Source organism: Balaenoptera musculus, chromosome X, assembly GCF_009873245.2.
Source record: "Balaenoptera musculus isolate JJ_BM4_2016_0621 chromosome X, mBalMus1.pri.v3, whole genome shotgun sequence".
Lineage (NCBI taxonomy): Eukaryota > Metazoa > Chordata > Mammalia > Artiodactyla > Balaenopteridae > Balaenoptera > Balaenoptera musculus.
This window is the reverse complement of record NC_045806.1, coordinates 13785204-14272790: the sequence shown is the minus strand read 5'-3', so window position 1 is coordinate 14272790 and position 487587 is coordinate 13785204. Positions and strand designations below refer to the sequence as shown.

The 487587-nt window shown below is 44.8% G+C and overlaps 3 protein-coding genes, 2 long non-coding RNA genes and 1 pseudogene across 8 annotated transcripts; 4 read left to right on the top strand and 2 right to left on the bottom strand.

Annotated features, from left to right (window-relative positions):
• Positions 1 to 1190: 1190 nt before the first annotated feature.
• On the bottom strand, positions 1191 to 16126 carry SCML1 (Scm polycomb group protein like 1). Of its 3 annotated transcripts, none has more exons than XM_036839379.1 (7): positions 15911 to 16101; positions 11459 to 11607; positions 10388 to 10468; positions 6577 to 6681; positions 5627 to 6176; positions 4195 to 4346; positions 1202 to 2894 (listed from the first exon to the last, which is right to left on the bottom strand). In XM_036839379.1, the coding sequence occupies exons 2-7, from the start codon at positions 11486 to 11488 to the stop codon at positions 2769 to 2771; spliced, it is 1044 nt and encodes a 347-aa protein (XP_036695274.1). In that variant the 5' UTR covers positions 11489 to 11607; positions 15911 to 16101; the 3' UTR covers positions 1202 to 2768. The 3 variants fall into 3 exon arrangements, with proteins under 3 accessions (XP_036695276.1, XP_036695274.1, XP_036695275.1); XM_036839380.1 differs by lacking the exon at positions 10388 to 10468 and adding an exon at positions 9823 to 9900 and having other exon boundaries at positions 15911 to 16100; XM_036839381.1 differs by lacking the exon at positions 10388 to 10468 and having other exon boundaries at positions 1191 to 2894; positions 15911 to 16126.
• Positions 16127 to 16181: 55 nt separating this feature from the next.
• Positions 16182 to 93897, top strand: LOC118888421. Of its 2 annotated transcripts, none has more exons than XR_005018288.1 (5): positions 16182 to 16556; positions 16800 to 16888; positions 19683 to 19736; positions 91045 to 91100; positions 93770 to 93897. It is a non-coding gene; the product is annotated as an uncharacterized LOC118888421 (long non-coding RNA). The 2 variants fall into 2 exon arrangements; XR_005018289.1 differs by lacking the exon at positions 93770 to 93897 and adding an exon at positions 92202 to 92407.
• Positions 18066 to 362855, bottom strand: NHS (NHS actin remodeling regulator). The gene is made up of 9 exons (XM_036839377.1): positions 361780 to 362855; positions 77355 to 77507; positions 62777 to 62910; positions 33694 to 33756; positions 31498 to 31690; positions 28442 to 28573; positions 24457 to 27438; positions 24031 to 24157; positions 18066 to 21471 (listed from the first exon to the last, which is right to left on the bottom strand). The coding sequence occupies exons 1-9, from the start codon at positions 362306 to 362308 to the stop codon at positions 20862 to 20864; spliced, it is 4923 nt and encodes a 1640-aa protein (XP_036695272.1). The 5' UTR covers positions 362309 to 362855; the 3' UTR covers positions 18066 to 20861.
• Positions 98168 to 111218, top strand: LOC118888422. The gene is made up of 3 exons (XR_005018290.1): positions 98168 to 98276; positions 98760 to 98814; positions 109249 to 111218. It is a non-coding gene; the product is annotated as an uncharacterized LOC118888422 (long non-coding RNA).
• LOC118888899 (tripartite motif-containing protein 44-like) lies at positions 129605 to 361315 on the top strand. Its single transcript, XM_036840429.1, has 6 exons — positions 129605 to 130839; positions 138180 to 138328; positions 138570 to 138635; positions 138761 to 138830; positions 360887 to 360979; positions 361194 to 361315. Exons 1-6 carry the CDS (start codon positions 129816 to 129818, stop codon positions 361313 to 361315), a joined length of 1524 nt encoding a protein of 507 aa, XP_036696324.1. The 5' UTR covers positions 129605 to 129815.
• Positions 362856 to 400814: 37959 nt separating the features above from the next.
• Positions 400815 to 401811, top strand: LOC118888948 (annotated as a pseudogene).
• The last annotated feature ends 85776 nt before the right edge of the window (positions 401812 to 487587 follow it).

Sequence of the window (487587 nt, the reverse complement as noted above, 5' to 3'; positions counted from 1 at the left end):
AAGAGAATTCATTGACTACCTGTGTAATTTCAAACAGGATAAAATATTGGAACATTAATTGCTGGGCAGATCTAAATTTACCTACCTTTGCTTTCTTAGGAGAGGAAGACTAGAGCATAAGTTTTCCAATCAGGAAATGCTGGTATGACAAACAGTTCACAATTACTTGCTTCTTGGTTTTTGCTGTTGATTAAGGTTTTCAAGGGTTGAGATTATCACTGGTCATAATTCTAGTTATTGTAACCAAGTTTCTTTATGGATTACATTGTAGTCAGATGTTTAACCGTGCCTTTTTAAGTCTTCTGTCATTTATAGGAAGTTATAATTGTACTCTGATGCTTTTGCAAAAGAGTTTCATCTTCAAGGTGATCCATAGGAAGGCCCTTTTGACAAGTACAGGTCTCTGATAAATTTTAGATCATACTGCTGAACTGGGTAAGATATTAAAAAATCCTAATGGAAAACTTGAGGCTTCATAAAAAGTTAATGGATCGGTTACTGAGTGAACTGGTGAATATGGTTATAATTTTTATGGTTTTTGTCTGGAATATTACTGGTTTTGATCTGTGTTTTCCAGATATAGGGAAGTCCTTCCCCTCAAGTTAGTTTTGGGTAGAATGGAAAAATTTTTCTCTTCTCTCTGCCTGGTCTCTCCAGACACTGGAGACTCTTGGGTTCTGAGCAGCCTTATCAGGTGAATGGGAAAGACTGTCTCCTGGCATGTGCAGGAATCACGATGTTTTAGGGATTCTCTAGAAGAGAGAAATCCACTGAGGTGCAGGCTAATAGCAGGCCTTTGGCATGGCTTTCCTGGCTTTGAGAGGCCTTTTGGGAATTCGGTCTGAGACTACTTCTGAAGAATTCCACCACAGCCAGTTTGGAGGACCCTATGTGGTCAATTGACCAGACTTATTCTGTAAACAAATTTAGTCTTGATTTGGCTGTGTTTCATGGAGATGAGGGTAATTTTAGAGAGGAAAATTTGTTTCAGTGGATGTTAAATTCTAGCTCGGCTAATTGTCTGCATTAATGCAAGTTATTGTGTTAGCCATACTTTTTGCCTTGATATTCAGGATGGAGAGGGAATTCTCTAGTGAAGTTGTCACAGAGTATAACTACTCATGACATGTATCACTGCTTGCTCTAAGTCTTCAAGCAAGTAAAATCAAATCTGAGGCTTTGACATTAATGGTTGCGGTTATTAAACTTTATTGTATTTTAAAATCTAAAAACTGTAAAACATAGTATTTATACAAACACCTGAGGACTGTTCAAGTGGCACAGCATCTTCACACAAACAATTTGAAAGAAGGACAAGTTTAAATTAGAATCTTGTCTTGTAACACAAAAGAAATAACATGGACGAAAAAGGCCTTTGAATCATATACGCCCAGTAAATAGTTGCATTTGCTTATAAAGTACACTTGGTTTTCTAAAAAGAAAACATACAGTCTTACCCCTGGTGAACATCTTACTGGCATTTATAACAAATGGCTAATACAATTAGCACCATTTCTCATAGCTTATAACATTACACTAAATATTACACAATATAACGATGTAATAAATAAAACAACAATGAACACGTTCCATGTGAAAGTTCTGATTTTTAAAATCAAGTTTAAAATGACAAATCAGAACTGATGTACCTTCCAAAGTTTAGTAGGATAAATGGCTCAGAAAGGAAATTAACTAGAAACATCGCACAAGACAGAACTTCCCTGTAGGGAAACCCTCAAGTGTGAGCTGAGAGGTACCAGTGATGTCAAACGATGTGCATATGTTTTACAGAATAAAAAAACTCACTATATGTAGAGTGGATCTTTCCCTCTGTGGAAGTGTAAAGTGCCATTTTAAATTAAAAAAGAAAAGATTTACTTGTGTGTATACTTCAGATACAGAATAAAACATATATATGAAACAGTACCCATATGAGGAATAAACAGATAATAAAACACATCTTTAAAAAACTTGGACATAGGCATCTTCGTGGAGAGATGTGAACAATGAATGCCTAGTTAAATGTTGAAGCTTAGACAAAATAAGGAAGTTTTAAAATAAAACATATTAATTGAAAAGAATATAGTCAGACTCCATCCAACCCCCCCTTGTAGTGTAATATCTCTTGCATAAAATGACTATCTACCTTATAATTTTAAAAAACTGGTAAGAACACTTCAAGAAATCTTAAAAGGCTGCTTTTTTTTTTTCTTTAAACAGGAACAGGTAAAACATACAGCGAAATAATAACAGAAAGGAAAGTGATTTATGTGGCTCTTCCCTTTCAGGAAATTGATAGAACACGAACAGAACATTGCAGTAACAGACATAAAGTAGTTAGGAAAGAGATGATATCTACAGTTGCATCTTTAAATTCTAAAGAAAACTCCTCATGGATTTCCTTAAAGAACCCGTCAATCCTTCCCTGACTACTTTCCCCTTTGGGATTTGGCTGTTTTGGTTTTACATATAAACATTAACCAAAATCAAAGGTGTTTCTCTGTTTCCTGCATGAAGTGTATCTGTAAACTATGCAATGAAAATAATGAAAAGATACAAAGAACAAACCACCAGTTTGACTTTGCTAGTGCTAACATGTTAAATGGCTTCTAAAGAAGTAGACTGGACTGTCCCAGGGTTCTGCCATTTTGGATACACCGTATTTTAGAGGAACCTTCTACACAACAAAAACTTCTAAGGGCAGAGAAAAGATGGCATTGGTCTCCCTAGAATTAAGTCCAATCTAATCTACACACTTTTTTAATTGTCTAAGTATCTGTCTTCTTAAGCCTTTCAATGTAGTGGCACAGCTTCACGGCTGTCCCCAGCTTAAGCCCCATGTACTTCATCATCATGTCACTCTTGAGCAGCAGCAGAGCTTTCCCGTCAATTTCCTACAGAGAGAAGGAAATTAAAATAATTAATAAAGCTTTCATATTTTATCAGAATGGTTATTCCTTTCTATGTAAGAACATGTAACACCAATTAGAGGGCAGCTCATTCCAGATGTATATTCTCTGAATATGCAACTGCTTGATGGAAGCTATTAAAAATCTAATTTGTACAGTGAAGCATCACTTAATCATCTGTAAATTTGCTTCAAATTTTAAGAAAAAAATTTAACCTAATATCTTAAAAATGTCCTAAGCATCAAACGACCTAATTTTAAATATCGTGTGTTGAACAAACTACTGCATAGCTGTGACAAAAAGTAAAAACTATGAATGGTAAAAATGGATTTCAGATGGTCATTAACTTTCTTAGAAGGGCTGGGAACATGAGTATGTCAGCTATACGTGTGCTATACAGTGCTGTCTTAACACTGAAAGCTAATCAGTTGTCGGAAGCTAATTAGATGCTAAAAACGAATTACTGATTTTCTTACCATATTGAAAAGGGTGCATCAGATATGTGGGCACTAATTTTATTCATTAGGAAACACTATAAAAAACATTACTTGATAGTCACAAGGTATCCTCCAAATGTAAAAAAGAATTAATTGACCAAGTGATGCTGCTGAAGCATATTATTTGGTTTTCACAAGTTCTGGTTTAAAAATAAAACTGTACTGACTCATGTATCACTGGCTGAAGGGACCTGAAATCCCTCACAGTACTGCCTTTGTCAGGTACCGTCTATACACTTTCTACTAAGTAAAACTAGAAATTAAAGAAATTAGAACTTAAAATTTAGCCCATGATGTTACTTTGTAAATGGCATAAGGGTATCAGCATCCCAAATCATCAATAACCATATAAGGTCAACAGAATTGAGCCAAATGGAATCAGTCGCTGGATTCATCGGGCATCATAACAAGGAAGACACCCTGTCACAGCTGTGGTCACCCCTCCTACTCACGGTCCTGGGGCCGAGCAGGGAGCAGGTGGGGAGGAGGATCCTTGTAACTGTTGTTACAAAGGAGAAGACAACTGAGAGCGGCCATGCCGAATCATCTTCTCTTGAGAACTTGAAGACTTGTAGTATTTTAGGCACTCGGGTTCCCATTTAAAGCACAGATCCAGCCTCCACCCTTTAAGGCTCTAACTTTGGGCAAAGTAAACTTTCTCGCATATGGAAAAATCAGTTGATAGGGTTCCCCCACCATCCACACTAATCAGTATCCAACTGAAGGGCCTGCACAGAGGTCATTCAAAGTCATGACAGCAGGAAAACCGGATCAAAAGATAACATTACATGTTGCCTGAAGAGGTTGGTGAGGGTGCCTGATGTCTGAGGATCTATGTGTTTCAGAAACAGGATCACTTCATCCACAGACCAGGTTGAAGGGTCATCAAGTAAGCTCTGTCTGAGGACACTCGGGTCACTTCCAACTGGTGAACTTGGAGCTTCAATGAGGGGAAAAAAGACAAATCATACTTGACCTGATCATTATCCTGAAAGAAGAGATGTTAGGTAGGGAGTAATTGTCTCATTCCTGGAACCTTCTGTGAAGTACCCCGGCATGGACCCAGGACTCCAAGGTAAAATCCAGGGAAAGCCTAGTAAAGATGACCTGAGGATGGCTACTCAAGAATGTCCCACCTGACCTCCCCCAAACAACAAAAGCAGCTTCGGAAGACACCTTAAAGCTTCAAAGATCATAAAACAGACTGAGCAATCTGAGGCCTCTTGGGCCACGGCAAAATACAGCAAAAGATCTGTTACTTGGGTTAAATTAGGTTAATCTAAGATAACCTATTGCTCTCTTACTTTGAGAGAAATTCTTTGAAATACTTCATCTCTGTCCTCTTGGTCTCTCCAGATGAGGTTTATTTTACTAGCTAATTGCAATGGAAATCCCCAGAATTTAGTTTTATAATTGCTTAAATTTATTCACTTTAATCAATGAATTTCAATAACCCCCATTATCTTTGAGAACCAAATCAGTTCTTTACTGAATCTCTTCCATGGCTTTAAAATTCACGTCTCTCAAGGCTTAAATGCGTATCTGAATTTTGAAAACAACAAGACTTCTGCTCAGCTAGGTCAGAAGTAACTTTAACATTACACTGAATACCTCTTTCAAGTTTCACTGCATGGTAATAGATATTCTGGTTGAAGGTTTATGTTTAAAAAAGAAATACGTGAGGCGTGAAACAATTTAGGTGCTCATACCTCAAAACGTTTTAGGTGTGCTGTTCACTACGTTGTACTGAAATTTCTTTGTGTCCAGACAGGTATTCATTTACTCAGCCAGAGTGCTCGACTCCCTAAAGTTAGCATGTGGTAACGGACGCGGCTTTTGTAATTCGCCGGACCGTCAACACAAATTTGACCTTTGTTCCTGTGAATTAGCCTAAAGTGTACCTTTTCTCTCCTGTCATCTGGGCTCTGGCCATTTTAGGAGCATTTTAATTATTTACACAGGGAAAGGGTAAAGAAAAACAGAAGATAAAAAAACTCACAATGGGATCATTATGAGTATTAGTGGAGAAGAGGCGTGTCAGTTGACTGGCACAGTGCAGGCACGTCATAGACACTCAAGAAGTCTTAGTCATCCTTCTGAGTGCTGCCCCAAACTAGCCCTCAAGATGGGAAACAAACAGCTTCCACAAGCTTGCATCAAGGGTGCTGAGGAATATAGGGTGAATAATGCTACTTGTAACATGTGTCAGTTCACACTCACCGAAGCCGGTCGGGAGGTAGACAGGTGAGCCAGCATGGCAGAGTCTATTGTTTTCCAGTAAAGCTGGGTAGACAATCGTGTCACGGTTATGTGCTGGACTGCGTTCACCCTGGGTCAGCATGGTTGCAGGTTCGGCTGCAGTGGCCTGGGTGGCTAAGTAAAGACCGCAGGTGCTGTGGGCCGCTGGACTGTGGCAGCAAGGCATGGAGGAGGAGCCCTGCATGGGGTCCTCGGGCAGGTAGTAGTGCTGGTAGGAATGCGCGGAGAAGACGGAGGGGAGCTGGCTCTGGCTGAGGCCTGGCTCCTGCTCCTGCTCCTGCTCCTGCTCCTGCTCCTGCTCCTGCTCCTGCTCCGCACACTCCTTGGACTGGACAGGTGTTCCCATAGGGTTGCTCTGGGAATCATTTTCTGGTCTTCGTACTGGCGAAGTGGGGCTGTAACTTACAGGGTAAGAGAATGGAGAGCAAGGCTCCCTCTTCCTCATTTTCTGGTATTTGATCCTTTTAGAAAGCAGGTAATTATAATTTTTATATGGATATCCAAGTGGCTTCTGAAATGACACAAACCCAGCATAAACCAACTGTGATTGAGTGAAATAAAAAGGAAATAAATAGTAAATACATTCATAATTACTTTCCATGGAAGATTGCTTTATATTATTAAAGATAAATGCTCTATTTTGATTACATGATTTCTATTCCTCTTCAACCCTATATTTTAATTGCAGTTTATATATTATGGTTACAAACATAAAAATACCCACTGTCATACATTGCTCAAACCTAGACTTCAGCATTTTTCCAGCAGAGGTTTAGTCTCCCATCTGCTGCTAAAGCAAGGATACATCAGCCTTGCTCATCTCACAGTTATTAGTTCTCTCTCACTTCTGACTGGCATCTTTAGAAACCAGAGGTTTATTATAGTTGTGAAAATATTTTTATAACACTTACACGATTTTGCCACAATGACTTCACACAAAAACGGTGGATTTTTGTAACCTTTCCATGAATAACATCAAACTTCTTATCCAGGTTTTGAATAGCATCACAGATGACCTATTATAATACAGACTATTAGTAGTTTCTACTTCAAAAGGAAAGGAACATAAAAAATACCATTAAGCCAAACTCAAAGTTTGAAAGTTTTCAAGCCGTCAGAAATCTCGTTTCCCACTTGATGCCTGGCTGTTGGTGACCCAGAGCCGAGCTGGCTGAGATAAGGCGCCCCAACCTCCCACTCAACTACTCCATGTCACACAGGCATTTTAAGAAGCTTGAATACTGGGAAGTAAATGTACCACAATTCCTATAAGCCATCACATTTATGATGGAGTCATTTTACAGCAAGGAGGGTGCTATTTTAGGAAAGAGATTTTTCAAATCTGCTAAAAGACCAAAGAGCCTCTTTCCATATAATGATGGTATAAACTAATAGGCAGTGAGGGGTCCACTCTGGAAAGAACAGTGAGCCAAATACAACAGATGTGACCTTCGGCTTCAGAGTATTTTAAAGTCATGCAATTAACAATTAACCTTACAAAACCTTTGAGTACGCGGCCCCTGTATGCCAATCAAGTATGTGACTGATAAAACCGGAGAATTCTTGAAATTCACAGAAATTTCATTCGGGCAAAAATACACTTAAAAGGCCAGAACCATTACCTCATTCATTCAAATAAACATTTATTGAAGGCCTACCACCTGTGAGAACTACTTTGCTAGATGCTGGGAATGTGGACATTAAAAAGAAAAAAGAGAGAAAAAGAAAAAAGAAAAAAAACCCAGCTCCTACCCTAAGGAACTCCCATTTTAGCTGGAGAGAGACAAGTAAAGAGACAAGGTCAACAGAGAAAGTGACCAGCAGCCTGGAGCAGTAGATTTCAGTGTGCTCCGTGGGCCAGCAGCACCGACACCATCTACTAGCTTGTTGGAAATGAAAACTCTCCCACCTCAGACCTACTGAACTGGGAACTCTGAGATCGAGGGCAGTGATCTGTGTTTTCACAAGCCCTCTAGGTGATTCTGATGCACGATGAAGCGTGAGACCCACTGGCTCTCAGCCCTGAATAACTAGCACAGGCTCTAGGGGAACACAGTTGGGTTCAAGTTACTTAACTTCTCTGTTGTTCAATGTCCTTATAAATAGAATCAGGATGAAAACCTCTCTCAGTTCTGTTGAGGACAAAACAACGTGCTACAGTATTAATACCGACATAATAATAATAGTACATGATGACTGGTCTGATAGTGCTCAGTCATCTATTAGTATTATTATTGCCACGATACAGATAAGAACAAGAGGCTAGGCGTGCACAGAAGAGCAAGACCTAATCCAGGCTGGAAGTCGTGGCAGGATTTTCGAAGAAGGAGGTATCTGCGTTGAGAATGAAAAGATGAGAAGGTGTTCACTAGGTAGAGATGTACAGAGGAGCATACGGGGCAGAAGGAACAGTATATTCTAAAATACCCAACAGATTAGGAGTATGGGATTAACTGATATAAACTACTATACATAAAACAGATAAACAAGGATTTACTGTAGAGCACAGGGAATTATACCCCAAATCTTATAATAACCTATAATGGAATATAATCAGCAAAAACCCCGAATTACTATGCTCTACACCTGGAACTAACACAATATTATAAATCAGCTATACTTCAATACAAAAAAATTAAAACAAATTAAAAACACCCAAACAGGAAACAGGAAGTCAAATGTTTAGAAAGTGAACATAAATGACGATCAAAGAGCTGGGTTATGATGGGAAGGAGAGAGAGGATGACAGCTATAGAGGGATGGGAGGCAAAAAGGAGTGGTTTTTTTAAACCTGTGGGAGAATGACTATGCTGAGGGTGATGGAGACAGAGGCTGAAGACACAAGAGACAGGGCGATGAAGGGAGGTGTCTGAGCGCAGGGAAAGAGGGTCAGATGCAGAAACCAGCAGAGGTGTTAGCCTTACAGAGGAAACACTTTTCCCACTCCAGTGGTCAGGAAGGAGGTCGTGAGAGACGGATCCAGGCAAGTGTGAGGGCTGTGGGGAGAGGAATCAGGACTTGGAGGGGATTTCTGCTCCACACCCTCCATTTTCTCCACGAAATAAGAGAACAGGATTGGGGTTGCCTGAGGATCACCAGTCCCCAGTGGAGGTCCTCCCCTCTGCTTCCCAGCCTGGACAGGGCTGGGGTTTTACTAAAGGGGGTGCTGGGCGAGGATTAAAAAAGGACAGGTGGAAGTGCTGCACCGTGTGGTCTAGACTGGTAAGGGAAGGCGCTGAAGAAAGGAGGGAGCTAGCACACTAGGAGAAATGGAGAGCATCCCTTAGCTGTGACTTTGGAACCTGGGCATGTCTTAGCGGAGATACTCTATCCCACCACATCTCGCACAATCGCTCAGAAGGTCCTGGCAGAGCAGTGTCAACCCAGTTCATCGTGGATGCTGACGTAAAGCAAGCAGGGGAGAGCACTGCTCAAAAATCAGAACTCCCTACGTCGTCCCTGCATTCCCACTCTCTGTACATCCTTCCCCGGAAGACAAGACACGTTCCCTTTAACTATTCCACTGCTGTTCTCTATAATGATGAAGACTTCCATAAACATTTTTTACTTTTCAAAGTATGTTCATTGTATTCAAGAAACTTTTTTATATGTTAAGAAACATGTATTTGTTTATAAATGTTCACTGCTTCTAGGGTATGCCACTCACAGAATCCTTGATAATTACATACTTCTATCAATCTCCACCAACATGTCAATTTTTACAAAATCCCCTCAAAACTATGGAAGATAAACTCTTTAAAAATGGTGGGCTGCCATTTTGTTTCAATTGAGTTATCTTGACATGCATTTAGGCACATACTAAGTTTTATTCAAATCAGCCAACTTCCTTTAAAGATTTTGTAGGGGAAATTAATTTAGTATTGAGCAATTTAGATGAAGGAGACATAACTATTATACATTTGATCAGTTAAGGGCTTTTACAAAAGGCTATGAAACCTCCATATTGCTATTTCAAAATTTTCACCTGAAGATGCTATTCTAACTAGAAATTGTTAAAAAAATCATCACAATGAGAGCGATAATCATAAGCAATTTGATACAGCAAAATTTCAATTGTACACCCCTTTATATGATATAAAGAGAATTTAAGCTTAATATTTTAGAAAACTACATTTGAGAGACAGAACTTTTTGTACCTGGCAGTAAGTAAGGACATCCAGAACTGTTTTTTGTTGCTCTTCGTTGTAGGATGTGTTAGATTTAACACTTGCCTGCTGATATTTTAAAAGTTGAGTAGTTAATACTTTACTTCTATGAAAGTCAAACTGAACAGTAAGTGGGAAAAAAAACACTATTTATTTAACTTGTTTTTATTTTTCACCAGCTTTTCAAAGAGTTTCAGAAGTATTAATCTAAAGCAGACACAAAATTAAAAAACCCCTTGTTAATATGAGAATGAAAATGATCGCTGCTAATTAAGAAAGGGATTAAGGAAAGAATTTATTATATCAGAAGGACGGAGGTTTAGAGTTTTGCACTGAAAAAATGAGTAAAAACTGCTCTGAATTTTCTACTCTACAAGGAAAAGAGGGAAGTGAAATGGTTAATTGCTCATTGTCTAATGAAAGGAAGCAGACAAATTGAGGAGAGACTAATGTTTTCTTGAGTGTGAGTTTAGAGGAACAATAGTTTATGAAGAATTTTTTCTTTGAAATGGTTAAGTGTTAATATATTTGGCAAATGGCAATCTACATTACTTACATCATTGACATATGCAGTATTTGGTTCATATGCATAAAGAACAATGTTATCATCATCATAAGCAGGGATTCGTGTCCTTATCTAAGGAAAATTTATTAATAAATTAAAAGGAAAGATGATAGAACTTAAAAGAAAAACTGAGAACTTCAGTTTCACTTTCAAGAAGCTCCAAAAACCAATTTGTGATATCAGGGGACCTTGGTAAATACTATGACTATAGGAAAAGATGTCCTTGCAAAACTGTTTTCTCATTAACTTAACCACACTTAAGACATCGTTTTCCTCTTGTGTACCTCGGGGTAGAAAGACCATTCTTCTAGTAATTTAGCACCAGAACTGCTGTAAAAGCAAGTATTTCTAACTACAAAGAATCCTGTTCATGGCTTTTGAGTTTTAAATAGACCAACAGTACCACTCTGTGGACAAAATAGGAAACCCTTAAGCACCTATCTTTTTTTTTTTTCCCCCTGCACTTGGAGGCTTGTGGGATCTTAGTTCCTCCACCAGGGATAGAATCTTGGAGTCCGAAGCACTGAACCACCAGGGAATTCCCCACACCTATGTTTCTTGATAAATTAATCTCTAAATCACCTAAAACATTTTGAGGGGAAATAAGACAGGGCATAACTAAGTAAAGAGACAGTAAACAGCCATTACATTTCATTTAATAACTCTTTATTCTAAGAATGGATTATGAACTAGAGGAATAATCTTAAACATATGTAGAAGTATGTATGTCTGTTTCAAAAGAGAAAATAATGTGGAATTGGGCTATATATTGATACTTATAAAAATCTACCATGTTACCTTTGTATAGGGCCTTATGCTTTGCAAAGTGCTTTCACATAATTATGTGAAAAGAGTCAGAAAAAAAAATGACTCTTGGTAGGTAGTTAAAATTTAAAAACTTGCACACAAATGTTCATAGCAGCTTTATACGTCACTGTCCAAAACTCATGAACTGTGTATTTACAATCTCTGCATTTCACTGTACAAAATTCAATTCAATTTAGAAAAAAAATAGAACACAATGAAAAGAACAAAGACAGATTTTCAATTTGAAATACAAACCACATCGACTTCACTGGAGCAGCTGGACATCTTTTTTGTGCAACCAGAGCAACTCTGCTTTCTCTGAGCTGGGCCTAATTATTTTTAAACTTGCTGGAGGGTTATTTGCGAAACTGTTTGGTCACCTAGGACTGGTAAATCTTCAACTCCTGAAAAGCAACGCATAAAAAAGTTACTTCACCCACTTACTGCCTTAATAAACTTAATGTGGATATACCAACTCAAGTTGAACTGGAGTCCTGGCTGAAGTTGAGAGAGCGACAAAATGAGAATTCTTCCATCAGTGATTTAGAATGAACCTTTAAAAACTGAAGGGCTTTATTGCCCACGCGTAGGAATAAGACTCCAGATCGAACACAGCTCCAAGTGGTGAAGCGGCTGCTCCACAGCCTAAAGGCTGCAGAGTAAGCGCTGGAGACAAATGAACAACAGAGCGTGAGTCCCAACTGCTTTAGTCAAGGAGCTCAGAGGCTTTTTACTCAGGGAGGCTGCGGGCCTCCAAATGTGAGTCAGGAGTCTCTTCTGGCTTGGGCCGCCCACCACGGTGCGGCCTGGAAAGACCACCAAAGACATCGCCTCCTCCCCTGCTCGGTGAAAACTGGGTGAGATTACGTCTAAGGTCATTTCAGCGCTAAGATTAGGATTGCTTATGAATACTTAAACTGGTGTTTTCATACAAAGGAAGACTACACAGCTATGAGAATAAACCAACTATTGCTACACACAACGAGGAGGACGCATCTCAGGAATCTCAAAACCAGAACCTTGAGTAAAAGCCAGACCCAGAAAAGAATACAGTGTATGAGCTCAAAAAGAGGCAAAAGTAAAAGACGTCTTTCTAAATTAATACCTTTAGATATACCATAGCCACTTCAACAACTTCTTCGTTTCCTATCTTGCAAACAGGCCATGATTTGTTTAACTAGTCCCAAGTCATGGATATTCAAAAGTCACTCCTCAAGTCTTGCTCTTACAAAGAACACTGCAGAGCAGGCTCCCACCTCTGCTTGAACTCACACAGAAAGAGAATAGTGAGTTAAAGTTTCCCAACTCTAGGGACCATTTCTTATACTCTGACTGTATTTCTAACAACTTTGTTTTAGCGATTTAAATATATAATTTTTCTTTAAATTTGAACTATACCACAAAGTATAGATAATAGCATCTAACAGATTTTACTGCTTACTCTGTGCCAGGCAATGTTCTAAGCATGTGATGTATGTTAATTCATTTAGTATTCCTGACAACCCTACAGGGCAGGCTCTATTATCATCCCCATTTTCCTTAAAAGAAAACTGAGGCAAAGAGACTTTAAGTAACTTACCCAGGTCTCACAGTAAGTAGTGCAGTACGACTCCAGAGTCTATGCGCTTTACTTCTTCATTATTAAAATCACCTGGAATCCCTTTTCGACCAAGAACAAAATCAAATCCAAAACTCCTACCATGGCCTACAAGGTCTTTACAGTCAGGTGCCTCCACACTGCTCAGAGGTCACCTCTTATCGCTTGTCCCTTTGCTCTAAGCCTAAGATACTTACTAGCTGGCCTTTTACAAACAAAGTTTGCCAACCATTGTTAGAGACTCTTGACAGACAGTTCCCTAATGGCTTAATTACTATGCTGCTAAAACTCGGCTGTAGACACAGAGGCAGCATACATGGAGTCTCCCAGCAGATGCCCGCCTGGTACCTCTCTCTCTCTCTCTGGGACACTGACAAATCAACGCGACCCTGCACTCTTTGAACCTCTGCGCCTGCCATGTCCTCTGCCCTCAATACCCTGCACCCCACAAGACCGCTCTACGTAGGAGAAGCAACTCAAAACTTCAAGGCTTCATTCAACTTCCATCTCCACAAAGCAAAGGTGCTATGTCACCCCATCTGGAAGTGACACTGCTCTCCCAGAAGTACCAGAACACTCACACTTTAACGCTTTTAAAACAATTGTCACATGTTGGCTAGTTACAGGAGAGGCAACATCAAATAGCACTAAGACCTTAGGGTTTGGGTCCCAGCTCCTCCACTTACTAGCTGTGTAACTCTGGACAACTTACTTCTCTGTGCTTTTTAAAAAAATCTGTAAAATGGGGATAATAGTACAAACCTTATAGAGTTATGAGGATTATGTGAATTAATATATGTCAAGTGCTTAGAACAATGACTGGCATAGCAAAGGCACGCACTCTTTATTTATTTATTTATTTTTGGCTGTGTTGGGTCTTCGTTTCTGTGCGAGGGCTTCCTCTAGTTGCAGCAAGCGGGGGCCACTCTTCATCGCGGTGCGCAGGCCTCTCACTGTTGCGGCCTCTCTTGTTGCGGAGCACAGGCTCCAGACGCGCAGGCTCAGCAGTTGTGGCTCACGGGCCTAGTTGCTCCGCGGCATGTGGGCTCTTCCCAGACCAGGGCTCGAACCCGTGTCCCCTGCATCGGCAGGCAGATTCTCAACCACTGTGCCACCAGGGAAGCCTCAAGGCACGCACTCTTGGCTACTATTATTTTATTATTTGGGTAGTCACGACATCCTCCCAATGAATCTATTTGTCATAGAGCACATGGACTGTAAATTCTCAGGATCATAACATGTAATTATCACTCACATTGCACCCTTCACTGCAGATATAGCAACCATTTCCCTTAAATGAATTTTAAGTAGCAAGGCACTGTGCAAAGAACTGGGCTTTAAGAAATACCTGAATCTGAATCTAAATCGCAAAATTTGCTATTTTGCTTTAGGCAGGGATTTAACCCCTCTGTGTCTCTATTTCTTAACCTGTAAAGTTGGAATAATAGCTACTTCACAGGGCTGTGTTAAGACCAAATGACAGTTAAGCACTCAAGCATCATGTCTGGTTCCCAGCAGGCAAAGCATAAGTTTTAGTTCCCCTTCACTTCTTCCCGCAAGGTAAGTAAAGCTTCTGCAACATTTTCTTAGAGCCCAACTATGACTAGATTATGCGAAATTAATATAATTCGTTGAATTCAAAATCCTGCAAAAGAAGTTTACTTAAGGTGAAGCTCATTTACATTTTACCACAGGAAGTCTAGACTCTTGAAAACGTAAGAACGGGAAACCATCTGGTTTTTAAAAAGACACATTTTAGGGGCTTCCCTGGTGGCGCAGTGGTTGAGAGTCTGCCTGCCAATGCAGGGGACACGGGTTCGAGCCCTGGTCTGGGAAGATCCCACATGCCGCGGAGCAACTGGGCCCGTGAGCCACAACTACTGAGCCTGCACGTCTGGAGCCTGTGCTCCGCAACAAGAGAGGCCGCGATAGTGAGAGGCCCGCGCACCGCGATGAAGAGTGGCCCCCGCTCGCCGCAACTAGAGAAAGCCCTCGCACAGAAACGAAGACCCAACACAGTCAAAAATAAAAATAAATAAATAAATTTTTAAAAAAAGACACATTTTAGACATTAAAGGCATTTCAGACATTTTTCAAAAGTCACTTGAGGATTCTGCTCCCAGGGTGTAAGGCATTCCCTTGCCATCAACTTATCACGACGACGAGGGATGAAAACGGCGTTTCACCCAAAAACCACTGCAAGGAATACTCGGCAAAACAGGGCAGATTGCAATAGCCAGACCCCTCCACATTTTTTTTTTTAAAACAAGACCGTGTCAGTACACTGATCACTTTCTAAAAATCCTGTCAGGACTCTCAAAAGCAGCCCTTCTGCTGGCCGTATCAAACTTCAGCGGCTACAAAGTCGGCCAGACTGGGGATAATGCCGCCCAAACTGTATCCCCATCACCCATCAGGGAATCGAGCCCATGCCCTGCTTTATAAAACACCGTGCAGAAAAGTTGCTCGTTAAATCACGATTTGTAAACATTAAGCCAGTTTAAAACTCCAGAGCAGTCCGACTTCAGGGAGAGCCAGGTAAAGGGGGGGGAAGCGATCCCCAAGAGACGAAGATATCAAACTACCGTGCTCAATCCACATCTTTACTTTGTTTAGCCTCGCGTACGTATTTACAACAGTGAGGCTGCAGTGTCTTTGATCTATCGCGGTTACCATCAAAGCCTCAGAATCAACGTTTGCATCTCAAAAAAATGTTACAACGAACTAACTCGCTAGTTAATAGATTTTCCAAACTCAAAATTCTAACAAGTCTGAGAGCCTTGGTCGTTCGTCGCCCCCTCACCCACCAAGGAAGAGAAAGGATGAAAAAGGACCAGCTCTTAAAAAGTCGGCACAAAGTACTCAATAAGCGGCCACGTCTCAAGCGCCTACGCGCTGGCATCCCGGGAGGGGCGGTGGGAACCACCCCGAATCATCCCAAACCACCCCCACTGCAGCGCGGCTGAAATTCCAGAGCAGACTCGGTCTTTCCGAAAAGGCAAATCCTTTCTCTTCCCGCAGGCAAACGCTTTCTCTTCCCTCAGGCAAACCCTCCTCCCCCGCCACCCCGCTCCGGAGCCCCACAGCCGTGAAGTAAAATCGCTCCTTACCTGCTTCAGGCGCACACCTAAGACGAGAAAGTTCAAAGGGAAGAAAAAGTGCCACTTGAGAGGCCTTTGCTGGCACCAGAGCCCGCCAAATCGGCCTCCGGAGGGCCCGGGAGCCAGGTAGCAATGGCGCCTCTCCCCGCGCGGTGACGGTTTTAACGGTTATCACCGCTCGACGCCTGAAACGGTCCTCGCGCCGGAAATAGGGCCCGACCACGTGACGTGCCGGCCGGAACCCCACGGAAGCTGAGGCGCAACACTCGTGCCAGTGAGCACCCGCGTATTTAGGTTCCCACGTGCGCAGCCGGCCGCTGACCAATCAGCGGCCGCTACAAGACAACGCCTGGGCCGTCAGCCGACCAATCCAGCGGACCTCAGAGCCGTCGCAGGGGGGCGGGCATTGCTAGAGCGACTGCCAAGGGGAGAGGCTCTGGTTCCCTCTGCGCGGCCGCAGTTCCGGCCTCCGAGCCCCTGTAGCTCGGCGTTCGTTCGCGGGGGCTGGTGGGATCGGAACCCCGTGCTAGACCGAAAACACGAGCCTCTAAGGCTGAGAGGGGTTTAGTGCGGCTGCGCAGGAGCGCCGGCGCGCGCGATTCTTCCTGTGGTGGAGCGGGTTTAAGGAGGCGGCTCGCGGGGGTGAGGCGTTTAGGTGCGTGGCCTCTCCACTCTCGTTGGTTAGTTCCTGGAAGCTTTTTTTTTTTTTAAATGTAATTCCCCCTTTTCCCTCCTCCCTCTCCGTCCCTCTGTGACGCACCACAGACGTCGACATTGACTCAATCCTAGGTGTGCTCGTCAGTGCTGGAATTCGAAGGGGGAGGGAGCGGGGCTTTAGGAATTGTGGTTTGGTACATACCGGGAAAAGTTATTTTAAAAAGTTGTTATCTCTCCACAGGGTGAGGTAACACAGACCTTGGAGCCAGATTTGCTGGGTTTGTACCCCAGCCCCAACAGTTAAGCGCTCTATGGCTTTGGGCAACTCAGGTAAATGGCTCTGTGCTTCAGTTTCCCCATCCGTAAAATGGGCACAACGTGGGGGGGGGTGCTTCATGAGTTAGAGTAGGCAAAGCACTTAGAACAGTATCTGGCACATAAATTTGCGTAATAAAGGGTACATGACATTACTTAGTGGCACATCGAGGTTGCGCATCTCAGGAAGGAGGCACAGTCTGAGTAATTATCAGAAGCAAAGCAGGTAACTTTAAAGTAAAGCCATAAATATTTTCCTGCCCTGGAGAGGTACAGGAAAGTATACTGGACATTGGAAATGTATTCTTTTTTCTCTCAAACACAAAGCAAGATTGGAGCCGGTTACAGAGACAGTATTCATTATTATCATTATTTTTTTTGCTCATACTTTTGCCATAGCAGTTCCCCTCCCATATGTCCAGTCTCCTATAAAACACTTGCCGTTTGTGAAACCCCAGGAGTGCAATTACATAGCAATGAAGAGAGCAGCCAGTTGTTTAATTGCAGTCACGTTTATTTGCAGTTTCTATACACACTTTCTAGGTAATCAAACTTTTCTGGTACATTTTTTTTTTGAGAGGGGTTCACAATGAAACTGTCACCGTTTTTACTAAAAATAAATACAAGACTTAAAGTGTTGCACAGCTCTAAAATATACAAAGGCTTGAATTGAATGTAAACGTTGAAAACATCTTACAAAAGAAACCGTTTTTGCAACGATTTAAAAAGTTCATATTTACAAATATTACAAAAATACAAAATGGAGGCAAGTCCATAAACCATTGTCTTTCGGCCAGCATGAACTGGTTCTAGTACCAAAAGAGCTACACTGTAACCTTCCTCATAGTTGTAAATCTTTGTCATGATCTAGTTCTCTCAGTCTGCCACCACTGCAGCACATGTACTCGCTGAACTCTGGCAAAGAGCAAACAGTGTGTTTTGTTTGCTGCAACCAGTCTATGTCCTCTACTTAGCCAAAAAAAATCAAAAACTCAGGAAAAAAAAAATTTCCCCCACACAACATAGACATGTTGTATAAACACAAAAGAAGAAAAAATTAGCATCAGTGCAAACAACAGAAGAAAAGTTTGGGTTGATGTTCCTCACAATACCTAATGTGTGTACCCTGCTTTAAGACGGCCGTGATGTTGAAGACAGCCCTCTAAATCTTGGTCTTACGTGCTATGTTGTAAAGCCATGGAAAATTACTAAGGAATTTCTTGCTTTTTTTTTTTTTAAACTCAGTTTGTTACTCAATACTCTTTTGCACAGTGAATTTTAAATCCATCTCTATCTGGGTTTTTTTTTTTAATCTATGAAATATAAAATAGAGAAACTCTGCTATAGATTTTTAGAGTAAACAAAATAAGTAAAACTATATTCTAAGGGTTAGTTCTGTGATTATTACATATAGACGGTATCTTATTGCCTCACAATTCAAGTCAGTACGTATTTTAAAATATATATAGTACCATTACTTAAATTAATGTCAATAATAAGGTGACATATTTGTTAAAGCCAATTTGTGTGTTTTCTGTTCAAGATTTAGAATCACTTTTAAAGCCTACATACCTTTCTTTATGCTTAAAAAACCCCTAACTACACAAAAGCCATACTGCAAACGAGCTGCTTTTATGAAAATTACAAAAGATCACCTATTGTGACTGGAAATGACTTTTTTTTATTGCATTTGTCTAGAAACCTTACTTTTAAAAGTTTGCCAAGTGTACTTTTCAAAGTATGAGAAAAAGTTATTCATGTTCCCATGTGGTGTCAAACCATGCTGGTTTTCTTAACTAATGGGTTCCAATGAGAAATGATGGTCCATTTTTTTCAAACCCCCAAACATTTTTCTTTTAGTAAAAAGTATAACACTTCGTGAATGTTCAAATATATGCTTTACCAGGTAGCTTATCTATCCCTGCACAAGCACACGCGTGCACACACACACACACACACACACATTCTCCCTCCTCTACCCCGCCACCCCCAGCACCCATTTTACATACAAGGATGACAAGAAATTAAGAAACACAATTTGATAGTGAAAACAAATAGGAGAATAAACCAGACATTTTTTTTTTCTTTCCAAAGAAACAAACAAAAACCCAACAGCAATCAGATTCTGTAATTCTCACTCTGTAACATCTTAAAAAGTGTTTCTATTGAAAGATAGCATCTTCTTAGGCCAGGCTTTCTCCTTCATATTGCATGAATTAAACCAAAACCACAAACCCCCTTTCACACATCCTACTTTCCCAAATACCACTTGCATAAGCTTAAAGCCAGCTGCTTATCAATTTCTTGGTAACTCTGGTATGTTCTATCACTCTAATCACATTCTATTCTTTTATAGGCCGTATTCCTTCTTAGTTCTCTACTTTCTACCTTCTCCCATTCAAAACATTCCAAGTACATAGCTGCTTATATTTCCAACATGTCATTTCAAACATTAGTATCAGTTCATTTCAAAATCACAGGTGTAAAACCCATTTGCAGATTTCAACTTGTAACTACATTTTTTTTTCAGTTTTAAGACAAGAAAATTCAAGTAATTTCAAGTAATTCAGCTTGTTTCCCTGCCTTCATTTTATCAGAGCACTTGCCCTGACATTTCCTTTCCCACCCACCACCCTCCCCTTTTGCCATCAAGCAGATAGAGTAAAATCAGACAAAAACTCAGTTATATGTAGCATTGTGAACCAGAGCTGCTCCCCGTTCCCAGTTTAACAGTGAATATAAATAATGCATATACACATACCTATTTCCCAACTACGTTGTTCACAGTGTCATTTCTGTTAATTTTTAGGTAGCATGAATCTCATCAGCACAGAGAGAAAGCTTCACTGAAAACTCATTGCAGGTACTTACTGATAAATCCACAGCTCTGTGGCATGCTTATGTTTTATTTTCGTTCGTTAAAGAACCTGGAGCTAATTGCTAAACTGTTTAAGGAGTTTAAAGATTATAGTCCTCAGATTAGGACTGTTTATGTCCCCAGTAGTGTAATATAAACCATAACCTAAAATTAACTACTCTTTTCCCTACTCATTCTCCTTAAAGCAATCCACTGAAAAATTGAAGTTTAAAGGACACTGTCAAGTGCTGTTGTTCAGGGCTTTATGTTGAGAATGATGATTTCTCTCACTGATTTTTTTTTTAAAAATCAAAAGCATGCTTTTCATTCTGTCCAAATTGCCACATGGCACATCACAGCCACGTGTTACCAGTAGTTTGTTTGGTGCTGCAGTTTGTCACAAAAATGGTTAAGTCTGAATTCATTATTTTAAATTAATCACATTTCACTACATGACCTTGAGATTTCCTTTATTTCGCCAGTTTAAAATTCATATTTTGAGGTTTATCACTCAGAAATCATATTGGTGGACATTTAAATATGGTATTTGATACGAAAATGGTATTCACAGAATACAGTTATTACACTTTATTTGTTGTGTTCTATAAGCAGTTGGTGTGTGGTAGATAATTGGCCACATGTCCACTCGTCATCCATAAATCTATTTACACATTTTTATCAAAAATATGGTATTTACATGTGTGTAGTTCTTCTAAATTTTGCTTTAGTTCATTTTAATGTAAAAATATACCAAACCTCCAGAGTATTTCATCTTCTTAAGAATTATGACAGTGAGGGCTTTGTTTTCTGAATAGGCAGCTCTGGGAAAACTTTTTCTAGGTTTCATGAAAAGCAGACATTTTCAAATTCTCTATTATCAAAAGGAATGAGATTGGGTAAATCAAACTACCCTAAAGAAAAATATGAAAGACAGTGCAGCTACTTAAAAATATGGAAAATAATCAAGAAAGACCAAACCACCTTCCGTTTCCCCAGCAAATATTTAGGAACTCGTTGGTAAGCGTGATGGTACCCCACCATGTGCTGACTTCTCCCCAGTCTTCCATTCTGTTCCTCCATCCTCATATGACTAAGGTTTTGGCCTTTGACAGCCAGCCTGGCATGGGCCACCTATGTTGAGCTCTGGGAGGATCGGTCATCATGTGGGCTCCCATCAGAATTTTCTGTCTCGCCTTCGGAGATGGCCTGCATGGGCGCATTATACAGCCTGCAACGGACACTGTAGCGGCTGCTGCTGGCCGCAGGGGGAGCCCGGGAACGTCCAACCCTTGCCGATGCCGGGGTGGCAAAGTTCTTTGAGGAGAACCCTTCTGCATTAACCCGTGGGGAGCATGGAGAGAGGGGGGACAGCGCTTCAGTTCCCGGTGCCCCCTGATGGGCCTCATGGGTGCTTTGGGGGGACTCGGCTGTGAGTTCCCCAGGAGGTTTGGGCAGGATGGGACTCTTCAGGATCTCAGTAGCAGACATACGGTAACTGGAATCCGAGCGACTGCCTTTCTTGAGGAGTAATAGCTTAAACTCTTCATTCGATGTGTTGGACTTTTTGGCATTTCGGTAGATGAGGCCAGGAGACCTCTGGCTGTTTGGGGTGGTCACATTGCTGTTGGTTGAGGTGACAGAACCAGCACTGTTGCTGCTACTGCTGCCCAGGGAAGCTCTAGATTTACTTCGAACAGACATGTCCCCAGAATCTTTTCTTCCAAGTACTTTCCTCTTGGACCTTTTAAGAAAAGGAACAATCTCAGTCCACATACACTTTAATGAAACTAAAAGTGTTACGTCACACTCAGGCATCTCCTTAAAGAGCGGTTGTGTACCCTGTCTGATGGGATACTAAGCATTAGGGCTGTAGGGGTGAGGATTAAGATACATTGCTTGCCCTCGTGGCACTCACAGCCTGAGGGAAATTCTCCAGTAACCAGTGGACATGAATCAGGTTTTGGAAATGACCATTTCACATAATGACTAATGTGGAGGCTAGAGGTTCTAGGGGAGGACTTACTGGGAAGTTTCACAAGAGTACAAGAAAATACTGCTCTCTGACTCTTGGTTAGAGTGTAGGTGGTGAAGCACTGTCACTTTTATTCAACCTGTCTCTGCAATACAGATGAAATCCTCTGATGCCTGGGATTGGCTTCCAGTGAATACCAGGAGAGCAAAGTGGAAGGTGTGGATGGGACAGGACTGGCCATAGGCTGATGGTTAATAGGCTTGGGTGATGGATATGTCTGTGCGTGTGTTTGGCTGGGGGTGGGGGCAGGCAGTGGTGCGTTATACTATTCTGTCTACTCTTAAAATTCCTCCATATAAAGAAATTTCTTACATGACGTCTTGAATAAGTCAGTCCATTTTGGCTGCAGATACCATTTGCCATAGCTGCCCAGGAATATCTGTCTACAGTGTATTAATCAGTAAGCCAACTTTCTGGAGGAGCTGGAAACCTAGACCACCTCTGGAGCTCTTAAAGCTCTGTGCACTATAAACTCTCAAGAAAAGAAAATTTTTATTGTCACTGTGCTGCACATAAATAAATAAGCAAACAAATTCTGCATCAGTGTAAATCTAAGATTACCAAACTCTGTAAGTCTACCAAACCTAGGCACCCATCCATCATTATTATATTATTTCTTTTGATAAATAAACGGGCATAAATTTCGTGAACTTAGTCACTGAGTCAGCATGACTCAGTTCATTGCTACGTACTGGCAGCATGCTTTCTCACCCATCTAAAAACCTGTAGGTTAGAGAAAATGTCAGCTTTGCAATTGGACACCAGCCTGATTTTGGTTCACTGAAAGCTTTGTGGTTGCTATCTTGTGTATGCCAGTGTCTGGCACTCTAATAGGGTAGGGATTTCAAACTAATGTCTGCTTTTAGCATCTACCATATTCTAGACACAAACATGATATCTTATCATCAAAACTGAACATGTGAGCTCTAGGTATCCCCATTTACAGCAAGGGAAATAGGTACACAGGTTGTAACTGACTCAAGACTGGACAGGAAGTGGCAGCATTGGGATTCAATTCCAGGTCTTTCTGACTCGACTCCTTACATTCTGTCCACTCTTCACGACACTAGCATTTGGTTCTTTAACTTCACAGCATTTAATAACTTGTCCTAAGGTTGGGGATAAAAGGGGGTGAGGAGAATATAATCAGGGACAAAGAAAAATAATGATTCTTCACTCTCCGAGTGGAGAAGTGAGCCTGCTAAGGTCTACACAGAACGTGTTTGTGATTGGCTCCTTTAAAAAAACAGTTGTCGAAGGGCAGTGCTCCTTCTTTATGAGAGAACCACATCAACAGAAAACACAAGTTCCCCTAAAAAGTAGGATCCTGGGAAAAACAGTGGTAAGCTGCTTGTGAAGAGCTTGCTTCAAAGAGTATAACTTCATGAGGTAGACAAGACAGTCCCCAAGCTTTGTCCCTTGGGAGTCGCATCTAGGTCACCAAGGCCTAGTGAAGTAGGCAGTGGCAGCTGCGAAAGGAGTAGCCACGTTATGACTGGATAGCTGAGTCTGATACGGGTTCAGTTTCCAAGGGCTAGTTCCTGTTTCGTTCTTCAGTCACAGTTTGTAAGGAGTATTCTTGCAAATAGGGGCCTTGATCACAGGGGTCCAGGGGGCAGATGAGAGAATATGAATGGTCAGCATGGATGCAACACTGTCCTGGAAAAGCAGCCTAGAGGACATCCCCTATTCATGGGATATGGAGCATTAAAGTTAGAGAAGGCCAGTGTTATTAAAGAAATGTAAGTTTTAGGAAGAGAGGGAAGAAAGGGAGCAGTGATTAGTTGTCGTGAGCTATGAAATGGGCAGGTTTATATACTGTTTTGTCTCAAACTTGGGGCTGTGTTTAGTGAGTCACCTTATATTTATCTCTGCTAGTGTAGGATTATAGCTTTGAGCATGTGTTTTTAGGTTAAGGAATTATTTAAATGTCAGAGATTACACTAGAGTTTGAGCTTTCGCCCTTGAGTTACTTGACCACAAATTGTTTTCAAATTAAAAACTTGTTTCAGAATGTCTTTCCTAGGGAAAAAAACAGCTACCCTCAGCAGTTCTTAGGAAAGTCTCTCAACTGAGGTCTACCTAACTGTATATAAGGCCACATATTTCCCAACTTGAATATAAGTCTATCAATTTGATTTGGAAAAATAATTTTTCTTTGCTTGCTTATGTTTTTTGCTGAATGTATTACAAGTACCCAAGGCTCTTCCATATTTGCGTTTGATGAGAAGCACGTAAGAAGCAGAACCTTTGGTATTGTTGCCTCACCTGTGAATGACTGCAAATAAGTCCTCCGTTGTTCGAGTTTTATTTGGAGACACAAACACACTTTCTGCTTCAGCCTGAGAGTCTTCACTTAGTGGTGAAATCACAGAGTCATCACTCGGTGACGATTCTTAAATTAAGAACAAAAGCATCTTTAGGAAGAAGTCACCCAGCACGCTGCTGGGCTTCACTGACTCAGGGAACAACTAAGCAACAGTTACCTGACCGCCATTTTTAAAATGAAGGAGCTATCTGTCACACTTAGTCCCTCCATGATAAAAGCTTTTATCTTAATTGTTTTAATAAGCGAAAAGAAGGAGGGAAACCAATACCCAGGGCTGTACTGTATTATGGGGAAGGTAAGAAAGAAAAGCTTCAGGAAGTGCCACGAGACACCTTCCCATTGTGACAGAGGTGTCAACAACTGACCTTTCAGTGAAACCTCATCCACACTTCCTTGGGTCTCCTCTGCTCCGCTGTTATCAGAGGCACTTTTGGCTGAAATACCTGAAGCAGTATTTTCCTGCTCAGAACATTTTTCAGGGCATGGATTTACGGTTGATATCTCTGCTTCATAGCTGATATTCCCAGGCACTTTGTCATGGTGGCGGCTCATCCCAAGTTGATGCTTAAGTTGATTGTTTATGTCTGTGACTCTAGTTGGTGAGTTTGACTGAGATGTGAGCACGTCCACAGACTCAGGGTGTGCAGCTTCCTCCTGGTCTGCAGAAGATGCCTTCTGGACCTGCGCTAGGGCTCCATCTGGACCAGCTCCACATTGTAGTATTTTACCATCCAAATCATTTGGGCGAGCTGCAGAGACCCTCTGAAATCCTTCTGGGGAAAAGTCACAACTTTTACTTGGTGTGTTTTCTGGAATAGGCTCACTCTCCATATGTATTTGGTCTTTTGTGACACTTGAATCTAGAAGATTGGTACCAGCTGAGGTTACTGTTTCTGGATCACAATGATTCTTCACATCAAAAGAATGGTTTTTTTCTAATTGTAGTTTATCTGGTTCCATCTCAACTGCAGAGGGGTCTAAAAAGGACAATATGGTGTCTTCAGTGGAGTACTGACGTGATAGTGATTTCTTAGTCATATGTGGCCTAATCTTACCTGGAGACAGGGCAGCCATGGTGAGAGTGCTTTCCTCTAAGTAGGGGAGATTTGTATTGTTGCCTTCTTTTTGCTTAACTTCTTCAGACCTACTGATGGACCTAAGGTTAACAGATTTCAGGACTGTTGGTGTAATTGCAAGAGACGGTGGAGGATTTGACCTCAGTGTTTCTCCTACTGCGTTTTGCTTATTATGACTGAAAACATGCAATGGGTGACGGTGGTGGAATGGTTTATTTAAGACATTATGAAGAGCACTTAGGTCAAGATGGGTAGGAGGTATAATTGGAAGTTCAAGGTCTTTACCCAGTGATAGAACTCCATCTTTTAAAGAGGGTTGCTGTAGTGAGGATTTCCTTTCTGGGACTTTTGGTTTTCTTTTGCTACCTCCAGGAGACAACGGGCCAGAAAAGAAAGCTGTAGGGAAAGAGGACGTTGGCGTTTCAGACTGGCTTGAGTAGCCGCTTGATGGAGATGCCAAGCCAGCCAGCTTTTCTGGTGAAGCCAGTTTAAACTCATTGTCAACAGAAGGAAGGGAGGGGGTGGTGGCTCTAGATTCTGACTGGGATGTTTGGGATTCAGAGCTCTCTGGAGATTTGATGCATTCGATAACTGTGGTACCCGTAGCAGTGCTTGAATTAGATAAAGATCTGTAAGGATCATTTGTTTTCAAGTCATTTAGAAGCCAGAGGTCTGCATAGTGAGTTGATTCAGCACCTTCATCTTTGACTGGTGGAACATCTGGAGTGTCTAACTGAGGTTCCTTAATGCCATGTTCACTCTGGTTCATCCAAGAAGGTTCCTGCTTGGTGGGCAGATTGGCATTTTCCATTCGAGAAGGCGTGTTGGAGAAATCAAGAGGCAGCTTCATTTCCCTGGAACTGTGAGGCAGGAGCTGGCCACTGCTTATCTTTTGTTCTTTCTTCTCAGAAATGTCTGCATTTCCATCAGACTTCCTCAATGATGAGCTACGTTTAGGTGGAGTCGGCTTTGCCTTTGGTTTCCTGAAAGAGATGCTTGGTCTCCCCTGTCTCCTGTGGTCTAAGTAGTCCTGCCAGGCACAGTCTGGAAGAGTAGGAGGAACCCCGACACCCTGGCCATTCTCTGGGCCCAGGGCTGCATAGTGACAGACATAACTCTTACTACCTTTGAGACCACAGTCAAAGTGCATGGAGGTGTAGTATCCCTCTGTGTCCACCGAAAAGTGAGAGCTAGTGTCTGCTTTGTCCGATGGAGACTTTTCCAGAAAGCTGTCATAAGTGGCCATGCTTGTGAAGCTTGGGCAGCCCAGGCTGTCTGCCTTGGGATGCTCAGGACTAAAATCCTGGCGGCAGGAGGCATCGTGATGGTGGTGTAGGTAATTCCACTCGCTGTCACTCGTGTTGCTATTGTTGGGGTCATCCAACAGATCTGCCACAGTGGAGGTAAAGGAGTTTGCTCGGTGGCCCCTCACTTTATCCAGGTGGTCGTTGTACTGCTCTGTCACGAAGACACTGGCGTCCTCATTAGCATGAGGGGCTGTGTTTAGTGACAACTCCGAGTCACAGTGTGAAGAGCCAGTGAGGGGAGGAGAAGCTGCAGGAGGGATCGTCTCTGAGGTCTGTGAGGGGCATGTGGAGCTGCTCCCACTCCAGTTGCCACTGGACGACTGGTGGTCATCTTTCTGGTCCATGTGGCTGCTGAGGAGGACGCCAGCCGTGGAGATGCAGTGGATGGGGCTCCCAAAGGTGTCCGAGTTGGAGGAGATGTCACAGCTGCCAGAGTCGGCAGCCATCCGGGACAGACGTGACCTCCCTCTCTCACTTAACTTGTGCTGGGGGCTGTGAAGATGTTGAGAACAGGCCAGGCTCAAAGCAGGCTGGTGCTCCTGCGCACTCGGGCTGCTGGGGGCCTCGCTGCAATCGTTAAGGGTTCTTTCTTGGTCTCCCACGAAAGGCTCCCCCTCTTCATATGCTGAGGGTTTAGCACCAACTTTGGGCTCAGCATCCCCACCTCTATTGCCCTCCCTGGGAAGGCTCCGAGATCTCGTGCGGCTGCTCACTGCAGGAGTAAACATGGTGTCGCCTTTGTCTGCCAATGCAGAAATGTTGCCAGCAGAATGAGAAAGGGAAGCTGCAATGCTTTGACCCCTCTGAGCTCTGATTCTCCTTCTGGATGGAGCAGCGATCAGAATATCCTCAGTTTGGCACTCCGAGTCCCTGGTTCCAGACCTCCTATTGACAGCGTTGGAAGGATCTGGATTTGTGTGCACAATCACATTCCTTTCCCTGGCCACGGGCGATTCATCAGAATCTAGGGCACATGGAAAGCACAGTGAGATACTTCATACATCAGCAGATGAACAGACATTCTGAGAGATGCCCACAATTCTGGGTGCCGGCATGTTGGAGCTTTTTCTTACAGAAAAAAAAAATCAGCATATAAAATTAGGAGCAAGTTAAAATGCTTTGGGCGGTCTCTCTCTGTCCCTTTCCCTCTCTGACTCTCTGTCTCTCTGTCTCTCTCTCTTTGTATATATACACAAATACACACACACTATATGTATGTATGTATGTATACTAAGAGAAGATAAGCTCTTAGATCTTTCGTGAATTCTCTCTCTCTTCACGATCAAATTACTTTGCCCCAATAAGTGTCTACTATTTTTTTTTTAACCAAAATACATCTTATTTTCTTGGCCACTATACACTTTTATTTCTCAGTATAAACATAATGAAATAAAAATCATAGAATTCATTATATGAAGTAAAAATCTTAATTACAAGAAATGCTATGATAATAATAATTTTAAAAACCATAGGAAGAGATATCTTAAACACATTGAACAGAAAAAATAGAAAAAATGTCACCAAGGGTATCATATTATGAATAGTCAATATTTAATTGAGTGTGCTTAAAGTTTACCTTTTAAAATAATTAATGCCATAAAAGTATATCTCTCTCCAGATAAATGTATATTTCTCTAAAAGAATCTTTCATTGAATCTTGTTAATTTTTACTTAATTTCCGCCTTAATAATACTTTTAAAAAATAGCAAAATATTATATTTCAGCCATAAAATCTGAATGTATATGGCTAAATCCATAAGGTCAAGCCTTCACAGTCAAGAATGGAGATTTAAAAAGTAATACCACCTGGCTTACTGAACACAAAACAAGTACACATCATTTCAAAACCTCTACGAGTTACAACGTTGACTATTTTTTAAGGAAGCTGGTTAAAGGCTGGCTTCCATTTCGTCTCCTTATAATCGGCACCCGACAGAATGTTAACCATTAATAGTTTTATACCACACCTATTTCTTGTTGGACTCTTCTGGGGATACCCGAGATGGTTTTCCTCCTTCTCAGTTTTCGTCTCCGCTGTAGTACGGATTGTGAATGAACAAGAGAGCAGCGTATACTAGCCTCTCTGTCAAAACCAACTCCTGCAACCCACAAATAGGTCTCATTAGCCTTTAGAAATGGCAAACAAATTTTCATTTGCTTGGAACACAGTGATATTTATTGATTGGAACTAAAGGAAGAGTTTGGATTAAGCCTGTGAACAAATATAAGGGAGCCCTTATTCAGCTCTTATTTAAATTATGCTGCAGTACATTAAGCTTTACTTCTAAATGCAGCTCTCCACAACAGCTTGCACTGCCAAAAGTAACAAGCAAAGAAGGAAAATCAAAAGAAAGAGGAGAGAAAAATAACATCAAAGAATCACTCTCACACAGAAACGGCTCCTTAAGGACTTACAACCTTTAGTTACTGCTATTTGCTGGTCTCTTTCTGGGCTCTCTGAAGCTGATATCTTTGCATAGTAGATACATAGCCAAGATGTTAACCTGAATTAGTTCAGCTAACATATCCTGACCCATTTCTGCATTAAAAGTGTCACTGTGAGGGTTTTTTTCCACTCTGCACTCTGCCCAAGCCCTACACACACACTCTCTCCCTCTCCCTCTCCCTCTCTCTCTCTCCCTCTCTCTCTCTCTCTCTCTCTCTCTCTCTCTCTCTCTCTCTCTCTCTCTCTCTCTCTCTGGAAACAACAGCCTAGAGATGTGTTTTTTGTTTTTTTTCCCACACACACACACTGTATTTTATTTTTACAAGAGATAAATAGACTGACACCAAGCATTGTACATGGATGACCACAACAAAAGCAACAATGATTGCAATTACCAAACATGAAACACACTCATACTATGTCATAATATTGACATTCAGTCCAGTAATCCTCCACTGTAACAGCTCCTTTACTTTGGAGATGTGTTTTTAAAATCATCATGTAACTGTCTACTTTCCTCTGCTGACTAAATTGGACACATTTTGGTTTAGCAGCAGTGTCTTATCAATATAAAATAAAAATAAAAGGCAGTCTTCAGTTCTTCACTTGAGTGGACCTGCCTTCTGTACCAATTGTAAGTAAAGCTGGAATTCCCAGTCTTTACAGGTGTCTGTTTTCTTTTGTAAATACACGGGGGAAACCATGATGCTTGTTAGTTTCTCTTTCCATAATTACATTATTGACACACTACATGCAGTCCTATCAAAACTAGAATGATGAAGGAGGAGGTGAGGAACTTGAACTCCTGCCTGGCACAGGCATGTACCAGGAATTTTTCAGAGTGAGCACTGCTTCAGAAAGCCATAAGCCAAAAGTGCTTTGGAATCTGGTTGCTTCATCATGTATCCTGATTGTTAAACATGGGGCAGGATGGCATGTTAAACTTTGGTTCAGCTATGCAGTAAAGCAGTTTGAGTTCTGCTTAGCTTTACAGTGACAACAGTTTGTAGAACTCATGTTGAAAAATCTGTGTGAGATATCATATGATGAATAATTTCAATACTATCAGAATTCATACTAATGAAATTTTCCTTTTTTAGTTCTAACCAAAGATTAAAATCCTTCCTTTTGATCATAATAATTATGTTACAGGCACAGGTATTTTGTGTCATATGGACATAATTAACAACTTTCTCATTAAAGCTCTTGAAATCAACATATAATCTAGGCTTTAGTCTGAGAGTTCCTGAAATAAAGCAGAAGGAGAGATCTTCCCTTTTCCTGAATCACAAGACCCATAATCGAAAGACTAAATTTGAAAACAAGATTTTACTTACAGTGCCATGAAGAAAGCAGGTGCTGCTAATAATCAGATGTTCCCAGAACTGAAAGTTAGTTTAAGAGGATGCCAAAATGATTCATTTTGACAGCTGAACTCCCCTAAGCCATCTCATTTAGATTACGGAGATCAGATAAAGTGCACATCTTTAGAATACTTTATCCTACAAGTTGAATAGGTCATCAGGAAAATTAAGTCCCAGCTCACAACCAGCCGATCAACTAGAACTCCTTTTGTCAGGAAGAAAATAATATCTACCCTGATACCTGGTCACCATTTGCTCCCCACTTTATATGAGACACATTGGAGTGACGTTAATAATAGCAATGTCCAAAATGCATCTCGAGCAACATACAATCTTTAGTTACAAGGTACCAGGATGGAAATCAGTCATAAAATGGCCATTCTGAGATTTTCAATATAAGAATAAGTTAGAATTTAACTATTAGAGATGCTTAAAGAAAGCCCAATGGGTAGATCATTTAATTTCTATCTTTGAAAGTTAGAATATTTTGTAGCATTATTTTACTTACAACTAAGGTTACCGCATTCTAAGATCACCAATTCTGGATTTTACAATTGCTGCCAGTAAACTTTTCAAGAAAAGTCCACTCAGGCTTGCCTTCGACCTAGATTAATATCCAAACTCTCAGTACACAGGAGGAGGAAAGCAGAGGGTGAATGGAAGCCAGGCTTGCTGCGTTTAGAGTAGAATTCAGCCTTCACCTATGAATCCATGTATTTTTTAGGTCAAAAATTCCCCAAATCAATGCAGAAGTCTAAACGATCTTTTAAACAAGCCTACCTCCATCCAAGGAAGCATGAAAACAGATTTTATAGTTGGTCTACAGGATCATTACTTGCGGTTTTAGAAACCTGGGGCTTGCTGTTTTCTCTCTTGCAGTGCCACGCATCATTATCATATGATTAATCACTGCCGCTTTCTCCATTATTTCAGTCAGCTATGGCCAGAGAGCTATTTGGTGACTTTTTTTTTTTCCAAAAAGAAACTGTCCATCATTTACATAACAAGCAGCCCAGCGGAACATATGCAAATTGATGTTCAAAACCTGATAAAAGCATATTGAACATCTTCTGGGTCGTATTCTGATGAAAAAGGTATCATTTGTTTACAAAACGTATTCTTAACTGGTACACCAAGCAGCACAGATTTTGACCATATTTAATACATGGAATATTCTGACCCGACTGCCCCTAAGAAAAGAACAGAACAATACCAGTGACATTGATGGGAATAATGCAAGAAGAAATCACTTGGGCATCTTGTTTCATCTTCTCCTCCGGCGTCGGGAGAGGTAGTGCTTTGCTCCAGTTGGTCTGCTTGTCCAGTGTTGAAGGGATATTGTGTACTGGGTTTTTCGGCCTCTGCCCTAGCATGACATCTGTATCTTCGTCCTCCGGGGGATGGGACTGCAAACGAAGTACATTCAGATTCAGACTCAGCCATCAGGGTTTATACATAAGCACATATATATTTCTGAGTTAAGAAAAATGAGGTCACAAATAAGCTTTCAGGTTAAAGGAAGAATTCCTAGACGTAGTTAGTAAGTACAACTAATTGAAAGTTACGATTTCAATAGTCAAGCAACACAAAAGAAAAAAAATAGGCTAAACATGCTTTTCGGGTCAAAGGGAATTAAGAGGAGAGACAAGGTAGCCAGAAATCCCCAAACGTCAAACTGAAGAAAGATGTGAGTCTCTAATCCGTTGAGAGGTAGATTCACTTTCTGGATAGCTGTCTCACCATAAATTCCTACTCAAACTCTTGAAAGCTCTAGGTGACTAGGATCAAAGGGAGAAGATGATTTAGATGCCTATGAGAAGGTTTGGAAAACTGGCCAGAAAGCCTGGAGTCAGGAGACATTCCAGAACACATCACCAGAAGGACAAGCCGACCTAATCTGAGAGGCCAGATTCAAATACACGGAGTTAATTTTACTGCAGGATGATGGCATTTGTGAACGACATTTTAAAATGCAGTTTTGTCAACACTATGCACATGGAAAAGCAAAAGTGAAGAATCTCCTCCCACCGATGATAGTGGAAAATACAAATACTGTTACTGGGGGGAAAGATTCAAGTGGGTTTCATTTTCAAATTCCGAAGAGTAAAATAGTCCTAGTTTATTTCCTTTCAGCTTCGCAGTGCGAAGCTTTTCTTCTAGCTGTGTATTTAAAGACCTTGACTTCCATGTGATGTTTGCAAATTCTCCATCCAAACCTTTGATCGATTTTAATATTGTCTAACTTTTATTTCAGGGTTGGGCTCCTAGCCCAGATTATTAAAAAGGCTCCATCCCAAGTTTGATTTCAGGGTTGGGTTTCTAAACCAGATTATTAAAAGACTTAGTTTTTGCTGCTGAACCTAATTTTATTTCTTCCCACAATTTGTTGGAAGGTGGCTGTTTGTGTAAAATAAGCATTTTTCCCTCTTATTCCAGTTAGGTTTTAAAAATATTGTCCTCAAATCAGGATCATTAAAAAAAAATTCTCATTCTCACATTTGGAAGCATCGTGCCCTGTTGACTCAGGATTTCACGTATTGTCAAAGTCCCCTTAAAGAGAAGATTCCAGAGCCACTTGTTTTAAACTAACCCCCAGCATTTGCTTACCTTGTCAGAGGTATCTGCAAAGCCCCCCAACACACCCAACAGGATATGTTTACCCCCCTTGAGAAAAAGGTGTTCGCCATGAACATTTTTAGTAAAACATTGCAACCTTCTTTCTTTCTTCAGCTTTTGTGCAGATTCCCAGCAAAGCAAACAGCTCAAATAAAGTTGGAGCACAAAAGACTTTGTTTCCTAGGTAACTTCCAAAAAGGAAACAAAACGGTTTGGTGTGTGCGGAGAGACAGAGAGGGGGAGAGAGCAGGAGCTGGAGAGAACCCCCTGCCCCCCCCCCACCACACACCACAGTCCACATTTTGTAGGCGATTCCTTCCTTGAATAACAATGGACTGGGAAACAAAGAAAGAATAGTGACCTGACTGCAGGCTCTGGCCGGCAGCCAAAAGCACTTTTTATTTAATGGTGACAGGGACAATTGGCTGACGGAGAATCCTTTTGTCCTGTTCTCTTTTGCTTTGAGAAGCTGAACCTTTACAGTTCTAACAAATATAGGGCAAGTTGAAATTTCTTTTCTCCAAACTACAGAGTCCAGGGATGGTGTTAGGTGACGCCTTGAACAGAGCCTTGCAGCTTGGAGGAGCGGAGGATGTAAAAGCCAATGATATTACTGTCTACTTTATCTTTTATTTAATTCAAGTTAGGAAAATACCACTCTTTAAATTGATTTAAAAGAATACCTGTTAGTTAGTTAGAAACAACACAGTTTGCCATAAAGAAAGAGAGAAGAAAGTGAAAGTGTATAGAGAGAATGGGATAGGCTGTGACGGATCGTTCTCAGAACCAGTACCTTTCTACTCCATGGGGTCATGTGGCAACATTCAGTGGGGGAGGGCGAACGGGTGCTGTTAAACTATGAACATGAAATGCAAAAAAAGAAAAAATTAAAAACATGCACACAACACACAGTATCTGGTTAAGTCAAATCTATGATATTAATGAATGAATATACTGGGGTCACTCCCTTCCTTCCTTCTGAATGCGTCTTGGTTTTATGAGAAGTAGCATAAATAGTGGTTAAGAGCACAGATTCTGGAGCTAGACTGAGTTCGAATCCTGCTTCTACCACTTATTTGCTGTGTGACCAGGGGCTCTAAGGTCAGTTTTCTTATCCTTAAGATAGGAAAATAGTAGTATCTACCTTCCAGGGCCATTTTGAGGATCAAATGAGTAAATATACATAATAGGCTTAGAAGAATCCGGGCACTTAAGAAGCTCTATGGGTTAGTGTCAGCTACTGTTCCTATTATTATTATCCTTACCATGTAGCTGTAAAATATCTGTGAAATTGTCTTTGTAAATTGTAACTTTATATCTTTTAGATCCCAATCCCATTTGCTAATTTGGGAAAGACTGAATTATCTTCTTAGAGTGAGTTTATTTTCCTGTGAACTCTTTGGAAGAAAATTTGTTGTGTATTATTTCCTCCTCTGGACTGCTCAAAATTTGCCCCTTCCTCATATTCATAGTCTATATTTGAAGACAGGGCCGGTTTCATGGGCATGTGACCTGTGTAGTCACATAGGGCCCCACGCTCAGAAGGGCTCCATGCTTGGTTAGATGCTGTCCCTGTCTTGAAATTCTTAGTTGTTGAGTAATGGGTCCTGCATTTTCATTTTGCACTGGGCCCCACAAATCATGTAGCCAATCCTGTTAGGAGACTAATCTAGTAACCAGAATCCCCTTTGCAGGATCTACTTGAGAAGGACAGTGAAACTCTTTTAAACTCTAAACCATGTCAGCTTTGGATTCAGTTAGCCCTCTAGTACAGCACTTTCCATATAGCATTGCTTTACTGTAACATGAATTATCCCTGGATGTGTCTTTTCATCTATTAGATTATGAATTCCTAGAGGTCAGGGGCCATATTTAATTTTCCTTTCAGTCTTCCATGATGTCAGCAAAATGCCTCCTCATTGCAAGAACTCAACAAATTATTTGTGCACTTGAATGATACCAGCTCTGTGTGTCTTAACAGTGATGGGAAACCCAAATAAAGTAAGGGTCATGCTCAAGATCTCAGGAGGAAGCAGACACCACAGACTCCAAGGGTACTTACCATCTTAGTGCAAATAGGTGAAAACAAACAGAGGAAACCACAAGCAATGCTCGGTTCCATCAGAGGCTTAGCATTGGTGTATGCAGTTCTAGTTCTTCTTAAGCCTATGGCAGACGTGTTTCAGAGGGGAGGAACACTCAAGGTCTAATTCTGTTCTAAGTTTCTAAATTTTAACTGACAGGGTTGCTCATTAACTTTTAAGCAAAGCAAATGCCATCCCCTCAGGCCCAGTTAACTTTGATCTAGATCTTATTTAAGAAGATAATTTCATAGGGTCTGTGGCTCCCACGTTGAAAGCGATCATTTTGACAGATGTGGTATATGTGGCCAGAGACTAACTTGGCTCTGTCATAAGAATCAGTCATAGGTAGTGATGTGCAGGTCTCGAGTAAGACGCTGTAGTGTGCAAAATAGAGGGAGAACTCATGGAAGTAGGAAAAGGAATCTGAATGCAAAGCCTACATGGAAATCAAACCTGTTTCCAAGAAACAAAAGGTGTCTCGTGAAAGGATTTCAAAAAATTACACAGGAGGAAACTGCAAGGCAGAAAATGTATTAGTGATATTAATATAGTAATTTTGGTAGTTTGTCTTAAATCTCCTTAGTCAGCTTTCCTGTTGAGTATTTTTTCCAGGAGTGAGGGATGAGGAGTGGTTTTTATTTCTCATCTGTTTGAGAAACGCCCCCATCCCATTAAACAAGCATGAGGTAACACCTGGAAATGACTAAGGATGGCAAGTCCAGAGAGAGAGCTCAGACCATTCAGTTTTGGTCACCATCATTAAATCAAGGTCTGCGTGGGTTACACTCCACAGAAGATTCCTTCTCAGCTAATCAGCCTCTCCACTCTTTTTTAAAATTTAATTTAATTTTTAAAATGGAAGTATTTACAATATTGTGTTAGTTTTCAGGTGTACAATCCACTCTTTTGATAGTAGCTCCAACCTCCAGCTTGTGAGGGCTGAAACTAGGTACTCTTGAGCTCGTGTGTGGAAGGATTGTGTTCTTTGGTTCCACCACCTAGACACAAGCACTCAAGCCCCTGCAGATGGTCTGTCTATGTAGAGTGTTTAAGTTTATATACTATTCACATGGGCTGTGGTTTTATTCTTGCCATGAATTAGTAACTGCCTTAGCGCAGTGTTTTTTTAATATACATTTGTTTTTATTTATTTGTGTATTTATTTATTTATTTTTGGCTGCATTGGGTTTTCGTTGCTGCGCGCAGGCTTTCTCTAGTTGCGGCAAGCGGGGGCTACTCTTCGTTGCAGTGCGCGGGCTTCTCATTGCGGTGGCTTCTCTTGTTGCGGAGCACGGGCTCTAGGTGTGTGGGCTCCAGTAGTTGTGGCGCATGGGCTTAGTTGCTCCGCGGCATGTGGGATCTTCCCGGACCAGGGCTCGAACCTGTGTCCCCTGCATTGGCAGGCGGATTCTTAACCACTGCGCCACAAGGGAAGTCCCTAGCGAAGTGTTTTAAAGCATCCTCTTTCCTGGGTATTTGGTCAAAGGAAATAAAATCATTCTGATTATTTCTGATTAGGTTCTTATATGGCAAATACAATAGTCAGTTCATACAGTTTTTTCTTAAATTATCTAAGAAATAAAACTGCAAGAGAACTGCTACCTTGGGGTATCTCTGCATGGCCCAGCATGCTATTCCTTAACGTAGATGGATAAGGTTAGGAAAAGCTACATGCTGATCAAACTTGTGTGAACTAACTTATTCTTTACAGGCTCTATTTAAATTAATCCTATTGCTTATTCAGACTAAGACTTGTAAGGGCAGGAACCATTTCTTGTTCATAACTGTATTCCTACTGCCTCAGTAATACTCAGTAAATATTTGTTGTACTGCTAACACCCCCGTGTGCCTGGCCTAAGCAAACAAAAATCTTCTATAAAGAAACTGTCAAATTATTTCTACATATAATTTTTCAGTATAACATCCAGCACAAAGTCAAAGATAACAAGGCAAGGAGGAGACAAATCAGCATGAACAAGAAGCATCCAAAACAACAGATGATAGAAGCAGACCCATGGGGAAATCTGCTTTTGGAATTATTACTCCATGCACGAGTAGCAGTGAACAACATTGGCTTCCCCAGAATAAGTGTGTGGCAAGATTGTTAGACCACTCATTCATTCATTCAAAAGCATTTCTTTGATGAGGGTCAAAATCAGCCCCAGTATAAACAAATTGTCAGATGAAAACTAGTATCTCCTTCATGAGTTATATGCATGTTCACTGTACGGTTCTTTTGACTTTTCTGTACTTTTCATGAAATTTTTCATAACAAAACATTGAAGAAAAGTGCAAAAAGAAATATCTCCTTCCTTTTCCAGGCTTCCACTCTGGCTCTCCCACTGATTTTGAGAGGCCTCAGACTCCATACTGCACCATTTTAGAATCAGCCACCACCAGTCATCTTGTCCCTGACAAAAGATGCTTCTTTGATGCTTTCACTGCATCTCTGTCCCTGCTGGCCCCATTAGTTATAGCCTCAAACCGTTACCCTAGCTTCCTGTGGAACTGCTTCAACAAAAGCTGGAGTTATAACCAGTGTTCAGAACAAGAAATAACAGACATTATACTCAAAAGCTGTCAAAGAAATTTCTTTGGTGAATAATGAAGGAATATTTTCCAAACCCCGGTTTCTCCTTGTGGTGCGTGTGTGAGAGAAAAGTTCATTTCTCCACTTTTGTGGCTATGAACAAGTATTTCTCCAAAGATCTCAAGACTTTCTCCAATCTTTCTCTTACTGCCAAAAGAAAAAAAATAATCCGTCCACAGTTTACTTTCTTTTCGGTTTTATTTCATATGCTGATGGGGGCTTGTTTTGCTTCAAAACTTTCCAAAAGACATCTGTTAAAATGTTGTGGGAATTCCAGCAGGAAGTGTTTTGAAAAATTGGTTTTGGTTTGTTATCTAACCGATACCACATGGCATTTATACCAGTAGGCTTTCAGAGCTGATTTATTACTATCATGCTGTCTTAAACATGAGAAATGTTTACTAGAGATTGGATGCTGCGGCACATTTGAATACAGGAATAAAACCTTAGAGCGAAGATGTCCACTGCAAGCCACGCTGGGTTCCTAGTAGGTGATCCGAGGTCTTATTCTCATTCTACCCTGGGGCTTGTTGTCCTTAGACCGAGTCTTTGCATTTCTGCACATATTATGGCCTGTCTGTGAGACAGAGGGGAACTTGGCTGCCTCAGATTTTTCTTCACTGGAGTGTGTGTATGTGTTGTACATAAATATGAAGTGCTTTGATCTTTCTGGAAGGCTTAAAAGAGTCCGGCAATACCTTCTTCACATATCGCTCTTACTGCTACAATTACATAGCACTGTTATTCCCTTGAGAATGTCCCAAAGTCTCCTACTGGCTCACACTGGGCTCCTATCTTCCAAACCTGTTCAATAACATCATGTTAAACTCCTACTGTGCATCTCCCTTTCCTTTCTTCTCAACTCCAACCTTTACCAAAGTGTACAACCATGGGGAAAACAAAACAATGAGGTAAGTCAAAGTTTAGGGCCCATCCTAGTCTCTCCCTGTCCCTTTCCTCGTGCCTCCTTTGTCACCACTCTTTCCCAGGCAAAGCAAGGCCTTCACACTTCCGCAGAGGGCCTGAATGCAGCACCCCATGTGCCCAAACCCTTCACACCACTCTCCCAGCCAGCTGCGAGGCTGGAAAGAAGCCTGCAGATGAGCTCACATCAACATGCTGAGAACTCCTGGTGATAAACCCAAAGGAATAAATCTCGCAAGCAGAATTCTGGACAGTGGTTGTAGGCTAAGAGGAAGATATTTGGGAATAGGTGCCTACTGAGTTCTTCTTTTAACCACTGTATACACTAATATCTATTTAAAGTGCTAAAATACACAAATATTCAGGACTGGGAAAAATGGCCTTATCATTGTCATGTCTGCTTTTCCAAGTCATACCTTTATTTCTTTTATTTATTTATTTATTAAAACATCTTTATTGGAGTATAATTGCTTTACAGTGTTGTGTTGGTTTCTGCTGTATAACACAGTGAATCAGCTATACGTATACATATATCCCCATATCCCCTCCCTCTTGCATCTCCCCCCGTCCCACCCTCCGTATCCCACCCCTCTGGGTGGTCACAAAGCACCGAGCTGATCTCCCTGTGCTATGCGGCTGCTTCCCACTAGCTATCTATTTTACATTTGGTAGTGTATATATGTGCGTGCCACTCTCTCACTTCGTCCCAGCTTACCCTTCCCCTCCCCGTGTCCTCAAGTCCATTCTCTACGTCTGCATCTTTATTCCTGTCCTGTCCCTAGGTTCATGAGAACCATTTTTTTTGTTAGATTCTACATATATATGTTAGCATATGGTATTTGTTTTTCTCTTTCTGACTTACTTCACTCTGTATGACAGACTCTAGGTCCATCCACCTCACTACAGATAACTCAGTTTTGTTTCTTTCTATGGCTGAGTAATATTCCATTGTATATATGTGCCACATCTTCTTTATGCATTCATCTGTTGATGGACACTTAGGTTGTTTCCATGTCTTGGCTATTGTGAATAGTGCTGCTATAAACATTGGGGTGCAAGTATCTTTTTGAATTAGAGTTTTCTTCAGATATATGCCCAGGAGTAGGATTGTTGGATCATATGGTACCTCTGTTTTTAGTTTTTTTTTTTGTTTTTTTTTTAAGAGCCCAGATGGCCAGGCTCAGATGGTAAAGGCCTTTATTTAGTTAGTTATTTTTAAATTTATTTATTTATTTATTTTTCGCTGTGTTGGGTCTTCGTTTTCTATGCGAGGGCTTCCTCTAGTTGCGGCGAGCGGGGGCCACTCTTCATTGCGGTGCGCGGGCCTCTCACTGTCGTGGCCTCTCTTGTTGCGGAGCACAGGCTCCAGACGCGCAGGCTCAGTAATTGTGGCTCACGGGCCTAGCTGCTCCGCGGCATGTGGGATCTTCCCAGACCAGGGCTCGAACCCGTGTCCCCTGCATTGGCAGGCAGACTCTCAACCACTGCGCCACCAGGGAAGCCCTGTTTTTAGTTTTTTAAGGAACCTCCATAGTGTTCTCCATAGTGGCTGCATCAATCTACATTCCCACCAACAGTGTAGGAGGGTTCCCTTTTCTCCACACCCTCTCCAGCATTTATTGTTTGTATCAATAGAACATATGTCTACCTTTAAATTCCCTCTTAGGTATATGGAAGTAAGAAATATGAGTATGTCCACAAAAAGCCTTTCACAAAAATATTTACAGCAAGTTTATTCATAAAAGCCTCCCCCCTCCAAAAAAATCCCTAACTAGAAATATCCACCAACAGCAGAAAGGATAAACAAGTTGTGGACTACTGTATTCATACCATGGAATACTACACAGTAATAAACAAGAACATGCCATTGATATATATAACACTGACCTCAAAAAAATCACGTGGAACGAAAGAAGCCACACACAAAAGAGTACCGTGCTCATTCACTTTTGAATCCCATTCTATTGATAGATTGATAGACATTTTGTGTATGAGAGATCTGCCCCTACTGAGCAGAGCTTGAACAGCGGTGGCAATGGCAGTGGTGCAGTTTTCACCCTAAGAGAGGCTTTCTGAAAGACTGTGGAACTGCAGAGAATCTCCCTCCTTTTGATCTCAGCTGGAATTGAACAAAAATTCTTAGGGTGGTGGAATGCAAAATGATTTTATGTGTTTCAAAGTTCAGCAACCCTTTGTTTAATGGCATTCTATTAATGAAGTAATTTAAATGTGCAGAGCACAACAAAATTGCATTTTGAAGCCTGTGTGGAAAGTAGTCTCCATGCGAATGGAAAAGAGGACTACAGGGAGGCTGGGAGGAAGCACACTTCCCACCGCTGCTCAGTTGTTTATGCAGGGGACTGCTCTGGACTGTCAAGAACACAAAACAAGGTTCGCTGGACCACAGTCACTGTGATGTTGCTGCCAGTGAGTATCTTATTCATCCCCTGTGGCCAGCTTTGCCAATTAGTGGGGTCATTGCCAAGGTCCACTCAGCGTCAATCCTCAAAGGTCACTAGCACCAAATAAAAGACATGAGTGGGGGAAAAGCAGGCCAGGCTTTGAAGTGCAGGGAAGAAGGAGGCTTTGAAGTGCAGGGAAGAAGGAGGCTTTGAACTGCTGCAAACAGCACAGATACCCTCCCCTAGATCATAGGAGCTGGCAGTGTGAGTCCCAGAACAGCCCAGAGGCGTGGGGAGGTTCCTCCCTCACCCTCTGTGCCTTGCCGTCAGCTGGGGGCTCCGAGGTGTGCGGTAACCAAAGAGCTGTTGAACATCCGGTCTCACGCCAAGGGACACTTTCCCCTTGTAACTCAGGCCAGATGTGGCAAAAGCTCCATAGAGTCATACTTGACCTTACCACAGGAGATTTAAAAAAAAAAAAAAAAAAAAAAAAAGGCAAAACCTTCTCGCACACAAGCCATGCATGCTCCTTCTTTACCTTTCCCCTGTTTTTTTCTTTTTTTTAATTGACTCTTTTTTGAGTACAGCTCTATGAATATTATCACATGCATAGACTCCTGTAACCCTACCCCAGTCAGGATTCAGAACATTTCCATTATCCCAGCAAAGTCCCTCGTGCTATCCCTTTCTGGTCACAGTCTCCCCCTACTCCCACCCCTGGCAACCCCTAGTCTGTCCTCCATCACTATGGTTTTGTCTTTTTGAAAGTGTCATATAAATGGAATCATACCTTTTGAGACTGGCTTCTTTCACTCAGCATAATGCCTTTGAGATCCATCCTTTTTTGTGTGTATCAGTAATTCGTTCCTTTTTATTGCGAGTAGTATTCCATTGTCTGCTTATACTTTGAACAATGAAATGTCTCAGGCATGCAAGAGAATGTCAACCTGAGAATGTTCTGTAATGATGTGTACAAACAAGTAATTTTATTGGCTGTTCCACAGTCAGGCTAATGTTTTAAAAAGAAAGAAAGAATTCCAAAACTAAAGTCTGCAATAGGGGATTTTCTTTATTTCTCACAATATTTAATATGAACCAGACTCATTGGCTAATTCTTTCCTTAGCTATTGTGCTGGCTATTAAGCTGTGGTCTGTCAGCTCCACATCTATTCTTCCATACTCTGCACTGTTATTGCTGGGACTCTGCAAACATTTCCGCACCAGCTGCTCCCTCTTAGGTTCTGCCCTCGGAGTGTCAGCTGCTTTCTGCAGCCACTATCTCTGTGTCACCTCAGTTTCCCATTTGCCATGTCAGTCTTATAATACCTTCATTGTATTGAATTCTTTCTTTTAAAATAACTGGTGTGGTTTCTGTTTTCCTGACTGGACCTTGACTGATGAAGTGCCAGGCTTTTGCCCCTGGCTTGCTTGTGTCTGAGGCATCTGACGTGCTTGCTACTTCCAGTTCCTCAGTCGAAGGAGGAAAACATGAACAAGTGTGATGTTCCGTGGGGTGTCAAGATGATAATGATCTCTGCAGTTTATGGCAGAGAGCAGGAGAGCTGACATAGTGCCAAAAGCAAATTGCTTCTGATGACCCTTGAAAATGGGTATAGAGGGAAAAAGTATTTGCTAGGGTCAATAGCTGTGTTCCACATGCTAGGTGCTGTGCTGATTTACTCTAAGAAAAATACCATATTGGAATAGCAGCTACAGAGTCACAAACTACTTATAGCCAGTTTCCCAGATCTGTCTACCTGCTGCAAAGACCAGACAGGTGAGTTAAATGGAGGGTGTGATAGGCATCCCCACTCCTGCAATCCTATATTTGAAACTCAAGTCAGGCCTTTCTCTCCCTAGTATACCATGAAGGAACCTCTAGAAATGGAGGAAGTTAATCCTGTACACACACAGCCTCGTATCTTCATAAAGCATTGCTCTTTCTGATCATGTTACTTCTTTGTTCAGAACCCTTCAATAATTTCCTCTGCGTATGGAATAAATTCAAACATTTTAGTCTGACATTCAAGATCCTTCAAGATCTGGTCTATGGAAGCACTGCAGCCAAACCGAAGTATCTGAATTTATTTCTGTATATACACTCCATTTTCTTCTGCCTCTGTGTGCTGCTTGCTGTCATGGTTTCCTCGGCCTGTAATCTTTTTCAGAATTCGACCCCATCCTTCAGGGTCTTCTCAAATGCTACCTTTTCCATGAAGTTTAATCCTAACATTGACCCCATTCTAACACCCCACACCAGTTAGGTCTTAACACCTGATATTCAATACCATATAATTTCCTCTAGTAGTCATGTACTCTGGATGGCAGAGATTATGTCTCATTCATTTTTGTATCCTTCTAGTACTTATTAATAGTAGGTGTTCGGTTAATTTTTTTTTTCAAAATGAAGGAATAAATAAGAAGCTATAATAGGGGAAAGGGCATTCCAAGTGGCAATATTGTTTTGAGAGTGCAGGATATTTTTCTAGAGAAGCACATGGAGTTTGGTTTGGCTGAGGTCTAGGGTGTGTACAAAGGACTTGTGGGAAATCCATCTGGAAAGGTAAGTTAGGACCAGATTGTACAGAGGCTGGAGAGTAGTTGGGCTAAGGATTTGAAATTATTTCTTTAGGCAGAATGGAGAGATAGAAGGTTTAGTATTAGGGAAGAATTTGTATGTCAAAGGTTCTCATACCAAAGTTAGAATTTTTCTTAACTGGTTTAAGGGAGCAACCTAGATGAGATAAAGGGAAATACCTAAGCTGAAGGAAGAGAGACTTAATTTGGATGGACAGTACCATTTTGAGAAAGGTCATAAAACAACAGAATACTTCTGAGAGAGCTTGCAAAACTATGAAGATATTTTGTAAAAGCAAAACGAGACTTGTCTGGGACACTGTGGTATGTATAATTCTTTTATAGCAAAGGAAAGGCTTGGTAGCATTTCTTAGTCCTAACTCTTATAAACCACTAGAATATTGAAAATCTCTAACGTGGACCCATGGAGAAAGGGAAGGAGGGGAGAGACTGGATAAGAGAAGACGGAGCTGGGGATGGGAGAGAGGGTGAGGCAGTGAGAAGGTCTTTATCCTAGGGCAGCTAAATACTACTGAAATACCCTCTCCTGCCGGCACTAGTCTTTAATCTCTCCTGGCTCAGAACTCCATTCTCAGCCTTCCGATTCTTCTGTAAGCTAGTTTAGTTTTTCTCAGAAGCTGCCTTCTGGTAAGGCCTATTTTTTTCTTCTCGATAGAAAGTGGAAGAGTAAACATCGTCATTGTTTATAGCTCTGGACTATGACCAAAGGGGTCTGGGTCTGAATTTGAGCGATGACCTCCATTTACTTCTGAATAAGGCTGTTGGAATGTCCCCTGTCCTGCAAATGCATCCCCTTAATAAGAAGAAAAGTATGATTTGACAGATTTTTATTTTAATATCCCTGGATGCCACAGTGTGATAAGTTAGAAAACTACTGTCAGGCTATGAAATGACAAAGAATCTCTGATATTCTTTCCTGGTTCATTTTATCAAGTCTGACAAAGAATATTACTGTGAACACGATTGGAATAAGTTAACTGTCACTCCTGATGATAAGGATTTAGGCCTCAGTGTTTCTCTGGAACCTGATCAACTTTTGCCATCAGGCTCCATCTCATGTCAAGCATCTTTATCGAATACCACAGAGACCATTAGACATTCTACCCTGGATCACTGATGAAGCTTGGAGAAGGACACTTGGTGAGACTGCTGGAGTCTCTTCCCATATTCGAGGAAGGGTGACTTCCATGCCTGTCTATCTGGACAGCAGAATCTAAGCAGGGACTTAGACCTCAAGAGTCCCCATAGACCTGAGTGCAGGCCAAACACAGCAATAGATGGTTCAGCTCAAGTGCTGACTCTGATCAGTAGGGGCGGTGGGGACTATGTGGGAAAGAGTGCTATAATCTCTTGGGAATGCCTGCCTTAGGCTTACGCAGGGGAAGAGCATGTGAATATTCCAAGTATTCGCAGATCTGGGCCTGGACCAAGGGCCCTGACTGATGAGAACAGATAAGCTGGACATTCCATTCAGCAGGGGATCAGGGTGAACTGCTATGATAAACTGACTCCACACTCTGAAATGGGAATCTATGCCATGATGGTACGTTAAGGGCCAAAGTGTCATATACCATGGCAACTTCTAATCATTTGAGATTAGATTTTCTGTGGTCTTCTAAATTTTGGTATTTAAAGTAAAGAAATTCTGAACTAAGCATTTCCTGGTTGAACCCACCTTTTCCTGAAGCCATATATGTATCATAGGCATTGGAGTGTAAGTCCCAATTGTGAAATATCCATGGCTAAGAGTTTTACATGTATTTTTAACTTTATATTTTGAACTAATTTTATACTTAACAGAGAAGTTGTAAAAAATAGTAGAGTTTCCACATACTCCTTATCTAGGTTTTCCTAATGTTAACATCTTACATAACCACAGTACATTTATTGAAACCAGGAAATTAACATTGATAAATACTGTTAACTAATCTGTTAACCTTATTTGGATTTTGTCGGTTTTCCCACTAATGTCCTTTCTCTGGTCCAGGATCCAGTCCAGGGTCTCACATTGCATTTAGTTGTCAAATCTCCTTAGTCTCCTTCAGTTTGTGATAGTCCCTCAATCTTTGCCTTACATGACCTTGATACTTTTGAAGAGTACTAGCCAATTATTTTCTAGAATGTCCTTCAAGTTGGAGTTGTCTGATGTTGTCTTATGATTAGATTGAGGTTACTCATTTTTAGCAAGAATCCCACAGAAGTGTTATCTCAGTGCATCGTGTCAGGGGGCTCATGTATAGGCATGCCCTTTTACTGCGGATGTTAACTTTGATCACTTGGTTAAGATTGTGTCTGCCAGGCTTTTGCAGCTAAAGTTACTATTTTCTGTTTGTAATCAACAAGTATCTTGTGGGGCGAAACTTTGAAACTATGCAAATATCCTGTTTCTCAACATAATTTCACCCAACTATTTTAGCATCCAGTGATGATTACTGTCTGTAAAAATTTTTGCTGTCATATTTGGCTAACAGTGATTTTTAAAAAGTTCCATCAGTATTTCTACATCTATTAGTTAGAATTCTTCTGTAAGGAAGAGGTACCCCACCCCCACGTATTTATTTACTTATCCCAATTACTTACAGACAGTATAGACTCATAGATAGTTCTTTTATACTGTGTGTTATCATCTATTACTATCATTATTGTATTGTCCCAGATTTGGCCATTGGGAGCACCTTCAAGTTGGCTCCTGTGCCTTTTTGACATGCCACTATTATTATTTATTTTAGTACTTTCTTGCTTTCTGGCCTCTCAAGATATTCCAGGCTTATCTTCTATTTTCCCTGGCCAGCCCTGGAAAGGAGTCCTGGTTTCTTTTATCAGAGAGTGGTATTTAGAAACAAGATCTGGGCACTAGATGTGCTCAGTGTTACCAGAGTGTCATTGCTTCTAAGGCACTCTCAGGTGACAGAGCTAGGAAATATGTTTGTATACTCCTACATGCACATGTGCACATATTTATTTTGTGCCTACCCACCTGCATATCCATGTATGTGTGTATGTGTGTGTGTGAGAATATATGTATGAATTTATACTGGTACTTTAGATTCTAATCCAGCACCACAGGAGTCATCCTTGACGTCCTTCTTTCCTTATTTGTAACTCCTTTCTCCAATGGTGACAAACTGTCATTATCCATAACATATTTATTTATTTGTTCAATCCTAGTATACACAAAAAGTAGTTTCAGAATTTCTAACTTATTCTCTTGTAAAGAACAAATTTACCAACTAAAGTACAATATTTGTGTACAATTCCTTTTGTCTTTCATCTACATGGTTGCTTTAGCCGCGGCTGCTCCCCGGGAAGCTCCCTCATGGGGATGGGATCTCAGACTTCCACGTTACTGTGGAGGGAAGAGCTTGAGGAGGTCAAGATGGATACTGGCTTTTCCCAGTACACAGGGCGTTACAGAATGGCACATCCAGTCTATTTCTCCTCAGTACCCATTCACCAGTTCCCCATGTATAAATATCATCCCCCCAGTTATGCTGCTGAATGCCACACATCCATCCAGACTGAGAAAGTGAGAGAGGGACTCAAGCCAAGAAGCAGCCAAACAAGCTCTTTCACGGATGCCGACTGTAGCCATGCTACTTTCCCTCCCGCTGGGCCTCAGCATGCTCCTTCAGCCTTTCCCAATTGTCCTTTGCTTCCTGTTTCTCTGTCACCCAGCCCACCATTCACTAGATCTTTCAGTCTGCGTGCTCTTTGTTACACCTCAAAATCCCCTCTCTTCTACCAGGCACCCTCTTAAATATATGTCTAACTTGACAAGATGGTTCTGGTGGTCTGGCAGTTTTTATTTACCTTTGCTCACAAATGAGCCTCTGGGATGTTCTCTCCCCAGGAGCATCTCTCTTCAGAAGAATGTGACCATCTGTTGGTCCCTTGTACTCTGCTCTGTCATCAAAGGGCTGCTGGATGGAAATGTTCTTCTTAAAATGTGTCAAGCCGTCTCTTCTAGGTGGCTTGCCCAGGTCACTCGACCTCTGGCCTCTGATTCTGCACACATAGGGTGGCTACTCTGTGGCTACTCTTGTTAGTACAGGGCTGGTTCTTCAGTAAATAGCCATATGCCTGCTGGTCTGGTCAGCTCTGGGGCACTGTCGCCACCCGAAGAGCCGCCCTGACAATCTGCCTGGGGACTTTCTCATGGCTCTTTGAACAAGGAGGCTGGGCACCCTAAAAGCTTCCTGTGTTACCACCTCTGTAGCATGGCTTATACCTCAGTGTTGCATGCCCTGGGATGTTTTTCACTTCACGTTTCCAAGTAGAAAGATTAGAGTTACGGAGATGCCTAACTCACCCTGTCCAAGAGATTTCAAGATGGTCCTTAGTATCCTGAAGGTTTTTGCACTTGGCAAATGATTATGTCAGAAGCCATAGTCAGCTCCCAGTAGAGGTCCAAAGCATTGACTGTATTGTCACATTAGCTGCCTGGTTACATTGGCTTCCAACCTCCACTGCTAATCGCTTAGAAACACGGGGTCTGGCAATGGTGGCACAACCTGAGGTAGAATTGTAGACCTTTCAGCGAGCCAGGAGCCAGGGCAGCTTCTTTGCCAAAGTCAGCTTAGTTTAGACCTCACTGAATTAGGCTGTTGCCATCCTAACACCTAAGTCCATTCATGCATGTATCTGCCTGTGGTGGATATTCTCTGACTCCCTGCGTGCTTGCTTGCTTTCTTGCTTTTAGGAAGAAGCAATTCTTTAGGAAGGGAATGGGCAAAGAACACCACTGCAAAGGGAAGGGAAAAGAATGGGGGACAGAGGGGTGGCCAGGCGAGATGGCTCAAGTATAAATGAATGAGGAATTCTGTATGACGTACCATTCTGACTTTATGATCAAGTGATGTAACACAGGAATTGTGTAAAAGGGAAGATTGTCTGATAATTTTCTATTCAGTACCTCAGAGGCTCTTTGACTTGAATATTTAAAGTTCCCAAGTTTATGCCTTTGCCCTCTTTTGGCAGTATAGCACACTGTTTTAATCCATGGCTGTGTCTTATTGCTCTATTTAAAATTATATTCATCAATTCATCAATAAATATTTGTGGTTAAAACAAAACAACAAAATAAAAATACTTCTTTCCAAAGTTACTTAGGTTAGCTATTTTCTTCCCCATCTCCTTCAGTGTGGTTAGGATATTCACTTGTAATATAGTTAGGTTTATTTGTTACTGCGTGCTTTACACGTTGGATTCTCCTTACATTCTGGCTGATGTTAATTATTTATTTACGGGGGGTTATGTGAACCATTACCCTAGGTTCTAAGGGTTAGAGCTCCCCAAAAATACACTCAGAGAAGTGTCACGCTGCCTTGACCCTGCTACCTCCTTCCCATCCCCCATTCTTTCTACCCCATTCCCACCTGTGCCCTGTTGGTAAACCAGTCTCATTTGTTTCTGGTTTATCTCTCCTATACAGTCAGTTCTGCTGTAACTCTTGTTTTGAAAAAGTGAATTTGTTCCAACGTGATTGACATCTTAGAGCACAAGTTGAGCTTAATGTGAATTCTGCGTCTGTTAAGGCACAGTTTCACGTATGAGAAACTCTAGGTGAATGCAGAAACTGCACCCAGCTGACCTGAGCTGTGTAAAAAACACACAAAATACACGCACCTCAAACACCTCTGTGCCCCCTCGATTCACCCCGTGTCTTAGCAGCCATGCCTGTCCCCACATCTGCTTTTACAGCCTGCCTTCTGATTTCAGGTATCCCTGCATCCACCCCGTCTCCTGACGCCCACTCCACAAGCAAACTTCAGGGCCTTTTTTAGGGAAAGTGACACATGTATTATGTATTTCTTAAGCATTTCACATGTGTAAAATTGTGCTACTGTTTATTTATTAGGTTCCTATCTTTGTGTGTGTGTGTGTGTGTGTGTGTGTGTGTCACAGAAGCTTTTTCAGTGTTGTGCTCTGTTTTCTCTATAAACCCTTTGGTTTTTATTGTGCAGTTCTGCATAATGTAGAGATTTATAAGGATGGCTATGTTGTGCCAGAGCAGAATTGACTATTTCTTTTACACAAATTAGTGAATACCTGCATATTTTCATATATACCCTTCTTTGTAACATGAAGGGTAGCATACTGTAGACACTCTTTTGGGCTTTACCTTTGTCACTTAAGAGTATGTCCTGGAAATCACTCCTTATTAGCTCATAAAAATCTTCCTCGTTTTTTTAACAGCTGCATAGTACTACATTATGTGGATGTCCTATAGTTTATTCCATCACTGCATGTACATAACCACAGGAAAAGGGTTAATATCACTAATGGATAAATACTTCCATCTGTGTATAGGCACCTTGGTTGTTTCCAATATCTCGTAAACAATACTGCAATGAATAACCTTTTTGTATTATTGGAGGTGAAGTTTTGGTGGGATTGCTAGGGCAAAAAGTAAGTGCATATGTAGTTTGTTAGATACTGCCAAATTCCCTTCCAGATAGGTTGTCCAAAAAGTTTGCATTTCCACCAGCATTGTATGTGAGTACCTGTTTTTCCCTCAGTTTCACCAATAGAATGTTGTCATATTGTTTAATTTTTCCTAATCTAATAGGTGATAAATGGTATCTGTATTGTTTGCATTTCTCTAATTATGAGTGAGTTTGAACAATTTTCCCTAAGTTTAAGAAACATTTTAATGTTTTTTCTGGATTGTCTGTTCAAGGCTCCCCCCCCCCCATTTTTCTACCAGGTTTTTTTTTTTTTTTTTAAATTTATTTATTTATTTATTTATTTTTGGCTGTGTTGGGTCTTCGTTTCTGTGCGAGGGCATTCTCTAGTTGTGGCAACCGGGGGTCACTCTTCATCGCGGGGCGCGGGCCTCTCACTATCGCGGCCTCTCTTGTTGCAGAGCACAGGCTCCAGACGCGCAGGCTCAGTAGTTGTGGCTCACGGGCCTAGTCGCTCCGCGGCATGTGGGATCTTCCCAGACCAGGGGCCGAACCTGTGTCCCCTGCATTAGCAGGCAGATTCTCAACCACTGCGCCACCAGGGAAGCCCTCTACCAGGTTTTTGCTCCTTTCTTTGTCCCTGAATTCTAAGAGGTATTTATCTATTAGGGATATTAGTCCTTTTTTTTCTGTGGTATATGTTGCACATATTTTCTCTCAGTTTTTAGTTGTCATTTGACTTTGTTAATGGTGTTTGAGCATGCAAAAACATTTAATGTTCAAATTTATCAATATTCTCTTTTATTGCCTCTATTTTGAGTCAGAGTTAGAGAGCCTTTTCCTAGACTGAGGTCAAAGAATAATTCACCCCTATTTTCTTCTAGTACTTGTATGGTTGCATTTTTTTATGTTTAGGTCTCTGGTCCCATTGGAGTTTAACCTTGTGTATGGTGTGAAGTATGGCTCTAATTAAATGGTTCTCAACCAGGGGCGATTTTGTCCCCCCAGGGGACGTGTAGCAGTGTCTGGAGACTTTTTGGGTTGTCAAAACTAGGGGGAAGAATGCTTCTGACATCTAGTGGGTAGAGGCCAAGGATGCTGCTAAACATCCTACAATGCACAGGACAGCCTCCCACAGCAAAGAATGATCCGACTCAAAATGTCAATAGTGTCGCGGTTGAGAAACTCTGATAAAATGTTTTTCTTCAACAAGTGGCTACCCAGTTGTTCCAGCATCATTAAAAAACAACAACAACAGAAAAACAACCCTCCATCTTTCTGACTCAGTGTTTAGAGATACCACCGTTATCAGATGTTTTCATATATACTTGGGTCCATTTCTGGACTTTGTATTCTATCCTGCTGGTATATTTGTGCCAGTACCACACGGTTGTAATTATAAAGGCTTTAAAGATATTTTAATATCTGTTAGGGCTAGTCCCCCCTTATAGGTTTCCTTTTTCAGTGTTTCCCTGGCTATTTTTTTTTAATTTAATAGACTATTTTTTTAATTGAATGAGTCTTAAAATACTATAGAGCTTTACAGTTTTCAAAAGTTTCATACACATGATTTCATATAATCCCATAATAACCTTTTTTTCCACCCACCTCTATATTACCCCTCCCTCCTCCCCTTTCCCCATGGTAACCACTAGTTTGATCTCTCTATCTCTGAGTCTGCTTCTTTTTTTGTTTTATTCACTAGTTTGTTGTATTAATATTTTTTACATTCCACATATAAGTGATATCATACAGTATTTGTCCTTCTCTGTCTGCCTTATTTCACTTAGCCTTCCAAGTCCATCCACATTGCTGCAAATAGCAAAATTTCATTTTTTATGGCTGAGTAGTATTCCATTATACATATATATGTGCACCACATCTTCTTTATCCATTCTTCTGTTGATGACACTTAGGTTGCTTCCATATCTTGGCAATTGTAAATAATGCTGCTATGAACACTGGGGTGTGTGTATCTTTTTGAATTAGTGTTTATGGATTTTTTGGATATATACCCAGGAGTGGAATTGCTGGGTCATATGGTAGTTCTACTTTTAGTTTTTAGAGAAATCTCCATACTGTTTTTCCACAGAGGCTGCACCAATTTACATTCCCACCAACAGTGTATGAGGGTTCCCTTTTCTCCACACCCTCTCCTGCATTTATTATTTGTAGACTTTTTCATGATAGCATTCTTATCGGTGTGAGGTGATACCTCATTGTAGTTTTGACTTCCATTTCTCTAATAATTAGTGATGTTGAGCATCTATTCATGTGCCTGTTGGCCATCTGCATTTCCTCTTGGAAAAATGTCTATTCAGGTTTTCCGCCCATTTGGTAATCAGGTTGTTTGGTTTTTTGATGTTGAGTTGTATGAGCTATTTATATTTGTTAGATATTAACCCCTTATTGGTCATATCATTTGCAAATATCTTTTCCCATTCAGTAGGTTATCTTTTCATTTTGTTGATGGTTTCCTTTGCTGTGCAAAAGCTTTTAAGTTTAATCAGGTCCCATTTGTTTATTTTTGCTTTTGTTTCCTTTGCTTTAGGAGATGGATCAAAAAATATATTGCTGTGATTTATGTCAAAGACTGTTCTGCCTGTGTTTTCCTCTAGGAGTTTTATAGTTTCTGGTCTTACATTTAGATCTTGAATCCATTTTGAGTTTATTTTTGTATATGGTGTTAGAGAATGTTCTAATTTCATTCTTTTACATGTAGCTGTCCGGGTTTCTCAGCACCACTTACTGAAGAGACTGTCTTTTCTCCATTGTATATTTTTGCCTCCTTTGTCATAGATTAACTGATCATAAGTGTGTGGGTTTATTTCTGGGCTCTCTATTCTGTTTCTTTGATCTATGTGTCTGTTTTTGTGCCAGTACCATATTGTTTTGATGACTGCAGCCTTGTAGTATAGTCTGAAGTCTGGGAGCATGATTCCTCCAGCTCTATTCTTCTTTCTCAAGATTGTTTTGACTATCCAGGGTCTTTTGTGTTTCCATACAAATTTTAAAATTATTTGTTCTAGTTTTTTGAAAAATGCCACTGGTATTTTGATAGGGATTGCAATGAATCTGTAGATTGCCTTCAGTAGTATGGTCCTTTTAACAATATCAGTTCTTCCAATGTAAACATGTTATATCTTTCCATCTGTTTGTGTTGTCTTCAATTTCTTTCATCAGTGTCTTACAGTTTTCCAAGTACAGGTCTTTTACCTCCTTAGGTAGGCTTACTCCTAGTTATTTTATTCTTTTTGATGCAGTGGTAAGTGGGATTGTTTCCTTTATTTCTCTTTTTGATAGTTCGTTATTAGTGTATAGAAATGCAACAGATTTCTGTACTTTAATTTTGTACCGAATTCATTGATGAGCTCTAGTACTTCTCTGGTGGCATCTTCAGGATTTTCTATGTATAGTATCATGTCATCTGCAAACAGTGACAGTTTTACTTCTTCCTTTCCAATTTGAATTCCTTTTATTCCTTCTTCTTGTCTGATTGCTGTGGCTAGTATTTCCAAAACTATGTTGAATAAAAGTGGCAAGAGTGAACATCCTTGTCTTGTTCCTTATCTTAGAGGAGATGCTTTCAGCTTTTCACCATTGAGTATGATGTTAGCTGTGGGTTTGTCATGTATGGCCTTTATTATGTTGAGTTATATTCCCTCTATGCCCACTTTCTGGAGAGGTTTTTTTTTTATCATAAATGGATGTTGAACTTTATCAGAAGATTTTTCTGCATCTATTGGGATGATCATATGGTTTTTATTCTTCAGTTTGTTAATGTAGTGTGTTACAGTGATTGATTTGCAGATATGGAAAAATCCTTGCATCCCTGGGATAAATCCCACTTGATCATGGTGTATGATCCTTTTAATGTAGTGTTGGATTTGGTTTGGTAACATTTTATCGAGGATTTTTGCATCTATGTTCATCAGTGATATTGGCCTGTAATTTTCTTTTTTCGTGATATCTTTGTCTGGTTTTGGTATCAGGGTGATGCTGGCCTCATAGAATGAGTTGGGAAGTGTTCCTTCCTTTGCAGTTTTTCGGAATAGTTTGAGAAGCATGGGTCTTAACTCTTCTCTAAATGTTTGGTAGAGTTCACGTGGGAAGCCATCTGGTCCTGGACTTTTGTTTTTTGGGAGTTTTTAAATTACTGATTCAATTTCATTACTGGTAATTGGTCTGTTCGTTCATATTTTCTATTCCTTCCTGGTTCAGTCTTGGGATAGTGTACCTTTCTAAGAGTTTGTCCATTTCTTCTAGGTTGTCCATTTTATTGGCATATAGTTGTTCATAGTAGTCTCTTATGATCCTTTGCATTTCTATGGTGTTGATTGTAACTTCTCCTTTTTCATTTTGATTTTATTGATATGGGCCCTCTCCCATTTTTTCTTGATGAGTCTGGCTAAAGGTTTGTCAATTTTGTTTGTCTTTTCAGAGAGCCAGCATTTACTTTCATTGATCTTTTCTATTATTTTTAGTCTCTATTTCATTTATTTCTGCTCTGATGTTTATGATTTCTTTCCTTCTACTAACTTTGGGTTTTGTTTGTTCTTCTTTCTCTAGTTGCTTTAAGTGTAAGGTTAGCTTGTTTATTTGAGATTTTACTTGTTTCCTGAGGTAAGATTGTATTGCTATAAAATTCCCTCTTAGAACTGCTTTTGCTGTGTCCCTTAGGTTTTGGATCGTTGTGTTTTCATTGTCATTTGTCTCTACGTATTTATTTCCTCTTTGATTTCTTCAGTTAGCCATTGGTTGTTTAGTAGCATATTGTTTAGCCTCCATGTGTTTGTGTTTTTTGCAGTTTTTTTCTTGTAGTTGATACCTAGTCTCATAGCATTTTGGTCATAAAAGATGCTTGATATGATTTCAATTTTCTTAAATTTACTAAGGCTTGTTTTGTGGCCTAGCATGTGATCTATCCTGGAGCATGTTCTGTGTGCACTTGAAAAGAGTGTATTCTGCTGCTTTTGGATGGAATGCTCTATATATCAATTAAGTTTGTCTGGTCTAACATGTCACTTAAGGCCAGTTTCCTTATTGATTTTCTGTCTGGCTGATCTGTCCATTGATGTGAGTGGGGTGTTAGTGTCCTCTACTGTCACTGTGTTACTGTCGATTTCTCCTTTTATGTCTGTAAATATTTGCTTCATATATTTAGGTGCTCCTATGTTGGGTGCATATATATTTACAATTGTTAGATCTTCTTGGATTGATCCCTTGATCATTACGTAGTGTCCTTTTCTGTAACGGCCTTTATTTTAAAGTCTGTTTTGTCTGATATACTTATTGCTACGCTGACTTTCTTGTGATTTCCACTTGCATGGAATACCTTTTTACATTCTCTAACTTTTAGTCTCTGTGTGTCTCTAGATCTGAAGTGAGTCTCTTGTTGCAGCATATATACGGGTCTTGTTTTTGTATCCATTCAGCCACTCTGTGTCTTTTGGTTGGATAATTTAGTTCATTTATATTTAAGGTAATTATTGATATATATGTTCTTATTGCCATTTTGTTGCTTTGGATTTGTTTTTATAGGTCTTCTTTTCCCCTTTCTTCTTCTTTTGATCTCTTCTCTTGTGATTTGGTGACTGTCTTTAGCATTATGTTTGGATTCCTTTTTCTTTTTTTGTGTGTATATCTATTACAGATTTTTGGTTTGCAGATACCATGAGGTTTTTGTATAGCAGTCTGTATATGTGCGTGTGTGTATGATTGTTTTAAGTTGCTTATCTCTTAATTTCAAATAAATTTTAAAAATCCTGCATTTGTATTCTCCTCCCCTCATGATTACTGGTTTTTTTTTTTCTTTTGGCCACAAGGCTTGTGGAATCTTAGCTCCCCAACCAGGGATCGAACCCGTGCCCCCTGCGTTGGAAGTGTGGAGTCCTAACCACTGGACCACCAGGGAATTCCCACGATTACTATTTTTGATATCATATTTTATATGTAATTATTCTGTGTATCCCTTAACTGCTTATTGTGGATGTAGATGATTTTATTACTTTTGTCTTTTAACCTCCCTTCTAGCTTTGTGTGTGGATGATTTCCTACCTTTACTGTATGTTTGCCATTACTGGTGAGCTTTTTCATTTTGTAATTTTCTTGTTTCTAATTGCGGCCTTTTCTTTTTTCGCCTAGAGAAGTTCCTTTAACATTTGTTGTAAAGCTGGTTTGGTGGTGCTGAACTCTTTTAGCTTGTCTGTAAAGCATTTGATCTCCATCAAATCTGAAGGAGAGCCTTGCTGGGTAGAGTATTCTTGGTTGTAGGTTTTTCTGTTTCATCACTTTGAATATATTGTGCCATTCCCTCCTGGCCTGCAGAGTTTCTGCTGAAAAATCAGCTGATAGCCTTTTGGGAGTTCCCTTGTATGTTACTTGTTGCTTTTCCCTTGCTGCTTTTAATATTCTCTCTTTATCTTTAATTTTTGTCGTTTTAATTACAATGTGTCTTGGTGTGTTCCTCTTTGGGTTCTACTGTGTGGGACTCTGTGCTTCCTAGACTGAGGTGACTGTTTCCTTTCCCAGGTTAGGGAATTTTTCAGCTATTAGGTTTTCAAATATGTTCTCAGGCTCTTTTCCTCTCTCTTCTCCTGGAATTTAATGTGAATTTTAGTATGCTTGATGTTGTCCCAGAGGTCTCTAAAACCGTCCTCATTTCTTTTCATTCTTTTTTCTTTTTTCTTTTTTCTGTTCAGTGGCAGTGATTTCCACTACTCTGTCTTCCAGCTCACTGATCTGTTCCTCAATATCATTTAGTCTACTATTGATTCCTTCTAGTGTATTTTTCATTTCAATTATTCTTCATCTCTGTTTTGTTGTTCTTTATATTTTCTGACTCTTTGTTGAAAACTTCTAACTTGTTCTGTGCATCCATTCTTATCCCAAGTTCTTTAATCATCTTTACAATCATTACTTTGAATTCTTTCTCAGGTAGAATGCCTATCTCCACTTCACTTAGTTCTTCTGGGGTTTTTTCTTGTTCCTTCATCTGGAACATGTTCCTCTGACACCTCATTTTGTTTAAGTTGCTGTTGGTATTTTTAGTATGTAGTAGGTTAGTTATGTTTCTCAACCTTGGAGAAGTGGCCTTCTGTAGGACAAGTCCTATGCATCCCTGCAGCACACTCCCCTCTCGTCACCCAAGCTATATGCTCTAGGGATTCCCCCTAAGAGGGCTGCGTGGGTCCTTCTCTTGTGGTGGGCTAACTGTCTGGGTGGTCTGGTAGGCTTGGTTGGCCTCTAGTGTGATTGGTTGCCAGGCCCTGCCTTGTGTGGATGCTGCTGGTTGGTGGGCCTGGTCATGAGGCGGCTGACTGCAGAACCCCAGGGGGCCCTGGGGCTACTGCTGGCTCACTGGTGGGTGGAATCAGGGTCCAGAAGACTCAGGGGCTATTGCCCCCCGACAGTGGTGGGTGAAGCCAGGTCCTGGGGTTAGTGCTGGACTACTGGCAGGCAGAGCCTAGTCCTGGAGTCTGGCTGCAGGGTCCAGGGATCCCAGAGTGCTGTCAGATCACTGATGGGTAGGGGGGGCCAGTTCCTGACACAGTTGGGTATGAGGTTTGGGGTGTCCCAAAACTTGTGTTGGCCTGCTAGTGGGCAGGGCCGGGGCCCAGCTTGTCCCAGGGTTGTGTCTGGCCTGCTTTTGGCTGGCTGGGTCTGCAGGCTGTGGGACTGTGGTTTTCTGGCATCTGGTATCTGCCCCCTGGTGGGTGAGGCTGGTCTAGAGGCTAGTGCAGGCTTCCTGGAGGGGAAGGCCAGTGCCTGCCCGCTGGCGGGCGGAGCTGGGTCTTGGCCCCCTGGTGGGCAGGGCCATGTCTAGAGGTGGCTGTGAGCTCAGGAAGTCTTTAGGCAGCCTATCTGCTGATGGGTGGGGCTGTGTCCCCACCCAGTTAGTTGTTTGGCTTGAGCTGTCCCAGCACTGGTACCTACAGGCAGTTGGGTGGGGCCAGGTCTTGGTGCTAATGAGCTAGTGGCACCCACCAGCACTGGCTTCCACGGGGTAGAACAAGCTCCCAAATATGGCTGCTGCCAGTGTCTATGTCCCCAGGGTGAGCCACAGCTGCCCCCCACCTCTTTGGGAGACTCTTCAAGACCAGCAGGTAGTTCTGGCCCTGGCTCCTATGAAGTTACTGCTTTTGCCCTGGGTCCTGGTGCACATGAGGTTTTGTGTGCGCCCTTTAAAAGTGGTGTCGGGACTTCCCTGGTGGCACAGTGGATACGACTCTGTGCTGCCAATGCAGGTGGCCTGGGTTCGATCCCTGGTCAGGGAACTAGATCCCACATGCATGCTGCAACTAAGAGTTCTCATGCCACAACTACGGAGCCCGTGTGCCGCAACTAAGGAGCCCGCTTGCTGCAACTAAGACCCGGTGCAATCAAATAAATGAAGTGAAGTCTCTATTTTCTGCAGCCCTTTGGGACTCCTGAAATTAAACCCCATTGGCCTTCAAAGCCAAGTGCTTTGGCGGCTCATCTTCCCAGAGCATTGCAGGACCCCTGGGCTGGGGAGGCTGATATGGGGCTCAGAACTCTCCTGTGGGAGAACCCCTGCAATATAATTATTCTCTAGTTTGTGGGTCACTCATCTGGGGGTATGGGACTTGATTATATCAGAAGTCTGCTCCTCCTACCCATCTTGTTGTGGTTCCTTCTTTATGTCTTAGTTGTTAAAGATCTTTTCGGATACCTTCTGGTCTTTTTCATAGATGGTTGTTCTGCAGATAGTTGTGGTTTTGGTGTGCTTGTGAGAGGAGGTGAGCTCAGGGTCTTTCCACTCTGCCATCTTGGCCCAAATTCCCTTTGGCTATTCTTGTGTGTTTATTTCTCCATAAGAACTTTAGTATCAATGGGTCAAACTCCATTTTAAAAAAAGCTTATTGGTAATTTTTATTGGGATTGTGTTAAACTTATAAATTAATTTAGAACTGACTTGTTTATAGTGCTGAATCATTCTATCCAAGAACAAGGGGTGTCCTTCCACTTGAGAAAGTCTAATTTTGTGTCTTTTAGGAATGCTTTCAAATTTCCTAATATAGGTTTTGCACATTTGTGATAAATTAATTCCTGAGTATTTAATCTTCTTTGTTATTGCTGTAAATGGAGTTTTCTATAACACTAGGTCTTCTAATTGTCTATCCTTTGTGTAAGTGAAGGATATTGATTTTTGTGTTTGTATCCTGCTACTTATTGAATTCTTTAATTTAAACAATAAGTTTTATCATTGATTCTCTAGAATTTTCCTGGTATAGTATCACATCACTTGCAACTAGATACAGGTTTACTTCTTCTTTACCAATTCTTACGCCTGTAATTGATTTATTTTGTCCAACTGCATTGATTAATCCCTCTAATATAATGCTAATTAGTAGGAGATAGTGAGTATCCTTGCCTTGTTTCTGATTTTAATGGAAATGCCTCTAATGTTTCCCCATTAAGTAAGATACTGGCTTTAGGACTAAGGCATATACATTTTATCCTGTTAATGAAGTACCATTGAATTCCTATTTTCTCAAGTCTTTTTATAAAGAATAGGTCTTGAATTTTATTTAAGGCCTTTCCAGCATCTATGGAAGTAATCATATGGATTTTCCCCCCTTAGATCTATTAATATAGTATATGATACTAATAGATTTCCTAATATTGAACCAACCTTCCATTCCTGGAATAAATCCCATTTAGTCATGGTATATTAATTTCTCAGTATGATATTGTATTCTGTTTGCTCACATTTAATTTAGCATTTTTGCTTCAATAATCATGAGTTGATATTGGTCTGTCCTCCCTCCCTTCCTGCCTGCCTGCCTGCCTGCCTTCCTCCCTCCCTTCCTTCCTTCCTTCCTTCCTTCCTTCCTTCCTTCCTTCCTTCCTTCCTTCCTTCCTTCCTTCCTTCCTTCCTTCCTTCCTTCCTTCCTTCCTTCCTTCCTTCCTTCCCTCCCTCCCTCCCTCCCTCCCTCCCTCCTGTCTTTATCAGGTTTAGGTATCAAACCTTCAGAAAAGGTTCGTAAAAGAAATGGGGAAGTTCTTCATTTTCAATGTGCTGAAACAACTTATAGAGTGTTGAGATTATCTGGACTTTGAAAGTTTAGTAGAATTCCTCTGTGAAACCATCTGGGCCTGAAATCACCTCCTTTGCCACCCTTGATGAGGGAGGACTTCCATATGGGCCTTCATTAGGAGACACCCCTTGAATTTTCAGCTTACAGAGCTGGGATTTAAACCTAGTTAGAGACCCATGGTCTTATCACTATATCACTGATACCTCAGGGACTTGGATTGCCTAATCATAATAATGATGATGATGATGATGATGTCTAATACATATTAAGTGCTTTTTATGTGTCAGGTACTGTTTACGTGTATTAACACATTCAATCCTTGTTTTAAACTTATAAGGTACTATCTCTCATTATCCCCAAGACACTGAAATGATTAACTTGTCCAGGGTCACATAGCTCGTAAATGGTAGAGCTTGGTCTTCAATTCCAGGCAGTTCGGCTTCACAGACCATGTCTTTAATGACCAAAGTACAGTATAACAGTTTATAGAATTGTGGACGAGTGTATATCAGAATCTCATTATGAATGCTTTTTTAAAGGGAAAAAAATGGTTTAACTGAAGTCTCGTAAAGGAAAGGAGAGTTGCTGTTTACAAAAACGTCTGTCTAGCAATTTGGCTACAAATTTCCTATCCCTATACCTACAGCCTTTTCTCTTGCAGCAGTATACAGCCTTTGTAAGCTTAATGTATAGAACTGTGTTCTAGTCTGAGTCAGCTCCAGGTCTGAGGGATTGAACTTGAATGGAAATCTTCCAATGACCTTGGTGACCGAAACTCAATCAAACAAATGAAACAGTTAAAATTTCCCCAAATTACTTCGAAATACTAAATATTATTGAGATGGGTAAGTTTTCTGGTTTACATAAGTATGACCTCTTATTAATGTTCGTTGGGAAAATGAAGCACCCTCATTGCTATTCATTATTTTAAGCTTTTTCCTATAGTCTTATTTTGGTATTTAGACATTATTAAAAATTATGCAGATTAAGACAAAGGGTAATATTTTTATGTCATTTCTGTAAATGCTTAACATTCTTCTCTCCCACCGCCCCCTGCCAAGAAAGCCAACTTAATGAGCCACTAAACATATTATAATGAATGGGAAAAATATTTTTAGCATTTTTATGCAGAAAATGCCTCATTAAAAGCAAATGCTTCAGCAAGCAGATTTGAGCTTAATAGGACCTTTTGTCGAGCAGGGGCTTTTATGACAAATCACTAGCATGTTGTAACTGCTCTATATAAAGACCTAGAAAGCCATAAGAGACTCTTACCTTCCTTTCTTATCCCTGGGCTGCATTGCAGCAGTATGGTGAGTTTGACATGGCACTTAGGACACTTGATGAGCCTGAGGGACATGAAGCCTACTGTCCAGCCACGAGTAGGAAAAATGTCTGTATACTGTTCAATATCACTCACTGTTTTATCTGGATATATCATGAGAGTCATTTAGATGAAATCTGTTCTCAGCTTGGTGTCTGGCATCATGTGACCCAAATATTTTGCATCTAATTTGCATATTGTAAAGGCCATAAGGGTACAGGGTTTATAATCATACATACAACCTTAGTTTCAAATAAAAACCTCAACTTCTACCTACACTATTGTAACTTCTTTAGACTTAGGGCCTCAAACTGGCATGACAAGGGAGCAGGGGTCTACCCATTCAGGCAGGCTGTGTGGGCTGATTTGGTCACAGAAACCATAGTCTCTCACCTCAGTGATGCCCTACTCAGAGGCACAAAGTGCTCACCTGTCCCCACTGAGCCCTCAGAAGGCACACCTGGGGTAATGGTGTTTCCAAGTATTCTGAGCTGGTCTCAGCTTCATCATCTCTGATCCATACTTGGGGGCTTGAGCTGAGTTACAGCCACACCCACCCAGGCAAGGCTGACATCACCAGTGGTGATGACATCACTCTGGTAACTGGTTACTCAGAAGAGCACCCTCCCTTATAGAATGGGGGAAGCATGAAATTATGAGATGATTCATCTTCAAATGGTAATTTTTCACATCATGTAAGTTCTTTCTCAGTTCACCCTACCTAGTCAGCCATGCTATCACCTGACTAGTAATAATAGTAGTGGTTGCAGCAGTTAACATTTACTGAGGTCTTACTCTATGTCAGGCATTGTGCTAAGTTCTTTCCATGCCTTATCTCATTTAACCCTCAAACCCTATAAGCTAGTTACTACTAATATCCCCATATTACAGATGAGGGAACTGAGGGCAAGGAACGTAAGTAACCTGCCCTAAATCTTTCAGCTTGTATGCAGAAGAATTAGGATTTGAAGCAATTTTTCCCCTGATTTTATTTTATTTATTTTATCTTTTATTGAAGGATGGTTGATTTACAATATTATGTTAGTTTCGGGTATACAGCACAGTGATTCAGTTTGATATATATTTTTTTCTTCAGATTCTTTTCCATTATAGGTTATTACAAAATATTGAAAAGAGTTCCCTGTGCTATGCAATAAATCCTTGTTGTTTATCTTTTTTATATATAGTGGTGTGTATCTGCTAATCCAATATTCCTAATTTCCCTGATTTTAGAGTCCTTAACTATTGTTGCTTTACTGCATTGTGCAGCCGATTAAACTAAAAAAAAATCTGTATCCCCACTCTATTCCCCCAAAAAGAGGCATTCCTTTCAAGAATGAAAGGGGAAAAATTCAGTTTTCAAATGCCCATGATTAGCTCTTTCAGGCAGCCCAGTCTCCTTCAGTAGGAGGAGGGAAACTGACGCCCAAGACCCACTCATACTTCCCGCTGAGCAGGTACAGGGCTGCTGCCTGGCCATCTAGCTCACCGTTAAGAAGTGCCGGTCCTTAAGTTCGCGTCTTCTCTGGCTGTGAGCTGGGGGATAGGCGGGCAGTGGAGGAGCTACTACGGAAAGGGCTGCAGCAGCTCTCTGCTCCCGGCGATCGCTCCGGCTCCGGTGTTCTGGGGGCAGAAAAAGCAATAATACAGAAACATACTTGGCATTTTCAATTTCTCTTTCCCCCTTGGGAGGATGAGCAAAAGGCTGGAGAAAAGTGAGTTTTTGCTAATCCAGCTCATTTGTATACCAAATAAGCTTTTCAGAATGGTTCTGAACTAAACTTTCACTTCATATGAAGTTGGACACCCACATTTCAGTGGGTTCATCTCATAATCATTGTACAAGATGGTTCACTCTAAGTTTGGAAAAAGTAGTATATTTCTCAACATGCCTCGTTTCAAAACAACATGAGCGCAAAAAAAAAAAAATCTAGAACAATGGTGCAAGATCTGCTGACATCAGTCCTGGAGTGGACCGTAGGCACAGACACACCAGAGCCTCCCAGAGAGTGGGAGCGACAGATGCTCACAGCCATCCAGTGGGTGATGGAGCCAGCTCACATTGGCTCAGGGGCCCGGATTGCTATGTGTTCAGGAATTTTGCGAGCCAGTTTTTAAACTGTTGGTAGCTTGAAATAGGCTACGGTGGGAGTATTTATATCACAGAAACTGGAGAGTCCTACACATCGGGGCCTTATTCATTTATTTCTTTATTACATTTTTTAAAAACAGAGCCTGTGGCCTGCACACCGTTGCACCCATCTAAGCTCTGTCACCCACAACACTCAGATGGCTTTCAAATCCTGGGTTCCTAAGAAAGTAAAGAAATCCCAATGGTGACAGTTGTCTGATTTAGGAATAAAGGTACTACTGGGAAAAACCAAGAAATTTCCATGTGTGCGATGAAGTGGTCCTGACTCATTGACAAGAATCACTGAGACATCAAGAGCACAGCTTAGCTTTCTGGGTGTCTCAGTGAGCCCCAAAGCACATCCTACCCAACATACTGGCCACACCAAAGGCTGCCCTGCCTGCCAAAACCCAGCCCACACTCATGCCTAGGGCCTGAAATCTCGTGACTCCCACCCAATATGACCAAGGTAGAAATTTGTGCAGCAGATGTCTTAATCTGTCTTCTGTTGTTTAAAATTGCCATTACTCAGCACATCTACGATAATAATTATGATGCCCAATATTTATTGAGCAATTGCCATGCATCAAAGATGCTTTGCAAAAGCTTTTAGGTGCATTATCTTGACAACTGCACGAAGTAGGCACTGATAGTGTCCCTCTTGTGCAGATGCCTAAACCAGTCAGGGAGGCTAAGTCATTGCCGAGCTGTCAGTGGTACACACTTGGCCCCAGGGCTCTGCTCTTGGCCACTTCTTGACCTGTAAGCTCTAGAAGGTCCAAACACACCTCGCTCATCAGAGCAAGACTGCTGGGATTTGATAGTATTTGATTATAATTATATTTTATCACATTCTAATTCTTTGGACATTGATAATATAGAATATTTGGCTACTCATAAGACACTAATTCTTTTACCCGTGTTAGGAAACAGCTAACTACACTGGCCCTCTCAGGTGGCGTCAGATGCCCTTTCTCTGAAGGTCCTGTAGTGCCAGTGGCCATTTCATCTCTGTCATTGTATTGATAAAAATCAGGATCTCTCTAGATATCTGCCTCTTTTATAGAAGGCTGCCCCTGGACAACAGAGATTATATTCAGCTTTCTGTCGCAGTGCCCTGCTGTGCCTGTGATATAGTGGGTTCTCAATAAATGTTTGTGGAGTGACTGAAAGGAAGAACAAATTAATGCTTTCATTAAGGTCTGCTTTTGTAACAGCAGAGTGCACTCTAAAGCCCTACCTTTCCCATGGGCTGTGTAGTTAGTTAGTGCCCTCGCTGTGCCCTTGCTGTTAGGTCCTTCTCTGGTCCTGTTGCCTATTTACACTGGCCGCCCTAATGCTGGCCCCTTTCCTCTTTGCTGTAGTCCGTGTGCTGTACTCTAAACCAGTACCTGAGCACTCTTGAGCCTTCTGATTTCTGTCCATGTCTGATCGGCCTGTCTGTGGGCCTCCCTGCCTCAACTGCCGACATTGTCTGTGTCAGGAAAATGTGGCAGTATTTCTCATCTACCTTTGCTTGGGATTCTTTAGACAAATGTTGACTCCCATTCACAATCAGAGAAAAGTCCTCATCCCCACACAGGTGGTCTTTGCTAAACTGCCACCATAGCCATTGTTCATCAGGAAGACTTTAAAAAAAAATAACTATATAGTTGATTTACAATATTGTGGGACTTCCCTGGTGGGGCGGTGGTTAAGAATTTGCCTGCCAATGAAGGGGACATGGGTTCGAGCCCTGGTCCGGGAAGATTCCACATGCCACAGAGCAGCCAAGCCCACGAGCCACGACTACTGAATCCCACGTGCCTAGAGCCCATGCTCCACAACAAGAGAAGCCACCGCAATGAGAAGCCCACACACCGCAACAAAGCGTAGCCCCCGCTCGCCGCAACTAGAGACAAGCCCGCACGCAGCAATGAAGACCCAATGCAGCCAAAAATAAATAAATTAATTAATTAATTAAGGAAAAAAAAACCAATGGAATACAATATTGTGTTAGTTTCAGGCATACAGCTTCAGATTCTTTTCCAATATAGGTTATTACAAGATACTGAATATAGTTCCCTGTGCTATACAGTGAATCCTTGTTGTTTATCTATTTTATATATAGTGCTGTGTATCTGTTAATCCCATACTCCTAACTTATCCCTCCACCTCCCCTTTCCCTTTTGGTAACCATAAGTTTGTTTTCTATGTCTATGAGTCTGTTTCTGTTTGGTCAGTAAATGAATTTGTATTTTTTTTTTTAGATTCCACATATAAGTGATATCATATAATATTTGTCTTTCTCTGTCTGACTTACTTGGTATGATAATCTCTAGGTCCATCCATGTTGCTGCAAATGGCAATATTTCATTCTTTTTTATTGCTGAGTAATATTCCATTGTATATACACCACATCTTCTTTATCCATTCATCTACTGATGGACTCTCAGGTTGCTTCTATGTCTTGGCTATTGTAAATAGTGCTGCAATGAACATAGCAGTGCATGTATCTTTTTGAATTATAGTTTTGTCTAGGTATATGCCCAGGAGTGGGTTTGCTGGATCATATGGTAACTCTATTTTTAGTTTTTTAAGGAACCTCCATACTGTTCTCCATAGTGGCTGCACCAATTTACATTGCCACCAACAGTGTAGGAGGGTTCCCTCTTCTCCACACCATCTCCAGCATTTATTATTTTTAGACTTTTTGATGATGGCCATTCTGACTGGTGTGAGGTGATAACTCCTTGTAGTTTTAATTTGCATTTTCCCAATAATTAGCGATGTTGAGCATTTTTTCATGTGCCTGTTGGCCAACTGTATGTCTTCTTTGGAGAAATGTCTGTTTAGGTCTTCTGCCCAGTTTTTGATTGGGTTGTTTGTTTGTTTGTTTTTTGATATTGAGTTGTATGAGGTGTCTGTATATTTTGGAAATTAAGCCCTTGTCGTTCTCATCGTTTGCAAATATTTTTTCCCAGTCTGTAGGTTGTCTTTTCATTTTGTTTATGGTTTGCTTTGCTGTGAAAAAGCCTATAAGTTTGACTAGGTTCCATTTATTTATTTTTGCGTTTACTTCTTTTACCTTGGGAGACTGATCTAAGAAAACATTACTATGATTTATGTCCGAGAATGTTTTGCCTATGTTCTCTTCTAGGAGTTTTATGGTGTCATATCTTATGTTTAAGTCTTTAAGCCATTTTAGGTTTATTGTTGTGTACGGTGTGAGGTTGTGTTCTAACTTCATTGATTTACATGAGGCTGTCAAGCTTTCCCAACACCACTTGCTGAAGGGACTGTCTTTTCTCCATTGTATATTCTTGCGTCCTTTGTTGAAGATTAATTGACTGTAGGTGTGTGGGTTTATTTCTGGGCTCTCTATTCTGTTCTTTTGATCTATATGTCTGTTTTTGTGCCAGTACCATGCTGTTTGGATTACTGTAGCTCTGCAGTATTGTCTGAAATCTGGGAAGGGTTATGCCTCCAGCTTTATTCTTTTTCCTCAGAGTTGCCTTGGCAATTCTTGGTCTTTTGTAGTTCCATATAAATTTTAGGATTATGTGTTCTAGCTCTGTGAAAAATATCATGGGTAATTTGATAGAGATCATATGAAATCTGTAGATTGCTTTGGGTAGTATGGCTGTTTTAACAATATTAATTCTTCCAATCCAAGAGCATGGCATAGCTTTCCATTTCTTTGTATCATTTTCAGTTTCCTTTATCAGTGTTTTATAGTTCTCAGCGTATAGGTCTTTCATCTCCTTGGTTAGGTTTTATTTATTTATTTATTTATTGCACAATTTTATTTATTTATTTATTTTAAATTAATTTTATCCTTTTGGCTGCTTTGGGTCTTCATTGCTGCGTGTGGGCTTTCTCTAGTTGCGGCGAGCGGGGGCTACTCTTTGTTGAGGTGCACGGGCTTCTCACTGCGGTGGCTTCTCTTGTTGCAGAGCACAGGCTCTAGGTGTGCAGGCTTCAGTAGTTGTGGCACGCGGGCTCTAGAGCACAGCCTCAGTAGTTGTGGCACATGGGCTTAGTTGCTCCACGGCATGTGGGATCTTCCCGGGCCAGGGCTCAAACCCATGTCCCCTGCATTGGCAGGCGGATTCTTAACCACTGTGCCACCAGGGAAGCCCTTTGCACAACTCTAAACGGGATTGTTTTTTTACTTTCTGATATTTCATTGTCAGTATAAAGAAATGCAACAGATTTCTGTATATTGATCTTGTATCCTGCTACCTTGCTGAATTCATTTATTTGTTCTAACAGTTTTTGTGTGGAGTCTTTAGGGTCTTCTATATAGAGTATCATGTCATCTGCGTACAATAACAATTTTATCTCTTCCCTTCCAATTTGGATACCTTTTATTTTTTTCTCTTGTCTGACTACTGTGGCTAGGACTTCCAATACTATGTTGAATAGAAGCGGTGAGAGTGGGCATCCTTGTCTTGTTCCAGAATTTAGTGGGAAGGATTTCACCTTTTCACCGTTGAGTATTATATTGGCTGTGGGTTTGTTGTAAATGGATTTTATTATGTTGAGATATGTTCCCTCTGTACCTACTTCGGTGAGAATTTTTATCATGAATTGATGTTGAATTTTATCAAATGCTTTTTCGGCTTCTATTGAGATGATCATGTTGTTTTTGTCTTTTGTTGATATGGTGTATCACGTTGATTGATTTGTGTATGTTGAACCATCCTTGTGACCTTGGAACGAATCCAACTTGATCATGGTGTATGATCCTTCTTATGTGTTGTTGGATTCAGTTTGCTAATATTTTGTTGAGGATTTTTCCATCTATATTCATCAAAGATACTGACCTGTAATTTTGTTTTTTTGTAGTATCGTTGTCTGGTTTTGGTATCAGGGTGATAGTGGCTTCATAAAATGATTTTGGGAGTGTTCCCTCCTCTTCAGTCATTTGGAATAGTTTGAGAAAGATAGGTATGAGTTCTTCTTTTTGTTTGGTAGAATTCCCCAGTGAAGCCATCTGGTCCTAGACTTTTGTTTGCAGGGAGGTTTTTTGTTGTTGTTGTTGTTGTTTTATACAGATTCTATTTTACTTCTAGTGATCTGTCTGTTCAAATTATCTGTTTCTTTTTGATTCAGTTTTGGCAGGCTGTATGTTTCTAGAAACTTGTCAGTTTCTTCTAGGTTGTCCATTTTGTTGGCATATAACTGTTCATAGTTTTTTTCTTAGGATTTTTTGCGCTTCTGCGGTATTGGTTGTTGTTTCTCTTTCATTTCTTATTTTGTTTATTTGGGTCCTCTCTCTTTTGTTCTTGGTGAGCCTGGCTAGAGGTTCATCGATTTTGTTTACCCTTTCAAAAAACAGCTCTTGGTTTTATTGACTTTTTTATTATTTTTAATTCTATTTTATTTATTTCCTCTCTGATCTTTATTTCCTTCCTTCTGCTGGCTTTAGGATTTGTATGTTCTTTTCTAATTCTTTTAGGTGGAAGGTTAGGTTGTTTGAGATTTTTCTTATTTTTGGGGGAAGGCCTGTATTGCTGTAAGCTTCTCTCTCAGGACTGCATCCCATAGATTTTGGATGGTTGTGTTTTTATTTTCCTTTGTCTTGAGGTATTTTTTTAATTTCCTCTTTGATTTCATTGTTGACTCATTTTTTTTTTAGTAGCATGTTGTTTAGTCTCTATGTAATCATTTTTTTCTCATTTTTCTTTCTGTGGTTGATTTCTAGTTTCATGCCATTGTGGTCAGAGAAGATGCTTGAGATAATTTCTTTTCTCTTAAATTTGTTGAGGCTTGTTTTGTGTCTTAGTATGTGGTCTATCCTAGAGAATGTTCCATGTGTACTTGAAAAGAGTGTGTATTTTGGTTTTCTTGGATGTAGTGTCCTGTAGATATCAATTAAGTCTGTTTTAATGTGTCAGAGTCTCTGTTGCCTTATTGATTTTCTGTTTGGAAGATCTGTCCATTGATGTCAGTGGGGTGTTAAAATCTCCTGCTACTATTGTATTCCCATCAGTTTCTCCTTTTATGTCTGTTAGTATTTGTTGCACGTATTTAGGTGCTCCTATATTGCATACATTTACGTTAATGAGTGTAATATCATCCTCTTCTTATAATGATCCTTTTATCATTAATACAGGGTCCTTCTTTGTCTTTATTCATGGCCTTTGTTTTAAAGTCTCTTTTGTCTGATATGAGTATTGCTACCCTCGCTTGTCATTTCCATTTGCATGAAATATCTTTTTCCATCCCCTCACTTTCAATCTATGCATGTCTTTCACCCTAAAGTGGGTCTCTTACAGGCAGCAGATTGTAGGTTCTTGTTTTATTATCCAGTATGCCAGTCTGTGTCTTTTTATCAGAGCGTTTAGTCTATTGACATTTAAAGTAATTATTGATAAGTATGTATTTACTGCCATTTTAAACCTTGTTTTCCAGTTGACTTTTATTTCTTCTTTGTTCCTTTCTTCTTTTTGTTTTTCCTTTTGTAGTTTATGGTTTTCTTTTGTATTATGCTTGAGTTCCTTTCTTTTTGGCTTTTGTGAGACCACTGTATGTTTTTAATTTGTGGTTACCCTGGTTTTCAAGTATGTTAAACCATAACTGTATCTTCTTGCTTTAGACTGATAGTCATGTAAGCTCAAACACATTCTAAAAAAACTACATATTCTTACTCCCCTCCCCCACATTATGTGATTCTGATGTCCTCTTTTACATCTTCATGTTTATCCTTTTGTTGTTCCTTATAGTTATAATTGCTTTCACAAATTTTTTGATTGTTTTTAAATTTATGTACTGGCTTATTTAAGTGATCTTCAATCCTTTTATATATTTGCCTTTCCTGTTGCGATTTTCCCTTTCCTATAGATTCTTGCTTCTTTTCTGTTTAGAGAAGACCTTTCAGTATTTCTGTTAGGATAGGTTTAGTATTTCTATATTCTTTTTTTTTTTTAACTTTTTATTTTATACTGGAGTATAGCTGATTAACAATGTTGTGACGGTTTCAGGTATACAGCACAGTGATTTAGTTATACATATGCATGTATCTATTCTTTATCAGATTCTTTTCCCATTTAGGTTGTTACATAATATTGAGCAGAGTTCCCTGTTTTACACAGTAGGTCCTTGTTGGTTATCCATTTTAAGTATAGCAGTGTGTACATGTCCATCCCAAACTCCCTAACTATCCACCCCTGCCCTGGAACCATAAGTTTGTTCTCTAAGTCTGTGAGTCTGTTTTGATTTTGTAAATAAGTACATTTGTATCATTTTTTAATGATTCTGCATATAAGCAATATCATATGCTATCTCACTTTCTCTGTCTGACTTCCTTCACTCAGCATGACAATCTCTGGGTCCATCCATGTTGCTGCAAATGGCATTATTTCATTCTTTTTAATGGCTGAGTAATATTCCATTGTATATATACACCACATCTTCTTTATCCATTCCTTTGTTGATGGACATTTAGGTTGCTTGCGTGTCTTGGCTATTGTCAGTGCTGCGATGAACATTGGGGTGCATGTATCCTTTCGGACCATGTTTTTCTCCGGATATATGCCCAGGAGTGGGATTGCAGGATCATACGGTAGCTCTATTTTTAGTTTTGTAAGGAACCTCCATACTCTTCTCCATAGTGGCTGTACCAGTTTACATTCCCATCAGCAGTGTAGGAGATTTCCCTTTTCTCCACACCCTCTCCAGCATTTATTGTTTGTGGATTTTTTGATGATAGCCATTCTGACTGGTGTGAGGTGATATCTCAATGCAGTTTTTTTTATTATTATTTATTAATTTTTATAAATTTATTTTATTTATTTTTGGCTGTGTTGGGTCTTCGTTGCTGCTCACGGGCTTTCTCTGGTTGCGGCGAGTGGGGGCTACTCTTCGTTGCGGTGCGTGGGCTTCTCATTGCGGTGGCTTCTCTTGAGAGCACAGCCTCTAGGCACGTGGGTTTCAGTAGTTGCAGCACGCAGGCTCAGTAGTTGTGCACGCGGGCTCTAGAGCGCAGGCTCATTAGTTGTGGTGCACGGGCTTAGTTGCTCCGTGGCATGTGGGATCTTCCCGGACCAGGGATCGAACCCGTGTCCCCTGCACTGGCAGGTGGATTCTCAACCACTGTGCCACCAGGGAAGCCCTCAATGTAGTTTTGGTTTGCATTTCTCTAATAATTAGTGATGTTGAATATCTTCTCATGAGTATTGCTGTATTGCTGTATTCTTTTAGTTTTTGCTCGTCTGAGAAATTCTTTCTCCCTCCTTCTATTCTAAATGATAATCTTGCTGGGCAGGGTATCCTAGGTTGCAGGTTTTTTCCTTTCAGAACTTTGAATATATCTTGTCACTCCCTTCTGGCCTGCAAAGTTTCTGTGGAGAAATCAGCTGATAGCCTTATGATATTCCCTTGTAAATGACTCTGTTTTTCTCTTGCTGCCTTTAGAATCCTCTCTTTATCGTTCACTTTTGCCATTTTAATTACGTGTCTTGGTGTGGATCAGTTTGGGTTCATCTTGTTTGGGACGGCCTGTGATTCCTGTACCTGGATATCTGTTTCCTTCTTTAGGTTTGGGAAGTTTTCAGCCAGAATTTCTTCAGGTACATTTTGGATCCCTTTTTCTCTTTCTTCTTCTTCTGGATTCCGTATTATGTGTAGGTTGGCACACTTTATATTATCCCATGGATCTCGTATGTTGCTTTCACTTTGTTTTCACTTGTCTTTCTGTCTGCTGTTCTGATTGGGTGGTTTGTGTTATTTTATCTTCCAGATGACTTATTCATTCTGCTATTTAGACTTATTTAGTCTGCTGTTTATTGACTTTAGCTCGGTTTTTATCTTGGCAATTGAGTTGTCTAATTTTGATTGGCTCCTGTTTACAGTTTCTATTGAATAGTTCCTTGTTACAGTGATCTACATTTCTATCAGTAGTGTTTCTTAGGTTCTTTAGCATTTTTATTACCTCCTTTTTGAACTCAGGGCCTGGTAGACTGGCGAGGTTTGTTTCATCGTTCTCTCAGGGGATTTCTCTTATTCTTCTAAATTGGGAGTAGTTCCTCTGCTTTTTCGTTTTACTTATATTTCTCTAACTCCACGAATTTAGGAGAAACAGTTGTCTACTGTGGTCTTGAAAGGCTGTTTTTATGTGGGAGTGTGCTGGTGTAGACTGTGTGAGTCCAGTATTTTTGGTGCGAGGGCTCGGTTTGGTATGGATGCCTGCCACATCTTTCCTCGGCATGTGCTGGCCGTTATCCACCCTCGATGGGGGGTGTGTTTGGTGTTGTGCTGGCCAGAGCCTGCACTGTATGTTGGGTGGGGCCTCGTCTTTGCTTTGTGGTTGTCACAGCCCTGTCAAGGGGCAGGGTCTACTCCCCAGCTGTTGGAGTTAGAGGCCCTGAGATCTGGTTCTCAGCTGCCGTGTGAGGTAGGCGGGACCGGAGCACCCCCTCTGGGAGCCGTCGTGTGTTCCTCCTCAGGGGCTCTCTGCCAGGACCTGTGACTCTGTGAGGCCTCCTGCCACCCGGTGTGCACACCCACAAAATCCCCTGCTGCTGGTGCCGCCCTGAGACCCGTCTCGGCTGTGGGAGCGCTGATAATTGGCTCCAGTGTCAGCCTCGCCTTTGAAGTGTGCAGGTTCACAAAGCATGAGCTCCCAAAGCCTGCCGGAGCTGCGCCCCATGGTGGGAGTGCTGATAGTTGGCTCTGATGTTAGCCCTGGTATGTGCGTGCTCCCAAAGTCTGGCGTGGCTGGAGCCGCACCCCGCAGTGAGCACACTGACAATGAGGTGTCTGTGGTGGACCCGTACCCAGCCCTTCATGCGTCGATAATGGGGTCCTTTGGCAGACCTGTGCCCCGTCCTGTGTGCACCCCCAATTGCAGCCCAGACCACACTCCAGGCTCTTCAGGATGTCTCTGCGCAGCCAAAGCAAGTCGTCTTCCCGTGTCTGTCCACTGAAGCCTGAGTTTCAGCACCCACGAGCTGTGCACGCATCTCAGGCTGGGAAGTGTGGCAGCACGGCAGCTGTCAGCCGGTCCCTCTGTATCTTGCTTGGCAGCAAGTCAGCCCGGGCACACTCCTCTCTTGCAAATTCCAGGCCCCTGCAGCTCCCCTGTCCTGGCGGACCTTCCAGCCAGAGAAGGAGGTTCCCAGGGTGAGGGAACCCTTCCTCTTTCACAGCTCCCTCCCAGGGGTGCAGGTCCCATCCTGATTCCTTTTTTTTTTTTTCTCTCCTTTCGTCCTACCCGGTTATGTGGGGATCTTTCTTGCAGCTTTGGTTGTATGAGATCTTTTGACAGCTTTCAGCTGGTATTCTGTGAGAACCGTTCCAGATGTAGCTGTATTTTTTTATGTATTTGTAGTGGGGAAGTGAGCTCCATGTCCTACTCTGCCACCTTGGTCTCCCTTCCAAGAAGTCTTCTTGAGATAAATGTCTTCCATGTTAAAGTGCCCACCTCCAGCAACCCCCTCATTTTTCTCTGCAAGGAAACAGTGGGCTTTTCTAAATGGGCAGTGTAAGGAAAAGCTTTTATATTCTTAAATGCATAATGAAGAGTAAAATATAGGTGTCACTAGTTAGGAAAAGGTAGAAGGAAGGGAGGAGTCTGGAGGGAGATATCAACTCAATTTCCCATTCAATTTCTCCCCTCCTACCCTTTCATTTGCCCCAGGCCGGGAGTAGGCAGGTAGATTAATGCGTCCCTAATACTTCTTTCTGGTGGTGGTGTGAGAACATTCGTCAGCTAGAGCCTGAAACTGCAGTAGACTCTTGGTGCTTATTCCCTTAGACCAATGAAATTTAGACCCCAGCCCTGAAACTTGAAAGGAAAAAGGAAATATATAAATCTCTCCTTATAGCCTCAGTAATCTCTCTCTCCCTGTCTCACAAACATAAACACTGGCATCACTTCCAGCCATTATTGGCTCTGAGCATAAAGAACTGCTAAGAATAAAGGAAAAAAAGAGGAATCAGAGTCTAAATAACTTGAAACCCATTAAGATGCTGCTTCCTCTGAGGAGCCTTCCCTGAAGCTCCATGGCATCATTCATTAGTGCCTTTCCTCTGAGCCCCCATATCACTGTGTTGAAATTACCTGGTTACTTGCCTGTCTCCCTCACTAGACCAGGAATTCCTTGTGGGCAAGGACCACATACTGTTGCTCTCTGAATCCTAGGTGTAGCACAGTGCCTGGCCCTCAAGAGACTTTGTTGAGGGGTTTGCTATTGAGCAGATCTTGAAGACAGCCAATTTCTCGGTTCTGATCTCAGTCCGCCAGCTCCCTGCTTATAGCCCCATTTCCAAAAGGAGCACGCTGCCGCTGCCACCACAGCCTAGCTTGTCTGTGCTTCATCATCCACTCCCTCCTGGTGGAAGCCAGGACACTCCAGCTGTCCAAATAGAGAACCTACAGGGAAGCTCATTTGTGAGCAAGGCCTTGTCTGATAGGTCAGGATTAGTCATGGCCACCAGATGGCAGAAGTGGTATTCTGATGAATGCACTACTAAGCTACTGTTTCTTGGACAAGGGTAAAAAAAAAAAAAAAAAAAAAAGTCACTTTCTAATTTTAATTCTACACTGCATGTTTTTAATTCTGTGATGCCTATAATTCCTGTTTATGGCTCTCTGAGTGCTATTAAAACTATTACACCCAAGATTTGCTATTGAGACGAGACAACCACAAAGCAAGCCTGTCTGTGGAGGGCAAGATGCAGCTCCTCCGTCTTCCTTACAAACCCCAGGAGGCCCCATATCCATCTCTCAGCCCCCAGGAGGAAGTTCTGCGAAAATTGATATTGGCGCTTGCTGTTCCTTAGTTCTGCCGTTAAGTCCAAACCTGACAACACAGTGAAATGTGATAGCTTACGAGCAGCTTAATGTTATCTGGTTGAATCTGGAAAAATCTAATCAGAGATGACTTATGAATAATAATAAAGGGATAAAAATAATTATGTCTAAAGGGCTAACATTACTCAAGCTCTGTAATGATGGGCTCAGAGAAAGTATTTAGTGAGAATGATGATTAGATTCCTCTGTCGTCATTCTCTGCCCTCAGTACTCAACCAGTTTTCTGCAGAATTTGATTCAGTTGCACAAACATTCATTGAGGACCTACTATTATGTCAGGGTCATGCTGAATGCTTTGAATAAAAAAAATTTATGGGAATTCCCTGGCGGTCCAGTGGTTAGGACTCTGTGCTCTCACTGCCGAGGGCCGGGGTTCAATCCCTGGTCAGGGAACTAAGATCCCACAAGCCGCGTGGTGCGGCCAAAAAGAAAATTTACAAGATATCATCCTTGTCCTTGAGTTGCTCATGGGTTAATGGTAGAAGACAGGCCCGTAAGTAAGTGGTTAGTTATGATGCAAGCTTATAAGTGGCACAATGGGATGATGCACAGGCGATTATGGCAAGGGCGCCTAATCCAGGCTGCAGAGGAACGGTAAGAGTGTTAACGAAGCTTTCGGGAAGGTGGCTGGCACTAAAAATTTGGTGAAGAACTTTTCAGCCAACTATAAAATTGAAGTGAATAGTAAGAATGCCAGCGATAGGCTGAGAGGATACTGACTGTCACCTTTCATTATAAGGGTCACAGTATCTGCTACTAATAACCAAGAGGAATTTTTAGAAACAATTGCATTAAGGATATTAGTAGGTTAGCTCTTTCATTAAAGGGAAGAAAGACAAGGGATGGGCAAAAGGGAGGAGTCATACACATGAGGAAGAAAACAGCTGAAAACAACATTTGTCATTTTATTTCTCCATCTTGATAGTGACATAAAAATATTTTATTTGAATTTGAATTTTAATACTCTCGCAAAATACCATTCCTTAAAGGAGCATAGGGAATTTGGAACAAAGACAGTGAATGTATGTACAGACCCCATGTGTCTCCATAGCAAAACTCTAAAGGCCAAAAAAGCTGGCATGCCAACTTCTGACACCAACGGAGGGGGCTCTAAAAAGGATGATGCCAGTTTTTAATCTCCTTTGTCCTAATTAGAGTGGCTTTAAGGCACTGAAAAGTAACCAGTGGAAGAAGAGGCTGCATCTTCTACCTTGAATGCTGTGTGCCTACCTCCGGCTTTCTCAGGACTGTGAGAGAACTAGAACTAGAAATATTTATTTCCCTAGGACACAGTGTATGGCGCGGAGGAAAACAGAGCTCTGGCTGGGGGGGGTCTGGAGGCCTGGGTCGGGGTCCTGGCACTGTACCTAACCTGCTGCCTGTGACCCTCAGCAAGTGTCCTGACCTCTCTAGGGCTCCGTGTGCTCTGCTGTAGAATGGACCAGATCACTGGTTCTCAACAGCAGCAGAAGAACCCCCCCTGGGGAAGGTTCTGGTTGTTTGTTAGATGATTGGGCTGGAACCAAGGATGACAGCCATCCTACAATGCATAGTACAGTCCTGAACACTGAAACAGCGCCCCAGGTCCCACAGGTATCCCGCCAGAATTTCTTGTAAGGGAAAAGCCTAGAACCTACTTCTGAGTCAAAGCTAATTCTCTTTTAATTAAAATCCAGAGGGTTTTTTTTTTTGCTCACCTATAATATGTGCTGAATGCACCAGTTTCTATGGTTGTGTCCTCCTGCCCCCTGACTCTTTCATTTCTCTGTGCTTTGTGTTCAGAATGACTTCTATCTTTACTTAATCCAAACCTACTTTTGATAGGCACAAACATCTGACTTCTTCATTATGTCTTCTAGTGCAGCCGTGCCTGGGCATTTGCATATTGCAAATATTATTATTATAAATAATTTTCCTCTTAAGTTCTCTTTATTATCATATTCAGGCTATTTTTAGTTACATCAATAGGCAGGTTATATTACCCATGGATTTCATTTCAGGGTAGAAAAGGGAGCATTTCAAAGTACTTGCTATAACAAGGGGAGGTGTTGGGACTGATGGGACAGAAAACAACCCCTTGATGGGACGAGCTCCAGGTTCTCTCCCCGAAATGCCCCCAAGCCCGAGATCAGTCACCTCTGCGCAGGGCTTGCAGGCTCTGCCGGGCGTGGCGGTGCAGCTCCTCCACGCAGGGCGGCCGGGTGGCCGGGAGGAAGATGTTTCTCTGCTGGTGCCACGGTGCACGGTAGTACACGCTCAGCTTGCTCTCGATGTCCAGGTTGGAGACGGCTGCAAGACAAAAGAGGAAAACAGGGCATTATCCATCCGAAGCTTTCAGTTGTGCACTTGGCAGACCCTGGGGCGGGACAGGGGTGGAGTCTGGGTGGAGTGGAGTAGAAATCCAGACTGCTGCATTCACAAGAGGAACTTGCTTAAGGCTGGAGAAAGGTTTGAAGTTTACGATACAGATAGGACAACCTTTGCCCCCAAGCCAAGGGATGGGAGACCTCGGGACACCAACCATCTGTCCGAGACCAGCCAGTTTCCTCTCTACACCCTCACTTCTCACTCTCTGACACAGTTGTTCGTGAACCTGGACAAGCCCCTGGCCAGCCGTGCTTCAGGGTGGGGTGAGGTCCTGCCTTCCAAGAAGGCAGAGAAGAGCCTCAGGAGTGAGTGGCAAAGCTTGCCCCAGCTCCAGTCTTCTGGCCGCAGGCCCTCAGAACTATAGTTCTGCTCACCTGCTCCCGATGCCCACTTGAACTTTGCCTCTCCCTTGCCCTGCTTTCTGTCTCCTGTGACCCCCGGCCCCCGACCCTCACTGTTGAACATTATCCTGCCCTCTACTTGCCATCTCCACTGTCTGCCATCTTTCAAAGCATTGCTTAGCTTCCCTAGTTTTGCCCAGGGAAGAGCACAGGCATTAAAGAACCCATTAAGGGGTGATTGGTGTTAAGGGAGGGAAACCACAGACAGTGCTGGTGAGGAGAGGGACACGGTCCTTGCGACTCCTCCAAGAGATCAAGGAAGAAGGCCTCCTTCCCCCAAACACAGCATTTCACCCAGTATGTCTTCTTCATGCACACACTGAGCCTAAGATGGAGGTCACCCGTGAGTCAAAGATAAATTCTTATGGAAGGCACTGTTCCTAAGCAGGAAGAGTCTGATTAGGAAGTTACTGCACAGAGGAACTCCTGAGCACCTGGGCAGCCTGCCAGCCTCAGGAAAGGCGAGAACTGCCCCAGTCTGCTTTACCCTCCAGACCTACCATCTGGACCAGACCTACCCTGCATCTCCCAGTCTCGTCCTCTCCTTCTGCTTTTCCTTTTTTTCCCAGGGTGTGATTTGGGGGCATTCTGTCCCACTGTTTATTCCTGTGCCCCAAACAAACTTTTGGTTCCCGTCCGATCCTTTTCTTTCTGAAATCTGGTCTACCATTTCACTTCGTCTGAGAAGCCTTACATAAAACATGACGCTCTACAGATAAAGCAGGAAGGCAAATGTAAAAGAAGGGAAGATAGATACTTTTGTAGAAGGGGGGGCGGGAATAGAAGAAAGAAAATTGGGAAAAACGCAGCCTTTTGATAATTAATCCCCCCCCTCCCCCGGCACTGCATTTACAGCAGTTGGTTTTGGTTTTGGTTTTGTTTTCTTAAGCAGTCTTTAGCAGTGTTGGTTTTTTTTCCCCCCTAGAATAATACATCATAACCACAAGGACCACCAGTAGAAACAAGGACATATTTCCAAAGATGCTAAAGAAACATCACGTGGACAGGGTCAAAGGGACAGTGCTATCTATGCCTCTAAAACAGTGCCATCAAATAGAACTCTGTGATGATGAAATGCTGTATTAGCTGTACAGTCCAATGTGGTAACCACTAGCCACACTGGCTACTAAGTACCTTTAATTTTTAATTTTATTTAATTTAAATTTAAATAGCCACAGGTAGCTATTGTATTGTACACAACCATAACCAGAGTGTACTATCTATCTGTTAATATTCTCTCACCCTCAGCTACAGAGCAGATTACTCCCTTTGACCTAGATTTATTCTCACTTGGTGTTTTATCTCCAAGAAGACTTCAAGCCCAAGGGTTAGAGATCCCAGGATTATCTTCCTGGGTAGGGGAAGAGTATTTTTAGGGGAAAGTTCTATGGGGCCAAGAATAAAGGCAGCAACTTTTCTTTCTTGCGTTACTCTATAACCTCAGCCCTTTCGTTGGAAACCGTAAGTGCTTGGCGAACCAGTCAGGGGTCATTGAGTCCTGAGGCCTCTTCAGGCCTCAGATGAGGTGTGGGAGGCCTTGGAGTAGAAAGGGTGGGCCACATCTAGATCAGAGCTCTCCTTCTCTCATGTGTAAAGCAGGGGGAAGTGCTGAAGACAGAGCCTTTATTTAGCCCCCCCTCAGAGGAATGCTGTGGTTCAGTGACCGGGACTGATTGAAAAGCCAGCCTCTCCCTGGATGCAGAGGTCAGCTCCCACCCAACAGGGCAGAGGTCATTACCAGACTCAACGGAGATGGCTGTGAATTCATCTACTAGTGACAGCTGGGAGAAGGGACAGAGCAGAAAGCTTGCCTGGTGGAAAGAAGAGGCAGAAGGTTCAGTGGGTATTTCCCTGAAGTAGAGGGACTTCTGAGCACCTCCTCTCCCAGGCTCATCCTTTCAGCAGGAAGGCAGAAGCCAGGATTTGGGGCTGGACCCAGGTGACCTGGGGGTAGACCAGAGAGTCTTATGGCCCCTCATTCCCTCAGCACCACAGACCAGACGCTCAGGGTCTTATATTTTGATAGCCCCTCAGAAACGAGGTTGAGTGGCCGTGGCCCCTCCATCTTTGTGTGGGGAACAGCTTTTGCTTTCAGTTTTGTCCTTTGGTTACAGAGCATCACCTAGTACTGTGTGTCCACCAGAGGCAGGCAGGCAGACAGGCACTAATGGAGCTCTTCTAGGGAAAACTATCCCATTTTCCTTCTTTAAAAAATCGATTCCTTTTCCTCAATAACAGTTCAACAAAAGTTGAATCCACTCATTCATAAGCTCGCTGTGCCACTGCCATTGCAAGGTTGTGCCACATCTTCAGGTTCACCCTGCCCCTTTTTCTTCCCTATTTAACAATTTCACCCTGGCTGAGCCATGCAAGATAGTAGGTTTGGTGCTCTTACTTAATGTTTGGTTTCATAAAAATAATACAAAGAGAAGCAAGAAGGTTTCTCCTCAGCTTATTTGGGTATACCCAGGGAACTGTCCGGTAGGCAGAATTCTTGGGGTAGCCCCCAAGATTCCTGCCTTCTCGTGTACATAACCTGTGTAGTCTCCTCCCCTTGAGTGTAGGTGGAATCTGTGAATTATGGGATTTTAAGATCCCTCTTCAGTTGACTTTGAGTTGATCAAAAGGGAGATAATCAGTGTGGTGTATCTGGCCTAATCAGGTGAGCCCTTAAAAAAAAAAGACAAGCAGAAGCAGCAATACTCTCCTGTTGGCCTTGAAAAAGCAAACTGCCACGTTGTAGAGAAGGCCAGGTGGCAAGCAGTGGGGCCTCTAGGAGCTGAGGGCCTCAGTCCCACAAACCTCAAGGAACTGAATTCTGCCAACAACCCAGAGGCCCCTGAGCCTCAGATGAGAACTCAGCCCCAACCAAAACTTTGATGGCAAGCCAAGGGGACGCTGAGCAAAAGACCCAGTTAACCCGTGCCCAGATTCCCGAGCCACAGAAATTTCAAGATCATAAATGGGCACTGTTTTAAGCTGCTAAGTTTGTGGCAATTTGTTGTATGATATTAGAAAAGGAATACACCCTCCCACTATTTTATCTGCTTCCCTAGAGCCAGTTGCTTGCCTTGCCTGGTATTTGTCCTCTCCTTCCTTTGTTACTCCTCCCAGGGAAGGGGCAGATAATGGCACAGGTGACAATGGGAAATAGGGCTATATGTCTTGTTTTTATCCCCTACACAGGAAAAAGGTTATGTGCACGTATCTTTTCCTGTCCAAGACTGTAGGCTCTTGCAGGGAGCTCCAGCCATATGCTAAGCACTACGCCAGGTGCGTTATATTCATGGTATCTTCACACCACCCAGAGATTAAAGTAGTGCTCCCGGGCTTCCCTGGTGGCGCAGTGGTTGAGAATCTGCCTGCCAATGCAGGGGACACGGGTTCGAGCCCTGGTCTGGGAAGATCCCACATGCCGCGGAGCAACTAGGCCCGTGAGCCACAATTACTGAGCCTGCGCGTCTGGAGTCTGTGCTCCGCAACAAGAGAGGCCGCGACAGTGAGAGGCCCGCGCACCGCAATGAAGAGTGGCCCCCGCTTGCCACAACTAGAGAAAGCCCTAGCACAGAAACGAAGACCCAACACAGCCATAAATAAATAAATAAATAAATTTAAAGTAGTGCTCCCATTTTACCAATAAGGAAACAGAAGCAGAAGCCCAGGGAAAGTGAGTAAATTTGCAAAGTCACACACCTGGCATGTAGAAGATCTGGGATTAGAAACCGTCTCTGGCTTCCAAGCTGCTGTTTTTTCCCAAACCAATATTGAGATAAATTTGCCTAAACTAAGGCTGATTGGGGGATGTGAAGCGGCTGTCTGCCACATGAAAAGTATCTAGTGCTTCTCAAAAAAATAAATAAATAAAGGATTCATAACTGCTACTCTGTCATCCATAGCATTAGGTGTAACCAAGAACTGAGTGAATCTTTCACAAAGTGCCCAGGAGATGTGTCGTATTCCAGAAATACAAACAGCACTACAAACAGATACCATAAAACCAAACTGCTGAAAGAAAATGCCATTGTAGGAAACGTCCACAGGGCAGTGAAAAGTCTTTCTAGACTGAACTTAGCTGATCCCCCTGTCAAACTCTGAAGATAATGGGATTGTCTAGACCTTGACTCGTAGTGATGTATTGACAGCATGGATATGGTCACTGGGTTCATCTGAAATGAGCTGACTTGAGGAAGATTGGTGTCTGCCCCTCTCTTGGAAAGGCCAGGGTCATTTCTTTTTTTTTCTTTTTTTTAAGTATGTACGTATGTATTTATTTATTTAGGCTGTGCCGGGTCTTAGTTGCGGCATGCGGGATCTTTTAGTTGCGGCGTGCATGCGAGATCTAGTTCCCTGACCAGGGATCGAACCCAGGCCCCCTGCATTGGGAGCGCAGATTCTTAGCCACTGGACCACCAGGGAAGTCCCCAGGTTCACTTCTAAGGACAGGTAGAGGCTCGGCTTTAGGAATTGTTGGGAAGGGGTAAAAATCAAGGGCGAATACAATCTTGCGCCATGCCTCTCCAGACCCCAGTCTAGGGTTGGTACTTGTTCAGTACTGCCTTTCCTGGCCTCATGAGCTTATCACTCCCTTAAAGCTTTACTGCCTTTAAGAGGAGTGCAAAATGCTTATTCTTGGCCTCTCTTCCTAGAAGGCCCCTCTACCCCGAGGCCCCACACCTGCCGCTGGCTCTCTCCACAAGCTACTCCTTCTTCCTTTTCCCAGGCGCTCAAGAATTTAAAAGGGGAAGGCGACAGCTGAAATCAAAGTCTGAATGTTACATGTCGTGAAAATTTCAGAAAAATGTGCAAAGTGACTCTGACATGGAATTTCTACCCCTTCAGGGGAGGGGAAGAGATTTCTTTAAATGTTCTTAGAGTGTCTACAGGACTAACTACCCACATGTACCTTGCTAACCTTCCTTCCTGCCCTTCCACCCATCACACCCACCCCCATCACACCGCTTTCTTGCTGGGAACACAAACCATCCATCCCAATGCCCTCTGACAGAAAGCAGCAAGGAACATGTTTAGCACATCACTATATTAATGAGCATCTGAAATTGCATCACAGATATGTCGGCGGTTTGCTCTCTGGGTCCCTGCTAGGCTGCAGCCGATCCTCAGCAGTCACCAGCTTGGTAAGCAAAATGGAAATCTACTCAGGGTCTCTGGTGCTACTGCCTGACTTCCCAGATCCGTTAGGGAGCAAGGGAGGGGATTTCACCACTCGAAACTATTCATTCTCTCCCTCCCTCCCTCCCTCCCTCCCTCCCTTCCTTCCCCCCTCCCTTCCTTCCCCCCTCCCTTCCTTCCCCTCACCAACTCTGCTTGGCAGTGTGGAGGAGGGAGCACCAAGGCTCCTGCTACCTGTTGAACAACCCAGCGCCAGAGCCAGGTGCCCACAGTCTGTCCCTGCTGGGCTTCCTTTTCCGCAGAACCACAATAATTCAGACTTGTTCCCCACTGTGGACAAAGCATCCAACATGGACCCCTCAGCATCAGAAAAATCTAGGCTTCCTGACAAGTTCTAGCACCCACAGAATAGGAGAATGTGGCTGTGTATTTATTTATGCACGAAAAGGAGCCAGAACGATTTTTCCCATATAAATATTTCTCTAACTAACTTCTAAAACGAAATGATGCTTCACACTAGGAGTACTGTTTAATTATTGCTGCTGTTGTTTCAATGTTCGACATCCTGTGGAAAGATCACCAGAAGCCTGGGTTCTACTTGCAGTTCTGTGCCCGTGGGCAAGTCACTGAACGTTCCCAGGATTCAAGTTCCCCATCTTTACAAATCAGGGTTTGGCCTTCCTGCTGTCTGACGGAGTCCTGTCTGCTCTGTTTATGCCTCTGCTTTCTACCAGTCACCAAAATTAAATGAGGTTGCATCATCCCCCCAAGAAAGACTCTGTATTCAAGCTATGGCAGGATGCACTGGGGGAAAGACCCTGGGCTCTGGGATGGAACGATGGGGATTCAGCACAGCAGCAGTGGATCCAGAACAAGTGACTGAAATCTTTGGGCCTCTGTAAGTGGGGATCCTAGAGCCTTCACAGAATGGTTCTTAGGATCCAGGGAAATGATAAAGTCCTTGACAGGTCCCTACTTACTAAATATTAGTTCCCGTTCCTGCGGTGGGAACAGAAGAAGATGAAGAAGCCAGGATTGGGGTCCGAGTTCAAAAGACGAAAGTCTGGAGCTCTCCAACTTCCTGTTTTCTTTATTTTCCTGTCTTCATTTTTGTAAACAAAAATGAGGCTACTAGAGATCACTCTTGGTGGGGGGTGGGGGGGTGTCTTACAATCTGGAAACTGAAAAGAAAGCTGCCTACAACCAGGGAGCCTGTGACCTCTCTGACAGGTTGGATGTCCCTGGTCTCTGATACTGGTTGACTTGGGCAGCATTCAGTGTAATGACTTAGAGATCCTAATTCTCTGAGTCACTGTCAGAGCTGCAGCACTATATGTTCTCCTTGGAAACGGTTTATAATTTTCTTGTTTATCTGTGGGTCATTCTGCTCTCATGTTCTACACCATGCACTTCCTCCAGAATGTAAGCACGTAGCCATCTGTCACAGCTCAGCTATTGTCAGAAAATTCCTTTAGGCATCTAGCAGAGTCATTGGATTCTACTACTGAAGAGACCTCGGAAATTATGGCGTTCTGTGTCTTTTCAAACCACAGGGCGTGACCCTTTAGTGGATTGTGAAATCCATTCAGCAGATCAAGACTAGCATTTTTTAAACAATGAAATAGAAGAGAGTAGAACAGAAAATACCACAATGCACCTCATGTAGTATTGTTTCGTGACGCTCTTGGTTCTGTCACACATGTGTGCATTTGTATGTGTGTATGCCGGGGTGTGATGTAAACATGTATTTCTTGCTCTGGGCAGCAGTCAACACACTGAAAGCTACTGTTTAGGCCACCCCTCTCAGGTACTGAGGAGGAAATCAAGGTTCAAAGATATGACCCAAGATCACAGAGTTGATTTTTGGCAGAGGCAAAAACAAAGCTTAGGTCTCCTGACCCCGGGTCCATGCACTTCCCTTGGCAACGTTCAGCCTGGCCGCTGCGCCCTTCATCTCTCTCAGTGCTTATTTGCTATCTATCACATCTATCAGGTTGTCCTTCCGAAAACAAAACCTGAAACTCACAACACACGCTTTTCACCTGTCATCTAAGAAAGCAGCCATTTTAATTCTGGGATGCCAGAAACGCTTCGGCCCAGGGAGCAAAGACCAAGTTTCCCGGGGGTGCTGACGTGCCCAGCCAGCAGACCGCACATTGAGTAGCACTAGTTATAGATGCTGAGGCAGCAAGGTAGGTATTAGATTGAACAATACTAAATTAGTGATATTCAACTGTTTTGCTCTACAAAAACCAGCTCAATAGCGCAGTCTGATAATTAGATCAACCCCAAGGTTAGCTTTACCAGAGGGGCCATGATGTTCTCAGACAGTGGTAAAGCGCCTGCTTTCCAGCAAACCTGGGCTGAAAATGACCAGTCCATCACCAAGTCATGACACCTTTGTGCCAGTTTTCAAGACTTGCGTGCCTGAGCTTCAATCAGAGTGGGAGCCTGGCTCCACGCTTGCCTCGTCAGCCCCACACCCCTTAAAGAGACACTGGCAGTTTTACATGTTTGCCAACAAGTTAACGTATAGAAAAGATAATACCGATCAGAAATAAGGAATTTGATCTTTCAGGAGAGCCAGATGGATAGCTAAGGAATACTTCAAAGATTCAGAAAAGGGTGAATTGTCACAAAGCTATTTTCATTATTTGCAGAGAACCAGGTGAGGCTGGTTACAGGGAAGACATGAGTATCAGCTTTTGGTATTCTTGGTTCCTTGAAAGCAGGAAAATGGAGAGGAAGGAAGGCACTCTACCCACAAAGATGAACACAGTGTTTTAAAGTCCCTTCATTCCTGCTCAAACTACAGATGTGATGTTATGAACACAGGTACCTTTGACATTCCAGGGAAGAAAGTGGAGCTGGAGTGGGAGAGGCAGATCAGAAAAAGCATGTGAAAATCACCTTTCTATTCAGGAGACACTGCATACAGCCACTGGATGTAAGAGGAAAGGGTTCTTTCTGTTTCCATTATGGTGCACAGAGACTCTCTGGTCCTCTTGGACAGATGCCCTTGGCTTGGTTAAACCATGAAGCAGTAAGGTAATTAGCACATGACACCCAGTTACACATGCTAATAAATCTCTTCTCCTAGGTAGAGGTTAGTCTCTTAAAATTTACTTAGAGATCATCAGCAATGATGGAAAATTTAAAAATACTTACAAAAGGTCCCACATACCACCTCCACTGCACCGCACTTAGAATTACTTACTTGCTAATTAGTATCTTCATAGGTAGAGAAGTGATGCCCTTTATTGGGCCAACAAAGAAGGAATAAATACATGAGCCTGCAAGCCAAAAGGAATTCTTTTCCAAGGACCTTTCCACTCCCAAAGCCAAGACGTTTATAATGAGTTGTGTGCTCTCTATAAAAGACACACATAGTTAACACATGATATATTGAATCTGGAGTCAGAAAAGATGTGTTGTCTTTTGACTCAGCCTGAGTCTAGCCCAGTCTGCAGCAATACTGAAGGAGGCCCACTCTTCACGGACAATGGCTCTTTCTCTATCTGCCCGGGGAAGACAGGCTCAGAGAATGGTTCCCCAGGACAGGCATTGAGGCGAAGGTTCAGGAGGTGATACTAAGAAGCTACCAGTAGGGGGAGGAAGGAAGTGAGAAAGGGAAGGGAAGGAAGCCAATAAAGGGTGTACGTATGAGCATGTTATCATGGTGGGTAACTGGGGCTGGATCACCTTCGGGGAGCTAGTGCAGAACACACCCCTTAGAGGCGAGGGAGTTGGGATATTTCTCTACCACTTCCTATCAATCACTGGTTGAAGGCTGCCTAGGTGCCAAAACAGTATTTCCCTGGTACTTCTAGAAAAGCAGGCTCCTTAGTCAGAGAAAGAATGCAGGTCGTGGGAGCTGTAAGTCAGGCTGCTGTGCACTAAACTAATAAGGGTAAGGGAATATGGACAGAGCACTAATAGTCTTGGGGGTTTTAGGAATGTGACCCTTAGAGAACAAGCATTTGCATTTCAGATTTGGGATGTCTTGATTGCTCACCTGGCTAATTTTTAAAGTTCTCCAATGCCACAGTAGCTTAAAATGGATTTGTTGTCAAAATCCCCCAAGAGTGGCAGTGAAAAACCCCTGGTCAGACAACTCTGGATCCTGGTTGGAACATTAGCTGGGAGGGCCATGGCCTGGAGGCCTGGCTGAGGGGAGGCTGCCTTCTGGAGAGGCATGGACTAGGTGCCCTGGCTATGCCCAGGGTCCTGCCTCCTGTGTGGCATTGAGTAGGTCACTGGACCTCCTACAGTCTCTTTCCTCCTCTGGAGTTTTAGGCATGATATGGTAGCCCAGGTTCCTCTTGCATATTTGCTGCCCCAGACCTGGAATCAGCCCTTTTCTCCAAGAAGTCCTGGCTCTTCTCGGAGGGAACAGGCTTTAGAGACCACATTCCGCATGCCAGGGGTATTCATTGTTGCTGGGTTGTCATTGACTCTAAGCTTCTTCAATAGACAAGACTAGAAAATATGTAAATTTTAGAAGGTGAAGATAAATCATGAGTTGAAACTGCTATTTCCAGTTCAAATCTAAGATTACGGGTTTCAATTTAACTTTCTTGATTTTATAATTGATCTCTTTTCTCTTATGCTGAAAATCTTGATTCTTAACGACAGTGGCATAATTTCTTACTTGAGTAGTCTCAAAATGACTACAATAAGACAACTGAATTCAGTTTTAGATACCTTTTTGTTTTGCTTTTTGTCTTTAGGATATTTTCTACTAGAGATGGACAGTAAGAAATACTTTGTTTAAAAGTCACATGAAATGATTGAAGGTGTTGAATACAATAATTGTTAAGGTTCTGTATATTCCTTTGGGTGCATGAAATGAGAAAAACAAGAGAGGCTCCTGACTGCCCCATTCAGGTGGATCTAGTTCGTAAATAACTAAAATCCGTCTAAAGCTTCTGCATTTTTAACTTACAGCTTATTGGAGAAAAACATACAAGCCTTCTTGCCCTTCACGCTCATCTGCCCCATGTGTTGCCATGTTTAGAAAACTAGGAGTTCCTTCCCTTCCCTCCTTGTCTCTGGGGTGTTCTGCCACTGGCCCTCGGAGGAGCTGGACTGGCTTTGTTGAGTAACAGCACAGAGAAGTCCACGTGGTGATGAGGAGAGCCTTTAATCTCCAGAAGACTTGAAAACTCAAGCCTGGAGGTCTTGACATTTAGCCCAGAGATCAAACACATATGTTGGTACCTGCAGGGAAAAGGGAAATGAACTAGCCATTTTTGAATCCAGAGCCTCTGATGGAAACTCCATAAGCAATGGCAGAATCTGCTGAAGGCCGTGGGCCCGTCAGGAGCTGAGTAGCCTGTCTAGGGAATCTCTCTAAGGATGTGGGTGAGTGGACCACACACAGGGATCAGACTACTTCACCTATGAATGTCTGTAAATGAGCCCAAATACCAAGACACTAGGCTGTACCATATGAAATGGATATTTTTGTAGGTCAAAATAGTTAGAAATATTGTTGATTTCATATGGTTCAACTGTATAGCTCTTAAATAAGCAAGTGAGAATCCAAGAACTCAACAATCTTTCAAAATAGATAAATGACAGCCTACTTCTCCCTCCCAGGTTTAAGGCATTTGTCATGTTTCTCTTCTCAGGTTGATTTGCTAAGGAGGCAGGTAGAGTGAGAGGAAAAGAGAGAAAAAAGTTATAGCAGGCAACTGGTTCTAGGGGGTCGCATTAGAGGACAAGGGACTTGGGCCCCAGTGCTGGCTGGCACAGTTCAGAGGCTCACCAGTAGATCTTGACCCCAGTCCCGCCGAGCGTACCGGAGTCCCTGTCTAATCACACTTGGGTCTGGGAAATGGAATGTGTAACCTCTTATTAAGTTCAAGGTACATACTGTGCAGATGTACTTTAAAGAGAAGGAGATGCCATCAGTGCCCTGAGGAATTTCTAACCTGGTAGCCACATTAGACAGATTAGATGATGAGCCCAATGGGATCAAGTGTGCCCCCTGAGAAAGGTACAGAGTGCCATACAGGTCTAAGAGAAACGCTCTCTGGTTCGGGAAGGGGTACAGGGAAGAGGTAGTCTTGAAGTGGAGGCAGAGTTGATGGATAGAATTAGCAGGGAGGTTGGAAAACGCTGGAAGAGAACCGTATGAAATTTCCATTTTGAGGTAAGAAACGTCTGAATATTGGCAATTTCCTATGAGGCAACCCAATATGAAGGTTGGAAAGAGTGTCAGTGCAGGTCCCGGGAGGAGTTTACTGCCGCTGGACCAGGGATTGTGTGAAGCAAAGGGGGCAGGTTAGGGGCTGCCAAGAAGGAAGACAACACTACTTAGTGAGCATGATGTGCATGGACTAGACCCTGAGTTAGGCTCTGGATAATATCATTTGGTTCCCACAGTAAACCCAGGAAACATATTTGATTATCTCTAATTTGCTGAATAGGCATAGCGAGGTTAAGAAATTGCCCAAGGCCCCAAAGATTATAAATGGTAGAGCCAGGACCTCAAAGTGAGTACATCTGAGTCCAAAGCCCCACACCACTTTCTACCTTGCTACCCCGCTTTCTAACCCACACCACTGCCCGACACAGGAGCAGATATCTGTGTGGGAAGGCCACGGTCATCCTGGAAAGGAAGACTGAAGTCATTCAGTGGAGACCCCTGCTGGCCGGGTTGAGGAACCTGCTATATAACGGGGAGTGTCTTAGGTACCCCAAAGCAGAGCTCAAGACAAGCTGTTTAAGGATAGAGATGGGCTTCCTTGTTTATTTTTTGCATCTTCCAGCTAAGCAACGGTCTAGAATATGGACCTGTATGTTATAGGAGCTCAAGTATTTTGGTTGAATGGATGCGATTCAAGTCCATAAATGGTTCAAGCTATACATCTTTGTGACCCTTTCTCTCTCCTTTAATCTACCTTCTTTCTTTTCCTGATCTCTTTCCTCCCAGATAAATTCTACTCCATGTCCAGCTCAAGTTGTACCTTCTCCATGAATCCATTCAAGATTCATGGACCCCAGGGCCCAATAGGTTCATTCATTTATTGAGCAATGAGTGATGAAGGACTTCCCATGTGCCAGGCACTGTGCCGGGCACTGCCAGTGACTGATAAACATGACAGACACAGTCCTTGCCCTCATGGAGGTCACATCCAGGAAGGAGGAAGGCTAGGAAGTAAAAATTGACTGATAAGGAAGGATGTAATCAGGTAATAATAGGCACTCTGATGAAATAAAGCAGGGGGGTGAGAGAGAGCAAGGCTACTGGGAGGCATGGCATGGAGTAAATGACAGTAGATGACCAGGAAGGCCTGAGATTCTCAACTAGGCATCAGAGATACCAAAGTAAGGGAGAGAGAGAGGGTACCTGTCCATATGGCGCTGACCTCTAGAGGAATGACCTCTTCCTCTAGTTGAGTGTGGCAGTCTGGCCTAGCTAGTTACCAAAGTCATTTCCTCTTTTTCGGCACACAGCTGGACTACATTTCCCAGCCTCCCTTACAGTTGGGTGTAGCCATGTGTTGAGGTCTAGCAGTAGCATGTGAGCAGAAGTGATCTGCACCACTTCCAGCATAGCTCATAAAAATCTCCCACATGTTTTCCTTCATGTTCTTGAGACCTTAGAAGCCATATACTGAAGATGGTAGTTTCACAAGATAAAAAAGAGCCTGGATCCTTGAGCTCCGGCTAGGAGAGGAGCTACCCACCAGTGAAGAAAAACCCATTTTGGACATTATGCAAGCGAAGAATAAACCTGAATTTTATTAAGCCAGTGAAATATTGGGGGTTATTTGTTTTGACAGCTCACATTACACTAATTCACTGAAGTCACTGTGTCATTGCCATGGCTATTCATTTGACCCATTCTCAGCCTAGGACATGGTCTTATCGTATTACTGTTTACCTTTGTACTCTTAGTTCACTTTTTCTTTCTGTAGGTCGCACCCCCTCAACTCAGATGGCAACAGTGCAGTCAGAGGCCTGCCCTTCTGAGGTGAGTGCTTTGATATCTTATCTGCTCATTAAAGTGGGATTCCACTTTCACTGCTGTATCATGTCAGTGGATGCTTTTATGGCCCTTTGAGTCATTTGTACTTTTAGGTAGGGGAATGATCGACGTTTTCTCTTTTAGTGGGCTTAGAAGACATGTTTTCTAGACTACCACAAATACAATCCTTCCCCAAATTATGATCATTTCTGAATTGGTGGGGCCTGGGTCAGTATGACAGTGCTGCTTATACAGTTGTAGCTGCTTATTTCCCTGTCAGACTGTTTACTTTTTCAGGACAAAGAGTATTTCTTGTCTGTATCTCAGCACGAGGCACAGTCAGGCACATAGTAGGTGCTCAGTAAATGCTTGCTGAAGGAACGAATAGGGAATAGGGTTATTTAATGTTGTTAAACACACTGATGTGCTATGGAAATAATCTGCACAAGGTTTTGTTCTTCAAGGAGCATCTTTAAAGCCACCCCGTCAATTTACAGTCAGCATTAACAAAAGCTTTTCCGTGAAGACCAAATGCATAGAAGTCAGGCTGAATTCCCAGTTGCTCCGGGGCGTCCACAGAAATGAGGATTGTGCAGGAGGGCACACTAAGTAGGAATCTGCTTTCCTGCTGCTTTGCTAAGTGCTGGCTTTTCCCCACCTTTGTTCTTTCTTCCCAAACTCTACCTCCAAATTATCTCTGGGAGTCGTCTACAGGCAGAGTCATTCTTTATCCTGACACACGCCTCCCTAAGTCACCTACCCAGTGAAAGCTGCAAGCACCCACTTAGCCAAAATACTGGGCTCGATTTCTCTCCAAAGCCAATACCCAGGCAGTGCACGCGCAGCTGGGTATTGGCCTTGGAGAGAAAGGCAATGCCTTCTCAGTGCCCTCGGAGCAAGTCGCCCAGCCCCACACAGGCTCTCGCCTTCACACTGCCCTCCTGCTCCAGATAGCAACTTTCTTTGAGTGTCACAAAGCAGAGCTTCACTGGTCAGAGACACCAAGGCCAGACTGATATGGCAAAAGAGCAAGATCAGGAAAAGAACAGGCCATACTATAACCTTGAAGAGTAAAGAAATTATTTTATTGTTGTTTTTCTTTTACAGCCTCAGACCCATGCAGCAGTAGGAATTGAGGTTAAAACACAGATGCCACTAACCTGCAAACCAAATGGCATGAGTCAATGACACCAGCTCCGAGACCTGTTTTGAGCCCAAGCAATGGTCCAAGTCGCACATAGGTCACCTTGCTTGATCTAACAACAGATCAACCTCAGAAAGAGGCATTTTTGACAGAATTTCACCCACTGAAAAAACAGCTGGCTAGTCCGTTTCTTTTCCCAGTAATAAATGAGAAGCATTTATTATTTCATTACACTTACCCAACCCATAGACCACCTTCTAAACTGGCTGTTTCCCGAAAGTTGCCAGTGAATTCAATCAAAGGTATAGATTCAGTCCTGTGTAGACATGGGACAGACCCCTTTTAGTGGGCTGTCATGGGGCCTCCTTCTGTCATTTCTGCAGGGAATTAATTAGATATTAGGGCAAGGATGTTTACATGAAGAGGTGAAGATAGTGGAGAGAAGGCAAGTAGTACTTAAACAAAACGTGGCGATCTCATTTTAGTTAAGAATGAGGTTCAGCCAGTGTTCTCTCTTTTTAAAAAAACCTTTCTTTTAAAGGCTGTCAAAGCAATAGCTTCGGTGAGCACAACATTTATTTACCTTTTATCCACGCATAAAGGTTTGTTCTTTCCAGAACAATAGCCACCTGGGACAAGTGACATGCAGAGATGTCCAGATTCCCATCTCTCTCACCACTGTGTCAGCTTACCAGTGTGCCCTCCCAGGTCTTCTTTAGATATTGGCTACTGGCTAAAAGCCCATTCCAGAAATACCAGTGTCCTGTGTGGTAGGGTTTTCTGCAAACCCACAGAAAGCAGGATCTACTGGGACTTTCCAGGCAAACTGCCTTTTCAGGGGTAGCAGACTCCAGAAGTTCCCTCCTCCTGGGGTGCATTCAAGCCAGTGGCCCGGAGCAGACCGTTCAGGGTCTGAACTGTAGGACTGTCAGGGTCTTTCTAGTAACAAGTATGGACTTGAGCTTTTGTATTTATTTGGATAGACCCCAAAAGGCTCATCTCAACAATTAAGAAAATCCTAGTTGAATATTTACTTGTTAGCTAGGACTCACAGACCGTTAGGCCCTCCCTTCGCCTCCTGCTTCCCTGGACTGCACGTCTCCATCACTCTCTTACTCCACTTCCTTTCTCTGTCCCCTTCACACTCCTTTCCTTTTTGTCCTGGGCGAGGGCCTGGGTCTCTAACAGACCAAGACTAACCTGCCCTTTTTGGATATGTTACATTTTTCAGCCTGTAAAGAAAGTCCTGGTGGTGGTGTTTTTTTGTTTTTTTTTTTGTTTGTTTGTTTTTTTCCCATTTGGTGTACAGGGCCAAAGTAATAGCTATTATGGCCATGACAAGAATGAAATCACTGAGTACTGAGAAAAATCAAACCAAGAAAGGAATGACTTGTCATTCTCTGATCTTCACTCTTTCTTTATCCATTAACACACACACACAACAACGATGCTCACGCAACAGGTATTAGTCAGGCACCTGCATGGCCCGCCATTGAGTAATGTTCACCTCTGTTCCTACAACTTATTTCAGGCCTGCTTCTCCCACTTTCACGTGCGGAGGATAATCGTGATGTCGACAACAACTTGCCGTCTTTCTCTGAATATTCATTCAACAAATAATTACTGTGCAGCCACTGAGTGCTGTCCCTGCCTGAGGCACTGAGGTATGAAGTCCCTGTCCTCCTGGAGACAGAGGGGACAAATAAACACATCGATACGATATCAGGTGGTATATGTTCTGTGAGGAAGCAAAGAAGTGGGGTAAAGGACTGAAGAGTGGTGTAGCAGACGAGCTCGGTGCCTTGCCAGCATCCCCGCGGCATTCACCTGGGCACGCGGAGGCCGCTTCCCGTGAGCCCCTGAGGCCCTCTGCCTGGGGGCAGTTATTTTTCTGGCCATGGGACAATACTTGGCCCACAAGCAGGGTAAGCAAGAAGTATTAGAGAACGTCTTTCTCACTTTCCTCATCTCATAGTTACGATATCTCCTTTAATCCTTTCTTTCACTACTTCCTCCAATTGGTTCACTTCTCATTTCTCTGATGGCTCTTTTTCTGAGAGTTCTGCCACTTAAATAAAATGCGTCTACCACTGATTGGGGCAGGGAAGCTGGACTGTCCACAGCCCTGCTTAGGGAGGCAGCCTCCAGGGGAAAAGCAGCAGGCTCCCTGCAGTGGCGCCCCCCTCCCCCAAACTTTTTTAAAAGATGGGAGACAGATCATTTTCTCTTGCTCCATCGCCATCATCATTGTCAAGGACACCTTCTCCTGAGAACCCATTATGTGCCAAACTTCGGGCCATTTGTTTAACCTTCATCATCTCTGACCCTCACACCAACTCTGAAAACCAAACAGTAACTACAGCCCAGCCCAGGGAGGCAACCTTCCCTCCTACGGCAGATGAGGCGCTCCCCTCATGCCTCTGGCTACACAGGACACACCGCAGCAGCGATTCCCGTGGCCACAGTGCCCTCACCATGCATTCTGGGCCCTGCCAAGGCAGTTACTTTGATCCTGAATAGGAGACTCCAGATCACAGGGGATGTGGAGTTCTTTTTAGGCAGCTGGCATGAGCTTAGCACAGAGGCCTCCCGGAGCAGGACTGCTTTGCTGCCTCCTGGGAGGTTCATCATCAAAACTTCCTGCCCTGACCCACACTGTGACTCTCTCCATTTGTGCTCCTGGCTGGAGCTACCAGGTAACCGACATCGGAGTCTATTAGTGCTTCATTTGGCTCAGAGTTCCTTCTGGAGGAGTTGGCATCTAAAAACTGGTTAGCAATAAGTGAGCCCTGAGGTGATAACTATTAAGGCCTGAAAGGTAGGCAGAACTGGTCTGTGGTCTGTGTGGGTGGTCCCCAGGAAGTCCCTTAGCGTCTCTAGGATTTAGGTTTCTGTCAGGCTGGAAGCGATCACAGATAGTTTTTAGGGCTCCGTTTTACCCCTTTCTTGTCCTTAGTGCTTACCAAATGTCTATGTGTACATCTACATTTTCAGCTTCCTATGTAGTCAGACTGAGGCCAAATGACAGAGTGTCAGCTACTAGCCAGTGGGACACAGGCAGAATTAATGTACACCACTTCAAGGCTTGGTCCTTATAAAACCTCCCAGGAGCCTTGCTTCTCTCTTTTCCTCCACTGCTTGGGAACTACACATTCCAGGCTTACATCAGACTTTGTGTGAGGAAGAAATAGAACTATTATTGTATTAAAGCACTGAGCTTTGTTGGTTTATCTGTTAGCATAGCATAGTGTAGCCTATCCTGACTAATACATTTTCTTTTATTCTGCCTATTCATTCATTCATCCATTCATTCATTCACTCACTCGTACTTTCAGATGTCATTCATTCACTTGATATTAATTAAGTGCCTACTACATGGCTAGACAGTAGTACTTTAGCATGAATAAACCTTGGGTTCTTCCCCTGGAGAAGAGGTGGATATCTAGGTGAGGAGATGGAGATGGAGATGGGAGCAGAGACAATAATAATACAGTGTGGTAAGTGTGTACAGGGTGCATAACATTGTGTTATGTGCAGAGAAATAGATATTCAGAGGCCTTTACCTTTAGAAAACTTCAACTATACTCTTTCTAGTTTCATTCTTTATCCTTTTTTCTAGACAGTGCTCACCCCTGCATACTGTGCCAGTTCTAAAAAAAAAAAAATACAAACTGCATTTACCACCACTCTCTCCTTCCTACCAGCCCATCATTCCAAATCCATCTTCCTGAAGTGCCATTTCTATAGGTCATGCCCCCGTCTGAAAATCATTCAGGGGTCTTTCTTTCATTGCCCACATAAGGTCCAAACTCCTTAATTTGGCATTGATCCAGTTCTGAGCTATCTTTCTAACATTATTTTCCTCTTCTCCTTCAACCAGATTGGCATAATCCATGTCCAACAACCCACACCATTGGTGATCCCACTCCCATGTCTTTTCTCACACCACTGTTTGTTTCCTCAGAACTCCCCTCCTTGTCTGCCTAAGTCCCTTCTTCTCTTCAGAGTCCCACCTCAAGTGATATCTTTGGTCTTTCTGTCTACCCCAGTCTATAGTATTAATATATTCAGCAACTTAGATGAAATGGACAATTCCTTGGAAAAAAACTAGCAAGGGACAGAGAAAAGAGAAATAGTCCTGTATGTCCTAAAGAAATTGAATTCTTAATCAAAACCTCTCCCACAAAGGAAATTCCAGGCCCAGATGGCTTCACCAGTGAATTCCATAAAACATTTTAGGAAGAAATAATCCGATTTACAAAAATTCTTTCAGAAGATAGAGCAGAACGTTTCCCAGTACATTGTATGAAGCTCGTATAACCTTGATACCAAAACCTGATGAAAGACACTTCCAAAAAAATCTATAGCTAACATCATATTTAATGGTTAAACATTGGCTGCCTTCTCTAAGATTGGGAAGAAATCAAAACATCTACTTTCACCAGTATAATAAGACACAAAGATACGAAGGGAAGTAGCAAATACTGTCATCATCAGCAAAATGATTGTGTAGGTTTAAAACCCTATGAAATCTACAAAAACTGCTAGAACTAAAAGAGTAAAATTAGAAAAGTCACTGGATATACGGTCAATATATTAAAAAATCAATTGTATTTCTCTCTCTATATATATACTAGTAATTAAAACTTGGAGAATTAAATAAAAAGGAATACCATTTACAATATTATCAAATATATAAGTCTAACAAAAGATTGCGTGTCCTCTACCCTAAAAACTGCAAAACATTCCTAAGAGAAATTGTAGAAGGCCTATGTGATCAAAAGCTATACTATATTCAGGGATTAGAAGACACAACATTGTTAAAGATGTCTATTCTCCCCAGATTCATCTATCGATTCAAATCAATGGCCAATCAAAATCCCAGCATTTTTTAAAGAAATTGACAGGCTGATTCTGAGATGCATGTGAAAATGCATAGGTTCTAGAATAGCTAAAATAATCTTGAAAGAGAAGAACAAATTGGGAGGATTTATGCTACCCGATTTCAAGACTTAGTATAAATCTACAGAGGTCAAGACAGGGTGGTTTTGGCAAGAGAGCAGACACATAGATCAATGGGGCAGAACAAAGGGTCCGGAAATAGACCCACACACATACAGTTGATTGATTTTTTGAAAAAGGCGTTAAATCAATTCAATGGGGGAAAAGAAAGGTTTTTCTTTTTTTGTTTGTTTGTTTTACAAATGGTTCTGGAACAACTGAATATACACATGGGAAAAAAATTAATTTTGACCCCTACTTCACTCCATACACAAGAAGTAATTACATAAAGATCACAGACCTAAACACAAAAGCTAGAACTATAAAATCTCTGGAACAGAATGCATGACAAAATCTTCATGAACTTAAGGGAAGCAGATTTCTCTGACAGGGTTCAAAGGGACTAGCCACACAAGAGAATACTGATGAACTGGACTTTGTCAAAATTTTAAAAATGTCTGCTCAGCAAAAGAATACCATTTAGAAATAAACTGGCAAGGCAGAGGCTGGGAATAAATATTTGCAATCCATATATTTGACAAAGAACTGTCATTCAGAGTATATAAAGAGCTACTACAAATCAATAATAAAAAAACAAAGAGCCCAATTAAAAATGAGGAAAAGGCATAATGACATTTCAGAAGAGAAGACAGATATATGAATGTCTAGTAAGCTCATGAAAAGATATTCAACATTATTTGTCAGCAGAGAAATTCAAATTAAAACCACAATGAGATACCATTTCATATCCACTGTAATGACTACTGACGTACCAAGTGTTAGCGGGGATACAGAGCAACTCTGTAGAGCTCTGATACACTGCTGGTGGGAGTGTAAAATGGTACAACCATTTTGGAGGAATCTCTGCCAGTTTCTTGTAAAACTAAACATACACTTAACCTATGACTAAGCATTTTCTCTCCTAGGTATTTACCCAAGAGAAATGAAAATGTAAATCTACAAAAAGACTTGTACAAAAGTATTCTTAGCAGCTTTATTCATGATGGCCCCAAACTGGATACAGCTCAACTAAATAGGTAAACTGTGGTGTATTCTTACAATGGATTATTGCTCAGCAGTAAAAAGGAATGAACTACTGATACATAAAACAATATGAGTAAATTTCAAAAAGTATTATGCTGAATGAAAGAGGCCAGATATTTTTTTAAAATCATACTGTATGATTCAATTTATATGTAGTGCTTGAACGGGCAAATCTAATCTATGTGACAGAAATCATAATAATGGTTGACAAAGTGGGTGGAAGATTGGAAAGGGGTACTAAAATTTGGGGGGTGATGGAAATGTACTATATATTATTTTGGGAGGTGGTTGCACAAACGTTTATGTCAGAGCTCACTGAACTCAGCACTTAAAATGTGTACACAACTTAATTGTATGTTAAACTATATCTCAATTTTAAAATTACCCCTTCCGCCACCCCAAAAAACCATGTTGGGTGCTACTGTAATGTACTGTTATTATTTTCATATGCAGTTATCCATCTTAAACTTTCTTAGATCCCTCGGCAGGACCCGCACGATACTTGGGACTCCATATTTGTCGAATCAATGAGTGAGTAATAATCAGACAGTGTAAAAGAGAAACAAAAGGTAAAGGAAAACTAGAATATGACACCATACATAATTCCACTGTTTCCATTTTTCCGGGAGTCAACACCATTGCAAACGCAGGTCCCTATCTCCCGACGCATAACAATAACCCAACGTCTAAGACATCTTGCTTCTATTTACAATAAAAGAGGCAAGCAAATAAGAGAAAGCTTTTGTCTCCTACCTCCTTTTGAGGTAACACCACATAATTATTACTCTGTTTCTTAACTCTAGTGCGACAGACCAAAAGACATCTGATGAATCACCTTTTCATTCATAAAGCCCTGCTTATATCTTTCATCGCTTTTATCCTCCTAGAATAATAGCAGAGAAACAGTACTTGACGGGCCTACATTATCAGACGCTATTGGAAAGGTCTAGATAAGAGTGCTGAACCACCTATTAGTATTCTGCATGCAAACCCTTCTCCATAACCCAGAGTCATCCGTATCCTGGCAACCCTCAGAATTTCATTCTCATTGAATTGCTAGATCTTTATCAAAATATAATTATAGCCTTAATTTGAAAGATAAATTTTGATTGCCAGTGCCATGCCCAAAGGAAGAAATAATCAGGTGGGAGAGCGCTTAGGCACAATTGTTAACCATATAATCAATGTCATGAATCACCCATCCCCTAAAAAACATAACTTTGGGGGAAGTTGTGAGGGGTAGAGCAAGGAGGGGAAGAAATCATTGAGGCACCAGACATACATTACATTATGTTTGCTCATTTTCTCATATTGTTGCTTAAGTACTTGTCATCTCCTCCCAACTGGAAGAGTTTGGGGAAGGCCCATGCTGTGTGTCCTGCTTCTGTGTGTGCTCACAGTGGCCCAGTCCGTAGCAGGAAGTAACCTGGTCTCCAAGCCTCCTATCTTGGGTCAGGTTTCCTGGAAGCAGACTTTGAGATAGACATTGGTGTGTGGGAAGCTTAGTAGCAAATGCTCTTCAGGTCAAGACCTATGGAGGGAATTAAGCAGGACTGGGGCAGAGAGAGAAGTTGGGCTGTGATACAGTCACAACAAAGGATCAGCCAGCCCCATGGGGGAGCTCTGGAGCTGGGATAGCTCTGCGGAATTGTCCTGAATTGAGGCAGCGTGACCAGTCATTGGATGTGCGCTGACCTGGGAAGGGCTGTGACCTTGGGCAAGGTGGCTCTCTTCAAGGACAATTCCCAAAGAGGGACTTGGCTGTGAGGCGTCAGCCACCAGTGCCCAGCTCTGACGAATGAGTGCTTGGGGAACAAGTGCTTGAGTCCTGATGAGGAAGGGGGATATAGGTGGTGCATCAAAGTAGCCACTGCACCCCCATTGGCTGTAGTGACTCAAGGGCCTGGGGAAGATGATCCGAAATGGAACCCTGACAGATTGAACCCACTAGCCCATTTGTACAGGAGAGCAGCTCTCCATCCTGTTAATGCATGCTAAGTCACCTCAGAATGTGTGACTTGCTGGGAAAGAGGAGGTGGAGATCAGAAATAGTCTTGTCCCCTGATCCAATTGGCATGCTCCTGACTTGAGGGTGGGTACTGATACTTTTTAAAAAAATCAATACCTCTGAGACACAGTCTGCGAGGGGCAAGAGAACAGAAGTCACACGCTTCAGTTCCCTTTCCTTTTGGGCAGTCACATCTGCAGCCTCACTGCTTTCATGGTCATAAGTGGTTCATTAGTTTGGGGATGGAGAAAGAAGCAGGCATATATAACTGTCTTTCTCCATTGGAGTAAAAGTAATAGATGTATTTAACCTACATTTTAATGTACAATCAACTTCTCCTGAGACCTTTGGGAATGCTCAAATCTGTAAATACAGAAGCTTCAGAGTTCACCACTGTGGTAGGTAGTCTGTTTCCACCCCTCCTGGTATTCACGCCCTGGAGTCTGGGCTGGTCCTGTGACTTGTGTCATCCTGTTGGTAAAACAAGTCACAGGCCCAGCCTTGAGACGGCCTGGAAGCTTCTGCCTTTGCGCTCTTGGGGACCCTAAGCCACTAGGTAAGAAGTCCAGCTACCCTGCTGGCAAGGCCACTTGGACAGGCCCTGAGACTACTACACAGAAAGAGACAGAAGCACAGCCAACCCAGCATCCCAGCGGAGCCTAGCCCCCAGGTGACGACATACCAACTGACTGGCCACCGGCTAAGACTATCAGAAGAACTGCCCAGTGAGCGTGTCCAACACTGCAGAATCTTGGACCAACCGATTGGCTGTTGTTTCTTAAGCCATTAAGTTTTGGGGTGGATTCTTACACAATAGATAGACAAAACAACCCCAACTAGCAATTACCTCAAGAGTCAAATGGCTATGCTGGCCTCGCCCCACCCCTATCAAGTCAACTGCCTTTTAAGGTTGGACTGAAAAGTCCTTCCTCATTTGATGGCAGCTTTTCACAAGGAAACAAACATTTTTATTACTTCATAATAGTTACCGCCTACCCAGTGATGAATAGACCAAAAAATTTTTAAGGAAAAAAAAAAATCCTCACTAGGCTGTCGGAGCCGGAGGTCAGGGATTGGGCTCTCTCACTAGCTATGTAGCTTAATCCTGTGTATCATTTTCATATGCTGGGGGCTCAAATTCATGCCTCAGTAAATTTACAAATGGCTCCCTGTCATGGACCTCCAAGGTCATTCACTAAGAGAAGAAACTCAGAATATTAAATCCTGAGATTCAGGGTCTGTGTTGATTGGACACGCTAGAGAGGGCTGGACACGGAGCCCACCAGGTCAGAGATGGAGTGTAGCAAGATGATCCAGGGCTGGATTCTGGAGCCAGATCACCTGGGATCAAATCCCAAATCTGTCACTTGTTAGCTGTAAAACCCTGGGCAAGTTACTTAACTTCTCTGTGCCTCAGCACCCTTATCTGTAAAGTTGGGATAATAATAGTCCCTCACTCGCAAGGTTATTGTGAGGATTAAATGAGTTAATAATATATGTACAGGGCATAGACCAGTGCCTGGCTCTTCTGAGCCTAACTCTAAGTGGTTCTACAGTAAAAAACAAACAACAACAACAACAACAAAAAACTCACATGGACCTTAAGTAATACAAATACCCGTTTTTAGTGACTATACAAGATGAAGGCTATCTAGGGACTATATCAGCTTTCTGAAACTATATCCTATATAACTGTTTTCATAAGAGGGCAGAGTGAACAGAGCATGGCAGAAGGAGCACTGAGCCAAGAGATGGAGACCTACATTCTAATTGCAGCCCTGCCATAAACTAGCTGTGTCACGTTGGGCAAGTGATCTATAACATGGGGGGTAATACAATGACCTTGCCTAAAGAGGCTAGACCAGATGGTCCCTCTAGGAACCTTTTATGTCTCAATACCTTTCCAAATCCTGAGACAGGAAAGGGCAAGTGGAATTACCACCGTTTTAAAGATGGAGATATGTATTTGGCCACGTGACTTGCCCAGAGCCAAATCCAATCCCAAAGTAGAGCAAAAAAAAGGGGCATCTTCCATGCCAGAGAGCTTATTGCTGCGGCACAGACTACATTTCCCAGCTTCCCTTGCAGTTTGATGTGGCCATGTGATTGAGTTCTGGCCAGTGGAATGTGGGTGGTGATGAGGTGTGCTACTTCCAGTCCTCCATGCTGTGCTCTCTTTCCCCTTCTGCTGGCTAGATGCAAAGGAACCCAGGAGGGACTCCAAGGCCCTAGGGGATAGCAGAGCTGCAAGAGGGCATGAGACCAGGTTCCTTGTCATCACAAGCCAAAAGTTGATTAGGCTTTATATGATTAAAAAAAAAACTGCATTGTGTTAACATCCTGAGATCTGGGACTTACTTGTTACAGTATTCCCTAATCCATACACTCAGTGTTGAGTCTCTAGTTAATTGCTGATTCAGGTTCTGAACTTCAAGAGGAAGCAGCCTTTTTCTGTTTAAGTGCAAGAGATCACTGACATCTTATTTGTACAGGAAGAGCCAAGACAATGAAGTCTTTAGGAAATCTGAATCCCAACTCATGGCCCTCCCATGGGCTCTTCTCAGGGTGCCAAAGAGTTAGCTACTGTTCCACTGGGCCTTTTGGCTACACTGAATCAGCAGTAATCTTGCATCTTGTGTAGGGAACACAGAGATGAGGGACATTTTAAAGATAAACCAGCAAATATTCTCAAGCCTCTAATAGAAGACTAATCAGGAATGATTAGACGATTTATCAGAGGTGCTCTGTTTTCCCGGTCTCTTCCCTCTCCCAAAGCAAACTCTATCTTAATATTGTCCCGATGATTATATTTCTGACCTACCTACAGAAAATAAAGGTAAAATTTTAAGATCAAAATTCACTTTGAAAAGGAGGAGAGAATCACCCAGTAGGTTCCATCTTGAATAGGGAACTGATGGTGATAATTTACACCTTCCCTCCTAAATTCCCATACTCTTTAGTTTATTTCTTTCACGGTTAAAAAGTTAGGCATTTACATTTTTTCAGCCGTTACCAGTGCATTTTTGCAAAAAAAAAAAAAAATTCTCATCATTCAACCAGATCAAGAACAGATGGGTCCTTTTTTCTTCAAGCTGGACTTTGCCATCTTTGCTGCCAAAGAAAAGGCGAACATGGGGGAAATTAAGGCTTTTGAAAATAAATAACGGGAAAGCCCTGGCAGGCTCAAGGGATCCAGAACCCACAGGAGGAGATCTGAGCTTCCCACCATCCGCTAGGATCACAGAAGTCCTCAGTCCCTTCCTGTCTCCCTTCCATGTGGTACCTTCCCCATCAGCTGGGGGCGGTCCCCTTCAGACAGACTGGGTACCTCTCAATTACCAAGAAGAGATTCCTCACTCAATTGTCCAGGGATTTCCATCTGGAAAAGAAAGAGCGGCACCTCAGCTACTATCTGCACCCAGGAAGCTGGCATGATTTAAGCACCACCTGGACCCTTTGGTCCCTCTGTATTCTAGGCCAAACTCCTTTGGGGGGAGTGGCCTGCTGGCCCCTAGGCACAGAGGAGGAAGCCCCACATATGGCTAGGCAGAACTCAGAGGGAATGTAAAGCTGCAGATACCCATGGCTGGGGGCTGGGGAAGGGTCTCTGTCTGGACTCCCATCCCCCAATCTTGCAGCCCAGTTGCTTAGGACCTCACATAGGGATGGATGATGGGCTGCTGCTCTCTCACACAGACCAGCTTCCTAGCGTCCCCACCCTGTCCTGAGACTGGTGGCTGAACTGCTCTGAAGGATGTGTGGACCTGGTCACAGGCTGTCTGGGGGCCCAGTGTGGCTCACCCTCACGCAGCTGGGAAGGGAGACCCCATCCTTGTAATAGTGGGGTCAAGCTAAGCTGCATCTCCAGCCACAGGGTATTTTTAGATGCTGTTATCTTTGTCTTGCTCACAAGCAGCTGTGAAAAACAAACTGGTGACCAGGAGGCACGAAACTATAAAATAAAAACCTCATAAAGCAAGAGCTCCCAAACTCAAGAGCAGAGCACACTATGGCTAAAACACTGCGCACCATCATGGCGGGCCTGCTTAATCTTCCCCTGAGGGGGCACCAGGTGCGGCTTTGCTCTTTTACTGTCCACCCATTCCGGGCCTGGCAGGCCCTGGGCAGGTCCAGCTTTGGCCCACCGGCCGGCAGGGCTAGTCAGCCAGCAGACCTACTCAAGCCCACAGACGGTGACCCAGGTGGACAGGTGTGCCAAGGGAGCAGGCTTGATGGGGTTAACACTGCCACAAAAGGAAAAGCTCCAGCTCTCTCGCCTCTCTTTTCCAGCTCATCCTTACTAGTCCATTTGCCTTACAGCATCACAGCCAGCTCCATGACAGTGAAACCCCTGCACAGGCAGAATGTCATCCAACACCAACTGGCAGGGCAGGAAAACAGGATGGGGCACCAAGAGGTATCCCCAACTTCTCCCTAGCCCTCAGAGCTCTTGGAAGGCCGAGCCTTAGGGTGCCCTCCCACTTAACAGTGCTTTCGAGTCCCTGTCGCCACCAGACCAGGCAACCCCTGCAGCCCCCTCCACCCAGCTAGTAAAGGCCCAGGCAGCCGTGTGGAGGAGTGCTGCCCCTCCCCAAAAGCCGGGCTGGGGGGTGGGGAGGAGGCGGCAAACTTCAAAACTGCAGCTGCAATATGCTTTAAAAAAAAAAAAAAAAAGACCCCTGAAAGCCAGAGAGGCTCCCCTCCTCCCCTGGAGCTATGTGCGGTCCACCTTGACCGCCCGCTCATCCTCCCTCTGCTCTGCCAAGGGAACCCGGCTCTCAGACCTCGGCTGGGGTTATTTCCTCTGAGGCTAGCGCGCGGCGGGGCTGTGTCTTTTGCTTCCTCCGTTCCCTAAGTTCACCCACCACCCAGAGGTGTGAAAATTTAGTTAAAAATGATGTCACCTACCCCTACCCCCTGCCCACCACGCTGGTCCCGTCTTAAACACACCCGCGTGGCCTGGGCTGTGAGTCGCAGAGCATCCCGGGGGGTTGCGGTGGGGCGCCGCGCCGAGGCTAGCCTCCCCGGGTGCCCGCTCAGGCTCGGGCTCGGCCCTGGGAAGCCCGCCGGCGCATCGTTCCCCCGCTGCAGAAATCCTACCGCCCGTGCGCCCTGGGCGCGCCGCCGGGCCCCGCGCCGGCTCCCCGGGAATGCGGCCGTCAGGTGAGGTAGGCATGCGTGCCGGCTCCGCAGCGAAGCAGCAGCTGGCTGGGGCGCTGGGCTCGCGATCTGCCTCTTCTCCCTCTCCCCGCAAAGGAGAGGCCTCTCGGGGGCTTTTCAGCGCCTCGTTGCGTTAGGACCGCATTCCCCCTTCGTTTTCCTTTTTATCTTAGTTTCTGCTTCAGATGCAAAAAGGGAGATCGCAGGAGTCCATGCCCAGCTCCAGCCAAACTCGGTCCACAGGCTGAGAGAGAATTATGAATGGATGCTGCCTTCTGATGAGGAAGTCGACTGGGGAGGTCTCTGCGCACGGCGCACTCCATCAAAGCCGGGGCATTGGCCCCTCCACTGCTTCAATGCTGCAGGCAGAGACACCTAATTGACCACTGGGAAATCAGGTGCCGGAAGACCTGGGCGGGACGTAGCCCCCGGGCCACGCTGGGATCGAGCGCCTTGCCTGTGTAGACAGCTTCGATTTACAGCCCAGTGAATGGAGGGGACTGCGGCAGCCAAACCTCCCGGGCAGCAGGCACGGCTGCACCAACGCTCTGCAGACAGCCGCCCAGCTCTGTGAGCATCTCCTGGCTCCACTGGGCTAAAGGGAACCTGCTAAAAATAATCCGTCCCCTGCTGCCAGCCGCAGTGAGCTGCAGGACTCAGACCCCAGCCCCAAACTCGGTGGCGCGCGGGAGCCGGCCACAACGCGGGCCCTGTGCACTGAGACAAGCGGGGGGCTGCGGAGGATCCCGGATCCGGATTTCTGGTACCTGTGCGTTTCCTTCTCCGGTAGCGCGACCGCTTGTGCTGCGCGTTACCCATGCCCAGAGTGGCGGCGGGCTCGGCACATCACCATCAGGCTGGACCGACCGCGGCTGCTCAGCACCGCACCCCCGTGGCTCCCTTCTCACCTCCCGGCTCCCTGGTCTCTGGCCAACAGCAGAGGAATCAGAGACGCCGATCGTGCCAACTCCTCCAGCCGGGGCAAGAGGGAGGACAGAGGCCGGCGTGGAGCATGTGCCCACGCGCGTAACAGGATTAGAGCGGCCCGAATATTGTAACATTGCGTCCCCTCCCCCTAGTCATCTCCGAAACCTCGCAGCCTAGACACAAGTCACCCTGCCCAGGCTTAAAAACACTGCAAAGACAGTGCCTTCCCAGCGACGTGCTAATCTCCAGGGAAGGGTAATTAAACCAACTCAGGATGAACCAGGGTTAAAAGCCACGGCAGTGTGTGCCCATGCCTTAGGCTGGCAGGTTCTATATATAACAACCACATGCAGAAGACAGAAAGCCATTTAGGGCCACGTAAAACACAATACTTATGGGATATATCCTAATATATAACGAGGGAAAAACCAGTGAATGAAATTATCCAAAATGTGCCTTGTGGGAGGCAGTTTTTGGTAATTTGTCTTGATGCCTTGGAAACCCATTTAGGGAAAACTTGACTATTTTTTGACCAGGCTACCTATTTTCAAATAGGGAGATTTATGCCCTGGGCAGATTTGCATGCCAGAGCAGTGCTGCGTCCACGAGGCCCCTGACTCTTCCATAATTCACAAATTGTGGTGAAACACTCGACTTGCCAAGGTCACAAGAAATCACAGGGTTTGCGCAAGCACTGGTAGAGAGTATTTCCTAATTGGCATTACTATGAATTATGACTGTGGTCACATAAGTACCACGTGCAACCCAAGTTAGTCTGGGTTGGCTGCTCTCCTCTGACCCCACTCACACCAACCTCCTTGGAGGGCTGCCAGCCTCCAGCAGAGACTGGAGAATGTGGCTGGAGTCCCCCCTGGAAGATAGAGCGTGCCTAGGTCAGGAGGGATGAAGTGGGAGGAGGTGGCACTGTCAGTCCCCCAGTGAGGCTGAGAAGAGTCATGAACCCCAAAGTTTAAGGGGTGGGTAGGCAAAGGAAAAGAGCCCACCAGAGACAGACAGGAGTCAGAGACACAGCAGACCAGGAGGGTGGGAGCGCCCCCTCTTAGAAACCGAGGGACCAAAGGGTTTCATGAAGGCGGCATGATCAAGAATGCCAGACGTCACTGAGGTGTCAGTGGGGGCAGTACCCACCGCTCCTTAGTCTCCAGGAGGCCTAGTGAAGTGGCCACGGGGGGTGTGGGGTGGGCGGGGAGGCCAGTCAGAGCTGCTGAAAAGAACAGGGAAGTCTTTCCCTTAGACTTGCTCATCAAAGGACCAGCAGCACCCGGGAGCCTGTTAAGGTGCGTAGAGAGCTCCGGGACAGACTCCACTAGAGCATGGGGAGCCCCGCCACGTGTGGACTCAAACCGCTCAGGCCCTGAAATGAGAGTTTATGTTCGGACAAGCAAAATGGCCACCCTCTACAGCGATCCCTGGCAAGATCATGGGGAGCTGGCGGCCAAATTACTAATCACACATCCCAAGGAGATGAACCGTGTTGCTCCGGGTTTTCAGGGCTGCTCTATCAAGGGAGAGCCTTGGCAGTGAGGCCTGCAGAACTCTATTAAGTGATGAAAATGGCCATCCATGTCTTCCCCTTCGCACTGATCTTTACAATAATGACGTTGTTGTTAACAGTGGTGATGAAAATAATGATATAACTAGATTACTTACATCTGGATAAGGTTTTAGCAAGTCCTGTGGTATAGAGAAAAAAAAAAAAAGAGAAAAAAAACCCCAAAACAACCCTGGACTTTGGTCCCGGAAAGACCTGTGTTTGAATCCTAGCTCCTCCACTCTTAGCAGTATGGCCTTTGGAAAATCATTTGACTTCCCTGAACCTTGGTTTCCTCACTTGTAAAATGCAAACAGGAATGCCTAATTTATAGGGTTGTTAGGAAGAGGAAATAAAATAATAGAGACAAAGCACCATGATGGTGCCTGGCACATAATAAAAGCCCAGTGAAGGTAGTTCCTTCCTTGAGCCCTTCCTGCACATGCTCATATTGTAGTTTTTCTGAGTTCCCTACCCCCTTTATAAGGTGGTTAGGGTCCCTGAGGCTTCCTATGGCTTGAGGGTCCAAAAGGAAGTACTTATTGAACATCGCTTAGATGCCAGCTACTGTGCTGGGTTCTGGCGGGGACAGAGCAGACTCTGGGCCCTGCTGGAGCTGGCATTCTAAGGGCGGAGTTTACATCCCAGCCCATGTGGGTGTCCTGCTTGTTTTTTCTGTAAGCCAAGGGTACCAGGTCTCAGGAGGAAAAGAACTGCAAATGTGTCCTCCCTTTAGGACAGTGATGATCTAGAGCAGGGATCAGCAAACTCCTTCTGTAAAGGGCCAGATAATAAATATTTCAGGCTCTGAAAGCCATGCGGTCTCTGCTGCCATGACTCCATTCTGCTGTTATAGCTCAAAAGGCATAAATGAATGGATGTGATTGTGTTCCAATAAAATTTTATGCACAGAACAGACGGGGGGGTGGGAGTTGGCCTGAGGGCCCTAGTTTGCCAGCCTCTGATCCTTCAGTGTGACTCAGGACAGGACTATTCCCTTTAACTGGTATTACCAGGAAGTGTATAAGTCTCCATAGGTGATTTTCCATACAATTCAAGTTTATCCTACCAAGAGCAGTTTACTGAAGCTCCTTGTTGTGTCAGAGCATATTTTATACTTTCCCCGGAAGAGACTGGCTAGTTAGTTGTTCAGCAAACTGTCTCTGTCTTTCTCCTCCAGCCAGCCTCCCTCGCAGTCAAGTGCAGCCATGCAACTGTGTGCTAGCCAGTGGGATGTGGGAAAGGGCTGTGTGCCTCCAGGTCTGGCCCAGAAAAGCTCCTGCCCGTCCCTACACACACTCCCTTCTCTCCCCCGCAGGAGGAACACAGAGGCTCTACAGGGTGGAGAAACCCCAAGATGGAAGGCGCCTGGGTACCAAATGACTGCATGCCGACCTGCATTAGACTGCAGTGTGAGAAAGAAGCCACTGAAATGTTGGGGGTTGATTACCAGAATTAGCCTACCTTGAGCAATTCACTTTCCTATCTCTTTAATCAGATGATACAAAACACAATTTAATGCTTTGCTGATTACTTAGGGTCTTTATTAAGAAGGCTTATTATTGGTCTCTATGGCAACACATTTCAAAGACTCCTTTTTGGACTTCCAAGCTCTTTCCCTGATGTTTAGTCCCCACTATCATTCCTCTCTCACCCTTCTTCTAGGTCCTTCCCCATAGTTTGAATCTACGGTGGGCTGAGGAAAACAGACACCATGGCTGGGTAACATCTGCCCATTGCAGAAGAGTTACTAGTGGTCTGAGCAAGAACCTAAGTGAGAAAGTGCGTGGGCTTGCTGACAACTATTTGCAGCCTTGGGAAGCTCCTTCCACTTACTTTCAGGCTTAGTGCTGTGTTCCAGAGAGCTGAAGTTAATGCATCTCTGAAAAGAGTGGGGCATTTTGGCATTGTCTAGCCTACAAATTTTCAAAGCTTTAATTCTCCTACTAGTCATCTTGGGGGGAATCTACAATGAAGGTTCTAATTCTGTCCCTTGACATTCATGGGCTATTCAACTTTCAAAATACTGTCACTTCCTGATTTTCTACACATAGAGGATACCCATCATATGCCCCAAATCTGTTTTAAACTCGCCTTTCCTGCTTAATTATTTTGTTGACACCTATCTTATAGGAGCTGGAAGAATCGACTGGAAAAGGCTAAAAAATTTTATTCCTGTTCCAGAGGTGGTATAATTATCTTTATATCTTGGGACAATTTACCAGGAAACCCAGCTGTGCTTTAGACCTGGTCTTTGGATTATTCTGATAGGTGGGGATGCTGTCCCTTCCCAGCATGAGGTGGGCAGCAGGAGACACACTGGTGGGGCAGATCGAGGGGAGAGATTTGGGGAGAGGCCTACAGACTCCACATACCCTGACAGTCTGATTTCACTATTTTATTGAAAGAACCAAGATGACCGTATGTAAGTGATCCTTTTGGTCTGCTGCTTCATCTATAGAACAAGGAGGGTGGAGATGATCTGGGAGGTTTTCGCTAGGTCTCGCGCTGGAAGCCTATTGTTCTATGAAACCTGGAACCAGCACCACCTTCTGAAATGATTCCTCATCATCAGTTCTTATTTCTTCTTGCCATTTCTGCTGATCATCCAGAACTGGCCACCCTACACGTAAATTTCAGCATCTGCAAGGGCAGTAATATGTTCTGGGATCTGCCCAGCCTGGGTAACTTTTTTGCCCCAGGCTGACCTTTTTGGTGACCTTGGGGATCCCAATTCCAGCTCCACTCTCCACGGTACACACCCTCTCCATATGTTTCCCTAAGGTGGCTTCCCCGCTTTACTCTCTTTGGCTCCAATGACAGAAACCCAGTTTGGCCGCCAAAGTTTATTTCCCTGGAGCAAGTTGGATGTCCCTGCACAGCTATGGCTGTGGCGGAGCGTTACTCCTCATCTCTCCTATTAGCAGCAGCACGTCGCTACCGCTGCCCCCATCCACTGCTCACAGGAGACCCTGCGACTTCCACAAGAAATCACTGCTATAAAGTGGCTCACTCGTTCATAAGGAACTATGTGTTTATTCATATATACTTTATGTCATAACAAATGTAAATTAATTTCAGGGCCCAACTACCCAAGCTAGTATCTATATGGCTGCCTGTATAAGATTTCTCTCTCAAAATTCTCAAAACCATCTGGCATCAACTACTGTATTGTGACCTGTTAAAATAAGTAACAGCTGTGATAATCCCTCTCGATTTATGGCAAGCTATAAAGCTTTGCATATACTGGCAATGCATATAAAATAATAAATAAAACCATTATCATTCTGTGCTGTCTTGATGGGAATTATGATGATTTAGCCAAAATGGAGCCCCATGGAATGCATCAGAGAAGCACAGGTTTTGCCCAATCTGGCCTGCTTTAAGCCCCCAAAGACCAACCTCACTATTTAGAGCTCCTAGATGTTTGCAAACTTTATCCAATGTAGATGCATCCTTTCTGAGAGAACATCATTCCCATCATCATTTCAAAGCCTTCTTTTCTGATGGTGAGTTTCCAGAATTCCTCAGCATATCCAGACCATAAAGAAAACCAACCTATGCACAATGCAAAAATGCGAAATAATTTGTAGCACCGAAACCAAGAATCGTCTTGGAATTGTTACCTGTAAGCTTATGTCTACAAATACTGCCAAGATCCCAGGTTGAAAAATACTATATCACGGTCATCTCTCTAAAATATACAGTATGTGGAAAAAGAAAAACTGGTAGCTGGCAGAGAAAGCAACTGGGCAGCTTTGATTCTAAGTAGAAGTTACTACGTCCACTGCACATGAATTTCAAAAAATTAAGGGGATGGGGAAGGAAACTAGCATGAAATGGCTCTTTACTATGTACTGGGTGTTATACCATAATCTCATTTAATCCTCACAACAGCCCTATGCCTTAGGTATTACTATTCCTGTTTTATGGTTGAGGAAACTGATGCTTAGAGAGGTTAAGTAACTTGTCCAAGGCCATCCGGCTAAAAGTTGGGGAGATGGAGTTTGAACTTGGATCTGTCTGATTCCAAGGCTCATGCTCTTTCCACCTCACCACACTGCCTTTTGGATAGCTGTTCACAATCTTTTAACACTATGACCCACGTGGTAGATAGTATTTACACGGATCATTCATTGTCATGGCCACGGGCAATTCCTACCCCTTCTGTCCCACTTACAAAGTCTATTTGAATGCAGGTGAGAGTTACCTTATTAGTGGAAGAACTCTAAATCCATTTTTTTTAACATCCTTATTGAAGTGTAACTGGCTTTACAATGTTGTGTTAGTTTCTGCTGTACAGCAAAGTGAATCAGCTGTATGTATACATACATCCCCATATCCCCTCCCTCTTGTGTCTCCTTCCCACCCTCCCTATCCCACCCATCTGGGTGGTCACAAAGCACCGAGCTGATCTCCTTGTGCTATGCGGCTGCTTCCCACTGGCTATCTATTTTACATTTGGTAGTGTATATATGTCAGTGCTCCTCTCTCACTTCTTCCCAGCTTACCCTTCCCCCACCCCGTGTCCTCAGGTCCATTCTCTATGTCTGCATCCTTTATTCCTGTCCTGCCCCTAGGTTCTGGGCATATACCCTGAGAAAACCATAATTCAAACAGAGTCATGTACTACAGTGTTCACTGCAGCACTGTTTACAATAGGCAGGACATGGAAGCAACCTAAGTGTCCATCGACAGATGAATGGATAAAGAAGATGGGGCACATATATACAATGGAATATTACTCAGCCATAAAAAGAAACGAAATTGAGTTATTTGTAGTGAGGTGGATGGACCTAGAGTCTGTCATACAGAGTGAAGTAAGTCAGAAAGAGAAAAACAAATACCTTATGCTGACACATATATATGGAATCCAAATCCATTTTAATTTATATATTTTAAAAATTGCAAATAAGGGTGCTTGGTTATTGTATAGATTTCAAAAAAGAGCTTCAGTACTTTTCAGCTCTTCCCATCAAAAGGTGGAATCTATTTCTCCACCCTGAATCTGAGCAGGCCTTGTGACTTAATTTGGCCAACAGAATGTAGTGGAAGTGACATTGAACCTGTTCTGAGCCTAGGCCTCAAGTATGCGTTCCAACTTCTACTTCTGCTGATCTTGGTGCCTACCCAGGCTTACTGCCACTCTGTGAAGAAGGCTGGGCTAGGCTATTCTGTTGGCTGATGAGACACATGGGGCCCACTTTCCCCCTCATTCTGACCCATAGCCTGCTAACCACCAGACATGTGAATGAGGCCACCCTAGGGCATCTAGTGCCAACTGAGTGACTACGGACACATAAGCAAGCCCTGCAGGGCTCAACCAGAAGGACCACCCATTAAGTTTTAAGCCACTAAATACTGGGGTGTTTTGTTACACAGAAAAGACCAACTGAGGAAGTTCATTAAATTTTTAACCACTTGTCAAAACAGATACTAAGGGTTGAGAATTGTTAATTTAAGTGCAGACATCAATAAACTAAAACCTTCTTTAAAAAAACTAATTTCTTTTTGATGGGTCCAAATATTGCCATAGCTCAAAGTCTTCACTTCATCTCATTTATTTATCACGGCACTCTCACCCCGTGAAAGTGCCAATTCAGAGACACTTCCTATGAATAGCCTTCAGTCCCAGAAACCCACCTTCCCTCCTCAGTCCTGGGCTTGTCAGGCTGATGTTGGGTCACGTGGTTTGGGGAAAAGACTCGCCAAGGGGAGTGGCCCAGAGCCGCCCTCAAGAGTCGATCAGTGGATAGAAGAAAGTGAAGGAGAGAGGATGTGTTCAACCCCAGAACCCCCTCAGGGAAAAAGAGGAGTAACGCCCTGGAACAAGAAGAACTACAGTATATTAGGGTGTGGTGTCAGTTTTGTAATATTCAACAACTACGGTCATGGCTGTCTTCTTAAGAAGATAGGGTATCCAAAGACACAGGTGGGCAGGGGGAAAGAGATGCATACCCTTCTCCTTCCCACACACCTGGGAAACTTACAGATGGAGACCCTCAAAAGGAAGAAAAGAATAATTACAAGCTAAATTAGGGCCACACTCGACAATCTAAGAAAGGAAGAAATAACGGTTACAACTCAATACCTCAAACAGTAGTTCTCAACCTTGGCTGTACATTGCAATTTCAACATAGTGAAATCAATTCCTGCACTCTTAATTGCTACGTTAATTACTAACTTTATTTAATAGGAAAAATGTTCAGCATTTGGAGATCCTAGCAGTTTCATCAAAAGCCATTTCTTTTGAAGAAAGTGCTGGAAAGTAACATATGAGTTGATTATTCAGCTATCTTCGCATGTGGATGCTTGGGCTTTTTTCTTTTCTAATTTTCTTAGTAAACCTGGGAACCTTTGAACTTTGAATAATTTCTCTTTTCTTTCTCTCGGTGTCCTCTAGTTATACAAACACAAAAAATAATTACAGAGGCAGTATTTACATCTATACACCTATGGTTTTTTCATTTGGTATTTACAGTGCTGAGTGAATGAATTAATTTAGTTTATTTTACTTCTTGGGAAAAAGTGTATGTGATGAAAGGGGGTCCCTGTTAGTTGACTCTGGCAAGGTTTTATAAGGAGCATGTAAAGGAAAAGGAGAAAGAAAGAAACCTTCTTTGTAGCTCTGTGAACATATGTTGGTCTGTACCCTCAATGATTTTTCTACATTTGTGGTTCAACACGTACTAATTATGTTCCAGAAAAGGCGATGTTTTACTGAGAAACTTTATGAATTAAAAAAAAAAAAACCCTCTCTATACCAGTGTTTGCAGCTTCTCCCAGTTCAGGCTCTGACCCCGCTTCCCAACAGCTTTGCCCAGTTTAAGAACATGGATTCAGGCTCTGGGCTGGGACCTCCATGAGTTGCCTTCCAGGTGGAATCAGAACTGAAACATCCAGATCAGAGGAAACGGAAAAATAGTTATTACGTGCCCAACTGGGAGGGAAGGTTTCTTCATTTAAGGATGGGGTCAAGTTGAACAACAGAAAGAGAAATGACCGGGTGCGCTCCCTATGATGTACCAGAAGCTACACTAGAGAAGCCAGCTGGAGTGTGACACAGAGGACAGTTGAGGCATAGTTTGGCCTGTTCTTGCAGGGTGTTGCATTTCTACGAAGAGTAACTGATTTCTAAAGAAGGAAGGGTACCAGTGGGAAGTTTCTGAAGAATAATTTCATAATAAATGGATCATGTGTTGAAAGTTGCTTTGCACAGAGGAGCTCCTTTACTCAAATATTTATTAAGAAACTTAAGATTTTTTTAATTGAGTTTTTTTTTAAAGGAGAGATAACAGATGCTTCAGGTGTTCATTTGTCTGAACCTGAGAGAAACAAGAGTTTTAGGATCATACAGATGCAAATGTCAGTAGAATGTGTAAGAATGAATGTTTCTGGCTTCCTGGGATGTACATTACACACCCAAGGTAGCCCAATGATGATGCTGGTAGAACCCGAGAGACCCGAAGGAAGGACCAATCTGAGGTCATCCCCGACCACTCCAGTGATTCTGGATGTCACTTTGTGACTCTGGCTTTAGGCCTCCTTCCCCTTCCCTCAGGCTGTGGGCAGTAAGCCCTATAAACAGAAGCTTGAATACAGTCAGTCTCCAGCCTCAGAGTGTTCCAGAGTTCATCTCTATGTTTTTCTTTTTAATTCAAGACAAATTTTCCCATGGAAAAGAAGTGACAAATAGCATTTAGAGTTCCAAGTTTGCCCATCAAGCCTTCTTTCTTCCACAGTATTGCTGGGGAAATATGCATTTGCCATGAACAAGAGTGGAAAACAATACCGGTATCATGGTAGTGAATAAATGTTAACATAACTCCAGAAGATGGTTTTAAAAATTAATCTTAAATGCCAGTGCCCAATGAAATGCAAGAATAACTAGACAGAATAGCGGGGCTGATGGAGACCTTGGGGTCTACAACTGGAGTGTCTTATCTCTTTGAGGATTAATAACACTGGTTCTTTATTATGCCCAAGATCACTAGAAAGATTCACTCATTCAAGAAAAATTTTTTGAGTATCTAAAATCTTATAAATATTATAGCAGAGATGAAAGACCTAGTCCCTGCTCTGAAGAAGCTCATAGAACAGCCGACTAGAAAGACACTGTGCTATACACGGTTTTCAGAGGGACTTACACATACTCCCGAGATACAGTGTGTTGTGCCTGAGGGTTCAGGAAGCCACAGGATAAATGTGGGGAATCTTCCTGGACCACTAGTTCTACTCAATAATTGTTTGGGGGGGGAGATTGTTTTATATTAAACAATGTAGAGAATAGTGCAGATTTTATAGATGCATACAATAAGAAATCTTAAAGATCTCTGGAAGGCTGCTTTGGGCCATACCTGAGTCTACCCGTCTCCATCTCCACCTTAGGGGTACTAGTTCATCCTCTGCCTGCCCTTGGAAGCACCACTAAAATATAGGCATGTATAGCATACGGGCTATGGAAGGGGAGATGTCAAAATCCCCCTGGGCAATTTCAGGAAGGGCTTCCCAAGGAAGGTGATGCTTAAGCCGAGGCTTCCAAACGGACTAGTATGAAACTGGTCACAAAAACATTCTAGGGAGGGAACAGTGTATACCGGCCTGGGGGTGTGTGAGACAGCGTGATGTGATGAGAAAATGCAAACAATTTTGCATGTGCTATGGCTTACGCTACAGTCTCTGCTTAGGTCATCCAAAGTGAAGGAAACTTAGTTTTTATTTGAAGGAGCAAAAACCGATCAGCAGAGATGGCCCCGACCAAAATATGAGACTGTGAGCTGAGGTGTCAGACAAGGGACAGAACCAGTAGTGTCCCGTGTTTTCAGAAAACAAGAGTTTTCCCGGCTGGCGTAGGGAACTTCAGAGACACATGCATTTTCATCTCAAAGTACTAGAAAGGATGATGAGTCCAGGAGTTCTCTGTTCTAACCAACAAGGAGTGCTGTCAGCACAGAGCAGCTGGGTAGCTATCTAGAGCAAGTGGCCTTGGGAACTCTGGGAAAGCAGATGATGGTATGAAGATGGCCAAGTGTAGAAGGGAGACATTTAAAATCAGATTTTTGCAACTCCAGGAAGAGCTGTAATCATACCTGCTACTTGGTACTTTGCTCAAAAACTTTGAATGAGATAAAGTATAATCCCTGCAAACACCTTCACCAGGACGCTGAAGTTAGGACATCAGAGGACAGACGATCCCCTTTCTCACCACTGAGAAACAACATGTGAACTGCCGACACTTGCAAGCAGCGGCGTGGGAAATCCTGCATTGTAACTCCTTGACCTGCCACCACCTCTAGCACTTGTTAATCCATCACCTTTTATGATTCCAGAAGACATTTACAACCCTCTCCTAGGAAATGAATATTTGGACAATATGTCACTGATAAACAATGCTGGGTAATAAATATATCAGTTACAGGCAGTCAAGTTAACTAGCTTAGGAACTGAAAGAGAAAGTCAAAGGCCTTACCTACTCCACTCTTGTTTTCTGAAGACACGGGACACTACTGGTTCTGTCCCTTGTCTGACACCTCAGCTCACAGTCTCATATTTTGGTCGGGGCCATCTCTGCTGATCGGTTTTTGCTCCTTCAAATAAAAACTAAGTTTCCTTCACTTTGGATGACCTAAGCAGAGACTGTAGCGTAAGCCATAGCACATCTTTTAACTCTTAACCTGTATGATAACCTAAAAATATCACTCCCACATTTAGTTCGGAGTCATTATTTTCAAATCGTTACAGGCAGTATAACCTGGTGGTAAAAAGCCTGGGCTTTGGAACCAGACAGACTTGCGTCCAAGTCCTGGCTCTGTATCGTCTGAGCTGTAATCTTGGGCAAGTTATGTAAATACCCTAAGCCTCATTTTCCTCATCTAGGGAACGAGCATAATTGTGCCTGCCTCAGAGGGTTGTGATGAGGAGCGACTGTGACAGAGCAATTTGCATGGCCCTGCTGAGCACACAGTAAGGGGCCATTAAATGACTTTTAATATTAACATCCTGGTTTTCCCCAACCTCTGGGCCCCAAATCTCCTCAGCCCCCAATGTCAATGGACAGACCCCTCTCAAAAACAGTATATTAATCATTTATGATGCAAAGTACTTAGCCTTCTATTGTAACTGCTAAACTTTAGAAGAAATAAGTTTCATTGCTTCTTTCCAGAAATACCTTTCCTTTGTGACCCAAATGAAACCACAGGAGGATAAACAGATTAGAAGAAAAAAATATCGAGTGAATATTTTTTGAAGTTGCTGAAATGAGTTGTTGAAAACAAAGACCCAAGAGAAATGCTAGCATAAGCCATTGGTTTTATATTTATACCTCCGTGCAAATATCCACCCACTACTGAAATTATAAACCAGTGTATAAGGTGTTATATTGAGAAATGGAGTAGCGTTAAAAACATCTGTTGATACTTGGCTGAATCTGCTTTCATTTTGCCGGAGGTGAACTAATATTGACCAAAGTCTGCCAAGATATTAAAGATGAGAGTCAAGTCTCAGAAAAAGGGGTAAAATTAGAGGGAAAAGGACCTCTAATAGCCTCCCTTCCCTAGGAAGGACCCTGCAAGTTTTACTCACAACACCATCTCCTGATGATGATGATGATGACGACAGAAAACAGTTATTCAGTCCTTATCATGTGCCAAGCACTGTGCTCTGTGCTTTATTTTCATTACATCATTCAGTCTTCACAACAAGCCTATGAGATTTTGCCAAAGGAACCTCAGCTTAGAGAGCTATGACCCTGGAATGCTTCTCCTGGCCAACAAATTCCTACCAATCCATCAACATAAATCTCACCTCCTTCAGGGAGCCTCCTTCCCTTTCCCTCTTCACCTCCTCCATCCCTCATTCACTTTCTCTTCAGTCATTCTGAAGCTTGGTTGGTTTGTTTGTTTGTTTTTTAATAGACATGCTTGGACTCGTAGTCATACACCAGTTTGGTTTGACTGCTCTTTCACTGAGTGCTGGTTGGGTCTTTGGATGTGGCTACAATACCTTAAAGGTAGGGTGAGTCCTCAGTTTTGCCCCCAATATAGAGCCGGATGTAGGGAGATCCTGTACCTACAGAGTCTGATCCAGGCCTAGATATCTATTAAACTGCAATGAGTTGGATTTTCGCCTTTTACCAAGTTTCAAATTTCATAGTTATTTTCTGCTTGATACTCTGGACCAAGGGTAGAGAAATGTCACCGTTGTACAGAGAGTTCCAGCCACAAGAATGCCGTGGAACAGGAAAGGAAGTCATTTTTTTTATCATTGAACTCAAAAGCTTCCCTTCTTATATGAATCAAGGGTGTATCTTATCTGCCAGTGATTTCTTTTGAGTCCATCAGTGGCTGGGCTGGCCACCCTCCTCTAAAAGGAGACAAAGAGAAGCGGATGTGATTTGGCGGCAAAGCACATTTTTCCCCAGCAGAAAATGGAGTGACTTTTAGCTTATCTGCTGTCACCTTGTTAATGTGATCATTGTTCTTCAAAATAAAATCTCCTCTTCTTGCCCATGATGTCTTTAGTGTAAAAAAAAAAAAAGCAGCAGCAGCAGCAGTGGCAGCAGCAGAAGCAAGTAAATGCCATGAGGAGAGAGGCAGAAGGGAAAAATAAAAAGGCTAATCAAGAAAAGCTACAAGTCAACTTCTTTTCAAGGAAAAGCATTCAGTACACAATTAATCTTAATTCTCCCAGCTGGCCATTTTGCTTGCTTTCCAAGGTAGCTGTGGAAAGTACCAGAAACCCGTGGCCCCCATCATCACCTCTGGCTTTCGGAGCAGGAGCTATAGGCCTGCATTAGTTGGGATGAGTAATTTATTAACCATTTAAGCCAAGGGCCCTGTGGCTGTTGATGTGTGCCCCTAGCCTGTTCTCGAGCACATCCTTATTTCAAAATTAATCATCCAGCTCTATCTTGCTGGTGAAGGTTTCCAGGGATAAAAACTTAGATTGAAGAGGGATCCTAGTTGTTAAAGGCCAAATGCCATCCATGGCAAGCATAACACAAAGACGAGGTGGTGAGAGAAGAGTGATTTACTCTATCTTTACGAATAAATCAAAACGTCTTCCTCGCTCTGTTGTAGAGTGGGGGCCAGAAGTGAGCAAAGATAACATTCCTGGGAGGCCTCAGTTCCTCAAAGCTGAGGAAACATGTGCATCTTTCCCCTTATTGGTGTTTGACATTTGGCCTCTGGATGCTGAAGAACCAGTCCTGTGTTTCAGATGTGAGAGGATATGGCTGAGATGAATTCCCTTCCACATCTCCTTTCTGCCATTTTGGGAGCCAGTGGTTGTCACCACACTCAGGGTCAGTGAGTTATAGCCACATGCAAGGCCAGCATCCCTCAGGAGAGTAGACTTTCTCAGTATCCCTGCTGACCCAAAAAGAGGCACCCAGGAGGGAGAGAGCCAGGCTACCCGGCAGAGTATTCAGAAGCACAGGTCAGTTTCAGAAAAGACCCAAAGATTCTGCCTTAATCACAGACAAGTAACTTCCACGTAAGTTTACATACAGACAGGTTGTGCAACGTAGAGTGTGGACAGCAGATTACACTTGCTTCTGGCTTTCTGCAGCCTTAGCCCTCCCTAATCTTACCATCTCCTCTGCCTCTCCACCACCCCACCCCCGACTTAGAGAAGGCAAGAATCAATCCCAAGCAAATAAGCTTTGATTTTCTGCAAAATACTGACTCTATAAAAGATGTTTCACTTGGTTTTAGAAACTAGGTACTCCTTTTTTAGTTTTGAAGATCATCAGAGTGAGCTCATTCTATCGTGTTCTCAAAAACAAGACAAAACACACAAGCAAACAAGCAAACAAAAAACCCCACAAACAAAAATCCACCCAAAACTTGATACACCTTAACCGATTTACCCTAACGTAGTCAGTTCAAAGGTCCCCTGGCTCCATCGGCTACACTTGGCCTGCCATGCCACACCCGACGAGGGAGAGTTGGTCCCTTCTTCCTGTGGCTGGGCCCTGAGGTACTGTGACCAGCCTTTCTGGTGCTCATGGGTCAGTATCCTCCTGACTTGGAAGTCCTCAAGGGCAGAACAGTGTCTTAGTCATGTCTGAGGCCCACAGCCAAGCCTGGTGCCCTGCACAGAGATGCTTCCCCAAAAAGTTTACCTCCCCCGATGCTCGCCTCCTTCAAGGCCCTGGCCATGCCAAGCAGTCAAGGCCCTTACAGAGTGGGAAGTGACCTAGTTGGGTAGCCGGGAAAGAAGCCAGGTCTGGGACAGAGCAGCTTAAATATTCTACTGAGGAACATTCCACAAGAGACAGAGACTAAGAAATTTTGGAGGAATTTCTCAATGGTGAATTTTTGTGTTATGCCGAGTTTTTTCCTGGCTTGCCTCAGCATGCTCAATCCAGTGTAACGCTTGGCTGCATGCCCTTCCCTAGGCACACTGTTGGTATTTTCATGTCCCATCTGCTAGTGCCTCTGGAGGACATTAGGATAAGTGGGTTGATCCAGAAAAGATGCCCACTGTCCTGGCCCTCTGCCTAAGACATGCAAATGGAGAGCAGCTTCCCAGTCATGAAGCTTTTGCCTGTGCCAAAGGCATATTATTTTAAATATGATTATTATCCATAGCTACTATGGATGGAGCAGTTACTAGGTGAGCTATGCTAAGTCCTTTGCCTGCATTCTTTCATTTCTTCCTCATTTAAGGAATATACAAGGCAGATTTTTACCATCTCTATTTTAGAAATAAGGAAGTTGCAACTGTAACTTGACCAAAGTCACACAACTGATAAATGGCAGAGTAAGGATTCAAATCCAGATCTGGCAGATACTAAAGCATCCCCACACCATGCTGCCTCTCATAAAACCTAACTATCTAGAAGATGAAACCCTTAACAATGAGCCCACATAGTAAAACCAATGGAAATTACCAAAGCTGTACTCTGAGGTCAATTTATAGCTATCAATTCTCATATTTATTTCTTAAATTAAGGATTCAACTTAAGAAATAGAAAAAAAAAGTTTAAAATCTCAAGTAAGTGGATATAAAACCAGATAAATGAATTAAAAATGGAAAACACCAATAAAATGGACAAAACAGACTTTGTCATAAGATGGTGGCAGTCTACACCTCACTCCCTCTGAATGTGGAGTTCCCAGGAACGAACCAATGGACCTGAGCTGACATTCATACTAATGTGAAAGCTTCGCTTCTGGTAAATATGAATGCCCAGAGATCGGGGCATAAATAATGGCATTAGCTGTTGGGCCCTCTGGCCCCTGACTAGGGGTTGGCGTAGGGGTCTGGGCCCTAAGAGCTTGCCTGATCAGCTTAAGTGGTTCTCACACCTGCCCAAGCCACCATGACACCCAACAGGAGCCTGAAGCTTGAGTCCCACTCTCCTCTCCTCCTGAAGACCGCACTATCCCATTGAAGTCTACCCAGATATAGCTTATCAGCTACAGGATCTACCATGGTCAGCACATGGCTGTGCCTGCCTCTGGGTTGGGGAGATTCAGCAGGGGCTGAGGAGGAAAGAAAGCAGAGAGTTTTATTTTTCCCTGAATTATTCCTGTGCTTATAAGGCAATCGTATGAAACAATTGTTCCATGGCTTTAAATCTAGTAAATAAAACTCCCTTTGAGATTCCGGTTTGAAAGATGGTGAAGATCAGAGTAACTCTACTGTTTATGTAATAAACACACAACCAAAACTATTACATTTTTATAATGAAACCTGGTGTAATAAAATTTGTGTTGAAGCAAAAAGCAGTCATTTTCCCCTCAGCTTTTATTGTGCTGAATGCAATATCTGCCAAGTCCTATTTGGAGGCATCTTTGATTAAGGGCCTGGTCTCCCCACTTGTGAGCTGTCCACAGCTGGTGGGGGTGCCATGACCTTGCTGAAACTAATGCCAGAAGATGGCCAAGTTCACAAAGTGCCAGCAGCTCTGAGAAGCTTGAGCCCTCTGCCATGTGGCCCTGCAACCTTCTCCATCCCTCCGTGGCCTGCCAGCAACCCCCATGCCTTGGATCTTCAAGTCTCCAAGGAAAACTGGGTCAAGCTGTCCTAAAGGTCTTTTCCCCATCTTTCTCCTTGAGCACAGACTGGAAACGTCTGGCAGGCACCTGGAGGGCCCTTATTCCTTTGACACCCCCTCCCATTACTTAGTCCTTCCAGCCTGATGAACACTACCTGGCCGTCCACTCTCCCCTGAGTCCACTGATCCTCATGAAAATGTGCGAATTGAGGTCCTGAACTGTCTCACTCGGTTCCCTGAGGGAAAGTGGGGGCTAGAGTGGGAGCGAACGTCTTACTTCTTACCTAAGGCAGTGGTTCTCAACCCTGGCTGCACGCTGGACTCCATCTGGGGAGCTTTTAAAGAGACGCACTGATGCCGGGGTCCATCCCCAGAGATTCTGACTGAATTGGCCTGAGGTGTGGCCTGCACATCAAATAATGGCTGTTTATCGTAAGCATATGTGATATTTGAGATGCGGATTGAACAACTTCTCCCCCCCCCACCCCGAATTCGGAAACCGCGATGCCCTGAAGCGGCTGACACAGGTTCAGTGGTGCCCACCAGAAGCTGCCTGGTCCACAGGCCTGTTTCCTCCCCCTCACCACACCTGGAAAAGCAACTCAGAGGGAGTGTTGTCAGATGGCAGGGCGGAACAACACTGTCACTGAGCAGGGCTGCACACGACCATGTTGGTAGTGGTTAGGCCAACGCGTGGTCCTTAGAGCGTGGCCACGCACTGCCTCAGTCTCCGCAGAGACAGTGGAGGCAAACGTGCACTCAGGTGGCTTAGCCGGGCCAAGGAGAGCGCCAGCTTCAGCCATCACGCCGCCCCTGCCCTGCTGAGTGCTCTCCATGACGGGGATGGTGGTGGCATCTCTAGAAGAAATATAAGAAAGGCACTGTCCCTGCCATGCAGGAGCCTGAGTTAAAATGGAAGGACTAACCGCAGTGCAGGACGAATAGTGCAAACAGTTCAACACTTTTCAAACAGGTTCAATTGTGTGCCTGACCTTATGTAGTGATGGACTATCAGGAAGGGGGTTTACGATCAAAGAAGTCAAGATGGCCCCGAACAGGTTAAGGCCATTGAAGGTGGAATAGAAACTAGACATTGGGGAACTTGGGTCTGGGGACTCCCAGTTCTCGGCTGCTTGGGGGCCACAGGGAGAGACAGAAATCTCTGTGTGTGATCTCAGGATGAAGGCAGGATACTGAGGAGTTCCAACAAGACAGCGGGGGCGGGGTGATGGAGGAGAAGCGAGGGACCAGCAGGCTAGGCCCAGCGCCAGCCGGTGCAGGACGCGGGGCCGAGCCTAGCCTCCCCCAGCCGCCCAGGCCAGAGCCTGAGAATCCTGCCCTGACCGCACCTTGGGATACCCTCTGGGCCCTCTTGGAAAACAGGCCACCGTCAGAGCAGAAGAGGAGGAGGAAGAAAGGCTTGTCCTCTCTGTCTTAAGTGGTCCAGCACCTCAGAAGGAACACAAAGTTGCCAAGTTGGCCAGCCAGAAAGAACAACCCAAAGTCCCCAGAGCTTAGGAGCCGCAGAGCACAAATGTGAAGGTCATCCCTGAGGGTCAGGCATGGCCTCCCTTGCTCACGTCTGTTCCTGTGAAAGGGCTCGCTTTCTCCTCATTCCCCCCAGAATAGGACGCTGCTGCAGCGCCAGCCCCTCTCCCAGCAGGCCGGCCTCCTCCCCCCACAACGCCGGCTCCCCTTCCCCTTTGTCTTGCCAGGAAATGCTGCAAACCCCAAATACCTGCATTCTTGGGCATGCAGCAGGCGAGAGGCATGCTTGGATTCCCGCTCTGCTTCTTAAGGATGGGCCTTTTCTTTCATCCAAAGCCCTCTTGGAGTCCCAGGGAGCTGAAAGCTGATCTGCTTAAGTCGGCAGGCAGAGCAGGGGGGTGGGAGGGCGAGAGAGGGCAACCTTCGGCAAGGAGGGTGGCAGATTTTCACACAACATCTGCGCTGCCTCCGGGACTCCCCCCTGGAGGGGGAGATGGTCTCACCCAAGTGCTGGGCCAGCTGCTGATCCCTCCGGGGTTCACTTGAATGGCAAATCAGGACTCCAGGGCAGCCTCCGACACACCCTGTCTCCAGAGGAGGGGCTTAGCTGCACTCTCCTTCCTCAGCCCCGGAGGAGTTCCCAAAGCAGTGGTACTTTTTTACAGCCTCCCTGCTCCAAGTGCAATATAGGCCAGGGAGTCGGCAGCACCGGCCTCACTTGGGAGCTTGCTAGAAATGCAGACTCTCAGGCCCTGCCAGTTGGAGAAGCTCTGCCACGTGCCACGTGGCTATGGCAACTGTTAGCACGCCGCCAGAGACAGGAAGCTGGCCAAACACTAACACTCAGGGAGCCACAGCAGCCCAGCCCCTGGTGCCAACTATCCAGCCGCGAGAAGGGATACACTCCATCCCATCACCCCATGGCTGCCCCACGCCGCTCCCCCTCCCCCCATTCTCCTCACCAGGCTGGGGCTGGTTCACTTGGCTGTGAAAAAATGCTAGGTTGGTGCGAGGCTGAGCCACTCAACAGGTCTGCAAATATTTGTGCACACGCTGAAAGGATGAGGGGCAGCAGGATACAACTGAAGTTTGCTCTTTGCAGGTTGCAAATCAATATCGGATCCCCTCCCGGCCCCAGCGCACACACCACCTGTATCAACATGTTAGACTCTTGTGAGGCCAATAACAACAGTAATAGTACATGGCAAGTATCTGCGAACCCTTTCACAAACATCAGCCATCCTGGAGCCTGTTCAGATCGTCCTCTTGGCAAGAAAGGGAGAAGTCAGAGACTTCGACCGCTTTGCTCTCACAGCCTTTATGTCATCCCAGCACATGCTTCACCTCCCACCTGAACCCAGCAACTGAATCCATGCACAAAAGCTGGAGGGAGGAGAGAAGGAAAGGAGAGAAACGAAGGGGAAGTCCGAGAAGAGCGTTTGTTCTGCAGTCCAGAGAGAACGCTGACACAACTAACAGCGTCAGCTCCCTTCTCGTGCTCCATAACCACGTGCAGCGAGAGCCAGAAGGGGCGACTTTGCGTCCGAAGAGGAACTGCTGGGTGCGAGGCTTGGGATGCGTTAGGACAGCCCAGATCAACAGAAAGTCTGCCTGGAACCCGGAGCCAGACCGATTCCTCAGCCTTCCAAACACCTGTGAGCAGCATCAGTGGCTGGCCTGGCCCTCGCCTCCTCGAATCCTGAGGGCTGGAGAGAAGGGAGAGGGAAAGCCAGCCGGGGAGGGAGACGCAGCAGAGAGAAAGCAGAGAGGGTGGCCCTGGGCTTTCCTGGGGTTCGTGCGGGCCCTTAAAAGCACTCACGGTGGGCTTCTGAGTCGAAAACCAAGCTAACAAAGTCTTTAAAAACCTTTGGATTCCCAGTCTTGCCTCAAACAACAACCACTCATAAAAAGACTCATGGATGGAAGGAAATGAGGCCGTTGTTTTATTTTCTATGGGAAGTCATAAGAGTTTTTAAAATGTTAGTCTCCTTCTCAGCCCTGTTTTTTCCCTTCCAGTGACCCCAAGCTGAAAAGGAAAAATATTTGCACTTGGTGTTTAAAAACCACAGTGAATTAGCTTTTGTTGTTCATGGCAAAGCCACTATTTAGCGGCCCAGAATCAAACCAGATGTCAGGGAAGAAAGAAGGCCCCGTATCCTGTGAACTTGCCTTTCACCTTTGCAGAAGGGCCAAGGGGAAGGCTGGGCTGAGAAGACAAAATGGAGGAAGTTCAGTGGTCAGCAAACCTGGCACGTGGTCCTGATGGAATTGCTGCTTAGCTCTTTGTGGGCGTCTGCCTGTGGGACTAGAATGCAACAGCTCTGGGACCCCGGATGCACAGTGCCTCTGGACTTCCGGAAGTTTCTTCTGTGGACAGTAGGCCAACAGCACTATTCCCACAGGTGGCAGAGACCAAGGTGAGCAATAGAGAAGTATGCAGGAGAGAATTAGGAGACAGAAAAAACACAAGAAGAGGTCAGCAGGACTTGCTGGGACACCCAATCTATCAGAGAAGGTGAAAAAAAAAAAAAACCCTAAAAGGAAAAGAATATATGCTCTTTCTGTGGCCTTCCAGGAGAGTATGAGGAGGAGATTAGCGTTCGGGTTTTTCAGTCTTGTTTCTCTTTAGCACACCACCCACCACAACTCACAGCTTAAATCAGGCAAAAAAAAAAAGTTCCTATGGGGCCTAGTCTGTTTCTCAGTTTCCTAAATCTAGCAGCATAAGAAAACAGGAAGTTCTCTCCACACCAGGACCCTTTTTAACCACTCAACAAACATTTACTAAGCCCCCCATCTTTGGTCAGTAAGATATTTGGGTGATACCAGAGGCCTTGGCTACTATTCCTGCCCATGAGAAGTTTACAGCCTATTGGGCAAGACAGACATGTTCAGAACAACAACCATAATAATGGCGATAGGTACCATTTTTCAAAATATAATGATGTGCCACTGACTGCGCTTTCCATATAGTATCTTATTTAACCCTTACAATAACCCTGTGCAGTGAGTTTTATTATTCCCCTTTTACAGATGAGGAAACCAAGGCTCAGAAAGCTTAAAGAACTTGATCAAGATCACACACCTATTAAGCTAGCAGGAGTCTTTGTTTTTTTCACTGATGAAGCCCAAGTGCCTAGAACAGTGCCTAGCACACAGTAGGTGTTCAATAAATATTTACTGAATGAAGAAAGCAGCTTGGGGTGCAAGGAGGGGCTTTCTGGGGCCTTGGAGATGAGCTGTGAAGCACGGCTGGGATGTTTGCAAAGAAGAGGGTAAAAGGCACACTGGGAAGAAAACAGGAAATGAATAAATGAACCTCTAAGGAAACACAACTGTTTTACAAAATAGCAAAAATAGCAAAAATAGCAGGAGGGAGTAGCAAAAGAGCAGGAGGGAATAGTAGTTAAGAGAGGGACCCTTGGACTTCCCTGTGGCGCAGTGGTTAAGAATCCGCCTGCCAGTGCAGGGGACATGGGTTCGATCGCTGGTCCGGGAAGATCCCACATGCTGCGGAGCAACTAAGCCCGTGCACCACAACTACTGAAGCCGGCGCACCTGGAGCCTGTGCTCTGCAACAAGAGAAGCCACCGCAATGAGGAGCACGTGCACCGCTACAAAGAGTACAAAGAGTAGCCCCTGCTCTCAGCAACTAGAGAAAGCCCCCACGCAGCAACGAAGACCCAACGCAGCCAAAAAAAATAAAAATAAAAAAATAAAAAAAGAAGAGAGGGACCCTTGAGTCAGAGAGATTGGGGTCCTACCGTGGCTCTGCCGCCTATGAGTTATGTGAACATGGTTAAGTCACACAGTCTCTCAGTGCCTCATTTTCCGTATCTGCAAAACGGTGATAAGAATATTACCTACTATGGCAGAAACGGTTCATTTCCTACTAAATCTTCCATATTTGCCTTCCCTTTCAAATTCATAAGACCTCAATTTTTTTTAACATCTTTATTGGAGTATAATTGCTTTACAATGGTGTGTTAGTTTCTGCTTTATAACAAAATGAATCAGCTATATATGTACATATATCCCCATTATCTCCTCTCTCTTGCGTCTCCCTCCCACCCTCCCTATCCCACCCCTCTAGGTGGTCACAAAGCACTGAGCTGATCTCCCTGTGCTATGTGGCTGCTGACCTCAATTTTTTAAACTGGGTCCATTGCCAGACAACCAAAAGGCTCCATGTCCAGGCCTCCCTTGTAACTAGGGGCTGCTATGTGGCCAATGAGATCAAAGCAATTGTGCTGTGGGATTTCTAAAAAATCTCTTTAGAACACAAGAGCCATGCTCCTTCTTTCATTCTTCTGTTTGGGCCAATGATGTGATGGCTGGAGCTCCAGTAGCCATCTTGGACCGAGAAGATGAGGGCCACAAAGATGTGGAACCAAGAGCTGGAAGGAGCCTTGGTCTCCATACCAGCCCTGGACTTCTTTTACATAAGAGAGGAATAAAGTTCCATCTTTTTGAAGCCTTTGTTAATCCCCAATGGATATATTTACCTCAAAGAGTTGCTGGGAGGATTAAAAAGATAATACAGACCAAGTAATTAGTGCTGGGCCTTATACATAGTAAACACTCAAACAAATCTTAGCGATAGCAAGTTTTGCTGCTATTCTTATCACTATTATCATCATCATTGTTGCAAAATTCAGAATGTTCCCTTATTCTGCATCAGGCTGAACCATCTTCATTCAGTTATTTAATTAATGAGTTTTTGAAAAAATTCCTCAGTATTGTGTCTTTCATGAGAACCTGTTCATGAGTCTTTCTATCTCAGGGTCCCTGATAACAGAACAAAGTATTTCTCCCTGAATTTCATCACCAAATCATCCACACAACCAATAAAAGAAAATCTAGGCCTGTTAATGAAACAGGGAGGGGAGGGGTTAGGACGTTAATACTTCTGAGCATGGTGACTGGAAAGCCTTAATTAAATTCTAAGTTTGGTCAAATGCCCCTTTTTGGAAAGCTCCATGGCAACTCAATGCCTCAAAAGAGACTCCCTGTTCCCAACCAGACAGACCTTTACGTTTCAGGACACACACGAAAAAAGTGTAAAGATACGATTTGCTTAAAAAGTTCTGAGAGTCAAGCATAGTAGGCTGGACTTTAAGAGACTTGCCAAGAACTGTGGATCCTTTTACTTAAATCTCCCCTTCTGAGGAAGCGCAGCGGCCGCCAGGCTGCCGAGCCGGCGGGGAGGCCCTGTGCTCCTCGGCTGGGCGCGTGCTGCTGGAAACAGGCGGCAGCGGCGCCGAGGCTGCGGGACACGGCGCGGCCGGTCTGCGGGACGGGCCCCGGGTGGAGAGGAGGACGCGAGGAGGCCGCGCCGAGGCCAGGCGGCGAGCTCTGAAGCTCGGAGACCCGGGCCGCGGCACAGCTCCCACATGGCCTCCGGAGGGGGCGCGGCCTTCGAGGAGCTGCCGCACGACGGCACGGGTGATGAGTGCGAGCCCGACGAGGCTCCGGGAGCCGAGGAAGTGTGCCGGGAATGCGGCTTCTGCTACTGCTGCCGCCGCCACGCGGAGGCGCACGGGCACAAGTTCCCCCGGCACCACCTGGCCGAGTACGTCCACGGAGCCGCCCAGGCCTGGACCCCGGGAGCCCGGGGGGATGGGGCGGGAGAGGAAGAAGTCGAGGCCCAGGTAGAGAACGAGAAGGCCCTAGAAAGCGAGGCGGGGGAAGAGAGCGAGTCTGAGGAAGACTGTGAGTCCGAAGAAGAGAGTCAGACGGAGGAGGAGAGCGAGGACGAGAGTGATGAAGAGAGTGAGGAAGACAGTGAGGAAGAAATGGAGGATGAGCAAGAGAGTGAAGCAGAGGAAGACAACCAGGAGGAAGGAGAATCGGAGGCCGAGGGAGAAACTGAGGCAGAAAGCGAATTTGACCCAGAAATAGAAATGGAAGCGGAGAGAGTGGCCAAGAGGAAGTGTCCGGACCATGGGCTCGATCTGAGTACCTATTGCCAGGAAGATAAGCAGCTCATCTGCGTCCTGTGCCCAGTCATTGGGGCACACCAGGGCCACCAGCTCTCCACCCTAGACGAAGCCTTCGAAGAACTAAGAAGCAAAGATTCAGGCGGACTGAAGGCGGCTATGATGGAGTTGGTGGAAAGGTTAAAGTTCAAGAGCTCAGACCCTAAAGTAACCCGGGACCAGATGAAGGTGTTTATACAGCAGGAATTTAAGAAAGTTCAAAAAGTGATTGCTGATGAGGAGCAGAAGGCCCTTCATTTAGTGGACATCCAGGAAGCAATGGCCACGGCTCATGTGACTGAGATCCTGGCAGACATCCAGTCCCATATGGATAGATTGATGACTCAGGTGGCCCAAGCCAAGGAACAACTTGATACCTCTAATGAATCAGCTGAGCCAAAGGCAGAGGGCGACGAGGAAGGACCCAGTGGTCATGGAGGTGCTCAGCATTCTACGTGTCAGAAATTTCCCTGATATGACCAGGCTCTGATGCCAAGTGGATTATACACCAGGATCACAGTATTCTGACTTACAGACCAAGCGAGGAAGGCAATAAGACTAGGATGTCAGGCCTTTGATAGTACTTCTCTGTCCCTCAGTTTTCTCATCAGTCATCTAGGGGCCATAGCACCCACTCTGTCTATATTAAGGATCAAATGCGATAACCTACATGAATGATAGTAAGATATGCAAATAAGAAATGTAAATGATGCTCTATACCCTTCAAAAGTATAAGCATTAAACAAGCAAAACAGAAAAAAAAAAAATCTCCCCTTCTTAGTGCCTTTCACAGATTGTGTGGTTTGTTCCCGAACTCAATCAATAAATGTTTCCTAAAAGATCTAAGGAAGGAAAGAAATGCCATGAGTTAGAATGCATGGTTCCCATTGGTCAAAGGACTGGCTGCACTCAAATTACCAAGGATCCACTTAGGAAAACTACAGTATCTCAGGCGCCACCCTAGACGCACTGAATCAGAATCTCTGGGTGTAGGGCCTAGGAATCTGTATTTTTACAGCTACCCTGGGGATTCTGATGTGTAGTCAGGTTTGGAACTGTTCTGAAATACCCCCCCTCCCCCCAACTCTCTCTTAGGTTGGGTTACTTAGAAGCGAAGTCTACGATGGGGATTCTTATTCAAATGAAGTATGGAGGGGGTACTCTCAGTGGAGGGGGCACAGGGAAGCAGGATGCAGCTGGAGGGTGGGCACGGGACTCGGCAAGGATGTGGCCTCAGCTGGAGATCTGGTTCAGCCTGATCCCGCAGGGAGCTCTGGAACACAGGTTACACCATTTGGCAGACAGCAATTCTCTGGGGAAGGCAGCTGTAGCCTTCAACGGCCAACACTCCCAGCAGCTGGAGGAGGAGGGCGCCGGCTGATAAAGGAGATACAGGCAGGGCACCAACAGCATCCACTCCCAACTCCAACCTGCTAGACTGCAGTGGAGTTGGCCTCAGTACTTTTGTGGCTTTGCTCTTCATGGAAGCCCTCACGTCTACACTCCCCTTGCTGACTTGGCCTGAGTTTACCTTTTACACAAGGGTCTTGGAGAAAAGTTTAACCTGTAGGGAGGTTTTCAGAATCCGATATGGTCCTTTCAAGGATCAGAGCGTCTGAGTGGGCATACCAATTACCAGTGCATCTGCTGGGGTTATCATTTGCTTGCTAAGTTGCGCCAGGAGCTGGCCCAAAGTCAATGTCCCAGAGTCCTTCTCATGAGTTCCAGCCATATTCACTCATATGCTCCCGAACAAGCCACTCAGGGACTCCAGCCACCTGGTGGTCCATCCCCTCTCTCTCCTCCCCTGACAAATCAAGATGCAGGCTACGGAGCTTCCTTTGGCTTGTTCTCAATGACTCCTAAATAGGTCAAATCACTTTGGAGACTGGCCAAAAGCTAATTTTGTATTCACCACTGACCTGTTTCTTTCCTCTGGCACTTCAGGAAAAAGTTGGGTGAACGCCTTTTCTCCTTGTTTAACTCCCCATCCCCTGGAGCGAAATTTGCTGCCCAGGCCACCGTGATTTATTCAGAGCTACTGCTACCTGGTCAGTGGATTGCTACCCAAGCTTGCTCGCTGCCCATCTGCTAGGTTCTTGTACATATGTGCACATGTGTGGAAAGTTAAAGGCCCAGTAGGCCCCAGTTGGAGCTGCCCGGCCCCAAAGCTGTTCCAGTCCCCACCAGGCTTAATGCCAGGGTCTGTGGAAGGAGTCCTTACCACGTGGTCAAGAAATGGGGAGCATCAATGATAAAGCACACCTCAGTTCCCCATCTCTCAGGTGCTTTTCATCAGGAGATCAGCCAAGTGCAGTGTACGTAGCGCCCCATCCCCCTAAAGAGCCCCACCGCGACTCCGTCTCTGCTCTCATCAAGGAAGCGCCACCATTTTGGTTTCTTATATTGGAGCAGATTTCCAGGAAAGGAAGCAGAGAAGGGAGTGAAGAGTGAGGAGTGCTTAAAAAAAAAAAAAAAAAGAGAGAGAATAATATGTTTTCCTTTTGTGGTTCATTCAAATCCAAGTGGAAGCTCAACACTTCCAACCAAAGTCTGGAGCTAGGAAAATGAAAAACCGAGGCCTGGCTCGACTGTCTCTCCAGAAGCTGCTCTGTGGCAATGCCTTTATTTAATTGTAAGATGTCAATCTCCCTCTTGGTCTCATCCCAGATTTCATCATTTGTTTTGTTTTGAGACATTTAGTTGTTTTTCCTTTCCTTCATAAACTGAGAACTCTGTGCAGCTGAATCTGCGTGGCAATCTGGCCCTACCAGAAGAACGGAAGTCGTGATTCCTAATAGGGCTCTCCTCGCTCTGCCCACTAAATCGGAAGCCACCCTGTCAAGTTTCCTCATGGTAATAATATAATGATGATAAAATGAATATTCTATTCATTCAGCAGATATTTATTGAGCACCTACTAGGTGTCAAGCATTATTTTAAATGCTTTGTAGGTGCTATTGCAGTTAATTCTCACAACTATTCTATGAGCACAGACTCACCATCTCCCATCACTCACATCCCAAACCCAAGTTAATAATGAGGCAAGAGCAGGGTTGAGATCCCAGCTACCAACAGGAAATACCTGTCACTTGCTTTGCTGAGTGTTTCAGGAGGAACATTTATGTGCAGATGGAGCTGTGTGTGTGTGTGTGTACGTCCACGGGTGTGTGCATGCATGGGTGGCGACATACACACTCCTATGTAAAGCTCTCCCTTGAGCCTGGATAAGGGTTTCCCATTCATAATAAAGTTGAAAACAAGACCCTAACCTCTTCACCTTGCATGGCTCCCCACTGCTGTTTCCACAAAGCCACTAACATACCCCTCTGGCAAGGCTGGGAACCCTTACCCTGGGCCTGAGCTGCCCCTCAGTACCAGAACCTTCTACTTGGCAGGGTCTCCACTGGACAAGAACAATTATCAAGTACCTGGATCTCCACAAGGAGTCCAGGATAAATTCATACAAATGCAAATGTTTTGGGAGAAGAGGCCAGAGTCTGTTGAGTCACAAGTAGGGCCCCCAAGTTTCCATTTTGGGTCTCTCTACCTTTCACGCTGGCACTCCCTCCTCCTCTCTCCGACCCCCTCGCCTTACAGAATCAAAACTAACCATTCCTTACTTTGATCCTTCCCAGCTCCAGAGTGAAAACACCTCATAATGGTTTAAGCGTTAGTCTTTCCTACTGAATTTGCATTTTAATAGCAATTACAGGCCTAATGCTGAAAGGATAAACCTGAAAAGTCAGCAGGTGGAAGAGAATTTGGGCACGGAAGCGGAGGAGAAACCATTGGGCTGTCTATAGTTCTAGAACTGGCTAACGCTTCACTTAAGATTTCTTGAGGATCTGAGCAAAAGCAAAACTACCCAGGAAGGGGGAAGAACACTAAAATGGTCTTAAAAGCAAGATCATTCAGGGCCAGAGAGAGCATTAGACAATCTCCAAGCTCCCTAATAGTTCTAACATTCTGATTTAACTTTTTTCTTTTCATCTTTTTATGACTCTGGCTCCTTAGTGTAAGTGCTGAAGAAAAGACTTGGCTTCCCCAAATCCAAATGTATTCAAGATGGCGGCACAATTGTTGTCTTAGGTAATTCTTGGCCCTAACAGTTGAGTGTATGAATTGAAAGGCATTTTGTGGACCTGAAGACAGGAAAGTTAGGGCACCCAGTTCCATAAGGAGCCAGTGTCCTTTAGTGTGAAATCACTTCAACCAGAATGGTGCTAGCCTTCACTGAGCTCCTGATGGATGTCAATTAAGTTGATTTAGTTTGGCTACCTCAGGTAAGTAAATTCCAGAAGCTTTCCAGTTCCTTTTAGATTTATTAGAAATGACATCATGCACTCAGATTCAGGATTCTTGAGTGAGTCCAACACTAGGAGAATGGATATGATGGAATGATAAAACTGGCTAAAAGCTTAAGCAGTCAACGTGGGGAAGGAAGAACATGTGAAAGAGAGAAAAGTCATTTTTCTCATTTGCTCACCCAATGACAAGAATCCAACACCTGACCAGCCACAAAACTTGCAGTAACGGGACCAAATAGTTAGACTTGGAATTCTAGTCTTTTTCATTTGGGGAGTACAAGTAAGAGATTCCCCCAGTGTGTCAAAGCGGGTAGCTTTTCATTCTCCTGAATTTGAAATGGTTTGGAGAACAAAGTCTTGACTTTCTTTGGCTCTCTCCTTTGAGCCTTGTTAAATTACTTTTGCTGCCTTTGAGTTATAAGATGCTAACCTCAGTGCTGCATCTTTACCCTGAGTCCGTCTGGCCTGGAATTTCATTCCACTGCTTTCTTTTACCTTTTGGAAAGCACACCAATGCATGAAGACAGGAAGACCAAGGGCAAGCAAACCTGCCCTAACTTTCTGACACTGATGTGGAGTTCATCACTGAGAACTTAGCAAACTCTCCAAGGCTTGGTCCCAACAAGCACATGAGCCTAAGGCCTTCATGGTGGCATGCCATTTAAGCTTCTGCCATGTCCAATCAGAGAGAGATCCATCCCAGGGCTGGCCGTGGCCAGCAGTATATGTCACAGCTGCATCGGTAACAATGTGAGATTATTCTACGCACGTGAAAACATCAAATAAGAAGGTCCTGGAAGCCAAGCCAAAAGGGAATCTGCCACTGCTAGCTGTGGCTGCAGGGCGCTTCTCCCAATCCCAGTTGTCTGTCAAACATCCTAACCAGCCTACGAAGAAACCCACTGTGGTGCCAGCTTTCTAGAAAAATAATGAGAATGATTAACCTTTCCTAACCAGGCTTCTAAGCACTGAAGGACCACAGGATGGGATGGATAAGGAAATCAGAGGAAAAGTTGAGATCTGCTCTGCCCAATATGACAGACACTAGCTATATCTGGCTATTGAGCACTTGAAATGTGGCTAGTGTGAATGAAGAACTGAATTTTTTTTAAATTTATTTTATTATTTTTATTTTACTTATTTATTTTGGCTGCGTTGGGTCTTTGTTGCCACACGTGGGCTTTTCTCTGGTTGCAGTGAGCACGGGCTACTCTTTGTTGCGGTGCGCGGGCTTCTCATTGTGGTGGCTTCTCTTGTTGCGGAGCACGGGGTCTAGGCGCCCAGGCTTCAGTAGTTGTGGCATGCGGGCTCAGTAGTTGTGGCTCACAGGCTTAGTTGCTCTGCGGCATGTGGGATCTTCCCGGACCAGGGCTCGAACCCATGTCCCCTGCATTGGCAGGCAGATTCTTAATCACTGAACCACCAGGGAATCCCCTGAATTTTTTCTTTCATTTAATTTTAACTTGAATACTCACACTCCAATTGTTGGAAGAACTTGAATATGAACCTACTTTTTCAATTTTTGTGGAACTTCATGAAATCTAAATACAGATCAAGTATTTTGGATGCAAATTTAGCATCTAAATTGAGATGTGCTATACATGAAAATACACACTGGATTCTGAAGACTTAATACGAAAAAAGGGTGTAAAAATATGTCATCAATGTTTTGTATCAATTTTATGATCTGATTTTCATATGATGTTTTGTTGATTTTGTATGCTGAAATGATACTATTTTATAATTATTGGGTCAAATAAGATACATCATTAAAATTAGTTTCACTTGTTTCTTTTGCACTTTTTTAGGTGGCTACTAACATTTTTAAATTATGTAAATGCCGAATTGTATTTCTAATGGTCACTGCTGACTTTGAATGAACAAAATCAAAACATTCCAAATCACTGCTTGTAAAAGTATGGATTATAAGAAGAAAATATGAGTTTTTAATCAGCTAAAGTGAATTAACTCATGGTGGTTTGGAGTAAGTTAGCAAAACCCCTCAGTGAATGGGCCAACTCGGGGGCGCCGGTTCACTAGAGGTTTCCATGCTAAAGCCAGGCTGGCTGGGGTGTTCTAGAACAGTAGTCCTCCAGTCTTGGTCAGGGGACCCCTGGGGGTCTCTGAAACCCTTTCAGGGAATCTGTAAAGTCAAAACTATGATCATAATGATACGAAGACATTCCTTGCCTTTTCTGCTCTCATGCTCTCCTGGGTGACATATGATACCATACCAGCTGGAATGCAGAAGCAGATATGAGAATCCGGCAGTCTTCTACTAAGCCAGGCTTCTATGCAAGATATTTGCAAAAAAAAGGTAAAAGAATGTCACTCTTCTCTCTTACATTCGTCTTGGAAAATATAATTTTTTTTCTTCAAAATATTTTATTTATAAACATGTAATATATATAATGTAGAACATGTACTTATTATTGTTAATTTTGAAATAAACTACCAAGTAAATCTTCTTTACTTCTCAGTTTTAATTCCTAATAAATAAATAAAGATTGATATTAACTCATAAGAGCTAAAGCTCTTTGGGGTCCTCAATAATTTTTTTAAAAATTTATTTATTTATTTATTTATTTATTCATGGCTGTGTTGGGTCTTCGTTTCTGTGCGAGGGCTTTCTCTAGTTGCGGCGAGCGGGGGCCACTCTTCATCGCGGTGCACGGGCCTCTCACTGTCGCGGCCTCTCTTGTTGAGGAGCACAGGCTCCAGACGCGCAGGCTCAGTAGTTGTGGCTCACGGGCCTAGTTGCTCCGCGGCATGTGGGATCTTCCCAGACCAGGGCTCGAACCCGTGTCCCCTGCATCGGCAGGCAGATTCTCAACCACTGTGCCACCAGGGAAGCCCCTCAATAATTTTTAAGAGTGTAGAGGCGGGACTTCACTGGCGGTCCAGTGGCTAAGACTCCACGCTCCCAATGCCGGGGGCCCGGGTTCGATCCCTGGTCAGGGAACTAGATCCCGCATGTTGCAACTAAAGATCCCACATGCTGCAACTAAGACCTGGCGTGGCCAAATAAATAAATAAAAATAAATTTAAAAAATATATATATAATTTGCAAATATTAAAAAAAAAAAAGTGTAGAGGCATCCTGAGATCCAAAACTTGGAGAACTGCTATTCTAGAAGGACTTGGTAGCACGTACTGCTGACGGCCCATCCCATAGCTCGTCGCCCGCCTTGGAGTCCTCCTGCAGTTGCTGTGAACACTTTCCCACTCAAACACCTGGGTGCGTGCCCAGGAGGACGAGGAGAGCGTGAACACTGCTGAGGGGCCACTTCCGCCTCATGGGGACTCCCTTCTTCCTTCCTGGAGAGCCAACAACACTTGGCGGGGGCCGTACAAGAGAGGTTCCCCTCTGCCCCGGCGCCGGGACTCACGTGGAGCGCTCCCAGTCACCTGGCCTCTGGCCCCAAGTCTGCCACCCGCTAGACCTCTCAGACCTTCCCTGAATCCGCAGCCAGCAGGACCACGACACCCATCGTATCCTACATCTGCCCGGATCCTTGTGGCTGGGCCACCACGGCCGCTCAGTGGCATCTCTGCTTCTGCCCTGTTCACACCCTGTACCCCAAAAGCCTGGAGACGATGCCCGGGCGGGGACAGATGGTGCCTCAAGCCTGTGCACGGTCACACCGTGAAGTGACATGACAGCTGCCCGAGTTCCACAACAAGATTCCATTCGGCAGTCCTGACTCTGGTCTGGGCTGGAGGAGGGAACGTTGCTTCGGGATGACCACAGACACAGTTGGGAGACTGTCTTCATCACAGACAGACCCATTTTCTCTCTTCAGCTGCTGAGCAATGTTTGCCCAGACGCCAGGGCTCATGAGCATTCGTGGGCCTTTAGGGAGCCCTCGACTGCGGATGCATCACTGTGCGCTGGAATCTGCGTGCCGGCGGCTTCAAAGCCAAGGTATGTTTTCTCCTCGTATTCCCGGGACTTTGAAACCTCTCCTGCCCTCAGTAAATGAAATTTGGGAAGCGGATGGAAGGGTGGAATGAGGCCCATGGACTGGGGCCTCCTCACGCCTTCACCAGAGCCTGCGGAATTCAGATGTGCTCAGTCAGACGGCCAAGGTTGGAAACCGAAACAAAGCGGGAGGCTTGGGTGTGTTTTTAATTGAAGCTGAACTGCTGCAGCCCACCCAGCCTCCGCGGGGCCTCACACAAAAGAACAAAAGCTATTCTCTCTCAGGTATTGATGGTTATTATCCCAGCTCCGACCGCCAGTTCTGGAAGAGGCGACTCGCTTCACCCGGAGGGCCGAGACAACTTAGAATCCGAAAACGTTACAGCTCAGAGTATTGTTCAATCCAATCCCCTCATTTTAGGGATGAGGAAAAGGAGCCTGGATCACACAGCTAGAGGACGGCAGCGCTCGGACCTAAACCCTGGCCGCAGCCAGACTCCAGCGGCGCCTGACTCACCCGTGGGGTTCAGGGCGTGAGCCATCCTTCGGGGCTCGCTCCTTAGAGCTGCCGCAGAGGGATGAAGCAAGCAGCAAGGCCACGTGACGGGAAGGGGGCGGTCCCTGCGGAGAAAAGCCACTGGCCAGAAGCAGCGTGGAGACCAGAAGAAGCCAAGATGGGGGCCGACCAGAATCTCATACCAAGCGAAGTAAGTCAGAGAAAGACAAATACCGTATGATATCACTTGTATGTGGAATCTAAAATATGACACAAATGAACTTACTTACAAAACAGAAATATACTCACAGACATAGAAGACAAACTTATGGTTACCAAAGGGGAAGCGGGGGGGAGGGATAAATTAGGAATTTGGGATTAACAGATACACACCAATATATATGACATATAAACAACAGGACCTACTGTATAGCACAGGGAACTATATTCAATATCCTGTAATAACTTATAATGGAAAAGAATCTGGAAAAGAATATATATATATAGATATATATCTATATATATTATATCTATATATATAGATATATATATCTATATATAGATATTATATCTATATATAAGATATATATATCTATATATATATATTATATCTATATATAAGACATATAGATATACATCTGAATCACTTTGCTGTACACCTGAAGCACTGTAAGTCAACTATACTTCAATTAAAAAAAAAAGATGGGGGCAGACTAGCTTGGAGAGGCAGAAATGACTCTTCAGCATCTTGAAAAGGAGATGGGCGAGGAAGGCAAAAAAAAAAAAAGTCAGATGTCACCTAAAATCAAGTGGCTAGGGTTCAGAATCTGACCTCGAACTTCCTTTCCTTGTGTCCCTCCTCTTCGTTAACTTAACATCTGATTGCTTACTCAGAACGCGCTCCCCTTCTCTTGGCCTAGCCACACGTTCAGTTGTCTCCTGAATATTCCCTGCCGGCAAGGCTACGGGTACCTCAGATTCGCCATGTTCAGGACCCCTCAGTCTCCCGTGCACAGCCTTTCCTCCCCAGGGTTTCCTGTCTCAGAGGAGAGCTCCCCCGTGTCTACATCCACTGCCCAAGCCAGACACCTGCGAACGCCTCAGTCCCCACATCCTATCTATTTCCGGGCGCCATGAATTCCATCTCCCAGGGAGCTCTGAAACTGGCTTCTGCCTTTCACAACTTCTGACCCTCCCGCTACTCAGGCCTCCACCGGGGGCTTGGGGTGCGGCAGTTCTTCCATAGAACGGCCGATGTGATGTTCTTCCTGAAACACACAGCTCATCTCTCTCCTCCGCTTACAGTCTTTCTCATGGCCCCCACTGCCTCACAGGCTCAAATCCAGACTCTGGAAACAGCAAACAAGGCTCTCCGTAAATGGCCCTCTGCCTCTTTCTCTTGCCATCATTCCCTTTCCACTCCCACCCCCCTCCTTCCACACCAAACACACTCTCTGCTCCTACCACTCAAGTCGTTTTCCTAGTCCTTGACAAGCTAGTCTCTACCCTCAGGGCCAGATAACAACCTTAGCATGTCCCTTTGCCTAGAATGTTCTCTTCCCTATATGGCTGGCTCTTTCCTGTCATGCAGGCTTCAGCTTACATGTCATGGGAATACCTGTTCCCCAGAGGCCTTTCTGACCACTGATGGAATCTTCCTAAACTGGGCATTTTCAATAATGTTGACCTCTTTGGATTTTTTTCACAGAACATTATCTCCACCTGACATTTTCTTGTGTGTTTATTGTTGGTCTGTCCCCCACTTGACTGGAACCTCCTGGAACACTGGGCCATTCTTTTGTCTTGTGCGCCACTGTGTCCCGGCACCTGGAAGCAGGCTCTGCCCTGGAAGAAGCTCAATAAATGCTTGGCAAACGAATGCATGAAAGTGTAAAACATCAAGATCTGTCCTGGGCTTTAAACAAGGTGACTTGGCTCTAACTGCTACTTGTATGTTTGTTCGCAAATGTATTCACTAAGCGACTTGGGCCATCAATTAACCGAGCTCCAGCTCTCAAAAACTCATGGTGGCTGAGAAAAATGAAACCTGAAAATAGATCCTGCTCTTGTTTCTAATACAGTAGCGATTTGTGTTTCGACTGTGGATTAAGCTGAAGTCAGTTTACCTCCTTAAGTTTCCTGTTTTTAACAAGGAAAAAGTCTATCCAGCCTGTCTCACTTAAGTGGCTTGAGGACCAGCTCAGGACGATCCTAAGGCTATCGCTCGTCCCTGACAAGGAGAATCACATCGTCATTCATTGCCTTCATCACTCAGTCAACAGCACGTATGTGCCAGGCATTGGACAGAATGCGGGGGGGACAACAGTGAGGCAAGTTGAAACAGCCTCTGCCATTTCATGTGGTCTACAGGGGGAAGAGAGGCAAGCTCAAGAGCGAGACATTACCAGCCAGTGAGGTAAGAGTCTGATGAAGGCACATGGGCGGTGGCAAGACCACAGAGTGGGAAGCATGGGAGGCAAGCAACCCAGACATGGCTGGGGGTTAGGAAAGTCTTTTCAGAGAAAAAAAAAATTGAAGCTAAAACCTGAAGTCCTTCGTAATTCATATGGATTTCTGCACCCTCCCCACCCTCCTCTGGGGAAGCTGCTTACTGAAATGATCAGTTTCCACTACATGAAACTGTCCATGGTTGCATCTGCCCCAAATAAAAGGTTGACTCAAACCGGAAAATCACAGTAACCATGTGGCTTAATTGGACATGGTGATCAAAGAGCCACATGGCTCATTGGTTACGCATTTTCACAACCTACTGTTCCACACCAGCAACATGCTCTGCCTGTTCCATGCCCCCTTGAAAGCTGTGGAACGTGTATAAAGAGAGTATTGATTCTCTGCTACAACTATGAGAATATTAGTTAGGGTAGGCTAACTTGTGTCACAAACCCCCGAATCTCACTGGCTTTATACAACAAAATTCAATTTCTTGCTTATGTCACACTCGAGACAGTTCAGCTGAGATGTTCTGCTCCATGCAGTCATTCAGGGAACCAGACTCCAGTACTGTGGTCCCACCATCCCCCAGGGGCCTGGGGTCCTCCACCAGATTCTCTGTACCTAGGTAACGGGCAAAGGAAGAGAGAGTGTGTGGAGGATGGAAAGGAAAGATTTTAAGGCCAGGGCTGAAAGAGGATTCGATTACTTCTGCTCACATCCCACTGGTCATAACTCAGTCACAGGGGTCCATCTAACTACAAGGAATGCTGGGAAATGTAGTCTATCTGTGTGTCTAGGAAGAAAGGAAAATGGGGTTGGGTGAACACCTAGCATTGTCTCTGCCACAGGGACACTTAACAGTGAGAAAAAGTACAGAATGGGTCAATGCAGTGAAAATAGAGCGGTGGTATTGTGTAAACCAAACCATTAACCACTGACCACAAAGAATTAAACCATGAGTGACTGCTTTTTCCAGTTGGTGAGTTAATCCTGCTTACTCAAAGCATTTTCTCTTCCAGTTGACAACTGGAAACAAACAGTTATTAATTGATGAAAATAATTTTTTCCATCTAATGCACAGGATGTAACCCTAAAAATATTCACATATATAAAATTAGTAGAAGAAACGAATGCTTGGCCATATTCTCAAGAGCATACCTGACTCTGTATCTAATCACTTTCTCAAGGGATATTTATTAAATATGTCAAGCCAAATTTAAGCCTGCACATTACATGTCTATATTCCAAAGTGAACACATAGAAGGCCATAATTTTTCTCGGCCTGTTGAAAAAACCCAGCACAAATAAACACACTTAAACATACACGGTTCTCTGAAGATATCTATTTGTACTTACAGAAATAAAAGTTTGCAGAGGACCTTGCAATCTTCTGATGAAAGTTGCTCTCTAAGCACAAAGCATTATTTGATGTTGGAACAAAATCATGGAGCAAGGTGAAAGACTGGAGATGCTGGGAAGAAGCCAAGAATTAATGATGCAGATTTGGCTGTAACTGTGCCCAAGAAGTTTTCATATTGGCGGCACCGTGCTAACTTCTAAAGTAATAATGATTAAATATACTGAGGACTTACATATCATCAACTCCTAAACAAAGCCAACACACCATCACAGATCACAAATCCAGACCACCCTCAGGATGGTTACTTGGATATGTAATGAAATAATTGACAAAAGCGATTCCGAGGGCTGTGACTCAAATGTGTCAGCAGATCTGAATGGCTCAAGTTCATGGAGCTTGGTAGCACAGAGGCCTGCACACATTTTTCACATTAAGGAACAGATGGAAGCTGTAATTCCCGCCATAGCTCAAGGATGCCTTGCACCCAACAGCAGCAGATAATAAGCTCATTTGGGGAGAAATTTGCCATTTTCATGCAAGAGCTCAACGAACTGCCGCTGAAGTACTCATCCGACTGTGGACAGCACACTTCCCGGAGGGAAAGAGACGCCGCACCTGTTTCAAAACCCTTAAGGGTCTAGAGTCACTTTAAGTTTCCCCTTAGGCCTCAAATCTCACATCAGAGCCAGCCATGGGGCCATGCCTCACACTCACAGAATTCTGGGGACATCAATTCCTAACCCCGGTTTCCTAGTATAAATAATGCCGAATGCTTTCACGGCTTTACATGAGACACAGCGGCTAGATACTGGGTGAGGTGACACACCTCATTTTCCTTTGTTCCAGAACATTTTTGCTCTCAACTTTTCACGCTTTAAATTGGTCTCTGGGGTACCATTCAATGGGAAACTTGAAGGAAGAGGAAAAGATATATTCGACTATTTTGGACTTGGAAAATATGCTGTTTGGCTGAGAAAGACGTTTTCCACATATTTGATCACTCCAAAGCAGTTCAGCACTGAAACTTCAAATATGTTCTAATCTGATAAAAACCGAGAGTATCGAAAAACATGTCATCCCAGTGCTGCGATGATAAAACATGCAATCGACACGTGCTGTCAGACGCTGGTGTAGACCTCGACTGCACAAGGAAGCACAGATCAGTGTGGTTGTGTGGGCCAGCTGCTGTGTAGACACAGACCCCAATCCTCAATCCAGCCTGGCCAACAAGCCTGGGAATTACACGGGTCATTTCATCCCCGGATTTTCAAGTGCTTCATCAGCAGAATCCTATTACCTTTCAGGGCAGCCCCAGGAAGCCAGCAGGCAGCAGGCCCCAGTTTCATGAAGAACTTGGGGGCAAGGCTGGCTAATTGGAGTTCTTTAATAGCTCTCTCCCTCACATTTTTCTTTTTTTTAAATTAAGTTGTAGGAGAAGAGGAATGAGCTAAATGATACTCAGCAATCTTTGTACCCGAGGGCTGCGAGTCTCAAAATGGTAGCCATTAGCCACATTTGGCTATTGAGCATTTGAAATGAGACAAGTGCAACTGAGGAATGGAATTTTAAATTTCTATTTAATTTTAATTAGTTTAATTAGTTTAAATTTAAAAGCTGCTGTTAAGTTCACTTACTGGAAAAATTTTAAACACATTTCAAAGAACGTGGATATGCGAGTCTACTTTTTCAACTGTAAATTTTATGAAATCTAAACACAGATCAAGTATATTCTGATGAACATTTAGCATGTGCATGAAGATGTGTCGTAAGTATATAATGCACATGGCGTTTGAAGATTCAGGACCAAAAAATGTGAAACATCTCATTAATAATTTTTAAATAATTGTTGCATTCTGAAACAGTAATAGATTTGATGTATTGGGCTAACTAAAATATATTATTAAAATTAATATCACTCCTTTTTGCTTTTCAAGTTTGAGTAGTAGAAAATTTTAAATTACATCTATGGGGACTTCCCTGGTGGCGCAGTGGATAAGACTCCGCGCTCCCAATGCAGGGGACACGCGTTCGACCCCTGGTCAGGTAACTAGATCCCACATGCATGCCGCAACTCAGGAGCCCACGCACCGCAACTAAGGAGCTGGCGAGCCGCAACTAAGACCCGGCACAACCAAATAAATAAATAAATAAATAAATATTGTTAAAACATCACATCTATGGTTCACATCGTATTTCTATGGGACGGTGCTACTCAAGAGTAGCAGTGGCTGCTAACCCCTCTTTACCTCCCATGCTGGGCTATCATTCACTCACTCAGTTCATTTATCAAGCTCTCCTTAGGGCCTGGCCACTTGCTAGATGCTATAGCAGGGCCCAGAGACAAATGAGACATCAGCCCCAGGCTTGCAGTCTAGTTGTTTCCATGCATGTAATTAACTAACCAGGTTGTTTTCTAGTTAATTATTTCAGGTTGAAATAAATGCTGAAATTGAGCTCACGTCAAAGGGCTCCAGAAGTACAGGATGAAGACTGATGAGTGGAGATCAGGGTGGGCTTTCCATGCGGTAGCGTGTAAGATGCACCTTGATAGACAGGGGAGATTTTATCAGTGGGGAAGGGGGAGGAGGCATCGCACATGATGGAAACAGCCCGAGTCCAGGAAAGGACGTGGGTTAGTGCACGGTGTGTTCAGGGAATGGTGAGGGGGTAAAGGAGGGAAGTCCTAAAGGATGAGGTTGGAAATGTCCAAAGAGGCCAGATGATCAAGAACCAGGTACACCAAACGAATCATTTGGGACCAGGGTGGTTTTCGAAGACAGGAATGACAGGCTCACGGAGATCAGAGCATTATTCCAAGCGATAAATGTCTGGAGGCTGCCCTGGGACAGGGGAAGGAAAAACGGCAAAGAGGGGGCATATTGCAAAAGGCACTGTGGAGGAAGTCCGGGCTATCGTGGCAGTAAGGGAAGAGAAGATGGAGTTAATGGTGGTGTCGTGAAGCAAGATCAAGGAGCGTGGGAGGAAGAAAACATCTGACACGATGTGTAAAAAAGCAGCACTGCAAACTCTTTGGAAGAAAGTCTGGGTTAACACAGGACACTGATAACAGATCCACAGACCCACGTATGCCTAGTGCTGGCCTTGGCTGTTACCAAAAACTTTTATCACACAACGAAGATGGGAAATTGCCAAGGGGGGAAAATCTTCTTTTTGGAATTTCCTGAGTTAATTTTTAAACAGGAGGTAGCATGAGTGTAGATTGTTGACACTTAATACGTGAAACATTGGAAATAAAACAAACACATGTTGAGCGTGGGTGCAAGAGTCCTAACAATACACCTATAATCAGTTGAAAGTCAAAGCTCTGCCCTTGGAAAATGTAACCCACTGTGATGAAAGGACTATGTAATTTTTGCGGGGTCAAAATTATCAGAGGGATTGCTTGTACAAGTGGAACAGACACCAATTGCCCTGGCTGCCCACTCCCACAGCAACAGGAGCTCAGGTTTCAAACGCGAGCTTTTGGCCGAGCCCTCGGGCAGAGGTTCTGTGCTTTCAGATTGGTTTTGGCTTCAAGCGAAGGCAAGTCCCTCCTGCTCTCTGAGCCAATTCCAGCGTTTACGACTGAGCCTTGTGGTCCCTTGTCTGCTGACCATGTGGGGAGCTTCAAAGTCTTTTCGATGTGATTATTTGTTCTGTCAACAGCTCCATGCCTCTGAAAAGTGAGGGCCACTGCTTCTAGTGATCACTCATCCCCTCTCTCTCCCCGTATCACTTCTCAACAAGGCAGACCTTCTTCTGGAGAACGCTCAGCATTTTAACAGCACCTCGCCACCCCGATCAATACTAACTGATACCAGGCGTCTCTTTTAATCTCACAAGAACAAACCAAACACCGTGTTCCTGTTCCCACCCCCCAAAGAAAGTGCATACGGAGCGAAAGAGAAGGTTTACTAGCAGACAAACCACAAAACCATTCATTAATTCCATTTCACGGGAGCTCTGGGAGCTGAAGCTTCTTTGTATTTTATCCATTATTTCTAGTTGTCTTCAATAGACTCATTGGTCAGAATGATCCAGTCGACCATTAGCCAAAGTGAAAGTCCCAAGAGCTTAACTTGGTTCTTTGCATTTATCCCACTGTCACAGTCAACCTCAAATACTTCTTTCAAAGGACATCTTGAGAGGAACTGAACAAAGCCAATGTCCTGTGGAGGGGAAGGGTCTTCTATTAGGGGAAATTATGAAACAGAAGTTGGGGGTGCTTGAAACACGGACTTGGGTTGAAGTCAGACATCAGGGATCGTTTTGCTCTCACTGCTGTGCCTTTAGATGTGCCTTCAGAAACTCAGTTTTTCAAGCTCTAAAAAGGGGGCTGGAAAATGCTGCTTTCATCACAGGCAAAGGCAGAAAGAAAGAGCACTTGTTCAACACATATAACAATCAGAACAAGTAGAAGGTCTAAAGGAAATGAAGCCAGGTCCCCAAATGAACCGAATCTGGGGGAGTTATTACTTTTAGTAAAAATGGCCATTCAGATCTTGATTCTGGAATCTGGAAGCACTGCAACACTACCGTAAAGACGGAGAGTGAGACTCCGCCCTCACCAGCCCCTTAGCACCGGCACTTTTTTTGTTCAATGTCATTACCGTGCCATTCCTATGAGATGTGTGCAAGAGTGACGACAACACTCGTTACTTCTGAAAAATAATCACTCAATACATCTATACAGCATACCTATTACCCACATGCAGCTGAGGAGATGCATCTAGTCGGGGAGATGAGACACGCACATGGGGGAAAGAATGACTTGCAAGGCTGCGTCTGAGGGTAACCAAGGGAGTGGTACAGGCGGTTAGAGCTGTCATTTAAGGGGAGATCACTTCCAGCTGTGGAAGCCCGGGCTGGCCTGGAGAAATGAGTAGAATTTGGTTGGTAGCGACAAGAGGAAGGCACATAAAACATGGGAAACAATGGCCCAGAAATGGGAAGATCCAAGGCATTTCCAGGGTGCAGTGGAGAATGGCACAGCAGTCTGGGCATAAATACGGATCTACTTTTCCATCTGTAAAATGGGGATAATAATTACCTTCCTCGTTGGATTGCTGTGAGAATTAAATATGATAAGATGTAAAAAGTGCTTTGCATGAGGTCTGGTACAGGAAAAACACTCAACAAATCTGGGGGCAGAAGGGCAGTGGCAACCAAAAGGAACAGAGAAGGCTGGGAGAGATGTTTCCAAGGGAGACCCGTCAGGACCTCGCTGGACATGGGGAAGAAAAGGACAGGGAACACCAAAGGTGGCTCTGAATTTTCGGGTGTGGGAAGTGGGAACGTGGAAGGATGACTGGCAGAACCTGGGGGAGGGGGCAGGAGAGGGTGTGTTTCAAAGACCTGGTGCTCAAAGTGCCAGAAGGCGACGTTCGTCTATTTCAACAACATGAATAACCATGTTTGCACGATAATAACAAGCACCCAAAGCTTCATGGGGAAATACACAAAGTAAATTTGGTGTCTGAGTCCATCTGATTTGAATTCCTGCTATTTGCTCCATTTAGGTGATGCTGGGTACTCTGGAAAAACTGTGCTGTTTGAAATTTTTCATAATAAAATGCTGGGGGCAGGGAAACAGTCCTAGAAGAAACTGTTGTTGAATCTCATTGACCGACCACTCATCTATGTCCTCCTGAAACTTAAATTCTACTTTACTTCCAATGCACAGGATCCAAACAGCAATGGAGACTGACATCATTTGCTTCCCTGACAGTTCTCTAACTGGCCGTGTCTATGCTCCCTGAGAACATACAAATCTGGCAAGGTCCCCTGCTTGATGGCTGGACAGTGTGGATTTGAAGATCCCTGCCTTTCACCCCCAAGGGGACACACTCTTTCACACATTCACGTAGAAACCAAGAGAAGCGCTCTCTGCTGCTAAAACAATATTTCAAAACTTAGCCACCCGATAAAGACTCTCCTCTCTTCTTCTAAGTACCTGGGTATGGATAATTTGGCTCTTGTTTGCTGAAAATATTGCAAGTTTGAGAATTTTGCCCTACTGTCTTCCCTAAATTCCCAATGAATGGGAATTTAAATGGAACTAACATTGCTGGGTCAACTTTATGATGAAAAACCCAAGCAAGGATCTATTAGGTAAAAAGAAAAACCTAAAAAAATGTTTCTTTCCCTTTGATAGTTCTTCCCCTCAACTTTTGTTTTAAACCAGGGAATCAAATGTTACGTTTGAGAGCCTTCGGCTGTCCAAGAGCCCAGTTTGCCCTTGATCTACGTCCCTGTGTGCCTCTCTGCAGGCACAGACCTGGGCCTGAGTGCAGGAGAGGTGCCTCTAGAACAAGGAGAAGAGAGGCTGGGGGAGGAATCCAGTGAATTGTGCAGGTTTCCCCTCCCCTCCACTGCGTTCACTGGCTTCCCTCACATAAATGGAAGTCTGGAATTAGTTCTTAAATCTGACAATGTGCCTAATGACAGGATACGGTTGGAGATCAAATAACCAACCAAAACAAGGGGTCTGTTTCACCTCAGCCACTCAGCATTTCGCTTTTATCTCCCCTATTTGTTTCCTGATAACTTTCAAAGGAGTTGGCTGATTCTGATCAAATGTGGGGCATGGCTAAAGGGTTTCAAGATACATCTTAAGCTCAATTTGTGGTTCCGCCAGCTATCCTGAAACAAAACAGTAGCCAGTAAAAGTTTCTAAATGGGCATATCTGCTGTAATCTTTAGCAGACTTCACTGAAGTTCATACATGAGGAGCGGTTACAGATCTATGTGATTACACGGAGTGAAGTTTGCAGATCGCAGACGCACGAAGGGATCTAAATTCACTGCATACAATGCCTTCTCACAGCCTTTCCAGAAACGAGCGTTATCTCTGCTTAGACTAGGGGGAATGAAAGCCTTAATGAAGAGGGACAAAGTTACATCACTTTGGCCATATCCTGTGAATGATTCATGAGAGAAACAGTTCAATAGATAGAGAATCCAGCCCAGTAGAAACAAGCAAAGCTCCAGTAGCTAAATCTCTGCAGTGGAAACAGCATCTTCAAGAAGCAATGCAGCCACTGCATTGATAAATCTGGATGTTAGCGAAGAAATTGTTCGGCCTGACATATTGGAACGAAGTCTTTATCGTGGTGGCACCAAACGACAGCTTAGAGGGGTGTCAGTCCCTCCAAATCGCCATCAACTCCCACCAAAACCTCCCTGAAATGAACAAATAATAATTCAGCCTCTCTAAACCATTTAAGTATTGTTTGGAATGAGAACAAAGTGCGTAGCTACGCGTTTTCATTAACCATGTCTGTTTTCTTCATTTTGTGTTGATCAGTACTGGGCGGCTGGTGACATCACTCATGTAGGAAGTAAAGAACTGTGTTCTGGTAATATTTCTATAATGATTTATTTTATGTTTGTCTTTTTCCTTGCCCTATTTTTATAAACCTGTAATACACGATTCAGTTAAAAGCAACGTGCTTCCTATGCAATAGCGCTTCCAGAGAAGCCCCCTTCCAGCCAGGCAGTCATCTTTAAGTCCTCTTAGATAGAAACTCTGCAGTCACCATGGGACCTTGGTTATTTGATTGGATGAATGAGGAAAGTCAGTCAAGTATAACAGATCATTAACAACTCAGAAAGAACTGAAATAGAGAAGACTTCATACCCAATTGTAGGGCTGGAATACCATGCTGATGGGTTTCCAACCACCTTCCGGAGCAAGCACCTCCAAAGTCTCCTCTCCAGGGCTGAAAATCCCATTTTCACCCAAGGCTGATGCATCTTAGTTAAGAATGTCCACTTCCACCAGGTCCACTGAGCTGGAATCCTCAGAACCATCTTCATCTCCTCCCTGCCTTCCGAATCCAATAACCAACCACTCTGGATCCTATCTGGTAATGGCTCTCCACTCTATCCATCTCTTTCTTTCTGTTGCCTCAGCTGCTGCCAGAGGCCAATGGTCCCCTTAACTGTCATGGTAACTGTTGCCTCCTCACTGGTTTCCCTGACACTGGTCCATTTCTCCCCTCTGATCACTCTCTCCCATGCCTGTAAATGTCATCTTCCTTCAAATCAAACCCTGCCATCACTTACGTGCTAAAATAAACTTTATTGGCTCCCTGTTGCTTACAGAATTAAGTCTATTTCTGGCATGACATTCCAAGCACGTCAGAACATGACACCAACATAGATCTCCCACTTCATCTCCTATCGGACTCCCCACCCCGATCACCACCGTCCAAACTCTATGCTCCAAACACATGGCACTTGTAAGTCCTCTCTCCTGTTTCACACCTCGGGGCTTTCACTTACTGCACCTGCTGCCTGGAATGCCCTGTGTCCTGATGAACCGCTACTCATCTTTCAAGACCCAGATCAAATATCACTTTCTTCTTCACACTTCCCTGATACCCCCCATGTCAAAGTAAAGACCTCCTCCTCCCTGGCATCCCACAGCTTTTTATAAACACTTCCATTTTAGCATCGGCTCAGGTTTTTCCATAAGGTAATTATTTGTTTGCCTATCTGTCTCCCTCACTGTCTGACTCAATTTGATGTTAAATAAGTCAATGAAGGGGTGGCTCAGTGCCTTCTCACTGAACTAATTTCATTTCCTGGAGGCTGGGCACAGCCATGATATTCAGGGGTGATATTAAAAATATTTAATAACTGTGCAGCATGGGCACTGACCAATCAAATGGGTTCCTGGCTGGGCTGGTGCATCCCAACTGAAGATCAACCTTGGCACAGCCCAGTGATCAGGGTTTCAGTGAAGGGTGTTCCACGTCTGATTCAGTCTTGAAAAACTGCTCAGGTTTCAAGCTGATTAGGTCAGCTAGGGCCTGACGCTTTGAGTACTGCTGGTTAAATCCTTCAGGATCCAACAAATTGCCCTGAGCGTAGACACAAGGTTAAAAAAAGTTACTCTCACTATATCCAGTCTCCTGGGATAAACCATAATGGAAAAGAATATTAAAAAAAGGATGTCTATACATGTAAAACTGAGTCACTTTGCTGTATAGCAGAGACTGGTACAACACTGTAAATCAACTATACCTCAATAAAGAAAAGAAAGATTAAAAAATAGTCACTCTCCTCATTTTTAGAAAGACTGGAGCCAAAAAGGTGGACAGCATCTGATTGCTTTGTAGTGACAAAGGCTTCAGCACACACACACATATTCCTCCTCCCCCCAAAAGCTTTTTCATTGTCTGTGCAGTCACAGTATAGCCACACAAAGCGGGCTTTCATTTATGTCTCCCTCTCTGGGAAGCCAGGCTGGAGAGTAAAAGATATCTTAATGTTCTCTTTCAAGGCTGCTGTGATTTAGAAACAAAGATTGGTAGGATGCTACAATATCGGCCTTTCTTTCACTCTCCTCCTGCCCTTTCTCTTACCTTCCACTTGCCTTTTTTTTTAAAAAAAAACAATTTTGAAGCAGCTCCTGTTTTACTTAGCTACCTGGAAATGTGTTCAAAGTAAGTAGCAGTGGGAAGAAATTCAACTCTGAAGAGAAAGACTGAATTGGGGGTTTTGTGGCCCATGTTCATGGATTTAAGTTTTAATCCAACAGTGCACATTTGAAAGCTGCAGCTCTGGTCGCTGATTCAAACTTTTCCTGGTGAAATTTAGGAACTTAGAATCATCTGGACCAGGTTGGAAAGAGGGGGCTTGATGCCATGTTCAGGTAGGCAAGTTCTAGGGCTGTGCAGTCCACTACAGAAGCCACTAGTCACACGTGGCTATTTCAATTTCAATTTTAATTAATTAAAAATAAATCGATTTAAAATTCAGTTCTTTAGTCACACTAGCCACATTTCAAGTGCTTGAGAGCCACTTATAGCTAGGGGCTACTCTATTGAACAGCATAGATGAAGAACACTTCCATCACCCAGAAAGTTCTACTGGGCAGTGTTACCAGTGATGTGACTTTGTTTGGCTTGGGGTGGGGGGATGGGGGTGGGAAGAGTCTTGCTGGGAAACAGAAAACTCCTTATCAGGGGGAGAAACAAAAACTCCTGGAACATTTCTCCTTCCTCCTCTTTCCCTGCTTTTCTACTTATTTTCCTACCCGATTCTCCTCTTCCTCATCTTTGTGGATGGGAGAATCTGATCAGAATGTACACCAGAATGGAATCTCCTCAAGGGCAGGGAGCTGGAGCCCTCTGGTTCACTGCTGTAGCCTTTGCAGCCACTTCAGTGCTTAAGGGCAGGTGCTGAGTAAGTGTTGGTTGGATGAGTGATCCCAGTGGGGTGGGATGTCGCTAATTTCCTCTATGAGGCGGGAAACTAAAACATCTTCCGCTTGGTCAGGGGGAAGCTGCTGTTTGGACCCACCAAGTATACCAGGGACCATCAGGGACACTCTCCAACCTCTCCAGCCTCCATCCTCAACTCCCCAAGGCTGGACAAAATCCTGCCTTCATTGTGAGACTCGGAGGGGCAGCTTGCCGTAGGAGTTGAAAACTCGACTCCGTGGGTGCAAACACTGGCTCTGCCACTTATGAGCTGCGTGGCCCTGGGGGAAGCCATCTAACCTGCTCTGTGCCTCAGTTGCCTGGTCTTTAAAATGAGGATGATAAATAATAGCTCCTACCTCATAGGGATGTTGTTTACATGTTAATCCATGTCAAGCACTTGGAGCAGTTCTGGGCTCATAATAAGTGCTCAAGACATGTTAGCTATTGAACTGCTCCTGCCAAGCCCATCCTGCTAAATAAGGAGCCTCAGTCTGAATCGCTGCCAATGAACTCACAAGAGCAGCAGAGCTGACTGTACTGAGTGAAATGAAACGCTGAAAATCTGCTCCAGCCACCCGAAGCATGTATGTTAGGAGGCTTCTGGGAGTGCTGAGGTATTTGAGAGATTTAAAAGCAGAAGGAACCACTCCATCAATGGGAAACATAAAACTTTTAGAAAAACTGAGGGTGGAAATCTTTTTCCGTCCCTCCAACTGGTCACTTTTGTGCCAGGAAGATAAATCCACTGGGTTGTTTTGAATGGAAATGGGCTCTGAATATCTTCCAGTGATAGAGGAAGGACTCCCCGCGAACTGAGATTTGAAGGGCCAGACCAGCCTGGGTTCTGAAACCTGGCAGACAACAGGTCATGGCAGCCCCACAGGCCACACCATGGGTGGGAGTCAACTCAGAAGGAAACTGACGAGGACCCGCCACTGGCCAGCAGAGCAGCGTCCGGCACCGACCCCTCGTCTGTGGAGGTCCTTACAGGTGCTCACGTGCTGTCCAGGGGCTGGTCTCTGGCCCCGCAAGCAGCAGCTCAGGTGCAAACAGACAAGATGCACGTCAGAGAGGGCAGGGTCCACCTTGGCTTACAAGCCCCCTGCCCCCACGGGAGCGAATATCTAATATAGTGAGCAACTAGAGTTTCCAGGCGCTCAAGAAGGGACATGCCAGTACCCAGCGCGGCGCACTTGGGGAAGCCCCAAGCTACGGCTTCCTGCCAGGTATTCAGATTCTTTTACAATCCTGCTTCACTAGAAGCAATTTAACGATTGGGTCATTTTTACTATAAGCAATATTGCCTGGTAACACAGCTGACATTCCACCTTTACCAGGTTTCCAGGGCAACAGGGCTAGGAAGTTAACATAGGGACCGATTTCCACAGGGAAGGGGAAAGGGTTCTGTTAACCCTTTATGCACAGTGATAAACTTCCACAGAAGGAGGCCTGCCGGTCCCTGCTAACCGGCGGGGACAGGATGGAACGCAGAAAAGCTGGACCCCACCCCGGCCTGGGGGCAAAGGGTCGCCACTGGAACCCCTAAGAGGGATGGGGCTTCCTTGGCAACGAATGATGAGGATTGGACTTAGGGCTGATCCCATGAGGGAAAGACCACAGGTGAGAGGTCTTTAAGGCTGCCACACTACTGGCCCCCACGAGGAGGAAGGACCATGACTCGCACCCCAGGGAAAACACGAGGAACCCCAAAGAAAGGAAAGCAAATCTACCTTAACCAAGCTACTCACTGACCTGCAGTTAAGGGTCATGGGACGGACTCTTTACCTAGTTTCCTGGCTCAGCGTTTGCCTGGAGGGTGCACTTCCCTAACGTCTGCTACAGCACCCTCATCGTTTTTGTTCCAGGCTGCAGCACGCATTTACATTTCCTAGTAAGCAGGCTATTTCCTCTCTCACTTGAGAAAGCATATCAAAATAGGATGAAAGTGATGTCAGCTGTACCCTTAAATCCACCCTAATTTATATTTAAAAGTAAATCGTTCCAAATGTCTGCCATGAATAACAAAGTACTTGAGGCTTACAACTTGAGCTTACGAGTGACACACGGATGTGTCAGGACCTACGTCTGAGGACCAATGTCCCATTATAGCAGCATGGGGCAGGGGGACTATCCCCGTGCTGCCCTCAAAGCCCACCTCAAACTGAGACCAGACACGCTTTCATCTTTCCCAAGTCAAAGTGGGAAGCATCAGGCACCTCTTGCCCCAACCTGCATTGCTCTGGAGTATTTTATTGGGGTCAGGCTACAGTTCTAGGACACCCAGGGTGAGCCAGTTCTGCTATTTCTTCACCTGATTTGGTCATTTATCTAGTGTATGGGATCCCAAATCCTCAGGATGCATTTTATAGTCTCATATGACCCCTTGGGTCAAAGGATAATCAGGATCAGCTGGTGCTTGGCTTAACTCAAGCTTGGAGAAAGCGTTCATTCATTCATTCACCCAACAATCAAGTATCCAAGGCTTATGCCAGATGCTGGTAAGAGTGACCTCAAGGGGTCCTCATGGAGTTTCTGGCCTCAAAGAGTTCAAGACCTTGCTAACTCAGATACCTGATCACCCTCTTTCCCCAACTCCTTCCCCTCTTCCTCCCACTGAGAAGTCCCAGCAATTCTTTATTGCTGGAGGCTTTCTAAAAACAGCTTCTCCTGAAATGTGTCTCATGCAACCCAAGACTCAAATGTGTTAACAGACCCCTATGGTCAAATGAATTTCAGAAATGCTTCATGCTTGGGGCCTTTTTAGAGAGTCACAATGTACTTCAGGAAATGAAAGGCTCTCATAGGTTCTGCAATAAAGCAACTTTTTTTCTTTTTTAACTCATCCAGTTTTCTCAAACCTTCTTGACCACAGAAATGTGTGTGTGTGTGACCTAATATCCTGAGGAACCCACGTAGTTTGGGAAACACTTCACTAAAACAATGCACCCTTCACTTGTCTCCCAGTCTGGAGATGTATGTATGTATTTATTTATTTTTATTATTTTTGGCTGTGTTGGGTCTTCGTTGCTGCATGTGGGCTTTCTCTAGTTGCAGTGAGCAGGGTCTACTCTTTGTTGCGGTGCGCGGGCTTCTCGTTGCGGTGGCTTCTCTTGTTGCGGAGCACGGGCTCTAGGTGCGCGGGCTTCAGTAGTTGTGGCGCACGGGCTTAGTTGCTCCACGGCATGTGGGATCTTCCCAGACCAGGACTTGAACCCGTGTTCCCTGCATTGGCAGGCAGATTCTTAACCACTGCGCCACCAGGGAAGCCCTGGAGATGTATTTATTAACATATACTTATACATACATAAAATGCCTTACATTATTGTTAACTTGACCAATGTCTTTTAACTCTTATTAAAAATACTATTAACATAGTTTATTATCAGGACACAAATACTGTCTAAGTGAGATTGTTAAGGGCCCAGAGTAGGATGCTGTGGGGTAGAGATACTAAGTCATCAAAGAGGCAAATTCATGGCCCTCAAGGAATTTACCGTCTTCTCTGAGAGGTCACTGAAACCAAGCCAATTTGTTTTCCTCTGGGGCCATGGGTCCCAGGGGCTTGGGCAAAGAAAGTTCTAGTAGCTTATTAAAATATGTGCCCCTCTCTTACTGCCACTTGAGCTTTGGGTGCCAATCAGAGTTAGGACTAAAGAGGCTGAATGACTTGGCCATGGAAGCAGTAACATTAGGATGGTGTTGAGCCATGGTGTGAAGTCACAGAAACATCTTTTAGCACTGATAACTATGTTTTATTATGTTCTTTGTTTGAACCATTAATAATGGGAATGGGAATGACTGAATGAATGTCTAAGTACATAGTAGGTTTGGCAGGCAGTCGTGAGAAGCTGCGGACTCTGGAGAGAGAAAAAAAGAATGCAAATTCCTTTTGTTCTATTTTTCTGAGCTCTGAAATATCTTGGAGAGAAGTCTGACATTGTTACAAGTATCAATTCAGTGTCCCCAAACGAAGCCAGCATGTTTTGTCTGAGGCTGTTCTGGCACTTGGCTGACGTAGTTCTTGAATCCTGCTTTTCAGAAAGAAGGAAAGTGGTTTATCTTGATCTACACCCCCAAGCCTGAAATCACTGTTGCTCAATGCCTGAGGAAAAGAAGTGCAAGCGCGTGTGCGAATGTATGTAAGAGTGGAAATTAAACGTTTAATAAGTTTATCACGTTAACAGCAGCTGGGTTGTTGCCAAGTAGCCTTATGCTCTAAGGGGCTCCCACACAGAGAAGAAACCCCACTTAGAGAAGTGTAAAGAATTTTCTTCTTTGAACTTTCTTCTTTCCTTAAACACTGTTCTGAGAGAGAGAAGGGGAAAGCTGACCTGCTTAGCAAGCAGAGGCGAGCTTTCAGCATCCACGCTAGGCCACCCCATACTGCTTGCCATCACGGCCACAGGTCCCTCCCCGAGGTACATCGTCTCCAGTCGCAGCAAACACGCTCCCTTTCTCTAGTGCTGTCTCCGGCACCTTCCTCCCTCCCTCCCTTCCAGTGTACTGGGCCATCTCCAGTGGAGCAATCTTCTCTTTTCTTAGCCAGAAGCCTGTCTGACCCAGTTTGTGATGAGGTCCAGGAGGCCTCTTTAGTTACTACCAAAGACCAGAGGCCCGTGTGGCAAGAAGCTGTGACTCGCCATCCGTTTTCTGTCTCACCAATTCTAAGTATTCAGGATGCTTTCCCGGGAAGACTCGAAAAGGATTTCTCAGATTCTCTCTAGTGCACCAAGGAACAGCTCAAGAATCACATAGGTCTGATTCTCTGGTTGTGTTTGTGTGTGTATGTTGCATGTGTGTGTGTGTGTGTGTGAGAGAGAGAGAGAGAGAGATGTTCTTTAGGAAGCCTAGCTTGCATTGTTTACAAGGAGGAATTGTGCTTGCTGTCCTACCCAATAGCTCTAAGCTCCTCAGGAGGACTTTGCTACTGGCCCTCTTTCCTTCCTGGCATGCAGGGCCAACTGCCAGTGGCACATTACAGTCCAGTTTATAAGAGAACTGCTGGAAAGTGACTCTCAGTTTAAATAACAGCAGTTAAAACTTGATTTGGGGTTTTTTTTTATAAGTTTATTTATTTTATTTATTTTCATTTTTGGCTGTGTTGGGTCTTCGTTGCTGCATGCGGGCTTTTCTCTAGTTGTGTCGAGCGGGGGCTACTCTTCGTTGCGGTGCACGGGCTTCTCATTGCATTGGCTTCTCTTGTTGCGGAGCACGGGCTCTAGGTGCGTGGGCTTCAGTAGTTGTGGCACACGGGCTCAGTAGTTGTGGCACGAGGGCTCAGTAGTTGTGGCTCGCAGGCTTAGTTGCTCCGCGGCATGTGGGATCTTCCCGGACCAGGGCTCGAACCTGTGTCCCCTGCATTGGCAGGCAGATTCTTAACCACTGTGCCACCAGGGAAGCCCTGGGTTGTTGTTTTTTTTTTTTTTTAATGCGCTTTGTGACTTGAGACAGTGACTTAACGTCTGAGTTGAAATCTCCTTTTATGTAAAAGAGGCTGATCCCTCTTCTCACGGTGCTAAAAAGACCTGTCAGCTTGTTGCTCTTTTCCCAGAATACGAGGGTGAGGTCAGTGGAAGTACCAGTTAACAGCAAACCCTTCGAAAACAAGTACCTGTGTTCATCCCAGGTGGAAACGTTTCTATAAGTTATCGTTTGGGGACTGTGCTCCTTCGGCCACTTCAAAGTCTAGGTGAGATTGCTGGTACCCAGGCCAACCTGAAGGAGTTTTTCAAGCAAGATTTTCTAACACAGCACAGAAACATCTTTTAAAGCTCCAGACATAATGTTCTCCTTCCTCACCCAATAATTATGTAATTTTGAGGATAACGGCTCTTTTCCACCATCAAATCCATTTATCTTGATTTAAGATGTGTAAGCTGCCCACAGCAAGCAATTCTGCCATGCCCAGATCTTTTACTATTTTCCTTCAGGGTTTATTCTTTACTTCGATAGGGAACTAATGCTCGTTTTCTGGCCTGAAACGGGCAAGACAGTGCTTTATGTGCCCCCACCCCTGCCGCCATGAAAGACAAATGCTCTGCAAAGTCATCTCTCTACTTGACAACCTTCCTGCTTCCCCATGATTTTTCAAAACATTGGAAAGAGACAGGGTGCCCATTTCTCCACCACGCCAAGCTATTCATTCATCAGATCGGCTGAGCCTACAAGTTGGGGTTTTCCAAGCAGCTTAAAAAATGAATTCCATCCCCTTCCTCTCCTCCACAACCTGCCACCACCCCGTGCGATGCCACCACCTCCCATGGTCTCACCACTTCTTAATGAGTGACAACGCCAGCACCCATGATGGTTTCCCAGGTGCGTCCACCAGAATTTATCACTGACCTACTTTCTCTCTAGTTTCTTTACACTTCCCTGTACCCTGAAACCAGTCTGACAAATTGCTTCTTTTAGAGTCCCTGTAAATTTGTTCCTGGAGGTTTGGTCTTGGCATTTATTATTATATGACTGGCACCTTTGTCTTGGGGTCCACCACGCCGCATGATGTACCAGAGTGAAAAAGCTTATAGGCGCCCACTCATCTTCTCCTTCGTTCTCTTTCCTTCTTTTATCCCCTCTCTCCTCCTATCCCCATTCACTTAATTCGGTCTAAATGCCACCTCTCCAGGAATAGAGCCTGACAATACCAGACAGCTGAGGTCTACTGGAAAATACTAAAAATAATTGCCTTTTGTTATTAAAGTCAGGATCAGGGCTGCTGTTCCCTCCCAGGAATTTGTAAAGTTTCCTGCAGGGATTCAGAGGTCTGTACCCCAGTGCTATTTTTAGAACACGAAGGGCTGTTTCAATAAACATGCCATGAAATTGACGACATCATGTTAAATTAATGTGTATTGTCTCTTGTCCCATTTAGCTCTGACTGTTGCTTTTCTGGAATTTGCCATTGGAATATTTTACACACTGATCTCTTCCTGCTGTCCTCCACACCCTCTTTGACATGAAAGTTCCTTTTGAGATTCCAAGAGGGCCAAGAGCCCTAACTCTCTGCCTAAGCTTCCTTACCCACTGGGGACCAGCTGCACCATTTATGTTTTCCGGTGCAATCTTTTTTAGTCAAGGTCTTGGGAAACCTAACTCAAGAGTCATCCTCCTTAGGACGCTGGTATTAATAGGCTGCCTTTTTGCCCATAAGCCTTTATTTTATGAAAATAAATACAATGTGAACCAAATGAGTGTCTTAGTACTAGACGCCCAGCCTGGAAAATATGCCCCCTAGATTTAAAACAATATCAGCACTATTAACTGGGCTTGATTTTCTATGTCTAGAACACAGGCTATAAGGATTTAGCGTGCATTAGAACCACCTGAAGTTTCTTGTTCAAAAGGTACATTCTTGACCTCCAACCCCAGAGGTTTTGATTCTTAGTGTGGGATGGAGCCCAAGAACTGGCAGTTTAACAGGAGCCCCGTGTGCTTCTACGGTCCATGTTCGGAGAATCCCCAGTCAAGAACAATGATCGTATGTGGCACATATATACAATGGAATATTACTCAGCCATAAAAAGGAATGAAATTGGGTCATTTGTAGTGAGGTGGATGGACCTAGAGTCTGTCATACAGAGTGAAGTTAAGTCAGAAAGAGAAAAACAAATATCGTATATTAACGCATATATGTGGAACCTAGAAAAATGGTACAGATGAACCAGTTTGCAGGGCAGAAATTGAGACACAGATGTAGAGAACAAACGTATGGACACCAAGCGGGGAAAGCGGCGGTGGGGCGGGGGTGGTGGTGGTGGTGGTGGTGGGATGAATTGAGAGATTGGGATTGGCATATATACACTAATATGTATAAAATGGATAACTAATAAGAACCTGCTGTAAAAATAAATAAACAAAATTAAAAAAAAAAAAAAAAGAACAATGATCGTAAAGGTTTACACCAGGTAACAACATCCCACATCATCTGGTGGGTTTGACTTTATCAAGCAAAGGATTCACTAGCGTTATCAACCCACCTCTGGTCCATTTGAATAATCTGACAGTGAAACTGTTACCTAACAGTCCTCAATTTGACACTGGGAGAAGATATTAACACTGTTAATCCATTTCTCAGGTGTGTTTGCTGTTTAACAAGCATTACATGAAGGATAAGGTATCAATACTGGTTCAATCATTTTAACAAATGTACCATATTAACATAAAGTGTTAATAGTAGGGGAAACTTGGGTGCAGGGTATATGGGAGTTCTCTGTACCGTTTCTCAATTTTCCGTAAGTCTAAATTTCTTCTATAAATAGGCTATTTTTTTTTGAAAAGTCTGATACATGCCACCTGCCAGAATGGCTAAAAATAAAAAGACAGATAATTCCAAGTGTTGGCAAGAGTGTAGGGCAACTGGAGCTCTCTCACACTGTTGATGAGATTACAAGATGGTACACCCAGTCTGGAAAACTGCTTGGCAGTATCTACTAAAGCTGAATATTTGTATTCCCTATGATCTTGCACTTCTAGGTATATACCCAACAGAAATATGTCTGTGAGTTCACCAAAAGATGTGTACATAGCAGCACTATTCATAACACCCCAAACTGGATCTTAGCAAAATGTCCATCAATAATAAAATGGACAAATCAATTGTGATATGCTCAAAAGCTGAAATACTACATAGCAATGAAAACAAATACATTTCAACCATATCCAATAACAAAGTTGCTGCAGAGGGAAAGAAATCAGACAAAGAAGAAATCATACCACATGATTCTATTTGTATAAAATTTTAAAAACAGTTCAAACTAATCCATGTTGATAAAAGTCAGAATGTGGGTTATCCTTAGGGTCAAGGTAGAGGTGAGGGGGCTCCCCTGGGCCTGGCAGTGTTCTGTTTGTGGGGGGATGTTGGGTACTTGGGTGTGTTCAGTTTGTGAAAATTCATTCAGCTGTATAGTTAGGATTTGTGCATTTTTCTGTATGTGTGTGATACCGTTTTACAAAAGCAACCCACATTTTCTTTGGGGAAAGAACATATAAAGAGTTGGCCTAGTTGAGTTACAAATACAGACTCTGAAACTACATGGCCTTGGTTCAAGTTCTAGGCTTACTACCTATAAGTTGCATGATGCTGGGTAAGCCATTAAGCCTTTCTTACCTCTATGTCCTCACCTGTAAAGTAGAGATAATAATAGTACCTATGTTATGGGGTTGTTGTGAGGATCGAATGAGTTAATATTTGTACAATACTTAGAATAGTGTAAGGCCCAGAGTAAGTACCATATAAGTGTTTGTTAAATAAATAAAACAGTTTTCTTGGGAGGGGGTGCACTTTAAAAACAAGTCTTTTGGGCTTCCCTGGTGGCGCAGTGGTTGAGCGTCAGCTTGCCAATGCAGGGCACGTGGGTTCGAGCCCTGCTCTGGGAAGATCCCACAGGCCGCAAAGCAGCTAGATCCGTGAGCCACAACTACTGAGCTCTGCGTGTCTGGAGCCTGTGCTACGCAACAACAGAGGCTGCGATAGAGGCCCGCACAGCGCGATGAAGAGCGGCCCCCGCTTGCTGCAACTAGAGAAAGCCCTTGCATAGAAATGAAGACCCAACACAGCTAAAAATAAATAAATAATAAAAAAATAAAGGAATTCCTTTAAAAAAAAAAAAAAAAAACAAGTCTTTTAATGATCACCACTCTAAAGGAGATTGAAGAAGAGTTAAGAAAATAAGAGGGGTTGAACTTCTTTCCTGGGCAGAGTTCTTGACTATGAGGGAAAATATTATCTTGGTGCTTAGCCAATTAATTCTGTTCTTTACTGGGAGTCTGGACTTCCAACAGGCTCCTGGGAACCAGTCCAGAGACTTGACAACGAGCCACATTTGGGACTGCCAGAAACTGCCACAAGAGAGTCCGCCCCAGAGGGCCTGTGGGAATTGCTGGGGAGGGAGAACACGATGCAGTGAAGAGCCACACCAGGCCCCACGCCAGGCTGGAGGCCCCCTGACGCCACCTGAGCCATTGCCTCTCCTCCAGCTCCCTGCCAGAACCTTCCCTTCCATCACAGGTCTCCCCACCCAAAAAGCTGACGGGGACAGGGCTGCATTCACAGACAGGAAAAGAAAAGAAAAGAAAGAAAGAGAAGACAGAGAGAGAGAATAGAGCAGGGGGGTCCTAGCCTTCCAGAAATGAGCCTGTGCAAGTCCCAGCCGCTCTCTCCATTGAGTCTGTTCTTCCCAAAACATCCCTAGTGAAGGAGGGGCCTGGGGAGCCTCCAGTTCTACAGGTCACCCCCCGAGTCCAGCACAATTAGGCGCCCGCCACGGGGCTCGCCCCGCTCTTCTCACCTGGTTACTTTCTGACTCAGCTGGGTCCTCAATCAAAGCACATTTCCCTCTCATCTCATCCTTTGCTTCAGGAAGTTGAACTCACCCTCTAAAGCCTGTGCCTGAACAAAATAACCCAAATGAGAACAATTTTTATCTCCTATTATGAGTGTAGGTGAGTCTACTCTAGCTTGGCAGCTCTCCTGGAACAGCCCGCTAACTGTTAACTACTTTCTTGCCTGCCCTCTTTCTTGGCTCTTTCTCCAGCTTTCTTCCAAACGCTTGCTGGAGGAGAGAATCCCCCCAACTCCCACCCTTTTCCTTTTCTTTTTTTAGATGAATGGTCTCAAGTTCTTCAAACCATGTGCGGCAGACTGGCTGCTTTTACACAAAACCGTTTCCCTTTACGTCTCGGGCACACAGATTTCCCAGCCTCCTCTGCATGGCTGTGGGGGTCATGTGACAGCTCCGGCCAGAACATGGGCGCGCCCATAAAACTTCCCACGCTACCCACCATGCTCTCTTTTTTTAAAAAAATAAATTTATTTATTTATTATATTTATTTTTGGCTGTGTTGGGTCTTCGTTGCTGCGTGTGGGTTTTCTCTAGTTGTGGGGAGCAGAGGCTACTCTTCGTTGCAGTGCATGGGCTCCTCATTGCGGTGGCTTCTCTTGTTGCGGAGCACGGGCTCTAGGCACGCGGACTTCAGTAGTTGTGGCGCACGGGCTCAGTAGTTGTGGCATGAGGGCTCAGTAGTTGTGGCTCGCAGGCTTAGTTGCTCCGCGGCATGTGGGATCTTCCCGGACCAGGGCTCAAACCCGTGTCCCCTGCATTGGCAGGCGGATTCTTAACCACTGCGCCACCAGGAAAGTCCCCATGCTCTTTTTTGCCTCATCTGCTGGCTGGATGCAGGAGATCTGGAGGTAGAGAGGACTGGAAGGTCCCAGGGGAGAGTGAAGCCATAAAATGGAAGGAGTTTGGGTCTCTGAATGCCTGCAGGAAGGCAGCCCCCTTTCCCTTGGAATGTGACATGAGCAAGAAATAAGCCTTAATTTGTATGAAGCCCTGAGACTTGGAGTAGTTGGCAAAGCAGTTTGCCTACCTTGACTAATGTACCAAGTTCCAGACTCTCAAACTTCTTTCTACCAGGGTGGACACTCCAGTCCTGTCTCTCAGTGGTTCCCTGTGCAGGTGTCTTTGACTCTCTGTGTAGGCTGTACCTGGAGTATTAGCATCAGAGTCCCAAGTCCTGACCTTCCACCTGCAACCTTGGTTCATGTTTCAACTTTTAAATATGGTTTTCTGCCTGTTGATTAAAATGTACTTGTTGGAAGTGAACTGAAAGTCTCAGAAACGGTGACCATTATTCCCTTAACTGAGTCTTCAGGCCATATGCTCTGTGTGTCCACGTGGGCATGTTCAGGATATTTGAATTAGTCCTGCTGGCTGCAGTGTAGACAAACAATAAAGAGATTGGAAGCTGCCAACTCCCTCCAAGCTGGACAAGTTCTCCCAAGCCACCCTTCCCATTCTAAAGCAGAATAATTACAAGCACATTACAAAGAACAAGCCGCTCAGCATCTTGGCTTTTCCGGTGCTCTGACTTGCATCCATAATGACAAGAAACAGGCAGCTTTGTAGTAAACAGAGGCTGACACAGACCTACAGACTGAGAAACTGAGTTGACTTATTATATTTGACTTTGTGAGTTTGGGGGCTGCCAGATTTCAATGAATAGTCGTGAGTATAACAAATCTTCAGTGTTTTGTTTGTTTGTTTGTTTGTTTTTGTTTTGCAGTGGGGGAGTAGGTGAGTAAATTATCTGTAATTTAAGCCCACCTCAGGGCTCTGACATCCTTCTGTCAGTTCTCACTTGGAGGGAAATTGGAGCTCTTAGAGCTACACAAAAATCACTTTTCCATTATTAAAGAACCAACACAAGTAACTGTTTGACTCAACATTCACTCCTTGGAATAGGTGATGGGTAAATATTTACCCACTAGCATAGCTGTTGACTAATTGCCCATTAAGAAAGTTAAATGTTAATCACTTATTTCTGAATCGAATAATTTCACAACAATCCTATGACTAATTCTTAAGGTCTAAAGGCAAGAAAAAAAGTCTACATCCGTTGGTTTCTTTCAATCTTGAGCATAAAGGAAAGGCACACTCTTAGGAACTGGACACACAACTAATATTCACTCCCTTAGCGCTCCAAGCCAGCTTGATTGCTTTTTCATTGTTCTTCACCCAAAGAAACCTTGGGCCCTGGTTAAGTATTAAGAGCAATAGAGAGGGAAGGGTTGGATAGGAGTTTAGCCGGAATATGGGGAACATGTGAACTAAAAGGAGAAATAAAACTTGGGAATAGAAGGTATCACCTAGAAGTGATGATGTTGGCTGTCCTCCATCAAAGGGGACCGTGCATGACAAATGCCATTAGAGTAAAAACCCTAGGATAGACTTAACCAAGAACATCAAGTTTCAGCTGAGTCTGGGGGTGAGGACGATCCCAGCAGCAGACGGCCAACAAAGAGTGAGTGGGGAAAGTCTCTAGACTGGCAGGCTCCTGGGAAGGATCCTTGCTTGGTACCCCCTCTCCTCCAGGGTCAAAGAATGAACTTCCAGGTGGACTGTCTCAACAAGTCAGTCTCCATGTGGACGAGAAGGGCAATGGCCAAGATACCTGCAGAAAGTCCACATATACTCCAGGCCAGCGGGAACACAGATGGCGCTTGGTGGGTGTAGTGGATACTGTTGATGCCCCAACCAGATCCCCTTAACTGGGCTGAAATCCCCTTCCCCAGCTGCTATGAGTGTTGGCTGATAACGGCAGCTCATGGCTGATCCCTTCTCTGGAGAATTGTCCGTACTCAATGAGTCACCCCCAGCCCAGGAGGTTATGCCCCCTTCCCCAGGGGCAGCCCATAGCTAATGACTGACCAATCCGGTGAAAAGAAGGCCAGCACTTGCTTCAAGGTGGGATCAACGCCGCGGTGGTCTCTAGCTAAGACCACAGACGTGCTCAGATCTTTTCCCTTTGCCCTATCCTGCTTCCCTTCCTCCCCGTCTCTTGAGAGCACGCCCTTGATGAAGCACATGCACAAAAATCAATGTCTTAGTTTCTGCTCCTGTGCTGCTCCTGTTTCCGAATCTGGTTCAAGGACAGTAGGACAGTCAAGACGTCTGGTCCCCTTTCACTGTCTCCAGGCTGACTGAGAATCTGTTTGCAGAGGCTGCCCCTGTGGGCAGGTGCAATAGCTGCAACCCAGAGGTACCCCAGGCAGAACTGAGACAGAGGAATCCACTTCACTCCTTCCAACCAGCGACTGAATTCCATTTGGAGGAGAAGCCTGAGAGCATAAGACTGGCTGATACCTCTCTGCTCCTTCCATTGATCCATGACCTCCTCTCATCTGCCGCCCACCCTCCAATGTATAGCCAAGTGAAGACTCTCTTTCTTCCATTGGACTTTCTTCTGATTAGTGACCCCCTGCCTCTTAGCAACGTATTTGGGTTAGTGACTTTCTTCCTCACTTCGATATCAATGGTTTTTGCTATAATTATGCCTGCACTTCATGACGTACAGGAAGAGCATGGGCTTACATGGTACGTGAACTTGGGCAAGTTCTTCAATCTTTCTGAGCTGGATTTCTTCATCTGTAAAATGATATTAATAAGGCCAACCTCATAGAGTGCTGTGAGGATTAAATGATACAAAAACTCAGGGTTCACTGATACCCTACCTGGTACACAAAAGGCACCCAGTGGTAGACTATCTGGTATATCATAGGTTCTTCTTAGTGAGAATATTTTTTAATTAACTTATTTACCCATTTATTTAATTTTTGGCTGCACTGGGTCTTCGCCGCTTTCTCTAGTTGCTGAGAGTGGGGGCTACTCTTCGTTGCGGTGCGCGGGCTTCTCATTGCAGTGGCTTCTCTGGTTGTGGAGCATGGGCTCTAGGCGTGCGGGCTTCAGTAGTTGTGGCACATGGGCTTCGGTAGTTGTGGCTCGCAGGCTCTAGAGCACACGCTCAGTAGTTGTGGCTCGTGGGCTCTAGAGTGCAGGCTCAGTAGTTGTGGTGCATGGGTTTAGTTGCTCCGCCGCATGTGGGATCTTCCTGGACTAGGGCTCGAGCCCGTGTCCCCTGCATTGGCAGGCGGATTCTTAACCACTGTGCCACCAGGGAAGCCCAGTGAGAATTTTTTTTAAAGACAAGATATAAAAAAGAAACTGAAAAATTAAACCCTACTCTTGGAACACAGAGAGAAACAGGCATTTTTCCTCAGGTCAGTTTTAGGGCTCAGTTCCACACTGAGAAATCATTTATTTTAGAAGTCCTTCCTGTGTGTAGGATTCTTGCACTCCCATCCAATGAAACAACTAGGTATCCCTTGGGATTTGATGGGAAATTCTCCCCCGTTAAATTCTTGTTGCAGCCTGGAAGAGGCTCCCAAATCATCAAGTTCCAAGAAATTGGAACTGCTGGGCTGGTCCTCTCTGAGTGACCTGAGAGCTCCTGTTTTCCTGAACACCGAAGGAATAACTGCTCGCAGACATGCTCCCTCCCAGTGGGCCCACTGGAATCCACTGGGACTCTTAATCCACTTAGAATATTAATAATAAAAGCAGGGACCACTTTGAGGGAATGCCTACCAAGGCCAGGTAGAGTTCTAGGTGATTGACATATGTTAATTTCTCATGGTCCCAACAACTCTGTGAGGTGGGTGTTTATTCTCATTTTATAGCCAAGGAAACCAAAGGTCAGTGACTTGCCCGGGGTTTTGGAGTAAGACACATGATTTGAACTCATGTCCTCCTTCACAGTCTGTGCTTACGATAACCTTTGTGCTATGGTGTTTTAATAACTATAGTCTTGTATTAAGTATGTTGTTTTTTTCTGCCACTTACTTGTTAAATGACCTTGGCCAAGTTTCTTCTATTACTTTTTTTTTGGGGGGGGGGGGTGGCAGTTTCAGTTCTTACGGAGAATTTCTAATTTATCCCCAAAGAAGATAGAACTGAACTGTGAAACTCCATGTACTCATCACACATATACAACAACCATCTAGGGTCCATCTGCCCCATTCACACGCCCTTCCGCTTCACCCTCCTATCCTGGCAATGCCAAAAATCAAACCCTGTAGGTCTGGCTCCAAAACCCCTTGCCATGCTGGTCCCTGCTTTCTTCCTAGCACTGAGCACTGTTACAGCACTTCCCAGAGCTCACTTTATCTGATCGTTTCTTATGTATCATTCTCTCTTATTTTTAAAAAAACTTGTCACAATGAATATATTTGATAAAATATTCAAATTGACTGTAGAGAACATTTCAAGGCTTAACCTCAGACTTCCAACCGCCTGGCAAAGTTCTAAGGTGCCATCACTAAGCTACCATGGCGATTGTTGAGACGGCTTTTGCTCTAGCAAAAATAAATATATAACCAAATAGTTGGCTTGCCAGTTGGGCAGTACAAATTGTTCCTTTTCCTTCCCTTAATTACCTCTCAATGGAACACCCCAGGGGTAAGTTCCCACAAATCTTCAGGCTGCTCTAAAAGCCAGGGCCAATACAAAAGTTAAATATAGAACAATACCCTATAAACAAAGTCCTGAGTCTAAGGACCCAAATGATTCTGACATTATTCTTAATCATGGGTTACAAAGAAAGTAAAATGAATTGCGTCAATGGTCCCAACACCTCTAGAGAATATTATACTGGAACACAAAAGACACAGAAGATCACTTTCAAGGAATTTATAATACGGTTGAGTGTACGGAATATGCCCAAATAAAAAGATAGAGATACACAGAAATACAGTGACGCTTACATACATAGACTTATGACTGCACAGTGCTATGCACACGCATGTACACACACACACACAGGCTGACCACCCCATCTCAGATGCACATAGTCACAGTGTGATGCAAACACAGAGAAACACAAGATGACCCAGGGACAATGAGAGTCTGAAGCCTTAGTTTGGGTTTCAAGTTGGAGACCTTGGTTAAAGGCAGCCTCAGGGAAATGGGGGAGTCTGCTGGACAAAATTCTTAAGATTGGAATGTGTTCCATTCCTGGATCAGCCAGTAATGAGTGGTTTCTTTAAGCCGCTCGACTCAGTCTCTTTGGTTCTAAGGCTCCTTCCAGCTCTAACATTCTATGATGCTATCAAGACCCACTTGAAAAATAACCCACAAGGGCAGTTTCCCACAGTATGGACTTCTGGGACAAGCAACGTAATCAAGACTCACACATGAGTTGGTGTACCTTGCGCAAGTTAAGAAATAGTTATAACAAAACCAAGCAGTGTCAAGTGACTTTGACATGGCCAGGAAGTCAGAGGAGGTGCCCACTTCATCGGGCAGATACGGAGGGTTCCTCCTTCATAGGAAATGCTATGGGAGTCATGGAGGCAGATGTTTTCCTACCCATTATGAGGGCTTGAAAGTTAAGCTGCAAGTATGCAGCAGTTTCTGAACATTCTGGTTTGGCTAGTAGATCTTGGGTTTAGTTCTGGGAGTACAAAAATTGTTGTGTTGACACCTCTTGGCCACCAGAGAGCTCCATGCATCCAGCCAGAGGCACCTATTTGATCAGCAAGCACACGTTTTTAAAAAAGCAGGCTGCTCTTCAGTGCCTGCAGCCTGGAGCACGGGTTCTACTGCAATTTCTTATACCAGCAAAATTCACTCATCTGCCCCATCACCAGGAACTCTGACCTTATCCCTCTGCCTTTGAGAATGTGGGACTTGGTGTATTCAGGAGGCATGGTAATTTTCTTTTTCTGCTCATAAAAATAATATATGCCAATCATGGAAAAGTAGGAAAATACAACCTAGTATAAAGAAGAAAATGGCAATAATCCATCATTCCATCATCCAGAAAAAATCACTGATAAGATTTGGACATATTTCCTTCCAGTCTTCTTTTCATTTTAGGAGGTCTGGGTGTTCTTGCATAGTTAGGGTCAGTGTATTCTGCTTTTGAGGGTAACTTTTCTAACCTGATATTTTCTCTTAAGTTTATAAGTGTTTTTCCTTGTCATTACATGTGCAGTGCAAGACAATTTGGAGAATTCAGAGCAGCATAGAAGAAAATAAAAACACCTTGTTTTTCTGGTGCCCAGAGATAATCATTTTCACAGTTTGGTGTTTTACCTTCTAGTCACTTTTCTAAGCATGATATTTATTTACTTTTACAAAACTGAGACCATATTGTATATACTGTTCTAAAGACTGCCCTTTTTACATAAGTATTATATCATGGCCATTTCCCCCATATCATCAAGTATCTTCTAAAAACATGATTGTTAATACCTGGGTAATATTAAAATATATGAATGGAGCTTAATTCATTTAACAACTATCTAACGTTGGCCATTTGTGTTGACGCCCATGCTTTTAATTCCAAATAACACCAGGATGAACAACTTTATGAAATTATACCCTATGTTCACATCATTGATTATCCACCAGGCATAAATTCTTAAGATTTTGAATTACTGGGTCAAAGGGTTTGAACACTTTAAAGAGACAGATTCTAATGGCCGCACTGTCCCCCAGAAGTGTCATTATCAGTTCATATTCTCATTAGCAGTCCCAGAGAGTCCCTGTCCCACCATACCCTCACCCACTCTGGGATCACCAACTTAAAAAACCTTTGCCCATTTGATATACACACACACTAATGCACACAAAGTTATTTCTCACTGAACATTTAAAACTTTGTATATTGGCCATTTTTATTTCCTTGTGAATTATTGAGATCTTAATAAGTATCCAGCACTGTGCTACATGTTTAATAACAACTAAGTCTTCCAAAGAACCAAGCAAGAAAAATACCATAATCTCTATTTTACAGGTGAGGAAACTGAGGTGTGGCGATCTGAAGCATCTTCTCAAGGTCACACAGTGAGTAAATGACAAAGTTTGGTGTTCAATTCAGGTCTCTGATTCCCAATCTCATGCTCTGCCTACGAAACCATATTGTTTCCCTGAGAAATGTTTGAAATGTATTTTTATAGAGGAGGTAAGATTAAAGAACGACTCTGCTGTCCATGTAAGAAATGGTGTGAGACTGCCTGGTAACGTCTCCCTAAACCTGGGAAGTTAGAGAAGGAATGAACAGAGCACTTTGGAGACCTTTTTACAACTACAGAATCCAACCGCCTCATTTTTATAAATGAGGACTCTGAGACCCTGAGTTCAATGACCTGCTAGAGGTTTGACCAAAAGATGGGGGGAAGAGGGCAAGAAAATACAAACAGCACAAGAATCTGACAAGCTCTTTCACGCCTCTATGTCTCTGCCGTCGGGTTTCCTGATTGGATTTCTCTCCCCATCCACCTGGGGACTCAGCTCAAATGTCAGGTCCTCTACAAAACCTTCCATCATTTTTCCAGGTAGAATTAACTGTCTCCATACTCTACACATCTGTACTTACTGTATTATGAGCACTTATGGTATTATGTGGCAGAGATGTCTCATTGCCCAACAAACTTTTTTTTTTTTTTTAAAGAAATTCACGTTCTTTTATTTATTTATTTATTTATTTATGACTGTGTTGGGTCTTCGTTTCTCTGCGAGGGCTTTCTCTAGTTGTGGCAAGTGGGGACCACTCTTCATCGCGGTGCGCGGGCCTCTCACCATCGCGGCCTCTCTTGCTGCGGAGCACAGGCTCCAGACGCGCAGGCTCAGTAGTTGTGGCTCACGGGCCCAGTCGCTCCGTGGCATGCGGGATCCTCCCAGACCAGGGCTCGAACCCGTGTCCCCTGCATTGGCAGGCAGATTCTCAACCACTGCGCCACCAGGGAAGCCCTGCCCAACAAACTTTTAAAATCCCTTCCATAGGGATGGATCACAGGGACTGAGTTGATGATGGAAAGTGGCTGCCCAGCCAAAGGGGATTTCTAGGCACCCTCCCCCTTTGCAGGTAGGTGTGGCCAGGTGATCTGTTATGGTGAACAGCATGTGAGCGAACAAGATCTTCTACTGCCTCTGTCTTTTTTTTTTTTTTAATTTATTTATTTTTGGCTGCGTTGGATCTTCGTTGCTGCACACGGGCTTTCTCTAGTTGCGGCGAGCGGGGGCTACTCTTTGTTGCGGTGCGCGGGCTTCTCATTGCCCTGGCTTCTCTTGTTGCGGAGCACGGGCTCTAGGTGCGTGGGCTTCAGTAGTTGTGGCGTGCGGGCTCAATAGGTGTGGCTCACGGGGTCTAGAGAACAGGCTCAGTAGTTGTGGTGATGGGCTTAGTTGCTCTGTGGCATGTGGGATCCTCCCGGACCAGGGCTCGAACCCGTGTCCCCTGCATTGGCAAGTGGATTCTTAACCACTGCGCCACAAGGGAAGTCCCATACCACCCCTGTCTTGCTTACTGCTTATGAGCTCTGTCATTTGAGAATATGATACTTGGAGCAAGACAATCACATTGCAACTATGAGACAACAAGCCTAAGACAAAAAGCCCACATGATGAGGATGGCAAAGCAAAAGAATGGGAAGAGCCTGGTGGGAACGACACTGTCAAATTACTGAAGCAATCCTAGAACCATCTACCTTCAGACGTTATATTTTCGAAGATAATTAATTATCTTTATCATTTAAGCCGCCATTAGTTGGGTATTCTGTCAAAGCATCCTACTACTGTCTTTGATTACTCACCACTGTCTTTCACTAGATTATTGACTTTTAAGGGCATCCTTTGTGTCTAATTCATCGTTCTATCCCTGTTCCTCAGGCCTATCACAGAGTCCTCCAGGGCCTCAGCAAACACCCCCTGAATTGAATCCACCAATTATGTTCAACTTTGATAAAAGATAGTGCTATGCCCAATAATACTTGATTTCCACTGGCCAATTCCTATAAGAACCTATTAACTTAAAACCAGACTCGCCCAACTGAGGCTCCATGAAGCCCTCTGCCATTCCTACAGTCCAGGGCAGAATTTGCCAGGCAAGGGTTCATTTAGTGCTTGTTAATTAGTCAAGTGCTGAGTGCACCACATGGCTCATTTTTGCATTATTCGCACAACTGCACAATTAGCATTTTAAAAGGTTTTCTAGGAGGCTGGCCCAAGTAAGTTTATCTTGAAAAATGTCACAAAAAGAAAAGAATAATTAACAAATCAGTTCCCAAGCAGATTTAGTGGACCACTGGCTTCAGCCCAAAGGGCATTGCATGGAAGACTCACTTTTAGTACGTGGCCAAGGAAGTGATTTTTGGTGGACTCAGACCTTGAGGGTCCTGTCCCCTACCCCCAAAGCAGACCTGCTGAGCAGGGGAACGGACTCATTGTGCTAGGTGGTTATTATGTGGTTTTTATACTGCTCAGTTCAACAATTAACTCAGGCACCTGTTCGATTGACTCCAATTCCAACTGGACAGTTACCAGTTGGGTAGTGTGTTTTTGGAAGACGCTAAAGAACAGTATGAGAGGCATCTCATTTTTATCATTAAGTGAAAAAAATTTGCATTCTTTAATGTAGATTTGCAGTTGCTGCATAAATTAATGACTCAGTAAGTTAATATATGTCAATGTATTTGTATCTTCCCCTAGGAACACCAACTTACTAAATCAGCACTGTCTTGGGTATTAGGAAATCCAATGTTTTAGGTCTTAGCCCTCTCCCCACAATTCTCTAATAAACCAGTCACTCAAGAAGTTCAGAGAAAAATCTTATTATCATTCCCTGTCCTGTCAACCTCAGAGGTTCAGAAAAGAAACATCGTAAGTCTACGCAAAGCCTAAAGCGTAGCGAAGGATTGATTTCAGGGCCACACCACCATCTTGCCCATAGAGCAGTGTGCCTATGCTTCTCACTGGTGTTGCAGGCTTTTGTTTATGGCATCTCAGCCTGGCTTCCCAAGCCCTGGTAGACAGGCAGGGTTGATTAGAGGGCAAGTCATGGATTCTGGTCCTATCAGAGGTCAAGCAACATCAGGGGGCACTCTCAGACCTCAAGTAAATCGCTGTGTTTGTTCACAGAAGATGGCCAGGGGATGTGTGGCTCAAACAGGGAACCTGATCTCTTTACTGAAAAAGCAACTGACAAGGTATCCTGTCACTCTGTCAACTCCATGTGGGTTCCCAGCCATATTTTCTCTCGGCATCTATCGTCTTATTCTGAAATATTCTTGTGGTGACTCTCATTTTATCCTTTGCCTTAGTAAGTGTTCAGGCAGCTTTTGTACCTGTGCTTTCGGTTCTCTTTGTTTCTAAGGCCCTTGAGGGCAGTGGCTCATCTTCTGCTTCTCTTGTAGCCCTTCTAAGTCCGGGCACCCAGAGTTCTCCACACTGAGAAGAAAGCCTCCAGGAGAGAATGGACAGATATGCCCGCACTCACCCAATAAGGTGACAGCGTGACCCACTGTCACATCTCTCATTCCCCCAAAATAGCACTTCTAGCCTCATTTTCTTAAATAGATGAGACACCTGGGCCCGGAGAGGTTAAGTAACTCGGTCCAGGCTGCACATGGTGGAACAAGGCCAACGAGACAGGTTCTGACTCCTTCACTGAACTTTTAAAATTAAGTGATCTGATAACAAATGCCCTTGGTTTGGAGAGAGACACAAGCAAGCAAGCAAACAACTCTCTCCAGTCTGGTCTTGCCTTTTGTCAGGTGTACAAACAACCACACAGATATAGTCTTACTGTGTCTTTCACGGTGAAATTGGCAAAAGAAACAAAAATAGCTCTTTGTTCCCACTTCATTAAAAAAAAAAGAAAACAAAACTAAAACCGCAAATAATTTTCCATCAGCTCATTGAGCATGAGATCTTGGCTCCCTCTTCTTTCCATCTTAGTCGGTCTGAGCTATTCTTTTGGCTATCAGTCCCCCAGCATATTCCTAGGAAGTGGAGCCTCCTCTGGGTGATGGCACCCATATTAAGGCCTCACAGGGGCTGACAAGGGAAGGAAGAGGGTGATCTGTCAGGTCCCTCCTCGGAGCCAAAGGCCCATTCCAAGTTGTCCCCTCTCCTACTCAAGAAAGCTTGGCGTTTCTTAGAAGCCATGAAGAAAATGGAACCACAGTGAATCCCTCTAGAGACAGCCAAATGGAGGGCGGGACTTCTTCACTTACACGGGCCCTATCCTGAGTGAAAATGCTGTTGGCGTAATACTGCTCATTGAGGCTTGGCCATACCCTGAAAGGTCTGAATCCAGGAAAGATGCAAAGTCAACACTGATGTACAGAAAAAATGCATACTACCGACAACAACAGCTGATATTGGTTTAGTCAGAATATACGTCAGACAGTGTACTAAATCCTCCCAACCACCCTATGAGATGAGTACTAATATCATCCCCCTTTTATGGATGGAGAAACTGAGGCACAGAAAAGTCAGGCATCCTGCCCAAGGACACACAGCTGGAGCAATAAACCATGGTTAATGCTGGGGAATGGTTTGAAGAGAGTCCACTTTCCACTTTTGAAAACTTGTATACCTTACTGTTTTATCTTATTATATTTTTTTGCCACAAGCAAATAACTATATTACTTCTTTAATTAAAAAGAGGTAACCAAACTGTAAAGTGAGCCTAATTAAGACTAACTGGAAAAATGGTAAGTCCTTATATTAGTGATGAGCGTAAGATATGAAATATTACTTTCAAAAGTATAGTTTTTCATCTTTAAGTGTCGAAGCCAGGCCAACCAAGTACCGTGCAGGAAGGCTTCCTTGGGCAACTATTTGTTTGTGAAGAGGTATATGAAAGTAAGGACCCTTAAGTGACTGGGGATGCTTAAAACGCTTTCTACTTAGAAGCATTTTATGCATTCTCTCAGCACTCCCAGCATTATTCTTTTTCTGGTTCTTGGTGAACCAACACCCCAGATTCCACACGAGTGGCCTCCGGTCTAATACGTTTTCTTCGTATTACAAGGACAGAGCGGCTGAATAAAATTCACGAATCACTGCCAAACCCAACTGCAAATGCCTTTGGTGTCACCTCCTTTTGTGAAATACAACTTTGTGCGGCGGCCACCTTGTAGACACCGACGTGCACAAAAGGCAATGAGAGGCCCACAGAGGCGTCCAGCAAGAGGAGAAGGAGAAACAGGACACCCAGCTCCGCTGCCCAGGAAGCGGAGCTGCAGTCACCCGGAGCAGCCTGTGGGGCTGGGCTGGGCGCCCTCTGCTTTGTCCTCCCTCCTCGTAGCCTGGCTGGGGTGAAAGCTGAAACCCAGAGGAAGCTCGACAGTGTCGGGATGCAATTACTTAGGAAGGACAGACTTCCTTTGAGTCCCTGATTTTCAAATCAGAGAATCTAGAAAACCCGGCCACCCCACCTCTCCTCCCCGTCCATCATCCCCTCAAAAGGAAAGCGTCCTGTCTTCTTACACAGACACAAACGGCCTGTCTCAGAGACGAACTTATCCATTTTGATCAGGGCCTCCTCTGTGCCAACTTCCAGCCCTCTCAGAAAACAAAGAGAAAGAAAGAATCGGGGACACGTGCATAATTGGATCAATAATCTCCATTTCGGAAATGGCCTAAATATACTTTTACATGAACGCTGTCCTGAAAACTCAGTAAGAGTCAACTTACAACTCACTTAATAGCAGAGAATCCTCACGAGAGAGATGATACCCAGTCCAACCCAATAAAGGAAACTGTACAGGGAAATCTACAATCACATGGGGGCACCTTTGGCCTGAACATGAAGAGGGACAGTCTGGGGCAGCATGAAGACCAACTTCCAGTTCAGCTCAAGGCCCACAAAATGCACGTGTATAATTCCTTTGCCGGAAATAATTTGTCTGCGTGGCCATGCCTGGCGGACACCGCGGCGCTGAATGACTTTGACTCAAGATTAACTGCCCCGGGTCATTCTGTTGAACGCAAAATGCCTAGTTTGGGGAGGAAGGGGCGAGGGATGATTTGTGTAAACACTTGGAGGTCAGGCAGCTCTTCACATCCCCAACTGCCCCCTCAAGACCTTCTGAATAAATGAAGGAATGAATTTGAAGGCATTACTTGCTGAGAGATGGACTTGGGACATCTTTTCCATAGCACTCTTGATACACATCACCACCTGACATAGTTTACTGTCTGCCTCTCTTTCCTGGAATATAAGCTCTATGAGGTCAGGGACCTTATCTGATTAGCAACCTATTATATCTCCAACACCTAGAATTATGTAGTAGGTACCTAATAAATATTTGCTGAATGATACTCATGACTACATTAGCTATGGGATATCATTGGAGAGTGGCATCCCAAATGGCATGAAGAAAGAGCCTCATGGAATGTTCTACTCCAAAGGCCATGAAACACATGTTCAGATGCTCCCCAGCACAATTCGTGATCCAATCCATGACAGGAAGTCCAGTAAGTCAATCAGTAGGTTGACACGTGGTGCCAGCAGAGTCAAGGCATGGTCTCGATGCCAATTTGATCCTGACCACGTTAACTCTGCCTCACGGCCACAGCCCCTCCTAACCCGGCAGGCATCACTAGCATGCATTCACACGTGGGTGGGTGTGTCTGCCTGTGGACACACGCGTTTAGAACTTGGGTTTATTATCTTTATTGTACAGAAGATGAAACTAAGGCACACACAGACTAGTGACTAGACCCGGCTCATGCAGCTGGCAAGTTGCAAAGATAGGATTCACCCCTGAGCGCTCGGCTACCGCCGTATTCACTTAGCTGCACCCACCTAGACCGCGGGGGACCAGACAGAGCACCCCGGAGGCCTCTCTGCGCGGAGTCTGGCTGTGCCCCGGCAGGCCCAGGAAGAGCGCCATCCTCCTCCTCCACGTCTGAGGAAAAGCTCAAAGGTCTCTCTCTTCTTCTCAAAGCCACCAGAAGAGCAGTCCTTGTCAACCCTCCCTGCCCCCACCAGCTGGGCATCCCGTTTCACTTCCAGGCTTGCATGGGGTCGAGACAGAACACTGCTCTATAACCTTTTTTTAAAAATCCCCTCTGGTGTTTCAGCCTTTCTTGGAAAAGAAATACATCAATTCTTAGTCATCCCTCCTAAGTACCAGGGCACAAAGAAAGCCACAGAATTTTCTAAACTTTCCTTTTGGCCAGCATTTCAGCTGCACTTCCTACCAGATCTTCTTCCCAGAGACACTCCAAGCAGCAAAATAAATGACTGACTTGAGTTCTATTTCTTCATCCCATTTCCCCCATGGGGGGTCTAAAAAGTGGAGAAATAGCCCAAAACACAGGTAATGGCAGAGAAAAAGAGGATGCAAGTGAGGGGACTGAATGAAAGCAAGGTCTAAACACCAGCCCCTGAAAACCCAACCAAATTATTGACAGATGCCGGTCTGACAGGCCCAGCTTAGTAGCCCCGTGAAGGAAGGGAGCCGGGGGGGATGGGCGGGGGGGAGGCAGAGCCCTTGGCAACTTTCAGCAAAGCAAACAACACAACTTCCTCATTCTGCAATCCTGGAACCCACTTTTTTTTCTTTTTTGGAAGAGAGATTAACGTCACTAAATAATAGAAGACCTACATTCTTGAAAATTTAATGACTGTCCTACGTCAAGCAGCTGTCAAATTTATTTGCTTGTTTTCCTGACAAAGTGTTTCATCCTAAACGTTCATGGAGGATCTTGCCTTCATCCGTCTCAAGTCACTGAGGGGGGACGGGGGTGGGCTGGGGAGAGAGGCAACTCAAAAAAGCAGGAAATTCCCATTTTCTAATTAACCCCTTAATTTTGAAGACTAGATCAGCCTGCCTTTCCCCCAAGCAATTCCACAGAAATCACACAGCAGAGGATAAACCAGACAATCTCATTTTACTTTGCTGGAATTACTAGCCAATTCCAACAGGATTCTGTTGTGTCTTTGACTTGACCCTCTTCCTTCAGTTCGCTTCACGGCTGGTGGTCCCAGTGTCCCCAGTGCCCTCCCTCCCAGGTGGCCTCTTTGGCTCCTCTCACCCCCGCCACCCCCAGTCTCTCTTCCCACCTCTGGGGAGGGGGAGTTCTTTACGGTCAGCCCTTCGGTGCAAGTGGCCATTCCTGCCCCGGCACCAGCCCGCCATCTTCCTCCCCAACCACCGACCTGGCCCAGTTCTCTTTCCACACTTCTCCTCCTTTCTGGGAATAACCCCAGGAATAGGTGCTATCATAAGAAACCTGAGCTCCGTCCTTAACCACCGATGCCGCCGTGTGGGGAGGGATATGAAAATTGCCCCCTGCTCCCTGTCTCCCTGGTAACCACGTCCAAAGTTGCACCTTTGAGACCAGCCCTTTGTTCCAGTATCATGTACGCCTGGTCCCAGGAGGCAAGAGAGGGTGAAACTCAAATTTCTCCACTGTGCACGAGAGCTACCCCCCGTCCTTGAAACTAATCATTAAGCTTCATTTGTAATTACGGGGGAACTGGGACAAGGCATGCGCGCCCACTTCCTCCCTACCCTTTCTGCCCTAGCGGTCCGGGCTCTGGCAAGGTTGGCCATGAAAGTTCAACTGGGCTTCAGACAGAGAGGCAGTTCCTGGCACGCATGCTTCACTCATTGACCATTTTCTTCTTGGTAGAAATAAATCAATTCTAACACAGGAGTGTTAGTCAAGCTCCAGGTTATGAGCAAAGAAGTCAACGTGAGCAAGAAACTTCATCTGCAGAGAAGAGAGACATTTGTTTCCTGTCTTTAGCTTCTCCTTGGAGGCTGATTTGGAAAATGAGGAGAAAGAAGGGGGCTGTCTGGAGGCGGGGGGTAGCTGGTCCCAGAATCAAGCTCCACCATTTCCCCTCTGCAGGAGACAGAAAAGTGACTGACAAGCCAAGTTAAAATTGCAGACAGGACCCCTGTCCTCAACGATATAATGCCAGCACCCAGAATCGTATGTGGTACATAGTAGGTGCTCAATAAAGATTTGCTGAGTGAATTAATGAAAACCAGCAGCCAAAGAAACCTTAGCTTCAGAACCTAAAGAGAATTGTACATTCCACATTAGAGTATGGCATTAAAAATGCTGCAACAAGAGGGACCCGATTCTAGCTATATGTAGAGTTTTTTCCCATCTTTGATTCTGGCACTCAGACAGCTTGGGGAAGGGGGACAGGATAAGGCATATAACTGGGTAAATATTTTTAGGTTCATGTCCTATTTTGGGTTCCCCAAAAAAGCAGCCCGTGAATGGATGATTTAGGTGAAAGAGGTGATTCTGGAAAGCCCAGCAAGAGTGGGTGGGGGGTGGGTGTGAGACAGGGGAAGGAAGGAAGCCAATGCAAGTCACTGTGGGTGATGGGGGCTCGATTCTGCAGAGGACCCTCTGAGAGAGTGTGGAGTGCATCTCAGGATTGTCCCACTAAGTGTGGAGGAGGAATCTAGAGTATTCTTCTACCAAATCTCCCTACTCTTTGGGTGAAGGTTGGTGTGTGTGTGTGTGTGTGTGTGTGTGTGTGTGTGCGCGTGTGTGTAGAGGTGTGGAGCACACTCCTGAGAAAGCCCTCGGACAGAGAGGCTGCAGTGGGTGTACTGCAGTCAGAAGCTGACGTGGGCAGCGGATTGTCTACTGAGCTTCAGGTGACCTCCGGGTGGCCCGGTACACCTACATGAAGAGGCGTAATTGGTTTCGTTCTTTGTTAGCTGTCACATCAGCCTGTCTCTCATTAGCCCAGTTGCCTATTGTTTAGATTTTTCCCCTCCTCATCAATAAAAGCAAGTGAAGTGTTTCCTTTGGGGAAAAAAAGAGAGCGAGCAAGAGAATGGAATCCTGCGGCGGTTGAAAAAGAGGAGAAACAAGGCTGCTTCCAAATCAAAATAGCATCAAGACAAAAAATAGGAAAAAAATTGCCTGCAGAAAGTTCCGCGCTTTTTTTTCTCATTCATTGTTAACACTCTAAAATAAAGCACGCTATAAATATGAAGCACTGGGATGTTTGCAGAACCTCAACCTACTCAAGTTTAAAACATGACACACATTCCTGAGAAGCTAACTGTAAATTGTGTCGTGTACCGAGAATGATTTCTTTTCACTTTTTACTTGCTTTGAAAATGCAAGGTTTCCTGGCCAAAACAATCTGATCGGGGGAAATGTTTCTTGCCTAGAAATGGCAATAAATGTTTAAAAGGAATGTGAATCTCACCAGGCTTACAGATCTGAATTGGATTTCCTGCAACGGAACTTTTGGCTGATCTCAGCCACGACACACACACCTTGTCCACGGGCACACACTCACACGTGCCCGCACAGAACGGGGGGCAGGGTGGCAGCATCAGCTCTGGGCTCCAGTGAAGCTCTTAAAACCTCCTGTCCAACACTGCAGGAAAGGGAAGCAGTATCGCGACATAGATAACGGCTAACACCTCTTGAACACTTACTATGTGCCAGGCACCACTGTAAACAGGGTCTTCAGTTTTGACAGAGACACAATTTACTCATGAAATATCTTAGACAGATCTAAGACCTGGCTGTAATACTAGTTTTGATGGTTTCATACTGCCAATTGATTTTAGGCTGTAGGTCAGAATGCATTCTAGCCTGACTTCTAGCTGCTAATGGCTGTTATTAAATATGAAACTATACTACTTATGCTCTGAGCATTTTGATATGTCGGAACTCACTTAATCCACACACCCTATGCAACCAATCACTCTTCTAGTCCCATGGGATGGAGGGGGAAACTGAGACAGAGAAGTGAAATAACTTGCCCAAAGTCACTCAACCTGTAAGCGGCAGAGCCAGAATCTGAACCTGGCAGTTGGGCTCCAAGCCCACTTTCTTAACTAGCAACTAACCCAACGCTGGGACGCACGAGGGCTGGACCCTAGTCCAGGCTCGACCTCTACCCACGTGTAACCTTCACGTGGTATAGAATCCTGTGGGCCTCTGTGTCTGAGAGCATTCTTCAGTTACTGGGTGTATATACTTCTCTGATCATTTCCAACAGCTGGAAAACGCTAAGTCTTTAATATGAGATATGGAATGTTGGCAAAATTAAACAGTATCATTAATTCTAGCATCATTCAGTACGGCTGGTATAACATCAACTTTGCACGCCCTTCATCATCATTTATGAAGTGCTCGCTGCATATTTAACAGATAGTTTATACCCCTTCTAGGATAAGAATGGCATCTCATTCATCTTTTTATCTTTCTTGACTAGCGCAGTAGGACCTAACTGGCACTCAAACAAATTTGTTACATGAATGAATAGCTGAGAGTTAAATCAGGGCATATATTTTCTCAGAACTATGGTACTGTCAGAGTCCCTAGACATACTCTAATCGAACTCTCTACTCCCACCCCTTTGTAGAGATGAGGAAATAGAGTTTAATGAGGTTGAGAAGGTAGGGGAGGGGAGAGAAGACAGGTTTCTAACTCCACCTGACTCGGTTCCTGCCATTTCTCCATGATGGTATTTGAAGCCAACGTTCAGCATGTCAGCTAATAGACCAGGGACACCTTCCAAAGTCAAATGTGAATAATTTCTGAGGTGTTGGCAATTTTTTGGTTACTTAAAATTTTTTTATATATATATTTTATTGAAGTGTAGTTGATTTACAATGTTGTGTTAGTTTCAGCTGTACAGCAAAGTGATTCAGCAATACATACATATATACCTATTTTTTTCAGATTCTTTTCCCTTATAGGTTATTACAAAATATTGAGTATAGTTCCCTGTGCTATACAGTGGGTCCTTGTTGTTTATCTATTTTATATACAGTACTGTGTATCCATTAATCCCAAATTCCTAATTTATCCTTCCCCCCCTTCCCCCTTTGGTAACCATAAGTTTGTTTTCTATGCCTGTGAGTCTATTTCTGTTTTGTAAATAAGTTCATTTGTATCATTTCTTTTTTTAGATTCCACATATAAGCGATATCATATGATATTTGTCTTTGGCCACTTTCTAATAGTATGAAAAATTGAGGTTGGAATTGTATTTCATTCATTCTAGACCAAACTTTGAAATTTAGGTGACTAAGGACATATAGATGTTAGAATCTAAGCCTGCTTTAAGATAGTCATCATATTTCATTCCCTGATTTAGGCACATAATAGAAGAGGTACTTGACCTAATCAAAACGAACAAGGTTCCATTTAAAATTTAAATAGTGAACTCTCAGTAACCCTAGGAATATACAGCGTGGAGGTTCCAGAATGCTGGCATCTCCAGAGGTCATCTTTATTTCCTTGTGTATCTGAACCTTTTCTCAAATTAGGTCCATGAGGATTTCAATGGATCCATCACAACTCCCTAGCCTCCTAGCTACCATTCATGAATTCTGATTATGGTCCATACCAACTTATAAAGCTACTCACTGAGACACTGGGGAAGTTGATGGACCCTGGAAGTCTTGGGTTGCAGGCTAAGGGAAGAAACATTGGCTACATTCAACAACTATAAGGGATAGTCATGTCAGTTCCATTTGCTCTTCCCACTGGCAGGGCAATTAGGAGAAGGAAGAAAACCAGAGAAGAATGTCACGTCCAAAATCCCAATCTTGGGCCACTGAGGTCTACCAGATAACCTTTTCTTTCTTTTCTTATTTGTTTTCCTGTCTGTGAGCTGGGAGGAGAATGAACATACTATTTGTTTTGTTTGAAGATTTCCGTCTGATGAGAGATTCTGGGAATGCATCAAGGCTAGATAAGTGCCCATCCCTCAACCTTAAGAAGATGTAAGTGGAATAGACCTGGATGGGGTCCATCATGTCGCCTCTCCCTGTCACTGCTCCCTGTGAAAGCGAAAACAACTGTGTGTTTATCCTTACTGCTGACAGTGTGCAGATGTGTTTTCTTAATGGCACTTGCGACACATTTATTTATCCTCTTTGCTGCTTGGAGCCTGTGCTTTTCACATCTTTTCCAGCTGTACAGGGCAAGTCTGTTGGTAACCTTCTATTTTTTCAGACTGATTCTCTTACCCTGGATTGTTTGTTTTGTTTTTTAAGTAACTTAAACCACACAAGTAGCCCTTGGGAGAAGGATTATTTAATCAAGGGAAAGTTGTTTAGAACACCACCCATGAGATCTTCCCATAGTTCACCCCTTGGCTGGGACAAAGGTGGGGGGGATAAGAAAAAAATGAGATTTGCCTTGTATCAATCTTTCTAAGAAAAATTCAAGGAATGTCTGGAAGGTGGTCAGAGACTAAAATCTATCCACCTCTTTACTTTTATCAGAGAATGTCTCCAGTAACACAAAGGAGAAATTAACTGCCAATGGTGCCAAGCTAAGCTCTCAAGTGGACACTGAATTTTAGGTTACTGGTTCACGTTCTGTACTATTATTTGAGGGTGAATATGAATATACACATGACTGACTACGGTGTGGGTCTTAGATCCAATTCTTTCAGGTGGCTGAGGATAGCGAGGGAGGAGCATATTCGGTATCTCTGAATGCTCCTTAGGGAACAGCATTTCCTGGATACTCTGGACAATAAGAAAACTACTGAACATCTAATGTCCTTCTACCTGTCATTCCGCATCCTGCCACAGGCCAAGAGAACCAACAGCCACAGACACCCTCTTTTCCTGCCGTGCAATAGATCTGTGGGCTCTTTCCATTGAAATTCCAATGAGGGCGCAACTCTCTGGAATGAAAGAGGCCCACACTCGGGTCTGAAGCACATGATGGCAGGCGACAGTGTGCAAATAAGACTTTTGGCAGCCGGGGAAGTGAAGCGAGGGGATCCCCAGCCATAGCCTGTCACATCTCCAAATACACATCCCAGACATTCCAGATACACCAGCCATTCGTGTACCAACAAATACTGACTGCACACCTACCAGGAGCCAGACCCTATGCTAAGGGCTGAGGACACAAGAGCAAACAATATCAGCATGATTATGAGCCTGCAGTTTAGTGAGGGAAGTAGAAGGAAAGCAAGGACGTAACCAAGCAGATAAAAATACTTCTCAATTGTGAGAAGATCAAGGAAGGATAAAAAGAGGGTGCTGCGATAGAGAAAAATGGGAAAGGAGGGGCTACTGAAGGATGAGCAGGGTTCTGAAAGATGAAGTGATGGGGAAAAGAACAGAGGGAACGGCATACAAGAAAGAGCTTGCATGGATTTAAGAACTGGTGACAGGCCAGCATGGCGGGGGAGCGTGGATTTCATTCCAAGCACAATGGGAAGGGAATGAAGAGTTTGTAGAGGGGCAGGCCAGTGTGTGGCCCATGAGTGGACATAGGCCAGAGAGGAGGCGACTTCTGTGGTCCAGGCAAGAGGAGGTGGTGGCCTGGTCTGGGGCAGTGGTGCCAGAGGGGGAGAAAAGGAGGCGGATGGGCGTGAAGTCTCTTCTGCCCTTGTTGTCCCCGGCTCGCCTCGTGATGAATGGATGCCATGTTAAAACAGAGCCTCAGGTCTAGATCCTAGGAATGGGGCTATTCTGTGCCGCAGTTCCTGTCTATTATAAGAGGATGAAATAGCACCTACCACGTAGGGTTAAGGCTTGCTTAGGTTAGTGCCTGGCACATAGACGGTGCTTTAAAAAAATTGTTAGCTATTATCATGGTGCAATCAGGTCGTAGGAACTAATAGTTCCTGACCACTTACTATGTGCCATATGCGTGACATGGATGATCTCGCTTAGTTTTTACCCTAAATGGTACTAATACACATGGCAGACCACATGAGCTCTCCATGGCACGACTACGAACATTCCATCCAGCTTGCGTGCAGGGCGAAGGCCCTCTGCAGGACTGCTTTCTACACGGGACAGGGCACCCAGGTGACACTCTGGGATTGCAAGAGTTGAGACACGGCCAGTTCTGTCCGGCATGCCCAGCGACCCACTGGTGGTTTTCAGATGAGCTGGCTAACACACCGGGAACATGGGGTCCTGTCGCCCTGACCTTTGCGGCCACATGGCAGCGCGGCAGAGGGGCAGCTCCCATGGGGATGCCTGATTTATCTACTGCTTTTGAGGACAGATACGGGGGAGGGGGGCACACCTACAACTCTAGAAGGACAAGGACGGGAAATTAGGGAGGGGAAAGATACTTTTACAGCTTTAGTCACACTTTGAAAACTATTTGAATCACCCCTCTGCCTTCTTTTAAGGGGGTCCCTTTTCCTCTCTCCCTCTGTCTTCTTCCCTGTGGCTTGTTTTTCCTCCCTCCCTCTCCCGTCCTCTTCCTCCCCCTCCCCGACTTCTCTTTCCCTCTTTTTTTCTCCCCCTCTCTCTTTCTCTTCTCTCTCGCTCTCCCCCAGGTCTCCCTCTCTCTCACTCTATCTCTCTGTCTCTGTCTCATGCGCCCGCGTACACACACACACACACAATTAGAAACAGCTCCTTTTCTTCCCTGGCTGCCCTCTCCCTGGGGCTTGGGGCAGGGCGGCATGAAGGGGAGGTGGTGGACGCCGGGGAGCCCATCCATCTCCTCTGAGACAAAGGGCAGGGTGGACGCTGCTTGTTTATTTATTTTTCCCTTCGAAGCTATAGATCACCCTTGAGTAGAGGAGACAGCGTGTAACCCCAGTGCAGTCTGCCAGGGACACAGCCTGTTTGTCTGTGTGGGAGACCGAGCTGAGGGGGAAGGAAACCAACTGTCTTTCTCATTTAGGTCATCAGAGAAAACGGAGTGAGAGGGGGGCAGGGGGACAGGCAGAGCTCCTCCCACTGCAGCTTCGCCTTCCGCCCAAGGCTGCAGGGTCGCCCCAGTCGCATCCTTTCAAGCACCCAGCGTACAACTGGTTACCGAGAAACACGGAGAATCAGCCCATTCTTGGCCCGCATGGGGACATTTCTTTTATGCCTTCCGTAATTATTTTCAAAGTAAATGAATTAACTATAAGCCTCACCCTAGAGGCCAAATCTTCAGTTCAGTGTTAAGTAGAATCAAGATGAGAACTATTATTAGCTTCATATCAGAAAAGGCAACTTTGCTTTCCCATTCCGCAGCACAGGAGAGGACTTGGCTTGCCAGGCAGATGAAGGGTAATAAGAATGTAACTCAGAGAGGTACACCTGGTGCCTGCTCAGTGCCCGGGTGGGCCTGGCTGCCCGTCACAGGGCCCAGCAGGGTGGGCAGAAGCCTGCTCCCAATGGCACCAAGCCAGCCCGAATCAGGGATGTTCACAGCGTGTCCCACTGAGCCCAAGAAGGAATTCTCAACGTTTCCTCTCCCATAATCACAAGCTGTGACAGATCAGATAATCAGGTGTGTCAAGTGGCTTTTTAAAGGAATAAAGTCCTGGAATAAAAAAAAAAACAAACGCTAATCCTCTCTGAATCTCAGTGTCTTCACTCATCAAGCAGAGCAGGAGATGGAAGGCGATGAATTCCAAGCTCTCTCCCAGATCTCAGCTTCTCTAATTCATTCACTTACTCATCCATCCATCCATCCATCCATCCATCCATCCATCCATCCATCCATCCACAAATGTATTGAGGAACGACCAGGAGTCAAACCCTGTACTGTGTGCTGGGGATGCCATGAGCAAAGAGAAAGACAGAATTTCTCTTCTCATGTAAGTAAAGCCCAGTGGGTGCTGGTATGTGCCACGTTAAACAAAGAACTCCCAAAGAATTATTGTCGTGAGCACTAACTACAGCTTTCTTTAGATAATAAAGAAAGGGCTTCCTAAGGCATCTGCTTTAGATCAAAAGCAATATTCAGTGAAAGCATTAAGATAAAAAGTCAATTAATGCCCACCATTTGTGAGGAAATTCTTACAAATGTTTGAAATATCCCCTTCCAAAGTGTGACAGTGGGAAATGGAGGCTGAAGATATTTTCCATCACATAACCATGCCTAGGAGATGTGGCACGGTCAAGCCGAGCACGGTGAAAGTGGCTACACATGTGTGACACTGGTACGTGGCATATATGCAGGAGCAGGACAGTGAGGCACCCCCTACATACAGACGCTATGCAGGTCATCATTCTGTGCAGCAGACACTTGGCCTTTGTAGCTTTTACTCATAAGTTTTTGACCCTTTCTTGTGGCTTCCAAATACAGAAATCAGCAGTTTTCCTAGAGAATGTGACCGAATAGTGCCCACGGGGAGGCTGGTGTGAGTGCCTGAGACACTTGGCTAGTGAGTGATGTCAGCCAACCAGCTGGCAGTCCAGGCGAGCATGGCTTTGCTGCTCTTTATTTGAAGTCACGCTCTCATAGATTGTTAAAAACCATAAAAGTGCCAGCAGGTGTGTATCAGTTATCAACTGCTACGTAACAAACCATCCCAAAACTTTGTGGCTTAAAACAGCAATGATTTATCATTTCTCATGATTATGTGGATCCACTGGGTGGTCCTGCTGGTTTCAACTGGCCTCACTCACGTGACTGGATTTAGCTGGGGGGAGTAGACCTTGAAGGTCCAACATGTCCGGCTGGTGGTGCTGGCTGTTAGCGGGCTGCCTTAGCCCTCCTCCACGTGGCCACTCATCCGCCAGTAAATGATGCCATCTTCCTTCCAGGGAAGTTTCAGGACAGTGGCCAAGAGGGCCAAGGTAGAAGCTGCAAGGCCTCCTACAGGTCTAAGCTCTGGAACTTGAACAACGCCACTTCCACCAGATTCTGTTGCTCAAAGCAAGTCACAGGGTCAGCCCAGAGTCAACTGGGTGGAGCACAGACTCCACCCCTTAATGGGAATCACTGCAAAGAATTTGTGGCCATATTGAATTCACTGCAGAGTGAGAGAGAAATCTGGAGGGGAGTTTTGCAGTGTGGTTAGCTTGTGGTATGAGGCTCTGCATGGAAAACATTGGACTCACCTTAGAAATGTGCCTGAGAAGAGTCCTGAGCCTAAACAAACATTTCCACATTCCAGAACTGGGGAGTTTTGAAAGGTGTTCAGGACATATCTCTTAAGACTGTGTGTTTAGGTTGAACCATACGAAAACTGCTTGATATTTGACCAACTGAGCCTCAAAAAATGGCAATTTCATAGGCTCTAACCTAACCCATGCTGAAAAAAATGCCATCTGATTTAGAGCTGTTGGAGAATGGAGTGCCTGCTAAGATGAATCTCTTGGTGGGTCGTGTGAACATTGCCAGTTCTCTCATGCACACCACATGTGGAATCATTCCATTTAAATGTGATTGATTCTGAAGATATATGAGGCACCATTTGAACCCCCAAACTGCACAGAGCAGTACAAAGAGCGTTGGATCCTAGGACCCACTAGGCCTATATCTAGGCCAGTGGCTCTCAATTAGGGACGATTTTGCCCCTCAGGGGATATTAGCGATGTCTGGAGGTATTTTTGAATGCAGCAACTCGGGGGAGGTGACACTGGCATCAAGTGGTTAGAGGCCAGGGATGCGGCTAAACACCCATTCCCAAGACAGTCCCCCACAGCAGAGAATTACCTGGCCCTGAATGTCACCAGTGCCAAAGTTAAGAAGTCCTGGTCTAGGTAGATGAGAGGTCAGTTTCCATGTCCGGGCTCCATTTCCTCATCTTTAATAGGAAACAACACAATTGCTTTTCAGGTGTTCTGTCTTACTTCTAAAATTCTACGTATTATGTATCTGCGATGACAACGCACTTCTTCGAGTTTTCTGATCATTTAGATTTCGTATGAATAAGTTGCCTAGGGGTGTATGTATCTAAATGGCCAGATGGTATTGGCTGATCAGTAGATTAGCTTTAGGAACAAACCCAGTAAGAAGACACTGAGTCTGGGAGAACACAACCTGTTGGAAAAACACACATCTGTGCCAATTTTGTAGCATAAGCACACCACTGGCCTACAAATGTGACTCACCCCTACACACAGCCTCACCCTCTACCCCTCCTAGGGCACCTTTGCTCTCCCGCCCCGTCCCACTACCACACACACTCGCCACCCACAGAAACCATACCTGGCCCCTCCTTCTTGGCTTTCCATTCACCCTCTCATCACCCACCAATCCCAGAGAATGACAAAAATTTTCTTGCGTGACTGATCGACCCTGTGAGGCTTTTGTGGTTAAGATATAAAGTTCCTGAAAAAACCTTCCCGAATCTGAACAGGATTGCAGTGACATCAAAGCTTTTCCCTTTCAATGCCTTTCATCTTTTGCAGCCTCTGGCATTCTCCCCACCAGCGTCAAGTCAATTAATTGAAAAGTCATTAGAAAGGCCCTCCGCTGTGAAGGCCCACCTCGTCAGCTCCAGATCTGGGGCTTCTGAGAAAGAACAGAAGGGCCCAACGGCCTCCACTGTATCGGTGCTTCTCCCATCTCCAACCCCCCTCCACCCCTTTCGGTTCTCGGCTGAGGTTGGTCCCAGGAGGTATCAGTGAGCTAGAGGGAATCTGCTCATCCCATCAAACATTTACTGAGTGCCCACTATGTGCCAGGCATTGAAATTGAACCTGGCCTACTGCCCATCCTAAAACATCATCTCATCCTTATTTCCCTATCCAGCTGTGGCCTCATAAGATCAGACCCTTTGTCAGTTTCTTCTGCATTGCAGATGTCTGACCTGTGGCCTCAGATATGGAATCCCTAGCCATTGCTTTCACAAAATGCAGGCCACAGTCACCAGGAGAACTTAGCCATGGCTGCCTGGGCACAAACCGTGGCACAGAAGTAGCCGAAGGAGGTTGCTTTGTTATGGGGGGGAAGTCACTGATTTGCCAGCACCCCAATTTTACCTGACTGTAATTCTAGAGCAAAGGCTTCATTTGTTGGTCCACAGGCAGAATTTTAAGGATTCAGGCAAGTGTACCCCAAATATGCAGGAACTAAGGATTCTACTGAAAGGTATTAAAATCTAGAATTTCACACTTGCTTCTTTTTATATTTAGGTATAATTCACATACAGTAAAATGCACAGATTTGAAATGTACAATATAAGTAATTTTGACAAATGTGTAAATATATACCACGGAACCCATACCACTATCCTCTGGCTTTTGAAAATCTTTCTTCAAAAACGTTTTCGTTTATTATTCCAAATCTTCTATTATATCTAATTAAAGGGTAGAAATGTTTATAGATACCATAACTGTGAGAAAGTCCCCCTCCCCAACAATATATAATACATAACCCTATGTGATTGTAGCAGCCACTGCCAGAGGCTCCCCTCCTCCCCGTAGCCCTTGGACCTCTCACCTCGGTGTACTGCACCTGACTTCCAAAGGTCTCTATCTGCATCTCTGTATCTGGATTTTCTTTCCATAACTGAGGAAGGCCACTCTATCCACAGGCTCGCCCAGAAATGCTGGGGAATTAGCAACCCCCAGGAGCATCTCTTAACGAATGACTATTCAGAGTTGGAGTATAAATACCCCAGCTCCCTCACCCCTTAGGTGGGAGCACTCTTGAGTGTTCTACACTCCTGGCATCTCCCTTGGGATTCAGCTCCAGTTGCTCACAGTGGTAATCCGCTTAATAACCCTTTCATAGCTTCATTCCCTTCCGCATCTCCCTTACCCACTCTACTACCAAGTGTTTCCTTCACCTCTCAAGTAAACTACTTACACTTCAGCCTTTGTCTCAAGGTTTACTTCTGGGGAACCCAAACTAAGATGATCATCCACAAACCATTTATAGTATTTGCCATTTGGGAGCAGTAGCATAGGGTTTTTCTACATTCTGTGCACATACACACATATTAGGGAAAAGGCTGAGAACAAATTTCAGGAAAGATGAAAGCCAGACACTTCAGACCCTGGTTCATCTGGACTATGATTCTGTTCCCGACCAAAATACACATTTAGACCTCTTCTATCATCATCCAAGATTAGACAAATGTGCCCTCAACTCCCTAATCTTTCCTCTCACAACCCCTTAAAACCTTTTCAATATTTCATTGCCCTATTTTGGGAAATTAACATCATGTTTTTTGTTCCCAGGGAGAGGGTCTCTTCCCTGACTGCTTCAGTGCCTTTTATTTCTCATTAGAACTTTGCCCATGAGCCTGGGTTATTTCTTTTCTTTCTAAAAGTTGGCATCACATAGTGGGCAGCTCTCCAAGCTCTAATCCAGCCCTGCCAAGCCAAACCATGCTTTGAGAAGGCATGATTTGTGTGTGTGTGTGTGTGTGTGTGTGTTTGTACACCTGCATGTGTGTAGACCTCAAAGTGACCCTGTCCACTGGCTTGAGAAGTCAAGAGCTGGGAATGCAGGAAAGAGGGCTCCTCTTTGCTCTCACTCCCTCCAAGGCCCTACAAGGGAGGACTTTTCATTGCAATATACTCATGATACTTGTGTGAACCCTCCTCCCCTTGCCAGACAGTGGAGTGGAGACACACCTCTGCACCCCTCCCAAGTGGGTGATCTGGCAAAAGTAAAAGGAGAGGCCCATGTGGGTTGGGAATGAGGAAACAGCAAGAGAAAGGTTCGTATTTCTGCCTGTTCCATCATCACAGATACTGTTTTTCACTACTACACAACCATGACATCAATCCAGCTGAGCAATACGGAGTCAGTGGGAAATTCAAGGGAACTTAGAGCAAGACAAGGCTCGTGGACCTTATGCCCTGGATGGTCAACCTGGCAGGGCAGAGGGATGCCCAAGGTTTTCCCTATAAACCAGGCCTCATTGGACATCCCTTTGCTTCAGTTTCATCGCCAAGGGAATAAGCTGTTTGTATAAAGACAGGGGAGTTATTCTTGAGCAGGACTAGTGGGCAGCCTTTGTTAAGTTCTTACTGTGTGCTGGGCACTGCTCTTCCATCTGCACAAGTTTTCTCATGTATTTAATCCTCCAGGAATCCTTGAGATGGGTATTATTCTTCTCATTTATTGGATGAGAAGACTGATTTTCAGAGAGCGTAACTTTCCCAAGGTCATGTAGCTGGTAAGGGATGGAACAGAGGTCAGGACCCAACTCTGACTACAAAGTTCTCCTCAGATGAGCGCTCTGGGAGACTGTTCTCAGGACGGTGAAGGCCACCTCATTTAAAGGCCACTGGGAGGCCTTGGGGAAAATGTTAGCTTGTGCTGCCCTGTCAGCCTGGCCGAGCCAGCAGAGTGGGCCTCTACAGTTCAACTGGTTAAGGAGCAACACAAATTTGAATGGCTTAAAAAATGTCATCACCTGAAAGACAATAGGAGGCTTTGCTCCAGGAAGAGAGAAAATAAGGGCGTATTCTGCCCTCCCAAATCTTTACCCTGAGGCCAATGGAACCTGCTTTCAAGCTGAAGGCTGTTTGTGTATGTTTATATGTCTACACAGTGCTGAGCCATGTGTTGGAGTTACAGCTGGCAAATGAGAATATTCACGCCACCCTGAGAGCATGAGGCTGCCCATGGGTTTCCCAAGGGCAGCCAAGCATCTGTGGGGAGCTTTTCCCTGATTCTGAACTTGAAGATTTCTTTTTACATCATTGGAAGTCCAAGGTACGGAAATTACTCTTTCAAATATAGGAGAGTCTAGCAACCAATCCTGAAGATCTTTCAGTCGGCTAGCCTGTGACCCCCAAACTGCCACCACAGATCAATGTGAAAGTCCGCCAAGCCACCTGAAATAAGTCAAATGGGTCCTGGAAACAGGCACCCACGGAGAGAGTGCTGGGACAACAACCTCGTGACACCTCAGGAGACTGGAAGGGGAGCTCCCAGCTTCCTTAAACAAGTGGCCTTCGCAATGCAGAGTGCGAGCAAAGAAAAACATCAGGCCATGGATGTGTGTATGTATGTTCATCTCCTCCTTCTACATTTTCTATCTTTACATGTCTTTTAAGATGTAATTGTTTTAAAATGTAAGTAAATTGGGTTTCTCTAGCAGACTCAGAGTCAAGGATTCAAGGGTAAAAAGTTTCTGTGGGAGGGGCAAGGCACTCCTGGGAGGGGCATGAGGAAGTAAAACAGAGAAGGGAAGGAAGCCAGTCAAAAGAGGGCTAGCAAGTAACTGGAGCTCAGTCTCCCTGGGAGACTCTGCAAAAGTGGCAGAGAACCAACACCTCCAAGGGAGCTGGGGCATTTATACACCAGCCCCCATCATTAATGGGATGAGAGCTCTCCAGGGGTATGTAAATCCCCTTGCACTTCTGGCCTGCCCAGAGAGCAAGCAGAGGGGTCTTCCACATCTTTAGAGAAAGCCCACAGGCAAAAAGATGGAGAATCTGGCAGCTGGCTATCAGAAGGCTTGCCCTAAGTGTGAAGGCTCAGGGAGATGGGCAGGGACTGCTACAGAAAGCAACATATTACTACAGCTACCCATGCATATAACTTCTACATAAATACTATGGGCTCTATTATTTTCACATTGATCGGGTTGCATGGAGGCCACTGCTTTAACCCATGCCCTAAGAGCACCTCTCTGCCTTAGCTGCGAGGCCAGAATCAAGCCTCTGCTTAAAGGTCTCCAGAGTCAAACATTACAACCTCCTTCAGATGCCAAGGCCAATGGCTAGCTCTTGGTCGACGAGCAGGGATGGTGGGCATCCTACTGGCAGGCAGGGCTCCACAGAGAACACGTCTACATGGACTTCTATCCACAGTGCTGCATTTCCTTCAGGCCATTAGCTCCTGTCCTCTGCTAAGCAAAAATCCCAAAGGCCAGCATTCACTGGAGCATCTTCACTTCACAGAACAACCCTACCCAAGCAGCCACACGGAAAAGAGGTAGATCGGAGCCACTTCTGATGCTTTTGCTACCCTGGACATGAGGGAACTGCTCACCAATAAGTCAGATTCCCTTTCCCACCCCTGGGAGATCAAAAGGCATTCGAGTTTTGAAGAAGATTGGTCTTCCCTCTCTTCAAGAAATACTATTTGTTGAATGAGTACAGGAATGAACAAACAACCAGTGAATAAATGAAACAAACTTCGAGTCTACAGTAGGAGATTCATCTTGAGATCAAATGAGAAATTATGATGAACACCTGGTTTTTCTATGGCATCCCCACCTCGTCACCTTCCAAAGCATAGTTTGCGCAACCTGTGCATGAATTGGGCGGGAAGAGGTCTGCAGAAACCTTTCCTCACCTTGTCAAGTTCTTACTGTGTGCTGGGCACTGCTCTTCCATCTGCACATGTTTTTTTTCCTCATGTATTTAATCCTCCAGGAATCCTTGAGATGGGTACTATTCCTCTCATTTATCGGATGAGAAGACTAATTTTCAGAGAGTGTAACTTTCCCAAGGTTATGTAGCTGGTAAGGGGTGGAACAGGGGTCAGGACCCAACTCTGGCTGCAAAGCTCATGCACACCCCACTGCCCTGGCCAGTGGGGAATCTGGGAGGACAGACTTCTAAAATATTAATTACCAACTTAGCAAAAGTATAGTTGAAGAAATGAAAAGCACTTTTGATATGACACTGACATATCTCTAAATCCAGTAATGAGAAAAACATCGTTAATTGATTTTGTTGTTGATTAAGATGTCCTTTGGGGAGAATGAGATGGGGGTGGGGGCCTGGGCAAGATTTAGCAGTGGCCAAATATGTGGCTACCACAGAGGATTAGAGAGCTTATAATGCCAGCAATCAGTTATATTTCACCTGTGAATAGATTTTTCTTTTAAAATTTATTATATTTCAGGCATATTACAGTAAGCAAACCTCTTAAGATGTCCCCAATGTTCCTCACCTCTTGGTATTCACACCCTTGTGTAATCCCCTCCCCTTGAGTGTGGGCTGGACCTAGTGACTGGCTTCTAGTAAAATGATGAACTATCCCATCCATAAATAGGTTATAAAAGATTGTAACTCCTCACACCCCCTCCCACCCTCTGTCTCTCAAAACCCTCTGATAAATCTGCCTGCCATGATGTAAGCTGCCCTCCGAAGTGGGCCATGTAGCAAGGAACTGAGGGTGGCCTTTGGGCAAGAGCCAGCGAAGAGCCGAGACCCTCGGTCCAACAGCTCATGACAATAAATCCAAATCCCGCCAACAGCCACTGAGTGAGCTTGGAAGCAAACCCACCCCCAGTTAGGCCTTGAGATGACTGCAGCCCCAGCTGACACCTTGACGCTGCCTGCGACAGGCCCAGCTAAGCTGTGTCCAGATTCCTGACCCACAGAGACTGAGATCATAAATGCTGTTGTTTTAAGCCACTAAATTCTGGGATGATTTGTTATGCAGCCATAGATAACTAGTACAAAGAGGTATAAAGAATAGTACAGTGAATATTTGTCTACTGCTCACTCAGCTTAAGAAAAAAATTACAGACACACTTAAAGTCCCTTTTGTATTTTCACCTTAATCATATTCCCTTCCTGGCCTCCCACCCCAAATGTAACCACTCTCTGGAACCAGACTCTGGAAGGCAAGATATATGTATGTATGTATGTGTGTATGTATGTATGTATGTATGTATGTATGTATGTGTGTGTGTGTGTGTGTGTACGTATACATATATATATATATATATATATCCCTTAACAAAATATAGCTTTCTATATATTCATCTATATATAAATTGTATCATATTCCCTATATCCTTCTGCAACTAGATAGTTTGATCAGTAGTATATTTTTATATACAACCATTTTAAGTCATTAATGGCTTCAAGTCATCCATTTTTCATTCCTTATAGAAATCCATCATTTAATTACATCACAATTTATTTATCCCCTCTCCAGACAATGAACTCATATATATATGCTTGCTACATGGCCCTCACACACACACACTCTCTCTCTCTCGCCATATATATATATATATATATATATATATATATATATATATATATATATGCATATATATGCATATATTTGCATATATTTGCATATACATGCATATTTGGTTGAGCCATATGAAGTTGCCAACATTCAACCATCTTTTTAACCTACAAAAAGAGCTCTTTCGTGTGATTCAACCTAATAAATTTTCATACATGTAAACTATGGCCCTTTATTAACAATGATAATGCTAGTCAGACAGCTGTGTGGCTTTTCGAAAATAACTTCCCTTCATTTGCTTCATCTAAAACATGGAGATAATGATAGTACCTCCTTTATGGAGCTAGATGAGGTTTTAATACGATGATGTGCATTCAGCCAGGTACATGCTGAGAACCCAATAAACGAGAGCTGGTGCTGTGGTTGTTTCCTCAATCATCCCCGTGATGGGTTTACCCTGACGGTGACCCATTTCCACCCCAAGGGCCTATAGAGACAGCCTCTGGGGTGTGGCCATTGGCATGTGTGTCCTTCACTCTGCTTGGGGGCTCTTACTGTACCTCCCCCTGTTGCCTTCCTCAGGATTGATCCTCAGGTTTTGGCTAGAAGTCCCAAGGGAATATCCTCTCTCTCCTCAGATGAGACTTCTAAATCAGCCTCCTCCACAGAAGACCCAAAAAGCTCGAAATTCTAGGAACAACCTTTTCCTGCAGTGTAAATGTTTCTGTCACTTCCAGTCCCAACCTAGGAAGCATTTCAAAAGAAAAATGAAATGAAAATAAAATCCAGCCTTGATTCTCCTCCATAATCTAACTCCAAGCCCCTTTAAATGCAGCCTGGGACTGAAGGCCAGGTCCAACAGAATGTGTATTTTATCCAAACCCGTCTGCTCTTCTCTCTTGCCAGCAACACATTTTTTAAAATCTAATCTCTGTTTTCTTTACATGAATCTAGACCAAATGTGATTTCTCCCCTGCATGTGAAAATAAATTATTTCAAATGTAATTTTCTCCTCCGGTTTGTTCCTGCTCCTCCAGAGACCTTTGAAGGGTGTAACTCCAGATGCAAACTGCCTGCTACTGCAGCACCAGCAGGAACTCCCGGGCCCCCAAGGTCCCCTGGGGGGGTGGATGGGAGGGGGAGCACGGGGGGCGGCCAGGCTAAGCCCTTAGCACCTCGGATTCCCGCTTCACACTCCGAAATGGTATCTTAACTTCCCCCCATAAACGAGGATTGGGGGAGTGGAAATGAAGCGCTAGGCTCAAAAGGAAAGAAGCTCTTCTTATCCTGATACAGTCAATCCGTGCTACGGGGGGGTGGCTAGTGAGGGGAAGAGAACTCGGTACCTCTTTGGAGCCACTGCTACTCAAGGTGCCACCCCTGGACGAGCACCCTGGGCATCACCAGGGAGCCTTCAGAAACGTCAATTCTCAAGGGATAGTTAGGGAGTTTGGGACTGACATGCACACACTGCTATATATGAAATAGATAACCAACAAGGACCTACTGTAGAGCACAGGGAACTCTGCTCAATATTATGTAACAACCTAAATGGGAAAAGAATTTGAAAAAGAAGAGATACGCGTCTATGTAAAACTGAATCACTTTGCTATACACCTGAAACTATCATAACATTGTTCATCAACTATACTCCAGTATAAAATAGAAAGTTAAAAAAAGCTGTCAGGGGCTTCCCTGGTGGCGCAGTGGTTGAGAATCTGCCTGACAATGCAGGGGACACGGGTTCGAGCCCTGGTCTGGGAAGATCCCACATGCTGCGGAGCGACTGGGCCCGTGAGCCACAACTGCTGAGCCTGCGCGTCTGGAGCCTGTGCTCCGCAACAAGAGAGGCCGCGATAGTGAGAGGCCCGCGCACCGCGATGAAGAGTGGCCCCCGCTCGCCGCAACTAGAGAAAGCCCTCGCACAGAAACGAAGACCCAACACAGCCATAAATGAATTAATAAAAAAAAAATTTAAAAAAACCAAAAACCAAAAACAATCTGCCCCTAACACATTGTAAAGCAACTATACTCCAATAAAAATTCATTTAAAATAAATAAATAAATAAAATAAAAATAATCTGCCCTTTAAAAAAAAAAAAGCTGTCAATTCTCGAGCCCCACTCCAGACCCACTGAATCTGAATCTCTGAGCGTGGGGCTCCGCAATCTGGGGGCTGCCAAGCTTTCCAGGTGATTCTATGCACGCTCCCACAGGAGAGGCCCTGCTTTAGGTAGTCGGCCACACAGAGCGGAGACCCGTGACCCTGGAGCTCGAATCTGTCACCGCAGTCTGGTGAGGGGACAGATGAACTACTGAACGTGAATCAAATCCAAACCAAGGGCCGAAAGGCCACAGTCCACTGCAGGCCCTCCCACCAGCTCAGCAGCCCCCAGGCGGCCCCTCGCTGTAGCCACACGACGCGCTCACTGACAGGAACGGTCTTCTGACTGGAAGAGGGTGAATGGTCACCAGCGTTGTAAACATGGCCACTGACCCTGAGCTGTTCCTTCCGGTACTGCAAACAGCAACAAATGTCCTCCAGTTGGGTTTCAAACTCTTAGAGACCAAACAATGAAGAATCAGACAGCACTTCACCTCACCGGATCCCAGTCAGTGAGAAATGGCCCCTTCTAGAATGGTCCTATCGGGCCGACCACACGGCGGTTCCTAGTTCTGCACGACAGGGAGCTTCTGCAGTCCAAGGGGGAAACTCGGCGGGCGCTGCCCTCGTTCCATCCACCTTGTCACCCCTGCCCATCATCATGACCTATGTCCCCCTGCAGCTCTGGCCTGTGTCTGGGAACATGGGACATTTAAAAGGTCTCTGTCTAGTTTTCTGAGGACAGGCATTGGAGAAACTCAATCACAGAAGCCTGGCTTGAGGAACTACACCCTGATACCCCACAGCTGGCTTTCTAGACGGCAGAAGAGAGTCTGAAGCAGCCCAGCAAATTCTACAGCAAGGCTCCTGGCTGTACCACTTGTCTGGATCCAACACATCGCTCAGACAAGAGCAAAGCGGTTAAGGGGACAAATACAGAGGCAGTGGCCTCAGTGAGCTGACTTAAGGCCCTGGGGACAGTACTCTCTGTCCTTAGCTGTGTGGGCAGAGAGACACAGAGCTCCCACGAGCCACCACGCTCACAATCAGAATGGCGGCGCTAAAGGACCAAATCCAAGTTCCTAAGGAAGTCGCCCCAGCCGCTCTGGGATCTCTCGCCCCCTCCCACAGGTGGCATACAGAAGTCCTAGCGTGTGGCACTGTGTGTCTTGCCGCGTGGCTCTCAGACACCGGGCTTCAGTAGCCGGGCCCCGTCCTCTCCTTTCCACTCCAGCAGGCCCGGGGCACATACTTGTTAACGGAGCGTGAGGCCTGAGAAATCCGTCGGCCCCGAGGCCCCCCAAACAGGAGTTTCCGGGCAGCCACATGGGCCGCCCAGGGCATGAAGCAGGAGGCTGGAAGGCAGGAGGGGGAGGACCCAGAGGAGGCGCGAGGTCAGGAGAAGTTGGGTTTTTCCACTAATAAATCAGATCACTCCAGCTCATTCCTGTTGCTCTTGGCTGGCAGGACTGAAAAATAACTCTGAGTCACCAGTGCGACTCATGACAAGTGCTTCCTGTGTGGGATTCAGGCATTTCTCTTCTGTTTTCTTGGCAGAAGGAAGAAAGCAACACGAAGGGGTGGAAGAAAGGAGTGAGGAAAGAGTTAATCTGCTGTGTTACCAGGTTCTTAACCCAAAGCCCATTCATGCTGGCTGTTGATGTGTGATCAAGTCCAGTAATGATACCTCCGAACCACCCGGATGAAAAGCCCACCGGGTTCTTAAGCGTCTCCTTGCCAGCTCTCTACACCTTCCCCCAGGAGGGCAGGGCCTCACCACTCCTCTGCTGAGGAGTCCCAGCTCAGGCCTTGTTCAATCCCATATCCCAAGCGAAAGCCCTTCTAGCTGTCTTTCCTGACCTCTGCAAGGAAGCTTTCTAGGCATTTAGTTATTGGCTCCGCCTTTGTACAGGCAGAGGGAGAGAAGGAATCCTCCGTAGACAAGAGCTGATAGGGTGGTTTGCCCAGGCCTGGGGAGTTTCTCAGGACATGGGACTGTCAGTGCTAAAACCAGGACAGCCCTGGGCAAACTGGGATGTGTCGCTCAAACTAGAGCTGAAAGCTGTGAGAATGTTGGTGGAGGTCAGGGAGAAGATCCCATGTTCTTGGTCTATGTTCTAGAAACAGCACTCCTCAAACACTGATGTTCACGTGGATCACCCAGGCATTGAGCTCAAATGCAGATTCTGATTCAGAGGGTCCAGGCTGGAGCCCGAGATTCTGCATTTCTAAGCAGCTCCCAGATGATGCTGATGTCATCGTCAGGGATCTAGAATCACTCCCTGTTTGAGGAAGGTCACACACCATATCAGAGCATCCCTCTGCCTTCTAATGCCTCTTCCACACTTCAGCCCAGGAGGACAAGTACGTCCTATTGCCTTGGCATAGCCAATAAAGAATGGGACGCTGCTGGCCACAGGGTCTGCTGAAAATGCTCCCGGCCAGGAAGTCGGAAACATTGGTGTGGCAGGCACTGCTGGTCCACAGTTCCCTCTCCAACCCTCTTCCTTGTTGCCATCCATTTCAACGCCTTGAAATTTAAAATACTTCTTTCTAGTCTACAGTTAGGGGTGCCCCGGTGCTCGAGCTCTGGTGGATGAATCATGAGCAGAAATCTGGGAGCTGGAGATGGAAGACTGGGAAAGTTTAGTTTTCATGATAAAAAGGGAACCGATGTGACTGACACCCCCCTTCCCCATCTCCTTTCTCCCTAGAACACAGATGTGATGGTTTGAGCTGCAGCAGCTATCTTGCAACAATGACGAAAAGGCCAAGAGAACCTGAGGCACTAAACCCAGCACTGTTGAGCCACTGACCCAACCTCTGCAGCCACCTACCTCCAGACCTTTGCCTGTGTGAGAAAACCAAAATCCCACATCGTTCAACGCCCCCGCCCCGCAAGAGTTCAGCTTTTCTATTCCTTCCAGGGCGATGCATTCCTAACTGATACAACCAGTCTCCCTAAGCCAAGTACTACTCCAGCAGATAGTCAGGGGGGCTGTGTCCTCTAGAGAGCATCATTCACGATGCCTTTGGAGTTGTGCAGTGCACCACCTGCATTCCCGTACTAGGCAACCTTGGAGGTCATGCAGCGCATGGTGTTTGGAGCCAGACCTTGGTAGAAACCCAGTTCCATTACTTGCTCTCCTAATTGGCCCCGGACCAGCTATGTAACCTCTCTGAGCCTCAGTTCCCTCTCTTTAAAGAGAAATAATAATGCCTCATCAGGAGGATTCTTGTAAAGATTAAAGATATGTGTAAAACACCTGGCACATAGCAGATACGCTATAAATAGCAGATATTATTACAGAAAACGGCACTCGATCTGTGCTGGCGTCTGTTTGGAGCACCTGCCTTGAATGACGGCAGCCAAGATAAGGGTCTCCTGCTCCCACAGCTGCAGTGTGTCAGGCCCAGGCTCCTGCCGGGGACATCTGTGGAGGGGTGCGGGGAGGGCGAGGGGGCGTGCAGGGAGGAGAGGGATGTCTGTACGTCAGGGAGGCCCGTTCAGAGGCTGCCCTACTCCATTTGATCACCTGCCCCAGAGCGTCTCGTGTGTGCCGCCACTTATGGGGACAGCAGTTCCATCACTGGAGCCCTTGCACCCCACCGCTGTGAAGCTGTGAATTCAGGCCATGTCCTGGGGAAACCGCCCCATCACCAGACCTAGGAGTTCTAATAGATGCCATGGAAACAGGCTATCCCTCTTTGTTCCTAGAGGTGTGGCCACGGGAGCTGAGAAAGAGCTTGGCTTCTGCAGCTCAGTGGAAGCACCAGGATTTACGACCATTCTAGTGCCATCCAGAAAAGCAGCCTCTGGTGTGGGTCCATTCATCCTCTCTAAGAATATTTCTTGAGCTCCTCTATGCGCCAAGCGCTGTCACAGGCCTTGCTGGTACAGTGGTGAATAAGACAAAAATCTTTGCCCTCACACAGCTTACATTCTAGTGCAGAAGGATAATAAAATACAGGCGTAAAATATATAGTTCGTTAGATGGTGATCAATGTTATGGAGAAAAATTAAGTGAGGAAGGGGGATTCAGAGGGCCTAGAGGGTGGTCAGCACAGACCTCACTGTGAAGGTGAATTCTGAAGGAGACGACGGAGGGAGCCATTCAAACATCTAGTGGGAGAGTGTTCCAGGCAGAGGAACTGCGAGAGCGGAAGCCCTGAGGCGGAAGTGCTGGGTGTGTTCCGGAAGCGGCCAGGAGTCCACTGCAGCCGGAGCAGGAGAGCGAGGGCAGCGGGGGAAAGAGAGAGACGCCGGGGCCCATCATGCAGGTCTTGTGGGCTGCCCCAAAGTGAGGGTTTGGGCTTTACCCTCAGTGAGACACGTGACTTTTGGATGACTTTGAGCAGAGGAGGGACATGATGTGACCTGTTTTAAAAGCCCTCTTCTAGCGGTTGCATGAAGAATGAACTAGATGCTGGCAAAGGCAGAAGTAGGGAGACAGTTAGGAGGCCGTCACAGTCATCCATGGGGCCAGATGATGGTACTTTGTGTGACCTCGCCCTGCTAAGCTCCAGAACTCCAGGGCGTTGGGGTAGAGCTGGGGCAATCAGAGGAGCCCCGTGGGCATAAAACCAGATCACCTCTGTCCCTCCAGGTGGGACCCCCCAGGCTCCATCTGGAGCAGATCACCTCCAGACCTGGGGGTCCAGTGGCTACCCTGTGACTAAGTGACAGCAAAAGTCAGGTGCCCCAGGCCACATCCTGCCTTGGACTGTTCATTGCCGCAACACCATGGTACCACCAGAGGCCGACCCAAGCATCTGCCGGCCCGATCTTTAACCAGAATCTTGACAGGCACCCAAACAATAAAGCAGTCGTCTCCCTAGGGTATGACCTTGAGAGGTGATGCCAAGTCCAAGGAAGGTTTATAATTTTTAAAAAGGAAGAGTTAAACGTGTGGTCAGGAAGAAGCTCAGAGAGTCCTGTGAGGTGGATTCCTTTCTGTCTCACAGAGCCAGCTGTGTGTGTGTGTGTGTGTGTGTGTGAATGAACGCACACACACGATGGTGAAAGAACTAGAGAAAATAGTTAACTGTCTCTGGGCGCTTGGGGTGTCAAGAAATCACCTCCTTGCCTGTTTCTTTACCTTGATTTTTTTCCTCTTAAGAAACACCATAGCCCTATGGTTAGCAGCCCAAAGGCCCAGCATTTGAACTTCAGTTCATTAGTACTAATGAATTCAGTGTTTCTTCCAAAGCCTTCGTGGTGTCTATCTCACTCCCCTTCCAGACTCAACAGGTCTCGCGCAAGTCCTCTCCTCCAGGCCAAAGATGTGGCCCGATCTGAACACACTTGTGCCTGAGCCGGGGTTTAAGGGCTTTATAAATTCTCTCTCTCCACTACCCCTGCCCCCCGAGTCCCCCAGCTGCTTCCCCGGTGCTGATATCAGCGGGCCTTCCACCTCGGAGAAAATCAGCCTCCCCTGGGAGAATCGGCAGTGCCCGTTTCTGTAAGGGAGCGTGGCCGCAGCTGCCACCCCGTCCCCTCCGCTTCTGCCAAACGGACCAAGCTTTCCTGCCGTCGGCGTTCTCACACTCACCACCGCCAAGAGCGGCTGTAAAGCCACTGAGTGCTGGATGGAAGACGACACTCCGGTGAGCTGAAAACCTCGAAACGCAAACAAGAGGAAGGCCCCCCGGCGGCTCGCCGTTCCCTTGCATCCAGCGGCGTGAGGCCCACGTTTTGACTGACAGTGCCCGGGACGATGAGACCAGGGGAGGACTTACAGGAAAAACTTAGCCCCTCGGGGCAGCAGGGACAAGGCTCGCTGGCTTCCCCATTTTCCAAAAGAGCCTATTATTCACAGCCACTAACGCAACTGGCCACCGAAGGCCCTGATGGAAAGCAGGCGCTGAAGTGGGCTGCTTTTCTGATGCTAATGTACACCCTGGCTTTTTTTTTTTTTAAATGAGGGGGCTACTCATCTTGAAACCTTTTTCAATAGGTCTCCTCCCCTTTTTCTTCCCGCCCCACCACCCCGATGCTCTGTTATCAGCATGAAGACTTGTTCCCCCCAGATGTGTCCATCGAGATGGGAAAATTCATTTAAACAGACGTGTCAACCCTGTTCTTTAAAAAAACGGGACAAGTCTCATACACAAAAATGTACTTCAGGAATCATTCTGTAGAGCAGAGCGTGGTGGTTTCTTGAATCAACGTTCAACTTCAAGAAAAGCGGGGCCACTTTCCCCCAGGGCCTACTGTCCACCCCCTTCCCTCTCCTGTCTGCGCAGCCTGCTTTTGGTTTGCCAATTCAAGGATCCCCTGGGACCGGCTTCTGTAAGTCCTCTGAGGTTGTCCGGAAGGTCGCGCATGCAGGTACACGTTGCGCATGTGCGTGGTGTGTGTACGCACGTGCGGTGTGTGAGCGCGCAGACACGTGGACATGTATGGGGGGATGAGCACGCACGTGTAGGGCCCATGCACGCTTGTGCCTGTATGCAGGTGTGGGTATGTGTGCGCATGTGCTACATGTGCATGTGTACACGTGTGTGTCTCTAGATTCCAGCAGAGTCTCAAGTTTCTCCTCATCTCTTCTCCCATCATCTCCATGGCAAGAACTCGTACGTTTCCACTACATTACTGCCTCCACCTCAGCCTCTGTCCTAGGGGATCTGCAGATCTGGCAAAGAGACGGCGCTCAGGAAGTATCTGTGGAATGACTCTGAGTAGCCTGTTCATGGTGGGGTGAGACTCATCAGCACCCCAACCTGCGAAGAAACAAAATCGCATTCGGCGAATCTGGTCCTCCTTCAGATTTTCTACTTCCCAGTGGCCCTACCATTCCTCTCACCCAGCTCCTTGCCCTTGACACCATCACAGCCCGCGTCTCTCTCACTGGCCCCCACTTGTAAACAAGGCGCCAAAATGTCTCAAGCATCTCTTACCTCCTGTGGAAACTGTGGGCAATATGGCCCTTGGGTCATCCCCACCCGTGCTGACTCTGACTTGGCCTTGCCACTTGCTTTGGCCCAAGAAGCAATAGCAAATCTGACTCAAAGAGAGAAAGGCAGAAGGACCTGGAGGCGTGCCCTCTCTTGCTGCTGGGGGGCCTTCCCCCACCACGTGAACCAGCCTGGGCTAGCCCCCTGGAGGATGAGCGATCACGTGGGGAGGGGGCCCAGCTACCACAGCTGTCCAGGCTGAGACCCCAGCCCTGGGAGTGGGCCAGCCTAGACCTTCCAGCTCTGGCCAGGCCACCCCAGAGCAGATCTGCCCATTGACCTACAGGATCATGGGAAAGAATAAGCGTGTGTGCCTGTAGGTCACTAAGTTGCAGCAAAAGTTAATAGATAACCTCCACTACCTCACCAGAGCCACCACCTCTAAACCTGACCTCATTATTTTCTAACTCAGATCAAAAGTCTACAGAAAAGAGAAAATATTAGATCGCACTGGGTTATATATTTAGAGGTTGCCTTTATTGAAACGAATCAAATTATAGGAAATCAGGACCGTCTCAGAAATGCTAAGTTAAACAAGTCACCATCACAACAGCCTAGAAATGATGCAGTGCGTGGTACAGAGTGAGCCCTCAATACATACTGGCTGGATCCTGAACTATCGATAGTATAATCTGACTTCCCATTTTAAAGATGCGAACACAGAGGCCCAAGGAGGTGAATGGCTTCCATCAGTCCTAAAACTAATGGCAGGCCTCCTCTGCAAGATGCCACTCATAATTTTTATAAAGGGGGTGTCTGGATGACTTGTGACTTTCCTGCATCAGAGGGATGGGGGTGAGCCTCAGCAGTACACACCATCCACGGATTCAAATCCGTAGGATCTCTCTTGTTCTTTGTCACTGGCACACAGCAGGTGCTCAATCAATGTCAAATGAGGACATGAATGCGGAAAACTTAAAGGAACAATCTACCGTTCATAACCGCAGGGCCCTTCCTCTCCCCTCACACAGAGTCACAGAAAATGTACCACCTTCCCAACGTGTTAGAGACAATTCAGCTCTGAGTGCTCAGCAGCAAATGCCTGAAAGATGCAAATCAAAGGGAGAGACTCCTCTGCGCACCCCAGGGAGGGAAGCACAGGCCTCAGAGAGGCCAGCGTGCAGGGACTGCCCTCATTTAATCTCTACTTCTCTCATTCTGTTCAGTCACGGTCAACTTCCCCTTGACTGGCCCCCTGAACAGGAAGGCTGCTTGCTGGAGGGCAAATCCAGGCAGCAGAACAATCGATGCTCTCCATGCCAGGCCAAGGCCGTGCTCACTGCCACTTTCTCCTCCTCTCTTTTCTCCAACGAGAAGAGCTAAACTCACTTCCACACAATCCTCTAACGGAGGCAGCGAAGAAGAACCACAGTCTGCTCTCAAGCCCAGGTGGCTTTCAGTGCTTTGCTATGCCTCTCCTTGTTTATACCACGCGTGTGCGTGCCTGCGTATGTGTACACACATGCATGTGGTGTGAACTCCTTGTGGGCAAGGGCTGCCTTATTTATAGCTCTATCCCCAATATCGAGCACATGCCTGGCATGCAAGAGTATGTGTTCAGTGAACCGATGAATGAATGGACTGTACTTGGAGGTCTCTCTGAGTGACCCTGTGAGATTCCACTGTGGTTGCACCATGTAACCAAGACATAAATCATGTGAGCTTGAAACAGAAGCCCTGGCACCAGTTATTAAGTTACTGTCTCTCAGTTCCAAATCCACCCTTTCTATACCCTGCTCTGTAATGCTGGAGTTGGGACTCTGCACACCTCCTTTCTGCTCTGCCAGCTGCTCCCTGCTGGGCTCTGCCAGTAGGGGGAGCTAGAGGGAGACCGGCGACTGCAGGAAGAAGGGACTTGTGCCTCTTGGCTTCCTGTTTCCACGAGCATCCCCTTAGTAATAGCCCTTTATTAGGGCAGTGGCCACAGGTTCCAGAATCAGGCTGTTCTGTTTTGTTTTGTGTTAGCAATCCCGGAAGCAGCCTCGCCCACCCCCCTGACACACCGACGGGAGCCAGGCAGCATCTCGTCCTCAGGGCTCTGGGTCTCAGCTCTGCTGGGTATCACCTCCAAACTTCTTCTTTTTCTACATCTTTATTGGAATATAATTGCTTTACAATGTTGTGCTAGTTTCTGCTGTATAACAAAGTGAATCAGCTATACATATACGTATATCCCCATATCTCCTCCCTCTTGCGTTTCCCTCCCACCCTCCCTATCCCACCCCTCTTGGTGGTCACAAAGCACCCAGCTGATCTCCCTGTGCAATGAGGCTGCTTCCCACTAGCTAGCTATTTTACATTTGGTAGTGTATATATGTCCGTGCCACTCTCTCACTTTGTCCCAGCTTACCCTTTCCCCTCCCCATGTCCTCAAGTCCATTCTCTATGTCTGCGTCTTTATTCCTGCCCTGCCCCTAGGTTCTTCAGAACCTTTTTTTTTTTTTTTTATTCCATATATATGTGTTAGCATACTGTATTTGTTTTTCTCCTTCTGACTTACTTCACTCTGTATGACAGACTCTAGGTCCATCCACCTCACTACAAATAACTCAATTTCGTTCTTTTTATGGCTGAGTAATATTCCATTGTATATATGTGCCACATCTTCTTTATCCATTCATCTGTCGATGGACACTTAGGTTGCTTCCATGTCCTGGCTATTGTAAATAGAGCTGCAGTAAACTTTGTGGTACATGACTCTTTTTGAATTATGGTTTTCTCAGGGTATATGCCCAGGAGTGGGAGTGCTGGGTCATACGGTAGTTTGATTTTTAGTTTTTTAAGGAAGCTCCATACTGTTCTCCATAGTGGCTGTATCAATTTACATTCCCACCAACAGTGCAAGAGGGTTCCCTTTTCTCCACACCCTCTCCAGCATTTATTGTTTGTAGATTTTTTGATGATGGCCATTCTGACTGGTGTGAGGTGATACCTCATTGTAGTTTTGATTTGCATTTCTCTACTGATTAGTGATGTTGAGCATTCTTTCATGTGTTTGTTGGCAATCTGTAAATCTTCTTTGGAGAAATGTCTATTTAGGTCTTCTGCCCATTTTTGGATTGGGTTGTTTGTTTTTTTAATATTGAGCTGCATGAGCTGCTTGTATATTTTGGAGATTAATCCTTTGTCACGAACTTCTCAGTTTTGATAACCTCTACCCCTTCCCTTTGTTCCCCCAGTCCTGGGGGTGGTCGCTACTTCTTGCAGTTCCCACCTCTGTTTCACTTTTTGCCTTTTCAGTCTTCTAATGCCTGTTTAACCAATGGCCTCGATTAAAATAACTGGCATGGTCGCTCTTTTCCTGGCTGCATCCTGACTGATATGGGAACCAGGGTGTTTCTAGGGGCAGCAGCGCCTTGTGCACTCCCCCTCAAGATTTGAAGTCAGGCACAGCGACCTTTACGTAGTCTAGAGTAGGACCCTCCAAATTTGGCTCTGACCAAAAAGACAAAACACAAAACTGCCTCATGCCTACAGCCAACAGGACACACACGGCATCAATGGGCCTGACGCAGCAGACACTCCAAAAATATTCATTGAACAAACGAATGTGCCTGTACCTGAGACCGTTATGTGCTCCCCAGGACCTGTTATCTCTTCTTCTCCAAACACAGCTGGACTACATTTCCCAGCCTCCTTTGCAATTATGGTGGCCATGTGACTCGGTACTGGCCAATGGAAAATGCAGATGTGATCTGTGCCACTTCCAGACCTAGCCCACGGACATCTCCCATGGGTAAGACTCCCCTGTCCACTGGTCAGATTTACAGGATAAGGAAAACTGTAAGGCAGAACCACAAGGGGGAGGGGCCTAGTCTCAGACCAAGGGGAGGATCTCCTGCCAAATGTGGAAATAGAAAACGATGAAATGAAACTGTTAGCTGAGCACACAATACATGCCTACTGCACTAAGCTGCGGAGATTTGAGGGCTGCTTGCTGCAGCAATAAACCCTAACCAATAGAGGCCAAGGGCATGAGTTTGATCTCTAGGCCTGGACATCCAGCTCTCTGCGGTAGGGTTTGGGGCATGAAGGTGGCTAAACAGGAATTTGGGTGATCAGCAGAAGCTCATTTTAACAACTGGAAGAACAGCTCAAAGGGCACAGCCTCCTGACAGCAGGTCCCTGCCCAGCAGGAAAGTACATGATTACAAGGAGTCCTTCCATCCAGATAATGGAGTCAGCCCCTTTCAGGGGCCTCATGCAGGTAAATCTACAGAATGATTAACCGAATTGACGGGCTCCTGCAGAGTTTATATTCCTGGGACCCCTCACAGAACAACAGAAGATCACCTGCCTGGGATGACTTCAGACACTGAACTAGGAGGAAAGAGACTGAGCTAGTGATTTTTCTTTCGACTAGTAAGTCTATTTATTGTAAATTAATATATGGTCATGGGAAAAGTAATCAGAAAATCAGAACAGAAGGAAAAAGTGCACAGTTGTAGGACTGCATCATCCAGACAAATCAGTGTCAAAATGCTGATGTATTTCCTTCCAGAATTTTTGCCTGGCTTATATTTTTTACGTGGTTATAGTTATATACAACTGAAGCATTATGGTTAAAAACTGAGTTCAAAAGATCAGATTTGAAGCCTATCTTGGCCCCTTCCTAGCTCTACAGCCTCAAACAAGTTACTTCACCTCTTTGTGTCTCCATTTCTTCACCTGTAAAATGGGGGCAATGATTCACACCTCGTTTCACCTCGTGGCAAGAATTCAATGATGGCATGCTTGAAAGCGCTTAGCACAGTGTCTGCCTGGCTGAGACAAAGCACTTGTGAAATGTCAGCTGTTGCTGCAGACAATGTACAGAATTACCAATCTTGATTGAAAGAAAAGAGTAGTGAGGTTTTCTGATTATAATATTTCCTCATGGTAGGCAATTGGGAAAATGCGGCAAGACATCACAAAAAAAGAAACCATGATTTCTGGATGCCCTATAGCTCCCTTTCTCTTGCATTTTGTCCTCAGGGAGATCCAAATTCAGGAACTCCCCGAATCCAGGCAGTTGTGAGTTGAAGGAGCCTCTGGTATCAAGGGAAAAAAGATAGGATGTGGAGAAGAGAGCAAAATCCCAAACTCTGCATGAAGGCGCTGCACAGGAAGATGTAAGGGGAAACTGACAGGACACTGAGGGCAATCTAGCCCTTTATTTTGATAGCAGTGGTATTTGATTTGCATGACTCATAACTACAAAAGAAAAAAAAATCAAGAACTGCCCAAAGAGTATTTCTGAAGCACTCTTATTTTCTTCTCTGCACGAACTCTGTGCAAGAAAAGCAGATAAGAACACAGTTCCCTCCATCAGCTCCACCTGCCTTCCCAGGGAAGGGGAACCCTCACTTCTCTGTGATGAGAATACGCTCTGACTCCTAAGTACGTTCAAGTTCAGCAGTGGGATCAGCCTTCCAGCTCTCAGCATTTCTTAGTTATGTCAGTTTTTCTCGGCATTAGCTTCTGCCTTCCTGTCTTATCAATGCTTAGGACAACGTTAAGCATGAACTCTACAGCCAAATGAAATAGGAACTGCAGTCAGGTCAAAGTCACATGATTCCATGTGTAGCTTGTGGCGTGGGCTAGGATGAAATGCATTGCATCCATCCCTCAAAGCTTCAGAATATCCACTGCAGATAAGGATAATGCTGTCCTGTGGTTTATACCAATGCTACTCAAAGTATGGTCCGTGGACCAGTAGCACCAGCATCACCAGGACTTGTTAGAAAGGCAGACCTGTGGAATCACAGTCTCGGAGGGTGGGGCTCAGAAATCTGCACTTTTACCAACTCTCCTGATGATTCTTATGCATACTGAAGTTTGAGAAGCACTGGTTTATTTATACCACCTTCCCTAGATGGTCAAGCACTCATGAAAATATTATTAATAATAATATATGTAATAAAAATACCCAGCATGAATCAAATACTTCCTATGTGCTATAAACTGTGTTATTACTCATTACCTCCTTTACTCCTGATAACAATCCCACAAGCTAGATACAATTATTATACCTATTTCATAGATAGAGGAACTGAGGATTAGAATGGTCACGTAACTTGCTCAGGGTCACCCAGCCTGGAAATGATGGATCCTGAGCTTGAATCCAGGGCTGCCTGACGTAAAAGCCCCACACATCTCAACTTCTCTTTCTTTCTCTCTCTCATTCTCTCCCTCTCTCTCTCTCTCTCTCTCCCTCTCTCTCTCCCTCTCTCTCGATTCAGGACTTCCTCGAGGAAAAGCTCCCTGAGGTATCACCTTGTTGGATTCAGGCGTCTGAACAATAGATGCCTATGAGGCTGACCCAGGAAGCCACAACTGCTAGGAGACAGGAAGCTGTAAGGAAATGGCCAGCCCCTCCAGTCTTCGCTCCCCGGCGGGCTGCTTTGCCACAGCAGGTCAGGCAAGTGGCAGAAATGTAAAAACTGCTTCTCCCAACTGGGGAGCGGGTGTGCAAGGACAGCGAACCCTGGCAGGCTCTCCGCAGGCTGCTTGCAAAGGCTCTGGCCACCTTGCACGATGGTACTGGAAGGGCACCAGGGTGGAGATCAGTTCGCAGCAGGCCCAGCTCCGGAACAACTAGTGGGCGATGCCTGACCACACCAAGAAGATTCAGCTCTCTTTGCCACACCTCACTGAAAGGTTTAGATGCCCCTACAGGGGTGTTTTTCAATGTCTCCTCTTCTCACCCCTCCCCGTTGAAATTGGGATTATCAGCTACTGGGCAGAGTTTTTTTGACCTTTGGTATTTCGCTTTCTTACGTCATGTTCTACAGAAAGCAGACCCCAAAAGAATCCTGAAAGAAGATTCATGGGCATGTGATTTATCAAAGAGACGCTCTCAGGAGAGACAGGTAAGGCAGAAGAAGCAGGACAGAGAAGGGGAAGAGCCGAGCAAAGGTGGGGTCTCGGGCAAAGCTCCTGCGAGGCTGCGGGGAACTCTGGAGGGGAAGTTACAGTTCAGAGTTGTCGCAGCTTGTGGCAAGGGAGCTGGGCTCTCGTCCCCTTCTTCAGTCTTTAGCTAAATCCTGTGTGTATGTGGGCATGTCCATCTGTGCATGCACGTGTGTGTATATGTCTCTGCCAGCCTGTGGGCAAAGCAGGTCTAGGAGCCCAGGGACGGTCCTTGGAAGATGAACCAGGGGTGTGTGCCACTGAGAGAGCCATCAAAGCTGGAGTGTTGGGGGCACCCTAAAAGAATTCTGGGGGTCTAGACAGAACACCTACATTCTTTACCACATACACCTTTCCTCCCATTTTATTAACATTTGATAACGGAAATAGAGAACAGACTGGTGGTTGCCGAGGGGGAGGGGGTTGGGGGAGGGCTGGAGTAGGAGTTTGGGGTTAGCAGATGTGAGCTTTTATATACAGAATGGATAAAAAACAAGGTCCTACTGTACAGCACAGAGAACTATATTCAATATCCTATGATAAACCATAATGGAAAAGAATATGAAAAAAAATGTGTATATCACTAAATCACTTTGCTGTACAGTGATAATTAACATTGTAAATCAAGTGTACTTCAATAAAAAAAAAAAACGTGGTATTACCTGTGAGTTAAAAATCATCACTATCGTTATCAACATTTATTAGCACCTTTGACCACACTCACTGAACTGAGTGATGGGCTACCAACTGACCAAGCTGTTCATCTTCACAATGCGCCCATGAGGAAGATAGAAGACAAATACCAAGTAACCCCTCTTCCAGAGGGAAAGAAAGAGAGATTTTTCCATTAAAAGCATTTTACTAATCTCATGAAAAGCCTTGTGCAGTCACCTGATGTATTATAGAACCACTGTCACCTTCACACCTCACTCGGAAGCCAGAGTGTCTGGGTTTGAATCCCAAATCTGCAACTTAACTCCAGGCAACTTGCTGAACCTCTCTGTGCCTCGATTTCTTCATCTGTGAAATGGGGATCATAGCATTGTCCCCCTCAGAGCGTGATGGAGAGGGTGACATGAGGTGAGTCAAGTGACCCACTGAAGCCAAGTTGCTGGCAAACAGTGAACATTCACTCAGTGGGAACTCTTACAGTTGTGATGATGTCATTATTCACAGCCTCTTGGGAAATGCCTGGTGTTTTGCCCTAACCAGGGTACACCAGGTTTAATTTTCCAAAGCTCTCCAGAGGGCTGACTGTTTATCAAGAACAAGGATCCCCACTGCTGTCTCTTTCTATCCGCCCTCTCTCCACCACCCAAATCAGATGCTTGGCATACATACAATGGAATATTACTCAGCCATAAAAAGGAACGAAATTGAGTTATTTGTAGTGAGGTGGATGGACCTAGAGTCTGTCATACACAGTGAAGTAAGTCAGAAAGAAAAAAACAAATACCGTATGCTAATGCATATATATGGAATTTAAAAACGCGGTACTGATGAACCTAGGGGAAGGGCAGGCATAAAGACACAGATGTAGAGAACGCACTTGAGGGCACGGGGCGTGGGGGGAAGGGGAAGCTGGGACGAAGTGAGAGAGTAGCACTGACGTATATGCACTACCAAATGTAAAATAGATAGCTAGTGGGAAGCAGCCTCATTGCACAGGGAGATCAGCTCAGTGCTCTGTGACCACCTAGAGGGGTGGGATAGGGAGCGTGGGAGGAAGACGCAAGAGGGAGGAGATATGGGGATATATGTATACGTATAGCTGATTCACTTTGTTCTACAGCAGAAACTAGCACAACACTGTAAAGCAATTATACTCCAATAAAGATGTGAAAAAAAAATACAGCAAAAAAACAAAACAAAACAAAACAGATGCTTGGTAGTCCTGGTCTGATCAACTGATCTTTTTCCCTCGGGCCAACATTCCACCTTCTCAAATACCGAAGTCACCTGCTGTGTAGCCCCAGATGTCATATCTAACTGTCCCAGCCCAGATTGCTTTAGCTTTTATCACTCACAATCGGTTCTGCCATTCCTGGTGATAATCTCTTTAATCTAAAGAATCCAGGTCAAGGCACAAATTCACCAAGAAACACCCTGATGGCCTGATAGTCTGACATCATGGAATTTGTTTCCTCTTCTGACTCCAAAGGCAGCATGCTATTTCCACCTGGACGAGATACTATATCTTCCCTAGGGCTACCGTGGAAGTCACAAGTTAAAGCATGTGCACTGTCACCCATGCACCGCCCCCTCCCCCATGTTGAATATCTGCCTTATGGTACAAAGATTGTTTACTTTGTGAATGAGAAAATAGGGGTTCAGAGTGAACTGACTTACCTACCACACTACCACTAGTACTTGATGATATTAGTTGGGATAGGCTAGGTCATGCTGCAATAACAAATTACCCCCAAATTAAAGGTTTGCTCTGGCCCATGTCGTATGTCCAAAGCAAGAGAGTGGAGGCTCTGCTCTACATCATTACTCAGAAGATCCACCATCTCCACATGTTGGCTTGAGAGTTTACTGAGGCAGGTGACAGGGCACATGGAGGCTTCACACTTGCTCAACTACACCTCCGCCAGGAAGTGACAAGCCATTTCCACTGAAAATCTGTTGGCCAGAAGCAGTCATGTGGCCCTGCCCCATTGAAGAGTGCTGAGGAGTGTAATCTTCCGTGTGCCCGGGAGGAGAGGAGAGCTGGATATTGGTGAGCAAGTAACATCCAGGACATTGAGGGAAGTGGGCTCTGAACCAAGAGGTTCCAGCCAAGGTCGTTTGGCTCCCAAAGCCTCTCCTCTGTCTATTGCACGAGGAGAAGCCTCTGTGGCGGTTAAACTTTAGGGCAGAGAGGGCCTGTGAGCCTTCCAGGCACTGCACTAGGAGCTAGAGAGGGGGAAAAGGAGGAATGTCGTCTAATCTCCATGGACCCCCATGGTACCATTCATTGGGTCAACCATTTTGTTTCACATCTACCATGTGCCAGGTGTGGTTCTAGGCATTGGGGACGCAACTGTAAACCAAACAGACAGTGGTCCCTGCCTTCATGAAGGTTATATTCTAGAGAGGCCACTCAGACAAGGAGATGGGTGAGGTGAAACTAAACAAACACATTCTACAGCGTGCCACGGGCACTGAGGGCTACGGAGAACAAGAAAGCAGGGGAGGAAGACAGAGGAGGCAAGTGGTTGTGTCACATTTTATTTTATTTATTTATTTTTAACAACTCAGGTCGGGCTTCCCTGGTGGCGCAGTGGTTGAGAATCTGCCTGCCGATGCAGGGGACACGGGTTCGAGCCCTGGTCTGGGAAGATCCCACATGCCGCGGAGCAACTAGGCCCGTGAGCCAGAATTACTGAGCTTGCGCGTCTGGAGCCTGTGCTCCGCAACAAGAGAGGCCACGATAATAAGAGGCCCGCGCACCGCGATGAAGAGTGGCCCCCGCTCACCGCAGCTAGAGAAAGCCCTCGCACAGAAACGAAGACCCAACACAGCCACAAATAAATAAATTTAAAAAAAAAACAAAAAAAAAAACAACTCAGGCCCTTTAACTCTTTTTTTAAAATTAATTAATTAATTAATTTATTTATTTATTTTTGGCAGCGTTGGGTCTTTGTTGCTTCACACGGGCTTTCTCTAGTTGCGGCGAGCGGGGGCTACTCTTCGTTGCGGTGCGCGGGATTCTCACTGCAGTGGCTTCTCTTGTTGCGGAGCATGGGCTCTAGGTGCGTAGGCTTCAGTAGTTGTGGCACCCGGGCTCAGTAGTTGTGGCTCACGGGCTCTAGAGCGCAGGCTCAGTAGTTGTGGCGCACGGGCTTAGTTGCTCCGCGGCATGTGGGCTTTTCCTGGACCAGGGCTCGAACCCGTGTCCCCTGCACTGGCAGGCGGACTCTTAATCACTGCGCCACCAGGGAAGCCCCACGTTTTATTTTATTTTATTTGTCTTAATTTATTTTGTGTGTGTGTGTGTCACATTTTAAATGAAGGGGTCAGGAAGGGCAAGCTGAGAGTGACGCCCTAAAGAGGACGGAAAAGTAGGGGAAAGGGCTCCGGGCAGAGGGAACCAGAAGGGCAAAGGCCCTGAGGCGGAACCTTGTGTATTTCCAGCAATAACAAGGAGGCAGCTCAGTTGGGATAAAGAGGACAAACAGGCGAGCCATGCGGGTGGAGGGCTCTGCCGGGCACGCAGCCTTCGTTAAAGCTTGGCTAAGAGGGCGGCAGGGAGACAAGGGCAGTGGCTGGAGGGAGAGTCGCTGAACGTGTCACTTGAACATCTAATGTGCTCCCAGGAAGAGGGGAGCGTGCACCCCGAAGAGCACAGGAAAGCGTTTTTGACCTGTGGGGTGTTGAACACTCAGAGGTGTGCCTGCCTGGATTCCGAAAGGCCGGCCTCCCCGCTGCGGAGGGCCTGGCAAGAGCTTGACTAGGAGCCCCTCTGGGGAATCCTCCCCATCCTGGACATGCCCGGGGCACCTGTGACATTCTGCCCGAGGGCTTTCTCTGGCCACGGGGGCTCAGAAGTGCCAGGGGCTCCAGGCCTCTGAGAGCAGCTCTCAACTGACGAGGGGCAGGAATTGTGGACCAACTGGCCCCGCCGGGTGGGAAGCTGTGAAGTGTGTGCTGCTCAGTCTTCCGAGGCCCCCAGCACGCTGCGCCCCGGTTGCCCACTGGGAGCTGCTCACGACCGTGGGGACCCTGGTTCCCCTCCCCAGTCCCTGAGCGGCTTCCTGGGATCACCTCCCGAACACACGGCTCGCGCTCCACGCGGTCCCGTGTCTGTCTTTAGAGGAAGCCGGTCGGGGACGCTGCCCGAGCCAGGAAAAGCACTTCACTTCCGAGTCTCGAAAGTTTCCTTCAACGCACTTAAAAGGAGGGTGTGGGACTGCATTAGCCAGGGGGCCACTTTCTGCTCTACATCCTATGAGGCCAGGAACCTCCCCAGCCCCCAGATGAGGCCATGGCACAAACCCCCTGAAATGTGAGCTGCAGGACAAGTTCACGGGCCTGGCTGCAAAGCGGGCAGAGCCCCACAAGCCCCGGGGAGGCTTTGTCTCACACAAGATGGGGGCCCAGCGGCCCCCCAGCCAGGCCACGCAGGAAGCCCTCCTGCCAGTGGCTGGCTCTGCCGACCCCCCCTTCCTGTGGATGTGCTGGGAACAGCTTCCCCTTTGTTCGCCCCTCTGATCCCCATCTGCTCAGCAACTGCCCAAATTCAATTCCGGCGTCGTGTGCCTCCAGCCTCCAGCCCGGCATTGTCTCTTAGGAACCACTCCAATCCCCCCAAACAAAGGCCCTCAAATCTGAATAAACCCTCTGACATCAGCCTGGCGGGTCAGGACGCCGAGCAGGACAGTCCCCATGCCCACTGCTTTGAAACCCTCTGGCTTTGCTGACCTCTGTCTCAACGCACTCCCCTGTCACCACCAGGCCAGACGTCGCATTTACTGGTGGCCTGAACCCCTGTGCTGAGCCTCCATTTTTTGTGAGCGGAAGCCTTCCTCTTTTGAAGTTCGGCTTTGTCCTTTTACAGAAATTAACGTCCTCAGGGTTAATTAAAGAGCTGTGAAAAGTTGACATCATCAGGGTAACACCAGGCAGGACCCTGTGGTTACCGCTGCCTGGGACAGACTAGGAAGCATGTTTTCCAGAAAATCTTCAGTTTCTACATAACTGAGTTCTAACTCATTTTGCTTTCTCCTCCTTATGCAAAGAGATTCTGTCTTGTTCTACTTCTAGAGGTAGATTTGCCCCCCACTTAAACTGGTCATCATAGCTATTTCATCGTTCATTATGCTTGGAATCCAATTTAAAGATCAAGCTCCCCCATCTCCCCGTGGTGCTTTGGCCAGCGCTCGGCTGGTGAATTTTGCTGATGCCAAACAAAGCCTAACAGAACAGGCAAAATGTCTCCCAGAAACTCCACTTCAAGGTTGATGCCATATGCCTACCTGAAAGATGGGAGCAAAATGCCCCCTTTTTTCTTCCCCTTTTGGATTGGTTCTTGTCTTGCCTGGACATGACAAGAGTCATTGCTTTGCTTCCTATCTGGCAAGCCTTTGCTGCTATTTCAATAAGTTTTATGACTCACATTTCACTTTATCTCCACAATTCAATCATTTTATGGAAAAATCAAGATAAAAATTCCCCTAGACTTTCCCTCCTGGAAATATTAAGCTCACCTCACACCAAAGAAGCATGGTAGCATGGTCTTCCAATGCCTTTTTAGAATGGAAAAAAAAATCTTTGCAAAGAAAAGTTCTCAAAGGTTTCATGTAGCGAACAACTTGTTGATTAGTCAATCCAGTCCACATTTATGAAAAGTTTCCTACCTGTCAGACAGTGGCTAGGTGTGTGGCATAACGAGACCAGTCTTTCCCACACTGGGACATATTTTTAGATTTTCTTCAAGAAAAAGAAGCAATTTATCGGGCTCCTGGCACCCTCTTGTAAGAAACAAAAAGGAAAATGGTGGTGGCCCCCAAAACACTCCAGTGGTAGAACAATAAACGGCTCGGGAATAAATCGCAAATCTGACTCTGCTTAAGGCAAAGCCAACCTTCTAGAACTTTCTCTTTCTCTCTTCTTCTACACTATACCTGTGGGTCTCTGACAAGGTAGAGATAACCAGAGACGCTGGTACCCAAGGGTGAGCCTGCTCTAAGAGCCAATGCAAGCTTTTAAAGTTCCTCACTGACTACAAATGAATAAAGGGGAAAACGAGTCAAGGAATTTAAGGAGGCAGAGGGACCGAGTTAAACGTTTCCTTCTTCAACGTTTTAAGAAGGAGGCAAGTCAGTGGTTCTATCTGACATCACAGAATCTACTCCAGAGTCATCACTGAACCACACCCCGCAACTGAAATATGCCATGGTGGATGCCATTCCATGTCTGAGGTTCTTGGTGGATAAACTAATTGGAGAACGTCCAAACTAGAAAGGACTTCAGAAATGATCTAGGAGCAGTTCTCGACTGGGGGGGGGGGTGTGGCACTGCCTCTTGCAGGTATTTGGCAGCGCGGGGGGTGTTTTGTTTCACTATGACTAGGGGAGGGCCTCCCACTACTACTGGTTTTAGTAGGCATGGCCAGAGATGCAAGACGACCTGGGATGCCCAGTTCATCCCACACAACAAGTCACTGTCCCAGCCAAACCACCTCTCGCACCCCAGCTGAAGCACCCCATGACCCTCATTTACAGAAGGCGAGATCTCAAGAAATGAAGTGAATTGCCCAAGGCCAGAGACAGCAACGTGTCTGGGATTGGTAACCCAGGTTTTATATTAAACTGCAGTAAATGAGATCATTACTTTTCTCTTTTAGGGGCACTCTGAAATGTTGCCTGAGGATGGATTTCCCCTGGGAATCCTAAGACAAAGATTAGCCAACCCCAAGGCAAAGATTCAAGTGTAAGTAGTGTATTTGGGAAGCATGCTAGCGCACTGGGGAAGTGACATAGGGAAGGAAAGGCAGCCATAAAGAGTAGGTTATCAAACAGGTTCCCACCATGGGCCATGGAGGTTCCATCTTTCTGGGGGACTCTGGGGGGATACTGTAAAACACAGGTCAGAGGTGTCCCACCTGAGCAGTGAGAAAGCTGGGGTATTGATCCTCCAACTTCATTCTTTATTGACTGAAGGCTGCTCCCAGGAGCATTAATTCGCAGGCTGAGAAAAAGCTCTCAGGCTGAGAACTGTAGCTCCTTGGAGTGGGACGCTGTCCAGGTATGTACCGGAACAGCAGACATCAAGAACACATGGGTGGGGACTTCCCTGGTGGCGCAATGGTTAAGAATACGCCTGCCAATGCAGGGGACACGGGTTCCATCCCTGGTCCGAGAAGACCCCACATGCCGTGGAGCAACTAAGCCCGTGTGCCACAACTACTGAGCCTGCGCTCTAGAGCCCACGAGCCACAACTACTGAGCCTGCGTGTCACAACCACTGAAGCCCGCACGCCTAGAGCCTGTGCTCCGCAACAAGAGAAGCCACTGCAATGAGAAGCCCGCGTACCGCAAGGAAGAGTAGCCCCCGCTCGCCGCAACTAGAGAAAGCCCGTGTGCAGCAACGAAGACCCAACGCAGCCAAAAATAAAATAAATAAATAAATAAATAAATTTATTTAAAAAAAAAAAAAGAACACACGGGTGGGCACCCGTAGCATCTGCTAGAGATGCAAAGACCTAAACTGAACAGTGCATCCAGTCACTTATTCAGTACGTGAATCAAACAACCTGGGCTCATAGAAACTGCCCAGATTATTTTTTAAACACTTGTCTTTATGTGTGGAACAGTTTATACCATTCAGTTTTGGACCCCCAAAGCAGATCTGGCCAAGGGTCCTTCATGAAGCCCCAGGCACCGGGGCGTTGCCATTTATGGGGCCGCTAGAGCCATAACTGCACTTTTAATTTCTCTCTCTCAAGTGGTTGCTGGCTTTCCCAGCCCCAGTTCCTAACTTTCAAAACAGGAGAGCTACAGCAACACAAAATCCAGCAAAGGCCACCAAGGTTTCTAACCACACTGGTTCCTGAGGGTGTGTGCGCGGTGAACAAAGGTAGCCACGGGGCAGGGGGAAGAAAAACATGGCATCGCCTCCCAGAAGCCAATGTCCCAGGCACCACTAGCCACACTGGCCTCCTTGTGACCAGGACGCCTCCTCTAACGTTCTGTCATCGAAATATACAATTTTTGGCTCATGAAATTAAGTCGTGGTCCCAAACCTACAGAAATCCTTCCAAAGACCCATCAGCTGCCAGGGCGTCATGAGTGTGTCCTGGGAAAAGTTTGTTAACGTGGGGGTGGACACACACACACACACACACACGACTTTTCAGACAGACTCTGCAGAAGCCTTTCTTTCCCTCAGAAGGTGAGAGAAATCATCATCAAAAAGAGTAAAATATCACACTCACAGACTCCCTTAATTTGGTTTTGTAATTAATTCTGTTAAGTGCCGACAAGACTTCTGCTTAGAGAAAGTGCATATTAATGGGAAGAGAAGGGAAACTGACAATTCACTGGACAGGTTTTTAGACACTTTTGTACCTATGTCATTTACTCCTCAACACAGTCCTTGGAATAAGCATTACTATAAACCACACTGTACAGGCTACAAAACGAGACTTAGAGAGGCCATGGGGCCTGCCCAAGGTCACAGAGCCCAAGGGGTTGCGTCAGGTTACAGACCCGGTTCTCTGAAACCCAAGGCTGTGCCAGCGCCTCGAAGGCCCACCTACCTTCCCAGCACGAGTCGGCACTTTGTGCCCAGTACTTGGAAGTGATGATTCCCTGATGGCTTTAGACATATATATTTTTTTTAATCCATAATTTTACAAGACAACAAGAAGCCTTACGAAAAAGGTTGTTGAAAAATAAGTAAAGGACTTAGAGTAATAAACTGTGGAAGCACATGGACTCAGGAACTAGGGAAGATGCCATATAAAGCCACTTCAGTGACCTTCACTGTTTCAAGAGCTTTGACCCGCCCGCACTTCTTTGATGCCCCAGCAGTCCTGTGTGGTGGGCAGGGCAGATGCCTGCCAGCAACTTCACAGGCTGGCTGACGGCTGTCGTTCATCATAGAAAATTCCACATAAGTCTTCGGTAGGCACTGCTCTGCAGGCCTGAAATGGATTGCAACAAGACATCCAGCATCTCTACCTACAGGCGCTGTGCTAAGTGTGCTACATGGATCATTTTGTTTGTTCCTCACCGTGGCTCTCTAGGTAGATATTATTATACTCATTTCACAGATGAGGAAACTGAGGCTCAGAGAAGTTCAGGAAAGTGTCAAGTTGGGCACCGGTGAGTGACAGGGTCAGGATTGCTCCCCAGCTCCAGCTGCTTCTTTGGTCTGGGCCCCTTCCAACAACGCTGACATTTTCACTGAAGTACCCAAATCTCAGCCCCTCCCTGAAGACATTCTGTAGATTTCTCATGGTGACGGCTCAAGCTCTGAAACGCACAGTGACGGGAGCACTAAGCTTGATGCTAAGGTCAAAGTACGCTTCTGACGCCCTCGTCCATAGTGTTACTGAATTCCACCCCGCGATTAAACTCTCTGGGGCCTGCCACCTGCCTCCTGGCCCCTCAAGGGCAGAAAGTGCATCATTCAGCTCCGTCTCCTAGGGCTCCAGCCCGCCACCTGGCATACAGTCAGGGCTGAAGAAGCGTACATCGATGGCCTGGTTAATTCACAGAGAAATGGTTTCCGCTTGTCCTAATTAAAGCCAGAGCAAAGAAACCTTCCTGACTTCGAGGGTCGCCTCATGCTACCAATTATGGAGACTTTCACACCCGAATTCTTATATATGTAAGACAGTTTTTAAAAGGCAGTTGTTAAAGGTTTGGAGGGGAGTCTGGTTTTTTGTTTCTCAGTATCATATTTTAGGAGACCTGCACTCCCCCCTACAGCCCCTACACGAGGCGGACAGTCCACCCGAGATGTGCACAGCGTGCAGCCACTGCACGGAGTTGCAAAGGATGCCACTGGCTTCATCAGCAGCTATTTATTGGGTGCATTCTGGACGCCCGCTCCGGAAAATACAGGGACCAACACAAATGAATCAGGTCCCTGCTCCATAGAACTTACAGTGCACGAGCAGAGACACCCACCGATTCAATCATGACACTTCGAATGTACAATCTCAAAGAGCAAGAAGGACTCTGAGGGTGAGACCGTGGGTCTGTAACAAAGGAAACCCCCCAGGTGGGGAGGGGTCACAGCAGGCCTCCCTGGGGAAGCCTGGAGAGTAATCTGAAGGCTGCTGAGGCACTAATCAGGTGAGGTTGCTGGGGGGAGCATCTCAGCTTGTGCAAAGGCCCCGTGGGGCCTGACAGTAGGCTAGTGTGGCTGGAGCAGAGGCCAGAGCAGGGTGAGCGCAGCAGGGGCCACCCACAGTGACTCCTGGCCATGCTCGGGACTGTAGGCTAAGATCCCCATTTCACAGATGAGGCAATCGAGGCACAGGGAGGTTAAGTGGCTTGGCTGGAGTTAAGTGGCAGAGTTGGGATTCAAACCCAGAAAGTCTGGCTGTAGAATGAGGTGTGAAGGCGACAATGGTTCTGTAACATATCAGGCAGCTGCACAAGGCTTTTCTATGAGATGTGTAAAATGCTTTACTGGACAAATCCCTCCGTCTTTCCCCCTACAGGAGGGCTTAACTGGTATTAACCAATGGTTAGCCACTGAAAGGGCTGAAGCAGTGGCAGGGGAGGAGAGGGAGTGATGGTGGGGGAGACTCTAAAAAGGTCATTGGGACTTGCGGCTGGAAAAAAAACTGGCTGAAGGCAAGAGAGGCCACAAGCAGACCACTTTGAGGACTCCTGCCAGGGAGACCACAGTGCAGGTGGTCAGCGTGGAGGGGAGGCGCTTGGGAGGTGAAACAAATGATCTGGTGATAGACGGGACGTGGGGGGGGGGGATGGGGAGGGAGGTCCACAGGGAACTTACAACCTAACTGGGAGGTTGGGGGCACTGGAGAAGAACTGGGAAGCTGCTGGAGGGGGAGGGGGAGGGGAAAGCTCAGAGGGATGGAGAAAGGTGAGGTGGGCCTGGATTCACAGGCACAAAGTGGGGAGGTTCTCAAGGGGGAGGAACTTGCCTCCCCAAAGAGGGGAATCAAGGGGACAGAGAAGGGGGGCCCAGGTTAGTGTGGATGATTTACAAGGAGACAGGAAACACGGGCTGAGCGAGGGTCCAGGGATCTCCAAGTGTGGTCCTAGACCCTAGCCCCGCACCATCACCCGGGAACCCATTAGAGATGCAGATTCTCAAACACTGTATTGTATAACTGAACTCTGCTGAGACAGTAGAATTTAACTGTTCTCATGAAAGAAAAAGATAGATAAATATGTGAGGCGATGGATGATGTTAATTAACTAGATGGGAGGAGTCCTTTCACAGTGTAGAAATATACCAAATCACCGTGATTTATACTTTAAATACCTCACAATTTTGTCATTTATACCTCAGTAAAGCTGAGTAAGAATGAATGAATGAATGAATGAATGAATGAATTCAGATTCTCGGGCCTTGCCCCAGACCTGATGGATCTGAGAGCAGGACCCAGAGATCCATGTTTCAGCGTGATGGCTAAAGCGGGTAATTCTGATGTACACTCAAGTTTGAGAACCACTGCTCTGGACCAGTGCTTCTCAAACACTAATGTTTATATGAATCCCCTGGGGATCATGTTAAACAGCAAATTCTGACTCTATTAGTCAGGGGTGGAGCCTAAGATCCCACATTTCTAACCAGTTCCCAAGGTGACGATTCTACTAGCTCCAGGACCACACTTTGAGCAGCAAGGGTCCAAGGGTCCAAGGTGAGCAGACCATTCATCTGCTCACCGGTGACAAAAAAGCAGCCAGCGTAAAGCCAGATCACCATCTCTCCAGAAACCTGAAAGACGGCACGCTCTTTAGCCCAACCTCTTCCAGGGAAAGCCCAACACAGGCCCCTCACTCAGCAGGGCTGGAAACCCACCCAGCAGATCAGAATAACCCACCTCATCCAACAGCCTGGCTGGAGAGGAGATAAGAGATTTGAATCCAGAGATTACTAGGTGTGTTTGCTGAAACTCACTTTCAAGTTCTCCTCGAGCTATTTTTAAACCATTAGCTCCTTTAAGAGGGGAGTTTTATTAGTTCAAGTTTGGAGAGAAAGCAGGGAAAGCATCTTTGCAGGGAAAGCATCTCTGTTCTTTCCTCTCTGTGGCCCAGAAATAGAGGGATCCAATCCCCCTCAGCTGCCACCAAAGCGCCAAAAGCCACAAAGCAGCAGGCCATCCAGGGAGCCTGGAAGCAGAGCGAAGGGCACAGGCCAACAGGAGACACAAAGGGGAGAACAAACGAAACAAACAGAGAAACAACACAGGTAAACAGAAAGCAGGTGAGTTTTAGCTGACTTCCTGTCCTGTGAAATTCACATTGTCATCTCCCACACATGAAATCTCCTCATGAGAATGACACTTACAAGTTCTCTCTTGGGACCAGTCGAATCCTGATGAGAAGGTCACCTTCCTGCTTTTTAACAGCTACTGTAAACTGATTTTCCTTTTCTTTTCTTTCTTTCTTTTTTTTTTTTTAGGGAAAATGTGCAAAGTGGCAAGAATTGAATAAATCATTCAAAGACTTTGAGTTGGAGTCTCTGTGGACTCTGGGCGGCTGGGTCTCATTTCGGTTTTACGCTGCTTGTCTGCAGTGGGAATGTAGAGGGAGCGGATTTTTTCCCCTGGAAAACCGGCGAGTCAGCTCTCTGGGCCACAGCTCAGCGACACTAAAGGCACTGCAGCGTTAGCCAGACTGGAGCCAGCCGAAGCCTGCACGCTCCGGAGCGGGGATCAAGCCATCCACCGTGCCCCCAGCCCTTCCTGTGTCTCTTGTGATCGCTCTGGTGCCGTGTTGTCCTGTGTTTGGAGACATCCACACATGGACAGCTCACGGGCAATTTTTTTTAAGCTCTCTGACACGTAATAAAGGCATCCGTTTCCAGCTAAATCAGGTCTTCTTCTGTTCAAAGTGTTTTCCCTAGAAAATACGGCGTCTTCTAATTAAAAAACTCATCAAGCAGCAGGAAGGGATAATGTGGAAATTAGAGCAGCATTTCAGCTTACGTGGCACCCTTCCTGACAAGCAGCCCATGGTGGTTGACTGGCTTCAGAAAGTCAAGCTGTGGTCCCTTTGTGCTGATGTGCTAAGAAAGGGAGGGAGGGAGGGGTCCAAACCCCTGCTAGGCCCTTGTTCTCCCGACCCTAGCGCACAGGCCCTCCTCGGCATCTTGGGGGGCTCTCAAGAGTCATCAGTCTACCCCAGGAAGACAAAGGGTGACTCTACCTCCCCTGACTCCCTTTCCTGGAGGGAGCCGGCAACAAAGCAGCACAGTGGCCGTGGACAGAGCCTGGGAGCCAGAAAGGGCAGGGAAGTCCAAGCCACCAGCCTCTCTCTCGGGTTGCGGCCATGACCTCGCAACTGGCTCCCTGCCGGGGCCCTGGCTTCCCGATGTCTAGTCTCCACCTGCCAAAGCGCCCCTTCTGGGAGGCACAGTTGGCACGTCAATCCCCACCGCAAAGCCACCACTGGCCCCTCTCACGCTCAGAGCCAACACCCAAGTTCCCGCCCCTGGCCTCCCAGGGCCGAAGATGTGGCTCCTCCACGGCTCTGCCAAGCACGTCCCCGCCTCAGGGCCTTTGCACGTCCGTCTGCCGGAATGCTCCTCCCCAGACAGCGAGCCACTCAGGACTGGCTCCCCTGCCTCATTCAGGTGTCTGATCAGTGTCACTTCCCCTGAGAGGTCTCCCTCATCCCCTCCCCAGCACGTTCCATCCCCGGTCAGCGGCACACTCAGCACCACCTGGCATCGTATCACTCTTCATTCTGTGGATCCTGCATCGCCTGTCTCCCCCGCTAGCGTGGCAGCTCCGGTTGGGCAGAGGCTCTGACGGCTGTGTTCACCGCCACCTCTCCAAGGCCTCCCAGGGTGCCTGGCACACAGGACGCACGCCACAGATATGACTCGGTGTTTACTGAAATGACCCTAGGAGAGGGGAAGACGAAGGAGCTATCCCGGGAGTGGCCATCTTCCAGACAATATTGCTGCTGGGCTGGTGTCAGGAAAGGCACGGCCAGCTCCGGGGCTCAGGTCTGCGTCGACACGGGTCAAGCCACCACCACCACCCTGGGCCTCCCTCAGCTGTCAGTCGGGTTGGTTACAGTGTACCGTGCTTACAAAGAAGGATGGTGGCCCAGGGCTGGCTAACTTTTGCAAATGACAGATCTGGAACATTCTGAGGAGACCATATTATTTATAAATATTGGAGAAATGGGGCATTTCCAGTGTAACATATATTCATAGGGGTTGCCTTGAAGTGTGGGTGTTTTCATTTATTTTGATTTCTTCCTTTTTTTGTTGGTTTTTTTTTAAGCCAGCAATTCTACCCTAAAGTCACACAAGCACTCTTTGAAGAAGGGGTGAGTTAGTCAGCACTCCCAGAGAGAACTGTTTCCTCAGAGCAGAGTCAGGGATCAGCCGCCATGAAGCTCCCGTGTGGGTCAACCCAGCACAACTGCCACCCCAAGCCACCCAGAACTGGGACTTCTGCTCTGAGTTCCCAGCGCTGACATGACCCAGTTATTCTTTTGGACTTCAGGATTCAAGGGTCAGTAGCACCCTGAAGGGAAGATTCTCTCCTTCTGGGGGTCTAACTTATTTAAAGGCTGGGATGAGGTAACCAACACAAGACACAAGAACAGTCCTCTCCTGGAAGGAGGGAGCGAGGGGCCGCACCGGAAGTGGGGCAGAATCACACCCCAGACGGAAGCCAGAGGAGACAAGAGGGAACGGTGGAACGAGTCACTAGGCACCAATCAATGCGGGGGCGGGGTGGGGATGCGAAAGAGAAGGAAGGAAGAAATACAGAGAAGGAGGAGCAGAGATGGAAGGCAAAAATACACCGATGTAAGGAAGACCTCACAGGCTTCAGCCAAGAAGAATTCAAATTCCAGTTCGACTTGCAGATAAGACCCGGGGAGAGGAGAGTCTTCCAACCCAAGAAGTCACCGGGATATAGGTCCCTTGGAAGGTAGCAGTGCTTTTGTGAGCAGGCCAAAGGGGCAGAGAAGCCAATTAAAAAGGGAGTGTCTCCTGGCTCAGCAGATAGCTTATCAAACTTACTTGAAGAATTCCAAGCAATAAAAAAACTCCAAGCGCCAGCCTGAATGCTCCTTTCTTTAAACTTGAAGACTAACCACACTTTCTGTCAACACATAGCATCCTGAAGTGATTAAAGCAAAAGGGAGCACTCCCTCTATTGTGTCTGCTTTTAATCCTCCGAGAATTTGTCTTCTGGACGGACACACACACACACACACACACACACACACACACACACACACACACACACGGGATGTGCTGAAGCGAATGTCAGGGGGGTTTGCACAGGGAAGGCAGGGGAACCGCTGAGACCAAGAAGTAAAGTGAAAGAGGGGCAGAGAAGGTTTCCTTCCCTGGCCCCCCGCCTGGAGTCAAGAGTGCAGGCAGAATTCAAGGGCATTTGGCTGTGGTCAGTGGACTGCTCCCCAAGTGCTTGGAAGGGACAGACCTGGGGAAGCTGGCAAGGCCACCCCCTCCTCTTTCAGGAGCCAAATCAGTCACTGGAAAGTTAGGCGCCACCTTCATCAAATAACAAAGGAGTCTGCAGAGCACTTAATAAAGGCTAACTAAATAAACAAAGAAGAAGTCTTGAGAAAATAAAAACCTTCACACCTGGGTACCCTCTTTATTACAGACTCCAGTCTAGCAATAACCCGCCGAACTCTGACCTCTGTCAGAAACAGGCCAAACAGGGTGAACTGGTCAGAGAAGGCGACACTGGACATCTCTTCCAGCATCCGGCGCCCGAGAGGAAGAAGTTGTCTGGTCTGCACTCACTGTTGCTGCAACGCATGCGATTATCCATTTTGCGAACGTATCTGAAGCTTGTTCACCTTGTGTCAAGTGAATCCCCAGCTGCATTTCTAGGTAAGGCTGCACACCCACTCATTATAATAATAACAACATCAACACTTAGCACTTACTGCATGCTAGTTCAAAGCGCTTTACTTGGATTCACTCATTAGATCCACACTGAAGCTTTTTAAATAACTTCTGTAATTATAAAGTATCTGTATCTAATGTTCCTCCTTCCCTATGCATTTTCCCAAATGCAGAAATGTAGCTAAAAATAATAGCCAGTCACAGATTGAGTTGGTCCCTGCGCAAGACTGCGAAGATGGCCCCCAGCATCCCTTCCCGGTATCTCCACCCCTTTGCAAGGAGAACCTTGCAGGCCGTCCCATCAAGAGATGGAGTCTTTCTCCGGTACCCCCGGAACTAGGCTCGGTTACGGGACTTGCTTTGGCCAATACACTGCGGCGGAAGTGGCGTCTCATGAATTCTGAGCCTGAGTCTCAGCGGGGCTTCTGCCCACGGGCTCGGAACCCTGTGGCCAGGACGTGAGTAAGCCTGGGCTAACCTGCTGGAGGTTGAGCAAACACCTCCAGGAGAAACACCCTGGACGAGGCCAGTCGAGGTCAGTCAGTCCCCAGCTGACCTGCCAGTTGACCGTGGACACGTGACAGAGCCCAGCCAAGAGGGGCCAGGCCAGGCCCGGACGGGAACCACCCAGCTCAACCACAGACGAGATACATGTTTGTTGTTTTTAGCCACTAAGTTGTGGGGTGGTCTGTTCCCCGGCAAAGGCGTACCGTCCAGAGCACTGACCGAGCTCCTCTCCCTGCCGAGCACTGACCGAGCTCCCCTCCCTGCCGAGCACTGACCGAGCTCCCCTCCCTGCCGAGCACTGACCGAGCTCCTCTCCCTGCCGAGCACTGACCGAGCTCCTCTCCCTGCCGAGCACTGACTGAGCTCCTCTCCCTGCTGAGCACAGGCTGAGCTCTTTCCCCTGCTGATCCTCCGAGAGGGAGTTAGGACTTGCAGCGTTTTTGAAATGTATGGGACCACAAGCTTCCTCTCTCTTTCACTTTTCTCTCTTCTCCGTGTCCACACACATGCACATCCCGCGGAGCACAGGGGAAGGACTGCTCCAGAAGGACACACGTCACGGGACTCACTGGCGTTTGTTCATCTGCTTCTCCGCCATGTCCACTTTCAGCTTTCACTGCCGTTCTAAAAAGTTACCTTAATGGGAACTGGAACAACCAGTGTTATAACAGCACACAAGAGCTGAGAAACCTCCCACACAGGTCCTTTGTTCCTTCCGTGGGCTCTACAGAACTATTTGAAAAGGCAAAACTCAAGACCAAGAACCTAATATTCCAGCCCCGGTAAAACAACAGAGGTTCTCCCACAGAAACCCCTTCTGCAAATAGCAGTCAATGGCTTGCAAAAACTAGAGCCAAACAAACGAGCTAGATACTGGTTAAGCATTCATTCTGAATCCAATCAATAAAAAACCAAAATTCCTAGCAATGCCATTCACTGCTTCACCCCACCTCCCCCCCACCCAATAGAGCTCCCACACAAGCATTTTGAAGCGTTCCTGGAAGTTCATGTTTTACTTAATTCATCTGCTTCTAATAGCTAGTTTTCCTTTCCAGTCCAACCCTCCTTCTCAGAGTTCAAACAGTCTCTCTAATTTCCCTCCTTTCTCTGGAGCAGGGTTCAGATGGTGAGAAGGTATTAATAATACTCTCTTTATGATCAGATTTCTGCTGATCAACACTTTGTAAAAGATCCAGGTGTAATTTTACCAGCAGATGCCACAAAAATAATTTATCACACATGTGACCAAAATCCACCCTTTTTTGTAGAGCATTTAAAGTTATTCCAACTTACGTAGTGATGTATGTAAATTCTTTCTCAATAAAACTGGGGGAAAAAAAAGGTTATTCCAAAGTCATCTAGTATCCAATAAGTATTTCCAAAATGAGTTACTACACATGTCAAAACATACCCAACAGACCAGGACTGGTTTACAGGGCCCACGGAGGATGTCAAGGCCCTTCCTCCCCGTGAACTCAGCTATTAAGCTCCACAGGAGGGATGTGCCTCCTCACCCCATCCAGGACTATTTTGGATTCAGAAAGATAGCAGGGACGATGGATGCAACCATCAGAGTCAACCATCATTCAGGCAAGAATCATCAATGAGCCCTAAGACTAGGTGGAGAGAATTTGAGGAGGAATGGGATATTTACATAGTGTCAAAGTATCTTCCTACAAAGTATACGTGTTCATTACAAAAGGGAAAAGAGTGACTACCCAGAGACCACCTTAACCAAGTGGTCAGACCTGACATCAGCAATAAGGGGCAAATGGACATTTGCGCCTCTTGATATGGCCCCCAGAGAAGGACAGGTCACCTCCATCCCTTACATAGCATTCCAGCCAAGGATGCATATATCGGAATTGAAACACAAGGAAACATCAGAGAATCGTAAATTAAGGGACATTCTATAAAATAACTGGCCAGCATTCTTCAAAAATGCCAGGGTCATACAAGACAAAGGAAAACATAAATTGTTCTGGGTTCAGAGAAACGAAAGAGCGGGATAATTAAAACGTAATGTGGGATTCGGAACTAGCTTGCGAACCATAAGAAAAGTGTTATAACGGGCATTATTGGGACAAAATTGGAATATGGACTCTGGATTAGACAAAAGTGTTAAATCAATATTACATTTCCTACATTTAATAGCCGTTTGTAGTTACGTAAGAGAATATTCCTGTTCTTAGGAAATACAAGGGGGAAAGGGAGTTTGATGTCAACAGCTTACTGGCAAATGGTTCAGAAAAAAATTTACATATATACATGAATACGTGTGTGTGTGTGTGTGTGTGTGTGAGCACAAGTCCGCATAAATGTAGAAAGAGCGAAGAGATAAAACAGGCATGTGGTAATGAATCTAGGTAAAAATATCCAGGACTTCTTTGTATCGTTCATGCGACTTTCCTATAAGTTTCCTAGAAATAAAAAGTGAAACCGACAAACAACATCACGAGCAGCCAACTGGGGAGCAGCCTCCCTTCCCGGCCACCTTCCGAGGCGCTGGCCAGAGCCTTCCCCAGAAAGGACCCCCTCTTAGAGTCTTCTGAGACGGAGCCTCTGTGACCACAGGCCCCTGGCACTCTGGGACGATGTGTGTCTTGAAAGTCAGGAAATTGAAACCACTCCAGGCCACAGTTCGATCCCTTTTGAACATTTTCTTCCTGTGGCTTTTCCACGGTGGTGCTTGGAGCCTGTATGGTTCGTGTGCTGGCACCGCTGTGAGAGAGACTGTGCTTCTGCGGAGGCGCAAGGGGGCCCGGGGAGCCGAGAGAGAGACAGGCGGGAACTCACAGGTCCCAGGATGGTCCGCTGGGGCGCTGGATGCGGCCCTGTCTCGACAGTCTTCTACGTTTCGTGGAAAGATCCGCTGCGGGCAGCTCATCTGCAGTAACTGCCCCCATTACTGGCTCTGCCTCTGGGCCATCAGGGGCCTCGGAGGTCTCACGGCTGCTCAGTTTTCTCATCTGCTTAGTGGGGATAAGCAATCCTGCTGTGTGGGCCCTGCCACCCTGGGGCGGGGTGGGCCCTGGAAGAACCCCCCTGCCTGGAGAAGCGGGTCTCTGTCGCTCAAGTGCCACCTGCTGCTGAGTCTCCTACTGGCCTCTGGGTCACCCAGTCCTGTGACTGGTTTGCTACCTCAGTTTCCCTCCCAGCGCTCCTGCCGGGCCCTGAAAGTCAGCCTGATGGCGCTCAGCGCCCGCCCAGCTCCCGGCAGAGCCGCCAGGCGCGTCGCGCTTCCTGCTGTCACCCCCCCTCACCAGACTCCACCTCCGGGGCACCCCGGCCCGACTCACGATGCTCAGACGGGGCCGGAAGCATCTTGCTGGCTGCGGAGGTCAACCAAAAGGTCAACTCTTCAAAGGACAGTCACCAACGTGAGAATTTTTCCCAGGCTAAGAGTCTTCCCTAGCCATTCTTTTCCTAACAAGCCTTGGATGGAGTAACCGCACAGATGACCCCTGACCTGTAGAGTGTGACTGCCATGCAAACCTGACTTCTGGGTGGCACCAGGCAGGCACCGGGGAAAAGATGCAGCATAACTGCACAAAGGAGCCGCACCACCGCCCCAACCGCGGTTACCGGGGCTTCAGTTGCTGGGCTCTCACCTACCTCTGAGAGGGATTATTCTAAGAAAGGAAAGAGAGATTCGGGGAGAGCGTCACAAGGCACCTCCTCCCAGGCCGGCAGCCAGAGCCAGAAGGCAACACTCTGGGCCCCTCAGCCAACGCTTCACAAAGAAAGGCTCTCCCTGCTCCAGGCCAGGCCGCAGCTGCTCCGAGCCCGGCCTGAGCAGCGTCCAGTCCGGGTTCCCCAGATGGCAGCGCCGGGAGCTTCGGAAGAGCTGCCAGGGCCGTGCTCCTGAAACCTGGACCACAGAGGGCTCGGGGCTGCTTCGCAGAGGCTTCCGGCTACCATCTGAGCAGACGTGTGTGAGCTGCCCCAGGGGGAGATTGTGGGACCGGCACAGAGCCCTACCCACCCCCGCCCCCCGCAAATAGGTTCCCTTCAGAGGCTCTGGCACCCAGCAGGCCGAACCATCCTGAAACAGCCAAGGCCACAACATGCCCAAGTCAGTCCCCCCGCGGCCCACACATCCGACAGGACAGCCTGGTGGCTGGAGGGGTCCCTGCATTTCTCTGAGGCCAGAGTCCACACACGAATGTGACAGCTTGCTCCAGGCGACCCAGGGGCTGGACAAAGCGAAGATTCGGGAAGAACGAATGCTTAAAATGCCACGGAGAGCAGCGGACTCCATCTCCCGAGTGGCCCGGGAGCTGGAGGTGGCTGTGGCCCAGGACCCATCTGTCTCTGCCCTCCAAGTCCTCCACAGCCCCCAGGGGGGCAGACACTGAGGTGCTCTGATTTGACGAAACACAGTTACGGGCCAAGCACGTGGGCTGCTTCCCCTGCAAAGCACAACGCAGCAACGAGGCAACCGTCCAGAGAATGGGAGCCAAACCCCGATCCGCCAAGGCCATAGAGCAAAACGGAGGCCATTTCTTAATTTTCCACTTTGCCTCAGCTACGGGCACCCGGCCTTAGCCAGCTTGATATTCAGAATGCACTAGTAGCAAATAAAAATATATTTGGTTTTGTCAAATGAATGAATGAATGAATGAACGAAGAAAATTCAGCCAGCAAAAGCACCGTCTCTTCCCAAAGAAGCACTTTTGGAAATATATAAGGCACCAGACAACAAATATTTGCGTGGCAAGGGAAGGGGATAGTCCCAGAGGAGCCTCCAACTGACCCCCTGCCGCCCCCTGGCCACGCCATCCCTCCAACGAGGCTTTCTGAGGCAGAGCGCTCCTATTTCCACCTCGGATGTGAGGTCACAGAGCACACAGGCAGCCCCTTGCTCCGTGCTCCTCGGGGAGGGCCCAGTCGGGCCCCTACATGGGACGTGACTGAGTTAGGGAGGGTCAATCCAGCAAGAGAACCCTCTGTGGCTTTTTAAAACTCCCAAAAGCAACGCCTCCTAGACTGTACTGTGCACGCAATCCACCCAGCCCAGGCTCTTGTTGAAATGCAGGTTCTGATTCACTGTGTCTGAGGTGGGGCTGAGAGCCTCCACTTCTCACGACCTCCCAGGCGATGCGACGCTGCTGGTTCCACTGACCCCACTTTGAGAAACCAGGCTCTAAAATACAGCCAGCAACGAAGGGGACGGGGGCTGGGAATGCGCTCCCCCCTTCCGGTCTCTCCGCCATCTTCCAATCAAACTTTCAATTACAAAAGAGGGGTCGCGCTTGCAAAATCTCATCCCATTACTGAGGGCGTCATTCGGGATGGACGGAAATGTGTTTCTGCTTTCCAGTCATTCTTCGGAAAACTCCATGTACAAATTGCTAATTTCCTTCCATCCACCCTCTCCCTCTCTCCCCCTATGACTCCTCTCAACACGACCTTAAACTTGATGTCCTGCAGCCAGCCCAGCTGGAGGACCACAACTCTAGAAGCAATTCCTAAAAGGGGTAAAATACTGTGGGTCCCGCAGCTCTCCTTTCTGTCTAAATAGAGTGTGAGCAATCCAGGCTGTGCTCCGAGCCAGCCCCAAATCCCTACAGAGCCGGCTGTCTTGGCAGCCGTGACACTATCACTGTCTGTGCTTTCGTCATCCACTCTTAGATCTTAATCATTCCGAGACATTCCTCTTTTCCATGTTGGTGGGGGGAGAAAAAAAAGGAAAGTGAAAAAAAAATCTTTCTCACCAAAAGCCCACAGAAATCAGAATTTATAGAGATGGCATTTTATTGGTCATCTGGCCTGATCCTTCAGGGACTCTTGCAAAATTGTTCCCTCGGGCCGATTAGATGGGTGCAGCCAAGTTTTAAATGTCTACAAAGATGAGATTTCCCATAAATTCATAAATGTCAAACGGAACTAACTCTCTGATGTGTGTATCATATGCAAAGAATTAGGAGTGATCAGGAAATAGTTCCTGGAAACAGAAATAATAAGTCTTAACATTGACTCATTAAATTATTTAAAGCTCCAGAACCAAAAATGGGGTGGTGGGGTGGGCGGGGAGACTCATCTCAGGAACTGAGACACTAAGAGGCAAGGAACTTATCAAATCAACATTCAAAGGCTGAACAGCCGCGCAGGCTTATTTTAAAAGGAGTAGGGATGATGGGAGGTTCCACAGTGACAACATCCCCCCTCCCTAAGGGAAGTCTCCCAGGATGGTGGTCCCAGCGGGTTATCATTAACCACAAAGACACATGATCAGATCAGAAGCAAGTGGTTAGAGCTCTTTTAAGCTGGTCGCCACCCAGCCTCTTCCCGGCACTTCTCATGCCTCCTGTTTAATTTCAGAGTGAAACCCAAACACATGCAGGAACATCCGGGGAACAGTGTGCGCGTGCAAGCACTCCTGTGGTCCGAGCCCAGCTGGCTGGGGAAGGCCCTGGGAGGAAGGGAAATGCGCCCCACTTCCAAACAGCCCGCTCATTCATGCGGGAAAGTCAAACAAGCAGCAGAGCCATGGAAAGACATTTCGAAATCGCTGCTTTTCATTCTTTTTTTCTTTGAACATAAAAGCTTCCCCCCAAAGAAGCCCTCCGGGCTGCATACGGGAGAAAGAATGGTGAGGGACCAAGGAGGTCCCAACCTGTTTTTCTTCTCTGAGGCCCTGAGAAGTCAGGGAAAGCTGAGCGCTCCCTTCATTACCTTAACCCAGACCATGGCGAAGTGCAATCATGTTGACTAGCACAGCGTGGCTTTTACAGCACCCCATTCCTTCATCAGCCAACCTCTGAGAACAGCTGGATTCTCCAGAAGGCGCTGGGGCAGTACAGGAAGCAAGCTGCAGCATGATAACAATAACCTCAACAAAAACAAAAAGCATTACACTGATCATCCAGCAGCGCTGGCTCAAGGTGCAACGCTTACTGCTTTAGCCACCTCTCATATAATCAGCACCACCAAAGTCTACCCAAACCATCAGCAACTACTTCTGACAACAGCGGGAATCTCCAGACACTTCTCTTTCGACTCTAACATCTGTGTTCAAAGTAGTTACCACCTTCAGGATCATTAAAGAAGAAACTGTGCTTAGAGAAAAAAAAAAAAAAAGAAGTCAGGGAGTAGAGAAATAAAGTAACTTGGACAAAAGCAACACAGCTCTGAAATGGAGAAGTCAAGTTCGGAACCCAGGTCTCAGCCGGCTTGGAAGCAGGTGCTTTGAACCAGAGGTCCTCAGAGTTTGCATTAGAATCACCCAGGCCCAAGCTGGGGGTAGGATTTAAACGTCAGTAGTTTGGAAAGCTCCTCAGGTGACTTTCAGGGGCAACCAAATTGGAGAACCAATGTCGCCCACCATCACTCTTCATTGCCTCTTCAGAAAAGAAAGAAGAGCTGAATAGGCTGGGCCCAGCCTAGGTCTCTGTTCAGGTCATCAGAAAATCCACGTGGAGAGCAAACGAGTATCTTTCAGCAGATGAAAGGATTTTGGAAAGGCCAAAGGTCAGCAGAGGCCAGCCTGACAGGAGTTATTGCTATAACAGGCCTCAGGGGCTCTCGTTTGGTGTGTTCAGAGTGAAAGTGAACTCTAGTAGACCACCAGGGGGAAAAAGAGAGGCGGGCCATGCCAGCTATGAGCCAACCTCAGATTGTGGCCACTCGGGCACCACTTGGGTAGATGGGAGTTTAGCATGCTTCTTACTACAGCATCTTTTGCTGCTGTGACGGGTTGTATTATTGTTCTCACCCTTATCCCTGCAGAAGGTTGACACATCCCCATCTCTGCTATGTTGAATTCAGAGCTGGCTTGGCCACATGACTTGCTTTCGCCAATTAAGTGTAAGCACTAATGTTGTGTCACTTTCCAACATAAGCATTAAAAGCAAGCGCATGATAGCCATTTTCTCTTCCCCCACCTACCACTTGGACCAGCAGTGTTCTAGGCAGACAATGACCCTATCAGCCTCAGTCCTACAGTGAAGGTAGTGAAGGATAGAGCTGCAGCTGACTCATGAAAGACATTTTTCATGAGCAGGAAATCAACTTTTACTGTTGTAAGCCACTGAGATCTGGGGGTCACTCGTTACCAGGCCTATCCTGACTGATACAATCAACTACCTTTAGAATACTCTGATTTCATCTATGCTTTAGAGTTGATGAGATACACCAGAGCATTCTCTTCTCTATGAAACTCTTCCCAGGAGGAAGGGATGGAGACATTCAATATTAGTTCCCCTCCCCTGATACCTTAAGTCCTTTCTGAGATGAGAAAGGGCTTAACTGAAATTAAATTAAAATAAATGGATTTTCTCTAAGTACATTATAAACAAACAGCATTTGAAATTAGATACCTTCATGCCCCACTTCTCTCTCTCTGGTCCTCTAATTTTCCACCAAAAAAGGGAGGGCTCATTTCTGACACCAAGAGCCTCAACCTCAGAGATTCTGATTTCATTGGTCTAGAACTGGGCCTGGGCATCAGCAGGCCCTGGTGTCTCTAATGTGCATCCTGGGTTGGAATCTAATCCCACTCCCCTTTCTTACCCCAAAGGCCCAGAGGGATGGAGGTCAAATAGCTAGTTAATGGCAGAGGTCAAGACTAAATCCTTTCGTCCATGATCTTCTCACTGGAGTATGTTGTTTCTCAATGATTATGAATGTTTTTCTAAAAGAGCCACTTGCTCCCATGAGTATAATAAACAGAAAGATGACAATACCAATGGCTAGTGCTCTTGTTGGCCTGTCTGAGTGCTCAATAGATGTCAGCTGTTAGAATTATCCCAACCATGTTGACATTTCCAGAATTTTAAAAGATCCCAAAGTGTTTTCCAGACTTTAACAGGCTACCGATGAAAGAGGTTCCACCTTCAAGCTACGGCATACACAAAACATTTTAATAATAAACATGAACTTGTAAAATATCACTAAGTAGCACTCCAGCCATCCTTCTTTGTAGATTATCTGACAAACCTTATCACTGCATAACAGGCTTATAATGGAGATACATATTCTTTGGCATACGATAGAGACGCTATATGTGAATTACCAGTTTTCCAAAATTCATGGCACAATGGAATACTCCCAGTGTTGAAATGACACAAACTCCTCTTTGATGATTTAGAAGGTGCTTCCAGATCTTTCAGTAAGCAAGGGTCAATAACAAATGAAGCGTGCAAGTCCCAGTGCGGGCACTGTCCTAGGTGACAAATAGGGCTAGCTTTCACTGTATCATGCACGTATCAGTGAGGTACTAAAAATCGACTATGTTTGACAAAAAATCTACACACACCGGCAGCAAGGCCCATTTCTGCATCTCCAAATTTGTGGTATTTGCTCTAACTCTGCAAGAGCCCTTAATCTCTAGTGACTTGAGCTGACCTGATTTACGGTCCGACTCCTGGATGCTGGAGAAGGCATCTTTACGAATCAGCTATCAACCCCACCTGGAACCACACTGATTCCACCGACCTGAAGCTGCCAGGCTGTCCAACGTGCTCATCCAGAGAACTCTGTCACTTTTAAACCACCCAAATGTGAAGAAACCAAGGCAAATAATGACAAAGGAAACAGCCCTGGAAGTGCAGCCAACTCTGGAGAAATCCCTAAGGGTCCAGACCGGGGTTTCTCAATCTTGGCACTATTGACATTTGGAGCCAGATCATCCTTTGCGGTGGGGCCGTCCTGCACACTGTAGGATGTCCAGCAGCATCCCCGGCCTCCACCTACTAGATGCCACTAGCACTCTCCTCTGAGTTACGGCAGCCACAATGTCTCCAGACCCGGCCAAATATCCCCGGGGCAGGGGTGTGTGGGCAGAGCTGGCCCCAGTTGAGACTCACTGACCTAAACCTTTGAGTTTCAACTTTGAGTGCACATAAGCATTGTTTGGTAGCTTGTAGAAAAGGTACATCCCTGAGCCCCACTCCCAAGATATTTTGATTCAGGCGGTCTGGGGTGGAGCCCAAGAAGCTGTGTTTATAACAAGCTCCCTAGGGATTCTGATGTGGGTGGTCTGAAAGTCCACACTGTGAAAAACATTGATCTTGCAGCCTGGGTGCACGCCCAGGTCAAAAATCAAGGCTACAGAAGGTATGACTCTGAAACTAAAGCAGGACCGGTTAAACAAATAAGCCATGTGGTATAAAAGTTGCTTGACTGTGTACAGCTACATGTGGGAGAAATCAGGTAGTACTGAGATTAAAGAAGTTGTAGAACAGAAAAGAACCCATTTGTAATCTACCATGGGAAATTAAGAATGAGCTGAGCTCATGCTGTAACTTTACCTCCTGGGAAGCACTGAATGCAGGTGAATAATATATCTCCCAAGGTTCTATGTTAATCTTTCTTTTTCCTAATAAAGGAAGGAACTGAGCATCTGCAGAATTCTGCTCCAGCTCATAATAATCTGACATTTGATTTTAGGTTTAAATCAGTTGCAAGAAACTGCAAATAGGCAACCAAGATTTTCAGGACTTGTACAACAGGGTCGCAGTCCCCTAGTGGCTTACAAGATAATGGGTGGGTGAGACCATACGGTTTGGGGGTGCAGAGCCTCCTGTGGGGACATTTTGGCTGGAGACGCCACTTCCTACATCCAGCCACAGTCTCTGTTGAACTCATCCGGGTGTGAAGGGGCTTGTGTTTTGAGAGCACCTTTGCTCAACCCAAGAAAGGTCCAATTAAAAAATAAAACCAACATAAAGCTGCCATTAGTAGGTATCCTACTTTAGGTTTAGAAACAAGCCCTGCAACCAGGAAGCCTATGCAAGTACAGTCGCTCTGCTTTAACCCTTGTCTTGAAAACACAAATCTGTTCCAACCTGACTGATGCATTAGGGAAGGATTTGAACATCACGCAAATTTCGTATCTGTTTATGTGCAATTTTGTCTGCAAGAAACAGTAGAGGAACACAGAAAAGTGCACCCAGCTGAATGGAGCCACGTTTACGAAATGCACACACATGCACACACCTCAAACACGTACCAGCTCCCTCAGTTCACATTAGGATCCCCTGCCATCCACACCTGGGGTTACAACTGCCCGTCTGGTTCCCAATAATCCTCCAACTACCCCTTCACAATAACTCACAAGTTGCAACCCTTCTGATGCCCACTTCTGCAAGCCACCTGCAGGGATTTTTCTAGGTAGAGCGCCATAGCTATTGTACTTATGCATTTCTTAACCATACAACACGTGCAAAACCGTGCTACCATTTTTATTAGGTTCCCATCTTATTTTTTTATGTGCTACTAAGTTTTTAAGTGGCGTGCCCCTAGTCTCATTTATCCTATAAGACCCGTGGTTTCTATTGCACAATTTTGCACAGCATGGTGATTTTTCTAGGAACTCATGTCATGTTATAGTAGAACTGACTGGAGAAAATTTGAGAGGCAAGGGGAATGCTGGTAAGGAAACGAGGAAGCGAGACAGGAAGGAAAGGCAGCCTATAAAGAGTGCGCTGTCATGCACGTTACTACTGTGGGAGACCGGAGTTCGAGCCCAATGGCACAAGATGCCGCTCAGATTTTATGCCACCTGAGAGGCGAGGGAGCAGGGGTATTTATACACCAACTCCTCTCCAGTCCCGGGTGAGGGCTGCTCCTGGGGGTGTTAATTCCAGCTTGTTGAGCCCTCGGGAAGGCAAGAAGATGCACTTATTGACAGATGGAAATCCCCCTGGAGCACGCTGAACTGGTAAGACCCAAGGGATGTGAGTCATCTCCCTAGGAGCCATGAAGGCAAAAAAGGGGAAAACACTGCAGAAGAAAAGAAGACAAGAGCGTGGGACTGCACATTTCCAAGCCTCTGACTATAAGCCAGCATCTTCCAAGCATGCCTGGTACAAGGAATCCCCTGAGGCTTGTTAAAATACAGATTCCTGGGTCCCACCCCACATCTGTTGAACCAAATTCTCCAGAGGAAGAGCCTACGGAGCTTCTTTATGGTCCACAACACTCCCCCCCCCCCCCCCACTGCCACCCTCCAAAGGCGACTGTCTCATCGGCAAGCTCGGGAGACATTGCCAAACCAGTAATCCACTAGTTCTGCCAGATTCCTACTGGCCACAGAAGTCCCCATACTGAGCCCCACTGCACCCACTCTCAGAAGACAACGAGGGGTGGCAGGCCAGCTGTCGTCGTTCGCCTCTTCCCTTAATCTTCCATGGCAGTGAGTGGCTTACGGAGAGCGAGGGACCAGGCACGCGGGCCTCCCGTCCAAGGTCACATCCCGCCCACCCACAAGCAAGGTCACTTAAGGCCCCAGAATAGCTCCTCTCATCCTCGAGATAACTCAGCTTCAGGAAATTGCTGTACATTTAATCTTCTAGAGCTTAAGGCCAAGGCAATCGCACCTCACTACTGCGGTCAGGCACAGAGCTACAATGCTGCAGACCTATCTACCACCAGCGTCAATCTCTGGTGCATCAGCTTCAATTCCTTATTTTTCCTTAACCCAAAATACGGTTCATTTCCAGCCTGGTCAAGCGAACAAACGCCTCATCTATGAAACGGAATGAAATAACTGGATGGAAAATGTTGCTCGAGTTGATAAATAAATAAACCTAGGCCATCGGTTAAATTGGCCATCGAAGCCTTATGGCTGCATCCAAAAAGTCCAGAAATAAAATGTCAGAGTAATGAGGCTGGAGTTTATTTTTACATGCAGCAGTGTATGAATCAGCAGGGCAGAATCGTCCCTCATGGCTGAGGGAAGATGGAGACACCAGCCACTCAGGCTCCTTTGGGAAAATCTAAACAGCTTCACCACTCAATTTATAATCTCACTACTTAAGTACCACCTCGGCTGCTGCTATAGAAACAGTGCTAACCTTGGCCATGTGTTGGTGTTAGGCATCCTGGAAAGCAGTGCTTTCCCCGTTGCTCATTAATGGCAGTTCATCACACAGAACCCACCTCCATGCGACATCTTCTGAACAAATATGCCAACAGGAAAGGAGGAGGTGGGTAGCAGTAGAACGGTAAACCCACCATGAGGAATGAGACAGACCAGAAGCTACGTAAAAGCCCATGTCCAGTACTTGGGGTGAAGTGTGGTGGGATTGGCCCTCCACGGGAAGGCAAAACAATCTGGGAAGTTCTAGAAAGGCGCCCGGAATTCTGAGTCCAGCCCTTACTGCCCACCTGATGTCTCTCATTTCCAGGGTCCTCATCTCAAAAAGGAGGTGGTCCCTATGACCTGAGAAAATTGGAAGATAGGGGAAGGTATTTAAAAAGAGAAAAAATAACCAATTTTTTTGTTATTTATTTTTGTTAAAAATAACTACGGTTTGTAGTCAAACCGTAACGTCACCAAGGGTGAACAGCTTCCAGAGATAAACTCTGAGATAGACTCTGGGGTACGAGGTGTACCTTTTGGGGCTGAGAGCTTTTATGATGCTTATTTTGGATACTAAGGTGCTGATGAGCACATGTTGGCAGAAGGTGACTGTGCTGGATTATATTTGGTGCATGAGCATAGGTACAGATCCTGGAACCGTCTATTGCTGCTATTATTATATGGCATGATTGCTTTAAAATACCATTCCTTTATTACAACTGGCTTTCGATTTAAAGAAGGCAGTTTGTATAACTGCATGGCACAGCGGAAAGACCACAGAAACGCAGCATAAGCCCTGGATCATCTACCTTTAAGCTGTGTGACCCTGAGCAAGTTCCTTAACCTCTCTGAGCCCCAGTTTCTTCATTTGCAAAACGGAGATGCAAGTTATAAAGCTGGCCCTTCCAACCTCAGATGGTTGTTACAAGGGCCAAATGAAAACCCTATGCAAAAATCTTTTATAAAAGTAACTTGCCATATAGATTCAAATTAGTTTTAACTATTAGCTGAAGTTCAAGAATAAAGAAGGATGCCTCCCAACACCACTTTTTACTGGAGAGCAGTGGAAGCTTTAAAGGGATCCCACATGAAGTCCTTCCATTGCCGCTAGACTTTCAATGTCAATGCTAAAGAGATGTTGTTGCGGGCAAGTTAGTTCCCCAGGAAGGATGCCAGGGACAGCACCGCAGTGTGGAGGCGGGAAGCAGCATAACATGGTGGTTACATGAAGGCTCTGGGTTTGAATCCTGTCTCCAGCCCTTATTAGCATACGTAGTTTCTCTGTACCAAGTTTCCACATAAAATACTGATAAAAATAATACCAACCTCACATATACCCCAAAGAAATGAAAACTGGTATGCAAACAAGTACCTGTACAGGCATGTTCGTGCAGCTCTCTCCACAGTAGCCACAAGGTAGAAAGAGCTCAAAGGGACGTCAGTGGATGAACAGATCAAGAAAACACGGTCTCTGCATACAATGGAATCTTGTTCAGCCATCAAAAGGAATGAAGTACCGACACAGGCTACAGCATGCATGAACCTTGAAACCATCACGCTCCCATGAAAGAAGCCAGACACAAAAGGAGAAATATTGTATGACTCCAATTCTGGGAAATGCCCAGAACACACAAATCCAGAGAACTGAAAAACAGACTGGTGGTTGCCAGGGCTGGGAGAAGGAGACACGGGGACCAACTGCTTAATGGGTATGGGGTTTCCTCCTAGGGTGATGAAAATATTTTGGAACTAGATAGAGGTGGTGGTTGCACAACACGGTAAATGTCCTAAATGCCACCGAACCATTAACTTTAAAATGCTGAATTTTGCGTTATGTAGATTTCACCTCGATTAAAAAAAGACAATTCTAAAAACGATAATAATACCACCCTCGGGCTATGAGGATTAAATGAGATGGTGCGTGTAAAAACACTTAGCACTAGGCCTGGCACAGAGTAAACACTCAATAAATGCTGACCTTTATCACCTGCCCACGTCTTTCAGAGGAAGAGGGTGAAATACTTAGCAAAGCGACACTCTGAGAGATGAACTGGATTCACAGTGAATGTCGTTCTTGGCTCCTAATAAAACAGGCTAATCTAACGTGTACTCTAAAAACAGATGGACACACCCCTTTACCTCACCTAATGAACCCCACGGTCCTCTAGCGGTTTTGTCTAAGTCTTGGGCAAGTGCCAATATGACAGTGACCAGATACCCCAGGTAAACCGGGGTGACAGCAGGCCGGGTCTCCACTCGAACTCCCCATCTACAACAGAAAAAGAAGCAACTGTTTTTTACATTCTGAAAGGGAAAGCCCTTTCTGGCAAGAAGCATGGAGAATCCCCAGGGGCGAAATTTTCCGGAGATTTAAAGACACACCTGGGATGTCTTGCCATTCTTCATTTTTTCACTTTGATCTTCATTACAGTGTGGTGAGGTGTGGTTTTAGGTATTTGTTTTTTGTTTTTTTTTTTCCAGCTCAAAGCAAAAATCCAGCACAAGTAAAGACCGGGAAAGGTGTGACAGACAAGTTCACAGGAGCGTACAAGTCACAGTAGAAAAGATGTCATCACATAAATACCCCAAATGTCAAAACAGCAATAAAACCCTCTCTTCACTCATTTCAGGATTGTTAATGACCCATGAGCTAAGTATCCATTTATGAAGCCCATGAAATATAGCATCTGAAGATGTCACCTTTTACAAATGAAAGGGTGGACTTTTTTTTTTTGTACCAGTTTTGTTTATTGGCTATTCGGGGATTGTTTGTTTTAGCAAAAAGCCTAATAAGACTAGCCAATGGGATTGTAGAAACTCAGATACAGCCTGAAAAAAAAACTATAAAAGGTAGTAAGGAATCTTAAAAGTAGACACTTCAAAATACACTCTATCATGTAAGATTGGTCATCTAACATGAATGGTGTTTTCCTCAGCCTTAAGTGTGTCGAGGGGAAGATACATCTCAGATTTATTCCCTAGAAACCAGGGAATCTGAAAAATCCCCAGCAGATTCCAAAAGGCACAGCTACACCTACTTGACAAAATCTAATTTCCAGCTAGGACCCCTGCAGGAGAGTTTGGGAAATGTAGTTTCGAGCTTTCCAGCGTCTCCAGTACAGGACACGAAGGCTTCCTAGAAGGAGGTAAAACTGGCTGCCAGGGGCCAGTGCACCATCTTGTCAATAATCAGCGAGACAGAGACTCCTGTAGCTCCCCGCTCTCAAGGAATTACCAACAGTCACAAGGAGAGAAGAGGAGAGATGAAAAAGTCCCCAAAGGTTCTCCAGTGCTATCAGCGCAAGGGTCACCTGCCTTTAATCACACGTCGTGTGTAATATTCGCATCTTTCTGGCAAATATGTTTGTGAGAATAAGAGATGGGAGGGGCAGCCTGTGTATGCTGCTTCTAGGACTGAGTGCTTTGGAGATGTGAGGTGACAAATTTCTTAGATCGTTCTAACTTAAATTTCACACATGGCACTTAATTTCCTATTCCCTGGTTCTATTTCGGTGGGATCCACAAAGGGATGATTTGGCTGGAAGTCAGACGAGGAATAAGAATGCTGGTGTGAGAATTAAAGCGGATAATGTAGAGGGAAGGACCTGAGGCTCAAATGGGAATTTTGCAGGGTATTAAGGGGAATGGTTGGGAGCAGAAGAGAAACAGCCTGTGTTCAGCCATCTTCCTTCTCAGCTCCTGGTGCCATATTACCCGCGCATCCACACAATGTTTCCACCCTCAGCCCTGCTGGAGGGACAATGCAATTTAGGGAAAACAAATTAAATCTTGAGGCAGGAGACCTGGTTTTGATTCTCTGTTCCCTCAGTGCTTGGCTCTGGCCAGTCACTTTCTCTCTCTGAGCCTCAGCTTCCTCGTATGGAAAATAACACGAGTCCCAACATCACTATTCATTCTGCAGATTAAACGAGAGAATGGAGTCTAAGGTATTCTGTAAAGGAAATCACAATAAACATGAGAGCTGTCGTTTGAAATCGGTAAATATTCCTGGCGTCACCTATTTCAGGTGAGCAAAGGTTAACACCTTGGTTAGACTCAGAGCTGCTGCAGGTTGGAATAAAGAAGGCTCTCATCCACACAGGGGTGAAGCATCAAGAGTCAACCTAATCGGAGGGCAACTTGGCAGTATCTCTCCAGCTAGAAAGCGTAGCACCCTTTGAACTGGCAATTCCCAGATATACTTGCAAAAGGAAGCCAAGTTCTAAGTAAAGGAACATACAATGCGGCAATGCTGGTGGCAGAAAATGGAAAATCTTATCTCTATCACTGGGGACTGGTTCGATAAATTACAGAGTTGTAAATACTACGCGTCTGATGAAAAGAATAAGTAGCTCATTTGGACCTGGAAAGATTTTGAAGGTTTGTTATTAAGTTAACTAAAAAGCAAGATAATGAAAATCGTGTGTAGTATGAGATAGACCGAGAGATAATCATGCAAACACACACACAGGTAGTTGAGTAAGACCTTCCTGGAATGACACATGTGAACCCGTTGTGGGTGTTTATCTTTGGAGAGAAGAAGTCCAACTCAGGGGAGAGGAAGGCTTTCACGTCTCATTTTATTTTCTTCCTTTCTTTGCAGTAGGAGGTTTTATTTGTAATCCTGTGCACCTACTTTATTTTGTTTTTAATTTCAAATTACACAGCATAAAAGAAAACCAGCAAATGGAGTAAAGAAGCCCTTTTTGCATGTGGGCGTTGTAAAAATAACAAAGAAATAGCAAATGGAAACCCCGGGATGCAGCACAAGGTGGCCCAGGCTCAGGGTTTAGGAAACACTCTTCCCCCAGCTGTCGGTCCTCTCTCCCTGGGCATCCTTGTCCTCGGGCATCCTGAAAGGTAGAGGCGGCAGAGGGAAACTGGAGTGGAAAGCCAAGGAAAATAAATACGGAAGGAGCCCAGGAATAAATGGGGAGAAAATAAGGTGTAAGAAGAGGGTGAGGAGAAGTCAACAGAGAACCACATTCTCAAGCTGACGAGCAGCGGCAGTGACGGGGGCGATGCCTCGGGGGACAACCTCACATCTGAAATGTACCGTTTGTATTTAAGCGACTATTTTCACCACAAGGATGGCTGTGGGTGAAGCATACATTTCTTGTTAGCTGAGAATCCCAAGAAGTAGCAGATATGTAATCTTTTTCCAGAAGACTCCTGTTGTTCCTAATACTTATCCAGCTATATATACACAGATGGGTCCCAGCACAAAAGAGCTGAACTTTCAAATCCTTGCAGATTCAAAACTGGAGACACCACTTACAAAGAATGAGTAAGCCATGTGTCCCTAGAATCTGCCAGAACCCCAGCTCTGGGGGACATTAATAAAACGCTACCCCAAGATTGGATTCCGTGGCAAAACAAGGATGGTAAACACTTGAATATTCAAAGTGGAATTGGTTTCTCAACTGTGGAACATCTAGGTTCCTTTAACAAGTTCATGTGCACTGTGAATTCCCAGAGGGTGAGACACGGCCTGCAGTGCTTCACCAAATTCCTGCCTGGGAACCCTTTCTTTTAAGCCTGGTGCTGGATTAGTGAGCCTCGGAGTGAGCTTTGAGAAGCCAATTCATTCAGGGGTTGTTTCTCCTCCTCAATGTTGAGATCAGAGAATGGGTATGGGAAGTAGAAACTATGCCACAGAATATGGTACCTGAAAGCACTATTTCAACATGTGGATTGGGGCAAAAATGATGAAAGTCAGGTGCTGTGGCTAAAGAAAGCCTGGGAAGCTATCACTGTCCTCCATCGCATCAGTCCTAGAATAGAATTTAGCAAGAATATGGCTCATCCCCAAATTCATCGTACAAATAAGGAAATGGAGCCCCAGATAATCCTCAAAAGGGAACAGAGCCAGCGGTTCAGAGCCGGGACTCTGGAGCCAGAATGCCTGGGTTCTAACCCCAGCATCCTGCAGGGCCTCGGGCAAGTTACTCGACCTCTCTGGGCCTCCCATTTCCTTATCTGAAGAATGAAGATAACGGTAGTCTCTGCCACAGAGGACTGAGATAAGGATTAAGTGAGCTGTTATTTGTAAAGCACACAGGCCAGTGCCTGGCGTATAGTAAGTGCTAGATAAGCATTTCTTTAAGCAAAAAGTTATTGGGCCCTCGGGGTCCAAAACAGAGGCATCCTTATTCCAACATTACCATTCTTACCCAACATCTCCCCTCTTATAAAATAGTAATTTTAAAAAGTGAAACCAAAAGGATAATGGGTTGGCCATCATCAAAAAGTCAACGTTAATGGGGAGTTAATAGGCGCACCATTGCCAGAGCAAATCTCAAGAATTCAAATAACACTTCTCCCTCTAGAAACACATACTGTGTGATTTAAAAATATATATATATGGGCCAGGAAGGCAAGGGATACATTGATTTTTTTTTTTTCTTGCCAGGCTTAAGGTTCTAGAAAGATCAGGTCATTTTTAAAAAGGATGTTCACAGTCGGCATTGGGGCTGGGAGGGTGGGAACTAGAGACTCAGAACACAGGAGGGACGGGAGAGGGAAGAGTCAAAAGTGGGGTTAGTGGAGCTCAGAGGGAAATGGAGGTGTTTCTGGCAGCCAAGTGGATAAAGCCAGGATCTGGAGATGGGCTGGGGTTCCTCCCTCCCCTTTAATGTGTTTTCAGGCGGGTGTGTTGGGCTGAGGAGGAAGCCCTGACTCCTTACATGCAGGCTCTGCTCAAGTCATCTGACATCAGTTGCCTTGTGCTGGCACTTGAGTTTCAGCCTGAACGCTGAAATGCGGATTTGTTAACTGGAGCGTAGAGAAGGCTCCAGAAAGAGAAGGGACAGAAAGGAGGAGGAGAAGGGCCAGTGGCCGCCTGTCCACTGCCCCCTGCTCGCCCTCCCCAGCCGCAGAGTGAAAAGCTGGGCAAGGATGACAAACCGCTCCTGGGACCTCATTCACCTGACCATCCTTGGGAAACGGGTCCCTCCCGAGCGATGGAAGAGTGCTTCCAAATACTCGGTGAGGACAACGGGAGGCCAACCAACGCAGACAGAAAAAGAAGGCAGGAGCCAGAGACAAATGGGCTCTTTTTTTCCTGAGCTGAGACGGGCATCCATTTAACCTGGTGCTTAACAGGGTGGCCTGTGATATTGAACACTGAGGTTAAAAAAAAAAAAAAGAATCAACTGACTTACATGGACTCTCCCGCAAACAATTTAAAGTGGAGTCCTAAACACCAAAAGTAACCCCATGAGGAAACTGCTTTCTTTGAAGACGCTCCAAGGACTCCTAATATTCCCAAGCAGGTTGGTCCAGAGCTGTATTTTACCCACAAGAACAGTGATCATATTTTATGAACCCCAAATCTGTACATTTGGTTGCCCACTGAAGCAGAATATCTGAAATTGTAACTGTCCTGGAATATTCGAGACATATGGCCACCCTGCCCACACATCTGGATGGGATGCCTGTGACCTGCCTTTTTCCTGCTGTGGCTGGGTCTCAAAGGAGACTCTCAAAATATCCTAATACCTTTCTTGGTCTCTCCAAGAAGGGCCGTGAGCTCTGGTCTATGTCTACGCTCCCATAAACCAGGAATGCAACAGAACTTTCTTAGGAAGCCATCACAGCTGCCACTTATTGAGTATTTACAATGTGACAGGCAATTTATACACTATCTAACTTAATCCTTCACCACCACCCCCCCAAGACAGGTATTATTTTCCCCACTTGCAGGTGGAACAATAGAGTCTGGGAGCAGTGAAGGGCCTCGGCCAAGGAAGCTCCCACAGCTGATAAGTGGTGGAACCAAGATCAAGACCAGTCCCCACACACTTGTCCTGAACGAACAGCTGAAGATATCCGCGGAGACTTAGTTTCCCCATTGAGTCGCCATGTAACGCTCACAGACTCCTTTCCCTCACCTCCCACAGAAAGGGAGCCGCAATCTTAGCTCTTTATTTCTAGTGCTGCTTCAGAGTGGAAGTTCTAACCAAATACCCCAGGAGGAAACACGGCCACACATTTACAACAGGCAACAATGGGATCTCAGCCGGGACATTTCGATGAATCCTTCCCCTCAACCCCTCACCGCCCCCAGCACAACCTCCAGCTGACAAACAAATGATAAGACACGATCGGAATCAAGGAAGGCTCCCCGAAAAATAAAACCTGACCTCGGCCCAGCAAACATTCACTTCAGTTATTTGGGTTGCCCAGGTTTATGGCTTACGGAAGCGACTGCATCCAAGGCTCCCGGGTCTGCCTCAAAGCACCAGCTTGTGAATCATCTCCCAGCTTGGGAGCCCAGACTAGGCAAGGCAGTGGCCTTCCTTTCCCATCCACTAGGGGATTAATTTCATCATGACACTTCCGGTTCTCAGTTCACACGTGTGCCTTAGAACGCTTTTCAACATACAGAGTGGCTCGTAGGCACACTGAAAGTCCCAGACTCAATTCCAGGATCACGATGAAAATAGCAAAGCTATACGCAGATCTGGAGCCAGAAGAAAGATGCATATTATTATTTTTTTTTAGATTTGTTTGATGTGGACCATTTTTGAAGTCCTTATTGAATTTGTTACAATATTGCTTCTGGTTTTTTATGTTTTGTTGGTTTTTTTGGCCGTGAGGCATGTGGGATCTTAGCTCCCTGACCAGGGATCAAACCCGTGCCCCCTGCATTGGAAGGTGAAGTCTTAACCACTGGACCGCCAGGGAAGTCCCAAAGATGCATTTTTAAACATAGTCCTTTCACTATGTCCATGATAGGAGATCGTGCTTCCTATTGCCCACCTACACGAAGCCTGTCTCCTTGCAGAGCCCCGCATGGCAGCACGTGAGAGCTGGGAGTGTTATCATCTGTTGCCAGTCTACCGGGTATCCCGGGGGTCAGTAGGGACAATGGTGCCCCACCCGGATGTTCTTTACCGGCCTCAGCACCCATCCTCTAGCTGCTGTGAGTGGGAGCTGCTAGTGGCTCCCAACTGCCCCTTTCTCAGGAGAGGTGCCCTTGGCTGAGCAAAGCCACCTGGCCTGGGAGGTTAGGCCCACCCCGTTCACGGGCAGCTCCCAGCCACCGACTGACTGAGAGAATGTACACAAGCCCTGTCTCTAGAGATCAGAGCAAAGCCAGGCTCTATCTGACAGCACGCTGCAGCTCGGCAACAGCCCCTGCCCCGTCGTGCCGCCTGCACACCCTCACCCGTTTCCCCGGAGAGCCCTCCCCCGATGAACCCCACACACTAGAATCCCTGCCTCGGGCGCTGCCTCTTGGGAACCTGCCCCAAGACACAAAGTTAGAAGCAACGTTAAGCAGCAGAGTAAAACCCTACAAGGAGGCGCCCCAGGATAACGAGATTCTGTACGCAATGCAGTTGGTGATGGGTTCTGCCTTTGTCAAACAGAAAGGGAAAGTTCTCATTCGGGGGGTGAGGGATGGAAGGAATACAGACGGGAAGGTGAGGCTGGACCAGGAAAAGGTAGGCAACTGTGTCTCAGCAAATGACACAGGGAGGGCGGAGGAGAGTTAGTCCTCCAAGTCCCCAGGATTCTCCCGGTCTAGTCTTGGCAGACAGGCCAATAAAAGAGGTGCCAAGTCACCAGGAGATTCCTGGAATACCCAAGCCACCCATGGGACCCAGAATGGTCCCTATTGATATTTAAGCCAGAGAGGGCCACTGCCACCAGAGAATGCCACCAGACACTGCACTGGGACAGATCCGGGTCACACAGCCAGACTCCTTGAATGCCTGGCCGGGTAGTTATGTAGACTCGCCCCATTTTTCCTTAACTTCATTGGCCCAAAAGTTTACATGTTTGAACCATTTTTTTGGTCCTCACGTGCAAACCACGAGGAAGTTGACCCTATGACGGTTAAGGTGGCTAAGTTCAAAGTGGAAAACAATGAAAGCCTCACCAATTTTCACCCGTTCAATTTTCCAAATCTTCACAAATCCAGAGAGAGGAAGATCAGTATGAGCTTTCAGTGTGTGAGCAGGTGAGAAAGCCTCACCGAACCGTCGAGAATGTCCAAAGAGAAAGAACATCAGGGCGAAAAGGTATGTCTACGCTGCCAGGGCTGAGGAAGGCCACGACTAGCCTCTCTTTGATGTGTGTCTGCAATTGCTCTGATGGAACCGCCACGGAAGTCTGGGCCCGGCTGAACATCCTGTTTCTCCAGCTGCACTGCAACACTAGAGCCACCTGGCCTGTGCCCTTTGTTACTTGGTCCCCCCAAACTAGACATCACAGATGAGCACCAAACCACACCCTGAAAAGCCTCTTCGACTATACCAAGTAGCACGGATGGCAGGAACCTCTTGACCACAGCACCGTAAGTTGCAAAATAATGTGGTATTTTAGGTGCCCCAAGCTTTGAGTTATGCTTTGTGAGAACAGTTCCTCCCTCTGCAACCTTGGGGCGAGGCAAGATTTTATCAGGGTATGAATCAGGTAGAGGCGGGCGTGGAAGGCCATCAAAGGGATAGCTCTCTGTCTCCTTGGAGATCCCCGAGGGGACAAGATCAATAAAGTCTAGGGGAGGAGATGACGCCACAGGGACAAGAGACCTCATACTCTGCTGGTGCCCTTGCCACTGGAAGGACCACTATGGAGGGTAATTTGGCAACATCTACAAAGCTGAAGAGGAACAAACCCTTGGATCCATGAATTTGGTTTCTAGCTAGCTACCCTAAAGCAATGGTTGTCAATGCTGGCTGCACAGTGGAATTTTCTGGGGGAGCTTAAAAAATATACAGGTGCCTAGGTCCCAGCCCCGGTGATGTGGATTGAATTGGGCTAGGTGCAGCCTGGCCCTGGGACGGTTCAAAGCTCCCGGGGCAAGTCTGATATGGAGAAAAAGGCTGAGATCCAGCGCCTCGAGACCTTTTTTCTCCCACGTGCCATAAGGACATTTGACATAATTGCTTGTGGCAGCATTGTTTGCAGGAGCAAGAAATGGGGAGTAACCTAAATACCCATCGATAGGAGGGGGCATAAATAAATGGCATTGAATTCCTCTAACAGCATTCCTCAGGGCAGTGAAAGATGAATCCAGGAGAGCCACGCGGACCAATATGTTTGAGTCATAAAGCAAGTTATAGAAGGACACATACAATATTATATGATTTATGCAAATTTTGAAACGTGTCAGTACTGTTTTTGAATATATACATATGCAGTAATAGTATTAAGACAGATCGAGGCGAGGACTGATCAACACCAAAATGAGGATAATAGTTACCATTGGGGAAGGAGGGGGAATCAGATTACACAGGGGACATAGGGGCTTTCGATTCTAACTGCAACATTTTCTTTCTTTAAACAAATATAAAGCAAGCACGGGAGAAACGTTAGCTTTGATAGAATTGGATGGTGGGTACGTGGCTGTTAAGTTATTCTCGGTTTGAAAGCTTGCACAATAAATATTTAAAGCTACAGAACATAAAAACAATCAAGCTGATAAAATGACTCAACATATACATAAGCCCGCAAATTCATCATAAACTCAACAGTACAGAGAGCGCAGGTAGTAACTCCTTGAAACAACTGAAACCAAACAAAACCTCGCACAGACTTTATTACTGAGGCTTTATTAAATCCTCAGAACAACTCCAAGACATTGGTTGCTTGTTATCAAATGCTGCCATGTGTATTTAAAACAAAAAGGCACCTGCCAAAGGAAATGAACAGGGTACTGTACATTTTGCACATTCCCACCCACTCAGCGAGCATTTCTTTTTTGAGAACCTATTGTGCACCTGGCCCTGAATGAGGTGTAGGGTTTCCCTTTTATCTCTTCCCAGTCCTGAACCCAAATGACCACGAGTTTCCCTTTTCATTGCTAAGAGTCCACAAAACTGTGCTATGAACCACAGAAATGATTTTCCTTACGCCATTTTGGTTTAAGGGCATCAGATGTCTCCAATTATCCGCACAGAAGGTTCTGGAATGGAGGGGGGACATGTCCGGCAAACAAGCTTACCTTTACGAGAGAAATACAGATGGAAAATGGAGCCCTGGGGGGTGGAGGGGGGTGGTAAACAGAGGGTGACAACAAGCCTACAAAATCCAGCACATGGGGAGAGGGTTTTACAAAACGACAAAGGTTGAAATGAGTATTTTAATCAGGCGAATTAAGTGGTATCCAGAAGAATGGGCGATGGATGCCAGTCCTTGGGGCCTATCAGCTTGTTGCCAAACCAGTTCTCCTGGCGGGGCATTTGGCAGCGTTCTGGTTGACATCTGCTTGCCAAGATACTCACTGACGCAGTCCTTTGTGGGCTCACTGGAGCTCTGGTCTCCATGTCCCAGAGCGACAAAAGTTTCTGTCTGGGCCTTAAATCCGTAACTGGACCTATCTAAACCACTTTCTCTCATCTTTGCAAGCTGCTTTTTTTTTTTGGCCTTGAAGAGTAGTCAGAAATGGATGGCTGCCAAACCTGCTAGAGAGGGAGGAAGGTCAGTGGGAGCGGGTGTCACCAAGAAACCAGGGGGAATCGGGGATCCTTGGAGGAGGAGAACCACAAGCCTAGTTCTGGGAGTATACCCATGCCTACGAGTAGAAGAGGCCGCGCTGGGCTTCTACCCCCAGATCATTCCTCATCTCCCCCTGCTCTGCTGGGCTTCACAGGGAAGCCTCACCCCTGCAGGCTGCATCTTCCAGGGCCTTTGGCTGCCGGCTAGGCACAGCCAATGGGAGGGCCTGAGAGGAGGCTGGAGGGCGGAGGAGGGAAGAAGTTCTCTGGCTTCCCTCGTCATTCTCTGTTTGGCTTCTCAGCTCTTCCACAGTCAGTGTAACCAATTCCCTGTATTAAATTCTCTCTTTGTGAAATACCTAGAATGGTTCCATTATCCTGGTTAAATGCTGAACGGTACACACACTTTGAGGCAGCTCTGTACCAATGGGTTTACAGCTGGCTTATATGTTACTCTTGGCTGATGTGGCATTTGGTTTTGAGTCAGAAGACCAAGGCTCATTTTCCTGCTCTCACTGCCAAGGGCTGTGACGTCGACCATTTACATAACCTTTCTAAGCCTTAATTTTCTCATTTTTAAATGGAGCTAACAGTGTCTACTGGATTGATTGCTGAGAAGCTTAGATGAAATGATGTATAGGAAAGGGCCTCTATATCTACAGAATGTTAAAGAAACTTAAGCAAGTATTACTATACTCTCAGCAATATTGTTGTTATTAAGTTTTGGTCTATGGGTAACATTTTTATAAAACGATTCATTTTATAAATATGAAATGTTTGCTCTTTCCTATCCACTCACCTCTAAAGGGCAATTTTTATAAGATATTTTAAAGCGAATATTTCCCTTTCTTTTATAGAAATGTTTACCATGTAAATACACAGCCAGGCCCAGCTAGAAGTAGGATTGCTGAGCTCTGTTGGAACAAGCCCTAGGTAAACACAGTGTATCATGTAATGAATGTGTGAGGCAAGCCCGGGGAGCGATGGGCAGTGGGGAGGGCAGTGTGAAACATTCACCTTGGCCGTCACTATTCCCTGGAATCATTAAAAAGCTTGAGTTCTGCCTCCCTGCATTGCTCAGTTGTATAGAATCCCTCCAGACTAGAAAAGGGAGAAGTTGCCCCAAACTGTCTGACTACCCTTGAGCTGAACTGACTCAAACTTGCTGATCCATGGTTCCAGCTAAAGGTAGATGTGACCATCAGGACTCATAACACCCAGGGCCAAAGTGGGCACCTGTCCATGGGATGCGATTCTAGACACACACACACATGCAAAGTTTTTTGGTTTTTGTTTTTAAAGTTTTCCCCCCACCAGTCTTCTGATACCTACATCAGGGGAAAAAACAAACTTTAATTCCACGATCAAGGATCCAAAGTTCTTAGGGAATGGAATGCTTTGTGATCGCTGATATAGGGTGTCTTGCCTGGGAGCAGGCTCTTAGGAGACAGGATGTGTGATGTCCCGGAAGGAGAAGGATGTCACAGAAAAGGGGAAAAGACGTGAAAGTGAGGGGCTGGGGCACCCGAGCCACGCTTCCCACTTCACAAGTTTGCTAAGCACTCTCAGTTACCATGATCAAACCAGAGGGGAAAAGATTTCCAAAGCAAGTCAAAATTATCAGAAATCAACATTATCGGAGCTTTTGAAAGATGTCATTCCCCCATATTTTGGAAAGACAGCCAAGTGGAATTAGCCCAGGAGTTATTTACAACCTGCTCTGTACTCCATACCGCAGTCACTGCCTCACTTAATCTTTCCACGATCTGGGAGATATGCCTCATTCACCCCATTTTCGAGATGAGAAAATAGAGGCCTATAGAACCAGTAAGTGGGCAAGGGTGAGTTCACACGGGGGATGCCTGACTCACCGGTCAACGCACTCCCCGCCCCTCCTGGTGGGTGAGGTCTTTGAAATCACAGTGGGAAGCTCCTCCTCGTTGGCATGCTCACTCTTCCGGGTGAAGGGGGCAAATCAGTGTCCCTTAAACTGTGATGTGCCTATAGTGTCACCTGGAATCTCATTAAAATGCAGATTCTGATGCAGGAGGTGTGGGGTAGGACCTGAGATTCTGGATTTCCAGCAAGCCTTCCAGATGCTGTGGTCCAGGGACCCCACTTTGAGTAGCAACATCATACATATCCCCATCGCCTACTTTTCTCTTTTCAGCCATTCACTCATTCAAAATGTCCTGTGATTACTAAGCACTTATTCCATGCCAGGCACAGTGCTGGGAGCTAGGGGTGCAGCCATGGACAGTTAACCAAGCCTCTTCTCTCATGGGGCTTACATTGTGGTGGAAAGAGACCAAAAAAAATCTACGTGGAAGTAAACAAATAAATAATACATCATGAGATACAGGCTGGGAAGCACGGGAGGGACGGCGACGGGGAATGAGGCTCTCTGACCCAGCTCCACGTTCCTGGAACACTGAGCCCTGAGAACTAACTGCTGCTAATGGCACTGCTGAATTAAGCCTCTAGCAACCCAGAGAGATTTAGTGGCCCATCTGCTGTATAGAAATCAAAGTACGGGATGAAATGATACAACGTCTGGGATTTGCTTCAAAATAATATGGGAAGGGTGAGGGTACAGGTGAAACATAACTGACTGGTGTCAGTGAGAGTTGAAGCTGGGTGATGGACACCTGGGGGAGGGTCATTGGATTGTTCTGCTTACTTTATTATATGTTCAACATTTTCCAAAAATTTTTTTTAAAAAAACAGAATTAAAGTATATAAGTGGTTTGAACATAACAGCTGCCCTCCAAGAACTTACAAACTGCCATGCAACCTGATTCTACATCAGGGGTTCTTAACCTAGAATTCATGGGGTCCAGGGGCCTGGAGGGGAGTTTGACATTTTACTTCACTCATCTCTAACTAAAGGGTTGAATTTCTTTCAGTTATGAATGCAGGCAGCGAACCACAGTGATGTTAGCAGGACTCTGTCACCAAGAGAAACCACAGGCATTTTCATGTCAGAGTCACTGTTCTTCCAGGGATCTCAAAATACCACTCTTCTAACCCTTCAACTAGATCTCGATAATTAGTGGGTTAATAAGAAGCTCGCATTTTACTACATCACAAATTCCTATGTTAATATTTTAATAACCCTGTTTCTTTAGTCACTGTGTTTAGTAACTGCTGGTCCCTTGTAATTCCAGATGTTTTTACATTTTCAAATCTTAGTCGGGGAAGGGTCCAGGTTTCACCAGGCCACCACTGGGGTCCATGGCAAAGAGAAGGTTAGGAATCCCACCTCGAGGTCAGGACACAGAGGGACTGCACACCTGCCCGGGCAGCGCTGCCCCGCCCCACGCCTCTGCGCGCCCACAGGGGGCCTGTGCTGCCCGCAGCGGCAATAAATCTCCCGTCCCTTCCCCCTCCAAAAAATGTAGGTCCTTCAGCCCTCAAGCCCAAATGTCATTGTGACTGGAGCACTCAGAAGGGGGGAAGGGGGCTGGAAGCATCTGGAAGCCTCCAGTGTCTTGGAGATAAGCCCTGCCCCTAGTATGAAAGAGAATTCAGGCAATGGGTTAAGAAACGCGGGGCAGCGGGCCAAAGAAAAGTAACATTCTTCTCTGCTTGCCCTTTCTGGATTGTTTGTGCCTTATCTATGGGGATCTCTGCCTGTAGCGAAGACTCCAGAATGACAGGGGTGTCGCAGTCAGATTGTGACAGGACAGAAGCTGGGAGGTGGGAAGGAGGAGAAATACTTGCACCGGTTTTTTTGCTGGCTTGGAGATGTTTCTGAACCGGTTGCAAGGGTGGGCGGATATACTGGCACAACTTCCCCAGCTGATGGGCAGCAAGTACAAGGTTATGTTGGGAGCTGCCGACGTGCACTCTGTTTGGGGGTTGGGAGCTTCCAATTCCCTGGAGCTCCCCCAAAGCGGTGGCTTCGGATCCTCTCCTGTCTTTGGGGTGAAAACATTGCTGTCTTCTCAGCTCCAGGAGACAGAGACTTGTGGCTTGGGGACACCTGTTAGCACGACATAAAGAGCCCCTTCGTTTCCCCGGCCTTTCATCCAGCACTAAAATCACAGCCACGCAACTGGCCTCGCCCTTCGGAGCCTGTAACCGGACACCCTGGGACAGCCAGGGCTGCCACAGTACTTGATGGAGGAAGTCAGCCAGGGCGGGGTGCACGGGGGAGGGCTGGGGACACTCGGGGATATGCCATGTCATGAGAAACTAAGGACTTGGAGACCGTGAGAACTCACGCGCAGCTATCTGGCCACGGCACACAGCCCGTGCCGACGCACCAGGGCGCAATCCCCTGGCCGGAAAATAAAGAAAGAAGTAAAGTAAAAGGCTGCCCTGTAGGGTGGGAGCCCTAAGTCAGAAGCCTCCCAAGGACCGAAGGCAGAACGAGGAAGAAAAAGCCGCTTGGTAGCTGCTGAGTACGCTGCTCATTCAGAGGAGGAGTTCCTGCCAGGAGCCAGGCCCAGGCCGCTGCGCTGGCTCAGCTGCTCCCCAGCTGTGTGACCTGGGCAAGTCCCTTAACCTCTCTGAGCCTCAGAGTCCTCATCCACAGTAAACATAGAGAGCAAGACCTCCGCTACCTGGGCTCCCACAAAAGTTAAATGAGCTAATATCTGTGCTAGCATGCAGCCGACCTGGAGGCGCTCCAGGGTCGCTCAGCACGCCTCCTGCTGTCTGGAGTGGGAGACCAGGGGGGTTAAGAGAGCAGGTGTTGTGACTGGACTGCTGGGGTGTGAATCCTGGTTTGGCTGCCTCCTACATGTGTGTCCTCCTGCAAGTTCATTGGTAATTCTGTGCCTCAACTATCCTATCTGTAAAATGGAGCTTAAACACAATGGCTCCTACCCCCTGGGGTCATCATGATGGTTAAATGAGTTTATTTATATAAAATGGTTAGAGTGGTGCCTGGCACAGAGAAACAGTCAATAAATGGTCACTGTTATGGGAGTCTGAATTATTGTTCAGTGATCACCCATTGCCCTCATGGTCCCACTGAGGGCAGACTATACTTTACCACCTATGGCTTTTGGGCTTGGCCATATGACTTTCTCAGCCAAGGGGAAGTTGGAAAAATCTGATGTGAGCTAAAGCTTAAAATGTGCTTGAGCTGTGGGGCTTGTCCTCTTGTGCTTCTGCCATGGCTGTGAAAAGAATGAGCCTTGGTTAGGCCACTGGTCCTAGAAGGACAAAAGTCATGTGAAGCCGACCGGAATCAAACCTGAAAACCAGAGCCAAGCCCGGACAAGATTAGCCAATTTGCAGACCTGCAGCTCAAAGCAGAGTCACCACAGCTGATGTGCAAAACTGAAAGCCTAAGAATAATACTAATTGTTCTAAGCTACTGAGTTTGGGGGTTATTTGTTACTCAGCCATGGCTGACTGATAGTTATTATCATTAGCTTTACAAGTCAGCTACAGCTTGGATACTTTGGAGGTTTTAATGCTAAACCTTAAAACACTCCATTCTGTTTTTGGACAACACTCATTCTAAAAAAGAAACAAGAAGAAGAACAGTTGTCTTTCCGCTATAGGATATATAAAACAAGTATCTGTTCATTCACTCAACCACCATTTACTGAGCACCTACTACACACAGACACCACACTAGGTGCTGCAGAAACATATGCTTCAGCACCATCTGCATTTAATTCCTGCAGCGAAATCATCTTCCACTGCCTAACATGCTGATTCTTAGAAAGCCAAATCGTGCCCTGTGATGCCTGAGTCCTGGCCAGGGGAGGAAGGCTGGCATGCCATGATCACCACTGGAATCCACCAAAGTCTTTAGCCAAGCATGTGTCTGCTCAGCAGGAAGGCTGTCAGTGTCCAGGATCCTCTCAAGCCCTGTGGAAAGTTCTACAGCCTCCAAGTTGCCACTGATGTTCAGAATCCAAAGCACTGCCATCTTTTTCCTGGCTAAAACCCAGCTCACACCTGGGATCGGAAAGGCGGTAAGTTGTATTTCCCTCTCTCCCTCAGGCTAAAGCAATCCCGGTCTTTAACAGCCAACTTCTTTTCTGAGGCTCGGGGGAGTTGCAAAGCAGTCCGTCTGGAAACTCCTCCAATAAATGATGCTGTTTAGAACCTGGCAGGGGCAGGGATCAAGGGCCAGGCCGCTATTTTATCATCCCTTCGATGTAGGCCATCTAAGAGTCTATTATCCAGCCTGCGCCAACTGGCAAAACTCCAGGTCAGCACATTTCAGAGTCAGACGGCACCTGAGAAGCCATTTCACCCGTGCTGCCCTCACTGCCCTCTGCCTCGGCCCTGGGGATAAAGAAAGGGTTTAGTCTGCAGATTATTCCATTTGGACTCCACTATGAGCCCTGGAATAATGGACCTCGGGTGCAGCATGGTTACAACTCTCTAGAAGGCATATTTCTCTTCTTAAGCACAACACAGAACATGGTAGCGTGCAAATAACCGGTGAGTGTTTATTTCTTCTAAACACTCACTTGGTTTCTGGAAATGTAAAATGTCTGTCCCCTAAAGTCTGAATTAATGCACACAGAAGGCTGAGGCTGGGGACCTCGTAGACCGATCATAGCACAGTTACCTCAAGCTTTAAATTGGCCGTAAACCTCCGCGCGTACTTTCTGTCATGCTTCTTACGAGGTCAGCTGTAGCTGCCAGTGTGTGCAACATGAGACATTCTCACCAGCGGAGGCTCAAGGCGGCAGGCGGGCATCTCACGCCACTTATTTGGAAACCACGCTAATCTAACGCTGCTGCCTTCCACTCTCAGGACAACGTGGGCTTCTGTATTAATCATGTCTTTTTATTCTCTATTTCTGATGCTCTGACATCTTGGGGGCCTTGATAACCCTGGAGGGACTGCCTCTCCCAGGGCTAGCTAATTCCTCGAGACAGTCAACAACTCCCCTGGGAGCCCATCTCTCCGACGCAAGCTAACCAATCCAGAGCCCAGACTCGCAACTGCCTCCTTTATGGTCTCTTGCTCTCCAGGCCACTCTCCACCTGCCCTCACCACCCCAGGTCAACTAGGGACAGCTCCTATACTCCAGAGCCCGGTGAAATTAGTGCAAGTGGCCAATCCTAAATCTGCTTACTCGGTGTCACCTGTGCTTTCCCTTGGAAACCACAGTAAAAGCTCTTGCCCACCGTCTTCCCCTCTCCTTGACCAACCTTGGTACAGTATTTGTCTTTCTCTGATTTATTTCCCTAAGCATAATATTCTCTAGGTCTAGCCACATTGCTGTCAATGGCAGACTTTCATTCTTTTTTTATGGCTGAGTAGTATTGCATTGTATATTTCTACCACGTCTTCTTTATCCATTCATCTGTTGATGGGCACTTGGGTTGTTTCCACGTCTTGGCTATTGTAAATAGTGCTGCCGTGAACATTGGGGTGCGTGTCTCTTTTCAAATTAGAGGACTTTTGATCCTGGATAACTCTCTGGCTATAGTCAACACATCAGCCTTGGATACTGAAGTTGAAGAGATGAAAGTGCTGGTTGATTTGACGACTGGGAGCCAAAGGATACCTCTGTCAGCTGAGTTACTATGACTAGGGCATCAGCTGCACGGAGACAACCCTTCCTGGTCCCTTGTCACCCTTTCTTTCTCCTAGAGGGATGTGTCAGGAAGGATCATTTCAGCTGAACTCTATGGTGCCCTGAGGTGAATGCTCCAGAGTCTGCCCCTCGGTGGTCTCAGGCTTTCTGCTTCCAGCTTCAGCAGAAAACCCCAACCTCCTTTCTCCCATGTGATTTTCAAACAAATCAAGAACATTCATCACAGTGTTCAACCTCTGAGTTGCCCACTCTAAAATTCTGATAGATTCACTGATGTTCTCAGATCAGATATAAGCATTATCCAGAATTCTTCTGCAATCTCCCGCAGTACTTTCGAGTCCACAGAATGCCTTGTAACTATTTCCTTTCCCGAACAGTGGCATCTATTTTACTTGACATAATCATGCGCTGAGCACCAGTGATATGCTAGTGAATGTTTAACCACTGACTTCCCATAGGAAAAAGAAAAAGCCCTAACTTGTAGTGTTTGCTGATTTCTGTGGTGTAAATACTCACACCTTGGCTGATTTCAAGCTACCAAGTTGATGTCACCGAACGCCAAGTTGGTAAGACGTGTGCACGGATGGCTTTTGTGAACCGGTACAAGCTGGCTCCAGGACACCACAGCCCGGGACCCAGCACCCAAACGTGTTATGAAAATGCTCATCCTTTAACAGTTCTCAGAATACCAAAAGCTCACTACAGGTCCGTGATGAATAACAAGTGATTAAGGGTATTTGAGACCCAGCTGGGCAGCAAGATCTTGGGAGCTGATAGCATTGTACCTCTTCTGTTCAAAGCCAACTGCTAGGGCAGCAAATGCTGGGAATCAGGCAAAAAGAGACCGGGCATCCACCACAGTCATGAAAACTGTACACAGAAGGCACAAAGCTCATTCCGCTACCCAGCTGTCAAGCACTTTATACTTGGAAAGTACTCCCCCATGGTTTATTCCTCAAAATAACCGTGAGGCTCATACCTCCAGCTTCCCCAATGCCTCTGAGATGAACATCAGCTTGGGGTATGCATTTTTGGGCCTCGGTGTTATTTCCCTTTGATCATATTTATTATTTATTGACTTCATCCTATGCTAGATATATTTTCTGTCGACTCTTTCAAAACTGTTCCCGGATACCAATAAATAAACAAATCAATATAAATGAAATGAATGAACGAATGAAATTCAAGCACTTGGCAAATTGCATGACAGCTGTTGTTATGACTAACAACAGCCCACCCATCACATACCCCTGCTCTCAGCGTCAACCTCAGTGGCATTCACCTCCACTCAAACTCTTAGGAGGGTCCTAGATAAGCAAAGAGAGCTAACAGTCTTCATCATCTGGATGGTTACGAAAATAGCAACCACCGATTGTGGACTAAGTGACAGATATTTGACCTGTGTTACAGGAGAAAACACTAATGATGTAAGAAAAGTCACCACCTCTTTCCCTCAGATTTACTTGAGCGAGAGAAAAAGAATAGAGGTGGAAAGAAATGGGAAGAGGGACGAAAGATAAGCACTCACATAGGTGGGGAGACAGTCTGGGAGAGTTTGTGAGAACTGAGAGGAACTGAGGGCAAGGAGAGAAAGAACCTTTCAAGATGCTTAGGTGTGTCTGAGAGATGAAAAGAGGAAGGTTTTGGGGGTGTGTGTATGTTTTGAGAACTATTTCTGTGAGTTATAACTTGGATCTTCTTTAACATTTTGAGAAACATTTTGAGAAGCAAGAATTACATTTAATCTTCTAGTTGCTAGATAGTTTTTATCATGACAGTATACCAAGACTGGACCATGTGGAGCTCCAGTTATACCGGGTGTAAAATATATTATCTCTGTAAAATATATTACTTAAAACGGTTCTTCAAGGTAGACATTTTTATTCCCATTTTATGGATGGTGAAACAGAGGCTCAGAGGGAACAAGCAACTATTCCCAGACCACACAAACTTATAAGTGACTGAGCCAAGATGCAGGCTCCTACTAGGAAAATAATAATAATGTTGAAAATAATAAGAGTAGTTAACACTCTGTTTTCAGAATATTAAAAACAAAACCAAAACATTATTGGGGAGACATCTGTATACAAGTGATGAGTGAACACCATCCATGACTAGTAAAAGAGTTTAGGTGGGATGGCTGGTTTAACTGCTCCAAGGAGTCAGGAAAGTTCTCGGAGGTTCTCCTGGTCCAGGGTGTAAAAGAGCTGAACATTGACACCTGCACTCTTATTCCCCCCATTGGGGTGTATGCCAACCCCAAGAAATAAGCTGTGGCAGAGACTTTTCATAATATCTCAGTATCTATCCCCCAGCACGAGGCTTCTCAAAATAAAGATGACCTCTGGCATTTCGGGGAAGAGTGGCAGTAAATCAAGTTCTGGTGCACGCAGTCTCAGCAGAAGTGATGTGCCCCAATCTCAGGAGGTCTGTCTTTGCAGGGAAGGTGCATGCCGCCGACTTCCCCCTTTGTACTCCCATCCTTTAGCCTGGAATGTGGGCATGCTGGTCAGCCATCTTGGGCCACCAGAACAGGGGCATCTCACTGGAAATGACAGAGCGCCCCGATGGACAGACCCTGCATCTCTGACTACCATATGAGGAAGAAGTAAACTTCTACCTTGTCTAAACCACTGTTAGATGGGGTCTCTGTTAGAGCAACCAAACCTTCCTTTTAATCTGACAACCCAGTAACTCCACTTCTAGGTATATACCAAAAGAAAGGAAGGCAGAAGCCTATCAAAAGACAGGTGCAAGAATGGACTTGAGGATATGGGGAGGGGGAGGGGTGAGATGTGACAGGGTGAGAGTGGCATGGACATATATACACTACCAAATGTAAAATAGATAGCTAGTGGGAAGCAGCCGCATAGCACAGGAAGATCAGCTCGGTGCTTTGTGACCACCTAGAGGGGTGGGATAGGGAGGATGGAGGGAGAGGCAAGAGGGAGGGGATATGGGGATATATGTATACGTATAGCTGATTCACTTTGTTATAAAACAGAAACTAACACACCATTGTAAAGCAACTATACTTCAATAAAGATGTTTAAAAAAAAAAAAAAGAATATTCACAGCAGCGTTGTTCATAACGGTCCAAAGCTAGAACCAACCCAAACATCATCCATCCATGGGGAAATGGATAAGTCAACTGTGGTACATTCATATAGTGGAATACTGAAGAGCAATTAAAAAATAAAGGACAGATCCACACAACAACATGCATGAGTCTTATGGACAAAATGCTGTAAAATACATTTTGTGTGATTCCATTTATGTGACGTTCAAGAACAGGCAAAACTAATGTCTGGTGACAGATGTCAGAATAGTTACTTCTGGGTGGGCTATCTGGACTGGCAGTGGACAAAAGAGAAGTTCCTGGGAGTGCTGACAATGTTCTCTAGCTTGATCTGGGAGGTAGTTATACACTTGTACAGAGCCATGCTTATAGGTGTAGTTATATATGCATCTGTGTAATATTTTAAAATCTGCTTTCTTAAATCCTCTTTTTTCCATGTGTTTTTCTTCTAAACAAGATGGAGCAAATTCTGTATTGAGGAGAAGCATGTGCAGACACACACAGACACACACACGCACATGCATACACATGCACACCCCTCACAACAAGACAAAGTTCAAATACCACAGAAAACATCCTCTACTCACTACAAATAATTGTGTCATCAGACACACAAAGGAGAAATTAATTTGTGGCTGCGTATTGAAAGAAAAAAAACAGATTAATTCCAAAACCCAAAGAACACAATATGTCTCTCAGGAAACAAAGTTTCCATGGATGCAAGGCCATAAGTCAAGAGGAGAAGAAAAAAAGTCATGTCAGGAGCAGCCAAGTTTGTCTTTCCTTCCTCAAATGTCAGTGCCCACTGACCACTAAATCACTCCCACGGCTTTTAAAGTAAATGTCACAGAAAGTTACGGACACCACCTTATTCATTAAATGCACTTGAAGGGCTTTCTGGGGGAGAATTTTTTTTTTAACCGAATAGGTTTGCATTGCAGCACGAAGGTTCTAACTCACCCCAGCTGGGAGGTCATTCCTAACACGGAATGGGTGTTGGATGAGACGTTTTCATTCTCAGGCTGTGCTCAAAATAGGAAGAATGTGATGTTTAAACTTTAAGCCAGTGCATTCACCTATCTCAACCTGCACTCATGAGCTCACAAGAGTACACGGCAGCGTGTGCTAAGGAGGTTGGGCATACATCTTCCCTAGACCATTTTGCTCCACAGTAGAGTATACATACTCAAAATCACACACATATTATAAATGCAAAATCATCGTGCGTTTTCAAGCTAAGACTTCCAAGTAATTTTGTACTTGAAAACTTGTACCCCCCCAAACCATCAAGGTATTAATTCTCTTTTCTCTACCACCAGGAACACTTCAGTGGAAAACTTTGAGAAGTACTATCTAGAACTGCACAGTCTACTCTGGTATTTAAGTTCAAATTTAAATTAATTAAAATTTTAAATAAAATTAAGGTGAGTTAAAAATCCAGCTCCTCAGTTGTGCTAACCATACGTTAAGTGCCGAGCAGCCATAAGTGGCTGGTGGCGACCATATTAGCGCAGATATGGAACATTTCCATCACCACACAAAGTTCTATTGGACAGCGCTGGTCCAGATTACAAAAATCTGGTTAACCTACAGAGATGCTTCAAGATCCTTCCCTCCTATCTTGAGAAGAAGAGGGGAAGGTCTGAGATATCAGATAGACTACTGGAGAAACTGACCTCAATTCCATGGTCACATTAATTGAAACTCTACCAGCTACTAGGTGTTGGGAAGAAAATCAAAGAAACAGGTACAGACCTTGGCTTCAAGCAACTTACCCATCAATTACTCGAATACAAGAACCTAGTACCCAGACCTTTGGTCAACACGACGTTCAGAATACTAGTCTCCACACAACGCAGAGAACAACCCCGAATAGCTTCAGTTCTCAAATGAAGCCCATCCATTAGTGAAGCAGGTAGAAAAGGAGTATTAATAACTGGCACAGAAATCATGTTGGGGGTTAGGGTTGGGGGTCCTGATTTTGGTTGGGAAAAATCCCTTGGAAGCTACTGGAAGTGAATGGGGAGATTCAGTGCAAAGTGGTCAAGAGCAAAGTTACTGAAGATCTGGCAAAATGCTCTTTGTGACACAAGGGATGGGTGTTTGTTCTCAAGAAAGGAGGACATGGAGGCCTGGAAGAGGCAGCAATGAGAAGGGAAGAAGGAAGCTGACAAAGAGACATGTCATAGGGCTAAAAGGAGCAAAGCAATCACATGGAAGTGCTTTGCCAATTTGTCCCCCGCCCCCATACGCATACCCACTGGCAGAGATGGTCACCGTGGTCTACAATGGACAAGGCACATCTTCCTGGACCTTCCATCTTACTCCATCATAGGAGGTGGGGTGGCCCAAGGATATTCTAAGAACAGGGATATTGGAAGTTCAACATGACATTGTCTGCCATGGTAGATTGTTTGCCAAAAGAGTCACGATAATTTCCCTTTCCTGTCTCCACACCCCTATACAAAATGACTCTGCAGCTCCTCCCATCAAGAGGTGAGACCATTTCTCCTTCCTTTGAATCTAGGCTTATTTTTTGACTTGTTTTAGCCAACGGAATGCAGCAGAAACTGTGTCATGCCACATGTAAGCCTCAAGAGGTCTGTTCTGACTCTTAACTTTTATTCATTTATTATGCAGTAAAATGGAAGGTTCTAGAAGATGTGCTTCCTGATGAGCCTCCCTGCTTCCATCCACCCCTGCCCTGCCTTGGTATGTCCTCAACACAGTAACATAAGCCAGAATACGTCCCTTCTTTACTAAAAGCCCTTCAATGGCTCCCCATCTCATTCCGAGTAAATGGCAGAGGAAATACTAAGTGTAGAGGTCCTGAGGCAGGAGTGTGTGCCTCTGCTTGGAACTGTTTGCTCCCAGATATCCACATGGTTCACTCCCACCAGGTTCTTACTCACATCTCAGTGAGGCTTCCCCCGACCGCTTGGTTTAATACGGCACCCTCAGCAACCCTTATCCTCCATCTTTATTCTTTTCATGGCATTCTCACCACCTGACAAGCTATATAATGTACGTATTTTGTTTATGTTGGTCTCCTCATAGCCTAGTCTCCTGCCTAGACTGTAAGTTCTCTGTCGGCAGAGGTTTGCATGTGTTTTGTTTATTGCTCTATCCTCAACACTTAGGACAGTGCCAGGAACACAGAAGAGGCTCAACAAATATTTGTTGAGTGAATGAATGACCCTGTCAGTGCTCCATGCCTATCAGACCTTTCAGGTAAGTGCCAGTAGATTTCCAGCTGCCGGCCCCTGCATCTCTGAGCCTGAGGGCCGATTTTCCTGAACCAGTACGCTGCCCATGCATGACGTGGCCTGGAAATGCTGGGGAACTAACGCCCCCAGAAGCAGCCCCCAACCAAGGACTCAGGAGGCTGGAGTATAAATACTCCGGCTCCCTCGCCCCTTGGGTTCTCCTGCAGGACTAAGCTTGATAATGCCCCTTTACTGGCTTCCCCGCTTCCCTGCATCATATCCTCATGACCTACTAGTGTTCCTGAATCCCCCAAGTAAACTACCTATACCTGGCTCACTGTCTCGAGTTTATTTCCGGGAGAACCAAACCCAAGACAGCTGAGAGACCTGGCTGATGACACACTGAGCGAACATTTTCTGAGCCCCCACTACGTGCCAGACCCATGTACTGAGCCCAACAGAAGATGTCTAATTCCTGCCTGATGAGTGGGGCAGAGGGAGACATGAAGCTGTTAACTCATGAACTATATGACCATCCACACCACACACGACTTTCCAGGAGGAAAAGGGAGAGAAGGATTAAAAAGCCCATCATAGCTTTCCTCAACAGCTGTCCCAGAGCCCCAGTGACGTGTCCGCAGCCCATCTCTAAAATTAAATAAAGGCTGCCCTGCTTCTTCTTTAGACAACTGATCAAATGCACTACATTCATCATGTGACCTAACCCAACTAATCCAAGCATCCTGAAGCTGTGAAAACCGAGGTTCTTCCCTGTCAATCCCCCCGCTGCTCCCCTTCTTGGTCCTCCCTACAGTCATTCCCTCTGGCGGATAAATCAGAGCTCCGAATTCCCTTGTGATGCTGTAACAAGCTGGCAACGGGCATGCCATGTAGCAGGGGAGGGCATAGGACCCCCTGAATCAGAAATAATGAGATTTCTCTCTCAGAGGCAGCGTGAAATGAGAGGCAAAGAGCGAGGTGGCTGGAGATAGGAAAGGGACAAGGTGGGCAGGAGGGGAAATGAGGTAGCTGAGGGCAGCTTTAACCCAGTTTGCACTGGCACACTTTTAGAGGTGTGCACGAGTTAGAATGTGCACATCCCTGTGTGAGCACAGACACGTGTGACACGCCCAGCTGTTAAATTATGGATAATGAGCCGGAGAAGCAGAAGAGGCCGATGGTAAAATGCTCCTGTCCAATGATCACAGGCTGCTGGGCATTTACAAATAGGCAGGGGAGATGCTTGGGAAGAAGTAGTACCATGATGTAAACTTGCCCCGGAGGACAAAATAGAAAAGAGGAAACAGAACAATCAGATGGATGGATAGACAGACACACAGAGAAAAATCACAGTCAAGCTCTCAGGGACCAAGTGGCTCCCAAGCTCTTATTTCCAATGCAGCAATGGCGGGTCACTCTCTGGAGCCCCTGGGGACCGGGACATGCTCTCTTTCTTGGCTTGTCATCTGAGTGACATTCGTCCTCCGTGTGGCTGGAAGCCAGGGGACTACTAGTCTACACTGAGGGTCTTGACTTCTTTCTAAATGGATCGGGGCAGGGTGTCTGCTCTGGGACCAGGTTCCTCCTTGCCCGTCCTGCCCCACGTTTCTGAGTGGCTGCTGGGCTGGGTCTAGGATGATGGCACTTGAAAGGTGTGGCTGGCGGAGTCTGGCTGGGGGCTGATGCTTAGAGCAAGATTGCAACATTGTGGTGGACGCTGTGATGTGCCACCGGGACACCACGTTCTAGGTGGAGCGACTCCTTCCCCCAGCTGCTGGGAGTGTGGGCTGCTGAGGGCTCACAGCTGTTTCCTGCTCTGGGAACTGCCTTCTGTGGAAGGGAGCTGCCTCCCTCAAGGTTCATTCAGTCCCCTCCCCAGGGGCAACCTGCATCCAAAGACTGGTCAACTGGAGGACACAAAGGGCCAACCTCCCTGCCTCAATTTGGGCCAGCCCGCCTCCAGAACGGACATCTCCATTGCACTGCATGGCCGTTCAGCTCCTCCCCCAGGCCATTCCCTTACTTCCCTCCATCCTGTGTTGATCCCACAGACACCCTCAGTAAGCTTCCTGTACACAAACCTCCGTCTCAGAGTCTGCGCAGGGAACCCAGCCTAAGAGAACTGCTAGGAAGAAGGCCAGTGTCCTGAAACCATTTACCAACTAGATTCTTCACTGAGCTTAAGGCTTAAACATAACACCAGAATCCAGTAAAACCTAGCTTTCTCCTCACACAGAGATTTGTATTAGATAACTCACCTAATGGTTGGGTTCAGAGAACAGAAGGAAAGAGCAGGGCAAACTTTCAGTTCCACGTGAGGCTAGAGGGGCCACTGTTTTCCTGAGATTCCAATTCATTTCAATCTTCAGTGGCAAAGCTAGCCTTAACCATCAAATGCAGTGCCTAAAGCACTATCCAATTGAGCTATAATGCAAGAATACAAGCCACATATGTAACATTACTTTTTCCAGTAGTCATATTTTAAAAAGTAAAAAAAAAAGTAAAAGAATCAGGTGAAATTAAGTCTAATAATGGATTTTATTTACCTCAAAATGTCTAAAATACTATCATTTCAACATGTGATCAATGTAAAAAATTACTAATGAGATATTTTACGTTCTCTGTTTCATATTAAGTCTTTGAAATCCCATGTGCTTTTTACACCTAAAGCACATCTCAATTTGGGTGACAAATTTTCATCAGAAATACTTGAGCTGTATCGTGATTTCATGAAATAGACAGTTGGAAAAGTCGATTCACAATATCAAAATTGCTCCAAAGATACTGAAACTTGTCCAATAACCGAATCAAGTGTCAGTCTTTTAATTTAAATGAATTAAAATGAAATAACATTTAAAATTCAGCTCTTTAATTACACTAGCCACATTTCAAGTACTCAATAGCCACCAGTGGCTAGTGGCTGCCATATTGGACAGCACAGCCTTAGAGTTCTCGACAACTGAATATTCTGGGTCGATAATAAACTAGTTATTTAGCTGAGAAAAAAACAATCAGGTTACTCTTCTGATGGGAGGAAGAGTCGTCCCTCTCCGTGATCTGGCTTGCTTGTATACGTCAAAGAGAAATCTTCCAGTATAAATGGGCTACTGTTCAAGAACACTACACTTATTTCTACATGGGCTCTATAAAAAGAATTCCATCTATCACCCCTGATTCTTTCCCACCACTTAGTAAGTTGGGTTCTCATTTTCCTTCTGGTATTTGTCAAGATTTTACTGGCACACTCATGCTTCCTGGCCTGGCTTGATATTCTTGATATAGTGTGGTAAATAAAGCACGTGTGCTTACATTGAAAGTTCTCACGCTCTGCGTATCATTGGAAAATTTGAATCTTCTTTACTCAGACTTGTACTTAATACACTCTGTTCCTTTGACACCTTTGAAAAAGTAGAACATAACCTTTTCCTCCTGCTACAGCTGCTATCTGGAACTTAAATTCCATTTGCTAAAAGGACACATCGCCTTAGTATCACACATTGAGGGACTGACCGGTGAAAATAGCTCTGCATATAGTGGCTACACCATCGCACTGGATCAGCACACCTGGAGTCCGAAGAATCCAGACTGACTCCCACTGGACTGGACGAAGTCCCTTATCCTGGATCTATGACTGTCTAGACACTGGACCCAAACACCTCTGTACACAGAACCTGCAGGGAACACTTCCTGTATTCACAGTTGGACGGCACTAGGTGATGACCACTGACCTTTGACCTCTCAAGGTATGCTGAAAGCTGTCCTGCCTCGCAGACAATGTGTTTCTTGTATTTGGAATCAAAGGAGGTTCCAGCTGGAAGGAACATTAGGAATCAACTCACCTCTCACTGTACACCTCAATGGTGGGAGTCTGAAAAGTCGGATTGGGTGAAATTTTCATCTTTAGGAGGGCAGTACAGATCCACTTTTTCATTATCCTGAACAGCCCAAATGTGTCTGTTGATGTGGCTCCCACCCTTGCTCTTCATCTCTCTCTCCCCCTTTCACTTTCTCTTTAGTTCTTGCCCCTTATTTCCCCTCAAGTCAGAGATGATCCCCCCAAGATGCAGAATCCTTGGTGCTTTCCCTGATCACATTTCACATAGCAACTAAATGCCTTAATCTTAACACAAGTGGACATGGTGTCGGGAGACTCCCGGGGAAAATCAAGCCTATCGGATTGCAAACCAAAGCCAGAATGAGACATAAGAATCTCCGAACAAATTTATGACCACTTCTCCACCGCTTTATAAGGTGGGGTTCATCAGATGACATTTTTCCTGTGAAACCATTCAGTGTTCTCTGGACCAAGATTTCACCCCAGAGGTTAATAAGCGCTTTAACTAGATATTAGGCTGCCATCAATCGCTTCCCTGCCCCTCAAGCACACATCTCCACCCCTGAAGGTCCGTGCACAGGATTCTCCTTGTCTACATAGGTTTTATTTGCTACTGGCTTCTGTATGCACTGGGAGAAGCATCTCTTAGCAATGTACCTTCCTACCATTTCATTCTGACTCTGCTCATTTCCTAATTATAGAGGTAGATTTTCTGTCTTGTTACTCTAACATAGTTAGATTTCACTTAGAGCCAGAGAAAAGAGCCTCAAAGTGTGGTTTGAACTTTTTCATTCTAGCGTCACCTTCACCTCCCCATAGTTTTAATTACAACAGTAAAATCATATAAGGAACACTGCAAATAATAGAAGACATTTGTTAGAAGGGAATTAACAAATGATACTATAATAGCAATCATACTCGCAGGTCAGAAACCGATCCGTAGCAATTGAGATGTTGTTTAAAAATAGCTTGGTTTAAATGATAACTGGATCATCTGTTCCTTTTTAAAAATCTAAGTGTCGCTCTTTTCCACCCCAGTGGCTCATGTAAAACCAGGAGGGCAGGAGAAGAAGAGGCCTAAAGCACAGACTCCCAGACATGGAGGTTCAAGGTCTAACCGAGTCAGCAGGCCTCATCACATTTGTGGTTGGCTACAGTCTCAGCACTCAAACAACCTTTAATGTGCGGAGATAAAACAGACATGTACAAACCAAAGTAAATGAATACAGAGCTGAACAAGAAGAAAGGCATAGAACAAAAGGCTCAACCAAACCAAAAGCTGGTTCTCTGAAAAGCCTAATGAAAAGATAAACCTCTGGCAAGAATAATCAAGAAAAAAAGAAAGAACGCAAAAATAAATAATATTGGAAACGTAAAAGGATATGGCACATAAGAGTTTCCCCCATTAAATATCAGTTCCAGCTACCCTCTTTGGGTATCGATTTTCTGAATTTTAAAGCCAGTCTCGTTAATTCATTTAATATTTATTGGTGTGCCAGGGATGCCCCAAGATCTAAAATGCCCCAGCCCATCTGAAGTCTACCTTGTCTGTCAACTGATATAAAACAAACAAAGCAAATCAATATATCACATGCCAGGTAGCAGAAATACTTGAAAGAAAAGTAAAGCAGGTCAGGAAGTGGAAAGCAACGAAGAGTTAATTTTATACAGGGAGGTCAGAAAGGGTCTCTTTTAATTCAGTGACTTTCAGCAGAGCCCTGAAGGAAATGAGAAAGTGAGCCATGAGAATATGTGGCAAAGAGAATTCCTGCTGGAGGGGATAGCAAGTGCAAAGGTCCTGAGGCATACTGAGGAGGCCAGTGTGGCTAGAGCGCACTGAAGGGGTTGGGGTATCTGAGCAGGGAGAAGGACGAAATAAGGGCTAGTAATATTTATCATGCTTATCTCCCAGGTTTTCAGCAACAATCACAGAGGACTGAGCATGTAGAAGGGCAAATATAAAGGGTTAGATTCTGCTCTGAAATGGACTTAGGGGGAAAAAAAAGCTAGTGGGATCGTTTTTATTTGGGCCTGTCCCTATTATACCGTGGCTCCTTAGGCAATAGCTTTACCAGAGAAATGAAAATTTGGGCCAAAAGGGTCAACCACTGTCACCATAATGTATCACGCAGGCCCTGGACAGTCTGTGAGAGATTGTGAAATGGGCAGTGCGTGGGAGCAGACTGTTCTGGTTTGGATAATTAAGGAGAGGAGTTCTGGAGTCAGGCTGCCTGGGTTCAGCTCTCTTTTAGATGTGTGTCTGTAGGAATGTCACCTAACCGCTTTACCCTTCGGTTTCCTCAGGTGTAAACTAGGGAGGAAGCCGTGGCAGCCTCGCAGGACTGAGGTGAGGACTGAGTGAAGGAAAAGTCATAAAGTGCCAGCACTGTCCGGGCGCATTGGCCCTCCCGAGGCTGCCATGGAGGCCTGTTTTCCCTCTCTTAACCAAAATCACCTGTTTCCAGACTCATTTTTTAAAAACTATAGAACTCATTCTTAAAACAAGATATTGTGTGGAATTCCAACACTGTCTCTGAGCCAGATAAAAGGGCCACTGCTCCGAGGGACCCACCCAAGCTCCCCCTCCCCTCAGTGAAGCCCCTGAGCTCTACAGCACAGGGGGACAGAATCAGAAAAACACCAGCCATAAGTACCTTCACCTATAGAAGATGATGGGGGGCGGGGGAACAAAAGGTTTCTGGATAAATAATCCCTCTTGAATGATCCAGAATTTCCTCTCTGGGATATATATCCATCCAAAAGAAATATAAACACATGTTCTCCAAAAGTCACAGACAAGAATGTTCATAGAAGCGCTATTAGGAATAGCCCTAAACCATAAAAGACCCAAATGCCCATGGACAATAGGCTGGATAAATAAATGCACCACAGGCTACTTACACGATGGAATGCCATACAGCGATGTGGATGAATGAGCCCTGCTCTACCCACGACCGGCTTGAATCTCACAAACGTATGTGGAGCAGAAGAGGCCAGGTACAAAAAGGCACATACCGTAGGATTCCATTTATATAAAGCACGAAAATAAGCAAAATGAATCCGTGGTGTCATTAGTCAGAATGTGATTTTCCTGTGGGCGGGGGGCGAGGGGACGGTGTGTGGATAGAGCCAAGGAGGGCGTTTGGGTGCTGGTAACACTCTGTTGCTTGTTCCGTGTTGAGCTTGTGAAAATTCATCAAGCTGTACTGTTAACTGTGGTCCCTCTTCTATGTTTAGGTTCTACGTCAATTTTAAAATGTATTGGAAAAGAATTCTCGGTGAGGCCGAACTTTGAAGGGAACTAGACCTTCGTGTGATCATCGGCTTTGGTGCCACCACCAGGATGTCACCCTCTCCCAAGTCCTTCAAACAGTGTGCTGGGAGTGAAAAGGACAGCAAGCCCCACCCTGACAGATACTTGCTTCTTTCAGGCCACCGTGTACATGGCTGAACCTGCCAAAGGCTCACACCTCAAGAGAAAGGTTTTAAGGTATTATATGAACTGCGATGGATGGTGAGGGACTTTATATTTTGATGTCATGGAGAGCTTATTCCTTATCTCTCTCTTTTTTTTTAGTATCTTATTTTTTTTAATTAATTAATTTATTTTTGGCAGCATTGGGTCTTCGTTGCTGCACGCGGGCTTTCTCTAGTTGCAGTGAGTGGGGGCTACTCTTCGTTGCAGTGGCTTCTCTTGTTGCGGAGCAGGGGCTCTAGGCACAGGGGCTTCAGTAGTTGTGGCACGTGGGCTCAGTAGTTGTGGCTCGCAGGCTCTAGAGCACAGGCTCAGTAGTTGTGGTGCACGGGCTTAGTTGCTCTGCGGCATGCGGGATCTTCCCGGACCAGGGATTGAACCCGTGTCCCCTGCATTGGCAGGCGGATTCTTAACCACTGCGCCACCAGGGAAGCCCCACCTCTTTTTTAATACTGGCAAATAGCACTATCAAAAGAGCCAGCAGTGGATTGGGTACGTGAAAAGAGTACGTGTACAAATTCCATGTCGTGTCTAGAAATCACATGGCTTTGTTTCCTTGGTCTATTACAGTAGATCAATGAGTTCAGTTTTATATGTTCATAATATAAGCAGAAACAGCCCATTCCCAAGTGCCCAGGGTAGGAGTGGGTATGTTGAGAGAGAAAAATCAAAATGATGATTTATATGAATGTGTTCAAATCTGCAAATTTGTTCTTTCTCATGAAGAGTCTGTAAGTATATTTCATGTGCTTTTAATTGACCCAGAATTTTAAAAGCCAATTAATTAGATTGAAATCTTGACTCCTATCAATTACAATATGTCTTTTTCTCAAAAAATTTTAAAATCCCAGTTTCACCTACATAGTACAGATTTTAATGTCTGATCATTCCAGAAATATTTCTAGTTAAGAAAAAAATCCTTGCGTAGATTTTGTTTGGTTTTGGTTTTGTTTTCTTTTTTGCTTTTTCTGTTAAAATCTAGACTATTCAATTATTGGGTTAAGAGCCAATTAAGTAATTAATTAGTGAAATGGTAATTAATTTAAAAAATTTAAAAGTGTGTCTAGGGGAATAACTTTAAGTGAGAAAATTCAGGTTCTTAAAACATGGTTGATTATAATTGGCAAAATTATCAATTTGAAGAATGGTAAACTGCAAATCCAACTTTAATTACTATGAAAGCTGATGTCACCCCTCTATGACCCCCACCCTCAAGAAAAAGTCCTGAAATAGCAGGAACCCATATGCCCAACTCCTATTACAATGCAACCTTATTAAGTTCATTTGGTCAGTTTGAAATGAAACCAAGAGATGAGATGCATATTTGACAATGAAAGGAAAGAGCGAGAGTTTGGGGAAACTAGATGCACCCCCTGTGGTACGTAAAAGTACATTTCTGTGTCTTCTCTTGAAATTTAAAGGAAAGGAAAGGCAACTTCGATAGGACCATCATCGTTCCTCAGGAGCATTACGGTAATGTAGGGGACAAGAGAAATTAGGAAACAGACAGCAGAACAGAAGGAGCACTGGATCAAGAATGGAGGCAGACCCAGGAGCACTTCCATCGTGTCACCACGGCTAAGACCCAGAGGTCTGAAGCCCTCTCAGGCCTTCTAAGCTCTCCAGCCCTGGGACTAGATGCTGAGCATGGGAGCTAAGAGAAAGAAAGCCTTCACTCCGAGTGGAGCCACTGGCCATGACCCCTTAACAGCTGCTTCACAGGGACATCCGGGGCTTACATGTGACTGCAAATGTGATTTCTTCAATAGAAGCCCATGAAAGGAACCCCTGAAGAGGGCGTGCTATTGCTCCCATCATGGGATCAAACACATCAAATGAGCTTCCATCACCTCTAAAGGTACAGTCAATAGCATCCAAGTTGGATGGGTGCATGGTCCAGGGCGGGAAGGTCTACATTTTTGGACTGCATCAAAACCCCCCCTCAGAGACGATAATTAAAAATGACATATTAGGGGTCTGACGCTGTATAACAGATCTACTGGCAACAGCTCCTTCCCCAGCGATGCAAAGCAACTTTCTGTTCCTCCCTTCCATTTTACTGTTGACGAGATTACAATAAGATTATTTTCATACTTATTTCTTTCCACTAAGACGTGCTTGACTACCCCAATTCTGGCCAACTCCTTCCACTCAAACCCTGCCCAACAGACAGACCTACTAGCCTTTTCCACTGACCCATCAGCCCCGAATGAAATATCATTATTCAATGGTTAGTTATATACCAATCCTACCTGGGAAGTTGCTTTGTATCATCTAATTCTAACCCGTCTTGGGCACTGAAATCCTTTCTAACACCTTAATGTCAAGACATTCCTTAAAATACCCGAGGACAACAAATTGGATTTTTCCAGACTTCCCCCATCTGTTTTCCAACCACTTCCATATGGCATCTCAAACTCCCCCTCCCCATCCTTGCCCGCCTGCCTGCTCCACTGCAGCTCTCCCGCGGTCCAATGAGGTAAATATGATGCCCGCCAGGGCAGGAGGGCAAAACTTTATTTGATTATCCCCACAATAAGCATGTGCGTGCTCATGCCTTTGCAGGAAGGCACACGCATGTGGATACGTGTCTTTTTACAGCACACTTGTGCACAGCCGGTGTCACAGCTAATTCCCATAGACTACACATTCAAATCCCATTATATACCAAAGGCAGGCCATATGCGAGAGAAGGGACAGGCAAAAGGCCGCTTCGCCTGGGGGCCAGAAGGGTGCTGCTGGATAAGCACCTAGCCAGATCTCCACTCCACCAGGAAATGTATATGAAACAGCTTTGGCGTGCTGGATGCTGCTCGTGATGAACCAGCACCATACATCGAAGAACCTGATGCTTTAAAAATAGACAAGGCGAACAGACCAATGGCAATTTCTGCACATACAAGTATGGAAAGGTGAAAAACAAGAACAGAAAATGGTGTCTTCCCAGAGAAAGAAAATGCTCTCCTAGATGCTAGCCCCCACTGTGTGAGGAGCACATTTTCTTCACCCTGGGAGAGCAGATTCTTCTGAGATTCAGGCAACCCAGTTCTTGAGCCTCCATCGACTGCTCCAGCAATCTGAGAAATTAGCCGAAGGGAATTTCATTTTTTCTTCCCCTCCACAAATATCATTACAAGGATTAAGCTCACCCCCATCTGAGCCCCACACTGACAAGGGCACAGAGAGCCCTTTCCTTTCATGCTGTCTGCTGCTGTCTTGACCACATGTGACACACAGAAAAGAAATTTCAATGGAGGCCTCCAAAGTGCTACTTTAATTCTTTCCATATTTCTGGCTCTGGGGCATTTACAAAGACTTTAATGAGCTGAACAGCCAAGTGCATCATTTAGTATCATCGTACTTTCACCAAACCCATCCAAAAGCTCCCGAGTCTTGGTCAAACTCTGTACCCCAGACACCTACAATCCACATTCGTAATCGCTCAAACCACCTTACCTTGAAACGTGGGTCTCCTTTCTCTCCCGGCCCCACTGAAGACGCACACGTGCGTCCATGACTCACCAGCTGCTCAGAATGCTCCCACAATCCGGTGGCGAGACTGTGCCCATCTTCCGTTCTGCATCTTTCATCCCAGGAACTGAAGGCATTTTGCAACATAATACCAGTGTCCAAATATTGCCAGCCAGACCATCAGACTCTATCTGCCTTGAAGAACTACCCTGAAGGCCAGGTGTAAACCCTCCTGGTGGGGAAGGAGCCACCTCTGGAGTCAAAAAGCTGCTTTTGCACAAGTCTTAATGGTCGTTGGCCACCGCCTTGATCCCTGAGAGCCTTCACTCATCTTCATTTAGAATTACATCCACCCTGCAGAAACCCAAGAGGAAAAATATGAAAAGTCAAAGTGACCCCAAGAGGCCACTGCAACCCTGGGAGGTCAGTTTCAATAAAGTCTCATTTGCCTGCCATCTCAGGGTCTGAGGTGCTCCACCCAAGAAACATTAATCTCATCGTCATCATCTATGACAAATCTTTCAAAATTACATTATTTAGTTCCCTCCCTGATCAACAAAGCATCTGAATGTAACCTAACCTTTTTTCCTCTCTAAAAACCAACTACTATACCAAGTAGTAAGATGGTGACCCCCCACCCCCAGGAGCTATGGAACTTTTTATGGGCTGTTTGGCCCTCCACCAACACCCCCAAACTCTCGTACTTTGAGTTCTTGTGCTTTTGGTAAACTAGTTCTTCTGACTCTTCCTTCAGTGTCCGATGGTAGTGCCCTTACAAGCTGTCAGACTTCTTAACCTAATCCTGTTTTATTTGCTTCCCTAATCTCTACAAGGTAGAAAACCAGATGAGTGAGCTTGTGAGCCTCGTGAGGGCGCCACATCGCACACTCCGGTGTGCCCACGCGAACGGTGGCCCTGGAGTGGGGACACTGCACAGTTGGCTCCACTGGGTACAGTGGACAACGAACCAATAAACTCCCCTGGCAGATGCGTGGGCTTCGTGATGACAACTCTAGCTGCATCCCTAGATGTCTTTTTTCCTCTTCTTTATTATCATCTATGTTCTGGAGAGTTCCCAGATCCCCCTCCTCCACCACTGTAAATTGAGACTATGAAATAAAGTCTGGGTAAGTGAAATGATGCTGCGAATTAGATAAGAGTGTAGACGCTTTGGAGAGTTGAATCTTAGCTTGCCCATGCACAAGCTGTGCGGCCTACGACATATAAATTACTTCCCGGAGCTTGGGTTTCCTCATCTAGGAAATGGGGATAAAAGCAGCCCTTGATGGAGCAGATGGTCATGGGAACGAAATGCCACGATATGTGTAAAGTGCTTGGAACAGAGCCAGACATATCCTACGTCTTCAATACATGTTAGTAAATATTAGTCTTCTTCCTGTAGTTCGGTGGCGCATCAACTAAATTTCACTAAGCCTGTAACGGGCAAGATGGCACAATGGGTAAGAGCCCACAGGCTCTGGAGCAAGGCTGCCTGGATGAGAATCCTGGGCCACCTCTTACTATTTGTGTGACTTTGCGCAAGTTACTTAGCCTCTCAGAGACTCAAGTTGTTCCTCTGAAAAATGGGGGAAATGGTTAACACCGAGCTCTCAGGGCCACTGTGTGATTGAAATGCCTTAAGATACATATATAAAGTACTTCTAATAGTACCTGCAGCTTGTAAGCATTTAGTAGATGTTGGCTAACCTTATTGCTATTATAGGCTCTGACTTTGAGAATGATTACTAAAATGGCCACAGATTCATCCTCTCCCTGCATTCACATCCTTGAAATAGGACACTGCAGATCTCCCATCAAGCGGTGGAGCTGATTTTCCCACTGCTTGAATCGGAGCTGGTCATGTGACTTGCTTTGGCCAATGGACCATTAACAAACACTATGCAGCAGTGGCTTGGAAAAGCGCTTGTGAACTGGGACTTGCCCTCTGTTGCTGCTCTTGGGAGCCCTGTGTCCACCTGGTGAACAAGCCTGAGCTAGCCTGCTGGAGATAAGAGGCCACATGGACGAGAACTAAGGCACCCTAGCCAAGAGCCATACCCTGACTAAAAGCCTGCCAAGAGCCAGACTTGCGGCCCAGTCATGAGCTGACCTGCCTGCTGGCCACAGATACATACATGAGGTAAGCTGAGCCAGTCCAGAAAGAACTGCCCGGACGAGCCACAAAAGTATGAGCCAAATAAATGGTTGTTGTTTTAAGCCATTAAGTTTTGAGGTGGTTTGTTACACAGCACAAGCTACCTAAACCAGGCCTTCTAGGGTTTAAATGCAGTTCCATGTGCTACTCTTGCTCCTGAATCATTGTCTGCCAGGCTTTGGTGGCCAGCCTAAGAAATGGATGCTGTAAGGCATTTTACAATAAACACACACACACATACACACACACACAAATCAAGCCCTGTGCCTTGGCTAACCAGTTTTTCTAAAGAGAGCAAAACCCCCTCAAGACATTTCTATTAAAAACAGCTTAAGAGGAAAAGCTTCTTGGTATAATTATAGACACACAGATGGGATCTAAAAGTTGGAACACAACAAGCAGAAAACTTTGTGGGTGGAAGGGACATTAAAACATAGTGCGGGTTCTCAACAATTACAAGCTTCCACTCATGCAACTAGGGACTGATTAGGCCAAGGGGCTAGAACTGGCTCACGGCCATGGCCTCTGAAAAGCTGTCCTCAGCTCTTCTCACTGACATCAGCCTCTTCTTGTTGACTTCCTCTACCTGGAGTATGCATTTAGGCTTTAGATCATATATGATCCCATGTGGCCGTCGGGGAGCTATGTTACCATGTGCATCTGAGTCTTATCTCCCAAGCAAAATGCTAAATTCTTTGAAAGCAGAGACTTGTCTCCGTCCCTCACAGCACCTAGTAAAGTTCCAGGCACAAATTAGGCATTCAAGAAAATCTTATCAGATTGCATAAAACTAAGTATTACAGTTTTAGAAATTCAGTGGTCGTTACATAAAAGAAACTCTCCAAGTTAGAAATGAAGACATATTTTGTACCCATGGAGAGGCAGCACAGCAAGAGAGACTAAATAAGAGCACAGACTCTAATGCCAGACTGCCTGGGTTTGAATCATTACCCTCCAAAGTACTAACTGCACCTCAGTTTCCGCATCTGTGAATCGTGATACTGTCATGAGGAAGAACCGAGGTAATAAATATAAAGCACTGTTACTATACCACAGAATACTATTTGGCAATAAAAAGGAATAAACTTCAGACACGTTACACTCAGTGAAAGAAGCCAATCACAAAAGATCACATATTACATGATTTCATTTACACGACCTTCCTGGATAAGGTAAATTCATAGAGACAGAAAGTAGGTTTGCGGCTGCCTGGTGCTGGGGGTGAGGTTGGGAATTGACTGTAAATGGGCACGAGGGGTGAGAGGAATTTTCCACAATCAGATCGTGATGATGGTGGCACAATTCTGTAAACTCACTATAAGGAAATCATTGAATGGTACCCTCAGAACAGGTGAATTTTATGGTATGTAAACGACATCTCAAGAAAGCTGTTTAAAAATATGCAAAGGGTTTAGCGAACAGTGCCTGGCCCAGAATGAGCGCTACCCAAGTGTTTATCAAATCACATAAATAAGCCTTGTTCTTGGGAAAACCTCGGCAGAGCAGTGTTCCCAAGGATGCTGAACCAGCCTAGTCTTTCTAACCCCTTGTTCACCCCACCTCCTCATCCCGGGGAGCTAAACCCAGGGATCCTCTTCCCATGAGTCCAGGATGCTGTTAAGCCCGCCATATGCGTCTCTTTGGCTGCTACTGTCCCTCCCACTGCCAAAATGCTACGCAGTTTATTAAATGTCTCGTTTATGTAGCTCCTGATGCCAAGCTGTGTTTTATTATACTGAGCCAACTGCTCTTAGGCAAGGTTTTTCAGGGGGGAGGGGGAGGTGTTGGGAGGGGGGAACGATCACATTATTGAGGGAGGGAGATTCCTTAAAACCATGACTCCACAAACAGCTGCTGACTACTCACAGAAGCCCACACATCCCTGCCCTTGACAAATGTCAGGCCACAGGGTGGCTTGAATCCTGATCAAAGTCTGGACAACGATACCCTCTGGGGCAGAAAGAAGGAGGGAGCTGGGAAGCAACGGGAGAGTTCAAGAAAGTGAAAAGGGAAATGGGATGGGAGAGAAACCCCAGTTTGAAATAGATTTACACCAAGGCTCTGCCACATAGGCAAGAATAGGGGGAGTTTAATTTGCAATAAGGTCCTGGAACAGACAAGAGTCCCAAGCATACAATTCTTCTCCGCTTGTGGCTTTAGCATATTGTCCCAAACCATGTGCATGGAGTTCTCACTCCGCCCTGTTTGATCTCCTGGCCTTCATTATAAACTGGCCCAGTCACTCGGTTCCCATCAGGTCACATGCTCAGTTGCTCCTCGACACTGGTGGAGTCGATCTTCCCAGCCATTTAGTGCATCCATCCAAATTTTTTGAGAGGGAAAGAAATATGACTCCATCTCGCCCATAGCCTCTTCATACTTGGCAAAACGGATACCTGGAGTCCTGCCCAGACCTAGTAAGACCAACCCAGTTCCCCCACTCAATGTCAATATGCATGCAATCATTCAAAGATTATTTATGGAGCACCGACACGTGACAGGACCTGGGCTCCCTACCCTAGCAGCTCATCTAAACTTGAGCATGCATCAGGATCGCCCGGAGAAACGGGAAAACACGAATTCCTGGACCCTGCCCCCAGAGCTCCTAAGTCAGTAAAAGTCAGCATTTCTAACCAGCTCCCAGGTGATGCTAATGCCGCCGGTGTGTGGACCAGACTTGGAGCAGTGCTGTTCCAGGGGCAACAACGGTGAATAACATGTGCAGCTGGCCTCAAACAGCCGTAAATGTCTCAGTGGACACAAGACACGTGCGTGCACATGACCGCGCACAAAACAAAACTATAAAGCCATGTAAAACGTGGTAAGTCTTATTTAGCCTGAGGAGAGACCCAGGCAGCAAGTGAGGGAAACGGAGAGGACAGGTTGGGCTGAAGCAACACCTGTGTGTGCACATTATGTCTGTGTGCATCTACCTCCAGACGTGAGTTCTTCGCAGGCAAAGACCTCATCGTATTCATTTCTCTACTTCTAACACCTAGTACCATGCCTGGTACACGTGCTCGATGGAATGTTTACAGAATGAATGAGTGAAAGAATAAGCATCCATCCATTAAATTGTATGTAACAAAAATCGCAGGTCCTGGTACTGCATTTCTCTGCCTTGTCAAAAATCAATGTACCAACAAGCATTGAAAGAGCACAAGGACTGTGCCTAAAACATTCTGTCCTGGATCCCACAGTGAGCATGACATATGTGGTTCCTGCTTTCCTGAAGCTGAGAGTCTGAGGTTCCTCTGCAGGTGACGTTCTCCGTACTTGAGTCCAGAGCACACTGGAGCTTTTTCTGAGATCTACCTCTGGCTGGAATGCCATAGTCCCTGGATCTGAATCCTGGCTTGCTGGCTTTGGGTCTTAGAGTAAGTTACTTAACTTCTCTGTGCTTCTGTTTCTTTATCCCTAAAATGGGGATAATAGTAGAAACCCTGTGAAAGGACTAGAGTGCAGATGGACATGCACTTAGAACAGTGCCTGGTACATAGAAAGTGGTTGTGAAGTGCTCACTTATTTTTATTATTATTATTATTATCATCATCGTTACTATCTTCATCATCATTATTATTATCATCAAAAGCTGACACTCTTAGCAGCACAAGATGCTATCAGCTTATAAGGTGTGAAGCTGAGAAGTGGGGAGATAAAGAAAACAAGCCTTCTGAGCCTGAAAAGGCCCAGCCCAGCCTTACCGCTTCCTTCCTCCACCCTTACTTTTCCTGTTCACCCCCAATCAGCTCCCGCAAAAGCTTCTGGAAACACCCGACCCGTTTAGAAATCAGGGCCATTGCCGTGATGGCTCGAGTCCAGGCCCAAGCTGGCAGGATCAAGGCAAGACGGGCCCCTCTCATTCAGCGACACACACTGCACTTGTCACCCTTTTGGAAACCAGTGACTCCAATGTAAGTCTCCTGCGAGGTGGCAGCCGGTGGGCTTTGGCAAAGTACACAAAGGGCGCACGTTCTCTCTCCCAGCGACCCAGGGCACCCAGGAGAAGGTCTTCACGCGGCTCCCATTCAGGCTTTGGCCTAATTAAAATGGCATTACCACTTGCCATGGCGGGCCACTTCTGCCAGCTGCAACTGGTTCTCTCCTCTGAAACTTTTTCTTCCTGTGTTCACAGTTTATTGACCCCCACCATGGAACTGAGGACAATTAGATTAAAAGATAGCCGCTCAGTCCTCTTCCTCTCCCCTGCCCTGAGATCCCAGGTCTGCAGACAATTATTTGCCATCTCTGTTTATCTCAGCTGGCTCAGAGGCCTCTCCACGGGCATGTTTTTATAAACCTATAGGCCAAACTCTTCTGGGTTAACAAATGGACTTCATTTTATAATTTACCATAAGGCCTCCCAGGGGCCAGGAGCTCACATCTTATACAAACCAAGACACTCTTGGCCTGCCCGCCTCGAAAAGACAGTGTCCAGCCTGGTATCTGGCCAGCCGAGATGACAGGTAACAAACTGGAACTCACATTCTCTCTGCAGATTCTACACTCCCTCCTCTCAGGAGGGGGCTACTTGCCTGTAAATATCTCCAGGAAATTCTGCGAGGGACTCAGTTCTGCCTGCCTTGGCTACAAACTGAGCACCATCCTCAATCCATGGCTCAAGAGCCCTTTAGAAGCCACATGGTGGCATTTAGGGAGGGGTTCAACTGCCACAGGAAGCAAAAGCAGACACACTCTGAGTTGAGATTTACAGGAACCGAGCAACAGCGTTTATACTATTTGGGATGGGAAGTGAAGAGACAACAAAAGAATAAATGACACCTCAGTAAATCCACTACTACTATGACCTCCAGTCCTTTTTTTTCACCCTGTGGTATTTATTCTTTTATCCATTTGCTCATGTGTTCATCACACTTTAGTCAAGTACCAAAGAGACCCCATAGGGCATTATGGTTGAGGGCAGAGGCTTTGTGTTCAAGCAGACCTGCTCGATTTCCAGTTCTACCGTTTGACCAGCTGTGTCCTTGGACAAGTCATATGGCTTCTCTAAGCCTCAGGTGCCTAAGTGCAGTGGAGTACAGTTGTGGGAGCTAAACGCCGCTATGTATGTAAAGCACCTGGCACAGTGCCCCACACAGGGGTGAACTATAGAATATGTGATGATCGTGATGATAATGTGACGATGATGATGATGAGAATGAGGAGGGGGGTTAGGAGAAGGAGGAGGACTCCATTCTGCTCTTCACTGTTGCCCATGATCCCCTCTCTTCTGGGACCCTCTGTGATGGCCAAATTGGACCCATGAATAGAAAGAAACCCACCCACTCCCCAATCCTCATCCTCAAGCTTGGTGCTCAACCCGGTAAGGGGAGAAACCAACAGGGACCCTGTTGTAATTAAGCATAAAATGAAGGCCTTTCATTGTAATTTGGCAGCTGACCACTAGAGGCATTCCAGGCAGAATACAAACCTCAGGGCTTTCGACTCTTCTCTTCAATGAACATTCAGGGGAAAGACAAGATTCAATCGCCATGAGGCTCTTGTGATGGAGCCCGTAGGTGCCTTATGAGATTCTCTTGTGCTCTCACCAGGTTCTGTTCTTTTCCATGTGTTTTCATATCCCTCTGTGCTCATAAGAATCCTAAGCAGGGCCCTGATGGAACTCATGTATCAGATGAGGAAACTGAAGTGGACAGAGGCAATATGGCACTCCCAAGATCACACAGCTGTCACTAGAACAGGAAAAGTTAGAACCTCAGTCTCCTTACACCAAACTTGTGCTCCTTTCCCCCAGGAAACATTCAGCTGCTGAACTGAGCTTATAAACTCCTCACCAGCAGAATGAGAGGATGGATTGCTTGTGACTAGAATAGGGGAGAAGCCAGTAGCCCTGAGTGTAGGTATCAGGGGGGCCTCAGAGCTAACCTACATGAATGTGCATCTGGGATTGGCAATGGCCAGGGACACTGACAAGATGGTATCCATGAAAAGTTCTCAACTTGCCTCCAGCCCATATCTTCTGCGGCCCCTTCTGCCCTGAGTTTATTCCTTCATGCCATCCACCCAGTAGCTTCCCTTATGTGGCTCTCCAATGGCTAAGGCATGGATAACCCAGCCTAAATGAGCTCCAATGACACCAAATAGCCTATGAAATTAACAAAGGTCCAAAGACTCAGACTTGGGCTCCTGAACAAAAATGTGCCCGCTCTACTCCCTTTTAAACCAGGCAAGAGAGGCAATTAAAGTCTCAGTTCATTCCATAACACAAAGCATACGGGGCCAGTTAATGCCAGATAAGAAGACATGCATTCCATGGTGCATGTTCATACACGTACCATAGGGTGAGTGCATCAGGGTGGCTTTAATTAAAGGCTGCCTGCCACTGTCCTCTTTAAGTCATTGTTCCACTCCTTGATACCTTTGTCCCTAGATTGCAAACCACCTGAATCACGCTCCCCAGGACCACGGTAGGATTTCAGCTTCAGTCTTTCCCTCCTTCAGACTAATACACACCAGTACAGCTCCAATGAATTGGAGACCCCGGGGTGAGCAGCAGCCTCCACAATGAGTATGTACATCAGAGGATTACTTCCTTCAGCAGGAGTTCCTAAACCCTGCTGTGCCACGCCCCCTTCGGCAGGCTGGGGAAGCCCTCCTCAGAATGCTTTATGCGTAAAATAAAATATATAGGCTCACAGAGCAAATCAATTATATCAAAAATGCAGTCATCTGAATACTAAACAGAAAATTGGTCATAGAGTATTACGTGTGCTTGTTTCTCTAACACATGAAATAACAAGATCTAATGGTGAGTCTAATATCACCATGATTTTGAAGTAATGAGCCTATTTTGAGATCTCTCTAGTAGTTGTAACACGATACGGAAATGTCTATGATTTCTGTTAGCAACCAAGTCACAGGTACACTCCTGTGGTTTATGGCTTTATTCAGAATTGAAGGAAATGCCAAATTTCAGGTTAAGCTTAGTGAAACTAAAGATGTCATTTCTTCCCAAACTTCGTAAATTCTATCCACAGACCGCTTCAGGCAGGGTCATTCCAGGTTAGGATCAACTCTTCTCCCAGAGAGGGGCTACCCTGATGGATTGCTGAAGAAGATATGGATGAGCCATGTACACCAATAAGGGGTATGCCAACAACTAGCTGTTGTTGGAGAGGGTAGAGGGACAATTTCTAAATATCGAACTGAGCCCCTGACAATGAAGAAAAGATTATGTTCTGGGGCATGGCATTGCAAGCATGGTGAAACCACAGCTAAAACAATCCCAATGCAAGGGATGCAGAGACCTGCCCTGGTAAAATGAAAGAGGGAGGCTTCTAACTCACTCACTTGTTAACCATTATATTGTTTCTCTTGGTATTAAAAGAACTTTCTAGATCAGTGATCAGGCCTGCCATGCCACATCCTTGGATAAACTGTCCAACCCACCACAGCCCAGAAAAGGTATATATGTAGGAGGGTGACTTTGGCGGCCATTGTTTATACCATGTCCCCACCCCTCCTCATGCCACGGTTGACTGGATCAAGAGTGAACACCAGCTTCAAGAGCAGCCTAACTACTGGCTGGTCAGCAGCCGATGATATGGCTTGATTTTTTTTTTTTTTTGTGATCTGGGTCAAACAGCCTCTCTTTCTCATGCTCTGCTCAAGAATATGAACTGAGACACGCTGTAATGAGGCAATTCTAAGTGGGAGTCAAAGCTAAAAGAAAACATAGAAGCAAACCAGACATTGGCTCAGGGTCATAAGAAGGAAGAACCCAGAAAGAATCTGAGTCCAGCTAATGGTGGAGCACTGCACTGGAGACCATGAGCCCCAATGATGGGTCTCTAGGGTGGCCTCAGATTCATCCTGCCTTCCACTTCTGTCCGCAAAGTAAAATCTCATGAATGGAATTCAGAGGGTTCATGGGGGGCAAAAAAATCCCATTTTAATTTTCACTAACCTGGAACTGAAACTTAGCATCTTCTTCCCCTTCCTCTGGGAAGCCTTCTATAAACTCGAAGATTGGGTGAGGTGCCCCAACAATGTGCTCCCAAGCCCCTCTCCCCTCCCCTTAACAACATAGGGACAATGTTCACTGTAATGCCTACGTATCTATCTCTATCTCACTTCAGACCATAAGTTTTTTGTGGGCAGGAACCCTGTTGGTCTCCTTTGGATTTCCAGGGCTTGGCACAGTAAATGTCCTACAGTATATACTGTAGTTCATAATTTTATTGAATCAATCAGTGAATGAAGTTTCTACAGGAAGTCATAGGGATATAAAAATAATTTAATGATGGAAGCTTAGTGACCTAGCCACAGCTCTAAAGAGGAAAATAATAGAGCAGATACCAAACCTTATAGGAGAATATTAGAATTAAGGCCTCTCACATAACAGTTGTTAAGGCAATTCAGTTCAATGAACGTTTACTGTGACCTACCGTAGGTCACACCCCCTTCCCGTAAGGATTTAACTAATATGAGAGAGTAAGACATGGAGAAACTTCTCCAACACAATGCATATACCATGAGATACATACTGCCCAAGACAGATCATTTTGGGGGAAAACTATCATTAGCACTAGAGTCAGATGACATATATCCAAATCCCGGCCCCACCACTTATTACTAACAGAAACTTACAATAGGTGATTCTCTTTGCTCCTCACACACACTCCCCAGCCCTTTGCAAACTGCCTAGATTAGCAGGGACCTCAACAAAACAAACAACCACACTGTAAGGGGCAGAGAAGACTGGAGTTTGCCTCCAAATGTGCAAGTAAAAATAAAACACCTTGCATCGATAGTTCATCTATGATAGCCTTGCTTTAGTTGGAACAATGTTCTTCACCCCTCTGCAACCTTTCCACTTATAAACATTGAGCCTCTCACCTGGGAAATCTGCCTATCTCTCAGATCAAGAAACCCTGTCCAAGACCATCTAGTCCAAGGCCATTCAGTACAGAACAGTGAGTCTGAAGCAAAACTGAGAACCCAGGCACTGGATTCCCAGTTGGTCAGACCACTAGACCACACTGCACCATCAGAGCAAAGACAAACATGAGGGTTGCTCCAGGGCAGGCTTTGTTTATGAATGTGTTTGCAGTCTTTCTGAAGCCCTGATGTCCTAATTTCTTTTTCCTGTTTGCAACTTGTAAGCATGTCTGTCTTCCTTTCCCCTTACCTAACCTATTTATATGATCACTTTTATTCTTTTGTTTGAAATGGATTCTAGGAGCAACTAAAGAATAAAATGACAAAAAAAAAAAACTTAGACAAGTTGCTAGACCAAGCCTCCATTTCCCTGTCTGTAAAATGGGGCTAATGATGCTTATCTCGTAGAAGAGTTAGGAAGATTAAATGCAACCATTATGTGAAAGGATTTGGTACACTAACTGGTACATAACATTCATTAAAGGTTTAGATCTTTTCCCTCATATATAAAAGTTTTTTAATTGTACATAGTCAGCAAGGTGGTGGTAGCGGTAGAAAACAGGAATTTGCTCTGTGGCATGTTACTCCTAAATCCATTCTACCCGTGACTGTGCTGGAACCAAATTTTACTCTACTTGGAACAGGCTGGAAAGAAGGTTTAGGTCAGCGCCCGAGAGCAAAACAGAAATACAGCATGAGCCATATACAGTAATGCTAACTTTTCCAGGAGCCACAGTTTAAAAAAAAAAAAAGTAAAAAGAAACAGGTGAAATTAATATTTTTTCTTTAACCCAATATATCTAAAATATTATTTCAATATATAATCAATATAAAAATGTATTGATGATATATTTTACATTCTTTTTCTCATACTACGTCTTAGAAGCTGGGTGTGTATTTTACATGTACAGTGATCTTCTAGATACGTTTCAGGTGCTCAATGGCCACGTGTGGCTAGGGGCTGCTATATTGGTCTAGCCAGCATGGTGAGAGCTATGGGGATCGCCCCACTGGAAATCAGACTGTCTAAATTTTATTTAGACAGTGGATAAGAGCTCAGACTCTGGAACCAGACTGGGTTCGGAGGCTGTCTTTGTCACTTACCAGCTGTCTGACCTTGGGCAAGGGACTTCATCTCCCTGTGTCTAACTTCTTCATCTGTAACAGGGCAATAGCAATACCAGCTTCCAGAGTTTAAGAGTAAATGAACTAACACATGCAAAATGCTTAGAACTGCATCAGGCACGTAGTAAGCTTTCAATAAATGTTAACTAGTGTTATTATTACAGCTCCAGAGGGGGGCGGGAAGAGATTAGCAAAGAAGTAAAAAACCTATAGAGGATTAGAGGTTAGCTACTTCCCTTGCGGTGTTACCCAAACGGAGTAGGCAACTCTGCTGTCCTCTCCTACAGGCCAACGCAAGTGAGAAGCCTGGTACACAGCGTCCCAGAGGGAAATGGTCCCTTGAAGGGTGGCGGGCCCTCAAGTTTGTAATCGAGAGGCAATGTGAGGAGCTATGGTTCCAATTAGGAAGGCAAAGCTGGCCCCAATACCATTCCCCACAGCTTGGCAGGAAAAGCCATTTGCAACAAACCAGACCATGTCTCCCATTTTCTGTCTTTGTTTCTCTGTTCAAACATTTGTAAGTCATTCTGAATTTGGGAGAGGCAGCAGCAGCAACCGTTTTAAAAGGCAGAGCCAGGATCAAATGAAGACGGGCCAGACACACAAGTGGTCAGGGGCGTTAGAAGCCAGAATACAGATCGTGAAAATAAAGAAGAAATTAAGAGTAATAAAATTAGCGTCTGCTGAATACAAGCAATTATGTCTTCCTGGAAATAACCTCTGATTCTTACAGATGAAGAGCTACCTGCATCTCTGAACTCCTGATGCTCAGATACGTCTACTTCTCCTCCCTGGCATTCCTTGGCCAGGCTTCAACGATATTGTCCCAGGTCAATATAGACACCTCCATTTTTATTTACTTTTTTCTTGAGGTCTCACTTACATAAATCTCATTTGTAACCACTCCTCTGACCTCTCTCTCCATAGATTAGCTTTGCCTGGTTTTGAACTTCATATAAATGATATGCCTCCCTTCTCTTTCCGGCGCCCTCGAGCACGTACTTAAGCAAATTATGGCAGAGAGGCAGAAGACACGGGAACAGGAGAAAGTGACCAAGGACACGAGATCTGTCTCATTTTTACAACCTGATACCCCAACAGGGCACCAGCAAAGCAGCCCTCGAGAGGATGACATCCCGACAGCTCCTGTCAGGTCCACTGACTCCAATGCATGAACACACTGCCCTAGGCCTCCCAGGTGTGCAAATCCACTGCCGGTATTGCTCTGGAGGACGTCATCCACAGCCAGCAGGTGTTGAGCTGCAGCATGACACAATTCCACTTTATGTGGGGAAAGGTGAGGAGGCGTTGCTTCTCCTGGGGACCTCCTTTTCAGTCGAGCATGCGAGTTAAGAGCTGGGGACAGCCAGCCTGGGTTTGAAGCTGGCTTGGCCACTTCCTAGCTGCGTGACCTCAGGTAAGTTTCTTCACTTCTCTGTGCCTCAGTGTCCTCATCCGAAAAATGGGGACAGCAACAGTACCTACTTCCTCAGGCGTTGTAAGGATTAAATGCCTAGAACAGTGCTTGAAACGTGGTACTTCATAAAGATGAGCTATTCCGATTCTTATTATTCTTATTATTAGACAATATCCTTCATGCCTTCATGCCTTCAGAGACATCTGGAGGGTCCAGTATAGACCAACGAATGTGCAATGTACACAAACACCTGCACACAGGTGTACAGACAGGTGCATGCGCACACACATATACACGCATACAGATTTGCACACACGCATGCATGTGCATGCACACGAATATGCACCTTCAACTCCCCTCATCTCAGGATATAGACGACAAAAATTCTCCCAACCTTCCTAGAAACCTCCTGCTCATTAAAATCCAGAGGCAAGGGCTTCCCTGGTGGCGCAGTGGTTGAGAGTCTGCCTGCTGATGCAGGGGACATGGGTTCGAGCCCTGGTCTGGGAAGATCCCACGTGCCGCGGAGCGACTAGGCCCGTGAGCCACAACTGCTGAGCCTGCGCGTCTGGAGCCTGTGCTCCGCAACGGGAGAGGCCGCGATAGTGAGAGGCCCGTGCACCGCGATGAAGAGTGGCCCCCGCTTGCCACAACTAGAGAAAGCCCTCGCACAGAAACGAAGACCCAACACAGCCAAAAATAAATAAATAAATAAGTTAATTAAAAAAAAAATCCAGAGGCAAAAGATCAAAGTAAACAAAGCATAAAACAGGGAGAGGAACCTCACTCATAAAGGGACATATTCGCCATAAGCAGGTCTGGGGAACACAAACATCTCACTCCCTGAATGCATGCTGGGTTCACTCATGCTGAGATGACACCGTGTGAGCTGGAATTCACAAAACGGCCCTAAGATACTGGCGGGAGACAAGACTCCTGGCCCCAAACCAGAGCGGGTATTCATAAGAGGAGAAAGGGAAGTGGGTTATTCTCATCCGCACGAGAGCAAACACTAGATCTAAAATCCAGTCGTCCCAGGATATCATCTTAGAAATTCCATCCACCTCTAGAACTCCATACCACCTACAAAATGCCCCAAAGCCCCAGGGCTGGAGAGAGATGGGAGGCCCCAGGGCTGGCAGCGTCAAGGAACATTTCACAGCTGTAAAGATTTTTTTCTAGACAGCAGTGAAAATTTTCAGAGGTGCTATGAACAAAGTAAAAAACTTTCCTACTAAAACATTTCCTTTTCTTCTTTTTTTTAAAATAAATTTATTTATTTATTTTTGGCTGCGTTAGGTCTTCGTTGCTTTGCACGGGCTTTTCTCTAGTTGCGGTGAGTGGGGGCTACTCTTCGTTGTGGTGCGTGGGCTTCTCATTGCAGTGGCTTCTCTTGTTGCGGAGCACGGGCTCTAGGCATGCGGGCTTCAGTAGTTGTGGCACGCGGGCTTCAGTAGTTGTGGCTCGTAGGCTCCAGAGTACAGGCTCAGTAGTTGTGGCACACGGGCTTAGTTGCTCTGCGGCATGTGGGATCTTCCCCGACCGGGGCTGGAACCCGTGTCCCCTGCACTGGCAGGCGGATTCCTAACCACTGCGCCACCAGGGAAGTCCAACATTTTCTAGTGTTATTACAAATCTCCCATAACATATTTCTCTCAGGCCGTCTGACCCAGGAGGTGAGCACGGAACGAAAATATACTGTTATAATTACTGCCCAAGAGGGTCAGAAGGAAGCAACTCAAAACCCAACCTTAAAGGTCAGTTCAACAAGGGGCAGGGGTTGGGGGAGGGGGTCGGGGTAGTGATGGAGCTTAAAGACTCCTGAAATCCCAGGAAGACTGGTTATTTATTGTATGAAATTTTAAAAGGCCTTTCTAAGCAGAAATAGTTATGCCTCTTTAGGACACACATAAGGAAGGGCCTCAAAGAATTTCAGAACTAGCAGTTTCTTCTTGTTTTATGATTAATGGAGAAAGGACTAAAAACTTCTCATTCTCATTCTCTCTCTCTCTCTCTCTCTCACTCACATCCCCAGCCCCGCACCGTGTGCGTGTGACCACAGTCCCAATTTTATTGTTGACTCAAAATCTTGCTAATACTGTGTCTATCTCAAAGCGTTGATAGGAGCCAAACTGACTTGGACTTTAGCCACAGCATGTGTATAAAGACAATGAAATTTTATTTCCTTTTCCTCATCATTAACGAGCTTATTGGCTCAAAGTGCTTTAAAGTTCTCCAAAGTAGTTCCGTGGTTTATAAACATTCTAATAGCATCCCCAATAAAAATGACAATGTCCACCTGTCTGGCCCTCAGTTTAGAAGAGTGCATAAGAATTAGGGATCTAATTACCATTTAATCTCTTTCAGTAAAAAGGAAAAAGGGCAACCAATGCCCACAGGTGCTACTTAATAGCGGTGAATAATTTCATAAAATTAAAAAGGTGTGCCTTCAAAATGAGAATCTTGTGACCCTAATGCCTAGCGGACGCAGTCTGACTTTTTGGCAGGCGGGGATGAGAAAATTCCTAATCCCAACCTAAAGGTGAGTTAATGAAAAATCACCCTTTAGCTCTTTACTTTCTGAAAATAACCAGAGATCAGGACATTAGACGCCTAATGCTGGCCTTCATTTCAGAAACACATGGAGACCTTCTCATTTTGCAACTCTGCCCACCCAGCTTCTCGCCACCCAGCAGACACCAACTGGCACCCAAAAGCTTGGGGCAAACACATCATTAAGACACAAATTAAAGCCTGCTTTCCTTCAAAAGAGTTGGCGATGTGACTTACTGATTACATTTTTTAGGACAATAAAAGCTGTTTAAGGCAGCTCATAAAACTCACGCCAAAAAAAATTTTTTTTAATATATTAAGCCTAATTTGGCTATACAAAGAAAAATGATGGAACCATTAAAAAGGATGTTACAGAAGAATATTTGGTGACACACAAAGATATCCTTGTTCTAATAAGTGAAAAATATCAGTCAGCAAAGCAATACATAGATTATAAGCCCATTTTATTAAAATATGTCTAGAAAAAAACTGGAGGATACACACTAAAATATTGAGTGATTCTCTTTGGGTGACAGATGTAGAGATTACTTTTATTATTTTATTTTGTTGATCTTTTAAAATTTGGTTCATTTTGCAGGTCTTAGGCTTCTATACTAAGGAAAAAAACATTTAAACGCTGCTACATTTAGTTTTACTCAAGTCCTAACTGCCGCGAGTCCAAGATCAATCGTTGGTTGAAATTCTTGCCTACTACAATCTACAACTGCACACGGTGAATCTCACAAACACAATACTGAGCGGAAGAATCCAGACACAAAAGCGCAGAAACACGAAAACAACACTACGATGTCAGGAGTCAGGGCGGGAGTTACCCTTGGGCTAAGTGAGTCCTCAGAGCGTGATTTAGTGTCTTGCAGTGTCTCTAGCTGTACTTAGTGGGGAGGAGCTGGGAGAGATGAATCTCTGCCAGCTCATGTGAGCCGCCCAGGCCAGGAGTCCTGTTTAAAAACACCTGACCTACCCCCTTATAAAAGACAGATCTGGTGGCCAAATGACATGCCTGCTGTGCCCTTGGGGCTCTGATCTACGCCAGGACCAGCCAACACCACGCACATCCGAAATTTCACACACACTGTATGAATGTGGATTCCAGTACAGGTACCAGGAAGGGAGTGTTTCCAAACTCGTTCTTCTCCACACTTGGCTTCCCACTGGCTGGCTGCGCAAAATCACAATAAATAAATGAAACAGGGATGACCACACACACACACACACACACACACACACACACACACACACACACACACACACGAACAAATGAAGCTTTTGCTGTCATGTTGCAGAAAACACGAGGACAGCCAACAAGACAGTTCTGGATGAAAATAATGCCTACAGGTTCCTGAATGCTTCTCAGCATCGGTTCCCAACATTCTCACACTCAGTGTCCAGGCAGCTGGGAGGATTTGGGGAACTGCAATCTCCCCTAAACACTGGGGCACCGAGGCACAGCCCACAGGGTAGTGCTTCCTGACCTTGGCTGGGCGTTATGATCGCCCAGGGAACTTTTAAAAATCCCGATGCCCAGGCCCGACTCCAAACCAATGACCTTTAAGTCTCTGGGGGTGGGGGATGAGATGCAGGCATTAATATTTTTAAAACCCTCCAGATGAATCCAATGTGCAGCGAAGGCTGAGAGCAACGGTTTAGAGCAGCACATATTAAACCTTAATGTGTCTCCATCGCATAGGAAAAGTCAGATTCTGATTCGGTAGATGTGGGGCGGGGCCCGAGAATGCGCTGCTGCTGGTGTTCTCCGCTCCTGATCCCCACTTGGACCTGCGAGGGCACAGACCACAGCCTCTGAGGCTGCAAGCAACTTACTGAGTGTGCATTTCAGAAAGGCGGAGGGAACGCTCCTCAACAGATCTTTTCTAGCCCCTTATGCCCACGTACACACAATGGGATTCCAAGTCTGCGTCCCTTTGGACTAAAGCAGACGTGCGGAAGGCTTCTGCCTTCCTCTGCTTTAGGGAGAGGCCAACAGAAGTGGAGGACACCAAGTGTCTGGAACGTCAAGTCAGAGAATGGCAGCCAGCCCCCTCCCGGCTCCCGACCCATTCATCACTAGAGGCTGCTTGAGAAGTGAGGGTTCTCTGCCGTCTGGTGGTTTGCGAGGGCCTTCCCTATGCCCCCCGATTTGACAAGATATTAGGCACAAGCCAGACCAGAGTCTGCATTAATGAGACCCACATGGGACTGCTTAAGAGTAAACACTCACTTAATCCTATGTAGCTGAACAGTCTAACAAACGAATTAGCTGGTGGCATCCACTTAGGATATATGATCCAATTTATACTATGATTTCTTTCGAAGGGCTGAACTGATTTTGACACATATAAAAATGTGGTTTCAATCACCCACAATTGCACCGTTTGAACAAGGGGGAGAGAAAGGCTTTTAAAGGGCCCAGACCTGAGGGGAGCCAATAACAAGGTGAAATGAAGGAGACTTGCACTGGTGCCGGGATGTTGGGGGCACCTTTGGGCATCAGTACTGCCCTCGAGGAGCCCAGGAGACTTTCGTCTCTGCTGCTGGGTCCACTGATCAAACAGGCAGGCGCAGCCCAGAGATAAGAGCTCAGAGACTTCCTCACCGCCTCCCCCCACAGACTGAGTTCATGTCCATCGACAGTTCAGGGCCCTCTCTGAATAACTGAATGGCACTCAAGTTGTGGGGAGCGGGCAGGACTCTGCCAGGCCGAGGGTGGTCACCCTAAGATCAAACAAGAGCTAAGGGGTTTATATGCCCCAAGAACCTCCATACTGGCCTCAGCTAATGACGCCAAGAGGGAGAAATGGCGGACGAGGCAATTCATGAATCTTTACCCGCTACTCCTCAGCAGAGCCCTTAGCTTTTTCTCACCCCATCGTCACAACAGCCATAGGAGGTGGGTAATATGATTAGCCCCTTTTTACACAGGAGGAAGCTGAGGCACAAAGATTCCAGGCAGCGCAACTCCAAAAGCCAAGTACGAAATGAATCTCGCTGTGGACACAGGCCTGGGCTGCGCCCTCGGGCCTGATTCCCTGGGCTATGTCTGAGGCATCACGCTGCAGCCTTCGGGACAGTCGCCCAGCTGCTGAGATGGGGCTTGTGCCTATGTTCTTTAAAAGCTGAATCCCACAGCTGTCCACATGAAGGGGCGCCCAGTGCCACACAGCTGGGGTCCGTCTGTCCATCTAAGCACAGGAAACACGGAAATAACTACTCTCTGTTGTTATGTGCTTCGCACTGGGCTAGTGACTTTCATATTTCTCATCCCAATTTTTATAAGGAAAAAAAACAGGTACAGAGAAGTTATATAACAGTTTTTCAATGAAGAGCATCTGGGCCTAAATCTGGTGATTATTTTTCCCATTCTGCAGCTCCACTATAATGATGCTAAATAATGATCTGAACTGTCTTTAGCATATTTCCTTGGAAGAGCACGAAACATTCATTTATTCTCTCAACGTGAAAGTTCCTTTCCAGTCAAATCAAGTTCCTTGAGGATCCTCAAATAGGCTGTGGCAAAGACTGCTGTATATTCATTCTCTGTTCCCTTTTCTACCCAGGCACTCGGCTGAGACACATTTCCCAGACTCCCTTGCGGTTAAGCAGAACTGTGTGAGTTCTGGCCAATGGCACGTGGGCAGCAGTGACATGTTTCTCCTTTAGGCCTGGCACATAAAAGCCTTCTGCACAATTCTCCATTTTCTCTTCTCTCAGCTGCTGGCTAGATTCAGATGCTCCAATGCAGGACTGCAAGTCCCCAGGGAGTGGCAGAGCCACAGAGAGAAGGAGCCTGGGGCCCTGAATGCCTGCATGGAGCAGAGTACTCCCCGACAAACCCACACCAGACTGTAACAAAACAAGACATAACGCTTTACTGCATTACCCCGAGGAGACTTTAGGGCTTGTTTGTTAGGAGAGTTAACCTACTCTGACTAATACACAGACCACACTCATTTCCTATTTCTTGCACTTTTCAAACTCTTACCTATCGTTTCAGTCAGTGACTTCCCAAGTGTGGTCCCTAAACAGCAGCAGGAGCTTGCTAGCAATGCGAAACCTCAGGCCCCACTCCTGCCTACTCAATCAGAAATTTGCTTTTGGGATGGGGGGAGTGGGAGTCCAGTCATTTGTGTTTTAACAAGTCCTGCAGATGATTCTGATGCACGCTCAAGTTGGATGCCCATTGGTTTAACTGAACTGAGATTTGCTAGTGAAATCTACAAGGCTATCTCCAAGCCTCATCCAGCTCCTCCTTCTCTGATTTCTGTGCCCTCCGCTCTTTTCTGCCCTTAACTGCACATGCTTGACCACACTGCTTCCCTTGTGCTTATCCCAAATACCCATGGGTTGAGACCATCTCCCTTACCTATTGGTAAATGCTGGAAGGAAGGGAGAGAGGGGCACACCCATGTTACAGAAGAAGGCAGCACAGCCAAGTCATTGATCACCCCCATTCAACAGATGGAAAATGTTAAGTACCAAAAGACCAGGTGACGTGTCAGGCTGTAATGCAGTAAAATGCTCGCTTTGGGAGGCTTGATGTCATCACAATTGCAGAGAGAGGACACCGTAAGGAGTTAAGTACTCGGTACTAAAGCCAGACTTTCTGGGCTCAAATCTGGGCTTTTGTACTAACTGGCTGTGCAATTTCAGGCCAGTTATTTAACCTTTTGGTCTCTCGGTTTCCTCACCTGTAAAGTTGGGATAAAAATGGTACCTACCCTCACTGGGATGAGGATTTAAAGAGGAATTGTGTCCGGTGCTTACAGCAATGCCTGGTGTACAGAAAGTGCTCTATGAGGCTAGGAGTTATATCCTAGAATGACCTGGGCAAGTCACCTCTGAGCCTCAGTTTCCTCATCTATAGAATGGGGTGTTGTAAGGATCAATTGAGACGGTGAATGGTAGGGACTGGCATAGACGAGGGGCCAGGTCAAGGGCTCAGGGGTTCCCTCCCCTCCAAACCTGCCTTCTTTGCAACTTGAGGTCTTGTTTGTGCAGCGCTGAGGGGGGGAGGGGCCGGGGTTGGGGAGAGAATACACAGGTACACATTTCCAGGAAAACAGGGTGCAAGTCAGCCAGCAATCCATTCAGAGGGCTTGGCCTTCCCGCAGGGGTTCAGGACTGGAGCGAGAACTGACCAGACTCCCCAAATCCCTGCTTCATTTCTAAACAAGCAACAATGATGGCACCATTGCTGATGACCCAGAGAAATCTTTGTCCAAAGATTTGTGTGAAAACCTGCGCACGGCAGTTCCAGAGCAAAGGTTAGACACAGCTCTCGTCAGACTTGTTATTATTGGATTCCAAAAAGGAAGGGGGTTGCTTATTTATTACCTCCTTCTAGCTCGCCTCTTCCTGAACTGAGGCGAGAGAGACAGGAAGACGAGGAATTTCCTTCTAAACTTTTTTTCTTTTTTAAGATGAGAAGCAAATTTACAAGGTCAAAACCCCCCATAACGTCTGCCTAGGGTTGGAAAAGCAGGCAAGACGAGCCGGGACGTGGAAACTGTCAGCTTTTTTTCTTATTCATCCTCCAGCTTCCCTCTGACCTTGGGGTCCTTTTTTTCTTGAGCTTTTTGACTTAAAAATTCACAGAAGTGGGAACTGGTATACTTAGAAGAGGAATTTGGCAAGGTCTACCAAAGCCAAAGATACACACAGCCTCCAACCAGCAAGCCCATCCCTAGGTTGACCGTGACCCACAGTGAGTTTAATTTCATCGAACTTGTTTCAATGACAAGGTAACTGCGTGTCAAAGTAAACTATGTCACCCTGGCATTGAAACAAGTTTGATGAAATAGTGACTCCTCTTAACCATGGGGAACATATTCTGATCTTTTCTAATGTGTCTGATTCTATTTCCGATTCGATTCCACTTTTTTCCGTGCCAGTTACAACCCATTGGTTTGAACTCATGACCCATCAATGGGTCACAACGCACTCTGAAAAATCCTGCCCTGAAAAACTAGCACCCAGCTGGTGCTAGGTCCGGGAAAGATAGGGAGACCATGCTGCAATTCATCGAGGATCTGAGAGATGTGTTGGCAGTGGAAGCCGTTACTCCAGGGAACATAGTCTAAAAGAGCTGCAGAATCTAAGCCACAAAGTCTGTTGTCGATCAGCACCGCCCCTAATGATGCATATGGCAGCCAGCACCTCGTTTCCAACTCTACGGGGATTCTCAACACTCTCCCGTCTCGCTTGAATTCAGGCAAATGCTGCTTTGGAATAAATTTTACTGGTTTGACCTTCTCTGTATATCGCCAAGGAGAATGCTGAACCAAAAGAGGATATTTCTTGATGAAGGCCTATCTATTGTGTAAATGGAGTGATTGATGTCTAAGATTTCTGTCCTCACAGCTAGAGTTAGAACCCAACAAATACACGGAATCATCTGGCTGGAAGGAGTCTCAGACCAGCGCTCCTCCAATGTTAACATGCAAGTGAATCCCCTGGCGATCTTCTTAAAATGCAGCTTCAGGTGCAGGAGGTCTGAGGCAGCCCAGTGATGCTGGGCTGAGGACCAATCAGGGAAGAGCAAGAGTGATACCCTAAGCTGCCATTTTCTTTAAAGATGGGAGAGCTGCCAAGGCCAAGGGATAGAAGGGACCTGCTCACTCTCCCTCAGTACTCTGCCAGGACGAGAACCTGGCTTGTCAGAGCCGTGCTTCAGTATTGGTCCGTTCATCTACAGCGGGTCTCCACTGCAGGACACACCAATCCAGCGAACTGGCCATGCAGTTTCTGGCTGCTCCAAACTTACAGGGCAGCGCTGGCCTGTGGTCCTCTGAACTCTTGCTTCTCAAAGTGGGGTCCACAGACCAGGAGCATCACCTGGGAGCTCCTTAGAAATGCAGAATCCCAGGCCCTCAGCCCAGATCTGCTGAGTCAGAATCTGCATTTGAAGTAAGATCCCAGATGACCCGCATGCATGTTAAGGGTTCAGAGGCACTAGCCTTACCAATATGCAATCTCGTGTACCCGACAGCAATCCTCCAGTGTCGCTGCCTTGGAGTGTTGTCAGCACTGTCTCAGCAGGGTGGCTGAGAGCACTGTTTCGATTTCATTTTCCACTCCCTGAAAGGTACAGTAGAGACGCCGAGTGGAACATTCTAAGGCCAGGAGTTCTGTTGGGCCTCATTCAGAAGCGTCAAGAGAAAGTGCCCCGGTAGGCTGAGAAGCCTCTGTTGCCCTCCCCCAGGGCTTGCCTGCGGGGCCGGCAAATGCAGCTGTCAGGTTACCCTGAAGAAGCTTGGCTTACACTACCAGAAGAGTGGAGGCAACAGGAGCTCTAGAACCTACTCGAAAAATAAAAACACAGCATGGTTTAACAGCTGGAGACAAACAGAAAGTGCAGCAACTCCCCTCAACTATACCCGAGGTAGACCAAGCTAATGACTCAGGGCACTTCTTCTCAGTCAGTGAATACTGAGCCTCAGAATCCTTCTCAACACAGTGTTTCCACAACCGCTCTCAAATGATGAAGACAGGCATGCATTTGAAAACTTGACTGCCATCCCTGTTAAGGTAATGAGTTATGCCTGAGCTTCAGGAGACCAGGTTTCTAGTCCTGGCTTTGCCACTCAACAGTTGTCTGACCTTGGACCGGGTCACTGACCTCTCAGCTCTTCTGTTTTTCCACGTGTCAAGTGGGAGAACTGAGACGTAAGAGCCCTTGAGTTGGAGAAGGGGGTTGTTTCTGGCAGAGAACCCAAGTTGACTCTGCTGGACGTCTTGGATTCTAGCAGGGTTTCCTGTCCGCCACAGCTCATTCTTGCTGTCTGGCAATGGTGACCCGGGCAGTCAGCTGGGTGTCACATTCCACTATCTGAGAAAGTCCAAGCCAGGCGCCATATTGCCATAGTGGCTGATCACCCACAGTGGAAACTGATGGGGGAGCGGGGCTTGATTTTTTAAGCCTAAATGTTTCCCTGAAATCTTCTGGCCAAATGGCTGTAATATATAATCACTATAATTTTATTTTAAGGCAGTTTCTAGATATTCATATATATCCACAATGTAAGTATCCAGATATAGACCATTTCCAAACCTTTTCCCCACACCCAGCATCCAGGATGCCTGGAAAAATGTGTGCCCAAGAGGACACCATGAGAGGGCAGAATGGGTCTAAACTTTGCCGTCAGTTTTATTCTTAAACAAGCTCACCTCTACATTTGGGATGAATCCCCTCAGACCTCACAGCTTTCTGAGAGATACAGCTCTGACTCTGATTCCATACCTGGCCCCGACATTTTTATGCCTCCAATTCTGTAGTTTGGATGACAAAATTGTAAGGTTAAGGCTTTATGCTTTCCAAAAAGGAACACAGTTTTGCTTTTCATGTTAAGGTAACTCTTCATGGGTGAGCAGGTGCGTATTTGCTACCAGGGATGCTCCAGGGGCTTCCAAATACATGAGCAGAACGGTGCATCCTGGGGAAGGCATGAGGCCTGCTGAACATGAAGGCCTAGGGCCCAGGGCCTCTGTGTTCGCCTCATTTCTGAGGAAGCAGACTGGCAGGCCCGAGAGGGGGCTAGAAACAATAGCCTGTGAACCCCTCCACTATGTGCAGGACCCCATGCTGACCAGATAAATCCCAACGCGTTCCTTCTAAAGGAGCCCTTGCCCGCAGGCTGGTCAGCTTGCTGAATGGTGGGCCCACAATTCTGGGGCTGCACCTGCACCCCTGGCCCCCGGGAAACACAGGCTCCAGCTGGCGGCGGGCAGGGCCTGACTTTGGCCCTTCTCTGCTTAAGAAATCAGAGAGAGAGGCCGATTTTTAGATACTCCATCCTTCCTCTGGCCCTACCTTCCCCCAAACCACCAAAGGCGGTGAGTTCATTATGCCCTGCGGGGCGAGTCTTGGCGTCGGTGGAGCCCCGCAAGAGCTCGGGGGAGAAGTGATCCCTCCCTACATCCCAAACAAACAGCTCCTGGGAAGCAGCTTCTCCTCAGCTGAGCATTTCCCCCCTCTACCCTGCTCCCCACCGACCCCGAACCTCAGCATGGAAGCAACTTCACTCTAAAAAGCTTTCAGTCACACTCACACACACACACACACAGACACACACACAGGCTGGGCAGGTGGGCGCTCTCCTCCTGGCCGCTCTTTGAAGCTGTGATTCTAGTGGTTATTGACCTTTGCTGTGCATCAGAATCTGGGAGCTTCTTCAAAAGAAAAAAACTGCTTGGACCTACGCTGCCCCCAAGATTCTGAGTTAACTGGCCAAATCTACCACAAATAGCTCCAAAGTACAGTGAAGGCTGAGACCACTGAGCTATATTCCCTCTGCCTGGCACACCCTCACCCACACGCCCTGCCTTCCTTCAGCCGGCTAAGTCTTAGTACCCCCTCCTTTGGGTCTCGGCGTAAATGTCATCTTTTTCTGGAAACTTCTCTAGCTCTCCCAGACTGGCCTAGGTCTCTAGCTATGTGCTCCCATAGCACCCCAACTTTCCCCTGTATAGTCCTCATACTGTGTGGAATTTGCACGTTCAGTTGCCTGCCATCTGACAGGTGCCAGCTCCAAGAGGACAGGGACCGATTCTGGTACTGTTCACCGTCACGGCCCCTGGGCCCAAGAAGATGCCCGACCCCGGGTAGATGCTTAACAGAAAACTGAATGAACGATTGCCCTTGGTTGAGTCACTGCTGGCCCCCTTCCCTAGGACACACTGGGAGCAAACTTTAAATCAAGCATCTTCCAAACCACAGTGAGATACCCTGACCCTCTTTAGGGCAACTGAGAGGGGAAGTTTCCAGTTCGGTTTTGGTGGCAGAGACTGACTAGTTTTTTACCAAACCATTTCCCTTTCCTCTGGGCTCACTGCTAGACCACGTGTCCCAGCCTCCCTGTGGCTAGGTGTGGCCAGGAAAGGGGGCTAGCCACTGGGGTGTGGGGAGCAGCGAGCAATGCCATTGTCAGGCCCAGCCCATAAAAATTGCCTTCACTTTGCCCACACTCGCTCTCTCTCATCTCTTGACCGCTGGCAGAATTTGGGGATCCAGTGGAGGACTCCGAGGCCCTTAGGGAGGGTGGAGCCACAAGATGGAAGGAGCCTGGGGCCTTGAATGGCTGTGGGGAGCACAGCACCCTCCTCCACCCCCTGCCAACCCACAGGGGACTGCGGTGTGAGTGACAAACATTTACCGGGATAAGTCACTGAGGTTTGAGGGTGTTACATCAGGTAGCAGACCGTGGGAAGCACACAGCTGATCCTTGAACAGCGCCGGGGACAGGGGCGCCGACAGCGCCCGTGATCAAAAATCCACGTATAACTGACACTCGGCCCTGTCTGTCTGCAGTTCCTCTGTACCTGAGGTTCCGCATCTGCAGATTCCACCAACCACAAATCGTGTAGCACTGTAGTATTTACTACTGAAAAACCTTCCACGTATAAGCGCAGTTCAAACTTGTGTTGATCAAAGGTTGACTGTACTTTAAAATTTTTTTCACCAGTTTACCAAAACTTCAGGGTACATGGAATGCATAAATTCAAAGGTCAAAGTGAAGAAAACTCGCCTGACTTACTCCATACTGCTGTTCTGATGTACAGGCTTCTTTCCGCAGAACATGTGGGGTCTGGTTCAGGGTAACTCACTTCTCTACCTCCCAACCTGGCCAAGCGTTACCTGACCCTAAATAAAATGGGGCGGTATCCTCAGGTACCACTGGCATCCACCTCCCTTTGACCTATCACCTGTCCTCTGGGAATCCGGGAAGGACCCCGGCCTGCATGGGGACCAACTCTGCCCTATTCTGCACCACTTCTGTTCTCTCTAACCAGCTATGCCCAAGAAGAGACAGGCCTTGGCTCCCAACCAGATAACCACAGCATTCCCGACCATGAACCAAAGAAGCACAGCAACAGTGATTAGCTTCAAAATCCAGAACCCGATGCAAATAATCCATTATTTTTCAGACAGAACCAAAGGATTTTTATGTGCTTTTATTTTTTTTTAAACGCAACAGTTGCAGGAGTTCAAAGCAGAATGAAACCTATATATTTTCTAAAATTGCTAAACTCTAATAAAACTTTAACATCAACCTGTTCTTTGAACTGAACTCACATTTTTATTTATTACGCGTCTCTGGCTCCCACTGTCACCCACCTCTTTAACTTTTACCTTTATCACTTCCTTTAGCAAAAACAGAAAGCAAGCCACATGCCATGAAATTGTTGGAGAGATACCCTCTCTGTATGCTTACGTTTCTGTGTTTGCATCCAGTAAAAAAAAAAAAAAAAAAACCACCCAGCAATTTAATGGCTTAAGACCATCACTTCCAAAAGGGATTAATTGTTTACCAAATATTTATTGCCCTCCAAGCAAGGCCTCACAGGAAATACCAAAATGATTGACCCAGGCTCCACTCTCTAAGGGCTGACCATCTGGATAAGGGAGTTACATTTAGAGCACAATTAACTCCAATAAAGGTTAAATGTGTAAAACGCCATAAAAGGAGGTAGAGACAAAGTGGTAGCAAAGCCTCGAAGAGCAGTGGATTGCTCCCAGAGAGGAAAAGGCATGCATTCATTCAGTCAACAAATATTTATTGAGCATTTATTATATGCCAGGCACCATGTTTGGTGCTGCGCACGCAGCAGAGAGCCAGACGGACACACGCGCAGGCGCAGCTTCACAGAGGAGGTGGTACCTGAGCTGGGCCAACAGCCATCAGTGGATGGAGCACAGGATAATAACAAGAACGACAAAGGCAACTGAGCACTAACTAAGCACATTCTAAGTGTCTTACATCTGTCAACCTATTTAATCCACCCGACTACTGCATGAGGTAGGTATTTTTATTCACGTTTTACCGAGGAGGAAATTGGGCTCCAAGAGGTTAAATTACTTGCTCAGGGTCACCCAGAGCCGGATTAGCCCCAGGCAGTCTACTCCATGGCCTTCACTCTTATCCACCACACCCTAAATCATGAATGGTCTGGAATTCCAGGGCAAAGAATTTCAAGCCCAGTCTTTGCCATGATCTGAGCCAGGGCTACGTACGCATGGGATGAAAACACATAAATGGAACTTGTGCAAACCTGCCAAGTGGCGCAAGTCAGGGAAGGCATTCCACCCCAAATTCAGGACAATTCAACAAAGCAAAAGAAAATTGTTCTATGTGCCCCAGAACGTAAGTGATGAAGGTCTCACTTGGCACGGCCAGTGCCATGGAAATCCATGCCGGCGGGGGGGGGGGGGGCATTTATCAGTGAAACTACACTACCAGACACTTCTGTCATTTAGTAATGGAAGCCCCTGGGGAGGGGGTCCTGTATGGAAAGCAGAGGTGTCTGCAGCCTGATCTGATTCTGTTTTAAGGGTGATTTCTCCTTGGTGCACCGTGTGCCTCCTCACCACACACACACACACACACACACACACACACACACACACACACATGCACGCACACGCACGCACACTCCTCCCATTCTTCCTGGAATAGATGAATCACTGGATTCCATCAAACATCTTACTAAACTGTTGAGTTTAAGAGAAAGTGTGGCCCTCCAGTCAAGGCCCAGACACCACGCAAATAACAGGCTATGAGACAAAGGACCCAATTAAAGGGTGCTGGCAACTGCAAGGCTGTCACTTGGGCCGTTGTTCGGGGGGAACCTACCAAAGGCACTTCGAGCTAAGACGGGAGCTCATGGAGCCGAACAGCTTGCTGGTGTATTCCCCACAGACACGGGGCTGACATTCCATCCAGCGCTCCAGGGGGCGCGTTTCACAGGCGTCCCTCAAGAGAGATTAAAAAATCCCTAGCTCTGGCCAGGGTCACAGACCCAGGAGGGTGGTTAGTCTCTGGAAAACAAGGTCATGAGGGGCTGGGGAAGATGAGCACAGCCAGCCTGGGCGAGGCCGAGATCCACCAATGTCTACCCTGTATGTAACAACTTACCCTCCCCTTTCCTACCTTCAAGCCTCAGTGGACAAAAACAGGGCAGAACTGCATAACGTGTTCCTCCAGAAGTCATTCAGTGCTACCATACGGCCCAGCGAGTCCGCTTGTAGGCACAGACCAAAAAGAAACGAAAGTATGGGGGCTTCCCTGGTGGCGCAGTGGTTGAGAGTCTGCCTGCTAATGCAGGGGACACGGGTTCGAGCCCTGGTCTGGGAAGATCCTACATGCCGCGGAGCAGCTGGGCCCGTGAGCCACAATTACTGAGCCTGCGCGTCTGGAGCCTGTGCTCCGCAACAAGAGAGGCCCCGATAGTGAGAGGCCCGCGCACCGCGATGAAGAGTGGCCCCCGCTTGCCGCAACTAGAGAAAGCCCTCGCACAGAAACGAAGACCCAACACAGCCATAAATAAATAAATAAATAAATAAATAAATAAACAAACTCCAATCTCTTTTTAAAAAAAAATATGGAAGAAACGAAAGTATGTGCTCACACAAAACCCTGTACACAAATGGTTATAGTAGCATTATTCACAACGGTCAAAAAGTGCCAGGAACACAAGCCAGAGATGACTGGGTAACAAAACGTGGTGGATGCATACATTGGAACGTGGAATGTCAGCCAGCTATAAAAAGGAATGAAGTACTGACACCTGCTACAACATGGATGAACCTTGAAAACATCATGCTAAGTCAAAGAAGCCAGACATAAAACGTCACATATTATGGGATTCCATTTATGTGAAACGTCCAGAATAGGCAAATCTATAGAGACAGAGAGAGATTAGTGATTGCCAGGGGCTGGGGGGAGGGGCAAATGGGGAGTGACTCCCAATGGGTACAGGGTTTCTTTGGGGCACAATGACAGTTGTCTAAAATAGATTGTAGTGATGGTGGCACAACCATGAATCTACTAAAAACCACTGAACTGTGTGCTTTAAATGAGTGAACTGCATTTCATGCAAAAATATCAGGCAAACTCCAAATAAGGAAAATTCTATAAAGCAACTGGCCTGAACTCGTCAAAAATGTCCATGTTATAAAAATCAATGTCAGTGTCAGGAAAGGGCCCTTTGTATTATTCTTGCAACTTTTCTGTAAGTTTGAAATGATATTTTTAAAAAGTTAAATTATCAAGTTAAAGACAAAGAAAAAGAAAGAGAGAGACCCGGCAGTAACCGCTTCTGATCTCTAGGTATTTAACGATGCCCAAATGTCCACCCCCTTACAGCCCTGAGCTTCCTTCATGAGCTCCCCAGCCCTCAGCCAAGTTAACCAAAGGGGGCGAGGGCAGAAGGTAACAAGTGCCACAGGCTGGGTTGCAGTGGCAGGCATGGCGGGGAGGGGCCTGGGGCCAAGGGGCCCCCGAACAGTACTGGCGAGAAGTTCTGTGTTGCCACCCAGAGAACATTCTCCCTACAAGCACCCAAATAATCTCACCTTAGGTAGAAAAATAAAAGGGCCATTTTACAATTATTAATGCTAACAGCAGCTCAGCAATAAGCTGACCCCAGGACCAGAGTTGACAAGTTACCGTGGGTCACAGCTCAAGGAGGGCATTAGAGCCTCTGTAGCGTTTCTCTTCTGACACCTGGATCCTGGGTTTGTCTGACGGCCCAGTGCAGGTACAGCCCCAGGGCCCTAATGGCCCTGCTGCCTTCCCAATCAAGCATTTGCTTCTTTTTCGCATCTTAAATCTTGTGATTGGCAGGACACATGCCTAACGGGTGATAAAAGATTCTGTGCATGTTTGTCTCAGATGGAAAACAGAATGAAATTACAAGACTGGCCTAAAAAACCAATAAAGTTCCCCTTCTCCAATTTCTCTGAAGGTCTTACTGGATTTTGATTCCCAGCAAGGCTCCTCGGATGCCTTGGAATTGCCCGCAGAAACACTTGATGTTACCGTGGACCAAATCAAAGGGAATTAAACATTAAAGCACTCGGATAACATCGCAGGTCTGATGCATTTGAGCTACAAGGCACACGCATGTGCACACGTGCGCGCGCGCGCGCACACACACACACACACACACACGAGGGAGATGCACCTTTTCTCTAAGATACTTCATTATCCCTTCTTGAGGAACCTCCCCCAATAAGGAGGTTGAGCTGCTAGGTTAACGATGGGAGTTTCCTGCCATCCCTTCTTTCGGAATCCTATGAAAATCTCTGTATGATTCCCACAACTGTTTCCATACTGGTTACTAAATGATGACTGTCCCCGTGTATACGTTGGTCACCTCTACATCCCCAATGCACGGTGCAGTGCCTGATGCCCAGCAGGTGTTAAATATTTGGTCAGTTCAACTGAAGTTGGGATGCAAGAGCAGAAGAGAGAAAAGGCAGAAGCTTTGGTCCTGGTGAACTAAATTTCTTTTGTTTAACATACTTGTACATGTGTGCATATGTGTGTGTGCACATGCGCGCAAACACACACACAAACGAATTCAAGGGCGGAAGGGAGATTCAAAGGTTTGAATCCAGTAAGTTCCACAGGGGTATCAATATTCTCCAATTCAGTGTATCTAAACTGAGGTTCCCCTACCACTGGGGTCCCCAAAGACTTTCTGGCAGTATGTTGGGTATCCAGATCTTCAGCTTCCACTTGTTTGCCTCCTGAAAGCTGACCTGCCAGATCTGTGGTCTCCTGCTTCTCCTTACCCCTCCTTCACAGCTCCCCCCTCCCCACTTCCTAAAGAAATCTGTATTGCCCACCTATCCTCAACCTTACCAGGGTGCATTATCCCAGGGAGTAAAAATCTCCTGGTACCCAAACAAAGGGAATAATTTAAGACAGCATCAGTTTAGAGGGACAATCCCAAGAGTAAAGCAAAGGAAGCTTCAGTAAGAAATACTGAAGACTACAGTGCCGTATTTTATTCAGGTGACAAATTCACAGCAGAGCTTTGTGCCTTATATATTATCTAGCCAATGCAGCCACCCACCCATCCTAGAATCAGAACTCAGAAGGGAGAAGATCGGCCATGCACACCTATGAACACACTCACGTGAATCAACAAAGAAAGTCAATTCTTTTTACTGACTGAAAGCAAGTCTAGTTTGGCTGACTGGTTGGACAAAAAGAAATGGCTTCTCCAATTAGGGCATATAACAGACCTTTCTTCATAAATTGAAAGGTTTTGATGAAGATGTACTTAAAGCACGTATATGACATACACCAGTGCTTCTTTAATGTGCATATAAATCACCTGGAAATCTTATTAAAATGCTGATTCCGATGTAGCGGGTCTAGGGAAGGACTCAAGATTCTGCATTTCTAGCAAATTCCCAGGGGACGCTGACGTTACTGGTCCATGAATCACACTTTGAACAGTGAGAATAGAAACTGTGCTGGGAGATACGCTTTTTGCAATGAATTCAACTTATTTAAAAATTCAGATATCAAATATAAAATGTACAAGGGGTGCTTGATGTTTTACAATATATTGAGGAAATATTCCTATAAGAAAAGTTGGAGGACCTCTGATTTGGGCCACTGTTGGCAGCCTGAGGATAAGAGGTTTGCATCCAGCCTCTGTTGTCTGTGCAGGGAAGAACTCTACTTTTCCTCTGAAGTTGAACCCCAGAGGAATTTACTGCTTTGCTAGCCCTTCATGTAGCTTATGTTTCTGGTGGCAGACTCAATGGCCCAAACCTTCAGGTGTGGGAATCACGGTTGCAGCTGCTGAATGCAAACAGCCTTGTTGGGATGGCAGGGTGGGTAACCAACCTTGCAAACAGTCAGTAAAGCACTCAGGATTCCTGATTCAAGAGTACATGGCCTCCTGGGCAAATATCTGGAAAAGATGAAAACTCTAATTCGAAAAGACACGTGCACCCTAATGTTCAAAGTAGCACTATTCACAGTAGCCAAGACATGGAAGCAACCTAAGTACCTGTTGACAGAGGAATGGATAAAGGAGATGTGGTACATATATACAATGGAATATTACTCAGCCATAAAGAAGAATGAAATAATGCCATTTGCAGCAACATGGATGGACCTAGAGATGATCATACTAAGCAAAGCAAATCAGACAGAGAAAGACAAATATCATATGATATCACTTATATGTGGAATCCAGAAACATGATACAAATGAACTTATTTACAAAACAGAAACAGACTCACAGACATAGAAAGCAAACTTATGGTTACCAAATGGGAAAGGGGCAGGGAAGGGATAAATTAGGAGTTTGGAATTAACAAATACACACCACTATATATAAAATAGATAACCAACAAGGACCTACTGTATAGCACAGGGAACTATATTCAATACTTTGTAATAACCTATAATGAAAAAGAATCTGAAAAAGAATATATATATGTATATATTATATATGTATAACTGAATCTCTTTCACTTTGCTGTACACATGAAACTAACACAACACTGTAAATCAACTATATTTCAATAAAAATATTTTTTTAAAGAGTGAATGGCCTCATAAACACAATCACAATAACAGCTGGTATGAATTGGCACGTGTCAATGTGCACATTTGGGCAGAGAAGGCTCATCCCATGGACGTATATCTCTACAAGTGCTGAAATATGGGCCTACATGTCTTGACAAGATTCTTAGCAAAATCGCAAAGCTGCCCAAATCTGTAGTCAGTCCCAACTTCCCCATCAGTCACCCTTCTCCTTCCAGACACCCCCCTCCATTAAGTCTACCCTCAATCCCCCATACAAACCCACACCACTCTTTTTAAAGAAATTTGAAGAGAAAGCTTTATTTAAACATGTGTTCCAAAATCTTCTGGACTAGCAAAAACCTATTCGAGCGTATTTCCACTTCAGAGAGATGGAAAATATACAGAGCTCTGCTGGCAAGTCAGCCAGGCCACATTATCTGGGGTTAGAGACAGCCAATTACTCTCAAAACTGGAACTTCTTTAAGACCAAGAAGTAGCCTCTTTTCTGATCAAGAGAAGAGAAGTCACTAATTCCAGACCTTCAGTTCACTACCATCATAGACCCCTTGCAAAACAGGCACACTCGTGCAGCCTTCCTCGGAGAGGGCTGCTGCCTTGAAAGTGCTTTGACACTTCCAGAGAAAAGGAACTAATTACCGATGTTCTCACCTGGAGCAGCCCCCATTCATTCACGATGGAGGCAGAAGTCTAGATAGAAGTGAAATGATTGGGAGCCCAAAATCCGGCAAGAAAACAAGAGAGCTTTGAAGGGTCCCGAGCCTTTAAAAGACATGCCATTTCCCAGCAGCTAAGCCCTCATTGAATCGCTGAATGTCAGAGCTAAAAGGAAACTGAGCGACCATCTAATGATTCAAATCATTTTTATTACAGTGAAGAGGAAGCTGAGAACTAGAGAGGTATAATGACCTGTCACGCAGCTTATTAGTGAAAGGGGCAGAATCATCACCCTGGTGATCTTCTGCCACACAGCCTCACGCTGCCATCCTCTCTCTCAGGCTGAGTATTGTAGATGAGAGAACAAGGGGCGGTCTGCCTGTACACAGCAGGTACACACAATGAAACCAGAGCAAAGGGAATCTCTTCCCTCTAAGCTAACCAGTCCCATAACTGAGGCTGAGGGGATGTCAGGAGTCAGGATAACTTCCTGTTTGTGCTGGTAGACATTTAACAACCAGCCTGGGTGGTGGGGAACCCTGACTTACATCTATTTCTGTGGTATAAACACTCCCTCCATGGCAGATTTCAGGCTACCAATGTGCTGTCATTGAACACACGTTGGGGAGAGATGTCTGCAATCAGCTCTCAAGGGCTGGTGCAAGCTGACGCCGGCACGCCACTGGAATTTCTGAGAAGTCCAAATGACTGGGATTGGAAGATGGAATGACCTTTCGCCTCACAAGGAAAAAAACATCCAGGTTTGTAAGAAAAATTCTAGCAGCATACCCCCTCACTCATTGAACCCAAAAGCCTCCAGTTCCAATGTCCAAGGGACCCAGAGAGAATCAAAGTCTTGAAAAGTCACTTGCACCTCTGATGACTCCAGGCAGGAGAGTTGAGAGGTGGATTCAACATTACCTATCTTAATGCTCTGGGCAACCAAGCATTCCTTTCGCAGCAGCAGTGGGATCCAGTTTCCAAGGTGATGCATGAGCTCAGACCTCCATATCTGCCAATGTCAATGGAGGTGCTTGCATTCAGTTTGGGCAGCCCTCCACAGGTCTCATAAGCAGGCAGGAAAACATGAAAAACCAAATTCCTCTCAATTTCCTTTCATTGAGAAGAGCTCCAAGGCTGGGGTTAGCAACTCATCAGGCAAAGTTCTTAGCCTGTGCGTCCTCTTTGCCAATCATTGATTGGCTAATGGAGAAAAAGCAATGGTGTATAAACAAAGGTGGCTGATGACATCCGAGGGTCTGGAGCAATTCCTCTGCATGGTTCTGACAGCTAACAAATGGAAATAGCTCTTAGGGAGCATGTTTAAGGAACAGATGGAATATGTAATGGCCATTTTTCTGCGAGTTTGACAGGTTGAGCTCCATCACAGTTGAGCTACACTCACTGGACACCGATCAGAACAAACTCTGCCATTACTTGGAAGGTTGCCAAGAGGCCGTTGACAAGAAGGGAATCTGGGGCCTCGGTTTTAGAAATGGAGGAGAATAAATACCAGACAGATCATAAGCAGACCTGATTTAAAGAGAAAGACCTATAAATGCCAGTCTCTCAGCTTTCTCCCTGGTTTCTTGACCCTATGATTCACTCCACCAAAATGACATAACTGCAACCCTTTCCAGAGGGCCACTTGGGGGGAGAGGCTGCCATATGTTGCCTATTGGTCTTTAGTCTCATCTCCCCACACACCCATGACAAGTCAACAGATCTAAGTTCCTGAAAGATACAGAATATACAAGATACTTTGCCTTATACAAGGATTCCCTCTAAGCATCATTTAACTGACAAACTCCTGTGGGACCCCTAAGATAACCTGATTAACTAAAATCTGGTTTGCCCTCAGCATTTCAGGAGCATACTAATTCTCTACAGCAAGGTGGTCTTCAAAATCAACGACCACAGAAACCTCTCAGAAGAATGAGATCGAATTTTTAAGATGACAATATTCAAATCAAGTACAACTGGTGCTACTACTTTTCTTCTTGTAGGCTCAAGGGAGTTATCACAAACAATAACATGCCTAGAAGAGACCCTCGGAAAGTTGCAAGATCTAAAGAAGCCACCAGTCCAAGAGCAGGAGACATACTTCTCAACACAGCCCCGTCACCGTGAGCTCCACGCAGATACACAAACCTCAGGGCAGCAAAGGACGAACTGATCAGCTGCAAAAGTCATGACCAATCAATCCTCCTCATGGTCTGGGCACCCGCATGGAACCCCTCTTCTAAGTCTGGGCTAGGAAGGAGAAATTCACCTCTTGAAAGGCATCATCAGAAGGCATGACAGCCTGGAGAAGCAAGTTGCCGCTGGGACAGTGGAAGTCCTAGTGCTGTTTGTAAAAGCGAGGAGGAGAACACAGAGCATTTTCCTCTCAGCTTCTCTCTCCCTGGCCGTCTTCTCGCCTTTCATAACTTCAAAACTGACCTCCATTTTGAGAGAACCCTCCACCCCAAAGGAGATTAAGCTCACCTTGGATAACCACCAGAACTTGATGATTACAACATTCCGAGCGAAAGATCTTCAGAAGGCATGCCAACTGATAAGCCAAATTAGAACCAAGGCATAAAACAGAGCGGCACTGTCTTTGTTCTCTAGTGATCAGCGCCCCGTCCTGCCCACCAGGCGGCACTTTGTGCCATGAAACACACTTAAAAGTCAAGAGAGATGCAACTGCTGAAAAGAGAATGGGGAAAACAAGGGCACTTCCAACAGGCACCCTCTGCCTTTCCTTAAGACTACTTAGCATTTCCACAGGCTTTTTCATCTTCAAAGCACTTGAGGAACATTAGCTAATTAATCCTCCCAACAGCCCTGCAAGGTGAGGAAGGATTATCTCCATTTCACAGATGGGGAAATGGCGTATTTTGAACACGGGCATAAAACCCGGTGATGGACAAAACTGCCAGAAACTGGGCTGGGCTCCTTCCCGGTGTCTTTGATGTCCACCCAGGCCTGCCAAGGTATCTCATCCCCAACCTGAGTGCTGCCAACGGCTGCCAACCAGGAGGGAGCCGAGCAGACACAGAGCCAGAGGCAAGAGGGACAAGACTCTCATGCTAACCCTTCCAAGTCTATAATTAATTCATGATTTCACCGAACTGTCTGGTTAGGGGAGGTCCTTTTTGAAGGTGAGATGGAGGAGGAGGAGGGGCAGATGCGTCTCCAGTCACCTTCTGAGCCATGACTCTGATGTTCCTCTCTCTACATCGCCACCCTGGTGGGAATTTTCAACCAGTGCCGAAGACGGCATATGCACTGATGGACAGCTACCTTAAATCCGTCCTGGACCCAAGGCAGGTTCTTAACAAATACATGAAAAGCCATCAGCATGGTGCTTTTATTATCCAAGTTTTCTCCTATTTGAGGACCAGACTTTCTCTGACCAAACCTCAGCTGCAAAAGCCAGTTGGAAGCCTGGTCAAAACCTCATAATTAAATGCAGTATAGGAACTTTATGTCTACCCCAGGCCTATTACTCAAGGCAGAATTCCAAACTGTGGTGGTCTCAGAAGTTCTTGAATTTTCAAAAGCTCTAAAAATCTCCTGGAGATTCAGACTGCCAGCACAGTCTTCAGAATTGCCGCTTTTAAGTTTGACCGTCTGCCCTGTCGACAGCTACCATCCAAGCTTACCAATTTCTACCGTCGTGCTTTTTTTCACACTCTTCTCCACCCCTAGAAGTGAACTCTGCGTGCTTCGCACATCCAGGCACAGGACAAATGGAGAACGTGGAGACCACCCTCCCCATTCCTCCAAAACCTCTCGTAGGTTCTTCCTATTAGAAGCGCGCAGTAAGTATCCAAAAAGGCGTATGAACTAAAATGGAGGAAGCAGCAGCAGTATGTTGAGGTCAGTGGTTTTCAACGGAGACTGATTATGCCCCCAGGGGTCATCTGGCAATGTCCGGAGACATCTTTGGTTGTCATGGCTGGCATGGGAGGGTGGCATGGATGCAACTGGCGTCTAGTGGGCAGAGGTTAGGGACGCTGCCGACTAGCCTACAATGCACAGGACAGCCCCGACCGCAAAGAATGAGCCAGCCTCCGGTGCCAACAGCGCTGAGGATGAGAAACTGGATTAGAAGAGAACCATCTCGGTGAAGCACATGCTGGGCACATAGTAAGTGGGATTGCAATAAAAACCGACAGCTTGATGGACTAAACCGTTAGCTGCCTCTATCACTGGGACCAACCCCTGCTGTCACAACAAAATAAAGAAATCGGACAAACCCAACTAAGAGCAACACAGGTAGCAACTCCACTTTCTTAGAACCGAGGCAGAAACCTTGACCATTCCGTCTGCGAATGAAAGCATATAGTTTATCTACTTTAAATAAACTATGAGATATTTGATGGTAGGGATCACGGCATATACTTCTTTTATCCCCAGTGATGCTGGATACATAGTAGGTGTAAAGAAAATCTGTTAACTGATTGACGATCGTGGACCATAATTACATCATAAGGGAGGGGGGCAAACAACCGAATATAAATGGAAAAAGAAATAGAACATTTTAGCTCAATCTTAGTATGGTTTTAAGATAACACACCCAGGGAAGCTGTCAAAAGTCAGTCATTATATAAAAATACAACACAGTAATCCGCCCCTCCCCCCAAAAGAACAGCTGTTCAATACACAACAACATAGATGAATTACAGAGGCGTAATACTGATCAAAAGAAGCCCCGACACAAAAGATATATACTGTAAGACTCCATTTTTATGAAGTTCAAAAATAAGCAAAATGAATCTATAAGAGAGGTCAGAATAGCGGTCATTGTCGCAAGAGGTGGGATATGACTCGTGACTGAAATGGGCACAAGGGAACCCTTTGGAACACTGGAAATGTTCTACATATGGATCTGGTTGGTGGTCAGATGCGTGTGAACACACAAAAGTTTATCAAGCTGTACACTTAAGATCTGTTTAAAAAGGAAAACATTAAAAACACAAAGTACAAAACTCAGCCACAGTATAAAAGTTTAAAACTATGGTTTTAAACAGGTAGACTTATGTTAACAAGGTCCTTTCCAGTGATAAATATGCACAGCTTTCATCCAAATTTCAGCCGCAAGAGTTGTTGTCTTTCTTAATTAAAATGCAAATATAGACTTGATCGCTAGAAAACAAAGCAGGGGAAAAAAATGACTCTCTCAGCCAGAAAGAACACACTAACTTATTTCCCATTCAAACAATGAAATTAAGTCCAAGTCTGACAGACCAGGTCTGTCTCCAAGATCCAAGCCAGCACCACACACACACACACACACACACACACACACACACACACACACACACACACACACACACACAAACACACACACCACTGCCTTTGATGTGGCTGCCTGGGGCAGCTCATAACAAAAATAATACTACTTAAAATCTAAGCAATTGCATTTCATAATTAAGAAACTGTCTGTGCCCTCTCCCTCCCAAGAAACAAACAAAAAAATCACTGGTTTCCTGCTACTGAAAAAAAGATGGTCTTTTTAAAACCAGTAAATTCTCAGCTATGTCCCCCTAATCAATTCCCACATTCCAGTAGCCCCTTAACACCATGTAACACCTGCCTCTATATTTCTTATCACCATTTTAAAAGCATACCTTATAGTTCATTATAAAAATGCTCTACCTGTATATAAGAAGTCAGAGAGGACAAGAAGAGAATATTCAGTTGCCAAAGTCAACCTTAGTACTGTCTTTTAAAACAATAACTATTAAAGAATGCCCAATATACATTTATTGTGATTAGGCCTCTGTGTGTTTGAAGAATGCTTTTCCACTAGTTTAAAATCTTTATAAAGAATTATTTTATTTATCCTGTCTCCCCACTCAGATTTTGAGCTTCCAGAGGACAGGGACTATTTTGTCAACTTTGTATTTAAAATACCAAGACATGGGCTTCCCTGGTGGCGCAGTGGTTGAGAATCTGCCTGCCAATGCAGGGGACACGGGTTCGAGCCCTGGTCTGGGAAGATCCCACATGCCACGGAGCAACTAGGCCCGTGAGCCACAACTACTGAGCCTGCGCGTCTGGAGCCTGTGCTCCGCAACAAGAGAGGCCGCGATAGTGAGAGGCCCGCGCACCGCGATGAAGAGTGGCTCCCACTTGCCACAACTAGAGAAAGCCCTCACACAGAAACGAAGACCCAACACAGCCATAAATAAATAAATAAATTTTTTTTAAAAAAGTGCTGGAAGATATTTATAAAAAAAAAAATACCAAGACATGTGCAAAACCATCATCGGCCTTCAGCATCTGTCTGGTGAATGACTGATGGATGGGGCAATGAACAGATGGGGGAAGGAGGGATAAAGGGATGGGGGGATGAATGGATGCATGGATGCATGAGTGGATGGAGGAGCAGGTAGAGGGATGAGAAGATGAACGTCAGGTTAGTGGGTGAATGGATGAATGAACAAAGTGCTATCAAATGGATTATACACTTTGGCAAATTATTTTTAGCTTCCCAAATTGTTTTCATAGACATCTACTTACAACATTTCTCAGAGTCAGGTTCATAGTAGGTCCTTAGTTAACACCTGTCAATGTTAAGAATTAAAATAGAACCATATTTTACAAAAGTGAAGGAATGAGCAGATCGCATACTGAGATAGAATACCATGACACCGAGATGTTAAAGAAATAGTCTACAGCTACCATTCAGCTATCAGATTTGTTGAAGAAAGCCAAGGTTAATACAACGGAAATCTATAAATCCATAAAGTACCTGAATAAAGTGAACACAGATTGCTCCCCACATTTAGAAGTATTAGGAACAATTTGCAGAATCACTTATTCTAAAGTGTGTATAAGCAGGACACTTAAATAATTCAAAACTAGGAAAGAAGGTATCGTACGCCTCACCTTTAAAAGTGACATTCAGAGAACAATTTTAGCTTTTCATGGCACATGCCTTAAAGGTAGTCGATGGCAGAACCCTGGGCTGGGCGGATCATGGTCATAACTAATGGTTTCTCACCTTCTAACCAATTATCGTTTATACACTAAATCTAGAGATATTCTTTCTATCACACATGCACACACATGGACACATAGATGGTTCTTGAAGCATCAAACCAAGTTTAAGTAACATTACATAAGCATAAGCGGCCCAGAGCAAATACCACCCAGGTTTCCCACAGACGTTGAAGACAACAGTTATTGTCTTTTCATGTTTAATACCTGTGCACTGTGTCTACATTTTTGCTCTCACTTCAAGCCAGAAATGATAGTTATCCAAAAGCTTTCTTTAAGTGTTACTATTCCGAGAAATGTGCTAGATTGTGGAAGTTTATATCCAAGTTCAGAAGTTCCGCTTGAAAAAGAAAAAAGTCTCAATCGAGAATTTTAATGCAAACCAAAGATAATAGTTCAGAATCCAGTTTGAAAATGTTCCTGGTGCTGATGACAAGTCATTATAGATTTTAAACAAAAGATCTGCCCAGAAGAAGGACCATGCTCTTTAGATTTCCAGGCTCCACACTAAAAAGAGAAAATTCTGTTTTTAGAAGTCTATACCAAAGCTTGCTGCCTTTAAGATAGATTCATCAAAGGAAAGATGTATGTTGAACCATGAAGACGCTAATACAAAACTGCAACAAAAATATTTACAACAGAATAGTCCCACTTATTTGTGGTCCTATCCACAAATACATGTACATGAGCCAGAAGGAGAGGTCTCTGCTCCGAGAGCTTTAGCTGTGAAATTTATGTTTATCGGTCACCAGCCTGAACATCGGTGTTTTCTTCTATTTGCCTCTTGCTGATAGATTTGCTCTTTCTTTCCCTCCCCCTCATCCTCTTACTCACTCCTCCTCCTCCTTCTAGTTTTCCTTAATCATTCTCCGACTTTCAATCTCTTTCCTTCACTTACTATTATATGGGCTGGATGAATATCATCACAAAGGTAAGCCCTGGCAAAATGCACTGGGAAGAACCCTTGGCCCAGGCCTTCAAGAAAATGTATCATAGGCTTCAAGGCCACACAGAGATTTGAGGATTAACAAATCCTCAGAGGGTAGAGATGTTTCTTTCTACAAAGCTGGCATGAACGTGGAAGAAGTTGAGGGAATTTCCCAGCCTCCTCGGCACTGGATTGAGGGCAGCCAAGCGTGAGAAGAAAGAAACTCTGGTGTCCTGACAGACTGGATTTGAGGCCTCTGAGGACAGGCTCCAGGCAGGCCCAGCAGAAGAAACTAGGACTCCTGGGAGTGAAATGACACAGACCAGCCTGGGCCAGGCAGGTGGGGGCCCTGGGCAGAGCAGGCATGTCTCAGGGAGGCCAGAGCACCCTGGAAGGGAGAAGCAGGGAAGGGCCAGCCCCTGCTAGGGTGATGAAGAGGTCATCTCTACACCTCCAACCCTTTTTTAAAAATGAGCAATAGTGAAAAGACTCTAGTACTCAGAGAAAGAATGAATTCTCTGAATGCACCATCTTGCTTTCTCATAATATTTAGGCATTAACACATTCGTTCATCATTCAGCTCCTTGTCGTTTATCTCTTCTTTTTGCATTGATTTCTTACTGCTTAGTGTTGTCAGAAGCTCTCGACGTACAAGAACAGGATACAACCTTGCAAATATTCTGCGGTGAAGTCAACAGGCTCCATGCTTAAGTGGAGATGCGAGCAGCCCCATGATAAATAGTAACATCAAAGCCCACGCTTCTGTGGGACTTGCCATTTCCGGACTGCTGTCCCCGTGCTCTCAGGTGGCACACATGATCTGGACCTGAGTTGCCTAAAATGAGGCATTTGTGAATGTGGCTGCAAAGAAAGGCCACAGCTGACAAAACGAGAAATTGCAAAATTAACCAAAGGCACGACATTGACGCACAAAACCCATGGTCCCTTATTCCTCATCCAAATGCACATCGCTAGAGTGGTTCACGGAATACTCTGCAGCCCTGTTACCAAATATGCAAATACCTTGACCATGCTGTAACTTCTACAAACATATTTTTGATGCCCAATTCTAAATGTTCTGATCAACACAATGCCAAAAAGAAACAGTAATCTTCTCTGGAAAAATTCATCTTTCTCAGATAAGCCAATGTTTAACCATTGCAAATGAGAAAATGAACCATGGAGGGCGTAAGTAAGTAAACTTATTGCCAAAAACTTGGATTTTGTATTGCATTTTATTTTACTTGTGGCAGTTTGAAGAACTTCATCATAAATATTTGTGGTTGACATGAAAACAAAACTGATTCCAATCTTCTGATCACCCATTCTCAGGGCATTTGCTCCCGCTGTATCTCCCTTCATGTGGTTTATGTAGTCCCAAAAAGTTGCAGGAAAAAATAATTTTAAGATAAAGTCATTGCTGAATATTCACTATTCAAAAGCAGAGACTTTGTATGTTAATTTAAAAATCTTTTTTGTAAATTATGTTTTGTAAATTATGCATTGTCTGTGGCTGCTTTCTCTCTACAAGGCCAACTTGAGTAGTTATAAAAAAGACTACATGTCTCACAAAGCCTAAAATATTTACTATCTGGCCTTTTACAGAAAAAGTTTGCTGACCCCTGGTATGTAATAACGCAATGAAAAAAATGTCAATTTGCGTGTTTTTTAAGCCGAGAGTTTGTGTATGTGTGTGTCTTCTGAAATTCACACAGACCCACAAATCTCAGTAAACTACAGAAGCATTGTGTCATCTCCTATCAATACTGGGTGTCTGTCCAGAAGGCTGATAAAGAGGGTAGATATAATTTTCTTGCTATTTCTTGAAGGAAACATCCCCTCTTTCAATGCTCATTTCAAGAAAACTATGACTCTTGTAATCTTGTAATTAGATGACAACAATAATCGAAGTAACTTCTCTCTCTCTTTCTCTCATACACACACACAAACACAAACACACACATACTTCCACATTTTCCTCATGGGCCCCATTCATTCATTCAGTAAATGTTTACTGAACGCCCACTGGATGTCAGGGACTGTGCTGGGCCCCAAGAATCCAAAGCAGAAGAAAGAAGACCTGGCCCCCACCCTCACCAGGCTGGCAACAGACTGCAACAGGCATGTCACAGATAATTATGGCCCCGTGTGGTAAGTACTGTCCAGAGGAATATCTGTAAAATATGAGAATATTTTGGCAGCAAAATGGAGGGAGAGAAGAGATGCAGAAATCAGGGAAGACTTCAGAGAGGAAGTGACATTTGGCTTGGGGCTTGAAGTCTGAGTAGGAGTTGTTTCCAGTGAAGAGGAGAACAAAGGGCACGGAAGCTGGTCCAGTGGTTGAGACTCCACGCTTCCAATGCAGGGGGCACAGGTTCGATCCCTGGTCAGGGAACTAAGATCCCGTAATCTGGCATGCTGCACAGTGTGGCCAAAGATTTTTTTTAAAAAAATGATAACATTGGAGATGAGATGGAGGAGGATGAAGGGGGAGAGAGACATAAAGCAACATCTTCCCAGATTTATCAGTGTGTCTCCACCCACGAGCCCTCCCCAGCACACCCAGTGAAAGGGCCTCCATAAATGGAAGATATCCTAGCGCCTGGGTGAACCAAAGAGAGAGTTCACGCAATCTGTTCGTTGGAAACTACAGGACAGTCATAGCGTGCCAATTTTACTTCAGAAGAGGCAAAAACCCTTCTCCTCCCTACTGTTGCTGTGTGCCTGAAAATCCCCAGTATCCCGAGCAGAGCCCTGCAAATGGCAACAAAAGTAGACAGAAATGCCACAGTTACCAGCTTTTGTACTCGTGGTCAAAAAAGAATGAAGACTCTTGTTTCCAAGCCCCAGAAACATCGATTATTACAATATCCCGATCGCAGCCCAGACATCTCCAACTTGTGGAATGTTTGCTCCACACTCTCCCTTCAGAAATGCCTCCTCATTATAGAATTCTTGCAAAAGTGAAATAATTCCAGCTACTGTTTTTCCCATAAAAGGGACCACTGTGCTTCTGCTACTTTCCCCCAGCATGTTTCTGTAGGTGGTCATTTCAACAATAAAGGAAGTTCAAGGGTTCAAACAGATTTCCACTGTTACAGCCCAAAAATCTGAGGTTTTTTCAAGGAAGTCCCCCCTGCCGAGCAATTATGCTTGAATTCAAGTCTGGCTCTTTCTTACCAACGCTGTGGGGAGAGGAGGGCAGAGGGGACCGGGGTGAATGGGGTGGGGGAGGAGGAGATAAGAGACTAAAGAAATCAGAGCACTCAATCAGAAGTAAATGGTTGCAAACAGCCATCCGACACCATGGAGACTCGGGAAGGGGGAGGAGAGAGGAGTCTGGGGGATTGTTTCATTCCGCACTCTTATTCTTGGCGAGATTTTACTTTGATGAATTGATACACTGAACTGGGCGGGGGGAGTCCTACAGGGGCCATAAGGGGACTATAGACTGCCCCAGGGACCATGTTCAGAAGGTGCTAGAAGGAACCAGGTAGAGCCGCAGTGTCTAGCAAGGAAGGTTTGCTTGTTCCCGGCGCAGTCTTGTGATCTCCACACTGCTTAGCCCTCCCCAGCGAGGTGTCCACCCCTCTGTGATGTCCCGTGACCTCCCCAGGGCAGGGCAGGCCTGCTCCCAAGACGCCAGTACCCCCCTCCCACCTCCTGCAGTGTTGCCAAGGGCAACAGAGAACTGCTGCTGCGCCAACTTCTTTTCTTTTTTAATAACCATTTCTCTAACTGAAGTATAGTTAATTTACAACGCTGTGTTAGTTTCAGGTGTACAGCAAGTGATTCAGTTATACATGTATATACATATATATATCTATTCTTTCTCATTCTTTTTCGTTAGAGGTTATTACAAGATACTGAGTAGAGTTCCCTGTGCTATACAACAGATCCTTGTTGATTATCTATTTTATATATAGTAGTGTGTATCTGTTAATCCCAAACTCCTAATTTATCCCTCCTCCCTCTTTCCCCTTTGGTAACCATAAGTTTGTTTTCTATGTCTGTGACTCTATTTCTGTTTTGTAAATAAGTTCTTTCATACCATTTTTTTAGATTCCACAAATAAGTGATATTATATGATATTTGTCTTTCTCTGTCTGGCTTACTTCACTAAGCATAATAATCTCTAGGTCCAGCCATGTTGCTGCAAATGGCAATATTTCATTCTTTTTTACGGCTGAGTAATATTCACCGTTTTCCCTTCTGCCTTTCTACCCCCCTTTCCTGGAAGGATGAAGATTAAAGATGACTCCAAAGACCCATGACTGAGGGCCCTGCTGTTCCACCCTGAATCTCTCATCTCTTTCTTCAGCCTCAGTGCGTGTGTACATCTGTCTGTCTTTCCCTCCGTGTTGCCCATCTTAAAGTGGAATTCATTATCCTCACCTGCTTTGCAGAGTGGATGCATGAAAACATCAGAGGCTAGACAAGTCCTCATTTCCCTTTTTCCCTTCTGCTAAAACTGCTGAGGCCCCGGCCGCCCAGTTGCCCACCTCTCGGGTCCCAGTGGATCCCGTTCACGAAAGCTGCAAGGGTGCCATTTCCTTGCTGCTGCTAATGAGCACACAGCAAGGAACCTCTTGGAGCCAACAGGCCCCGCTAAGAAGAGGCACCCTTTTCCACATATTACGCAATTATTTCACCGAGGGGAGAAAACGTTATGAAATAAAAAACTTGAAAGCGCACATATTTTTAAGAACAGATAGCACAGGAAAGCACACCACTGCCAATGATGAAAGGATTGAACTATCACACTAACATCCGTAACTGCACGTGCTGAGGGGATTTACGGAGGCACCACTGCACCCAGAGCCACACGGATTCATTTCTGTCCTTCCCCCATCAGGTGACTTTTACATCTTTGCTTGCTGCTGCCTTATGCTAAGGATTAGCTCATTTTACAAAGAAGCGTACTAAGGTTAAGAGAACGTGGGTGGTTTGGCACAGAAGGCAGTGAGGGAAAACAAATTCTCATCTGGACACTGTCTGGGCCAATCCCCCCTAATGAAACCTGGTGGAGAAAATGCCCAGAAGTAGTAGCCCGGGCCCCAAGGGGTGCTAACATTTAAAAAGGATGGGGGAAACGGAGGGGGTGGGAGGAATTGGGAGATTGGGATTGACACATATACATATCAGTACATATTGATACTACGTATAAAATAGGTAACAAATGAGAACCTACTGTATAGCACAGGGAACTCTACTTAAGGCACTGTGGTGACCTAAATGGGAAGGAAATCCAAATAAGGGGGGATGGACTTCCCTGGTGGCGCAGTGGTTGAGAATCCACCTGCCAATGTAGGGGACATGGGTTCGATCCCTGGTCTGGGAAGATCCCACATGCCGCGAAGCAGCTAAGCCCGTGCGCCACAACTACTGAGCCTGCGCTCTAGAGCCCGCGAGCCACAACTACTGAGCCCACGTGCCTAGAGCCCGAGCTCCACAACGAGAAGCCACTGCAATGAGAAGCCCGCGCACTGCAACTAAGAGTAGCCCCCGCTCGCCGCAGCTAGAGAAAGCCTGTGCACAGCAACAAAGACCCTACGTAGCCAAAAAAAAAAACTTTAACTAATTTTTTAAAAAAACAAATAAGAGGGCATATATGTATACACATAGCTGATTCATTTTGCTGTGCAGGAGAAACTAACACAACATTGTAAAGCAACTATACTCCAATAAAAATTAATAATAAAACAGGATGGGCCAATGTCATTTGGTGTGGCTTTCCAGGCTTTCGGTGGAGATTTGAGGTGTGTCAAAAGGAAATGAGGAGATCAATTAAAAAAATTACGAGAATGTTTCCTCAGGCTTGCCCATGTTAAGAAGTGTCTAACTGGATTTCACTTAGCTTTTGCTAAAATGAGCTCCCTCCCATGATGAAGGGGTTATTCTGTTTCCATATGCCTTTTGACGGTTTTTTTGAGGGGTGCCTCAAAAAGGTCTACATTAACTCTTCTCTTCTTTTCGTTTATTTTTTTTTTGACAATTTGTGTGTGCTTTGTGCTGTCTTAGAAAACTCAGATGGTATCTTTCATGGCTGAAGGCGGGGAGGGGGCAGAATAGCCCTTCTTGTAGGGAGGGGATCTAAGAAAACTCTTTAGGAAAATAAAAGGTCATTTCCTAGAAATAAAATGTAAATGATATCTGCATTTCTTATTTGAACTTCTAAACTTATCTGCCCTGTCATTTCGTGAAGTGAAAATCATCCTTTTAACTTAAATTCTTCCTATTTAGGAAAAAAAATCAGTTATTTCTTTGGCAAAAAAAAAAAAAAGAAAGAAAGATATGTTTAGTCCAAGAGTTAGAAAGTTAAGACCCGCTGCCTCAATCTCTTTAAAGACAGAGCTTCTCAAATACAAGGCAGACCCAGTTATAAAAAGGCACAGTACATCTGACTGCCTGTCTCTCGTAAGGAGACGCTCCCGGATGCTTATCCAGCACATATCTGAAGTAGAAGAGGCATTTTTTTCAATGCTTAACAGCTTTTTTTGGTCCAGCTTTTGAAACTGTCTATCATTTCAACGTTTCCAGTGTAAAAGGATTAATAAAGAGTGATAGTTCGCCTGAGGACAAACAGGTGAGCAGGTAGTACAAGCCAGCTTTATCATCCCAATAAATCCACTTCTCAAAGCAAACAGACTGATCATGTAGAAAAGCATTGTCCTCTCCCATTTCTGGGCAAATGACTACAGTTTTTTGTTTTTTTTTTTGCTGTTGTTGCTTTTTCTGGGAAGGAAGAAAAGTATTTTGAATAGAGTCTGAAAAGACTGATCAATCTGACCAAACCTGTGGTTTCGTTTCAATTAATGCCTCCTCGAAAACTGTATAATGACATCAATAGAGAATGACTCATAACAAAGGCGACTTGCATAGCCCACATTTAAAAAAAAAAAGCCCATGTGAATAACATCATCACCACTAAAGAGTATTAATTAAGCAGCCCCTATGATCATGATGCAATGAACTCGAGAGGAGAAAAGACAACAGTGACAACACTGCCTGAACTTTAGATGGATAAGGCAGCCACAATCCCAGAGAGAATCAGAATATTTATTTAGAAAATGGGGCATGTTTATTTACTGTAAGACAAAATTACGTACACAGGAATTCTTCTAGACTGATCTTAAAAAGGCCTCTAAATACTCCATCTTATTCTTGTGTGTTCTTGTGTGTGTGCGTCGCTCACACACGCACACGTTTGGGTGCACATGCATGCACTAAATATACAGGTATGCTCATATTCAACTAGGTGCCATCTATACATTGTTTTTCAATTAGGCTATACTTAAAAAGCTTCCTAGTTAAAGATCGGGGACTGACAAACTTCAGGCCACCAGCCAAACTGGCCCACCATCTGTTTTTATAAATAAAGTTTTATTGGGACACAGCCGTGCTCACTCACTCACATATTGTCTATGGCTGCTCTTGAGTTACAATGACAAAGTTGAGAAGTTGCAACAGAGACTGTGTAGCCTGCAAACTTAAAAAATTTACTATCTAAATCTTTACAGAGAAAGTTTGCCAACCCCTGATGAAGACAACGAGTACCTTCTCACTCACACATAAGTCAGCCTGTACTCATTGTTCAGGTCTGATTCAACAAGCTCTAGACCTTTTTTTTTTTTTTTTTTTTTCAAATTACTGGAAACTGTTGTTAAGTATCATGACAGGCTAAGAATTCGGATAAGAGAAACTTTTGAGACTTAGTATAATTACTACCTTTATTTTGAACCTTAATTTCTTTGGAAATGTTTTTGAGCTATGTTCTTGATATGCTATAATAGATAGATATTACTTTAACATATAATATGTACTATAAATACATTATTTAAGCGTATAAATATCGTTGAAATGGAGCTACACAAATATTACTCAAACGTGTTTCAAGAGCTTCATACATGCACAGTATTTTTCCTATTATTTCATATGGACAGACGCACACAACTCCATAACTACATTTACTATCATTCACTATCATTTCATTCTATCTCAGTGCAAAATTCAGGAAGATGTATAACAATCAGGGACAACTGAACAGCCAACTGAAACCCCGTCACCAAAAAGTATGAAGCTACGTGTAATTCTAATACCATTGTGAAGTACATTTCTCACATACATCTTTCCTGGGTATAACATCCACTTACCCCTTACCAGATGAGATTATCCTATTTCCCCCCAAAATTACTTGTTCTTATCGCTCACGTTCTTTTTTCTCGTGTGCTGTGTTTAAAAGTGCATTTGGGGCGAATATAAACATGGGACAGGCAGCCAGGGAGGGGAAACGGTTACAGAATCTGGTCACGACTTACTCTATACTATCTGAATCTATTTCAAGGAATATTCCATTTTCCGCTCTATTTCTAAATTTAACAATTCTGATTTCATTTCTCACACGGAACCCATTAATTATCCCTAGGTGATATGAAATTATCTTTTTAAAAAAATCTAAATGTAAGGCTTTGACGCTCTGAGGCTAAGGGCTGAGCATAATACACATCATTCCTGTCATCTTCCGTCAAACCCATGCCCTGCAGATGACAGAGACGGTGATGAAATTTTGTAGGGTAGCAATGATTGGGTTATTCTGTACGTAGACGCAGACTGTCACATTCATGATTTGGATCAAGGGTACATGACCTCATTCCATAGATAGTCAACCTAGAGCAAATGTAATTTATTGGAGCCAGGAGGCCTCATTATGATCTGGCATTCAACACAGGCTATTCCTCTTACTGAAGCAACTCCTCTCACAAAGAAAAATGATTGTCACGTAAGAAATCTGTATTACTAGTCTTCATTTTACTGACAAGGTTTCTAAGGTAGTGGAAAGAAAATATATTGCCCAGGGTTTGCCAGTCCATTACAGAACATATTAAAATGACTGCATATTAAAACGATTATGCCAAATGAATAAGGGAAAAATCATTCACTTGAAATCTCATCGGAATCTTTGGCTTTGGAGTAACACTTTTATGACACTTAGCCAAAAGCACCATCTCCTGGGAAAAGTTTAAGCTGCTGTTGCTTAACTCAGGGTGCCAAAATATCCTTAATGTCTTGAAAGCCACTTGGAACTATCATTTCTCGTTCCGAGTGGAAGTACCCCATCCACACCACAACACTTGCTAAGTTTCACACAAAGACAATACGGCAGGCTGGCTCCTTCCAACGATCCATAATGGGCTCTTTGAAGGACAACTGGAAGATACAGGCCAAGAGGCAGAAGTTTCCTTTGACTAGGTGACAGCATTTTTGCCTTTTGATGTAAAGACAAAATTTAGGAGTGAGGAAGAGGTGAGGAAGAGGTGGGAAAGAGTGTGTAAAAATGGGGGAGATGTACGCTAATAACGTTTATTCATGGGCTTATTTGAGATTTTTCCAGGAATTTTCCATTATAAGTAATTTAAACAAAGGCAGCCACTCCAAAATTAATGGGCGTGAAAGGCCTGTGTATTGGGGAGGCTAGGGAAGGGGAAGGAAGGGTGTCAGAAGGAACAATAATTTCCTTACTCACTGGTGTTCTAAGGTCTGTTTTTTAAAAAAATGGAGCAGAGAGTTGCTGTCAGAAAGGTCAGTCTAGTCTCCTTTCCATGCTGTTGCTGAAAGCCTGTACGACCTTTATCTGGGTAGATAATGAACTAGTTATTATCTCAACGGAAGGTCTTGACTCTTTCTCCGCTCCCCATCATCAACTCACCGCGCTTAATTCAACCTGTGTTTATGCAGCTCAAACGTAATCCCACCAGATTCAGCCATCCCCTTCCAGACAGCGATACTCTGCTAACATCACACTGGTATCACTTTCAGGAAGGATGGGGAGAAAGCTTTATCATTACAAGGAGACCACCCTCAGACACAGCCATTTTTTTTTAATGTTTTGGCATGTTTGGGGGTTTTCATTTCTCAGTGGATCTGAGATAAGCCACCTGGAGAGCTTTTAATTGTTTCTTTGAGGCTATTGTTATTTATACTCTATGGACACTTGAAAGGCAACTCTCATGATCTCAATGAAAAATGGTTTCATTCTCTGGATCTCATTCCAGGCACAGAAATACTCAGCTAGACAAGAAATCCTAGCTGTGAGAGCTCTTTTGGAAACAGATTTTTTTTTTTAAGAATTTTAAAACTTCTCATTTGTGCCACAAATTCTGCTCAAGTTCTATCCACATTTACCTAAGCCTCATTATTACCCCATCATAAGGATAAAGCCTTTTTGAAGCACCAAACACTTTAGCTTTCCTCCTTCGTTTCATCAACCTCTTTGCAGTTGGATGTGGCCACGTGGCTTACTTTAGCCAATCAAGGATAAGCATGAAGGGGAAACCTTAAAGAGTCAGTATGCCATTTACTACGTTCCCGTTTGTGACACATGTGTAAAAATGGAACCTCCGTCAGCCTGGATCCCAGAACAATTACAACTAGCAGAGCACCCCTGTTGACACACCTTAGACGTGGAGCGGGAAGGAGAAACAAACATTTGTTACGGTGAGCCGCTGGGATGTGGGGGATGTTTATCGTCACAGCATAACCCAGCTTATCCTGACTTTCCTATTCCACTTCCTTTGACTACTGCTGCCCTGTCTCCAAAACATGAGTATCTTTCTGCAATAGACATGCTCAGGAAAATTCCCGTGGATTCAAAAAAAAATTCATAATGAAAGGAAAAGAAAAGGGTGTGGTAAAATTAGGTTCGATCAACCACAGACTTTCATTAAGTGCTCCTACCTGACTCCTTTTAGACATCTCATGCATGGTACTATGCTTATTTACAAGAACAGTCTAGTACTGCGTTTATTTTTCATCACCCTTTTCTTGACCAGGAAATTCCAGATGTTACATTAGGCAACAAGTACATTGTGTTATCAACTGAATGCTTGTGCCCACCCCAAATTCGTACTTTGAAGTCCTAATCTCCCAGTGTGACTCCGTTTGGAGATGGGGCCTCCAAGGAGGTAACTGAAGTTAAATAAGGTCATAAGAATGGGGCCCTAATCCAACAGAATTAGTGTCTTTATGAGAAGAGACACCAGACAGCTCTTTCCCTCTCTCTCCACCGTGTGAGGATACAGTGAGAATGGGGCCACCTGCAAGCCAGGAAGAGAGTTCTCACCAGAAACTGAATAGACCAGGACCTTGACCTTGGACTTCCAGTCTCCATTACTATGAGAAATAAATTTCTGTTGTTTAGGCCACCCAGTCTGTGGTGCTTTGTTATGGCAGCTTGAGCTGACTAATACACATTGGGACTAGTCATATGGGCATACGATGAGATGAGTTGGTGATCACATGAAAGGAATTTCTCTCAGGACTAAGACACCAGGATGAAAAAGGGCTCATCATAAGGAAGGGGGGATTTGAACAATCCCTAACAGACAGATAGGTGTTCTGTGGAAGCACAATAAATATTCATTATGTGTCAGGCACTGGGCGTGGAGATGGGGACAGAAATGCCAATGATACATGGGCCCTGACGCCAAAGAACTCAAAATCTAATGGAAAATACATTGAGCAAACATATTACTGTACTTCAACCCCAAAAACACTTGCTGAGCACCTACCATGAGCTATTAAACGTCGTGCTGGGAGTTGAACCAGGTAATACATAATTATTGATCAACTCATTGTTCTTCATAGAAGTGCACATACTGCTCAACCAGGAGCAGAATCAATAACCAGTGGGTGGGTTGGGGGACAAACACCCCATGGCCTTCTCACCACATGGTCTTCAGAATCTCACCATCTTCTCCCTGAGCTGGTCTCGGACTGGCTGACTTACCCTGGAAGATCTCGGAAGGAAGGAGTCGGACCGGTATGGTGCCCTGTAAACAGCAGGTGCTCGCAAAAGATGGACTACTAACAGCCTCATCCTCAGCTCCATTAGGCAAATGCTCGGCTCGCAGAAAAGCTTCTATGATAACATGTCTTAATATACGATTCAAAGCAAGTGGTCATTGCGTAGCACATAGCACAGTATCTGAAGTAAGCACACCATGAGGCTGTCAGGAAGAGTGACAGAAGCAGGTTTGAATTCCTACCTGAACAGTGGCAAAATAATCCCTCCAAAAAGCAATATCAGTGTTCCTCAGAGCGAGCCTGCTGTTCAGAGCCTTTCCTCAAATCTTACGGACCAAGCATCACTTCTTCATGTCAACCTCACACAAGGGACCTTAGGCCAGATCATAATAGACCCGTAACTTCTCTGTTGGACGAAGCACAGATGCCATCCAAATTGTTTGGGCTTTTTATTACTATTAGGAAAAGTGAGAAATTGGAGGAGGGCTTCAAAATATGGTTTATCGGGATGTGAGGGGAGAGCAAAAAAGGAAGACAGAAAATAGTGGCAATAAACAAGTCTCTGATGGCAGAAGAGGAAACATCACAATCTCCCACTAACTCTGGATTTACTACATTAATCTTTTAATATGGAAAGGGATTTGCTGAGACAGATACCAACATAGATTCTATTAGATGGAGGTCATGCTCTGCTCCTGAGAAAACAATGCATGGGAGACCACGCCAGAAGATGGGGGTTTCCCAGGTATACCTGAGCCAGTGGGACGGAGGGAGGGAGGTTTAGGAACTGACATTAGCCATCCTTTCCTCCACCAAGATACCTTTTTTGCGCTGTGAGGATTCTCATGGTAGAAATTCTGCTTTAGGGCCTGTGGGGTAAGGAACTCATCCTGACCCCCTCTGCCCCTTCTTGCATCCTCCCACATTATAGCCGGCCTTCAGCTTTTCCCTCCTCCTCTGTGCTGGCAAAACCCAGAAACCAGATTATGACAGACTTGGGCAAACTATAGCCTTCACCTTTAATTAGATAGGATAGCAAGGTTAATGTCAGCTTTCCGTCTGAGTGAGGTTGGGAGAGAGTGCTAAAGAGTCCTGGGAATACAACACTCGTGCTTGCCAGCAAGCGTGCACGTGGACAGTTATGGAAACATCCAGCTCTGGGCATTTGGTTTGGTTTTGTTTTAATAAGAAAGAGTCCCAAGGTACAACCCCACCTAGCCCCTGTTTTAATTAACTGGGATGTGGGGCGCGGCAACTAGGAAATGGTTTTAGCTCTCTTTGGTTTTCTCTGCCAGTACTCAGAGGGAGGTCACAATCCACAGCACACAGGATCTAAACACCTGGGAGGATTGTGTGGTAGCTTCTTGCAGACCCGCTTGTTTAGATAGGAAAATACACGGGCAGTGTTGAGAGGGAAGGTCGGCCATCAGACATATTTTCCAGTCTCCCGAATCGCAAGCTATGAGGGAATCTTCTGGAACACAGTTTGCAGATTTGAGCAATGGGGCCCGAGGTGGAAATGGCCAGCGTGGAAGAGCAGCCCCATGGGCTTGAGAAAGTCAGCCGAGGTATGTGAGCCTCGGTTTGCTCATCTGTAAAGTAGACATAATCACCCTTGGCTTTTCTGACCTCACCATGTTCTGATGAGGGTGAAATGAGATAAGGTGTGGGAAAGTGCTTTGGAAGATTCTAGAGCCACCCATGGGCAAGGAGTTATTATATCCCAGGCCATCCAGAAGGTGAGTCTTTGGATGTTAATTTGCAAACTAAATTGTTGGTCACCGGTAGCTATCACCACGTGGTTCTCTTGCATCTTCCTATCCGCGTGGGGAATGAGGTTTTGCACCCATAGAGGGCTGGGTCGTAGGAGAAGTCCAGGTGGACACTTCAATCAGAAGGGAGCATGGCCTCAGGGATGTTCTGGCCGTGCAAGAGAGAATGGCCACGTCACATGTGTTACACACCTGCTCCCCCCCGGGGCAGGAGAGACAGAGGCAGCCAGGCACATGCATGGGCATGCCACGCTCTTCCTCCACATACACCTAGGAGCAACGTGTGAAAAAAGCTGACACTATTACCTTCTACAAAATTAAAGAAGCAGTCCTCACTCCTCCTCTCTGTTATCTCCTCCTTCGTCCCCTCTGAGAAAGTAACTTTTAGTATTAATAAAAATCTGTCCCCCTGGAGGACTTGGAAGGGTAGCACCTCGCTGTCTGGGTGCCAGATTCCCAAACTACACTGCCCTTCCCTCTGCTGCTGTCTGTAACACTTCCACGGTGCTCGGGCCCCTGGAATCCACTGGGCTCTTTCTCTGTGATCTGTTATCACATGTCCCTCCTGATGAGTAAATTAAATCACCTAAGAATCAAGATGGAGCCTAGCATACAATGTTCACCCGTTCAACAAATTCAACAAAGATTTACTCAGTTCCCACCATGCGCGAGGCAAGCACTGGGGTGTCAGAGACCAGCTACTTGCTCACCCAGCCTGCTCACTGATGGATGCCATTTCCCAGCATCCCCTGCAATTATATGTAGTCATGTGACTGAGTTCTGGCCAATGGAATAGGGGTAGAAATACCCAACTTCCGGGCATGACCCATAAGAACACTCATATGATCTCCATTGTCCCTTCTCCCATTTGCCTGTCAGAGGCAGCCTTGGAAAAAGAGAACAGCCCTAGGGGATGAGAGAGCTACAAAAAGAAAGGGGCCTAGATTTCTGAGTAACTGTGTGGAAGGCCATCTACTGAACACCCACAATGAATTGTCATGTGGGCAAGAAATTAGTCACTTAGATGTTTGGGGTTCTGTGCTACAGAAATTAGTCCACCCTGACTAAAACACTTGGGAGTACGATGGGGAATGAGACATGGTCCCTGAGCCTATGAAGTTTTCGGTTTCATAGAGGAGCACAAAAACAAACAGGAAATTACAACAGAGCGAGATACCTGGCGTGGAGAAGGAGACACAGTGCAGTGGCTGCTGGCTCAGTGAAGGAGTCAGTCAACAAGGCAACTAGGAGAAAGGGGCACAAAGGCCAGGACCAGACGAAGCTGGAGGAGCTAGAGAGCTCTGCATATAACAGGAACCTGAACAATCTTAGAACTGGGACCAGAGCGATGAGTCTAGGGAGACAGATGGAGAGATGAGGCTGGAGAGAGGCTGGGACCAGACTCGCATGGTCTCGAAAGCCAATTCATTTAGATGCTACCAGGAAGAGCCATAAGAAGCCATGGAAGAATGTGAACCGGGGACTGATGTGACTGGATTTGTGCCTCGCAAGATGCACTCTGCAGGAGTATAGACAACGGATTAGGGGAGAACAAGACAGACAAACACAGTGACCAACCGGAAACCTCTTCCATGCACCAGACCCTTGGGCACTGACGTCAGCCCAGACCCCACCCACCATGACCCCAAACCTCGGCCATTGTGATTTGGACAGTTGGCCGTCTTCTCTAAGGGCCCAATCTGAGCAGAATCACTCTCCCTGGCCCAGGTGCTCCCCCTTCGCCTCTTCCTGCCAGCCTGTCCTCAAGGTCCCAGCATGCCTTTCAGCAAAGCCCACGGGGGCTGATGCCACACAAGAAGAGGCAGTCCTATCCCGTCTTGCACACTCCATAAACAAAGCTCGTTAAACAGCCAGCATTACACCAGGAGACAAGTGCCACTGAAAACAAGGACAGGCCAGTAAAGGTGACTTTCACCATGGCCTTAGCAGCCAGACACAAACAAACAGGCTGTCAGAAAGACAGGCAGCACTTATCTAGAAGGCCAGGGACAACCACTACAGAAATGTCACTAAAATAGCCGGCCTGTCATGGCGGCCCTGAAAACATAAGGTACTTGGAGGAGGGAGCTTCCATCGGAGGGATCCACTCAGGCGACCTGGTTCCCAAGCAGAGCTCAAGTCCCTCGGCCACAAAGGAGCAGATGTGGCTGGGAGTGAAGGACACTCCGAGCAAGCCAAGAAGAAAAAGATCACGAAGGGCCTGGGGCAGATTTCTATTTAAAGCACAATCTTAAAAGGGGACAGATTCTTATTTTTATTCATCCCATGTCCAAGTGCAAAGAAACAGCAGTTTATTTCCCACATTCATCTCTTGCTCCCCTCTGACCGACAATGTGGCTTTGTCATTCCATTGGTGAGATGCTAAAATGCTCCAGGTTACCCTGGTCTTTACGTCCTTCCCCAGGCGTTACTAATGGAAGCCGGGCTACAGGCACCAGCAGGAATGTGCCCCGTAGCAGTACTTTCGACCTGGGACTGTACCACCACGAAGAGCGGGGGGTGGGGGGGGGTGGGGGGGGGGAAACGAGGCAGGCCTACTCTCAGTGGTGACCACAAACATGCCACCTCCAGCTGGGCTCTGAGCCTGCCACCTTTCTCCTTGCCCTTGGTCAGCCCTTGTGACAGAGGCTGGCTAGCTGGTGAGCACACCTGTTTCCTTTTTCTTCTCGGACACACGAGCAGATGGTATGCGCCAATCTCCCCCGCAAGGAGGTGTGGTCATGAGACCCCGTTCTGGCCAGTGCAATATGAGTGGAAGAGAACTTCCAGGTCCTCAGCCAGGCCTAGATCACAAAACTCTCAATCCTCCACTCTCCTTTCCCCAGCCAGCAGCTGAAAGAAGAGGGCGCCCAAGTTCTCAACGAGGGCAGAGACAAAAGATGGAAAGAACCTAGGTCCCTGAGGCACCACTTGGAGAAGAATCCCCACCAAGGATGGTGACCTGACCAGGATCAGACAACTGGATGAAAGAAACTTTTCTTGTGCTCCGCCACTGAAAGTTGGGGGTGGCTTGTTGCGGTAGCTGACCTAGCATAACTCACACAGCTCTTTCCCCCATTCTTTTGAGCGAGGATTCCAAATTGTTACCATTTTCCTCAAGTTTCCTAACATCCATCCGCTACCCCTCACAAAGAACTGCACCTTTTTTTTTTTTAATTGAAATATAGCTGATTTACAATGTTGTGTTAGTTTCGTGTTAGTTTCAGGTGCCCAGCAAAGTGAGTCAGTTATCCATTATATAATATATATGTATGTATCTTTTTCTTATTCTTTTCCATTATCATTTATTACAGGATGTTGAATATAGTTCCCTGTGCTCTACAGTAGGACCTATTTGTTTATTTTATATATAGTAGTTTGTATCTGCTAACTCCAAACTCCTAATTTATCCTTCCCCCCCACTATCCCCTTTGGTAACCATAAATTTGTTTTCTACGTCTGTGAGTCTGTTTCTGCTTTGTATACAAGTTCATTTGTACCATTTTTTTTAAAGATTCCACATATAAGTGATAGCATATGATGTCGCTATGTCGTTTTCTATGTCAGTGATTTTAACAGCTTGAGATATAATTTACACACAAAATTCACCCTTTAAAATGTACAATTCAATGGTTTTGAGCATATTCACAGAGTTCTGAAACCACCACCCCTAAGAGAAACCCTAAACTCATGAGCAAGTCACTTTCTATTCTCTCCATCCCCCAGCACTAGGCAACCACTAACCTGCTTTATGTCTCAATAAATTTGCCTGTTCTGGACATTTCATATCATCGGGACCATACAGTACGTGTTCTTGTATGACTGGCTTCTTTCACTTAACATAACGTGTTCAAGGTTTATCCATGGTTTATCCATGTTGTAGCATGTGTCAATCATTTGTATTATCTTTTACCACCTTTATTGCCAAACGATAATCCGTTGCATGGATATACCACATTTTGTTTATCCATTTATCAGTTGATGGACATTTGGGCTATTTTGACCTTTTGACTACTACAAATAATACTGCAATGATCATTCATATACATGTTTTTGTTTGAACATATGTTTTCAGTTCTCTTGGGTATATACACACGTAGGAGGAGCATTGCTGGGTCATAAGGTAATTATGTCTAACATCTTGAGTAGCTGCCAAAACTGTTCTCCAAAGCTACTGCACTATCGAACCCTCCCGCCAGCAATGTATAAGGGTTCCAATTTTCCACATCCTCATCAACACACTATTGTCTTTTTTATTTTAGCCATCCTAATGGGTATGAAATGATATCTCGTGGTTTTGATCGGTGTCAAGCATCTTTTCGTGTGCTTATGCCGACTTTTATGTCTTCTTTGGAGAAATGTCTATTCAAATCCTTTACCCATTTTAAAAATTAAATTGTCTTTTTCTGTTGAGTTTTAAGATTGTTTTATAATTCTAGATACAAGTCTGTTGTGGGTTGAATTGTGCTTCCCCCCCACCCCGGCAAATATGTTGAAGTTCTAACCCCCAGTACCGATGAAAGTGAAATACATTCTTTGCAGATGGAATCAAGTAAAGATGAGGTCATACTGGATTAGGGTTAGCCCTAACTCCAATGACTGGTATTCTTATAAGAAGGCCGTATGACGACACAGGGACACTGAGACAGACAGAGAGGAGAGTGCCACGTGAAGAGGGAGAATCATGTGTCTACAAGCCAGGGAACACCAAGTATTGCTGACAACCACCAGAAGCCAGGACAGAGGCAAACAAGGATTCTTCCTTAGAGCCTTCAGAGTGAGTATAGCCCTGCTGACACCATGATTTTGGACTTCTACCTTCATAAACTGTGAAAGAATAAATTTCTGTTGTCTTAATCCACCCAGTTTGTGGTAGTTAGTTACAGCAGCCCTAGGAAACTAATACAAAGTCTCTTCTCAGATATGTGATTTGCAAATATTGTCTCGCATTTTGTGGGTTGACTCTTCAGTTTTTGATGGTGTCCCTTGAGGGCCAAAAGTTTTTAATTTTGATGAAGTCCTATTTATCTATTTTTTTCTTTTGTCATTTCTGCTACTAGTGTCATATCTAAGAAATCACTGCCTAATCCAAGGTCATGAAAATTTACTCCTATGTTTTCTTCTAAGAGTTTTATAGTTTTAACTCTTAAATTTAAGTCTGTGATCCATTTTGAGTTAATTTCTGTTGTAATAATGTGGGGGAGGGAGGGGTTCAACTTATTTTGCAAATGGATATTCAGTTGTCCCAGAGCCATCTGTTATAAAGATGATCATTTCCCACACTGAATTATCTTAACACCCTTGTCAAAAATCTAATGACCATAAATGTAAGGATTTATTTCTGGACTCTTGATTCTATTCTATTCATCTATAGGTCTATCCTTACACCACTACCACACTGTCTTGATTACTGTTGTTTTGTTATAAATTTGGAAACTGGGAAGTGTGAGTCCTCCAACTTTGTTCTTTTTCAACATTGTTTTGGCTATGTTGGGTACCTTGCATTTCCATATGAATTTTAGAATCAACTTATCAATTTCTGCAAAAAAAAAATCAGCCAGGATTTTAATATGGATTGAAACCAATCAGTATATCAATCGGGGAATACTGCCATCTTAATAGTATTAAGTCTTCTGATCCATTAACATGGAATGTCTTTTCATTTATTTAGGTCTTCCTTAATTTTCTTTAATGATGTTTCATACTTCTTAGTGTACAAGTCTTGCACTTTTGTAAAATTTATTCCTAAGTATCTTATTCTTTTTGATGCTATGTAAAAGGAATTGTTCTCTTAATTTCTTGTCCTTGTCTAATTGGTCCTTGCTAATGTATAGAATACAACTGATTTTTGTATATTGATCTCGTATCCTCAAAGCTTGCTAAACTCATTTATTGGTTCTAATGGTTGTGTGTGTGTGTGTGTGTATGGATTCCTTAGGAATTTCTTTAAACAAGATCATGTCATCTGTAAATAGAGATACTTTTACTTCTACCTTTCCAATCTGAATGCCTTTTTTTCCTTTCCTAATTGCTCTGGCTAGAATCTCCAGTATAATGTTAAATAGAAATGGCAAGAATGGACAGTGTTGTCCTGTGTCTCATCTTAGGAGGAAAATCATTCAATTTTGCACTACAAAGTATGATGCCTGCTGTCAGTTTTCATAGATGTACTTTATCAGGTTGAGAAGTTTCCTTCTATTCCTAGTTTGTTAAATGTTTTTGTCAAGAAAGGGTGCTGAATTTTCTTGAATGTTTTTTTCTGCATCTACTTAGATGACCGTGTGGCTGCACCTTCTAATTACAAAGGTAATAATGACCACTAAAAAGAAATTCAACTTCCAGCCCTCTTCCCCATCATATTTCACTATAACAATCTGTTTACCCTTCCTCCTTCCCTTCCAGACTGTGAGTTACCTGAGGTTAGGGGCCCACCTTAGACATATTTATATCCTCAATATCTAGTCATGTGTCTGCTACATAGGAGTCACTCAATAAATATTTATGGAAATGATGAGAATCAGAGTAACCAAAAGCTGAAGGGTCCTTTCCATGGAAAGGGCTGTTGATGCAAAGACTGTGACTGGGATTAAGGTAGGGATGTTCTTGAGGTACAACGTCCCTTACTACAAGCAGTAAATACCATCTGTCTCAAACACTCAAGTAAGCAAGAGGCCTCATAGTATATAGAAAGAGTCATGGCTATGGTCTTCTTATAAAGATGGCTTTGGAACTAGATAGTATTTTCAAACACACATTTTTCCAGTGCCCAAATTAAGAGAAGACATGGTAATAACTCAGTATTCTTGTGGTAGATAGCAAAAAGGGCAATGATTCTTCCCTTCCTGTAACCACAACTCTTACAATTCTCCAATGAAGAAGCAGAGTCTCTTTCTCCACCTCCTGAGTCTGAGTTGGTCCTGTGGTTTGCTTTGACCAGCCCTAAGCCTAGGCCTCAAGAGGTTATGGATATTTCCCTGCTGGAATCCTGATCATGAGACATTCCGGACTCAGTTACCTGCTTACCCCAGCCAATTCCCAGCCATCCCTCGGACGGAAGGCCATCGTAGACTGGCCTGTTCTACCGTGACTTGCCAGTGGATCAGCAGCTCATCACCGACATGAGTGAGCTCAGCTGAGACCAGAAGAACGATCCCAGCTGACTCCAGCCCAAATTGCCAACTCATAGAATTATGGCCTAAATAGTGGTTGTTTTAAGCTGCTAAGTTCGGGGGTTATCTGTTACAAAGCAAAAGCTAACTGAAGTAATGTATTTATGCCCACATAAATTAGAAGACCAGGTCTATTCCTGGATTGTTAACTAACCAATTTTAAAACCTTGGATTAGTCACTCCACTCTTTTGGGCCTCACTTTCTAAACCAGAGACACAAGGAAAGATGGTGAACTGGTCCAGTGTTTTGCAAACATCATTAAGCAGACAAGGCCCTTCCTCAAATGATACTCTACAAGGAACCTCAATATATGAAACAGATAAAAAAGGACCTGCTCTGGTTCTCAAAGAAGCTAAACCCCATCTGTTCAGCTTTCCTCTAACTCCCCCCTCTTTCTCCCACCTCCACTCCCTGAAGTGGCACCCCAGAACTCCGTGGATAAAGTCTGGAAAGCATTGTGCCATTCAGTTTTTCTAAGGCTTCTCTCGGGCTAACATTCCGTGATTCCAGGCCTGAAGGGGAGACTTAGTTTTGCATGAATCAAGCCAGGTTGGCCCCTCTGGTAGCACTGCCCACACTATGTGGTAATTAGTTGTTTACTTGTCTGTCTGCTCTGCCAGACTGTGAGCAACTCAACTACACAGACTGCTCTTCCCCCTTTTAGAGTTTCTCCCCTACCCCCATGCTTGCCACTTGCCCCACAGTACAAAGCATCTGGCCATGTAAGTGGATGCTTAGATAAATGGATTGGTAGATGGGTGGATATATGGATGGGTGGATATATGGATGGATGGATGGAAGAATGAATGGATGAACAAATGACTACATGATTGGATAATTCATCGGATAATAAATGAATAAATAAATGAGTACATGAATAACTTTGACATGTTATTCACAATCTTTCAGAGATAGAATGAATTTTAGTCTTCTCCCTTAGTGGAAGGCCAGGGCTCCAAATAACCTTTTTAGCATTGTCAGATAACTCTCGGCACAGTCTGAAACAACAGTAACTAAATTACTACCTCTTGGAAAGCAACCCCAGTTATTTTCTCAGATTTCCTATCATTAATTCCTTTCAAGGGCAGGAAGCATCTCGCATGCCCCAACTCTGAAAATGCCAGCCAGCCTCTCCCCAGCCCCAACTGTATGGATCACCCTCCCCCACTTGGCAGTTGGCACACATGCCCAAAGATTTACTTGTGCCCTACATAAACAGAACTTTCTGCGGAAATCTCTGCCCCACTTGTCCACTGTTTTCCCAGAGAAAGCTCACTTCATATGCTACCCACTTTGGTTGGGTGGCCATGATGCGGATGGGTCTGCAGATTTCCAACTGTGTGTTGACAGCAGGAAGCCCACAGCGAAGTGCATTGACTCAGGCCAGGGATTCTTCCTGTCCTCCTTTAAAGCTTCTGCTTCCTGCTCTAAGTTCTTAATGACTACTTTCTATTTAAAATCATCTTTAGCTTTAAAGGAGGCTAAGTTTGACAGTGCTGTAAGGCAAGATAATCTGGCCAGAAAGTAGTCTGATGAATTTAATATCTATTTCTTTTAAGGTGGGGAATGAGCATAACAAAGTGCAATCTGGAACAGAAAGAGAAAGAAATCCCAGAGAATTGATGCAACATCACTGGGGTAAAACAGTAAGCCGGGATGCCTGGTGACCTTTTGAGTTTGAAGAGATAAGGCCATGTTTCATTGTCTTGTTATTCTATTATTTAAACTCTGTGCCTCAATGGATATATTTGTCCTGCCATAAAGTTCTTTAAGGTCCCCGGAACACTCTGCATGCCCAATAATCATGGTGTAGAGTAGGCATCTTATTTTATACAATCAATACATTCCTTAAAAGTTGCAGGGTATCAATTGGTTTTTCAATGGAATCGTTGTCATTTTTAAATTTTCGTTAGTCTTTGCATTACATAAGTAACATGGAAAAGCAAAAAGGACCTCCCTTCTCAAAAAGAAAAAAAAGTTATCTAGTATAATCCCACCTGCCAGAGATCACCACTGTTAACATTCCAGAGCAGTGTTTTTCAAACTATGGCTTGTGGCCCATTAGGAAATCATGAAATCAACTTAGTGGGTCATGACCAGCATCTTAAAAAATGAAACAGAAAAAAGGAGAAGAGGAATAGAATTGGAATAAAGTAGAATACAGGAGGGAAGGATAGAATAATACAGTAAAGAAAGGAAAAAATAAATATATCAGAACGCATTACATAGAGAAAAGTAGTATTGTTGCTAAAACTATTGTCTCAGCTACAGGCATCTACTGGATCACAAACGTAAAACATATTTCTCACTGTGGATCATAATCAAAACATGTTTTAAAAGTACTGACTTGGTATATATCCTTCCAGACATTTTTTCCCTATATTCGTACATCTTCTTAATAAATATGCAATAATCTGCATACTATTTAGTAGTAAGAGTTTTTAACTTTGGAATATAACATAAACATAATTTTGAGTTAATAAATATCTATTTGTATCATTTTAATGGCAGTAGACTATTTCACCATTCCAACATGTAGTAATGTTGTCTGCTGTACTAATGTATAGTAGTGTTGTTTGTTTGATCAATTTTCTGTTGCTAGTCATTTAATGTATTTCCAATAATTCTTAATTATAAGCAACACTGAGGCATCTATACATTCTTTTACTTATATACTTATTTTCTCAGGTTAAATTCTGAAGTGACATCTCTGGCATACAGTTTTTTTGTATATTAATTTCATAAAGGCCAACTGCTTACTAGAAAATTTACACCAATTCCACACTTGTCAGCAGTGTCTGGAAATTATACCAATTCACACTTCCATCAGCAATGTCTGAAAGTACCCTTATACCCACCCCCCCATCCTCATTCCCACCCCAAACCTGACCATTATCAGTATTTCATTTTGGCCTACTTGAATAAATGAAAAAAATGGCAATTTATTTTATTTTGGCTTGATTAGTTATCTGAATTGAGGTCACTCACAGTTAATTTACACCTGCCTTCAAGCAACACTACAGAATACAAATAGGCAACCACTGAGCTAGGAAAGAATCCTGTGTATCCAGGAGGTGAATCTTTTGGGTCTAGGTAGTAAAGGCCTTGATATAGAAAATGACTCCTGCTACAGCCAATGCCTTATTTTACCCAATCTACTAAGTTACCATCAAACAACTAATTAGTTACAGCCAGACACGTAGCCACTGCCTGGCCCCATCACGTCTTAACATCCAACAAAGCCATATGCCTGCCATCAGATGCATGGCTGGTACTCCTTGATTCGTGAACCTTTCTGTCCAGACATCCCAATCCCAGCAGCCCTTCTGAGCATCCAAGGCCCCACCTGGACATCGTCTGTATGTCTTTTTTTTTTTTATGCCTCTGCTTCCCCATCATAAACTGGAGGCAGAAGCCTATCTCAGTGGCGATAAGGAGCTGGGCAGCGTAAACAGAGGACCAAAGCTGAAGACAGAGAGCCATGTCTGGATCCTGGCTGAGGCCCTTTTAAGCAGTGTGCTCTTAGAGCCACCAGGAGAGCCTCCGTTTCCTCATCTACAAAAAAACTCACATTTCCATCACAGCATTTTGAGGGGCTTGTTAAATAACATGAATAACATGTACTAGCAGAAAGCAGTCACACAACAAATGTTCAGGAAACGTGAGTGTGCCCGCGAATTTGCTTGATGTCCGCCTGAACATGTCCAGAAGAATCTCCTTGATGACAGTCAGCTCAGACAAAAATTCAGCCATTTTCTAAAAACTAGGGGCAGGGCTGGCCACAGAAAAAAATTTCAGGGGTGAAGAAGAAATTGTAGGCCCTGGTCTCGGCCGTGCCCCCTAGAAGAGAAGGGCAACTCGAGACAAGCAGTGGATTTAAGCAGGAGTTACCCAGGTCCTCAGAGTAAATCTGGATTTTTAAAGGCCTCTTATTCTGCATAAAGCTCTTTTGCATTTCACACCTGGTTGGTAGAGAAGAGCATATCCTGGCCCCAGCTGCAACTTCTGACCTCACAGAGCCGTCTCACCAGGCCTCCAGTGTTTAAAAGCCAAAAGTCAGTTACAGTCTCCTCTGCATTTGAAGAAAATCTGGGTTAATGGTCCGAAGCAGTTCCCTCATGGAAAAAATCAGCTCACTTATCCTCTAGCCGGGAAAAGGAATATAGCAAAGTACAGTCAAGTTGAAAACCATGTTCAAATTTATCATAAAACCCCCCTTTCAAAGGCCCAGCTGTGTGTCACTCGGCGGCAGGGTTCCCCGGGGCCTTCTCGTAGCCACTTTTCAGACTTAACTGTAAAGGCTTCACACACCTTCACACCCAAAGGAACCAAACGTTCCATCAAAACACCATGCAGCCGTGGGGCTTGAAGGAGAAGGCTCAGACTCAAACAGTCAGGCCTCAATTCTCCAGTCTTGGTCATTTCAAACCAAAGAGTGAGGAAGCCTGGGGGGCTGGGGTGGGGTTAGGGGGGTTACACTACTCATTGAGTCCAGGACTTCTAGCCTCAGCAATGGAGTCTGGGAAGCTGAGCCTGTATCGGAGGTTTGAAAGAAAGTCCGGTGGGCAGCTTTTTAGAACTTGCTTGAGGCCTTTTCAACCCCCAGAATCCACAAAGTTCCGTCTAGGCCGGGTTGCTATTTTGTGGATCAGATATCCAAGGCCCTGAAAGCAGAGCCACAAGAATCAGCCCTCTCAGGGGGACAGAAAGGCTTTCCCCTCTTCGTTGTCTCTTGCCCTTCTGAGGAAATGTTCTGCTTTGCCTAGATTTTGCATAAAATCTTGACAGTAGGGGCAAATAGAGGAGGCAACTCCCGACAGCGCTAAAGCTAGTCCCTCCGAGGGATTAGAGGACTCATAACTCTTCTTCCTCCATTCCCTCCCCAAGGGAAGGAAGCAATCTGAATATCCAAAAGGATTCTCCTTCTCGCAGAGGAAGAGCTGAAGCAGCACCAGTGAAGATTCCAATGTCAAACTCTGATTACAAGGAGTTTCCAAGTGATCTGAAACATAGCTTTGTGAACAGCCCTCGTCTGAGAATCAAAAGGCTCCATGGCTATGCTTTAATATAAAAAGAGGCGGAAAAAAGGTCCTTTGAAGTAAATCACATTTCCTTCATTTTAGACACCCAAACTTTGCCATTACAGATCAGGCATAATCTTTACATTCCAGAAAAGTAGAACGAAACTTTTGCTTAGCCTAGAAGCCAAGAGACGGCAAGGAATAAGAACAGTCACTGTCAGACCCTTGAAACATCTTACTGAGGAAGAGAGTTTTGTAAAACTACAAGGCAGGGAGTTTTCACTCAGAAGAAAAGTGTAGGTATGTTCACCAAAAGACAGGAACTAGAATGTTCATAGCAGCATTATTCAGAATAACCCAAACAGGAAACTATCCAAATGCCCATCAACAACAGGATGGACAAATAAATCACGGTATAGTCATACAAAGGAATACTATACAGCAATGAAAATAAATGAACTACACTTACATACAACACAGATAGGTCACACAAATATAATTTTGAGGAGACAAAAAAATCCATATATAAAAAAGCACATACTGGATGATGACACAACAGACCAAAACAGACTGTTAGAAGTCAGGATAATGGCCAACTGGGTGGGGAGCGGGGGGCATGCTTGGAAAGGAACTGGCAGGATTTCCAGAGGGCTGTGAATGCTGTTTCTTATTCCAGGTGCTGGTTAAAGAGGTATGTTCAATGCGTAAAGATTCGTTGAGCTGTACATTTATAACTTGTGCACATCGCTTTGTGTTATAATTAGCTCTTAAAAGTTTTACAAATATATGTATATCATTTTTCTATGGTGGGAGAGAAAGAGAATGAATATGAATGAATTCTTTTGGTTCCAGGTAGCAACATTTCTCTAGAAGCTAGAACTCTGTTAACAAGTCTTTATTTCCATTTGCTTACTTGAGGAAAGCTGTTACACTGCTCTGGGCACACACAGAAACTCTTTATGTCTCTCAGGGAAAGAAAAAAAAAAGACTCTACATTTAGAGCCCCTTTTATTCCGTGAAAGTACTTTGGAGTACTTTCGTCATCTGTTCATTTTCAGGAAAACCAGTCGTTTTTTCTCCCTGCGCTGTATCTCTACATTAGTCAGGGTCAGCTAACTGCTGTAACAAATATCCCCTAAATCTCACAAGAAAAGTTTACTTCTCCCTTATGTGAAAGCCAATCAGGTGGTGGCAGACAGCCTTTTATGTGGTGATTCTGGGACCCAGGCTCCTTCTGTCTGGTGGCTCTACCATCCTTTAGGGCCTTGGAGTCCTCTGCTAAATCCTCTGCATGCAACCAGCACAGTGGGGAGGAAATAAACTGCAGAGGATCAGGTAGGAGCTTTTATATGCCCATCCCAGAGTAGAGCAGTATCCCATGACATGAGTTAGGCTAGCCAAGCCAGAAAGCGGGCTGAGATTCTTCTGTTCTCATTTGCACCCTGCACCCAGCCAGCCAGAATATTTATGCTGGTTGAGGAGCGACAGGGGCTGGGTTTTATCCATTTTCACATCTGTTTCCTTTACCCAATTCCCCTGATCATAATAATGATAAAACAACAACACAAATAGTAGCATTGATGGCATACAGGCATTCATTAGCACTTACTATGTATTCTGTGTATATGTCACACACCGCTGGACCTGTCTATGGATTGATTCGCTCAGTCTTCACAACCATTCTCTGTGGTGAGTCCTAACACTATCCCCATTTCACAGATAAGGAAACTAAGACAAAAAGACTACAAATTTGTCCAAGGTTGCATAGCTGGCAAGTATCAGAACTGAGAAAATCAAAGGCCAACACATCCTTTCACTAGAAAGGCAACTGGGATTACAAACACAGCCTGTGATCATGACAAAAAATCCCAGACCCTCAGGGTACAAACCTTGAACCCAAGCTTCCTAAAGAGGGCTTGATCCAACCAAGGTGAATAGGCCACAGAAAAGTGTACAGAGCAACTTGGAAAGAAAGTCCAACCTGAGAAGTAAAGGAGGGTGTCTCTTCGGTTTGGGTTTTTTTTTTTTTTTTTTTCCTTCTCACTCAACAGCTGTTAAAAACTGTGAATCGGCAAATCAATCAAGAAAACCCAAAAGGGCTTCAAATTGACCTTGACCAGCCAATACTCTTAATAGGCTACACCACTCACTGTCTTTACTCAAATGAGTGTGTAAGTGAATCTCATTTCTCACTATCACCTCCCAACCTAACACCAGCCTGAGATTCGCCGGTCTTAGGCTACAGGGAAAGGGTTAAAATAAAGCCACACAAGCAGCAACCTTATGCAATATATTTTCCTTCGTGCAACTGGATTAGTTTTAATTAGCGAAAGCTCAAACTTTGCCAGATGAGCACTAGTGACATCTGATACCTGAGCAGGGTTCCAAAATCTCTTCTCTCACACTGAAGGCATTTAACCCAAGTGAAACTCTCCGAAAACCTTCCACGACATCCTTCCCGGGGTCTCTTCTTGGTTTGCCCACTTTCCCCCAACACTGCCCCAAACTTTGAAGCATCCTTCTCTCCTATTTATGAAGCAGAAAGCCCCATGACTCTCACATGGAAAAGGATTTCTGTGGTATTTATTCATGCTGCACTCTCCCCGCCCCCAAAGTTCATCCCTAGAATCAAAGTCTCAATAAACATGTGCCATCTTGTAAATGGGAGCACTTCAGGGGTGAGGAGGGGGCTGGCTGAGGCAGCAGAACTTTGATGCAAAATTCACATGGAAAATACAGCTTTACTCGCATTATTAAAATATAAATCCATAGTGGGAAGCAGCCGCATAGCACAGGGAGATCAGCTCGGTGCTTTGTGACCACCTAGAGGGGTGGGATAGGGAGGGTGGGAGGGAGACGCAAGAGGGAGGGGATATGGGGATATATGTATACGTATAGCCGATTCACTTTGTTATACAGCAGAAACTAACACACCACTGTAAAGCAATTATACTCCAATAAAGATGTTAAAATATATATATATATAAATCCAGGCTCGAGGAACAGAGTCCAGATGCACTTTGGAGAGAAACATAAATATTGATATTATATTCTAATGAACACTGTCTCACTGGCTGTCATCCTTCCTCATAGCTCCTAGTTCTTTCCTCCCTCAGTTGTCTAGCAGTAAAAATCAAGAGTAGCTGAGCTCCAGAGTAGGGCTTCTTATTCCACAAATCTAAATGCACTTACATATAATAATTAGAAATCACATTTTAAACAACTTTCTTCATCCTCCAGCCAGGCTTCAAGCCTCAGCTAAAAACAGTTACAAATCAGCATTCCCTGCTACTTAAAAATTTGCTTAAGAGTAATAAGTTCTTTTCTCTCCCATCTCTTTTTAAATGTTATTTTAGCTTTATCTTAGAAAAACTCCTACTTCTAAGTTACCCCTGGGGCCTCTGAGGCCAGATTCTTATCCTTGTGTCAAGCGGGGCTCTCCCTAGAGCTCGGCACCAAGATGTCATCAGCAGTCAGCGCCATCAGACCAAAGTGAGGAAACTCCACTGTCCCAATTTGTGTTAGAAATCTTTTTTTTTTCTTTCAGTCTTTTTTTAATTGGGATACAACTGCCATACATTATATTAGTTTCAGGTGTACGACATAATGGTTCAATATTGAGAGAACTTTGAAGATCTACCCTCTTAGCAACTTTCAAATATACGTTATTATTGACTATACTCACCATGCTGTGCATTACATCCCCAGGACTTTTTTTATGTTATAACTGGAAGTTTGCTCCCTTGCAAATCTTAAACATGGAATCGCTAGTTCTTAGTCTGATCCTACTGGATGGTCCAGAAGTTTCTGTGGAATTCTTATCTTCCATGCCCATATTCATACAGCAGGCCTGACAGGGGCTGGTGTGAGGGCACCAGAGTTCCAATACTGTTTTCTAACCTCAAAAGAGTACTATCTATCTGAAGAGAGGGAATAGTCTCCATCTTAACAGGAGGGTGGGTTACACAGGTGAATACAGTTGTTAAGACTCACCAAACTACGCACTTGAGAGCTGTACATTTCACTGCAAATTATACATTGACTTTTTATTTTTAACATCTTTATTGGAGTATAATTGCTTTACAATGTTGTGTTAGTGTCTGTTGTAAAAAGACTATTCGTTAGGACACCTTTTCAATTGTTCCAAGACAGCAAAATAAGATTAATCAACGAGACTCTAAGAGAAGTGCCTGCCTCGACATTCAGAAGTGGCTGTGCAAAACGCATTAGAGAGAATGAGAATGTGTGAGAATTTGCTTTTGCTCCTCCTAGCAGGACTATGACACGTTATAACACGGCTTCCCTTGGAGCAAGCCCGGCAGAGTAAGGGGTGGGGGGGGGTCCTTTCCTTTTCAATTTTATGCCCTTCTGTGTGGGCCGAGGTGCCCAGCCCTGAACGTGAAACAAAAGACGCCGACAGCTCTAAGCTGGATCCAACCGCTTCTCATTACGTCCACCAAACTACCGCTGTCTCTCACCAGGACAGCCTCCGACTTGGTCTGTCTGCTTCTACCCCTGCTTCTCCCACAGTCTCTTCTTGACCCAGTAGCCAAAGTGATCCTTTTAAACTCTAAGTCAATCACGTTACTGCTATAGGCTTGAAACCGTCCAGTGAGTCCCCGCTTCACTCAGCAAAGGGCAGAGCCCTCACTCACAGTGGCCTACTGCACTCTACCACGCCGAGCCGCCCTCCAGCCCCCCTCCCCGGCCTCCTCTCCTCCCTGCATGCTCCAAATCCACCACACTGGCCTCCTTACCAGCTCTCCATCACACAGGTATGCTCTCACCTCACGGCCTTTGCAGGATCTCCGGTTTCCTCTGCTGAAACGCGTCCTCCAGCCCACTACCTTATTAACTCCCTCACCTTTTCCCAATCTTCACTCAAATGCCGTTTCCTTAATGAGGCCCACCTGACCGCCCCACTGAAAACGGCAACCTCACCTCAGTCCTCTGGACCGCCCTCATCCTGCGCTAGCTGCTTTTCGCCCATTACACTTAACACCTGCTGACGTGCTTTGTAATCTCCTTAAAAGTAATACTAGGTTTGTTGTTTATGGTTTCTCTCTCTCCTCTGTAAACTGTTTGGAACTTTTTGTTCACTGGTGAAACTCAAGGGCCTAGAAGAGTGCCTGGAATACAATAAATGAATGACTCTGGATGCTAAGATCATTGCTCATTTTATTTTGATACTTCTCTGCATAACAAAAAGAGACCACAAGGAACGCAGAGATCTTAATAGCCGTCTGACCACACAGAGGGACAGAGAACTGCTCGGTCAGCTGTCTCCTTCCCCCTGACCCAGCATTTCACAGATTCAGGCACAGGTTTACACCTGCTTGGCGAAAATTAACACAGCCCTCCCACTCTGCATGATCCAATTATAGTACCAATAAAATAACAGCCAATAATTACCAGGGGCTCACCATGGGCCAGGCACAGCTCTAAGTACCTCAACACCTGACTCCTTTGGCCCTGTCAACAAACTGATGTAGCAGGTACTGTTTTTATCTCCATCCCATAATACACGAAGAACAAGGACCCAGGATTTGAAGCACGTGGTCTAACTTCAGCATCCATACCCTTAACCACGTACTAGCTTCCTCTCGACAATTAGACAAACCAGATACCTGACAACCTTGCTCAAACTGAGCCGAAGCAAACGCCGAAGGCTGTGAATTCCAAACCTTTCCTGAAGGAACAGAGCCCAAGGACATAAAGTTCTCACCACGTATCCTCAAAGAAAGGCAGGGACAAGCACTTGGATCCTCTGCCTTGGACAAACCAGGCACTTTGGAGCCAGAGAAATGGACTCTAGGACCCAGGGAGTCCCCTTGCCGTCCAGCTTTACAGTCCTTCGATGGCTAACACCAAAGCAGGTTCCCCCAAATAAACTCTTTATCCATTATACACAAGAAAATTTAAATAGCCCCTCTGATGGCTGTGAGTCCAGTCTGAGCCAGACTAACCTCATTTCCCTTTTGAGTAGGGTTATTAGACTGGGAGATCAAAGGAATGCTACAGACATATGGTATCTTGATTTCAGCAAACCATTTGACAATCACTCATGATGATAGATCTTGTGGGCAAGGTGGAGAAATGTGGTTTGAATGGGAAGGTGGGGGGAGCATTCGGGGCTGCTGCAACAATGGTACCCAAGGAACAGTGATTAATAGACGTCAGCTTGGAGGGATGTTGTTAGTACCGCCTGCCAGTGGGCTCTGGCCTTGAGTCCATCGGAACAATAATTTTATCAAAGATGTGGGTGATGGGGTAGCATCATGTTTAGGATGTCTGCAAAGAGCAAAACGCTGTGGGCAGTAGCTGACACACTGAATCAAGATTTTAAACCATCACCACTGATTGGAAATGAAAGAGCAAAGCAAGCAAGATTCAATTTAACAGAGACAATGGGGGAGTCTTGTGAAATTTAAGTTCAAAATACCAACTACACAAATGGGATAGAGGAAGCCTCATGTAAAAGACCTGCCACCATAAAGGAAAGGGGTTTGTTGGGCTATAAGAGCAATCATGCACCAGTGGTGTCGTGCAAAAGGTTAAGGCAACAAGGGCCACCTTAGTCCTGGGGGGGGGGGCATGCAGATGGAGAAAGGAATGGGTACATTCCTGTGGCAGGGGGCAACCAGAGTGGAAGGGGATAGGAAATGTGGCATTAAGATTCCTGGTTGAAGGAAGTGAAGCTGTTTCACCTGGGATGAAGAAAGCTTAGAAGGGACAGTAACAGTCACCTCTAGACACTTAAAGATGTCCTGGAAAAGAGATTATAAGCAGATTCCATGTGGCTCCAGACAGCAGATTAGGACTGAAAGGCAGGCATTGCCAAAAGACAGATTTAGTCTCAGTGTAGATAAGGATTATTTGAGAATGGGAACTATCCAGCAATAAAGTTGGGGTGTGGGTGGCCACTCCTAGGAGTCTCAGAGAGCATAGAAACTAGATGGGCTTCCACTTGGGACATCTTTAAAAAGAGTCCCACCCTGAGTGGGAGGTTGGATTTGATGGACGCTAGGGTCTTTCCCAACTCTAAGATCCCAAGACTGTCCAACTCTCATTAACTTCATTTTGTTCTTGGTTAATTTCACTTTGAAGGACTTGGGCATTTCATAATTAAGTAATTTTTCAGCATACGGATGCCCAGGTCCTCAGATTCCTATTTCAGTACACTCAAACCTTCTCATGTTCATTAATAGATTGAGGGACAGACATTAGCGTCAGAAACAAAAATTGACCCTGCCTGTCTTAGTCATTTACAAAGATGAGCTAGACAGGGTCTCTGCCCTTTGTGGGCTTACAGTCTGGTTAAGAGCGCTCTCCAAAACCTTATTTCAACAAATTTAGACCTTAGAATGAGAGTCTTACATTCAGAAACCATTCTCACCTCATTATCTTTTGTTTTCACTTACTATCAAGATGTGATTCATGAGGAATTCTTGATGCAAAAAGAACTTGCAGGAACTTTTGTGATTAATAGTTTGGTCTTGGGATACTCTTCCCATGATTGTTTTTAACTGAGTGCCCCACAAAATCTTTTGGTTCATGACTTTTACTAGAGTAAAAAGAAATTCAACTGAACCATCAAAACAAAATTCCAACTGCATTTAAAATTGTCTTTGTTCTTAAATTTCAAAGCACTGGGAATTACCTGGCAGTCCAGTGGTTAGGACTCTGCGCTTCCACTACAGGGGGCCAGGGTTCGATCCCTGGTCAGGGAACTAAAATCCCGCAAGGCACGGAGGCGGCCACAAAAAAAAAATTCAAAGCGTTCTATGAAGTCAATGGATCTTTAAGACGTTTGCGCTAACATGGGACAACAGGAAAGATGTCATATGTGATTGGAACTTAAAGGTGATGCCCACTGTAGACTAGAAGCCCTGAGACTGAAGATGTTTCTGAGCACTTACGTGGAATTTACACTTTCCTGATGGCATTGTGTGGAAAATGCCTCCACAAACAGGAAGAAAGGAATCTTTATTGTTACCATCTTAGCAATATCAGCCCAACGGAACCTCAAGAATTTCCCAGATAAAGTAGTTTGGTAGTTTTGATTTAAAAGCCCAATCCAGGGACTTCCCTGGTGGCCCAGTGGTTAAGACTCCACGCTCCCCATGCAGGGGGCCCGGGTTTGATCCCTGGTCAGGGAACTAGATCCTGCACGCCGCAACTAAGAGTCCGCATGCTGCAACTAAGACCCGGCACAGCTAAATAAATAAATATTAAATAAATAAATAAATACCCAATCCAGTACAACAAGAAAAGTCTAGAAAGAAATGTGCTGCTGTTACTGGTTATGAGGAAATTACACCCATGAATTATTAACCCTTGAAAGATTGCTTTCTTCTCAGTAGCTCTGCGATGGGTTTAAAAGCAGCTTTCAATGGAGTTATTCGGATATCATAATGCCTCAGAGAAAGTCGCTGAGTAGAGCCAGGAGGAAAAGACACCTAACCACAGTTACGAAAACATCCCCCCCCAAAAAACACATTAACCAGACTGCAAAGGGTTTTTGTGAGTGGTAGAATGAACAGAATGGGGAGGAAAAGGATTATCCTTCCAAAAGCAGGCTGAACCCACAATTAGCACTGCCATACATACCGACCCCAAATGATCGATTCACCCCACGTGTAACTTCCTAGTCTACTTCTGGGTTTAGCAGTTCCTGGGTCTGCTCTGGCTGAAATTACGCATCTCACACAGGGAGTGTGGATCTCTTGGGGCCATCATCACTGGCCCATCCCCACAGAACGATAAGCAGTACTCTCAAAGGCTGGCCGAGGAAACACTGAGGAACTGAGGGGGTATGTCTTGGTCATCGTGGACCTGAGCTCCTTTCGAGCCTCTTCTCACCTCTGAAGCACTGACGATCTCCTCCTACGCCAATGAGAGGTTAGACTGTGAGCCCACTACAGGGTAGTAAGTTATTTCCAGACCCAGCACAGAGCGTCTGGAGGGCTTGGCCATGTGTCGAATCTAATAACCCTCGGGGAAGGAGTTTAGGGAAAAAGAATGAGAAGCATCACCTCTACCACACTCCCAGCCCTGGGTCTCTGTCCTCACAGTTCAAAGATTAAACAGGTTGTTTTGACATGGGTTCTCCCAGACCTGATGAGTACAAGTGCAAGTTCAAGTGCAAGAAGTTTTTGTGGGAGGCGACCCCAGGAAGCACCCATAGGTAACTGAGAAGTGAGACGGAGAAAAGAAGGCAGTGAATACACAGTGTGTTTTCAAATAAGTCACCACTGTGGGCAACTGCAGCTCAGTTGACTGAGTACTACTTCAGAGGCAATGATTCGCTGGCACTTCTGGCTTTCCCTGTGTGCAAGGCCCAGCGCGGTCCATCAGTCAGGAAAAAAAAGCCCTAGGCAGAGTCACAGGAGCTGGCAGTAAGCAACCATCAGAATGAGAGGTGAGGGCTGAAGGAATCTAGCAGGGCGCCAACACGGTCTGCTGTCCGGAAGGAGAAAAGCTAAGATAAAGGTCAGCACAGAGTTCTAGAAAACTCGGAGGCGGGAGGTGGCAGGCAAGGAATCAGGTTCCACTTCACAGAGAAGATGACGTGTCCACTGATTATCAAAGAAAGAGCAGAAATGAGCCAGTGAAATGTTCCAGAAGAAAAGAGTAGTATACACATTGGCCTGAAGGATGAGAAAGCCTGGCAAGTTGGGGAACAGCCAGTAGTTCAGTGTGACTGGACTGGGGTGGAAGGCGGGGAAGGCAGGGAGGGACATGACAAGTGGACAGAAGCGTATCGAGAAGGGCCTTGATTTTAATATTGTAATTCCCCTGGATTTGTGCAGCAACGTGTGGGAGAAAAGTCTAATGTTTGGGAATACAGTTTGTGCACTCAGACCTGGACCCTAATTCTAGGCTCCAGCACTTTCTAGCTGTTGCTACCCAGAGTAAGTTGCTAATCCTCAGTAAAGTAGGAAAAGAACTCTCATAGGGTCACTGTGAAGATTAAATAAGATGATTCATATAAAATCTTAGCATAGGGCCTGACATAAAGCAGAACTGAATAAATGTTAACTAAAAATAAAATAAATCTACTCGCTAGATGACAAACGTGTTACTGCAGTGAAATGGGAAAATGATGGTCTTTTCAGGACATGGCAATGGATTAATTGTGCATCCACATGGAAAAAAATGCATCTTGACCCCTACCTCATACCATTTGTAAATATCAATTCCATGTGAATCATGGATCTAAATGACAAAGGCAGAACAAAAAAAAACTTCTAGAACATAGAAGAATATCCTCATGACCTTGTGGTCAGTGAAGAATTTAAGAACAAACAGAACAGAGCACGAAGACCACTAACCATAAAGAAAAGGATCCATAAATTGGACTACATAAAAATAAGAACTTCTGCTCACCAAGAGGTAACACTAAGAGAGTGAAAAGACACACAACAGAGAGAGGGTAATTGCAATATCTATAGCTCACAAATAACTCATATACACAATATATAAAGAACTCCTACAAGACAAGAAAAAAACATACAAAGAACCTTACTGAAAAGTGAGTAAAGGCCTCGAACAGGTAATTCAAAAAAGAGAATATTCAACTGGTCAAAAATATATATGAAAAGGTGTTCAATCTCACAAGCCATCAGCAAAATGCAAATTAAAACCACAATGAGATTTTTATTAGCTACGCACAGAGTAGCTACAATTAAAAGACCATACCATACCTGTTCTCTCTTCATCCCCTCTTATGTGGCCTTCCTCTCCACCCCTCCACTTAAACAGCACTTAGCAGGGCCACTCATTGCTAACAACGTACCAAGCTCAATGGTCTTGCCTCGGCGCTCATCTTCCTCTCAGAAGCATTTGACCAAAATGATCCCTCCTCCATTCCTGAGACACCTTCTCCTGGCTTCCATCATACGATGCTCTCCCGATTTCCCTTCTAGCTTGCTCACTGCTCCTTCTCAGTCTTTCTTCTCCTCTACTAAACTTCCGAAGTTGGACTGCCCTAGGCTAAGTCTTGGTCCCCTTTTCTTTACTCTCTACATGGTCCCGAGCTCCAGGGCCTCGCGTATCGTCTCTACCCTTACGTCTCACATCTACATCTCCAGCCTGGACCTCTCTCTTGAGTTCTGAACTCACACGTCTAATTGTCTAAGACACAAGCAGCTCAAGTTAACATGGCACAAACAGAAAAGCACTGATTCCATCCCCGCCCCCAAAGATAAAAGATCCACTCTTCCACGAACCTTACCCATTTGTGGAAATGGACCTTCTATCAGCTGTTTAGGCCAAAAACAATAACAACACTGGGAGTCATCCATAATTAGTATTATTATTTGCTCTTATACCCTGTACCCAAACCAACTGGTAAGTTCCGTCAATTCTATTTCCAAAATGAATTCAGAATCTGAGCGCTATTCACTGTCACCCTAAGCCTAGCTACAGTCACCACTCACACTGTCTAACTGGTCTACCAGCTCTGGACTTGCCTCCGGAGTGACTTTGCTGAAGAGTGTGTCGGATCATGTCACCCCTGCAAAAACCACTCCAGCCTGCCTCAGGGCAACAGGAAGCAGCTGTTCAAGGATGAAGCAGCATGGAGAATGGTGATCCGGGTGGGAAGGCTATACAGGGGGTATGGAGGCACCCAGACACATTCAAAGGGGGAGAAAAGAGAACTTCGGTCACTTCCAGGCTTCCTCTCCCTTTGAAACTCCCCTAGGCCTTGAGCAATGCTAAAGGGAGATGCATGAGGTAGCAGATGCCACGGGTACTCCACCCACACACAGCCCCTCTCCCCTCCCCAGGCAACCCCTGCAGACATTCCCGTACACACCATAGGCTTTTGGTATCTCTCTACCTGGCCTGGGAGCCTGCTGAGCCCACACCTGGGACAGGCCCCAGGCGCCAGGGAGTTCATGCTCCAGGTGCTCTCCATCAGTGAGGGACAGAAGTTGCTGGAGAAATACTGTAGCTTCCTCACTCCTCAGTGGGACACTTCTGAGGTGTGTGCTGAACCCCAGTTGCCCACTTCCCCACTCCCTCCCTGTGCTTCCCGGGATCCCCTCTCAAATAAACTCCTTGCACAGAAATCCTTGTCTCCGCCTCTGCACACTGGGAAGCCCAAGTTAAGACACAATACTGTGCTTTTCCTCCCGAAGGTAATGCCTTTTATGACATCAAACAGGAACAATGCCATCCTAAATTTATCTGGACAAGAGAAGAGAGAGGTCTGTGCACAAAGTATGGAGATACCGTTTTAGGAAAATGTAAAAATAATAGATTTTAAGTCTATCCCTTGTATTATATGAGCCCCATCTTCATTTACTTATTCATGTATAAATATGCACAAATAGAGTATATGTTCATCAATCGTATGCACACACCAAAAATCCCCTCTTTTCTCCATTCACCATTAGTTTATACTCCAAACAGTGAAAAGGATTATATTAAATTCTGGGTACGTAACTACCCACTCCTGCCTCTAAAGAAAAAGGGGAGAAGGGAACTCATTCTGCCCCATCGCTGAGTTTCACTTGTGAGAAATCTAAGGTGCAGTGGGTCACACACACACACACACACACACACACACACACACACACACACACACACACACACATACGGGAAATGTATGCACCACTCAACAGTCTGCAAAACTTCCCTCCACTTCTTTTGAAGTGAAATCACCACTCACCCCGACCACACTCCCCAGATATCAGCGCTGTTGAAAGTGAAGGGCCGGTCCCCGCTGTGTGGTTTGAGGTAAAAAGGAGGCAGGATTAAAGCGCTCATTTCAAGTCCCAAAAGTAAAATACGACTTGGCCTACGGCAGTCCTAATTCTTTCCAGAACTCATCCCCGGAATTGCCCTTTTAAACAACCAGTCATTAACCCAACTCCGGGTCTTTTTTAGCTGCGAAAACCGATCGCGCACATCATTTATTCATTACGCTTATTATTATTGTTATTGCAGAAAAGCAGCGAATTCCCGGGGCGGGGTTCAGAGGGGTTTTTTGTGGGGTGGGGAGGGGTAGTGCGCGAACGGGGCGGGGGGTCGGTTAGGAGGCTGTGCCGGGTTGCGGGACTGAGGTGCCCGGAAGTCCCCGGGGAAGGATGCCGTGAGGGCGCCCCCGCCGCGCGCGCTCCGCGGCCACCGCCACCGGCGCAGCTGCTGCAGCAACCGGGGAAGCTTCTTATGTAAGTCAGAGTCGCTGACATCACCTTCGCTGCGAGCGTCGCAGCCGCTGGACTAGGCGCCAAAGGACCGGCGTGCTGGCTTACGGCCCCCGCCCACCGTCCGGCTGTTCCTAAATGACACCAACGCCTCCCGATTTAGCCAACCGTGCGCCAGGCGACTCTCCTGAGCGCCAGAATGACATTTATTGGGAGCCCTGGGATGTCGCAAGAGTGAAGTTAACGGGCAGCAAAGGTGCCCAGGGGTCTTGTACACACGGGTGAATTTGGGCGACAGTCCACGTTGGGGGAAAGGGAGGGGGGTGGAACGCCTCCGAGATTCTCGGAGGGCAGATGGCACAGAGAGCCATTTAGTAGGAACCCTGTTCTGTTCAGGGCAGAAGAGATGCCCAGGGGTCTCATCGATCTCCCCAGGGCCCGGGACACTCCTCCATCCACGCCCCTCCCAGGCCAGAAGGCTGGAGCAGAGCGCTTCGGAGTTCACTCCGGGAGGCGAATGGCGCCGCGCTACGTCGCACACAAACGCAAGGCACAAGTTCGGGGCTTGGTGCAGTCCGTGAGGTCACAGTAAGAGGGACAAAACCGCCACGGCGTTGCAGAAGCCCTAAAAGGACACTCACTGCTCCTCGAGCGCCCCAAGCACGCACTGGGGTGGGGGTGGGGGGGACTACAGGGCTCCGGGATGGGCTGCTGGAAACCACAGAAGTTGCACCAACCTCCCGCCCCGCCGGGGAGGGACCGAGAAATCGAGCCCCAGAGGTGAATGACAGGCCCCTCTGTCTCCTGTGTCCCCATAAATGCTCCCTCTCAGCCCGCGGCTGCCTTCGAGTCCCGAGACTGCCCCCTTTAACTTTCTCCCCTCCGCGTCTGCGTCCCTGCCCCGAACTCCGGGAGGCCCGGGGTGGTGTCTCAGGGGAGGCAAGCGTAAGGTGCAAGCTGCAGCGGGCACGGCGCCGGGATTGCGGCGACCGCGGAGGGCGCGAGGGTGCGGCGCCGACGCGGAGCGCCGGGCGGGCGGACGGCGCGGGTACTCACGCACTGCCTCCTGCTTGGGGTCCAGCGTGCCGAGCACGCGCTGCACGCCGCCGAGCTTGCCCTGCAGCGCCCAGACGCGACGGTGAGTGAGCTGGATGTCGCTCTCGAGCTCCTGGAAGAGGCTGCACGCGTGCCGGGCCACGTCCGAGAGCTGCCGGAGGACGCGGGCCAGCGCCGCGTTGCTGACCGCGCACAGGTCCAGCATGAGCAACACGGCCGCGGCCGCCGCCGAGGACGCCTCGCCGGCCGCTGACGCCGCCTCCAAGACCCCTGCCGCGCTCTCCTCGCCCGCCGCGGGTGCCTCTCCGTGCGGCGGCAGCGCCTGGTCGGTCGGCGCGGGCAGCGCGCGGGGCGCGCGGGGAGGATCCTCCGGCCCCGGCGCCACGGCCTCGTCCCGTCGGCCGGGCAGCTGCAGGGGCGGCGGCGGCGGTTCTGCGCTGCCTCTGTTCGCGTCCTCCGCCGGGTCAGGCGCCGGGCGTCGCTGCCGGCACAGCCACTGCGGCTCCACGATCCGCTTGGCGAAAGGCATCCCGCGCAGCCGGGCCGCGACTTTCTGGTCTCCTCAAAGCGCCCCTGGCGAGCGGGGAAACGGGCGCGCCCACCTGGGTGGAGAGGGGGCAGGAGTCGGGCAAAGGCGCGTTCGGGGAGTCCGGATACGCAGGGGGCTCCTCGCTCACCTGGCCTCCTCCTCGTCCCCGCCCTCCCCCTAGCAAATCAGTCCAGCCGCTCCTCCTCCGCGTGCACCGTTCCCTGAGGACGATGACAAGCGCGGGGCACAGAAATCCCGGGGCGCGCCTTGGCTCTCCTCACTTGCTTCCAACCCGGGTCGGCTGGCTCAGCTCCATCATTCCTGCGCTCGCCGCCGCCGCCCCGGCCGCAGCCGCCGCCACCGCCTATATAAATGGGCGTGTGTGTGTGTGTGTGTGTGTGTGTGTGTGTGTGTGTGTGTGCGCGCGCGCGCGCACCGGCGCGCGCGTGTGTCTGGGTGGGTGGGTGTGTGTGCGCGCGCCTCAGTTTGAAAGTACCCCGGCGCAGGCCTCTCCCCGCGCGCCCCTCGGCCGCTCCGGGGAGCAATTGCGCCCGGGATCTCTCTCCCTCTCTGGGCTGGGAGGAGGTTTCGGAAAGGCGCTTTGAAAACCCGGAGAGAGGAATCCGCCTCCAGCCCGGGCGCAGGAGGCGGCGCGGGGGCGGCGGGGCGGACGCAGGGCAGGGGAGGGGAGGGGTGGGGGGAGAGGCCCGGGCGAGCGGGGCGCAGCGCCCTGTGCGGCCGCTGGGAGTCACTGGTGGCCTCGCCTCTCCAGGCTTGTTCTGATGCAAAGACACTTCCTCGCATCCGAGGGGTGAGGATTGAGACTGTCAGCGCGGTGAGGGCGGGGGGGTCCTCAAGCTGGGGTTGCCGGTGTGGGTGGCGAGCGCAGAGGCAGGAGGGTGGGGTATTGGGGATGCGGCAGATTTGACGTGTTGGAGCAAGTTGCTTCGCCGAATTCCAGCTCTGAGCAAGTCCTTTGGGTTCTTAGCTGGGAAAACTGGGCTGCCCCTTAGAGTGCCCTGGGCTCTGTGAGCGCTGTGACACAGCTGGGGAGGGTGATGGGGCGTGGGCGCATCTTGGGGTGGCCAGAGTGGGCAGGACGCTATTTATACCTCTTCCCGGGCATCCCTCGGCCGCTGCGCTGGGCCAGGTCTCTATAGAACAACATGAATGAGACCCAAACCACCCATGAGCAAAACCCCCAGAAAACTGCTTGCAAAACTCATTGACGCGTTAGGTAGGATAAGCCAGATGACCTCCCTGTCACCCTACTCTGCTGATCAGACACGGGAATGTTAAAGTTCTCCATCAGCGAGCTGATGATTGACAGAAGAAAGGAAGATGTTCCCCTTTGGTTAACTGAAAGGTATAAGTTCTAAAAAGGCATGTACACTATTTCGATTGCAGCAGTCGAAGGCTGGATGCCGTCAGCCTCAAACCTAAAAAAGAGTTTGAAAATGTTAATAAAATGCATGCTTTCATCCCTCCAGAAAGAATACTGTAAAAATATTTTTTATTTTAAAGCCACAAGCCAGATCTTGGGAATGCAGACTTCATTTCATGTGTCTAAAGAGAACATGGAAAAAATATGTTTTATGGCAACAATAAAGCCCTCCAGACCAGTGGTGGGGCCCGACACTCGGCACTCTGGACTGGCCCATACTTCAGTTATAAAGGCTTCAACAGACCCCCCCTCTCCTATTCTACCTCAAAAAATAACATTTTTGGCGAGGGAGTGTCCTTGTTCATAAAAGATCCAGGCTGGGGATTTGGGGGTAAAAGGTCATGGTGTCTGCAAGGTACACATAAGTGTTTCAGTAGCAACAAGAAGAATGATGATAATAATGTATCTGGACAAAGAGGGAGACAAAAGAAAATATGACAAAATAGGCAAATAGTGAGTCTAGGTAAAGGGCATATTGGGATTCATCGTACATTTCTTGCAACTTTAAATTTGGGTTTGTTTCCAAATAAAAAGTGGGAAAAAAAAGAATATTTTGGAAAAGGGTCTTTTGGGAGTTGTTTTTTTATCTCACAAATCTAAAGAGCTTAGAGCTGGCTGTTTCCAAATCTAGCTTGACTTTTTTAATATGTTCACAATTCTGAACATGAGTTCTGCTATGTAGCCAAGCCACGCGCTCCTCCCTAAACACACTGAGGCAGAAAGAACAATGAGGGGTATTTAAAGGCCTCCAGTTAGAGGCCCTTGTGGCAAGTCTGCCCCACTGCTCACTGCCCCTCCCCCGGCACTGGCCTAGTCCCAGCATCCAGGGGTCCCCTCCACCAGACAGAGGTGATTGAAGGGGAGGACGGAAACATTCCACGGGAGGGGGAGCCCTCCTCTGGGCCCAGGAGGGGTAGGATTCCAGGGGGTAGTTAAGTTCTAGAACACGCTAGCTACCTTGGTGTCTGCCCCAAAATGGCCAGCAGAGACTCAAGTCAAGATCTCAAAACGATTCAAAGTACAGTTCAGCGGTGTAAAAAGAGAAACTCTTTGTAATCTCCTGGCCTCCTGGTCATGTGCTGATAAAGCCATGTGGGCAAAATAAAAAGCTTTGATTGTGGCTTTTGATCTCCTTCGTTCTCACTGCCCCTGGACCCTCCTTTGGTAGTTGGCAGGGACCTCTCCAAGGTCACTTCAGTATTTTATTTTTGATGACTTTGAAGGACAGCTTTCCTTTCAAAGTCACCAAAAATAAAACTAATACTAATTAAAATATGCATTAACACGGTGGGCTGATGTGTTTCTCGGTCCACTGGAAGGTGTGAATAAAGGCACTTTTGGAGAAGTGATCGTTAAACATCCGAGACGCTGTCTAAAAAACTGCGCTAGCCTTGCAAGGGCAGCTTCAGACCACCTGGGGGCCTCACTGTGCCCCTCCCACTTCAAGCTCCGCCCTCACCCTACGCCCACAGCTTCAGTTTGGCTGCTACTTTATAGACCCGAAACATTTAAATCATGTCATGGTGATGGGGTGCACGAATATTCTTCGTGCTGATGAATTTTCCATACATCCAGGAGCTGTGTCGCTCTTACTCAAATCTCGGATTGCCCCATTTGACTCCGAGTTTACCCACAAAAAGCTCTGATGAAATCGAGGTTGACATCTGAAGCCAGACTGTTACATCTACTTATGTGTGTGTTGATCTCTCGAGATCACATACCACCCCCCCCCTCACCATGTACACATATTTATCACCATGAGCTTATAGCCAAAAGGGAAAAGAAAGGCAGCATTTAAAAATGACCCCATTGCCTAATTCCGGGCAGTCATTCATGCAGCTCAAAGGCCAGCACAATTCTCCCATAAACTCGAATGTTCGGTCAGTATATACCCTCTGCCACTGTAAAACGAACGAAGTATCCTGTGTCACCACGCCCCAGTTACACTCCTGCCTGCTGCAGCCCAGCGGGGACAAGGTCTTTGTTGAAGGAAAGGACTGGCATTGAGAAGCCTCACGGCCCCTCCGCCCTCAGCCTGGCTAGGCTCCGGCTAGCACAGAACCGTCGTCAAGCAGCCTCTGGAACCTCACAAGCAACAAAGCAGAGATTCCTGAAAGATCCTTCACCAAAAATGTCTGTTCTGTTTCACATATCCCAGCATAGACGCTGCACCACCATTATTTATACTTGAAAAAGATTTCTTTTGTCCAAGAAATTCCAGGAGACACACGGGCTTGTTAGCATAATCATGTAATTACAGTGGCTGGAGTCTCCCTTCCTCCACCCAGTTGCACCTATTCCTCACTGAATCACTTTAATTCACTCCGAAAAGCCCTGCCGCTAAGTAAAAAGCTGTTAAATAAAAAACATTTTCAGTAATTTTATTGGGCAAAATTATGAGCCTCCCATCCCAACCCAAGTTACCCAAACCATTTCGCAGATAGAAAAATCTATCAAGTTTACATAAGGAAAAAGCAACAATTTGAAAGCGAATGAATGTAAACCATAAAACGTAATGTGAAAATATCTTGTAATGGAGGTGCCTTACACTTGCTAGAGGCAGAAGCACAGATTTCAGAGTCTGTAGCAAGGGCTGGAGAAGAAAGGAGAGGTTGCCATTCTTGGGAAACTACTGGAGAGTCATATGGTTCACATTCAAGCAGAACACTTTTTGGAGCTCATCGTTATCCTATACTCGAACTGTACCCTCAAATAAAGTTAGAGCACAGAAAAACACCTTGAGGGCAAAATAAAAGCTGGAGAGAGCCGTGAAACATATGGGAAGAAGACATACGCACAACCAACAGAAAGGCTGCAGAAGATGTTACTGGCCCCTCTCTCCTCCACATCAGTGCTCCCAGGGAGGTTCTCCCCAGTGTTAACGTTAGTTGCTGAGCTCTGAGATTCACCAGCTCCCTCTCTCCTTTAGCTGTGCTGGTTCCCAGGAGGAAGCCGGCAGCCCGTGCTTCTATGCCATACTGTCGGAGGGAGCATGCTTTCTCCCATATCTGTGGTTCACAGCGTGAACGTTATGTCCAAAGCCTTCATGGATTAGTTTTTGAAACTCAAGAGTCCAAGTTCTTCTAGTTCAAGAACCTTAAATTTGGTCTTGTGTACCCGTGTTCCCAGGAACCACCAGGGGAAAAAATTCACTAAATATCAAAATGTGAAGCCACCATACAAGTAAGTTCAGGTGCCTGCCTGTTGACAACTATCAAGTGTATAGTTTCCAGGGGGGAAAAAAAGACTATATACCACTACAAAAGGGTTTCCTTTGTTTTAGTTTGTGCTCTTCTTCCTCAAAAATCCTCATCTAGTCTATTAAGTATGCAGGACAGAGGTTTTTCTCTGCATTTTACTGGCAGGGAAACATGGGGAGAAAAAAAATGATGCTATTAAATGGTTTTCTCAAAATGCCAAAGACAGCAAATCCAAAGATTGTTCCAACCAGCCTTTTTATCTTCCCTGCAAAGAACTGTTGATTACTCACATTGTTTCCAATGGGAGAGATTTTGACTTCTTTCTTATCTTCAAAAATCCTAGCCTCACATTTTACAACTGAATATAATTTTAAACATGCCAAATCTGGATCTAGTCAGAACTGCAAATACATCAAAATAACGGACAGAGTTAAAGCAGATGGAGCAAACAACAAGGGAGTTTCATTCACTTATTCGTTCCTCTGGTTATGCAACAAACATTTACCGGAAGCTTTATTTACTGAGTGCAAACATTTATTGGGTGCTCAGGCCTCTGTTTGCTGCCAGGGATATAAAAGGAAAGAAGACACAAACATCGCTTTCAAAGGGTGGAGTCTAGTAGGGTAGATAGACATGTAAACAAACAATGGCAGGGCAATGCCGGCAAGCTATAATAAGAGATAGGAATTAAGTGCTGCCCAGAATCCCAGAGCGATTAACACTGTCTGGGGGGAATACAGACTGGAGCAGGGATTCTAAAAGCAACATGGGCTTCAGGGCTGCTTCTTACAGCTTAGAAACGGAAAGACTGAAGCTGAGACCAAGCACCACCACATGGTTAAAAGCAAAACAGGGTGGCCAAAACTGAGACCCTCCAACCAGCTGCAAGAGAAGATGAGCTTTTGACTAGTATCATTAAAGGGCATTTCCAACAAATCTTTTCCAAATCCTGCAAACCAGTTGGTAGGAGAAAGAATGTGGAAATTATGTTGCTTTTTTTTTTTAAGCTGACATGAAATGTTCACTCTTTGGCAGGGCTCGGTTTAGAAAGAGGAAGTGGATTTTTAATATATTTACTATAAAGCAAAGTCTTCGATTGGGTAAAATGAACCACAGTCTCTGGAGCACATGGTGCTAATAAAGTGAAACAGCCATTCCCCAAGGGTTCCATAAGCTTCCCGCCTCCCCACTCCCTGCACCTCCTTCTTTTTTTTTTTTTTTAACTTCAGAATTTGCTCTCCAAGCACCCTTCTGTGATGAAAACACCCAGTGCTGGCCTTGACCCAGAGGAAGTGCTTTGGACTGGGGTGGTCCTGAAATAAATCAGCTCTTTTTGAGAGGAACTTGAGGGAGTGAAATCTACAACTCACATTATCAGTCTGGGATTGAGTCCTTGTGAACGGCAGAGGCAGCAAACTTCAAACTTTATCAAGATCGTCGTGCTCATTAAGGAAGTGAAATGAAGCCAGATTTGAAGGAAAGCACTGGAGTAATTACAGAGTTATGAAGATTTAAAAGCTATGTGCCTGGGCACGCAGAGCGCAACGTGTTTCCTTTGGGTTCAGAGACACCGCAATTACAGGGCTTAGGGGTAGCAGAGCACCGAATTAGAACTCTCCATTAGTTTGATTAATCACTGATGTTAAGTGCAGGCCCTGGAAATGGCTATGGCTCAGCCTGATTTGTGTCTCTTCCTCGCCTCCTCCTCCCCATTTTCCCCTCTATTTCCTTTACGAGATCAGGGGGGTCAGGGAAGAATACGAACCTTGTATAAATGATAAGAAACTGGGTGCAAGAAAGTTAAAACTTCCTGAAGCTTAATGATTTCCCTACATCGGGGTTGGCTTTGCCAAGACTTGTATAATAGTGTGTTCTTTCTGCCTCCCAGGCTGTTAAATGGTAATGGTACAGCAGTGACATGTTGGTAAATCTAATAAGAAAACCAGAGAATAAAGTATTTTATGTGGGTGTAGAACAAGTTAACATCCCCATAGGAAGCTCATCGAGATAATAATATATGATATTGCATTCGACGGGCTATAACAAACAAACAAAAAACCCCAATATCTAGCCAATTAGCAATGATGGGCGAGAGCCTGGCTCTCTGGAAGGAACTGTTACACCCTTCGGATAAAACTGGCTTATAAATCTACTTGCAGAAATGGTGTCTTGCCTGGGAAAATGATGCTGCTGGTGTGAGGTTAGTATTTTGGGGTCAGGATATTTGACTTGGTGCCTCCACATCAATATAACCAAAAAGTACGGCCAATTTTTTTATGAACGGGGACCACAAAGGCTTAAAAAGGTCACTGCACTAATTCAAACCCAGCACGACCACTCAGAGAAAGAACCCTGTAAAGAAAAATCCAGAATTCTTGGCACAAAGGCACTTTACTGGACAGGCCAGCCTTTAAATTGTGCGCCAAAATGACCCTTGGTGGGAAAGGTGATTTTGTCAGCGGGAGATTTTTAAATAAAAAATGTCACTGAAATTTACTTCCGTGGCCCTTTTCATATTTGCGCGTGAACTACAGGGCTCCTGGGATCAAACAGGAGACAACCGACCAGCCATGCCTCTTAAATTATTTTTCCGGAGGTGTTTTCTTTCTCCACCTCAATTGTAAAGATCCAGGAATAACAGCCCAGTGAACAAAGTAGACATTTTTATTTCTCATCCTGTCTCAATGGTCTCATAATGGGTTCAATAAGAATCTGGAAATAATGAAAGCTTCTCCGTGGAGATACACAAGACTCACCATAAGAAACGGCAGCTCCTAGGAGTCTCCTATAGTAACGGCAACAGCAGCAGAAACATTGCAGCAGTCCGAATTTCCTCCTTAAAGGAAAAAGAAGAATTTAAGGTGATCATCATCCACACTCACTAGTGTACAGATGGAATATCAGGCCACCAAGACAAAAATAAAACAGTTGTCCAAGAATTCTGTTGGAAAAAAAAAAGTGGTAAGCAAGAGTGCCTGGATTATAGGCTCATTTTGATTTGTTTTGAAACATGTTTCAAGTATTTCCTATGGACTTTCGGCAGAACTTCAGCCCTGGTTACTAGGAAAGGCAAAATAAAAGGATGGGGAAGGAGCAAAAGAGAAAAAAGGGATTTGAGGTTTTTAAATTATTTTCCATTTTTATTTGAATTTTGCCTTTATTTGCTCTTGAGAAAGAGAGTGTTCATTTTTAACCACTCATAGCCTTGCTCAGTTTTGCTACAGTGACAGACACTGTCACCAGCCTCCCCACTAACCCCTTCTCCTTTTCGAACAGAATCTCAATTTTGTTCTGGGTGGCAATGGCCCCAGCCAATCTGCTACCCATCCTAGACTCCCTTGCATTCAGGATTGGCCAGACGATGCAGTTCTGGATAGGCTTCCTTCTTCTTCTTTGGCCCTGGAGAATGGACTCGAGGGTGACAGAGAAGGGCTGTCCTGCGACTGTGACGTACATGAGGATGAAAGCAAAGGGAAAAGGCTCTTGGAATGTAAATGATGGAGCAGAGTGCTGCCCCAGACCCGGCCTCCCCCACTCCAGAGTTCTTGTATTGTGAAAAAAATAACCCTGTATTCGGGTCAGCTACTACACATGGTCAGATGCGGTTCTGACCGATTGGATTACCACTTCCTTACAAAGCATTGCTCTAACATTCAGAATACCAGGGCTCAGGATCTTCCTCATTCATTCATTCCACAGATGTCATTCAACAAACAAATACTGGACCTACTATGTGTCTGTGACTCTTCTAGGAACCAAAGAATCATCTTTGAATGAAACAAAACAAAGACCTGCCCTCAAGGTGTTTCCCTTCCAGTTAAACAGCATTAAATAATCATTGTCCAACAACAAAAGTTTATGTATTCAAAAGATGGTTCTAGCCCAGCTCTAAGATAAAGAAGTACTAGGGATGTAATGTACAACCTGACAAATATAATTAACACGGCTGTATGTTATATGTGAAAGTTAAGAGAGTAAATCCTAAGAGTTCTCATCACAAGAAAAAAACTTTTTTCTATTTCTTTAATTTTGTATCTATATGAGATGATGGATGATCACTAAACTTACTGTGATAATCATTTCATGATGGATGTCAGTCAAATTATGATGCTGTACACCTTAAACATATACAGTGCTATACGTCAATTATACCTCAATAAAACTGGAAGGAAAGAAGATGACTCTACTGGGTTCATATACTTAAAATAATAAAAAGAAGTGATGTCTGTAGCAGATGATGCTGAGTTCCTTCCAGAATTCCCTCACCTGGCTGGAGCACTCAGCCCCACACTGCTGTGGATGTTGCCTGCAACCTGCTCCAGAGGATTTCCTGTATCTCACCAGAGCTACCGGGGAAGTTACATCCCTCCAAAAGGGCAGCCCATGGCCAATGACTCATTGGTACAGTGTGGAACACACTCTGTGCCAGTATCCACACCCCAGAGCTCTTTGCAGGATCAGGCTGAGGCTGCCTTGTCCTGAATCCACATCTTTGCTTAGCTCCTTCCCCTGCCAACCCTGCTTCCCTCACACCTCAACGCTGCTCTCCCTCACTACATCACCTGCACCAAACACTCCCCACCTCAGGCTCTGCTGTTGAGAACCCCACCTAAGACAGGGTCTGCCTCCAGTTTTCTTTAATTAATAAAGAGTATAATGTTTTCATTTCCCCCATTTGAACAAACTGTCTGAAAACTTTCTTGTTTGAATTAAGGTTCATAGATATTAGAGGGGCTGACTTATAACTCAGTTTATTATTATTCAACTAAATACAGCTAGCCACCATGTTGGTTCTGACCAGTACAACATCCTAATTGTTCTAACAATAGCAAACCATTTAAGTTTCACCTTCAATTGACCACCAGAAAAGAAAAGATGCATAAAGCTTCTTAATGTTGAAATAGAATTTCATGAGAAGTATAAAAACAAGAAAAGTTATGAAAATTTCCTCTAGACCAGTATTCAACTGATCCAAATCTTACGCACACATCAGGATGTTGCTGGTACCTCAAAAAATAATAAAGTATCATGATGATTATATCCATTTTGCATTTGCATTTACTGGGAATAAATAGTATGCACGCTGTGATTTGTTATACTCATAAATAATAGCACCAAAACTTTCATATTATGTCTTAGTCTGCTCAGGCTGCCATAACAAAATCCTATAGACAGGGAGACTTAAACAATAGTAATTTATTTCTCACAGTTCTGGAGGCTGGGAGTCTGAGAGGGTGCCTGCATGGTTGGGTTCTGGTGAGGACCCTTCTCCTGGCTTGTAGGCTGCCTTCTCACTGTGTCCTCACATGGTGGAGAGAAAGGGCTTTGGTCTCTTTCTCTTCCTATAAGGGCACTAATCCCATAATGGGGGCTCCACCCTCATGACTTCATGTAAACCTAATCACTTCCCAAAGACCTCACCTCCAATATTATTTTTAAAACCCCCCTGGGACTGCCCTGGCAGTTCAGTGGTTAAGACTCCGTGCTTCCAATGCAGGGGGTGCAGGTTCAATCCCTGGTAGGGGAACTAAGATCCCACATGCTGTGCGTTGCAGCCAAAAGTATAAAACAAAACAAAACCCAACAAATATGTCACATATAAAAAGCACAAAATGAAAGAATTATTAAAATCATGTCATGAAAATAGTTTTTGTCTATTTTCATGCCTGAACATTAAATTTTCACTAAACTTTAATATACATTCAGTCTAAAACCACATATGAAACAATATATCCATTTAAAATGAATTTGCTGGCATTCTTATATAAGAAACTTAGGGTAAATAAAATTGTGTCACTTGTTAAATAGAAAAATATCAAAATTTATCTTTATAGATTTTGAATAGTGTTAAAATTGCTTTAAAATGAATTTCCTAGTATAACTTTTAATTATCTGTTAATCCAAAATTAAACAGTATTTGCTTAAAATCAGATATTTTATCATCCACTATATAAAAAAGATAAAATGATTTTTTAACATTTTAAGGGACGGAAAAGATGGCAGGTCACTTTCAAAGGGGTTCAAGTGTCCATAAAATGGAAATGCTGAAATAGTTGCTCTCTGGAGTTGCATATGATCTGAATAACTATGATTGTCCTGTTATAAGTTGAATTGGGAGCTGTAGCATGCCTGGGGACCTTTATTTATCTGCCATTATATTAGTAGGTAGTAAGATAACAGTACTTAGGTAATTAAAAACACGACTTTTTCCCACTCTGCCCCATTCTTTTACTGCCCACCTCTAAGGTAACTCCCTCGTTGGTCTCCTACAACTCATGGAGCCTTCCTCTGCCCTAGAACGTGTCTTGTCGTACTGTATTTTTTGAAACAAGAATACTAGACTTACTCAAGGAAAAAAGTACACTAGGATGTGAAATGAACCAAACAATACAAGTCTCTTGACTGGAGAAACCCTGAACTGAGTTTATGGATTCTCCAGCCCTAGAGATATTTTAGAATGTCTCCAAACTCAACATCTTGGTGTTTAAACATTCAAATACCTAGAGGGAAGGAAATGAACTAAATGACCCTTTCAATTCTAAGATTACATGTTTCCAACCACTGATGCTCAATATTAATCCAAGCCAAGCTCTTGCATGCTGCTTGATTATCTTCCATGTTAAAATACATGAAATGCACATTGTAGACAGTGTCTAGACCACAAGCACAGAGCAATGCGTACAGTGAAGATAACCAGAGAAAACTGTGATCTGGAAGATAAGAAAAGATACCCAAATCAAGTTTCCATTTGGACCAACTAACTCATCAGCTTTACAATAACTGGTGTGGTTTTTCCCACCAAAAACACAGGATTCCATCTTATGAAAGCTTATTAATAAGCCCATCTTATTAAACCTTATTAAATCTCTATGACCTTTCTTCCTCCTTAGTCTCTTTCTCCCACATATGTCAACTGAGTGGCTAAAACCTAGAACTAACTGACAGGTCTGCCCATGCACTGCCATAGCTCTGCAAAATCCCCCCCTGGGCAATTCTTTGTAAATAGAGGTACTGATCTATTTTAAAGATAGTATTTTGATCAAACACCATATTGAGTTAGAATACCTAACTTAAGTACTTTATATGAGTTCTTTGTATATTAATGTGGACATCTATTTATTATATATGTTGCAAATAGACAAAACCAAATCCAATTCTGTGCCATTGAAGGGTGGTTTACTTTCCTCCTTCCTCACATTTTAAGACATCCTATAATAGATTTAAGAAGTTGTCATTGTAAAGAGTTCAAATGGTATGAAGTTAGCCCCCCATGGTTAGGGAAGCATCCAAATGGTGGAGCCTGGGACTCAGAATTAGAATCTCTTTTAGCACAGCGCTCTCTCTCAGTGATTTCAATGACATTCCCTGGGCAAGCTACTCATCCTTTCTTTTCTTGCTCCTCTTCCAAGTCATAATTCCTATCTTTACATATGGCAGTTCTGAAACTAAGCCTCAACCAAAGGGCTTGGCGATTTGGGGATGAAATGAACCACCAAGTACTGCAGTCTCCAGCACGATGCATTTCTGGGAGAAAATGACTCCTATAGCCTTTTCTCCATCACTGTCTAAAATGGTTTCCTTGGTAAACACAACTGGAGGTTTGTCCATTTCAAATGACGCAAACCAAAGAATCCTCCCTAAATCTCTGGAGTTGCTCTTCTGTGGTCTAAGAGGATCATTAGGCAATGGCTTCCCGGTAACCAGTCCCAAATACATTCCCATCACTTACTTTCTTCCAGTGCCTCCACCCACCTTACAAAACCATTTCTCTGCCTTCAGGGTATACTTTTGAAAATGAACACATGCTGGTTCTTACCATGGTGTGGTCCCAACCCAACGCGAGGACGTGCTCCCCTCCTCCCACAGCTGCCACTATTTCTGCACATGTGAATTCAGTAAGGTTTTCTTATCTTTCTCAATAATTGTCTAATTTTTAGATGCAGTGTGAGCAATAGGGGGTTACCTTGGGCCTACTTCAAGATTTAATGTGGTTCTCAACCTTGTCTGCACATTGGAATCACCTGGAAAGCTTTAAAAAGGATTGATACCTGGCTTCCTATCACCAACCCCACCAAAAAGGTCTGGTTTAATTGGTCTAGGGTGCAGCCTGGGCATCAGAATTTTTTAAACTCCCCAGATGGTTCTAATATTCAACCAAGGCTAAGAGTCAATTGGAGTGAGGAGATTTGATTTAAATACTGCCACTAATTAGCTCTGTAGCCTTGAGCAAAAGAAATATTCATTTATCCAATAGGTATTCCTTGACAGCTTGTTGTATGCGAGACAGTGCTGGGGACCTTATCTCTCCAGTTTCCAAGATAAGTGAATTGGACTTAACAATTTATTCATTCATTTGGCAAATAAGTATAGAGCGCCTACTACCTGCCAGGCACTATGCAAGGCCTCAGGGGTACAGACTCGATGGACAGACTCCCTGCCCTCGTGGAGCTTACAGTTTAGTTGGGGGAGGCATGACCATATACAAGTAGTGGAAATTAAATAGCAATGCCAGATAAAGGATGGGAGGATAATGAGAGGGACCAGCAGCCAACATGGAGGCAGTGGGGAGTGGGGTGGAGAAGGGGGGGATGGAGAGAGGTAGGTAAGTTCCAGAAAAAGTCAAGGAGATAACATCTCCAGGACTTGGTGATGGATATGATATAGGGATGAGAGAGAAAAAGGGAAGAAGGCCAATTCCCAGGTCCCAAGACTGAGGGGTCATTCACTGGGGCAGAATGTGAGAAAAGAACCTTAGCCACCCCAGAAGATTGTGAGGGTCTAGAGCCAAAGCATATGAAACTGGGGCAATGAAACCAACCCCCATCTCAGACAGAGATCAGGGCAGAGGAGGGACCTTGGCTAAGAAATGCAATGGCTCTCACAAGTGGTCATGTCAGTACCTGGGCTGGGTTTTCATATAGCTAAAGGGGAGGTCACTAAAAAGCCTGTTGCCACAGGCCCAGGAGGAAAGGGGGGGTGGGGAGAAAGAGAGAGAGAGAGACAAGATCCACAGCTACTGCTGGATAATCTGAAGAGTAAACGCATGTATGTCCCCCTCACCTGGGAGGCAGATCTGGAGGAACAGTGGACAGAACACCACTGGTTGACTGATTCACACAGGGGAAAAGGTCCCACTGGGGGAAAAGGAATGTATCCTGGTGTGAGAACAGCTCCAGTGGATAAACATTTCCAAAAGGCGAGAGGCAGAGGTAGAAGGAGGGTATTCCACAGAAAGGAGCCGACTTGAGGGCAAGGGAGCAAGCTCAGGAACCGGGGTCTGCCTCCAAGAGTCCCCCTGTGAAAGCTTAAAGTCTTCGCGGGTTCCCGAGGTTTCACAGTCTTTCCTTCACATATGGTTTTTCCCCTCTGATGTTCCTCAAACCTTGAGCACAGACCGACAGACCCGCATAAGGGTGTGGCTGTGCAAGGTCGGCAAGTGAGAGCTGGGCCTTCCAATTACTTCCTAAAGCTCCCAAAGATCCTTGCAGAGGGAACAGCAACTTACCAAGGGGAAAGTCCTCCCGAGCGCCGGACCTCCACCCCCACTGACGTTTACAGCGCCCCCTGGTGGAGTCGGGAGTAACACACGACGCAGAGAAGTGGAGTGACGCCGGTGGACAACTTGAGAGGGCGCTGGGATTCAATCCATCCCTTTCCCAAATACGGTGCGGAAGCAACCCTGAAGAGTGAGATGGAAACTTCCATTTGATGTACAGAGGCAAAACACCAGGCACAGTGCCTGGTTCAGAGTTGGCAATCAGCAATTGGCAGCCATGATGGTGATTATGATGATTATGATGATTGAGATTCAGTTGCTATAGATATCCCGTGGCCTTAAATGATCCCAGAATGGTTCACAGAGTAAGAAGTCCCGCAGGCTCAGAACAAGTAGATTGTAATGTGGAGGGTTTGAGGACAAAGTCAATAATCCAGCTCCACATCAATCCTTAGCCTTTCTTCCCAGCAAGTATATGTTGGGCAACTGATGCTCGTGTGCCGTACACTCAGACCACTGCCTGAGGAGTGCAGAAGACGCTGCAAGAGAAAAATCAGAGCAAAACAGAGCCAAGAGGTGGGGTGGGGATGGAGAGGAGAGGAAGATAGGGCCAGTCAGGGTCCCAACAGGAAACAGATGGCATATTCAAATGAGGATGATTTGAAGAGGGTTCTTTTACAGAGGGACTAATTACACATTGGCAGCGACCAATGGCAGTGGGTGGGAAAATGCGGGAACTCGGGGCAACAGGCAGCGGAGCTGTTACCACCCCTAGGCCTACAGAGATGAGGGGAGAGAAGTTTCCAGAAGAAGAGAGTCATGCAGGCTTCCCTGAAAGAAGCAGTGGCCTTAGGTCAAGGGACAGAGTCGGCCCAAAGAGGCAACCGAGCAGAATAAATGTCTGGACCTCACTGCCCTCCCACCTTCTGATCTACTTCCAGAACTCCCCATAATTTAAACGCAACTGGAAGTCTCTGCACAAGGGAACCCTGTTGACATAATCCACGTAGCACCCAGGCCACAGAGCAGGCTGGAGAAGGCTGGAGACGGCAAACAGCAGACATCTGGCCCGGGTGAGGAGGAACAGCTAAGGATGACGACAGGCATCCCCACCGCCGCCCCCCCGCCCCGCCCCGCCCCCCCGCTTTTGGAAAGTTCGCCTTATGCCACTTTGCTTTTACAAAAGACCTACGTCAATACCTGTTTTCCCTAACCAAAAGAAATCCAAAGAGGATTCTCACTTTTACGAAAAAAGGTGAAAATCGAAAATAGCACTCAGCGTTTGTTTTGCAAGCAGCTCTTACAGAGGCACCGCCCATCCTGAGAAGCGAGAGTGGCCCCGCCAAGCTCCTTCCCGGGAACTGCGCTCGGCATCTCAGCATCCAGCCGCCATAGCTCTGACCTGTGTCTGTGAGCACCTGTGCTGTATCTCGATTTATTTTGTGCATCCCTTAGCAAGATGTGTCCTAAGGCAATCGCTTCTTTGCTTTACGCCATTTTCTGCTTATGAAAGTTTTCGTAGAACACTCTACTTTCAGATAGTGGGGAAACGTGTATTGGGTTTTTTTTGGTGTGTGTGTGTGTGTGTAAAGATAAGACCACAGGCCCATCAGCAGCAGGACAGGCTGACTTTATCTCAGAAATGATGATGGGTTTATATTCACCATCCAAACCCTCTCTCCGCTCTTGGGGCAAAAGACAAGCCTCATTTTGAAAAGAGCCACATCCAGGAGTAGGAGCAGGAAGAGAGAACCCTGGCAAAGAAGTAGTTTTCCCTGCGGCTGCTGACAGGACCACGGGGAACTAGATAAGGTACCGTTGGGGCAAGAGAAGGTGCCAAGGGGGGAGGGACAGAGCAGAAGGGCTCCTAAAGGAAAACAAATATCGGGCAGAGAATAGCATGGAGTAGAAGGTGGCTGTGCAATGTGTAGTTGGGGTCTGTGATAAAGGGCCTCGGCCTGGAAATCGGGGGTGACACGGGGGGCAGGGAATGGGGTCCAGTTGAGATATCACATTTTTCATAGTCCAAGACTCCACTTCCTTCTCTTTTTACCCAATGTTCTCCTGGAAGACGGACAGAGCTTTTGCTAACACCGCAGGGGTGTGTGTGTGTGTGTGTGTGTGTGTGTGTGTCTCTGTGTGTGTGTGTGTGTGTGTGTGTGTGTGTGTGTGTGTTTTCACTTGTCACTAAGTGATCAGCATTCAATGAAATGCTTCTATTTGGGGGGCATTACCATCTCTAAAACAAGACGTAGAAAAGCAGAGGGAGGCAGCTAGGGGCTGCACTTAATCTTCTCTAATACCGCAGCACGAAGGAAACTGGGGAATGAAAACATAGTCATTTAGAAAATGGTTGATGAGTCACTGATTGGCACCGGGTGGAGAAAAAGAGAAGTCGTTATTCATTCAGAGTATGCCTGGTCTTTAAAAACAGGCTCCTCGCTCTGCTGGAGCGGGCGTCTGGGCTTTAGAGACTGAGCGGGTGGCAGAGGGCAAGGGCCAGACGCCCAAGGCAGGAGGACCCTCCTCCTCTATCTCCCTGCACCTCGGCCCTTGAAAAACCTCCAGCTTTAAGAAGCAGAAAGGCAGCTTAATGCCGCCTTGTTCCTCTTTCTTGAGGCCTTAATAATACTTTTGGGGAAACTTCAGCTTCAGAGGAACCAGGCCAAGTAGAAGAGACGGCACTTTTTGTGACCATAATTTTGCCAACAGACCCAACCCCCCATTACTCACAGAGTTCCTTTCCCAGGTCCTGGGCTGCCCAGGTCTCTCTTTGTCTCCCTGCTCGTGACCTCTTCGTTGTTTATTAGTTCTGTCACTGAATTGGTGGGGGTGGGGAGATTAGACTGGCAAAGTAGAACATGGTGAAACGTTCGCTGGGGGAGGAAAATTGAAGTCCCGGGTAAGCAGAGCTTTGGGGACAGCCTGGGAATTTTGTTTCTGTATGTGCGAGAGAAAAATAAAACAAAACACAGTAAAAATCCTGCCTGCTAAGAGGTCTGCCTTTGCCTGATAGTTCTCGGGCCTTAATGCGCAGATCTGGGCAATGGGCGAGGCACTGAAGCAAAAAGAACTTGACTGCTTCACAATGAGAAGGGCAAAAAAAAGAATGGATCTAGAAGGGGAGAGAGGACAAAGGCCAGGTCAGACTGAGTTGGAGAGAAAGCCGAGGGGTGCTGGGAGAGAGACACTGGGAAAAAGAGGGGCAAATTTTGGGCTGTAAGGAAATGGAGCTTTGGGAAGAAAGATAAGTGAAGAGGAACTTGGCTGTGTGCTACAAATGCGATTCCTTCTTTACGTTTTGTTGATTATGACACGAAAAATTTAAATAGCTTTTCAGTTACTTTGGGTTGTTGGAGTGGTGTTTCTTGTGAACGGAGCACTGAGCTGAGGTAGACAGGAGGGTGGCTGGGATTTGTGCACGTCCCCCCCACCCCCCATCCCACATACGACTGTTACAACGTACGCTTAATTTTCTTACTTATATTTTGGCTTGTCACTTGCTTAGTTAGTTGTCCTTGCTCATACTGGGCTAAATTTACCTACCCTAAGTAAAGACAGAAGAGAAAAGTCTCAAGTTGCATCTAGTTTCAGAAACGTAGGCAGATCTGCAAGACCCCAATTCACCTTAGCTTGGAATTCTATTTTGAATATTCAACTTTCAATATCCAGAATCTTCCAACTTTTCAGTCTCTATATTCTTCGAGAAACTGCTAAGGTGCTGGAGGTAAAAGAGAGACTCAGTGGCCTGTGGGCTGTTGAGGAATGTTCCCATTTTGTTGGGAGCCTACAATGACAGTTACTTCTCATACAATGTTATTTTAAACATTATTGTATGTACAATATACAATTTTACACATTTTTTCTTTATCAGAATAAGTAATTTGCATTTTAATTTTATGCACTTTTTTTAGTTCCTCAAAATCCTGAAAATGACTTTAGGCACATACACCGTCCTTTTGTCCCATCAAGATGGAGCTCTTCTAGGAGAAAAAAATAGAGCAATATACTAAAAGAATTATACATCTTAATCTAGCAGGATTTATTCCAGGATTGTAAGGTCTCAGTAGACATCTAAGAAACATTTGGTAAGACATAACGCCCATTCCTGACAATAATTCTTAGTCAACCAAGAATATAAAGACACTTCCTTAACAAGATAAAGAATCTCTCTCATAAACCAACAGCCAACATCATGTTGAATGTTACCAAATAAACGAACAACAAAAGAGCTAGAAGCGTTTCTATTAAAGCAAGGAAGAAACAAAGAAGTCCTGATATCACCATTGTTGTTCATTGTTTCTCATTGTCCTTGAACATTGCCCTGTAGCTTCTAGCCACTATGATAAGACCTTAAACAGCAACAAGTTTGGAAGGAAAAACCTATCAACTTTCCCAGATGATTTACTTGTTTGCCCTGAGAAACCAAAGAATCTAATGAAAAACCAATGGGCCAAATAATCAAATTCATTAACATGGGCCGTTTATAAAACATATACACAAAACTCATTTCTATCATCTTTTCTATAAATTAGCAATCTCCAGTTAGCAAATATATTGGGGAAAAGATCGCATTGTTGATAGTAACATATGTTTTTAAAAGTTAGTTTCAGGAACTTCCCTGGTGGCGCAGTGGTTAAGAATCCGCCTGCCAATGCAGGGGACACGGGTTCGAGCCCTGGTCCGGGAAGATCCCACATGCCGCGGAGCAACTAAGCCCGTGCGCTACAACTACTGAGCCTGCGCTCTAGAGCCCGCGAGCCACAACTACTGAGCCCACATGCCACAACTACTGAAGCCCGCACGCCAAGAGCCCGAGTTCCGCAACAAGAGAAGCCACCACAATGAGAAGCTCGCGCACCACAATGAAGAGTAGCCCCCGCTCGCCACAACTAGAGAAAGCCGCACGCAGCACCAAAGACCCAATGCAGCCAAAAAAAAAAAAAAAAGTTAGTTTCAACGTGCACAATGTGCTCCACTGCGCGTTCATCTGTGACTTCTAGCAACAGAGATGATCACTTATTGAGTATTTACTATGTTCCAAGTGCTGAACTGAGGCAGAGCTTCCCAAAGTATAAATTACAGAGAAAAAACCAGCACATTCAGTCTGTGGTTTCACAGATATCTCTGCTTAGGACACACCATAAAAGTTGCCTTTTTTAAGTAACTATATTTCAGTTAATAAAAGGGGGTTTGTGTTAAAGGGGGAAATGGGAAAATGCTAATAGAGGCGGTGAGTGGCATTGGTTCCATTGGCCCCTCCCTATCCACCCACTCTCCTCGCTCCTCCTCCCTGGAGGCTGGTCATATCATGGGCTCCCTTGCTTCTGGCTGGGTTCAGCCAATGGGGAGCCCCAGCAGGAGATGGGGGAGCGGGAGGAGAGTGAGGCTGGTGTACTAGTTCAGTCCCCGGCTTCCTCCCCAGTGGGTGTCGCTGCAGTTTGTTTGGGCCCCGGTCTTGCAGCCTTTTCTATATGCTCCCCAGTTCCGCCCATGCTTGCTTCTCTTGCCCCCTTCGGGCCTGGCATGATAACACCTCCCCACAACTGCTAGTCTTGGATCCCTGCACTATCCCTTAGCTGGTTTCCTTGAACCCTGCCCACACATTTGTAACAGATTCCTTTACTAAACTTTCATCAAAGTTGCCCTGATTGATACAGAGATATTTGTGCATGACTCAAGTTTGGGAATCTGAACTGTGCTATTAAGTCATAATAACAACCTTTTAAGATGAGTATCGTTCTTCCTATTTGACACAGGAGGAAAGTGCAGCGTAGACAGTCTAGATAGCTCAGCTAATGTCACCAAACTGCTAAATGGCTGGATGGTCTGGGTTCGGTCTGCTGCTTTAGCACTTCGCCACACAGCTTCTCAGGTAAACCCAAAGCTGTATCCCACCTGCCAACCCATCACCTTGTCAGTTTTCCAAGCAAAGTATAATAGTAACTCTAGCCAACTATGATGTAACTCCTCAGGTTTCTTTTTTTCGGGCCAAATGCTTCAGAAGGCCCTGTTCTGAGGAGTGGTTGGTTATAAATCTTGCACTTAAGATCTCTTCAACTAGCTAGCGATTTAGGGGTTTGGGGAGGAAAAGGAGCCCTATACTAATCTTTAGGCTCCCACAGAGCTGGCACTGCTGTTGTTGGCTATGTCCCACTTGAGGTATAAAAATAAAGCATAATAAGCCTACGTCCACCCAAGAATGGCAGACTCCTGAGCTGATTCCTGCCCTTCTGAAGCCACAAGAGGTCTCACAAAATTTAAGCCAACTAATAATGACTCATGTTTTACTCTATCCTTCCTTGGATTCTAAAGGTTTCATAAACAACACAACACTTCATAAAATCATTTGGGTGGCAGGGATGAGGGCTTACACTTTGCTCTTTAGATAGAGGGAGGAGATTTTTAAAAATTTAAATAATTTGATGAAGCTCATTTAACATTTTACTGAGGAAAATCTGGGCAATCTTAACCTTTTATTTTGTGCTTCCTTTTTGCTTTCTTTCTGGCAGGACAACTATTCTTATAGATTTCAATATTGAATTGTTTTTTAAATAAAAATGATCTTTTCAGTATTTGATAACAGTGAAATAAATCCAAATCCTCAGATGGTCCTTAGAAGGAAGTGTAGCACTGTAGGTAAGAGCTTGAACTTCGGCATCAGCACCCCTGAGACTGACTCCCCGGCTGTGTTATCTCAGGCAAGTTTCTTAACCTCTCTGTGTTTCAGGGTCCTCATGTGTAAAATGAGACTAATGATGGTATTTGCTTCATAGGGTTACTGGGAGAAGTAAATGACCAATTCATGTGGTGCTTAACATATAGTAAACACTCAATAATTGCTACTGATTATTATTACTATGTTGAAGCTTCTGTGATAGGCACTGAGGAGGGTCAAAGATGAAAGAATGTCTGCATGCAAGTGGATTATAATTTTATAGAGAAAAATGAGCATAAACAACGATCATACAAGGCAGAACTAATGGATGGTCTGATTGGAATACAGAATGCCATAGAAATACAGAGGATGGAGAAATTCTTTCCAGCCTTGTATTCTAGGGAAGGATGCATGCCGAAGTGCCATTTGGATTGACCCAGAAGATGGCTGGGATTTTGATAGTCAGATTAGGAGGGAAGGGAGGCAAAGGGAAACAAAGGGGACAAAGGCCCAGAGGAAATGGGGGCAAGGTTATGCCTGGGAAGAGCGGATGTAGAAGCTTAGCTGGAGCACAGTGGGCATTAGGGATGACAGGAGACCAAGGGACTGGAAAGATGGACGGGAGGAGACAAGGCAGATAGGCCGCAGGTGGGCCGGCATGTGGGACTGTACGAAACTGAAGCCAAGAACGGAAGGAGAGTTGGGATGGAGTCAGCACTCTGGGTGCTCTCCGCCTGATTTTCTATTCATTGGCTCACGAGACCGCTGGATTCGGTTTCGTCTTTTAGGAATGGAGAACGTTGGACACTGCTATCTCTTTGAGGCTCTGGTTTCGATTCTTTTGGAGATATATCCAGAAGTGCAATTTCTGGATCATATGGTGGTTCTATTTTTAATTTTTGGAGGAACCTCCATTGTGTTTCCATAGCGGTTACATTGTTTTACGTTCCCACTAACAGTGCACAAGGCTTCCAACTTTTCCACATCCCCACCAACACTTGTATTTTCTGGTGTTTAGATAGTAGTTGTCCTAACGGGTGTGAGGTGATACCTCACTGTGGTTTAGATGTGCATTTCTCTGATGATTAGTGATGCTGAGCATCTTTTCATGTGCTTGTTGGCCATTTGTATGTCATCTTTGGAGAAATGTCTATTCAAGTCCTTTGCCCATTTTTTAATTGGGTTACTTGATTTTTTTGTTTGTTTTTGAGTTGTAGGAGTTCTTTGTATATTCTGGATATTAACCCCTTATCAAATATATGATTTGCAATATTTTCTCTCATTCTGCAGGTTGCCTTTCCACTTTGTTGATTATGTCCTTTGATGAACAAAAGTTTTTAAGTTTTATGTTGTCCGGTTTATCTACTTTTGCTTTTCTTGCCTGTGCTTTTTGGTGTCATATCCAAGAAATCATTGCCAAATCCAATGTCATGAAGCCTTTTCTCTTCGTTTTCTTCCAGGAGTTTTATCGTTTTGTATGTCACCAGCCCAAAAACTTACCAGTTGCACAGGGCCTTGGCTTGCAGTGAGAAGCCCGAGGGCACCAGAGGTGGCTACAGCAGGAACACGTGGGGTCCAGACACCAGCAGCAAGAGCAGTGCGGCAAAGAAGATGGCAGATGACACCTCGGGACACAAGCACCAGCTCCAACACCCAGGCCCAGAGGCTGCTGTGGCTGCCATCATTCTCATGCTCCTCCAAGATTCAGTTTTATGTGTAAAAGCGTGATAGAATGAAACTCCAAGAGTCTTTCTAGCTCTAAGCATCCTCTCATGGGTTAATTCAATCTACACTTACCATGCATCATATATGATAGAAGACATGGTTCTAGGCACCTTGATGTGCTCTTTTCATCCTCAGGATGCACTAACTAAGCATCTACTACGTGCCCAGCAAAACTGCAGGCACTAGGGATTAAAGGTGATCGAGATACACCCCGCATGCTCAAGGAATTCACCATCTAGCCAAAGTCACCAGGCTTTGTTTTCACTTTCCTACTTCTCCTTCTCCCTCTCTTTCTTATACTCTGGCTCTTCTTTCTCTCTGACTAGTCTTCCATATAGCTCAACATATGTCAGGCTGTCAACATATGGCATATTTTGCAAACAGATAAACAGTGGCACATATGCAACCATATATTCCTGGCATGCAGATGCCCCAGCTTGGCTTCGTCAGCCTCAGCAGAAAGCACTTGGTAAGACTCTCTCAGAAATTCCAGAATGCATAAAGCCACGCATGTATGCTCTGACAAGTGGTTAAAAGAAGTTATTCCTCGTCTTAAGTGCGAAGGCCTGAACGCTGCTTCCCCGCCCTTTCCATTCAGAGGCATTTAATACCAAAGGCTCTGTCCTCACTCTCCACTGTCTGGGATGTTCTGACCAGAGGTCAAGTTGCCCATTAAGGATCCTTTTGTTTTTCCATTTGGCAGTGATTATCTCCTCTGTGCCAGTAGATCAGCCCTACAAGGACGTGGATGGGCTGGACACTAAGAGTCTTAGGTCTATTTTGTCCATTTAAAAATAAAGTCTGTGCAGCACACTCTGTAAATGCCCCACCCATATCCTTCCACGCTGGCATTTCCCTGCACGTCAGTCTGAGTGCCTGCATCTGTATTTCTTTGTCTGAGGGCGTTCTCGGCTCATGCACGCAGTAGGCCCTGTACTGCCTCTCCCCCAGCATCCCTCAACCAATGACTGATGAGAAATGATGGATAAATGCCCCAGCTTTCTCACCCTTCAGTGGGATAATTCTGAGGCAGTGGCTCCCAGAGCTCCCACTGGGAAACTTGCTTGACAGGATATCTTAATAGGCTTCCTTCTTTTTCCTTCCTCTTCCCCACCACGCACTACTGGTGTTTCCTGGAGTTACCCAATAAACAAAGTACTTGCACTTGAATCCTTGTGTCAGGGTCTTCTTCTGGGGGTACCCCGATTAAGATACTCTGGAACTCAACTTTGGAAGAAAAGGTGATCAAAGAAAACACAGGATCTCCTCAAACGTGGACTTTTGACTGGTGGCCCAGGAGGCGATCTGCACCTTAACAGTGCTCCTGGATAGCAACAAAAGCAGCAGCCAGTCCCATGCTGTTGGAAATACTGTGCCCAAATTGGACTGGGTCACTGGATCTCATAAGAATTTGTCCCAGCAGCTAAGCAGAACTGTCCTGCCCTGGCCGTGTGGAAATTGGAACAGAAGAGAGAGTGAGCAAGTTAGAGTCTACCACTTTTTCTACTCCTGTGTGGCTTCTTGCCTCCTGCCTCTTAAGATCATATTTTGTTCCTTTTCCTTGTAAAGATTAAAATGCACACAAACAATAAGGTCAGGGAAAGCAGCAATCGAAGAAGATGACTGTTGGGTTGTTGTAATAGCTCATTGGAAGCTCAGCGTACACTAAATGTGAGTTAACATTTAACTGCTAAAAACTCAGGTTAGACCCAAGGAGGCAAAAGTCATTTAACAAAGGTAACTCCACACAGCAAGTGTAAAAATTATCTTTATATGATTGTCCTTTAACTAGCTACTCCAAATTTTTCAGGAAAGTCCCAGTGGCAAAATTTATAAGCTGAATATAGGAAGGAAGAAAATGAGAGTTTGAGATGAGAATGAGGTCCATTACATCTTGACCCTTGATCCATTCAGTAAGCTCTAGTAAGCACTGTCCAACAGAACTTTCTGTGATGATGGAATGTTCTAGAGCTACACTGTCTAATACAGTAGCTGCTAGCCCCATGTGGCTACTGAGTACTTGAAATGGGGATAGTGCATTCAATATGTATTACAGTTATTTAAATAACTCATATATTGCATTATTATATACGCTGTTAAATATAGCTTTATAATCATATTATAATTAAAAGAATGGTTATTCCAGTGCCAGCATTTCCCCCGATCCCCTTTTCCTCCTTCTCCCCAGTGAAGCCCTGGCTTGAGCCCATTCTCCTGTCTTTGACCCAAGTATCCCCTTCAGGATTGACTTTTTGTCTGTTCTCCAGACCTGCTTGCTGTCCACCACCTCCTGGCCTTTGGGATCTATTGGTGGGGTTGCCCCATGAGGAGAGGACCACAGAGCTCTCTGTCTTCAGACCAAACTCCTCTTTAACCTCTTTCCTACTGACTCATCCAGGGGAGACACCGGAGAAAAGATGGTGACTTGCCGCAAACCTTACATCAGGGACATAGTACCCCTCCTTCCCTTCATCCCTGGGCCTGCTGTGAATTTGTGGAGAGACCTTGACAAACTATCCCTTGTTTAATAGTGAGGCAGATGCTGTCAGAGGTCTGCACATGTCCCCTTAGAGGCCTTCACCATCTTCATGCACATCTGTCACTCCCCACCCCCCTCCAGCTGGAGCCTGCATCTCTTTGTTGGAGGAAAGTCCTCAGGCTGCTAGAACCCACTTCGTCTATGCAGGGAGGCACCGAAGTGCCTGGGAATCTACGGCACAGTGAGTTCTCATCCACTGATTATCATGGCAGGGGATGGGGGCCTATAACTACTCCAGCCCCCTCATCCCCTGATGAGGAATTACACTATCCCCAGACCGGGACTGAGCGAGGTTACCTTCCCGGGGACTTTGCTTGATGTATCACCCCTCCTTGGAGTTCTTCCCTTTCCAGTTCCATTACCTTACTGGTTTTTATGAACCTTCATCTCAGAGTCTACTACTGGGGAATCCAACCTAAAACAAGTATTTCTTGAAGTAAAAAACCCAAACCCTAAAATCCTCTAAAGCTTCTTCTCCTTGTTTGCTTTTTGTTTGTAATCTCTCTCTTTTTTTAAAACTTTGTTTTTAAGGAGACGAGTGGGCAGCAATATCCAATTAAACATTTTAAAATATTTTGAGCATAGCAGAAGAGATCAGTGTTATCTTAAATTTATTTATTTATTTATTTTTGACTGCGTTGGGTCATCGTTACTGCGTGTGGGCTTTCTCTAGTTGTGGTGAGCGGGGGCTACTCTTCATTGCCGTGGGCGGGCTTCCCATTGCGGTGGCTTCTCTTGTTGTGGAGCACGGGCTCTAGGCATGTGGGCTCAGTAGTTGTGGCTTGCGGGCTCTAGAGCGCAGGCTCACTAGTTGTGGCGCACGGGCTTAGTAGCTCCGCAGCATGTGGGATCTTCCCGGACCAGGGCTCGAACCCGTGTCCCCTGCATTGGCCCATTCCTATGTGAATAGGATTCTTAACCACTGAGCCACCAGGGAAGCCCCCAGTGTTATCTTAAACTCTTGAAAATGGTGTTCTCTGTCCAACAGATATGTTCGTCAAGGTCCTCAATCCAAACATTTGAATCAGTAGCTCAGTGTCAGGCCCTCAAAATAAAAAGGAAAGAGAGGGATGCTTCTCGATTCAGCAAATATTTGTTGCAGGTGTACAGTGTTTGAGGCGTCTGTGCCAGATGGAGAGATGAAAGTAACAGGGTACCCCAAGTTGCTCTCAATTTCACACAGCTCTGGAGAAGGAGTCTGCTAATCCCATTGCTGCTGTGGCAAACATATTTGGCGACAAGGACTTATTAAAGATGGAATTGGGCTCTTCAAAATCTTTTTTAAAAAATGACCAAAGGGCTACTTCATGGCCTAGTTTCTTTATTAAGTAATAACGCATGGAACGTCTTGTTTTCAGTCCTCAGCGGCTGCCAAAATCTGAACATATCAAATCCAAGAGATCATACCATCCGGGAGATCTATTAATAGCAAGATAATTTTCAAGTCCACTGTAGCGAGCAGTGTTTTGTTTTTTGGTTAGGCATATAATACATTCCATATCACGTCGGCTGAGCTGTGTTTTGAGGTCGCATTTTAAAAAATAAATCAGGCTTGTTTTAAATTAGGGCCACAATAAATCCATCAGTGTTTGGCATTTTGGCTTGGGATATTGTGGTACCACAGATAATATCTAGGTTTATGGAACCTAAATTAAAACACACTTGTCTCTTTTATGTTATTGTACTGTCTCTCTTGGTGTTTACCTGGAATCACAGAAGTGAAAGAAAGAAAAGAGCTCTTTGGCAGGGAAGCAAGTTGTAATAATCCCACGAAGCGTATTATCTCATACAGATTCTGCTCTGCTTGGGGGCATCTCACATGAAGGGGAAGAAAGGCACAGGTAGGAAAACACAACATTTTCCCCCTGTTCAAACCATTTACCAAGGCCTGTGTGTATGTGTGTGTCTTGTTTAAAAATCCTTCCCTACCACAGGGTCATAAAGCTATTGTGATGGTTAATTTTTCAACTTGGCTAGGCTATGGTGCCCGGTTATTTGGTCAAACGCCAGTCTAGATATTGCTGTGAAGGTATTTTACAAATGTGATTTGACATCTACATCAGTAGACTTTGATTAAGGAGATTACCATACATAGCGTGCATGGGCCTTATCCAATCAGCTGAAAGCCTTAAAAGACTAAGCTTCCTCGAGGAAGAAGGAATTTGGTCTCCAAACCATCTTCAGATTCAAGACTGTAACACAAATTCTTGCCAGAATTTCCAGCCTGCTGGCCTGCCCTGGGGATTTTAGTCTTTCCAGTCCCACCCCTAGAATTGTGTCAGTCAATTCCTTAAAATAACTAAATTAATCAATCTCTCTCTCTTATACATACACATATACACACGCACACACACGTATATATATCACACACATACACCAATAGAGTATTTACATATATACACACACACACACACACACACACACACACACACATCCTACTGGTTCCATTTCTCTAGAGAACCCTGACTAATACAGATATTCTCCTATGTGTTGTTCTAAAAGTTAAGCTTGGGATTTCACAACTAACTTTTTAACCCATCTGGAATTGATTTTGTGGATATATTCTTAATTTATTATTTTTTCAATGTCATGTGTTTAGGGAAATAAAAAGAGATAAATGTGTGTATTTGCAGTCCTCTGGACTGTAATTTTGTGTATCTTTTTAAAAGCATAAACATCTAGTTCTCATTGTACAAATTCTGATTCAACAGGTCTGAGTTGGGGCTTAAGCATGTATATTTTGTTAATACAGGCAATTTTGAACCTCTATATAGAAGAAAATATACGTGAATATTTTTATATCCTTTAGATAGGAAACATCTGAGAATGATATTACAGACAAAATCCACTAAGAAAAAAGCATGAGATATTTGACCATATTAAATATTCCTAAACTGTATACAACTATCAGTTATAAGATGAATAAGCTCTAAGGATCTAATGTATAACATGGTAACTAGTTGATAATACTGTATGGTATAACTGAAATTTGCTGAGAGTAGAACTTAAGTGTTCTCACCAAAGAAAAGGTAAATATGTGAGGTGATGAACGTGTTAATTAACTCAATAGTCAGAATCCTTTCACAATGTATAAATATATCAAATCATCACTTTGTACACTTTAAATATATTACAATTTTATTTCTCAATTAAACCTCTATCAAGCTGAAAAATTCATATAGAAAAGCGTATCCATAAGATTTTTAAATTTCTGTATAGCAAACACCACCATAAGGAAAGTAAAAAGTAGGACAAACTAGGAAAAATGTACAATACGTATTAAAAAATTAATATCCCTATGTAAAAAGCTCTTATAAGTAAATACTGCAGGAGCAATAGAATAGATAAGAAAGATTAAGAACCTGAGTTATGGGATCTGCCTGCTTGGTTTTGAATCCTGGCTTCAGCACTTACAAACAAGATCCTCGTGGACACATTACTGCACCTCTGCCTCTATTTTTACATCTCTAAAATGGGAATAATAATAACTTCATAGGGTCATGATGAATATTAAAATAGGTAATGCCTATTAAGGGCTTAGAATAGTGACACATTGTAAGGCATCAATAAATATTAGCTTTCTAATGAAAAGAGTACCATTTCAAAGAAAAATGGACCGATGACGTAAACAGGTGATTCATTAAAAGCAACGATAACAACCCGATACAAATGGTGATGAGACATAAAAAAGTGCCCTCACTTGTGATTAGAAAAATTCAATATAAAAGATGGTATTATTTTTGTTGTTATCATGGGTCAGATTGGCAAAGATTAAAAAGACGGACGACATCGATAGCTGGAGTGGTGATGGGAAACAGACATTCCCACACACTTCTCTGTGGCTGATATTTAGTATGGTTGTAAAGGTAAATAACAGTTATCCCACCACTAACCACCATGAGTTGCACCCGCTACCCCAGCTGCATGGCCCTCTCCCTTGGGACCTGGACCTCCGAATCCAGCAATTAAAGGGTTACCTTCAGGACCCTGCTCCATGCTAAGGTCAGGATCTACTCTGTTGTTGAGTATTTTGAATATTATCTCTGGATGCAATCCTTCAGTAGAGTATTCTTACAATATGTCAGAGGTCAAAATATGTACACCAAGGAACTAATGAGAAAATGTAGAAAACTCTACATATTCAGTTTATTGCAAAATTGGAAACAACCTAAAAGTCGTACAAGAGACTTCGGTTAAATACTTCATGGTAAGTCTATACAATGTAATATTATGCACATCTTAAAATGAGGACATTAAAATGACCTTAGGAAGTAATCAATGAGGGAAAAAAAGTTACAAAACATTTAATAAGATCACTTTTGTTTGGGCATATATTTTTCCATGTATTTGTGTGAAACACATGTAAATGTATAATACACACATACACATACATGTATTTTATATATATGTAATTTTAACAGTATTTATCTGTGGTGAATTGCTTAAAATAGCCATAAATTTCTCCTATCTCTGCATGCCTGTACCTTTGGAATGTGACTTTGGCTCTCCTCAGATCAAAAGGTGAAATCTCTGTCCTGACCCCTTGAATTTGTGCTTACTTAGCCATGTAGCTTGTTTGGCCAATGGGACATCAGCAGATATGGTACTAGCAGAGGCCTGAAAAATGCTTGGGCTCTTGTGCTTAGACTCTTGTTGCTGCACTTGGAACACTGAAACCACCATGTGAATAGGAGAACAGTCTGTTTATTCTCCAGCAGGTGAACATCACATGAATAGGTCACGTGGAAGAAATCTGAGGTGCCGTGGCCAACAGCCTGCCAACTGCAGGCTGTGAGTGAGGTCATGCTCCACCATCCAGCCGCAACCAAGCCTCCAAAAGACTACATAGATACGCTAAGCCCAACCTGCCAACCCACAGAATTATGAAGTAAAAATTGATTATTGTTTCAAGCCACTAAGTTCTGGTTTGCTATATTTAAATACTGAACACTGAAAATTTTAAGGCAATTTTTTATGACTGTATTTTCTATACTTTTACAATGAACATGCATTACTCTTAAAATCAGAAAAAGCCGCCTTTTCTATTTAAAAGTTTTAAATTTCTTATTCTTGTCTAATTGTTATGGCTAGAACTTCCAATACTACTATGTTGAATAAAAGTGTCGAGGGGCTTCCCTTGTGGCTCAGTGGTTAAGAATCTGCCTGCCAATGCAGGGGACATGGGTTAGAGCCCTGGTCTGGGAAGATCCCACATGCCGCGGAGCAACTAAGCCCTTGCGCCACAACTACTGAGCCTGCACTCAAGATCCCGCAAGCCACAACTACCGAAGCCCGCGTGCCTAGAGCCCATGCTCCGCAACAAGAGAAGCCACCGCAATGAGAAGCCCATGCACCACAACAAAGAGTAGCCCCTGCTCCCCACAACTAGAGAAAGGTCGCATGCAGCAATGAAGACCCAATGCAGCCAAAAATAAATAAATAAATAAATAAATTTATATTTAAAAAAAAGTGTCGCGAGTGGGCATCCTTTTCTTTTTTTTTTTTTTTTTTTTTTTTTTTTAAATTTTTATTTATTTATTTATTTATTTATTTATGGCTGTGCTGGGTCCTCGTTTCTGTTCGAGGGCTTTCTCTAGTTGCGGCAAGCGGGGGCCACTCTTCATCGCGGTGCGCGGGCCTCTCCCTATCGCGGCCTCTGTTGTTGCGGAGCACAGGCTCCAGACGCGCAGGCTCAGCAGTTGTGGCTCACGGGCCTAGTTGCTCCGCGGCATGTGGGATCTTCCCAGACCAGGGCTCGAACCCGTGTCCCCTGCATTGGCAGGCAGATTCTCAACCACTGCGCCACCAGGGAAGCCCCGGGCATCCTTTTCTTATTCCTGATATTAGAGGAAATGCTTTCAGCTTTTCACCATTGAGTATGATGTTAGCTGTGGGTTTGTCATATTTGGTCTTTATTATGTTGAGGTATGTTCCCTCTATGCCCACTTTCTGGAGAGTTTTTTTTTATCATAAATGGATGTTGAATTTTGTTAAAAGCTTTTTCTGCATCTATGGAGATGACCATACGGTTTTTGTGCTTCAACTTGTTAATGTGGTGTACCACACTGACTGATTTGTAGATATTGAAAACTCCTTGCATCCCTGGGATAAATCCCACTTGATCATGGTGTATGATCCTTTTAGGGTATTGTTGGATTCAGGTTGCTAATATTTTGCTGAGGATTTTTGCATCAAAGTTCATCAGTGATACTGGCCTCTAATTTTCATTTTTTTGTGATATCTTTGTCTGGTTTGGGTATCAGGGTGATGTTGGCCTCAGATAATTAATTTGGAAGCATTTCTTCCTCTGCAATTTTTTGGAATAGTTTCAGAAGGATAGGTGTTAACTTCTCTGAATGTTTGGTAGATTTCACCTGTGAAGCCGTCTGGACCTGGACTTTTGTTTGTTGGGAGTTTTTAAATTACTAATTTAATTTCATTACTGGTAATTGGTCTGTTCATGTTTTCTATATCTTCCTGGTTCAGTCTTGGGGGATTGCACATTTCTAAGAATTTGTCCATTTCTTCTTCATTGTCTATTTTACTGGCATATACTTGTTCATAGTAGTCTCGTAGAATCCTTTGTATTTCTGTGGTGTTGGTTTTAAATTCTCCTTTTTCATTTCTGATTTTATTGATTTGGGCCCTCTCCCTTTTTTTCTTGAGGAGTCTGGGTAAAGGTTTATCAATTTTGTTTACCTTTTCAAAGAACCAGCTTGTAGTTTCATTGATCTTTACTTTTGTTTTTTTAGACTCTATTTCATTTATTTCTGCTCTGATCTTTATGATTTCTTTCATTCTACTAACTTTAGGCTTTGTTTGTTCTTCTTTTTTTTAAATTCCTTTAGATGTAAGGTTAGGTTGTTTATTTGAGATTTTTCTTGTTTCCTGAGGTAAACTTGTATCACTATAAACTTCCCTCTTAGAACTGTTTTTGCTGCGTCCCACAGATTTTGGATCTTTGTGTTTTTGTTTTCATTTGTCTCCAGATATTTTCTGATTTCCTCTTTGATTTCTTTAGTGACACATTGGTTGTTTAATAGCATATTGCTGATAAAAGCAATCCAAATTGGAAAGGAAGAAGTAAAACTGTCACTGTTTGCAGATGACAGGATACTATACATAGAAAATCCTAAAGACGCCACCAGAAAAGTACTAGAGCATATCAATGAATTTGATTAAGTCGCAGGATACAAAATTAATACCCAGACATCTGTTGCATTTCTATACACCAACAATGAACTACCAGAAAGAGAAATTAAAGAAACAATCCCATATACCATCACATCAAAAAGAATAAAATACATAGGAATATATCTAAGGAGGTAAAAGACCTGTACTCAGAAAAATATAAGACAGTGATGAAAGAAATCGAAGATGATACAAACTGTTGGAAGATATACCATGTTCATGGACTGGAAGAATTAATATTATTAAGATGACCACACTACCCAAGGCAATCTACAGATTCAATGCAATCCCTATCAAAATACCACTGGCGTTTTTCAAAAAACTAGAACAAATAATTTTTAAAGTTGTATGGAAATACAAAAGACCCTGAATAGCCTAAACAATCTTGAGAAAGAAGAACAGAGCTGGAGGAATCATGCGCCCTGACTTCAGACTATACTACAAAGCTACAGTCATCAAAACAGTATGGCACTGCCACAAAAACAGACACATAGATCAATGGAAGAGGATATAAAGCCCAGAAATAAACCCAGGCTCCTATGGTCCATTGATCTACAACAAAGGAGGCAAGAATCTACCAATACAATGGAGAAAAGACAGTCTCTTCAATAAGTGGTGCTGGGAAAACTGGACAGCTACATGTAAAAGAATGCAATTAGAACATTCTCTAACACCATATACAAAGATAAATTCAAAATGGATCCAAGATCTAAATGTAAGACCAGATACTATAAAACTCCTAGAGGAAAACACAGGCAGAATACTGTTTGACATAAATTATAGCAATATTTTTTTGGATATGTTTCCCAAAGCAAAGTAAATAAAAGCAAAAATAAACAAATGGAACTGAATTAAACTTAAAAGCTTTTGCACAGCAAAGGAAACCATCGGCAAAACAAAAAGACAACCTACTGAATGAGAGAAAATATTTTCTGATGATATGACTGATAAAGGGTTAATATCCAAAATATATAAGCAGCTCATACAACTCAACATCAAAAAAACAAACAACTCTAGTTTTAAAATGGGCAGAAGACCTGAATAGACATTTTTCCAAAGAGGAAATGCAGATGGCCAAGAGTCATATGAAAAGATGCTCGACACAGTTAATCATCAGGGAAATGAAAATCAAAACCACAATGAGGTATCACCTCACATCTGTCAGAATGGCTACCATCAAAAAGAACACAAATAACAAATGTTGGCGAGGATGTGGAGAAAAGGGAAGCCTCTGTTGGTAGGTGTGCACTGTTGGTAGGAATGTAAATTGGTGCAACTACTGTGGAAAACAGTATGGAGGTTTCTCAAGAAACTAAAAATAGAACTACCATATGACCCAGCAATTCCACTCCTGGGTATATATCTGAAAAAACTGAAAACACTGATTCGAAAAGATACATGCACCCCAATGTTCATAGCAGTGTTATATACAATTGCCAAGATATGGAAGCAACCTAAATGTCCATCAACAGGAGAATGGATAAAGAAGATGTGGCATATATACAATGGAATGTTACTCAGCCATAAAAAAGAATGAAATTTTGCCATGTGCAACAACATGAATGTACATGGAGGGCATTATGCTAAGTGACATAAGTCAGAGAAAGATAAATACTGTATGATATCACTTATATGTGGAATCTAAGAAATAAAAGAAACTAGTGAATATAACAAAAAAGAAACAGACTCACAGAAATAGAGAACAAACTAGTGGTTACCAGTGGGGAGAGGGAAGGGGGAAGGGGCCATATGGGGGTGGGGGATTGGGAGGTACAAGCTATTATGTATGAAATAAATAAGCTACAAGGATGTACTGTACAGCAGAGAATATAATCAGTATTTTGTAGTAACTATAAATGGAATATAATCTTTAAATTTGTGATCACTATGTTGTATACCTGTAACTTACATAATATTGTACATCAACTATACTTCAATTAAAAAATTGAAGGAAAAAATAGAAAAAACTAAAAGAAAATCATTAGCCGTTTGAATGATCTTAATGTACGTAAATCAATATCTAAGTGACAAACTTATTCCAAAATATACCTAGCGTACAACCGCTGGATGCTAAATGAATCTTTCTAAATAAAATAATAAATTGGCTGCCACCAAGAACATACAAATTTTTTAAATTACTTTTTAAATTTTTTAAATAAAAAAAATGAAACCCTATACCTGATTTAAGCTGTTTAACAGAGTAATAGTATTAATAGCTAACATTTAAATAGCACAGGCACTACATGTTTTGCATTCTTTTGCAAAGAACACTATTATCATTTCCTTTTTCCGGCTGAGGAAACTGAGGCTCAGAGAGGTTTAATAACTTGTCCAAAGTCACACAGCGAGTAAAATGGCAGATCTGTGGTTGATCCCAAGCAGTCTGTTTCCTGAGTCTGTGCCTTTAACTGGCATAAGACAGAGACAAAACCATATGTAAATATGCAAGGTCATTTCTTAATGATTTGGTATCTGAAAGTTACAGCTATGAGACATCCAGCATGCTCCCTGGTTTCTCTTGGGTTTCCTAACTTCATACAATTTCATCAAGCAATAAAGTGCGAGGGTGGATGTGGTGGTGAAGATGTGCTAGCTGTCAAGTGGTTCCATCGTGTTGCTTGCTATCAACTCTCTGAGAGGGATTTGTTGAGGGAGATGGATGGTGTGAAACCTCTACCTAAAAACAGGTTTGTCAGTTGACAAGGTTCTTATAATTTCTGCTTTCCCTCTCCACCAAGACCACCACCAAGAGAAAGCTATTTATAAGGTTGTTTATCCCATATTCTATTGTACAAGAGGCATTTTTTTATACCGCATTTCTAGCACAGTTCTGTACACTCTACAAACAGCGAATGCTCAACAGAAGTATAGGTGAGGAGGAGGAGGAGGCTCAGACATACCTAGCAAGCTCTCAGAAGGGGGGTGGTGTGGCTGACTCATTAAAAGCAGAACTTCAGAGTCAGATTAGACCTGGGTTCAAATTCTGTTGCCACCATTTACAAGTCGTGGGTCTTTGGGCAAGTTAGTTAATCTCCTGGTGTCAAATAGAGATAAGAGGGCATTGTGAAGATTAAATGATACGATTCTTGTCAAGAACTTGGCAAGAGCTGCTACTCTCTATCACCATCATCATCTCAACTTATCAATAAAAAGTTTAGAAACTATGACTTCATCACATTCTAAATTATCCGTAGACTTCAATGTCATCCAAAGCAAAGAAATAGGAGATCTCTGCCATGGAAGACAGAACTAAGAGTCCAAAATTCTTGGTGACAAACCTTTCTTGTGGTCTTGATAGTGTAAAATCAGTACAAGATGGTGGCCTCAGGTGGTCAAATGGAATCAAGATTGGTAATACCATCTGGAGTTACCTAATGATCCTTGTCATTTCCTGAGAAATTACCCCCAAATACTGTTGTGACTTAGAGATGTGATCCTTTCCCAACTCAGCATGGCCACAGCCATCGATTGTCAATGCTTGAGGACAACAGAAAGCAGGCCTGGGTCTATTCTGACTATTCATTATTGCCCCCCGCAGCCGTAATTACCCCACATGACAGGCTTCTCTTCTTCCAACAGACAGGATTAATATGTGCAGCCTTAGATAATAATTTGAAGTCTGCAACAATTAAACAGAGTCATGTTGAAAAAAGCCAAGGAACAGAGTTTGTTAAATAAAAACAAGTGAAACTAAAGGAAAGGTCATCGTTCTTGTATTCCTGTAACAAATACAATCTAACGATAATCTGTATCTGCGAGAATCCCTGTGTTTTTTAGGTTGTAATTAAATTTCTCCTTGAACAATCATCTTGCATACTTTCCTTAGGGGAAACTGTTTACATTTCATCATATCTTTGAAAATGTAATCGATCTCTATTTTAATCAAGCTTTCCTATTTGGATCATTCCTTTAAAAGGCTGATGAACACGTCTGTTTTTAAAAATACAACTCAGTAGTGAATTCGACTGGTATCAGAGGTACCGTAAGTCAGTGCAGTTTTAGAGATAGTTTTGTTAATGAATGGCTATGATGCCCAAAGTACCTGTGGCAGATTGATGTAGCAATGGCTGCCAATTTGTTCAAGTCTCTCTGTATCCATACCCTTGGGTAGTCTCCTTCTACTCTGACTCTAGACTTGGCCATGTGATTGTCTGATCGACAGCACAATAACAAATGTGATGCTAGCAAAGATTTGAAAAGCACGTGCACATTGGGGCTATCCCTCTCTTGCTATTCTTAGGACTCTTGTTATAGCTGCCACGTGAACAAGCCCATCTAGGGCTGCCTGATGAATAAGAGAAAACCATGGCTGGAACTCAAATGGCTGACTCAGCTAACAGCCAGCCAATATCCTAGCTGACCCAGCAGCTGCCTGCAGACACATGTGAGTGACACCTAGTTGAGACCAGCAGAAGGCTCATCCATCTGAGCCCAGTCCAAATTTCCAGAGCACAAAACTGTGGTTGTTGTTTTAAGCCACTAGGTGTCTGTGGGGTGGTTTGTTACACAGTGAAAGCTAACTGCCCCAGTATCCCAGTGAGAGCAGGGATGTAGCACCAGCATTGGGGCAGAAGTTGGATTCCATCAGAATGATTTTGTTTATAAACAGCTGTGATGGACATCAACATAAAAACAACAAGTGAGCAAACACCAGTTGGTCCATCCATCCACAGACACACAGTTACATCACGGTGACTATGAAAACTGGAGCAAACATAACTACAGAGGAGGGGGATGGGGATGGGCTAACCCCTTCAGCGTTTGGGATCTGACACTTGAAATTATGAGGATTTTAGCAATAGTGAGAGCCTCCAGTTCAGCGTCACCTAAAACTTCATTTGTTTGCTATTTTGCATTTCACGCTTTGCATAAAGCTCCTGCTCCTGAAGCCTTTGGTTGGATCAGGTCAACTGGCTCATGAAACTGAAACCTGACCTATGATTTTTTTCCATCTACTTTTCCTAAGTATATGCTCTGTAAAATCTCCCTTAGGAAAAGGGTTCCATGGTCATATAAATTATTGTATACTCTTGATCCTTCTTGGAATTTCACAATGTACCTTGGCATATTAAAGACCTGTTTGTCTTCATTTATTCCAGTGCTGAGATGTATTTGACCATAGAATCCTTTTTGTGAGTAACATATATTAAGACCTCATTACGCAATGTTTCTCAGAAAACACTTTGAGAAAGTTTTTTTTAAAACTTTCTTACAGTGAAATACAGCACACATATGGAGAAGTACATGAAACACAAACATGCAGCATAATGAATTACTGTACACCAAATACTCTTTTAACTACCATCCTGCTCAAGAAGTAGATCATTGTCAACACCTCCACTAGACCTCTGTGCATTCCTGGGCCATTACAATTTCCTCCTTCCTCTCTAGAGGGAACGATTTCCTGGACTTTATGGTAATAACTTCCTTGCAGTGTTTTATTCTTTTGCCACCTAGTATATATACCTAAATGATAGACTTGTTTTGTCTATTTTTGAAAGCTATAAAAATGGAATTACACAGTATGCATTGGAGGGGCAGAGGGTGTAAGTATCTTCAACTTCAACAGATGTCAAACTCTTTCCCAAATTGAGGGAAAGGGTACCAACTGACACTCCTATCATCACTGTATGAGAGTTCCAGTTGCTCCACATCTTAGCTTATAGTTGGTAATGTCAGATGTTTTCATTTTTGCCAATCTACTCAATGGGCAGTGGAGTTGTGAATTTGCATTTCCCTGTTCAGTAAGGAGGTTGAGCACATTTCATTATGTTTACCGGTCATTGTATAGCCTCTTTTGTGCAGCTCATGTTCAAGCCTTTTGCTCATTTCTTTACAGAGTTTCTATGTCTTTCTTAATGCATAGGAGTTCTTTATCTATCCTAGACAGAAGTCCTTTGTTGGGTACAGGAGTTGCAAATGTATTCTCTTGCTCTTCAGCTTGTTTTTTCTCTTTCCTAATGGGGTCTTTTGTTGAACAAAAGTTCTTCATTTAAACATAATCAAATGTATCAGTTGTTTTCCTTTTAAGCTTAGTGCTTTGTGTGACACCTGTGATAATATCTGTCTCTATGTCCAGCGGTATTCCAAGGAGCTAGACTTGAAATGGTCAAGTCATTGGTCACTGGTAGTGGTCAAAGCCAAAAACTGTAGGCTGGAGAAGAAAAGGGGAGTGGGTGGGAAGGGTAAGGGTAGAAGGCCAGAGGAGGAACAAGAGGGGTTGTCAAGAAGGCAACAGGAGCCCTTCTGGTGGATGGAGGGTATGATTGCAAGTGGACTGAATGTCACTTTCACCATACAGCTCTTTATGCATGGAAAGGAAGTTGGTAGCATCATCAGAAAGAACAGAGAATCAGTTAAGAAGATGTGTGGGGAGAGTGGTGTACATATCAACATCTCCAAAGGGAACTGTGCTGAGAGAATTGTCACTTTGGCTGGACCCATCAATGCCATCTTTAAAGCCTTTGCTATGATCATGGATGCACTGGAAGAGGACATCAGCACAATAGCACAGCTGCCAGCAGACCCTGGTCACCCTGAGCCTGGTGGTCCTTGCTAGCAGTGTGGCTCTCTCATTGGGAAAGGAGGTTTCGAGATCAAGGAAATATGACGAGAGAGTACAGGGGCTCAGGGCCAGGTGGCAGAGAATAAGCCTCCCGACTCAACTGAGCAGGTCATTATAACTGGTGGCATTGGGCAAGCCATCATTGAGTGTGTGCAACAAGCCTGTCCAGTCATGTTGGAGTCACCCTGACCCCATAAGCCATCCAGCTCTCTGGTCATCTTTGCAGGTGGTCAGGACACGTACCACACAGGCAGCAACGGTGTGGGCTTTCCTCACCCCCACTCCCCACCCATCCACGTGCCTCAACCATGAACTGGAGGAACTCTCTCTGGAGGCCGGCAATGCAACAGTCTTGTTTTCCTATGATGCATGGCAACCCTGGATTCAGTGACATTGAATCCACTCTCCAGAGATGAAAGGCTATTGGGCAGGTTTGGATGTATCTACTGAGGCTACTCATGAACTCACCATTTCAAGCATTTTAATTGGCTGCACAATGGGGCATTAGGGTGCCCAAATCAATAAGAGCCACCAGACGTCTGGGGCATAGTTCATCGTTGCAAACCCAGTGGAAGGATCTACTGTTAGGCCGGTTACCATCATTGGATCTGCTGCCAGCGTTAGCCTGGTTCCAAATCAAATTGTCTGGCTGTCCTCAGAGACAGGTGGCACGGGGAGCCGCTAAAACAATGCAGTTCCATCTACAATCCTTTCTGGCTGTTCACCACTCTTGATCCATCTGTGTCGTTTCTGAACAGTCAGCAATTCCAGGTTTTAAATAGTCTGTAAGTTTCCATTTCTTTACACTTTACATCCACTTGTGATTTTTAAATTATTCGAATTCCTTTCTCCATTCAGCTGTTAGAGCTGAGTTCCATATTTAGTTTTATAAGCTTCTCCCTGTTTTGTTTTACTTTGGGGTTTTGTGCTCATGGATTTTTTTGTTTGTCACAGAACTAGAAGACTAGAATATTAATACAATGCAGTTTAGTCCATGATGTCAGAAAGTTCTCAAAAACTAATTAAAAGATGGACTGGCTATCTGTTTGCTCTATTCTCCCATGACAAAAGCTTCAAGGACAAGAACATTATGTTCTCTTGGTAGTGACTGTGGAGCAGCCTTTTGGAGGTCAAAGAACGCCCATCTATTGGTTTACTCCTATACGCTAAGCATTGTACTGAGCCGTGGACCTACATTACGCCCTTAATTCTCTCAGCAATTCCGGAGGGAGGTATTTTTTGCCCTCAAAATAAGTGGGCAAATGAAGATTCACTGAGGCAAAATCACTTCAGCAAGGTCACACAGGTCAAACAGCCAGTCAATGGCAAAGGCGGGATTTGAACTCCAGATTGAATCTCACCCCAAAGTTCGCGGCTTTCCCACTGCAACATGCCACCCTCCAGTCAGAGCAGGGGACATGGCGAAGTGCTTCTGTGAAAAGGAATTATAAAGTGTCGCCTTTGCTGCAGGATAATTGGTGAGGAAAAATCTTTCTACTGACTCTCTGTCTTGGTGTGGGTTACCCTAGAAGCAGGACCTAAGACAAGGATTTGAGTGCAAATCGTTTCTTTGTGTGGTGATTCCAGGAAACAGCCGTAGAGGAAGTGAGACAGGAAGAAGAGGCAGCCAATAAAGGGAACGTTATCAAACACTGGGGTCACTGGAGCGCAGTCCTGCTGGGGAACTCCCAGAGCCCCCGGTTGCCCTCTCCCTTAGAGTTACCCATCGTTGCTCCAATGGAGGGGTTAGGCGGCTGGGTTTTTATCCACCAATTCACACCCATCATTACACGAGGGCGGCCATGGAGGGATTAGTTCTCAGGAACTCTGCTCCCACATGCTCCCAGGGCTCAAAAAGGTCCTGCTGGCCGAGGCTTGCAGGTGTTCGTAGTAAAGAGCCTTTGGCGTAGAGGTGGGTACCGAGGGGGTGTGGCAGAAAACCAACACCGTCTGCTCCACCCTCTACTAATAAAAGCTAAAGAAAAAGAGAAATAGACACGAACTCTGGTAAAGGAGAGAAGGCTATAGAAAAGGTTTAAATCCCTCCAAAGAGCTGTGCAATGTAATATTCCTGAGACGGTCACAGTGGCACCTTCCAATCTAATCTGCCACAGAGAGGAAGGGACACCCACCACACTACAGTTTAATAATTTAGCTCTTATTCCAGAGCGATCCTATTAACAGTCCATTCATTTTCTCCCCAGCGGTTCAGCCATTGAAATTCACCCACTGCGTCTTCTGACTGTTAGTCATACTCTGGGAAGTATTATTTAGGAGCGCGTACCGAAAAAGATTTGACAAAGATTTCATGTGCAACCTGATACGAAAGAGATGATTTCCGAATTGGACTGGGGAACGGGCTGGGCTGGGTTGAGGCTCAGACATTCTCCTTATAGCTGGAGTTTTTCCAGCCCACTTTCCCATTCACAAAATGGGGGGAGGGGAGGCCAGCAGAGGCAGTGTCTCGAGATTTTAAATACCGACTAAATCAAGGGCCTTTTTAATGCTAATTAACCCACTTAATCCCTTTCAGAGACTAGCACTTTCAAGAGCTTTAAACTAGAAGAAAAATGTAATAAACGGGGAGGGAGGGAGGAGCTGACTATCGAAGAAGGCGACCACAGATGCTAACTCGCGCTGACTATGGAGGACTCTGACGCCGGCTAGGTTCAGAAAGAGCAAACATCCCAAAGAAAAGCAGTACAAAACTGTTTCAGAATTTTCAGTTTCGGGGGCTTCCCTGGTGGCGCAGTGGTTGAGAATCTGCCTGCCAATGCAGGGGACACGGGTTCGAGCCCTGGTCTGGGAGGATCCCACATGCCGCGGAGCAACTAGGCCCGTGAGCCACAGTTACTGAGCCTGCGCGTCTGGAGCCTGTGCTCCGCAACAAGAGAGGCCGCGACAGTGAGAGGCCCGCGCACCGCGATGAAGAGTGGCCCCCACTTGCCGCAACTGGAGAAAGCCCTCGCACAGAAACGAAGACCCAACACAGCCATAAATAAATAAATAAATAAACCCAAAGTTAAAAAAAAAATTATAAAAAAAAATTCATGAACATGAATTTGGAAAAAAAAAAAAAGGATTTTCAGTTTCTGGTTCAGATCCTCGTTCAGTGATGTACAACCCGTGTCCTGCCTTCTACGAGGCTGCTGCGATTTAATTCATGTGCTCTTGTGAAAGTGGTTTTACACCAAGGAATAAAAGTAAAATTAGGCTAAGCAGTTATCAAAGCAGTCACTCTTTTCTTAACTGTGTCCCCCACTACACACACACACACACACACACACATGCCTCCACACACACACCTTTCTTAAAGATGAAGTAATTTCTAAGGTGTTTTTCGTTATCAGGGTCAGCTAAATTGCTTGCTGAGCCTAGCACTAAGGATGGAATCAGGCTGACCTAGCTTAGAGTTCAGGTTCTGTCACTCAACTGGTCTTAGTTATTTTACTTGTAAAATGGAACCCATACTGATATATTCCTTATCAGCTCCAGTGGAAAACAATACAGTCTCCATAGCAGGGAGGTCAAGTAACCTTTCCTGGAAACAGCCAGAGGGTAAATATTTAAGGTTTTGTGGGCTACCTGGCCACTGCTGCAACTACTCAATTCTGCCACTGGAGCATGGAAGCCACCATAGGAAATACACAAATGAATGTGCGTGGCCGTGTTCCCATAAAACTTTATTTACAAAGGCAGGCGGTGGGCTGCATTTGGCTCACGGGCAGTAGGCTAGAGCACACCTTTCTCAGTTGCCATTGAGCCATTTTACAACTCTGGATTTGCAAAATTGTTCTTGTCTACAGACATGCAAATTCTGTCCATTAGAGGTTCGATTTGATGTGCCTCCCGCCTCGTGGAAGAGATCAAATTTGCCTGTGTTTGCATATTCACTTCAATATTCCTGATCTATAAATGTGTCTGTTCTTGAACAGGTTCTACCATCCTACCAGTTCCCTCATTAATGAATTAAATTAAATATTTAATATCGTTGAAGAAAAAGTTACTCTGATAGTTGTTAAAATGGTAAGGAAGACTCTATTCAACACTATTGCAATAGGTGTCAGGACTATTACAATAGTGGAGAGAGGTCGGGCTCAACTCAGAATATGGCAAAGACAGCTGGAGATTTATAGCCAATGAGCAGAATGAAGGAGGCAGTGGGTCTAAAATTACTAAGAGGAAACATCAAGTATAGGAGGATTCTTGGTGAAGGCAGGCCAGGGTGATGAGATATCAAGGCTGGACGATGGAGAATTTGATCAGATATCAAGGGTGATCAGATATCAGGAATGGAGTGATTCTCACTAACCTGATTTAGCAGGATTCTTGCTAAAACTGGACTAGGCAGGCCAAAGACAAGGCCCAAAGATGAGGCCTGGTCAAAAAGAGACCTCAGAGGAGCCTGTCTCAAGTTTGGTCAAGGAAAGTCTTTGTCGTGTTAAAGAAAAAATTTCATGACACTTATTAAAGACAGTAAGGCAGACTTTATCCAGGGGGATTACTACAACAAGGTTTTGCACAGGGGGAGAGAGATCAGACTCAACTCCAAAAACAAGGACAAGTGAAGGTTTACAGCCAAAGGTGGGGCCGGGGGGTCAGTGGATGGAAAACTACTAAGAGGATCAGGGATGAGGGAGATTCTGGCTAAACTGATTTGATAGGACTCTTGCTGAAGGCAGGCCAGGGTCATATGATACCAAGGGAGAGGGGATGAGAAATATGATCGGATACAAGAGTGGTGGCATTCAAACAGTGGAGGACTGTGGCTAAACTGACTCAGTGAGATTCTTGAATAAGCAGACCAAGGACAGCGTCCAAAGTTGGGGCCTTGAGGACTTAGAAGAGCCTGACTAGAGTTAGGTTGAGGAGAGAGTCTTTGTCAGTCAACATGTGTTCACTTTACATCTGTATGAAAGTCATGGATGAGGTTTTCTTGAAAATTAACCTTTATTTTTTATTTTTTTTAACATCTTTACTGGAGTATAATTGCTTTACAATGGTGTGTTAGTTTCTGCTGTATAACAAAGTGAATCAGCTATATGTATTCATATATCCCCATATCCCCTCCCTCTGGCGTCTCCCTCCCACCCTCCCTATCCCACCCCTCTAGGTGGTCACAAAGCACCGAGCTGATCTCCCTGTGCTATGCAGCTGCTTCCCACTAGCTATCTATTTTACATTTGGTAGTGTATATATGTCCATGCCACTCTCTCACTTCTTCCCGGCTTACCCTTCCCCCTCCCCGTGTCCTCAAGTCCATTCTCTACGTCTGTCTGCATCTTTATTCCTGCCCTGACCCTAGGTTATACAGAGTGAAGTAAGTCAGAAAGAGCAAAACAAATACCGTATGCTAACACATATATATGGAATCTAAAAAAAAAAAAAGGTTCTGAAAATTAACCTTTAATCCAGCCAATGTTTTTGAAGGAATTAACATAGAAACTGGCACATGGCAAACACGTAATAAAGTTGTGGTTGAGTTGTTACTGCCACCTTTGCTGTTATGATTCTATGAATGAGAATTCCAACAAGAAACAGAACTCAGCCCAAACGGTTCAAATGAAGAGATTCCAGTGAAGGGACTACTTTGTGGGCAGGTTAAGGGAACCAACGAGAGATGTTAAAGTCCAGAGACTATGACAAGGGGACATTACCATGTGCTGAAGGGGACAAAGGGAGGACATGGCATCACTGGATTGCAGTGAGAGCTGGGGCCGAGGGGCCACGGGTCAGGTTCTGTGGTCATGGAGGGACCCAGTTCTCGCCAGAGATGGAGCGCTGAAACAGGCAAGGACCAGGGAAGCAATATTCCATCCTCTCTCTCCTCCTGTCTTCTGATCTCTTGCTGGGCCCACCCATTGGCAGAACCCAATCAGAAGTCAGCTGCCAGGGAATCTGGGAGATGTAGTCTGCCTCTAGGGGCGCAGAACCAGGCAAAGAGGGTGGAGGATGCGTCTTGGGGGTGGGGGTGAAGAATAACCAGCACAATTATTACTATTATTTTTTACAATGCTCAAAACCCACACAGTGTACAACACCAAGAATGAAACCTAATGTAAACTATGGATTCTGAGTGACAATGATATATCAGTGTAGGCTCATCAATCATAACAAATGTACCACTCTGGTGGGGGGCACTGATAGTAGGGGGAAGCTGTGTGTGTGGTGGTGGGGAGCAGGGATTATACGGGAAATCTCTGTACTTTCTACTCAGTTTTGCTGTGAACCTAAAACTGCTTTTAAAAATAAAATCTATTGTACATCAACTATACTTCAATTAAAAATATATACATAGGGACTTCCCTGGTGGCGCAGTGGTTAAGAATCCACCTGCCAATGCAGGGTACACGGGTTAGGGCCCTGGTCTGGGAAGAACCCACATGCCACGGAGCAACTAAGCCCGTGCGCCACAACTACTGAGCCTGCGTTCTAGAGCCCGCAAGCCACAACTACTGAGCCCGCATGCCACAACTACTGAAGCCCGCACGCCTAGAGCCCGTGTTCTGCAACGAGAAGCCACCGCAATGAGAAGCCTGCGCACCGCAACGAAGAGTAGCCCCCGCTCGCCGCAACCAGAGAAAGCCTGTGTGCAGCAACAAAGACCCAACGCAGCCAAAAATAAATAAATAAATTTACTAAAAAATATATATATACACATAATTTAAAAGTCTATTAAATTAAAAAATATTGTATAGTGCTTTATATTTCCTAAAGCCTTTGCATAAATGTTGTTGTGAAGAGATAGGGCAAACACAGTATCTTCATGCTACAGACAAGGAAAATTAAGCTTCAAGTAATTCATGTTCAAGTAACAAGTGGGAGAGCCTTCTGATTCTAAGTTCAGTGTGCAGAGAACAGAGGTCAGTTTTGTGGGATGAAATCCCAGGGAAGCTGAGGAAGAAAACAAAGAGAAATTTTCCTGATTTGCACATTTTGTCACTGATAGAAATGGGAGTAAACCCTACTTACTCCTGGCCAACCAAGTGTGTCCGAGTATGAGGATGTGTGTGCGCGCGCGTGTGTGTGTGTGTGTGTGTGTGTGTGTGTGTGTGGCGGGGGGATGGTCAGCCTCATGTGATCACTCTCTATAATTCTCCTCCCAGAACTCTTGTGTGTTGAGTTGGTTCTATCTTCAGAGACTCTCCTTATATTTCAACCTCCCCGCTTCCACACACCTGCCTCTGCTGGTTTCTCAAGGGCAGAGTGGTCCACAAGGGTGCCTCATGGAGAGTGGATCCAAAGCACAAGGGTAGAGCAGAGGCATATCAGTGTGCCAAGTTGAGAACCTCCCTGGCACTCTTCAGAACCTCTGCTGAAAAACCTCCGCTCTCATCTCTACCCCTGTCTGACTAATCTTTCTCTTTAGGGCCTCAATTTAAAGGTTACTTCCCCCAGAGATGCCTTTCCTGACCCTCAATGCAAATTAGGTTTCTCCCATTATTCTTGTCCCTATGTCTTGCTTTTTCTTCAGAGAGCTTACCGCCAGGTATGATTGCTTAGATAGTTGCCAATCTGTTTATTGCTCGGGTTCCTCTCTACAGACTACAGTGTAAGGTTCGTGAGAACTGAAACATCATCTACCACCAATAACACAGTGTTTAGCACAGGCCCTGACATGGAGGTGATAATCAATAAATGTGTGTCAAATAAGTGAATGCATGAATAAATCAATTACATCAAGTGAAATTAAATTAATGGAAACTAGTCACCCATTCTAACCTCACATAACAGCCTTCTATTCTTCCAACCAGACTACGGATATCAAGATGCCAGAGGGGTGGGAAAGGATTTGGGAATCAGGACAGATTTTAAAGATGGTTATAAAGACCTGGGCTTATATTCTGAGTGATATGGGGAGGCACTGGAGGGGTGGGGACATCTTTGGCTCCTCCTCTGCTTCACCTTGCACTCCCTCCCATCCCTAGTGACTCATAGTAGGCATTCAATAAATTTGTTGAATACAGTAAGTCCCCTACATACGAACAAGTTCTGTTCCGAGAGCGCATTTGTAAGTCCAATTTGTTCGTAAGTCCAACAAAGTTAGCCTTGGTACCCAACTAACACAATTGGCTATAGAGTACTGTACTATACTGTAATAGGTTTATAATACTTTTCACACAAATAATACATAAAAAAAACAAACACAGTAAAGTACACAAAAGCACAACCATTTGTAGAGGATGCAAGCACATGACAAGGTACGCCAGACACTTGAACTAATTTACGTGATTGGACATGCGAACCCATGTTCGCATCTTTGAAAGTTCGCGACTTGAAGGTTCGTACGTAGGGGACTTACTGTAAATGCATGAATGCATGTGTGCATGGATGCATGAATGAATAAAAATATGATCTCTGTCCTAAAGAACTTACGAGTGTTGTAATAAGATACAATTCATATTCATGGAATTATTGTAGCATTCCAGGGATGGGAGGGGGTACAAGACACATGCCAGGCTGCAACCAGATATTTGGTGGGAGAAACTTGAGAATCACATTTCTTTATTTTGAATTAGTTCATTGTCTGTCTTGTCTCCACTGTTTCAATTATAAACAGCTTCAGAGCACAGCCCAAGCTTACGACTGATTCAGATCCCTGGGGCCCTAGCACAGAGCCCAACGTCATGAGGTGTGCCAAGAATACTCTTCCCGTTCTCATGCTGCTTCAGCAGGCTGGATTAATTTTTCGGGCAGTGCATTTCACATGCCAGCCCTCTAGCTAGACGTTGGGTGATCCCTCTTGGGGAGTTACCCAATGTGGTCCCCGTCATGCTGTACAGCCAAGAGACAGCTCTGCGGATTCTAGCCTTTCCCTTCATTATCCTAACTCTCCAGTCCAGAGGTGGGAGCAGTGGTGGTTGGTCTGGAATCACTGGCTTTTCTTTCTGTACAAAGACTAGGGGTGGTGCTCCAGGGTTGTGGAAAAAGCACTGGACTTGTTTTGAGATTCAGCTCACTACCTGTGTGTCTAGAGACACATCGCTTCATTTCTCTGGGCCTCAGTGTTTCTCATTCATAAAATTAGAGGGTGGAGGGTGGATAAGAGAAATCCTAAGATCCCCTCCTGCTCTTCTAGGATTCTAATTCCTGATGTGACATGAGAAAATGATTCCTTAAATGGCCATAATCCATCTTCTAACTTCCGGAATACTCCTAAGCCATATATGTGCTGTATCTCTGGACCATTTCCAGAGATTTCAGATTTTGCTCATCTTAAAGGTGCTCTTATTTCTGAAATGCCAGACCCTGATCAGTTTAGTAACGAGCTTATTTTTACTTTTTGGCATTGGGTTTCTGACATCTGGAACAACTTCCTGTCAGATCCTAGAAGGTTCCCTCCCAGAGTGTCTTCAACAGCAGCAAACAATTTACACCCACCCAGGACCCATCATGCCTAAGATGTCTTGGGGCATCTTACTGCAATTAGAAGAAAATGAAACCAGGAACTCCGTCTGATGAAAACCAAGGTTGGAAACTGGTATTAAAATAGAAATCATTAATGTAGGCAAAATGTAGCTGAAAGTGCCAATTCACGTGAGGCAGCGTGTTTGGGAGGGCAAGGAGAGGGCGCCAGGTAGTTATGTCTGCAGATCTGTGGGACAGGACTCACTCAAGAACAACATTAAGCATCTACTTATTGGTTAATGTGCCAGAGATTCTGATGAGCTGATAAAACAGGAAAAACCACTGAAAGGCTCCTCTGCATTCATCCAGGCGCAGACTCAGAAGAGGATGGGAGTGAAGTAGTTTACATAGGAAGTGATCCTAGAAAGTACCTGTAGGTGAGTGGGGAAGTGAGACAGGGAAGGGAAGGAAGCCAATAAAGGGAGGATTCTTGAGCAGGGTACCACTGTGGGTGCTGAGGCTCAGTCCTGCTGGGGAACTCTGGGAAACTGTGTAGAACACGCCTTAGTGTGCCACCCGAGGGGCATGGAAACTGGGGTATTTATCCTCCAACTCCCATCCATCGCTGGCCGAGGGCAATTCCTGGAGGCATCGTTGGCCTCCCTCCTGCAGGTTGATAGAGAACCCTAAGAGGAAGAGCTATGGGTGCTTGAAGTAGGATGCCTTCAGCATGTACTAGAATGGTACGTGCTGAGGGGATGTGAGTGGGGCCTGATAGCACCTGCTACATTAACCTTGACCACGGTCCACATGGCTGGGTAGTCAATTCACACAGTGAGTCAGGTGCGGGGGAGAAATCACAGCATCTTTGAGATGAGTGCACCTTACTGATCTCTGGCCTATCCCCCCATTCTCCAGATAAGAAAACAAAGCAGTAAAGGGACAGTTGGACAAAGGGACCTAAAAAAGAATCAAATATCTGCCCACTCACCGATCCTTTCTTAACAACCATTTAACATGCCATCCTACAAAGACAGAAACAGAGGCACAGAGCAGTTAAGAGAATCTTCCAGCAAGACCACTGTGCTTGCCTGCAGTGAACTGCTTTGACACTGGGCCCAACACACATATTTAACAAGAGGCAATCTGCCCAGGGTTTTATTCCCACAATAAATCTTACCATTTTCGGCTCCTGAGACTGCCTCCTCCTCTCTGCATTACACTAAGAGCTCCCTTTCCCAGCAGCGGTGGCAATAAACGGTGTGCACACCATGTAGACGGTAAGGTTTCAAGGTGAAGCCTTTGGAAGCGACTGCTTTATAATTTTATCTACGGCCATGCCATATTTCACGGTGCAGCTCCCTAACACTGTGGGTGGCTCTGTGTGTGTTCCGGAGAAAGGAGAGTGAGCTGCGTCCCCACCCTCCAATCCTCACACACCCCTCCCAGTGGAATTTGGAAGTTAAAGCACCTCCCGGGTTTTGAGAGGAGACTTTAACCTCTCCTAGTGCTCACACGGAGCTGCTCGCTAGCCAGCCAGCCGCAATGAGAGGTGTTGGAGATGCGGCTGCTCCAGTAAGCCTCTTCTAATCCATTCTGCCCACCGTGAGGCCCCTTCCCGAGAACTCCTACAGCAGACTGTCAAGCCAGGCCTTTGTCTTCCGTCCGCCATGAGACAGCCATTTCTCTGGACAGCTGCAACTCGGGAAGGGGTTACTTTCCTGCTTCCTTCCCTACTCCATATACATCGCCCAGCCCCACCAGAGCACTGGTGATTGGTTGACTGACCTAACAAATGAATGGCAACCTTCATCTTTGGTGTATTAAAATCATCCAGTTAGTATGGCCTCTCTAGCGGGCAAACAATGCAACATGATTGGTCCACCTCTTCCAAGAAGGGGCCCAGAGTCTTACAACCGAGGAGGGAAGAAATTCAACATATGTGTTTGGGGTCTAGATCAGTTTCAAGTTCTGTCTGAAACCAAAGCATAACCTGACTTTGCACATAGACTCCTCCAACGCCCCCCACCCCTCACCCACACCCACACACGATGAGAGATCCTATAGGACTTTTTGAGGCCACAGTCCTCAAATATTCTTTACCTGGTACATAGTGGATGCTTAATAAATATTTGCTAAATAAAAATCAATGAAGGGGGCTTCCCTGGTGGCGCAGTGGTTGAGAGTCTGCCTGCTAATGCAGGGGACGCGGGTTCGAGCCCTGGTCTGGGAGGATCCCGCATGCCGCGGAGCAGCTGGGCCCGTGAGCCACAACTACTGAGCCTGCGCGTTTGGAGCCTGTGCCCCGCAACGGGAGGGGCCGCGATAGTGAAAGGCCCGCGCACCGCGATGAAGAGTGGCCCCCACTTGCCGCAGCTAGAGAAAGCCCTCGCACGAACCGAAGACCCAGCATAGCCAAAAAATAAATAAATAAAAAAAAATAAAAGTAGCTATAAAAAAAAAAAATTAAAAAAAAAAAAAAATCAATGAAGGTGGACACCATGACTTGGTTATCCTGGGGAGGCTGCATGATCCATTTGGGAGAGCATGGGCAACAGACCTGAGTTTAAATCCTGCCTCCACCTCGAGCTATCTGCATGGGCTTGGGCAAGTGCCTTAACCTCTCAGAGTCTCAATTTCCTCATCTGTAAAATGGGAATGATAATATCTACCTCCCAGAGCTGTTGTGATGATTACATGAGATATTCTCAATAAGACTCCTAAGTACCTAATAGGCGCATGGGAAACATCAGTTACTTTCCCCTCTGTCTGGAATATTCTTGCTCCTGTGGCAGACTCCCAGGCACCCCCTAAGACTTGCCTTGAATATAACAGTCCAGGAAGAGGCGGTCCCTCCTTCTGCCCTGCTTTTCTCGTATCTCTTCGGGCAGCTATTATTGCACCTCTCACCCCATACTGCAGTGCTTTGGGTCACTGCTCTCCAACCTTGAGGTCAAGACCAAGCTTCCACCATTTTGTATCCTCAGTGCTTAGCATACTGCCTGGCATGTAGTAGGCACTCAATAAAGACTTCCTTTTCCAGGTAGGAAAAAAGATAAGAAGGACACATACCAAAATGTAACCATGGTTATCTATAGTTGGTGGGATTATGGTTGGTTTTCTCCTTTTTTGGGGGGTGGGGGTCTCTTCTATATTTTAAAAAATTTTTTTCCCTACAATGGTTATGTTTTATTTGAGTAATGATATGATTCTGTAAAAATTAATAAGTGTATACTCAATAAGATGGATGGATGGATGGATGGATGGATGGATGGACAGACAAATGGAAGGATAGATGTAGTCAATACATTTAAGCAGTTTCCATTCCACTGATTCTCAGTATCTGGGTCTGAGGCAGAGTTTGCTGTCGGGTGAGAACAGAGATTTCCATGTCCCATGAGCCAGCTCCCTATTTCCTACCAAAGGGTTTTGAAGCTCCATCCCTTCTGTTCAAACTCACATTTTTCTGAATACCCGTTCCAGGAAGGAAAAATGACCCCCACTTCACCATGTCGGCACTCAGCAAACATTTTCTATAAAAGGCCAGATAGTAAATATTTCAGTCTTTGGGGGCCGTACAGTCTCTGTTCACAATCTCTCAACTCTACCATCATAGCGTGAAAGCAGCCATAGGCAACAGGTAAGTGAATAAGCATGGCTGTGTTCCAATAAAACTTTATTTACAAAAAACAGCAGGCCAGGTTTGGCCCAATGGCCACAAGTTGCCAATCCCTGGTCTGAGACTTTGCTAATGTTGCTACCCTTCCTGGAAGGCCCTTTCTCCCACCTGCCTACTTAAATTCTGTCCATCCTACTTATCATCTACTGTCTTAGGCTGCCGTTACTGCACTGTAATCCCATGTATTCTAGTAGGTGCTAGACAAATACTGAACCATTTGTTAAGAAGTGTTCTACTTTTGGGGGCATTTTTAAAGAGGGTATGTTTTGGAACTGTGCTTGGAAAGAACCGGAATGGGAAAATGTAAATATTCCTAAGAATAGACTGCAGGGCCTCAGCCTTATAATGATATGGTCAGAATAGTAATTCCTATCTTAGAAGAAAAAGACACACCAAAAAAATTCAAAAGTGAAGCAGCTCTACCATGACCTAATGGCAGAGGGACAAAAAGAAGCCAGGTATTGGGGTTGGCCCAGAAGTTCGTTTGGGTTTTGCCACAAGATGTTACAGAAAAACCCGAACGAACTTTTTTGCCAACCCAATCCTCGCTCTATTTCTAAGCTCCAAAAGAAAAATAATAATAGAACCTTCTGTTAAGGAATTTAAGACCCAAGTGCAAAGGCATTTTTAGTGTCTTTGGCCAAGCTGGGGACGATAAATCAAGCCCCACCACTGGAGATGCTGAAGTCTCCCTTCTAAATGAGCCACCATACAACAGTCTGTGCAGAACTCTGGCTTCAGCTTTCGGGTTTCATTTTTCCTGCTCTGCCGAGCGCTGAGCCTGTGCTCTTGGCTCCGGGAGATGGGCTAAGGTTTACGCTTAAGGTCACGTGGCAGTCCCAGCGGCTCTCGGCAAATGCGACTGAGTAGTCCATAAATGGTCCTTGTCTGGTGGCAAAATGCTTGGCTCCCTCTGCCTAAAAAGGAAATACTGAAGAAAATGTACATTATGGTCACCATGCTGCCGAGAGGACAATTTCCTGGCTTGCAGACCGCTTGCTGACAGAGCAGAGCCAGGGAGAGCAGAGATGCCAAGCCTGTTGATTCACACGCGGGGCTTTTCAGAACATTTGACAGCCCCGTACTCCCAGCAGCGGCAGCTCTGTGAGCACACACCATCTGGCCCCAGAGCCCTGCAACTAAATGAAGGGAATCCATTTCAATAGAGCTTTGACCTGGGGTTTGAAAACCCGCCTCCTATGGCTTCCTTTGGAATCAGAGACTTAAAGACTTCCCCCCTTCCTTCCCCTTTGGTCATTCCAACCATACCACACCTTTTCAAGCAGAGCTAGTGTATTCGTTCAGCAGCACAGTCGTTCATTCACTCACTCATTCATTCCGTAAGTCAGCATACACTGAGCGCCTCGCAAACGCCAATGCTTCAGCTCCAGCGGTGTCAAAGTCACACGTGGTCCCCGTCCTCCCCGAAATTACAGGTGAGTAGACAAGACAGATGTTCAACATTTATGATTCCATGTGAGGAAGGTTATGTGTGGGACAGTACAGTGTGCTGTGGGGGGGATGACCATGTAATTTGCTATCTGGACCTGGATGCTTGTGGGAGTAAAAGGAGGTGCTATTAATAACTATTCCAGAACAGCAGGTTAAACTAGGATTGTCCTGGGCCAGCCGGGTCGTATGGGTCCTCTAAGCTTTGGCCATGCAGCCAGGGACCTCAGTTCACAGGTCCACTCCCCTCCCCTCCCTTTGTGACTCTGTTCCTACCTGCCCCCATTCTCATCCTACTGTCGCTCCTTTATAGGGGAACAGAATGAGGTGGCCTGAGTGACAGAGCCCACTGATGTCAGTGCTTTAAATCCCACACTTGGCAGTGCTGCCGGGCATTGAGCTGTCATCATTTCCTCCTACTCCGGGTTACCTTGAGAAAAAACTTCACCACACGGAGGCTCTAAATCTTGACTCCTGCCTTTGATTCCAGCTCCCTTCCCATATTTCACGAATGTGGCCGGACCTTCTGCCCAGGGCTGTCCTGGGATTTTATACTCTTCAGCAATACAAGGAGCAGGCTGGCTTTGTTGTTCTGGAAGCTCCTTCTTCAGGGATGATGGGGTCCTAAAAGCCCAAAGCTCATTGGTCCAGCGGTCACCTAGAGGGTGTCCCAAAGGTATAAATACCTCACCAACAACCTATCATTTCGTTGTCCCTCTAAGTCTGAGCTGTGGAAGATTCCTGTTTTCATTACTAAGGGTGGACCTGCAAAACCATGACATTAATGACAGCCTTGGTGCATGTGGCAGATGCTAGTGAGGCTCTGTCCCTTAGTCCCCAGGCCCACCTCTGAGTTCACCTACAGCCACATAGATACTTCCCAGCAGGCTGGTAGCTTCTTACCACAAACACGTATAAACCCTCTGCCTGAGGCTTCACCTGCCCGTCCTTGAGCCTGCTCAACCCACACAGGGCAACCCTCAACCAAAGAGGGACGAGAGACAATGGATGTGATAGCCAGGCTCCAAGATGGCCCCAATGATCCTTGCCTCCTACTATTCATGCCCTTGTGTAGTTCTCTCCCACAATGAATATGGCTAACCTTTGTAAGCAATATAATACAGAGGAAATGATGGTGTGTGACTTTTTGGGCTAGATCATAAAAGGCATTTATGCTTCCATCTTGCTCTCTTTTGGATCACTCACTCTGGGGGAAGCTGGTGGCCATGTCATGAGGACACTCAAGTAGCCTTATGGAGAAGGCCATGTGGTGAGGAACTGAGGACTCCTGCCAACAGCCAGCACTGTGCTGTCAGCCAGGTTAGGGAGCCATCTTGGAAGTGGATTCTCCAGCCCCAGTTAAGCCTTCAGATGACTGTATCCTGACCAATATCTTATGAGAGACCCCATGCCAGACCACCCAGCTAAGTCAGCCTCAAATTCCTGACCCTTAAAAGTGTAAGAGATAATAAAGGTTAATTGTTGCTTTAAACTGCTAAATTTAGGGTAACTTGTCACAAAGCATTAAATAACTAATATGGTGGATAAATACCCCAGCTTGCCCAGAAGCACATTCCACATGGTTCCTCAGGCAGTCCTCAGTGGAACTGAACCCTGGTTGTCCACAGTGGTAATCTTCTCACTGCATGCTTCTAACTTTTTTGTTATTTTTTCCCCTCTGTGTCTCATTCTTCCTACTCCCTCAGTTCTGCTTCTTGGGATCATCTCCCAAATAAACTACCTGTCCTGAAGTCCTTGCCTTGGCATGTTCTTTGAGGGAACCCAAAACAAGATAGGGCATCTCGTTCCTATTCATGAATCAACTTTTCAAAGGAAGAGTAGCTCTTGTGAATATTCTTACGTCTTTAGAAAACAACTATTCTAAGTCTTTATCAAAAATAGCTCTAACATATATTTTATGATTCCATGTATACGAAATGTCCAGAACAGGCAAATCTATAGAGACAGAAAGTAGATCAGTGGTTGTCTTGGACTGAGGGAGGGAATGGGGACTGACTGCAAATGGGCACAATGTAACAGAAATATAGGGTAATAGAAATATCCTAAAACTGGATCATAGTGAGAGCTAAGACTCTATATATTTCCTAAATATTATCAAAGTATGCACTTTAAACAGGTGACTTTTATTGTATATAAATTGTGCCTCAATAAATATGAAAACTGATTTTCACAGCTGAAACAAGTATAGAAATGAGAAAAAAAGAAAGAAGTAGGACAGAGGGAAATGAGAAGGAAAGGATTCCTATTGCCAGCCACTTTAGAGCCATAAGAACTAGATTTACTACAGTCTCTTCCAAAATAAAACCAACATATTTGATACAGGACAAATAGTAATGAGTCCAAACTGTGCCTCCTCAAATACAGAAAACTAATATTAAAGACAGAATCTCATGAGGGCTTTGTCTAACCAAAGAAGACTCCCCCAGAAATGCTACATCTGTGGTTTTAGGAACCAATATCCCCATTTGATATATAAGAACACTCCTAGGGAAGTTGTCTTAAGAAAGCCATCAGCAGTGACCAATCCTTATGGGGTGTGAGGCATGGTGAGGGAGGCTGTGAGATACTGGCATCTCAACCCCACGACGAGAAGGAGGAAAGCACAACTAGTTATCATCCACTTCCTTAAAATCAGAAATACTTAGGTACATGCACATACCTTCCTTCATCTCTCCTGCTGAGAGAAGCAGTGTCCCCAGGGAAATGAGTGGCGTGGCCCATTCTAGGTACCTCCTTCCTTCTCATTAGCCAGGTCTCTGCCTGGCTAGGATCAAAGTTCAGGCGCCTGGGACAGGAGAGGGATGAGCGTATTGATCACTTAGTCCTTCTCTACATGTTTACTTACTGAGCTTGGAGCTACTACAGAGCATCTGAGTAAAGGCCTTACCTGGACTACACTGATTTCAGAGTATGTTGGGAGCCTCTCTTATGCGTGTGGGGGGGAAGATGTAAGAGACATACATACAGATACACACAGGCACAAACACACACACATGTACATACACACACATACGCATGCTGGTGACTTGGTTGTATCAGTTAGCTTTTGCTACATAACAAAACACCCCAAAACTTAGTGGCTTAAAACAACCACCATTTATACAGATCATGATTCTGGGGTTTGTGCAGCTAGTTCTTTTGGTCTGGGCTGAGATTTCTCACTTGCCTGCAGCCAACCAGACAACCTGGGAGTTACCTAGAGGCTGGGTGATCTAGGACGGCCACACTCACGTGTCTAGTATTTGGAAGCTACTGGCTGGGGCAACAGGGGCAACCACATGTCTCTCGCCATCTGGCAGGCAATCTTGGGTCTCAGGGTCCTGGGAGCCACAAGAGAGAAAGCCCCAAAGCACAAGCATCTTTTAAGCCTCGGCTTGCTTCCTGTTTGCTTATTTCCCATTGGCCAGAGCAGGTCACATGGCCAGTCTAGACTCAAGGGAAGAAGAAATAGATTCTGCCTCTTGATGCAAAGAGCTGCCATGTCAGGGGCAGGGGAAGTACTGGGGGCTATCATTTATATAATCTACCACACCTGTTTGTTTTTGTTTGGTTTTTTAATTCTCTTCTCGTTTCAGATCTGCGGGTTGTCATTCTTCTCACTTGCTGGAGAATGTGTTTTGTTCAACAGCTGTTCTAGCAGCTAGAGAATATAATTTATTTTGAGATGAGCCATTTTGCCCTGAGAAAAATTAAACTCTAGCTCTTTCTCTTGAAGAGAAAATTCTCTGTTGCCCTAATCAGCTATTGACTGCTATGGAGACGCCCCCAGAGTCTGGTTACAAGCCAAATATAAGAAGCCATGCCAGGGAACCTGTTGACAGGGTGGATTTGGCTCCCAGGTCATGGTGGGCCTGAAGGAAAGAAAAATGGCAGTGCCAAAGCCATGAAAGAGGAGAGGGGGAGAGGGAGGAGGAAAGTGAGAGGAGAGGAAGCACTCAGTTAACAGAACTAGCATTGGTGTCACCCTGAAGGAACATCCAAGCACACACCGCTTAACACCTCAGGGGGAATTTGTAGCCCGGAGACCTTAGCTGCATCTTTTTAAGGGTTGATTCAACTACATCTGAGGTAAAGGTTGACTAATCACAGTGGAGGGAAGATGCTCTGTGTTCAATTACATACTGTCACAGGCACTCAACACTGTTGGGGTCTGAGAGGGAGGAGGGCAGAGAAAAGATTGTTGGGTAACAGAGGTAGGTGGGGAAGGGCACATCTGGCATGGGAGGATTTTCCAGGGAAAGAGAGATATTTGAGACTTGAGTCTCAGCTCCCCACTGTGAGACAAACATGAGGGGGGAGGAACAGGGCCCTTCAGCTCACTCCCCTCCTGCTTTACTCAGCTCCTGAAACACAGTTTAACTTGGCATCAGCCAGCTGCTCAAGAACTAGCAAATAACCCTCTTGCCCAAAGCACGGTGTGAGCGCACACACACAGGGCAGAGGTGGGGTAGGCCAGAGTAGCCTAAAGAATGTTGTTCTTCCCTCAAAGCATGGGTGGAACAGTCCCCCAGGTAGCCCTTTCGGAGATTTGAGAGCTTGCTCTTTGGGATGAAGGTTGCCAGTTACCCATTACAGTCCAACTTTCCCCTTCTTACTGGGCACACAGCTTGACTACATTTCCCAGTCTCCCTTGCCATGAGGCTTGATCATGTGATTGAATTCTGGCCAGTAGGATGTGACAGGAAGCAATGCCACCTCCAGAACTGGGATTTAAGACAGTAGACATGTCTCCTCTGTGTTATCTTTCTCCCTCCCACCACTGGGAACTCCCCGCAATCTAGCTTCAACCACACAGATAACAACAATACCCCAGGGGATAGCAGAGCCACACAACAGAAGGAACTCGGGTTTCTGACTGACTGGGGAACAGAGCTGCTTCACTTAGCTGAACCATGCCCCTCTGAATTGTTATCTGAAAGACAAATAAACCTCTTGGTTCTGTAGGCTACTGTGTTGTTAAGTCTCTTTGTTACAACAACTTAGCCTTTTACCCTAACTAATATTTTCATTCATTCAACCTCAATCTTGTAGGGCCCCTTTGGGAGATTCTCCTCTGGTCTTGAGGTCACCATGAGGCCAGTCTTAAACACTAATGAATAAAAAAAAAAATCAAAATATATATGCAACTCTGAAAAGACTGTAGAATGATGGCTGCTTTCCCTGAAAAATTTTTTTGGGGGGGGTGGTGTATGTGCAGAGGATGTGATGACATTGCACATGACTCAGCCAAATTGCTTCAGAACAGCTTTTTTTCTCCCCAAAGTTTATTCCCTATGGCAACTATCATCCTCTGTGCGTATGTCTCTCATTCTTTCTCTTGCTCTTATGCTACACACACACACAAACACACACAAACCCCCCTACTACTCTCAGGCCTGTCTTCCCCTTTTGCTCTTTGCTCTTCTTCTGCAGCCTCCCCCTTCTTCTAGTCTTAGCTCTCTTGTATCCCCCTCCCCCATTTGTGTCCCTATCGTCTATCCACGTCACAAAAAACAAAAGATCATCCTGAGCATCAACCCTTATTAGGAGGCAGAAAAATCAGTGAAATAGAAACAGTTTTCATGTTTTTGAAGTCAGGAGGAATAGAAAGAATTTAATATTTGTCTCTGTCCTGCCTAGGGAGACAGATTCTAACTGAGCAGCTACTATGTACTCACAAGACAGATATAGAACCATCTGGAAGGAATCCTGAAGAGCAACCAATGAGAAAACCAAAGTTCAGAAAATTACTTGCCTGGAACTTATTAATGGAAGAACCAAGAATGGACCCTGGTCTGTGAACCACTCATGCTCAACTTCTAGCCCCATGCTCCCTCCTGCCCTTACCCTGACTCCCTGCTCGGAAACTTGGAGGGAAGTAGCCAAGGCCCCTCCACAGAATGCTTGCTGGAGCTTCATTCCACTAGACCCACCAGAGGGGCAGGAAGCAGGCCAGACAGAGGGCTGGGGAAACAAGCCAGCCACAGAGACGGCCAGAGCAAAGGCTGCACCCCCACCCTGTGAGCCAACAATTTCACTCCTAGATGTTTACTCAAGAGAAATGACAATACATGCCTGTAAGAACACTTGTCCGGGAATGTTCATGGTTGCTTATTCATAATAGATAAAAACAGGAAATAATGCAAATATCCAACATGATGAGAACTGGTAAATAAATTATGGTATAGTCATACAAAGGAACATGATCCAGCAATAAAAAAAGAATGAACTGGCCATATCACTGTTCTAAAGGCCAGCTATTACAAGATGGCATGGAACAAAGTAAGACAAATATGGCAGTCAGTTTTCAAGATGGCTCCCAATGAAACTGCCTCCTGGTATTACACTGTACATAGTTCCCTCCTGTGTTGTACCAGACTAGAGTTGTTCTGTACGAACAACAGAATACTGCACGAATGATGGTATGTCACTTCCAAGATTAGGTTATAAAAATCTATGGCTGGGCTTCCCTGGTGGCGCAGTGGTTGAGAATCTGCCTGCCAATGCAGGGGACACGGGTTCGAGCCCTGGTCTGGGAAGATCCCACATGCCGCGGAGCAACTAGGCCCGTGAGCCACAACTACTGAGCCTGCGCGTCTGGAGCCTGTGCTCCGCAACAAGAGAGGCCGCGATAGTGAGAGGCCCGCGCACAGCGATGAAGAGTGGCCCCTGCTTGCCACAACTAGAGAAAGCCCTCGCACAGAAATGAAGACCCAACGCAACCAAAAATAAATAATAAATAAATAAATAAATAAGTATATATATTAAAAAAAAAAATCTATGGCTTCCTGTTGGCCTGTCACTTGATCTGGGAGAAATCGTGCTATGAGCAGCCCAAAGGAGAGTCCCACATAGCAAAGAACTGAAGCCTCGTGCCAACAGTCACGTGAGTGAGCTTGGAAGCAAATCCTCAAGAGAGACATTCATGAGAGACACTCATGAGACACCCTGAGTTGGAACCACTAGCTCCTCCTCAATTTCTGACCTCCAGAAAATGTGTTGAATAGTAAATGCTGTTTTACATCTATTTTTAAAAAAGGAATGAACTGCTGATACACACAACATGGATGATCTCAAAAGCATTGTATTGAGTGAAAAAAGCAAGGCACAGAAGAACACACACTGTATGACTTCACTTGTGTGAAGTTCCAGAAGAAGTAAGACTAATATATGATGACAGAAATCCCAGCAATGGCTGCCTCTGCTGGGGGGTGGGGACTGACTGTAAAGGGGCACAAGGGAATATTCCACAGTGATTGAAATGCTCTGTACCTTGATTTGTGAGGTTAGGGTTGCCTGTGTACATCTGTCAAAGCTCATTGAACAGTACACTGAAGAACTGTGTATTTCACTACATGTAAATTATACCTCAAACACACACACACGCATGCACGCACACGTGCTAGTATTAGGAGAAAAAAGACTATTAAAGGGAAATGGATACACTAAATTTGTAGCTGTTGTTTCTTGCCACAAAATGCACAAAGCAGATCTTTCCCAAACTCATTCTTCACTCATATCTCTTGGCTTCATCTAGCCTTCACCTTCATTCCATCTCTGATAACTAGCAAAAGCTCTTCCCCCACCCATCAAAACCATCATGCCAAATCAGTTGGGTGCAAATGTGCATCTTCACCTGGGACAGATTGAAATGGGCACCCTAGGCTCATCCCTGGGTTGTGTGCTTCTGGGTCAGGCTGTGGTTGAAAAAGACAAGAGCAGGGAGATAATGCAAGCTCTTTACCAAGTCCTAGAGCTCCAACCCACTGGGGAACTGTGGGAGAGAGTAAGGGATGATCCCACCCAAATGATGAGGAAGCTGGGGCGTTTATACACCAACTCCCATCAGTCCCTGGCTGAAGGCTGTTCATAGGGGTGCTAATTCTCCAGAACCTCTGCTCTACTATGTGCACAGGCAAGGTGGGATCTGGCAGACAGAGAAAGCCCTCAAGCAAAGAAATGCATAAGTTGGCAGCTGGAATTCAGATCCACATGGACAGAAATGGTAAGGCGTGCAGGGTTAAGGGTATGGCATTATAACTGTCTGCTATAAGATGGAAACATAGAGGACCAGTAGGGTTCCCTGATTGGGTCTGGGGTCTTAATCCAGGCCCCTGTACTGGTTAGCTTTTGCTGTGTAACAAACCACCCCAAACCAAGGTGGCTTAAAACAATAAATATTTTGTTTAACTCACAATTCTGTGGGTTGATCAGGTAATTCTGATCTGGGCCAGCTCAGCTGATTTCTGCTTGGCCCCCTCATATGTCTGTAGATGTGAGTTAAATGAATGGTTGTTTAAGCCACTCAATTTGGGGATGGTCACATGGCAAAAGCTAACTGATACACGGGCTGAAAGAGCGCTGTTAGATTATTAGGTGGTCGGGTAAAGCCTCACTGAGAGGGCCCATTTAAGCTGAGCCTTAAAAGATGCCAGGGAGATGGGAATGCTAAGAGGGGGCAGAGGGGTCAAGGCACAGAGGACAGCAAATGCAAAGGCCATGGCAGGAAAAACTTGGTGTTTTGAGGGAATTGAAGGAAGATGAAGAAATGCCACCAGGGCTGAAGGGCAGAGAGAGAGAGAAAAGATTAAGGCGCTCGGGGAAAACCTATTCCTACTCTAACTCATGAGAGGAAAGGAGTCATAAAAATATGCTCTTTATTAATATCCTTCATTAATAGAGCCTTATTCAAAAATATATTCTGAATACAGAGCCTTTTGATTATATAATTAATAGAGGATACGCTAAGAAAAATTATTCATGTTCTTTCTCCAGTCTTCTTGTGCTGTTCCCGCCCTCCACCCTTCTCCTCCCCAGGCTCGCAGCTACAGCAGGAGGGAGCTGGGGTGGGAGCAGATTGAATATTCCTGAAAACGAAGACAAAACGAGACCCCATCGACTAAACAAAAGAGTTCACTAGAACAAGCCATTGGTGTGAGGTGGCCACTCAGAGAGTTGGCCACGTGGCCCGCTGGATTCTGGAAAACTGGCTTCCAGCTTCAGCACTCTGAAAACTTCCAGCTCTGCCCTCTCTGTGCGTTAGTCTTCTCAGAAAAAAATAGCCCGGTGAAGCCCAAGGCCCTGGTGAAATGAGGTTTTATGGGACCCTGGAGCTTCATGGGGTTGTGTGTGGGCATGCAGATGAGTACGCAAAAACTAATTAATCTCAGATGCCAGAAAAGTATTAAAATAGAAAGGGAGTGAGAGACTTTGGAGGTTGAAGAAGAGAAAAGGAGGGGGAAGGTGTTCACTGGGTCGTCTTGAATTGCACCAGATTTTAGTTCAACAATAAACTAGTCCTCTGATTTTGACATCTAATGCTTGGGCAAGAATGTGTTTGAACAGGAGAATGCATGTGGAGATAGACCAGAATTGAATCCCTTGTCTCAACAATCAACTGAATTCACCAGGCAAATCCCTAAATAAGCTTTGTTTAGTTTAGTTTTGTTTTCGTAAAGGAAGGAAGGAAACTCTACCACATCTGGCACAGAAGCAGACTTCCTGGTAAAAATAGGGGCAAATGTGGAAAGAAAACTAAAAAAATACATCATGCCTGAGGCACTAATTGAGAGACCAAGGAATTAGACCTGCTTCTGCTATTAACTAACTGTGTAAGATGGAGAAAAACGCATCATCTTTCTGTGCTCCAGTTTCCTCTTATGAGGACGTGACTGGATGGCAGATGGCAAAACGTTAGCACGCATGACACCAAGAGCTCTGTCCAGGCCACCAAGAGACATCAATTATCAGTTGGCACAATCTTTCCTGTAACACCTAGACATGTTCTCAGAATCCATCTCAACACAGGGCTTCCAGTGACCACTACCAAATTAACAAAATTGGCTCTCAAAATTAAACCTATCCGCTTGTCTGAACTAGACCACTGATTCTAGTGGTCTAGAACCAGTGGAGGCTGGTTCTAGACCACTAGAACCAGCACTCTCCTGGGAGAGTGCGCTCTCCTGGGAGGCTGTGAGTTTGCTGAAAAATGTCTGTTAAGTCATACGCTCACCAAGCCTTGTCTCTAGGATCAGTGAAGTGCTATCTTATCAGTGTCTTCATTCCCAAAAGGGAATGGGAATATCTGGCCAAGAGCATTTCAAACTCCTCTTCTGCTCTGGGACTCTCTATTCTGAGGCTGAATTTCTCTCTCTCCTCTACCCACTTCCCTTCTACTTCCTTCCCCCCGACCCAAGATCTTCTAACAGTAACATGGTTTCATTTGGTCGGGAAGGAATCTCCCAGCCCTGGTGACAGACGAAAGAGCCAGGCAGCAGATGACAGCAGGTGAGTGACAGTAATCATCACTGCTTTGTCCTTGTGATGAGCTGTGACCAACTTGAGGGGCATCTGCCCAAACTGCCTCCTGACTTCACCCTCGTATTTCAGGTCATCTGGCCGGGGTCCTTCTTTCCATATCATTTCCCAGACTTTCGTAGAGATTTAATATCATCCCACATTCAAGTTTAGTTTCTCCCTCAACAATCTGGGGTGGAAAGCTAAGACCCAAGGCAGTATGGAGAATAAGCTTGGGCACCGTTGCTTACTAGTTGAATGACCTTCAATAGCTTTCTTCATCTCTTCAAGCCTCAGTTCCCTCATCTATAAAGTGGGATAGTTGTGGTGATGAAATAAGACAATGTATGTAAATCACCTACTACAGTACAGAGCCTGCCACCTAGTAGGTATTCAATAAACGATCATAATAACAGTGATAGGTAAGTTTATTGGACACTTCCTATGATGTCAGGTATTGTTAAGCATGTTACAGACAACCTGTTTAACCAAATATATTTCCCTTTGGCCACAGGTTACAACAGTAGCCGCAATTCTTTGCAGCTTCTGTATCTCCACTTCTGGATTCCAGGTATTGGCCAATATAACATGACAGAAACTATACTGTGTGAGTTCTGAGCCTAGGCCTCAGACTTTATGGACATCTGCTGTTGCTCTTGGGACTCAGCCCAGCTGCCGTGTAAACAAACCTGGCCTGGTCTACTGGAGGGTGACCCACAAATGGAGTAAAGCCATGCCTTCCTAGCTAGAGCCATCCTAGACCAACCAGCCCCCAGCCAACACAGCAGCTGACCTCATCTGCACGAGTCAGCTGACCAGGCAAGCCTGACTGAGATCAGCAGAACTGCCTAGCAGATCCCAGCCCACATTGCTGCCCCACAGAATTATGAACTAAATAAAGGATGGTGGTTTTAAACCACTACGTTTTGTGATGACTTGTAATGCAAGCCATTTTCTTCTTGAGTACAGAGCTAGACTATATTTCCCATACTCTTTTGCTCCTAGATTAGCCATGTGACTAGTTCACCCCCATGAAATGGGAGGAGAAAGTGGCATGTGTCACTTTCATGCCAAAGCAGTTTAGAAGCTGGTGTGTCTTCTCACTTCTTTTTCCTTTGTCTATTGAATGGATGCACAGGCTCCAGCAAAGGGCTCCAAGACCTTAGGGGATGTGAAGCCACAATACAGTAAGAACCTGGGTCCCTGAAACACCACATGGAGGAGAGCCACCCACCGACTGAAAATATCCATTTGGACTTTACACAATCAAGTAATAAACAACAATTGGGTTAAGCCACTGAAGTATGAGGAGGTCTCTGTTATGGCAGTTAGCGCTATCTTAACTAGCACAGGGATTATATATTTAACTTATTCCCATTTACCAATAAAGAAACTGAGCAAAGAGAAAATAAGCTAGTACGAATCTGAACATAAACCTAGGCTGTCTGACTCATAGCAAGTCCACATACTAGCTTCCCAAGGTTGCTGTCATAGTCAAACTTACTAATAGTCCTTGAGGCTTTCATTTATGAGTTACTGGGTAGAGATGCAACAATACAAGCCTTTGCCATTTCTTGCCCTTCCCCCATTCCCCAAACTCCACAGCCTTTGACGCTGGTGTGGAGGGAGGAATTCATATTCATGTCCCTGTCTCTCTCTCTTTTTTTAAAAAATTTATTTATTTATTTATTTTTGGCTGTGTTGGGTCTTTGCTGCTACGTGCGGGCTTTCTCTAGTTGCAGCGAGGGTGGCCGCTCTTCCCTGCGGTGCGCAGGCTTCTCATTGTGGTGGCTTCTCTTGTTGCGGAGCACGGGCTCTAGGCGTGCGGGCTTCCATAGTTGTGGCGCATGGGCTCAGTCATTGTGGCTCACGGGCTCCAGAGCACAGGCTCAGTAGTTGTGGCGCACGGGCTTAGTTGCTCTGCGGCATGTGGGATCTTCCCGGACCAGGGCTTGAACCCGCGTCCCCCGCACCAGCAGGTGGACTCCCAACCACTGCGCCACCAGGGAAGTCCCTCCCCATCTCTTCAGACTCCAGCTGCCCCGTCTGTCATAGTCGGAGAGAACGGCCTAAAGACCCTGCACATACAGAACTTCTCACTAATGAGGGAGCTGCCTGCATGCACAGCTTTCTGCAGAGCTCTGCGTCTACCACAAGGGGCATGCGCCTGTACACTTCAGTGCTCTCCCCTGCTCCCCACGCCTCTCCTTTCATTGACACCACAGCCTCTCCCCATATTTCAAGGATCAATGCAGTGGAAGGGACAACAGAATGTTTGTTCCCTGCACTTTCATTCAACAGCTACTCACTGAACACCTACTACGTGCCATGTATTGTGCTGGGCCCTGGCCATACAATGAAAAACACCTGTAGAATCCCTGCCCTCCCCAAGCTTGTATCTGATGGGAAAAGGAAAAGCAGTAGATGGGCCACTGACCGAGGTGTGAATCTGCTTAGAGGTCAGTGACTACACAGAACAGATGAGTGATGGTGCGCACGGTGATTATTTTGCCAACACCTAGGGCAGCAGTTCTTCATGGTAGCTTGTATGAGAATCATCCAGAGAGGCTTGAATTTAAAAAGCACACCATACAGCCTGATCCTCAGAGATTCTGATCTGGGAGCTGAGGAGTACGGACTCAGGAAATCTGCACTTTTAACAAATTCACTGGGAGATTCTAATTCATACTGCCCTTTGAGAAACTCTAGTCTGCGGTAGGGGTGGCATTTCCACAGAACTTTGTAGATGTGATACCGGAACTCATGGGCAGCTCTAGGCCAGGCCTTTGAAGCCAAAGGCTGGGGGCACTGGGTAGCAACGTGCCCAGTGGTGCCCAGAACTGCTAGCAAGTCAGCACCACAGAACGCCCAGAAGAACGGAGAACAAAGACTCCAACTAAATCCATTGAGTCCCCATGAAAAGATGGAGAGAAAGGGCAACTGTCATCAGTGAGGTGACAAATAACACGCTGAATGTGAGTCCTTTGCTTGAATTAAGTAAGCAGAAGCCTTTCAGGGAAGCAGCTTGTGGGAACACATTAAAATAGCATAACGAAGTGCAGCACTTTCTGGGAAACTCAGGTTTTTCTTACTTTAAATCAAATCTTCAGGGAAGAATTCATACCCCAAACAAGCAGCACTGAATTGTTTCAAGAAGAGGCGCCAGTTATAGCTGTATCCCCAGCCAAGGCTCAGCTCTGGGAGCAGACCACTGCCCTTTAATAAGAGATTTGGCTCCTGAGAACACAACAAGGATGAGAGGGTAGAAATTATAGGAAGGCAGAGTTCAGCTTGCTGTGAGCAAGAACTTTTGAATAATGTAAAAATGGAACAGGTTGCCTTTTGGGGCAGCAAACTGTTATTTGAAGAATTCAAGCCAAGCCTAGATGTACTGCTGTATATTTACCAAGCTTTGTTTGTATCTAGAGATATAAAAAACAAGATTAAGACACTGTCCTTGGCCTCAATGGAATCATATTCTAGTGGGACAGACAGACAAAGAAACCCATGACTCTAATATGGTACAATGAGGCCATGACTCTAGTGTCCCTGGACACTGCAAGAGTGCAGGAGGGGAGGTTCTGGCTCATATGGAAAGGTAGGGGAAGGCTTCCTAAAGGCAGTGACATGAGATTTGAATGCTAAGCCACTCAGAGAAAAAGAGGGAATGGCTTACTGGGCAGATGTAATAGCACAGGTGAGGGCCCAGACACATGACCCAGGCATTATGGGGAAGAGAAAAGGCAGGAAGGTCAGCAGGATGCAGTGTAGGGTACCAGAGGAAGGAGGTGGGACAAATAGCTAGAAAGGCAGGCACAGATCAGCTCATAAGGAATTTACTGGGCTAAGGTGAGAGGTTAATTAATCTCGATAATGGTGAGGAGCCATTGAAGGTTGACCTAGGTGACTTCTGGAGCCCTTTTCAATAAAAAATTTCCTTGAGTCTAGAAAACCATTTGCTTCTTCCCAAATTACTTTATAAATTAGTAATATGTATGTAAAATCAATGCAATTTTAGTCACAATCCAGCATTTATAGGATCTTGTTACGTGAATGAGGTGGTATTATAAATCAGGAGAGAAAGCAGACACTATTAATAAATAGTATTGGGACAATTGGCTAACCATAAGGAAAAAGATCAAATGAGATCCATACCTCACACTATCCACAAGCATAAACTCCAAATGGATCAGGTATCTAAATGTTAAAAAAAAAAAAAAAAAAAAAAAAAAGCCACAACCGTACTGGAAGAAAATATAAGTGACTGCCTCTAAAATCTGGGTATAGGGAAAGGCTTCTTAACGATGCCTCAAAATCCAGAGGCAGTAAAAGAAAAGGTTGACAAATGTGATTACTTAAAAACAAAATTTTGCACGGCCAAAAACACTATAAACAAAGTCAAAAGACAACTGACAAATGGAGAGAAAAATTCTTAAAGGTATCATAGAAAAAGCATTACTATTCCTAATATATAAAAACTCTTGAAAATGGGAGGATAAGGGGCTGGGGGAAGGGACTAATGAGGAGTTAATGCTTAATGGTTATAGAGTTGCTGTTTGGGATGATGGAAAAGTTCTGGAAATAGATATCGATGATGGTTGCAGAACAATATGAATGTACTTAATGTCAATGAATTGTACACTTAAAAATGGATAAAATGGCAAGTGCTGTGTTGTATATATATATATATTTAAATATAAGTATATATATACATACATACATACACACACACACACACAGATATATATAATACCACCATTAACATTTTTTAATCACTGAAAAAAAAAATTGAAGGAAAAAGGACAAAAAACCTGACGGAAAAATCAGAAAAATACATGAACAGGCAATTCACAAAGAAGTTATAAAAATGGCCCTTAAACATAAGAAAAAGGTTCAAACTCATTCATAGAGAAATACAAAATTCAGCAATACTAAGATATGATCTCTCACCTATCAGATTGGTAAAACTTTAAAAGTATGACAACAAATTATACAGACGTGGCTGTGAGGAAACAGGCACTCTCATACATTATTAGTGGGACTGCAAACTGGTACGACACTTCTGGAGGGAAGTTTAGCAGTAGGTACCAAATTATATATGCAAGTTTGCTTTTGACCCAGCAATATCTCTTCTGGAAAAAAAATCCCAAAATACAAGAATACATATGCATAAGATTATTTGTAATTACAAAATACTGGAATCTACCTAAATGCTGATACATGGGAGAGTGGTTGAATAAATAAATGAGGCATCTACACAATGGAGTACTATATGCAGATGTAAAAAATAGAATGAGGAAGGTATCTGTGAACTTATATGGAATGAATTCCGAGACGTAATGGTAAGTGGGGAAAAAAAAGCACAGTGCAAAAGAGTACCCACAGTATACTCCCCTTCATGTGAGAAAGAAGAGGAATAAGAAAATACACGTGCATCTGCTCAACTGTGCAGAAGAAATAGAGAAAGAATAAACTAGAAACTGAGGATATTGGGTAACTATAGGGGATGAGTGGGAACAAAGTGGGAAAAATGGGGCAATGGGAACAGCGTAGTAGAGATGAGAGGGAAGTGACATTTTTATGAGCATACATATTTGTTTAGTTCTGGCTTTTAGAACTTTGTTAATGCTTTCATTACTGTAAAAAAATGATTAAAACCAGGCTGTGAAGAGAGCTCAAGATGGTATGCAACCAGCAACAAACGAGTCTAAGTTGTTACAAGTGAACAATATAACCACACTGAAGGGAAAATAACTAACCTACATAAAATTTTTAAACAGTAGTTTGATTATATACCTTAAGGTTAAAGACATAAAGAACTGTATATTATTCTCTAGTTAGTAAATTGTTTTTCATGGGGGTTTAGTTTAGCAATTCTGAAACTACTTTTATGTGTGTACTAGGACTGAGCAAGTACATAAATTTATCATGGATAATGAGAAACAGGTTTCTCACTGTTGGGGAAAGGAATCACAAATAAGAACAAGAGGAAAGCTAGAACGAACTCTGTAGTGTTGGACTGGAGGAAATATCAACATGTTTTTTAATACACGTACATAATGAGATGCAGAGAAATGCACATAGGTGTGTGGTACACGTGTGGGCACGCGTGCATATATTCCCTACCTCCATTTACTGAGAGCACAAGGAATTAATGACGCCCCAGAAGCAACAAGCATACCTAAGCCCCACATCTTGGTTTCTAAATACCATTTTCCAATACAAGGAACCAGAGCTCCCTAGAGAAATGGTGATTTCAGAGCTGGGGCAGGGAAAATATAAGGTAAGCCTGGCATACCTGGTGGTGCCAGAAAGTAAGGAAGGGCTCAGAAAATGATGGGGCATGTTGAAAGGACATGGAACCAACTCAAAGGAACTTCCAGTGGTCAAATCTGGGACAATTTGACCAATAAAATAATGACAGTAATGGATTATAACCTACACGAAAAAATATCTATACTGATATAAATAAATACATAAATAAATAAGTAAAATAGCAGCTCCGCCTTGCAGTAGAACTCCGATCAATAAATGTAGAAGAAATGTTGGAAACTGAAAAACACTACTTGGCAAAGACCACAGTAATACTTGTTGCAGGTAAGACTCATTGACGGATACTATTATGGACTGACTTGTGTTCCCTCAAAATTCGTATGTTGAAGCCCTAACCCCAATGTGACTGTATTTGGAGACAGGGCCTTTAAGGAGGTAATTAAGGTTAAATGAGGTCATAGGAATGGCGTCCTAATCCAATATAACTGGTATCCTTACAAGAAGAGAAAGAGACACGTGGGATGCACACACAGAGAGAAAAGGCCATGTGAGGACACAGTGAGAAGGCGGCCATCTGCAAGCCAAGGAGAGAGGCCTCGAGAGAAACCAATCTTGCTGGCACCTTGATCTTGAACCTCCAGCTTCTAGGACTGTGAGAAAATAAATTTCTGTTGTTTAAGCCACTCAGTCTGTGGTATTTTGTTATGGCAGCCCTAGCAGACTAATTTGGATGATAAAATTAGAGGCAGAAGTATGATGAGAAGCAAGATATTTACATCATCTCAATGTCTCTCCTCACATGACACTTTTTAACTACAAGGGTTAAAACAGTAACTTTACAGTGGAGAAACCCTGCAGACCCCACCTTAATCAGGTGATCAAGGTTAACATCACTAGTAATGAGACACTGACATCATGAACCCCTGATACAACAGACACAACATCATTTCTGTTGAATTCTTGCCTAAAATGCATAACCTCAATTTTTTAAAAAATGAAAAAACATTAGACACATTCAAATTGAAGGACATTCTACAAAGTAACTGACTAGTACTCTTCAAAAGTGCAAAAGTCATGAAAGACATGGAAAAACTGAGGAACTGTCACAGATTTCAAGAGACTAAAGAGCAACTAAATGTTACGTAGGATCCTGGATTGGATCCTAGACCAGAAAAAGACATCAGTGGGAAAACTGGCAAAATCCAAATAAAGCCTATAGACTAATTAATAGTATTTATCAATATCAATTTCCTGATTTCAATGGAACTTGCAACTATGGTTATGCAAGATGTTAACAGTAGGGGAAGCTGGGTTGAGGGTATATGGGAAATTCACACCGTTTTTGCAACTTCTCTGTTGGAAAAAAAATGCAATTTTTTGATAATCCTGAACAGGCTAGCGTTCAGCCTTAAATCTAAAATGATTTCAATGTAATTTTTTAAACATCTAATGTTAAATTAAACAAGAGTTCAGAATGTTACACTATGAGTCTGTTAACATAATCTTCTAAAATACACAGACACATATAAGCAATAAAATTCATTGTTCATAGATAGATACACACGTACCAAAAAACATACAAACGCAAGCTAGACAGTGGTTTGGTTCTCAGCCTTGTCTGCACGGTGGAATCAACTTGGGAGCTTTTAAAGCTACTGATGCAGGCTATGTTAAAAGAAGGTAAGCTATAGTCCTTCCCTTTGTCACCTAGCACTCCCTAGTTTCAAGAAAGAAAACTAAGACCTGTCCATATCTACATTAAATAGGGGTTTCAAAATATATACAATAACATGCTTAGGAATCTGGAAAATCATACTGAAGTAGCAAATAAGAATCACTCTGACTTGGGAAAAAAAACCTAACTGATGCTTGAGTTCTCCCCTTCTTACCCTTCCCCCCTTTTTACCCTTCCCCCCTTTTCTGATTTCATCTGTCTGGCATGAGATCCAGGCACCAGGGGTTCCTAAAAGATTCCCAGGTGATCCCAAATGTGCATCCAGGGTTGAGAACCCCCGGGCCTGAAGGAGACATAAGAAACCTGTGTTGGTTGCCTGGAGGAGGGAGGGAGAAGCATGGAATTAGCAAGAGGAAACCAACTTTACTTCAAATCTGAAGGAAAAAATTACTAAATGTTAGGATTTGTAATTCTGGAAGGTGAGACCACAGGTATTTGTTACATTATTCTTACGTTTGTCTTTATTTCTTTAAATTTATAACATCTTTTAAAGAATAAAAATAAGCTTATTTGTGAATCCATAGGAGTGTCATTTTGATGAATGTAAGGTATAATCAAGAAACATTGTTGGTTTCATTTTATAGAGACAAAGGAACAAGGAAATAAACACAGGCTTCAGATTTGCAGCTCTTGAAGGCTCATTGGAAGTCCCATCAATAATTTTAGCATCTTCTCCAGACCTCTTGCCCATAGCTGAAACACATTAATCCTTGCTCTACGGGTTTACCCTTAATAAATTTCTGGTCAATGCTGTAATTTAGTGGCTCAATAAAGTAGAAAAATAAGTGGTTCAGTGGTAACAACAACAACTGCAATGTTGTTTATAAACAGAAATTATTTTTAAAAGCTAAGCACTTGCAATGTTTTAATAATCCTGAACAGGCTAGTATTCAGCCTGTCTGCAACAGCTTTGGCTGTATCAGTTGTGCCCAGACTGACTGGCTGGTTGCCATGATGCACAGCTGATAAATATTTGTAATTCCCACCTTAGTCTTGTTAATCTGTCTGTACTGATCTATTCGCCCTCTCTCATCTTGTTCTGCAGTGGGTCCAGTAGCCCACCTCAACAAGAATGCCACTCTGCAGGCAGAGAACAGAGCAAGGCTGACAGTCTCTCAGAGGGGCTCGAGTCCATGATCGTTAGGAGGCTTTGTCTAATCAAGCATAGAGAAGGTACTCCAGCAAAAAGAACGTCAATTAATGTAAGGAAGGCTACTGTAGGGGAAAACTATTGATATATTCAGTGCTGGGAAAAGGGGGGACAAGAATGCTGAACAAAGGACAGAAAACGTGAGTTTTAGTCCCATTTCCACTACAGTGGCTACGACGTGTTCTGTTTTTTTTGCTTTGTTTTGTTTTTTGGCCGCACTGTGTGGCATGTGGGATCTTAGTTCCCTGACCAGGGATCGAACCCACGCCCCCTGCAGTGGGAGCGCGGAGTGTTAACCACGGGACCGCCAGGGAAGTCCCGACATGTTCTGTTTTTATTCCTCCTCTTGTTGTCATCCATCTTCCTTCTTCCTTCCTCTTTTAAAGATTTCACTCAAATATTTATTTATCCAAAAGGAAGTCTAAATGTTTTTGGAAATAGTTTGGCTTCTCTGACATTATCAACAACTGCATTGCCAGTCAGTAGGAAAAAACCTCTCCTCCATAATGAATGGGATAAAGGAAACTTCATGAAATGGTTGTTTTTCTAAATTATAACGTGTTTCTTTGGCGCTGTGCGCTCAGTAGGCTAATACTGCGCAAAACTTGCATTATCACACATTCATAAAGCTGACAGCCCCCTCTACACCCGATTTTACCTGTTCAATGCCTGTATAATCATGTTGAGTGCTGGTTAATTTCTGATACATCTGTCTTTCCACCAAACCATGGGTCCCTCAAAGGCAAGAATCTTCTCTTACTCGTCTGTGTATCCACAGTGCCTGGACCCCAGTCAACACTGAAATTTTTTTTTAATTGGCTAGAATCAATACTAAGAAGGAGTAAATTAGTATGTCACCTGTCGCTGGCTCACTTCTAGAGAAAATTCTTTGGCTCTGTTTCTAGGTCAGCGCCGTGGGGGCCGTGCTGTGCCTTCCCAGTCCTCCCTTCAGGATTGAAGTACTCACTCCCCCCGCTGACTGGAGTGCTGGCCGCCCGGCAATCTCCACTTGATGGAAGAGAGCCGCCTCAACAATGACGTGCCCCTTACTGGGGGTCCATGCAGAGATATGAAGACCTGGGCCCTTGCCCTAACCCCAGACAACTCTGCAAAGGTCATCCCCGCTCCAGAGCTCCCCACAGGATCAACAGAGGCCTTTGTGGCGACTGCACTGTAGCGCAAGTTATCCCCTGCCTCATCCAGCTACTTTCTCTTCTCTCCCAGGTGTTAATCCTAAGAGCACCCCTAATAAACTCTGCCGACTGATTTCTCTGTCAGAGTCGGCTTTGCGGGGAACGGGGCAGGCAATGCTCTCTAACCTCTGTTACAGATGTGCCCTTCTCAGGCCTGAGCCATAAAACACTGAATACCTGTCGGAGCCCAGATCTACTTCTGGGCTGAGTCTTCACTAAAGAGGCCTGGCGGATACGGACACAGTGCCACAGTCTCACTCACAAGACACTACTCTGTTCTCCGGTCCCCCTCCTTCCCGCTCGGCTACAAACGTCTCCACATCCCTACTCAGAGATCCTGTTATGATCCAAAGAGATGAAAATTCCCGCTTTGGGTCCAAAGTAACTGTAAACTGAACACTGTGTAGTTGAAACCGAATCCCTTTACGGGAAGCGCCTGCTTGCAATATCTTTTCACAGCTGAGCACATCCCAAGCTCAAATCCCAGCCTCACACAGCAAAACAGCTCGGCAGAGGCACCCCGGCACAGACCAGCTGCTCACCTGGCTTCATTCGCAAAGTTGCCGCAGCTCCGGTTTTCCACCACCTGGAGCTCCTCTTAGCTGGGGATGGCTTTTGGATTCCTATGGAGGAGGTGGCCACCGCTGGGCAGAGCTCAGCCTGGAGTTCTCCCAGACTAGCCCAGCCCCGATCCAACCAGAGATGAGGATCTTTGAGAGGACTAAGGACATGATGGGAACTACCAAACACAGATCTGACCTGCTGGTTTTGACTTGATCGCTAGGGCGGCTAAGTCCCTTCTCTCCTACCCTGGACCGGTCCACCATCTTGTGGCATCAGATGCCTGCGGCAGACACCGGATGTCAGTCACACAATCGGCTGGGCATCATTGTGCAGACGTCTCCTTCTTAGTCATGTAGGCCTTTTCATCTATTTTTCCCTCTGTCTGTGTAACATTCTCTCAAGCCCACAAAGAAAAAGAAAGCCTTCTCAGGAGGCTCTAACATTCCTCTTTCAACCATCCCCTTCCCCAGCAATACAGTTTTTTCTTTGTATTTGATAGAATCAAAATCAGATGCGTTGCCATCAGGATATGATAAACTGTACTCTTGGTGTTTCATCATAATAGCAGCTTTGGGACTAAAGCCAAACAGTGGCAATTTCTCCCCTTCAAAGAAAAACTGCTTTCTAAAACAACTACACCCCCCCCACAATAAAATAAATAAATAAATAAATTCACAGTCTATTCCAAAATGCATATTCATAATACCAACATAATAATAAAACTCTGCAATATAAACGGAATCAAAGGTGATACAAAAAGAAAAAGAAAAATTGCTTTTAAGAATTAAACAACATTTTCCTTCCTCACACCATCCTCAATAGACCCTTCCCCAACCCATGGTACACTATTTTAGGAGGAAGACCTTTTTGTAGAATATCTTGAATATTTCCATATTTCAAATCAATGCATTTGATGCCTTCAGCAAAAATAAATAAAGTGGAGGCTTTAGCAAATCATTTCAGAGTCACAGACCAGATAAAATGAAGGTGAAATCTGGCCTTAAAGAGGAATGTTTAAAAAAACACAAGTAGGTGTGGAAGAAAGACTACACTGCCTTGCTCCGCAAGCAGGGAGAATTGATCTGGAGTGGAGATTTGATGGACTTTAGTCTTACCCCTGTTATTTGGGGGCCTTCCCTCACCCACACATTTTTGTCACTCAGTGTTTACAAAGAACTAGAGAAGCAGCAGCAATTCAGAGAAAGATTTTGTTTCAGGATGGAAACAAGTAATCAAGAAGTCACGTGGTCTATTATTATGCAACAAGAAGTAACCGACTTATAAGTAAGTGGTGAAAGAAATGACTTCGTAAACAGACCTTTTTTTCCTCCAAGAGGAAAAGAGGAAGAAGAGCTAGAGACAATTTCAGGGCTTCTTAGGAGGTGAGCTTTGAGGTTTGATCGTTTCTGCAGACCTCCAAAAGAGTGGGAAGCCCTTCTGAAGCTGTCATAAATATTGATTGTATAACTGCTTTAGATTTCCTCTGGGGTTCTTGAATAATTTTCTCAGATTGAGGTTTTGTCACGGCAGCGAGCCCACCAGGATGAAGTGATCGTTCCTTTTGCTCCGTGTACTGCCATTAGTTTATTGAGACCTGTGTGCAACCAGTATCACTGTCAATCATCCTCATCTAATGGAGACAACAGTGACAGCGATAGTGACAGTGATGATGGAGATGAGAGTGATGAGGCGGTAGGGATGGGATGGTAACGGAAGCAGTGATGGTGATGTGGTGATGGTGGGCTGCTGGTGTGTGGAGGAAGTGGTGATAATGGTGATACAGTAGAGGTGATGATGGTGTAAGTGTGATAGTGACAGTGACAGTGTGGTAGAGACAGTGGTGACGTTGATGCTGATGTGGTGACAGTAATGATAGTGGAGATGACGGTGACAATGATGGTGGTGATGTTAATGGAGATTATGATGGTGATGGGGACGTTGATGGTAACAGTGATGATGGTGGTAGTGAAGGTAATGAGTTACTGATGGGAGTAGTGGTGGTGTGATAAATATAGAGATAAGACCAGTCTTTTGCAGAGATTATGTCCCTGTTCCAAAGGCTGTAAGATCCTAGGATTCATTTCTGAACTTCCTTACTGAGTCTTCCTAGTAATAGGTGGACTGATTTATTCTGTCATTCAAAAAGTATTGATTCAGCACCTACTATGTTCCAGGCACTGTTCAAGGTGCTGATGATACAGCAGTAAACAAAACAAACAAAACTCTGTGCTCTCAAAAAGTTGGTATTTTAGCCAACGAGACAAACAATAAACCAAATAGATAAATAAAATATGTTATATATAGGGTGATGATAAGCCCTAAAGAGAAAAAGCAGGGAACATGACATAAGGGGTACAGGCAGGGCTGGTGTGTGTGTGTGTGTGTGTGTGTGTGTGTGTGTGTGTGAGAGAGAGAGAGAGAGAGAGAGAGAGAGAGAGAGAGAGAGAGAGAGGGAGAGAGGGAAAGAGTGATGGTTTGGATGATGGTTCAGCAAATATTCTCTCTCTTCCCCCCTCCCACTGTGGGCAGAGTATACTCCCCTAACTTATTAACGTTGGGCTTGGCCATGTGATTTCCTTTGACCAATAGAATATTCGTGGAGTGTGAAACGAGCTGAGATCATGAATTGGCTCTTGGACCCTGACGAGAGATCAGGAGAAGAACATGCCTTGGGAGCCACTGCCCCTTCATTATGGGCCTCAACACAAGCACACAAAGAGCAGATCTGAACCCCACTCCCTGCAGCCTACAGCAGAGCTGACAAGCCCATCCCAGAGCAATCAAGTCTCAGTCGAACCCAGGAGTATGGAAATAAGAGCTCGTTGCAAGCCGCTGAGTTTAGGGGTGGCTTACTCTGTGGCCAAATTCCGGCAAGAGCTGACTAGCACAGAGCAGTCACAACTTCAGATAAGGTGATCAGGGGAGGCCTCGCTGGGGAGACGACATCTGACAAAAGATCTGAATGAGGTGAAGCAACAAATAACGCCGGGAACCCATGAAAGGTCGTTCCAGGCAGAGGGAATAGCAAGTGCGGACGGAAGCTCGGAGATGGAAACAGACATGACATGCTTGAGCAAGGAGGCCAGTTATGTCTGGAACAAAGTACAAGAGGGGCAAAGTCACAGGAGAGGAGTTTGGAGGAGTAACAGGAGTGCGAGGCAGAGTGCGTAGGGCCTGGAAGGTCATGATAAAAATACTGGGAAGCCATAAGAGGGTTTTGGGAAGAAGGGTGCTTCAGTTTCACTTGTATTTTGAGAGGCTCTCTCTGGTTTGAGTGAGGGTGAGCCATCGGCTCTTGGGAGGTAAGAGCGGAAGGCAAGTGCTGAGACCCCAGGGAGAGATGCCCGGGGCTCGGATGGGGCACGGAGCGGGGATGAGTCACAGGGGTGACTTACTGTCTCGGACCAGCTTGATGGGATGGCCCGGACTCTTCATCCTCCCACCCCAGGAGCCAAGGAAGCCGAGGCCATTAGGGTCGGACTCAGGGGTAGTTACCGGTAGCGGAGCCGAGATGAAAGGCCCCACTCCCACGTGGCCAATCTGTTGCTTAGCACAGTGTGCGGCGCCACTCCATCCCTCTATTGTGTGGGGGGGATCTTAGTGATTCACAAACGGAGGATCTTTTCAGAGCAGCTCAGGCAGATGCAAATACAGCCTGACAGCCCAGCCACCGTCTCTTGTATGCGTGGATCCTTCTTGCTTTGCCCCAGTTGGCAACACGCCTTTTATTCCAAGCATCAGATGAAGAGCTTGCCTGCGTCCCAGGGGCCCCAGTGGCACCTAAAGGGCTGGGATGCCTACATTCTAAACCTCCTTATTTTTAGAGGCTCCATGGGAAATGAACTTGTTTGGCTCAGGCACTCCGATAACCCTCCACTTCCACTTCCCCCCGGGTACCACATCGTCCTGAACCAACTGCTTCTCTACTTGGCCTTGGACTTCTGTGCAGTAATCAAAAAGGCGGACTTAGTCCAGCATTTTCCAAGCTCTGTGTGGGATGTTACTCTTTTCTTCAAGTTTCATCTGATTATATGGGAAGGTAGGTAAGGGTGTGTGTGTGCAGCTATGTGCATGTAGGCGCGCTAGGAGACGATATTGCACAGAATATTGATTTGAGTGTTATCAAATAAGATTTGATTATTATTATCTGAATATGATTATTTAAGTTTGTGTTCCCTGTCGTCTTCTTTCCTTGGCTCAAGTTCAAGCACTCACAGAATATGTTTTAGAAGAGAATTTTTTCCAAGTCAAAAATGGCCTAAGATAAATGCATCCCTCTGCAAGAATACTTGAAAAGATTAGCAAATTGAACCAAATGGGCTCCAGTACTCTCTTATTTTGTCAAGTGACCTCTAAGAAAAAAAGCGAAATTTTTGTGAAAAGGTATCAGAGCAGCTAAATACTTTGTTCCCTGTTAGTGAATCATCAGGTTTCGAGAAACACTTTGTTCTGACCTTCTGTAGCCACGGATGTGAGACCATTTACCTGGATTTAGTGTGGATCTCAGAGCCTTTGGCTGCAGGTTACCATGACAACAAGCTCCACCCTGGTGAAGGAGGAGGCTCTCACCAAGGGAAAAACTCCAGCCAGACATGTTCCTTTGCTTTTTGGAAGGAAAGCTAACTCCATCAAGAATCTAAGCAGGGCTTCCCTGGTGGCACAGTGGTTGAGAATCTGCCTGCTAATGCAGGGGACACGGGTTCGAGCCCTGGTCTGGGAAGATCCCACATGCCACGGAGCAACTAGGCCCGTGAGCCACAACTACTGAGCCTGCGCGTCTGGAGCCTGTGCTCCTCAACAAGAGAGGCCGCGATAGTGAGAGGCCCGCGCACCGCGATGAAGAGTGGCCCCCGCTTGCCGCAACTAGAGAAAGCCCTCGCACAGAAACGAAGACCCAACACAGCCAAAAATAAAATTAATTAATTAATTAAAAAATAAAAAAAAGAATCTAAGCAGACACTCGAGGTAGGGGTCACAAGACTATCTTCCAGCATCATCGTGGGCTGGGACTGGAGAGCAGCTCTGGAAGCACCGGTTGAGCCACCCCATTTTACAGATGAGGAAACTGAGGCTCAGCGTTGGAGGTCGCCAAATCTGGTCCCCAGTATAGTCCTTGGGAGGTGGAGGTGAAGTTCCTAATGAAGTTCAGTCGCAAATATAAACAGATATTTGATCAGAGGTGCAGAAGAATTGCTCATTGAGAAATTACACTCCATTATGTAAAAAGTCGCTGTGGGGTGTCAAATCTGTCTTGCATTCATGATGTGTGAGGATTGGATAAAATGTTGAAGCTGGGCCACTGCCCTGTTTGGATTCTCTTCAAGGACTGTATTTGAGAACAAACCAAAAGTATAAAACGGGCTGAAAAAGAAAAAGGAATTGGGTGGTTGCCATCAGTTGATGGTGGCCTGCAAGCACTAATGGAGAGCCCCTGTCTGACTCACTGCCCTCACAGCCCGGCTTCCCAGGCAGGGCTGTGGACCTCCTGACTTCGGACTTTCCTACCTTCCCTCCAACTGTATTTCTTAAGCCACGTAGCCTTTAATTAACTGCTGTCATTGTAATTGACCCTGAGATTTTCACGTATTCTTCTCATTCTCATCACTTAGCAAAACAAGTCTCAGGGAGAGACAAGTTCAATGATTTGCCCAAGGTCGCATACTTTGTAAGAAACAGAAGCGAGTCTTGGGACTAGAAATCCAGTGCTGTCTCCACCAACTCTGCCACTCACCAAAAAATGTTACAGATTGCTAATTGGATGGCACAGTTTAATGCTAGAAATCATTAACAAGTGGAAATGCCACAAAAATGCAACAGTAAGGACAATCTGTAAGTGAGGAAAATAATTGCTAAAAGCTAGGAGAGAGACCGAACCCTCAAACAAAGGAAAAAATACATAACTACTTGATTATCTGGACAGGAGTCAACAAAAAGGAGGAAGCTGAGTGGAGCCAGCCTCAACTGCTGTTAGATCACGAATCTAAGAGAGTAAAGCAGAGGCAAATGCCGAGAGAAATACAGAATTTTGTGAGGGAAAGACTTCACTTACAAAAGGCAAAACTAAATAAAATGCGTAAGTTTGAGATGGGTCTCTTCTAGGAAAAAAATTACAACCCTCCACCATGTGATTGCAAGCAAGAGAAGAAACCCAGATTATCTTAGGCAAATGGAGGAATTAACTAGCAGGCTGTCAAGGGCTAACAGAACCAATGAGAAGCTGGAGGAGAAGGCATGGGACAACCAGCAGGACCCAAGGCTGCTACTGAAGTAACAGAAACCATAGCCGAAGCCCAAGTGCTGCAAGCACAGTGTTTTCTTTGTTTCTGCTACCACTGCTATGTATCTGATTCTGAACTTTCCCTACATCTTTGTGCCCCTTGTTTAAGATTCAGTATCCCAGGATCAAGTGTCTAACCGTTTATTTAAACCTTAGGGTACCGGGGGCAGATAGAAGGAGGAACTGTCCCCTTTGCCTTCTGTAATTGGAGCATCCGCAGAAGGATGAGATGGCTATTGCCTTCCTACTAAAACCACGCCCGATGGGGATATACTAGTTGGGCAATACTAACTGCTGTCACAAACCCCAGGGTTTAATGGCTTAACACAACAGAAGTGTATTCACCAGGCATGTAACTGTCCAACACAGACATTCCTGGTTGGCAGTCAACCTTCCCAGGATTATTCATGACCCAGGCTTCTCCTTCCATATTGTGGCTCTACCCTCCTCTTGGGCCTCAGAGTCCTTTGCATTCAGCTGGAGAACGGATCAAGACCATGAAGGTAAGCTTCTTGAGCAGACGTCACATACATCACTACTGCCTCCATTCCATTGGTGAGAACCAGTCCTGTGGCCTCAACTACATGTAAGGAGGCATGGAAAATGTAGTTTCTGGTAGGCTGATGCTTACAATCAATAATTCTACACTCTGCAAAAGGGAGTCCAAATCTTCTATGGACAAAAAGTGTCTCTCTCATGGGAGACCTCCTACAAAGAGAGATGGGGGCCAACAGAAAGGGAGAGGGTAGGATGTGTGGCAGCCAAAAGCCAACATAAGTCTGTTACAAAATGTGTTTCCAGACCCTTGTCAGGAAGCCTATATTTTAATTTAAATGAATTGGCTGTACCTCCTTCACCGGAGTTTATAACTCTTGGGGTTGGATGTTACCCTGAGAGGTCCACCTGCTGCCCAGGTTAGAATTCCCCTCTGGCATTCCTGATGACAAGGCAGTATTCAATTTGTATTCCCAAACCTCCTCAGAAGCACTGTATCAACTAAGATGTTTTAAGCTATACAAGGTAGAAAACCCCAACTAAAAGTGAAATCCAGAGCTAGAGGAGCTTTCCAGCATAGGGTGATCAGCAGCTTAATGGACAGGTTCTTTCCACCTCTCTGCTCTGCCATCCACAGTGCTAGTTTCATCTTAAGGCTGGTTCCCCTCATGGCCACAAGATGGCTGCCAGTGAGAGTCAAAACTAATGAGTCCCGATGCATGTCCAGCAGTAAGGCGAGAAAATCTCTTCCCCAACCATGAGATACAGACCTTCCTTTAGGTCTGACTGGGTGAGCTTAGGGTATATATCGACCACTGGACCAGTAAGAGCTACAAAGAGAATGCCAGGTACTGAATGGCTGTGACTAACAGGGATCTATCCCTGGAGCTGGGGATAGGGTCCCTCTCCCATAACCACATGAAGATGATACTTCAACGAAATTGGGGTTCTATAGTCAAGAAGCCAGCGTGGGGGGGGGGGGGATTGGATACTGAGTGGTGAATCGACAGCATCCACTAAAGATGGAGAAGGCTTTACCTGGTAAGAAAGGCCATTCCACCTTGGGGCAGTGCTCATTACTGGAAGGTTCTTCTTTATATTGAGCCCAAACCTTGCTCCTAGCTTTGTTCTCTGGAACTCCACAGCAGAAGTCTAAACCTTCCTTGTGACATACTTTCAAAACTTACAAGACAAATACTGTATATTCTTACACCAAAGTTTTCTCTTCTTTAGGCTGAACCCCCTTTTATCCTCCCCAATATATCATTTCCCACCTCTTCATCACTCTTCTTTCTCATTTATATACATGTTCCACTTTGACAAAATCCCTCTTACACGGTCATGTCCCAGAAAGAGCAGCAAAGCAACACCCTCCTTTGTTTTCCCTACAATCCCTCTACTAATACAGCCAAAGACTAGATATTGTAACTAAGGTAATGAAAGCTACTGTAACAGATAAACCCCCATATCTCAATGCCTTTTTACACAATAGAGGTTTATTTCTCACGCACATGGAGTCCTGGTTGACAGGTAGCTCTCCTCCAAGCAGTGGTGACCCATGCCCCTTCCAACTTGTGGCTCTGTCATAGTCAACACACAGCATCCAAAGTCACCCTTCCTATCTGTATCAAACTAGAAGGGGACAGGACGTAAAGGGTTGTGTGTGGGCAGCATTTATAGGCCAGGAAACAGAGCACCTCACATTCTGTTAGCTAGGACTCAGTCACATGGCCGCACCTAACCGCAAGGGAGGCTGGGAAATGGAGTCTAACGATTTCTGCCCCAGATATTTAGCCACTGGGCACCTGCATCCCACTGATGGTTTTTCTTGAGCTTGCTGTTGCCCAAACGCTACCAGATTTTATCTTAATGGGCTGCTGCTAAGATGGCCTCCCTGTCCTATAAGCACTAGATTTCCTCATCTGAACCTGGGGCAGGGCTCCTCTTCTACTACTTTTCTCCTTTTTGGAAGGTCTCTTTGGGCACTGTATAACTAAGACCCACCTAGAGAAAAACAATTTCTAACTGAGTGCAATCAAATTTGTATAAGTCAAGCAAGGGTGCTGACCCGTTTCAAGGATATCAAGGGCCCGAGGGAGTTACTAATTAATACCTCCAGTGAAAATCATGTTAACGTTGTCACTTTCTATATCCTTTTTGCCACTGGGCGTTGTTTTTTTTTCTTTTGAATTTACAAGTAGATTTCCAGATCCTCTGTCGGTTCACTCTTCTGCGTCTTAAGTGCCACGCGAAAAAGAGGAAAAATTGTATGTCTGCCCCTGCTCTGCAATGCTGGGAATTTTGAAAATGAACTTCAAGTTGATGTTGCTTTCCTCGCTTTTTGAGGCTTTGCGGGCCAGAACATTTGCTCTGTGTATCTATTTCCAACTCATAATGCAAGACATGTAATTAGTGGTGCCTCCGCCCCCTCCGTGGCAAGCTCAATCAGGCAGAGCCCATCCAAATGTACCACACAGACGCCTCTTCCATGGCAAACCAGGGCAGATGTTTCTTACTCCAAAGAACCATTTTCAAACAATTCTCCAGCCAAAGAATCATCATTGGGATGTCACTAAATGGTATTTACTCTGGAGGAGCTTACATTAATTAATAGGGTTAGTAAATACTGGACAAAGGGTTGTATGTGGCTAGAATTCTGTTACCATAAAGCTTCAAAGGAAATAGTACCATATAGGTCCAAAAAAAAAAATCTCTTAAAAGACCCCTTTCCAAAAGCCAGTGTGTGGTTCAACCTCATGCTGTCACAATTTTTTTAGACCTGGAAGGAATCTACAGATTTACCCATGCATTCAAGTATTTACTAAGCACCAGCTGGGTGCCAGGCACTAGAGTGGGTGAGAGAGATGGAGATGAGTCCCTGGCTAGAGAGGCTTCTAGGCCAGTAGGGAAGACAGACACAAATCAGCAATTTGATATTATAATACAAGAGATTAATGTAAAATTCAGCTGAAAGATATTAGACCTGGATGAGGTCTCACAGATCACCAAATCCAGTCTTTGTCAGCCTTTTAGAACCAATACCCCCTTATATATAAAAACAAAACTCTCTAGGCCACCGTTCAGGAAACTACAATACTGTCCCCGACTCCAGAAGATATGAGTCTTTTAGGAACATGGAGTTGGCTTTTGTGGATCTTGCCCCACCCAGAAGATTTGTTCCAACTCTACTTTTTCGGTAGTTTTATTTTTTTAAAAATCTCAATGTTTTCTAAATATTGAAATGCTCTTTCAGAATTCCTCCCCTCTGCCCCCAACATCCACCGCCCCAGTTAGCTTATCTCACCCAAGTGCCCCATTTCGAAGATGAAGACATTGAGGTCCAGAGACGGGAAGAGCAAGGCTCAGGCATCTTGGTGCCTCCAGTGTGGTTTGGGGTTAACAGGGATGTGGGAGGATGAAAGAAATGGCGTGACTTGTTTAAAGGACAGTGTAGCCTCTGCTTCTCAAACTGTGCTCTCCGGACAAGCAGCACCAGCATCCTCTGGGAGCTTTGTTAAAAATGCAGAATCTCAGGCTCCACCTAAGACCTACAGAGTCAGAATCTGTGTTTTAACATGACCCCGGGTGACTTGTATCTCCACTAAAATCCGACAAGCACTGCTGTGGCAGTCATTGCGGAGGACCTCACGCCGTATCTCGTTTGTCCACCTGAATTCATCAGCAGATATGGTAGACGGTTTCCAACAGGCCAATAGCCTCAAATGCCTGCATCTTAACTCCTTGCAAGTCTACTGGAGTTGATGCCACTGGGTAAACCCACAACCAATGAGGGACTGAAGCCAGCGGATAAATGCCCCATTCTCCCCATCCCTTTTTACAAAAATTTTATTTATTTTATTTTTTGTTTTTTGGCCGCGCCGCACCGCATGTGGGATCCTACTTCCCCAACCAGGGATCGAACCCATGCCCCCTGCATTGGAAGGGCAGAGTCTTAACCACTGGACTACCAGGGAAGTCCCCTCTCCCCATCCTTTAACCAGACAGTTGATTAACCCCCAGTTGGTATGATCTGTCCAATGCTGCAAACATCTTACCAAAAAGAATTCCAAATAATCCTGAAAGATTCTGTCCCAAAGCTGACTGGAGGATCACGCCGACTCTTATCAAGATCTACTTTGTCCAGGTGATGGTTTGGTTTTTTTTCCCTGGCTCCTCGCCATTCCTCCACCTCCTAGTCCTCTCCCATGACTTAGGATTACCCCAGGCATGGGAAAGTAGCACCCAGTAATTTCTTGCAAACAGACTGCACCTGCTTCTCTCATACAGGTTCCCCATGTTGCTTTGGGAATTCATCCAACAGTCTCTACCTTTCAAAGCTTTGAATCAGACACCGATCTGACCGAGGCTGGAATTTCAGGGCACTGCTTTCTTTATTTGGATTGGGTTTTAATCATAGGCTTGCCCTTCTCAAGTCACATTGACCATTGTCCCTCGGGGTCTCTAATTTACGTATTTTACTTACTCTTTCTAAGAGGCAGGCCTTCCATGGATGATGAATGTTGATATTCTGCCACCTAGTGGAGGAACTGGAACTGCAGGGATGGAGCCTAAAGGCTGAAAAGAAGAAATCAATAATTTAACAACCACCATGTTCCTACTGAACGTTTATTATGTACAGACCACTCTAAACATAGGAGCTCACTTAATCCTCATAACAACCATACGATGAAGATGTGCTCCTAATTTCACAGGCTTAAGAAAATTAAGCAACTTGCAATAGCAACACAGGGAAAGGACAAAATCAAATAAAAGAGCTCATTAACAAATGGGTTACAGCTCTGGGCAACTGAGGCTCAACTCTGCTGGGGATCCTTTGACAAACCTTTGACAAACTCTCCCATCTTTGCGTTTTCTTGTTCAGTAGCACCAAGATACAAACTGTTACCAGGGAAAGAGTATGGGCTTTCACCAGACAGACCGGGATTTCAGTCTGAGCTCTGCCATTTCCCAGCTGAGTGAACTTGAGAGGATCACTTGACTTGCCTGAGTCTGTTACCTCATCCGTCAATGGGAGCAAATACTACACCCTTAGGATTGCTGGGGTGATTGGACAAAATCATGTGTATAAAGCAGTCCACGATACCAGGCTTTGGGTGGCACTAGTTTATTTGGGAGGTGCAGACAAGACTGGCAGGGAAGCAGGGGAAGTAAAGCCAGGAAGGGAGGGCGGCCAATACAGGGCGCATTGCTAAGCTGGCTACCACGGTGGCCCGCTGGGACCTCATCCTGAAGGAAAGCCCTGGGAAACAGCGTGAGGTCCTCAGCTCAGAATTACCGCAAACAAGGACTGAGGGAACTGGTGTGTTTGTGGACCAATTCCTGAGAGTCATTTGTTGAGGGCCGCTCCGTGCGTGCACGGAGATGCAGACGCAGGCAGGTGGAAGGGCGCCAGAGCGCCCTGACGGGACCGTGGTCCCTAAGCAGGGCATCACAGCATCTGCTCTCAGCAGCCAGCCTGTGCCAGGCACGGAGGAGAAGCTCAATATGTCGGCCCTGCTCCCCTGCCCCTTCGCCATCCCATCCCCCTTCAAAGACTCTCTTCTGCCATTTTGCCGAATACAACGTGTGAGGCACTTGCCATCCTCCTCCTCTGTCATCATGTTCTGCTTTAATCCTGATGCAACATTCTTTTTAATTTAATTTTTATATTGGAGTATAGTTGATTTACAATGTTGTGTTAGTTAGGTGTACAGCAAAGTGACTCAGTCATACAAATACATACATCCATTCTTTCTTAGATTCTTTTCCCATATAGGTCATGACAGAATATTGAGTAGAGTCCCCTGTGCTGTACAGTAGGTCCTTGTTGATTATCTATTTTATTCACTGATGCATCATTCTTAATCTCTTTTCTGCACTACGTTCCTCTCCCCTGCCCTCCCTCCCAACCTACATGACTACCCTCTTCTACTCACTGTCTTTTGCTCAGTTCCCTCATGTTTGAGCCATCATTCTTTGTTTCCCACTCTCTGGCGACCATCAACTTCTTTCCCAACTGTTCAGGAATCAGCCTTTGTGCTATTTCAGAAGTCCCTTCTCCCATGACTTATGTTAGCAAAAGCATCTCCCTCTCTCTTGCTCCATGAAAGGTCAGGTTACCATTCAAAATGAGTATTAAGGGAAAGAGCACTGAGGCAGACACTGTGGATTGCTCGGCCAATGGCCATTCGATCCCCTTCTTCTTACCAAGAACACACTGATTTTTTTTTTAACCTTCCAGAAAAAGGCATGTCCTTCAGAGAGGTCAAGACCAAAGAAGTACTTTTGGGTCTAAGCCAATCAGGGCTTAGCCTTTCCCTTGCAAGTGACCGATTTAGACGCTGTCCGGTTGGGCAATGCTGGCTAAGGAGAACTGGGGAATGCCCAGGGCAAGGTTTGCCTTGCTTGTGAAAAGGGATCTTTTTTCTTCTGCTTCTGGACATTGTTACCTGCACATAACACCCAGAATTGCCACAATCTTCTCAGAACCATGAAGAAAATACAAGAGAAAATGAAAGAAGTGAACTAGGGCCACCGTATTGTTGAGCCACTGATTACACCAACCCTAGAGCCATCCTATAGGACTGTATAAGCCCATTTCAGTTGAGTCATCTGTTGCTTGCAACCAAAACCACACTGAAATGATATGATAAAGTCCTTAGGCTTTAGAACTTAGTTTTTTTAAAAAAATACTTATGAGAGAATGATTTTAATACACAGATGATCTGCTCACAAATGTTCTTAATGGCCCATATATTTGCACTGGGCTTGGCCACATTCTCTAGCATAGTGTCATTATGCATGTAATGTCTGTAAGAATCAGCCTGAACAGACCAGGAGCACATCTGAATGAGCCCATCTGGCCTTTAGTTAATACAACTCCTAAAAAGTCGGGTGGAAACTGAATTTTTCCTATGTTGAACAGCAGGTGAACTAAATTAGATAATGTTTTTGGAAGTGTTCTCGATAAACCTGAGGTCGTGGTAGCTTATGAATCACTTTCAACAGTAAGACTTCCTTTAAATAAGCAAGCCTATGGCAAATCCTTTTGGGTTCAGAGGAATTCTCTTTTAAAAGTATATATTCTCCCTGTGATGAGTGATTCCTTAAATTGGGGTTTGGCTTCAGGGAATCCGTGAATCCCATGAAATTAGAAGCAACATTCTGTGTCTATGTGTAAATGTGAATTTCTCTGAGGAGAAGATAACTAAGCTTTCAGCAGATTTTGAAAGGAGTTTATAACTACCCTCCTACCTCCAAAAAAAAAAAAAGAGTTAAGAGCCACTGCTAATGTAGGTGTTTTCAAAGCCTGGATTTTCTTAAAGAAGCATATACTTGCATTTGAAGGCAATCTGACAGAGGGCTAATGTAGCATTTTGAGGAACCAATGTTCATATCCAATTTGTGAATTCTCAGATGTCACACCAGATGTCCTTATTTTCATGAGGGCCCTTAGGCCCTATGGGAAAAAATATGTGAAGGAGATTTTGGCCATGCCTTGCCTTGCATTCTCAGGAGATGTGGGAGACTATTACAGTAATGGCCCCAATTTTTTTTCTCTATATGTCTCTATATCCATCCACCCCTTGGGTAGTCATCTCCAATACTAACTCTGAATTTGGCCATTGTGACTTGCTTTGGCCAAAGGAACAATAGCAATTATGACAGAAGCAGAGACTTGAAAAATACTCAAACACTGGGAATTTCCTTCTTTTTTACCCTTATTGGAGTCCCTGCCACCACCTCCATATGAAACAGCCTGAGTTAGCCTAATGGATGATGAGAAACATATGATCCAGTCACCCCCACTATCCCAGCCTACGGTCAGTCAATCCTCAGAAGCAGAACACATATCTGGGTGGCAGCTGACTGCAGGCACATGAGTGAGCCCTGTCAAGACAGCAGTAGTACCACCCCGCTGAGCCCAGCCCAAACTACCAACCCTGTAAGCTGAGTAAATAGCTTATTGTTTTAAGGCACTGAGTTTGGGGATGGTTTGTTATGCGGCAAAAGCCAACTGATACAGGAGGGAATACAATGGCTCTTTTTCCCAGGTACCAGCATCCCTTGTGGCCGTGCATGGTGGAGACAGCAGGGAAGAAGACCAGACCTGCTGTAAGACCATGTTCCAGACCACGGGGAGGCTCTGTGACAGCCCCACAAGTGGTGGTCGGCAAGCCAGGCTGAGCAGGATGGGCGGCCAGTGAGCAGAGGGGAAACAGGATCCGTACGCTGGGTCCTCACTGCCCTTGGCCTAGCTGGAATTATCTGGGTCCCAGAATAACTACTGGGTTCCTCCCTTCAGTCACTCTATCTCCCACCAAAGGAAGGCCTGGAAAGGTGAGGCTAGAAAGTGGTTTTTAAGGGTTACTCAGGCCCATTTTTTCCCCCATGCTTGGCACGATTTGAGAAAATGAGAATTATAAGAGATTAAGTAGGAGAAAAGAACATCAGGAATTGAGTGTCAGAGAAGGAAAAGGGAATCAAAAAACAAAGGAAAGAAAAAAATATGAGAGAAAAAACAGAAGAGAAAGAAGATGCCAAATATCACCCAGACTCAGTCATAAAGAGCACGAAGGAAAACATGTGATTATTATGTTCAGGTGTTTGCATGCCCAGTAAGCCACTTAACCCTCCCAACTGTCCTGGGGAAACTGAGGCTCACACAGGCCATGTAAGTTGCTCTAAGACTATACTGCCCCAAAGTGGCAGGACCAGGACTTGAGCCACTCCTCGGCCCACAGGAAAAGCAGACTTGCCGTGGATAATAACAATAGACCACACTTTTGTGTGCTTACTACGTGCCACACGCTATTCTAAGTGCTTTACACGGTTCACTCGTTTGATACTCAGAACAGCCAGGAACCAGGATTACCATCATCCCCGGTTCACAGATGAGGAGACAAAGACACAGAGAGGTGAAGCAGCTCGCCCAAGATCACTGAGCTCGTGAGTGGTGAGGCCAGGTTGCGAACCCACGGAGTCCGGCTTCAGAGTCTGCACGTGGAGCAACTACACTGTAATGCCTATCAGTGCGCTACCAGATTCCAACCCCACCGAGGCTGCCGCCACTCTCGGGGCTTTTGAGTGGCCCAGGGGATGGGCTCACGGTACCGGGACAGGCCTCAGATGAGGACTGATCACAACGTAAAGATCTGTGAAGGCAGGAACTCCACGAGGAGCTCAAGTAGAGCCCCCCTCATTTTAGAGAGAAAGGCCTGGCTGTCTTGTGCTCTATCCAGAACCAAGCATCCCTCCTGGACAGAAACGCATGCAGCGCGCGATCTGAAGGACAGCCCAGGGCACTGCACTTCCTGGGAAACAGCCAGGAATGGCGGCTTCTCATTTTGATGTCTGGGTCTTTGGAAGCTGGAAAGAGACTTTGCTGGAAGCTGTTTGAGGAAAGAATGAGGGGTTCCGGGGGAGGGGGGACGGAGATGAGAGCACAGAGAGGATACGGGAGAGACAGGTGCAGGGGAGGGGAGCTGGAAAAGAGGAGGCCGCTCCCCCGGGGGCGTTTTTACATTACTGATTGCATGAGTGGTACATGCAAGTCCCCTGGGAGCCACAGGTGTATCCCAGGTGCACCCAACATGAGTCTGGTTCAGAACTTGATTCCCTAGCAGTCTCCCACTGTCTACATCTTAGATAATAATCCCAGGAGAAGAAAGGCTGGAAGATTCCACAGAGCAAAATTTAATTCAGAAATCTGTTTAGCTTTTGAAGTTCCTCTAAAAGAAAATCAGTCGCCTTTCTCTCCCATCTCCACTAGCCCTTACTCTTTCCTGAGTTTCTTCTCTGTCACAGACACGCATAAGGCATTTCAAGGCGAGACACACCAGCAATCAGTTTAGCAGGAAGACTCATTAAAAAAAGAAAAGAGAAAATAAGAAAGAAAAGGCTTTCATGATGGTGGCAATGTTCATTTTGGGGATATGATCCCAACTGAAATAAGGAGATGGTGGCTTTGGCAACCTGGGGGGTCTTTTATGTGTTTTTCGCGGGAAATTTCTGGATCTCTGGGCTTCGGGGCGTTTCAGCATCAAATCATCGACCCCCTTTCCACATAGGAGAGAAGAAAGGCAGTATGCAGGCCTTGATTCTCTCCTCTGTGGTTTGAGGTGTTTCTAGGGAGAGTGTGAACACTCCCGAGAACCCTAAGGTGTGTATTTAAATTTCTGAGGGGGAAGTTAAAGGTAAGGAAAGAACACAAGGTTTCCAAAGGGAAAATTCCAGAAGAAGTAACCATGGAAACTGTTCCAAGGTCTTCAGAGTAGTGTCACATGGAGCCGAGAGACAGCAAGCCCCATTAGTGGGAAATGAAACCCTAAAGCAGAGAAGCTGAGCAAAGGAGTGAAATGAATCGAAAATGAATGAAGCAAATTTTAAAAGCCAGGCGACTCAAGTCTCAGGAAGCAGTGAAAATCAAGGTAGTGAAAATCATCGGCTTCTGTACATGGAAGATGCAAACACACGTAGGCTCTTAGTAGCCCTTCCTCCTGGGGGCTGTATTCCAATCACATGCATACCCCTAGGCTTTTCAAACGTACCAGAGGCAAATTTCAAGACTTTATTTATTCTTATACATGTATTCATCAGTTCACTCTTTCGTTCAACAGATGTTATAAGGTATCTGATGCTACACTTACGCATTCATTCATTCAATATTTATTGAGTACCTACTATGTGCCAGATACTCTATTAGGTATGAGATATGATCGTAAACAAGACAGATATATCACCTGCCTTTACAGAGCCTGCCATCTAGCTTATGCTGTGCTCAGTAATATGAAGGATTCAGAGAAGCAAAGGAGTGAGTTTGCTAACCTCAAGGAAGCCACAGTTTCCTTAGGAGGAACAAAAAAAACATAGGCACAGTAAGAATTAAATACTTACACAAGAGCTAGATTAGAATTCCAGGCAAGAACACAAGCAATGTCACAGGCAATATATTTCCATTTTCCCCTTTTATCCCTGCCCAAGCTCATCCTCAAGCTTGTCTCCAGCTATTTAATACATTGCGAAGTTCCTTTGTGAGGGGAATCCTTAATGAGGTATCTTGAAGTATATCTACCCAATGCCTGTATACATTGCATTCATCCCTTAACCTATATCTCCAGAGACAAATTTGGTTGTAGGTGAATTTCCAAATCCACCTGATGGAGGGGTAGAGGGAGAAGAAATATATTTTTAAGACCTGCTACTTTGAGGGCATCATAAATGACTGGTCCGCTTTGAATTATGTTCCTGAATCAGCTCTCAGCCTTTAGGAACCCCCCATGGTGTCTTCACTCTCACCTCTGGAGTTGGACCAGTACTAGACAAACCTGCAGAATTCAAAATAAAACCTCAGCTTCCTGCCTTCTAGAAGACCAGGAAAACGTGTGGGTCTTACGAGAAGAGAAAAAGTGGAATATGATCATCAACCTTGACCATGGATCTCACACTGATGACCATGTGATAATGGCTCAGAGTCAGGCCCCAGGGGAAGGCAGCCCTGCCTCCTTCCTCTCACTGGGCATCAGGCGTGGCCCCCTCCCTCTCCTTTTTTTAAATAAATAAATTTATTTATTTATTTATTTTTGGCTGTGTTGGGTCTTCATTGCTGCGTGCGGGCTTTCTCTAGTTGCAGCGAGCGGGGGCTACTCTTCGTTGCTGTGAGCGGGCTTCTCATTGCGGTGGCTTCTCTTGTTGCGGAGCACGGGCTCGAGGCACGCAGGCTTCAGTAGTTGTGGCACATGGGCTCAGTCGTTGTGGTTCGTGGGCTCTAGAGCACAGGTTCAGTAGTTGTGGCGCACGGGCTTAGTTGCTCTGCGGCATGTGGGATCTTCCTGGACCAGGGATCGAACCTGTGTCCCCTGAATTGACAGGTGGATTCTTAACCGCTGCGCCACCAGGGAAGCCCCCCTTCCCCCTTTTTGAATGACACAGATGACTGATCCATTATTTGGGAAGACCACTGTGCTTATTCCAAGAAAGTGACCACTGGCTTGTAAAAGTGAGACCTGTTTGAATCTTTGGCTGTTTAACTCTCAAGATGGGCTGGTGGAAAAAACTACATGATAGGTGAGGGGAGGATTATTATTTGGGGAGGATTATTATTTGGGGAGGGAATATTACCATGGAGTATGTTCCCTTTCTCTTCTGTCTCTAGTTTACTTATCACTGGCAGAGAAACAGAACTTGGTGGACAAAGCAAAACCATGATCCTGGGCTATCGTGGATCCAAGGATGGCTAAACTTGAAGAGACTGGGGTTGGAGGGCAAGTCCCAAGAGTCTAGGGCAAGGCCGACCGATGGACTCTTGTCAGGCAAAACTGTGGCGGTCTGGATGAAGAGAGAATGCCGATTCTGGTTCATTTTAATTTCCTTCAATTTCTCCATGAATCAAAATCATTTTCACTTCATTGAGTTTTGATGGTAATCGGGTGATGAACTACTCATTTGTCAAAATTTTCTAATTAGCATGGAAAGAAAAGGAGTCTTCAACATGGCTTATCTCTTTGCCTTCCTGTAAGGCAGAGGTCATAAATTTTTGCAGTTGGCTACCTTCACCATGGTTTTCTGGTTCTGTTTTTTATTTTACTTGGTAGAGGGAAGATAGGAAATGAGGTCTCCAGTTCTGACCCAGGCTCACAACTTTATACTTGGCCTAACTCTTACCACTCAAAGTTGATAGCTTAAAATAACAATCATGTATTAGCTTGCTATTCTGTGGGTCAGTGATTTGGCCTGGGATTTGCTGGACAGTTCTCCTGGTGGTCTCATCTGGACTTATGCATACAGCTGCCGTCAGCTAGAGGACTGACTGGAGGCTGGTCGGTCTAGGGTGGCCTTATTCACATGTCTGGTGGTTGGTGCTGGCTGTCGGTTGGGACCATGTGGGTAACTGGGCCACACATCTTCGGCAGGCCAGCCCCAGTTTATTCAGATGATAGAGTTCTCAGGGTTCCTAGGGGTATCAAGAGAGGACGAGCCCAGTGCAGAAGCACTTCTCAAGTTTCTGCTTCCACCATGTTTTTCGAATACCCCACGGGTTCAATTAAGTCACAAGGTCAAGTCCAGATTCAAGGGGTGGAAAAATAGACTCCATACCTGGATGGGAATTGTTACAAAGTCACACTGCAAAGGGAGGGGGTGCATGCAAGAGAGGACAGAGTTATTGTGGTCACTTTTGCAAATCATCTCCCAGGGCCCTGTTGCCGTTTGAGACAGCAGCCCATGCAAGGAATCTCTTTTGCCTCTGGCTGGCAGTGTAACAGGCTTGGTTGGACTCCGTGTTTCATGTTTTTCCTCTGGAAAAATGAAACGGTTTGGAGGAGACAAAGGAAAAGATGTGAAGTGCTTCAAGTTGCCAGGGGGTATTGTTTCAATTACATTTCCATATCTCTACAAGAACAAAATCACACACATATGTATATCTGATATGTATGTATATACACAGAGAAATTATGTATATACACATACATACTGCATTCTTTTGATAACTACGCATGCTAGTGCAGAGTCTGGTCACCTCTTTTTTTGTATGTGAAAGCAGTGTTGATAATGTCTATCAAATAAATAAATAGTCCCAACCTTGACTTATTCATTTGAGAGAAATAGAAAGTTTTCACATCAATCTGTAAGCTGATCCATATAATCCCCTATAAAATACACGCACACACAAACACACACATTATATTTTCAAGCTAAATAATAAGTATTTAGAAATGATAAGATTTTCTTTTCACTTTCTTCCTTTAATGACAACATATGTCGATCCACTCTGTTATTCTGTGTAAGGAGCATATGCCAAAGGTTACAAAAACAATGGTGGTGTGAGTGGAAGAGGTGTCGTATAATTTATCTAGGTAGGAATACTATACATACTATATATATTTTTTTAATATATTTAACCTACAAGGACATAATAACATAATGGTTGAACATATATTTCAACTGTTTAATCAACTTCATCATAGAAAGCAAACACAGGGATTATAAAGACCCTATATCATATATCGGTCAGGGTTTGGTCAGGAAATCAGAAACCACTCTAGGTACTCTGAGAAGAAAAAGATTTAATGCCTAAAGTTAAATGCTTACAAATCCTGAGAAAGAAAAATGGAGCTGGAGGAATCAGGCTCCCTGACTTCAGACTATACTACGAAGCTATAGTCATCAAAACAGTATGGTACTGGCACAAAAATAGAACTGTAGATCAATGGAACAGGATTAGAAAGCCCAGAAATAAACACACGCACCTAATGGTCAATTAATCTACGACAAAGGAGGCAAGACTATACAATGATGGAAAGACAGTCTCTTCAACAAATGGTGCTGGGAAAGCTGGACAGCTACATGTAAAAAACTGAAATTAGATCATTCTTTAACACCATACACAAAAATAAGCTCAAAATGGATTAAAGACCTAAATGTGAGACCGGACACTATAAAACTCCTAGAGGAAAACATAGGCAAAACACTCTGACATAAATCACAGCAATATCTTTTCCGATCTGTCTCCCAGAGTAATGAAAATAAAAACTCAGATAAACAAATGGGACCCAATTAAACTGAAAAGCTTTTGCACAGCAAAGGAAACCATAAACAAAATGAAAAGACAACCCACAGACTGGGAGAAAATATTTGCAAATGATGCGACCAACAAGGGATTAGTCTCCAAAATTTACAAAATGGCCATCATCAAAAAATCCACAAACAATAAATGCTGGAGAGGGTGTGAAGAGAAGGGAACCCTCCTACACTGTTGGTGGGAATGTAAATTGGTACAGCCACTATGGAGAACAGTATGGAGATTCCTTAAAAAACTAAAAATAGAGCTACCATATGACCCTGCAATCCCACTCCTGGGCATACATCTGGAGAAAAACATGGTCCAAGAGGATACATGCACCCCAATGTTCACGCAGCACTGTTTACAATAGCCAAGACATGGAAGCAACCTAAATGTCCATCGACAGAGAAACGGATAAAGAAGATGTGGTACATATATACAATGGAATATTACTCAGCCATAAAAAGGAATGAAATAATGACATTTGCAGCAACATGAATGGACCCAGAGATTGTCATACTGAGTGAAGTAAGTCAGAGAAAGAGAAATATCGTATGATACCGCTTATATGCAGAATCTAAAAAGAAATGATACAAATGAATGTATTTACAAAACAGAAACGGACTCACAGACTTAGAGAACGAACTTATGGTTACCGGGGGGGAAGGGTGGAGGGAAGGGATAGTTAGGGAGTTTGGGATTGATATGTACACACTGCTTTATTTAAAAAGGATAACCAACAAGGACCTACTGTATAGCACAGGGAACTCTGCTCAATGTTATGTGGCAGCCTAGATGGGAGGGGAGTCTGGGGGAGAATGGATACATGTATATGTATGGCTGAGTCGCTCTGCTGTGCACCTGAAACTATCACAACATTTTTAATCAGCTATACTCCAATATAAAATAAAAAGTTTAAAAAAATTAAATGCTTACAAAACCACTGGAAGGGCCCAGGAAATGACGGTAAGGAAAAGCTGTCCCTAGCTTTCAAGAAATCAGGAACTTGGACTTCCCTGGTGGCACAGTGCTTAAGAATCCGCCTGCCAATGCAGGAGACACGGGTTCCAGCCCTGGTCCGGGGAGCAACTAAGCCCATGCGCCACAACTCCTGAAGCCTGTGCGCCCTAGAGCCCATGCTCCACAACAAGAGAAGCCACTGCAATGAGAAGCCCGCACACCACAACGAAGAGTAGCCCCAGCTCACCACAGCTAGAGAAAGACCGCGCGCAGCAACAGAGACCCAACGCAGCCATAAATAAATAAATAAATAAATTTATTTTTTTTAAAAAAGAGAAATCAGGAACTTGCAAAAACTGTAGAAAGCTGCCATTCATGGTCTCAGCGACAGGCACACTGAAATGGGTAATTTACAAGAGAGTATCTAGAAGCTGATGGAAAACCTCACATCTATTGTCTGGCAAAGCCCACACAATTCCTATTGCAATTCTAATGACTTCTGCTTCTCTTCTGCTTTCCAAATCTTGCAAAGGTCCCTATCATTGGAGGACTCTATTCTGAAAGCTGGCTGGCAAGGTTTTCTAGGAGATGTAGCTACTAGGCTTCTAGCCCTTCAGTATAAAGAAATAGGGATGAATTTCTTCATGGGGATGAATACTTGTCAAAATAAAACCATTCAGCACAGACCACCAAGTCCTCTTAACCTTACAGCATCCACTGTTCTTAAGACTGTGACCCCATATTGTGTGGATATATTGTAACAAAATGCAATCAGTCTATACATACTAGTTTTGTGCTCTTTTTTCCTGACTTTACTGATGTAGCCATATAACTCTCAAAACCCATAAACTGATCATTTTCATGGTAGTAATATATTTCTTTTATTTAATATATTTAAGCACCTTTGAGTTCTTACGCAAGTGGATTTCTAATATTCTTTCCTCTGCTATAAGAAGTTACTTTACACAAATATCTACTTTCCCTCTTTTTGAGTTAATTTCTTAAGTGTCATTCCCCAAATGAATTAATGGGTCAAAGTGCATAATCAGTTCCTTAAAAGATACTGTCTTGTTAAAGCTAATGTAGAATAGTAAATTGTATAAATAAACATTATGCAGTGTAATCTTACACCGTATGGCATTAATCAATCTGTTACTAGCTTTTATTTTCCTCTGGGTATATAAGGGATTAAAAAGTATAGCTTCACACTAAGACATCTGGCTTCAAAACCATTTAAGTCACAAAGATGTGTGTGTGTGTGTGTGTGTGTGCGTGTGGCTTTCTCACCATTCTTCCCTGAGGCTTACAATCCTACTCTCAGAATTTTTGGCTAATCCCTCCAAAAAAGTCCCCCTGCCAAATTTTTGATTACTCCTATCCTTCCATCATTTATCCAGTGTAACCCCATGTTGAACTCTCTATCATGGAATGGGAAGGGTCCCTGGACATTACAGGCCATATCTCAGGGGTCCTGAGAGGCCTTGGGAGTCAGCCCACACCCCAGAACTGCTGTTTGCCTGAAAGCAGGCCAGCCCTCCCTGCTCCAGGACATCTAGGGAGAGTGATTAAGTTACCACCACACCTCAACTTTTACATGGAGCTCCCTCCTTCAACTCTTGACTTCTTCGACCACTCCCCTGCATTGCCCTCTCCCAGCCCCTCAGAAGGTCAAGACTGTGGCCATGATTCGAAGCTATGCTTGAAGGCCACCTCCTCTAAGAGGCCTCTCTCATATCCCAAATAAAAGAGATCTCACTGCAGAACTGCCATGATACTTCATCTGTACTAGTTCTGATACAACTTTCGTTTTTTTTCTCATTTGTGAAGTGATCCATGCTCATCGTAGAAGAGTTGAGAAATATGGAAAAGATTAAAGAAAAAAAACACTCAATCCCGCAACACACAGAGATAATCATTGTTAACATTTTCCTGTGTTATCCCTTTAGCCTTTTCGATGATTTTTTTAAAACATAATTGAGAGCATACCGTGGATATAGTTTTCTTTTAACCTAACTTTTTATCATGAACATATTTTCATGTCGTTAACTTTCTGATGTCTCATTTCAACAGGAACATAAATTCTATTGTGCAGATGTACTGTAATTGACTAATTCTCAGTTGTTCCGTATTTGTGTAGTTTCCAGTTTTATAGTATTATACATAATGCTGTGATAAACATCCTTAATAGTAAATCTTTGTCTACATGTCTATTTCCTTAAGATGTGTTTCTAGAAGTGGGAGTATTGTAGTGAATTAAATAATGCTTTTATTTACGAATTAGACAAAATTAAGGTTCCTCTTCCCAGAATAATGCAATCAAACATATAACCACACTTTTGCATACACTTTCTGGAAATTTATCTGAAGCTCACATGTGGATTTCCTAGGGGTCCAAGGATCCCTAAGTTAAATATATTTGAATTACTAGGTCAAGAGAGATGAAAAAAGTTAAGGATACGATAAATAGTCCTAATTTTTTCCCAGAAACATCTATCTGCCCCACTTTTATGGTACAGATAATACTTTATACCTTCTACCATTATTATTCATGTCTTATCACCCTGCTAGACTGTAAGCTCTTTGAGAGAAGGGTCATCTCTGATTTGTCTCTAAATTTTCCACAGGACTGAGAAAAGTGCCCAACCCACAATGGATGTTCAGTAAAGGGTCACTGAATCTATAACTCAATTTCAATGTCAGAAAGGAAAAGAAAGTTCCAAGTTTGATCATGTGGAAAGTGATTTGGGATATGCTTCATACCCATGACAAATGACACCGAGATGGTCACCGGAGCCGTCACCAAGGCTGGTAAGCAGAATGGGCAATGCTGCAAATAGATCTTCAGATTTCAGTGCAAGTGCCAAATGCTCCATTTCTGCAGCGTGGACGGTGGCTATTGCCTGTCTCTCAGATACAGAGGACTCTGCACCAGCAACTGGCCATCAATTACTTGCCAGTGAAATATTTCTAAGAACCATAATGACCTATTAACTCCAGGATTAAAATTATATGTAAGTCATATTACCAACCTCAGTTAACTCCTTGCACAGTGGCCATTTTCCAAGCAATGTGGAAGGGACATCTTGTGGCAGACACGCTTAGGGGCCTATCCCACTGCCACCCCCCACCCTTCTCAGTGAGAAGACACTCACTCTAATTTGGTTTGGGTTGGCAATGTGCCCAGGCCTAAAGGGCGACTATGATAAATGAGAAACCAATCATGATAATTCCATCCCCCCCCCTTTCCAGGTACTGATCTATCTCACATAACGACTGTTCAGTTAATGACTTTTTGCCATAACGGCTCTTGAAAAGTTGTACCACTTTGTGAACAATGACTCCCTTTTTTCCCCAATAGATTGACTTTTTCCACCTCAAAACACACTAAACAAATAAGCTATAAGAAGTGATATGACATCATCGAGGTCTCAGGCTGAGTCCCGCTCACCAATTTTACTCAACATGCATTTACTTGTCAGAGCATATCATATGGAATGAATTTGGATTGAGCCTCATGTTTGAATGAGCCCAAAATGTTCTGCTTTGCGTATGGATACCAAGCAAGAGGGATGAAGAGGTGTCATCTCCATCTCTTCAGTCTTCGTGCGTGTGCAATTTCACAAGCTTCAAAGCACTCTCGTGTTTACCTTTTATTTTGTCCTAAAGATAACTTCTAGGCTGTAACTTTATATTGAAGTGCACTGAGAGTACAAAGTAACCAAGAACTCCCTCACTAAAAGCTGGAAAGCTGGCGAGACAACGGTGGAGACAAAAGAATTCACCTTCCAAAGAATGACTGCTCCAGTCTCTCCACCACCATCCCTACCAAGACTACTTTTTCTACATTATAGTTTGTGTACAAACTGCAGTTATTTACTTTCAAATTGTTCTCCATTTCTTATGAAAACTTGTTTTCACTGTTCACTCCATATATTTTCTTACCTGTGAAAATTATCAGGGTATCTTTGATTGGGACAGACCAGGTTATCATTTTTCCCACAGAAATTAATGGAATTTTTAAAAAAATGAATAGCTTTCCACTCAGTGGCAGGGCTTACAAGAATGAATGAAAGTTTCAAAGTGAGAGACTAGGGTACTTACTTCTTAGCCCACCTTGCAGCTAAGGATGGAAATGAGAGTAAGTTCTGGTCAAAGTGAGGGAAAGTCTCCTGGGGGTAGAGGGGATGGGGGCCTGGGAAAGATTTTTCTCCGCGTTAAAGGAGAACACTTTTCTCCCATCCCCGTCTTCCTTCCCTGAATTTTAAGGTATTTCAAAGACTGGTTTGACTAGAGCTATGGCAACCTTCAAGTGAACTTGAGGAAGAAAAGCAACAGGAGAATCACACAATGCTAAACCAGCACCCTGACCTGAGAGAGCTGAAGAAACGATCCTCGACCCATTCACCGGACACATTTATGTGTGAAGCTGACTTTACTTAAGCTTTGAGTCTACGCCACAACAAGGTGAAACAACATAGAACTGACTATCAGGTTTGTCTTTATAAAATGTTTAGGCCACCCCTCCATGTTATTTAGCCCAGCTGCTTGTCTTCTAAAATTCCTTGCTTACCCAGTTTGGGGATCATCATCTCAGGGTCGCCCCAAAAACCCCATTCCTCTCACAATATTATGCAAAGTCACTGAGCTCTCGACACCTCTACTGGGTGGGCAGCCACTTCCGTACATCATTGCCCTATGTTTTACTACCAAATAGGCCAAACACTCCACTGGCAAAGGTAGTGAACTATCCATCCCTGCCTTGTGCCTCACTTCGCAGACTCTCTGATGAAAGGGAGCAGAGATTCCATTCTTTATTGCTGTGAATTATGCCACCACTTTAGAAGGCAGAGCTGGATACAGTCAGTTTGGGTTGTAAATAATAATTTTGTTCTCAGTTTCAAAAATATTGGGGTTGGGAAAGACATTGTAATAGTGTGTTTCAAGAAGCACAGAACTGGAACTTGGAAGACCTACATTTCAATCTAACTAAGCTCGACTATTTACAAGCATCTCAGGATCCCAATGTCCTTATATGTAAAAACACGGGGGAGGGATGCACTAAAGAATGTCGGAGGTCCCATCCTGCTCTAGCAGTTTCTAGATGAGATATCTGGGGCCTGAGAAGCCAGCTGATGTAACGTTTAACTTACCACCCGTGATCAACCTCTTTTCTATTTTTAGTTCTGAGGCTTGCTTTATCAAGGTTAATTGTATACTTGATATTTTGTTCAGATGCTCTATTTCCTTCCCTGGCTTCCAAAGTTATACTGATCTCAGTACACTGACACTGAAGGCAGAAGGGGAAAATGAAAGGTTATGAAATAAAACCGAGTGAACAGACAGAGTTACATATGTGGGGGGCAATAGGTATACAGAGCTGTTCATCGCAGCTTTATTTGTAACAGCAACAGAGTGGAAACAATCTAAATGTCCATCCCTAAAAGACTGATTTACCAAATTGTGCCATATTCCTAATATGGAATACCAGGCAACCATTAAAAAGAACGAGGCAGATCTTCATGTACTGATATGAAAGGTGCTCCAAGATAGATAGATAGATCAATAGATCGATAGACAAGAGAGTGCATGTGTTGTGGTCCTCAATAACGTATATACCATGCTGCCATGATGGAAAAAATACATTTATATGCTTGACTACATATAGAGTATCTCTGGAAGGATATACCAAAAATGCAACAGTGGTTGCCTTCTGGAATGGGAAATAAGGATCTAGAGGATAAAGATATGAGGGAAACTTACCCTTTATTGTTTATTTTTGGCATCTTTTAAATTTTGTACTATGTGCATGCCTTGTCTGTTAAAATATAAGTTAATTTTTTAAAGATTAAAAAATCTTGTAATGAGAACTAGAGAGTTAAATGAGGTGTGGGAGTTATTGGTGGGTTTCAATTGCCCACACGCTTCCTCTCCTACGCTGGTAACAGCCCTCCACATCGTACACCCAGGCCTAGAGAACATTCCGTGACCCAGAGTTGTGATGGTCAGTGGCGCCCTGCTTTGCAACCCTGCTTGCACCTCGTCCTCCCCGCGGACCTCGGGTACTGGCTTTGAGCTCATAAGAGAAGAGCCAGTGTCCCCTCCTTGGGACTGGCAGCCATCACGGCTGCTCGGCATCTCTGCCTTTTCCTGGCCACAGCGGGAGGCAGCCCTGGATTCCTGGTGGAAAGCTCACGGGTACTGGAGTCAGACAGCCCTGGATTGGATCATGAGATTTACCTTCATAGCCAGATGTTACCTCCTCATCTGTACAGAGGTGATGGCAGCTTCTTCACAGGTTGTTGTGAGACTTTGAGCCACATAAGCAACGCACACAGTGGGGGCGGGGTAAACGTGTATCCCTCGTCTCCCTGTCTCTTCACTTGCTTCGCTGGCGGCCATTCATCATTACCCTCCTCAGTTTTCAGAGTGACTCCCGAGTTGATGTTCCCTGAACAGTTTTTCTAGAGCAGTGGTTTTCAACCAGAAGCCACTGTGCCCCCAGGGGCCACTTGGTAGTGTCCGGATACATTCTGTTGTCACAACTGGAGAAAGGGAGACTACTGGTGTCTTGTGAGTAGAGACCAGGGATGCTGCTCAACATCATCTTATGCAAAGAACAACAAAGAATTATCTGGTCCAAGATGCCGGTAGTACTGAGGTTGAGAAACCCTGATTTAAAGGAGTTTATAAAGCTCCAGGTGGTTGGTCAAATTGGCAGGGCACTGCATTTAAGAAAACAATTTGATTTTAGAGCAGCCTATAACTAAACTCACTAAGGACGATTTCAGCAGTTACCACCTTTGCTCTGTTTCCAAGAACATGAGTCTATCTTTAAGCAAAGTAGAATGGAAAATTAGGGGGAAATCATTGCTAGATCTTTTATTCCAAGAACCTGAGAAACTTGCCTATGCCCTTTTAGACTATGAACTGAGGTAGCTTTGTATCACTGATCTGTTGCTGTCTAGCAAACCACCCAAAATGTAGTGACATATAACAACAACCAGTATTTAGTTTACATCCTTCGGGACAGTTCTCTGATCTGGGCCAGACTCAGCTGATCTCGGTTAGCCCAGATAAGAAAAACCACCCAGGAGGGCCCAGTCCAAATTGCTGACCTGCAGAATCACGGGTTGTTGTTTTAACTGCTAAGTTTTGTAGTTGTTTGTTACACAGCAGAAGCTAACTGATAGAACGAGCATTCAGTTTGGGGTTCTTGGCAATAGTGCTGCTATGAACATTCTAGTACACAACTCGTCCACATGTGTATGCAGGTCTGTTGAGTGTAGGAGTGAAAATGCTGGTGGATCTGCTTCATTCTTAAAGTACCAAATTATTCACACACACACACATACACACACGCACGCACGTGCGCACAGAGCTTCGTTTTCTTTTCATAACTTCTCTTTGTTGCCTTCAGTTGCAGCAACTGCCCTGAGCCCATTTTTGAAAAAGAAAGGGCAACTGGCAGGAAGCTAGTTCATGATGATTTTTCATAGCCAGGCTGGGAGCTCAAACATCCGGTTCCCTGCCTACTGTCTCTCCCACCTTCTTCCATTAAAAAACGGAAACACCTTCTTCCATTAAAAACAAACAAACAAACAAACTTTTCATTTTGTCTATGCAAAGAACCATTCCCAAACATTTCTGCACATAAGAAGGAAATGACCAAGAGCACACAATAGGAAAATAATCTCTCGGGCATGTGAGAACATAAGAGCTACTGCGGTTTTTTAAAAAGCACACTTCAATGAATAGGACAGAAGTTTTGTTTGATTATGACTCAGGACCTTGAGGCAGTACATGGGTAAGAACTGCTAATTCCTGTGGGGAAGATGAATACATGTCAGGAAGAAATGTCTGGGTTGTTCATGTAATCAATCAACAAATATTTCTTGAGTGCCAACTATGTATAGATTCCTGCACTTCCTGTAAGTCATTTGGACCTTGAGAAAGAAGAGGAGGGTCATGAGCTCAGCCTGCGGTCACAGGTACCAGGACAGTGAAGCTCCAAACCAGGAACTGGCCCCACCCAGTTCAGGTTTCTGTGATTTCACCCTGGTTCAGTTTTTTTCTGCTAGTGTAACTCAGTTTCTTCGTTTCAAAAACTAAGAAAAAAAATACATGGGCATAGGCAGTCCCACACTTCTGAGGAATTTACTAGATAATGTCATTAAATCCAGGAGACATTTTTCTGTTTTCCTCTGACTTGACCTCACAAAAGCTGTAGCCACCATGGACCACTCACTACTTTTCAAAACCTTCACTTCTCTTGGCTTCAATGAAGTAACACCCTGCTGGTCTTCTTGCTTCTTTTCTGGGCTCTCTGTCTGCTGGCGAGGTTGGTCCTCTTCCACCAAGCTGTTAGATTCTGGGGTTCCTCAATCCTTGGCCCTTGACCATCTCCCGTTCCCACTCTCCCTAAAAAGTCTCATCCACGCCTATGCCTCAGACATGTATATGACGATGGCTCATACATTTCTTCTCCATCCCAGATCTCTACCAATGGCCTATTTGACACCTCCTCGTGGGTGCTCAAGGGCACCCCAAACCAAGCACTTCCAAATCAAACTCCTAAGTGTCCAAAACAAACCTCATCCTTGTTGGTGATCTACTCCCTATCTCAGTGAGTTGCACCATCATTCATCCAGGGATACAGGGCTGAAGCTAGTTAGTTATTCTTGGCATCCTTCACTCCTCCCTCTCACTGAAGCCTCAAGCATTACCCCATCCTGTTGAGTTCCCTCCTACATCTCGCTTCCACCCTTCCATGCCTCTCCATTTGCAGCTACTACAAGTTATCAGCCTTGTTCACCTCAATTACTAGCCCCTCCTGTCCATTCTCCACACCCTTACAATTTACGAGAATATCACATATATATTTTATTTAATCCTCAAAACAATCCTAGGAGGTAGACTCAGTGGAATGTCTTATCGTCGTTTTATATAAGGAAACTGATGCTCGTAGGAATGAAGTGAGTTGCCCGATAAACCACAGCACCCAAGAAACAAATCTGGATCTCAAACCCAGCCCTTGAGCCTCTAAATGCCCCCATGAGTGCAACTGCATCGTGTCCCACACTATGTTATGTCCCTGTGGATTTAGCAGGTTTCTTCATTCCAGTGTTGAACATGCTATTGGTGGGTATTGCTCATCTCCATGCAGCAGCTCTTAAATAAACTGGCTAAAGCCATCCCACATTAAGGGTACTGTGTGTAATTTTCTAATGCCCCAGCTCTACTTTTTATAGAATCAAAACAACTGCTTGGACTGACGCCTTAGGAGAACAGAGATTGTGAGGGAGATGAAGGAATTGGACATAACTCCGGTGTATGACTACGGGAGAGTGTGGCTGAGGAGGGGAGAAACAAAATCACTGCAAGAAGGAAAGTCAAAGTACAGAGAGGCAGACTACTGGAAAGTTTATTGACATGGTATGGAAGTCCCCAAGAATCAGGACAGGAGCAGTATCAGCGAAAATGACAGTGAGGAGGATGTAAAATCTTAGAGGAAAGAAGGAGAATGACACAGGGTTGGCAAATGACTGTAACCAGGAGAGGTGGGTGGTACGGTCTGATAACCTGACATTCAAAGATGGAGACAGAGGTGCTATTAGTGAGGAAGAAGACAGAATGGTCTGGGAAACTAGAAATAAATAGCAAGGAGAGGTACCCATCCCGCCTTCCAGTCCAGAGATATGAGGAACGTGAGAGAAAACAGCCACCACTGAGAAGATGGTAGGAAAAGCTGTGTCCTCAAGACAAAGTCAGGTTTCATGGCGAGCAAGAAGATAAAGGAAATATTCAGAGAAGAGATTTAGGACAGAAGGAATTTTACTGACGACTGACCAAGAATTCCAGATGGCACATTAGAAAAGTTTAAGGAGTTGGGGAAGGGTGGACAAAAAGGTCAGGAAGTGGGGTGTGTAAGCTAGTCTCCAAGGATTCCCCAGTGAGTCCTGCCTTCCCTCTCTGCTCATTGAGAGGTGGAGAGCCTATTTCCTCTCCCCTTGAATTGCTGTCCCTTGACCCAAAGAGTAATGCTTTCCTAGGACTACTCCCTTCTGCGACTCAGCTACTGTGCTGTGAGAAGTCCAAGCCAGATGGAGATGCTACACGGAGGGGAGCCAAGGAACTCTGGTCAACTGCCCACTGGAGCTTTCTGTCAAAGCCTACCTCAACTGCTAGCCATGTGAGCAAGCCATATTGGCTATTCTAGTCCAGTCAAGCCCCCAGATGACGGCTGCTCCAGCTGACATCATGAGCAGAAGTGAGACAGGAAGAAAGAGGGCAGGGCACAACCATTAAAAGAATGACACAGCCATTGAGGAAAACGGGACACGACAAAAACCGCTTAGCCCCAAACTCCTGATTTATCTCCCTCCATGCCCCACTATCCCCTTTGGTAACCATAAGTTTGTTTTCTATGTCTGTGAGTCTATTTCTGTCTTGTCTATAAGTTCATTTGTATCATTTTTTTAGATTCCACAAATATAGCACAGGGAACTATATTCACTATCTTGTAATAATCTATAATATAATGGAAAAGAATTGAAAAAGAATAGAATATATATATGTATAGATATATAACTGAATCACTTTGCTGTACACTTGAAACTAACACATTATAAATTAATTATACCTCAATTTAAAAAAATAAAATGTGATTAAAAAAAACTGATTCGAACCTACTAGGCCCAAGATGGTGGAAGATTCAACATCCCGTAGACCTTGAGCCTCATTATATGCTCATTGTAATACATTAGCATATGCTAAATGACACACACACAGGCGCCATGACAGTTCGAGGCTGATCATAAAAGGCCAAAAAGTGGCCTGTGGCCCAATTCCTAGAAACCCCACCTCACCGCCCCTTCCCCAAAATAGAATATTCCTCCCACTCGTTAGCATATGAAATTACCCAGCCCATAAAAACTAACCACCCTATACCCCAGGGCCTCTCTCTCACCTTCCAAGACAGACCGCACTCTGTCTATGGAGTGTGTATCTCCCTGAATAAATCTGCTTTCACTCTACTTTGGCTCCCTCTTGAATTCTTTCCTGAGTGAAGCCAAGAACCCTCAGTTGGCGGCCCAAATGAGACCTGGGATGCGACCATTCTCTCGCTCCCCTTTCTCCTGCAACAAAAGAGCCATCCAGCTTGGCTCAGTCAACCCATTAAATCGTGTGCAATAATAAAATGGTTGGTATTTTAAGCCATTAAATTTCTGAGTGGTTTGGGTACAGTAGATGGCTGAACCAGGGATACACAAAGTCATCTGGGGCTTAGGGTAAGTAAGTGAAGCATGACTGAGGAAGCTGGAGTTTCTTTTGTGACTGACATCATCAGGGGTAAAGGCTTAATGAGCTAAACTTTTTTTTCCCCTGAGCAACTGGAAGAATGGAATTGCCTTGGGAAGTGCCCCTTCACCTTAGAGTCTCTGCGCTGAGTTACTGTACAACGATGACTTCTTTTCTGCCTCAGGACATATACTCTGCACATAGGCAAGACACAGAGCTTCAACCCCGGATTGGAAGAAGAGGTCTCCAGATGAACTGTGGTTTCAGGCTGGATCTTAGAAATTGTTTCTACTTTGGAGGTGCCTTCATCTAAAACCATCACCCAGACCCTGAGAATCAGGACTCTGCCTCACCCTTCACGTATGATTCCCCTTCCCCTTGAAGGAGACTCTCTGAGTGGTTCTCAGGTTAATAGGAAAGAAGCTTGAAGATGCAAATGAACTGAGCAACCATGACAACAAAGACGGGAAGGAAACAAAACAAACCAATTATGCCTATGCAAATTCTTTCCTGAACTGGCAAGGTGAGAGAGAACGGACTGTCTGTCGGCAGTAACATCTAGTGGCCTATGACAAATACGGAGTTAGGGCTAGTGGCACCTGTGGTGGCAGCTGTGGTCAGGGAGAAAGCTAGACCTTCACGAGTCACTCCTACATGTTCATGTTCATGTTCACAATGGTGGCATGTGTGGGGGCAGGGTGTATGCACACATGTGTATGTTTATTGAGCACCTATATACCAAAGACTTTAAGAAAAGGCATGCTGTATTTCACTTAATTTTCTTCAGTTCTGGCCTTCCTGGACTTTAGCATCTGAGACATAGCTCCACCATAGAAGCCCTTAACTCATCAAAGTGCACTTGGCATGGGGTCGAGCAGTCCTTCTCCAATGGTAACGTGCATGTGAGTCGCCTGAGCGTCTCATTAGACTGTAGATTCTGATTCAGTAGGTCTGGGGTGGCCCAAGATTCTGCATTTCTAACAAGCTCCTCCAAGAACCATACCCTGAGAAGTGAAGGTGGAAGGATAAGAGTGTGGGTCCTGCATCCAGACCAGCTGGGTTCAAATCCTGGCTCCGTATATCAGCTGTGTGACTTTTGACAAGCTACCTGGCCTTCCTGCACTTCCTTATTTGTAAAATGGGGATGGTAAAAATGGCAAAGAATAGTGTCTAAGGGTTCTTGAGTGACCTAAATGAGTGTATGTATTTAAAATGTTTAAGCAGTGCCGGGCATGTAGTAAATATTAACTATTGTAATCTTATGACTTACCCACTAATTGAACATTTTCTACATACTGGGAATAATGTGCTATGTGCTTTACCTGGATCATAGATATTACTTCTCACAACTCTGTGAGAAAATTGGTCCCACTTTACAAAGAAAAACAGGTTTCGGGAGGTCACGGAGCTAGTTGGAAGTAGAATTTGAAGGCAAGCTGCCTGATTCCAGAACCCACAATATCTATGCTCTGAGTATCATGAGAGAAGAAACTGTAACTATTCATGACTGTATCCTCAGGGAGCTAACACAAAAAATATTTGTTGAATGAATTACCTAATATGTATTTTTGCCCTGAAGTTAGAAATAAGTAAACTAAAGTTCAAAAGAATTTTAAAACATGCCCAATTATGCCACAAATGGGAGAGTTGGGATTGAAACCCAGATCCCTTATCTATAAAGGTAGTGGACTATTCTCATCACAGAAATAATCTTGACCTTATCCACTGGGGGAGATGAAAGTGGGTGAAGAAAACTGACCGATGAGCAAGCATTCAAAAACTCCCAAACTCAACCAAGGCTGCTTGGCTTGTTTTGAGGATAACGGACCAATGGAAAGCCACAAGTCAATGCATTTGCTCACATGGAACTTCTTTGCCAAAGTCTCTTCCCTCTGTCAGAGCCTCTAAAGGCTATCGGAATCATGGACCCATGCTTCCTTACCCTTACAGCTAGTGTGTTAATGGAAGCTTCTTTAATGGTCTTATATAAGGTTTAGAGGGTATCTTAGTTTGGGTTCCCCCAAAGAATTCAGTGCAAATAGTCTATTTGGGAGGTTTGGGGAAAGCGAACAGGAGAGTGGAAAAGAGATTCAGAAAAGAGAAGGCATCCAATAAGGAGTACATTATCAAGTCATCTACCTACAATAGATAATTAGAAATGAATCCCATGAAGAAGCTTGGGAAATGGTATAAAACACAAGTCTCAAATTTATCCCACATGCGGGGAAAGGGAGCTGAGGTATTTATACCCCAACAGCCAAGAGTCATTGGTTGAAGGCTGCTCTCAGGGGTGTTAATTCCTTGGCACTTCAAGCCTGCCACACACGGGAGCATGGTGGCCCCCACTGTTCCAGAAAAAGCCATCCAGCACAGAGATGTAGATGCTGCCATGTGGAAATCGGTGGAGCACTCTGAAATGACAGAGTTCAAGGGTTATGGATAGGGAACCCCAGGAGTCTGCTAGGAAGGAGCTCCTTTTGCTGCTTCCTATGACAGTAGCTCACCAAGAGGAGAATTATACAGGGAAAAAATGACCTACTTGTCCAAATGTGGTTGTCAGGAAAAGGGGATGTACGTCCTATACACTATAGGCTAGGCCTCGTACAGTCATTTCCAAAAAGGGGGATGCAGGAGACAATGGACCACACCTAGTGGGTAGAGTGTTGATAAGCAGCCCATCTCGGTACCTCTCAACCCTCAATTCATTTAAACGCATTCTTGAACTTGCTTGTGGAAAAGGGAGTAAGAGGATCTGTACTTGGACGCTGGGGGAATGGTAAGAGAAGGCTCAGGCGTCCTGTATGTGTTACTAGATTTATTCTTAATCCCAGAAGGAAAGAATACATATATTTTCTCAAATATCAGTGTTCTCCAGAATCAGTGAGGTCATGGAAACCCAAATCTTTGCCATGTGCTCTCACAGCCACAGTTATGCTAATTAAACCAGGGGGCTCTGGTGAACCCAGTGAAGTCAGACCTGAGTCAGTGGGCTGGAGGGGGATGGGAAAGCACGTGGCGGCATCAGCAGTTGTTTTTGCATTCAAGGCTTAGGTATGAGGCCAACAGGCCCCTGAGCTTCCTTTTATTTTCGTGACACCTGGGCCGTGGAAGCCACCCATAGTCCATCCAGAGTGTGGAGTAGCAGACAGCAAGATACGCCATCACCATTAACGTGAGCTGTCATCACCAATGACAGGGGGGAAATCATTCTAGAAGGGCTTTAAAACTGGGTTTGTGATCTAGAGGACTTCAGATGTTGTTGCTATTTTGACTCAATTTCTTAGACAAAGGGGCTCGGCTGCTACTGGGGAATTACAGGCATGTGGACCTCAGGAAGGCACAGCAGCCATTCCCCAGCATTTGGAGCTCTACTTCTAAAGGGAGAGTTAAAATATTCAATGTGCTTTTGAATCGCCATACAACATTTATTCCAAAGACATCTAAGAGCCTAGGGAAGGTAGATTTGCTGTGTGTCTCTGCAATCCTGACTCTTTCTTTCTGTTCCCTCCTCCTTCCTGCCACCCCTGGTTCTCCATATACCAAATGTCTTTAAGGCATAGAGTGGGTCTGTGTGTATTTGCATAACAGCAGTCCTCTGAATAAAAATAAATCCTGAATAGATTGCTCCATTGTATACATATGCGGGTACACATGTCGCATACATGGATTTATTTTTTCCAAGAACAAATGTCTCAATGTTTCTCTTCCTTGAGAAAAGTTACCAACTGCCAGATTCTCAAATTCCACGTGGAGCTTTGTAATAACAGAAAATATATGTTAAAAGCCACAAAGAAATAAAATATAGTAAAGACAGATTTTTCTTTCAAGTAGCCCTGAATTTCCAAAGACTTCACAAGTCAAGTAGAAGACAATTCTTGGAATGGCTTTGTTCACCTCTACAGTAGGTGAATAATCTTTGGGACACTGGCCAGTGATTAAGTAACCAAGATTCACTCTTTCTCTGAAGCAAAGAGAAGCTATGGCCACAGAATTCCTACAGAACTGTGGGAAGCACAGCTTTGGAAACTGACTGTCCTGAGTTCAAATCCAAACACTGCCACTTACTTGAGCGAGTTTCTAAGCCTCTTAGAATCTGTTTCCTCATCTAGAAAATGGGGGCTATTGACACCTAGACCACAGGGTTATTGTGAAGATTAGCCATATCGTATGTGGAGTGCGTGGCACAAAGTAGGTGTCAAGAACTGTAAAGGGTAAGAGCTTACCCTGCTTGCAATCTAACAAGCTAGCCTGCCACAGTTTTATGGATGCCGGTAGAAAACACAGACTCCTGGATCAGAGATGAAGGACAGTTACTTACAGCAATAATAGTAGCCAGATTATCAGCAGTTTTTCCATCAGTTTCCCAAGCCCCAATTCCCACAGAGGGATGTGAAGAGGACCCGGTGACACCTGCATATGCAAGCGGGTTTTATTACAGGAGAGTAACTGGGGCAGGCTGGGGTGAGGAGAGGTGGATCAAGAGGATGTACGGGGAAGTGAGCCCTGAAGGTACAGAGGAACACTCATTTTGGAAGAGGATGGAAAGGGGAAGAATGTGGAATAAGACCCCAGTAAAATGAGGAGATGGAGAGGAAATGGGTTGAAGGGTGTCTAATGGCTTCTAGTCTTGTACTGAGAAAGGGAATAGACCTCTGAGGCAGATGATATTTTCCAAAAATGGTCTTAACAATATTTCCAGTTCCATATGCTTTTCCAGAAACTTGCCATTCCCCCCTCCAGAGGTGGAATCTATTCTCCCTCCCCTTCAACCTGGGTGGGTCTTTGTAACTGCCTCAACAAATAGAATGCAGTAGAAGTGACGTGTGACTTCTAAGACGAGATTAGAAAAGGCAATATATCTTCTACCTGCTTCTCTCTTTCTTGGGATACTCATCCTTGAAACTGAGCTACCATACTGTGAGGAAGCCCAAGCTACCCAGAGAAGTCATGTGTAGGTGTTCTGGCCAAGAACCTCAGCTAAGGTCCCAGACACGTTAGTGAACAAGCCTGCAGACGATTCTAGCCCCCGGCTGTCAGGTCTTCATCACCCTCTGCGGCCCCACTGTGTAACAGAGATAAACCATTCCTGCTGCACCCGGTCCAAATTCCTGACCCACAGAACCACAGAATCCATGAGCATAATAAGCGGTTGTTTGACGTCACGAATCCATGAGCATAATAAGCGGTTGTTTGACGTCACTGAGTTTGAGGGTAATTTATTATGCAGCAATAGATGACCATGACAACCAGGCTGGGGACTGGGAAAGCCTTTACAAATACAGCTGGGGGAAACTGAACTGGTGCCTTTTAAGAGATGAAAAGCTTTCACTGGAAGGGAGTCTACCTGAGGAATGTGAAGCACAGATTTGTAGGCACAATAGGCTCAGTGTGTCAACATTCTTGAGGCCAGCTCACACCCCAGAAAGAGTGGGTGGTGGTATCAGGTGGGCAGAGTGCAAGAAGGCCCCTGCCTCCCAGCGTCTCCAACTCATTATCCCAGCAGCATCTCTAACCACGGTCCCAGGCCCACTGCCACCCCATCTCCTTCTGCCAATCCACATTCGTCCTCATTTCCTGTTTTGGCAGCACTAACCGGCCACCCAGACAGGAAATTGAAGAGTAGCCCTCAAACTGAAGCCCTCTTCTTCACTCCCATGCGTTTGTCACAACTCTTATGCCCCTTCTTCTTTGAATAAATTATACTTTTAAAAGTGTACCGCTATCAACATTTGAAACTCACAAACTGGGGTGTACAGAAATCTAACTTTGTTTCTTGCTCTGAAGCACCTGTCTCCATTGATGGAGCTGATTATAGACATCTTGGTTTCCTCTTGCTTTCATTGCTTCTTTTGGGTAGTTACTTAGTTCTTCAGAATTTTGCCTCCCTATCAAGGATTCTTCCTCCTCTTTTTTTCCTAATATGGTGACTAGGTGCATTTTTATGGTTGGGGAAAGATGGCCTGGTCCTCCTGCTCTTCTTGAGGGGGGCAGGTGGCTTGGCTCACCTGATCACTTGGCATCCTGCCCTGGTCTCCACTGAGGGCTAGCTGGTCTTTCGGTCATTGTGCCAGCACCCCCTGCTGATGACGGTGGCCCTTGCCGTTGCCTCCACTGGAAAGTCCCCAAATTCTACGAGGTCTCCCCAGGCCTTCTCAAGTACCTCTGCCCTCTCAAGGCTTCCATGCCCGAGTCAGGAGCCCAGGAACTCCCTCCTGCCTTCTGGGTGCGAGTACACAAGGCTGTGAGGCTGATGTTGCCTCACTTCTTCCTCGTCCAGGAGGATGCAACCCAATGCTGTCGCAGGTTCCTGAGATGCTTGTAGTAATTCAGGATGTGCCTGGTGAGGTGGTCACTTACCCCAGTGCTTTCAGGTTCTCCCAAGCTTAGGTGGATGTTTCTACCACCCCTTCCTTCAGCCTCCATGCCCGATTTGGAGGGTGAAAAGGGTGGGGAGATGGGGGGGACATTTGCTTCTTCCAGCTTCACCTCTCAGAACTGGAAGGGTATTCCCTCTCCTGCATGTAGGGGTCCCCCTTCCTTATGCGGGGTCCTCATCCTTCCTACTCTATGCCTTTTCCATGGTCAACCCTCTAAGCTCCGATTTCTATTTTATAAGAGCCCAACTTTGGGAATCCTGAGAAAAGCCTTTGCTTTCCCTTGTTAGTCTGCCTTTCAAAATTACTGTCCTAGGAAGGGCTTTTAAGAATCTAGTTGAAATGTCAAGCTAAGCAATGATCATGTGTCCTATGCCATACCCACCTCTTCCCAGGACAGTAAGCCTCCATCTCTTGGCATAATCTTCATGACAGAACAGCAAGTGATTCTTCTTCTCTTTCTTTTTTTAAATAAAACCTACCTACCAAACACGGAAAACACGTTTGGATAATATTTTAAAATATTCTCCTACTATCTAAGTTAAGTGGAAGAGTAATGTCGTGAAAAGTTGTGGTATATTGGCTTTTATTTTAAATTATATCTACTCTAAGAAAATGAAAATTGGTTTGCCGATAATTAAAACATTGAGTTATTTTATTGCATTTTGCATAAATCTGAATTCAACTTAATTATCATTATCCATGGGGGAATTATGAAGCCAGAGGCATAGAGGGAACTTTCCTCAACATAATAAAGGCCATATATGACAAACCCACAGCCAACATTGTCCTCAATGGTGAAAAACTGAAACCATTTCCACTAAGATCAGGAACAAGACAAGGTTGCCCACTCTCACCACTATTATTCAACATAGTTTTGGAAGTGTTAGCCACAGCAATCAGAGAAGACAAAGAAATAAAAGGAATCCAAATCGCAAAAGAAGAAGTAAAGCTGTCACTATTTGCAGATGACATGATACTATACATAGAGAATCCTAAAGATGCTACCAGAAAACTCCTAGAGCTAATCAATGAATTTGGTAAAGTAGCAGGATACAAAATTAATGCACAGAAATCTCTTGCATTTCTATACACTAATGACGAAAAATCTGAAAGTGAAATTAAGAAAACACTCCCATTTACCGTTGCAACAAAAAGAATAAAATATCTAGGAATAAACCTACCTAAGGAGACAAAAGACCTGTATGCAGAAAATTATAAGACACTGATGAAAGAAATTAAAGATGATACAAATAGATGGAGAGATATACCATGTTCCTGGATTGGAAGAATCAACATTGTGAAAATGACTCTACTACCCAAAGCAATCTACAGATTCAATGCAATCCCTATCAAACTACCACTGGCATTTTTCACAGAACTAGAACAAAAAATTTCACAATTTGTATGGAAACACAAAAGACCCCGAATAGCCAAAGCAATCTTGAGAACGAAAAATGGAGCTGGGGGAATCAGGCTCCCTGACTTCAGACTATATTACAAAGCTTCAGTAATCAAGACAGTTTGGTACCGGCACAAAAACAGAAATATAGATCAATGGAACAGGATAGAAAGCCCAGAGATAAACCCACACACATATGGTCACCTTATCTTTGATAAAGGAGGCAAGCATATACAGTGGAGAAAAGACAGCCTCTTCAATAAGTGGTGCTGGGAAAATTGGACAGGTACATGTAAAAGTATGAAATTAGAACACTCCCTGACACCATGCACAAAAATAAACTCAAAATGGATTAAAGACCTAAGTGTAAGGGCAGACACTATCAAACTCTCAGAGGAAAACATAGGCAGAACACTCTATGACATACATCACAGCAAGATTCTATTTGACTCAGCTCCCAGAGAAATGGAAATAAGAACACAAATAAACAAATGGGACCTAATGAAACTTAAAAGCTTTTGCACAGCAAAGGAAACCATAAACAAGACCAAAAGACAACCATCAGAATGGGAGAAAATATTTGCAAATGAAGCAACTGACAAAGGATTAATCTCCAAGATTTACAAGCAGCTCATGCAGCTCAATAACAAAAAAACGAACAACCCAATCCAAAAATGGGCAGAAGACCTAAATAGACATTTCTCCAAAGAAGATATACAGATGGCCTACAGACACATGAAAGAATGCTCAACATCATTAATCATTAGAGAAATGCAAATCAAAACTACAATGAGATATCATCTCACACCGGTCAGAATGGCCATCATCAAAAAATCTAGAAACAATAAATGCTGGAGAGGGTGTGGAGGAAAGGGAACACTCTTGCACTGTTGGTGGGAATGTAAATTGATACAGCCACTATGGAGAACAGTATGGAGGTTCCTTAAAAAACTACAAATAGAACTACCATACGACCCAGCAATCCCAATACTGGGCATATACCCTGAGAAAACCATAGGTCAAAAAGAGTCATGTACCAAAATGTTCATTGCAGCTCTATTTACAATAGCCAGGACATGGAAGCAACCTAAATGTCCATCGACAGATGAATGGATAAAGAAGATGTGGCACATATATACAATGGAATATTACTCAGCCATAAAAAGAAATGAAATGGAGGTATTTGTAATGAGGTGGATGGAGTTAGAGTCTGTCATACAGAGTGAAGTAAGTCAGAAAGAGAAAAACAAATACAGTATGCTAACACATATATACGGAATCTAAGGGAAAAAAAAAAAAGGCCATGAAGAACCTAGTGGCAAGACGGGAATAAAGACACAGACCTACTAGAGAATGGACTTGAGGATATGGGGAGGGGGTGGGGTGAGATGTGACAGGGTAAGAGAGTGTCATGGACATATATACACTACCAAATGTAAAATAGATAACTAGTGGGAAGCAGCCGCATAGCACAGGGAGATCAGCTCGGTGCTTTGTGACCACCTAGAGGGGTGGGATGGGGAGGGTGGGAGGGAGGGAGATGCAAGAGGGAAGAGAAATGGGAACATATTGTATATGTATAACTGATTCACTTTGTTATAAAGCAGAAGCTAACACACCATTGTAAGGCAATTATACTTCAATAAAGATGTTTAAAAAAAAAAAAACTAAAAATAGAACTACCATATGATCCAGAAATCCCACTACTGGGCATATACCCAGAGAAAACCATAATTCAAAAAGAGTCATGTACCACAATGTTCACTGCAGCACTATTTACAATAGCCAGGACATGGAAGCAACCTAAGTGTCCATCAACAGATGAATGGATAAAGAAGATGTGGTATATATGTACAATGGAGTATTACTCAGCCATAAAAAGGAATGAAATTGGGTCATTTGTAGAGATGTGGATGGATCTAGAGACTGTCATACAGAGTGAAGTAAGTCAGACAGAGAAAAACAAATATTGAAATATCGTATAATACCTCTTATATGTGGAATCTAGAAAAATGGTGCAGATGAACTTATCTGCAAAGCAGAAATAGAGACACAGACGTAGAGAACAAACATATGGACACCAATGGGGGAAGGGGAGGTGGGATGAATTGGGAGATTGGGATTGATATATACACTACTGACACTATGTATAAAATAGATAACTAATGAGAACCTACTGTATAGCTCAGGGAACTCTACTCAGTTCTCTGTGGTGACCTAAATGGGAAGGAAATCCAAAAATGAGGGGATATATGTATACGTATAGCTGATTCACTTTGCTATACAGTAGAAACTAACACAACATTGTAAAGCAACTGTACTCCAATAAAAATTAATTATTAGAAAAAGAATAACCATCATCAAAAAATCTACAAACAATAAATGCTGGAGAGGGTGTGGAGAAAAGGGAACCCCCCTGCACTGTTGGTGAGAATGTAAATTGGTGCAACCACTATGGAGAACAGTATGGAGGTTCCTTAAAAAACTACAAATAGAACTACCATATGATCCAGCAATCCCACTCCTGGGCATATATTCAGAAGAGATGAAAACACTAATTCGAAAAGATAGATGTATCCCAACGTTCATAGCAGCACTGTTTACAACAGCTAAGACACAGAAGCAACCTAAGTGTCCATGACCAGATGAATGGATAAAGGAGATGTGGTGTGTGTGTATATATATATATATATATATATATATACACACACAATGTAATACTACTCAGTCATAAAAAAGAATGAAATAATGCCATTTGCAGCAACATGGATGGACCTGGAGATTATCTTACTAAGTGAAGTAAGTCAGACAAACATAAATATTATACAATATCACTTAAATGCAGAATCTAAAAAAAATAATACAAATGAACTTACTGACAAAACAGAAACAGACTCACAGACATAGAAAACAAACTTATAGTTACCAAAGGGAAAGGGGGGGAGGGATAAATTAGGAATATGGGATTAACAAATACACACTACTATATATAAAATAAACAACAAGGATTTACTATATAGCACAAGGAGCTATATTCTATATCTTGTAATAACCTATAGTGGAAAAGAATATGAAAAATAATATATAAATACACATATATATAAAACTGAATCACCTGTTGTACACCTGAAACTAACATAATTTGTAAAACAACTATACTTCAATAAAAAAAAAAGATACCACAGAATTCCTTCATGGTGCCCTTTTATAACCACACCCACATCTCTCTCACCTCCCAACCCCACCCCTAACCCCTGGCAACCACTAATCTGTTCACCATTTCTAAAATGTTGTCATTTCAAAACTGTTATATAAATGGAATCACACATTATGTAACCTTTTAGGGGTTTTTTCTCTCAGCATAATATTCTGCAGATTTATCTAAGTTTTGCGCGTATCAGTAGTTCCTTCCTCTCTTCTGCTGAGTGGTTTTCCAAGGGATGGAGATAGCATGCTTTAGTTAACCATTCACCTGTTGAAGGACATCTGTGCTGTTTCCAGTTGGGGTTACTAGATTAGTAATATTTATTGAGCACCTACTATGTATGTTAGGTACTTCTGTATCTGTTGTCCCAACTAATTTTTTACCCCCAAAATCCTTGTGAAATAAATATTAGTATCTGGGGGCTTCCCTGGTGGCGCAGTGGTTGAGAATCTGCCTGCTAATGCAGGGGACACGGGTTCGAGCCCTGGTCTGGGAAGATCCCACATGCCACGGAGCGGCTGGGCCCGTGAGCCACAACTACTGAGCCTGCGCGTCTGGAGCCTGTGCCTCGCAACGGGAGGGGCCGCGATAGTGAAAGGCCCGCGCACCGCGATGAAGAGCGGTCCCCGCACCGCGACGAAGAGTGGCCCCCACTTGCCGCAACTAGAGAAAGCCCTCGCACGAACCGAAGACCCAGCACAGCCAAAAATAATAAATAAATAAATAAAAATAAAAAGTAGCTATAAAAAAAAAAATATTAGTATCTGCATTTATAATATATATTAAGAAATTGAGGCTCCATTATGCCAATTAACATGCCAAGGTCACACTAATGGTAAGTGACATAGTCAGAATTCATAATCAGTTCTTCAAGTGCCAAGCCCATGAGTGCTATTTGCCAGTTGATTTGATGGTTCTTCCCTTGGGCTAGCTTGGGTATTGGGGCTCGGGCTGGCCAAAATGAGCTCAGAGTGAGAGCACTTAGGGCTTTTTATGCAACCCAGGTTTCTTCATTATTTTTCCACCATAAATCAGAACAGGCCTGGGGAAATGGGCAGTGAAACGCCTGGTATCTCACCTGCTCAATGGATTTCTGTTTTAGAGGAGCCTGTGCTCAGAGGCTCATCAACAAACCAGATAAAAAGATGAAGGTGAGATTTGGTTTCCCCCATCTTGATCAAGATTCAACTGTTTCTTGTGCTCTTTTCCCACTTTCTGTGCCAATTGACAAAGGTATCAGGGGAGTGGTAGTTAAGCTGACACACTGTCATTTTGAAAACAAATGACTGGAAGTGCCACGCCAGCTCATATAGTTCCAGAAAAAGCCTCAGAGCAGCCCATCTGCCCAGGGGAGGGACACACTGTGCCTGTCATAACTGAAGCAAGTCTCCTGGAAGAATGAGTATGCCTGTCAATAATGAGCCAGCTCTCTGACGGGACAGCCTTCGGGAAAAGAGGCACATAGATGATACCTCCTTTGGGACTTCAATGCTGGGGCAATTCCTAAGCCCTCTCTCCTATTTAAAGTGCTTCTCCCATCAGCCCATGGCCTACAATTGCCACGCCCACCCCATACCCCTGAAACCAATCAGAAATTCTGAAATTGTGGCAACAGTTTCAATCAGAAATTGTGACAACAGTCAGGGGGCATATGTACATTTCAAGGGGGAAGTGAAAATCACAGTGAGAGACCACCACACACCCACCACAATGGCTAAAACTAAAAACACTGACAATACCAAGTGCTAACAAGGGGCAAAGCAACAGGAGCTCTCATACACTGCTGACAGGAACACCAAATGGGACGATTGCTTTGGAAAACTGGCAATGTCTACTAAAGCTATAATATGCATCTCTTAGAGCCCAGCAATTGACTTTGAGGCATAAATTCAAGAGAAATGAATGCTCATGTCCACCAAAAGACATGTACCAAAATGTTCACAGCAGATTTATTCATAATAAACAAATGTCCATCAATTGGACAATGGATAAATAAGTACTGAATATTCATGCAATAGAATACTAAAGAGCAAAAAAAATTACTGATATTTACAACCAGGATGAACCTTACAGAGGCTGAACTCAAGAGTACATACTGTGTGATACCATTTACATGAAGTTCGAGAACAGGCAAAATTCACCTATGCCGATAGAAGTTAGAAGAGTGGTTACCTCTAGAGGGAATGGGAGATGGTTACTGGCTGAACAGGGGCATGGGGAGCCGTATAGGGTGCCTCATCTTGATCTGGGGGGTGGTTGCTTGAGTATATACATAGGTAAAAATTCATCAAGCAAAACACAAGATCTGCCCTTTCCTATATAAATATTATTGCCAAAATTTTTAAAGTTAAAAAAAATACAAGGGAAGGTTGTTCCCCATTCACCTCAGGGGACACTGGACCAGGCCACCCTTCTTTCCTGCCTTCCTCCTCCTCATCTATGGATCTGCTGGACATGGGGATGTGTCACAGAGCCAGTTGACTGCTCCACCCAGTAGATTATTTGGGGAAGCCAAATTGATACAACAGTAGGTATAATTAGTGGGAAAGCAGATGAGAGATTGGCACAGCAGTCGGAGGCAGGATAAGCACTTCATGCTAAAATGCCTCCAGAGACTTTTCCTGTCTCCTGTGAACAAAAGGGTGACTCATGCTGAGGCAGAGATGGAGGAATTATTTGAGCATGGATGATTTCCGCTCCCTTGGAAACTTGAGCTGGGGACAGACACACACACACACACACACACACACACACACACACACACACAGAGTAATCTACTTCTGACAGGCACTGATTCCAGAGGGATTTAAATATTCAAAACGAGAGATAGAGAGTTAAGAAAAATCAGCAGGTGTGCCAACCTCACACAATATATGCATTTATTCTTTTTATCGATCTAATTGGCATGCAGTAAAATTTACTCTTTGTAGTATATAGTTGTATAAGTTTCAACAAATGCATATGGTTGTGTAACTACCACTACTATTAAGACACAGAACAGTTCTATCACACCAAAAAATTCCCTCGAGGTGCGTCTTTGTAATCAACCCCTCGTCCCACCCAACACTGGCAACGCTGATCTCTTCTCCAGCCCTATGGTCCCTACGGTTTTACCTTTTCCACAACGTCACATAAATGGAATCATACAGTATGGAGCCTTTTGTTTTTGTTTTCAAATATTTGGTAATTCTTTGTTTTATTTTCTTTTTAAGATTTATTTTATTTATTTATTTATTTATTTTTGGCTGCATCGGGTCTTAGTTGTGGCATGCGGGATCTTCTATTGTGGTGCGGGTGCCCTTTGTTGCAGCGCGCGGGCTTCTCTCTAGTTGTGGTGTGCAGGATTTCTCTTCTCTAGTTGTGGCGTGTGGGGTCCAGAGCACGTGTGCTCTGTAGTTTGCACCATGCGGGCTCTCCAGTTGAGGCGCATGAGCTCAGTAGTAGTGGCGCATGGGCTTAGTTGTCCCACAGCACGTGGAATCTTAGTTCCCTGACCAGGGATCAAACACACGTCCCCTGCACTGGAAGGCGGATTCTTTACCACTGGACCACCAGGGAAGTCCCATGGAGCCTTTGGGTTTGACTTCTTTTTTTTAAATAAATTTACTTATTTATTTATTTATTTTTGGCTGTGTTGGGTCTTCGTTTCTATGTGAGGGCTTTCTCTAGCTGCGGCAAGCGGGGGCCACTCTTCATCACGGTGCGCGGGCCTCTCACTATCACGGCCTCTCTTGTTGTGGAGCACAGGCTCCAGACACGCAGACTCAGTAGTTGTGGCTCACGGGCCCAGTTGCTCCGCGGCATGTGGGATCTTCCCAGACCAGGGCTCAAACCCGCATCCCCTGCATTGGCAGGCAGATTCTCAACCACTGTGCCACCAGGGAAGCCCTGGGTTTGACTTCTTTCAGCATAAGGCCTCTGAGAATCAGCCATGTTGCTGTGTGTATCAATAGTTCATTCCGTTTTATTACTGAGTATTATTCCATGGTACGGATGGAATACAGTTTAACCACCCACTAAAGGACATTTGGGTTATTCTTAGTTTGGGGCAATTATGAATAAAGCTGCTACAAACATTCACATATAGGTTTTCGTGTGAACATATGTTTTCATTTCTTGGGAAAATACCTACAAGTGGGATTGCTGGTAAGTGTAGGTTTGACTTGATAAGACATCAACAAACTATTTTCCAAAGTGCTTGTACTATTTTGCTTTCTCACTTGCAATGCACGAGCATACCACTTGTTCTACATCCTCACCAACATTTGGTATTTTCACTTTTTTTTTTACCTTTTTTTTTTTGAACTTTTGAATTTTATTTTATTTATTTTTTTATACAGCAGGTTCTTATTAGTTATCCATTTTATACATATTAGTGTATCCATGTCAATCCCAATCGCCCAATTCATCCCACGACCACCACCACCCCCGCTGCTTTTCCCCCTTGGTGTCCATACGTTTGTTCTCTACATCTGTGTCTCAACTTCTGCCCTGCAAACTGGCTCATCTGTACCATTTCTCTAGGTTCCACATACATGCGTTAATATACAATATTTGTTTTTCTCTTTCTGACTTACTTCACTCTGTATGACAGTCTAGATCCATCCACGTCTCAACAAATGACCCAATTTTGTTCCTTTTTATGGCTGAGTAATATTCCATTGTATATATGTACCACTTCTTCTTTATCCATTCGTCTGTCGATGGGCATTTAGGTTGCTTCCATGACCTGGCTATTGTAAATAGTGCTGCAATGAACACTGGGGTGCATGTGTCTTTTTGAATTATGGTTTTCTCTGGGTATATGCCCAGTAGTGGGATTGCTGGGTCATATGGTAATTCTATTTTTAGTTTTTTAAAGAACCTCCATACTGTTCTCCATAGTGGCTGTATCAATTTACATTCCCACCAACAGTGCAAGAGGGTTCCCTTTTCTCCACACCCTCTCCAGCATTTGTTGTTTGTAGATTTTCTGATGATGCCCATTCTAACTGGTGTGAGGTGATACCTCATTGTAGTTTTGATTTGCATTTCTCTAATAATTAGTGATGTTGAACAGCTTTTCATGTGCTTCTTGGCCATCTGTATGTCTTCTTTGGAGAAATGTCTATTTAGGTCTTCTGCCCATCTTTGGATTGGGGTGTTTGTTTTTTTAATATTGAGCTGCATGAGCTGTTTATATATTTTGGAGATTAATCCTTTGTCCGTTGATTCGTTTGCAAATATTTTCTCCCATTCTGAGGGTTGTCTTTTGGTCTTGTTTATGGTTTCCTTTGCTGTGCAGAAGCTTTGAAGTTTCATTAGGTCCCATTTGTTTATTCTTGTTTTTACTTCCATTACTCTAGGAGGTGGATCAAAAAGATCTTGCTGTGATTTATGTCAAAGAGTGTTCTTCCTATGTTTTCCTTGAAGAGTTTTATAGTGTCCGGTCTTACATTTAGGTCTCGAATCCATTTTGAGTTTATTTTTGTGTATGGTGTTAGGGAGTATTCTAATTTCATTCTTTTACATGTAGCTGTCCAGTTTTCCCAGCACCACTTATTGAAGTAACTGTCTTTTCTCCATTGTATATCCTTGCCTCCTTTGTCATAGATTAGTTGACCATAGGTGCCTGGGTTTATCTCTGGGCTTTCTATCCTGTTCCATTGATCTATATTTCTGTTTTTGTGCCAGTACCATATTGTCTTGATTACTGTAGCTTTGTAGTATAGTCTGAAGTCAGGGAGTCTGATTCCTCCAGCTCCGTTTTTTTCCCTCAAGACTGCCTTGGCTATTGGTATTTTCACTTTTAAAAAATGTTAGCCACTGTAACAAGTGTGAAGTAGTAGTACATTACAGTTTTAACTTGCATTTCCTTAATTACGAATGAAGGTGAGCATTTTTCCATATACTTATTTGCCATCCTCATACCTTCTTTGGTGATGTGTCTGTTCAAATCTTTTGCCCATTTTTTAAATGGGATGTTTATTTGCAATAATGCTGAATTTGGGGAAATCTTTCTATATTCTGGACACCAGTGCTTTGTCAGAAGTGTGATTTGCAAATATTTTCTCCCAGTCTATGGCTTGTCTTTTCACTCTCTTAAGAGTATCTTTCAAAGAGCAGAAGTTTTTAATTTTGATAATGTCTAATTTATCAATTTTTTCTTTTATGGATCATCATTTTCGTGTCATATCTGAGAACTCCTTGGGTCAAAAAGCTTT

What these genes read in the sequence shown, in the direction of transcription:
- SCML1 (XM_036839379.1), bottom strand. Translation starts at nt 11,488, where the DNA reads ATGTCCAGCTGCTCCAGTGAAGTCGATGTG. An exon ending in GCTCCAGTGAAGTCGATGTG is followed by an intron (nt 10,469 to 11,458) that starts GTTTGTATTTCA and finishes AATTTTCCTTAG; the next exon opens with ATAAGGACACGAATCCCTGC. An exon ending in CCAACCTCTTCAGGCAACAT is followed by an intron (nt 2,895 to 4,194) that starts GTAATGTTATCT and finishes TTCTCTCTGTAG; the next exon opens with GAAATTGACGGGAAAGCTCT.
- LOC118888899 (XM_036840429.1), top strand. Translation starts at nt 129,816, where the DNA reads ATGGCCTCCGGAGGGGGCGCGGCCTTCGAGGAGCTGCCGCACGACGGC. An exon ending in TGCCCGGGCGGGGACAGATG is followed by an intron (nt 138,329 to 138,569) that starts GTGCCTCAAGCC and finishes GTGGGCCTTTAG; the next exon opens with GGAGCCCTCGACTGCGGATG. An exon ending in CCGGCGGCTTCAAAGCCAAG is followed by an intron (nt 138,636 to 138,760) that starts GTATGTTTTCTC and finishes CGCCTTCACCAG; the next exon opens with AGCCTGCGGAATTCAGATGT.
- NHS (XM_036839377.1), bottom strand. Translation starts at nt 362,308, where the DNA reads ATGCCTTTCGCCAAGCGGATCGTGGAGCCGCAGTGGCTGTGCCGGCAG. An exon ending in CCTGCAAGCCCTGCGCAGAG is followed by an intron (nt 62,911 to 77,354) that starts GTGACTGATCTC and finishes TTCTGCCCCCAG; the next exon opens with AACACCGGAGCCGGAGCGAT. An exon ending in TTATTTGCAGTCATTCACAG is followed by an intron (nt 21,472 to 24,030) that starts GTGAGGCAACAA and finishes TTTTCTTAAAAG; the next exon opens with GTCCAAGAGGAAAGTACTTG.